This window comes from Dunckerocampus dactyliophorus, chromosome 10 (genome assembly GCF_027744805.1).
Source record: "Dunckerocampus dactyliophorus isolate RoL2022-P2 chromosome 10, RoL_Ddac_1.1, whole genome shotgun sequence".
Lineage (NCBI taxonomy): Eukaryota > Metazoa > Chordata > Actinopteri > Syngnathiformes > Syngnathidae > Dunckerocampus > Dunckerocampus dactyliophorus.
The window spans coordinates 19,540,282-20,101,255 of NC_072828.1; the positions used below are offsets into that span (position 1 = coordinate 19,540,282).

Consider the following 560,974-nt stretch of genomic DNA (forward strand, 5'->3'; position numbering starts at 1 on the left):
AACCGGCCAAACCAAACAATTTCACCTCTTGGTTTTTAACACTCCTTGTTTAAAGGGAAAGCAAACGCTGGAACCAAAAACCCAAAAGTGCTGACAGAAATTATGCAATGGGCAAAACAATGAGAAAAGGCATCTTGCATATATGTTTACCAAAAATAAAAGTAAATTCATGCTCTCCCCCAAGAGGGTTCCTCTTCCTGTTGAGTCCAATCCAACCATTCTCTTCCCATTCTGACCTCTGCTGTTTCTCATGACCACATTTCTCCAGAGTGCTGTCACAGCATCCATTTCATCATAGAAAACTATAAATAGACTCATCTACATCCCTCTTGCTGAATGATCCAAACAAGCCTGACTATTTAACATCTACAGTACAACAGAGCAAATAACGGATGGACTTTCAGGGACAACCAACTCTAGAACAGCCAAGGCAGTATTAGAGGACAATCTCCCCTTTCCACAGTCTCTCTAATGCCTTTATTGGCTGCCTTTTAGAGAGCAAGGGCATCTGTTTCACCAATCACATTAGACTGACACAATCCAACCAAGTGAATTAAGCTGTAAAACAAAGCATCAGCACCAAGCTGTTTCCAGCAAACTGTTTGAAGGAGACACTTCATGACAGTGACTCAAATGAGAGCTCATGACAGGCCTGAGGTATGTGACCATAAACATTTATGAAGGTGGAATATGATGCTCTCCACAGGATGCTTGCCTTAAGAACATGTCTGAAGCTGTCTGCATGTATTGAACTAGTTACACTAAATACACGTGCAGCTGCGACGGAGCGACGCTGCCTTTACGTGTGTCTTCCACAGCGGAAGAAGATACGAGCGTCTTCGTCACATACGCAAGAATCGACGTGCGACAGTGCGCATTGATACGGCGGGAGACTTTGTGGGGTCTGCTTTTTTTCAAGGAGGCATTTTTGTGTATTACTCTCAAACTCAGTACTTGTGTAACCCCAGCGACTACCTGGAACTACGTTCCTTATCACCGAAATCCGACCAGAACTGGACTTAGGGGACCAAGTGGGGGGGTAAGTCGCTGTTGATGTACTATAATGCTGATGGGGGTGTCATACAACTTCATGTCCAAAAATCCAAACTATCCCTTTAAATGAACAGTTTGGCAATGTTCTCGGTTCATGTTCTGCTGTTAAATAAATAAGTTAATAAATAAATAAGTCATAAAAATTGTTATTTGTCATAATAAAAAAAAAAAATCGCAGACGCAGCAGCGGCACGAAACAGCGGCAGCAGTCCAATGCAGCCCACCACCGCAGCTTCAGAAAATCCAAGGGGAAACCCTGTTAAATGTTCACTTTTCCCTTTCATTGATCATTTTTATGCATTCAGAATTGTTTAATGCATGCAAAACTATAATTGTAAAACTATAAAAATGTGGCTTATGTTAAAATGTTTGAGAGGCAACCACTGATGACATCATAGACAGGCGACATCAATTCTGGTACAGGTTGCCATTTTGTAAGCTCGCTCATAGGATGCAAACATAAAACGAAGTTTTGTGATTAAATAAAAATACACGAAGGACACAGTTGGTCTCACACAGTGTATTAATATCATGACAAGATGTGTGCCATATTGTACTCTAACCAGAGAATGCATGAAAACCAAGGCAAAATTGTAGTGTCAATTTTCAACATTAATCAAAAAACATGCTAACTGGGGCGGACATTAAACTGAGGTTCCGCTGTAATACAACAACCAAAAAACTTTGGATGAACAACAACAGCAATTGTACGCACCATGTGACATCAAAACCAATCAGCTGTTACAATGACTGATGTCTGTTTCATCCAACGATGGATCGAAGCCAAATGACAATACAATACACAGAAAGCCAAGTCACACCAAAAGGAATACTGCACTGCATCTCGACTGTGGTGAGAACACAATCCTACCTATATAAAATCAGGTTTGATCAGAAATAGCAATGGGGATGTTTACCTCAGGTAGTATGAAAACAGGTGAAACCTTTTAGTAATGAAACCACAAGTATATTGTGGGACAGCAGCATGTCTTCTTTTCACCATGTGAAGGAGGATTAATGACTCGAGATGTCCCCTGAAAGCAGGGCTTCTCAAATAGTGGAGGGGTCCCCCTGGGGGGACACGGAGGCGTGAGAGACAAGGGGATTTTCAATATTATTATATGCGTGTACGCTTTGCTGCTCTCGATGTATGCTCTCGTGTTTTGTTGCATTTCACTGGTTTCAGTGCAGATCAATAAATAAATATCATCATTTAAATTCGGAGGGACATGAGAACATTTTTGACCCCTACGGGGGCATGACAGACAATAATTGAGAACCACTGCCTTACAGACATCATGGCTGTTTACTATACACTGGTAGATCCATCCATCCATTTTCTATACCACTTGTCCTTTTAGGGTTAGGAGAGAGCCTATCCCAGCCAATTGCAGGGCACATTGCCCATTCACACCTATGAACAATTTAGAGTCTCCAGTTAAGCAACATGCATATTTTTGGGATGTGCAGCCGGAGTACCCGGAGGAAAACCACAAGAGCATGCAAATGCCACACAGAGATGTCCAAACAGAGATTGCAACCTTCAATCCTGACTTTGAGGTTAAAAAAAATGCTGCATTTCAGGTTCAGTATAGTATGCTTTGCTCAGATGCATTTTGCAAATATTGAATGTGCATGAAGGTTTGATCCAGTTGCATTTATATTAAAGCCATTTCCTTTACAAACATGCTGTAGTTTCCACATTGCTTTGCAACTTAGTTTAATGTATCATCTCGTGTGAATCAGTTTAGATTTTTATGTTTTTAAAACTAGTCAAGTGGGTGTCATTCACATATCGGCTTGCAGCAATTAAAGTGTGTTCAATCTTCATGAAAATATTCCTGTGAAATACTTTAATTTACATTTTTCAGCAATTTCTTGGTTTTATTTCAAGGCTGCATTGTGACATTTACATTGTACACATAGATGATTACATTATTACAATGCAACAACATTAATGTGGCATGAAATCAGTGTGATTTAAATAGTCATCGGCGTCATATTTTAAGAAAAAACCCCAATGCTGACAAAAACCTTAAAAATATTCAATCAATTAGTAGCGATATTGACACCTACCTTGAAAACGCCGCAGAGCCACAGCCAGTGACGGCTGCATGCAGCCTACACGCACACTTGCTGCTCACAGCTGTGAGCCAATGCAAAGTTTCACCCTGCTGTGGTGTCATCCACTTTTACTATCCACAAATCACAAGGCATCACAAGAGAGTGAGAGAGAAAGAGAGAGAGAGAGAGATCCTGCTTTCAAGTACTGGGATAGAATGTCCGCTGGTTGAATTTACTGTCATACTTTGCCTTCTGCCTGCAGGAAAAATGCTGTATCTGCTTTATAATGTGCATAGTTGGTGATGCTCATATAAGAGTACATTTAGCATGTGACATACTGTATTTCAATACCACAATGTTTTTTTTTAGCTGTTTTCAAGCACTACTGGGATGACTAGCCGGTTGTTTTCACAGAAAAGCACCAACAAAGTCAAACAAACAACACCAATATCACCATTTAACACATTTTCATTGTCTAAATCAAGTCTTAGGCAGCTTTAATTAAAAGAGAAAGTATGGTCCAAGCGGGATGCTCGGAGTGAGCACACTGCATGTGTAGTCATGCAAGATTGCCACTTTCTCTCACAAAAAGGCACAAGTTGAAACCGATGCAGTTACTTCAAAACACACCTGAAGTAGTCTGATGTGTACCAAAAATGCAAAACATCTTCTGACATATTTGAAAACATATCAAAGTAGACAACTGTAACGGATGCCAGCCTGTGAGGCTGTGCGAGTGTACGTTGGTAAACCTCACTCCCTCTGCCTCAAGAGCTGCGCTGAACACGCGGCCGACACTTTGGGCTTTTAGCCGCGTGGTCAGCGCCCTTGCCTCCCATTACAAAGGTCCTGTGTTCAAGCCCAGGTGCGGGCAGTGCGAAACAGGGCGGGTTACATTGGTGCCATGACCCGGATGGGAGTGAGGTTTGAGGGGGTGAATTGACCAGCAAACATGAGTAATCTCTATGCAAAATTAAGAAAGCCATGTATAGTTTGTCATCTAGCATTGCACAATAGCAATGCTGGATACATGGGTGGACTGAGCCTGCACTCAACTTGCTTGCATAACTGCTCCTGCTGCCGTTTGTGTGACGCACCAAGTAAATCGCTCGGGACACACTAAGGGCCTGATACCGGGTGTTCTACTATGATTGCTAACAGGTGCAAATTAATGCAATTTAGTTTAATATCAATGCAATTTAAATGAGGATTTTGCGTGTGGTATCGGAAGTCACCATGGAGAGTTTGAGAGAGCAGAATGGCCACAGTTGAAAAATTAGGTTTGAAGAGGTCATGATGGAGGATGCAAATAAATAAACTGGTGAACTCCAGCAGAGACATCACATCATCATAATATTGCCATATTAGTGTGTTTTGTCATTTAATATAAGTGTTAAACAAGGGATTTTACGATTTATTAGGTTACGATATTTATGTGAACATGTCAAAAATGTACATATATGGCGTTATCTACTTACACATTACTTACAGTAGATAGCTGCGTATCCAGGTGAAATCCACAATAACATCCACACTATTGCTCTAAGGGACGCACAACTCGAATGGGACGCAAGGCTAATTATTACACTACAATGGTGAGCTGAAATGATCCAGATGCAAGGAAACGGAGTGTTGCGAGTCCATCCACTTCATCAAGGGATGCAAAAGCCAACCGGCCATAGTGCTATTGGCACCAGTCCAGGGTGTACCACACCTCTCACCTGAAGTCAGCTGAGGTAGGTCTGTGGAAAATGTTCTCTCCTGTAAGGGGTCTGTTTTCAAAAGTTTAAAAACCCCTCCCTTAAAGTACATCCAGCCAAGATGCAGGCTGTGGTTGAGCTGTCCAATAAAGCAGCTGCAAAGGTTCTTGGGATTTGCCTGGACCCCGCAGGCTGACTAGCCTGAATATTCAGTGATAACACAACCTATATAAAAATGAATATGTACAAAAAAACAACCCTTGCCCTCTCCAGTAACGCCCCCTGGTGTTGCACACAATATGACGAAACTTTAATTTGAAATAGTTAGCATCGCAAATCCTCATTGCCACGCCATATATAATACAGGACATGGTACATTTATAAATAATTTTAATGATTATAAATAATATTACTTCATTTTAAAATAAAGTAAATGCTGCATAAAACGACACACTTTAGGTTTAAAGGCTCATTGTTTGAACTTAACCCACTGCTGTAAAAAGACAAGAAAAATCAAATTACCAAAAGAGATGAGCTGGAAATGAAAATGTATTAAGGCTAAACGACGAATCGAATACACACAAAGGAGAGCCAATGGGAGCAGAGGGGCGTGTCCATTGTTGTTGTGGTTGACGTCAACTTCCTGCTTTGCGGTGTGAAAGCGGTCATCTGCAGCTTCAGACTAGGAAGAGAGGATAAACAGAGAGTTACAACACTAAGCAGGTCGTATAAATACGTCTTGTGTTGAATTTGTGCAAACGAGCTAGTGTGTGTGACGAGTGTAAGCAGAGAGAAGGTGGACAATGATCTGAGGGTAACAGTTACAGCCACCGATTCAGCTCACAAGACTGAAGCATGTGATATCGATTAGCAACACACTATACAGCACTGTCTTGTTCAGCACGCGCAGCTTCTACTAATCAAGCAGTAAAACGACATCAAATGATGTGATTCCTGTTGTGTTTGTTTTTGTTAAACTGCTTTTGCTCTCTGCCCCCTCGGGCCATATTTTTCTAGTTCACAATCTCGTGTTTAATCATGTAAATTCAGTATTAAATGAAGCAATGTAGGGATATTCACATTTTGCTGAGAATGCTTACAACCCTCAAATTAAAGCTGGTTTGCATTGTTTTGAGAAGGAAAATATTTGAATGGTGGCTTAACTCTTCTCTTACAGTGTACTGGGTGTCCTGCAAATGAGAAACTAGAAAGCAGAACTGAAAGGTCTATAAAACTTTCCACCCCCTGTTTCATCAGCGCTTACGACGTTGATAAGACATGGTGCACGTATATAACTGCCATCCTTACGCCTCACAGCAGATAGTACAGGTCAGTGGAGTTTGCCCAATATTAGTCAGGATACCCAACCTAAATGTTATATAGCATCCTTAATAGTGTATAACTCTTCTCTATCAGGTGGAGCAGGAGCCTGGGTTGGTCTGCTGTGGAGGCGGTGCCCTGTTTGTGGTCACAACTGGAGGATGCAAGGTGATATATCTTTTTTCATGAGACTAAACATAACATCAAAAGCATAATCAGATGTTATGTATGACACATTTCACAACAATATTATATAACTAAGTAGCTAGAAATTGAAATTTTGAATTTTGCCTATCAAAAGCATAATTGCTTACAGCAATGGTATCCAAAGTGTGGCCTGGGGGCCATTTTAGCCATATTGTAATAATAAATTAATTAATTGTAAGAGATACAGTGGGACCTCGGTTTTTGTGATGAGATGAGAGGCAAGACAGTCAGTATGTTGTGGTTGAATTCAGGTGGAAGCCTACAATCTGGTGCAGGAAGGATGCCCTCTGATCTGTCGCTTTGCCACCATGGGCACTGTGAGGAGTATCCAGCACAGCAACATAGGTCATCACTCTTTTCTTCCTCAACCTTGGGTCATAATGTAGATAGCTGATTGTTTGGTTACTTTCCGGATAATTTGTGTTGTGGAGCGAGGAAGAATAACAATTTGACTTACTGAATTCTCTTCATGTCTCTCTTAATGGTAGGAGACTATCTGGTCACCATTGAGGAAAAGAGCAACGCCACCTACCTGAGAGCCTACACCAACTGGCGTTACCAGGTGACAGTATGATACCAAGTCACATACTCTCTGATTCATTCATCTAAGTGTTTCCCTCAGGGGTGGCGTATAGCTGGAGTCTATCCCAGCTGACTGGTCACCAGTCAGTCACAGGCACATATATACAGACAGCCATTCACACTCACAATAACTTGTTCACACTGGGAGAACATACAAAATTTTTCGAGAGATTCCCACCCCTACTGGCAACTTGTTACATCATTACATGCATCTCTTAAACAACCGTGTGGGAAGCTGTGTTTAAAATTGACAGGATTTACAAATGTAATATGAAGAGACTTTAAGATGTGAGTACCCCAGTAAGAGTAATTTGTGAAAGTTCTTCAACTTGCTGTAGGATAATATGTAATAGTAATAATTTGTGCATGTACAACGTGTTGCACCGTACATTTTAGTGTATATCTGCTGTATGTTCTTCATTTAGGCAGAGGAAAAGGCTCGTGTTGGGGTGCGCTTGTTAGGCCACCTGCTACGTGGGGCGTCTCAGAGGGGCAGAGTGCAAATGGAGATTATTGAGATTCCATTATCGGAGCGTCCTATCTCTGTTGCATGTTGCTCAGTCACAGGTGACCTCCTGGTTGGCTGTGACAAGACTCTGGTTCTGTTTACTTTGAGAAGACAGAACCAGCAGAACCTGGCAAGTACACAGACTGCTCCAGTACTCATACCTTAACTTCCGTTTGGAACAAATCATTTGTGTGTAAGAAGGTTTGAACGATTCATTTGCTTGTGATCCATCCAATGTTTTTTATGGGATTGGAAAAAAGCAGAAACATGCAAATTTTGTACATTTAAATGTAAGACACGATGCTTTGCTGTAAGACAAAAGTGCATAATGAGGTCAGGCATGAAAGATTTTCTTTCAGGAATTAATCATTGTTCAAAATTGATTTGAATATAAAATGTGGTATGCGGTATTTTTTGCTTCTTTTATCTCTAATTCTGCTTCTGTTATGAATGTTTATTTTGTGATTTCAATCTAAGCAGAACATGCAGCACCATTCACACACGCAGCCGAATTCCAGTCAGATTCCAGGTAATGCTCAAATGTGTAAAAATTGTTTTGCACTCACAGTAGTGGTTAGCACAGCTTCAGCCTCAATATTTTTGGGAACGATTTCTATCGCCACACTCTTTGGACTCAGATACAACACATAGTAAGATAATAATTCATTGTCAGCTGTTGAGGGAAGAATAGGATTTTGGTAAAATGAAAATTATTGTCTTTCTTTCTTCTCTCAAATTTCTTTTTTGTTTCCAGACCAAACCACAAATCAACACTGCTCGTTTTTGGACTTTGAGCGCTCTGTCATCTTGCATTTACCAGGAACTAAACCTAAGCAGGTATCTACAACGTTGTTTATGATTCATCACTATTCAATTCATTTTTGTTGTCTGTTCATTTGCATGCCAAATTAGGCAAGGTACAGGAGAGACATAGAGTAGTGGTCAGAATTCAATCATCATTCATTTTAGGCCTAGTTACTTCATTAGACTGTTGTTTTTCCGAGGTAGAATGATTGTACAATGTACATCTTCAATGATTTTGCACAAGATTTAATTTATTTATGTTTTTCAAATGTCTTAGTTAGATCCCTGTCTGTGTTTAAATGTCGCATGCATCCCTCCAGGTAGCACTGTGTGCAGGATATGTAGCTGTGCAAGCTGACCTGGAGGTGCTGGTTTTGAAACTGGATACAAATCCTGAAGCCCAAGACCTGAAGGGGGAGTCGGAGGCACCAAAAAATGGTGATTAAATGCATGCAAAGAGCTGTATGTTACATTCAATATGTAGTACATGTTAGTAGAGGACACAGAGGCCTTCCCAGGTCAGATGTGAGACATGATCCCTCCAGCATGTCCTAGGTGTGTGCTGGAGCCTCCTCCCGGCTGGGCATGCCCAGCAATAAAATTATATTTATATTTATGTGCTCAACATTGCTCCTTTTGATGTATACAGTCATCCCTCTCCACTTTTGGGTAGAACATTGCTCCCTCACTCTATATCAAGCAGGGATCACATCCTCAACAGATCTAAAGTGTGTGTGTGTGTGTGTGTGTGTGTGTGTGTGTGTGTGTGTGTGTGTGTGTGTGCGTGTGTGCAAAGACCAAGATGAGGACCAGGCTGACTTCCTTCTTCTTCCAAGACACCAGGAGTTGCTCGGTGAGCGAGCTAAAGACTGTGATGTCCCTGTCAGCATTGAGAAAACCGGGTTGGAGGACAGAGCGCAAACCTCCTTCTCATATGTTCTCTTTAGGTGTGTTTGCATTGTTCGTAAGAATGTTCTTGTCAGGATTATTTTTTCTAGATTGAGGAATTGACATTATTATCTCCCCTGTAGGCGTTTTACTCCAGATTACTTTCAGGGTTGCAGTGTGGAGGAGACACACCTTCACTCCCTCAAACTTCACCCACTATTCACAAGTGAGTTGAATTGCCCTTATTTTGCCATTGTGTTTAATTATACTTTTACATTATGGTTTTATATGCAGAAAACAAAGCAAAGCACATATAAATGGCAAATTAAATGAATGAATGAACATTTATTGAAGAAGAGCAAACACAGAGATGGGGGCAGGGTACGAAAGAGCCACGTGGATGCTGTTGTACTCTAGTCCGTTGCAAACGGAACTTTAAAGAGTGAACGATTAGAGCTTGATACTTGCTCATTTGAGCTTTATTGTAAACTTCAGCACAAGGTACGATCATCATGACGCACAGTAGCCAGTTTTATTGTACCCATATACTTCAAAATATGACTTATTTCAGATTCTGCAGCTTTAATTTGTCTCCATGTTGGTGTAAACATTGCCCCCTCCCTCTGGCTTTGTCGTTTCCTCTTGTAAATTGAATGGTGTTAGCAGCGGGGCCATGACACTCCACAGAGACTGCTGGTCTGGTACAGAAACATGGTACCTTATGATTTTACGTGAATCGGTGCTCGGCGGTACCAGCAAAAATTTGGTCTGAGCCTATAAAAGTACTGTTTTCGGTACCCATTCCTATTCAGGAACCATTACATTACAATCCTATTGTATCGTACGCTACCTGCATACTTTGCTACAGCTTCTTTCTTCACTTCAGTAGTGCTTCTCACCTTCTTATCAAAGTTCTGGCAACGTTGTAACTGTTTGTAGCCGTCGTCAATAAAAAAAAAAAAGCACAGATTTTAACACTCAGAAATATGCAGTGTGCTTGAACGCCTTGTCAGTGCATGGCGTAATGCTTGAAGGTAGGAAGGAAGGAGAAATATACAGAGTTGTTCATTGCTCTGTGTGCGTTCTATAAACAAATAAACCGCACACACACATACATAATAAAGATCATTAAATCACTCCCTGGCTGGAATCTGTCTATAGTGTCCCAACTCTAAAAGAACCACTATCCATTCTGCAGAGACGTGAGTCGGGTACTCAACTAGTTTGTTAGGCGCACTGTTTGGCCGCATAATAACTGAGGCTGTGCATGAAAATCGAGACATATTTGTGCCAATAAAGTTAGTCGAAAACCGGGGCCTTCAACAACCCAAGTTCCACTGTATTCGTCAAAAAATGTTATTTTTGTAATCTGTTTATGTTCTGTTGTCCAACATGCTTAGAAGCAGTGATTTATTATTTGAAACAGCCCTAATAAAATTGTTGATTCAGACATATAGATCTTGTTTACTGTTATATCTTTGACACAACCATGACTTCCTAGGCCTAGTCTATAGGCCTAGACTGACGGGATCTCTCCCTTGATCCATCACGCTTCCCACTCTTCTCAATCACCACCTGTTCACATCCATATGCTGTCTATGTATGTTACTAACTTCTCATATCACCGTTACTGGAATCGATACAGCTATTGTTAGGTGTATTCTTCTGTCACCACCTGTACATGTAATGTCTTACTAACCTGTTTCTCTTTCTATCGCTCCCCTGCAGCTGGTCAGTCTTCAGTAGAAGAACCAACTTGCGTGTTCTGCTTCTTCTCCCTTCCCACTGCGGGTTACCTGTACAGTCTGAAAGGCGGAGTTGAGCTTCTCTCAGCCTATCAGTACCCAGAGAAGGTCTTGCAGGCAGTGCTAACAGACCACCTGTTACATGTCATCACCAAGTGAGTCTGTAGTGTAAAGTGACATTGCATGTTACATAATGCACATGATCGCTGTTTACTTCATAAATGGATTGATCTTCGCACATGATAATGTAAAATTTAAGTAACACTAATTTGGAGTAACAACAGTCGCAGTAATTAAAGTGATTATGACGGGTTGACTGTGTTGTATCATTAAATGGGAGAGAATGTAGTTTTTTGCTACGTCTACTGCTCATCACTCTACACCAAGGGTGCCTATTACGTCAATCACGAGCTACCGGTCATATGACATCAGCCGATATCAAAGACAAAAGTTATCCGCTCACTTGTAGCGGCTATGCAGAAAAAAAGTGAATTGTTTTATGGCTCTGCTTTGCATCCTGAACTCCACTGTACAAATACGTGTTTTTTACACTTCCGTTTCTTAAAGTATTTCATGATTAATTGGAAAATGTGATCCATTTTAATCACTTTATTAATATGTTGCCTTGACTTTGGCTGAATTGTCTTTTGCATACCGTAATCATTTTCATTTCTTGTATATCTGTAATGTTTGATAGCAAATGGTACCTGGAGGCAATATGTGAACTCGTGTGTCCTAATGAACGCAGTGTTACCGGTACTCAGGTTATGTACACAGCTATAGAGAAATTATGTGTAATTATCTTTATTGCCTTTTTTGAAATGAATTGTGAATTATTGCATCATATCAACTGCTTTGATTACCTGTAAACGGTGAAACTGTGAATGTGAAATACTAATTATCAATATTTAGTATGGTAGTTTCAAAGTTTACCAGTTCAATTTTATGTTATATGTTTTATACTAAGAGGTAGATCATTTTGACTTGTAACTTGCATGCTGAAAAAATGCCTGCACCCGTGATATACATGTATAACATACATAAATACTCATATTTATAAATAAAGTAAATAGATATTTTTCTATATTCATAGTAGGAGGTAGATTTTTGCAACGAGGTCATTTTAAAAGTAGCTCGCAGGCTGAAAAAGCGTGAGCACCCCTGCTCTCGAATAGTTTTGGTTAGATCGACGTGTACTCATACTTGAAATGCAATGAAAGTGAATTGAACTGTAGCACTTCGATATGATCATCACCTATAAAGTCTGGAATCTCTGCAGTGCAGTTCTGCACACATGGGGTTATTTGTGTCTGCTTGTGTGTTAGGAGTGCGCTTCAGTGCTTTACAGTGCGTTGTGCAGCAGTAGCAGCCAGGTTTGAGGACCCCTACATCGATACCACCATGAGGGTATGAGCCCGATATACCGTATATATCTTGGTAACATTAAAACAAAGAACTGCTTTGGTTATTACACTCAATGGTCTCAAAATGAACAACACCTGCACAATCAAATTAGATCCAATGGAATCGCTGTATGAAGCGATAATGCATGTGTGTGTTTCCAGGCCTGTCCACCCTGCAGCCTTGAAGTTTGCGCCCTCAGGATGCAGCTGTTTATTGGCCTGCGTTCAGTATGTGCTTACGGCCGTCACGTTATCCTGCTCTCAACTGCTGACATGGAAACACCAGAGGAGACTGAACGCAGCACACAGCGCCGAGGCCTGTAAGTCACTTAAAAAAGCATAATACACAACGATCGGTGCACAGTTATAGATGAGTTTTTTTCAGTTTATAAGGCAAATGTACAGTAGTTACATTAGCTATGCCTGTGGGTTCAGGATGACAATGAAGAGCGCCTGATTGACTTTTGTTTAGGCATGTATGCGTACAGTATATCTTACTGTGTGTGTGCTGTACATTTTAGCATGTTGAAAGAACACACCATGCTGACTGGTATTTTCCTGGCGGTGGGAATTGATCCCACCACCACGCCAGGTCTGGAGAGCCTTCTATCACATCCCTTCCTGTAAGATTACCCCAACATACCCTCCACCTCTAACAGCTTTTAGTTGTCACTTCCAGGCTGAGCTGCTCTGCCAGGACCTAAATCGATGATTATTCACAGAATTAACCCCACTTAAAAGAAACAATGAACTGATAAATGTGAGGCATAGTTTCACATAAAATACGGTTTGTGACATTCACCAACATCCACGAGAGTCAAACCTGTTTGCAGTGGCCTTAAACTTTCCCTCCCACAAAATGTTATATGTGTTTTATGTTGAAAAGCTGGAGAAAAAAAAATCATTTTTTCACATTTTATGAAAATTGTTATGTTGGGGAAAATGTTGAGTCTTAATTCCTCATCAGATTGGCTTTTGTGCCAATTCCTCAACTTTTACTACACACACTTGAAACCCTGCTGTTTAAACAATGATATCACGCTTTGAAGTCTTACGCAGTGATCATGTTTTAATCTGGCTTAAGTAAGTTTGATCAAGTGTAGAATTACCTCAGGTTCTGCTTGGACTGCACGGAACGCGGCAGCTGTTGAACTCCGATGAAGAATAATCTTCTCACATCTCACTCATTGGAGCTCATGGGGGAACACAGAGTGTAGATAGGATTGCAAGCTTTGTAGTGTGTTTTGCTGTGTAAATATCCCATGTTACAACGTGGACACAGTTTATGTGGCCTATAAATGTAAAAAAAAATAATATCCCTTTACATTTGCTGGGTGAGGCTTATACCCAGGTGCCCTCTGGAATTTACGGCATTTATATTTGCACGAATGTGTATCGTTAAGGTACCGTATTTTCACTATCGTTAAGGTACGGTACTGTACAAGTTTAGATTTTTAGAACAAGTATCGTCTGCAACTTTAGAAAAGGCACTGCAATAGCTTAAAATGCAAGCATATTTTTTTTAACAATGTGAAAAATAAATAAAATATACTATATTCCAATTTGACTTTGCAGCTTAGTCTTAAAGTGACAACTTTTCATTGCTGCACCAATCCAACCTTAACCTACCTAACTGCTCCTACGTGTGTGCCCCTTTGTTCAGAGACTAATGAAGCTTGGACTAAAATGTAACAATTATTTCCCTATCATAGCGGCACCTTTCCAACATTCATATTAGTATTCATGTTCAATAACATACATCCAACATACGATCACTTTATATCCTGCTGAGCTATGATTCATTCAGATTTGTTATTAATTATTAACATATATGCTTTTTCCAGTACTGGTAGTTATAAGAAACCCAAACTCTGCAAAGCACAGACCTCCACCAAGACCAAATAAATGGCAAAAGAGAAACAAAAAAATGTGGATCACCATATTTTTGTTTGTTTGTCAGTCAGTTTATTGGTTAACAGGCTACTTCCTGGTGAAAGGGGGATGACTTCAGATGTTACACAAAGGGCGTGTCTTTTGATTGATTTTGTGGCCCACCCCAGTCATTCAATACAACAGTCAAGTGGCGAGGCGAAAAGTGAAAATAAATTCCTTTATCCACTTCATTCAAATCTGAAGTAACATTTGACATGGCTCTTATGCCACCCTTTTGCAAAGTTGCATAGAAGTCCATTAAATGGTTTTGTTGTCTTGTTAACGACCCGACAAACAACATGCAGCAGCAATACATGACATTCTCTTGCTTTGTGCTTGGTGGATGTATAAGAGGAAGGGAAAAAAAATCAATATCATGAGCACACATACAGTACCTGCCTGCCTTGACACACACAAAATACAGGCTACACAGATAATTACCCATTTATTAAGTTAATCATGCTACTGTACTTACTGATTGTTTTCTTTGCCCTCAATAGTTTATAGGCTTTGTAGTGTACATTTACAAAGTAACTGGACCCAAATGGAGGTAGTTTTTTTCCCCCCTCACAGCATTATGACACTGATAGCATACAAAACATACACTTGATTTCATTCTTAGTGGAAAGCATGTCTTAAAGTAGAAATAACAAATTTTATTCCACTTATTTAGTTCTTTATTTACTGGAATCAAAAGTAAGTCCAATTATCTCTCATACAGGATATTCATTCACACAATGTTGGCTGTAGAGGTGGCCGTTTGGAAGGTTTCGTGCAGTCGACTTCTGGGTTTGAAGGGTCTGCACCCTTGACTCACTGCTGGAGTGTCCTCAGTATTTGCTCACACACAAAATAATAAAACTGGTATTCACTGCACAAGAGAATTATCACTAAATCAGTGAAGAGATGTTTATTAACGGAATGCTTCTAGTGCTTCTAGTGTTTGGACTCAACTCTAAACCTTTTTTACCAGATTTGCATTTAACAAAGTTGATATGAATTGATCCTAATTGTTCATTTTGACACAATCCTACCAGGAGTATTGACTCAAGTATTGAGTGGTCTAGAACTGCACTGTACCATACTGACGGGTATATTTTGGTAAAATCTTAGGAAAGCATTCACCAATTACAGTATAATGAGACTTTTTGATACAGTTGTAAATGATGCGGGTCTAATACTTGGTGTCATTTTGGTTTGAACCTAAGCTTTTAACATTTTTAAGTCCACATTTTAGGCTTTGGAATGATGAAATCAGACACTTGGATCAACATTTCCTTCTTTTTGAGTATACTTCCAGTTTCCCGTCTGTGTTACCTTCGTCCTTAGGAGCAAGAAGTGGACGATGTCTGCTCCTAAAGAGACCATCCCTGTAGGTCATGGATGGAACCTTTACGTGGTTGAAACGGTCTCTCCACTCACTCTCTACCAAGAGATGGTAGGACAAGTATTTTATTAACAGCTGTAAAAAACACTGGCTGCATGTTTGTTGATCTATTTTATTGATTGAAGTGTGTTGAATGTGTTTGAATTCACCTTTCATCACTAATGTGTGTCAGGTTGACTACAGCCAGCATTATGCTCAGACCAACCTGCAGGCCCAAAGTCTTTGGCATCTCCTCAGTGAAGCTCACCTCCTCCTCCGTGCCTCCTTGCTTCAGTCTTCACAACAGCAGCATCCCAGCAATGGTGACCCTCCACAGAGCCATGCAGAGACACGGGTTGCTGTTCAGACTGACAGACAAGAACTGGAAGAGGCACTAAGGGAGAACTGCGCACAGCTGGGAGACTGTTTCAGCAGGTATCTCACATACGCATTCAGACCGGTGCATGCTGTATTTATATTACTATAAAATTAGAATTTATATTGATAATGTACAAATACAGGGTGTAAAAATAGTTTTCCTTCTGGGATTATTTAAAATGATTTAAGGATTTGAAACTGTTCTTAATTCTAAGCAAAAGTGATTATTTTAGTCCTGTTTTTCCAGGGGCAGCCACAGGCACTGTCATCTGGCTTTGCCTTACTACAGAATGTCTGGTCTGTCAGTCAGTGAGGTCTTGGCCAGGAACCGCCCTCTGCCCACCAGCCCACACTCCTACGGCCCAGGCTTCTTGTTTTACCTGAAGCATTACCTTTTAGAAGAGACAGAACAGCATCTCAGCCAGGTATGCAAACACTTTTTCATGCATAAATGTTGGCTGAGAAGCCACAAAAGAAAAGGTACAAATCATGTAATAGATCTTGACAATGTAGCAGTTAATCCACTCGTTTTATAACCACCTTTACCAGCTATTAACTCAACAAAAGCCTGTCAATTACAATTAAGCACAGCACCTTTGTCTCTGCAGGAAGCAGCGGATGAGCTCATTGACATTTTCAGCCAATCAGAACCTTCACAGCTCATCAGCGCGTGCGCCAGCCCGATCATGATAAATGTCAATCCCGCTCGGACGCTCCAAATCTTGCAACATGTAGAGGACACCGCAGGCGTTTCTGTTGCACTGACAATCACCATGGCAACCATGCTGCTGCGCTTGGACAATCTGCCACAGTACACACAGCTGATGGAGAGACACGCTGAGGTTAGAGGGAAGCGAGTGTGTGGAGTGTTGTCATCATTTTCACAGCTTCAAAATAAGATACGAACCCATAAGTACCCACAGCCATTTCTGCTTAAAGGAAAAGTACTTGAGGACATTCCACAGACCAATTTTGCTATTGTGACAAATACAGTATTGTATGTCACATCAGGATTTCCATAACAATGTTAAAGTGACTGTAAACAGCGGGTTTTTCCAGCTGCCTACAGGGCGCCAACCTTTGAACGTACTTCTAGGATTATATTCTGCCTCTTCCTGCTTTTGAGTACGGCAACGTAACACACGCACGCACTCTACTTAGGTTTGTTGTCAGCTAATGATAGCAATTTGGCACAGTTTAGCTACTAACATTAGCTATCATTTCTTTGTATAGCCTATTGTAACAGCATGACTACAAATTGTCGATAGCCTCTTCTAGACTGTGTATGTGTACGTGTGTATGTGCTGCGGACATGTACATGAATACCAAGAGTCGTGAGTACACAGCCATGAACACCAGTTCTTTTATTCAGGCTAAACAAAAATTTGCAACAATTTTTATGCAGTATGATTTTGTACAATCTGTCCTTTTAATCCACTGTTGGTAACATATGCCGGCGGTGGTGTTCGTATGTTTTTGGTTTAAATAAATGTAATTCGGAGTGAGTTATATACAGTTCCTTTTAGGCTCATAGCCTGATGTGTACGTACGTACGTACATCACAGCGATATTTTCAGAGTTTGTTTTACATGAATTCAGTCTCTAAATAGACTTAAGAACAATTGAATCGTAATTTTGACACCCTATTAAAGCATTACATTTGTTAAATGGGTTGAAAATGACCTTTAAGGTTTTTGGAAAATCGCTAACTCCTTCACATATGTTTATCTAGGATACGCACGTGACAGTCACGTGACAACCACTCAGATCTTTCGTATACAGTGCGTCACTTGGGGACTTAGGGGCGGCTGCCGAGAGGGCGCTAACGTTCGAACGTGCTTCAGTGAGTTGAAGTCATACACAAAGCTGTTTAGGGCCCATTTTAGTACATTTAAAGTGTTTGTGGCGCTTCACCATAGGTTCTTATGAGTTATGTCAGAAGTGCAAGAGTAGTGAAGCGCTGGCCGACTAAGAGCAAAAATATGACGTGGTATTATCAATGTATTACTTAATTTTTTAATGCATAATTAAGATGACTAATGGCTGTCATTAAAGATGCTTTACTCAGTAGAACATGTATTTTACGATACCGTTAACGCTGGATGTGATTTTTTCAGATGGTGTTGGTATATGGCTTCATCGAGGAGCCAAGGCTTTTGCTGCATGGGGGAGACACCCACATTTGTCCCACCGCCTTGACGCAGCAGATGGTCAAGTCCCAGCCTGGCCTGCTCGTGGCTGCCATGGTGGCTCTGCATGAGAACAACAAAGTCTACCTTGAACAGGTGGACTATATGTTTAAGGTGTGTGTTTTACCAGGTAATTGATATGTCTGTGTCTCACAGGAGATTAATTGTTTAAAATTATACATTTAATACACTATACTATAAATAACATGCAAAGTCAGAGAAGAGATCTTCTGAGAAGAGATCTTCTCAGATGGTGTCTTTTTTTTTTTTACATGGTTGTATGATAAATCTATATTCTATATTTCATTGCTTGATGAGGAGCTTTCAATTGACTATTGTAGGTAATGCCTTTGTAATAAGTTCCTGTGGGTGTGTGTGTGTGTGTGTGTGTGTGTGTGTATACTGTGTATATCAAGGTGCTAGGTTGTGAAAACAGTTTACAGGTGGATTTCTGGGAAGCGATGCTCATGGCCTCATCACAGGAAGCTGTCATACAGGAGCTTCTGTTCCGACTGTCTTCCGTCTACATAGACCGGCTGATGCACACAAATTCAGACACGCTTCTGCACAAACATCCAGCACGCAGGTCACTGAAAAGCGCTGATGACCTGGTAAAGTAGCAGATTTTTTAAAAATAGATTTCTTAGTAAAGAAAAGCTTAATCAACTCGAGGGACTGGAGATGGAAACTATCCATTGGCTACAGTCTCACATATTTAGCTGTCAAATGTTCATTAATGTGTATTGTCCCTTTATAAATAAATTCATGTAAATGAAAAACAAATGCCTGAGGACATTTGAAAGTGCATTCCTACAAACCTTTAAATGCTACTTTATTACTCTAGCATCCATGATTACCTGCTTGAAGTGATTTTGTGTGCAAAAAGCTTAATTAGAAGTCTTGTTATTCTCTCCTCTCGTCGCTATACTATTGTGTGTGCTGTATGTTTCAGATAAATTCCTGCGCTCATTACGGTGCCTTGTATCCGTGGCTCACTGTTCTCAGTCCACCTCACACGACCAGCTCCCCCCACCTGGAGGCGTTACACAAAATGCAGGTGAAAATTGCGGCCCATTTATTTCAAAGTATTTTATATACCGTGATATTATAGACACACTCCACTGCTGTTCATACTTGTATACCTACATTGTTAACCACGTGTATTGTCTGCAGTCACTCCTCTGTGGTCCGTCCCTGTCTGTGGGCTCAGTCACGCCTTTGTTTGAAAGTATGTCGGAAAAGACATTATGGGGCTTCAGCCTGCACCTTCTCTGTGCCACCAGAAGGGGGCAGTACGATCGCAGCATCGAACAGCTTCTGGACAGATGCCCGCAGGCTATTATTGCCTATGCCAATCACCACTTACAGGATGCATACATGGTACATGTACATGTATACATGGTACAAAGTGTGTAAATTGTGAGCGAGCTGTGAACGTGTGTGGGTGGTAGTGTTTTCATGCGTTTCTTTGTGTGTGCGTGTCTGTGAAACGTTTTGTATATTATTATTAAGAAAGTCTGTAAACATATCACAAGGTACATGGAAGAAGAAGGCGAGAATGCTAATGTCTGACATAATTTCTCCTGATATTCATTCATCTATCATTATTGTATTATAAGTCCAACTGAGTTATTGCTTCATCTGTATCCTGCATTCATTTATACATTTGACGATTCTGTTTCTGTCAGTTCTTTACTCCTGTGTTTATCTTCAATCTATTCATTTATTTTAAATGGTTGTTTATTTGTTATTATTTGAACACATCTTTTTTCTTCTATCTTGCTCTTCGCTTAGCAGTGCATAAGCCACTTTAGGTAACATTTAAAAGCAGGAAGTGAACAAAAACAAGCAAGCAGTAATCACTGCGGCATGGATTACCATATCAGCATGGTCTCAGATCATATTGTGTTTTCATATGAACTGAAGGTGCACCGTGTATCTCAGTGTGTAAGGCCTAGCGTCAAGGGTAAAATTATGGTTTATTATCTCGCACTGGTTGGTGCAGTTTATGTGAAGCACCCTCACCCTGTTACCTCCCTATTAGCGCAGGATCCTGTTTGTGCACGTGTGTGTCTAGCTATGCAAATGTGGCATGTACAGAAATTACCCCTCAGGAGTACTAATGCGCAATCTTCTCTCATCTCTCCTGTCTGACTAATTTTTGTAGGCCTTGTGGTGGCAAAAGCTGCTCCCAGAACTGTGTAGCCGGACAAGAGCTGCGACAGACAACAGCATCCTGTTGGCTGCTCTCAAAGGTGTAGTACCACGAAATTCCATCAGGATATTTAAAGTGACCTTCACTTCCTTTCATTTAAGGCAGAATGTTGATTTGATTGTCTTTTGCATGTGTATTTCACTGGAAATAACAGTTTTTCCTTAATAGATCCAGAGCAACAGATCACACAGAGCTCTTTGTCAATGAAATGAGAAAATAAAAGATACTGTTGCAAGATAATCAATTCGTCTACCACAAAAAAACTACAAGTAACTGATAACTGTGGTTTAGTATTCAATTTTACTGTCATTCCAACAGAAACACTGGTTGTGGTTGCCACGGAGACAAGTCCTGCAGAGTTCCTGGAGCTGGTACCTGATGACGGCACAGCCTCGTACTTTTTACCTCACTTGTTGACATGTAGCCAGAGACACCTACTGGCCTAATACACACACATACACACACACACACACACACACACACACACCCTAGCCCTTTGGTCATCTACTCAAGTCATATACAAGGTGTCCCTAAAATGTGTATACACCCTTTAGGAGCTGATATTAGGGGTTTCTCTCAAGAGCTTGAGATTAAAACATGACAAGAAAACACTGTCTCGTGGGCACTAGGTCTCAGACAATAACTAATTACTCACACAGTAACTGAACTTGATCATTTTCTCGGTTTCAATATGTTGCCGTGTGCATGCATGTCTGTTTTCCCGCCTCCAAACAGGCAGGAAGAGGGTTCAGTCTGCATTGGTTTCAGCACCTTGGCGCATTGGCGAACAACGGCATGAACGGAGTGAGCCTTTTTGTCAGTCATACAGTCTCTTTGTCTCGGTGGGTGGAGGCGGGGTCACTAGCATACACAGAACAGTGTAACGTAGAAATAAAATGATAAGATTGCAATATATTGTCATATTTTTTTTCATTGTACTTTTCTTAAAAGTAATGTAGTCATGTATCGTCTCGTCTCGTGAACTAATATATATATATACTAATATATAAACTAATATATATGTATAGATATATATGTGTGTGTGTATATATGTATATATATATATATATATATATATATATGTATATGTATGTATGTATGTATGTATGTATTTGTACACACAATGTGTGACTCTACTGTTACTCAGCTGACCAGAAAGTATGAACAGGATATACAGGAAATACGAGAACAGCCTTAATTAAGAAGTATAGCTTAATAGTATAGCTGTGCACCAAAACAAAGAAGGCAGTAGACCATATTACGAAGTATATTAGACTTATTTGTTGATTTATTTTTCTGTTTGAAATTTAATAAATCTAAATTTTGTTTTTGTGCGTTACATGTGCATTATGATATGAAGTATGACAAGACAATTGATTTTCTATCATCTGTAACTTTAAAGTATTAAATATTTAAACATACGACAGATCTGTCCCTGATTTATAGTATGAACATTAACTGTAAACTATAATCAGCAGGAATTTGGTTATTTTTTTTATATAAGAAGAGTGGAATAAAGCTGCTCGCTCTGTTTTGACTATCGAGTACATAAAGTCATTAGGGAGTGTAAGGAGACAGTCACTTCAACATAGCATTCATTACTTATCGTTGATTGACTAGTTGTGTCATCACAGTTTCACCTGAGGAATGAGGAGTAGCATTTAATTAAGCATTTAATTAGGGATGGCCCAATGCTACTTTGTCTATGTCTGATACTACTGGCGATACTGCAACATTTTTGTTAACAGTAGCTGTACAGTAGATCAGGGGTCCCCAACCACCGGGCCAGGGCCGAACTGGGCCGAGGAAACCTTTTAGGGGCAATGATAAAAAAAAAAAAAATACACACACACAAAAAAATACTTTTGTAAATAACTAAATACAATTTTAAGTAAATGCATATCAATTTTGAAAATATGGGCCATTATTTTATTAATAAAATAATATAGTTTGAAGTTTTTGCATGTTTATGTTGTTTGTTGCGAGTGTTAACACTTTGTTTGACAGTCCTTGAACGCACCATTTTGAGTGCGCTAGCCTTCACCCACCCTGCACAGATTGTCAACTATACTGTATTTTTTGGGGGGGGGTTTCACTTCATATTTGCTCCCAAATGCTGATACTCTGTGGGAATTCATAAAGGTAAAGTTTGATGACGTTATTGAGTGTAATAATAATACTAATGTGTATATTTATTGTGTGCACAGCTTCAAGTTAATTCATGCTAGCACACTACCTGTTACCACACACATAAGCAGCAGCGGCGGCTATAATCTTCTCTCTGAAAAACGAACTCCAAGCATATCGTGGTGGATGGTGGGTCTGTATTCACTTTGTGCTTTTAATTTGATGTTAGCTTTACACAACACATACTAAATGAGATAAATTACATTGCTGTACAACCCCCATCGCCACCAACCCGGTCCGCTTAGATTTGTGGGAACACGAGTCGGGCCGTGGGTCCAAAAAGGCTGTGGACCACTGCAGTAGATCCCCGCCATTCGTAGGCGTTACTGTCCAAGACCAATGGCAAAAATAGAAAGAAAATGGATGGGTGGATGGTATTTCAAACAATAAAAAAAGAAAATAAGTAAAATAATAAAACCATTAAATACATTTCAACAAATGTTTCAGACAAACATTACATCAAATGACTGAAGCATCAAAAGTATTGATATTTTGATTTGAGAATCAATTTTAGAGTATGAAGAGCTGGTATCTGAAGTATCATATTTCAGTGAGTCTGTGGTGCCCTAAGCATTTGCCTGTACAGTAATTCCTCGTTTGTCATGGTTAATCGATTCCAGAGCCAACCATAAAAGGCGAATTACCACGAAGTAGAATTCCTTATTTCTAAATGGAATATTTTCGTATTTAGTGCCCTGCGACTGGCTGGCGACCATTCCAGGGGGTACCCCACCTCTCGCCAAGTGATGACAAGCGGCATAGAAAATGGATGGATGGATAGTTTAATTTTTAGAGAATTTTAGAGAAAACCTTATAAATATGGTTTTAAACATTATTAGAGCCCTCTACACATGAAACAACACCCCTATAGTCACCTATGCGCTCATATTACTCAATAGACTAGAGATAAGAACAGAAAATAAGCCATTTAGTACATAAATCAAATTCATGCTTGTGTGTTGTTGGGGAAATGAGTGGGTAGTGGACAGGAAGTGACGTCAGGTTCAAAGTTGAGGGTTAGCTTTACTGTAGCTGGGTTACGGCCGCGACAGTAGCCAAAGTTATTATTATGATTACTATTATTGTTATTGTGCCTGTTGTGAGATAGTTAAAACCTGCAATAGAAGTCTGTTCTGGTGACGTCTCACTAAATATTACAGTAACATTACTGACACCTAGTGACCAGTGTAGAATACTACATACCACAATTTGAATGCATCTTCTGAATGCTTTATATTTGCATTTGAGTTAATTTAGCAATTTCTATGCTTGTAAATGGTTAATTTGCTTAAATAAACATATTTTTTGACCAATAATAGGCCGTATTCAACCACCAAGCAGTATAATGTATTAATTAATTTTGGAAAAACTGTGATTAGAGCGAAGCTGCAAAATTTGGTGAAAAGTGGTGAGGGGCTACTACAGTATATTGCCTAATGGCCCAGCTGGCTCTGTATACTGTGTAGACTGCGTACTTGATTCCTTAGTGCGCAAGTGTTGACAGTGTTGCGCTAACCCAAATGGATAGATCACTCCAAGGGAAAGGGTTGTTTTGAGCGCAGTACGGACGCCGCACTACATTTTGCAAGTAACTTCTCAGTGTGACCGCACATGAAACATGTGTAAGTATGGAAGTGTGTGAATTGAGACCGCCTTTCCAATGAACCTCCCCCATCAATGAGGTTGTACTCCCTGTCGCCATAGCCAATCACCGTGCAGCAACACCAATCTGAGCCAACCAGCTGAAAACTGTGATGACTCTCAGCTGGGCATAGATGAGCTGGCCACACTTTGGAAGGTAAAGGTGTGGATCGATTGAAAACAAAACAGACAGAAATCAGATGAATCTGGGAACAAATCATTAGTACTAAGAACAGAACACAAACTGCGATTAAGCAAAGGCAAGGTTAAAAATGTAATTTTGGTCTGATGAGGAAGAGAGCAACTACTCTAGATAAAACGCTTCAATCAATGCAAATAGGATGAAGTCCAATGAAAGTAAGGCGGCCTTGATGGCCATCAAGGAAAACATTGAGATGGAATTGTTTTCGTCAAATGAATCCACTGTGGTGATATCAACTCAAGAGATGGAGGAAGAACACTGCTTTTATCAGGTATGTGCACACCTTTACTTGATGAAGACATACAGGTAACCGACAAGCACTAGACCAGGGGTCACCAACGTTTTTCCTTGTTAGAGCTACTTTTACAAAATGAAAATGGCCAAGAGCTACTCATTTTTGTAACATTTATTTTCAGATCTTATTTTAAACCCAAACAAAGCGAATATGCTTGTTTTACCAGAACATTAACAAAATGCTGGTGTCCACAACGCACATGTTGTATTTCAGAATGCATTTCTTTCTACTGTTCTTTCATTTTTAACTGAAAACCTGAATGAAAAGCAGGCTTGCGGGCACCTCGTGGTCGTGGGGGGCTACCTGGTGCCCGCGGGCACCACGTTGGTGACCCCTGCACTAGACCCTATGTTGGGATTGTCACGGCCTGACTCAATACCCACATTGTCTTCAAAAACTCTCCCCCCGCATACAAATATTCCATACAAAACATTAAACATGAGGATGAAGGCCATATTGAAAAGAGAAAAAGTTGAAATATTGAATGTTTGAACAGATATCAGACTAAGAATAATAATGATTGGAATATTTAACAGCGTAGCACATCTTCACCAACAAAGTACTGTTCTCATTTTCTCATTTTACTGGCACATTTTCACTCCAGTGTTTACTTATTTATTCATTATTTTTAATGTCTCTTCTTACTTTAACTTATTGGTTTTCTACTGATTTATTAACTCCAACGTTTTTGTATTTCTTTACAGTTATGTAACCATGTATGTAACCATGTTAAAATTTTTAAACACCTTTTATTCTTTTTTCCTGCATTATTGCACAAACTATAATAATATTTTCTAAATTTGATTTTATTTTTTATTATTCACCCTTTTCCCTTCATTCTTTCCTTTCCTTCACCACCGCATACACTACCAATCCATCGCGACACATTCTCTGTTCTTTTATTCTTCCGGGTGACACCAACAACTTTTTAATGACGAAATATAAACACATGAATTATTGTAACATGCTTCTACTCCTTTACAGATGTGTTGAATTGCACAAGCGCAATTAGGTGATGTCCCTCAATGTAATTTGTTAAACATGTCTGACATCATACCACACCACACTGGAGTGGTTTTAGGGTTATTCTCAGCTGTTGCATAATTTCATACTTTTTGTCATTCTAACAAGCTATGTGACATATAGTAGTTTTGAGATATTGCAGGAAGTCATGCTCTTGCAACATGGAACCTTGTCGTTTAACTAATTGATATTCTATCCAAACACATCAATGGCACTGCCTATACTGTAGTGGCAAAAGTAAGGTATCATTTATGTGCATTAGTCTATTAAACTAGTAGCAACAGGACGACTATCACTACTAATTATGATGATGATTATATCTTTTTTTTTAATTCAGAAAAACTTGGAACATCCTCTGGTTTATAGTTGTGAGGAAAACCCACAGCCAGAGGTTCAGATCCAGCAAGACAGGCGGCAACAGGCCAAACCCAAGCCCAACACAGCGTCTCCTGCCAGGGAGAGAACCGGAAGCTGCCTCCCACCCTCCACATTCATGGAGGACATCGAGATAGAAATGGAGGTGAGATCCTATCAGGAATTTTATAAATTTTTCTCCTGAATATACACCCAACATTCCAGAATGACAACAGAAATTGTGAAATGGTTGTGTTTTAACCTACAGTCACGGAAAAAATGATTAGACCCCCTTGTTTCTTCAGTTTATTGATCCATTTTAATGCCTGATACAACTAAAGGTACATTTGTTTGGACAAATATAATGATGATGATAAATATAGCTCATAAGAGTTTAATTTAAGAGATGATATCTAGCAACTTCCATGGTTTTCTTCATAATAACCAAAATCACTTAAGTTCTTACATGGATAGCTATAGCATTGTACTACCAAAAAATGTAACTCTTATGAGCTATTTTTGTTGTCATTGTTATATTCGCCCAGACAAAGGTACCTTTTGTACCAGGCATGAAAATGAACAAGAAACTGAAGAAACAAGGGTGGTCTAATCATTTTTTCCATGACTGTATTTGTGTTTATTCCCTGTCTCAGGTGTTTTCTTCCCCCAAAAGCTCTGAGGGAAAGTTAGTTGAGAGCATGACTCCGGTAATTCTCCTTCCGTTTTTCACTATTGCATTAACGCCGCACATACTGGTCACTGATCATCTTTGTTGCAGCAATCTGACCACAAAGGAGCACAATGTGACCTATTCAATCACTGAACCAGTCAGTCAATGCTAATCTCTTTTCACTGTCAGAAAATACAGTAGTTGAATACAGGAGATGCATTCCAAATGTTTTTACAGATTGTTTTACTGTGAATTTAACCGCTTTGTGCTGTCAGATTGATTCATCATGTGTTGATTGTTTTCTTTGTTTACATAGTCCAAATGGAATTTAGTGTAGTCCTTTTATCATGAAATCAATGTTGAACTCTCTTACAGTCGTCTCACACACCCTCTTTAAATAAAGAAAGCCGAGTCAGATGGAAGAGTTTGACTCCACAGAAGACTGGGCTCGTGGTCAAGGATGTGCTCTGTTTATCAAGAGGTCACTACAATGATGAAATCATCAGGTGGGAGTAATTTAATCATTCACTTATATTAATCGTAACACCTTGGTCTTGGTCAGAAACCGACAAAGCTCAAGTCCACAAAAACACTGAGGATTAATTTTGTTAGCTGGGATTGGCTCCAGCTTCCCTGCCGCACTGAACAGGATATGTGATGATCCGGATGAATGGATGGAATGATCCTAATCTACTGGGAAACAACAATGCAATGAGGTTTCAATGATAGACAACGGGGAGAGGGAAGTCTCGGCTTCCCTGCTTAGGCTTCTGTCCCCATGACCCGACCTTGGATAAGCGGTAGAAGGTGGATGGCTGGACGGATGGATAGTCACCTTTACACTCCTATTATTATTTGCTTACAACACATTGCTCAACTGTAATGCACAGGCTACAGTATCACTGCAGGGACACCAGAGACGGCCGCCGATAGCATAGCAAGCCACCGAGCTAACTACTTAGCCTCTCCAATTTACTTATTCTAAAGTGTTTCAAAAAAGTCTTTCAAAGAGTCGGGAAGAATGACGAGGAAATAAGCCAAAACCTTACCACTTCCACACGGAATGGGAGGAGAACTGGGAGGACAACTATTTTGTGTAGGACATGCCATGGTTGACTACATGCTGTGTAAAGGTAATCTAATCTAATCTACTGTCATGTAACATTCCTGACGCCTAGTGGCCAGAATACTACATATAACTTGTTTGTCAGTATTTTTTGACTAATAATAGTCCAAAGTCACAGAGAAAACAGTGGTTATTTTTAATGAATTAATCTTCGAAAACTGTGATACAGTGAGGGACTGACATTCGAACCGTGATGTAGTGAGGGACGCCCTGTGCGTTTCATCATATCTGACTGCACTTAACAAAATCAAAGTAGCTTAGAACAACATTGAATTAAAGGCACAAAATGAATACAGACTCACCATTGGAACGAGCCTGGACTTTGTATTCCAGAGAAAAGATTATCACATCGTTGTTTGATATGTTGGTGCCAGGCAGTGTGTCCCTTTTTTTTTTTTTAATTTAAATCATTGCTTCTGGAAGTTTTCAACGGCCCGGTTTAGCCCCACACACAGAAAGGTTCCGGGCCGCAGCCTGGTGGTTGGGGACCCCTGCCCTAGGGAACACATTTATAGTAATATGCATGAGCTCTTAAATGGCTTAGTTACTCTTATTAGGTCTACCAAATTGGGTATTATGAGTGGAAAGGTGACTTTAGGGGTGTTATGTCATATCTAGAGGGCTCTAATAATGTTTAAAAAACAGTATTTAGAAGGTCATAAACAGGTTTTCTATGCTCTAACTACGAAAATATTTCATTTATAAATAAGGAATCCTTCACTTATCACGGTCTGGTCCAGAATCTATTAACCGCAATAAACAAGGGACTAAATTACTATCTATTTATTGTTGTAGATTTATTTGTTCTTGTATTCCCAAGTCATTGTCTTGAGTCTTATAAGGATAGGATTTCTTGACTTCTACCTATTCGCACTGAAAACAGCTGACACAAGGTGGCCAATGTATCAGAGGTCAGCTTCAGTCATCTTATCTATTTTTCTCTTTGCCGAAGAACAAAAACGATTTGATGTCAAGATGATGGTATTACAAAGATAACGCTGCTCAAAAGTCATGCCGATGTTTTTACTTTGAACAAATTGTCTCCACGACTAATCAATGATAGAGTTCACGCCACAGGACTGTGTGAAATTTGCTTAGCATGTGTCTGAGACCATTCCAGACACAGAAGGAACTGTAGGAAAAGTATGAGAATGTCGACAATTTTCTTCACAGTTTAGTAGCCGATACATACCCTACATCAGGGGTCACCAACGTTTTTCCTTGTGAGAGCTACTTTTACAAAATGAAAATGGCCAAGAGCTACTCATTTTTGTAACATTTATTTTCAGATCTTATTTTAAACCCAAACAAAGCACCTCATGTGGTCGTGGGGGCTACCTGGTGCCCGCGGGCACCATGTTAGTGACCCCTGCCCTACATACTGTACATACATTCATGATTCAGCATTCACGGCCACGTAAATTCTCAAATTTTTGGTCAAAAAAGTATTATTTATTTTATTTTTCTTCCTAAAATAGGGCATGTTTTCCAGAGAAAACACATCTCATTCATTCTAAGTCAGTAATAATTTACAAATACATGATCATACAGGTTAAATATACAGCATACATGTGGCACTGTTAGAAAGCCCACAATTTTTACATGGTTATTCCTTTATGCTTAATTGATTGTTTTTTTTCCTCAAGTGTTGAGATTTCCTACTATGTTAAGGGGTCCTTGAACGCACCATAGTTGTGTGCTCTGAGAAACGCATACGTTTGTTTGGCTACCTAAGTACTACCTTCGACAGTCAATCCAGCCTCAAAACCTGCAGTATGGGAAATTATCATTCATCAGTGGTGAGTTTTATTAAATGTGTTTAATAAGTGTGTGAAGCATATTTAGAGCGTAAACCTGGATTTTGTCAAGAGTGAACAATGGCAATTAAAGAGAGAAGGGGAAGATTCTGGTGCTGAATCTAATCATTACAACAGTCAATTTTATTGCAAATGTTGATCCGAAATCAGATGAGAATATCAGCGTCAAGCTAGCAGGAGAGTTTGGAAGATGTGTGTGTGTGTGTGTGTCGGGATCTACAGGGCTCTACAGTACATTGCATTAATCTAAGCCAGTGTTACTTCCTGTCTCCACAGCAATATAGCACCACAAGGTAAAGAGCGAGAGCTTCTTTCCGCCATGGGAATGATTGCTCGAATCACCATAGACTGTGAGTGGTCACCCAATCAGCTGGAGAGTCGGCTGGTGGCACTTTTCAGAGAGCGAGTTGCGAAACAGACTGGACAAAAGTTTTCTTTCACATATTTACAGGTGTGAATGAGTTTGACGTAACTGTTTTTCCCAAACGTTTATTTGGAATTTGTCAACTTGCAACTTTTGTTTTTGTGGTTAAATTTTGCTGTGCAGTGCATACAGGGATGTCGGGTTCTGTTTGTACCACGCACGCCTGCAGAAGGATGGACCGGAGTGCAGGTGCTCAGGATCTCAGGAAACGGTGCTCTGTATATACTCAGCCACCATGACCACTCGCAGGTAAATGCATGGCCATTCATTTCTCACTTGACCCGTACGAACCCAGACCCATTTGTTCTTACAGGAAAATTGAGGGATATACCACAGATCAAGTTAAAAGACTGCTAATGGTATAAGGCAGGGGTCACCAACGTTGTGCCCCCCACGACCGCATGAGGTGCCCACAAGCCTGCTTTTCATTCAGGTTTTCAGTTAATAATGAAAGAACAGTAGAAAGAAATGCATTCTGAAATACAACATGTGCGTTGTGGACACCAGCATTTTGTTAATGTTCTCGTAAAACAAGTATATTCGCTTTGTTTGGGTTTAAAATAAGCTCTGAAAATAAATGCTACAAAAATGAGTTGCTCTTGGCCATTTTCATTTTGTAAAAGTAGCTCTCACAAGGAAAAACGTTGGTGACCCCTGGTATGAGGTCTGTGATGATACATACAGTATGTTACATTAGGTGTTCACAGAAATGTATTCCTTATTTAAAAATAACCCAACTTGAAAGTTTTTTTTGTTCTCATTGCCACAAATGTCTTTTGAATTGAACAAAATAACATATATGACCACACGTCTTTCCCTTTTCTGTGCATTCTAAATATTGAAAAACACGAGGCAGCTAATACTGCAGGTAAGTGGGATTCACCTCTTCTGCCTATAAAGCCCTCTTAAAAAACAAAACAAAAATTCCAACAATGTTTTATCGTTTCATATACATGCTGTGACCATACAGTAACAGGCACGTTCATGATAACGTAATACTTACAGTATTGTGCCATATTTTGGTAATTTTGTCAGCATTACCGGATTTTCCTTCCTGGGCGCATTGATTTCACAGAGCCCACTGCAACTCACGCTACTTCCGTCAACACACAACAGCATTGAGATCACGTTCTGCTTTGCTATCACTATTCCTGACTACAATCGTCCCTTGTTTAGCGCGGTTAACCGGTTACAGAACCAACCGCTATAAGTGAATTTGTGAGAAATAGGATTCAGTGTTAATAAATTGAATATTTCTGTAGTTGGAGCATAGAAAACCTGATTATGACCTTCTAAAAATGTTTTTTAACATTATTAAACATGAAATAACACCCCTATAGTCACCTTTATACTCGTATTACCTAATATAGTAGACATGCTGGGCAATAATAAGACATAATAACTCACCATTAGCATTGGGAAAGTTCCTTGATGTAGTATCTCGAATGTACTGTAATGTGGCTTGATTGTGCATGGCATTAAAAAAGAGATCGGCATCAGCCTATCGTACTCACTATGGCGTTTGTTGATTGGTATATTCATGCCAGTCTGACATGAATCTGCTATCCATAGACGTACACTCCAACACTACTGCTGGCTTTTTTTCCATCACATTGCACAACACTTACACGCAGGCTATGGGATCTCTGGATTCACACAAGACACGGCCGCAGCTTTTATCACAGCAATATACCGAGCTAACTAGTTGGCCTCCAATTCATTTATTCTAAATGTAAGAATGTGTTTGAAACTGAGTGAGGAAGGACGACAAAATAAGCAGATGGAGATTCGAACCCGTGCGAAACGTAAATAACAATTCTTTTTGTTAAAAGAACCGGCATAACTCTCGAGTGTTTCTGCTGCACTGAGTAGCACAGAGTGTTACTTACCATCATCGATGGAAAAGATTTGTGTGTCTGACGAACAATTGTTACCGCTAACAAACCCTGCAGTGGCAGAAACTTTTTTCCACCTATCCTAAATCAACAACTGTCGACTAAGTCCCCATGATATTGATTCTGATACATGGAGCGCATAGTGCTTGATATCACAGCTAGATACACAATCTATCAAGCTATGTCACTACACCATCAAATGAGTTCCTCTGTGTTAGCTCCTGCAACATAAATGTCGCTGTGGCTCGGTTCATATGCAGATCACGACATGTAAATGGGGCATTGTTGGCGGTTTTTAAAGATTTTTTTTAGAAGGCTTTATAGGCGAAATAGGTGAAAACCCATTTCGTCCATTCTTAGTGAAAAACTACTAGCACGAGGCAGCTATCTAGAACGCACAGAAAAGAGACAGACGCGTGTTCTTGTCTCGCATGCATTTCCGCTTAATGAACAATAAATTCCGATATATTTCCTGTCTTACCAGGTGGCAAGTGAGACAGCTGTGGTTGACAGGTATGATTTATAACAAAAGAAAACCACACAACCAAATGAACAGATCATATCACTGAACTGGCTTGGGCTTTGAGTGCTGTCGTCTGTCTGACACCTTTCAGGGAAGAATTATGTCTGGAGGCAAGAACAGAGAAAAGCCAGGATGGAGACAGACAGAACCACCCACGTATTGATGAAAACACAGACAAAGTGAGTTTATTTATTCGAACAACTCAGTTAAAACTCGACTCAAGAATATCCAAAAAAGTAAAACAAGTATGAGCAAGGAAACATTAATTAAAACTGGGACTGTCAAAAATAACACGGTAACGGGGTGAACTAATTTATTTAATTAATTACGTTAAAATATTTAGCGTAATTAAGCCACGTGCATCATGGCAAGCCACGCCTCGCTGTTATGATGGCGTACAGTGTAGCGTCCCCACAGTGTCACTGAGAGTCTGATGCTCTTCTGTAACTTTATACTGAACTGAACACATCAAGATGGAGTGAGTCTGGACCCCAGATGCTGAAGCGAGGTTTCCACAGTCTGTAATGACACAAAAAGGGTAACAAAAGGCGATGGTGGAGGAAGAGAGCACCGTGGAGCGCCGCGGCCAACTTGTTTATGTATATGTTCCACAGCGGAAGAAGATACAAGCATCTTCATCACAAACACATGAATGCACGGGCGACAGGAGAAAAATATAACGGCAAGCGTCTTGTGACGTCTGTTTTGTGATGCAAATGTATTACTCTTTGAGAAGCCAAACTCTATACTTAAATGGCCCCAGCAACTAAGCTGGACTACCTTCCTCATCATGGCTATCCAACCAGAACTGGACTCACGGGATCAATTGGGGGAGGTAAATCACTGTTGGTGTAATACACTGCTGATGGGGATGTCATACAACTTCATGTCAAAAAATCCAAACTATCCCTTTAAAGAGACTATAATGTTAGGCAAATAGATTTTCAGACGTGTGGTATCTTTTAGCCTGATTAAAATTTTCTGTTCATTTGGAGCTGTTACTACATACTGTACAAATACAAATAACCCTGTCTTGTCATTTATTTATTTTCTGTTAATAAAATACAATAAAAACCGTCATATTTCTGACATAGCTGCAAATGGTGATTAATCATGATTATTTGAAAACTGATTAATCTGATTTAAATATTTTAATCATTTGACAGCCCTGAACGTTTTTGATCATAAAATGCATCTTCACATTGATTGAAAATGCAATTAAAGTATATTTCAAATTGTATTTTGTCCCTTTGTGAATGATTATATGTTATGTTATGTATGTGTTATAGGCTCCTGCCCCTGGATGCATGGATGTTAATAAAAGGACCTGAAACATCATAATTTGGGAATGGATTACTGTTCCAGTTGTTCCACATCTTGCCATGAATGGTTAAGAAAATGGATGGATGGGTCGTTAAAATTCATTGTTTCCTGTTTTAGATGCAATGGAGGTGAAATTGGCTAACTATCCCAGGATACATTGTAATACTCTGCCGAGCTTACAGAATACCTCTCTAAAGGGGCGTGCTGTGTTCACCCGTCATGTTTGGAATAGTGGAGAGAGGAATGATGCAAAAGTCCTTAGACTCAATCAAGAGATGTAATTCTGCTCTCTGATGATTTTTGTGTTGTTTGCATACTGCAAGTTTGCAAAGTACTGTAATCTACTCTAATAGATGATTGATTTCAGTCAACAAGATGACCAAATTGGGGAAAAAAAACCTGTCATTTATCGAAATGTTTTAAATGCATGCTTTTTTTCTGAAAGAAGTGTTCATTTTCTGTTGACTAATAAAGTCTATAGATGTTAATTGATTTAATAACTTATTTTAAGATAAAACAAATAAAAGGATTTTAAGATGGATTCTAAGGGGCTATCCACGTGGAAACATTTTCAGGTCGAAACACCAACGTATTTTATCGTTTCAGTCTCTCCATCCACACGGAAACGGCGTTCTGGGTGGACCTGAAACAGTATTTTTTGAAAACGGCTTCCAGAGTGGGAAAATCTGAAAACGCCGACTTGTTTTCGTGTAAACAGCAGACATGAAAACAACGTCACTGAGCCACCGCCACCCCGTCGCCGTCACGTGACCAGAGGTGAGCTTTGACGACAAGTCAACATAAAATCGGAATATTTCGACTGCCATGACTCACCCATGTCAACAATTTTTTTTTTTGTTTTTAATGAAATTGTACTGGCCTCACCGCCAGTACCCAACCAGCTTCATTTCAAGCATGCAAAACAATTGCAGTACATCACATGTTTACAATTGCACAATTCAACATGTCTGAAAGGAGTAGGAAGAAGCGGAGCTTATTTAATTGTACCCCTTCTCCATTTATTCAGCAATTACTGACAGTTGTTCACTTCCTGTGTTTAACACAGCCACGTGCGGCCAGGTCAGGCCATGAAAAATAAAATAAAACGAATAATACCAAAGCAAATATTGCACCCTGGCTTTAAAAATAAAACTGCAATACAAACCAAGCAGGAGCATTATACCAGACTCACCTGTTGTACAGCAAATTTGTCCTGGCAAAATAAACATACAGTCTACCTGCAGTGCATGACTAAGCTGCATAACAGGGCAGGTTTAAAAAAAAAAAAAAGGCACAAGACTGCAAGAGTCATGTCATGCAAGAGCTGTGTTTTCATTTCGCAAAATTAAGTTACAACCAAACCTCTGAGACTTTTGGCCTGAACATTTTAGCCAAATGTTTTGTCTGTGCGGGTGAAAATCAAGAGTAACACCGTCACGACAGCTGACATGATAACTATACCTCATTTTTGTCTAATTTCAGTGGCACTAAATTAAAAGTAACTATTAATATTAATACTAACTACTATTAACTATACGCATCCCTAGCCGCCAGTTGACTCTGACTGATCTAAAACAAGCAAGTTAATAAAGTCATGAATTTTAAAATCAATTTAAATGTATACTCAAGATCTAATTGTCATAATTTCACAATCTATAATTTTAGAATCTATAGTCGCACTAAAATAAACAATTTATATATATATTGTTAGATACATTACATACATACATGTTGTATATATGTTGGATATATATTATCCATCAAATGGATAAATACCCATACCAAAAAGTGCATGCATTATTTTTTCCGTTATCTATACTAATACCTATTATTCACAATTGGTGTTTGTATTTCAGTGGATCCATTAAAAAAAGACAATCATCTTGGTACTACTACATCTTAGTACTACATCCATTCAAACATCCATAAATTGACACTCTAAATCGTGATTGTCAAAGGGATTTTTTTATTAAACGATAAATAAGAATTAAAATACAAAAATGATTATCTCTGAATCACCAGAGAGCTAATTAATTGTAAAAACCAATCATTCAGGATCCATGGTACCACACATTCATGTGTGTGAAGAATGAATTAAAAGGTGCTAAAGGTAATTAAAGGTGCTCCATGGCTCCAAATGACATTATTTTCACCTCACAAAAATAAGAACACCGTCAGTGGCCAGCATATGCTACAACTAGTGGTTTCAGAGAACAGATGTAAAAATGTCCATGTTCTTCACAACTACTGTATGTGTTAAACAATACGAGATTTGTTTTTGAGCCGAGAAGGGGGCGTGGTGTGAATGGCGGTCTCTCACTCATGGCTTCTGCCCAGGCGTGTGTGCGCATAGACACGTACACACAGGCTCAGAGATGCTCACATCACCTTTCGGGTGATGTGGGGTCACGTGGGGTGTGGCTTGCATGCTCTGAGCAGGAAGAGGGCGGGTACTTCTGAATGCTAGCGCCTCCATTGCAGTGTCCAACCATGACAGACGGTAGACAATCTAGCAGAAGTACCACAGCTTTTAGGGGGCAGTCCGTTTAATTTTTGTGACATTGATGGTGTATGCTGTTCCTCTCAGAAGCTGTTCTCTGAAAAACTAAATGAAAAGAATGTATACATTACAAAAGCTATTTTTTTTTCATTTCCATGGTACTTGTATGATTTGTATGCTGCATAAAGAGCAGCAATTAAGTTTCACCTACCGATTCAACAAGTTCCATGATGGTGGCGTTGCTCACGTCGTCACGCACACTTAACGTCATCTTGAAATGAGCCAGTGATACGGGGCCTGTTGAGCGTAAAGGACAAAACAAACTAAGAAAAACTAAGTGAAAACAAACTAAGAAAAAAAACCCAATTTGAATGACACAGTTTACATAAAGTGTATTTTTCATTTCACCATTTGATGCACATACTGTATATACAGTACACTCCTCATTAAAATTCTAAGACCAGATGCAAATTGCAAAAATTTCCATTTTGCACTGTTGGATCTTTAACAGAGTTAGTAGAGCTTCAAAATGCAAAAAGAAGAAATGGAAGTTAGAACAACAAAAAAAACCAAGCAATTTATTGCAAACAACCATTAAATTGAAATAGACTGTTTGTCAGCTGATGAAAGGTTTAAGACCACAGCCTTAAAAAGCCAAAATCTGGGCAAAAATGTGGATTCAATGCCTTTTTTTTGTGAGGTATTCTCACATTCATGAGCTCTTGATGGCAAAGGCAAAAAAGCTTTCTCTCTTAGAATGTGGTCGCATTGTTGAGCTGCATAAGCAAGGCCTCTCGCAGCGTGCCATTACTGCTGAGGTTGGACCCAGTAAGACAGTCATTTTAAATTTCTTAAAAGAGCCTGAGTGTAATCCAACAAAAAAGTCAAGCGGTACACCCAAGATGCTTTCACCGGCCCTGAGCTGGAGATTCCAATTGGCTGTCCGTGAAGACATGGGACGATCCTCGGCCCAAATGAAGGTTGTTACTGGTGCCAAGTGCAGTGCAATAACCATCACATGGCAATTGCGAGAGAAGGGCTTTAAGAACAAAAACATCTTCGGAGGCTTCGTCTCCTTCAATGCCCGTTTGGAATTTGCGCAAGTGCGCCAAACATGGGACATTGAAAGCTGGAAGAAAGTTTTATTCTCCGATGCGAAAAAATGTATGGCTTCCATTGTTACGGGCATGACAAGGAGATCCCACATGAGATGTTTTCCAAATGGTGTAGTACAGGGGGCTTTTTCCTTCAGTGGAAAAATGCCGAACAATACTTTAGGTTGTGCAATGGTGTCAAACGGTAGCTGTCTATGTGGAAATGGTGCAGGGGGCATTCCTCATGACTGCAGGCCTTTGTCTGTGTGGTAATGACAGGACAGGTTTTTCAAAAGGACAACGCTGCAGTTCAAAATGCCTGCCTGACAAGGAACTTCTTCCAGAGGAATAACATCGCTTTTTTGGACTATCCTGCGTATTCTTCTAATCTAAATCCAAATTGAGAATGTTTGTGCGGATGGATAGCAGGGGATGTTTACAAAAATGGACATTAGTTCCAGACAGTGCATGTCCTCCGTGAAGCCATCTTTACCACCTTGAGCAACATTCCCACTAGCCTCCTGGTAACACTGGCATCACACATGCCCAAACCAGTTATGAGGGGATTAACAAGAATGGCCCAGCTACTCATTAAGCCCTTTTTGAAATTCCTTGGAACGTTTATTTCTATTTTAGGGGGTTTCAGGGTTTTTTTTTTTTTTTTTAGCAATGGTCTTGACTTTTTGATCAGCTGATGAACAGCCTATTTCTGTTTAATGGTTGTTTGCATTAAATTGCTCACTCAAAAAATATTGTGTCTCACTTCCATTTCTTCTTTTTGCATTTTGAAGCTCTACTGAGAGCCTCCTTTTAGATCCAACCATGCAAAATGTAAATTCTTGCAATTTTTCAACTGGTCTTAAAATTTTGATTCAGAGTATATACACACTAAGTATGGGAATATATACAGTAGCTAATTATACCAGTCAAAGAAATTAAATCAAAGAGTCACGTACCTTGGGGTTTCATGGGGCTTGTCAAGGTGGTTGTTGGAGAGTTTGGGAGTGTAGAAGCAGTGGCTGTTGTTGTGTTTTGGGCTACAGTGGTCACAGATGTGTTTGTGGTTGTTGCAAGTGTGGTATTTGTTATTGTTGTTGGTAATGTTGTGCTTGTTGTGTTTTGGAGTGGGGTTGTCATAGTTACAGTTGTCATTGTTGTTATGGTTGTATTCGCCGTTGGAAGCATGGTGTTTGTTGTTGTGCTGGCTGTGGGTATAGCAGTGTTTGTTGTGTGTTGGGTTGTAGTGGTCAAAGATGTGGTTGTCCTTGTTTCAGGTGTTGTGGAAATGGTTATATTTTGGGTTATGGTCGTCATATTTGTATTCGTTGTTGAAAGCATGGTGCTTGTTGTTGTACTGGTTGTGGGTATGGTTGTGTTTGTTGTGTTTTGGGGTGTAGTGGTCAACGATATGGTTGTCCTTGTTTCAGGTGTTGTGGAAATGGTTATATTTTGGGTTGTGGTAGTCATGGTTGTATTCGTCGTTGAAACCATGGTGCTTGTTGTGCTGGTGGTGGGTATGGTTGTGTTTGTTGTGTTTTGGGTTGTACTGGTCGAAGACGTGGTTGTCCTTGTTTCAGGTGTTGTGGAAATGGTTATATTTTGCGTTGTGGTTCTTATGGTTGTATTCGTCGTTGGAAGTGTGGTGCTTGTTGTTGTGCTGGTGGTGGGTATGGTTGTATTTGTTGTGTTTTGGGTTGTACTGGTCAAAGACGTGGTTGTCCTTGTCTCAGGTGTTGTGGAAATGGTTATATTTTGGGTTGTGGTAGTCATGGTTGTATTTGTCGTTGGAAGTGTGGTGCTTGTTGTTGTGCTGGTTGTGGGTATGGTTGTGTTTGTTGTGTTTTGGGTTGCAGTGGTCAAAGGTGTGGTTGTCCTTGTCTCAGGTGTAGTGAACATGGTTATATTTTGGGTTGTGGTTGTTATGATTGTATTCGTCTTTGGATGCATGGTGCTTCTTGTTGTGCTGGTGGCGGGTATGGTTGTGTTTGTTGTGTTTTGGGTTGTAGTGGTCAAAGACGTGGTTGTCCTTGTATCAGGTGTAGTGAACATGGTTATATTTTGGGTTGTGGTAGTCATGGTTGTATTCATTGTCGGAAGCATGGTGCTTGTTGTTGTGCTGGTGGTGGGTATGGTTGTGTTTGTTGTGTTTTGGGTTGTACTGGTCGAAGACGTGGTTGTCCTTGTTTCAGGTGTTGTGGAAATTGTTATATTTTGGGTTGTGGTAGTCATGGTTGTATTTGTCGTTGGAAGTGTGGTGCTTGTTGTTGTGCTGGTTGTGGGTATGGTTGTGTTTGTTGTGTTTTGGGTTGTAGTGGTCAAAGGTGTGGTTGTCCTTGTTTCAGGTGTTGTGGAAATGGTTATATTTTGGGTTGTGGTAGTCATGGTTGTATTCGTCGTTGAAACCATGGTGCTTGTTGTGCTGGTGGTGGGTATGGTTGTGTTTGTTGTGTTTTGGGTTGTACTGGTCGAAGACGTGGTTGTCCTTATTTCAGGTGTTGTGGAAATGGTTATATTTTGGGTTGTGGTAGTCATGGTTGTATTCGTCATTGGAAGTGTGGTGCTTGGTGTTGTGTTGGTTGAGGGTATGGTTGTGTTTGTTGTGTTTTGGGTTGTAGTCATAGGTGTGGTTGTGCTTGTGTCAGGTGTAATGGAGATGGTTATATTTTGGGTTGTGGTTGTTATAGTTGTATTTGCCATTGGAAGCATTGTGCTTGGTGTTGTGTTGGTTGTAGTGGGTATGGTTGTGTTTGTTGTATTTTGAGTTGTAGTGGTCAAAGATGTGGTTGTCCTTGTTTCAGGTGTTGTGGAAATAGTTATATTTCGGGTTGTGGTAGTCATGGTTGTATTCGTTGTTGGAGGTGTGGTGCTTGGTGTTGTGTTGGTTGTGGGTATAGTTGTGTTTGTTGTGTTTTCGGTTGTAGTTGTCAAAGATGTGGTTGTCCTTCTTTCAGGTGTTGTAGAAATGGTTATATTTTGGGTTGTGGTCGTCATGGTCGTGTTCGTCATTGGAAGCATGGTGGTTGGTGTTGAATTGGTTGTGGGAATGGTTGTGTTTGTTGTATTTTGGGTTGTAGTGGTCAAAGACGTCCTTGTTTCAGGTGTTGTGGAAATGGTTATATTTTGGGTTGTCGTAATGGTTATATTTGTTATTGGAAGCGCAGTGGTTGGTGTTCTGTTGGTTGTGGTTATGGTTGTGTTTGTTATGTTTTGAGTTGTAGTGGTCAAGGATGTTCTTATTTCAGGTGTTGTGGAAATGGTTATATTTTGGCTTGTGGTAGTCATGGTTGTATTTGTCGTTGGAAGTGTGGAGCTTGTTGTGCTGGTTGAGGGTATGGTTGTGTTTGTTGTGTTTTGGGTTGTACTGGTCGAAGACGTGGTTGTCCTTGTTTCAGGTGTTGTGGAAATTGTTATATTTTGGGTTGTGGTAGTCATGGTTGTATTTGTCATTGGAAGTGTGGTGCTTGTTGTTGTGCTGGTTGAGGGTATGGTTGTGTTTGTTGTATTTTGGGTTGTACTGGTCGAAGACGTGGTTGTCCTTGTTTCAGGTGTTGTGGAAATTGTTATATTTTGGCTTGTGGTAGTCATGGTTGTATTTGTCATTGGAAGTGTGGTACTTGTTGTTGTGCTGGTTGTGGGTATGGTTGTGTTTGTTGTATTTTGGGTTGTAGTCAAAGGTGTGGTTGTGCTTGTCTCAGTCGTAGTGGACATGGTTATATTTTGGGTTGTAGTTGTTGTGGTTATATTAGTTGTTGGAAGCATGGTGTTTGTTGTTGTGCTGGTTGTGGGTATGGTTGTGTTTGTTGTGTTTTGGGTTGTAGTGGTCAAATGTGTGGTTGTCCTTGTTTCAGGTGTTGTGGAAATGGTTATATTTTGGGTTGTGGTAGTCATGGTTGTATTTGTCGTTGAAACCATGGTGCTTGTTGTTGCACCGGTTGGGGGTATGGTTGTGTTTGTTGTGTTTTGGGTTGTACTGGTCAAAGATGTGGTTTTCCTTGTTTCTGGTGTTGTGGAAATGGTTATATTTTGGGTTGTGGTCGTCATGGTTGTATTCATCATTGGAAATGTGGTGCCTGGTGGTGTGTTGGTTGTGGGTATGGTTATGTTTGTTGTGTTTTGGGTTGTTGTGGTGAAAGATGTGGTTGACCTTGTTTCAGGTGTTGTGGAAATGGTTATATTTTGGGGTGTGGTAGTCATGGTTGTATTCGTCGTTGAAACCATGGTGCTTGTTGTTGCACCGGTTGGGGGTATGGTTGTGTTCGTTGTGTTTTGGGTTGTACTGGTCAAAGATGTGGTTGTCCTTGTTTCTGGTGTTGTAGAAATGGTTATATTTTGGGTTGTGGTATTCATGGTTGTATTCATCATTGGAAGTGTGGTGCCTGGTGTTGTGTTGGTTGTGGGTATGGTTATGTTTGTTGTGTTTTGGGTTGTAGTGGTGAAAGATGTGGTTGACCTTGTTTCAGGTGTTGTGGAAATGGTTATATTTTGGGTTGTGGTAGTCATGGTTGTATTCGTCGTTGAAACCATGGTGCTTGTTGTTGCACCGGTTGGGGGTATGGTTGTGTTCGTTGTGTTTTGGGTTGTACTGGTCAAAGATGTGGTTGTCCTTGTTTCAGGTGTTGTGGAAATGGTTATATTTTGGGTTGTGGTAGTCATGGTTGTATTCGTCATTGGAAACGTGGTGCTTGTTGTTGTGCCGGTTGTGGGTATGGTTGTGTTTGTTGTATTTTGGGTTGTAGTCAAAGGTGTGGTTGTCCTTGTCTCAGATGTAGTGGACATGGTTATATTTTGGGTTGTGGTAGTCATGGTTGTATTCTTCGTTGGAAGAATGGTGATTGGTCTTGTATTGGTTGTGGGAATGGTTGTGTTTGTTGTGTTTTGGGTTGTAGTGGTCAAAGATGTGGTTGTCCTTGTTTCAGGTGTTGTGGAAATGGTTATATTTCCAGTTGTGGTAGTCATGGTTGTATTCATCATTGGAAGTATGGTGCTGGGTGTTGTGTTGGTTGGTGGTATGGTTGTGTTTGTTGTATTTTTGGTTGTAGTTGTCAAAGATGTGGGTGTCCTTGTTTCAGGTGTTGTGGAAATGGTTATGGTAGTCATGGTTGCATTTGTCGTTGGAAGAATGGTGGTTGGTCTTGTATTAGTTGTGGCAATGGTTTTGTCTGTTGTGTTTTGGGTTGCTCTAGTCACAGGTGTGGTTGTCCTCTTTATAGTTGTTGTATTTATAGTTGTATCGGACATGGTTGTGTTTATTGTCATATTTTTCGGTGTTGTGGAAATGTTTGTTGTCTTTTTGGTCGTTGATGCCTTTCCTGTTGTCTCTGTGAAAGTTCTTGATGTGGTTGTAGATGCCTTGGTTGTAGTTTTGAAGGTTCTGATGTTGAGAGCATTGCTACTTCCTGCAGCGTTAGTTGGATTCAGAGATATGAGTGGTTTGTCACCATCCTTTTCTTTTCCCACAGTACTGGTTCCTGGAGTCATGGTCTGAGTTGAATCTGCAAAAATGGTCGTTTGACCTTGAGTTATCAGATTGTATGTACTGTACTATTGTATGTAATCGCATTTTCATGCATAGAGAGCCCCCCCCAATGATCAGGTTATTCACACCATAGTTTTTAAACTATTGTTCTTCGATATACCTCCATGGTTGAAAGCATTCGGTCTGTCATCTGCAATGCTGGTCAACTTTGATTTGTTCCGATTTGCAAACAGTTTCCACCATAGGAATTGTGCAACTATAACTAATTACAAGGTCAAACTGTAGCCATCATGAAACCTTCAAAGCTTGCGTTTGAATGTATTCCAACCATTATATCACGCCCTTTTCATGCCTTGAGTACGTAAGCGATGCTGGACATAACACACGCTCTATTTATTTGTTTGATGTCAGCTAATGACAGCAATTTGACAAAGTTTAGGTCCTAACGTTTTCCATCATTGAATGTATTGCAGTGTATGGCAACAACAACAACATGAATGTAAGTTGTTGATCACCTCTCTGAGAGTATGTGGATACGCTACGGAAAAATATGTGAATACCTACAGTAGGTGGTGAGTGACCAGTTATTTTATTTGAGCTAAATGACAATTTGCGGCAGTTTTTACTAATTTATTTGCAATTGTGAAGAATATATACATATCTTTTCTTTTAAACCACTCTTGGTAACAAATGCTAACCCGGTGGTTAACCCGGTGGTGGTGTACTCATGTTATTGGGTTGAAAAAAAGTAACCTTGAGCCAGCTGTATACGGTGTCCTTCACTATTCTAGCAATGTGTTTCAGTAACATTAAATTGTGGTAAATAGTCACCAAGCTGTTAAAAATAAATTGACCGTAACACAATAAAAAGTTAAAAGTAAAAAACACTCTCTTAAAGAATCACGTTGCGTCATCTCAAATATCAGCTAGCCTATTAAACTCACTCATTGATGCCTTCTGCACGGATGATCAACTTTTGGGTCAAGGTTGCATTATAAAAACAATAGTGCGGCACTTGCAGGAAGTACTCAGTCTCACAAATACTCAACTCCACATCCTTGTTTTCACCACCATCCACATTCCGTATTGCTGTGACGGTTCCAATACATCCACAGAAGGTCCCGAAGCAAGTTTGTCTACTTTGTCTTGTGATTGTACCCCTGCATATTCATCATCACGTTTCGTGTCCGTGTCCTTCACAAGTCATTAAAATTAATGGTGACAATTTCCATTGTTTCCTACAGCAAATTGTTTCTAAATTTGAACCAGTCTCGGGTTGACCATCATCCCGGAAAGGATTATGTTTGACCTTTTAAAGTCCCATCCATCCATCTTCTATGTCTCTTATCCTCACTAGGGTCACGGGTATGCTGGAGCCTATCCCAGCTTTTTGTTGTTTTTTTACAGTTTTTAATGCAGTATTATTATACTGCAGGAGTGTCAGTGAGGGCTACATGCTGAAAAAAGAAAGGATACAGCAGTCACTGACATTTTGTAAAGCACATATGTAGATATTCTAAGGCGTTTTATATATTTCAAGAGAAAAAACTGATCTCAGTTTTGTGGTATATGTGACAAAGGGTATAATTTGGATGAACTTCGGTCTTTGCTCTTCTTTACAATTTTAAATTTTTTTTTAAATGTTCCAAATATTTCCAAATCAAAATCCCCGTGCGTGGGTTTTCTGCGGGTACAACAGTTTCCCGAAGTCAGCTGGGATAGGCTCCAGCATACCCCCGTGACCCTAATGGGGCATAGAAAATGGATGGATGGATAAATTCTGCATAATGATGCCATACAGCAGGGGACCATTTGCAGATATCCATCCATTTTCTATACCGCTTCATCCTCATTAGGGTCGCAGGGGCATGCTGGAGCCTATCCCAGCTGACCTCGGGCGACAGGCGGGGTACACCCTGGACTGGTCGCCAGCCAATCGCAGGGCACATATAGACAAACAATCATTCACACTCACATTCATACCTATGGACAATTTAGAGTCGCCAATTAACCTCACCTGCATGTTTTTGGGAATGTGGGAGGAAGCCGGAGTGCCCAGAGAAAACCCACGCGCACACGGGGAGAACATGCAAACTCCACACAGAAATGCATTTGCAGATATGTTGGAAAAAATTAACAAAAAAACCCCCAGTAAAAAATGGGGAAAATAGAGCAAATATAAAGAGAAGGAGCTGAAATGTTAATGCTAATAATAATTAACTAATAAAAACTAATAAACTAATAATAAAATTAAGCTTTGTCTTTAACTACAAAGTTTTTTTACAAAATTAAAAAACGACCTCAAAATGACCTCAAAATGACCTCATGCATTGGACACTGCTGCCATAGTGTAGTGTAGTCTAAAAATTGAAAACATTTGTTTGTCATGTATATACTGCTCTACTACAATACAAATAATAACAAAAATAAACTGCATTGCTTCTATATACAGCCAGGGAAAAAATGATTAGATCACCCTTGTTTCTTCAGTTTATTGATCCATTTTAATGCCTGATACAACTAAAGGTACATTTATTTGGACAAATATAATGATGATACCAAATATAGTTCATAAGAGTTTAATTTAAGAGCTGATATCTAACAACTTCTATGGTTTTCTTGATCATAATCACTGAAGTTCTTACATGGATAGCTATAGGATTGTACTGCCAAAAATTCAACTCTTATGAGCTATTTTTGTTATTGTTATATTCATCCAAACAAAGGTACCTTTAGTTGTGAAGAAACAAGGGTGGTCTCATTTTTTTCCATGAATGTATATCCATGAATCTTCTATGCCGCTTATCCTCACTACTGTAGGTATGCTGGAGCCCATCCCAGCCGGCCTCGGGCGACAGGTGGGGTACACCGCCAGCCAATTTCAGGGCAAATACAGACAAACGACCATTCACTCTCACATTCATACTTATGGACAATTTAGAGTCACCAATTAACCTAACATGCATGTTTTTGGAATGGAGAAAACCCACGCACACACGGGGAGAACATGCAAGCTCCACACACAGAGATTCGAACCTAGATCTTCCCGATCTCCTGACTGTGCGGCCAACATGCTAACCACTAGGCCACCGCGCGGCCCTGACTTTCTATCTATATAATACATTCTTTTCAGTAGTCTACTTACGTGTGCATATATAAATGGAATTATGTGGAAAATTCAGGATGTCATTTCATTATGCTGTAAATAAACAAGTACAGAATGGTATATTGTACAATATCTCCCATCTTTGGTTTTAAGTATCAAATAGTTGCCCCAAAAATGCACTTTACTTTAAAAGTCACTTTACTACTTTGCAAATACTATGTCTAATCCAGAAACATTTAAAGCAAGCAACAACAAACAATCAGAAACATGAAAATGAAGTTACCTTGAGTAGAAGCACAAAAATAGCCAAATAAATATATCCAAATCATGAGTCTTCTCTCCATTGTTGGTCATGTCTCTCCACCCAACATCAATTAAGTGGTTCTCTCCTTTGCAGAAACAGACTTGTGTTTTTGCATTGTGTACTTTGCATGTGAACTGCTCCTCCCTCAGGAATTAAGAAAAGAGCGACTGCAGCTACTCTGATGCAACCTATAATAACATCCATTTCACAGGTTCAACAAGCAAAATAAGGAGCACAACACACACAATAAACTGGCAAGCAACTCCACATCATCAGGTTGTTTTATAGGATTGCTTTACCTCAGTGTGCCTAATGAAGTCATTAGAGAAAGCATGTTAAGTCGAGAACTTAAGATACATTTAACAAATATTGTTTCAATACAATTATGTTTGTATTTCTCTGATTGAACATGAAATACTGTGGAAGAGTTAAAGGACGGTGTTGTTAAATCTTTCTTGCTAAACATTATATTTGGAAATGATTTACCCCAAGATTTTTTTGCCTCTTGTTTCTCGTTCTTTGGACAAACGAACGGACTTAAGGGAATTACACTAACTGAGTAGTGAATAATGCCCAAAATGTCATGATAAAAGAAGGACACATACAAGAGGTGCGTCATTTTATTTCATTGTTTTCCCTTAAAACAGTGTTCTACTGTACGACAGTCTATACCGTAGTTCCTATGCAACAACAGTGTAAACTCTCTTGAGCTATGTCCTGATTTGTTTTCTTACTGTCACACAATGGACTCTTTCTCATGGAACTTCCAGCGAGATCTCCGTTGGTGTCAGATAGCTTTTAATAAAAAGACAAAACATTATCCTTATTAGCCAAGAACTCCCATTCAGGTGGTCAAACAGGTTTTGAGCGCATCTATTGTTCCAGTCACATCGTTCTCACTCTGCCTTCAAATATTCTTGAAGTATTATAGACCTGTGTTACTATGGTAATATAAATCATTAAAATATACTATTTACAGGTGTATTGTTTGGCTTCTCTGATATCCATTGTGTACTGTGTATGTCATTATTTCAAATATATACAATATTTCACTTGAGCAAAAATATTTTAGAAGACCCTTATGTAGAAGACCACTACGAGATGCCGTACCTCGCCCGGAAAAGAGGCACGCCAGGCCTGTGGGAGAGGTTCGCACGCAAGTGCCTGGTTGGCACATCACCATTATGTTAAATAATGACATTATTTAATATGCATGGTTTTGAACAGCCTATATAACAGTTGTTATATGTTGCAAAAAGCCTCTGATTATATGCTACTTTATTTGTCAGATGTACAGTGCACAGAAAAAATTGCTATCTGCATTGAACCCATTGGTGAGGAGCAGCGGACAAAATGGCTTTTTGAAGTGAACGATGGTAGCTAGCTCTTTGACGTGAACGAGCTGTAGTTTTTTTTCCTTTTCTTTTTTTTTGTTAAAGCCGCATGTGATTGGTCAAGATGTGCGGTGCCGTCTGTGCCGACAGACGCTTTGTGTTTCTGAATGCCGATCATCACTAAAGACTAGCAAAATCTGTTACTGGATGATGCCTTTTCAAAATTGTAGTCTTGCACATTTTAACTAATATTTGGTTGTGTAACATTTTGTTGATTTTTACTGTAAATAGTTGGAAATGTACAAATAACGCACAAAATCAGATTGGACCTTTTTGCTTAATTCAAATGGGTTTTTGTTTTTGTGTTTTATAATTAGTTTTTTGTTGTAATCTATTCCATTTTGCACATACAAATGAAGCCATATAAACGATAAACATTTGTTGTAGTTATATTGTAATATGTAATGTGTAACTTGTATGCATGTTCAAATAAACCATAACCATTTTTTTTTACATGAGAAATTAATATGACATGTATTTTGGTAAGAAATCAGTTGAAGCAACAAAAAAAATCTGAGGAGTCATTTGGGAGCCAAAAGAGCAGGCTCTTTTTAGAGAGCCAAGCCAAAAGAACCGGTTCCCTTAAAAGAGCTGAAATTTTCACGAGTGGGTGCCACACTTTAGTGCCTGGGGTCATTATCCAGATATTTTGTCAGTACTTTGATCAATGAATTTGACTAAAATTTAACCTGGAATGCCCCAAAATCAGGCATTAAAATCAAGGTAGAATTGTAACCATCCTGCTGTGATACATATTGTAATGCCCCTGGTTGTGGGGAAGGAGAGACTCACGTCGCCGATGCACTTCAATCGCTTTATTCACAGCGGAGAACTTTCCAACAGTTCACATTCACACCAGGGCTGCTGTAGGCCACAACCCACGCCAACATCCACAACAACTCCAACTTTCCCCCACACTTCTCAACACCCCCACCACTCGCTCGTGACGTCGCACCGCCACTTTCCAAGCCCCGCCCCTTAAAGGCCCAGGAACACAAATCACAGATATTACACTGCCCCCCTCTTTAATAAGCCCCTCGCCCCGAGGGGTCAACAACAAAATCCCCAAACCTTGGCGGCCTCCGCCTCTGTCTCTGTGGCCGGCCCTGGCTTGACTCCTGTGCGCCTCCCCTTGGCGCCAGCGGCTGAACAAGAACAACTGTGGTGGGACCCGGTGAACTTGAGTCCACCCCACGTCCCAAGCCAGCTGGTGAAGCAGGCTCTGCCTCGAACTGGGGAACATCCCGGCCCCTGTAAGGTGCCAACCGGTCCCGGTGCAGGGCAACTCTTCTGCCTCTAGGGGGAACTGCAACTCTGTAGACTACTTCCCCCACCCGCTCTAGCACCCTGCACGGTCCATCCCAATGACTGTCTAATTTAGGGCAACGCCCTTTTTTCCGTTTGGGCGTGAAAACCCAAACCAGCTCACCCGGCTGAAAGTCACGCCCCTTGCTGCGCACATCATGGTTCCTCTTCTGCCTCATACCAGCCTTCTCTAGCTGACCTCGAGCAAAGGCATGTGCCGCTTCCAGCCGATCCTGCAACTTCCGGGCATACTCCAGTCCCGGCCGGTCCTCTGCACTGCCTGGTGGCCTCCCAAACGCCAACTCCGCCGGTGTCCGGATCTCCCGGCCCAACATCAACAGGGCAGGAGTACAGCTTGTGGAACTCTGGACTGCTGAACGGTAGGCCATCAACACTAAAGGAATGTGCCGGTCCCAGTCACGCTGATGGTTAGAGGTGAGGATGGCCAGCTGCTGCTGCATAGTGCGATTAAACCGCTCCACTAGGCCATCACTTTGCGGGTGCAGGGGCGTGGTGCGAGTCTTTTGCATATCCAGACGCTCACACAGGGCAGCGAACACTCTGGACTCGAAATTCCTGCCCTGGTCACTGTGGAGGATGTCCGCAGTGCCAAACCGACTAAACATGCCTTCCAGGAGCGCATCTGCCACAGACTCTGCTTCCTGATCTGGCAGCGCATATGCTTCCGGCCATTTAGTGAAGTAGTCCATTGCACACAGCACATACTTGTTCCCTCTGTCCGTTTCAGGAAAAGGCCCCATAATGTCCACGGCTACCCTCTCCATAGGCGCCCCGACCCCTTGCTGCTGGAGTGGTGCGTGCGACTGGTCCTGGGGCCCCTTGTACGCTGCACACTGGTCACAGCGCCGGCAGAAGTCCTCCACATCTCGTCGGTGCTGACCCCAGTAGAATCCCTGGCGCAGCCGTCTGAGGGTCTTTGTGCTCCCGAAATGGCCTGACCCGGTGCCTCCATGACATGCTCTCAGCACCGCCTCCCTGAGAGCTACAGGCACCACCACCTGCCACCTCTCTTCCCCAGTCGCTGGCTCCTTCCAAGCACGCTGCAACACACCATCCTTGATGCGCAGCACTGCAAACTTGCTCCACAGGCCCTTTGTGCCAACCGACAGTCCCATCGCGCTCTCCCAAGTTGGCCTCCTGCCACTCTGGACCCACTGTCGCACCGGTTTGAGATCGGCGTCCTCTTCCTGCTTGACCGCCCACTCTGCAGCATCCACTGCCTCCAGCGTGCAGCATGACGGTCCACCAGCTGTTTCATCACCGCACAGCTCCTTTTCTCTGGCGTCGCGCCGGTCGCAGTAGCTGCAGCCGTCCACAGCACACGGCCGCCGGGAAAGGCCGTCAGCGTTAGCATGCCGAGTACCTGCTCTATGGATCACACTGAAGTGGAAGGATTGCAGCTCCTCTAACCATCGCGCCACCTGGCCTTCCGGTTCTCGGAAGGTCATCAACCACTGGAGTGCTGCATGATCAGTTCTAATGGTGAAGGGCACGCCACAGAGGTAGTACTTAAAGTGGCGTGCAGCCAGCACAACAGCCAACAGTTCACGCCTGGTCACACAGTAGCGCCGCTCACTTTTATTGAATGTTCGGCTGAAGTAGGCTACCACCTGTTCACCTTCTGGCCCCATCTGCGATAACACCGCCCCCATGCCGACATTGCTAGCGTCCGTGTCCAGCACAAAGGGCAAAGCTGGGTCTGGAGCGGTGAGGACAGGAGCGTTCGTGAGGGCCCTCTTGAGGTTGGAAAACGCCTCCTGACAGTCTGGCGTCCATGAGAAGGCCTGGCCGTTCTGGAGGAGGCGAAACAAGGGTGCACCGATGCAGGAAAATCCCTTCACGAACCTCCGGTAATATGAAGCTAGGCCCAAGAAACTCTTGAGCTGCTTTTGGTCTCTCGGGGCCGGCCAGTCTCTGATGGCGCTGACTTTCTCCTCCAGTGTGCTGATACCACTTGCATCCACCTTGTGGCCCAGGAACGCCACCTCTCGCCGCATAAAATGGCACTTCTCAGGATGCAGCTTCAGTCCAGCCGCCGCAATCCTCCCCAACACTAGCCTCAGGGAATCTAGTGCGGCCTGGAAGGACCTCCCATGGACGAGGACATCGTCCAGGTACACTAAACACTGCTGCCTGGGAATATTTGCAAGCACAGTGTCCATCAGCCGCTCAAAAGTCCCTGGTGCATTGCAAAGTCCGAAACTCATGACCTTGAATTGCCAGTGCCCCCTGGTGGTGCAGAACGCGGTCTTTGGTCTTGACTCAGGGGTGAGGGGGACCTGCCAGTATCCACTGCGCAGGTCGAGCGATGAGAACCACGCGGACCCCAACACCAGGTCCAACGTCTCATCAACCCGAGGAAGCGGGTAACAGTCCTTCCTCGTGACCTTATTCAGCGGTCTGTAGTCCACACAGAACCGCGGCCGAGAGCTGTTCTTCCTGGGGACCATCACAACGCCTGACGCCCACGGACTGTCAGAGGGCTCGATGATCCCCGCCTCAAGCATGGCCTGGATCTCTTTATCAGCCGCCTCCTGCCGGACCATGGGCAGGCGACGAGGCCGCACCTTCACTGGACGTGCGTCCCCAGTGTCGATATGGTGTTCAACAAGGTGCGTGAGGCCCACCTCATTTTCATTGAGGGCAAAAATGTCTTTAAAGTCCCACAGCACTCGCCACAACTGCTCTTGCTGACCAGCATCTAGGCCAGTGCAGTTCTTTTCCCAGATGGATCGGATTGGCTCCATCCGGTCCTCCACAGTAGGCAGGCTGGGTGGCACTGCCCCCCACTTTGGACCAAGCCTCTCAGGGCTAGCAAACTCTACCCGTCTACTCGCCAGCTGCTGTGGTGTCGCCCCCTGCTGGGCACAAGCCCTCTTCAGGCGAGCAGACTCTGCCCCTGTCAACGACGGCTGCTCTGTTGTCGCCCCCCTGTGGGGACAGGACCTCTTCAGGCGAGCGGACTCTGCCCCTGTCAACGACGGCTGCTCTGGTGTCGCCCCCCTCTGGGGACGGAACCTCTTCAGGCGAGCGGACTCTGCCCCTGTCAACGACGGCTGCTCTGGTAACGATAACACCGCCCACCTGTGCGGATCAGATGGGGTCTCACTGTGCACCGCGATGTCTGCAACCGCGGTGTCAATGGACGCTGCTGCAGTCTGTTGAGTGGGGCTGATAAGCTTCACACGCTGACCCCCTGGCAGGATAATCACTGCAGCTCCCAGGTCCACCACACAACTTGCAGCCTTCAGGAAGTCCCGGCCTAATATGCATGAGTCGCACACATCTGCCACCCAGGCCACAAAGGACTTGGAGAGACCCCCTAGGACAAACTTGAACTTCCCTTTTCCTTTCATCTGGGCTGTCTCCCCGGTCACTGTTCTCAGCCTTGTCAAGGTTGGCTCTATAACGGTTCCCACTGGAACGATGTCAGACCTTACTATCGTGGCCGAAGAACCAGTATCCACCAGGGCCGTGCAGGCAACATCTCCAATCTGCACACAGACATGACAGGGGTCTCCCACCTCCGTCCAGCCCACAGCCACAACAGCTGTATCGTCAGTGTGCTGGTCCCTGCACGCAACCCCCGCGTTTGCAGGCGGAAGTTCCCGGTTGACCACTGAAAGGGCCCGTGCCATCCGGGCTACACGGGCCCCTTCCCGTTTCCCCACGCGTCTTTCAACTTGGGGCAGCGGCGCAGCAGGTGACCTGGTTGACCACACCCCCAGCAGGTCATGGGGCGCGTGCGTCGGTCACCCCCTTCCTCACGCTGGGCTGAACGGGCCATTACTGCACAGACCAGTTCCTCCACCCACGGCGGCCTTTTCTCCATCCCTTCTGCCACTATCGCAGCCGAAACAGGGTGGGACGGCGTCTGCAGCGCCCCCTTGGCTGCAATCTCCCTCTCCATGGCGAGCGCAAGGGCCTCATCCAGAGTGGTGGGGTGGGCGAGCTGGACATGCAGGCGCAGCTCGTCTGGTCTCAGTGCTTGGACGAACTGGTCACGAATCAGCTCGCTCTGGATTGAGCCCGGCATCCCTGCATATGCGCGCCGACCCAGGGCCTCGATGTCATGGGCGAGGCAACGAAGCTGCTCACCTGGCTGACGCTCACGGTGCTTGAATTCACAGCGTGTGGTGTCTTTAACATTACACACCCCGAAACGCCTGTGCAGTGCGCCCACTAGCGTGCAATAATTAAGCCTCTCTTCCGGGCCCAGCAGCAGTAAGCAGGACGCAGCGTCATCTGTCAACGATAATGCCAGCAGCACCGCCTTCAACCTCTCAGTCCAGCCTGCTGCATCAGCCACAAGCTCAAACTGTGCCTTATAGGCTTCCCAGCTCCCTTTGCCAGAGAATTTCAGTGCTTTCATAAGGTCCCACATGTGCTGATGGGCGCCGCCATGTTTGTTCCTCTCAGCGTCTTGACGCAGCTCCAACATGGCCGCCGCGCTCTCATTTTGGCGGGAAACGCCGGAGTCATGGAGTCCGTGCTCCGCGAACTTTGTCTCATGCATGCTTATTACACACTCGCCGTCTTCCTCTTTCACCGTCGGTCGAGCGCCGAACTCACCAGGCATTTCAATCACGCACTGGTCAGCTCCCTCCTTCACCTTCGGTCGAGCGCCGAACTCACTGGGCATGCTCCCCCCACAACAGCGGTCGTGCAGCGGGGTTGAAACCGAAACTTCTGACACCAATGTAATGCCCCTGGTTGTGGGGAAGGAGAGACTCACGTCGCCGATGCACTTCAATCGCTTTATTCACAGCGGAGAACTTTCCAACAGTTCACATTCACACCAGGGCTGCTGTAGGCCACAACCCACGCCAACATCCACAACAACTCCAACTTTCCCCCACACTTCTCAACACCCCCACCACTCGCTCGTGACGTCGCACCGCCACTTTCCAAGCCCCGCCCCTTAAAGGCCCAGGAACACAAATCACAGATATTACAATATTATAGTATTTTTTTATAAAGACCAACCCTCAGTTACTGTCATGCTCACAGTGCTCATTTACTGTACTTGAATTATGCTTTCTTTTGTTGCATCTAATATGATGTGATGATGTGTACCCTTTATTGTGCTCTCTTTTGTTGCGTTGATATGATTCAAAGTACGATTCAAGTAGGTTATGCAAGTATAATGTATTACTGTATTACTATTTTACTTCTACTACTGTCAACATAATGACAGGAACAGCTACAAAAAAAAATCTTAATACCCTTAATACATTGATTTTATTGCTTGGTAAAGAAAAAAAAACACTGTTGCGGCAATGTAAATGCATTAACATATTCACCATCTGTGTAACTTTATTTTTTCCTTCAGTATTTCAATATTTAGGAGTGGACTTTTTTGGTTGAGTACTTGCCAAATATCTGTGCTCGTCTCACTGCTATGAACTATTTAATAGGGAACGATAGTGTCTAGTGAGGACTTGTTTCACACGATTGTTTTTTTAGTGTTACACACTATGTCCGTTCGCACATTTGGTCCGCACTCTCCAGACAGGCTAGGCTCTGCTGAAGAACTAATGGTAGCAGTCCTGCACACGGAAAACTTACATTGCCTCTCATTGGGGGTAAATTATCTACAATAATTTAAATTCGTAAAAGGCATTTGTAATCGCAGTAGGGTTGGTTGTACGGAGATAACTGATAAAGGCATAATTCACTAGCCACCGTTCAGCTGTATTAGCATGGAAGTTTGCACTGCTACTATATCGATCCCTTAACTATACATACATTGTATCGTTAGCTTTACGTACGGAATTTTCAGTATTCGTTTATTTCCGCTTTTTGCTTGTTTTGTTGAGCGCTACTACTATGTAAAATATTCTCATAATGGACAAAGACTTGTTGAGACAGTGTCTGACTTATCATGGAGAGTCATTATTCAACACGCTTAAATGTGAACAGACTGAAAACCCAGACTTTCAAGCCGTTGTGACTGACGTTTGCAAGGCTGTACATGAAAGGTAAGTCGCCATAACACGTAGTTGTATACAGGGGACTGCTTTTGTTTGTCACGTACGGACGGACAGCCTGTTGGTTTTGAATGTATTAACCTCAAGACGCCGACGATACGACTCGACTTTTTTAGACTGTTTTTCTATTGGTAAAAGTGTTTAATCGGGTCTGTCTATTCTAATCGGGTCAATTCGGAACATTATTTGAACGTGATTTCACCATCTGGGTTAACTACGCACATACAGCATGTACGAAGAGTATTCGTATTCCAGTTTGAATAGCTGCCATCTTCAGACTTGTATCTTTGATTTGTCAAGAAGCAACAAGGGATTGGACGACACCACAATTCGGAGGTGCTGTGCGCTTTTTCCTAAATGGGAAAGGTCTTACTTTTAAGAAAATCCTCAAATTAAAGCTGAAAATCTACACTTAAGTCACATATTGATTGCTATATTTTATTTCAAGTCCAAATCATAACATTGTGAAATGTTATAATCCTTGGAAACAATGCTGCAGTGAATGTGTACCGTTAATAAAGTTATCGCTGGTCCAGTTGGTGAGTGTAATTCAATCTACAATACATATATTTTGTTTTTTGATATTTTATGGACAGAACAGTTTGAATCGCCCTTTGATCAATATTATAGTTCTACAGCTCTAATTTAACAGTGCCGTTGATTCAAATGTGGTCCAATACTCATCTTGTGGGTGTATCGATATTTTTGGAGTGGCTTGTGTGTGCTGGCATTCAGGTTCTACTCTGACCTGATTTGATATTTTTGTGACCTTGACAGCAATGGTGAAGGGAAGAGCAACCCCCTTGTGGAGCAGTTCATAGCCAGGAAGGCTGACATTCTTTTCTGTCCATCGTGGAAGATAGCAGCTCCTAAAGAGGAGAAGCATGGCGACGAAGAGGCTGCAGGTTTTTTTCCCGTACCGAGAAGCAACATTTTTAAATTACTTTGCCCTGCACTGAAATGTCTCCTTTATCATGCTTTATTTGTTAGCACCTGTAAAAGCAAAAAAATTCACATGACCTGTAGATATGTGTATTACTAAGTGATGTACAGTCAGGTGAGGCAGACTTTCTACAGCCTCTGTAATGTCTTTAAAGGGATAGTTTGGATTTTTTTACATGAAGTTGCATGACATCCGCATCAGCAGGGTAGTCCACCAACAGCGACTCACCCCCCACTTGGTCTCTTAAGTCCAGGTCTGGTCGGATTTCGGTGATGAAGAACGTAATTCCCGGTAGTCACTGGGGTTTCACAAGTAAGGAGTTTGGATTCTCAAAACAATATGCGTTCAAAAGAGTAATACATCTGCATCACAAAAATGCCTACTTGAAAAAAATCAGACCTCACAAATCGCTCTGCGTTATATTTGTCTCCCGCCGAATCCCTGCGCACTGTCACCGCTCCATTCTTGAGTATGTGACGAAGATGCTCACTTCTCCTTACGCCGTGGAACACACACACGTAAGCAAGATGGCTGTGGCACTCCGTCACGGAAGTAGATGCGAGCGTCTTCGTCACATACACAAGGATTTCCGAAAAATCCTAATTATCCGTTTAATGTAAGTGTGTTGTTCTTGTTAATCGGACAATAAAATACATAGAAATGTCACATTGGAGGCACTTGCAGTACTGATGCATCCCGAAGGGGTCAGACGTGCATGAGCTGGGAGGTGCTTGTCACTGATATCCTTCCATAGCTAGCAGAAAATCGCATGCATTCAATATATTTGTATGCTCTGCTGAACAAATGAATGTGTTTGACTGCCAAGATGGAGGAGTTTATACCAGGAGGTGATTAAACTTTTACAACAAAGTATCAGAAGGAAAAGCTGCATGTACTTCATGTATAGATTTGGTTATCCTCTTAATGAGCAACCCGTATTAACTTTAAAAAAAAAAAAAAAACTTCAAGGGAGATACTGTGCATGTCAAATCTCAGCCTCCTGGAAATATTCAATGAACCTTTAACCTCTTTTTATGTGATGCTTGATGGGCTCTGCTGTTATTTGAAATTAGAAATCTTAGCAAAGCTAAACACACACTTGACAATTAACGACTTCATGCACTTGAGAACTGCATATTTATTGTGTTCTCATCTTCTCTCCAGAGCCTTATGCTGTCATGCCACCCCTGGAGTTATTCATGGGTGTATCCTTTGAGGAAAGAAGGGCCATGCTGTATCGGGATTTGGAACGAGGAGACGTTGTGGTTGGGAGGATCAACAATATTAGAGAATATGGCTTTTTTCTCACTCTCATTTGCATGGCGGGAGGAATGAATCGAGACATAGAAGACCTGGAGTTATCTGTGAGTAGCCAATCTCAATGATACTGTATATCTTTCTCAGTACTTGCCAGCTGGGTAATGTTTTCATCATTGAAACACAGTAAAGTAATGGCGATATCGCATTGCGAGAAAACTTCGGCAATTGAAAAGGATTAAATATGATTTTAAGAAACTATTACATTCAAATATTTTAGCCAAAATAGAACATAATCCTTAGAACTGACTTGTAATTTTCAGTGTGAGAAGTCAGTAGAAAGTATAATTAGTACTCCTTTTTGGGTAAAAAATAATTCAAAAAATAATTAGTTATTGCACCTTCAGCCAAAACTATGAGATTGTTTTAGTTTTGATAAATAAAAAAGTTCATTATTTCTGTTATTTGGTATATTTTGTTGTGAAGTGTTGTTCAAACAAATGTTGTTTTTTTTTTCTTTTTACTCTTAGGCTCTTTGTCACATTAGGGAAATTCCCTCAGGTGGCAGCCACGACGATCCTTTGGCCTACTACCAGATTGGAGACTTAATCAGAGGTTATTGTCTTCAGTTAATTACTTTAAGCAAATGTTTGAAGGCGCTCTAACACAGCAAGTTTACACTGTTCCTTTAGTGATGCTCAAGGTTTTAGTGTGGCTATTTTTCATTCATTCACCAAACAATATGCGCAGATCTTTGATCACATACTGGTGATCTTATCTACGCCTCCTGTCCCTGCAGATAGTCACAAAATCAGATGTGGTTTTTGTTAATCCACTCGTTTCTCATAGCTTCATTGCTGTAGGTGGAACTAAACAAACACACCCACATGTGTGAAGCGTAATATAGAAGCGTAATATAGACACTTAACTATATTGCGTTACTGCAGCAGTTACATTTGATAACCACTTTCATGAGAGAACACAATAGAAAGACTCCAAAGTAATCCACAGGTCATTTAATTAATGCGATGCCTCCTCCGCATGCAATACAGAAAGCAGATTAAAATATGCAACCATGTAGAGACAGAAATGAAATGATGTATGATTAAGGCAATTAATCTAAGGCCATTTAGTTTAAGACAAGTACAAGGTAATATAGACCTGTTTTATATGAAATGTTTCCTTAAATTACTTCTGTTGTGAGCATATTAAGTAAAAATGAAGTAAATAAAAATGAAATTGACCTTCTTGGTGGCAGGGGTCCGACTCCTCCCTAATATAATGGTAGGGGAAACACTAAATTCTTACAAGACTGACAAGAACCAGATGCAAGTCCCAGGTGACGTCTGTGCTTTCTACCCTTCCACTGGGTTTGTGTAAAATGTAGTACAAGGGCCTTACCTTGGTTTCCACATGGCCTAATGGTTTCTTGGCATCTGGAAAATAGCCTCCAGACTATTTGCCCTTTTAGGTGAAATGTAGCCTTAGAATCTATTGTACAGGTGGACCTCCGTTTATGGTGTTCCATGTTACATTGTTCCGTGGTTACATACATGCTCCCATAAATTAATTTTGGTCTGTAAACACGAGACTCGCTCACAAACCACTTAGAGCCAGGTGCGCCGTAGAAGAATACATACACTGTGCTCAATATTGGCCGCATTTGTCTCAGTTGCTTAACTCTCGCCATCATCATTAAGGATAAAGATTGTATTATAACGTCTACCCGGACATTGTAAAGATGACGAGGAGGTGGTTCACAGTCGAAAATCACAAATCCTCTGTAAGTGACAGTATATTAACCCAAGCAGTGTAGTGGTCTTATTATTGAGATAAAAAGGCTGCTAGTGCTTTGGTTTTGATTTTTTTTTTTTTTTTTTATTGTTGTTTCAGTTCATTATTGTATTTAGTATTTTATTACTGTATTTTATGTCCTTCACATTTTCTGTGTACGGTGTGAGTGTGACTTAGGACTTAATTTAGCTATAATCTAGGAATAAGATCCAACTTGCACCAAAACTCGACTTGCATCACATTGTCGGATTGGACCATGTAACCCAAGGCCTACCAGTATTTTGTTGTAACTATTGTATCTATCAGATTATGTCTACAATACAATCTTTTCATGACCTACCCCAATCTCTTTCTATTTTATTTAGCTTGCACCAATTCACAGCCCCACTGATCGACATTTTCTTATTCTCTAGCTGGCGTGAAAGACATTGACCGCTACCAGGAAAAAATCACTTTGTCACTCCTGCAAGCATCCCTTTCATCCAGATCGGCATGCGTCCAACTGGGAGTCATAACCAGGGAGGAGCTGCCTGTTCACTATAAGTAAGAACAATAAATGACAAATGCCCTGCAAGACTTAAATCAAAACTTGAAATCAATGTCTGGAATATGAAGAAAAATGTGTTCATTTGAAATAATCTACTGAAATGTTAAATGTTTAGTATTGGGTCAAAAGTGATAATGGCACTTTTGTTAATCATGGCAACCTTCTTTCAGTCGTAGTGTCCGTGTAGCCAGTGACTCCAGGGAGACATACGAACATATACTGAGCGGTTGCCACGGCTACCACAACCCCTCTGTTGTGGACTACTTGCTGGAGAACATTGGCGTTAGTGACATCCACCCACCTTCAATGATGAGAGGGCTACAAAGGTAAGATAACCAAGCTTATGGTTCAGAGACGGGGCTGTTGTAATCATCAATAAATTAATTTAAAAAAAGTTTACAATGTTTTTATGTTTCACCCCTCTGCAGTAAACTGTTTGAAAAAGAAGATTTTGCATCTGCGATCCGGGAAAAGCAGTCTGCATGCTGGGCTTTGAAATGGTACCCACACTCAGACACTCTTGTGTCTCCCTCAAGAGTAACCTTTCTTAATGCCTTTTTTTTTTTTTTTTCTTCAGTGTCAAGGCAGGTGTGGACCACTTCAAGAATAACCGCCATGTAGAAGCCATGAATGAGTACAACAAAGCTTTGGACATTGACACAAAAAATGTGGAAGCACTGGTAGCTCGGGGAGCTCTGTGAGTTATTCGAGTTATTATTAATGTTCACTGTTTTACAAGCCTATATCTGCAAGGACTGAAATTTCATTAAATGCCAAAAGGATAAAAAACATTTTATTCCAATCTGTATTACCGTAGGAATTGTACTAAAAATACCGTGGAGGAAATAATTAGGTTATCCCTTACTAATTATGTAAGCATACCCCATACAAAGACAAAGGTTTATTTTAACAGAGCGAGGAAGATCCTAAAAAAAATGAGAAAAAACAAACAAAATTATAAATACAATTGTATATGATCCCCTACCAACCAGCATTAATTCTGATCCACACAAACCAGTCATGTGTCCATGAAACACAAATTATTCCTGGCCCTTCAGCAAGAATCTTGGTGTCTGAAGTTTGTCAATGAGAACAGAATCATCCAGAAAAAGCTTGGGAGAATGTGATATGGTCAGATGAGACCAAAATTTTGTTCTTTTGCATAAACTCAATTTGAAGGCAGAGAAATGCCAAATATGACCCCAAGAACACCATCCCTACATCATCAAGCTCAGTCAAAATGTTATTGAAACATACAGTCTCTAGTCCCCTCGCTGCGTCACGGCTCGAACGATGTTCCCTCATGCTTGATTTTTCAAAAATTAATAAATGATTGCTGTTTCATGGTTTCATTAACTAAAAGGCCTATGTTTGGCAAAAAAATGCATATTTAAGTCAATGTTACATATTCTTGGCCTAAATTAGCACTTTCCAGCATAAAATGTTATAAATGAACTGATGTACAATAAATAAAATACAATATATACAGGTTAAGGCAATACAGAAACTGTAGTCTACACTGGCCACTAGATGTCACTAGTAACACGCACCAGACTTGATCGCTAATGACAGACTTTTATTAATTTGTAATTACTGTATATATCTCACAAACACAGTCATAACATTGTCATCATAATAACAATAATAACATGAGCTACTTTTGTGGCTATCTTCGAGCTAAAACTCAACTCTGGATCCCCAACGTCACTTCCTGTCCACGTGTCCGGAAGACATTTATTGGAACACACATGACTGCAAGTCTTATAATCATGTCTTAAATGGCTTATTTTCTCTGATTCTATCTGCTGTATTGGGCAATATGAGTGTAAATGTGACTATAGTTGTGTTATTTTACAGTATATCTAGAGGGCTCGCATAATATTAGAAATTATATGTAGTAAGTCATAACAGGTTTTCTATTCTATTCTAAATATTTGATATATAGAGTCTGGAACCAATTAACTGCGATAAACGAGGGATTACTGTATTAGTAGAAAATATAGCGGAGGCACGTTTTCTATTGAGAGTCAAATTATGAAATCCATCAGCCATGTGCACTTATGGGCACTTGTAATCTTTGTGTCTCACTGCTGGGAAAAAGATTGTTTGCATGTATATTATTCTTATGTTAGTGTGCTTGTGTTACGTTCTCAGGTATGGTAATAAAGGCAGCATCTTGAAGGCTATATCAGACTTTGAACTGGCCCTGGAGACCTGCCCTGATCACCGCAATGCCAAGAAGTACCTCTGCCAAACACTGGTTGAGAGAGGAAAACAGTAAGCTATGCAGCATTTCTGGGGTGGTGATTGTGATAGTTCACCATTTTCTCTGCACATTTTACATCTGACAGCTATATAATCTTGAAGGGCTATTGCATTTATTGTTTAGAACCTTCTCAAGTCATATACATTTGTTGAATGAGGAGGGATGTGACCTAACCCTATATTGATTAAATTAAACATGTAAAGGTCTGAACTATTGCAAGTCTCTTCTACGGTTCATGATTGGAAAATAATCAGTCAATGTAAAATCGTTCAGAACTCAATTGCATGTCTGACTCACTCTTGTCACCACACATCACATGATTATTGAGAAGTCACTAATTAGTGCATATAGATTTCTAATTGGCCAACTACCTAAAAATCAATTTGTGCAGTCAAAACCACAAGCAATTCATGCTCTGTGACCTGTTGGAGGGGAGGATCCCTCATGTATTCTAATTAATTTTCTGCTACCTACTTGAATTACTTTTCCCTTCTAGACTGGAGGAACAGGATAAACTAGTAACAGCAGAAGGGGTGTACAGAAGAGCTCTTTCGCTGGATAATGCAAACCCTGAGGCCCAGGAAGCCTTGAACAAGATCACGGAGACTATACAGGTGAGTGGGCATCGACACATAAGTGCTTTATGTGTAACGCACAGAGGATACTGTGGGTATTTGTATTTTTATTTTTTTTTAAAGATCAAATACAAATACAGTTTTGAGTATGCGGCCCTTCATGCTGTACAAAAGAGATCTCTGAAATCATTTTGAATGACAAAACATTAATTTCACATTTTCAGCACTCAACCTGTCCAACATTAAAGACGATCTTTGAAATGATTGGTTGCTAAATGTTGCTAGATAGATGTTTGTTTCACTGCATCATTTTCACCTCCTCTTTAAAGAAATTCAGAAACAATGCCCAAAACGCCTTACCTCAGTAGTATAAGTTCATAAATACACAGGACTTCATGGAAAATGTAATTATATGAGGCGTGGATGCTGCGAGTGGCGTGGGAACTTTATCTCAGCCACGGGAAGGATGTCAACTTTGGGACACATCATCAGTAGTGTACCTTTTGAATCAGTGGGTGTTTCGGCCTTTCAACACTAGACACCCTCTTCAGAGGCGGCCAACTACAGCGTGATCAAGCCTGAGCCTGTGTCCCATGACCAATCATGAGTAAAGTAGTGCCTGCAAAGTGGAGGGAGATGAGCTAGTCAGTAAGGTCCAGACCTGGGATAAAAAAAAAACCTGCCCCGCCCACTGGGTCATTGCTCAGCACCCATCCCTCCTTCCCCCCCACACCCCACTCTTGAGTAAGGGCAGGAAGGAAGAAGGTGGGTTTAAAACTTCTTTAGGGTCGTCAGGTGGGTACCGTCCTTCATTGGTGTTTCGCTGATAGGCCCACTGATAGGCCCATGACACCTCCAGAGAGCTCATCGGCAACACCTGGTGTCCCAGGTGTGTGCCCCCCTCTGCTTTGAGCCCAGCAAGTATCCTTGCGCTTGATCCATAGCCACTGGCGCCATTTTAGATTAGAATATCCCACAAAAAGTTGTACACAATTAGTAACTATTATAACACCCACGTATTTTTATTAGACTTCTCAAATGGTTAAAGTTTTTTAATCAGGTTAATTACAATTTTCAAATTCATTGAAAAGTATGATTAATGATTAATCACCATTTGAAACTATGTCTGAAATTTATAAATTTTTAGCGTATTTTATTGACAGAAAGGAAATAAATGACAAGACATGATTTTATATATATATATATATATATATATATATATATATATATATATATTTGTATGTATTAACATTTAAATCAAGCTAAAAGATACCACTCATGTCTGAAAATCTATTTACCTACAGTCACTCAAAAGAAGCAGAACATTTGAATCACACTTTTACCGTGGTATGAGCAATGAGGGAAAAATTAGGGCCAGAGCACAAAAGACCCATTTAAGTTGAATTCACGTTTTCTGGGATTTCCGAGCACACTTAAATGCTGGTAAGCATATCCACTTATTGTTTTTCTTTTGTCTTTTTGTTTATTTAGACCATACATACACACATAATAAATGTTTGAGTTCAGAATGTCGGTGCATGCACGCCATGGTTGTGTGGTCTGAATGAGGAAGCGTCCTTTCCTAGGATGAATGGAGAAACGTGTTTGCGATTTGGAGATACATGTATGGTGTTGGATTTGCACTGCTGTTGATGTGTTCAGCTCAAAATAAAGTTATAAGGGAGTGTGTGACTCTGGGGACGCTACACTGTACCTCCGTCTGCTGTCATAACAGGTGTGGCTTGCCATGACGTGTTGATTAAAAATGTTAACATAAAAAATGAGATAAATGTGTTACTACTGTTAACATGTTATTTTTGACAGGCCTAATTTTTTTAGTTGCTTGGAAAAGATGATCACAGTACGAACCCTAACGCAACAACATACAGTATATAGTATAATTCGGAGTGGTCAAGTGGCAGCAAAGTGAGATCAGTGCAATTAAGCCTTCCCAATGCTGATAATTTAGTCATTGTTTTATACATACTCAAGTGCTTTGTACAGTAATACTGATGAGTTCTTTTCTTTTTTTTTTGGCATATGCACATGTTTGTGACCCTGGGACTTGACCTTCTGACTGACACGGCCTTTTGTCACCTGCCTTGCGGGGGGATAATAACCCTGGAAATTGATGACTCCTCCTCTGCACACTCTTGCATCCCTCGTCCATGATCGGAATACGGTAACCTATCTGTCTCAATTTGGAACAAATTTCTCACTGTTTGTCATACCTCTGTCTGCTCATCTGCCTCTGCCAACTTCTTGGATTATTCCACCTTTTCTTTGGTAACGTAACCAAAACTGACATTGTTCAAACCTTTTATATTGTGTTTTCTTTGCAAACGCTCCCTTGCAAACCCTGTTTTTTACTCTTCCTCTCTACCTAATGACTGGATGATGAATTGACTGAACGCTATATCCGCGGTCGCTGTTGCATGTCATGGGTCGTGATTTTACATATCTCTCTGGACTCGGATCACCGTTGTTGTGATTAAATTGTCTCACCTGGTGGCCATAAAGAATTCCATTCGCCTTCGGGAAGAAGCGCTCACTAAAGAAGTGGCAGGAAAAGCTAAGAGCAGTCAAAGCAGTGCTGAGAAATTGCGTAAGATCTTAAAAGAGGAGAAGAGGTGAGTTATTTCTGTCAATCTTAAAAAAAGGATATGATCATCACATGAATTAGGGAAAATTTGTTTGAACATATGAGATTCTCAGCATGTTTGTCTTTGTCAGGATGAAACGAAAACGAAAGAGATCGGCCTCTTCCTCTTCATCATCCTCTTCCTCTAGGAACTCTTCCACGTCATCGTCCTCTTCGGATCACAGGAGGTCCAAAAAGAAGAAGAAGAAGAAGAAGAGGAGGTCACAGCGGGAAAGCAAGCGCCATCGCAGACTCTCTTCAAGAGAGAGCAACAGGAGGAGTGAAGAGGGTAAGGGTGTGAAAAAAAGGAAGGAGAAAGAGGAGGATGAGGAGCTGGAGTGGTATCCGGCACCTCCCAACACCTCTGCCACCTTTCTGAACCAGAAAGGAGGCCAAGGTTTTGGAGTAATGGTTGAGGAGGAGGGAAAGGCAAAACGGAAGGGTAAAGATGTTAATGCCCCAAGGATCTGTCTATACTCTTTGTCAGCAGCCTCAGATGATGATGAGTCTGAATGTCCTCCACATACAGGAAAGAACAACAAGAATAAAGCAGAAAGCAGCTCTAGGAGGAGGAAAAGTAGCAGCCGAAGTCCAGAAAGAAGTAAGAGTAGAGATAGTTGTTATAGGAGCATGGAGAGAGCAAATGAGGATAAACGAAGGACCAGTGGGACTGAAAGAAGAAGCAGCTTAGATGAGAGGAAGCGCAAAGTATCTTGCTCATCATCTGAGTCGGGATACACCAGAAAACCCATGAAAACAGAAGGTTTGAGTAAAGAGTTTTCCAGGAGGAGCTCTTTGGGAGGTGAAAGGTATGAAACCCGAGGCTGGGAACAAGATGAAACACAGAAAGAGAAAGGTGGTAGAAGGGAAGAAGCTCAGGAAGAGAAGCTAGATGGAAGGAGGTCAGATGCCGCTGACATCCAAGCTGAGCAGGGTGCAGAGATCATGGTACCGGGGGGAAGGGCTAAAAAAGACCTTCCTGCAAACCTATTGGACATCTTTAACCAAATTGCCAAGTTTGAGAAGGATAAAGGTGTTCGACCCAAAAAGTAATTAACATACATCATGATTTCCATTTGGAAACATAAACCCCAATTCCGAACATGATGAAGATGCACGTTTATTAATGTGTTGCCAACACTTTCTTCCAACACTCTGGGAGAGAGGACCATAATTGTTTTACAGGTGAACTGCTGTTGTCTTTGGGCTTTTGCTTAAGCTGCCACATTTCAAAGAAAAGTCTTAATTCCTGGCAAGAATGTGCCTGGAAAAATACACCAAAACCCTGTATGTACAGTACCCTTCAGCATTAATGGTGCCTTCAGGTTGTGCACAACACCAATAATGCCATAGGAGCTGACATTTTCACATGTGCTTCTGCACAGTATGTTTAAATCTAACAGTAAAAACTGATTGCATGTGCTGCTCAAAAGCGGGATGAGACATACCCGGTACATTTTTTGAAAGGGACATCACACTCAGAATTGTGCATTGATTTAGTACAAATCGTGAATAATTTTTGTTTGATTTTTGTGTCTTTTTTTTCCCCCTTTGAGAGCTGTACTAAAATGCAGGATGTGACTGAAGAATGTGAATAAAGTCTTAGATCTAAATGTTTGGAATTATAATTTTGTGTGCAGAGTATACCCATTTTAAAATGGAGGGGTAAATCAGTTGACAGTGGCTTTGTTGTTGAGGCTTCATCTTGAATAAGTAGATATTTTACTGGCAAGCATTATAATTAGTACATACCATGGAGGGCCAAACGTTTTCCACCAAGGGCCGCATAATGAAAAAATTGAGAATGCATGGGCCACTTTGAATTTTATTAACCAGCACATGTAGAAATGTTAAGAAGTTTTATATATATATATATTTAATGAAAAAACTTGAACTCACCCTTGTGATATAGATGAAAAAGCGTATTGTTAATATGCACTGGTCTTTGCTCTTTTTTTCCCCCCATTTTTGTTATATATATTTTTTTAATTTTCCAAATATTTCAATGCCCTTAAATCTTCTCAAATTTTCTTGAAATAATATGACTTTATTCCCAAAATATAACTTTCCCAACCTAATTTTCCAGAAAATACAACTTTGCTTTGTTTCTCATGACTTTACAATTTTACAATTTTCTTTAATATTTCAACTCTATTACTTAAATGACAGTATTTGTCCTCATAGTACGAGTTTATCCTTGTAAAATTGGGACTTTTTCACAATGGAATATGAACATTTTCTCCGTCGCTGTTTTTTTTTTACCATTTTTATTATTTTTTTTTATTTCAACTATGTCGGCTTTCTTGTAAATTTTCTTGTAATTCTAACTTTATTCACATAATATTTTGACTTTGTTGTACATTGTTACTTTTTCTCCAAGAATGACAACTTCTTCTATTTGGGTGGCCTAGTGGTTAGCATGTTGGCCACACAGTCAGGAGATCGAGAAGACCATGGTTCGAATCTCCGTTGTGGAGTTTGCATGTTCTCGCCGTGCGTGCGTGGGGTTTCTCCGGGTATTCCGGTTTCCTCCCACATCCAAAAACATGCATGTTAGGTAAATCCGCGACTCTTAAATTGTCCATAGGTATGAATGTGAGCGTGAATATATATGTGCCCGGCGATTGGCTGGCGACCGGTCCAGGGTGTACCCCACCTCTCGCCCGAAGTCAGCTGGGATAGACTCCAGCATACCGCTGTGACCCTAATGGGGAAAAGTGGCATAGAAAATGGATTGACAACTTTATTTGTTGCTTTGTTTTTTTCATATACAACTTTTGAATAATCTTTTGTCTTTAATATTTCAACTTGATTTTTTCTTATGATTTTTTTTCTTATGATTATTGTCATAAAATTTTGACTTGTTAAGTTACAACTTTTTTTCACAGTACTTTCACGTTATTCTTGTAAAATTACTGCTTATTTTTCCATTTTACGTGGGGCTAGACCAATGGGTTTGAGAGAAACGGGATGTTGAGAATTTTCATTTTTCAAACATGTCAGACACGTTTAAGATTGTTTGGCCTTGACTAACATTCCCAGGTGAGAGGTTTTTTTGTGTGAAAAATGTTGCATATTTTCATGGCAGGATGTCATCTTATTACAGAAGGTACAATACAACTTGCAGCCACTTCCCCCATCAAGGTGCAACAGTGCTGAAACCCCTAAGTCAAAGGTGATGAGGATGTTTCTGGTTCACTTGCAAGAGTTTCAAAATTTCACTTGAATTTTGAAGATGCGTTCTCCCTTGCTGCCCTGCATGTGTGGAAGATTGCTTTTCAAGCAGTACATTGGTTCTGAGCGAGCATGGAAGCTACTGAGAGTCAGACTGTTTGAAGTCAAGGGGAACACACACTGGAAGTGTGGCCTACCTCTCAATGCCATCAGACCTAAGCATCAGTGGTCAGAGTTGAGAGCAGCAAAGGAAACATCACACTTCATTGTTCTGTTGTTAGGGCTGGTTTAGGTATATGACATCAGCACTTTATCTGGCCACGCATATAAGATTGTTATTAACTGTTTTATATTTGTGTATTCACTCAGTTCAGGTAAAATGCAGGAGAACTGGTTTCTCATCTTTCTCTACTATCCTCAGTGGACAGAGTTTCAGCTATTACCGGTAGATGTGAGGGGAGGTGTATTCTCAGAAACCATGGCCGATTTTCAATAGCTTGGGTAGGGCGGGGCTCATGAGTACTTTACACTTTCTTCCCAGATCACTTTGGTCAAAATTCACTGTTTATTTGTGCCAGTAGAATTTATCCAGCGGTCAAACGTGCAAAACTGTAACCGGTAATCAAATGTGTCCCTGCAACCCGCATCCTCACCTCCTTGTTTACATTGACACGTGTGGATGTGTGATAATCTCATCGTCTCATTTACCAACAAAAGTCTCTGCTATAGAAAACACGCAACAGTTCCACAATGTTCTCAACAAAAACGGAGGTAATCTAGTTGGAACATAAATGAAAGTTTCTGATTGACAAGCACTTTCCAACCGCAAAACATACCCAGAGAATGCAAGTTGTGGATGACAGAGCAGACAGCGGACAATAAGGGACCCTTTGGTGGTGGTTGTTTTGCAAGCGATGCACACATTTGTGTGAATTAGTCATGTGTGTAAAAATGGCTGGATGCACCACGGTAGGTAACTGCTGGTTAAGAGATGTACGTAAATATTATTAACCTTTATTTAACCAGATAAAAACCCGTTGAGATCATCGAACAGGCCCCTTCCTGATTTTTTTTTTTTTTTACATGTTTGTCACACTTAAATGTTTGAGATCATCAAACCAATTTAAATATTAGTCAATGACCACAACTGAACACAAAATGCAGGTTTTAAATGAAACTTTTTATTAAGGGAGAAAACAAATCCAAACCTACATGGTCCTGTGTGAAAAAGTGATTGCTCCCTAAACCTAATAACTGGTTGGGCCACCCTTAGCAGCAACAAATGCAATCAAGCGTTGACTTGCAATGAATCTCTCAGAGCGCTGTGGAGGAATTTTGGCCCACTCATCTTTGCAGAATTGTTGTAATTCAGCCACACTGGAGGGGTTTCCAGAGGAACCGTCTTTTTAAGGACACGCCACAGCATCTCAATAGGATTCAGTCAGGACTTTGACTAGGCCACTCCAAAGTCTTCATTTTGTTTTTCTTTAGCCATTCAGAGGTGGACTTGCTGGTGTGTTTCCACAGCCCCAGATCATCAAATGACCACCACTGTATTTTACTGTTGGTATTTCCTGAAATGCGGCATTACTTTTATGCCAGACGTAATGGGACACACACCTTCCAAAAAGTTCAACTTTTGTCTAGTCAGACCACAGAGTATTTTCCCAAAGGTCCTGGGATCATGGCAAATTGAGATGAGCCTTAATATTTTTTTGTTCAGCAGTGATTTTTGTCTTGGAACTCTGCCATGCAGGCCCTTTTTGCCCAGTGTCTTACGGTGGAGTCATGAACACTGACCTTAACTGAGGTAAGTGAGGCCTGCAGTTCTTTGGGTGTTGTAGTGGGGTCTTTTCTGATGTTTTGGATGAGTTGTCGCTGCGCTCTTGGGGTAATTTTGGTTGGCTGGCCACTCCTGGGCAGGTTCACCACTATTCCGTGTTTTTGCTGTTTGTGGATAATAGCTCTCTCTGTGGTTTGCTGTAGTCCCAAAGCTTTCGAAATGGCTTTATAACCTTTTCCAGACTGATAGATCTCAATTAATCTCAGTTTAGTTATGTTTTAACAGGGGGGCCGGGCAATCACTTTTTCAAACAGGGCCATGTAGGTTTGGATTTTTTTTCTCCCTTCATAATAAAAAGGTTCATTTAAAAACTGCAGTTTGTGTTCAGTTGTGTTGTCACTGACAATTTATTTGATGACCTGAAACATTTAAGTGTGACAAACCTGCAAAAAAAAGAAATCAGAAAATGGGCAAACTCTTTTTCACACCACTGTATTTTGATGTTCTAAAGCGTTAAAAACTTATTAACAAACAAATTACAAAAGTTGACAAACAACATTACATAACAAGAACAAAAAATGTAGAAAGTTTCATTTTTATTACTTATATTTTTGACTGTAGTCGAGCAGACATGAGTGGAGACATGCCAGTTGGGCCTGTTGCAAAAAAGTTAGCTCAATTATTCTTAATTAATACCCCTTTTTTTCATGTTGTCATGGTGTATGGTAGAAGTGGATTTACAAAAATGTAAAAGAAAGAGCAAAGACTGAATATTAACATTAATAATCTCAGCAGAGATGCAGTTTTTTTCTTGAAATATACAGTATCTAACTGCTTAGCTCATGTACATTTGTTAGTTCACAAAATATCAAAGTGGCCCTTGCATTCTTTCATTTTTCAGTATGTGGCCCTCGCTTGGACACCCCTGGCATATTGTGTGTGTGTGTGTGTGTGTGTGTAACAGCATATTTATGTGATTGCTCCAACATTTTTGCATTGGTATCTCATATTTAAGTAAATAGGCCTTATTGGCTTAGTAGTGCTGTAAGCCACTTTGTGTCACATGTTTGATTCAATAATCGGACACACCAGCTTGTGTATATGGCAAGTTTATCGACATTTTCTAAAGTAGCTTACTTCTGGCTTAGTTGTCCAACTCTTGGCTTCCTTCTCCATCATTACTGGTTCCACCATCACTAATGCAGCACAGGGGTTAACGTGTCCGTCCTCATCTATTTTGTTAGAGCAGATTAACCACTAAATCTAATACTAACATCCAGTTTCGTGATACACTTCTGTCTCACATGCACATCATTTTTAATCTTTCTGCATACATAGATCCTACGTCTTTGTTGACCCTATTTATTATTCTGCAGAAACAAAAAAATATATATAAATCTTGAATTCATTGTTTATCCAGAGGCTTTCATTTAGTCCAGGATGCACTCCGCCCATTTCCAAAGTCAGTTTGGATAGGCTCCAGTTCACCCGTGACCATGCACAGGATAAGTCATTGAAAATTAATGTAACAAAAAAAAGAGCATCAGCTTGCTGAAGCAGAGTAGACACCGGTATGTATTTCCACAGTTGTCCACTGGAGGACAGTGCAGCACTATCTGAGAACACCAGTACGGGATTTATAAAACGTCAGCATTGGACTTGATACTGTTGTTTCTGTGCAGAAAAATGTACTATATGCACAGTGGAACATCTCGTGGATATTTAAACATGCTGTCCTTAATTTTTTAAAATTGAAATATTTTTGTTTTACATGACTTGTTTTGTACTTAATTTTATATAGTACATGTTTCTTAGTGCAGGCATGACACCACAAGAGCCTTTCACACATGCAATCTAGTTCTGATTGAGGTACTTTGATTATTATTATTACTGTCATAAGAGTACCAACAAACAAAAAGCCTTTTAATATTTTATCATTGGAAAAACTATTTTATAAGTATTTTAACATTATTATTATTTTATTATGATAAAAACATATAAAAATTAATTCATTTTCTGGACCGCTTGTTCTGATGCTGACATCAATCAAGAGGTGAGGTACACCTCTTACATCCCTAATATTAATAATTACCTTTGGTAAGATCATTTCAACAATAGGAATTTTCTGTCATTGTAGGGAAGATACACAAACACAATACTGGTGTTCTAAACCATCCGTCCATCCATTTTCTATACTGCCTGTCAGAGGTGTGGACTCGAGTCACGCGACTTGGACTCGAGTCAGAGTCAAGTCACACTTTTGATGACTATAGATCACCAAAGACTTGCAACTCGACTTGGACTTTGACATCAGTGACTCAGGACTTAAATCGGACTTTAGTCGAAGACTTGAAAATACTTGAGATTTCCAGTCATTGTGTTGAGTAAAATGTGTCCCCATTCGAAATATTCGAATAACGTGATAGTTATGTCATTTCCAGCAAGACAACATATTTTCCCTTTGAATGTGCCTCATTGAATGCATCTATTAAGCTCCAGTCAGGTTTAAGAACAAACAAGGAAGGCGCGCATTACATAAATCCTGAATGCTATGCCAGCATTTTTTGACTAAGTTTTGTCACACTGGTCCTATTTTATTTAAAAAATAAATCAATTCAAAATACGGGTTTGTCAAATTGAATAGATTTTTACAGTGTTCAAATTACATTTTATTTAGGAGACACTAGACAGTGCTTATAACTTGTAAAGACTCGAACATTTGAAGCCTTTGACTTGGAACATGACTCGACCGGTCTTGTCTTGATCTGACACCTGACTTGGACTTGTACGTCTTTATTTGAGGCTTGAGGCTTGACTCGAGACTTGCGATTAAAACCTTTAAAGACTGTGGGTGCGTGGCAGGGTACACCCTGGACGGGTCGCCACTCAATCTCGGGGCACACATATTGGGCGACAGTAGCTTAGGAGGTAGAGCAGGTCGCCCAGAAACCGGAAGATTGGCGGTTTGATCCTCACTCTCTGTGATGAGACACTTCACCCACCTTATCTCCAGTGCTAGCCACAATGAAGTGAATTCATGTCTGGTGGTGGTCAGAGAGACCGTAGGTGCGAATTGGCAGCCACGTTTCATTCAGTCCACCCTAGGGTAGCTGTGGATACAGATGTAGATTACCACCACCAGAGCGTGACTGAGGAGTGAATGAATAATAGGTTCACTTCACTGTGAAGCAATTTGGGTACCTAGAAAAGCTTTATAAAACACAGACTGCTGCAAGTGAGCGTTATGAGTAACATTACTGTTCCTGTAATGTTTGGTGAGACACACAATGACCAGACTTCATCACTGGAACAAGCTTTTATTGCAGGTTTGAATGATCTCACCACAGGCACAATAATCCCTAATAAAAACGTGGACTACTGTTGCGGCCATTACCCATGCAAAGCTGAAACTCAACTCTGAACCCCCAAACTTCCTGTCCGCCCATCACCTAGTTCCCCTAGGGAACACATTTACAGTAACACACACAAGTCTTATGTCTGAAATGGCTTATTTACTCTTATGTCTACTGTATTGGGTAATACCAGTGTAAAGGTGACTATAGGGGTGTTATTTCATGTCTAGAGGGTTCTAATAATGTTTTAAAAACATATTTAAAAGGTTGTCAACAGGTTTTCGATGCTCAAAATATTATATTTATAAAGAAAGAATCTTACTTTGTGGAAATTCACAATTAACTGCAATAAACGAGGGATTACCATAATTCACGTTTGTTAATATTTTTATTTTATATACTTCTTAGTCCCATTTATTAATTGTTTTATGAACTGGAAATCATTTGAGGTCTTACCGTTTTATTTGTATTGTAGCCTATATGAGGTACATGCGTCATATCCTTTGATATTTTGATGTAAAAGTCTGACTTTCTGTTGAGCTTGCATATACAGTCTAATCCTTCATCTTGGCAGTCAAATTCATTCATTCATTCAGCAGAGCATAAAAACATCTTTATTGCATCTGAGTTGTTGCTATATCTAGCTTTAGCTAGCACCGCTATTCATGTAGTTCAATAAAAACAACAAACAAAAAAAACAGTGGCTTGTCCTCTCTGCAGAAGCATGGCAGCGACAAGCACCTTCCAGCTCACATACTCGCCTCCCCTTCAAGGTGAGGTTGAGTACTGCAGCACCTCAGCGTGTGACATTCCTCTCTGATTAGCAAGAATAATGATGTCACACTTACATTAATGACATCACACGGGCCATAGAAAGTCATGGTGTAGAATAAATGCCTATTATTTATTTACGTAATATAATTTTTTCATTCCGGTTTATGGTTTAATTCATTTGAACATGCATACATTTACACCGGAGTACATCACTTAGTACAATTTGCAGTTCCACATATCCTAAAAGGAGTAGAAATAATCTGACAGGTGAGGCTGTGCGTTCTCCCATGACCGCATGTCACTGCATCAGTTGTATGCTAGAGTTCACTTTTTGACCCTTCAAGGCCACTGTATTTCTCAGTCAAGGCACAGACAGGAAAAATAGTCCAAGTTGCCTTCTTTATTGGCCAGACTCATTTTTGAACAAATATGCATGATAACAAAGGAGGACAGCGGTGTTCCAACTTCATTCAAATAGACTATTTCGGGTGTTGCGCATCCTGTGGTCCAACTACATTGCTATTAATTAATTCAGACCTCAAATACTTTATTCCCCAGGCAGGTTAAAGTCCTGACCCTGCAATGTAGCAAGAAGCCGAGGGTGAAAAAGTGGTTGAGAAAGAAAAGAGGGAAGGACAGGCTGGCCATTGTGACTGCTGGAGGATGGAGCCTAAGGAATAAGAGGGCCTTTTGTCCTTGAACGTGAGGGTCTCTCTACCAGTTTAGGAAAGGCAGCAGTAGCAGCTGTCCTGCTTGACCGACTCTGATGAAGCAGCAGATTCTCGCCTTCATGAATCATACCGCGCCGTCCTCCTCCTCCTCCTCCTCCTCAGCTCCCACCTGGACTCCTTTTCATAAAGAGAAGGGATTCCTCCTTGTAGGTTTCTTTCTTCAGAGACGAGGCAATCAGACTGTTGAACATGCAGAGGAAGATGAGACATTTTAAATTAGTGTTAGCACTGGGATAGTGAATGAAGGGGGAAATGACATTTTTCATTTTCCACAATGAAATGCAGTACATTGAATTCTTTGAGCATGACAAGACAGAGAAGTAACTAATGGAACAGGATCAGACGTGGTGCCTATGCGTTGTCTGTAATGAGGAATTTAAAGGTGTACGGTGCTCTGCCATTCAATCACTCGCACCCTGTCGCTGTCACCAGCTCGACAGCAGCCACAAGACTGAAGAGCCTCGCACTGCTTCAGCAGTCATCCAAAAGATGTTTTGACTGCCTGCTAAACCAAGTGTTAGCAACATAGTGCGAAACAGTCTGGTATGTCCATTAATTGCAGAAATTGTTCGTAATTTGCTTGGCAGACAGAAGCCTTTCACACGCCCCCGATTTGAAATACTGTTGAGAATAATATAATATTTATTATTTATGAGTGATGTATGCTATCTTGAAAAAGTAAGTCAAATATGGTTTTGTCTAAATGAAGGTGATCTTATGGTTCCCGTTTTCGTATCATATAGCTTGTACCAGGGGTGCAACGAGCAATTCTCGGCCCCCCTCCTTACACAGCACCCGTGGCCAAAAGTACTCATCAAAAAATGACAAAAATTTACAGTCGGTATCGGACGATTTCACTAATGGATGATCGTTATCGGAATCAGCAGCATAAAACCCTGATCGGAGCATCCCTAATATATACTACATACATACAGTATACTGTATATACAGTGTGTGTATGTGTGTGTCCGAAAATATCGACCACCGATAATTATCAACCCGATATTGACATAAAAATACTGCATATTATACAGTATACATAAATTATATATATGTATATATTATAGATATCGGCCAACATCAGGATCGTTTTTTTCCCCTACATTGAAAGCCGCTATAGAGTTTATACCGTCAACGTCGCAGAATTACAACATCAACAACATTCAATCACGTAGTTAATACGGTGCCGCTTACAAGCCTGGGAGGAAGTAACTATAGAAAATGGATGGATGGATTGTTGACGTATTGACAGGACCTGGGCCTCAGCCTGGGAAAGCCCGTGCACTTAGATCAGTTTAACTTAATGTATAGGCAAGGCAAGGCAAATTAATTTATAGAGAACAATTCATACACAAGGTAATTGAAAGTGCGTAACAGAAAAGAAGAAAATGACTTCATAAAATAATTCGATAAAAACACAAAATCTTTCTAAAATCATTACATAAAATTCCACAAATCATTCCATAAAACAAAACAAATGTAAATGAAAAGCGTAGGTAAAATACTTTCATTTGTCATATGCACAGTTGAAGAGGAGTGTTTTCAGCGTAGATTTGAACATTGCCAAAATTGAGGATTGTCGCACATCTTCTGCAAGACTGTTACAGATTTTTGCAGCATAAAACTGAAACGCAGCCTCACTGTGTTTAGTCCTGACTCTGGGCACCCGCAGGAGACCACTCCCTGAGCTTCTCAGAGCCCAAGATGGTTCATGTGACTCAACATGTCAGAGATGCACTTTGGTGCAAGACCATGAAAAGACGAGCAATAGCACACAATAGCGATACAAGAGCTGGAACAGCATCTTTCAGAAGGGATCAGAAATGATGCTTTCGCAGAGATCGACAAACCCAGAAGTTTTGATTGCTGCAGTGTTGTAGAAGATCACAATACTGTATATTGAGAGTTGTTTTTAAAAGTTGTCCTCTCATGTTGATGAATTGGGTCAAACATTAGTAACAGAGTTACACAGCCTTTCTATATTGTTATGAATTAATCACATAAGCTCAGTGTCTAAAACTGGTAGTGCTGGCTAGCCCAGTCTAATTTGGTTTTTGGATACACCTAATAAAATGAGTGGTGTGTTGAGATGGAAACATCCTAAAATCACACTTCAATCACAAGACGAGCAGATTTTATTTAAATATGGTATGTGCATACATTGAAACACACACACTAAACTGTAATTCTAAATCTTCCATTTATTCCCTCTTCGTTTACACCTGAACGATCTTTATCCCACAATGTTATCTTAACCTCATATGCTTTCTCTCACTAGGACAGGCTGCTATCTTCTGATACTAATATACCATATTATGCATAGACGCACTTAAACTATAGGCTGCAGGCGTCAAACGGCGTAGCATGTAAACACAACAATATGTCACGAAAGGTTTTGTTCAGTCTTCAAACGGCAATAATGATAACTGTTGTATTTGTGGACTAGCATATCATTTAGAAACACGAGGTAGTGACATGATCACAATATGCCACAGTAATTTCAACTTCAGTGCTCGGGCATAAAGAAAACCTGTCAAGCACTGGAAGGCCCGATTCCCATGAACAAAAATATACTTTACTGTTACTATTATTAACACTGTTTTGACATAATTGTAGTCTTAGGACTGCATCGTGCAAGTGGTGGATACTGAAGTGCATTTATTAGAGTTCTGACAACACCAGGGAGCTGTTTTTTCCCCCCTCCTCTCCAGTGAATAATCATTAGAAACAAATACATGCTGAGTTCTGCATATTTGCTTCATTAGCTTAATATGAAATATAAAATTTTGTATTTATTTAATGACATGCTAATATGAAATGTAATGTTTCTTGTTTTTGTGTACTTTGTATACATATTTAATTGAGAATTTGTTAATTGGATGACTGGGAGCGACATTACGGCCAGACCTCAGAACAACAATCAGCATGTGTGGGTTTAAAATAAATACTGTATGTGAAATGTGCTGCAAGTGTTCAAGGCCAGTGATAGAAATGTACAGAATTTGTTAACTCATTCAATCCCAGCCATTTTCCAAAAGACAACCCCTTCAGTACCAGCAATTTTAGACAATTTTGACTGATCTTTCAAGGCACACAGAATATTGTGTATACAGCCGCACGGTGGCCGAGTGGTTGGCATGTTGGCCACGGGAAGACCTGGGCTTGAATCTCTGCTTGGGCATCTCTGTGTGGCGTTTGCATGTTCTCACAAAAGATACATTTTAAGCGTAACCTTCAGTTTGACGCAAGTATTTTTTGCTTTTGTGACAGCTCAAATATCTAAACAACTATACCGACATATACAACACAAAAAAGGGCTTGTTTTACAATTTATTTACTAATATAGCACCATGAATTATTTGCAGTTTTCACATTTGGAACTAAACTATGTGTGTGCATGTGCATGCATTAAAATTTCCCTGCCCGAAGTCAGCTGGGATAGGCTCCAGCATACCCCCGCGACCCTAAAGAGGAGAAGCGGTATAGAAAATGGATGGATGGATGGATGGATGGTAACCTTCTGTATGCTCCACTCCTCCACGCTCTCTCACTTCCTTCTTCCTGTCATGTGTGATGTTTCCCTTCACATGATCTCTGCCGAGCTCTCGTTCGATGCACTTCTGCCACCTTGTGGTTGTTTTTATGGCTTAAAATTGCCTCTCGCGTAAAAAACCCCCGTAAAAGACGTACGGGTTTCTAAAAACGTTTAACCACGTCTTTGGTGTTGAATGAGTTAATTTGCAAGTAAGATGGAATACTTAAATCATTTTGGCTTATATACGTACAGTAAGATCTCCTCCCGTCTTATCCAAGGATAGATACATGTTTTTGTCCCCACTTATGCTTATGTCGCAGCCTTGAGTTGTTACATTCCCAGTCAGCGATATAAACATAGTATACTCAAAAGATGTTTCCTTCCATCAACCAAATTATGTACAAAACAAGCACACACGCGCGCACACACAACCACTCAAGTGAACAGAATATAGTCTGGCGCACACACATGCATTGTCCCATTGGTATACTAGTATTAGCAAGTAAATAGACACTCATATGGATGTTCTCAAAAAGCTTGCAAATTCCATTACGCTATAAAACTCTCCAAAAAGGATTTGGGTTAATTTAGTAAACACAGGGTCATAGCTGCCACCAAAGCTGAGAGGGAGCGAGGCTTGTGTGCATGAGCATCTGTGTGTGTGTGTGTGTGTGTGTGTGTGTGTGTGTGTGTGTGTGTGTGTGTGAGAGAGAGAAACGCTGACTGTGTGAAGCACAGAGTCCTTGCTGCAGCAGCAGGCTAAAGCCAGCCACTCTCCAGAGATAGCGCTTCTTTCTCATTTGCTCTGGCCCTATTTTAATAATAGCTGTGCATAAGTAATTTCTAAAAGGCCAAGCAGGCACACGGGCGCGGGTGGGGGGGAAATTAAACTCATTTTATCTGTGAGCAGGTGGATTTCTATTTATCATTAACATGCATAGAATTTGCACAATGTTATTTCTTGCTGCTGCTACTGATGGAACGTCATCCAAATAATGTCGGCGGAGGGTCTGCCTCTTTTTTTTTTTTTTTTTTTTGCTTCTGCAGGAGTGAAATCCATAGATAAAAGTAGTACATTTTTTTTTTTTGCTTTGCAATTTTCTGCAAAACTAATTTAGGAAGCTTCTTATTACAGTTCAGCCTCATTTGGTTTGCATTAAACGGGCACAGGAACGACGTGGGGATTTCTGCCAGATTTCCAGGAGATGCTCCAACATTTGCTCTTATATCATTAGTAACGCCCCTCCCCCCTCTTCTTACAGCGGCCTTTTTCTTCTTTCAACTGGTATTAAACAATCTCTACTCATTACTGGCCCAATAATAAAACTGGAATACATTTGACTTCCTGATTTATATCATATCAAAATATTGGAATGTAAAATGTGTAATTTTAAGCGCATAATATGAAGGTAATCATTTTTAGTCATTCTGTGTCATTTTTGCATAATTCAAATACAGGCTCTATATGTGCTGTTCCTATTCATGTACAGTTATATACAAATGAGGTCTTAACACTTAATGTATTACTGTTCCTGTAAATGTGCTGTATGTAGTCCTAAATCCCTGACCAGAGCCGACCCTACCCGTTATGGCACCCTAGGCGAGATTTTACATGGCACCTCGCTCTGTAATACGCTTACAAAAGAAATGGAATAGCATTGCTTTGACCGTCTTTTAATTTGTAACCTAACATTGTCACTGAATTTACACGCGTAAAAATTATAGATCAATTACGAGAAATCGGAAATACAAAATAAATAACCTTACCTCAAAATAAATTCCTGTAAATCAGTCAGTAAATAAAAAAAAATAAATGAGAAATACAACAGCATCAAACAATTTACCATCATTTCCGGTGTATAAGCCGCTAGTTTTTCTCACGCTTAGTGATGCGGCTAATTTATGGTGACGTTCTAGTCTCACCAAATATCGTATACTTCAAAACAGCCATTTAGTGCTTCAAGCACACACCCTCATCACGGAAAACACATGAAGAAATGCATACGATGCAGCTTTCACGTTAAAGGCGATGGACCTAGCAACATTTGCTGAAGTCTGCCGGTGGGGTGTTATTTAATGTTATTTCAGGTTTTCGAGTTCTAATTCTACTTTGCGGAAATTCACGGTCGATTCTGGAACAAATTAACTGCGATAAACGAGGGATTACTGTAATTATAGTGAAGGTGATTTTTTTTCCACTTGTCACGCCCTTAGCATTTGCTTACATTGGATAATGGGCCAATCGACTATGCCCCAGACACTCAATTTATGTGGCATAAAACAAAACAAAAAAAATACACCTTCACTCGATAGTGTTTTTTATTAAATTGTTTTATGGCCTATTATTAGTCTAAAATATGCATATTTAAGCAAATTTTACACATTGTAAGCATAAATTTAGCATTCTCAAGCATAAAAATGGCTAAATGAACTGAAATAAAAAAGTATAAGGCATTAAGAGATGATGAAATGTAGTATTCTACACTGGTCACTAGGTGTCACTAGTAACACATGCACCAGGCTTGATCCCCGGAACAACAGGCTTTTATTGCAGGTTTGAATTATATCACAACAGGCACAATAATAACGTAATAATAATCGCAATCTTAATCATAATAATAACACAGGCGTCTGTTGTGGCCTTAATCCAGCTAGAACTCAACTCTGAACCCCTGACGTCACTTCCTATCCACACGGCTGGAACACATATTTTGTAACACACGAGAACTTATTGGCTTATTTTCTCTGATTGTATCTACTATATTGGGTAATACTGTAAAGGTACACTTGAGGTTTGTAATCATGTTAAAAAAAGGAATTTAGAAGGTCGTAAACAGGGTTTCTATACTGTAACTACGAAAATATTTCATTTGCACTTTGTAGAAATTCGCTTATCATGGTCGGGCCTGGAACCAGTCAACAGCGATAAACGAGGGATTACTGTATTTGAGAAGTGGGAACAACTTTATAAGAGTCAACAATTTCTTCTGGCATTATTTTGTATTTGACTGTTTGGAGTTTATGTGATTTTTAACTGGAACACATAAAGATGGACCCAAAGAGCACATTATCGGCTTGATCCAAAGTGATCTTTCAGTGTGGTCCGTTCATATTCTTTCTCCGTCTGCATACGTCCATGTCCTGTTAAGGTTCAGCATCACATGAGACACGCAAAGGAGGATCACGGGAGATATGTCTGCAGGGAGGATTAGATGCGCTGTGACCAGTCATTCACGCCAGTGTTTACTGTGCTGAGGAGCGAGATGATGATGTGTGTGCCTGCACGACAAACATCAGCATGGCGGCTCATGGCAGATCACAGCTCTGACAGCCAGCCAAGCAGGCAGGCAGTCAACCATTGTTTTGTAATGTGTTTCACTCTGCCAGTGCTGATCCTTGCTAAGGTACTTACCACACCATTGTTGTCTAAGTATGCTATTTTCTGGCTGGGCACCTCCACTATAGAATAGGGCGCTTTTTTTCCCCCCTCAAAAGAGAGGTTTGTTACAGTGAGCGTCATGCTAATCCTGCTGTGTGATATGTATATGTGTCAACACAGAAAGAGAGAGTCTTAGTCCCTCTGAGAAATGGTATGAATAACAGAAAGACAGATCCCATTCACCAGAGGCTGTCCTCCATGACACCAAATTACTGTGTATCAAAATAAGACAAGAGCTGTAATAAGAAAAGTTTGAAAATATTTCATTTTACTGTATATGCCTTGACTATATACAGTACACTGTATACACACACATATAAAGTACATTTAATACATTTTAATAGTCTCAGAGCAATAGCATTTTGGAATTTGTCGCTAGTCTTCAAAAATAACTAATGGTTCCCCTTTCTACCCTGTGTACATTTTTACGAGATTCTAAACATGGTTTTTAGCAGTATTAGAGCCCTTTAGACATGAAATAACACACCTTTACACTCATATTGCCCAATGTAGTAAAGATAAAAATCGAAAATAAGACATCTTAAACATAGGCTAAACATAGGCTCACGTGTACTTCCTGCAGTGGCTATTCTCTCATCAATGTAACGTTACTGACACCTAGTGACCAGTGTAGAATACTACTGTAATGGGGCTGCTTGTGGTTAAGGAGAGAATCATGCCACTGATGCACTTCAACCGCTTTATTATCAAGCGGAGAACACATATGCAGTGAACATTCACACAGGAGCTGCTGTCAGCCACAATGCACGCTAGTCACCCGCACATTTTCCACACTTAGCGAAATAAAGTCAACTCTAGCTAGCTGACGTCACACCCGTCACTTCCCAGGCCCCGCCCCTTAAAGGCACTCACGACAAATCACAGATATTACACTACATATCAGGTCTTTTGTATGCCTTATATTTGTATTTTCATTCATTTAGCCATTTTTATGCTTGAAAATGCTTAATTTAGACCAAGAATACGCACAATTTGCTTAAATATGCATATTTTTGACTACTAAAAGGCCGTATTGTGAAAAACCGTGATAGAGTGAGGGCGTGATGTTCGAACCGCAATGTAGTGAGGAACAACTATACTCAGAGAAAACCCCCCCACACACACGGGGAGAATATATGCACAAAGATGCGCCAACAGGGATTTGAACCTAAATAATTCATTATCATTTTTAAAATTCATTTTCAAAAGCTATTTGTTTGGTATGCCACCACATGTATGTACTTATAAAGAGTCAGTCCTTCAATGAAAAGTGGGGAATATTTTTGCTTGAGGTAAATTGGAATAGGTAAATGAAATAAAGTATACAGGGGAACCTCGGTTAGCGTATTTTTGGTTTACGTCCAAAGTGGACAAAAAATGTTGCCTCGGTTTGCATACGTTTCCCGGTTCAATATGTTGGGTGTCTCGTTGTGTTATAAATACGCCGTGCAAGTCCAACTGTGTTCGTAACGTATTTTCATCACAAAATGTCCTTGTTCGCATTGTGTTACTATGGAAGCCAGAACTATGAAGCCATCTATGATGGCAGTGGTTGACGTTGTAGTTCTTTGCTAACACAGTTACGGCCAAAAGTCTCTGCTTTTCTTCCCGATCCCGGCTAAAAAATAACCAAAAATGGAGCCAATCAAAATTACAAGTGCCAGCATTGTCATAATGAAGGCGAGGAACAGTATTGAATTAAAAAATAACACGTAGCAAAGTATGAAAGTGTCATGCGTGTGGATAACTCTTCACCTCCTCCCCCACTGCTTGTCATCCCTGTCTTTGTCAGCAAAGGTCTTCAATCAAGGTAAAAGTGACGATAAAAGTTCATTGAACCCTTTCTTCCTTAGCTTCTAACAAAGAAGCTAGCTTGCTCACAAAATGGCAACTGGAACCGAAAGTCAGCTGTGAAGCCCGTATATTATGTCATCAGCGGTTGAGTTTTATAGTTTTACACGCATCAAACAATTTGAAATAAATATAAATGATGAACGAAAGCGATAAATGAACATTTAAGGTTACTTTCACAAAGACACGGTATGACAGTGAGACACAACAAAGCGCCATCTTCCTGTTTTGTCATGAGCTAATGCTAATTCAATTCAGTAGTGTTTCTCACCCTCTTCATCCCAGTGCTGGTATTTTGAAACTTTCTTTGGCTCCATTTTGGGTTATTGAAGTGAGAAACATTATTGAATTCAAGAGCTAAGTCATGGCAAAACAGGAAAGTGGTGTCGTTTCTTCGCTGCCACACCGTGTCTTTAGCAACGCTCACATCAAGAATCACGTCTTCAGTGAAGGTAAAAGTAACCTGAAATGTTCATTTATCTCTTTCATTCATCATTTATATGTATTTATATGCATTTTGTATTGTTTTCTGCATGTCAAAACATGTTTTGTGTTAACATTTTTGGCTTTCTGGAATGAATTAAAGGGAAAATTGATTCAGTTAGTGTCAGTTTCGATTAGAATCGCACCTTCTGGAACAAATTAATGATGCTAACCAGGGTTCCACTGTATAATAATTGCATTCGATTGTCTGTTTCTGCAGCATTTTCTCTTATGGAACGTATAATTCCTCTAAGATATTTTATTTTCCAACTTCTGTGTGCATATTTCATGTGCCCATCCCGAAGGTGCAACATAAAATCTGTGGGAGCATTAATAAGCCAAGAATAGAAACATATTTGAACCCTGGTCCTCCACTAAGTAGATTATAAACATTTAGTTTAGCATGTTATCATAATATCCTGCACACTGCAAAACTTCTGTGGGCCAATTTTTCTCCAAGTGCAGTGGAAGATCATAGTTAATTCAGCTGCGGTATGGTAATGTAGAGGTCCATATCAGTGCCAGCATCACACATACTAACAAGCTTAGCATAAGCCCAGCCTGGAATGGTATGAGGTTTGAATTTCTGGAACCAGTGCGGTCTCTGCAGCCAAATCTCACTTCAGCAGAAACTGGTGGGCCAATTCCTCTGCTTAAAAAAATTAGTGCTAGTGCATGTATATTTTTTGCAAGGACAGGAGGTTTGGCACCTCGCAAGAAAAAATGCACTGCATGTAAAAAAAAAAAATAGTTTAAGGATGGCAGAAATCGTCTTGAGAAGGCTAATCAGCTGGCAACTCTGAAAAGCCTGTAATGTGTATTAAGAGATTTATGCAGGGCGTCGAGGTAAAGCCTTGCAACATTGTTGACTCATTTAAAGATGCCAACATCTCAACTTTGTGCACTGTTAACAAATGCACACATCTTAAGATGGTGTACGCTGCACTTCTCCTCTCTCTGTAAATCACAGTGTATCTGCTATAAGCATGTTATGCCTCGGGGCTCATCAGCACCCATGTGATCCTGGGCAAGGCTGCCACTGTGAGACAACATGCTAAATCCTGTTTGTGTGACTTGGCCGCTCTCAGCTCTTAGACTAATCTAACCAGCCTCAACACCCAGTACTGCAGAGGTGTGATCCGAAAAGAGAGGGTGAAAAGTCCAGGGGAACAGAGGAGGGGAAGAAGCTCCGTGTGTTGGCAACGTTCTAAATTTACCATGATTTGCAGACAGCAGGGTCATTTTCCAACACAAAATGTGTAATATTCTTGCAAATGGTTAACAAATAATTACATTACCAGGTGACAAAGACTTGACAAAGTAAAGTGACATTTTTCCCCATTCAAAATAATGCAAATAGAAATCATGTGTTCTAGTGTTCCATTATGCAAAGTGACTACAGATGTCCTCACATGTCATTTATGGAAATTTTTGTTATGATAAAACATTCTTCCATCCATCCATCCAGTCATGCATCCATTTTCTATGCCACTTATCCTCACTGGAGTCACGGGGGTATGCTGGAGCCTATCCCAGCTGACTTTGGGCGAGAGGCAGGGTAACAAGTAACATGCTTCAGCTGGAGTCTACTGCTTCAAATGTGAAGCCACTTCATTGTAACTTGCAGTGTATCGTCTTCTACTTCCTCTTTTAACACTCTTAAGCTGCTTGTTCTTTTGGAATAAATGTCACAAAAAAGCTAAAACCTAATAATTGGTTGGACCACCCTTAACAGCAACAACTGCAATCCAGCGTTTGCGATAACTTGCAATGAGGAATTATGACGCGCTCATCTTTGCGGAATTGTTGTAATTCAGCCACATTGGAGGATTTTCCAGCATGAACCGCATATTTAAGGTCATGCCACAGCCTGTCAATAGGATTCAGATCAGGACTTTAACTAGGCCACTCCAGACATTCTCCTTCAGGGTTTTTTGGTAGACAGCAGAATTCATGGTTCCATTTATCACAGCAAGTCTTCCAGGTACTGAAGCAGCAAAACAGCCCCAGACCAATCACACTACCACCACTATATTTTACTGTTAGTATGACGTTCTTTTCCTGAAATGCGACATTACTGTTACGACAGATGTAATGGGACACACACACCTTCAGCTGTTGTCAACTTTTGTCTCGTCAGACGACCTTTTCCCAAAGGTCTTGGGGATCATCAAGATGTTTTCTAACAAAATTGAGACGCGCCCTAATGTTCTTTTTGTTCAGCAGTGGTTTTCGTCTTGGTACTCTGCCGTGAAGGCAGTTTTTGCTGCGTGTCTTTGTTATGGTGGAGTCATGAACACTGACCTGAAAGGGATAGCTCGGATTTTTTGACATGAAGTTGTATGACATCCCCATCTGCGCTCTTGGGGTCATATTGGTTGGCCGGTCACTCCTGGGAAGGTTCACCACTGTTCCATATTTTTGCCATTTGTGGATAATGGCTCTCACTGTGGTTCGCTGGAGTGCCAAAGCTTCAGAAATGGCTTTATAACCTTTACCAGACTGATGGGAGGGGGGCCAATCACTGTTTCACAAAGGGGCCATGTAGGTTAGGTTTTTTTCTCCCTTAATAATAAAAAGGTTAATTTAAAAACTGTATTTTGTATTTAGTTGTAATATTAATATTAATATTTTAATTTGTTTGATGATATGAAACATTTCAGTGTGAAAAACATGCAAAACAATAAGAAATCAGGAAGGGGGCAAACACTTTTTCACACCACTATATGTGATAAACAATGCTGGAAAAGTGCAGCTCCAACTTTTTTAGTTTTACGCCCTGATTTTTTTAAGGAAGTAAGTTTTCTTTTTGCCCTCCTGTCTGTCCGTCTCTTCTTTCTCTCAAAATGATAATTTAAAGCATCGCAGATTTGGCACTTGTAGCGGGTCTCGTAGAAAAATTAATTAATGCGTACTCCAAGTGCTATCAGAATTATACATTTGGAGCGGGCGCAGATACAGAGAAAGAGAGTGAGAGAGATGTGAGGACGGTCTGGTCTCATTAAGAGAACAGGCAGAGTGGAATTAGTCTGAATATAATGACAGGCCACACTATCTCATGTAAAAACAGCCCTGTTTTCCTCTCTCATTCATTGGCACTAGTAATTAGTTTTGGCCTGAAAACTGTCACCCTTTACTCAAGCAAAGGCAGATGTGATTCGAGGTGCAATTTAATCTTGCTTTAATGAAGAACTAATGGACGCATTGCAAATTACTTTTTTTCCCCTTTCTACCCTGTGTGCGATTGAACAGGGGCTTGGGAAAAAAAATCCATTTCCTGCTTTTGAAAAGATCAAGAGTATCTTTGATAATGGTAAGAGCGTCACCGGCAGCTTCATTGCATTGAGCCAAAAAGCTCTTTTAGCCGAATCACACAATTCATTGGAGAGGAGGCCACAATTAGTGACAAAGCCGAGAGAGCGCTGCAGGGCCCAGGCAAGCAGAAAGCCTCTTGGTGCTCCAGGCACCTTGTTAGAAACAAGCCCTGGAGGTGTCATACAGGAACAATAAGACCTGATAAATTACCCTGTGAAAAAAAAGATGTACTACTAATTTTCAATTACACCTATAATGCATTCCCAATTGGAGAGTGAAATTGAACATGCGTGGAGGAGAACAAACAGAGTCGTGGGCTCAATGCACTTATGATATGCATGGTGTATTAGCAGCAAATGATGGTGTTTATTCTAGCATGGCACAGGTGATTTTACTCCACAAAGAAAGAGGGAATGAATATTGGTAATAGATAATGTTTCATTATTATTATTTGTCATTTTCACAGATTTGTACCCACAGCCCCAAATCTAATTTGGCCTATTTTACAAATTGATGTGGTGAGTTGTAAAGAGAACATTTGTGAAGAACAGATGAGGAGGAGGAAGAAGCAGCAAGATGTTGATGACTGTAAACGTGTGTGTGTGTGTGTGTGTGTGTGGCATAAATGCCTGTTTGCTGCTTTAAGCCACTTGAAGGACACTCTGTTTCAAAGTTGCATCACTAACGGATGATGTTGTAGAGAATGCAGTATATCAAAGCCAAATAATAGTCCTTGAAATGGGTTAGGGAATGAGGAAATGGATGAGAAGTGAGGAGGGTCAGACATGTGGAACATGTGTGTGTGTGTGTGTGTGTGTATTTGACTACAGGAGGAGCAATGCAGCAAGCCTAATGGGAGTGAGCTTAACTTCACACAGCCTCACCACATATCTGATTACTGGGACCAGTAATTTTCTCTCCTCAATAAGGAAGAAATTGGATAGGATGAATGAAATTTGGCTGTCATATTGCAATGATGGTGCAGCAGGGAGATTATGTGTTTCACATAATCGTTCATCATTTTTCAACCAGTGTTCAGGCTTAGCATAATGGAATTGGTAAACTGGTTTAAATCTGAACGTGAGGGCCGACTATCAAGCAGACCGTGAGGGTCTGGAGTAATGTCTTCGGTCCAAGTGGAATATTTTCACTATGGGACTGAACACATGCACACACTTTCACACAAATGCACACACTACACACTAACCCACCTCATTTCAAACCAGCTGTCCATTCTGTCTCATCAGAGTGAAAATACATACAAATAGGGCTCTTAACATTATGTTTTCACAATAATAATTCAATATTTATGCTGATGTGATGCTTTATTTACCACATATGTGCAATGTTTATTGAATTACATTTCACCTGCACTACAATAATAGACTCTCATACATCCTTTTCATAACACATCTATTAAAATGGCTTAAATCAAGCAAAAATTGCACCAATACATTTACAATTATAATTTCTCGTCACTCTGTGCTTTGAATTTTGGGGCTTCACTCTATCATAGTTTGGAAAAAATATATGAATTAATGACTCATGCTCTTGTTTGGTTGAATACGGCCTATTGTTTTTAATACAGCCTATTATTAATCAAAAATTAGCAAACTTTATGATTTTTTTGTGTCAAAATTAAGTTTTTTTTAAGTACGAAAATAGCTAAATGAACTAAAAATACAAATATAAGGCATTCAGAAGATGCATGCAAAGACGTGATGATATGTAGTATTCTACACTGGTCGCCAGGTGTCAGTAATGTGACTGTCATGTTCAGTGAAACACTCAAGCACCAGACTTGATCGCCAGAACAGCATGATTTTATTGCAGGTTCGAATTATTTCACAACAGCCACAGCAAAATTTGAACACAGGCTACTGTTGCGGCTGTAACCCAGGCCAAGCTAAAATTCTAACAAATTGTTCAATGAATCATTTTAGTGCAAAATAAGGCAGCACTTGTACCATCACACCACCAAGGACTGGCAGGTTCGCAGGCAAATTGCGCCATTTTATTTTCTTATTCTTGATCATTATGGCAACAAGCGCGTATCAGATTACTTGTCTTTTTTTTTCTTTCCTGCCTCGGGCTGACTTGGTGCTCTATGACTCACGGCAGCAATGGGCATCCTTGTGCATTTGCCCAGAATGCACCCCCTTGTGCAAAATGGGACCCCCCGTGGATCATGGGGCAAAGCGCGTGTTCTGCATTTAGGGAGGGGAGGCTCTGCGTATACCCTCACATCTCTGTGGTTCTCTGTGTGATGCGCAGCAAAATATACAGCAGATTGTTTTGGGGAGTTTATAATTAGTATAATGAAAAACTACGGCTGTTGCATGTACTATATGTGCTGCACACATGTACTCTATGTGGCAGGTGAGTATAAGTGCACTTTAACATACAATTTGCACTTTATATAACATGTATTTATGGTATGTTTATGTTCGTTTGCAGTGTCCCTGTCACGTCAGTCACTTGCTTGGTGTGATATAGGGATAATCATGTATTTAACCTTTTCGAAACTTCCATCTGATAAACAATAAACCATGTTCAGCATACTTACATACAGTATAGACATGCACAACTATTGGCCACTAGGTGTCACAGTGGGTGTTTATAAGTGTTCAGCTTGCCTTCACCTTGATCACTACAGTAGACTACTCTAATAAAGCCTTAGCCATGGCCCTTGTCATTATACTTTTAAACATACAGCACAACCGAAATATAAACACTCCATAATACAGAAGAAGATGCTGCTGTTTTTGACATTCTTCCGAAGTTCAATCTTTAGTAAATTACTGTACATTGAATATTTATATTTATTCAAAATGTTTTGAAGGGAGAAAGCTGTGCTGATTTCCATGACCTCCAGACTTCAGTCACTGCAAATGTTTTTCATCCAAATAATGGGAAGCTACTGTTACATTTACAATTATTTCACTCGGTCCAAATATTGGCGAGCTTCTGGAAATTGAGGTTCTTTCCTTCCATCAGAAGATTGTAGATTGTTTTTTGTTGTTGATGTTGTTTTCACCAATGTGGTGTGGATAAAGACAAAGACAAATCTGTCCAAATACCTCTGGACCTAAATGTATTAATTGTTCAACACATTATTGTAATTATTTTTGCAAAGCATTGCGCTGCATTTTAAAGTATCAATAGTTATACAATACCAAATAGGAAACATCATTAAACACATTAATAAAGTTAAGCACTTGTTTGTGCAACAGGACAAGTACAGAATCTAAAACTTGCCCAGGTTGCTTGACAGGACAAGTCAATAATAATGATAACAATATTTATACAATACGTGATCCAGAATATTTCAATATGCAAAAAATAAATAAGTCAATTGTGCAAATAAATATGAAGTGGAATAACTACACCAAAGTGCCAGAAGTGGGAGAAAGTCAGTTCAAGTCAGTCTCAAGTCTTTAATCACAAATCGTGAGTCAAGTTTCTAGTAAAAATGTGCAAGTCCAAGTTAAGTCTCAAGTCAGGATTAGAAATGTTGGCGTTCCTACAAGTCATAAGGACTGATAAATGTATACCAAATAAAATGCCATTTTAACAATGGAACAATCTATTACATTTGACAAATACAATGAATGCATTTTGATTTTTTTTTCAGGAAAAGAGTGCTGACATAGAATTCAGGATGTAGTCAGTGCAGATGAATTAACTTCTGAAGATGTTCAAGATACTGTATATATTCATTTTACTTAATTAACTCTGTGCGTACATGTACATGTGAATAACTTTCTACCGCTCTGAAATGTAAGACACATCCTTGTTTGTTCTTAAACCTGATTGGACATTAATAGACGCATTTAATGTGGTAGATTCTGTGGGAAAATATGTTGTCTTGTTGGAAATGGTCACATTAGTTGAATATTTTGAATGGGGACACATTTTACTCAACGCACTCACTGAAAATCTCAAGTATTTTCAAGTCATCAGACTAAAGTGTGAGTCAAGTCCAGAGCCTATGTCTCTATGTCTCCGAGTCTCTATGTCAAAGTCCAAGTCGAATTGCAAGTCTTTGATGATATTGTCAAATCGAGACCAAAGTAATCAAAATTGTGTTTTTGATCTCGGTTAGGCCAAAGATTTCAAGTCCAAAAGAAGAATTCTGTGTCCATGTGTCATCAAAATGTTATCGAGATACAGTGCTGTGCTGTAAAAAAAACATTTACAACATTGGTAATCATGAGCTGCTGGCTTTGTAAGAATGGAGGAACTGGCTGGAGGACTTTGCACACCCTTTCATCATACGGGCCGACCACATGAGACTTATACCTCTGTACCGGTGCTGATGTAAACGGTAGTAACCAGACCAAAAAGTAATGTATATATGAGTTTTAGTTACTGACGAATCAACTGTTATGACGGTGTTAATCTTGACATTAGTTTTTCACCTGCACAGATGACGGTAAGCCGAGACACTCAAAAATGTGGTTGACTTCTTATAGCCTGAATATTTTTCTTGTGATTTTAACAATGTATAAATGAGTCAGGTCAAAGTGTAAGCAAGTTGTTCTTATTGTATAGCTACAGTACATATAAGTAAATTGATCTATAGTTTTCAATTTCACTAGACTTCCCATTGCCCTGTCCAGGGTGTACCCTGACTCTCTCCCTGCTGAGGTAGACTCCAGCATACCCCCATGACCCTCGTGAGGATAAGCAGCATAGAAGATGGATGGATGGACTATACTTCCCATATCCCAACACATGCTTGCTAAACTGGGATAAACCTACAGTATGTAAGCTGTATAGAAAATGGATGGATGGGTGGATATTACTATTACCCAGACAGTTAATTGTATTTTCTATATATGTAAATATTATCATTCAAATTCATCCAAGACAACCTGAACTCCCCATGCATGCATGCTTCTACCTTAGAACTTGGATCTGAACCATGCCCTTAGACTAGAGCTGTCCTATTTGGTCAAGGGCATGAACTGAGCTTTCACATTATTTTTTTAGTCTTTATATTGATTTCTTTTATAAAAGGTGAAGGGTATCATATATAACTGGCAAGGAGTGAGCATAGTAAAGTCATTCTATGACTCGTTTATGTTACGCTACATGTGTTTGTGTCGGTGTGTGTCCAAATTGTATTGTACTGCGATAATAATGTCATAATTCCACTTACCATTTATGTCCAATACAAGGCATGCATCTTCAAATTACATTTTTTTTCTGGTAAAAGTTCTGGAAAAAGAATCCAAGTTGTCTTTCCAACTAAAATTTAACCTGGAGGTGCATGACTTGCTTTTCATTGGACTCCACAATTATGTGACATTGCGCATTATTCCTGTTTGTACAGAGACACAATTATGTTTATGCTGACACAAAAATGAGCCATCCTTTTTTTTTTTTTTTTGCAGCACGTGACTTTGACAACTTGACTTGTGCTTGTTTTTTGCAGCAATTGGCACAATATGCGCAATCCTTTTTTTTAATGACAAGTGTAAAAAACACCATGCTTGTTAGGAATGCCAAAAATTGAAAATTGTAGCTTGCATGTGGAGATACAGGGTGAAAAAAACCATGCAATCAACTTAATGTCGGTTTAATGTAGAGGTATTACTGTATTGGGAATGCTTTGGAATAGAATAAAAAGAGAGTAGTGTACAGTACAATACAGAATTTGTTCTGTAGTAGAATTTTTCAGTAACTATATGCACTAATGTTGGCAAAATGCAGCTCGATTTAATATAATTTACTTTTGAGCACAGCTCAAATGACATGCGAATCCAAAAGTTACTGAATCCATAGATTCTCTAACTTTTGTGTTAGCATATTTTATGTGTTATTACTTCAACACCCCACAACAATAGCCGTTGTATGTTCTTATCGAAACATATCTGCTTAATGATGCTATCATCTCAGTGTGAAACACTAATAATGCTGCGCCCAAAGAGCAAGGCATGAAACAAACGTAGTTGGTGCTTTAAGGAGCACCTGTCGTCCCAGCATCCTTTGCGTGTCCAATATGGAAGAACTGGAGGTGGAGGTCCGTGGCTCCAACGGAGCTTATTACAAGGTAAATACCGGCGTATCGTTTTGCTATTAGTAAGGCACATGATCATTTTGCGTTACTACATATTAGTTGGAACCTCTTGGAAGGTGCCAGCGTTTTCAGACGCGGTCTAACCATTCTAAATGCTTGCTTGTAACCCTTTTAGCCTTGCTAGCAACAATTAGCTCGCTAAGCTAGCATTGATGCTGAATCGTCGCCACCTCTTGCATCTTATTTAAACCAGAGCAAAACATAATAATACGATATATAAATAATAATGATAGTAGTAGTAGTAGTAGTAGTAGTAGTGTGCTTGGCTGCTGTATTGCTGTCACGTATTCTACTTTGCATTGGTATTTAATTGTATGTTTTAAGTTACCTAACTTAATAGCTGACGTCAAGGAATGAAGTCACAGAGGAGTTTGGACGTGTGTCTTTTACTAGTAGTATATTGTAATTATAATGTCATTGTTATTTAGTTGGCGAGGTGTTTTAATGCCCCAGAATATGCATGAAATCAGCCACGAAAGCATAATGCTAAACGTCGAGCCAGTGAGTGACGTTGAACACTCACCGCCATTGCCGTCTATTATTTGATACTCCCATCATGTTGAAGCAATTTTTTTTTTTATTTACGTATGAGACAGTTGTTCCTTGTCAGTCATGAGCAGCTGACGGAAGAGGGGAGGGTCACTGATACTGAAACCTTAAATGCTATTTCTAGACAGAGTAAGATTGCTTTCTGTTTCCCTTCTTCCATGTCACCGATTTCCATCTGATCTTTTTTTCTGTTGTAACTGATTATTAATGAGTCATTCACTACACCTTCGAGCTTTCCTCAAAATAAGTTTTTTTTTTCTGTCAGTGTAAATAAATCATATCTTCTGAAGGAAAACTGAAACTTGGTCAGTTTGTCTGTTAAGCAGCAAAGGAATTAAATTCACAGAGAAACTGACAAAAAAATGGTCATTCATTTTTGTTGGGCCCGAATAAAACAACCGGCATTTCCTGGCTGTCACTCATGGCTGTTGGTATTCACTTACTGTAAATGTCACACACACACACACACACACACACACACACACACACACACACACACACACACAAACACACACCCTCAGCCTCTCAGAGAGGCGATCAAGAATTTGTAGTCATGTTGTCACAATAGGCTATACGTTCAATGATAGCTAATATTAGTAGCTAAACTTAGTAAAATAAGTGGAGCTAAAAAATGCAATCATTAACTGACAACAAACATAACTAGTTACAATTAACGTGATCAATCCTCCCGTGAGATGATGAATGATCGCCAGCAAGCCTCGCTGGTGGCCTCGGCTGTCAAGGGAGAAAACCAGCGAAGCCAACTCGGCCTGGCTGATGAGGCTCGCCGGGGTGGGCCCCTATGAAATCCGTTTTTCCCAAATTTTGATTTATTTGTTGAAAATTCTGTTTTTTCTGTTCAAATTTTTTTCAATTCCGATTTTTAGCTCTTATACTTATTTTACCACCATAGAGGGTGTGCTTCTTGGGTTAGTGCAAGGGTCGGCGACTCACGGCTCTTTAGCCTCCTCCTCGGTGGCTCCCACGTGACTTGCTGATAGGATGAACCAGGGAAGGGGGAGAGAGTTTAATTCTGAATGACCTGGCTGGCTCACCCTTATGCTTGATATGTGGCGAGAAATTATGCAAACTGCAAAAAATGTAACATTCTATATAGTAGGGGTGTAACGGTACACTAAAATGTCATTTCGGTTCGGTTAAGTTTCTTGAAGTGCTCGGTTTGGTTAATTTTTTATACAAAAAAAGGCAGAAAAAAATGACTTGAAATGCTTTTATTTAAAAAAATGCAAACAGAAGTTTTTTTTAAAATAAATACAAGCGATCCATTTGGGTGATATTTCAAAGAAATTAAGAGTTTTTGTCAATAGAAAAATAATAATAAAATTAATTGTTTTATTATTTCAACAATTGTTTAAACATTGTGGTGAAATGTAATGGACAGTTACAGTTAAAAAGCTCTCTGTTGCGCGTGAAGTCCAATCGTCTGTCGGAAGTGAAATAGCGGACACGTGATGGCTCGTTGACGACATCACTTTTAGCTTTTTCATGAAGTGCTGGTATAACTTTCTGGCTAAAGTGAGGACGTGGTGGTATTTCGTAGCGAGTTTCAAGAACTTTAATCATACACAGTCATGGAAAAAATGATTAGACCACCCTTGTTTCTTCAGTTTATTGATCCATTTTAATGCCTGGTACAACTAAAGGTACATGTGTTTAACCTACATGTGTATAACGGTGATAACAAATATAGCGCATAAGAGTTGAATTTAAGAGCTGATATTGAAGGGTTTCAATGAATAAAAACATGGATTCATTAGATATATTCATATATAGAACAGTTATAGGACTAGGCTGAGGTCACTTTTGGGAGGCAGGATGCGGTGTGACTTGGTGAACAACAACCAGAAAACAGGATGCGCTTTAAGATATTAAAAGCAGTAAAAAAAGTCATGATGACCTGCATCTCAGTAAAAACATCCTTGTATGATAACGTAATAACTTCTATCACCAGAGAACACAGGAAGTATAGCAGAAGAGTACAAAAAGGGATGGATGGTATCCCTTGCTATGTCATTTTACAGAGATCACTGATACCTGTATCGCTGTTTTCTGTGTGACATCCTGAGCTCAGAAAATAAAGTTTTGTGTGCACCAGACCGCCTCTTCACTGCCTCGACCCACTCCACGACCAGACCGAACGAGGAAGGGTGTCGGTCACTTCAATATCTAGCAACTTCCATGGTGTTCTTGATAATAACCAAAATCACTTAAGTTATTACATGAATAGCTATAGCATTGTATTGCCAAACAATTTGAGTCTGATGAGCTGTTGTTGTCATTATTTGTCCAAACAAATGTATCTTTAGTTGTATCAGGCATTAAAATGAACAAGAACCAGAAGAAACAAGGGTGGTCTAATCATTTTTTCCATGACTGTACTAAAAGCCAGCGCTCTCAACAACTGAATATGGACATAATCTCGTGGCTATAAAAACTCCAACACCATGTGTTACTGCTTTGGCCTGGTCAGAGTTGCTTGCTAGAGGTTGTTTATATGCTGAAGTTATCGGTGTTTGCACTAAGCTGGTTTTCTTTATTGTCGATGTAACATTCACTGCCAGATGATGCCGTTTGAAATTAAGTGCGCTTACATGTTAGACGTGTTTCCTGCAGCATAGCGGATATCCGTGGAACAATGTCGACACTCAACTTTGGATTTATCTACTTGCCTTTGTCCATTCGTAATTTTAACAGGGAAGCCAGAGTATTCCCAAACAGGAGACCGTAGTGAGATGGGAGGGTCTTCAGCTCAGGCTTCACACTTGCATTTGCCTTGATGCCATTTGTCATGTTTGCGAGCTACTAGCGTTCCTCCCCCTCAGTCAGTAATGTCCAACACACAGAGGCGTCCGTGCGGAAACTCTCCCAGGACTTTAGTTCCGCTTGAAGTGCTTAGTAATAAATTTAATGAGAAAAATAGCATAAAATATAACCAAAACGGTACGCAAGTGGTCCGAACCGAACATACAGAACCGAAACGGTTCAGTGCATCCATGTGAACCGTTACACCCCGACTGTATAGATATAAACGATATGCTTTTTTTTGATATCGGGCTTAAAGTAAATCTAAATATTTTAAAAATATTGATATATCGCTCAGCCCTAGCTGCTAGTATGGTGGAAACTGTTCACAGAAGGAGAATACATGAATGAATCGTTTATAAAAAATATCATCCATTCTCCAATTGCAAAATTGAACAGGAGATTATTCAGAAAATGAAAAAAATGCTTCTCTCTGCAAAGACACTCAAGGACAGGACCAATAAAATAGCAACAAACATCACCAGTAGGCACATTGATGACATTAATTCAGTGCAAGCATATTGAATTGCCTATAATGAGTCAAGTAATGTAAAGGACATTGAGCAGACAGCACTGATATACAGTTATGTGAACTCTGATGAGCTTTTTTTATGTTAAAGTTGCCTGCGTCTTGTTTTAATTTTATACAAATACGCAGGGTGTCCCCTAGGGTTTTTTGAAGCTATGATGGTGGGCTGCATGTGAGGCGGACTGCCGCCACTGTGTCGTACCGCTTCGCTGTGGCAGGATTTACTGTCGGTAATTACCCCAAAACGTCATACAGTATTTCTCTATAATGGAGGAGAAATGTGGTCTTAGAGGAAAATTAACCTTAAAACACCTATATGCGAGAACAACGCTGAAAACCCACAGCATTTCAGTATGCAGAATTAAATTATGGAATGGACTCAGCAAGGAACTCAAACAATGTACCAAGACGAGCAAATTAAAAAAACACTACAAGCAGTTGATGTTTGCTAAATATAAGGCAGAAGAGTCTTGATTATTATATTTATTGTTCTGTCATGCTTGTTTTTATTTTGTATTATTTATTTATTATTACACTGATTATTATATGGAATCATATTCTATGGAATGCAGGAAGTGAATAATAGAGTATGTGCTGCACAAGATGTGGAATGGATGGGGGGTAGGATTAAATAAGCTTTGCTTCTTCCTTCTCCTTCTGGACATGTGGAGCAGAAATGATTTATGAGATGTATTCCATTGTAACCTTCATCCATGTTCAAATAAAATTAAACCAAACCAATCAATCATTATTTTTGTTCATTTTTGATGTCTTGCTGAGGAACTTATCCCTGTCTGTTTCTATTTTAAAAGGGCTTAGTCAAAGATATCCACAATGACTCGCTCACCATTGCCTTTGAGAACAAGTAAGTTGTTTCTCCAACATTGTTTTCTTCTGCAATAAATGTCCTGTTCCATTTAAAAAAATATGCTGATAATTAACTTGTTTTTAGTTGGCAACCAGAAAGACAAGTGCCCTTCAGTGATGTCAGGATGCCACCTCCTGCTGATACCAAGAAGGAGATTAAGGAGGGTGAGGAAGTGGAGGTATGGATGATATACTTGTCCATAAATTAATATTCATCTTAATCTTTAATCTGCTGTTCTCTTAGGACATACTCACGCTAGGCCTTTGGTGGCGTCATGGTCGCATGTGGCTGTTTGGCCTTCTTGTTGCGGCTCCCTTCGCCAAACGCTAAGATTTCTTTTAACACCGAAGTAGGGGAAATGTGCATTTTTGTGCAATGTGCAAACAACAATGATATGCAGATACAGTATGTGAACTCTGATGGGCTTTTTTTATGTTAAAGTTGGCTACATTTTGTTTTTATTTTACACAAATATGGAAACCACTCAAAAACGGAGTTGTGTGTTTAACAGAGTTGTGTGTTTAAATTATTTCAGAGTAGGCCTACACATGCACGCTGCACTTCTGTTTGTTGAATTTTGTTGTTGTAACAGGTTATACAACAAGGTATATAAGCTGTGTAATGTTTTGCGGCTCCACGCTATTTTGTTTTAATGGAAGAGGAGGCAAAACGTCTCTTTTGATGGTAAATGTTGCCGACCCCTGGTCTAGATTTATTCTAGATTAGTTCTAGATAGTCCCGTTTTAAAGGTATAGTTTGGATTTTTTTTACATGAAGTTGTATGACATTCCCATCAGCATTGTAGTCCAATAACAGCGACTTACCTCCACTTGGTCTCCTAATTCCAGTTCTGGTCAGATTTCCGTGATGAAGAAAGTGGTTCCACTTCGTTGCTGGGGACAATTAATTAAAGACTTAGGCTTCTCAAAACAATATGCGTTCAAAAGATAATACATTTGCAAAAAAAAAAAAAAAATCAGATGTCACAAAATGTTTGCCGTTACACAGTATATTTGTCTCCTGCTGTATTCCTGCGCACTGTTGCCCGTGGGTTCATGTGTATGTGACAAAGACGCTCGCATCTACTTCCGCGACAGAGCGCTCCGGCCATCTGTTTACGTATGTGTTCCCCAGCGGAAGAAGATGCGAGTGTCTTCGTCACATTCACATGAACGCACAGGCAACAGTGTGCAGGGATACGGCGGGATATGCCGAGACGTTTTGTGAGGTTTGAGAAGGCATTTCTGTGATGCAAATGTTTTAATCTTTTGAACTCATATTGTTTTTAGAAGCCAGACTCTTTACTTAATTGTCCCCAACAACTAAGCGGAACTAGGTTCTTCGTCACAGAAATCTAACCAGAACTGGACATAGGAGACCAAGTGGGGGGTAAGTCGCTGTTATTGGACTAAAGTGCCGATGGGGATGTCATACAACTTCATGCCAAAAAATGCGAACTATCCCTTTAAGTCATACTGATGATTAATTTTATTCAAGGTGGCGGCTGTCATTGAGTCATTGCAAGAGGAGCAATCACATAATTAACAAATGACATGTCACATTATACACACAAATGAGCAACTTGTTTTAAAAGTTTATTTCTATTATGAAAGAACTTTCGAGGAGTGAGCGCATCACAGTACTTCTTTGACTCGGCTACCTGCATGTTGTGTGTGCCCAGTCCGGCCCATCTTTTGCATTCGTGTCAGAGGTGGGGAACTAACCGAACTTGTGTGGTTCAGAGCACTCGCAGTATCCAAATGTGTCAGACTTTAGGTGTGAAGTGGGCCCACGCAAGGTATGGGCGTAGAGTGAGTACACCCTTAATCTCTTGTCTTCTTGTCAGATCCTCTCCAGGGCCAATGAGCAGGAGCCTTGTGGTTGGTGGCTGGCTAAAGTCTGCATGATGAAAGGAGATGTGAGTTTTGTCTCCGTGAGACACTTCTTGTATACCACTTACTGTAATATAAGACACTGTTGCTTGTTTTGTGGTACAGTAGAACAGTGTTTAGATTGTTTAGGTTTACAGCTTTGGAGGAACTGAACAGTTATTCCAGCAGTACATTGATCAAAACATCAGATCAAAACATTTAATGACAAAATCAGATCTTTTTTATATGATTTTCAGGTGGTTTGTTTAATAAGGTGTTATAGACATTTTCTATAGTAAAGGTATCCTTAAATGACCTGTGAACAATAAAACTAAACATAATTAACTTTACCTTCAAGATGCAGTGTGGGGGTTGTGTTGTTACAATGTAATCGTGGGGGAAACACTGGATACTTGAGATTACAATATCCCTTGCTTTTATTATTCAAGTCGGTCAATTTTGTTTATATAATGCACATTCACAAAATACGTTATCTCAAGGCACTTTACACATTGTGTCCACAACCTCTGGTTCTCATACATTTAGGGCTGCAACAAATTATTGCTTTCTTAGTCGATTAATATGAAGCTTGTTGTTTAGATTAATCGAGTAATCAGTTAGGCCCTAGATGGACCAAACACAAGCAGTTAGTGGTTTGGTCCGCAGCATTTCAGAAAACAGGCAAAAATGTTTCCAAAGTCAAAAATGAATATCTTTTTTTTACCTAAAATACAGAGATACAGTAATAGGTCTGCTTTCATGGATGACTAAGAAAATTTAAAAATATTCAGATTTGAGAGGCTGAAATCAGAGGTCCTTTACATGTTTAAATCAAAACCCCTATTAGTTAGTTGCATACCAAAATAGTTGTCAATTAGTTGGATAATCGATTAATCATCTATGCATCAATTAATTGTTGCAGCTCTACATACGTTCAAGAAACCAACAGAACCCCTCATGAGCAAGCACGTAACCTTTATGTCTCCTCAGTTCTATGTGATTGAGTATGCTGCCTGTGACGCTACCTACAATGAGATCGTGACCTTTGAGCGCCTGCGCCCAGTCAACACGAACAAGGAAATCACAAAGAATTACTTTCACAAGTGCAGTATCCAAGTTCCTCAAGATCTACAGGAGGCGTGAGTACAACAGCATTTCAATGTTAGTCCTAGACCGGGGGTGTCCAAACCTTTTAATACCAAATCACTACCTTTGCATTCCAGCAACTCCGGTATCTTAGTTATTTTTAGCTGCTGTACTGACTAGACACCATTAATGCCAAATTCTACACATTTACATTCTTTAATTTCTCAACAAGGAATGCGTTGGCTGGAGTAGCTTTTTCAGAGTTAAATTGTGCATTTGAATGTGAAGGGGTTTAGCTTAGAAATCATTTGTAAAATGTTAAAGTTTTTATATGTTTCAGGTGCCAGAATGATAATGCCCATAAAGACTTTAAAAAAGCTGTAGGAGCCTGTCAAGTCTCATACTGCCCTGAGACCAGCCAGCTAATCATTGTGGTAACAAGCTTTCTTCTGATTTGCTGTTACTAATGTGTCTATAATTGCATATACATGATATGCTGCTGCAAGTAGTGGTTCTTTTTAGTAGTATAAAAAAACATCAATAACAGTAATGCATAGGTTAATGACGTAGATGTACTGTATCTTTTTTATATGTAGTCCACCAATGAGTCAACAGTGAAGCGTGTGTCTTTGCTGAGTGACATGCACCTCCGCAGCCTCAGAACCAAGCTTCTGCTAATGTCTCGCAACCAGGAAGCTACCAAACACCTTGAGGTCAGTTGGTTTCTAGGGAAGTGTGCTGAGAATGCCATAAGGTATGGAGCACTAATGTCAGCCTCACAACTGTTGCTTTGTTTATTTAGAACTCCAGACAGCTGGTTTCATCCTACCAAGAGGAGTTTACGGTGAGGCCAGATTTGATGGGACTGGCCATTGGTAGTCATGGCAGTAACATTCAGCAAGCACGGAAAGTTTCAGGTGTCACCGCTATTGATTTGGATGAGGAGACTGCGACCTTCAGAATTTATGGAGAGGTAGTGCCCTGTGGTTTTTTTGTTGGCATCTGCATGACTATTGAATAGGGATGGACATTCATGGGGGTTGAATAATTTTGAGAGCAACATGTTGGTTGTTGTTGTGAGATATTTAAGAAGCTGCTGACACAAGTTATACTTTCTGGGGGTCATCTTTAAAGTGCTCTTGACACAAAAAAAAAACAAGAAAATGAAAGTACTCACTTAATAAAACATTTTTGTCATCTGGCTCTCATGGATAAATAAACAACTATGAAATAGGACAGAAATGAAGTGGTTATTTTGACACGCTTTGGATACGCCCCCCAGCGAGTTTCTGAACCGCTCCATCTTGGTTGTGACGTCATAGATAAAGTAATGTAAGGTAATGTCTCAGTGTTTTGTGTCATTACTGCCTACTGACCAGAGTACTACATATCACTTGTATTTTAATGTGGTTTGACTAATTATAGACCATAGTTTACCACAAAACAGCGCTAATTTATTTATAAATTTCTGAAAAAACGCGATATAGCGAGGGAGCGATAATCCAGCCGCGACTATAAGTGTATTGTTTTATGTTTAAAGCTCCCTCATGTTTTTTCAGACAGCAGAAGCAGTGAAAAAGGCAAGGAACCTTCTAGAATTTCTGGAGGATTCTGTCCAGGTACCAAGAAACCTTGTTGGTATGTACACATGGATATTTGTAAGTGCTTATTGAAATTTTATCTTTAAGGTGAGTCTTTTAAACTTTAACTGACTTGTACAGGGGGCGGCAACTCGTGGCTCTTCAGCCTCCTTGTGGCTCCATTCACAATGCTCGAATATTATAACACCCGAATGGGGAAAATGTGCATTTTTGAAATGAGTTTAAAATATCCAACTTCCTGTAAGCCCGATGCATTCCTGTAAATGCCTCCTGGCTGAGTTCTAACTGGTGACTGGATGAGTGCGAGGAAGGGGATGTGGGAGCCGGAGTTTGCCTGCCTGCGTTGGTTGAGACGCCCCTCGCCCCGGCGGTAAAATACCCATAAATATACAGTACACTCCCCAAAATGAAACATCTCAGTGGAAAATTGTTTAGAACTTTGCACGGACAGATTCCTTTTTATTCTCCTCCAACGATGCTGGCTTCCCTATATGCTTGATATGTGGTGAGAAACAACAAAAAAAAACGCTGAAAGACATTTTTCAAACAGGCACTCAACTTTCTGAAAAGTAGCCATGTATTCCAAAGCAGACCTGCAGTGGTCATACCTGCAGTCCAGCCCTGCACACGACTGGCTCGAACGAGCGACCACATACGTGCAGTGATTGATGGACTCCACACATGGGAGGCGATGTCGCCTCTAGTCCATTCTGTTTCAATGCAACCTCCGTGACAGGACAATTATCGCGAGCCTCTGTCCTGCCAAGCGACACGCAAAATTTGTGTGTGTTAAATTTTGTGCTTGTGTATGTTATCGTGCACACGCCTGCTTGGATGCAATCCCAGAAAGTCGAAAAATGTTCAACTTTTCATCGCTGTCGCCCAGACGAGGACCAATCAGCAGGAGTTCATTGACCGACCAATGAGCAGACAGGATGCTATTTAGTACGCTCTCGCAGGTCAACACGGAGGAATAATACTTGCTGTGTCAGTTTACCCGGAGCTATTTAACATGTCTAAAAATGAATATAGAGATATAAACATAAAATCAGCGGCATGGGAACTTATTGCGGCCAGAGTAAACATATCAGGTAAGTTTACATTAGCAAATTTCTTACACGGACATTTATGTAAATTTATCTCCAGTACTAGCAACAGTACTCGATCAACACCGGACGCTTTTTCTCCTCTGAACTACTTTGATACCCCAGAATTCCTTCCAAATCTGACAGCCAATCAAAACCGAGGGAGACTTGTAATTCGCTCTGGATGTGAGCGTGTCGCTGGTCACAGCCGCTGATCGCCATAGCCAGCAAGCTAAAAGAAGCAGGCTGTCAATTCAGGTTAGGTTAGGTTTCTTTGTTAATACCCATAGGTAAATTAGTGTGCAGTGCAAGAGAGGCATTATATCAGCAACACACATACAACAATTACAGTAGCTTTACAGTACATTCACTGTGCTGCACATTCCTTGAGGCGCCAGGTACAGTAGTGAGGTTTAACCAGTTGGCATCCGTTACACATGCACACTGCACTTCTATTTGTTGTATTCCGTTGTTATAAGTGGTTAAGAAAGATTCAGACTTTTAAAAGTTTATAAGATGTTTTAAGATGATGTTTTGCAACTCCAGACTTTTTCTTTAGAGGTTGAGGGGGCAAAACTGCTCTTTTGAAAGTAAAGGTTGCTGACCCTGGACTAGCACAATAAGCCCTATCACTTGTAATCATGTACGTCTTTGTAATGACAATAATATTGAATTGCCTTGAAAACCCATGCGTCTTCCTCTTTGATGCCGCAAAAAATGTGAATCATGCTTTTCTGGCTTTGAGATTGCGATTCTCTGGGTTGATTTTTTTTTTTTTGCATGCAAAGAGGTTTTTTTTAATATTATCATTGTTTTTTATTCTTATTATCATGATTGTTAAACTCATCATTTTCTTGTTATGCTTTAAGGAAACTTACAGTGGTATTTTGGCCATACTTAATGGGAGGTCCTGGAAAGACAAGTTGAGAGGGGCCTTTCTTGCTAGAAATGAATAGAATGATTGAAAATACTCCAAACATAGCAGAATTGCTCACTCGACAGTACATTCATGCACCTAATAAAAACAAGTCAAAACAAAAGTCAATAAATTAAAGCGATCTGGTGGCGTTGGCCATCAGCGGGTAGAACCAGAGCAGTATGAGCTCTTGTGTAAAATGAGTGAAGTAAAAACATTTTAAAGTAGTTGTCTTTTAGAAAGTAGATGGCATGTTAGTATGAATCGAGATTGCATTTTTTTTTGTGCTGCCCTAATTCGCATCACTTATGCTAAAGACAGATATGTCAATAATATTTTTAAAATGCAGGAATCTGTCATGAAATATTTGATGCACATGGATGTTTACCTATTATCTCCTTTCTGTCCTTAGGTAAAGTCATTGGTAAGAATGGAAAGGTCATTCAGGAGATTGTGGACAAGTCTGGAGTGGTGAGGGTCAAGATAGAAGGAGACAATGACAACAAGCAACCTCGACAAGAAGTATGTTGCTTCGGCATGCTGCTACTGCAGTTTTGCCTGTGAATATTCTCATTCATCCAAGTCATTGTATGCATAGGTCATTGAATTGATCCAGTCCAGTTGTGATCGATTCAATGCCCCGAGAATACTGGTTTTGTACCATGCTGGATTTAGAACTGCCGTATACTGACTTGTACATTGTGTTTTTTGGTTTTGTTGACACAGGGAATGGTCCCCTTTACCTTTGTCGGTACTAGGGAGAGTATTGGAAATGTTCAGGTTTTGTTGGAGTACCACATCGCTTACCTCAATGTAAGAGCATGCTTCTGTGTGTCAATGTAAGAACATGTTTGTGTGTGTGTGTGTTTTGGAGTTTCCCCGTTAACACATTACCATAGCTTCAGACCCCCTTGGATGACTGAATTAACTTAATCAGCGCTTAGTCGACCTTTGTAGCTCGGCTGCCACATATCGCCTCCTAGCAGCTTTACAAATTTGAAATGTTTCTGTAACATCTCTGTAAAATGGAGCATTCAAAATCAAAAATCAAACATTTTGGAATCGTGACTGTACATTAAACATCATGACCGCTTGCTTGTCACCAGTATGCCAGCAGGGCTTTTAAGACGATTTGCAAAGTTTCCACCAGGGAGTTGCTAGTATAATCAACTGTCAATTGAATACGTTATTTTAAACTCGTAATGTGCAAATACATGTACAAATAAAATACAAATGATGAGTCTCACTGCATTGTGGTGGGTCACTAAAACTAACAGTAGCTTTTTCCAGTTCCAATGGTAGCCCACCCTGGTCCTCATCCTTTTGACAGGAAACATGGTATCAAGACGTTCCTCTGTCAGGTATTTTTGTCTGCGAGATTGTGCCAAGCTGACAAACCTGACTTGTACACAGCCTGCATACAAAATGCATAGCATTATGCAGGAGGCTCCGACAAATTTTGCCCAGCAAGAGCCATTGAACAGTATAGTCAAATACCAACATTTTGTCAGCGTAATTAGAAGTCCCAATGAAGCTTTCCTGCCCTGAAGCTATTTTGGCAACTTTACCAACTGTGCTCATGTTTTTTAAAATATTTTTAATGAAGTAAATTCCTGTAGATATTGGTGTTGATTGTATATTATTGTCTCAAAAAGCCCTTGTGGATGCTTTGTCAGGTACTAATGACACAAATTAATACAACAGAATCTTTCTACTAATAACTGTCCTTGGTATTGTCTGCAATTGTGTTCAGAATAATAGCAGTGAAAAAGTGTTAAAAAAACCCTTTATAATAAATGTATTATAATATTACAATAAAAAAGTAATCTCAATGCATATGTGTGTATGGAAATAACAGTTATTGTAAGACCTTAATTTACATTTTTAAACACACTACTATTATTCTGAACACAATTAAGTATGTTTGTTTTGTGCTGTTTGCATGTTCTGTGCTGTTGGCTCTTTCTATGTTGGTGTTTCACTGTATGTGTAGGACATGATGGAGCTTCTTGCACAGAGCCAGCAGCTAGAGGAAGAGCTGAGGCAGATTGTGGATATTGCACAGGGATGCAACCTAGCACGATTGAGAATAAGTCGCACACGGCACACAGGATGTGTAGATGTGTGTATGATGAGTATACATACGTACATGAGAAAAGAGTTCCTTAAAGTTTTGTTTGATATCGAGTAAGAATTGCAAACTTATTTAGGATTCTCTGTTTACTGTTCGTCTTGCCTTATATTCATTTTTCCTCTAACCTTATTCTTACATATTTGCATTTATCCAACTAGGAGGTTGAACAGCTTCGGCTGGAGCGGATGCAGATTGATGAACAGTTGCGTCAGCTCACTCAGGGCCATCGAACAGCAGACAGGGACAGGGGGGACCGGGGGGAGCGAGGAGGAGGGGGCTATAACACAGATGGCACTGCCAATGCTTCATCCTCGGCGTCACATGGTGGTCGTTCCTACAATAGTCGGGGTCGTGGACGCAGAGGCCACAATTACAGCACAGGATATGGTAGGCACCCAACTTACTTTCAAAGTATCCGTCTTATGGCATGTGTGATCCAGCTTTTTGTCCATGCTTCCTGTGTCTGTAGAGGATTCTTTTCATTGCTGAACAGTTCATTTAAAAAAATTTAAAGCATTGGTGGAAGGAGTTGTTTATGGCCTTTCTGTATTGTTAGCATCTTCTCCCTGTGCTTGCATGGGTACTCTGGCTTTCTTTCTGAAGAGCAGCAGAGCGATGAAGGACACATAAGAACGTATTCATGCAGACTGACTTGGTGTAAGAATGCAGATACACATGGTAGAAGTGTTATCTGCTACATTCATTATGTCTGACAAGTAAGAGAAGCTCTTACTACTGATTGATTGCCTTGTTTTCAACTAGTTCATGTCTTTATGCAACACATCATGCACACTCACACACTGGTATGGTATACTATGGTATGTTTTATTTATTTCAGACATGCTTAACAAGTTACAGTTAGAAACATCACATAGTTACCTTTGCACAATTCAACATGTCTGAAAAGGAGGCACAATTGGAGCAAATACTGTATACTGTATGCATTTCATTGGGTGTCTCTTTCTTTGATGCTGCTAGGCACCAACTCTGAGCAGTCCAATGCCTCAGAGACTGATTGTGAGCGCCGAGATGAGGTCAGCGATTGGTCTCTGGCTGGAGAGGAGCAGAATAGGTTAGTAGTATTGTACTGTGCAATATGCTCTTTCGGTGTTCTTTGTGTCATTTAGATTGTCCCACAGTGTTTAGTAAAGTGTCTGATTTTATTACCAAGCGTTCTGTGTTATATGTTGACCACATGAAAGCTTTGGATTGATGGATGCATTGGCTGACTGATTTGCAGGGAAAGGGAAAAAGGCCCACGTCCACAAAGAGATAGTCGCAGGCGACCAGGACCAGGCAGAGGACGAGGAGGACGAGGAAGAGGAGGATACAGTAACAGCTCAGGTAAATGCACTTTCAGATTTGGTGAGAATGCAGGTAAGGAGAAAAGCAAGTGGTGAGTATTTTGTTTAAATAAACGAATCACTTTGCAGCAGGGCCTCGGGATGACAACTGCGCGTATGTTGCCTTGGAGACAAACACAGAGACTGACCAGACTGCTGATACAGATGCTAGTGAGTCCAACTTGCTTGTCAACCGTCGGCGAAGATCTCGACGGCGTAGAACAGATGAGGACGCCACAATGATGGATGGAATGAGCGAGTCGGACAATGCTTCAATGAGTGAAAATGGAATAGGTATGGAAGTCACAAAATAAGGAAAGATTACTTCCCCTTCACCATGAGCGGGTAAAACAACTGAGCATTAAAAAAACACTTGGCTTAGCACACCACATGATTTGAAATGTAATTGGCAGCACCAGCCAAGACAGGTCTCTATATTCTGGACATTCACGTTTAGCTCCCAATTCCTGTCACCATCCATAGATGACTCTGAAGCTCAACCTCAACGCCGTAATCGTAGTAGACGACGACGTATTCGCTTGCCTGAAGAAAGGCAGCCAGGTATCATCACTGCTCACTTTGCCTTTTGCACCAGTTCTGCTTTTGTGTGATGTGTCAACTAATTTAGCCATCATGCTCATAGATGATATGATAATAATTTAGCTGTTTAAATGCTTTGCAGTGGTGTGTTTTTTTTTTTTTAACTTCTGACCATCTGCACGTGCTTGCCGTGTTAGAATTAAGTTGACCTCCTTGTAGTCCCACTCTGCCAGATTTAAAATGATTATTGACCTTCCAAGCAAATTCCTTAAAGAGTATAGTAATGCATTTTTAGTAACATATTCTGGACGCATTTTGACCCTTGAATACGGCTCGTGCGCTACTTTCCTGATACGCTTTATACATCACCTCACTCCTCCCACTGCAAAACACTCTTGCTTCATTTGACGTGCACCTCTAACAAAAAATCTAACCTTGCAGACCATTAAGGCTGTGATTAGTCGGCTTGTAGAATATTATTTTTCTGTGGGTTTACAACTCGCTCAGCGGGCATAAAGCCCAACTCACTGAATGCCTTCTCTGTCTTTGGATCAACATTTGCAAAAAAATGACTGTTGTAACGTATTGATTAATTCCAGCTGCAATAACACTTCCCTTCTCACTCTAATTACTAATGTTTTCTTGCGATGAAAGGAGAGTATTGTCTCATCAATGTAACTTTCCTGACACTTAGTGGCCATTGTAGTAGAATGCTACTGCAATGGCACAGGGAACATGTGCAGTAAACATTCACACAGGAGCTGCTGTCAGCCACAACTCATGCCAGTCACAGGCACTCTCCACACTGCGAACCTTGCTGCTGACCATGCAAACACTCAGCAACTATACAGTAGCTAGCTGACATCACACACATCAATTCCCAGGCTCCGCCTCTTAAAGGTGCACACACCATCGCAGATACTACAGTACATATAACATCTTCTAAATGCCTTACCTTTGTAATGTAGTTTGTGTAGCCATTTTTATGATTGAAAATGCTTAACTACGGCCAAAAATATGTACAATTTGCTTATATATGCATATGTTTTGACTAATAATAGGCGTATTCAACCCATGAAAGAGTGGTCATTTTATTAATTAATTTTTGAAAAACAGTGATAGTGACGACATGATGTTCAAACCGTTTTTTTGGGGGGTTTTTTTTAGCCTTTTTGCAAAATTGTAAACAATGCAATTGAATTTAAAATTACTGAATGGTTGACAGGTCTTCATTGATCTGTCGGCAATCATTTTGTAACTGCTGTGTATAAAATAATGAAACAGGCCTGTTTTTGAATGTATTCTGACACAAGATGGTTGAGGTTCTTGCGGCCGAACATCAGATTATATGCTCCCGGTTTTCAATTTCTCATTTTAAAACAGCAAAGGATTATTTTTATGTCAGAGCCGTACTGATTTCCGTTAGAATTAAGACTTGCGCTACTAATGTTGCTGCTACGCCTGCCTGGGTGGTTTTTACTCCTGTGGTGTGTTGCTTTGTGTTTGTTCAATCGTTTTGTCGTGTCGGAAGTCTCCACTGTTGAAAGCTATGAATTGAACCCTTCATCTTCAAGAGTGAGTGATTTTTCACGAATATTTTTTATTACAGAAGAAAAAAACTTTTATTTCAGATCTTTAAAAGCCACAAACTGTGATTTTATTTTTTTTAAATCACAATATGTGGATTCCAGTCACGGTCACATGTTGCTGTTGTGCAAAAAAATATAATTAATTCATAATAAATGATAATTGATGAACGCATACAACTGGAAGTTAGGTTTGTAGTTAGTCATGTTTTTGATGACTAAGAAATAAGGTCACCTTTTATACATGTGATTTGGCGGCTTTGTCAACTCATCTGTTCTTGCTTTGACACTTTTCACACAGCCAGTGGATGTTCACATGCATGAATCACATCTCCTCTCTCTGCAGTGACTGTGGCTGACTTGATGACCAGGGCCGACTCTCAGAGCAGACAGATGACTACCAAGGACACCAAGAAAAACAAGGATGAGGTTTGTACTTTAATGTTCTTCCCTTTGATCAAATCATTTGCAAACCGTGACGCTGCACAGACTTGAGTTTTGTTGGCCGCTATTTGGTGAAATTACTGCAGGGGTGTCCAAACTTTCTCCACCAAGGGCCAAATATTGAAAAATGACAGGATGCAAAGGCCACTTTGATATTTTCTAAATCAACATATGCTAAGAAGTTTAGTTATGTTTCTGCATCTCAGCTTTGTGAGATGCAGTCATGGGGAAAACGATTAGACCACCCTTGTTTCATCAGTTTATTGATCCATTATAATACCTGCTACAACTAAAGGTACATTTGTTTGGACAAATATAATGCTGATAACAAATATAGCTCATAAGAGTTTCATTTAAGAAATATCTAGCAGCTTCCATGGTTTTCTTCATAATCAAAATCACTTAAGTTCTTACATGGATAGCTATAGCATTGTACTGCCAAAAAATGTAACTCTTATGAGCTATTTTTGTTGTTATTGTTATATTTGTCCAAACAAAGGTACTTTTAGTTCTATCAGGCATTAAAATGAACAAGAAAATGAAGAAACAAGGATGGTTTAACCATTTTTTCCATGACTGTGGGTGAAAAAGCACATCATTAGTATGACAGTTGGTCATACTTCAATGGTTCCCCCCCCTATTTTCCAAATATATAAACTTTCCTAAATAATCTTTGTACATTTTAATATTTAATATTATGACTTTATGCCCATAATATTGACATTTTTCCCCCAACCTAATTTTAAAAAAATTACAGCTTTATTTTCTTTTGTTTCTCTCAAAATATTATGACTTAAAAAAAAAACATATTTTAACTCTATGCTACTAAAATTACATTATTTTTCCACATATTATAACAAGTTTATTCTTGTAAAATTACGACTTTTCTCTTCAGAATGAAATTTTTTATCTCTTCATATTTTGAATTAATTCTCATAAAGCTGTTTTTTTCGTCTCTACTGTCCTAACTTTCTTCTTGCAAATAGTTTTCTCTTGATATTTTGCCTTTTCTTTTCAAAATAACTTTTTAACTTTTCCAATTTTCTAAAAATTACAACTTTAAAATGTATTTTTTTCTTTAATATTTCAACTTTATGCTGCTAAACTGAATTTTCCTCATAATATTACATTATTCTTGTTCAATTATTTTTCTCGTTAGATAGAACTTTTTTTCTCTTAATATTTAGACTTCATTCTTGTCAAATTTACTGCACATTTGTTTGCTGTTTTTCTTTTTTGCTTGTTTTTTTTTTTTTTTTTTTTTTAAGTATATGCCACAGATCAATTTAAAAAACAAACAGCCAAAGGCCACCCTTTGGACACCCCTGGATTAATGCTTTGTATTTGTGAAATCTGTCCATCGTTTTCTCTGGTCGTGTAAATGAAAACGTAAATGAATGAGAGAAACATTTGTCTTTTCCCATTTGTTCCTTCCCCCCTAGGATCAGGTGAATGCCATAGCAGAGCACAGCCCAGAGGCTGCCTCCACAACCACCAATGGCTCTAACAGCGCTACGGAAAGTGAGAACAATGCCGCCCAAGTCCCAAACCCCTCCACCGAGGGGTCCAGCAAAGAGGACCCTGACCCCCGGTCTGCTGTAAACGGTCTCTCTTAGTCAGACCCAAGTGAAAGAAAATGGTTTCTAATATTTCCGCTTTTCTGCTATCGTTTGGAATCTCAGTCGATTGAGTGAGTCTCAGATGTTAAGATTGCAGCAGGAACTGTTCTTTTTTTTACATTAGGGACATTTGAAATCTGTTCCACTGTGCACATTTTAGTGGTCTGTACTCACACCACTCCTTTACACACTCCTGTTCGACTATCCATGCAGTTAGTCTATTTCTTATAGCAGCTCTTCCTATATAAGCTTGCCAAAGATAGTCTAACACACAGACTCTATGTAAATGTTCATTTTCAGTCCAAGGAATGAGTGTGAAGGCAGTATTTGAAGTAGTCAGGGATTCCACTCAAACCCATACTGTGGTAGTAATGCAGCTCTTCTTTTTTGGTAAGGGCTTTTTCCCCCTTTTTTAAGTCTGCAGTTACCAGGGGGACAAGAAGAAGCTTCCAAAACATTTTCAGGATAGTATGTGCATCTGAAGTTGTTTGTACTTCAATAGTTTTTCTGCATGGGAAATACCACAGTGCAGCTAGGTTGATTGGAAGCCCCCGTATGCCTGACATCGATGTGATCAGCTGTTGTGCCTTGAGAATAGTTTGAACCTGATCCGCACAATATCTGAAATCTTTTCGCTTGGTTTCAGTAGTTGATGCCCACCTGCCACAGTTGGACCAGATGACGTGTCTTAAGTGTTTGCTTGGCACTGCGGGCTGGCGAAGGCAACCACTGAAAAGACCCGGAAAAGAATTTCAGATCCATATCTTTTAAAGTCAGGTGTGACTGTTCTTAATGTTTGTTATCCTTTCTATACTAATAAGTTTGACGTAGCTGCTTTCTCTTTTTCTACATGCAACCACGTTGTTCACGAGGAAATGTTACAGCATATCTGGAAAAACATTAGGAGAGTTGTTTCCTTTGCACTGAACCTTATTTTTCTGTCAAGAATGAATTGTATTTGGAAACTGCCTTGTTCCTGTTAAGTGCTGAACAGAGATGTAGCTAACAAGCGCTGTTTCTTCATTTTAGTTTGGCTGGAAACTGGTGACGACTATTCCACAAAGGAAGGGTTATTTATTTTATCTTATGTACAGTATTTAAAAAAAAAAAATAATAGAAAAACAAACAAAAGGCAACCTCTTAACTTGACACTAAAAGCTACATCATGAGAGGCTTTGACACAGAATGACAAATTTGGACTACTAAGAGTTGCGCCAGCTCAAGTTCTTCTGTTGGGTCAACAACAGTATTTTCTTTTGTTTTTTTCTAAAGGATCATTCTGGTTGGTTGATGTGCAATATGTTTTGTATGCAGGTAGTTCTTAAATAAACAGGATCTTCCATGTAGATCTAAAACCCAAGTGTGTGCTCATTTTGACCTCACGAAATGCTCACAACAAAACACGGGAGCGTTCTATTAAGAATTCGCACGATGGGATTTATTCGAGAACACAAAACAATTGCTCGAGAACACGATGAGCAAGCATGAGGTGGCTTGGTCCAGCATTGTCACTTGGTCTGGCCTTCAATCAGATCTTTAGCCTCATTAATCTTCGCTGCTAGGTAGGGAGAGCCACCTGGAAGAACACAAGGAAATCACACTTGGATGTAACCCAGAATCCTTGGTAAATTAGTGTTTCCCATACATTCATTTATTTGTGGCGGCACATGTATAAATTTGGACTGCCACAAATAGATTTGGTGCTCCCTGTTGTACGTCGCTCATAAACACATTATAACGGGACTGTCTGTATGTAGCTTGTCATTCCAACTTTGTAAAGTCGATGGCATCGTAACTGCTTCTTAACACCAGCTCATAGGCGCCTAGGAAGACGTTGCAGGAAGGATCTGTCTTGCTAACTTCAGACCCCTTGGTTTTCTGTTTTTCAACGAAGCGACCCGTGGCTTTTTCTGGTCTTATTCGACACTTTTGGAGACTTCAACATGACAGCACCCACAGGTGGCTTCGTCTTAAAAATAAAACACAAAAAGAAGAAAAGTACGTTTGTATTTCTAAACATTTGTTTGGCTTTTCATGTTTTTTCCCCCCCACTATGTCTCCCACAGCATCCATAAAAAAGATGTGCACGTGTCATGACCAGTTATGCAAATCAGATGATGTCATCTTATAGCCCGCCCCTGCAAGATACTGCCTGCCGCATGTACATTACAGACCTGTGGGCCGTTCCACATACCTCTATCTGGGTGGTTTAGTACCATCAGTTTTCTGTGGGCTTCTCTGATCTTATTCTTACTGGCAGTGGGACTGAAAGACACGCAACAGGAACGTTAAGGACATATCCCCTCCCAACCCCACCACTTGTCTGCAAAGAAACAAGGGATTAGTGCGAGCCAAGACAGTTGACATACCTGACGCCTAAAACTAAGGCAGCTTCTCTCTTAGTCATCTTTGGTTCAAACCCACCTCTATAGTAACCACCTCCAAAGGCCTGCAAAAACAAACACACAGTTAGTAAGTCACCTTCTTATACTACCTACTCAATGTATGTGTGTACTTTCCATCCATTTTACTCAAATTTATAAAGAACGGAGAGGGAAAAGTATTATGTTGAGTGTTGATAAATGCCATTTACATTCTTGGGGAAGCTTTGAAGGGCTTGTTTCATCTGAGGCTCCATCTGCTTCATAGCCTGCATGGCATATCGACCTGGGTGACGGAGGAGAGAGGACCATGCATCCAAGGTGGGCATCAAGGACATATAATGATATGGAGCCGTTAAGCGTACTTGCCTGCGAATCCAGCTGCAGCCAGAGCCAGTCCCGCTGCCACCATGGAGCTGGCCTACAGTGACAACAGCAGGTAACTTTCCAGACAGACATCATTCATGCCTAGCTGACCGTTCCGATGCTTTTTGCGGGGTGAACAGACTCAAACTAATTGCTACAGTGACGTCAACACACAACATAACCGACACACTGCACGCAACTAACTAAGCTTTGGTTAGCTTGCATTATAATGCAGACTCGATTCAAGCTAACGTTAGCCTAGCAATTACGTCTTAACATTTGGTGACGTTACAACAACAAAGTCGCGGAACTTTGTCGTTCTGTGTGGCTAATGCGAACATGCACTTACCATTTCTTTGCGTTATGTTGAATTATATGCAGACGAGGGTAATAACTTTTGACCTCATGTTTTCTGACGTCCCCGTGTTTGTGTCGGCAACGGTCAGAAATTGTCGTAAAGACTATTGGTGAGCAATCCAAATGTCGACACTGTCGATAACAAATTAGTCTCGGATTAGGGTAACTAGCGTGACGAGATTAAATTGTGTATGTTCTTCATTTCTATTTATATATTTTTATATTGTTTGCAAACCCAGGAAATAAGTATGTTGACACGCGAGAACAAAACACTTGACTTTATTATTTACAAAACAGTTGACTTTATTTTACCCAACTGTATGCAATAAAAGGGAATGATTTTGTTTCTTTATATTTTTGAATTATCTTATATTGGTGTATTAAGTATTGTTAAATTGTTTGCAAATAAGTGTGTTTATACATTTTCTTTGCCTAAAATCTTTCTCCTGTGCTTTATTCAGATTATAATCATGAACAGCACTTTAAAGGTAACAATCACTTTGGACTTTGTGGAGAACGTCTTGATTATTCTGGGACAGCCACAGCAGGCAATCCTCAGACAGCTTCTCCATGACAGTACAGAGCGCCAACCAATGGCAGGTGAGCCTCTTAACATCAACCGGTCATAGGCCCTCACCTGTGCGTCAGTTGCTAAATCCTTAATTTGCAACAGGGATCAGCGTAGACGATCTTCATATCCATTCCAGACTAGGCATGGGCTAGTTACCGGTTTCAAGGTATACCACGGTATGAAAAAGTCACGCTTTCAAACCCATTTAAGTTTTTCCGTCATACCGTCACGCGGTATGAGAGAAAGTGGAGGTCCAGCGCAGCCACCATGTGGAAATACTGTCCTGTCCTGTGGTGTTCCTTACAGTTGGAACTGGGCTTAAGCTGCGTTGCCAAAAGTCAAGCAAGTTAACTCGCCGCGGCTATATAACCGACATTAGCGTCCTCGACGAGACCACGTAGAGTTCTGCATCCCATAGCGCAGGGGTGCCCAAAGTTTTTCAACGGAGGGCCACATTCTGAAAAATGAAAGGATGCAAGGGCCACTTTGATATTTTGTAAACCAACACATTGAGATATGCGGAGAAGCTTCATGTAGCTCAAGACAAAAATGCATTTCAGCTCTGTAATACAGATGAAATGTTACTAAAAATGTTTTTTTTCTCATAATAATATGAGTTTATTCTTGTAAAATTGCGACTTTTGTTCTCCAATCGAGTATGACTTTTTTTCTGAATATTTTGACTTTATTCCTGTAAAATGACAGCTGTTGTTTCTGCATTTCTGCTGTTTTTCCCCCAACTATTTCATTTCAGCTTCCCTCTTGTACATTTTCTTCTCGTACTTACAACTTTTTAAAAACTAACGTATTTTTTTCTTTTTTTCAACATTGTTACTAAAATGATACTTTTTCTCGTTTTACAAGTTTATTGTCATAAAATTGGAACTTTTTTCTCATTAGAAAACTGTTTTTTTCTTTTAATATTTTGACTTTACTCTGGTAACATTTCTGCTGTTTTCCATTTCTGCTGTTGATTTTTAATTTTTTTGGTATATTTTCTTCTCCTGATATTTTGACTTTATTCCAATGTTATAAAATTTCCCCCAACCTAGGTTTCCGAAAATTATAACTTTATTCATTGTTTTTGACTTAAAAAAAAAACAAAAAAAACTCTTTCTTTAATATTTCAGCTTCATGCTACTAAAATGACATTTCCTGACATCCTCATACTATTTTATTCTTGTGAAATTTTGGCTTTTTTTCTTTGCTAGATTACAACTCTTCTCTTAAATTAATATTTTAACTTTCCCTTTTTTTTTTTTTTTTTTTTTTTTTAGTTTTCTTGTTAAATTACATTTTTAGACTGTGCTGCGCCCCGATAAAATCACAGCCGCGGGCCGCAAACGGCCCCCGGGCCACACTTTGGACACCCCTGCCATAGCGTGTGTATTTAGTGTGTATTTCACCCGGCTTTGCAGCTATCGAACGCACGTGTAAGCACATAACACCAATTAAGTACACCTTGGACATGTTAGGGTGAATATGGTAACCTAACAGGTCGTGAAAACGAGTGCTGACACTACATGTTGCAGCTGAAAACGTATGGTGAATGACAAAATACACTAATATGAAGTAAAGACATTGCACTTGTGAAAAATGCCTTCAAAAGGGATGGACATTTCGAAGATTTACTCCAGTTACAACAGGTTTCCGTGTAATACTTTTAGAAATTGTAGTGGACACACTGTCTTCCCTTTTTGGAAAGCATCTCTCTCTGTCGCCTGTTCTGCCCGTCAGGCAGCCGAGAGGGCAGGCAGCCTCACAGACTGCTTATTCAAAAGGACTTAAAAAGCCAACTGTGTGGAGAAATTAGAGTTTTTTCCCCCCCTAAATCATATGGAATTATAGTGCTGGATGCATATGGGGGAGCCAGTGGCAGGCACAAAAGCCCACAGGAAGCAGCTATTTCTGTGTGTTTTATTAACCCAACCAAGCAATTTAATTCTTTTGTTCGGTGGAGTTCTACTTCATTGATTAACAAAAGCAGGGATATATTTTTTTTCAGCCCCTTTTGAAAAGCCTGAAATGTCAAGCCTTTTAAAGGAGATTATTCTGCCTGTGTGCAATGAATAGAGCCCAGAGTAACCTTTTGTCTACAATTAAATATTCCAGCATAAATATAAAAGGAAATCAGAGATGGGGAAGATTGAGTCAGGAGAGATTGGAGAGGTAGATCCTCTGCCAGATAGTGGCAACAGCCTGGCTCTAATTAGATATGCCAGGCAGGCTGTGAGCAGTCACTCTCCACAGCACACCGAGCAAGGAAGACAGCCTGAGAGAGGACAGAGGAAACCTATCTGCTCATCTGTCTGTCCAGCGTCTTCCTCTGGGCATCCACAAGGTATTTCCAGAGACTTTGTTTTGTTTTGTTTTCTGCCGTTGTTTGTTTCCCGAGCATTTTTTCCCCGCCGGGGAGGGACAGTCTAAAAGGCAATGCCTTCTGGGAACTGCATAAACAGAGACGCATGAAAAGTTGCGCGACTGTTTATGATTCAGAGGACTGCTTAGGTATGACAATGCGTTACTTCGGGGACAATTTCTCCTGCTCATGGGACTCCACTGGGAGGATGTTCAGTTTTGATCCATGCTGTGACTCCTTTTGATTGTTTGTGAGATGCAATGTGGTTTTGCAGTATTACTTACTACTTACTTCCCATCCAAGTGAGAAGTGATCTTTGCACTGACGTTAACGCCGGTATCATGATTTTTAATGAAGAATTTGAGAAGTTTTGTAACTCGTTGATCAGAAGTTACTTGAGACCAAGTGGAGTTTAGTTTGAGTTTGTTGGGATGTGGCTGGTGGTGCTGGAACTTCTTAGGATTATTCTCCTGACCAATCATCTTTGCTGAGAATTAATGAGAAGGTTGCGTTCCTCCAATAGGGGAAACGCTTGTGAGTTCACTCACTCACATTTGCGAGAAAATGACTTCAAGTTCACTTTTTTTAAAATTGTTTAGCGGTTCTTTCCTTATTTTCCCAACTTAATAAGGCATTTGTCTTACAAGTTTCAGTCGTCTTTTCACGCCAGAAAATATCTGTCCCTTTTTAAGATGTGACTCTTGTTTAAGATTTGTCTGGCTTAATGAGGTGTGTCGTCTGCCTTCTGCAAACAAATGTCTTTAAATACCTCCACACAATCTGTACTACAAGCAGCCACTCTTTGTTGAAAGCCTATGAATGAATAGTGTGAGTGAAAATAGAACAGAACGGTTTCACTCTTTTGTGGTGCGAAACGACAGTTGTTAAGACACAGGTGGAGCCACGCGGCTTGTCCTTGAGTCGCTATTTTGACGACTTTGGACTCAACTTGGCAATATCATCAAAGACTTGCAACTCCACTTGGACTTTGACACAAATGACTCGGGACCTCGACTCTGACTTTAGTCTGATGACTTGAAAATACTTCAGATCTTCAGAGTGTGTTGAGTAAAATGTGTCCCCATTCAAAGTATTCAACTAATCTGATTGTCTTTTATGTCATTTCTAGGAAGAAAACACATTTTCTCACAGAATCTGCCTCACTGGAAGTATCTATTAACATCCTGTCAGATTTAAGAACAAGCAACAAAGGCGGAGATTACGTTTTTGTGCACTGACCAAACACTGTTTTTCTGTGACTATTCTTGTCACACGGGTCTTTTTAAAGAAATAAGACAATTAACAATGAATTCATTGTATTTGTCAAATTTAAGAGTATAACTTCGTTAAAATAACATTTTATTTGGTAAACCACTAAACAGGGGCCTCACGGTTAGCATGTTGGCCAACATAGTAACAGTCTGGAGATCGGGAAGACCTGGGTTTGATTCTGCCTTGGGCATTTCTGTGTGGAGTTTGCATGTTCTCCCCGTGTGTGCGTGGGTTTTCTTCAGGTACTCCGGTACTCATGCATGTTAGGTTAATTGGTGACTCTAAATTGTCCATAGGTATGAATGTGAGTGTGATTGGTTGTTTGTCTATATGTGTTCTGCGATTGGCTGGCGACCAGTCCAGGGTGTACCCCGCCTGTCGCCCGAAGTCAGCTGGGATAGACTCCAGCATACCCCCGGTATAGAAAATGGATGGTTGGAAACTACTAAACAGTGCTTATGACTTGAAAGGACTTGACTCGACCTGTCGTGCATTGACTTGAGCCTCGACTTGGACTTGCACATCTTTACTTTAGACTTGGTTCGATGCTTGAGATGAAAGACTTGAGACTTACTCGATACTTGCAAAACTGACTTTCTCCCACCTCTGGTGAGTCCCAAACAGTTGGTGTTGTCATATTGAGGTGATGGCTAGTAATCCGAATGAGCTTTTCAGAATAAAACCGGTCAAATCAATAAAAACATCTCAGACTTATTCAACAGGTATGTGTTAGTACAGTAGATATACTAGTATCTCACAAAAGTGAGTCCACCCCTCACATTTCTGTAGCCATTTTATATTTATTTTCTCAAAGGACAATACTGTAGAAACGAAGCTTGATATACTGCGAGGTGTCAGTGTACAGCTTGTACAGCAGTATAGATTATCTTTTCACTGAATACGACTAAACAACTCTTATCGTCTAAATAGCTGGAAACACAAATGAGTCCCAGGATAATTATGCCTTGCCTATGGACAAGCATCATTGTGTTAGCATCGTGGTCTGCGGCTGCATGAGTGCTGCTGACACTGAAGAAAGTCAACTGAATGCCTTTTATTGTCAATGCAAAGAAGTATATTTGCCGTGCAGATTGAAAGTGTTCTTGAACACAGACATAAAAGCAAGAAATTAGACCACGGACTTTTATAATAAATAGTATAAAACAGAGGATTTGAATATTTAATCACATTTGTGGTATAAAGTTGTTTAAGTTTGTTTGTGCTTTCAAACGTTTGTATCCCCTGCAAGTGGGAAGGAGACAGAAAAGTTTGCAGCCCGGTTTGTGAGTTTGTGGGGCGGCATGGCTCAGGTGGTAGAGCGGTCGTCTCCCAACATGAAAGATACTAGTTCGATCCTCAGCCCCCCCGTGACCATGTCAGTGTCCTTGGGCACAGCTGATGAACAGCTTATTCGGTACTCACATTTCAAGTTGATAGCATTGCTTATCGAGGCTATATATTGAAATGTGAGGGCTGCTGTTATCTTCATTGCCTCGTTATCAACAGTCTCATTATCTTCATGCGCTGCTTACAATACAGTCCAAGTATGTTAGACTTCTATGCACTTTTATGTGTTGCCGTGACAGTGTAATCTGACCAGGGCCTTCAGAATCAGGAGTGCAGGCGTACAGCAACATCAGCATTTATTTGTCCTCTGATTGGTTGATGCCTGACAGCCAATGCCTCCCACTCAAAGCTACCAGTGCGCTTGAATGCATCATCACATGAACAGCGACACGCGATAAATGATCCCGTTCTGACACCAAAAAGTTCGACAGACACCGTGTTGTTCATCATTCCATGTGCGTGCGTTACATGAACGTATAATATAATGCTGATAAACATCCAATATCCAAACCATCTCAATTCAAAGGTCCTGTCTGTCTGCTGGAGCACCGGCCTTTAGACTCAAACCCATCCAATGACCCCTCTTTCAGCCAGTGCATCATCATCTTAATTCTAATTCTAATCTGTCAATTCCAGAATAAGCACTTGAAGAGGTGAACACCCCTTCTCTTTATTGGGTCTCTTCTCAGTGGAAAAATGGAAAAATGGCTGAACTAACACATGGGGCCATGCATGCACGCCAACAATAGTGTCACACATACATAATCCTGTCACCCCTAGCAGACTATGGCCTCCCAGTGCACTTTATCAGACCTTTGGGAGGGGGGAATTGGAGTGGTCTGTGGTAATGACTGCAGGTCTCGGGGTTGCAACCCTGTTATGATGACTAAACTCTGAGGTCAAATGCTTAAATGGCAGTCTGCTGTGCCTGCTGATGATGCTTGATAACGGCAGATGAAAAAGCCTTTTGCTTTTGTCATGTGAACGTTTTAATTCCATATCTCAAGGCAAACCAAAATTGTTTTTGCTCAATTTGCATTTCCGAGAGCAGGAATCAAATCCAAACATGAAGATGAATAGACCACATCAGCCAGGTTATGTAATGTAACTTTAAATCAGAAAACCCCAGACTCGTACTTACAAAACGTTAAAAAAAGCAATTTCCCGCGTTAATACGCCAACAGCCGCAGCAAAATAAAGACGACCCAGTCAAAAGTGCCCGCGAATCGGCACGGTGACACATCACAGCTGAAAGCTCAAGCCGGTGGACCGACATGCGTAGAAGTCAGCAACCAAGGTGTAACATTATATTATTAGCAACAGAAACTAACACGTGCCATGATCCAACTCATTCATGCATTCAGAGGGTAGGCTGGGCTTGCAGACTAAATGACTTGCAGACTTTAAATGGACAAATATTAATATTTATTTGATAGTATGATTATTTTGCCTCACCGGCCTCCCCTGACTGCACGTCACTGCGAAACGGCACAGCAGAGCTTTGCTTTTCAACTGACATGAAAGTAGATCTTGATTTAGAAAAGGTTGGTGATCACAGGGCTACAAGTTCTGAAAGATTAGTTTGACGTTTCAAATAACTTTTAGCGCTCTCAACTTAAGGAATCTACAAGACTGCTCCATGCGAACTGAAGAGTTTACCAAGGATTTTCCACTTCGGTTGAGAACATAAACATAAATCATCGAACCAGGTGTCATTACAGAATTAAGAGTCAGCTGGGAGAGGGAAAAATAATGCAATGTACTTTCTAAGTTCTCTGTTGGCTTCATCAAGCAGTACTGTAACAGCCTAATATTGACAACACAAAGGCGAGAAGTATTGTTTAGAACAGGGGTCTAAACAGCCCCCCCCCCCCCCCGGTCTTACGGCGTAAGATATTAGCGTTATTGTGAACCATGTATTGTGAATTGTGTCGTATCGTGAGGTACCCTGAGATTCTCAGCCCTACTCCCAATACTTCAAGCGGCCCAGCCTCAACCAGATTCTACCTTCACTGGCCCCCAGTGAAATTGAGTTTGAGACCCCTGGTTTAGAATATGTTGACTTTTTTGGGGGGGGGGGTTTAGATGCAAAAACTGCACAACCAATTTCCATGTTTCCAAATTTTGTGGAGTGGTGGAACATGTGCCAAGCAATAACCTTTTGTTAAAAAGGTTTATATGTATTTGGGGATCCCAATATTGCTCAAATGAAGTGGATAACCAAACATGGGACATTGAAAGGCCATTATGATCTGGGGTGCTTTTTCCATCAATGGAACAATTGAACTTCAGATCGTGCAGGGGCGTCAAACGGCTGCTGGCTATGCAGAGATGTTGCAGGGGGCATCCCTCATGACTGAAGACCCTCGTCTGTGTTGTAATGACTGGCTTTTCCAACAGGACAACGCTCCAGTTCACAATGCTTTCCACAAACAACTTCTTCCAAAGGAATAACGTCACTCTTTTGGACCACCCTGCGTGTTCCCCTGATCTAAATCCAATTTAGAACATTTGGGGATGGAGGGCAAGGGAAGTTCCAGACAGTGGAAGCCATCCGTGAAGCCATCTTCACCACCTTGAGCAACATTCCTATGAGCCTCTTGGAAACACTGGCATCATGCAAGCCCAAACCAATTTTTGTGGTGATGAACAAGACTGGCTTAGATACACATTACCGAGTCCTTTTTTGAACATTTTAGTTCTATTTTGTGGGGTTTCAGTTTTTTTTTAGCTATGGTGTTTATATGCTATAAATTGCTTACTCTGTTTTTTTTGTTGTCTCACTCTCATTTCTTCTTTGCTCAACAATTCAGAAAAAAAAACAACATTGAAAGATAATTTTAACATTTTCAAGGATTATCAAAGGATGCCTCTATAATTTTGTATTTATTTAGATTTTTGTGTAATTCATTTCCAGGTACAAGTAGTCCACCATCTGTTGTTGGCAGACAATATTTTACAGCCTGCCAGGGCACACCTATAAATCTGGCATAACGCTGATTTTTTGCTTTCTCCAAAGAGGACTGCTAGCCTGGCAAAAAGGAAACAAGAATTATTTAATCAAACAGCTCCCCCGCTATATCCAGATTTGACATTGGCTGCATAAAGCTGGTTGCATAATCCTTTTATCAAATCCTGTGATGGAATACTGAAAATACCCAGACTGAGAGAAATATTATTAAGGTCACTTCTATCTCTAGTTTACTTTCTTTTAAAGAAAAAAAAAACACCCTACTTTCCAATTTTTTATCTGGAGAAAATAATGACTTCTTGTCTGTATTTTGAGACCTGCTGAGTTATGGATGTTCACTGACCACTGAGGGAATATCTGTCCTCATCAGTCATGACCAATTTTTTTTTTTTTAAAGCGGCATGTGTGAGAAATGGTGTTCATTCCACGCCGTTTGGGAATATGTAGTGTCTCAATAGGTCGATATGAAGACTATGAAAAGCCCTCTGTCCTGTCAGCATTTTCTAGCTTTATAACTCTCGTCACATTAATGTGTGGGTATGAGTGTCGAGGGATACGATATGTGTGCAGCAAAACATGTTACTGAATTAAAAATACATCCTCAAGATCAGAAACAAACATATATTCTAGAGCAGTGGTCCCCAACCTTCTTTGACCCACGGACCGACTTGTGTTCCCACAAATCTCCCGCGGACCGGGCAGGGGGTTCTTATATTATCGCGATCTAATTTCTCTTATTTATTGTGTATTGTGTAAAACTAAGACATGAATAACATCAAATTAAAAGCACAAAATGAATGCCGACCCACCATCCACCAGTTCAAGTTCCAGCCAGGTTTTTCCAGAGAGATTATTACATCACTGTTTGACGTGTGTGGTAAAAGGCAGTGTGCTAGCATGAATTAACTTGAGACAAATGTGCACATTAGCACTCAATAAGTCATCAAAACTTACCTTTATGTGTTCCCACATAGTATCAGCATTTGAGACCAAATATGAGGTGAAAGAAAAATGGTAAAAATACAGTAGTAGTCTATCTGTGCGGCATGAGATAAAGTTAGCACACGCACAATGGACATGCGTCAAGTGAGACGGATGTAACAGAGAGAATCCGGCTACTTTTCAAAATAAAACATAAAAAATGAAATAATGGAAATTATTTTTTCTCTCTGTGCGGCCCGGTACCAAATGACCCGCGGCCCGGGGTTTGGGGACCACTGTCCTAGAGGTCTATATCCTTGAGAGAAAAAAAACAACATACCTTTCAGTATGTTGCAGTTCATCTGCAGTTTTGGATAAACAACCGAATCTCTGCATTCAGGGCTGGGAGACTATTGGACAGTTGTGATTGAGCCTTATGACCTCAACCTATATTTCCATTTCGTACATGTCAGTATTTAGGCTCCAGCATACCCCCGCGACCCTAATGAGGGGAAGCGGCATAGAAAATGGATGGATGGATGGATGTCAGTATATTGAAGGTTCTGTTATTTTATTCCTTTATTTTTATTCAACCCAATCCAAATAAAGCAGAACGTAATTTAATTGGATGATTTTTAACTGATCTTTTGACCAACATGACTTCAATGACGAAATGTCACAAAAATCAGTCATGTCGTGTCCTCCACTGACATCCAAGCCTTTATTTACAACTATGGAATTCAGCTGTGGTTGATGATTGTCATGAATATCATTATCATCCTTTAGTGGTGAGTACCTTTACATTTTATACACTAAATGCATTTAGTAAGTGTGTGAGGAACACAGTATTTACTGCTTAAACCGGGATTGTCTCGTGAGAGAACAATGGCAATTGAAGAGAGAAGGGGGGGGTTCTGGCGCTGAAGCAGCTGCGCAACAGTCACTTTTCTTGCGAATGCGGATCCAACATTGGAAGAGAACACTGGAGGTGGGGTATGTGTGTGGGTGTGTGTGCATGTGTGTGGGTTACAAACACAGTGGGGGGTGGTGCATTTGGTACCCAGGCCTTCAGTGGGGACAGAATTTGTATGATTTTTAACATTATTAGAGCTCTCTAGACGTGAAATAACACCCCTATAGTCACCTTTACATTCATATTACCTAGTATAGTAGATATAATCAGAGAAAATAAGCAATTTAAGACATATATAAGACATGCTTGTGTGTGTTTCAATAAATGTCTTCTGGATGTGTGGACAGGAAGTGACGTCAAGGATTCAACAAGTTGCCCTTGTTATGATGATGACGACTATTATTATTGTTATTATTATTATTATTATGTTATTATTGTGCCTGTTGTAAGATAAATAATTATCAAATAATCAAAGCCTGTCGTTGGCGATATCGTTTGGTGCATGTTACTAGTGACCATCATTTAGAACATTTTTATGCTTGAAAATGCTTAATTTAGGACAATAATACATAACATTTGTTATATATTATTGTGTCTTAATTTTGGACTAATAATAGGTCATAGTCAAACATGACACAGCAATCAGGGGACGACTGTATCTGAAAACATGAGAAAAACATAGAACCGTTAAATAAAATACATCTACTTACCAGAAAGGTAACATAAGGCTTGTCCAACAGTTTTTTTGCTCTGACCAACCAATCACAGGACGGAAAAATGCTGACGTTATTGTAGGCCAGCTCGCTGGCTCGCTGAGGCGAATCTGAAATGTTAAGAAAATGTTAAAAGAGACAAAACCATTGCTAATAGTGTGTAAGTGACAGGGGCCAGCACTCCTGATTCTGAAGGCCCTGGGCAGATTGCATTGACATGGCTACACATAGAAGATGAAATTATTGTAGAATGATTTTTTTTGTGAACTGCAATTGCACTAAGAAGAGGTCAGCTTGACCTGAGGTTGTATAACTGTTGCTCTTACATAACATGTTTTGGTACATTTCTGTAGCGTAAAGTGAAGTGTGAAGATTGGACATAAAAATCCGACATACATATACACGTACTGGAAGCAGTGTAGCCAAGAGACACACTACAAAATAAAGATAATAGACTGTTGGAATAAATTCATACAATTTCGTGGAACAAACACCACAATTGAAGTTGTAAATGTAAGTCAGCGATTCTGATTGTGTTCAGGACAGCAGAGAAGGCAGGTACAAGGTACAAACGAATTACGTCCATTACATAAAACAACACTACATCTCATTTATCACATTTACTTTAACTGGGTTTAGTTTCAAGTGTGAGTGCACGAGCATCGCAGTCTGTATGTCGTCGTACGTCTGTAAGCATGACCATTCCAAGCGACGACGGTACAAATTGCGTTCCACCATTCAACATTAACGTTAGTGTTGTACGTGCTTAACAAAGCAGCAACATTCAATCCTCCTGGAGGCTTTTGTCGTGCACCACATATTTACATCCCACTGCAGGCTACAATCCCATTCAAAGTAAGCGACCTTGTAACCTATCCGATGGCCAAGGGTCATCACACTGAAGGAAAGATACAGCCTTCTACATACTCTGGTCAGTGCAGCGAGGATGAAGTTGTGCCCATTAGTGGCCTTGCAAGGTATTTTTCTATCGAGTTGACTTGTTTGTGTTTGTGTGAGTGTATGTGTGTTAGATGGTCTGGTAATGGGATAACAAGTCGTAGTTCATGATGTGCAAGCCATTCTGTTGCAGCTTGTGTCAACAGCGCTATAATTATCCTCCTGAGGAAACAAGTGTGGATTGAGTGGACCGACGTGAAGAATACACTGCGAGGAAAGTGAATGATGGAGGCCAGTGGCTCCCAAACCTTCCACGGTCTCGTACCCCTTCAGACATTTGACTTGAAGCCATGTACCCCACTGCAAACATATACCTTTTTTAATCTTCATGAACATTTGTAGTTAATTGAACACGATTAATTAATTAATTTCATAGAAAGTTACGAAATCTGGTCCAAAAATGTGTATTTTACATGGTCAAATTTTGATAAAAGTTTGACATGACCACTAATAAATTGGTCAAATAAAGTATTTAAGATTTTGGAATCCTTCCGTTTGAATGAGTTGAACTCTGGAGCTTAACTTTAGTCCACTGGCAATTGCTATGATTTAAGTCTGAACATTAATTTGATACCCAATTGAAAGGGAAGGTTTAACAAACATGATAAAGCAGCATGCAAAGCACAAAAATATAAACAGCCAATGATAACACCTCATTTTCAGTGGAATCCCCACTCTCTTCCATACTGTAACTCTCACAGAGCAATGAAGGACTTCATGCTCCGTCCACTTCGTTCTTTCTGCTCTGACTGTGCGCTATGCACTGTGAGGCGTTCAGGCGCAGTTGTAATTGTGAGTGTTTGGCGCTAATTGTTTTTCGCTGTTGTTCACGTACCCCGGTGATAATTCTACCTCACTTTGGGAACCTAGGCTTTAGGCTTTGGCTTGTTTTTGTATTATATAAATTTAGTATATAAATATGAGACCTAATTGTGTTGGAATGTGACCAGGGCAGGTGGTTGTTGTTGTTGTTGTTGTTGTTGTTGTTGTTGTTCGGGCACAATCAACATGTCCTATAGGTCGTTTGGGTCATCAAGGTGTGTGACTCGGAGTTGCACGGACAAGAAGATTAAGAATGCTATTCTTTTTCATAGTTCCTCATGTCAGTTGTGTAAGATAGCTGCCAAACCAATCATTTTGTCAAGTTCCTTTTTTTTTTTTAAGCAGAGTGACTGAAGAATCTTTGAATTGCCACATGTATAAAGACAGCCCATATAAAGCCTTTCACAGCACTGAATGAACATGCCATCTGTGGGGCTTTCTTATTTCCCCTTCTCTTTTCTTCTCCTTCTTTTTCAAGCCTTGTAATCAAATTTGAGCAAAATCAAATGGCGGGAGGATAGAAGGAGAGCAGTAGGGGGGTGGAGGGTTCAATGAAAGTACCTTTTGTTGGTCTGAAACGAGCAAGTAATTTACAAAATGCCCTCCTTTTGTGCAGAGGGCTAAAGGAAGAAAGAAATCAGTAGCTTTTAGAAGCTAGGCCTTGCGCTGCGACGGGCAAGATAATGAAAGCCGTCTTGTGTTTGTGGGATAGAAAGCATCTCAAAGGCTGACTGGGCCCAGGCTCAGGGTTAGCTCAGCTTCAGAAAAAACATAAAACACAACAGTCTTGCACACATACAGAGGAGTCATGTGGACTCCTGTGGACTCCTCTGTGCCGGCGTGTATGTATGTGTGTCTTTTTGTGTTTGGCAAAGAGCGGCAAAACAGGATAGCTGTGCCTGGCGACTCTTGGCTGAGACACGGCGAAGAACAGTCACAGTTGTGGATGCTGGAGAAGGAGGAGGCAAGGGGAGCTGCTGATCTCTTCTTACCTGTTGTGCCGTTGCAGGTGCATCTGGTTGGCCCTGCTCTGGGGTGCAACGCTTCCACGTAGGAGTCTGAAGGAGAGATGAAGATGCAGGGATCATTGTACTGGAGGATTAAGAGGGGCGGGAGCGAAGATTTGTTCAACTATTTTCTTCAACGGCTCTTGTGCATGTCTTGGAGTGGAGCACTTGACTACTGAAGGACAACCGGTGTTTGCCTGCATGGATTATAACTCCGACTTGAGCGACCCCTGGAGTGCCTGCTGTCAAGGATTTTTATAGGTCAGACCATTTATAATTAGCATAATTTTTGCCTCACAATAACATACAAGTTAATTTGGACCAAGCACTATTGTATATTAGTGGAAGTGCTTCCTGAGATTGTGATTAGTATTATCCTTTAAATGTGTACTGTGTGTACCTGGCCTACAGATACTTTCCTCCTTTTTTGGATGTACATTACTATTACTATCACTATTACTTGTATGAGTACTATTATTATTTTTTAAACATGTTTGTTCCCCTGTTCCTTCCAACTCTTACTGTTTCTAAGTCAGTTAGTGCATTTGTTTTACCTTTCCGATGTCACTTTTTGCTCGGTTCTTTCTCCGTGAGGCATCACGATGCTGTATGTGGTTAGCATGACTGCCTCTCAGCTAGGAGGTTCTGGTTCAAATCTGGCTCTGTGTGCAGCGTTTGCATGTTGTCGCTACACTTGCGTCCAACGACATGTTAGGTAATATGGAGACTGTCCATAGGTTTGAATGTGATGGTTGTCTGTCCACAGTGTCTGTGCCCAGTGATTGACTGGCGACCAGATCAGGGTGTACCCCGCCTCTCACCCCAAAGTAAGCTAGAATAGGATCATGAACATGAAGTTTGTTGTCTTTTATGTGTGTGTATAAATATGTGTATTGAGAGCTTTAATATTATTATATTCTGAGTGTTTGATATGAGTGTAGTCCCTCATACTTATTTCAGATTATTTTATGTATTTCAAAAATGTGTTTATGCCCTGTGTTTGGCCGGCGGGCAGTCCAGGGTGTACCCCGCCTGTCACCCAAAGTCAGCTGGGATAGGCTCCAGCATACCCCCGCGACCCTAGTGAGGACAAGCGGCATGAATGACTGAATTAATGAAAAATGCATATATTCCTGGAAGTTAAGTGATCTTGTTTGCTAGTTTTGCCCGGTATGATGTGGGGACCTGAATCTGTATTATTTCAATTTGATATGGTACACAGCGGCTCCACGATGGCCTTGTGGTCAGCATGTTGGCCTCACAGTCAGGAGATCAAGTGTTTGAGCATCTCTGTGTGGAGGTTTGCATGTCCTCCTTGTGTGTTTGTTTTTCTGGGTACTCTGGCTTCCTCCCACATTCCAAAAATATGCATGTTAGGTTAATTGGAGACACGCAGACGGAACCACGTGACAGTCTGTCGTCTTCTGCTTCCCAAGGCTCGTCTAGACTTGCGACAAAGTGGAATTACTTCTGTGAGTCATTTTGGGAGTATAAGACAAGAAAACACCAGGAGAATGTTGACTGGGGTGAGTCATGTCACTCGAAATATTCCGATATTATGTTGACTTGGCGTCAAAGCTCACTTCTGGTCACGTGACGGCGACGGGTCGGTGATGCCAGATTGCTCTTCTGTATGGAACTGACGAGCCAGAGTTTTCAGATGTGCCCTTTTAAAAAAATAGTGTTTCAGGGCAACCAGAATGCAGTTTCCGTGTGGATGAGAGTCTGACGTGATAACACAGTAAATACTATGCCGTTTTGACCTGAAAACGTTTCCGTGTGCATATCCCCACACATGCCGACAGGTGTGAATGTGAGTGTGTGGTTATCCTGTGACTGGCTGGCGACCATCCATGGTGTTCCCTGACTCTTGCTCAAACTCTTGCTGTATGTGACGTAATCCCTGACAGGCTATCGTGTGGGCGGCTGTTGAAATTAGTTTTGCCAAAAAGCCTCAAAAAGCCAAAGAAAAAGCAAAACATATGCACGAGCTAATCCTCGGACGCTTGCCAAGTTGAAGTCTCGTAAAATCGGGGACGTCATGCAGAACGGCAGTTCAAATTCCCAAGTTCGTGCGACTTTAGAAGGCACGTTTTTTGGAAAATATTGGTTACATTTCAAAACTTAACAAACATTTCACCTCGGGTGTCTGTGTCATTCTGTTTTTGGAATAATTTTCATGCCGGATTTGGAACGTTTTTCCATTTGTATTTGTGTTTTTGGTTATTGTCTAATATAACAATTTTCTATCCTTACAGAGGAGGCATACTTTAAATGTATTATAATTATAAGGCATGAATTTGAATAAACTTCAAGTATCATTTGAGTATCTCATTGCCGGGCCAAGTGGCCTGGTTTTCGGCAATCAAAATAGGGTCACTCTACTCAACATTTACTGTTTACAATTTACCTCCAACTTTCATAATAGAAATCAATAGAAATACTCGAAATAATCCACAAAATCAGAACCCATGTCATAGCATAGCATGCTCATTCATGAGTAGGCGTGTCACGAGATCTTGCCAGATTAAAAACTGACAATATTTCTTGTTTAAGAGAAAAGCTTTCTCGCGGGCACAGGGAAGCCAGAAGCCTATCAGACTGTGAGCTACGTATGACGTCGCTACTGTGAATGATAATACACTTAATATGGATGTGGCAGGATTGGAACCACACCTTAAATGCTTTGCACACACCTCAGGTTTTCCTAGTGTCACTCGTTTTTGAGCGGGTGAGACGCGTGGCTACTTTTTTTCATCGGCGTTCAACAGCTGCCGCATTGTTTATGTCCAAACAAAAGCTGTAGTGACAGATTTGATCAAAGTCACTTAAGACTTGTCAGCTCAAAACACGATTGCTGCATAAGACGTCTATCAAAACGTGTGATACTGGCATCTATTTCGGAAATTCACTTCCTGGTTTGATACACTAAGCATCATGGGAACTGTAGTTCTTTTTTAGCGTAAACATAAAACAAATCTACTACAATCTATTTTGCACGTCTTTATTAGGGATGCTCCGATCAGGGTTTTATGCTGCCGATTCAGATACCGATCATCCAGGAGTGAAATTGGCTGATACTGGTCACATGGATTCAGTATACATTTTTCTATTTATTCATGATGAGTGCAATTTGGACAAGGGTGCCGTAAAAAAGGGAAAAGTCAGGACAATTCCAAGGTCCCTGACTGACAGGGAGGCTAAAGGGGGTTGGGGTTTTGGGGGGGATGATTTTTTTTCATCGGACCCAGAATTCCTGGCTGTACTCCTGCTATTAGCAATATGATATGAAAAAAGGAACCATAAAATCACCTTAAATTACACAAAAACATATTTTACTTACTTTTTCAGAACATATATCACTCGTGAAGCTTACAGAGGATGAGACGCCTTCTTTCAGGAGACTTTGGATGTGAGAGTACATTGGTGGGCTCTAGCAGGACTTCCAGGTGAATGAAACTCTGTGAACTCGGTGTCTTCCACCGCTAAGAAAGGCTGGTCATCTCGTCCGATGAATTAAATAATTTTTCGGGTTATTTGCTTAACCCTCTGACTGTCATGCACATATGAGTGAGTGTTGTCCACATGGCTGCGTTAGCTGCCGTTTGACTGATTACCACACCGAGAGCCTCGAAAACTCACCAAACTCAGTGAAGTGTTTGTTCTTCAAATGCCGTATTAGATCAATGCTTTTTAACTTGCACAGGCAGGTCAGTTCCACACAGCAGACGTGATTGTTTTTGTTTTGGCATTTTTGCACAACGTGAAGGAAAGTGGGAGGGAGGACGCTGCCCAAGACGTAAGTTAGGGGAAGACACTACACCGCACGCAAGGACGGCTGCGGCTGCAATAGTACTAGCCACAGGTGATTTGTCATTTGTGATCAGTGTTGAAAAGGCATTTATCGACATATGCCAGTCACGTGATTTTTCACAAAAATCAGCCAATACTGATCGGTGGCCGATCAACCGGATCATCCCCAGTCTTTACATAACGACACGTCAACATAAATGATTAGTAGTTGTAGCTACAACTGGCGTCATTATTGTAACTTTTCTCATTTTTAGTTTTTGTTTCAATTTGTGGAAAGAGGTTCAACCCTTAAAAAGCATCACGCTTAGGTCGTGCATGCAAAATGTGCCTTCCTTGTTTTGTGACTCAGTTAAATAAAAAAAGTTTTTTGTCCTTTCTTATATTTTGTTAAAATGTCGTCTTGTCTCGTTCTCGTGAAGCCAACGTCGTGTATCATCTTGTCTCGTGAGTGCATCGTGAATATCGTAAATACATATAGTTTTGACTGATTTGTTTATTTGTTGGTTAGTTAGCAGAATTAGGCAAGAAAAATTACACAACTGACTTCCTTGAAACTTTTTTGTAGCAAGAATCATCAAAAAAGTAACAAAAAAAAGTGCGGTTATTGTACATTTGGGACAGTGGCTAAACAGATCCAGCAGATTGAGCTGCACCTACAGGGTTAGCGTCGAACAGTACGGTTATGTTTCATTCATGCGTCTCAGGTGGATATTTTGATTCGGCCTTGGCAGAGGTTTGTGAACCATATGATGGCTGTTTTCATTGTTATTACTTTTCTGTTTGTTTTATTAGTGTGAAATATTAGTGCCATTATCATTCATTCAAACTCGGTTGAAGAATAGAATTTACAATGTCAAAGTATTGACCTTATAGGGCAAAATCATAGATTGACGCAGCAATGACGTGGGATGTGGGAATCAGAGCCGCCCCTCCCTACATGTACACGCGCTGTACGCAGGGCACCACGAGCCATGGGCGCCCCATTTTGCGTCCAAGTCAGACCATTACTCCAAAGCATGCGTCTAAATTCTATCAACTAAATTCGGGTTAAAGTCAAATAGCATAAAAATAACGTTTAATGTCGGGGGGGCCAAGCTTTTTCCAGTGAGGGCCACTTACTGAAAAATGAAAGGATGCAAGGGCCACGCTGATATTTTGTAAACCAACACAAAGATATGCTAAGAAGCTATGCTATGTAGCTCAAGAAAAAAAATGCATTTCAGCTTTCTACTGTTGGTGAAATGCTACTAAAAATGAAGTTTTTTTCATAATAATTTGAGTTTATTCTTGTCAAATTGCAACTTTTGTTCTTCATTCGACTGTGACTTTATTCCCGTAAAAATTACAGCAGTTTTTTTTCCATTTCTGCTGTTTTTTTTTAAAAATTTATTTCCCAGCTATTTCATTTCAGCTTTCCTCTTCTCAATTTTCTTCTCGTAATTATGACTTTATATCTTTTTTAAAAAAATAATGTATTTTTTCTTTATGTCAACATTGTTACAAAATTTTACTCAAATGTCAGCTATTTTCCATTTCTGCTGTTGTTGTTTTCTGGAATATTTCAACTCCGTGCTACTAAAATTTAATTTTTCCTCATACTAATACTTTTTTTCTTTGTTACAACTCTTCTCTTAATATTTTGACTTTTCCATTTTTGCTGATGCTGCTGTTTTTTCTTTTCTTGTTAAGTTACATTTTTCGACTGTGCTGCGAGCCGATGAAACCACAGCCCGTGCCGCACTTTGGACACCCCCCGGTTTAATGAGTCAGTTTGGCCATAGAGCTGCGTCAGCCTCAGCTGCTCACTGGGGGGGCCCAGTGTGATTTTTTTTTTTTCATGGGGCCCAGAATTCCTGGCGGTGCCCCTGTTCATGTAATGTCAACCGCTATTTGAGTCCCCAATTCATGTCTTTAAAGTTTCAGGTCAGCTAGAGCGGTGGTTCCCAAGCTTTTGACAGTCGCGTACCCCTTCAGACATTTGAGATATAGTAGCTATAATCAGAGAGATAAGCCATTAAAGACATAAACAGGACTCATGCTCATGTGTGTTTCAACAAATGGTTTCCTGACGTGTGGACAGAAGGTGACGTCTGGGATTGAGGGTTGAGTTTTAGCCACAACAGCACCCGGTGTTGCTATTATGGTTATGATGATGATGATTATTATTGTTGTTATTATTGTGCCTGTTGTGAGACAATTCAAACCTGCAATAATTGTTGTTGACAACAATCAAGGCGTGTGTGTGTTACTAGTGACACCTAGTGTCCACTGTAGACGACAGTTCATCAACTTCCTTTAATCCCTGAAATACCAATACAGTACAGTTCAAGCCTTAAACTGTACTGCATAGATATTTCAGTTCATTTAGTCATTTTTATGCCTGAAAATGTTTAATTTAAGCCAAGAAAACGTTAAAAAAATTGCTTACTATGCACATTTTTGACTAATAATAGGCAATAGCCAACCACGTAACAGCAGTCATTTACTAATTGAAAAAATGTTAAGAGTGAGGGTGTAATGTTCGAACCCCAGCGTTGCGAGGGACGACAGTGCTGCATTTTAAGCTCTGTGCCGACTTCCTTTTTGCACTTTTGTGTAACTTCGGAATAGCATTCTGACTGAAGACAGATTGTAGATGGCCTGTGTGTTGTTTGTCTCATTCACTCCGAAGATGTTCCACACCGCCGCCATATTTCTGTTTCAGTTTCTGTTTCTGTTTCATTTAAAATGGTTGGTTTGCTGGCACGGAACTGTCTAATCTTCAAATGTCAAAGTTTCATGCAAGATGCAGATGGAAAAAATCGTATCTAAAAATAGCTGCTAAAATAAAGTAGGCCATTCACTTCACATTCACTAGAAAAAGTAAAATATATTTATTTAAAACAAATTTTTAGTTATGCTTAAATCCTCAGCTAATAACCAAAGCACAAATTGAAGGAGTGCCTGGTTTAAGAGAAAATTGTAAAATGTCAGAACTTCAAAAAAGACTTTAAATTGAGCAGTAGTATTTTTTAGGTAGAAGACATAAGCATGTCCTTATTTTGTGCCAGGAACACCAACCTGCCAACTGCCTCAGGCTTAGCAACGGTCTGACTTCCTTGTACATTTGTGGTAAAGCTTGTCAGGCTAAATATTTGTGACTGCGAAGCTAGCTGGACATGGCGAGTCCATCGTTTTCAGCAGGTGTCATTACTAATTTTAGCCTGTTGAACACACAGTGCTGTGATAAAATATTGTACGGTAGTTGTAAACCTCTTCTCCTCGCTTGTTACAACACACTGATTTATGCTAGTAAAGGCAAAGCACCATCAGTTCCCTTTCATAACCGAGTGGAGACTAGAAAGTAATTGCTTCTTTTACAGAACAATGGTGGCAAGACGGGCTGTTCACACCTCACCTAGGATGTTGGCTCAAAATTAATCCAGCTGTTTGGCTTTCCTTTGGGCGTTATAGTTAGAAAAGCCAAAAGGCTGCGCTGTGGGATTTCTAGTGTTAGCATAACCCAGGTTGGGTCCGGTCCATTCTCAAAGCTCAATTCTAGCCTACTGTATCCATTCCCAAATCAGTTTTCATGTGCGTTTGGGATCATTGCCCTGTTGGAACACCCGATTGTACCCAAGTTTCAGGTGTTGTTGATTTGAGGCGAATCTGAACAATGTGGGGGCTCTCCTTCATGAGTGCATCCACTTTGTGCAGTGCACCAGTACCACAGGCAGCAAAACAGCCCCAACGCATGACGCTTCCACCACCGTGCTTCACAGTTGCTTCAGTGTTCTTAACGTTGAAAGCTTCACCTTGATTAAACATTTTTTTTTAAATCAAATTAATCAGTTTTCATATGAATTAATCATGATTCATCACCATTTGTCACTATGTGTGAAGTACGTCCGTTTTTGCTGTATTTTATGAACAGAAAGATAAATGACAGGACAGGATTATAGATATATATTTATATGTATTAACAATGCAAATGCTATAGTCTCTTTAACAGTAGCAGAGCATTTGAATCACACGTTAACCGCGTTATTATCAGCCTGGTTGCCTTCAACCACACCATGTAACCTAAGGTGAAGTCACATGTTTGGAGTGGAGATGTATTTTCAAGGAAAAATGAACGCGTCTCGGGACAGAAATAAATGCTGCAGCATTGTTTTCCTCATCTCATATCATCACCTGCTTCAAGCGGGAGAGTTTCTTACTTTACGCCGCCATCTTCATTGAGAGGGCAAGTAAGTGACATTCAAATGCACTCATTTCTTTGCTGGCATATTCAAATGTCAGAATTTCCACTGGAACAAACCCACAAGTTGACATTCAAATGGAATAGAATGGGTAATTAACTATTTTGGTATTGGCACACTCTAACAGGCAGGGCCCCAGTCTGCCCTATAGGTTATTGTGCTAAATGCATCACTGCTCTCATTCTTTCTGGCAAACCACTCAATCCCTCAGTCCAGGTGTGTGCATGTACAGTATGTACAGGTGCAGCTCAATAAATTAGAATAGCATCAAAAAGTTTTTTTTTGTTCAGTAAATCAATTCAAAAAGTGAAACATCTTTAGATATAGATTAACCACACACAAATGGCAATATTTCAAGTATGGCTGCAACTAACGAACACTTTCTTTGTCAATTAATCTGAAGCTTCTTGTTTCAGTTCATCGAGTACAATCAATTAGGTCCTAGAGCAGGGGTCTCAAGCTCGCGGCCCGCGGGCCATTTGCGGCCCGCCAAGTCGCATTTTGCCCGCGACTTGACAGGAAAGACTACTGTAAATGCGGCCCGCAAGGTCTAAGTCAGGGGTCTCAAACTCGCGGCCCGCGGGCCATTTGCGGCCCGCCGAGTCACATTTTGCGGCACGCGACTTGTCTTCAAAGATGACTGTAATGCGGCCTGCGACAAGCCAACGTTACTCGTAGGATGCACACATAAGCCTACACTGAACTAAGAGTGGGTGAGTCACTTAAAAGATGTGGTAAGCTGGAGCCTATCCCAGCTGAAAGCAGCAAAATAAAAACTGTGAAATGATTTATTTATTTGAATCCCCCTATTACTGTATCAAGATATTATTGTTATTGTGAGCCATGTATCGTGTGTCGTATCGTGAGGTACCCCGAGATTCCCAGCCCTGCTCCCAATACTTGATGCGGCCCAGCCTCACTCAGGCTCTACCTTCAGCGGCCCCCAGGTAAATTGTGTTTGAGACCCCTGTCCTACAGGGACCAAATCAATACAATACAGGTAACCCACCTTGACACATGCACAAATTTTGTCCCCGCAGTGTTATGCAATTTTGCGCGCCAACGAGTGAACAGGTCGTCGTAACAGCTGTGAAGTATGCGTAAACTGTGCGGCCGCATGCCAGTGCGCAAAGACATTTTGAAATGTTCCAAATTTTCTGGCAGGCAAAGTCTTGGTGCATCTTATTGTCCTCTGCTGACCAGCTTTATGGAGATGCTAACTTAATCTTCCAGCCGGGCGTGGTACCTGTCCACACTGCCAAAAGTATCAATACTTGAAGGCCCGCTATCAGGGTAGCCTAGACTTCAATAATACCTCAGCAGTGCCCCCATGCCACGTCAAATTGCAACAGTTATTGACATTAATTTAATGAGACGCACCACTATGTGCACGTATGGGTGTGTATAGTGTGTAAGGCATCCATACACTGACTTATCCAGCCGGCTGTGTTTTTAAATCATGTATACTGTCTTTACCAACAGAATATCATTGCTTGAACGTCCCCTGTATTTGTAGAGTGATAATAAATAACTTTCTATATTAAATTTGTCTTTTCACACACTTTAATATCACATCATTTTGAATTTGACCAAAGCGCCGATGTTTCCATCAAAGGCTTGATGCATTATTAATCTTGGCTAGGCCGGCAGGGAGATGTGACCGGTACAGCTCCCTGAGGACCCTTTAATAACTGCTAATGGGCTGTTACAGAAGAGGGTGTGGCTTGCACTGCTCTGGATGGTTTCACCACCGATTACAGCTCACTGAACAGGAGGGCAGAGCATTGATTTCACCTTAGTATGTGCGTGTGTGAGAGTGCACCTGCGGGTCCGTGTGTATCTGTCAGTCATGCTGTAGTTCTGGCCATCTTGCTGTGAATGGGCTGTTATTAACAGCAGTAGCCAGCCATTAAGCCTGTCATTTCCCCAGTCTGCTAGCTGACCTACTCACTTAGACAGCTTCTGTGTTTAACCTTTGACTTCTGATTGAACAGATTATTATTGTGGAGGCAGTGCGGGGCGGTGTGTGCATGAGCTTTCCTTGCGCAGTGTGCTTAAGTATGTGTATTAGGAGTGGGGAAATTTAAAAATTTTTACTGTGTGCGTTCATGTGCAAGATAGACAGCATATTCTCAAATAACGGCCTCCACTCTAATAGCCACTGTGACTTAATTATTCATGAACAAATAAAGGACTCTCACCGCTTCCTTTTCCCATCAGACAGGTTCGCATGGGCGCGGTTCAATACACTACACAAGTATTTTGTTAGCGTGCATAGCAGGGCTGCAGGACGGCATGCAACTCGCCAGTGAATTCAACATTAAAGACAAAGAAAAAAAAACATCTTTAAAGCCACTCTTTGTCATAACCCACAGCAGTTCTTAAAAACAGTGCTTTTGTTTAGAAGTTGTCCACAATGCATGAAGGCCGTGTTTCAATTCACACACTTCCGGAGTCATACTTTGCCTTTTGAGTGTGTTCACACTGAGAGGTACGTCCGTGCCAGGCTGTTATCACTTCCATTTTTGCTACGTAGTCGTGGGGGAGGGACTAAATTGAGTTTAAAAGATAAAAAGAGAAATTTTGCGATGGTCATTTTCGGGGAGTGCGCAATTGCAGTAATGGATTTGGGAAAGCAATGTCGCTAAGAAAGCAATATTGTGCAACTGATTGTTGATTGATTGTGTCGTAAATCTATTGTGGCAAAAGTGTATTACTTGGCTGCAACCAGCAGAGGCGCTCTTACACTGTCAAAATCTGCACCCTCGGGAATTATAGTAAATAATACAGAGTACAGCGGATTAGCGGCATAGAAAATAAATGAATGGATGGACACAGTAATCCCTCGTTTATCGAGGTTAATTGGTTCCAGACCCGGCTGTAATATGCCGCAAAGTAAGATTCCTTATTTATAAATCAAATATTTTTGTAGTTGGAGCAGACAAAACCTGTTTACCACCTTCTAAATAAGTTTTTTAACATTATCAGAGGGCCCAGACAAGAAATAACACCCCTATAGTCACTTTTACACTTGTATTACCCAATGTAGTAGACAATATATGAGTAAATAAGCCATTCGAGACACAAATAAGACCTGTGCTGTGTGTTACTATAAATGTGTTCCCCTCAGGGGATCTGAGTGACGGGAGGACAGGAAGTGACGTCGTGGGTAACGAGTTGAGTGTCAGCTTTGCGTGGGTAACGGCTGCAACAGTAGCCCATGTTGTAATTAGGGATTATTGTACATGTTGTGAGATCATTCAGATCTGCAATAAAAGCCTGTTGTTCCGGCAATCAAGTCTGAGCCTTGTGCGTCTCTCAACATTACAATGACACTACTGACACCTAGTGACCAGGGTAGAATACTACATATGCTCAACGTCTTTGAATATGTCTATATGTAACATTTGCTTAAATATGCATATTTTTGACTAATAATAGGCTGCATTCGACTGAAAAATATGTGCATGGCTCATATCAAGAGTACCCTTTGCTGTCTTCAACTTCACTTGAGTAGTATTTGAAATTGTTGTTCTAACAATGTGTACTATCCCTATCACTCTGACGTTTATAGAGTGAGGAAGCTTAACAAACCATAAATTAAGCCTGTTCATGTTTTTATTTTGCGCTAGCACGGCTATGTTGTAAAAAAGTGTCTATATTTGGACATTGAAATGTTACATGTAAAGCATTTCTACTTTTGTTGTGAAATTTAAAAATATTTTCTCTGATAATTTTGTCATGATTTCTACTTAGAATTAAAGAATGATGTCTGAAATTAGTTTCTAATGTGTTTTATTCAAATATTCTCAGTGTAAAAAAAAAAACAAACTGTCGTGTAATCATTAGTGAAAAGTACATTACCTTCGTGTCCGCCTGCCGATGAAAATTTTTCCATGGAAAAACAAACCCCATGATGATTACAATGGTACATATTCATGGAATAATTACTCAACTCTGCAACTAAAGTGATTTTTCTGTGTATAAAAGAGTAAAATAAGATTATTTGAACAAAAGTCTAACACCAAGTGGACACTGAGTTATGTACTTTACATTTAAGAAAAAGTGAACTTCGGTGGGTTGCTATGGGAAATGGAAGATGTCTCGAACTCTGGTAGGCTGGGTGTGTGTGTTTTGCAATATTTGAAGTTTGTGTCGATAACATTACTAAGGTCTATCCACGAGTTTGAAATTTTAAATGTAACACTTGGGTACCCTTGATCTGAGCCATGCACATATATTTTTGAAAAACTGTGAAATTATAATGGCAAAGTGACGAAGGACGAAGCGTACTGACGGAAGTATTTGATTTGAGACGTAGCCTCGGTCTTTGCAGACAAACCCGTGAGAGCTTAGTTGAAAAGAAACGCTAAATTCATAAAAAGAAAAGGCAAAGAAAACTGTAACCTAAACAGGCATAATTTGCACTCACGCTTGGGAACATCTGGCATAGTCTCCCGTTCGTCGAGTCTTCAACTCTCACCTCTCGCATCCCGGGGGAGGATGAAGATATCGAGTCCGAATGGGCCGTATTCCGTGCCTCCATTGCTGAGGCTGCCGATTGGAGTTGCGGCCGCAAGTTGGTCAGTGCCAGACGTGGCGGACACCCCCTAACCCGATGGTGGACACCAGAAGTCAACCCTGACCTCTGGGCTGACCAGAAAATTGAATGGAATATATTGAATGTCACAGATAAATAATTTGTATTTTATGTAAGTTATAATTGACATTATTTCTGTAGTGTTCACTTTTATAGTGCTTCAAAGTAAAAGCTATGAAATGGAGCTCAATTTGAGTGTTTATTGGAGAACCTGTTTTCCGTCTGCTGCGCTAGCAAATAGAGACCAAACGTTACACCCCCCCAACACCTCGGCCCGTGACCCCAGGACTGGCACGCCCCGCTATTTGAGAAGCACTGCCTTAAAGGTTTTACTTTTTAGACCTTGGAAACTGACTTTTCCTAGGGACATATTTTAATCCGTTTTGGCACTAGAGGCAGTACGATTGGTTACTCTAATGACCCAATGGTATCGTGATGATGGATTCTAAACGAGGGACAGGAATTGACTCTTCCTGTCTTCATTTTGGAACAAACACAACGTAGACAAAAACCGATAAATACAGCAGTGTAGTTTCCATGTTGTTCGACTTAGTTACATTGTGGATTTGCGCCATTATGCATATTAGGTTGAGGCACACACAGTTTTAATGCAAGTGTGTACAGGTCTTTGATTTATCCACTAATACCTCCTGACTCCTCCATTGCAGGGATTAACCTTCGTTCACGCTACTTTGTCTCAGCAGCAGCTCCGTGTGGCGCTCAGAGAGCCATGTGGCGTCCTGCTCGAGGTGATAGGAGCTGAAATTAGCCAGCTTTCTGCCTCAAAGCTGCTTCATTAAGACAGCCCTCACCTTGGCCTGCGTTAGCTTTGCTGCTAATCCAAAAGCTAGCAAAGTCAATCAGAGAGACCTTAAGCTAACTAAAGCTACCTCTGCTCTGCCTTGTCTTCTGAGATAAGGTAATGAGGATCCAGTGGGGTTAAGGTGAAGTTGGCTCTCGGTGTATTTGAATCTTGCGCTGTATGGAATGGATGACCAGCGGATATCTCAGTAAATACACCGACTGTGAAGTAGGAGAGCAGGAATAACGGAGGTATTGTCTTAAGATGATAAGGCAATGAGAGGCTTACTGAGGTGTATCAGTGGACAGGGATGGGATACTACTTGCTATCTAGATGTGACACCACAGCTTGGCCCCCGAACAGGCTTGGTCGTGTTAATATCCCCTATTGTCTTGTCCTGATAAGCTAATGAGGGTTATAGCGAGAGGTGATGTGAGTGTTAACAGCTGCATTAGGGGACGGACAAGAACAAGGGGCTGTCAAGTTATTAACCCGCAGGTACATTAGCTACAGGAGGGCAGCTATGGAAACCCGAGTCATTTTGAATTAATAAGGTTGCACCTGGAAAATGAAACCACATGGTTGAAGACGAGTTACAAAGTGAAAGGTTCATTTTTGTCTAGCAATTTGTAATAGCTGCCCAATTTGTGAATTATTAACATTGTCCATAATTGTATGGGTCATATCACACAGTACATGTTAGCAGAGGTGTGGACTCACACTCACGCGACTTGGACTCGAGTCAGACTCAAGCCACAATTTTGATGACCTGCAACTCGACTTGACAATATCATCAAAGACTTGTAGCTCCAGTTGGACTTTGGCATCAGCGACTCTGGACTTGCCTTGGACTTTAGTCTGATTGAAAGTATTCAACTGAACGTAATTGTTATGTATCTGTTATGTAATTGTTATGTAATTTTTGGAATGTAATTTCCAGCAAGACAACATATTTTCCCTTTTGAATCTGCCTCACGGAATGCAATTATTAATATCCAATCAGGTTTAAGTAGAAACAATGAATGTTTCTGTGCCCTGACTAAATTCTGAAAGTTTTGCCTCACTGTCCTATTTTATTAAAAAAAACAAACAACAAAAACAAGTCTAAATGCATTCATTGTTTTTGTCATATTAAGAGTTTCTTACATTGTTAAAATAGCATTTTATTTGGGAGGAACTAAACAGTGCTTATGACTTTTAAGCACTCAAAAATGTCATGCCTATGACTTCTGGCTTTACTCGACTTATCTTGGCTTGAGGATGACTTGGACTTGCACGTTTTTACTTGAGATTAAAGACTTGAGACTTCAAAATACAAAATACTGACTTGCTCCCACCTCTGCATGTATGTATGTGGGTTTTAAATTGGGGGCAATTGGAGACAATCATTATATCGTTTACCTTAAGGAATTTGACACTCACATCTCTGACACTTGAAAAAGTGTAAGAATTTACATTTTGCACTGTTGGATCTTAAGGAGGTTCTAGGTGGAGCTTCAAAATGCAAAAAGAAGAAATGGGAGTGAGACAAAACAATTTGAGTAAGCAATTCATTGCAAAAAACCTTTTATAGTGAAATAGGATGTTCATCAGCTGATCAAAAGTTTGAAAGCGTGGCAAAAATGTGGATTCAATGTCATTATCTGTCAGGTATTCACACTGCATGATCTCTTGTTGGAAAAGGCAAAAAAAAATGTTCTCTCTTTGAACACGGTAGGATTGTTGAGCTGCATGAGCAAGGCCTCTCGCAGCATGCCGTTGCTTCTGAGGTTGAACACAGTAAGACATTTTAAACATCTTAAAAGATCCTGAGGGTTATGGAACAAAAAAGTCTAGTTGTAGACCCCCAAAAATTTCACCAGCCCTGAGTCGGAGGATCCCATTGGCTGTCCGTCAAAACACGAGACGATCCTCGATTACTGGTGCCGAGTCCAACAGTCCAACAACCATCAGACGATATCTGCCAGAGAAGGGTTTTAAGAACAGAAGACGTCTTCAAAGTCCTTGTCTCCTTCAATGCCACACAATTGCCCGTTTGGCATTGACAGGAGAGCACCAAACACGGGACCTGAAAGGTGGATGATTGAAAGTTTTATTATCTGATGCAAAAAAAAATGTAAATTTGATGGTCCTGATGGCTTCCAATGTTACTGGCATGACAAGGAGATCCCGCCTGAGATGTTTTCCATCTGAGGTGCTTTTTCCTTCAATGCAACAATGGAGCTTCAGGTTGTGCAGGGGTGTCAAATGGCAACTGGCTATGTGGAGATGTTGCAGGGAGCATCCCTCATGACTGAAGGCCCTAGTCTGGATGGTAATGACTGGGTTTTTCAACAGGACAACGCTGCAGTTCACAATGCCCGCCTGACAAAGGACTTCTTCCAAAAGAATAACGTCCCTTTTTTTGGACCATGCTGCGTGTTCCCCTAATCTAAATCCGATTGAGAACATTTGGGGGTGGATGACAAGGGAAGTTTACAAAAATGGACATCAGTTCCAAGCAGTGGATGCGTTCCCTGAAGCCATCTTCACCACCTGGAGTCATGTTCCCATTAGCCTCCTGGAAACACTGGCATCAAGCAACAAATGTTTGTGATGATTAACAAGAATGGTGCTCATCATGTTTTTGTGTTTTTTCCAAAACTGAAGTAATTAGTAAATTATTGCTGTTTCGTGGTTGACGATGGCCTATTATTAGTCAAATCAAGTCACTTAGTCACTTAACTTGCACTGCATGGAGTCAGCCATGGATAAAGAGTGAAAAAAGTTATCCTCCCATTCTGTGTGGAAATGGTAAATTTTTTGCTTCTTACTTTGTCCTTCTTCTCCACTCAGTTTCAAACCCTTTCTGATGTTGACAATAAATAAATTAGAGGCGAAATTAGTTAGCTTGGTAGCTTGCTATGCTTAAAGTGGCAGCCGTTTCTTATGTCCCTACAGAGATCCTGTAGCCTGCACATAAGAGTTGCGCAATGTGGTGTAAACAAAGATAGCAGTAGCTGCGGCATTTTTGTCACCTCAAACATTGGTTTTGGTACGTATTGGTTTGGTGCCAGTGTTTCCAGGAGGCCGGTGGGAATGTTGCTCCAGTGGGTGAAGATGGCTTCACGGAGGGCATCCACAGTCTGGAACTGATGTCGTCCATTTTTGTAAACTTCCCTTGCCATCCATCCCCAAATGTTCTCAATTGGATTTAGATAAGGGGAACACTCAGGATTGTCCAAAACAGTGACGTTATTCTTCTGGAAGCAGCCCTTTGTCAGGCGGGCATTGTGAACTCCAACGTTGTTCTGTTGAAAAACCCAGTCGTTACCATACAAACGAGGGCCTTCAGTCATGAGGGATGCGCCCTGCAATATGTCGACATTGCCAGCTGCAGTTTGACACCCCTGCACAACCTGAAATCCCATTGTTCCATTGAAGGAAGCAGCACTGCAGATCATGATGACGATTTTGTCTTACTGCCATTTCTTCTTTTTTCATTTTGAAACTCTACCTCCTTAAAATCCAACAGTGCAAAATATATATTCTTGCAATTTCAACTGCTCTTAAAATTTTGATCAGGAATGCATGTCAGCAAAGTAGCATCTGACAATCATGGGTTTTGTTCCCCACCACAAAAAACAACCAACTTCATTTAAACCCATATTTTTCCTCTACAGTAAAAAATATGGACCCCTATGATGGCTCTATGCCCCCCAGAGAATTACCCCCAGTTTGGGAGCCATTGCTGTAATCATCTTGTGTAATCTTCTGCCGTCCATCAAACAGCAAGCTGACAGCCTCACAATGTAGAACCTAGGGGGTACACAAATTACTAGGGGATAACATGTTTGTGCACTAAAACACGCACACACGCACACACAGACAATTGTTCAGTTCTTAAAACATGTCACATTTTTTCAGAGACGATTTAGCAACCTGTCTAGCCGCTTATGTTTTTGTTGCAATTTATAAGATTGAGAAATATAATCAATGATTTCCTAACTATGAATACCTTTTTATTCTTTTTCAGCATATTTGTTTTCCATTCTATAACACGTTTACTGTATACATTCAGTATATACTGTGTATGATCTACAAAAGGACATTTGTGTTTGATGGATTATGTCTCTGTTGTAACAATGCTTCTTGGCAATAAATCTTATACCATTGAAAGCCTGTTTATTACCCTTTAAATGGTGCAGGATGAGCAGTAAAGCTGTGTTTGTGGGTTGCTCCCATGAAAAATTTGCCACATCGTCTCCACCAATGCCACCGATGATATCGAGATGAGATTTTGCAACTCGTGGCAGTCCCATATTATGAGAACATTCGGCCCCACAGAGCGGGGTATATCTACTTCCAGAATTTGGGAGCGGAGAGAATGGAATGGCCTGCCAGCAGCCCTGACCTCAACCCTATTGAACACTTGTGGGATGCTGTTTGAGCCAGAGTGACACGTTGGCTGACTTGCGACAAATGCTGGTTGGAGAATGAGATGCCATCCCACAGCAGTGTGTGACCAAGATGGTGACCTGCATCAGCAGGAGGAGAAGAAGGTGCCAGGCCGGTGTGGCTGTCAATATGTCTTGTTTCTTCAAACTTCAAACATCCACTCCACCAAACACCAAACGAGTCATTTGGCAGGGAAAATCTGGCAAATTTTTCATGGGCACAACCCACATATTCTGCTCTGCTGCTCCTCCCACAAATGCATGTTCCTTACAAATGTGGCCATTAAAAAGGGTAATGAACAGGCTTGTGATTTATTGCCTAGAAGCACTGCTACAACAAAGACACAATCAACCAAGCACAAATTTACTGACTTTTTGTGCTATGTCCACATAATTTTTTAAAGTAAACTTTGGCATAATTAAATATTTTGTAGTTTTTTCAAAAACAGTTGAATTTTCATCATTGTTAGTATTTTATTACACTTTACATTACCCTAGTATATCTCACAAATTCCAAGAAATAGTCCTTGGGAACACATGACGACTGAAATGTAAAATACACTTTCACCAGATATTGATTGGAATATGTGCATATGTGCATTTTTGTACGTGTATAAGCTGTGGGTTGTCACTGATGGCAGCATTCACAAGCCTCTTAAGGCCTCAAGGTCTCCCACAAAGACACAAAAACCCTCACAGACACACATCGACCGTCACCCTGCTCTGCTTTTAGAGCCATTACTGTCAAACAGCTGTGAGCACGTCAAGAGAAGTGCTGTTGATGTGATCGAGCAAAGGAGGGAGAAAGGCTGAGAAATAAATGGTCAGGGCCAGTAGACAGATAGACTGATGGACAGATAAGTGCGTGTAGAGGCAAGAGGAGGGGGGTGTTTGAAGGGTGAATGGAATGGTGAAGGGAGGGGACGGGGTGTGATGCTGGGCGAGGCCTTCTCTAAGTGAAGACAAATTGATGGGGGTGTCAAAGAGGATTCCAGAGAGGAACGGCCCTTTATTTGACAGTCAATTATCAGATAGACCCAGTGGCCTCGCAGTCCACGGCTGTCAACCTCATACAGTAAGCAAGTGCTTTTCAAACACCGGCTCGGTCTACACAGGTGGACTCTTTGAAAATTTAATTAGGCCTTAAGAGAAAAAATGGTGGTTTCAATTGCTAAAATGCAGCAGTGAACTTTTTTTTCTGTTTACCTCTCGTGACTGTGACGATGGTTCATTGAAACGCCGTTTTCATTTCATCGTTTATTAGTTTAGCTGAGGTGATCGATTATAAAAGCTTTACGAGGCTCTTGAACAAGCAACAAAAGTGAGCTGTTTGTGTTGATGCACTGTTGCTCTGTTGCCAAAAAACTTCACTACATGTGACATTTGTAGTTCCATAGAAGGTCCATACACTCAGAGAGACTCAAGCTTGCTGTTGCGTTACAAGTCATAAACTAAAGTGATAGGACACCTCACTTTCTTCAATAACTGGCTACATGTGTATTTTGTCTTTTTCAATTGTTTTTGTTCATATCTATTTTGAATGATTGAGGTGTTTTGGTGCAACTGGTGTTTTAATGTATCTACATTATTTAAGTATAGTGGGATTATCATAAAAACAAGGTGTATGAATCTTGGATCAATCTTGACATGCAAGATTGATGATATGATATTTGATTGTTAGATCCCACCTCAATGTACGACATTAAGTCACAGACATATGAAGAACTGCAGCACGGTGGAACAGTGGTAGCAGGTCTGCCTCACAGTCAGGATTCAGGGTGTACCCCACGTCTCGCCCAAAGTCAGATGAATCCACTCCAGCTCACCGCGACTCTCATGCGTACAAGCAGTATAGAAAATGGATGGATGGGCATATCCAGAACGACGCCATACTGCAGTAATTTATCCCCATCCGTGTGTTTTATATGATTAATCCTCACAATTACAAAATGTATTTCTCTTTCGCATCACTCAGAAAAATGAGTTTGCCAGTGAGTGATGCATATTTTTAAGACTACTTGAAGAAATGGGGGCTTTGTGAAGTGGTCTCAAAGAGCACGGTATCTTTGCAGACAAGGTCAGGGGAGTTGGGCTGCTTCAGGTAGCGTCCTGTGGGCTTTACAGCTTTTAAACCTTGAACTGCAATGCCTCAGGCAAGTGTTTATAAACATGTAGATTATACACGAGAGAACATCATTGTCTATGACACATTTTTCCAAGTAGCCTTGTCAGGTATCAGTGTGAAGGCCCTGTAAAACAGACAGTGATTAGTCATGTTGCTTTTGGTTTGGAGAAAAGTATAACTACTAACTCGTCGAGCTGAAAAAGAAGATGTACCGGCGGCAATTAGGAGTGGGAATCTCTGACCACCTCACGATTTGATGAGATGATAAAATGATTATTGATGCATCTTTTTTTTATTCACAAATAAATAATAGACTTCTGAATTCAAACTAAGACCCTAAGCATAGAATCTGTGACAAAATAATATTTTTGCTGTATAGAAAAGTCAAAAAACGACTTTAATACAAAATAGAGGTTTCTGTACGAGTTCTCATACAAGAATAATGCTTGCACATGTCTGTATGTTATGAATAACCCAAAAAACTGGGTGGCCCTTATTCACAATTGCAGTGTCAGTGAAATAACGTTGCGATGGGACGTTGCTTCTGGGTTGCAAAGTGCGCAACAAAGCACGAAAGTCCTGCTTCTCAACAATCAAATAGGGCCACAAATCCTTCGCAATAAAAGTTGCGATTGTGATTCGCTTCGCCTTTTCCAAGTTGGGTGGGAAATTTGTTATCACCTCGATGGTTCTCTGGTTGGCAGAAACTTCAGCTGGCTGTTTTTCCTGCTGGTTTGGGTGGAAACGTGCTATGTGGTTTTTCATATTATTCGTGTTCCCAAAATATTATAAGCTTGTGTGACAAAGTTTGCATATTGTCTTACTCTTGTCCAGGTCATTTTTACCTTTAACTGCGTGAAAGCCAAAGTGCTTCCAGACGCTCGCTTTAAATCCAGCCGGTGCGGGTCGGAGTTTACGCTCAGCCATTCTGGTAGCGTCTTACGCTAAGGTACACCACCATAAACTATCCGGGCGGCACTTCCGCTTTCCGTCTTTTTGTTTCGTTTTTTTTTTTCTTTCGTTGGCATCGATTATTGACATTTGTGAATCGCATAATTATCGTCAATGTCCACATCTCGATGCATCTAAATCTAATAGATTATTTCCCCCACTCCTAGCAGCAATTGTGGCAGCGGAGACCGTTGCAAACACGTCCAACACATAGCCAAAAGTAGGTCCTCGGGGATGGGTTAAATGTATCCCTTGTTTATCACGGTTAATTGGTTCCAGACCTGACCATGATAAGTGAATTTCCATGGAGTGGGACTTCTTATTTAAAAATCGAACACAGCGTTCCCTCGTTTATCACGGGGGATAGGTTCCCGAAATAGCCCACAATAAGTGAAATCCACGAAGTAGCCAACTTTATTTGTTTGCAATTATTATACAATGTATGTTTTAAGGCTGTAAAACCCCTCACAATACACTTTTCTCAGACAGACATGAACATTTTCTCATATTGGCGACAGTGCGCAGGGATACGGCGGGAGACAAATATAACGCTGAGCGTTTCGTGAGGTCTGATTTTCTTGAGGAGGCATTTTTGTGAGGCAAATGTATCGCTCACATATTGTTTTGAAAAGCCAAACTCTTTACTTAAATGGCCCCAACAACTAAGCGGAACTAAGCGTTCCTCGTCACAGATATCCGACCAGAGCTGGAACCACTGGACCAATTTGGGGTGGTTAGTCACTGTTGCTGTAGTACACTGCTGATGGGGATGTCATGCAACTTCATGTCCAAAAATCCGAACTATCCCTTTAAGTGACTCACCGTATTCACTCCTCCTATGTGCCTCGTCCCTGTAGTTGTAGTATTTTACTCCTCCTTATAGTCCTCCATGAAGCGAAGATTCATTTTCAGTGTTCCAAAATGGTGCCCTACGCTAGCAAACAGGAAACACAGCAGTGCTGCAAGAAGGAGATTGATTGACAATAGTCTACAGCCAATCAGAACGCCGAACACAATGGGCGGGTTCTGCCTTAGCCAATCAGGACTGTTGCGGCTTTATATCTAGCCGGCTGACAAGGTGGAGGGATGAAACCTTTACTCGAGCGGCACACGTCTTCAACTCTCACATGAGTATACAACACCTTCTACTGGTAGCAGTAGTAAATACAATAACAGACACGTAAAACAGAGCACCGATAGATCGCTATTATACACCACAAGGACGCACAACACGATGTGTGTTCATATGCTGTTAAAAAAAAAATGCAAAATTTAACTTAAAAAATCCGCGAAACAGCAAATCTGTGAAAGGTGAACCGCAATTTCGCGAGGGAATACAGTATTTTCATAGTTAGAGCATAGAAAACCTGTTTACGACCTTCTAAATATGTTTTTATTAGGGCCCTCCAGACACAAAATAACACCCCGTTAGTGACCTTTATACTCGTTTTACCCAATATAGTAGATATAATCAGAGAAAATAAGCCATTTAAGACATAAATACAATTTGTGTCGCATTAAATGTGGTCTGGATGTGTGGAGGACAGGAAGGGGCGTCAGGAGTGGCTTGAATTACGGCCGCAACAGTAGTCTGTGTTATTATTATGATTATTATTATTATAATTATTACGTTATTATTGTGCCTGTTGCCTACTGACAATGATTAAAATTAAAATTTTTAATCAAATTAATCAGTTTTCCACTGAAATTAATCATGATTAATCACCATTTGTAATATGCCCTTTTTTTTTTTTTACTGTATTTTATGAACAAAAAGATAAATTTTAAAATTATAAAAGCTAAATGACAGGACCCTATTACATATATATTTGTATGTATTAACAGCTCCAAATGAACTGAAAATGTAACTCAAGCTAAAAGATAGCACGCACGTCTGCAAATGTAATTGCTTAACACTCATCCCTTTTAATAGTAGCACATTTGATACACACTTTAATGGTGTTATTATGAGCCATGAGGGGTTCCGTTCAAAGACACCAAGTAATTGTAAGTTGAATTCACGTTTTGAGTGTGGGTGGGTAATAAATAATATCATGTAATAATCATAATAATAATAATAGCGCTACAGTCGTCCCTCGCAATATCGCGGTTCGATTATCGCTCCTTCTCTATATTGCGTTTTTTCGGAAATTAATTAATTGATGTAAATGACAGCAGTTGTGGGTTCGACTCTCCGCTTGGGCATCTCTGTGTAGAGTTCGCATGTTCTCCTCGAGTGTGGGTTTTCTACGGGTACTCCAGTTTCCCCCCACATTCCAATAACATGCATGTTATGAATGTGAGCGTGAATGATCGTTTGTCTATATGTGCCCTGCGATTGGCTCGCGACCAGTCCAGGGTGTACCCCGCCTCTCGCCCGAAGTCAGCCGGGATAGGCCCCAGCATACCCCGCGACCCTAATGAGGATATTCGTCATGGAAAATGGATGGATGGATCACTGTTTTGTGGTAGACTAGACTGTTATTTGTCAAAGCATATTGAAATACAAGTGATATGTAGTATTCTGGTCATTAGACAGCAGTAAGGACACAAACATTGAGACATTACCTTACATTACATTACCTTAACACTGTATGAATTCATGAAGTCAGCCATTGCATTATAGAGTGAAAAAAATGTTCTCCTCCCATTCTGTGTGGAAGTGGTAAGTTTTTGGCTTCTTAAATTAAGAAATAAATTCGAGGCTAACTTGGTAGCCCACTAGCTTTGTAGCTCTCAGCCATCTCGAGTCTCTGCAGCATAGGAGTTGCTGAATGTGGCGTAAACAAAGAATAATAGGAGCCTAATGGTGACTATAGGGGTGTTATTTCCTGTCTACAGGACTCTAATTTTAAAAAAAAAACGTATTTCCAAAGGTTTTCTCTGCTGTGACTACAAAAATCTGATCATACGATTGTATTTGCTATTGTGTAGTTGAATAACCTGCTTTTTTCAGATTAAATGTCTGTTCTCTGTGTTGAATTTTGTGAAATACCTTTCTAAATAAATGTAACTTTATCCTGTGCGACTTACAAATGTTTTTTTCCTGTTCATGACGCATTTTGCTGGACTGGTGCAACTTATACTCAGGAACGACTTATAGTCCAGAAAGTACGATCATTCATGTGTTACACTTAAGCGCACGTTTGTTGCACACGTTTAGAATGGTTTGTTAAAGGTACTGTCTGTCAGGCTAGCATACAAACGTACTGTATCTCGTCCTCTTCCTGCTCAGAGCATGCCAGCCACACCCCACGTAACACTCACACGCAGGGAAAGATGACGTGAGCTTCTCTGAGACTGCGTGTATGTGTGTGTGCGTGCACGCTGCGGGCGCGTGTCCGTGCATGAGCCGTGAGTGAGAGACGGCCATTGACGGCATTCCTCCTTTTCGGGTACAAATGACAAATCTCATTCAGTTTAATTGTGAAGAATGTAGACCTTTTTTTTGTACAATCTGTTCTCTGACACCACTGTTGATAACATATGCTATCCAGTGGTGGTGTTCTTGTGTTTTTTGGGTGAAAAAAAGTGTAATGGGGTGCCAAGGAGGGATAGCATCTTCAAGGAAAGTTTCTTTTCTCCTCCACATGAAAAAAGAAACAATCACAAACATTAATGTTCAGTGCATTCACATTAACAGTACATGGTCAGTATCTAAACTGTACGACCGTGTCCTCCTTTTATTTCACACACCAATTTGGTATCGTTGTCAATAACACTCCACAATTTCTGTTTTTAATGCCTTTTAAAAACAGACCAAGACTGGCTGTGATGTGCGTTGTTACAATGCTACAATTTGTAGATGTGTGATCGTTATTTAACAGAAAGGAACACCAACGATTAAATCAACTGTATTATTACATAACGCTTTTAACACGTCTGCACTTGATCTTCCTTTGTTTATTTGTGTAAGAAATGCATTATTTACAGCGGATTTCATAAATTTGTGAAAGGAAACGCTTTGTTACTACTATTCTTTAAATTGAACTGTATTATTATTATTATTATTATTATTATTTTGTTTAAATTATTTTTATTATTACAAAGACTTGATGCAGCTATGAAGTCAACATCCTGAATGTTTGAATGTTTTACAAATTCTAATTTATTCCTATTTATTATTAATTTATTCCCAATTTATCATTTTGGAAATTCTATTAATTCCCTTAATACTGCACAAGGCTTACAGTGTCATTATTTGAACTCCTATTTGCTTCTTGATTTTTTAAAACGCCATCCTTTCATACAGGAAGTGGAAAAACATATAAATGACGAAGGCCGGAATGTGCAATATTGTAAGTGTCAACAAGTAAAAATGAGGGTGTGACTGAATTATCAGTAATAGCCATAGGGAAGGGGTAGGATTAAATATAAGCTCTGCTTCTTCCTTCTCCTTTTCAGACATGTTCAATTGTGCAAATGTAACCATGTGATGTTTCTTCATGTAACCTGTTACACATAAAATAAACATACCATGCCATTATCATTATTATTATTATTATTATTATGATTATTTTTATGCTATTCCACAGTTTGGAATTCCTCTTCTTGTTTTGTGCAGACTACTTACTGGGACTGACGTTGTCTATTTGTGCAATCAGTGCCCCCTGCAGTAAAACCAAGAGGGACGAAAGAGATGCAGAGAACCAGACAACCATTTTAATTATATTCAACACACATCGGCACCAGTACAGCAAATAGGCCTTATAGATCCTGTACGTATCTCATTACAAACCATGCCAAACTGATCAAAAATGTGTATCAATCCATGTTTTACAGCTTCTGCACATCGTATGGAAACAGCCAAGCATATGGTCTCCTGATAAACAGCAGAGATAGCCTTGATTTTTTTTATTGCAGGAAGAAAAGGAGGAAGATAAACTCAAGGCAGACCATTTAGTAAGGAAGACATACTTGCAAACATTCCTAGGAATACGGTAGGCATTCAAGTGCCATTGCTTTCATCAGTTTTGTGATTTTTTGTATTTGATTCATCCCCAGTGCTTCGAGGTACATACATTCATCATATTCAAGATTTTACCTGTGATGTTTGTTTATTTAAAATAAATCTAAAATAAGAAAGCAATGTTTACAAATGTAAAGTTACTGAGGGTAATTTGATCTGATATAATAGAAAAATATATTTCCCTTGATAGATGAGGGCACAGTGTGGTCATGGAATGAATACAGTATATACAATTATTACAAAAAGAGGACAACTTTAGAAAATAATACATTTCTTCTTTCAGGAATCACTGGAAATGTGTTTATTTTAATGTATGTTCAACATTTAAAGGTTTAGATTATAAAGTAAATCAACTGCCATGTTCCACAATACTATTATGCTTTCTTAGCCTCCTTTTACATGTGCACAGTCAAACTGAATTCATTGTGCTACACAAAATGTCAACATTTTCCTGAAATTTTCTACACGTCCCCCATGTAGTCTACCAGCATTTTAAATTTTAATACAGCAAAAAGATGGCATCAGTTTACTCACCGTCTATTTCAGAATCCAAAACACATCCTTTCAGTGTACATTGCTGCTCTGACTTTTGAAGATTTTGATCGCTTTGTAGCTGATTTTATTTTATTTTTTCTGCATCTAGCTTTTGCTTTGGGGAGCTTTCCCCCCCCTGTCTAGTCCTGAAATAGAAGCATGTAGGGCTCCAATAGATGGCATCACAGCACCAGACTTCACTCACGTATCTCTGGTCTGCTGCTGCTGAGCTGCACCTCATGAACCTCTCTAACCAAGGCTGTGTGATGGTTACACTTTTAAATCCATCAAACGCAAACAAACAAAAAAAGCAAAACAAAAAAAGGAAATGGCATTTACCGTTCAGAAATGCAGAGGAATTTAATCATTCATTCTGATTGGTACCCGGTTCTTCTTTCTCGTGACATAAAGCACCACTTTCAGGGAGTCTAATTCTGATATTGCAATGACAAATTTCAATCAGTCAACACGAGTCAAATGTGATTTTTTCACACAATGGTGGAAACGAATGAATGGATGATTAAACTGTTAAAAAAAATCAACTGAATAGAGTTGAAGTGGTATTTTCTATTGTAATGGCCTGTTGAAGCCAGTCAGCTGTGTGCCTCAATGCAGGCCAATGTATGGTTGACAGTTATGACTCGGCGTTATAACCTGTGCTTGTGTCTGTGTCACCACACCATGTCTCTGTAACGCGATTAATCACGCCCCTTTGTGCTGAGTTCATTTGTGCCACAATGCACTCCTTTATAGGGAATTAACACACGTTTTTATTGGCCCTTGTAATAAATCAACATCAGCCGCTTGCATTGAAGTGCTGCAATTTGAATGATGTGGAACAGCGCTTCTGTTATTGCGGGGCTTCAAAGCAGCCATCCTTAAATCTTTTTGCTCTCGCTGGAGAAATGTGTCTCCCTTGCCCGTAATGTGTTTTTGTGTGTGTCAATCCCCTGCTGGTTTGTTTCATGCAGACACTTCAGACAGGAGAAAAGATAGCCAGCGTGAAGTGTTTCTCCACACAAAATGTATAAAAGGGCCACCTGAAATAACAAATGATTGTGGCCTAAAATAGGCAGAAAGACAGAGAAAAATGTATTTATTTGAAATTACACTGGAATTGGCTTACACCGTGGCTGGATGTGATGTGAATTTGGTTTGTAAATACACATACAGCACGGGAATGTACATCTGTTTTCCCTTCCGTGTTTTTTGGGTTTTTTTTTCCCCTCCCGAAGTGTCTGTCACGCCAATGTGGAATATTCTGAATAAGAAAATGTCAACACATTGTCAAATTGTCCAAAGTGCTCTCCTGAATTTCTTTTTAAATAACAGACATCTTTGAATGGCTAAATTTCCTTCCACCTTGTAGCACCTCCATCACATCTAAAAGCTGCCCTTCTCCTCAGATAGAGGTATCATATCAAAATGACAGCCACTCCATTTAATGTCCTTTTATGTCATTTAAATCTCCAACTGTTGTGTGCCGACTGATAATCTCCTTCCTTTGTGACGGTCGGACTAATGAGACCTCTCTTCTCGTCCTCGCTGTGGTAATTTCTTAATGCTGAAACACAAAGACTTGGCTGCGGCGTGGCCTCAGTGGAGATCCTCGCTGACCATGATTTGATTGAAAAAAGGATGCGAAAAGTGGGAGGGGACACACAGAGATGCCAAGCGTTTTTAAGGCAATATTGATGAAAGGCTATCATTTTAGCCAATTAAAAGGATGCAGCGAGGGAGCGAGGCTTGATGCCACACTAACAGGTCACACTTTGCATGCAGGAAGGGGAAGACGCAATCTTTTCTCTCGGCTGTGCGGCATCACTGATTGATACAGAATGCGAGACCAGGGATAATGTGTAATACCACACAGGAGGAGAGAGACCTTTCGCGGAGAGTTGCTATCCTAGACCATCACCGCTCAGCCTAAAGGTTACAGCGCGGCCTCGCCTGCAAGTGTGAATGAATATACATGTAGGACCAATGTCACCATGCAGATAAAGGGTTTTCTCCTCATACCATGAATACGGGAAAAACATATCCGACAACAAAAACAAGATACAGGCACAGTATGACAACACTAGATTCCAAACTTGGAATGATTTCACCCTTTAGAACCCAACACTTTAAATAAGCTAAAATGTGTCCTATACAGCGTTGCGCTGGACTTTAACTCATGAAGTCCGTCACGTCACGTCTGGCTTTTAGCCTTAAAATTGCTATGGAAAGCCTGATATGACATATTTGTCACGATAGCAAAAGTAATAAAGTAATCAAGCACTTTGTAGTACGAGACACAAAAAAACTGTCAAGGTGAGGTTTGTCAAATAAGGACAACATTCACCATGAGTTCCCATTGTAACGTACACTCCTGATTTTAAGTTCAGTTGAAAAATTGCAACAGTTGACATTTTCGGATCTTAAGGAGATTCTAAATAGAGCTTCAAAATGCAATAAGAAGAAATGGGAGAGAGACAAAAATAAATTAAGTCAGCAATTTATTGCAAACAACTATTAAACTGAAACAGGCTGTTCATCAGCTGATCAAACGTTTTAGATCACAGCCTTTAAAAGCCAAAATCTTGGCAAAAATGTGGATTCAGTGTCATTTTATTCACACTGTCATGATCTCTTGATGGAAAAGCTTGCTCTCTTTGAAGACGGTCGGATTGTTGATGTGCATAGGCAAGGTCTCTCGCAAGGTTGGACGCAGTAAAACATTTTCCATCCATCCATCCATTTTCTATGCCGCTTATCCTCATTAGGGTTGCGTTTATGCTGGAGCCTATCCCAGCTGACTTCGGGCGAGAGGCGGGGTACACCCTGGACTGGTCGCCAGCCAATCGCAGGAGTAAAACATTTTAAACTTCTTAAAAGATCCTGAGGGTTATGGAAAAAAAAAGTCAAGGGGTAGACCCAAAAGTGGAACATTGAATGAAAGGTGAAAGGGATTTTTATTCTCTGCTGAGACAAGGAGATCCCTCTGTGAAGCCATGTTCACCACTTGGAGCAACACGCCAACACGCCTCCTGGTAACACTGGCATCAAGCATGCCAAAATGAATATTTGAGGTGATTAACAAGAATGGCGCGGCTTCTCATTACTGAGTTTGAAATTTTATTTCTATTTTAGAGGGTTTTTTTTTTTTTTTTTTAGCTGTGGTCTTTAACTTTTGTTCATTTGATGAGCAGCCTATTTCAGTTTAATAGTTGTTGCAGTAAATTACTTGCTCAAATTGTTTTTCTCTCAATCCCTTTTTCCCTTTTGCATTTTGAAGCGCTACCTCAACACTGCAAAATGTAAATTCTGGCAATTTTTCAACTGGTCTTAAAATTTAGTTCAGGAGTGTATATGTGTAACATGTAGTATTTTTGGAAAAAAAATAGGGATGTATATTGCCATAAAAATGTAATGTCGCTTAATATCGGGTATCGGGTTTTTTCCGATAATGAAAACCGATGAGTAAAAAACTGCTGTATACATAGGCCTACGGGCTCCCGTACTTGCCGTCACTGAGGTATCCAGCGGCGCCAATACGTGGAAACACTTCGTCACGTCCTGTTTTATTCCTCGCAGTCGGAACTGGGCTTGATATATCGAAACCACGGGCGTGGGTGTGCCGCAGATGGCACTGACGTTAGCTAACTCGTTAGCTTGTAGCAGCGCCGGCACGGTCTTGTCGTCTCTGTTGTCAGTCGACATTTTTAACCACATCGGAGGTCACCAAATGCGGAGATGCGCTTCACAACGAGTAAGGAGTCGAGGTAGGTGGCAACAATCGGTTTACTCGCCATTCAACTCAACAACAAGCAACAATTCTTTAGCAATAGCTAAGTGGCTACAACAACCTCATGACCTGGAAACGGATGTACCCATAGATAACTACATAGATAGATACTTTATTAATCCAGGAGAAATGTCTAAAACAATATTTTGGGTCACCACAATGTGTTAATTCCAAGACATGATATGTGTATATGTTACACATATTGGTATCGGTATCAGTTGATATCGAATTTGGAAATTGAGTTGCACAATATCGGTATATTGGTTAATAACAAAAAAGCCAATATCAGACATCCCTAAAAACACACGTTATATCCCACCTTTTTGGGTATGGGTTCTTATGGTCCGAATGATTCATCATCATTCATTTCTGGAGAGAAATACTGTATTGTTATTTTCATCTTTTTTCATCCATCCTCTAGCTCATCTCATCGGTTCCTAGAAGCCCACATTTACTACTACTACTACTCTACAAGTCTTGGTTGTTTCATGCTTTCGTCTTTTTCATTCCATTGATCCATTCAGCCTGACATTCCTCCATTATTCATTTTCGTCTCATTTATTACTGACTTTATACTCTTGCTTGTTTGTGTACAAAAGTCACATATTGGGTTTTTTCCAACATATTTTGCAAATAAAAAGTATTTTTTTGAAGTACAGTTCACCATGACCCATGTACAGCGTCTCCTTTGGGAATATACTGTATAAAATATCACATACTGGTTTAGGCAATCCCGCACTATGCAGTGCAATACTGTAAATCGTGCCTTTAATTCAAAATAGCAGTGCTTAGGTTTGATGTACTGTATAATAAATTGCGGTGGTATACAAATGCACTGCATTTTAAGGACTGCAAGTTTCTAGTATATTTGGTTACCTTTTATGGAAATATTAGACACATTCTCACAAACTTTATTAAATGTATTAATCCCCGATCAAATACAGGCTTCCCTCCAACCAGCCTCCCTTGAGAGCATGTGTGTGTTATTAACCCCAGCAGCAGTGCCGCCTGAGTGCTGGCATTCACCCCATCATCCTCTTCTCTTTTCCCTCCGTGCTCTCGCTCCTCATTTTTTCTGACACCAGTAATAAAGTCCAATAGGAGCAGTTTTGCTCTCCTCTCTCGTGCACTTATTCTTTCCTCGTTTGCTGTCTCAGTCCACCTCGCCACAGTTGGCCATGCTTAGACAAGCTTTCTCTCTCTCTCCCACTCTTTCTCCAAACACTCCTCCCGCCTTCATCGGGTCCCAGAGGTACTGTCTGCTTAACGAGGCTTCATATCTGTTTTGTAAAATCAATCGTCTGTCTTAAACGAACATTCACGACCATCTGCTTCAGGGGGTTACACCCCCGCCCGCCCACACACACATTGGCTCGTTGGGGCTCCAAGTCTATGATGGAGCAGGCTCCTTGAGGGCCCCAGAGGGCTGATGTCGAGGTCTCGCCGAGGGCCTCACAAAACTGCCTTGCCGGGAGGCCTTTCATTTGGGCCAGCTCCCTCCCTCCTTACTCCGCCCTTTCTCCTCTTGTCACTTTTCTGTTTGATTAACCACTAAACCTGTGGGACACATGGGCAAGGCTCTGAAGCGCTGCCAGAAATCTGTGTGTGTGTGTGTGTGTGTGTGTGTGCGGGTGTGTTTGAAAGCCTAAAATTCACAGCTAATCCCCGCAGCAAGCTGTTGCATTGTTTTTGGGTGGTAACAGTGGCACATATCGACAAGGCAGTGATGAAATCCACTTCTCTGGATGTTGTCTGACTTTTGACCTTCCCCCTCAATGATGTTTCAAGAGCAAAGGAATGCAAATCTTAAAACAGCTTTCCCTCTGAGCTCCTGAAAGGCCAGAGTTTAGGTATGATTCGAATATTCTCGGTAATGGCGACCACCTTGTAAAGGTGTGCAGTTCGTAATGTGTACTGTTGATGGTTTTAGCCTCCTTCCTGGTGTCCCAGTCTCATGCAAGGCCTGTGGATTTGAGGCGGCGTGGAGGCTACTGCTATGCGATTATGCTTGTAACACATTCCACTACATTTGGATTTGCCGTGTTTACTCCTGTAGAAACATCAAGGTTTTTGTAATAAGCTACTATGGACTGCGCAGAGCCATACCTCCCTGCATGCAGAACATGCGTTGTGCGTAGGGCCTCACAATCCAATCAAATTCTTCCAAAGTCATACAGTATGGAGTTTCACCAAAAGTTTCTGGGCAAATCTTCACAAAAGCTGGTGAGTGTGAACAGTGGTTATGCATGACGTCATTCAAGATGCCAGCAAAGCTGACATTTATTCTACATCCTGTGCCAAGGGTGACTGATTTTATTTCATTTTAGTTTGATGTAATCTTATAATTTCATGGCGTACATGGCTGTTAAAAAGTCACTTCAGCATCGCCAGAACAGGTTATTTCAAACATAATTGATAGCTTTGGAAAAATCGGAAAACACACTCGGGGAAACTTGGGGCACAGAATGGATTGTGATCGACTTTGGAGGTTCTTTTTGTATTCTAAAGATTTTAAAGAGTGCTGAGAAGTAATTTTGTTAGTTTTTTTTTCCATTCACCAATTTCAGATGAAGTCAGACAGAGAAGTCGATAGGATCCGAGAATGTTGACGGAGGAATTTCATTCTGTAGCCTTGACAGGTTTGTGGACAGAACTCATTCATCGTTGTTGTGGTTCAAATATGTGGTGTTTTTATGATTTTGCTTTCACACACCACCACGATGGATTTGAAGTAAACAATGAAGACATGAATGACATCATTTCAGACAGTATGAGACACAGAAGTCAGAGTTATTTTTTTTTTTCGCCCTACCTTTATGAACAAAAAGCACTTTGAGCCCTTGAGCCCTCATTTGCGGCAAGCTTGAATTTGCCCAAACTACAACCAAAGCACAAAAGCCACTATGAAATGATGCAAAAATTCCAAACCGGAGTATTGTCATTATTAACCCAAAGAAGAGCTTGTTTGAATACATTTTGCTGGCATCCACTTTGAGGACAAAGACAAAGACAGCATACCACTGCATGCCAGCACCAATCAGTCAAAATAAGTGAATGAGGTCCGTTGTTTGTGTAAATGTTCTGGAAAAACACGAAATATGGTTGTATAAAAACCAAAAGTTTGGATGAGTCGGGAATGGCAATTGTTTAGTTTATTTTGAACAGCTTAACAAGATACAATGGAGTGCATGACATGTTACACTTGAACAGTTCTACATGTCTGAAAAGCAGTAATATCTAATCGTCTGTGTCTCGATAATTACTGTAAGTTTGTTCACTTTCTGTGTTACCATGTACTATCTTATCAATGTTCTCCTGTGAAAAGGACGGGATAAAAATGTGTAATAGTAAAGTTAGCAGAGTTTGTTCTTTTAAGAAAGAATACAGTCGTCCCTCGCCACTTCGCGGTTCGAATTTTGCGGCTTCACGGTTTTTCAAAAAATATGTTGATTAATAAAAGACCTGGGTTCGATTCTCCCTTGGGCATTTCTGTGTGGAGTTTGCATGTTCTCCCCGTGCGTGCGTGGGTTTTATCCGGGTACTCCGGTTTCCTCCCACATTCCAAAAACATGCATGTTAGGTTAATTGGAGACTCTAAATTGTCCATAGGTATGAATGTGAGTGTGAATTGTTGTTTGTCTATATGTGCCCTGCAATTGGCTGGCGACCAGTCCAGGGTGTACCCCGCCTCTCGCCCGAAGTCAGCTGGGATAGGCTCCAGCATACCCCCGCGACCCGAAAGAGGAGAAGCGGTATAGAAAATGGATGGATGGAATAATAAATCATGGTGTTTCATGGTTGAGTACAGCTTATAATGAGTCAAAACATATGCATATAGAAGCACATTTTGCTGAATTTTTGCCTTTCAAGCATAAAAATGGCTAAATGAACAAAAATATCTAAAAAAAAATTAAAAAATCTAAAAACATTCAGCAGATGCATTCCAAGACGCTGCAAATGATATGTAGTATTCTACACTGGTCACCAGGTGTCAGTAATGTTACTGTAATGTTCCGTGAAACACATAATCATCAGACTTGATCACCGGAACAACAGGCTTTTATTGCAGATTAGAATTATATCACAACCGACACAATAATCTCTAATAATAACGCGCACTACTCTTGCGGCCGTAACCCATGCCAAGCTGAAACTCAACTCTGAAACCCCAGCGTCACTTCATGGCCATCTGCCACTCGGCTCCCCTGGGGAACAAATTTATAGCAACACACACAAGCATGTGTCTTATTTCTGTCTTAAATGGCTTACTTTCTGTTATTATGTCTACTATATTGGGTGATAAGTGTAAAGGTGAATCTAGGGGTGTCATTTCATGTCTACGGGGCTCTAATAATGTTAAAAACCATATTTAGAAGGTTTTAAACAGGTTTTCTATGCTCTAACTTTGTACAATAATATTCCATTTATAAATAAGGAATCCTTCTTCGTAGAAATCACTTGTAGCAGTCAGACCTGGAACCAGTTAACTGCAATAAACAAGGGATTACTGTAAATAGAACAAATACATGACGGAGTAAAAGCTGACACAAAGAGGTCAGAAACATTGAGCACTAATTGTACAGGTGTTTAATTACATATATAGTTATAAGATTCGAAAAATGCAACGTCACCATTTGGAATGGAAACTGATGGAAACGATGGCGAAGAAAATTTAAAGGAAAAAAAATGTCCCTGCTCTTAAACGGTAGGGTGGCGTGTATGGCGGGGGATGTACATTGACCTTGCGAAAACTTCCACTCAAAATATTTACTTTTAGCTTTGACCCTTGCATACTGCAGTGGTGCCTAACTAGGGCTGGGCGATATATGGATATTTTAAAAATATCAATATTTCTTTTAAACACGATATAAAAAACAAGCATACCGTTCACATCGATATAGACTGGATCTGATGCGGAAGGCTCATGTTGGCGCCACCCGAGTGGCAGCTAGTTACAGTAGCTCTGTATTTTCCGCGGCATTTTTAGTGTTTAATAGTGCTTTATTTGTACTTTATTGTTTTTTTTGTGCCATACCGAACCCTTAAGCAGGTGTGCAGCTATGGATGTTCATCTTGTTACTTTTGTAGCTTGCCTCTTGCTTGTTGCGGGAGACGCATTCATTCACGGCCCCATTGTTTACACTCCGGAGCAGCCGTTAGCTTTGAGCCACACACCCCTTCGCTACGCCGAGCGACCGGAGATCCCCGCGGAGATACGGAGGAGGAGAGGCCGCATAGCGGGAGTGAACAGCAGAAAGACGGTATAAAGATGGTATAAACCATGTTTACCGTCATCATGGGGAACATGCGATCGCTCCCCAACAAGATGGGAGAGCTAACTGTGCTAAATCGGCTGCAGAGAGACTACTGTGAGTGCAGCCTTATTAAGATTGAAGATTATATTTTACATTCTCTATATTTATTTTCAAAAGACAATGTACTATTTTTTTTCAGTGTGACCTAACATTAGTGTGAGGGAAGAGCTACTGCCAACACCGGTGTTGGTTGATATATATTCTGTATGTCGGTATCAGCAATGAACTGCTGGACAACATCGCTATATACGGTAAGAAAGTCAATATCACGCATCTCTAATGTCTCTAATAATTTTGTCAGGAGCCATATGAAACTGAAATAATCTTGAGCAAAATAGGTGAAGTTGTGAGGGTTGCCTTCGCTGTCTTCTTTTTGGAAGACAAAAGAAAACAGAACAATCCTAAATCCCAAAACCTAAATGAAAACTACTTAGTTTTGACTTATAGTCACATCAGTTCAATTATGTTTGCCTGTACAATGATTTTATTCAATCATGACTTTCTTGCCACAAAACGGTTGGCATCACCCTTTCAAACCCCAACATTAGTTAAACCCCAAATTCCACCTCCTCCTCCTCCCTTACATTGCTTTTGTATTCTTGTGTCCCCTCCCTCACCACAACCCCCTTCAGTAATTACTCCCAAATCAAAAGATCATTCTGTCAATCAAACATTCAACTGTCATTTTCAGCGCTTTGTGTCTCACGTCTATGTCAGTCTGCGTCTGATGACTTCAGACTTGGCTGTCAGAACATTACAAAGCTCTCATTCAGTTACATTCTGTTTTTTTTTCTGCATTTGTGTGCAATTTCAATGTACTGTGTGCCTGTTTGGTCTGTTTCAACATTCTGCCTTAATAGTTTCGTTAAGTTTAGCCCCGTTACTGTAATGTCCCTTTCATGCCTAGAATGTGTCTGTCACTAGAGTGACCAAATGTCCTATTTTCCCTGGATATGTCCTGTCCTCCTGCGTCCTGGTATTTATTTATTTTTCTTTTAGGAAGTGATGAAAATGTCTCGGTTTTCATTGTTTTTCATTGGGCCATTAGGGCACCTCACCCCACAGTGTGGGTGGCTCTTTGAATAAGTGTAAGCCAAAAAGCTGCAGAAAGCTAAAGCAAAAGCAAAACATAAACAAATTTAGAGGTCACATTTTTCCCAAAAGTATTGTTTATTTTCCAAAACGTACGCATGTGACCTCAGAAGAGGAACCGCGCCTCACCCGGATGTGGGACACCATGGCAACACCCTGGAGTCAGGCTATAGGGCAAGCACCTGGTGGTCGGACCTTCACCTGTGGGGCCTGGCCGGGACCAGCCGAAAGAAGCCACACAGGATTTCGCCCCCGTAGACCCACCACCTGTGAGGGTCCGGTGCAATGTGCTTTGGGTGGCGGTCGAGGGCAGGCACCTCGGCGGGCAGGTCTTTGGGGGCCAAATCTGGCTCACTTCTCTGGTGGGGAAGGAGCCCGAGCTTGTACAAGGCATAGTCGGACTCACCTTGACCCACAGTTTGGGTTCTGACCCCAAACTCCTCAAGAGGGACGAGACCTTGTTCTACTCTGGAGTTTCCACCAGAGAGAAGCAGCAAGCTGGTGTGGGTTTATTTATAGCTCCTCGGCTCAATGCCTCCATATTGGAGTCATCCCCAGTGACCAAGAGGGTCACTTCCCTATGCCTTCGGGTTGGAGAAAGGGTCCTGACTGTCGTTTGTGCTTACGTGCCAAACGGCATTTCCGAGTACCCAGCCTTCTTTGAGTCGATCAGAGGGGTACTGGAGAGCACCCCAGCTGGTGACTCCGTAGTTCTATTGGCTATTGGGAGACTTCGATGCCCATGTGGCCAATGACAGTGTGACCTGAAGGGGCGTGATTGGGAGGAACGGCCTCCCCAATCTGCACCCGTGTGGTGTCATGTTATTGGGCTTCTGTGAGAGCCACAGTTAGTCCATAACGAACACCATGTTCGAACATAAGGATGTCCAGAAGTGAACTTGGCACCATTTATCCATTTGAATGCCTAAACAACTAAAGTTACATTTGTTTGGACAAATATAATGATGATAACAAAAATATCTCATAAGAGTTTAATTTAAGAGCCGATATCTACCAACTTCCATGGTTTTCTTCATAATAACCAAAATCACTTAAATTCTTACATGAATAGCTATAGCATTGTACTGCCAAAAAATGTAACTCTTATGAGCTATTTTTGTTGTCATTGTTATATTTGTCCAAACAAAGGTACCTTTAGTTGTATCAGGTATTAAAATGAACAAGAAACCGAAGAAACAAGGATGGTCTAATAATTTTTTCCATGACTGTATACATAAGGTCTCATTAATCCTGGTATAGCAAGGGAACACGTGAGTCATTGCAAGGCTAATAGGGTTAATTGTCATGTAAAACCATCACTTCAGTCAACGTCACGGCCAATCACACAAAATCACTCTCTCTCATCCACACACACACATACACACACACACATGCTTGCCTGCACGTATTTACACACTTTGCCATGGTCCCATGGGATCATTCTTTGCCCAGATGGCTTTTTTCCCAGTGGCCGTGTGTGTGTATGTGTGTGTGTGCGTGTGTGTGTGTGTGTGTGTGTGTGCGATAGATCCTGGCAGGACACTAGGGGTTTTGCAGTGAACAAGGAGCATCTTCTCCATCTAATTAATTTACTATTATAGAGCACCTGTTTCAGGCTTGATAGAGCATGGAGCGGAGCAGCATGCACATCACACATGCTGAGAAATGGTGATGATTGAGGGGAGGGAGGGTAGAGAAGGCAGGGATGGACACATGAGAAGTTTGGATTATAACTGGTAATCTAGATTTTGTTACTTTGCTCCATATCACGTAGTGGTAGCTATGTCCCTGGGTGTTGTTCGGACTATTTTAGCTGTAGTCACCCTAAAAACGAACTAAACCTCTCCGCAATTAGAAAAAAATATATTTTATTTTTGTTCAGGAAAGCTATCAGTTCTGGCATGCCCGTAACACAAATAATATGAGAGGAAATAAAGAATAATGGGATGACAAGTTGTAATTGTTTGATTAAAATTATTGTTGTATTTCCCCGCTCTAATATCAGACATACATTCTCAGTCTGAAGTATTGTAATAAATGTGATATGCAAATACAACCAGCAGTTTATTGAGCTGATACAATTTGAAATGTGTTATCACAACTGTAGGGAGTGCTAGTGGTAGTTAATTTTGTATGTTTTTATTTATTATTATTAGTAGAGATGCGTAATATTGGCTTTCTTGGTATCTGATGCTGATATTGTCCAGCACATCCCCATGTAATAAATCAACACAGTATGCTTCTTTTACTGGGATGCCACTGAATGCTTTTCTCAAACACAAAAAAAACGCTTTGGCTCAACAAAAGCCATTAAAAAAACATAGTCAACTAAAATTTGTAAAAATTGTAAACAATTGCTAGATGAAAATGGGATTTTAGACACCGTCCAGTCAGGTTACAGGGCCTTGTATAGCACTGAGTCTGCACTTTTAAAGGTTTTGAATGACCTATTTTTAATGACTGATTCTGGTGGTTCAGTCATTTTAGTGCAGGGCTCTCAAACTCATGGCATAACCATTTTATATACAGTACCTTGTCTACATTAGGGTCACAGGTAAGCTGGAGCCTATCCCAGCTGAACGCAGCAAAATATATAAACTGTGAAATGATTTATTTATTTATTTGAATCCCCCTATTACTGTATCAAGATATTATTGTTATTGTGAGCCATGTATCGTGTGTCGTATCGTGAGGTACCCCGAGAGCCCCAGCACTGCTCCCAATACTTGATGCGGCCCAGCCTCACTCAGACTCTACCTCCAGGTAAATTGTGTTTGAGACCCCTTGTGGTAACTTCGCTGTAACTTCGTTGCTAGTCACACAAATGAAGTTGACGTCAGAAGTGTCGTTTCTTGGCTTTACTTTACTTCGTTACACAACATACATTCAACATGTGCGTCTGAATCACTTTTTCGTTTTCTTGTTCTAACTTCCTGAACTACTTCTTCTACGCTCTGTACAACCTTGCGAATTAGCGACACCTGTGGTTCAAACATGTCACTTCACAAAACAATTATTACACCTATTGCACAACACTACCATATTCTTAGCTATAATACAACCATATTTAAATGAACTAAACACACACAAATATATATACAACACCCCTGTTTTAGTGCGTTTAGATTTGACTGCTGCTTTGGAGACAGCGGACCACACTATTTTTTTATCTCGCTGTGTGGGTGTCAGGGGGGACGCCCCTTGAGTGGTTTAGGTCTTACCAGTCAGGGAGATGCCTTACTGTGGGACTCATCATTGGTAGATAAACTGATACCGATATGAATTGATATCAAATTTTTATGTCACTATTGGCATCCCTAATTATTTAGTGTTTATTTTTAACTGTATTTCTCTGATTTGTTGTAACTTTTAGCTTGGACTTTAATATTAGTCGTATCTGCTCACTACCGTTCTCATGTCTTATTTGCATTACATCACGCAGGTCAGCTAAAGTAGCACCTCATTCCCAAGGTGAATGCCTTTTAATTAAACATCGCACAATTCTTTCCATGTGCAGGAAAAGAGAAAATAAAGCATGAATGTTACAAGAACAACCGCACATCCAATCTGCGATACACTGCCAACTCATCTCCCTCCCTCTTTCTCTTTCTGAGTTCATTAGTTTCCAGGCCGGTGCTCCTCCAGGATTACCATAAGCTGTCAGCCGTGAAACACCATAAAAACAATTTTCTGCTTGTTAAAAAAAAACGAGAAGGGGAATAGGCCGCCTACTTCGCTCCGTTGCCTCCCCACAGTCATTGAGGGCGGGGAGGTTACACTACCTGTATGCCTTTCTAATGAACACCACACTGAACTAATAAAGGCATGTCAGGAAGGGTGGGCTGCTTGGAGTAAAGGAGTGGATGGATATAAATGAAAGGAACGTGAACGCTAAAACAATACATTGTTTGCCAGACAGGTAACAACTAGCTAAATATGTGTTGCGTAATTTCCAGCTGTGAGCAGCTAACAGGCTGTGTAATGAAATCGGTTAGCAAACACTACACCTGATACGTTTTCAATCCAGTTTGTTCTTTTTTTTTTAATACACAATTCTGGTGAAAAGTGACCCTTTGTGATTTATTTGAACAGTTCTTTTTTCAGGATGGAATGACAATTTTTAAACACAAGAATTGGGTGCACAATGCAAAGAATAATTGTACATACCGGCTCAAATACATACCTGAACTTACAGTCACTGAAATCTAACAATAGGTGGTTCTAGAATGTTACCAAACAGGACCTGTTAACCTCTTGTTTGTGATGATGTTTGACTGCAGATGGTAGTCTCTTTGGTGGCATAAAACTATTTATTTGACAGCGCTCATTGGCTCAACCAATACTTAGAACAATGGGAAAGTCCTAATAAGTATCTAAGGGGCATTGTAGATTTACACGTCTTTTGGAGCCATTTCTGAAGAACTGCAGGTTCCAAGATCAGCAGTTTGAATGATCGTACGAGATGTGTCAGAAAAGTTCCAGGATTGGTGTCACAAAAGATAGATTTCAAATCCAAGGTACAAAGTACAGGTTTTCCCCTTCAAAGTAACGCCTTTGCGGCTTTGTCGTCAAGGCCATCTTGATGTCATCCAAACGGGTCCCTTGATGATAGGTTGGGTGAGTGGGGAGGTTGCTCCAGCACGGTGATGTCCTCGGCCAGGAACTGTTGGGTACCCAGGGCATGTTGCGTAGCCACAAGTTGTCCCGCCACAACTCTCACCTCTTCTCGTGCACTGAAAGGAGCAAATCCTGCAAGATCTCTTTGTAGATGTCCTGGCTGATCGTCTTCAGTTTTTAAAAATCACACTAGTGATGTGCTTTTAGGTTTATGGCTGGTGAGGCACTACCTTGTTTGGAGTGTTTCTGGTGTTGTGGTGAGTACTGTCGTCCCTCGCTGCATCGCGATTCGAACATCGCTCCCTCTCTCTATCGCGGTTTTAAAAAATTAATCAATAAATGAGCTCTGTTTCGTTATAGACTATGGCGTATTAGTAGTCAAATAATAATCCTCCATCTTGGCAGTCAAATTCATTCATTCATTCCTTCAGCATAAATATCTTTGCTGCTCTCCAGCTAGTGTTGCTGTCCAAAAAAAAACGCCTTCCAGCTCATGCATGCCTCCACGCTTTCAGGATGCCTCCATGCATAACATTAGCAAGAACAATGACGCCAAACTTCCATTAAATACATTAAACAGGCTGTAGAAAGTCATGGTGGATAATAAATATTTGTGTAACAAAACTCGCAGGCACCGTTATCCAACTCAGTGCACTCATGCACTCAGACGGTAGGCTGGGCTTGCGCACTAAGCTAAGAGGAGATGCCCCCAGCAGCCTCATCTTAGGTTTCTGCTCTGTATTTGATCAGAAAGTGCAAATTCAGCAATTTTTACTGAAGAAAATGTTTAAAAAAAGATTGCACAGAGGATATATTTAGAATTAAGTTCAATGAACAATTATTAATTCATTTTATGTTATCATTATTTAATTTTCTTATTTTTTATCATGACCTCTCACCGACATCCCCTGATCACTGACAGCACAGTATTGCTCCCCACAGAGTCACGCAGAGTCTGACGCGCTTTTATAACTTTAATCTCACCTGAACACATCAGAAGCGGTGCAATTCCAACAACATACATGTACACTAAGTCCCCAACTTACGAACACAATTGGTTCCAGACGACCGTTCGCTAGTCGAATCGTTCTTAAGTCGGGGAAAAGGTAATATTACCAATTATATAGGTACTACATGTTGCCTGTTTATCTTATCTGTTGTCAAGCTATACAGTAGGTCATCCATGCGCAAGCTCTCACTCTTTTGTCTTTTTCGTCTTACCTTAAGTGCTCTTCAAAGACAGACGTGAACATTGGGCTTTGACCAGCAGACCGTGTCCTTTTTTTTTAACTGTACAGTAAATAGAAGTGAGTGTACGCCTTATAGTGAATTATGATCTTTGGAGTTTGCCTGTGAAGATTTAATATGGGGAATACCATCTTCACATTGAGGATTCTGATTTTATTTGCATCCTCCTTTTTCCCTTGATCACGTTTATGTTTTTTTTTTTACTAGTTAGTCTAATCCTGTTACCAAAAGCGACTTTGATGATTAACAAATATGCACTAAAACTGATACATACCGTGCGCTGGCGTGCAGGTAGATACGGCTACCTCTTACAAGCAGCTGTTTTCCATCCTAATATTTATTTTCTCACTTTCTCTTTCCTTTCATTTTCCACATCAATGTGTGCGTGTGTGCAGGTGATTACAGTCTGAAGGCTCCCCTTCTTACCTTGGAGTGAACAATAGAGAGCTGTGAATAGAAGCTGCATATGGTTTACTATAATGGCCTTGCAGGGCCAGACGCTCACCTTGTGTGTGTATGTGTGTGTGAATGCGTCTGCGTGCACAAGGTTGTGTGTGCGAGACGTATAGAGACAATGCATGCGCTGTTGGCTGTATAATTACAGGCTTAATCTTACTATGCAGATGGGTTCATTCACCAGCTCGAGGGAGTGGGGGAGGAATGTAATGACATAAAGAGTATAGGTTGCAATATATTAAACATAATATAGGCTTACTTTGCTTTGTGTTGTTGTAATGGCACTTTCTGACACATGGCCTGGACTGAGAAAGGTGAAATTACAGTGTATCATGGAATAATGAAGAATACTAGTTTAACCATCACATGTGACACTGTGCCCAAATAATTCATGATACTAAGCTACGGGACTGTCATAACCTTGAGAGGCAGCTAGATTCGCAAAAATAAACAAATGTCATATCAAGCATTCTATTAAGCACATTTGAGTGCATTGGCCACAATAGGAGCGGATGGCTGGACCAATCCGCATTTATTGTGGCGAGCATTATTTCAGTGTCAAAACAGCCAAAGTGGGTGCAAGCCTGTAAACAATCATGACAATAGCAACAATTTTATATGAAAAAAACGAAGAGCAAAATATCACTTATGTAAAGTACGCCGTCTCCAAAAATAACCCATAGTCATTTATAAATAAGTTTCCGTAAGGAGGGGATCATGGTCTGCTTCGGAATATCACAGTACATGTTGGAATTCACGTTTCCCTCAATGAACCACATCTCTCCAGTGGAATCATTCATGTAGTCTCAAACCATGACTCACGTAGTCTCAAACCACCAGGCTTGACTGTGGACAAGAGACAGTAATCGTGGTACTCACTTGTTTTGCCAGGTGTTGAAACAGTAATACGTGTGTGTTGAGTAATTTTCAGTGGAGAGCAAAGCTATACTTCTATATTGTACCGTGACAAGACTACTCCAATATTTGAAAAAACAGCCTGGGGCAATAATAATTTAATGAATCACACAATAAATGAAAATGAACTGGATCATTTTGTCATGTGAATGCGTTTTCCTCTGTTTTCCTCACCTCCCGCCTCCAAACAAGCAACGATGAGGGTTTCAGCACCTCGGAGCGTTTGTTCCATAGAACAATGGCACGAATGGAGTGAGACCTTTGGTCATTCATACAGTCTCTTTGTCTCGGTGGGTGGAGGCGGGGCCGCTAGCATACACACAGAGTGCAGGAGCGTGTAACATAGTAGAAATTAAATGACTAGATAGGAATATATTGTCATATATTTTTTATATTTTCTTAAAAGTAAAGTTAAAATCTTGTCTCGTCTCGTTCACGCAGACCCCAATCTCGTGTATCGTCTCGTCTTGTGAATGGAGTGTCCCGTGACACCCCTACTGTAACCCTACTGTTTATGCTGATTCTAACAAAGGACATTTCCGTGCTCATCAGGGAAGTCCGTTTGTGGGAAGATTTCTTGTGGAATTCTTCTTTTTTTTGCTTTTGGTTTGGATTGGATGATTAGAGCTCATCTCCGTTTGGTCCCATCTCCATCCCAAAGCTGGTGTTTCTGTATTTTAACACTTTCAACCCTTCATGTCTGGTTTCAAATGATTGTTGACTACTCCAAGAGATACTTGAATGACAGCAGACTGTCTTTATGTTTTTATTTTATTGATAAAATGCTGGATCTCATGTGGTTTAATATCAGTGTCTAGCCAGTGTTAAGATAGATAAACCCAATACTCTTAACAGACTTGCTGCTGTAGTGCCCCTCTCTCTCTTCCGCTCTCGATATTGCTCTTTGCTTATTGTCTAGAAAAGATTAGGGGGGGGGGATATTGAGAGACAGAGATGGAAAAGGGAGTAGAGTTGGAATCCTCAAGCTAAGTATTTAGCAGCCAGTTAATGTACTAGGGATAATACGACGTGTCCACAGGCAGCGTCTTTATGTCCGATGTGTTTTTTACCAGCTTTTCAGCAGCTTGGCAGTGTTTACACACTCTAATAACAAGTGACGTCTTTCAGGGACCCTTCACGATTCAACCGCCATTCCAGCTTTGGACTAATCCCCTCCCCCCCTCGACACACCACTCCTATACAAAACACAAGATTTCAGTTTTTTTCACTGTAATTGCCTGGTTTTTAATTCCATGCAACCCATCAAGCCAAGATTGGCGCCGTAGCCAGATTTCAGGGAGGGGAGGTCATCCGAGACTCTTGGGCAGTAAAGATTTTGGTTTGGGAGAAAGAGAGATTTGGGCAGCTTGCGAGTAGAACTGGGCAAAAGGGAAGTAGACCGAAAGGGGTCTGCATGGCTACGATAAAAAGTAAGAAATTAAAACGTCTTAGTTTTTAAACAGTGGCTGCTGGAACCCACTGTTGTGTATTGTGCGACAGCTCAGAGGCGCTCTAATAATCTGCTCTGTGTTATGAGAGGCGGATGACTGGATGATAGGAAAGTGGCACTGAATGGCTATACAGACGAGTTTATGCATTATAAGTTGAAACTTTCATCTGTAGCAGCATGCCGTTGTGTGGTCACTCAGCGATTTACAGATGACTAACAACTTGGTAGTGCAATGCAGTGATTACTTGCTTCCAATCCATACATCAATTTCAAACAGCTGTAGACTGTAATTTGAGGCCTCTCTGTAACCATATTCTCTTTATGCCATATTTTCGGACCTTTGCAAAGTGTCCGAAACGTTTTAAGCACACTGTGCTACTGTCTAATTTATCTCACAGTGCACTTTTGCGGATAAAATCATATCTTAGGGACTGTGTGCAATGTGTAAACATCAACAACAAGTTGTCAACAACTAAAGCTTGTAATATGGGCGTCCCACTGGGCTCAATTTTTGGACCTTTATTGTTCACGCTCTACATTTCCTTCAGTGTGTGGTGCGGTGAACGTACAAAAGCAATGTACTTTACCAACACCGGGAAACTCAAATCCATAGTACACGTGTTTGTAAAAGACCAGTAAGTTCACATTGTGGAGGAATTCAAATACCTTGGTGTTATTTTGAATCCACCAGTCCAGGGTGTACTCCGCCTGTCGCCCGAAGTCAGCTGGGATAGGCTCCAGCATACTCACACAAACCTAATGAGGATAAGCGGCATAAAAAATGGATGGATGGATTTTGGATCCAAGGATTCAGTATCCATTTGGATTTAAAAAGCATATCAATAAAATATGTAATAATAATGCACACTTAACACACATAATGCACAGTTAATAATCACTTATGCACACATTTATTTGAATGTTTCCCATATTAATTATCATTTGTCTTCTTGGTCTCGAGAGAATAATATGTTAAAGTGACTAAATCACTCTGTAATCAGGCTTTAAAGATAGACAAAAAGCCTTTAAGACTTCATCAATGCCAGATCCTTAGTAAATATAGCATATCAAGTGTGCAAATGTGCAAATAATTTTTAAGAACGCTGCCTCAGCACCACTGAAGAGATTTTTACCGTTGTGCTCTGACAAGAGAACAACAACATTTAAATCCACAGTCGTCATGACAGCCTTTCAATTTAGAGCAAGGGTGCTCACACTTTTTCAGCCTGTGAGCTAATTTTAAAATGTCCCAAAGATGTACCTCCTACTACAAACATAGACAATATACAGTGGTGCCAAAAAGTATTTGCGCCCTTCATGACTTCTTCTTTTTTTGCATGTTTCTCAATTGGTGCAGAGTTTCAGACTTTCCACTTTATAGCTTTCCTAATTGTGCCATTACCAGAATTAATTCATTTGATTTGTATTTGTTAATTTATTAAGTCTGACCTATCGTGCTTGTTAAAGGTAAAACATGTTATTTTAGTTGACTATAGGCCAGTGACGTGTGGTGAGGTTCACGGCTGGTGAGACACTGACTTTATGTTCATACAGGTTGCTCAGTGGATAACAAGAAAAATAAAGAATAATTCACTTTGGCTAAAAAGATGATTTTAAATTGTTTACTTTTATTTTGTTTTTTAATTAACTGAAAAAAAAATGTGGTCTTACGTTTTAATTGTGATATTAAGTACATAAACCTTATTCTGCTGGAGTATACTTTGTTGTAAAAGTTTGATAACCACCTGGTGAGCTTGGGTACATTCATTCATATATCTTGCATGTAACTTTCTGCGAAACAGCTACTTGGGGAAAAAAAAAGCCGGCTTTTCCTCTCCATGGAAGGGCGGCAGGATGAAGACTAGTGCAAGCACCTCCAGTATGACATTTCTGTGTGTTTTATTGTAATGATGCCACACTTACATCAATAATATTATACAAACTGTAGAAAGTTGTGGTGTATCATAAATGTTTCTGCAACATGATATTAATGTTTTTTTTTCCTGTATTTGATGCCAATTTATACTGAGCAATGTCTTTATTGAGAATTTTGGACACAGCTCTTGTATTGTGATGAGCTATAACTGGCTTACAGGCTTTTGTTCCATTCATAAGTTATTTGTTGAGTATAGTAAAACAAACACATCCGACAGTAAGTGACACTTAAACTTAAGTGTTCTTATATGAAGCCTAACACGTCACTGCATCCAGCCATCTATTCTCCACCTGATTGTGGTTCGTCTAAATTGAATTATTTAGCCCCGCACACAGTTACCACAATCTCATTCATACTAACAGCGCTGCTATCTTCAAGTGGGAGATAAAAAGGGTTTGATTTTCATTTCAATTTGGCCCCCCTGTGGTTGTGGAATCACTTGTTTTCCTTTTTTCCCCCCACAGAATATCACCTCTTGTCTCATCCAAACCTGTTAGTGGCCCGCACATGTACGCTCACTAAATATACTCCGACAACACAGCCTCCATTATCAAACCTTGGCTGAGTTAAAACAATCGTGCAGCTTTTAGCTGTACGCACGCCAGCTGCACTGCCCATTGCCTCCATTCACAAACGCTCATACACGCACACAGACACACAATGGTGACCAACGTCCATGAGAGTAGCCATTCATGTCACTCATTATGGTTCAAGCCCCTCCTCATTCATTTTCCTCTGCTCATCATTAAGCTGCTTTGATCACACCTTAACCAACCATGCAGTGGCCCCAAACAAAAGGTGGATATTTGGACAGTCGCTCAGTTTGTCTATGATCTCACCAGAATCTCCAGAATGTCGCTAATGAGGATAAGGTGTTGTCTAGCTCGGTCTTCTATCGCTGACCCCATCGCTGGAAGTAGTGCCTCGGTTGTGCAGCTTTACTTTCAAACAGAACTATTGAGTAAGAATGAAGACTAACTCACCAGGACAACCATCATATCATAATGTGTCTAGCTAGTACCAGCGCACAGTTGGCCAGTTTTTTTTGTTCATCACCTTCTAATATTTATTGTTTCTGCACACATGGGCGTCTAACAATAATATGATGACTTGAGTTTTTCTCCGATGTGCCAGAGGAATGACAACTACGGTATTCAGTATTATATTGTGTAATTATCCTGTGATTAATCCTGCGATTTATAGTCAGGTGCAATTTATATGTCAGACTAGAGCTGTCCTATCTTGTCAAATTAGATCTGTCCTATCTAGTCATTGAGCATGAACTGATGTGATCATGAACGTCTTTTAAGACAACCTGAACAGTCCAGTTGCGATCGATTCAAGTTTTTGGCTTCTTTGTCCTTCTTCCCCACTCCGTTTGAAACACATTCTTAAGTTTATATTAACATAGTAATAATAATAGTAAACAATAATAACAATAAATAATATAATCATAATAATATAATAAACAATGATAAAAATACATTGAAGAGGCTAATTAGTTAGCTCGGTAGCTCGCTATGCTAGCAGCGGTCGTCTTTTATGTCCCTTCAGCAATCCCATAGCCTGCGCAATGTGATGTAAACAAAGAATAATAGGAGCGTAAAAGGAAACCCACAGAGAAAATGTGACTGTATGACTGACAAGAGGTCTCGCTCTGTTCACTGTTGTTATACGAAGTGTCTAGATGATGACACAATGCACAGATTGAACTCTCTTCCTGCCTGTTTGGAGGCGAGAGACACGGAAAACAGACACGCAAGTACATGGCAATATTGGAGGTAATTGTCGGCATTAATTATATGGTAAAATTATCAAGTTAATTTTTATTTATTGTGTGATTAATTGGTTTATTATCGCGAGACAGTTTTTTTCTGAATGAGAAATCTTGTCACATTAATTGGTTTCAGACCGAAACGTGACAAGTCAGTTTCAAAGGAGTAGGATTCAATATTAATAAATGGAATGTCTTTGTAGTTAGAGCATACGAAACCTGTTTATGACTTTCTACGTATTTTTTTTTTTTTTTACCATTATCAGAACCCTGCAGACATGTAATAGCACAACTATAGCCACCTTTACATTTCTATTGTTCTTTGTTTACAACACATTGCTCAACTGTAATGCGCAGGCTACGGGATCACTGCAGGGACACAAGAGATGGCCACGCCTTTGAGCATAGTATGTTAGAGAGATAACTAGCTAGCCTCCAATTTATTTATTAGAAACATAAGAAAAGGTTTCAAACAGAGTGGGGACGAAGGAGCAAAGTAAGAAGCCAAAAACATACCACTTCCACACAGATTGGGAGGAGAGCTTTTTTCAATTCTATCATGCCGGACATGCCATGACTGCCTACTGTATATGCATGGTTAAGGTAACCTAATGTAATGTCATGTCTCATCAATGTGTACAGGATATGTCGTATTCTACACGGGTCGCTACTGTAACGATCAGTTGGTGTTGTAATGTTGATGTTCTATTGATGTTTGTGAACGCTGTTAACGTTGGTGGTGGATGAGGAGGAAGTGTTGTTGGAGAACCAGCGAGGAGGAGATAAATGTGCGAGCTGGACTGTCTTCTGTGTTGGAATTTATCACTCCTGGCGTTAAGGTTGGCAAGACAACTTTAAAAGACGATAAAAACGCTTCATTACGTGAGCCACTGCAAGGAGTCTCTTAAGTAAAACAAAAAAAGAAGGAAAAACAAGAAACTCTCCCAATGCTAACATGTATGAGTCTATATTACGTGTAAGGTGAGTATAGGTGTGTTATTTCACGTCTAGAGGACTATAATTGTGTTAAAACCATATTTAGAAGGTCTCATAAATATTTGCCACATTTTTCACATTTCCCGGCTCTTGGAGAATCAACTCAGGCCAGCGATCAATCAAGGGATCAATTTCTAAACTGTGTACATGAAGACAAAACGTTGTTGTGTCTAGTTGTGTGTACATGACACAACATCCTCACAGACCACATCAATCATTGGCAGGTCATAATCGTTGACGGTAAAATGACCTTCGGGTCTAAAGGGTTAATAAACTCTAATCTCAACTGTGTGTCACTGACACATCTGCCCTCACCCTGACGCACACACACATACGCACACACAGTCACAGACGATGACACACACAATGTTTTTTCTGCCTCTTTGCCATCCTTTTTTCTCTTTTTGTCCTTGGACTGCATCACCCCCAGCATCTTTTCACCTGCCTGAAGGAGGAAGAAATCTTTCTGTGACGATGTCTGTTGTGCATCTCTTCTCATGCGAAGCCCCAGCGAAGCTATCAGTGCTATCTGCTAACTTTACCACCTGTGTTAAATTGGAGGCAGTGATGTGGAAGAGACCACCAGCCTTCTTTTCTCCCCCTGTTCCTCTCATTCTTTCTCAGCCATCCTCTCGTCCTGTGTTTTTGTATATTTTCCCCATTCCATTTTACCCTCACCCGTTGCCTCTCTCCTCCGCTGCCCATCTGCATCCCATCATCCTATTAAAGTGTGCTTTTTTCATTTGTGTGAGGAATAGTTCGGAGGAGTGGGATCAGGGAATGGGAGGGTGACTGCCAACTCAGTTTATGTTTAGTCCATTTTTCCAAGATGGCCGACCATCTTAACTCTTTCACTGCCAAAGACGTCTATTGACATCTTTTCAAAAAGTATCATTGACTGCCAAAGTCTATCGACGTCTTTTGATTTTTTTCTTTCGAGGGAGCTGCAGATCTTACTCATCCTGTGTGAATTTCTGACTTGTAGGCAATGTTTTTCTGTCCCAGCAGAGGGCACCGGTTCTCTTTTCCTCCAACCGGCAGCGACAGATTGTCCATGAAGAAGACGGATTGCGGGTTGAGAGAGGAAAATGGCGAAACACATGCAGAAATCGAGCGGAGACAAAAAATACAGGCAGCGGTGACGCGATCGTGAAAGATAGAGGTGACATGGGTGATGGAGGTGACGTAGACAATGACAATGGCAGCCGAAGCAACAAGCTAGTGGTTAGCCTTGCTGAGCCATGTGGCGCGCCACCGGAGCCTCACGCCAGAAGCAGTTCAGAGTCGGGTGACTCAGAACCCGACCCTGATTCTTCTGACAACTCGCTGCCATCTGCCTCGGTCAGCAGCAGGGGTTCATCCCCACATCCAGCAGACCCCACCGTCACTCACTTGAATTTGCTTCTCTGCAGAAAAAGCTAGGTAGAATGCCTAGGTCGACGAAATAAGCACAGTTTCATTGAACAAATACTGAAATTTAAATTGTAAGTGTATATCACTGCTTCTGATAGTGTTTAGGCCAGCAGAAAAGGTCCTGCTGGCCCTGACTGCACACCACTGATTTTTGGTATGTCTGTGTGTTGTGCTTTTTTTGTGACCATATTCACACAAGACAAGTTTCAGCACAGATGCCAGGCACGGTTTCCGCTGTCTGAAGGGCCTGCAACCCGCTGACCTATTTTTAGCTTCCAGTGCTGACAGAGAGGAGTGTACAGGGTGGTTTCAATGTTTAAAGGATTGTAAAAGTCATCAGACACACCTTAAAATCTGTGCCTGTGGCTGATGTGATTCATGGTTTTACATTATTCCACTGATCTATTGGTAGAAAGGTGGCAGGAAACCCCATAACACCAACAGAAAGCAATGTTCCGTGTGCGGCTACGTGAAATGTATTTCTTGAAATGCATTTTTAAATATGAAAGTAGGACAATCCATCATTATTATCTTTCAGTTGAGTTTACATGAGGCAGTGTAAACAAAGAAATAAAGGAATCATTGCCATCTCCTTTCTAGTTTTGTTATAACGACCAAAGAGGAAATGTCTTCTTTGGAGGCTTCATGCTTTTTAATGAGAATGTGCTGTTATTTTGGGGCTTTGGTGAATTTAGGAGTACTTATATTGAAATGTGTATAAACAAACACACTCCCAATCAGCACTGAGAATAAAAGTGGAATGTCGGGATTCTATTGAAGTCGTTCTGTAAAATCGACTTTGTTCAGGTAGTCACTTTGTTTTCATGCAGATAAAATTCATTTAGTGAGGGATATCTCACTTCCTTTTCTCAACTCCTCTTGCACTCTGCGGTTGAGCTCCTGGCTGCGGGATTAGCTGGCAGAGAAAATGCAGGGTAAAATTAGCCTCCGACTGTCCTCGCAGGCCGCGACCATTGATTTTCTGCCACCAATGGAGGGAAAACGTTGGTGCTTAATGTCCTTAATACCACCACAGAGAGGGATTCTTTTATCGCCTTGGTTTTTGTTTAGCTGCTCCTCTCACATGGCACTATATTGATAGATTTATTCAAGATTTCATTTACATTTACAAAATGTTCTGTCTAAGGCTTATTAATGGTATGATTCAGCATTCACTGCTCTGTAAGTATTTTTTTCTGTGAAAATAGGCCATTTTTTCGGAAGAAAACACATCTCATTCTCCCTAAATCGGCGATAATTTACAAATATGTGATAGTACAGGTAAAATATACAGCATACATGTGCCACTGTTAAAAAGCCCACACTTTTTATATGTTTATTTCTTAGTGCTTCACTGATAATGACTTTTCTGTTGAGCGTTTTCGCACTTTGTTTGGCAGTCCGTCAACGTACCATAGTTGCTGTGACACGCAAATTATTTCAAGCTGGACTTTAAACACGCAGCAAGGTGAACACAAGTTAATATCTGATCGTAAGCCATTATTTGAATTACAACAGGCAAATACTGTGGTTGTGTTGACTCGGCTTGAAGAAACGTCGTCTTAGACAGCTAGACGGGATGAGCCAGTGGCCTACGTAGCAGGAGCCGCCAACTAATGCTAGCCCCTTCAGAGTGAGATGGAGGTGAGCCCGCAACGTAAGCACGGTTATCACTAGGGATGCTCCGCTCAGTGTTTTATGATGTCGATTTCGATACCTATCATCCCATGAGTGAGTGAGACAGTGATGACTCCTGTCATAGTATCACCATCATAAGGCTGGACACACTATGAGTTATTTAAACAACGACACGCAAATTGTGTTTTGAGGAGAAGACATACAGTATTTACCGTAAATTCTAGTGTATAAGCCGCTACTTTTTTCTTAAACATTGACATTTCCTTTAATTCAGAACTGCTACTAATTGTTGAAATACTGTGCTGCTCGTGAGTTAGTGAGGAAACGTTAGGTCTTTCTTTGGCAGGAGCCAATCATGAGTTCTACGGGAACTCACGACGAGCTTGTCAACCCATCAGACATCGCCGGAGGTCATTGCTCAATATAACAGTCCGACTCACGGTGTCGCTAAAATCATCACACAGTAACTTAACACTCGAAAGGTAGGTAAAAAATACACAATACTAGTACCAATACGAGTTTACAATAAAAAACAACTATTTTAACTTCTTCCCATCATGCATTGCTTCCCAGCAGGGCAGTTCATTGGCCAAGGCTGCCGGGAGCTCCGGAGCGAAACATGATTGGCCCCTTCATATACTGTATATTCATTCTGTTCAATAAATACCAGTCATTAATTTCATCAGAGTATACGCAGTGCACGTAACTTTATTTTACACTCAGCTCAGCGCAAGAGCCTAGCTCTGCCCGGCTTGTTAGCTTACCAACATGGTGAACTTTCTGCTCCATTGCATACTACGCTCTGTTACATATGGATATGGATATGGATATGGATATGGATATGGATATGGATATGGATATGGATATGGATATTGCATGCATTTTCTGCTAAGTGGGCAGTCTTGCTCATTTAGTGTCTTTGGTCCACAATCCATTCTTGGATATTTAGTCCTTAGACTTTTTGTTCATTCTCTGGATGGAATGAAAGAAACTAAAATGACTGGAAAACACTGCGCACTGACAAACACAACTAGAAAATGAACCCAAAATGTTGGCAGACGTTTTGTGAAATAATGGGTTTGTCTTTTAATTTCATCATTTTTCTCACAATACGTCCGCCATCACAATTCAAATGATCTCCATTGAATTGCGGGTTCCACACAAATTAAATGGATATAACTGACACTGTGTTCTTTGTGCCTCCGTAAACAACATTTGCAGTTGTGTTCACAGTGTGCTTTGTTATTAGATACTAATGTATTGGCGAATGACAGACACACTACTGTTCTGGTATTTTTTGTGTGTAATTGAACAGAAGAATATTGAATAATGACGAAGAAAAGCAGTTTGATAATGACTGGCATTTTAAATATACTGCTTTATCGCTACCCAAGGGACTTCCATATGTGAAGTCTAAAGTAGCTGCATGTCTTTAGGCCCAGGAAGTGTTATATTTTTTAAAACACTCATTATATATTTGTTTTGTTTGCTTTAAAGGCACAACGTCCTTTGATTAAAATGTACCAAAAGGGGCGGTAGAGCACAGTCTAAATGGATTTAGGATCTAGCATAGTTTGAGTCCCACTGCAGACAAAATAAAACTGCAACTAGTTGGTGGAGAGATGCTGGTCTGAATTCTGGCTACTACAGAGGTGCTCTTGAGCAAAACTCAAAGGTCGCTATTTGCACGCCCCCGCACTCTTACACCTTTCCTTGCATGCCTGCATGTGCGTGGTCTGGTTCTGTGTGTTGTGTGCAACACAAATATACAGCGAGATTGTCAATTGTACTGTATTTCCCTCTGGGATTTTGATCTGTGTAATATACATGTATATTTTTTAATTGGGATTTTGTCCCTTCCGTCTCCAAGTTCTCCATTTTTTACTCCCACACTCTTTCGATGACCTGCCTCTCCCTCCAGTTTTGCCATCTTGTCCATGCCCCAACTATCTGTTCGGCTAGATGCTGTAATTTCCTTGGCCCAGCTTGATGTTTATTGTGAGGCTAAAATTGAAAATGGCCTGTAATGGAGCAAGACTTGCAGCCCCGGGACCAATTCACAATCTAAATGACTTGGTCCTTTTCAATGACATCGACTGGAGAGCTCTTTGTGCAGCCTCGTACCTAATCAACCTCTGGTGTGACCCCCAGCTCTCAGGGGCTGCTGTCGGATTAATGATAAAATCATTGGTTCAAACAATTATTCGCCCTGAAATGGCTAGCCATTTTATTCTGAAAATTAAAGAATGTGAAATTAATTTTTTTTCATTGTGTGCGCTGTGTTGTAGCACTGCCACTTATGGCTGAACTCTGCCCTCCAAACTCATGGATTTCAAATGAAACACGGATTTTACTTACTTATTTTCTCTATTTTACCCTTTTCCATGTTCCTCTCTCCTTGTGTTGTTGCAAATTACCTCCCAGGTGTCAAAGTAGCAAGGCCTCAGCAATATGCCTGTCTGCTTATTTCCTCTCTTCAGTATACCTACTCCGTATCTAATGTCTGCTCACCAGACAACATCGTCTTTTGGTTAATATAATTTGCATGTTTCAAAATAAATTAAGGTGTTTCATATTTTTAAATGTTCAACAGGTTAGAGAGGTGTACAGTTGACGTACGTCCCCCATCTACAACCAAGCCATAAACCTTCACTGGCTGTTATTTTGTACATCTACCTCTTGAGGGCACTCCGTTGGAGTGTTTGGTGCTGCAGTCTACCACCCCGGAAAAATAGAACAGGAAAAGGAAAAAGACCCCGCAAGCCTAATGAGGATAAGTGGAAAAAGGCTGTATTTAGATGTTCAGTTTGAGATACATGAGCCATGGAAGAAATATTGCAAACACTAAACCTTTCTCCTCATTTTAACACTATTATAAGCAAGATAGAAACTATATTGAAGGCCTGTTTCCTTTTCGATTCACTTGACAAGGGCTGTCTCTCCTACTTTTGTCCAAGGGCCATAAATCAGACACTGTGAGGGCCAGATGCTATTTTAAAAATAACATGAATACTGTATTCTAAGTAATATATTATTTGATATATAAATTTTGTATTTTTTAGCCTTTGTCAGCATTAACAGATTTAACGGCAGCCAGCCGCTATTGTCCACAGTCTTGGACGTGTCCCCACGTGCCAATAATGAGTTGTTTTATTTATGCGGGAAAGGTTGCGAACTCACAAAAAAGGGCCTGAAAGTAGCGTAATTTAATGTTGTTACGATAGGCGCTATGAGATGCCTTAAAAAAAAGTTCACTCTGATGACAGCTTGACCATAAATAGCAGTAAATGGGATTTTTAGTCCAGTGTGACTTACACAGTCATCCCTCACCACTTCATGGTTCAAATTTCGTGGCTTTACTCTATCATGTTTTTTCAAAAATATATTCACTTTTAAATCATGCTGTTTCGTGGTGGAATACGGCCTATTATTAGTCTAAAATAAGCATATTGAAGCACATTTTAAATTTTGTACCTATATTAAGCCTTTCCAAGCACAAAAATGGCTGAATGAACTAAAATCCAAATATAAGGCATTGAGAAGATGCATTCAAAGACTCAGAATGATATGTGGTATTCTACACTGATCACTAGGTGTCAGTAATGTTACTGTAATGTTCGGTGAGACGCGTACACCCCACAGACTGGGTCGCCGGAACCACAGGCTTTTTTTGCAGGCTTGAATTATCTTACAACAGGCACAATAATCCCTAATGAAAACACCAGTTACTGTTCCGTAACCCACGCAAGCTAAAACTCAAGTCTGAACCACCAACATCCCATCCTGTCTGCCCGCCACACAGTTCCCCAGAGGGACACACATTTATAGCAACACACATGAGCACGAGTCCTATTTATGTCTTAAATGGCTTAGGGGGCTCTAATAATCTTAGAGGGCTCTATCCATCCATCCATTTCTATGTACTTAGGAGGTTGTAAACAGGTTTTGTGTGCTGTAACTACGAAAATTCTGTTTATAAATAAGGAATAAATAAGGAATCGTACGGAAATTCACTTATCACAGTTGGGTCTGTAACCAATTAACCGTGATAAACAAGGGATTACTGTATATCACTTTTTATATATCGCCAATGTTGTCATGTACTGTATAATAAAATAAAAACTATTTTTCGGGAGGGGAGGATGTGCTTACATGCGCTCAAACTCTTCAGCTGTTGTACGCACATGTCGGAGGCAGTGAGAACTGGAGACTGAATTGAAGTGGCATGACTCACACACACATGATTCATTTTGTATGAAACCAAACCCAATCGCGCTCGTAAACAATCAATCAAACAGTTGTATCGATGCATCACTTTTCTACAGCTTACCATGTCATCGTGCTGTAACTCTGTTTCAATTTCAATAGATAGCAGCCAACTTGTACGTGAAAAACATCAGTTCGATTGCGGAAATACAACATGACACCGAATACTATTAACATTAAATGTATGCAAGGCAGATTGTCAATGGTAGTAAATTTTATTCATACGAATATTGTCACCAACATTGCTCGCTATGTTAGACTTTCTCTTTTGTGATCTCACAGTAAACGCCGTCTGCACTTGCGTTATGTGCTGCAAAGCAAGGCAAGTCAAGTTAAAGGAAATCTGGGCTAATGTGGGATTTGCAAAAGATTCTCTGAATTCACTGATTTTATTTTGGTGGTCGGGTGGCCGACGCTTGATGTTGGCTGGCCTAAGGTGTTTCCGTGTCTTTCTCCTGCAGTGCACGCTAGGATCGCGATCCTAAGGATAAGCAACACTCACAGATAGATGGATTATGGATGGGCTGTCCATGCTCTAAATTCCCTGCTGTGCACTTGTGCTCCTCAAACACCACTTGACAACTGGCGGTATATTTATCACTATTGTCGTCATGGTTACCATTACCGCTCCATTCGCCTCTCTTAAGCCTGAGACAGTGGGCACTTGTAAGAGGCTCTTATTGAACTGTAGCACGCTAGTTTCTGCAGCCTCAGGTCGGTCGTAGTCCTTCACAGATGCTGCCAATGTGCTCGGTAATTACTCAGGGATTGATTTCCCTAAAAGAGACAATTTCTTCACTTCTTCACTAAGAGGCTTATAATAAGCCCTGCACACCTCCATGGCTTCCAAACTAACGTCTCTGCAAGCCCAAACCTCTACTCACTTGTTGATGGAGATGCTGGAGAGTAGAGCTCACGCTCCAGTGAGGGGAGGAGTCTCTCTTCACTATTGGTACCTGATTACTGGAAGGCCATGAAGCTATGTTTTAACAACACTTCAAAAAGTATATGTGCTATAGAGATGAGGGAAATACATCAGTAGAAGACTTTGTTAAACTCAAAAGAAATCCTGAACCTTTAAACCCTGTGACTGACAGCTGAAAGAAATTTGGGCACCCGCTTTTACTTTTAAACTGGCAACAAAGTAAAAATGCAAAGTTTATTTCACATTTTGTCACGTTTTGGGAATACAGGAGTCAGTCAGGTGACCAGAGAAAGCAGGAAGTTTGGCTCGCTTATGGTCATTTAAACAAAACAGCCTTCTAGGCTTTGCTAATTATTATTCTGAGGATGCAGCAATTTGTTGCTTCCATTCAGGCAAGGCATGAAGAGGGCTGAGAGCTAGAGAGAACAGAAGCCTTCATTCATTCAGAGGAAGCGTGAGCCACTGACAGTGGTGTGTGTGTGTGGGTGTGTGTGTGCGTGCTTGCATCCCCCCTAAAAATAAGGTTATCTTTTTATACATCATTAGCAAGTCAATGTCATTAAATCACTAAATTGATTTGGTGTTCAGACAAGTGAGTGTCCAAATAAAACAAACCTTAAGACTTCCAATCCAAAACATTTACTTTTAGAAAAGAATGTATAGCGTGATCAGGTCATTTGGAAAAGGTTAGAATTTATTTCAATTATTTTTGTCAACCAAAATCTAATGACTATGACATTCCACATCCTGTTCAATCTACCTTCTCTATCAAGACTGAACTGATTAGTCCACAAGGCCGTTTTTTGTTCAAAAATAAATATATGGCATTTTAACATACACTATTTTGTTCACCCTGTGTTAATTGTGTGCAATGTTGTATATTGATAGGGGCCTTTGAGGCTGCCTTTCCTGCTTTTTTGTGTTAAAAGAACATATGAAGAGGGCCCCTGGCTGTGTTCGCCTTAGGCCCCAAAATTGCCAAGTCCGCCACTGCTAACATGTGACTGCCGGAAAAATAATAACATAGGCCGACCGGATGTAGATGCGTTTTGCACACGCGTAGAACTGATTGCGTTCTGGCTTGAACAGGCAGCCAGACAGCCTGTTGATTAGTTTGAGCACTGCTGCCACCTAGCTAAAGGCTTGTGTATCATTCAAGCGTGCAGACAGCCAATGCATTAACACACTGAGCTTTGTGGGGCCAACCAAACTGCTTAGATATATCACTTTCAGAGAAACACCGACCTGGCACTTGTGTGTGTACTTTAGTGTTAAATAGTGTAAAGGCTATTCCTTCTCTTTAGCCTTTCTTCCTGGCTCTTGGGACCATGTAGCTATCCGAGAAGTAGTCAATAATCACACAATTTGAAAGGTTTTCAATTTGGATTAGAAAATAACTGGAAAATATTTGGTTGGACTTGATCATCAATAAGGAAGATCAAAGAAGAGCCCAGAATGAAAGTACACATAGCAGTTGCCGCACCCCTCTAGAAAGTGAAAGTTGCACTTGTGTAGACGTGAAAGTTAAGCTCGCCTCCCAGTATATTTCCATCAGTCGTATGTCATTGTTTGATTGTGCTAAGTGTGTGTGTGTTATGAAGGGTGAATGTGTGCAATTAGACCCACAATGCACTTAGCTATTAGACTTAATTTAAAAGTATAATAACAATAATATCTAACAACAGGTTTATGCTTCCCGACCATCTGTGCAGACAGGACAGTTGAGTTTACTGATGTTGTTTTGAGGCGGTTCGGTCGACAGTAGCCTCTTTTGATTTTGTAATAAAGAGATTCTTGATTGACCAGTCCGGGTTACAATATTATCTCTATCCTTAATGATGGTCAAACGATTGAGACAAGTGCGGCCAATAATAAGCATATAGTTAGTGTATTCTTCTGTGGCACATGGCACTGTGAATACTCCTCGACCGAGTCTCGTGTTTACGGACAAAAATAAAGTTCTTACTTAATTTATGGTAAAGTGTGCGTAACCACGAAATGACCACCTATACAGTGTCTTTGATATTTTTATAGCTCCGTGTGAAAGGAATAGTTTTCAACACATTGACGTCTGTACGCAGAACATAGAATTGCAAGCATAGAAATGTCCAAAATATTTTTTTGGATCAGGAATTCCAATTGAGTGGGAACAAGGTGATCTAGCCTAATCCTTGACTGACTGAGGTTAACTGGCACTGTGAAATGTATTGATGAAGAGCTCCGTCCCAAGACCATTGTGCTGAAAGTAGAAAAGACTTTCTGGTTTGAATGGACGAGTGAGGATGATCTAATGTCACAATGAATTGTGTTAAGAAATAACGCTGAATAAATGAGCTGTTCTTTCATGCAGCCATTGTCCTTTACATTAGGAATATAGCGCTAAACCAGTGGTCACCAACCTTTTTGAGACCAAGATCCCTGGTCTTGGCCGTGAACCTGCACAAGATCTACCTGCCTCAGATGGACCCTGAGCCGCACTTTGGACAACCCTGCTTTTGTGGCTCTTGTTCCGGCTCTTGGGCTTGTGGCGTCGGTTTCATGAGCAAACCACAACCATTTGGCTTGTTGGCTAAGTGTAGTGGACGAGCGATGCAGATTGAGGAGAAAGGGTCTGGTCAATGCGTTACAACAGTCAGTTCTTAACGAGCGGCGCCTTCGCGGCTGAAATACTTTTTTGGAGGTGCACGTCTATGGAGTTATATTCGGGCCTTATCTTTGAGGTAGCAAAGGCAGACTTTGAGTCCTATTAACATGCAATAATTACCGTTTTGTGCGCAAGCACAACGCTGCAGCGCACTGTCACTCTCTCTACCTTTTTGCTACATTTTTCAAAATGTTCTCCCGATCGACGGGCAATGTCCCAAAGATCGACTCGTAGCTCACAATCGACGGGTTGGTGACCCCACAGCTAAACATTCGTGTATGATGCACATTAGCACACTGATTTTAAATTTAGGAAAGTAATGGGAATGGATCAAATACTTTCTCTTTGACCTGAACCAATAACATTTGCCAAGACAAGCTCAAATGTAATTAGTGGTTGAAGTCTGACATCCTAATGTGCTCCCCTCCCACTTTTTTCGTTTACAGTTTCTCACCCGTTCCACCTTCCCAACTGGGACAAATATTTCCCTAATGAGGGCGTCGGTTGGGAAAGCTGTGGGGAGTGGAGCGTGGATTGACCTCTGCTATAGCTGAACACTTATTATTCATGGGACAAGAGCTTGTTTGTGTGTGAGTGGGGTCTCCCTGTCATGTTGCATTCATGTGTGGCAAACTGGAATTATACTTAGTTGATGTTTGGATGCAGAAGTGCTGCTTCACTATTGTCTGAATATTTTTAAACTGCCTGTTGTGTTGTGTCTGTGCGCATGTGTGTGTTTGAGGCCCCTCAGTTTCTCAGGCATGCCCTGTCTCTGTGACAGAAGCACATTGTTCCAGATCAAGGGATGGGAAAGAGGCCTTTGGCAACAGGGGGGAGAAGCACACACTAAAGGTACACACTTATACTGTATGTGTGTGACAGTCACTTGGCACCGATGTTTGAATAAAACACAGCTTCTGAACCTCTCTGAGAGTATAAGGACAAAACGTGCTTGCCTCAATCCTTTCTTCCTCCTCCTTGTTCTTTATTTCAACTTTTCAAGTTTTTTTTCCCCCTTTCGTATTGATAGCACTTAATGTATTTTTTGACTAATATGGCAATGAACATTTCTTATATTATTACTCGGCCTGTCAGAAAATAGCGCATTAACGGCGGTAACTAATTTATTTTATTAATTACGTTAACATTTTTTGCGTAACAAACACATGTGCATCATGTCAAGCCGCACCTCTGTTATGTGGTATAGTGTAGTGTCCCCACACAGTCACACAGCGTCTTTGTTCTGACCCGAACACTCCAACAGCAGTGCAATTCCAACACCATGTATGTATCTCCAACTCACAAACACGTCTCTAGTCCTCCTGGGAACGACACTTCCTCATTATCAGTAGAGATTCCTATTGTTATGCGAGGTGCATTCATGGACACTCCGGAAATCACAGTGTTGTCTTTATTATGCAGGTATGTGTGGTCTAAATGAACAGTAAGACAAAGAAAAATAAAAAGTACTTACTTTTTCTGTCAATGGCGAGCAAGGAACTGAAGTAGCTTTTTACCAAACAGAGCTTGTGCAAAATTCTGGATTGACCCCAAATTCCTATTCAATTCCATCAATTTGAACTGAGGTTGTAAAAAGGAAGTAGAGTCGCAATTCAAATTCGAATTGAAGGAAGTAGAATTGAAATTCCACGAATTTCCAAATGATAAATTTGGCATATTCCAGGATTATGCGATCATGCTTAACAGTATATTCCATACATCACACATATTTTATAGAAATATTACTATCAACATCATGTGCAACACATTGGCAATTAAGAATAAAAGCATCCTCTATAAAACAAATAATTTAATTTGCTATATCAGAACTTTAAAGTTATGGGAAATGGTGAAAAAAATACTTAATTTTCCATTTTGAAATAGCGTGAATTTCTATTTAATTTTAGTGTTTGTAAAGTATGTTTACTATTTCGGATAAAACCTTGTGACAAATTCTTCCTGTTACTTTCCAATAAGGGATTTCTCTGAATGGCAGTGAATTTAATTCCACTTCCTGTAATTCCAATTTCAATTCAACATCCTGTGTGGTGGAGCCAATTCAATAATTCAATAACTCAAATTCCAAATTCGGAGGCTGCTTTTCAGCACCTTACCAATGCATACTGCCTACAGTGAGTGGGATGGTAGACTCTCTGTAGCCTGTTGACCGGTCTCTCCAAATTCATCGAACTTCAATGTAAAATGTATAGAAATATACATAATAATACATTACCATAGCTCACATACGTAGTACGTATCAACTGATAAAAAACGCAGGTATTGTTTTATTACAACATAATTCAAATAGCACTTAAAAAAAGTACCTGTATGCCTGCTCTATGACCAAATACAAATTGACGCGAGACCCGTTTTTGGTCCTGATCCCAAGTTTGAGAATGGCTGGTCTATTTGGGTGGTTTGTTAGTTCCGGCCTTCCACTTTGTCACATGGTTGTGGACCGGTCAGCTGTGGGTAGGCTGTGTAAAGGTCAGCTGGCTTAGCAAGCATCTGGGAGGTCTCTGTGTTGTGTGTCCGTGTGTGTGTGTGTTTGATCTGCCCGTTCTTTGTGTGTGTGTATGTGTCAGACCTTTGAACACAGTACTTCCTTTCTACTTGGAGCAGCGGTGGCTTGTGGGTAGTCGCTGACTCAACTGAGTGCCCAAGACCCAGTTGGAGTAAACACACACACTTCACTTCCAGTAATCCTCTCACAACAGTGATGACTGGCAACATATCCATCGTTGCCACGGTTTCCTCTCAGTGTTTAAAAGGCAGCCTCATTGACCTATGACATCACTGAGACAACTTGCAGTTGATTGGTGCTGGCGTTGACATGATGATGAAGGGCTAATGGTAACTTATAAGGACTGAGGTGAATTAGTCAGTCAGAATGACCGCATCATCTGGAACGGGAACAAAAGGAAGTAAAAGCGGCTTAAAGGACAAACGCTGTTGAAAAACTAATCAAGTTGTTCATAATATTGTATTTTTTTTCCTGTTTCATTGACTGAGTTTAAATGGGACCATGTTGTTTGTTTGTGTCTATAAACACCTTGTAGTATTGGTTTGTGTTGCTCAGTTCCAACCACTGAGTCATTTTGGGAGTTTATTCATTTAACAAAAGGTTTATTATTGTAGCTGCAGGGGAGACGCACAGTCACACCATCCTACAGCTCCAAACAGAGGACGAGTTTCGCAGCATCACCTGCTTATAATAATCCTAACATCTCTGCCCCAAAGATTGCTTCATTCCACAGGACCCATGCCCACTAACAAGCTTGTTTCACAACCAGGCAGGTGTACGACATATTGCTATGTTATGTCTATCGTGACCACCCCTAGGAGACACACCAACCAGAGACATAAATAGGGGGACTCCACCCTTAAAATTCAGAGCTGAAGAAGCCTTTTGGATGAAAGGTGAAATGTCATACTTCACTGAAATATCTTTCAAAGATTAGATGACGATGTGCGATGTTGTATAATGTGTACAGCACTGGCAGGCAGTGCATGTGGTACCTGGGTCTTCATTGGGGACTTAACAGACCAGAATTTTTTCGGCAGACACGAATTGAAAAAAAATTGATCATAAAATGTGCTGTGGCGGGTTCTCCAACCACGGTCACTCATGTTAAAGGCCGCCAATGTAACAATAGCACATTGCTGTCAGATGCAACGTGTGGAAGTCCATACCCAATAAGTGCCTTCCAGATACCATTACTGTATCACAAATAATATAAGTCCCCTTACCTTCGACTACATCGTCACCGATATGCCTAACCTACATTACTGCTTGTAGCTTTGTGTTAGCGACACATTTCCACCGGTGACCGGCGATACACCGAAAACATCATCCGAAGCAGTTCACAATTAATATTTATTTAATAATATGACAAAAATATAAAACCGTTTAAATAAAATAAATCTACCATGTCAATTTCCCTTCCTCACTCAGCCATTGTTGGCGTAACTTCGCTGGTTGAACAGTTTTGTGCTGATAAACCAATCAGAGGACAGAAAAGTACTGTGGGCCGGCTAGCTTGCCCTGAGAGAAGAATCTTAAGTCTTATTGGCTAAAAAAACAACCCTATTGCTAATAGTGCGTATGTGACTTGGACCTGTACTCCTGATTCGGAAGGCCCTGGGCAGATTACATTGATATGGCAACACATAGACGCTGAAATCTGATCTCACAGCCAAGAAACACACTACTAAATAAAAATAATTATCTGTTGGAATAAATTAATACTAAGTTGTAAATGTATGTCAGTGCTTCTGATAGTCTTTAGGCCAGCAGAAAAGGCTTTGCTGGCATTGACTGCCCACCACTGGTGTACAGTAAGTGCATACAGTATATACTATCTAGTAGGGGGTGTAACCAAACGCCATAATCAGGGTTGGGTGCATACTTCGATTTTAATGTTACAGTTCTTTTCATTTTTGGTACAGTAAGGGAACAAAATGCAAAACATAAGCCCGCTTAGCTTTTGTGTAAACAGCTTTAATGGTTTTGAACTAGGTGGTGTAATGATCCACCCTGCTGCCTTTTGTGCAGACAGTGCAGGTTCCCACACCTAGCCATTGGAGAAATCCGGTGTCAGTCCCAATCTCCTAGTTTCATTTTGTCCATTTGTCTTTGTCCATTTACATGTTTCACCGGGAAGGCGAAATGTTCCCAAACAGGAAACTTTAACAAAGGAAGAGAGTTTTAAAGCTCTCTGTAGTACAATCACTAGCAGGACACTTGCTAGGCAAAGGCTGGGTTGCGCTGAATTTGTTTACCAAGTAGATGATGCATGACGCGAGGCACACTGCCTGCCCCTCACTTGATGTGTATTGTGTGGGAAATCGGCACGCCCCTGGGCCGAACACAATGATCCGAATCAAATACACGCACTGTTACAACCCTGCTATCTCGTAATCACGTGGTGTGCATCGTTGAACATTAAGATTAATTAGCTGTTGATTTTATTAAACACAGCCTTAACTTTGGCGCATGCCATGAGCGAAGGTTGTAGAGAACGCTGGATTTGAGATGGTCAGAGAAAGAAGCACTTTTATTGAAAGAGTGAAAGGAAATACTCACAGGATTATCTCACCGTGTGATTGAACATTCTGGTCGGTTAGTGAGCAGCCAGAGGTGCGTTTCAGGTGACGTTGGCATTTGTAGTGGAATAAATTGAAAATCCAAAGGCCAATCAACACAATGTTGTTGTTTTTTTTTGTCATTTGAATGTCTTCTTTCATTACTTGCGGAAAAGATCATTGTTTTGTCAAATATTGTATACTGACCACAGGAGTAATCTGTTCAGGAAGTTAAGCAACCCCCTTGTATTTTTTTATATTAAAATGTATCTGAATTGACTGATTTTTCTCTATTTGGATGCTTTGTATACTACGTAAAGGTAATGGTTTGATTTGATTTTGAACACGCATACAGTCTACATTGGAATATGTTACAATTCACAGTTCCACATGCCCAAAAAGGAGTAGGAAGAACAAAACTTGTTTAATCTTACCCTCTTTCCCTTTCACATCAAGTGGTAATACATTTATTTGTGCACTTCCTGTACCATTTACCAATTTTGAAATACTTCAGCAAAGTTCCATAACATCTACTTCAAAAATCTTCCAGGCTGGTCACCATCTTCACCCAACATTGATTTGCTGAGATTTATCTATTTTTTTAGTCTGCTGGTCTGACTCAGGCTGTCTCTCATGTTGACTGTGACAGGAGACAGCGGTGTACTGGCAGGTGCATGGCACACACACGCACACACACACACACACACACACACACACACACACACACACACACACACACGCACATACACACCAAGCCTCTCCTGAGCTGAGAAGGCTTCCATTATCATATCAAAGCTTCTCTCAAAGAGACGTGGCAGCGCTTCAATTTAAGCAATTAATGCAGAGACTCTGTCACACAGCCCCGCGCCTCCTTCCTACCACATGCACATGCACACACATGCACGCACGCACACACACACATCCACACACTCACTTATAGATCTATTTTATGGCAATCTGTGACAAACAACCATCATCCAAGTTCTCGAGGCCACCATGTTCATTCTTACCTTTTAAATGGAATACCTCTTGTTGGTATGCTACATTTCAGCAGCTCATGCACAAAACTGCTTAATTGATCACGCTGCTAGTGGAGTGTATTTTCATGTAAATTAAGGAATTGAGCGAGGTCGATATAGAGCAATAAAATCCAAAGGGGCTTAGTCATTAGATTAGTCATTTCCATTTTTTTCGCTGAGGCCCATGCAATACTCTCAATACACTACCTATACAGATACATTTACAGTACATATGTGCCAGGTGTTCTGCTGGTATGCAGTTTTTTTTATGAATAATAGATTCATGGCATTTGAAGGGATTGCATCGAGGATTGCGATTCTAACTTGTTTTTCAATTTGGGATGCCAAATATTAGACTATTAAGATGATGATGTCATTATTCTTACTCTCAGGGTACATGATTTTCACATTTTTAAGGTGTGTAGGGAAAGTTTCAAAGGCTGGATAAACACTACATGGTCCATTTTGGATATGGGTCATGGCAGCGTTGGAAGACAAAAAGAAGTCTGATATCCGAATCATCAGCCAATGCAATGTATTCCATGTTATCATGAATGTGTCGGTTGCTACATGCTCACAGCATGTACTGTATATAAAACCTTGTTGGAGGGTTTTGGAGGTGTTTTAATAGTGCGGTTTCTAGGCGGCATAGGTGTGTCCCATTATGTGCATGAATTACCTGTCTCTTTTTAGCTGTTTTTATATCTTTAGAACACACACACACAAGAGAAAGACGTTTGCTCATGTCTTACATGAGGATGTGGATGATAGGCAAAATTCCATAAACGATGCAGTTTTCCTTTAAGATACTGTAGGTCACACTTTGCTCCTACAGAAGGGGCAAGAGAGCATGGAGCGAAATAATTCCTTACTAGTGTAACGGATGCCAGCCTGTGAGGCTGTGCAAGTGTACGTTGGTAAACCTCACTCCCTCTGCCTTAAGAGCTGCGCTGAAACCGCGGTCAACAGTCCGGGCTTTTAGTCATGCGATCAGCGCTCTCACCTCCCATTACGAAGGTCCTGTGTTCAAGCCCTGGTGCGAAACAGGGCGGGTTACACTAATACAGTGGTGCCTTGGTTAGCGTTATTAAGCCATTTATCCAGAAAGTCTGACTCAAACCAAAGCAGACTTTAACTAAGTCAAGTTTTCCCATAGAAAATAATGTAAATCCAATTAATCGGTTCCAGACACCCAAAAACACACAACGTATTTTGTAGACAATAATTACAGTTTTACATGCAGAAAATGATGCAAAAATAATGACAAATGAATGGACAACTGAACATTTAACATCACTTTTACCTAGTTTTGCAAAAAGGAATCATGCTTGCAGAGCAATCCTTTTTTTTAACTGTTACTGCACTGATGGGGCACAAATGCAGAAAGGTCTGTTTAAGGCTTTTTTAACATGTTCAGTTTAACATTCAAAAATCAATTCCACAAACATGGAATATGAAATGGACAAATTAACATTTAACTTCATTTTACCTGGCAAAGCTTGGAGGCACGTTTGTCTGCACTTTCAAACTCACCATGCCGGACAACGCTGTGTATGCCTTTTTTTTTTTTTTTTTTAACCAGTCTCTGCTTGCTAAAAATTTGCCAACAGACTCACTCATTGCAGGCGTTTTCTGCGTTAGATCTCCCCCTGAATTTTTCTTGGAGATTAATAAAGTATCTATTTAGCTCCAGCTAGCAGTTGATCCACTTTAGCAACAGCTTCTGAACACCTTCCATGGTTTGTGGTCTCTGTTTTGTTCAGACTGTTACTCCTATCGCAACATTAACTTGATTATGTTGATATACAGTATATACAGTATATATATATATATATATATATAATATATTCAATAGTGGTCTTCAGCCTCTTCGGAATGCTGCTGTCACTCGCAACCTTCTTTGGGCTCAAAGACAGCAGGAATGTTGGAGGGTTGAATGCGTGACATGCATGCACGTACTTTGTTTACATGCTAATGATAACAGTAAAGAACATACCTCTACGATTTGTGATTTGAGCCAATCAATTAATAAGTACTCACTGCAACATGAAATTGGCCCTTGTTACTTTTCAACAACTCTTCACTATTTATCCTTCCTCCTCTGTTACCTCTGTTTTTTTAAGTGCCACACTTTACGAGACACAGCTGCTCAAATGAATCTAGCAAGGGCAGGATTCCCTGCCAAGATTCCTCTCCCTCTGTTGTTCCGTCTCTGTGTTTCTGTCAGGTGTGATGTAGAGGGATGAATAGGCGGTGATGGGGAGGACCTACAGTATGTGAAGCTGTTCTGGCTGCTCTGGAAACGTTGGCTCCTTGCTCATGCTAATCATTCTCTTTTTTCAATTGCAAACAAGACCCTACATTTAAAATGGTAATTAGACACTAAGAATGATTAAAACCCCTCATACATTGCCAATAATGATGGTAGAATTAATGCTAGCAATGGAGCACCACTGATGTTACTTTCAAAGGAGGAACAAAACTCGCTACCTCACTGACAGATGACCACGATTGCTGCAGTATCATCAAAACATAATAGACTGTGGGTGAAAATGCAGTCATGTGGTCTCTTTAACATGCAGGACTTTAAATAATCGTGATGGAGGAATGCACTGTGCATGCAGAGTATACCCTCAATAGCACAGGAGTTGTGTTGTGGGTGCAAGGGACCTATGGGGACTTACATGGCAAGGTGGAAAGTCAACTGTATTTACGTTCACACTGGTGCAGCAAGAGGCTTTTTAAAGTCCATCAATCCGTACATCCATCTTCTACCACTTATCTGAGGTCGGATGACCAGAGCAGCAGCCTAAGCAGGGAAACCCAGACTTCCCTCTCTCCGGCCACTTCGTTCTTATCCTCCCGAGGATCCCGAGATGTTCCCAGGCCAGTTGAGAGACATAGTCTCTCCAAGGTGTCCTAGGTCCTCCCTGAGGCCTCCTACCGATCGGACGTGCCCTGAACACTTCCTCAGGGAGGCGTCTGGGAGGCATCCTGACCAGATGCCTCAGCCACCTCATCTGGCTCCTCTCAATGTGGAGGAACAGCGGTTCTACTCTGAGTTTCTCCCGGATGACAGTGCTTCTCACCTTATCTCTAAGGGAGAGCCCAGCCACCCTACGGAGAAAGCTCATTTCGGTCGCTTGTACCCTCGATCTTGTCCTTTTGTTCACTACCCAAAGCTCATGACCATAAATGAGGGTAGGAATGCAGATTGACCGGTAAATTGAGAGCTTCGCCTTTCGGCTCAGCTCCCTCTTCAGCACAATTGACCGATGCAGAGTCTGCATCACTGCAGACGCCGCACCAATTCGCCTTTCGATCTCACGCTCCATCCTTCCCTCACTCTTGAACAAGACCCCGAGGTACTTCAACTCCTCCACTCGGGGCAGGATCTCATCCCCGACCCGGAGATGGCATTCCAAACTTTTCCGGCCGAGAACCATGGACTCAGACTTGGAGGTGCAGATTCTCATCCCGGCCGCTTCACACTCGGTTGCGAACCAATACAGTGAGAGTTGAAAGTCACGGCTCGATGAAGCCAGCAGGTCCACATCATCTGCAACAAGCAGAGACCCAATCCTGCAGCCACCAAGCCAGAACCCCTCAACGCCCTGGCTGCGCCTAGAAATTCTGTCCATAAAAGTAGTGAACAGGATGGGTGACAAAGGAAAGCCGTGGCGGAGTCCATCCCTCACTGGAAATGGGTCCGACTTAATGCCGGCAATGCGAAACAAACTCTGGCACCGGTCATACAGGGAACAAACATCCTGAATTAGGTCATCCAGTACCCCATATTCCCGGAGTACTCCCCACACAATGCCTTCTCCAAGTCCATAAAACACATGTAGACTGGTTGGCCAAACACCCGTGCACCCTCAAGGACCCTGCGAGAGTGTAGAGTTGGTCCACAGTTCCACGATCAGGACAAAATATCACATTCAGGAATGTGTGTGTCCTCCTCTCCAGAACCCCTGAATAGACCTTACCAGGAAGGCTGAGAAGTGTTTAAAATAAGTAATAACAGCATATCACTCTTTTTCCCAATTTATGCCAATTTCCATTCATTCTCATTAATTCAAATGTAAGGGTTTTTTTGGATACGCAAAGCTCAACTAAACCTTACTGTTGGTAGACATGGACACAGCTGTATATTCCTGGAACTGACAAGTACAAATACATAATGTCAGACGGGTCTTCATATTCTGGTCACTTGGAGACATAAGCCACAGGTCAAATCAATTTCCTTCAGTCATCACGCACAAAAAAACTGTTTTTGAGGTACCACCTGATAATATGATATGCGATCTTGGATTTCAGGTCATTTTGGTGTTTTATTTTGTCATTTTTGGTCAACACTCCAGTTAGAATATCCCATCATTTGCATTTTGCTAATCCAATATACTTGTATTGTGCTATATCTTCACAGTGGTACCTCGGTTTTTGTTATTAAGTCTCAAAATGATTGCTGAAAGCCGAAACATACAAAAACCCGTAGGAAATCTTGTAAATCCAATTAATCGTTCCAGACACCCAAAGATATTAACAATTTAATAAAGGATATTTATAGTTTTGCATGCAGAAAACAATACAAAATAATTATAAATGACGACCGGGTGAAACTTGTCTCTGAAGCAGACTTCCTGTTCATCCTGGTCAGATTGAATTCAATAGTGTTTTGCACCTTTTTTTTATCAAAGTGCTGGCACTCGCAATTTTCTTTGGCTCCATGGCGAGTTATTTAGCAATCACGCTCAATAAAGAAAGCATGGACAGTGAGTCAGCAATGTGTAGGGTGCCTTGTTTGGGCACTCAATTTCGCGGAAGGATAAAGTACATGGCAAACGGACGACTTTGTTACAATCGATATTGTATGAAAACCGATGCAAAATTGATGAAATTTTCAACGAAAACCGAATCATACATAAATTGAGGCGTACAAAAAACAAGGTTTGATTGTACGTTTATAAGCCATGACAAGAGCGTAATCAACAGTTTGTTAAAAAAAATAACAGCCCTTCACCTCCTCCCATTTTTAACCTTCAAGATGATATATTTGTTATCTGTCGCTCTTTCTCCAAGTCTGTTTTTTTTCCAATTTATACAATATCTCGCCAAAAGTCCCCTGTTGGTTTCAACAGCTGCTTGATGTTTGTGACAGGCGGTAGCGATAGCGCTGACAGGCTGGAGACGGTTATCGGAGGGGCTGCGCTGAGAGGCGCCGCCTGACTAAATTGAAAATTGCAAATGAAAATCCTGCTTGGTGCATTTTTAAATTCATCAGCCATTATGTCAGATGACCTTTTGGCGTCGGGCTCCACTGATAAAACTGCAAGTGACAACACTAGGCTCTGATCCAATTTTCAACACTATCCTCTTCCTCCCATGCCCTCCCTCCTGCTTCCTCCTCCTCCCTTCCGTCACCATTCGATCCATGGCCAGTGAAAATGATAGGCTTTCAGGAGAGCTTCCATTGTGCTGTAGATGAAGAGGTTTTGTTTGGAGGAGATGGACGACTTTGGTGTGTGTGAACGTGCTTACGTGTGTGCTTCTGTGTGTGTGTGTATCTGTGCGCATGCACATGTATGGGTTCTGGGGCGGTTCGCGTGGCTTCGATCGTACTGTTGTTGTCCAATCACAGCTCAGATCAGGGGCCACAACTGTGTGTGTGTTTAGAAATAGAGGGGGGTATGAGGGCAGACAGAGAGGTGTTGGGGCTTATTAAACCCCAAGAGTAGATGTCACTCTAAATGGCTTTTCCTGGGTGGGTCGGTGTGTGCCAATATTGACCGACATGTGTGCGTGTGTGTGTGTGTTTAAGCCCGCGTATCATCTCAGGAGAGCAAAAAGAAAGCGAAAGAACTGAGCTGATCCTCTTGGTCTATCAGACGCTCTATCCATCAGTAATTGAATTTTTTTGGCCCTCTCCCATTGTTGTTGTCTTTGCCTCTAGGTTACTAGATGGTCAGATTTTTTTTAAATATATAAAAAACGCTACATTTATCTTACCAATATGTTGTTCAAAATATCCTGTATATACAAAGTGAGGCTAGTTTTGTGTTTTGTGTGAATATCAATAGAAAAACAAAATAACATCACTGCACTTTTGTTGAGCTAAGGTGAGCGTCTGTGTTATCTACTATATGAAAGAGCCATACAGTAGCAGATGTCCGATATCAGCCAATTTTGCCATAAAATCGCTTCATATTGGTATCGTTTTTTCTTGACAACATGGCGACGAGCTTGCTAGCTCAGTATGTCTGGAATTATTTAAATTTCATCTTTGAATTGTAAATGCGCAATTTCCAAAGAAAGCGCTAGTTATGCCAGAGGGGAGTGAGGCGTTTACCTTTAATACTGGTAATCTCATATGTTTTGTTCATGCTGCATTCATGCGTGACGTGCTGAATGAGCCCAGTTTTAATTGGTCCAGAGTTTTATACTTTGCACTTGACTTTGTTCCAATACGGATGTTTGTGCCACATAGAAATGTGCAGCTTTCCGAATTGTATTGTTGCCAGCATTATTTCATTGGATACTTATCTGTGAATTGCTTTGCTTAAGACGAACCTGTCTTGCTTGTTGACAGTAGGAGACTGTTATTTTAGTTGACTGTAGGTCTTTTTTTTAAGATTTTTGTTGAGACTAAATGTTTGAAATAAGATTGGGTGATTCCTCTTATTTTGCACAAACAGCGTTTATTTGTGAAATGCATCCAGTGGCATCACCGTAAAAGAAGCATTATGTGTTCATTCCAGGAGATGTGACTTGACGTGAAGGAGGAGCTGATGCCAATATAAAAATCATTTGATATCAGAGGTGTGGACTAGTGTCACGCGACTTTGACTCGAGCCACAATATCGATGACTTTGGACACGACGTGACAAAAGACTTACAACTCGACTCTGGACTTGACTTGGAGCTTAGTCTGGTGACTTGAAAATACCTGACATTTTCAGTGAATGTGTAAAATATGGCCCCATTCAAGAATCTGCCTCATGGGATGCGTCCATTAACGTCCAATCAGGTTTAAGAACAAGCTACATTACATTTCTGTGCACTGACTAAATCCTGAATGCTCTTTTTTAAGTCTCTTTTAAGTCTCTTAAGTCTTGTCACACTGGTCTTATTTTATTTAAAAATAAAACAATTCAAAATGCATTCATTGTATTTGTCAAATGTAATGTAATAGCAATAGTTATATTGTTAAAATGGCATTTTATTTGTTAAACACTAAACAATGCTTTTATGACTGTAAGGACCTGAAAATTTCAGGCCTATGACTTTGGACTGATTTGACTTGTCATGACTTGAGTCTTGACTTGCACGTCTGAGACTTGAGGCTTGCAAAACACGGATTTGATCCCACCTTTGGATATCAGTATCGGAAAATAAGTGCTGGACAATAACCGTATCTCGGGTATACCGGAAAGCAAGCCAATATCGAGCATCTCTAAGTAGCACCATGCTAGCGGCATGATGGTGAGTGCTTACGTAGATCGTTTTTCATTCATTACATAGCAAAGAGTTCAACCAAACATTCAGAAAACACACAAATATCATGCATGATACTGCTAGTATGTTGCTATAGGAAAATTATGTTTTTATACAAATGCCTTCATAATGAAATACTAGACAGTGTTAAGCCACTCAGAAGTCTTGAATAACTTTTGTATAGTTGTGATTTATATCATGTAATGGTGGCCACATTAAACCATGTTTAAAAAATGTGATTGTCACCTTTGCTGACATATGTGCGGCATTTATAACGGTCACGTATAGACTCTCAAGTTAAACACATGGTTGAAAGTGAAATCGTTTGCACGTGATGAACTGTGCCTTTTGAGTGAACATTGCAAATGTGGGTGCACATAGACGCGACTGTGTCATGAACGATCATGTGTTGCTTCCTTGAGCAAGCGTGTCTGTGCACTGTGTGTGTGTGCACGTGTGTGTGTGTGTGTGTGTGTGTCGATGTCCCAGGTGGGCCTGATTAATCAGTTATCAGGGCAGTTTATTTGCTGGGTGACAAGTTGCAATTTCCCCCCAATTCAAGGCCTCTTTGTCAGGTGGGAATTAGACTGAGAGCACATGACAAAACACTTCACTTCACTGATACATTCATTCAGCCACGGACTTTCAAGCCTTACTTTTTTTTCACTCCTATTCCGCCTGTTCTCTCCCTCTGATGTTTTTTCAGAGCATTTTCATGCGTTTGGCTTCCACTTGTTCCATCTCTCCATATCTACACCTCTCTGCCTCCTATATTTACTTTTCCTCGGACCAACACCATCATCCTCAGCCCTCAGAGTAAAAGAAAAAGCGGCCTGTATAATTAATCGCACGGTTTGGTCCTAATTAGATACGAACACTTGTCCCTCTTCTCTCACGAAAGGACTCCCATACGCACACCTTGGGGTCTAATAGCAATGCTGTTTTAACACCAAATGCTGCAATCCTCACAAGAGCCCCCCTTGCCAAGATGAATCTGATGAATGTGACAATAATTAGTGAAGACAAATGAAAGGGAAATTACCACTGACAGTGTAATACTATCCTGTCTGCCGCTGGAGACCGAGAGATGGAGAGATGGACATAACAGTGAGAGCGGGCAAAAGACACCACAAATCATTTTGTATCGTTGCAATTAATATTGTCATGTTCAATGATCTAGATCAGGGGCGGGCAATTCATTTTCCCAAGGGGGTCACATGAGAAACAGAGCATATCGTGGATGGCCAGGCCAACAGGCCAACAGGCCAAACTCAATATCTAAGTGTATCTCTTATATAAAAGCAGAAAAATATGTTGTTTTGACAAGATGCGAGTGCTAAAAGGACTGATTTCAGTGGCTGCCTAAAGTTTTGAATGTGCTGCAACCCTTATATCTCACCCTCTTCCTGCTCCGAGCATGTAAGCTACACCCCAGGAAGTAACACACGTGCATTAGTGATAGTTGTCAGCTAATGATAGCGGTTTGGCAATGTTTAGCTACTAACATTAGCTATTAATGATATTAGCAGCACGGTGATATCATGCAAAGGAGGGTGCAAGACCAACAAGTTTAAACACCTCCAGATCCATGGTGTAGAAATAACAGCGCCCCGTCTTTGATGTGCTATGTCGGACTTCCTCTAAGCAGAAGGAATCAAGGAAGTCAAACAATAAATGATGGCTGTCTCATGCCAATGCAACCGAGGGTTTCAGGATGGCCGCTGACGTAAATAAAGCACAGGAACTACGGCCGCAGGATGGAAGTTTATTCATGTTTTATTCACATATCTTTTAGCAAGAGTCAAGAGACGTTCTCAAACCACACAACACCAGCGCTTTGCATTACATCCTGTTTACTTGTGCTAACAAAGTAAGGGTGTCATAAAAATAGCTTAAATCAACATTGAGGTAGCAAAGTATACTAGTGCTAATATGGTAGCTCAAGACTCATAACTCGGAGACAAACCAAACAAAGTTTGATATTTTGCACCCAGTTTAATGCATGTTTAGGTGCCTGCGGCATCACGACCTCAATAACACATAAACAACAGCATATGTGGAAATGTTTTTTCGTGCGCTTTTCAAAAGTAAACATCTTTTGTGACCGTGTGCTCGTGCAATACATTCATAGTAAAGTTGGTTAAAAAAAGTTCATATCATTTAAAAAAAAATGTATGGGGAAGTTTCATCCAGAAAGAACTGAGATGTTAGCGCCCTCATTTAAACCATGCAAACTTTTATGACCCTGCCTTTTAAAAGGATCAGAATCGAGAATCGTTAGAAACGTGGTATTGAAACCGGGAGTCGGCATCGATATCTTTCAAATTCAAACGATGCCCAACCCTCGTCTCATGTAAGAAATTGCTGACACAAGTTGCATTCACTTTCTGGAGTCATCTTCAACCTTTTCAAAAGACTTCCCACTTTGGATGATTTTTTTTAGTAGCCATTAAAAGTCAGTCGATGTTGACGGTCTTCCTAGCATTCAAAGCTAGAGCTCACCTCAGCTCCTTTGGATTCTTCCACTGAAGCGGGTGATTTATATTAATGAGTGGTAAGGTCTTCTGTTATACACACAAGTCATTTTTAATTCGGTATTTACACAAATTCAGGTGTTTTTGAATCAAAGTAGTCCATTTATAACAAAAAGAAAGACATTCTTTGTAAAAATGTGTGCTCAGCAGCAGCATGTAATCAGAAAGGTACAATCTTGATCACGTGACATTTTTATATGATTTGACAGCAAGCTTGATCGTCGGATCAGACTCCATCGAATCGTTCATGACACCCCTAGTAAAAATATATTGTCAGTTCTCGCCATTTCAAGGTGAAAGCTAACAAAAAGCGCATCATTTTGATTAGTTTCCTCCTTTTATCGCTGTTTTTTCGCAATTTTCGCAAAGTACAATACCTTATTTATAATTTGAATATTTTCATAGTTAGAGCATAGCAAATCTAGTAGAGGAGCATAATGGGTGGCCGCAACAATAGCCGTGTTATTATTATGATTATTATGTTATTATTATTATCGTGCCTGTTATGAGATCATTTAAACCTGCAATAAAAGCCTGTTGTTCTGGCGATAAAGTCTGGTACTTCTCTCACCGAACAATTACTGACACCTAGTGACCAATGTAAAATATTACATTCACAACTTGAATTATCTTCAATATTTATTGGATTTGTATTTTGGTTCATTTAGCCATTTTTATACTTGAAACTGCTTATACTTGAAAAATACGTACACATTTGCTTGAATATGCATGTTTTTGACTAATACACAATTTCAACCACAAACCAACATGATTTCTTAATTTACACTCCAGATTCACATTTTACGATCAGTTGAAAAAGTGCAAGAATTTGCATTTTGCAGTTGGATGTTAAGGAGGCTCTAAGTAGAGCTTCAAAATGCAAAAAGAAGAAAAGGAAATAAAGAAAAAAATTGATTAAGCAAACTTAGCAGCAATTGCACGCTACACGCGGCCTCGCTTATGCAGCTCAACAATCCGAATGCGTTCAAAGAGGGAAAGCTGTTTTGCCTTTGCCATCAAGAGACCACGACAGTGTGAATACCTGATAAAAAATGACACTGAATCCACACTTTTGCCAAGATTTTGGCTTTTAAAGGCCCTGGTCTTAAACTTCATCATCTGATGAACAGCCTATTTCACTTTAATGGTTGTTTGCAACAAATTACTCACTCAGAAGTATTTTTTTTGGTCTCGATCCCATTTGTTCTTTTTGCATTTTGAAGCTCTACTTAGAACCTCCTTAAGATCCATCCATTTTCTATGCCGCTTATCGTAATTTGGGTCGCGGGGGTATGCTGCAGCCTATCCCACAGCTGACTTCGGGCGAGACTGGTCGCCAGCCAATGGCAGGGCACATATAGACAATCATTCACGCTCACATTCATACCTTAGTGTTGCCAATTAACCTAACATGCATGTTTTTGGATTTGAGAGGAAACCCGAGTACCCGGAGAAACTCCATACTGAGATGCCCAACGGAGATTTGAACCCATCTCCTGACTGTGTGGCCAACATGCTAACCACTCAACCACCGTGCGGCCCTCCTTAACATCCAACAGTACAAAATGTAAATTCTTGCTAATTTTCAACTGGTCTCAAAATTTGGATCGGGAGTGTATTTTTGAAAAAATGCGATAGAGTGAAGCCACAAACTTCCAACTGCGATGTGGCGAGGGACAAGTATATGCAATAACATTGTGATTGTGATCGGTGACCTGATGGATGCGGTGCAATTCACTGTCTGATTTGCATCTGTGCCATCTGATAAGCAGCCTGCTTATCAAAGTCACTGAGCCTTCTTTCGCAGGCTTTAGCTCCACGTCAATAAAAGAAAAGACCTTAAGTTATCATAAAGACCGACACCTGACGTCAGTCTGAGTAAGGCCGTGTAATCGTGGTTTTATCTGGCTTAATCTCATTATTCTAATTTATTGGAAGAGATGGCAATTTGCCAACAAACTTGGGCAACATGGGCGCCATTATGGCTTGCAGGACAATGGCCACATGACAGATGAATGGGGCTGACGTACGTATGTGTGGCCCAGTTGGCTGCAGCCCCGGGTATCAGGCCCAGACATTGGTTACTCAGCAGACAGGACACTGTCCACGTCAGATGCACTTTGGTCAAGTGGAAACCTGGTTCCGTGAGGGCGGGGGGCATGATGCAAAAATAGACCGCTGTCGTTGGTCTTGTTCTTAGTTTTATCATCAACAATTACCTCACTGAATTTGTGTGACAGTGGACATTGTTCCCCATCAAAATTGTCATCATACTTTTGGTAATTGCGAATTGCAATTGCGAATTAGGCTGGGTTTACACTGCAAGATTTGGTCCTCTTCACGGTTCCTATAAGCAATAATAATTATTCCTAGTACATTAGATTAGTAGATAGGATTTGTTGTTGGGCACTGTACAACTCATCAAAAAAAGTGAACCTGCCATGTACTCTACTGTATGTCACTGACTATAAAACGTAATGAATTGTAATGTTGCATTCATTTTGCTGCAAAATGATTCCGTTTGAACCTGATACAGAGTCCATACTGATTTGTAAGATCTTGCTGAAGAGCTATGCAGCTGCGCGGATGTACACTGGTGAACACATGAAGAGTCTCGCTCGACATTGAGTTGACAGGCTGGGGTAAGCACCGTTGACTCTGTTTCTGCAGACCCTGGTTCGAACGCGGGGCTGACTGGACCGGGCAGGTTACATATGGTCCACTTAGTACTGATTAATCCCATTCGGTTTCTGATGTCTTGAACAAAATGGAATGAGAACATTTTACCATTTGGAATAATGTAAGACAGCGACCGTTTGAATAAATGGACCCAATGTTTCTGAAACCCAGTGAGCGTAAGCTATTCACTCATACTCGCCCTAACCTCTAAGGCTTTCAGAAGAAGCTATTCTAGTAGTTTTTGGGTAGAAGTATTGAGGACCATGCACAGAGACAAAACCACAAGACTAATTGCTGCTCTTTGCCAAAAAAGGATTGATGATGAGGGAGGAGAGCCAGGTTGGGGGAAAGAAATAGTAATTGTTTTTTGTCAGAGGCAGCGGCGGCGAGCTATCAGCGTAATAAAGTTAATTAGCAGAAGAAACGAGAAGTGAGAGAGACGGAGCGAGAGAAGGATGGTGACGGTGAATAAGTGAGATTGGATGGAAGATAACGATGTGGATCTGACTCTAGATGGGGGAAACATGTTGAACATTAGTCGTTCAGGTGCAGATCGGATAGTCTAAAACCTAATATGGGTCTCCAACCTCTTTTCTTCTGAGAGCTACTTTTATAAAATATTATAATATTAAAAATGATAACAGTAATATTAGAAATAATATACTCATTCAGCCAGGTAATTGTATTCTCCCTTTCTCCACTCACAAACTGTGGTGTCATAGTCTTTATGCCATTTTGTGGTCAACGGCATTAAATAGAAGCATAAGGTCTAAATTGAACAGTTCTAAATATACAAATAATTGAAGCAAATATCCTTTTGACTACTGAGCTACTCAAAATCAGCTGGCAAGCGTCCGGTTGGAGACCTCTGCTCTACTGTATTTTTCATTTAGATTTCAAAAATGTATGTTCATCTGAGGGCGTGTTGGCCACACAGTCAGGAGAGCGGGAAGATCTGGGTTCGAATCTCCGTGTGGAGTTTGTACGGGTACTCCGGTTTCCTCCCACATTCCAAAAACATGCATGTCAGGTTCATTAGCGACTCTAAATTATCCATAAGTATGAATGTGAGTGAATGGTTGTTTGTCTATATGTGCCCTGCGATTGGCTGGCGACCAGTACAGGGTGTACCCCGCCTCTCGCCCAAAGTCAGCTGGGATAGGCTCCAGCATACCCGTGACCCTAGTGCATAGAAAATGGATGGATGTTAATCTGAGGGACGAACCATACAATTGAACTTTTGCCTTCAAATTTGCAGTGCTGTCGGTTTGATGGTGGGCATGTTGGGATAGTTAACTGAACCGCACCAAAGTTCATTTCCATTTGGATCCACCTCTTTAGACAGAGAACGACTTCCATCACTTTGGTGACTTTAGCATGATTTTCATTTCATGTTTAATTCACAATGGCGTATAAAAAAAATACCACAGTTACAAGAAAAGTTGCAACGTGATGAGAACAAAGTAGTCAAAATTCTCACATAATCCTCCTTCTCGTCATTTTCTGACTAAATTCTCATACATTGTTTTTTTTTCTCGCATTATTACAAATTGTTATCATATTCTAACATTAAGCATCATCATCATTCATCATATGTCTTTAACTTTCATTTTAATTACATTATTTTCATAACTTTATTATCATCATTACAACAACTTTATTATCATGTTTTTACTTTGTTTGGGTATTATTACTATTTATTCACAGGTGAACATGTGCATTCAAAAGTTTGGAGCTCAAAGTTTACCTGCAAAGTGCATTTTAGGGTCATCCTGAAATTTCACCTGAAAGTCGAATATCCCTAACTGTGAGTACAGGTGGTCCTTGGGTTACGTACGAGTTCCGTTCCTAGACTGTCATGTAAGTCACCTTTTGGTGTAAATTATACCTAAATGAACATCTAAGTCACTCACACTACACACAGAACACACGAAGAGCATGAAATACAGTAATAAAACAATAAATAAAATAACTACATGTATAAACAGACAGTACGAACAATGAAAGCCTGAGCGCTAACATTCGTTCTATCTAAGTAATAAGTGCTTAGTTATCACTGTCGCTTTCAGGGGATCAGCGACGGGGCAGTGTACTGTAGTATGAAAGAATTTTGTCATTTCCGACTGTCTGTGAACATGACAGGAGACAGTTGAAACGCTGATGTTATTTTGGCATGGTCATGCTGCTTTATTTTTGCAATATCCCTGATCGATCATTTGTTGTTTATTAATAAGCCTATATGTTTTTCGCATTTGAAACCCCCTCCCTACATAAATTGTAATACCACCCTGTCCTGTTACAGTCCGTACATGATGTAATCTTGATACAATTGGCTTGGCACTATGAGTAACACTAGAAAGAATGTGATGTGGTTAGAGCAGTCCTACGATTGACTTATTTTGTCTGGCAGCTTCTGCATAGAGTCAGAAGCGCATTTAGTCATTTGGGGGCCCAAGGCAAACTTAGTCATTGGGACCTTCCACATCCTTCTTTTTCATTTTCTTTTATTTATTTTTTACATTTTTACAAAGTGTGAGTGTGTAATTTCAGCCACTTTTTTTCCTGCTTTTGGAATGTGTTACAGGTAGCCTATCTGTCAGCTTAAGTTGCTAGTTACATAGCCATGTTTATTATACCCTCCCGAAAACTATTTGAAATATTAATGCCCTTAAAATCTTCCTGGGGGATTATTATTACATAAGTGAATCATCTCATCGCTTTTACTGTAATTGATAAGAACTTTAACCGACATTTGACATCGTCTACTGCTTTAATACTCACATCGTTGTGGTGAAAAGCGTCACCTTCAGCTTCATCGACTACATTCTCCTTCTCCTCGGCTGACACTGACAGTAGCGGTGCTGCTGTATTCGTGTCTACGTTTGTTGTGATTTTGAACTGTAACATGGAATAGTCCATTGCATGAGAAGGGAGGGGCAGCGGTAGAAATGCTTTTGAAAGATTATGCATTTTGATGTAGTTTTCAGCACGTGAATTAAGACTAAAACAGTAGTATGTACTTTAAATTGAAGAAATCTCAGTGCCCCAAGCAATTGCCTGTGTTTACCTAATGGTAGGTCCGCCCCTGCATCTCGTTTCAAAGTGTGAGGGGAAAACGGTTGTTGTTTCCTTTGTGAATGCATTTTAAACCTAAAGCCCCTCAAATGTACTCCAAATTTCTGCTTCCAAATTGTATAGATTGTTTTCCCATCATTCGGTATGGGAAATATTTAATTTTATACTAATCTAGTTTTTGTATTCATTCATTTAGACAAATCAGGATGTTTGAAATATATGGGATATCTGCTTGTCTGTCAAAACCTCTCCCGTGGTGTAATTTCAGTCCTAAATTCAAGTGTGTTGAAGAAATAATGGCCCACAACATGTCAAGGCTTAAACAGCTAGACCAATCAGTCCTTCCAGCAAGGAACTATGTGGATTTCAGTGTCCCTCAAAATAGCGACAACACAAAATCGACATGCCATCACCAGAGTGTCGCTCTGACAGGACGGGTAATGGAAGCAGTGACATTACAACTCTTCCCTGATGCAGTGTGTGTGTGTGTGTGTGTGTGTGTGTGTGTGTGTGTGTGTGTGCCAGTACGTGTGTGACAGAGACAAGGAGAGAAAGAGAGCATATACAAGTAAGTGAAGGAAAACACAGTTCTTGGAGTACAGCCATGCTTTCTCTGTCATGTCTCATTTCCAAGGCGCTGTAACTCTGTAATTGTACATGGCATATTGATGATGTACGTGTGAGATCGAGTTGCTGGGCATGAATTGTTTTCTGTCCTGATATTTCAAGCACAATCTTGAACACAAAGGAGGTAACTGAGATGGTTTAGGTTAATTTTAGGATTTTTTTTTTTTAATTCAATGCTTTATTCCTGAAATTTACTTTCTTTTTTTACCAGTTCTGCCTTCCCTATCCTAAAGGATTGTAACAGTTTGACTACTGACTCCTCTAATATGGACCCTGAAAAAAAAATGTACATCTCAAAACATTACACTCTTTTGTAGGGATTACTGATGTGGAATGGTATAGCTATAAAATGACAAATTTCCTACATTTGCTAACTGTACTGTTGATTTAAATATGAATTAATATTGTATATTTAGTAATTTGATATGTGTATTTATTATTATCATTTTATATTTTAATGTGTTGGACATTTTTGCATCATCATCATCATTTTTTTGCTGCTTCAACATTACATATGATCAACACAGACACAGTCAAACAAATGATTAATTTACTGTGTTTCCTGTGCAAGATCAGGGGGAGCCCGAGCCAGCAGCATCCACTGACATAGGCCAAAACATGGTTACTTACTGGACCGGTCACACGTCAATCAACAGCTGACACGCAGTAAGTTTGAAATGACTGATTTTTTAGCTATGTTCTTTGCTATTTTTTTACTGTTTGGTTCTCATCAAAATCTAACGTCTATGTAAGAATACCACACAACAAAAACAAGTTAATATATCAAAAACTGTAGGGCAAAAATCTCCACACAATCAAAATAAATGAATCAGTGAAGGCCTCCTCCTTTGCAATGTTAATAAACACGGGGGTGGGCAGTGTAGGAAAACATGAATTTACCGAGTGGGTAAATAATTATGACAAGTAGATTTTACAATAACTGTTTGCATTGATGTTTATTGATTGAATGCTTGTTGAGTGCCTTATAACTGATATAACTGTTTATTGAATTAATCTCATAAAGTAGTGAGTGATTACCGGTAGTCTATAGAAGTAATGCCTTATGAAACAACTAGCTGTATAGATGACTGTTTAAGTGTGTCAAAGGTCAAATAGTGAGAGCTCGCTCATAGCGTACGCCAGCCGGGATCAGCAACCAGATAAGGGAACAGACAAAACTGACCTAAGCCTCGAGAAGCTGAGGAAAACAATGTTTTGTTTATGTCATGTTATCAGGCCAGCGAAGGAGCCGGCTATCGTCTGCTGGCGTCACAAGCTTCGTCAAGGAATCCAAAAGAAAGTTATCTTTGCAGAGAAACAAGTATAAAATGACACATGATACAATCAATCGGGACTCTCTTTCGTTCGGCTGGAAGATGGGAACCGGTGAATGAAACGGGGTCCAGGGCACTGTAAGACTGCAACATATCCTGTCGGACTTATTTTTTAATTCATTTTGTAAATCTAATTTGGTGTGAGAGTCTTTTTTCCTTCTCATAACAACACGCAAGTGGGAGGTGAAATTGGCTTACCGTGATTCATTTTTCAAAGGGGCTCTTTGACATGTACATCACATTGAGAAGTTAGTAAACAATCCAATAAAGTATTGTATGTGACATTTTGTCGCTTAGGAAATATGGCAACTGTTAACGATCAGCACATTTACAAGCACACAGGAGTCTGAGTTAAGCAACTGACATATGGATATCCATCCATCCATTTTCTATGCCGCTTCTCCTCGTTATTATTATTGTATGCAGTAAATTATGACATGAATTCGGTTGAAACCTTTTTAAAACAACATTAGAACAAACGATTTTAAACATAATCCGGTTGTATTTGACTTTTTAAATGTTAGATTAACACAGGTTGACCAGTAGGCTTGCCAACACTCTCAAAAATAAATAAGGAACACCTTGTTGGCTTACCATTTCCACACGGAATGGGAGGAGAACCTTTTTTTCCACTGTGTCACGTCGAACATGCCATGGCTGACTCCATGCAGTGTGAAGGTAATCTCAACTAATGTAATGTCTCATCAGTGTAACATTACTGACACCTAGTGACCAGAATATTACATACACAGTAACTAGTAACTTGTCTTTCAACATTTTTTGACTAACAGCGGCCATTTATTAACTATTTTTTTAAAAACTGTGATTGAGTGGGGGAGTAATGTTCAAACAGCGATGTAGCGGGGGACGGCTGTATTCTAAAAAATAGCCCCCTTGATATTTAGCTTAGTCACAAGTATGAAAAGAGCCACATATTTAATGCAAATGTACTGTAGCTGCTTAGGCGAGTGATCCTTCCATTCCAAAAATAATTGTATTGTTTACCTGTACTATTTATATTTTTTTAGTAGTTGTGTGTCTGCTTGAATGATAGGAGGCCTCTCATGACCTTTGTGATGTCAACATTGGTAAAGTGGACCACCAGCGTGCCTCTCAATTACACGCTCTTATCAGGAATGTTTGTTTTTTAGGAAACCAGTCATAAATAAAAGGCTCCCTTCTTTTCAGATGTGAAATGTATGTATTGTATATATTGCCGGTTTGTATTTGTTTGGTTTTGGTTGCCATGGTTTCTAGGCTGGGTGCGCTTGATTTGGTCGTCAAGCACTGCTTTTGGACTGATGTGCCGTTAGAGACCATAGCCCGGGACATGTGATAGCTTATCAAAGTCTGAGCAGCCCCTCGTCTGCAGCACACACACACACACGCACACACACACACATATACTTTGTGTGTTTAGTGTGAGTGTGTGTTACAAGTCATCAAGGGATCCCCGTTTGGAAGGACTTTTTGACGTCTCGCTTGGCATCATGGGATACGGCTGTCACCTGACAATGCTGCCACGGCAGAGATAACCTTCAGGGTGACAGCCGAGACAAAGACACACACATGCACGTGCACGTATGGAGGCACACATACATGCATGAATACCCAAACACGCACAGCAGACTTCACCTGCTGAGTTAAACACAGTGGAACGATAATTACCACTAATCAATATGTTGATTAATAGTTTCACCGTCAAGAAAAAAATCAGACCTCCAACAAAGATAGGTCAGATTGTCCTCTCCTAAATCTGCACAGAACTGCAACATTGACTGCCTTTGGTGAGTAACGAAAAACAGGGTGATGAGCTCGTTAGTCCTTTGTTCAATGAGTGAGTCTTATAGGTACCATAATTAGCAATTTTTTATTGTGTATACTACCGACATAATAACGCTGTAAAATAAACTCAATCACTTAAAAAAAAAAACAAAAACAATACTTTGAGTAGGTAAAGTACACACTGCGTCACACACGCATGTTTGATAGCAATTTGGCAAAGTTTAGCTACTGACATTAGCTATCTTTGAATGTATAGCTTATTCTAACAACAAGAAAAGTTGTTCGACTTGCCAACTCCCTGCTCTTCGCTTGCTACGCCACAACGAAGTGCGTGCCATGTTTATGCACGACTTGGTCAAAGCTTGAGCGGGACGGGAAGGACATTGAGTGTGGGCTTAACGTGCCATCCGTCCGATGCACTGCTGGAGAACAGCGCACTGCTGAAGACTATCAAGTATAGTATGACAGGACTGGGAGGCGTTTCATGCCCAATTGGATCTATTGGCCCAGGCAGAGGGGTGATTTATACAATAAATGGTCCTCCTATTATTATTAAATTTACCGACTGAGTGTTGAATCAGAGCAACTGGACTCGCTCAATTTTTAACAGTTTGTTTCACTTCTCAACCAGGTCCATGTGCAAATGCTGAGATTCAACTCCCCAGATATAACATGTACTGATCATGTACTCGCATCTGGAGTCCGAAAGCCAGAAGCTTTGCGGATAACTCTAGCTGGCTAGCTAGCTCATGTGATGCAGAGCAACAGCCGGTCAAAGTGTGTAAACAAAGATGCCAGAAAAGTCAAACGGCAATGAGTTTGATAGGTGAGCAATCGACACGTTGGCATCGACTGGCTTAGCCTGTGACGAGCAGTCGTCAGTGGACTCTATTGACATTTTACAGACTAAGTTTTGATCCTCACGGTAATAATAGACAAAATGTGTCCCTTGTCATGTCAATACAGTACGCGTACTTTTATTTCTAAATACAGAACAATTCCGTTTTTCAAGGGGCGGTTGGCAACCCTAATTGTTGGTCACCCCTCTGAGACTGCTTCTGTGCGTGTGTACGCACCACGACATGCACATGAATACCAGACAGTCGTTGACGGCAGTTATTTTATTATTTATTTTTACGCCTGTGAATATTCTCATTCATCCAGGCCATGTATTCTCGCAGCACTGAATCGATCGCTACTGGACCGCCGCTTCATCAGCTTTTATTCAGTCATGCTCAATGAATAGATGGGACAAACGCAAGTCTGACTCGGTAGGACAGCCCTAGTCTGAGCCTTCTAAGACAACCTGAACAGTCAAGTTGTGAACAATTCAATGCTCTAAGAAGAAGTTGCATACGGTCCCTTTGAGAAGCAGACTGAGTAAAGTACAAGACGGTGTTTTGAATATGTAATAAACCTACAATGCAAGGCTAATAATTTAACTGTTTATCTGTTCACTGTTACACATATTTGGTAAAAAAAATATATATTATTGCAGACGCATACCTTTGCTGTTACAGCGTCTCTATGCAAGATTGACATTGAATGAATAATTTAACATAAAATACTTTAAATATTTTGAATGTGGATGCCAGTGCCCTGTCAGGAACCCCTGGCTGCATAGGCTAACATCTCCTTTGTTTGGAATGATGTGCCATGTGCTAATGTCAGTGATTTATGCTGTGTTAAGCTTAATGGTAAATGTAGTTACAATTTTAAATGCGCTATTCTTTGGCTAACACACACACACTGCAAATACTGGCCTGAGGGCTGACAGTTGTCCTTCCGGAGGATTTAGGAAGGCCAAACGATTTCCTGCGGTACTGCACTATCATGTAAATGCTTGCCAACGATCATCTCCTGCATTTAACATGCTGCTTTTGTCTTACATCCACACCCGTTGTGTATGAGAGTCAGTGATGGGTGCATGTAGTTGCATAGGTGTAAGTACATAATTCATTAAGTACGCACTCTTAAGTATTCCTTCCAGCATTTCCTGTCTTACGGAGCTTAGGCGGTGTTAGCAGGGTTAGCTGAGGCTTTAGCACCTGTTGTCAGCGCTACAGCCCACATACAACAGCTTTGGCTTGGAGATGGGGATTACTACGAGTAATGCGTGTTAAGAGCATTATCACGGCCCTTGTTGCGTAATTGATTGTAGAAAGTAGTAGACAACATCAGGAGCGCTAGTTGATTCATATTGTGCAAAATAGCTTCTCAGAAGCGAGTAGGTAGATTATGCCAAAAAGTTTGCATCATGCCGTTTGTTCAAAGTCGGTTTGTTAAAGTGACACCATATGGGCCAGTGAAAGAGGAGAGGAGAGGAAAGGAAAGCGGACTTCATCAGCTTATCCAAAATCCAGGAACTGGATTAGCACGAGTCACTTCAGATTTTTACGACCCTTATCTTACTGGGTGTTGACAGTTGTGGTTTAAATGAATATCTTACAAATACATTGCTCATTAAAGTATTTTTATTTTACCCATCACCCACAATCCTTATGTGAGACACCAACACATATATCCTTCTCTTTTCTGTGCATTCTAAAGATATAAAAACAGATAAAAAAAGACTGTTCATTACTGCATGTATGGGAAACACTCATTCCGCCTATAAAGCCTTCTGATAAAGACTCTAAAAAGCACCAACAACGCTCCATTTACATATAATGTGACGTGCTACAGCGACATTGTTATTATTAATATTAACATTGTTACGCCGATCGAACTACGTTACTGGCGCACTGACATTTAGCCTGAACACACCGGCTAGCGATCCAGTCCCCCAGCAGCACGTCAGCATTGCACTCACGCCTCGGACCACTACCAAAAGGTTACTGGGCCTCATTCACAAACATCTTCCTAAAAGTCTTCTTAAGAACTGTACTTAAGAAGGCGCGGGTTGGAAACTGCGCCACATTCACGACACGTTCTTAAGTAGGGATAATCGTTCGCACCGGTGTTCTTAGGTTGATGAATGCCAACTGCGATGCCCGTGCATGTGAGCCCTAATTTGCACAGGTCACCGCCTATTATTTCCTATATAAGGTAAAAAATGTGCGGTGCGCAACAGGCAGCTGGAGGCGGAGATGGCAACGCGCAAGGGCAAGACTGAGGAGCAGCTGAGCAACAAACAGAAGAAAAACTTCAATTCTACTGAAATAGAGGTGCTTTTACAAGGAGTGACCGAACACAAGACCACCTTATTTTCACGTGTATCCACCGGTCATCAGGCCATCCAAAAAGAGTCGGCATGGAGCACCATTGCAGGAAACATAAATGCCGTTTCCACGGAGAAACGCGCCACCGCAGAGGTTAAAAAGAAGCGTTTTGACTTAAAATAGACTAAAAAAAAATTAGACTGCACCGGAGGGATCTGGAGGAAACGGGAGGTGGGCCATCAATCAGAAACCAAACCATTTCAGAAACTCTAGAAAATATTTACACAATCATGATGGAAAAATAAAGTCAAAATACATAGTTTGTGTGTGACAATGTATTTTTTCTGTGGTTACATTTGATTAGACGCTGCCTAATTAATACAGCAGCCCCGTGCTCTGGCTCAAGACGTGGCTGGGGGCGCATGTCGTTATCTGGGGGTGCTCCGTGTGCAATAGACACACCACGTTTCATTGCGATTTTATTCTGATGATCCTGCACACCTGCAAGAACAGAGAGGGAAGCCTGAAGCCTGAAGCGGGACATCAAATATTCGTGGCTTTCAGCAAATAAATCTAATGGTCCCTTCACATTCTCTCTCTGCGCAGCGCACGTCCAGCCAGCTACTTTTGCGTAAGAGTCCTCCTGAGCGTTCGTGGAATTTGTTCTTAGATCTAAGAACTGTGAGTTAAGAACACGTTTCGTGAATGCCAAAAATCTTCGTAAGAAGGCTTTAAGAACACATTTGTGCGTAAGAACGTTTCATGAATGAGGCCCACTGTTAGTAATCTTAGTCCCATTTATTTATTTTTGTATTAACTGGAAAATGTTTGTTCTTACCTTTTATCTGTATTTTTATGTCATTCACTCACCAGAGCATACAAATGTCTTGAATGCATTTGACTTTCTGCTAGCTAGTGCTGCTGCTGCTGTCCAAAACAACAACAAAAAAAAACGCTGAATTTTTGTCTGTGGAAGAACTGCTGCAGTGACAATCACCAGCTCCCACACGACTGACCCCGCCTACTGCAATTCAGCGATTTTTATTTAAGAACATGATCAAAACAACTGGATTCGTTCAGAAAATACATTTAGAATGCAGTTCAATTGACAAATATTAATATCTGTTTTATGTTATCATTATTCATTTTATTTAAACTTTGCTCTGCCTCACCTACCAACCCTGGCTGCACACACATCGCATACAGTATATACATCGTATATATACATCGTGTATATATATACATCGTATATATATATATATACATCGTATATATACATCGTATATATACATTGTATCAAGTCGTCGAATGCATTTTTTGTACACATTTTCTTTGGTTAATACCCAGGTAAAATATTGCAAGCGCTTTTTTTAAAAAGGAATCCCTACTGTGAAAAGCCTGTTTAGTTATTGTAAATGCAGTCGCTCTGATTTGTTTGAAAAGAAACTGTGGCAGAATTACATTTTATGTATGACGTTACGCATTTCTTTCTGAAACGCATTAGTCATTGGGTGATAATGAATTAAAACGTATACACAGTAAATAATAAGAACAATAGTGAAGGGATCCAGAGTGCGGGCCTTGGTTCTTTGTTGTCTGAAAATGTGGCCCCCTCAACAAGTTAGATGAATATAGCTCTGCCATATGGGGTACATAGAGTGGACCTTGAGGGAAAAAATGAAAAAATCGTAAAAATGTACCCCTACTGCTGACAATGTACTATCACAGTGCATTGTACATGTACATAGTTCAGCTAAAATATTAAGTACATAGAGACGAACCGCTTTGCATTTTCAATTTTTCTTTTTTCCCCAATTTTGTCTTGAAAAACTCTTGATTTTCTATCATTTGAGGGTCCTGATGTCAAATTTTCCCAAAAATGTATGTACGGCATCAACTTTAATAAAGATATAAAAAGCAAATCACACCATGAGTCACTGAATTATTAATTTAAGACATTCCACTCAACACCACGTATACAATATTGTATTGTATGTAATTGTATGTAATAGCTCTCTGCCAAGGCCACCTCAGTTTCTGATTATTTCTCCTCTTGTGGGAAATATTATGATCACTTGTCTTCTGGATATGACTGCTTGGACTGGCAGATTCATATGTGCATGTCGTGCACAGTGGGTGCCAGGTAATGACGGCTATTTCAAGTGTCTCTCCTTGGGATGTTCACATTGACTGGCAGCCTCACACTGTGAGACTGACACGCTACCCTTATCTAGTCTGTTGTGTGCCTCTCCCCCCCCTCAAAATACTGCAAATGCCGTTTTGCACCAGCAAAGCCCATCATTTTTTTGTGCATCCTCTGGCCCCATTTTAGCATTTATAATAATAATATATATGTATACTATAGCACTAAACACAAAAGCATTGTCATATAAAAAAAAAAAACATTCAAAATGTTGATGATAAAATTGATACTGTGATATTTCAAAGCATTATTTCTATTGCTCTACCAACATATATGACCAATTAGAAGAATTAAAGCCAATGCAGAAAAAGTGTCATTTTACAGACATAAACAAAGTTTTCACTTTTACACTTCGATAATTTGCGCACATTTCTAACTGGCAACCTAATTATTATTATACTATATTACCTCTTTGTATGGCTAAAGAGGCGTGAGGGGGAGAAAAACAGCGTCTCTCTGTTTGCCGCTGAACTGCAGCGCATGTATAGAAGACACAAGACTAATCACTTTCATTGTAGCCTAGTTCCATCATAGATCTGCGCCAAGCGGTAATTTTGCTAAGATAGCTAACGACATAGAATGAGTCATTATCTTAGCCTAGCTCGGCCTCCAATTTAAAGATTCACACTATGAATGAGCAATTACTGATTGCTACCTAAGTGTGGGGTGAGGCAGGACAGACTAACGGAGAGAACACGAGATATGGCCTCAAAATGGACATTTGTATTTATGATAGACAAAAAAATAATTTTTGGACCACAAGAAAAAGGTCATTTTCTAGGGCTGTCTTCAACTAAGGATTTTCATTGTGGAATCTGATCAATTAAATTTTCCCCGTAGCTGACTAATTGTCAAACTTTTTTTTTTTTGTTTGTTTTTAGAGCACATGCAGCTAATGGGGATACCTACTTGAGACTTTTTTCCACCTCAAATAAAAAGGCAAAAACACTCAGATAAACAAACATGGTAGGTGTGCAAAAACAGTACCTTTGTTTATTTAGTGACACGTTATGAGCCAATAAGGCCCTGTCCACACGGGAACATCCATTCATTTTCTATGTCGCTTCTCCTCACTGGGGTCGCGGGGGCACGCTGGACCCCATCCCAGCTGACCTCGGGCGACAGGCCGGGCACAATCATAGGGCACATATTGACAAACAACCATTCACACTCACATTCATACCTATGGACAATTTAGAGTCGCCAATTAACCTAACCTGCATGTTTTTGGGAATGTGGGAGGAAACCGGAGTACCCGGAGAAAACCCACGCATGCACGGGGAGAACATGCAAACTCCACACAGAAATGCCCAAGGGAGAATCGAACCCAGGTCTTTCCGATCTCCAGACTGTGACTGTGTGGCCAACATGCTAACCACTAGACCACCGTGCGGCCCCACACAGGAACATTCCTGGGATTTACGTAAATTTACGTCCACGCTGTGCAAGATTAGTAAATAGTTGCATCCAGACGCGAACAGATCACTGAGTGAAAACGATGTAATACGCAACGCACACCTACGTGTGCCGATGTAAACAAAACGGACGGAACCACGTGACACACCAAACTATAGAAGAAGAAAGACCACATGCGCATAAGTCCGTCGACTTCCGGGTTCCAAGGCTCATGTAGACTTACGAAGAAGTGAAGTTATTTGTACGAGCAATTTTGGCGAAAAAGACAACAAAATATCAGGAGAATGTCGACTGGGGTGAGTCATATCTGTCGAAATATTCAGATATTATGTCGGCTTGTCGTCAAAGCTCACTTCTGGTCACGTGATGGCGACAGGCTGGCGATGGATCGGTAACGTCATCGTTTTTGAAAAACAGAGGTTTGGCCGTCTTTACGAAAACGACAAGCCGGCATTTTCAGATTTTCCCACGCTGAAAGCCTCAGCTCAACCTCAGCTCCACTGGATTGTGAAACTGCAGCGGGTGATTTTATTAACGCATACTAAGCATACGTCTTCTGTTTAAAGTTAAACACACACATCATTATCAATTCGTTAAATAGACAAATTAAACTCATTTTGTATCAAATTAGGCTATGTATAATAAAAACAAAGACATTCTGTGTAAAAATGAATGCTCAGCAGCAGCCGTGGGCACCCCCACGTAGGCATGGTACCATCGTCATCACACGACATTTTTGTACGATTCAACTGCGAGACTGATGGTCGAATCAGACTCCTCCGAATCGAATCGTCTACTAGTCAAAATATTCTAAGACCCCATTAGCATTTTCTATAATTTTCCAAAAAATCTCATTCATTGTCATTGATCATAGACCTTAATTTACCAAATCTATTACAACAAGGCTTGGCATTATTGTACAATAGTGGTAGCCAGAACAATAGATGCTAACTAGCCAGTATCATAGTCATTCATACCCAACTACAGGGAGCTACACTTCCCTTTGTTCGGAGGTGCTAATGGCAGGATTACTCTGCCCAGTCTAAGAAACCATAGGAGGAGGGTGTTGGCACACCAATTCCGCCCACTCTTACTGTATTTAAGGCCTAGGCTACCAGCACTTGTTAGTTCGCTGACGAAGCTCTTCGGATGAGGAGTGAAACGTTCGACACTTTCTTCACAGAAGTACAGATGACGTCTCAAGAAGCCTTTCCCTCGATGGACAACTCCTGTACGACTGAGAGCCTACACAGACGTGTACAATAGTGGTGTTAAATCCCGATGAAACGCGGGTGGCTAAAATAACTAACTTTGTTCAACTACTTTGCAGGCAAGGATGTTTTTGACACATTTCCTATGTGGGATATTGTATCATTTGGGACACGCATCAGCAGCTATTATAGTATAGTCCCACCAGTACACCCCAGTCTATGCTGAAGCCTATCCCAGCTGACTTTGGGCGAGAGGCGGGGTACAGTCAATCAGTACAGTCAGGCGCCAGCCAATCGCAGGACACATATAAACAACCATTAACACTCACATTCATACCTATGGACAATTATTGGACAATTTTTTGGAATGTGAGAGGAGACCCGAGTGCAAACTCCACACAGAGATGCCCAAACGGAGATTCAAACTCAGATCTTCCCGATCTCCTGACTGTGTGGCCAACATGCTAAACACTAGGTCACCGTGTGGCCTGTTGTCAGTGGAACCAGTCATCGTAGCCTAGTGGTTAGCATATTGCCCACACAGTCAGGAGATTGGGAAGATCTGGGTGTGAATCTCCGTTGGACATCTCTGTGTGGAGCCTGCATGTGCGTGGGTTTTCTCTGGCTACTCTGTTTTCCTCCCACATTCCAAAAACATTGCATGTCAGGTTGGCGATTCTAAATTGTCCATAGGAGCATGAGTGTGAATGGTTGTTTGTCCATATGTGCCCTGCGACTGGCTGGCAACCCTGCCTCTCGCCCAAAGTCAGCTGGGATAGGCTCCAGCATACCCCTGTGACCCTCGTAGGACAAGTGGCATAGAAAATGAATGAATGAACCACTGTGTCCTGGCTTCCTGTGTGTCGATAGCTATGTGTTCAGGTGGTTGAACTAGTCTGTTGTTGTGTTCTTGCATAATGTGTAAATCACGGCGCATTGTTGAAGGTTTGACTTCTTTATGCAATTTTCTTCAGCTCTATTGAAGGACAGCCATTCTTTTTTTGGTGCAAAACCGTCATTGTAATGTGATGTTGTAATCCATTGGTGTCCACTGAGGGACACACACAACAACATTGAAGGATGCAGGGGGCCACTTTGATACATTTTTGTACAATAAAGATGCTAAAACCAATCCAATGTAGGACGGTATATGCTAAGCTATTTGAACAAAACATCCACATCTTAGCTTTGTGAAGTGAAAATAGTTCTGATATTTAATAGTATATCCTATTATAATTAATTAATTTAATTATGCAAGCCACACTTTGGACACCCCTGTTGTCATTTTATGTTGTGTATGAATAAGAGGAAAAAACGACTCACATTCTCCACCATGACGCTGAAAAAGATAAGTAAGATTACCACCAGCTAAGACACATTTTCAGTTAATTAATAAACCAAAACCCTTAAAATGGCATCACATTTTAGTATTTGTTGTGAGAATAAACAACCACAGACCTGAATGTCCTTGATGCTTGATTGGTGAATTCAGATCCAAACAGAGTGGGTAGAACCTGTTTTGAAAAAGGGCCAAAAGATGAACAAACATGTTGTCACCTCCATCATGAGCCAATGAGATCCGCAAGTACTGTAGGTTTGCTGCCACAATTGTCTCACTTGTTCAAGCAGGTGAGGACAGAAGTGAGTAAAATGACTCCACTACGGTTATTTATCATGCTTTTTAGTAAACAAATGTGATAAAACTGCTTCAATGGCAGTATCCATGTTTATCTCTTTGGTAGCCTCCGTTTTTCACTATTCGAGAATAATTAGAAACTTTTAAGAACCCCTTTAATGCTCCAAAATGGTACTGTTAGATTTCTGCAGCGTGTCCACAAACATAAAAGCAGTCTCTGAGAGGCTTATCAAGTTGCAGTCACGATGTTGTTATGTAGGTTATACATTCAATGATACCTAACATTAGTAGCTAAACTTAATCTAATCGATATCATTAGCTGACAACAAACATAACTAGTGTGCGTGTTACGTCGGGTGTAGTTCTACGTACTCAAAGCAGAAAGAGGGCGGGATATAATGCTTGCAGTATGTTTGAAACGTACTGCCCTCTAGGCAGCTGTTCTCTGTGATAAACAGCAAAAACGCCACAAGCAAAATCTATGCAGTTTGAGTGAGGTCTTATGAAGTATTACTTAATATTTTGGCGTTCTGTGTCATGTCAGCCATGATGGCTGTTCAATCTTCAAGCATGTGAGTTATTTTTAAATTACAGGTGGTTTTCGGGGGGACAGGCTCCAGCATACCCGCGACCCTCATGACGATAAGCGGCATAGAAAATGTATGGATGGAGGTGATTCTGGGGTTACGTACAAGTTCCGGTCGTGGACTGCGATGTAAGTCGAGTTTTACGGTAAGTCAGCTCTTACAGTAGCTAGCTTACCTAAATTATACCTAAATTAACTCCTAAGTCACTCACACTGTTCACAGAACACATGAAGGACATCAGGTACAGTCGTAAAACACTAAATACAACAATGCAGTGAAAGTAATAACCTCAATAATAAAAGCACTAAGCTGTTGTTATTACTGACGCTTTCATCGGAGCAGATCCTTGAACGTGCCCAAAGATAATGTAATGACCTGGCAGTTACTGTATGTGTGGTGTTAAAAAGTGTCGTGATTACTGAATGTCTTTGAACGTGATGTGTTTGTGACATCGCGACAGTCCGGTGTAGAAAGTAGTGTAGTGTATTCTTCCGCTGTAAGTCATTGACGAGTCTCGTGTTTACTGGACGAAAGAAATGTTTCAATAAATTTACGGTAGCGTGTGAAACGACAAAACTCAGAATGCCATACACCGAGGACCACCTATATGTTCTTCTCTGAAATCTTGGCAGAAATCCAAATTATGAACATAAACACGTTAAAATCACATGCGCAACAGGAACCCGTGTATAGTACGTGCATCCGCTAAGCGAAAAATATTTGTAAGATGTGTGTTGTTCAAGGGCATATCAGAAGCGGGAATCACACCGTTACCGATGATGAATATTCTGTGTGTGTATGTGTGTGCTTGTTGCGCTCCATTCAGGCCTTTTCTGTGCCTTCTAAAGAAACTGTCAAGCTACACTGTTTAAGGGCTTAAAGGAGAGACGAGATTCATACTTGGTTTGTTTTGTTTTCCTGTCTGCACAGTCTGAATGGGGGAGTGTGTGGCGAGGCAGAGAAAGACAGATAGAGAGTGGTACGGAGTGAAGACGGAGCAGAGGCAACATGTAATTCACTGTTTTCTCCCATTCTACTGTACGTCGCTTTAGATATGCTAATGCTGCTTTTTGTCAGGCTGCAGAGATATGCCATCAATCAGTTGTCAATTGGTCTATTGGAAGGGGGAAAAAAGAATGTGAATGAGAGAGGAGCTGTCCCCTCCCTTGGTTCTCCTCTTCGTCCTCTTCTATGCCACCTCCCGAACTTGGGGGAATAATGGAAAGCCAGGCAAGTGGATCGTTTCGGATTTGGAGCGCAGGGTAGGGCAGGAAGAGGAAAACTAGAATATATAATATATGAAATAGAATTGAGGAAAAAAGCGTGGTTTGATATCGGAACTAGTATGACTGAAGCAGTCCGCTCCTGCCAGCAGAGAAGGAGCCATTTTATGACAGTAGCTAATGTATATGCTTAGATAAGCAAACAGGCCTATTAGTGCCAGTTCATTTAGCTCGTTAGCTGAAGCCTACGGGCTGATGACATTCATTACATATCATTAGCACACAATTAAGACGTCTCACTGTGACATCACGGCTCCTAATGTTACACAACATTTTAAGTTGTGTTCCATCAAATGCTTCTGTCTGCAGGACATGATTTATGAGTTGTGCATGACGTTGTATTAAGCAGCTGTACTCAGAAAGGTGACTTCCATGATGTACCCCATCCTCGTGACGGGAGTGGCTTATTTTCGTTCTTATTGCTCAGCCTCCCATTGACGCACCTGTCATGTCATTTACATTCCGCATCGCATTCCAGTGTTTCAAGGTAAATATTAAAATGGATTACATTTTCTCCCTTCTTCATGTCACGAGACAGTAACAGTGCCGGAAGTAGATGTCAGGGAAGGCTGCAACTTTCTGTCTTTAAGACGTTTATAAAAAAACGTATAAGTTCTCTAGCTGACTTTTTAAATAGATAAAATATTTTGAAAAAATAATAAAATACAAATTTGACATTTTCAAATTATTCAATAAAGTGATGACGAATTGCACAGCGTTTAATTCTCCACATAATTTGTTTTCAGTTTAAGCGCAAATATTGAGCTTTTGCCTCCTGGTTCGTAGCTAAATTCAGATTTAAATGAATCATTTTAAACAGCTAACATAGTACTGGTGGTATTAGATGTATGACATGTATGTTTCCAATAATCTGAGCTTTCATAAATGATGTATGGATTCATTTCCAGATGACATTTTTTGCAGTTGGGAAATTTCAAATCAATTTATTATTATTGTTATTATTGTAATTATTATTATTGAAGTCCATTATTTTGGATTTAACCAAATAGGTTTTTCAAAAATCTGCGGTCATGAGGTTGTTGCATTACTTGGTGTGAAATCTTTTGATAGAAGACTCTTATGTGTCAGCACAATACGACACTCTGACACACACACACACACACACACACACACACACACACACACACACACAGAGAGGCACACAATCTCATTATTTCCCCCTATCACACTCACCCACCAACTGATCCCAACGCAGACACAAAAAGGCAAGCATCATTGATTTTACCGTCTCCAAGATGTTGAAAGTGTGTTTGTGTATGTACAAAAAGGATTAAGGCCCTCACTCGGCTGAGATAGCATCAGCCATCAGCCCTCCTAGTCCACTTCGTGCTTTCCCGGCTGCCACATTGTCTATTCTGCTCCGCTATGTGAAAAATGTTGAATATCAACAATGGCTTTCAGTGGTGTATTGTTGAGTTTTTGTATGAACTAATCTTGCCTCAGTGAAAGAGACGTAGGGCTTGGGCAAAACGTCTAGAGCCACAGCATTCCTAGCTGGCTCTCCCCTTGAACACTGAGCAGAAAGCCTCAGCTGAGGGAGGCAGGGAAGGAAGGCTAGAGGAGAGGCAGGGAGCGCAGAGCTGGGCCCGCTGTAGGTGCTTCAAGACTGGGATGGGGATGAGAGGGTGGGCTGGACCTCAGGTAAATACAGATGAGGAATGAGAATGAGGGTGGCTAGGCCAAAGTGTGTGAGTGAATAGACGGGGAAATGTGCATGAAGAATTATTGTGAGTCGCTAAGTTCAGGCTGGCAGGTAGACAGGAGTATTAAATCTTTCCTTATAAGAAATCCCGTATTACTTCTCACAAAATTTGTCCAAAAGGACCAATAGAGCGAAGCTTCATATTCTAACCTCCGAGCAGCGGATTCTGAGATAGTTTTCCTGCAATGGATGTAACACTGATGTGGCAGCAGCCAATCAGAGAACAAGACGAGAGGCCTTGTCATAAGAACCTTGATGACATCACTACAAGGTAAGAAGACTGAACTCACTCCACTGTTTGACTAACTGGCTTGAACAGGTTTAATTCTGCCCTTTTACCATTGCAACAAATGACAGTATGCAAAAGAAAAGGTCCAGGTGTAGTTACATATTGTGCTGTTGCGTGCATGTTTCTATCCAGGTCTTCCCGGGTGTGAAGCAAAAAGCATGCTGTGCTGCATGCCCAAAACGTGTGTTTCCATTTTGTCTGTCCTGCAGAGTCTGACAAGGCTCCTGTAGGAGGAGGAAGTGTGATAAAGAGGAGGGAGTTGATGTTCATCTGTCTTTGTGTTGAAAGGCAACCGAGTTGCAGGTTTATACTCAACTGTGCGTTCAGCATAGAGTCGTGAGCAGAGACATCGTGTTCAATTAGCAAGTACCAATATTTTTGTGTAGTTACTGTACCTGTGCTTTGAGCAGTCTGGCTCATTTACATATTTACACACTGGCAAGATGTGGTTATGATAATCATGATGATGGTGATAAAAAAAAGTCTTTGCAATCCACTCAAATTGGCTACCTTTGGGCCCTACATTACATATGCTAAGTGTTTGCATATTTCACGATTTCAGCTAAAAATCAAAGAAGAATGCATTACACGCAGATGTCTTACCCCGCATTTGTGTTTGTTCAAGTTGTTCTACTGTACAAGAACATTTGCGATGTGTGAGTATGTGTGTGTGAGTGTCTGTGTAGCCGTTTGAGGTCAGTGCCACGGAAACCTGGAATTGAGTGATGGTTGGCTTAACCCTTCACCCTCTGCACACGCATACACACACACACACACACGCACACACACACCGACATCATAATCGGTGGCCCCTGGTGATTTGTCCTCTCAGCTTGAAGCCCTGTCATTCCTCGCTGCTCTCCTCACAATTACAGCTCTGAACTGAACAGGAAAATCTGCTTCAATCTAGCAATTAGTCCCAAGGCCACTGGCTGTGTGTGTGTGGTGTGTGTGTGTGTGTGTGTGTCTACATGCTTTTGGTGATGCCACTCTTGTGAGGACCAACTACTGGAGCAGGGATGACACTTGTGGTGTTCCTGTCTGTATATTTGTGTACAATTAAAGTTGTAGTCATGAATTCTAATCCAAATGATCCTGCTTGTTCAGTTCACATTTTGTAAACCATCACCATCTCCTTCCTTTTTAAATTACCGAATATACCAAATATTTGGAACTGTCTCTAAAAAAATAGTCAATTTACAGTTGACTATACAATGTTATATATGAATTTATGTGTGTATTTATTCATATATACAATATTAGATATTATTTATTAAAATCTTTTATATATTTTGTGAAATCTACTCATGACTTTTACACATCAACTGTGACATCAAAATTCATCTGATGGTCATTGAAAGACGAGAGCAGCTAATCGCTCATCATCTCCCCCGCCTCATTTCTCAGTAAAGCGTTTTTAAGATTTATGCCTTTACCAAGCAAATTGTAATTAAAATATATAAACCATATGTTTTAAACTTTGAATTTATTGTGGGAATGTTAGTCACTTGGTTTCATATCCTGCTTCGCATAGAAATGCTGAAAATTCATGGCTTTGGCAGTCCTGACCCCGGCGTCCCCCCTGCAATAGCTTGGGAACCCCACTTTGGAGGCCTCTCCTTTGGTCAATCGAAGAATATTCCATTTATTTGCTTTCAAAATATTTGCTGTCAGGCCTTATGTTGTTATGTAACTTCAATGTAACTAATGAAACACAATCTCAGCTTAGATTGACTTTAATTAGTCCCCTGACAAGTCCCTACAAGTGCAGCAATCCAAATGCATGTGTAAGGGTGATGAAGGCAGTCAGCAGTCAGGGGGCGATGTGGTGCGAGGAGGAGTGGAGGTTTTAGTGGCCCCGGGGACGGCAGGCCTGACTGGGCAGCAACAGAGACTCTTAGTGCTGCCTGGCTTCCTCCTAAAGACTTGCCCATCTTCACCCCCTCCGTTCATCTCCTCCTGTGTCTCCTTTCAGTTCTTCAGCCTCATTCCGTCCTTCACTTGCCTCTCCTCTCTTTTTGTCCCTTCCCTCCTTCACCCTCCAGTTGCTCCCGCTCGCTATCTTTTCTCGTTCCATTCCTCCATTCTACACACTTTCTTAGTTTTTCCCCTCTGGGCCATTACAGACACTCATTGGTGGACTGAGAGGCGGGGATTCGTTGATGTGGTGGTGGGATGGGGAGAATGAGAGGGGGACAAAAGCCCTGTGACGGTTGAGAGCGGCTGGCTTTGAAAAGAAGCCGGACAGCGTCTTAATGCAGCAAGTGGATGGACAGACTCAGGTAGACAGACAGACAGGACGCAACCCTTTATCCCCATCCTTTAGCTGTTGGCAAAAAAATCACATCATCCATCTTGTGCTTTTCCCTCCACGCCTGATGTTTTATGAAATGCATTAAGATGGAGAAATGGTGGGAAGAGGAAAAGAGGGTAATAGCTGAGGGCCACACATTTAAGAGGCTGATGGAGAAAACTTTTCTGAGAAGAGGCAAACGGGATGGGGTATGAGCATGTGTAGTAACAATAGCGTCAATTTACATTAGTGGCTCTATGTTCCAGCTACACAGTTATTGTTAGGACTAATGTTCCAGGCATAAACATCGGTAAAGGAGGTGGCTGTAATAACTTTTTGCATTAAAAGTGCTGGAAGTTTATTCAGACACTTTTTGTCGATGTACTTGAGGTGTCACGATACACTCAGCTCAGGAGACCAGAAGATGCACGATATTGGTTTCACAAGACGAAATGATATTTTCACTTCACTTTTAAGAAATATTGGTCTGGACAAACAGACCTTTTGATTTAACTGAGTCACAAAACAATGCAGGTACATTTTGAAATGTTTTATATAACGTGTTTCCTTTAACGGCACAATATTTTTGATGCGCAGTTAACGTCCTGTTTGACCCTCGGCCAACGCCGTAGTTTGAGGATGTAGCGGTCCCTGGAGCTACAAGCAAATATTGAGCAGAAATGGAGAAAGAAAGGGATATTTTGATTGGTAAATTTAGCTTCAAAGCCCTGACTACATTGCCAGAGAGAAGCGGGAACGTACTGAAGCACTGCAGGTATTTTATATTGCTATTTATACAGTGGTACCTAGGCATTCGAATGTCCCAACAAACGAGTGTTTTTTTTTAGAACCGAGCCGTGTCTGGGCTGATTTTGTGCTTGGAACTGTGAGCTAAAATTTGGGTACGAGCTGCTTAAATAAATTTATGGAACCAAAAAAAGAGGGCTTATAAATGATCCACTTGCACCATGGATATGATATATTTTAAAAAAAGATCAATTATGTTATCATGTTTCAAATCGTAACATTTTTGGGAGGTGGGGGGGAAGTATATTTCTACCGTAAAATTGATCGACGGATGGCGTAGATTACACATGCCTAACATGTGACTTGGCTGACCAGATGTAGACGCGTTCTGCACATGCGTAGAACCGATGGCGTTTCCGGTACGTATTGCGTAGTGACAGCAGCGCTAGCAATAGCTAACATGAGCAATGCATTAGCTACTCATCAGCGATCTAATTTACCTTATTTGTTATGTGTTGTGTAAAACTCGTCTTGATCTTCGGCGCTGTCGAGTGCTTGACCCCCAGTATGCAGTGACAGGCGGCGGTGGTGAAAAAATAAAAATTCTTTAATGAAGCAGGTGCAGGAAAATCAACAGAAAGCGACAGAGGTAAAAGGCTCTGTGAACACACTCACGGAAGACTTGAGCTGTAGCAACAGGTAAGGGAACTTTGGTGACAGCATAGGCGACAGGTGACAGGTGACAGCACAGGCGAGGTACACATAGTCAGTGAGAAAAGATACAATGAACCAGCGCCGTACTGAGAACAGATGCCAGACGTTCCAAAGAGTCCAGGGTGGGTGGAGGGAGGATCAGTGGAGGGTCGTCGGACTTGCATGCCCCCACTACGGGACGAACGGAGGAGACAGGCCGGCATCCTTGCTGCCAGCGAGGCAGCGTCTGGTGGCGATGCTGGGTTGCGTGACGGTGACTTGCCGCTTATGCCGCAGGAAGCGTGTCCAGGTTTGCGGAGTCGGAGTCGGCTGGAGCAACCAGGTCCGCAAAGTCGTAGCTGACGACGGTCCAGCGGGAAATGCCAAGCAGGAGGCGACCTGGCCTCACCCTGGAGCGCCGGTCCGAGTGCAGACTTGACCTCGGCGGTGCCTGAAGCTGCTGTGGGTGCAGACTTGACCTCGGCAGCACGTGGCGCTGCGATGGGTGCAGACTTACTCTTGGCCACGTGTGGAGCAGCTCCAGTGGTTGGAGACTTTCCCTCAGCCGGGCGTGGAGCCACAGGACGAGGACTGCCCTCGGGCGAGAGTGAGGCTAAAGCCGGAGGTGATCCAACCTCAGCCCTGTGTGGAGAAGTAGTGGGCGCCAGAGGTGACCTGACCTCCATCTGGCGAAGTGTTGTCACTGTGGCTGGATCCGGAAGCAGCTATGCGGCTGGGGATGCACATCAGACCATAGTACCCCTCCTCAAGGGACGGATTCGAGATGTCCACAGGAGAGCCAGAAGGGTGGCGAAGGGGCTGGAAGTGGGTATTGCGTCCGGGAGACTTGTACCGCTGAGCTGTCTGGGCCTTAAGCTCCCGAAGACGCTCCATGAGTCCGCCAGGTGCCAGGTCCGAAATCAGAGGATAACATCAGCATCAAGCTAGCAGGAGGGTTTGAACAGTGGGGAGCGAGCTATGCATTAAAATTAGCCATTTTTATGGGCGTATCAATTAAGGTTATTTGTTCGGAAACATAACCCGCAGGGATCTACTGTACTGTACATGCATCCTTGAATATTGTATACTTGATCAGTATGCTCTGGATTGAGTTTGAAGTTTCCACAGGATCCTTTATTATTATTATATATATATAATAATAATCCTAGGTGTATCAGACCTCGGTGCATTTTGCATATTAGCAGAAGCATGGATATGGACTATCAAACAAAGAGGTAAAACATATGAGAGAGGATGGGGTTTTGCACTACAATAGGTTTTAAGGCTTAAACTGATCCACAGCATACCTACAAAAGCAGCCAAACAGACACAAGGACATACGACACCCTGAGAATGAGCCAACATGCACACATGCATGCACGTGGTTCTAATGTCCAAATCCATCGGGTCCTCTCCTAAGTCCGATCAAGTCAGTTTGCCATAGTTGCGAACACATACACAATGTTCAAGAGCCAAATGAGGCAAGCCAGCTCCCTATTACACCCATACCCATATGCATATGCAAAACGTGACCACACAGATTAGCCCCCCAGTAAGACCCACATAGCTATGGCCTAGCTGTGTGGGCATTCACAGCGGCCAGTACTGAGGCATTTTCCTGCAATTGGGAAGGGAGATGGAGGGATGCAGACAGGAAGAGAGCGAGAAAGAGGATTAGAGTGATATGGAGACAAAGAACAACAATAGTTTGTCACATTTTGTCAGAGAGGATTTCATGGAAAAGCTGATTTGGAGTCTGCCACCAACAAACAGCAATCAGAAATACTGGATTTAACACTAAATCAGTTTGAGACTTCGCAACTATATCCAAGTTTTCACACATGTATTGCCAATTTCCAGCTTGATGGAATAAACTCAACAACTGATGAAAACAACAATTTCTTTTTTAATAATCTATGTCAATATTTCATTCATTGAGTCAGTATTATTGATTATTTTGCCATGTTTCTCCCAGATATTTTACTCCAGTATTTATTTATATATTTATGTTTAATCATTATACTTATTTTGTATGTATGATTGTATTTATGATTAATTACATTCAGTCTTATCTTATTTACTGTTATTTATTTAATCATTTTTATTTTTTAAACGTCATTTATTTTATTATTTTCTTTTATTGCTGCAGAAGCTATATCCTTTATTTTGCTATTTGCCTATTTTGTAGTTTTTTTTAAATCACTTTTTCTCTTCTTTCTTGTCTTTCCTTCATCACTACATAAGCTATATCTACTGCTACACGAGCTCTGTTATTTTCTCTCCCAATTAAAAAATGATGACACTTACACACAGGAAGTGAACAAACATTTTTAATGACAAAATGTAAACACACAAATTACATGTAAAACACGTGATTTGAATGAATCATCAGCACAAAATAAGGGGTAGGATTAAAATAAGATCCGCTTCTCCCTACTCCTTTTTGGACATGTTGAATTGTGTAAATGAAATCAGTTGATTTTTCTTCATGTAACTTGTTAAACATGTCCAAAACAAGCAAATCACGACCATGACCATGTGTGCGAGACTTTCAAACCGAAATGAAGTGCATTTCAATTTAATTCAATTGGATGTTTTTCCAAACGAATAGTTGTTGTTTTTGATACATTTACATGAATAACAATGAATCATAACATTTTGTTACAGAAGACATAGTGCTATGAATTACAATATTTTAGATTTTTCTTATGCAATGCAATGACCTCAAACCGTTAACTTTCAAAATACCACAAGTGAGTTATTTTCCTAGTTAAAAAGAGCTGTATTGTGGACATCATTTTAGTGTTTGTTTCATGCAAGAAAAATGCAGTTTCATCACCAAATCGGTCAGAATCAGGGAAGTCAAACAGAAAATCAACCCACAAAACACACTTACGGCCTACAAAATAAGAGCACTTTGCAGTACATCCTGTTTGCTTGGCTAACAAAATAAGGGTGTCAAAAGAAGAGCTCAGACCAACATTGAGGCAGGAAAGTATACTAGTGCTAACATGGTAGCTCAAGACTCATAGCTCGTAGACAAACCTTATACAAGTTTGATATTCTGCACTTAGGTTAGTGCATGTTTAAGTGCCTGCAGCATCACACACTCACACATAAGCGATGGCATATGTGGAAATGTTGTTTTCATGAGCTTTTCAAAACTAAACATCTTTTGTGATCGTGTACTCCTGTGAAAAAAGATCTGGGTGAAAATGGGAAAAGTTGATAAAAAAAAAATCATATCATGAAAAAATTCATGGGAAGTTCAGACATGTCATCCAAAAAGAACCCTGGTTAGAGCCCTCGTTTAAACCATGGACACTTTTATGACCCTGCCACTTAAAAGCATTGGAATCGAGAATTGTTTGGAGCCAGAATCGAAACGATGACTTGGAATCGTAACCGGAATCGTTCAAATTCAAACAATGCCCAACCCTAGTCAAAATGGTACAGTCTCGATCACATCACATTTTTATATGATTCGACAGCGAGATCGATAGTCGACTTAGACTCCTCCAAATCAAATGGTGGAATAGTCTACACCCCTACATTTTTCACTGAGATTTTTCACATAAACTACTTTAGAAGTACATTATGTAATGTGTATATATTTTGGTCTGTCGTTACTTAAAATGTGAATAACTCTACTGCCACATCTTAAATTCACTAAGCTACTTTGATCCATTTTTTTTTTAAATGTCAGCAAACCAGCAGGCAACCTAAGCTTTCAGACATGTAAGTGGGGGGGGAAACAGCGTGATTGGTTTGAAATGAATGAAATGATTTAATGTTTCAGTCGGCCTCGCCCCCAGGGAATGGAACGATATGGGCTCCCTAATTGACACCGGGTCAACTGCCTCCCGCCACACACACTTGCACTGTTTGACACAGTTTCAGCTGTCTGCCCCTCTTCTCTCTCACACACACACATTACAGTCTCTCCAGTAGCCATGCAGACCTGTCCAGTGCGGGCCAGAACCAGACAAACAAAGGCGCTTGCTGTCTGACTATAATGATGGATGACCACAAGTCTCATATTTTACAGGGATTTCACAAGAGTCAGTCCATTCCCAGGCCGGGCAACTAGTCAACAGCCTTCTATCACGCTTCCTTAATATCTCTTAAGTGACACATTCTTGAAATGTTGAAAAAAAACAAGCCATGTTTTAGACTTTGAACCACAGCAAAAGCAATTAGGAAACAGTTCAATAGTTCATATTTTTACTATTTTTAGTGTCAGTATAGACTGATTATTGGAACCCATGCAGGCATATTATTCACTGTGAAGTGAATGGGAAGTTTAGTCATTCTGTGAAAGTGTGTTTTTGAGTTTTTGATTGAAATGCATCGTTAGCCATCCAGTTATCCATGTTCTATACCGTTTGTCACCTTTTAGCTGGAGCCTATCCCAGCTGACTTTGGGCAAGAGGCAGGGTAAACCCAGTCAATCACAGGGCACATACTGACAGACAACCATTCACACTCACACTTACAGGCAATTTAGAGTGTCCGATTAGCCTAACATGCATGACTTGGAATGTGGGAGGAAGGCAGGGTACACAGAGAAGACCCATGTAAGCACAGAGAGAACATGCAAATGGTACAGTGCTGCCCATTGTTAGCCACACAAGTGTCATTATCATTTGTAAAAGATAACATCAACATAAACACACAACCTTTGAAATCAAGTAATAACACTTACTGTATACGCATATCATATGTAAGAGATATAAGGATACAATTTGCATTTCAAATAATCACGAAAGACCGACTGACTGTGGAAATTTAGTGTTGCCCACAGTTGTTGGCTTTTATTCATGTTCCCACAGCTTCAATTAGCATTTTTGCCAGTGGGGTTTGTTGGTAACGACAGAGGGCGCAATGCTTGATGCAGAGTTCAATTAAGTCAGATCCAAATCTTCACCTTCACAGAGTTTTACCTCAGCAAACAGACTAGTTAGTGTCATGTTCAGACTGAATGAACCTTACAGGACGCCACAGTACTGTATTGTGTAAACTTAAGTCTCATGAGATTTGGCACTGGGTGTGTGATCCAACATGGCTGATTAAACAAGCAATGCTGGAAGTAGTTCATCCACATTTTCGTTAATAACACAAGACTAAAAGGGACAAAAGGGTAAAATGCAATATTTGTCACACTGAATACCAAAAAAGCAAGACAATGTATGAGAACCGGGGTCAATTTTGGCAGATATTTTTGTAGCGAACTGAATCATATGAAAACTTGGGTGTTCGAAAACCGAGGTGTGATGTGATAAAGTGTTATCCAGCACATAGCCTTCCACAGCTTGTTGTGTTACATACCCACTGACCAGCAGCCATACCGTATTCAGGTGCGTAAGATTTATTTATAAATCTACTGTATTTATTATATAAGTTCATCAAGCCAACACTGAAACCTGACAGAGAGAAGTGCAGATGTTAGCAGAGACACAAGGGAGTACAGGTGTCAGAGGCCACGCTGGCACACGATCAGCGCTCTCCATGACATTTTCAATCTTCTCATTTACAGCATGGTGCAAGAAAATGCGTCTTGCATATCTGAACACGTCTGTATTGACATCTAATCAGATGTCAGCGGAGACGATAGTGTTAGCGCCACAAGAGAAAGCACACTGATTCCCTACCGGCTGTATTGTCACTAAACGTCTCTTCTCTCTATGGACTGTAAATGATTTAATTTGAGCACCAGATGTGGCGTTTAGATTCTGCTTGCACTCGCTGAGGGCGATAGGCGGAGGAAGAGAGATGGGGAAAGAGAGAGGGAGGGCTGGAGAATGAGGAAATGACAGGAAGGAGAGAAAATGCTTGGCAAAGTGACAGCCAACAGCAGCACGGGTACTTGACGGAGCTTTCAAACACCGTGATTGTGTGTGTGTGTGTGCGTGTGTGTGTGTTTTTCCACTTGGGTATCATGGCAGCTGAATGAAAATCAATCTGCTTCGACATCTGCCATGCCTTGAGTGTGAGGGCGCACAGATGGGCCTTCCTTGTCGCTGCGCTCGCTGGCAGGCGACCAAGACAGGCCTTTCCACTTCTTCTTTCCTCTCGACTCTCATCCTCTTTATCTCCTCTCCTCTTCTCTCTGTCTTCTCCTTGCTAATCAGATGCCAGGCTCTGAAGAGGAGTTGTTTTTTTTTCTGCATCAACATCTCCAAGTCACTCTGGCAGCAGATGTTTGGGCCCTCCGAAGCTGCAATCTGGGCTCTAATCACCCTCATTGACAGCTCTGAGGGCCCCTGTTGCAGCTCTGAATGGCAAATTAAAGCGTTTTTAGATAGCGTTGGTAATTGGCTAAATCGTTTATAAGCCCGGAGATCACAGTTATAATCTGCATCCTAACATGATGGATCATGAGACTGAGACAGATCTCTGTGTATTTTGTGCCATGTGTCCTTGCCCCTCCATCTCATTTTGGTTTCTTTCCTGATGTGTTACAGTATGTTTGATGCTTAATGATTTTCCCATCAGATTAACAAATACTAATCGTTTTCTCTGCTGTAGTTTGTCTCACTGTCATATTTTCCTCGCTTTCCTCTCCCCTCTCATCTGGCAAGCCAATCTCATCTCTGGCATTAACTCCATTAGAGTGGTAATTGGCTCTTAAAGCAGCAGCCATGGACTCCGAAGGCCACTTAATGTCCATCTCCTTTTCTCCCATCTCTCTGCTCCCTAGTCGATCATCTACCTTCCTCAGTGAATGGCATTAACTAGTCCTGCAAAGAAATCTGAGGCCATATTAGTGTTATCCTCCCCTCTCAGCCCATTGCCTGGCTTATGAGTCCTGATCATTCATGATGATATGGCTAAATGGATATTTTTCGCTCACATCACTCAAAAATGGGGTAGCAAATAACCCTGACTGTCACAGATGAATATGTAAATTCTGCATATGGAGATTCACCCCCCCTCACCCATTTTTTACCAAGCCTGAGAAACTAAATCTGTATTTAAAAGATGTGGATGTGGAAATTCACTTCATCATCAGAGCCTGAACTCACCCCTCACGCCCCCACTCAGCTTGGGCGCTGCGTTTCATTTCCATGCCAAAGATTAAACAAAATATGAGAATATTTTTATCTAGTGAGGAAATTCAAAACTGTGGAATCAATAGAAAGTTTCCAGTGACTGTTTTGTTCCCAATCATAACATATAAGTTAGTTAGATGCACCAGCATGGAAAAGTACAAAGTTTTGAGCTTAACAAAAATTCACTTATTTATTCATTTTCTATACCGCTTGTCCTCATTAGAGTCACAGGTGAGCTGGGGCCAATCCCAGCTGACTTTGGGCGAGAGGCGGGGGTACACCCTGGACTGGTCGCCAGTCAGTCACAGGGCACATATAGACAACCATTTTTACTCACCATGGACAATTTAGGACACACCCGCACTAGGTCATTAGTACTGTGCTGGACTTGGGCAAGAGTCCCCCTCCTACTCCTGGCCTGTGCTCACATTGAGTGTTTTTCTTTTTGTCATGTTTGTTGTCCCATCAGTTTCTCCAACTTGGTAGATTATTTCCAGTCTTTTTTTGAGGTGTTCTTATTATTTCTATTACGGAAGATGTATTCATTACTTTCGAGCGATTGCATAAATTAAATGACACGTCTTTATTACACATACAAATGTAGGCGCAGATGAGCAAGCATGCGGTGGGTTTGACTTTTGATTCATTTTCAGTGTTTGTACTCTATTGATATTATGAATTGTGTCAGTTATCAGTAAGAATCTGCAGGGAGCGATCACATCCTGCCCTTCGATTACCTCGATTTAAGAATTTTCAATTATAATTGACACGCTGTTTATTGTATGTTCACTTTTATAGTGCATTAAAATAAAGGCTCTGAAGTGAAACTCAACTGGAGTTTTTAATTGAGAACATGTTGTCTGTCTGCTGGGCTAGCAAGGAGAGACCAAACCCCTTGTGACCCCCCCCACACAACCACCCCCCACCCCACCCCTGAGCGGTGTGCCCCACAATTTGAGAAGCACAGAATTAAACACATTTAAAGTATAAAAGGTATAAGTACTCATCACTAATGAATGATAATGAAGATGATCAATCAGTCACAGTGTTGCACACGCAACTATGGTGCGTTCAAGGGCGTCCGAACAAAGTGCAACATCTCAGTGCTTGATAAAAAACATTATCAGTGAAAGCTTTTTTAACAGTGGTACCGTGGATGCTGTACATTTTACCTCTATCAAGCATTTGTAAATGATTGCCAACGTAAGGAAAAACATTTTCCTTACATTGTTGTTGTCTTCCAAAACATTTTGGAGACAAAAATTTCATTTTATTTACCAAAAAGCTGCAGATTTGTGGGGCGGCGAATGCTGAATCACGAATGTGCGAGATCCACTGTGTTCAGAAAGCAGATATCGCTGTATCATGGTGTCTTTGTTATCATAAGGGCATGAGACCCACATACAAGCTGTAAAAGAGTTCAGAATGTTTTAAAATGTGTTTTCTCGAGAAAATCACGATAAATATCAACATGATATAACATTATCCTCCATGTTTTACACCGTATTTAAATGAGCACTTTGGCTGATGGGAGGCGTGCAAACTGCAACATGCCTTGAAGTCTGGGTTCAACGCTTCATTTTACAAACACAAATTTAGGTCAAAATCAAGAAATGTGACAAAGATTTTCAATTTTTCTTTGCCCTCTCATTCTTGGGTTTGAAGCGTGCTTTTAGTCAATGAAACAAACACTGACGGACTGAACGAGAGATCCACCCTGCAGCTCCTTTGGCCTGTTACTGTTAAGATGAATGCCTTCCTGACAAGATCGTGACTTAAACACTGAGGTGGTGACAGCAACATCAGCCACAGAAACAAACTAGGGTGTCGTCTCACACAGGCCCCAACAAAAACAATGATTTGATTTAAACGATTGTTATGTTCTGCAATGTATCTTAGTCATTTCTATGAAAGCTTGTTGAATCGATGTTAGGGAATTTTAGAAAGAGAGGAAGCTATTTTTTAGCGGTAGAGGAGCTGCATGTGCGAAGAGATAGCCACTGTCATGCTCCATCCCGTCCTCGAGAGAGAGACAAATCAATCAAATCCGCTGATTTATTTCACATCCTTATCATCTAGTTTAATTGCTGTCCTTTGTCTCTGTGGAGCTCTGGCGTGGAAAGGGAGATACATGAGAGTGGAGGGGTATTGAGGTGGAAAAGGAAGAAGCTGTAGTGACTTTTGTTTGTTTGTTTTTGTATTTTTGTTGTTTCTTTTTCGCTCATGAGTGGCGACGTTCTATGAGGAGGCGTTCCAAGCTCTGTTCAACAGCCTCTGCAGTGTATTTGAGCGAAGGCTGCCTCACAAGCAATAAACACTCACTCATGCATGGGAGAGAACGAGGGGTAAGAGTCCCTCCACAAATTATCAGAGGGAAAAAAATTAATTAGCAATATAAATGCCAGTCAGGATGCATTATGTGCAATTGTCTTGCTATCTTTCCAGAAATTAGTCTTTCAAAATGAATTTGTTGTATTAATCATCTTCTGAAATATTTTGTGATCACTGAATTAATAGTTGAGCATTGGGGAGGCTGTGTATTTTTAGGTATTCATTGACATAGGCGATTGCCTCTTAATTATGACAGCGTCCTCCTCCTATTTGCACCTATTAAATCCTGTGTTGTGGGGTCTCCGCAGCCTGCTTGCCTGGTCCTGTATCTACTAATTACTTCTCTAATTGAATTTGCTCTCTGTTGCCAGGCTGCTTTTTAAGTGGCTGTTTGTTGCAGGGGCTCATTGTGTCTTTGTGTGACAGCTAGCTACTCGTTGCCTTGCTGACAGTAACAGGATGCGCTCCCTCCCTCAGCTCTCGCTCTGTGCATTCACGTCTCGCCCTCTTTATCATTACCTATAGCTCCCAGGCCTATGTAGTGTCCCCAGCATAAATGAAGAAAATTAATTAACGGGAGTCTGTGAAACAATTACAATACATCCCACCCACCCCCTCTTGCTGCTCTCAGCTGGCCTTCAACCTCCTCTCATGGCGCCAGTCTTTGTAGGACTAAAAGCTCTTCAGCAACAAATTGAAAATTGCGTGTATTTGACCCATTGATAAATAGCCTATAGGTGAGGAAGCGGAAATAGCACACAACCCCACTCATAGCACCACATCATCGTTTTACCGGCTCAAGGTTGCGTCAAGATTCTGCTGAAATTGAAGGTGAAACTAGCCAAGGATTTTTGAACGTACAGCAGTTTGTGCATATTTTTATTTCGATTCTTCTGTTTTAATATATGTGATACTCTTATCTAACAGCTGCTGCAGTAATTTCACTATGTTTTGACTAAAATGACAACAAAGAACATGCACAAAATAAAAGATCGGATGTCACTGTACTTGATTGAGAAAGCTGTCCACTGCGGCGTAATTGTCAACCGTATTCTTGGAAAATTTTGTAGGATATTTTGTGGAGTAGTGCAGCCTTAGTGGTGTAATGGTACACGCTGCTGCCTTTTGTAAAGGCACGGGTTCGATTACCTACCAGAACCCCAACACCCAGCTACTGGAGATGTACATTGGTGGTCCCGAGCCTGGATAAATGTCATTCGTTGTAAAATAAAAACAAAAAAAACAAAAGCTAAGCCAAATCAAACTCGATTGACTCGCTGAGATGACTGCTGATGGGAAAAGCCAAAACACACAAAAAAGAACAATCAGTGCACACAAAACGACCGTATGGTGAGCTTGTGGTCAACATGTCTGCCTCATAGTCAGGAGATCAAGGGTATACTACTTTGACCTGAAGTCAGTTGGGGTAAGCTCCACCTCATTTGTGACCCTAATGAGGACAAGCAGTCGCACTTCGCTCTTCAAATTTTTCCATGACTATCACGGTTTTTCAAAAATATATTATTAATAAATCATGCTGTTTTGTAGTTGAATATGGCCTACTATTAGTCAAAAAATGCACATTTAAGCAAATTTTACGCATTAAGTATTTTCAAGCATGAAAACGGTCAGATGAACTAAAATACAAAAATAAGGCATTCAGAAAACACATTCAAGGACGTTGTGATGATATGTAGTATTCTACACTGGCCACTAGGTGTCAGTAATGTTACTGTGATGTTTGCTGAGACACACAAGCACCAGACTGGATCGCCTGGACAACAGGCTTTTATTGCAGTTTTGACTCATTGCGGCCGGCACGCCAAGCTAAGCCTCAACCATAATCCCACGGCCTCACTTCCTATCCACACCACTGGAACACATTTACAGTAACACACACAAATACCAGTCTTATTTATGTCTTAAATGGCTTATTTTGTGTTAGTGTCTACTACTGTATATTGGGTAATACAAGTTTAAAGGTACTATAGGGATGTTACCTCATGTCTAGAAGTCTCTAATAATGTTAAAGACTGTATTTAAAAGGTTGTAAACCAGTTTACCATTCTCTAATTAGGAAAAAAGTCACTTAACATAGTTGGGTCTGGAACCAATTAACTGCAATAAATGAGGGATTATTGTATATAGCATGAAATAAGTATATCTATGCGTCTAAACAGTGGTTGGCAGCACTTGAAATAATAGTGTAGTATATAATGATATTTTTTTTTTGCTTAGACTTTGGTCACTAAAATTCTGCAAGATAACCTTAAAGTCGTAAACATCCCAGCATCAATATCAAACCATCTTAGTTGCAGTCTGCTTCTTACCTACATTAAATCCAAACACTCAGCCTCCCCTCCTCCATCCTTCAATGTATTACACCCTTAACCATCTTCACCCAACTCCTTTGTGAAAACTTTCTCTCCACTCTTCATATTGATCCTTTCTCTCTCTCCTTCATGTCATTTATCCATCTCTCCCTCTCTCTCTATTGATCCTTCCCTCCACCTCCCTCTCCCACTCTCTCCTCTTGGTGCTATCTCACTTGTCCTTTGTCTTCTTATCGAGGTTTCACAGTTTATTCTCGCCACTCTTATTGACAGGACTCTTGCTGCAAGGCCAACTAATGCATCTCTAATCCCACTTTTGTTACTATGGAATGTTCCGGCTCACTTCAAACACACACGCGTCCATACGCAGTTTATGTCAGTGTGGAAGGAAAAAGTGATGTTGATCCCTGCTTTCTACTTGTTGGTAAAGCCATCTATCAATCAAACAGCCGCGCCGTTAGCGATACTGTGTGTGTGTCTGTGGGTGTGTGTGCGTGTGGGTGTGCATGTGGGTCTTGAGTGACAGGTAGAATCATGGCTGAGGACGTTTGATAAGCTTGTATTGTCGGTCGTCGGTCCCCCTCCTTCCCCACCTCCCTTCAAACCTCCACCTCGATAAGAAATACATTGGAATAGAACTGATAACGTGTAGGAAACAGCAAAGCCCCACTTGCACACACACATACACACACACACACAAGCCACGCCATGGGAGAGGTGTCTTTCTCCAAACACCTTGGCTGTAAACGATACCCTCAACAAACAGTGACAACAACCCCTCTCTGGAAAAAAATGATTCAGATAGCGTGTGTGTGTGTGTGTGTGTGTGTGTGTGTGTGTGTGTGTGTGTGTGTGTGTGTGTGCGTGCGTGTGTGAGTTTGGGACACAGGGTGTTTGTTGGAAGAATGATGTGCGATACGGCTGGAGGATATGCTAGGCTTACTGAATAAGGTCTCGATGATAGCGCCAGTGTTTGTGTGTGTGTTGTGAACAGCGGTGAATGAATACAGTAATAGGCTTAGAGTGGCTGAGGCACAGTGTCAGACTTAACCAACAACATAGTGCTCTCAAAAGACTGACTGACAGCTGTCTGCCTGCGTGTGTGTGTGCGTGTGTGTGTAATCATATTTGTGAGAACATACAGTAAATGTTACATTTGAAATATAACAAGATCCTCAGATTAAGGGTCAAATTGACAAAATCTTTCCTGTTCTGATTTTACAATACATGAAATAAGTATAAAGAGGAAAAACATGTCGTATATGTCATCAGAGTGTATGCCGTTTTGCACCAGGCTAGAAAGTATACAGCATAGTGGTCAATTTCAACATATGTCCTCTTCCCAGCATTCCTATTCCCACAACTCCTACTGTATGTCATTTTTAGTCCTGTACTTGTTATTTATTCTACATTCTATCACATACTGTATTCTATACTTATCTATTACCGCATATTACCTTCATTATGTATTTATTAGGGCTGTCAAAAATAGCACGTTAACGGCGGTAACTAATATATTTCATGAATTACGCGTTAAGTAATTAACGCATCATGGCAAGCCAAGGCTCTCTATTATGACGACAGACGGCAGCACAGTGTTGCTCCCCTCAGAGTCACACTGTGTCTGACGCTCTTTTATAACTTTATTCTTACCTGAACACATCAACAGCAGTACAATCCAACACCATATATGCGTCTTCTACTCCAAACAAACGCGTCTCTAGTCCATTCATTGCAAAAACACTTCCTCATTATCACGAGACAGACCGCGAGATGCGTTCAGGGACACTCTAAATATCTCAACAACGTCTTTATCATGCGTGTACGGGTGGTCTAAATAAACAGAAATGCAATGAAAATCAATATGTGGATATTCTTATCACTCACTTTGTAACTCTTAAGGGGGAAGTACAATTTTCGGCATTCAAGGGTGCTCGGAAATCCCAGAAAATTCACTCAAAACATGTGATTTCAACTTAGATAACGTGGTGTCTTTGAACGCCACTCCTCATTGCTCATAATAACACAGTTTAAAGTCTGATTCAAATATTTTGCTATCAAAGAAACCAGTGTTAGATAATTATATTTTCAGACATGTGTGCCATGTCTTAACTTAAATTTTAAGTTAATTTGGCACTGCTAATACATACAAATATATATAATGCTGCACTGTCTTTTATCTTTCTTTCAATAATTCAATAATTCAAATATTCAATAATAAATACAATAAAAATGGGCATATTTCAGACATGATAATGGTAATGGCAATGGTTTAAATTATTTTGAACATGCATACAAGTTATATTGGAATACATCACATACTACAAAGCAAAGCTTATTTAATCCCCCCCCCCTCCCCCCATCCAATTGCAATACATTAGTTCACTTCCTGTATTACAAATGTACTCTTTGCTAGTTTAAAATACACAAGAAAATGATAAGGTAATATGATCAGGTAATGTAAGGTAACATAGTGTGACATGGTGATTAATCATGATTAATTAGAAAACGGATTAATCTGATTACAAATTTTAATCATTTGACAGCCCTAGTATTTATTATTCTGGGTTTTTCTGGGTGATATTTAATTTATGCATTTATTTTGTTACCAAATAACCTATCCGCAAACTTCATTAACTTTACTATTAAACTTCTTTATCCTTTTCTTTTACTATTAAAAAAAATGGGAGCTAAACACAGAAATTGAAGAAATGATCAGTAATTTATTCTGCTTCTTTCTACTCCTTTTCAGACATGTGCAAGTGTTAACATGTAATGTACATGTTCGACATGTAACGAAAGCATTACCATTACACCTCCCTCCCTTCTTCAAAACAAATATGGTTTCATCATTTGTTTTCATCTTCCTATGAAACAACGCCACTACATGGGATTTGGAACTTGTGTACAGCCCTATCTGACAAGAAAACTTCTTATGTCACTAGAAAATTGCAATTCTACCAATAATCCGAAATGGGTTTCATTATTACAATGCTTCTTTACCTTTAAAAGTAGTAGACAACAGAGGGACAGGGCAAAAATCTGCTCTAGCCGAACAGAAATGGCAAGTAAATACATTGATAAGATATTACTTGTTCAAACATCACAGCGTATCCTAGTAATCCTCACACATCAAGCCAGTTGTCCCTTCCTAATAATTTGACAACAAACTAGAATCACAGGCCCTTGTAATTTCCACATTCTGTTTTTGTGCTGGCATGTTGCTGCGGAGCGCCACTGTCTCTGTGCTCTGTGCGAATATCAACAACACAGACGGCACAAAACACACAACACACATTTCCCACACTACGGTGTTAAAAAAAAAACAACTTCCACCCACACGAGTATAGTTGTGTTTAGCTTATTATTTATTTAACAGGGACAATGTGCAAACACATTCATATTCACAAAAAGAAGAGATTTAGCTCAAGCTATTTTTCATCTGCAGTCCCTGGGCAGGTAGGTTGAAACGATCAAATACAATCAATATCAATAAAATCAATAAAATACACTCAACATCCAACCATGTACCTATTTCCAACTATTCACACAACATCTCAGTCAATTTGACTCACTTTATTTAGTAAATGACCATATAGACATAATTTATGTTGACACTGCTGGTTTGTCAGTCGTACTTTCGTCATGTTTCAAGAAAAATCGTTCAGGTCAGAAAAGTTTCAGACTGTCTGGAAGGTTATTCCACTCTTTGACGGCTCTAAAAGAAAAAGGCTGTCTGTGCAAAGTCTGAGCGTCTTTGAGGTCATCTACAGTCATTACCAGTTGTACACCTAGACCAGGGGTCTCAAACACAATTTACCCTGGGGACCGCTGGAGGTAGAGTCTGAGTGAGGCTAGGCCGCATCAAGTATTGGGAGCAGGTCTGGGAATCTCGGGGTACCTCACGATACGACACGCGATACATGGCTCACAATCACAATAATATCTTGATACAGTAATAGGGGGATTCAAATAAATAAATAAATCATTTCACAGTTTTTATTTTGCTGCATTCAGCTGGGATAGGCTCCAGCTTACCTGTGACCCCAATGAAGACAAGGTATAGAAAATGGGTGGAATTTTTTTACCACATTTTTTAAGTGACTCACTCACTCTTAGTTCAGTGTAGGCTTATGTGTGCATCCTACGAGTAGTATTGGCTTGTCGCAGGCCGTATTACAGTCATTTTTTAAGACAAGTGGCGGGCCGCAAAATGTGACTCGGCGGGCCGCGAATGGCCCACGGGCCACCAGTTTGAGACCCCTGACTTAGACCTTGCGGGCCGCATTTACAGTAGTCTTTCCTGTCAAGTCGCGGGCCGCAAAATGTGGCTTGGCGGGCCACAAGTTTGAGACCCCTGACCTAGACGTTCTAGTTGTCATCTCTCGCACATCTGAGTAGATTGTCAAAAAGTAATATGTTATACAGTATTTACTGAGGATCTGACAATGATGATGCCTTAAAGGCTTTTTGTCTATCCTTAAAGCCTGATTATAAAGTGATTTTAGCGGCTTTAATGTCTAGTGGCGTTTACCAATTTACAGTAGCATGGAGGTGTGTTGTGTGTGCAGGTGCTCGCTGTGACACACAGAGAGCATGCGGATAATAAGTGGCACATTCTTACTGTTAATTTGGGAGTCTATAATAGAGTTGTACTGATATTCCAAGATCCTCCTGGAGAAATCAGGAAGTGATCTTGCAGGGATATTTTCTCCCCATCATTGTTTTTCTGTGATGTCACCTTTAATCTTCTTTTAGGGAAATTTCACCATTTTTAGCCTTGTACATGTTATAAGTAGATTTTCGCTAAACAAACCACGTGTTTATTACTCGATAGAGTTGGATTCTGCATGAGCAAAACAATGAAATAAAAGAAAAGAAAATATATTGACACATAATAGCAGTTCATGAGCAACTGGTTTTAATAATCAACTTTTCAGTTCATTTCCAGCTGACAAGATTTCATTTTCAGATTTTGTTCAATAAAGTTGTTAGAATTTGATTTTGTATTCATTAGGAGAATTAATAGATTGTCAGGTAGCAAGAGTCTCAGTACCAAATATTTATATACACAAACCAAATTTAGAAGATACAAATTTGCACTATTTTTGTTTAGTTTCGGGGTTTAAATGTAATAGAATGGTCAAGCAGATACAATATTTAGTCTTAGCATATTGTTGTTCGAAAGTTTAATTATTCAAGTTGGGGCTGACTTACGATTCAAATCAAATTAAATCTGATATTGCATATTTTGGTTCAGAGAAAGCACCTTCGGAATATGAAATATCTTCATTTTAGAGGGAGAAAAGTGGACAAAAAATGTTGAGAACACATTTGCAGAAGTGGTCCATTACAGTGAAAGAACAGTGACCTGTGAAGAGATTTCAAGAAAAAGGCCAAAGCATGAAGCAAGGAGAAGAAAAAGATGTTATAGAAAGAAAGCATAAAACATAAAGAAAGAGTGAAATTACCAGAGGGCAAGAGAAAATAGGGTTATTGTGCATGTGCATTAACGGCGAATGTGATGAAGTTAGATTTTTTTTGTGTTGTGTGCAGTGACTTAGAGGCTGAGGAGGCAGGAGTGGGGGGAAATCAATGGTAAATTACATGCGCTCGGCTGGACCATTGTACAGTATGGCTGCTATATTCTGGAGAAGCTACTTTCAAGATGATGCTGCCAAATGGGGATGGACTCCAAGATCATTTTTATTGATTTTGAGGAGATGTCAATAAAGACAAAAGGAGAGCGTGCGTGTGTGTGTGTGTGTGTGTGTGTGTGAGAGAGAGTGTGCGTGCATGCGTGCGCGTAAGAGAGATGTTGGGATATGTGTCACAGAGTTGATACAATACACTGAGACCCTGGCTTTGTTCCTGCCCACACATTAGCAACTCTCCGTCCCACTGCTTTTCATTTACATTAGTGACTGGCCGGGCGAACAAGGCTCACAGCTCATAGAGTGAGAGAGAGAGAGGCTGTCCATTACAGAATTGGCCTGGCAGCAGATGCTGCCATTGTTTGGGCTCAGGAACCTAGAAATATTTGGTGTTTCGGACTGCTCACGTGAACATTATTGAAGCCATGTATTTTTCACAGTTAATAAGTTTAGCACTTTTAAAAGATTGGATTTTGAGACTACTGTAGATGTTTGACATAGGTTTGAAGCCGTTGACTCCAGGATCTCAGCTGTGGTGATGTCTTAGCCTATTTGGTGCGTTGACATGTTGCTTGATTAACCGTGGCATTGTATGATCACTCAATTCTATTAGACATGTGTGCATATCACAGAGTAACATGGCAGCACTAAAGGGAGCAGATGTTAACTACAGTAGGCTAAACAGTTTGCTGCTCTCACACACACACAAACGTTTACTTATGTCCACTAAGGGAAGACGTTTTGCCCTTTTGGCCAGTAGCTGTTGATAGTAAAGAAACACTACGCCCGTGCAAACTAACATGACAACTAGTCATCAATTGTATACCCTTCATCATCATGTATGTAAAATGTAAATAAAGACTTCGGTGTGTTTTTCCGCGACACAATGCCATGACAATTACCGTAATTTCCGGTGTATAAGTCGCACCAGTGTCAAAGCCGCACCCACTAAATTGACAGAGAAAAACAGATTTGTGCATATATAAGCCGCACCGAACTATCATAAAACATCATAAAATGACATATTGTGGCACGCATGACTCCGTGAGGACCAGGTAAGCTCTTTGTTTGATCGGATGAATGAAAAATATAACATCACCACCAGCTTTAAAAGTACATATTGAACAGCAACATGTCTATATTTTCACATCTACAAGTTAAATTGCATACAAATTGTTGTTTGGCCCAAATAAGATGACTGGCGTTCATGGCCGTCACTCACGGCTGTTTCATATGAACGTGTACGCACATACACAAAAGCAGCCTCAGGGAAGTGATCAACAATTTGCAGTCATGCTGTTGTTGCGAAAGGTCATACATTTAATGATAGCTAACCTTAGTATCTAAACTGTGCCAAATCGCTAACATTAGCTGACAACTGTTATAACTAATACTAATAATACGTGTGTGTGTGTGTGTGTGTGTGTGTGTGTGTGTGTGTGTTACGTGGGACATAGCTTACATGTTCATAGCAGGAAGAGGGCCGACTATAAAGCGTGCAGCACAAAGTTAGCGCCCTCTAGGCAGCCGCAAAACCATTGCAAACAATCTCTGGAACAGCAGATTACGTGTTCATGAATACACGTTATCTCTCGCTGGACTGAGGAACCCACGAGCAAGAATGTAAGACCTGTTGCTTTTCCCGGCTTCCGGCAAGTGCATTTTCATGGAATTTGCATATGCATGTGCCCTCAGGGAAATTAAGGTTCCAGTAGCAGCAGCACTGTATTCACTACACTGGACAGTCATGATAGCGGCGCAGCTCGCGGAGTAAAAATAGAAAGAGTAAAGGCAGCTGTGAAAATACAATAAAATTAAAGCTGCGAGCAGCATTGAACAGGCCCGCACCCCACCACGCAACACAGGGTTCAGGCAAGTAAATACATTTTGTTTGTCATTTCCGGTTGCTACTGGGTGGCACTGTGACTAATTCAGGACTTTACCAGTGCATAGCTTCAGGGTGTTATATTCATCCGTTTGTGGCTCCAGGCTATTTTTCTCTAGTTTAAGAGGGGGAAAAATGGCTCTTTTGATGGTAAAGGTTGCCGAACCCTGGTTTGGGCTCATTTGGTCAAAGTCTTTGGAGGAGCTCGTCAAAGTACAACCCCTGGTTTTGGCCTAAAATGGCAGGTTTCTTGTTTGTCTGCAAACATTTTTGTACGTCCTGTCGTGACAGATGTCTCAACCAAATTTGGTAACAATTGGTAAAACTGGTGGCGGGGGCTCATTTTTACAAAATTTGCAGGGGCCACTACTGAGTGAGTTCTGGGGGTTCGCGTTTGAGACCCCTGAAATATCTCATTTTTCACCAGGCCTGCCGCGCTTGCAGACTTTTGGTGAGTTTTCATGCATGGGAAGGCCCCCAAAATGCGAGGAAAGTCGCAGAATAATAATAAACTGCAGATCGTTGCAGATTGTTCATTCCAGGAAGTAGCAGCTTATTTTTTAGACGTTTTAGAAGTGACAAACTTTATACTGATGAAACTTGAATATTTGTATTTATTATTCATTTGATTAGGACAGTACATATTGATCAACATATGAGCAAAAGCATCACAGTTAATATGCCAGAATTAGCTGCAAAAGCTCAATTTCATCTGTTGTCCTAAGGCAGGCACCATAGAACACATACATTTTTTCACAAAGCGACCAGCCTGTCGCCCAAAGTCAGCTGGGATAGGCTCCAGCATACCACCGCGACCCTAATGAGGAGAAGCGGCATAGAAAACGGATGGATGGGACAATTCTTTTTTAATGAGACACATCAGAGAGGATTTTAAAATTAAAATTGAGACTACAATGTAGCAAATGTATATATATGTTTTAAGCCATTATTTTAGCCATAGCATGCCTGAATCTTTCATTTGCTCTCTGGCATTCTTAAACTTTTACACACAGAGACACACTGAGTAAGGCAAACAGTCTTGATTTATTTTCCCGTAGCCACCAACACATCTCCACATCCTTTATGAGCTTGTTGCGAAATTCAACACATGCTGTTTAAATAGTACGGAGACAGATGTGTGTGTCTCTGTTCGCAAAGTGTCACGACGCGCTCGGACCGCACTGTTTGAATCTGCTGTGTTGAGACACACATGCACACACATTATCAGCAAGGTGTGAGGTTTCTCAGCCTGAAGATAAACACTGAACATTTATGGCTTCTTCAGTTTATGGCTGTGGTTTCAGTCTGTTGGACACACTGTAGTCCTGCTGACTACACCTACAGATGAAGTACTTTGGGTTTGGGTTTGTGCGATTCAATACCTGTAAATAGACTGACCTGCAGCCGATACTGTCCAGCACTTCATTATCGATACCGATATCAATCAATACCGGTATAGGCAGAAGTTCTTCGCTCAATCAATTGTGTAATGTCTAGGTCACATATTGTGCAATGAATGAACACATTATGATTCTTTTACTCTGATGCCGATGGACGCATTTCGCAAAAAAAAACGCTACTTGTGCAAAGTAAGACTGTAATATTCAGTGTATCCGTCCATCCATTTTCTATGCCGCCATGTTTATTTTAAACGTTTTGTCTCAACAAAGTAGTCATTAAAAAATCATGACCAGTTATCAACTAAAGTAACATATCAACAAGTAACAGTAGTCTTTAAAATATAAATAATGCTGATAACTATACAATTTGGAAAGCTGCACATTTGTATGTGGCACAAACATCCATATAAGAACAAAGCCAAGTGCAATATTTGAAACTCTGGACTAATACAATCAGTAAAAATATAAATTTCAAATGTCACTGCTGGTTGCTTTTTACTTAGCTGCATGAACGCAGCGTGAATGCAACATGTTAGACTATTAAGAACCTTACCCCCTCCTCGCAGCACTTTATAGTCATAGCAAATTGCATATTTACTAGGGGTGTAATGATTCATCTACTGCATCGATGTATCGAGTTATATTCCTATGACCAAACTACATCGATCTGTGTTCGGCAAGTTGCCATTCTGGATGACATATGTCGATCTAACATAGTTTAAAAAGTAATCAATCGATTGCATCGATGCCAGGATTGGATTTAAGCGCGGCAGGCTTTATGCGGATGTGTGGTTTTTTTTTAGCACTTTTAATGATAAAGATGTTAAACGTTACTCGATTCCATCTGCCTGTCTGTGGTGTCATCCTCACATGCTAGCAGACAACAAAAGCATGGAGGCTGGCAGAGGACAAGCCGGCAAGCAAGAAATAATGAAGCTACTATTGCAGTCCAGTGTGTGGAAACACTATGGCTTTTGCAAAGAGGGAGATGTTCTAAATAAGCCGCTCGCTGTTTGTAGAATATGTAAAGGTCAAGTAAAATAACACGGCAACACAACAAATCTCTCCAACCACCTACTAAGGCGCCATGGGATTTCACGCAATGCTGACCATCCAGCACCTCTTGCATCAGCAGCTCAAGGTAACGTACGAGCAGAAAAGGTTAACGTCCTGTTAATTCAACCCGAAGTGATGGTTGCACTTTATTCAAATAAGATGTGAATGCATTTGCCATTCATTTTTGTTTATGTCTTTGTTTATATCCATAATTAATTCATACCTGATTCTCTTAGAAAAAAAAATAGCCATCTAGGAAACCTCACCTGCGCTGTCCACTCTACAGGTCTTTATTTCACAGTCACACTGGTTGAATTTAGTTTAGAGCACAGCTAAATAAACAGATGGAATTTGCGACTTTTCTCATCTCAAAGACAAACAAATAAACATGGTAGGTGTGCAACAACAGTACCTTTATTTATTTATTTAGTGACACACAAATGAAGGTGAACAAAATCGAAACATGGTGACTTTTGGCAAGTGAGCATATCACACATCAGAGAAGTGCACATACAATAGGAACAACATGTGGCTTGAAAAACAACAACTTGCCAAAACTCTCAGTCGGCAGCCTAATTTATTGGATTGAAATCCAGGGATATAAAATGAAATTGGTGTAACGGCCTTACTCTTTTTTAAATGATTGACATGTAAGAAGCTGCGGACACAAGTTGCACTTTACTTTCTGGGGGTCATCTTTCAACTTTTCAACATACTTACACACTTTGGATGATTTTTTTAGTAGCCATTATGAGCCAATAAGTCCGTTGATGTTCACAGTCTTCCTAGTGCTCACCTCAGCTCTTTTGGATTGTGCAACTGCAGCCGGCGATTTTATTAATGCGGAATAAGTATACTGTAGGTCTTCTGTTTAAAGTTAAATCCACACATCATTTTCAATTTTTTATGAACACAAATCAGGCTGATTTAGTATAAAAACAACAAAGACATTCTATATAAAAATGTCTGCCCAGCAGCATCCGGGTGGGCACCCTCTTATAGTCAGAATGGTTCAACCTTGATCACATAACATTTTCATCCAATTCGACTGCAAGGTTGATGGTTGAATCAGTCTCCTCCGAAACAAATCGTGGCTAGTATTCGACACCTCTGAGAGCACGTCATCACTCGAGTCCCGGTATCATTATCGGCAAAAGAAACGATACCGATATGAACCTCTTTTTTTCCTGCTGGTGACTATATGTTGGTATTTTATAGCAGTGACATAGCTCATCAAATAAAATGCCATAGTAAGATGTTTATTTGAAGAATTACATTTTTGTAAATGTAATGACCTATTTTACCAGCCCCAAAAGCATGTGCATTCCTGCCACCCCAATCATGGTGAGTCCTTGAAAGGAATTCTTCCCTCAAATATTGACGTGTACGCAGGGAGCCCATGTTTCTCGAGCCGCCTGGCCTGCAGTACACTTGACACCAGACTGTGACAGTAAACAAGCTGGCACTTTGCATGTGGATGCAAAGGCAAAATGAGGGGAGCTGTGAATAATGTTTTTAACTGTAATTTTGGAAGCATGTCAATACACACTCAATACCTACTTGCAGAGCACATTCAGCACACCTCCACATTCTAATTAAATCTGATGCAAGTGCTGTATGAAAAATCCTACAGCCGTCTATCATTTTATTCCGCGTATCTGTATCCGGGTAGCAGCGGCAGCCTAGACGTCCCCATCTCAAGTCACCTCCTCTGGGTGCGTTCACAATTATGTCTGGTCTGGTTAAAATGAACATTTGCTCTGATAGTACTTTTCGTTTGGTCAAGTGTAGTTGTAATCTACTGAACCCTTGGTCGGACTAAACAATCGGACCGAGACACTTGAGTGCAAGTGTGAACGCCAGCCACACCAACACAACAGACATACTGTAATGTCACCAAATGTGACGGAAAGAAACAGAAAGCTGAGTGAAAATCCTAAAAAAAAATAGCAGTTTAATGTAAGCCCAGAAGCGTACATACAAGTCATGGGAAACTTGATCTCTTTTACTGACTGGAGTTCTTATGAGTTGGGGTACTTCGGGTACTTGATTCACTTGAGTCACCCGTCACAGAGCGCATGCACAGAAACACAGACCTGTCCTGCATTTAATTCCACCCCAGAATACTACCTGGTTTCCTTTTTTAATTCAGCTAGCGGCTGCAGTGTGAGTGAAGGAGTTAACGAAGACGAGTACCAATGAGTCCCGATTCAGTAAAAAAAGGAAATCAGAACCTTTTTGATGTATTTATATAATATATATCTTTGTTACATCTCATCTGGTAAAATTCCACCACAGAAACAAAAGTCCTACGATCGAATGTACTGTAACCCGGAAGACGTTATGTTGTTTTGGAAGCATGAGTTACATCACATCATGGACACATCAGCCGCCATCCAACTGAGACGGGACTTCACGCACATGCTTTGCTAAGACGACAAGTGTGAATACTAAACTCACTGCTCTGAAGTGTGCACAAAGTATGTTTTGAAACCTTTGTGTCTGGACCACATTACCAGAGTCAAGTGTGAATGTGCCCTAATACCAAGAAAAACTCTGCCCTTACAAAAATGGCAATGCTCATAATGGTTGGAATCGGGTTATATTACGGGTTATTATTAAGTTGAACCTCGGTCAGCGTACGTCTCGGTTAGCATATCTTTCGATTCGAGTTGAAAATGTACACAAAACTTTTGCCCCTGCTCACATACACCGTTTCGGATGTACAATATGGGGCTCGTCTTGTGTAATGCGTTGCCTGAGTCAGTGGCATGGGAGGCAGGTGCCATGATGAAAAATACAGAAAAAAACAATAACATGAAATAAGTATTGATATTTCTCCATTCAACTGTATTATACCTGTAAATGTTTTCCGTACGATTCCAATCGTTTAACGTTTTCTTAAGTGAAAATCGTTGAATTTGCACATTTCCTGATCAAATACAGGGACGAAACCTAAGATGAGGCCACCGTGAGCATGGTTTCTCAGCTTAGTGCGCAAGCGCCACCTATCGTTGGCTGACGGCGCCTGCCACTTGCAGTTTGTCAGCATGTCACCAATACTATCATGTTGCGGAAATATTTATTGCAGACTATGACTTTCTACAACCTTTGTAATGTCGTTAATGTAAGTGTGACAACATTGTTCCCGCTAACCTGACAAAAAAATACATAAACATGTCATTCAGGAGGCACTTGCAGTAGTGATGGAAATTTCGGTTCTTTTGGGTCGGCTCACTAAAAAGAGTTGTCTCTTTCGGCTCCCAAGTGGCTTCTCTGATTTTTTTGTTGTCTTAAATTAATTTATTACTAAATTATGTGTATTGTGTAAAATGAATTACTAACATAAAAAAATACATGATATCAAAAGTTTTTTATTTAAATTGACTTATTTAAACCTCAATGAATAGCTACAAAAATATATTAGAATTTAATGTTATATTATAAAAACAAAAACAAAGACCCACCTAAATAGGCAAATTAGGTCAAAATAGGCCAAATATCTTCATGCAAATTTCTCACGAATGAATCGGCTCTAAGCGCACCATAGCGTGTTTAACCCCGCCTCTTCCCCTGCTCAGTGTGGACACAGAGACGCCGCCACGCATCTTGACCAATGACATTCGCCTTTAACCGACCAAAAAAAGATGAGGAAAAAACGAATCGGCTCCCAGTTGGCTCCCAACGACGCGAGCTGAATCCTGTCGTTCATTTCAAAGAGCCGATTCGTTCACTAGTGTGGCTCTCTCTTTTCCTCCTCCGTCGCTGCTCGTCCTCGCCTTTTTTGTCAATAAAGGTCTTCAATTAAGGTAAAAGTAATGTGAAATGTTCATTTATCCCATGTATTTTATGTTTTCTGCATGTAAAACTACAATTGTTCTTGTTTTGGGTTAACATTTTTCAGTCGGTTTGTATTATTTATTATGCGATTCGGGTTTTGTAGGACCTTCTGGAACAGATTAATGGCGCTAACCAAGGTTCCACTGCAATTGCAGTCTGTAGTGCACTGAGTCATACTAACAGGTGTCGTATTTGACCACTCTCATGCTAAATATGCTGAGCAAAATATGATATAAACCGACCTTTATTAGCATTTATGATATTGGGTATTTGATCGTGAAGACATACAGAATGTTGTGTACGTACGGTATGTTTCTTATACGGGAAAGTGTCCTTATTTTTTGAAAAGTAAGAAGGAAGACAATGTTACAGATGTGTTTGTGTATGTAAGGAAAGGCCAAGGGAATGTCTTGGTAAGTATTCTGCTACAAACACTGAGCCATTCCCTTGCTAACCTGCCAAGATGACCACAGAGGTGTGATCTTGCCATGCTGATCCACACACCTGGATGAAGATCACACTCTCCACTCCTGGCAGCCCCCTTCTTCTCTTTACCGCAGCAGTGGATTTATGTTTGGGGACACGTTCTTAATTTCGGGTTATGCATACAACAATGCACAATGAAAACATGTCTGTTGAATGGACCACCAGATAAGTCAGGAAACAGTTTGCATCTGACTTACAAAAAGGGAAAAGTATACCGTAAGGCGTCATTTTACACAAAACCGTATCCAACTAAAAAGAAAGACAATGTTGTTTAAATCAACCAAGTAACGAGGACTAAAAATGCTAAATTTAGGGAATGTGTCTCAAAACTTTCAAAAATGTACTGAATGATTTTCATTTCCGTCCTAACACTAGGAACACTGGGAGGACAAGCATGTGAACAGGAATTCTTTTGTCAAAATAGCGTAAAGAAACAAAAACAGAGACCAGTCCAAGGTGTACCCCGCCTCGCCCTCGCCCGAAGTCAGCTGGGATAGGCTCCAGCATATCCGCCACCCTAGTGGGGATAAGCGGCATAGAAGATGGATGGATGGATGGAAACAAAAACTGATTTTAAGATGATTTTAAAAACTTAGACTCATTTCTTCTTATGGGAAAATAATGGGGGATATACCACAAAAAACACATTTGTGATGTTATTTCCTGAAATACTAATACTACTTAATGTCAAAGGCCTGCAATGTTAGATATGTTACACTGTGACGTTTCTTATTTTAAAAGAAATGAACTTGACTGTTCTTTGTGCTTTGTACCACAAATGTACTTTGAATTATATGGAAACCCGTTTCAATTTACAGTGACCCACAACAAGCAAAATTTATACTAAAACCGAAGTTGAAATATTGTTGGAACTCTAAAATTGTCATAAAAATGGGAAATGCAGAAAAAATTGCTTCACAACAAAAAAACTTTAGATTTGTCCTTTCCTCATACCAATTTATCTAAATGCTCGACTGCATAAGTGCCCAATTATTCAATGAAGATGATAAATATACCATCAGAAAGCCTGCTCTACTGCAAGGAAATAATAATGAAAAGCAACAGGAAAAGTCTGCACTAGCTGTAAATCAAGCCTGTGATGCAAAGTAATAAATACACTGCTCTTGTCATTAACACTGGCGATGCAATCTCGTAGTAAATATGGCCCATGTCAACAGCGGGCTACTGGGAAGCAACTTAAAAGGATTGTGATTGCATTGTTTACATCAAATTATTTATTATTAATGTTAATACACTGCCCCCGATGGAAAGGCAGCGCAGCGAAACGATGAAGGGCACATAGAACGCAGGTAGACATGTAAGAAGTGCTATTTTCGTCTGCTACATTCATTATGTCTGACGTGGTCTGCGCCCCACCGCTGTGTGATCACCTTGTTTTCAACTATTTCATGTATTTATGCAACATACCATGCACACTCGCACAATTGGCACAAATAACTTCAACCCCATGCACTGTCATTTGCTTTAATCTGCCAAACAATGTACAAAGATACCGAGCGTGTACAAGTATGTGGCCATATTGAAATGTTTGACCCCCATTCAAACACGAAATGAAGCAAACTGCGTCTAGGTCACGTCGTTGCAACCCAGCAATTAAGATTTTTGCTTTGTTACAAATGTCAGGCTTTCCCTAGTAAAGGCCAAAAGCCCATTGACTGTCACTACAGCACAGCAATATTTTCATACCTCGTAAAGTAATTCATAAAATACAGTAAGAACAATTTAACTGTAATATTTCACACCCTATTAAAGCAAAAGTATTGTTAAAAGGATTTAAAATGACCTTTCAGTAGCAAAAATTTAGCTTTTGGGAGTTAGCTAGCTCCTTCACACGTTGGCACACTGCTGATTTTGGGAAGCCATATCCTGTGATTGTCACATGACTGTCACATGACAACCACTTTAGGTGGCACCTAAAACTGTATATTAACTCCTAACACCCGATCCCAAAGACCTATTTATATGTCTTTTAAGTGTTTTTGTACGAGAGGCAAAAAGAGGTGATCACTCAACTGCACACTAGCAGATGTCACGTTTAGAGCAGTTTTAAGCCATAAAAACAGCCACAAGGTGGCAGAAATTCATTTGATAAGAGCTCGGCATGGATCTTTTGCATGTAAAAAAAACACACTCGACAGCAAGGAGGAAGTGGAAGCGCATGAAGAAGTCTAGCATGTAGAAGGTTACGCATTGTAGGAAAGTTTTGACGCACACACACACACACACATGTGCGCGCACGCACGTGTGCACACACATGCACACACACAGTTTAGTTCCAAATGTGAAAATTGTAAATAAAGTGATTGCGGTTTGTCTTCCCCTCCATCCCTTCTAGTAAAATGCCAGGCTCTTTGTCAGAAGACAAGCCAACATACTCTCAGTGCGGACGACCGCTATCTGCATGTTCCTGCCAAGCCCAAATCTTCCTGGTCCTCCTGTTGCCTCAGTGCCTTCTTTACTCCAGTGACCTTGGCTTATACATTTTACCGCTTGCTTACAAAGCAGTGCAAACATTGAAGCGACTATTTTGTTCATATAAACAAAAAGGAAATGAGTGTTCAATAAAAAAAAAAGGTTTCTCAATTTTCATTTGAAAGAAAGCAAGAAAATTTTAAAGTCAGGATTAAATTTGTGTTTCAAATACCAAATAAAAGGAAATTTGAGGTCAAATGGTTGAGTCAGCATGAGAAATAAAAGGTTCACTACCAGTTTGTGTGTGTGTGTGTGCAGGTGTGTGTGAAGGTATCACTTCGGTTCGGTAGCAGCCAGCTAGCGGCGAAATAACGCTCCACACTTCATTAGCGGCAATGAGGTGAGCTGCTCATCTCCTCATTGTTAGCCTGCGCTAAGCTGCAGTAATCCCAAACAAAGGGCCAGGGCCTCACAGCAGCCTGCATGGATTAGACCGCTTTCTAGAAACATCCGAGAGAGATTCATTCACATTCAAATTGGCCTGTAAACAAAACCAGGAGTGGTCGAGAGAGAGAGACACGAGTGTGTGATGGAGTGAGAAGCATCTGGGATGTATACATGTGTCATAATAGCTGGAATTTGTGTGCTGAGCCATGAGCTTTACTGCTAGTGGGCTCCAGTGCGGGTCGGAAGCTCCGCTGTCAGAGCGCGAAAGAGATAGGGTTCTCCTGCATCGCTGTTGTTTGTAGTCTTATTTTCTATATTATTGTCAATACGTGCACAACTGCCCTTTCACACTTCTATTGTATTGTACTGTATGCCTCAGTGGCTGCTTAAATGAGACTGTTTTAAAATGTTAAGAAATGCAGAAAAACTCCACCTGTTTACAGGAAAACGGCCTTTTTATAAGTGAACTTTTACCATTGTTGTTTGATTGTAAACACTCAACACAACACACATTGTAAAGTATGTCACACCTATTTGTGAAGGGCAGAGCACAGGGATGTTGTTACATGCGTCAAGATACGCTTACTCTGACCTACAGAGAAAAATTACAAAAACTCTACGAAGACTATTACTAACACTAAAATAATACTGAAATGATCAACCCAGTTATATGTACAATATTAAGAATGCAGTTTTGGATAAACTGGAAGGACATGCAACTGATCGCAATGAAAAACACTGTCGTTTCCACAGATAATGTATGTAACGTGCATGAAACACATTTTTACTAGATTGTTCTAAACAGTAAACACAGGAGTCACTGCTATAAAGTAGTATTAGTGCCAGACTAAAAAAAAAAAGAAATATAGATGTTACTGCAAGAATAATGTTGAAATATAGAACATTTAAGTTAAAATATTAAAAGACAAAGTTGGAATATTATGAGAGGGTAAATCAATTATTTATCTCGTTTGCTTTTGTTATTTTTACTCCTATGAATGGGTAATGGGTCCTGTTAAGTAGTGCCTATCAAAACTGTTGATTATGTGCTCAGTGGTTAACCTCACGTCATGTGCACAAAAAATATGTGTAAAGCGTAGTGTCAAATTCCCAATATTCGACTTCAACACCAGCAAGCAGACTTTGTATATTAAATGCCATACATTCACTTTAATCTTACTATTTCTTCATCAGCTATGCAACAGAAACATTTGTCAAAGTTTTGTCAAAGCTGTGTAGCACCACAATGCAAAGCTTTGGGGTGTCATCATAACAGAATAAACTCTGTAAAGTAGCTTTAAAAAGTGAATGTCCTACACAAACCTAAACACAACAGTCTCTCTCCAGGGACCTGCCGTACATTAATGATGTAGTATGTACGGTTGTGTAATAATATCTGTTAAAGACACTTGTAGTTGGCAGCTGAACAAACCCAACAAAACAGGATTTCAGTCCAAGCTGTTATTTCTCAAGAACAGACACAGACTTTGAATAATCACATCAAATATTGATGATGAAGTTGATGTTCTAAAACAGGATTGTCCAAACGTTTCCACCGAGGGCCTCAAAATAAAAAAACAATTACACAGAGGTAGTTTTATTTGATATTCTTCAGCATTTGTTTACTTGATTACACCCTACAAGCAATGCAATGTAGGTCATAATATGCTATGTAGTTAATATATTTACTCAGCTTTGTGTTATAGCTGACAAAGCAAATACTTTGCGATTTTTCTGATGCGAAGACTTTGTGTATAGTATATGCTAAACTCAACTGCGGGCTGCAAATGGCCGCCAGGGCAGACTTTGAACAAATCTGGTCTAAAAACCATTTCATTGTGTGTGAAACTTCATCTTCAGCATTCATCATCAAAACGCACGTATAAGTTTATGCTTGTAATGTTTAGATTACTTCAATATAGAGGTTTACGACGTTCCGAGTTCCGACGTCTCGTGGTTACGGACATGGTCCCATAAATTAATCAAAAATTAGAACTGTTGTAATTCAGCCACATTGGATTTTTGCGCATGAACCATCTTTTTAAGGTCATGCCACAACATCTCAATAGGTTCAGTTCAGGACTTTAACTAGGCCACTCCAAAGTCAGTCTCCAAAGCTGGTGTGTTTTGGATCACTGTCCTGCTCCAGAACCCAAGTTTGTTTCAGCTTGATGTCACAAACAGATGGCCGGACATTCTCCTTCAGGATTTGTTGGTAGACAGCAGAATTCATAGTTCCATTTATCACAGCAAGTCTTCTAGGTCCTGAAGCAGCAAAACAGCCCCCGACTATCACACTACCACCACCATATTTTACTGTTAGTATGATGTTCTTTTCCTGAAATGCGCCGTTACGTTTTTGCCTGATGTAATGGGACACACACCTTCCAAAAGGTTCAAGGTTTGTCTCATCAGACCACAGTATTTTCCCAAAGGGATCATTATCAAGATGTTTTCTGGCAAAATTGAGGGGGGAATTACTTATTCACATATAACACTTTTTCACACCACTATAAAGTTATTCTCTTTATCTTACTTTTTCCATGTAATTATTGCATCTAATCTTTGTTACTGTTTGTTCTATGTCCTTCGTGTGTTTTGTGTACAGTGAGTGAGTGAGTGACATAGGATGAAGATCTGACTTACACTCAAACTCAACACATCACATTCCAGGAACGCAACTTGTTCCTAACCCAGGACCATCTGTGCAATGCTTTGCTGGCTTCAAAGCTCTCGTGTGTGTGTTGTTCTCGTATGATTCACCAAGATTGCAGACATTTTGATGCGGATCCTCCAAACCTGTGTGCATTGACTGCAGCAACAAATGAATGGTATTACAGGACATTTGGACAAGTGCTTCCCCCATTGCTCATGCTTCACGTGCATGACCAGGTTCAGGTAGAGTTAAAGTTGTGGAAAAGCAAATACACTTTTAGCAGGAAAATGGCTTTGCTGAAATATTTTAACGTATGAGTTAAAAACTGATGTCTTTAAATAGCACTTTCTGTCTGGTAAGCGTGGTACAGCTGCAGTAACAGGCTGCTCAAAGCATCCATCAAAGACAGATGTCGTTCGTTGAACCCGACTGCTCGCTGATGCGACTGGATCAAGCAACACCATCAATCAAATCATGGAAAATTATAATTTAAAGAAGACTGTCACGTCTTCATCTTGCTGATCTGAGATCTGATGATCTTTTTCCCCTTCTACTGCTGGCCAAATCTGCTTTATTAGCCAATTCCTTGATGCCCTTCAATCTACAGTACTTGAAATTAATGGCCACTGGCACTTTTGATTATTCTTAGCTATCAATCATATTTTTTTTGCTGTTAAAATGATCTAAGGGGTATACAGTATTTAGTTAATCTGATCCTTTTCATCTGGTTTTTCCCCCTAAAATAATTGTATGATAGTTATAATTTGTTACTATGTAGTAGTGGTGTCACGAGACACTCAGTTCACAAGACAAAATAATACACGAGACAAGATGAGATTTTAACATTACTTTTAAGAAAAGTACAATGAAAAATATGATGATAATATATTGCAATCCACTATTTTAATTTCTACTGCATTACACTCTTCTGCACTCCTCTCCACCCACTGAGACAATGAGACTGTATGACTGACAAAAGGGCTCACTCCGTTCATGCCGTTGTTCTATGGAACAAACGCGTGCGAGTGTGAGTGAGTGAACTCCCTTCCTGCCCGTTTAGAGGGCGAGAGAGGAGGAAAACAGACACACGTGCACATGGCAATATATTGAGGCCAGCAAAATTATCAAGTTCATTTTCATTTATTGTGTGATTAATGAATTAATTTATTATTGTCCCAGGCCGAGTGCCCACGACACATTTTTTTTCTGAACGAGAAATCTTGTCATGTTTTAATCTTGCAAGATCTTGTGACACCCCCACTATGTGGTCATGTAGGGCAACATGGGTGGCATTAGCGATACCAACAATCCATCATTGTAGTTGGTTGTAATTAATTATTTAACTTTCTAAGAGTTTGTTTTTAGAAAAAAAACATGTAAAAACTAGCATCATAACAGGGGTGTGTTCACTTTCCAAATGCACTGCTGCATTTTTGATTAATCAAATTTGATTTGAAAGGTTTTAGGTTAAGTTGTCCAGGTAATGGTAATCCACAATGGTTGAACCAAGGCAACTGAACTCTCTTGTTTGTTGAAGTCGTTTCACCTTTAATCAATAAGGCTTCTTCAGTTCTACATTTTTTAAGTGTTCAGTCTCCCTATTTATGTGTCTGGTGGGTGTGTCCCCTGTGGGTGATCACAATAAGGTTGTTGTTTTGGTTGTTTCCCAGCGTGGATGGTGAACAACCATTCTGCATAACAATGGGGCGTCCACCTGCCATGGTGGCAAAACAGCTCGTTAGTGGCCACTCCTTTCGTGGATTGAGACAATCTTTGGGGAGAGATTTTAGCACATTGTTGCACAAACCTCCTCTTCTGTTTCAAGAGGGCCTTTCGAGTTTGACGTAAATGGTTTCTTTCACACCGCTTTCAAACCAGCGGTACTCCCGATCCAGAATTTGGACAGTGTTCTTCTCAAAGGAATGTCCCTTCTTTTTGAGATGCAAATGAACTGCTGACTGTGGGCCTGAAGAAACTGCTCTCCTATATTGTCTCCTACCCTGTAGATCGTGGAAAGAGTCAAACTTAGCCTGGCGCCTTAGGACATCCTGACATACGACCATATAAGCAGGCTGATGTTACAACCAAATAAAGTAAAACGCGACCTTTGCATGAACCGAAGGCAAGAGGTCATCAAATATTTGTGTTTGGAGTGTTTTGTTTAATCTGTTTATATGGTATTCTTTGTTGAGATTCCAGGTATGTGTACTTTATAAAAGATCCAAACAACTGTTTGTGTGTGTGTGTCTTCCTGTCTGCTGTTCCTGAACAAACAACGAGAGAACTGCTGACCATCATCCTTTCTGTGCTGGTGATCAACTTCTGTCGTGCAAATTTTAAGTCCATGTTTGCTGTGACAGGCCCATTGGAAAATGTTGTTATGTGTGGAATTAATTTTCCCCACCAGTATTTTTGTGTTTGCAGTGTTGAAGTTTTTCATTTCGACGTTCGACATTCTTCTCAACACACTATTTTGTTTAACAGGAATACCAACTATATTCTATTGGTATAATTACACTGGCAATATTTCCATTCATCCATTTTCTATGCCGCTTCTCCTCATTAGCGTCGCGGGAGCATGCTGGAGCCTATCCCAGCTCACTTCGGGCGACAGGCGGGGTACACCCTGGACTGGTCGCCAGCCAATCACAGGGCACATATAGACAAACAACCATTCACATTCAAGCAAAATACAAAATTCCAATTCCATTGAACACTTGCAACCACATACAGGTGCAAAAGTTAATTTATTTCAGTAGTTCGATTTAAAAAGTAAAATTTGTATTATATAGCTACACTATACATAGAGTTTAATATTTCAAGAATGTATTTTTTAATTTGTTAATCGTTTTGATACAGCTAAGAAAGAAAAAACAAATTCAGTATCTCATCAAATGTGAAAAATTGTGAAAAAGTTCAATATTGTAAACTACTGGTTAGTGCTTTAATCAGCAAGTGAAAACTTCTGAATTGAACCCCTGAAATCAAATAACTTTTGCACGATATTCATTGTCAATATTTATGCCCCTGCATATTCATGAGCGTATATTCAGTGTCATTTCAAATACAACTTCATTTCTGCCATTTGCATAAAGAGCAGCTCGCATTGTGACTCAAATCTGAATCTTTATACAAATATACATCCAATCTGACTAAGATACCATCGTACTAGCGATTATTTCTAACTTTCAATGGATATTTGGATCAGCCAAAAGTTAAAACAGTAGGAAAGAAGAGATAAGGAGATTTGTAGATGCACAGCAGGATAAGACAGATGTCTTCTGCAGGACAAAAGTTTTATTTTCACACAAGACACCGATTGAAACCAAGTGGCATATTTCGAAGAGTGAAAGTGACGTTTTCAAACCCTAGAACACTACCAGCTGTCAAGCATTTAGGTGGTAGCATCATGTTCTGGGGCTGTTTAGCTGTCAGTGGTACCTGTACACCGTCCAGAGTGGATGGAATCATAAATTAGGAGAACTACCTCCAAATTCTTCAAATGCACTTCAAATCGACAGATGGGTGTTCGAACGGGACTGGTTTCAGAATGGGTAAAGCAGGCTAAAATTTAGTTTTTGGAATGGTCTTGACCTGAACCGTACAAAACATTGGTGGACCATGCTTAAAAGCCTGGCTTTTAAGCATGGTCCACCAATGTTTTATGTCTATGTCTACATGTATGTCAGGAAACCAACCAGTTGAAATTAATTTGACCAATTCTGCTAAGAAGAGTGGTCCAATAGCCAGAATTATGCCAGAAGCTTGTTGATGACAATAAAAAGGATGACTTAAGAGGCACAGGTATCAGTATGAGTGTATGTAAAGTAACAAAGTCATTTAATTAATTGTGATTAATGAGAACCATCGTCCTGTACAATAAAAATAAACATAATGATTCAAAATAAGACTCTTTTTCTTACATACACAGTTTTCTCTGCGAGCATGGTGACGACCGAGGTGTTGTGCATGTCTGTTGTGGCGCCGTGTGTCCTATTTTTGTCAGACACTTCGTCCATACTGCAAAGTCCTTATCTAGCGTTGCCTCGTCCACGCTATAAAGCCAAAGTGAGTCCAGTTGTCCAGCTCAGACCTCACGGGCTGCATTTACACTATGTCAAGTTGCAGGCTGCAAAATATGACCCGGTGGGCTGCAAATGGCCTACAGCCTGCAAGTTTGACACCACTGCTCCAAATAATGCACAAAGTCAGGGAAATTGCAGTAATACAGTGATGTTTAAGTGATAGCGCAAGCAAACGGGCCAAAACCCGCGCTCGGTGTGAGTGCAGGCAAGTTGGGGACAGGAGTCTTGCAGGAGTCCGTCATGGTTTGAATGGCATAGTGTGATTTCTCATATTGTACTGAGCAGCCAGGACAGAGACGTGTGTACTGCTAAGTGTGTCTGTGGTCTTCACATTTTTGCTCTTTGCTATTATGAATGAATGTAGAGCCACAAATGATCTTCTTCCACTGTTATAAGTGCAGCGAAAGATGAACTGACCTCGTGCATTTGACACCTTTGAACTTTTGTTTTGTTTGATTGTGCCTGTTTAAATGTGCTTACAGTCAACTTGACTGTAAAGTCATAACTTTTACCAGTTTGTCAAAGCTCCCATGGCACCACTGGGCTCTTTCTGTTGCTCTTCTAGCAGCCTGGCTATCACATTGCACATCCTCTGCGGATGGGTTTATAATTAAAGTTGCTCTAGTTCTCTAATATGACTGGCATGTCTGTAATTTAGAGTATATAGCACAGATTGATCAGATACCAAGTCAAAGTCTTATTTCTTCCCCCACTAAGCCTATTCACAGCGAGAGCACTGATCCTCTCGGCCTGTCTCTGTGTCATCCACTGTGTTTGTCTCTGAGGCTTAAAATCTCCAGCAGCACTTATATCCTGCTGCTTTTCTCTCCTCTTTTTCCAATCTGCCCTTGAGTCTTGTGACCGACCCATCCTGGTCATTGCTGTGTTATAGTTTCCAAGAGCTTTGTCACAAATTCAGTTCAGCCGCAGCATTCATTCTTCGAGTGGATTATGTCCTGTTGAGTTTGTTGCAATTTCTTGCAAATTTCTTCATTCCACTTCAGATATTATGCTGTAATAAATCACTGAACAAACTCTCGTAAATATACTGTGCATTTAGTATATAATAATCGGCCTTGAGCAAATCTATGATGACATATTCCACCTGTTTTTTTTCTGTTTTACCAGTTAAGTGTCTACTATACTGTGTTCCCATTTGCAAATGTCTCAAATATGACAAGTGTAAGTTTGTTGTTTGTTTTGCTGAGATTATTGGGGGTGAGTCGTTAATATATTTAACTGACTTTGATTGTCTTTGACCACGATTAATGGGGTGTCATGGATGAGGATGGTGACTGAGCACCTCACCAGCGGAAGGTTGCACACACACACACACACACACACACACATGACCCCTTTGATAGACAGGGAGTGCTCACCTTGCGATGATTGGTGACATCCAATATGTTTGGTCTGGGATCATCCCCGGTGTGCCCATTGTGGCTTCTGTTAAACGCTTTATTGATTAGCCATGAGTTAATTACAAATGACATGAACCGTGGACAGATTGAGGTCGCTTGTCCGTGACTGCATACCTGCAGGCTCACATCTCAACCTCAGCAACTTATGTTGGGTTTCATGGTCCCCCCCCCCATTAGCATACGAGCATCCGTGACATTTCACAGTGCATGCGATATGTGATGAGGGGATTGAAGTTAAATAGGTCGGATTAAAAACCGGAGCTTTCAAGTGTATGCACCCTGACTGTTTAATTCTATCAATTGCAACTTGACTGGAAATTGTATCAAATCCACAGCAGACCTTTGTAGAATAATGTATTCTGGATTTAAGCTCCATTGTAAAATCTATGAGACGCCTTCACATGATGTGCTTGGCTGCAGCCTGAATACAAACTCTCACCTTTGACTTTTGCATTCATTAACTTATTAAAATACACCACTACTACTACTACTATTAATAATAAGAAGAAGAAGAATAATAAAACAGGCAACCAGCACTTTCCAACATGTTTTTTCTTTTCATGCAGTGTCACTTTCTCTTTGACATTGCCATGTACTGCAAAAGGAAAAAGGAGCGCAAAGAATCTTTATCAAATCCCCTTTCTGGAGCTTTCAATAAGGCAGGCCATTACCTCACTGCGGCTTTTGTTCGGCCTATACAAGGGAGAACAAAATGGTTATTCAGGAGGACGCTTTAGATTTTTATTGTGGGCTCGCTATTCACAAAGAGCACCGTTATTGTATTAAAAAGAACCATCTGTGGCAGAAACAATGGCTTCAAATTATCTGTGAATACCCAGTGAACAAAATATAAAGCTTTTTCCTGCTCATTATGTGGGCTAAGCTAGGGGGTGGAAGATAGGAGAGGAGAGGCATAGACTTTACTATAACTGACTTTTGTTGTTCTTGCTTGCATTCTTCTCCTTTTTAAATCGGCCCCTTTTCACATTGTGCGTCGCCATAAACGGCTTTTCTTGTTGCAGGGCGAGCGGAGAGCAGACATTGAAGCTCCACACTGACGACGGGCTCCACGATGACGCAAGCCGGATACAGCGCGCCGGTGGTCGGATCGAAACCCTTCGGACTTGTCGGGGTAAAACATGCGGAGGGTGCCGCTCAATTGGACATGTGACGACGGGCGACCGGAGCTCTGCAGCGGACATGCAGAGGCTTCGTGGCCGGTATACTACTGGAGAAGATTTGACGGTGGTTGACGGAAAAGGCAACTTTTTTTTCTGCCAATCACGACGAGAGGAAGACGCAACACTCCCAAAGTGCCAGTAAGTTGAAGCGAGAAGCCTTCGGTGTGTTTCTGTCTGCGTGTGTGTGTGCGCGCTTGTGTGTGCGTGTGAGACAGTGGTGGGTGTGTTGCACTGGAATGACATCGCTTTGGCCATAATGCTTGACAGACCGGCTAATACTCCTGATAATAATAATAATAATAATAATAATAATAATAATAATAATAATCTTATTATTAACAATAATAATGATTATATATTTTGTATACTGCCGTATACCTGACATACTGAAATCCATGTTGGAATTTGTTTTATTCAATTACTTTTTCTAAATAATATTAGTCGTCATCATAGTAATGCCATTGATTTTTTTTTAAAAAACATTGTGTGTTTTCAACTTTAAGGGTTTTTCCAACCCAAATAAAATATAATTACTTTTAAATTTACTGTCACTTCTCACTTAAGGTTTTTTTTGACATGCTTTTGTGGCATAATGCAATTATGTGAGCGTGTCACGGACCATTAAGAAAACACTTTATTTCATTGAACTAATTCTCAAGTAATTAGAGACGCAGTAAAATTCATCTTGATATAAATGTCAGTGCAATTTAGTGGCTCTTCTTTAAATGGGAATTGATTCTCCAAAATATTGTTGAAGCAGGAGCGGTGATGTTTTGACTTGACTCTTGACGGCGTCTCCAGTCCCTGGTACGGCCCCTAGTGGCAAAAAACATATCATTTATTATTCCAGTCGAATTTAATTTAAAGATTTAAACATATTTACACCCGTGTGATCAGTGCAATTATAATATGATAATAAAATAGATGTATTAATTGTGAAAAATTGTACGTTATGTGTATCGTCTACGATATTAGTTTTATGCCAAAAGTTTAAACCTGACAGTTTTTGTTTAAATTTATTCCGCAGCATATCTTTTTAGTAATTATGTGTGTGTGCAACAACAAACCAACACGGCGTGCTACATTAGTGCACCCATTCCAACATGGGGGCTTTTACAAATACTCCAAGGGAGCCGCAGTGCTTGCTTTTTTTTCTTCCTTTTTTTTTTGTCAAACAACGGCTTTAATTCACGATGATTGTGGATGCAGGGCCATTCCCGGCCTGGCTGGGGCCCGCTTTCAGGGAGCCGCAGGTCCCCGCTGTTCCTTTATTATCATAAGCAGATTAGAGGTAGCGGGGAACACACTCAGACAGCATGCAGATATGCAGATAGCAGCCGAGCGGCCCATTTCAACCTTGCATTATAATACTGCGAGCTGCATGTGTCGCCTCTTGCAGCCTATTAAGAGCAAGAGGCGTCTTATGTAAGGTTGCCATAATGAGCACACTGGGGCCTTGCTCTTCCGTTTAATATCAAATGGCTAAAACAAAATAACGAGGCTTGATCTATTCACGTCCAATTACGATTTGATCTACAGACACTCCTTTTAATTAAATCAATCCAGGTGTATGTATTAGCTATGGAGTCCTTGCAGATCAAGTGTTTTTTGTACCTTATTTTGGTCAAATTGATCATGGTTTTATTTGTTTGGACATCCCATGTGTACACTTGCACCATTCGTCATATAGGAAAAGGAGTTGGAAAAAGCAAAACTTATTTAATCATAGCCCTTCTCCACGTCTATGACAGATAATTCATGTGTTTAACATGCTGCAACTTACAATAATTCAATTTTTAAACACTTTTGTCATTTAACTTTGCTTCACGTACTGTGTTTAGGTGTCCGTTGTTTGATTGGCCCACGTGGACACGAAAATGAACCCTTTTTTGTAGCTAAATGCAATAAAACTTTTCTTGTAGTTCTTCATGTGGCCAGTAGACGGCATTGGTGCCACGCAGCACTCAGACGGGAGATTTAAAAAGTGTCACCAGTTGAGGCTGCACAGAAAGTTTGTACAAAAAAAACCCCCATATGCTTGAATTATTTAAATTAAAGTGTGTGAGGCTGGCCTCATGTGGTGATATCTAGTTTTCGGTTTTGGTTTAATTGAAAACATAAAGACAAGCGGGTGTACGTTGCTTTTCACCCGCCAAGTGGCTGATTGGCTGAGCTTTGCCTTTACTCCAAACACACTTTACCTTAAAAATATTCCTCACTTTTATTACTCGTCCACTTGTAAAGCCTCTGCACGCCGTGTGCAACAGCACCCCTGCAAAGCCCCCCAACAACAACAGCAGCACTGTGGCAGTGGAAGTGGAGTGGAGTTGTGTCTTTGTTCGGACAGATGTAGCGACAACATCCCACACAAAACGCGCGTATTTGTGCTGAGATGAGCCCGTCTGCCTTCTGTGTGTCGGCATTCAACTTCGCTAAACAAAAGGGCTGCATGGGAAAACATCTTGGATTACCTTTTACTCTTTTCAACGCTAAAAAGCAACAAGCAACCCCCTCCCCTGCACACATTCACACAGCAATTCAATGCTTTGAGTTAACTAACAAAGTTTACTTAAGTGTTGTTATGTTATTGGGGTTGTAAGTGGGGGCATTAGTGACGTTTTGATATTGAACTACTGGCACTTGTAAGAACAATTACACCTTAACATTCAAGGCCTACTGACACCATTCATTTCAGCTCTTCTCGTGTGACTTTTTAGGGCACTTTGATTCATTACAAGAATTTTGTGTGTGTCGAAATATATCTTTAAGTGGTATTCGTTTTCCAATGTAATATTTTGAATTAATCGCTAACTTTTTTTCATTTTTTTTTAAATTATGGAACGAAAATTATGTTTAAATAGCCTAATATAGCCAAGCAAATGCAGAAGTGCTTCACAGCATTATCTGCATAATGTTGGGAAAGTGCGTTCACATGTATGTATTATTATTGCGTATGAAATACTAAATATGTACTTTGCATTGGCTCATCCAGGCAGCTTCAGGGTGAGTGCCTTTTCTCAGGGCACAACAAGCCACGCCCCTTTATGCTAATTAGAGCCTCCCATTGGTGTGTCAGGGGAGCGAGCCGGCTGTGATTGGCCAGGTCGAGGCCATTTATTTGCTGACAGCCGCGTCACTTGAATGGTTGTCTATTAACTTGTTCCAAAACTATCTGGACTTGTCAGGGCTCGGGCGTACAGGGAAGAAAAAGTAGAGTTTGTTGATGCTTTTTTGCGTCGAGAGAAGAAGTTTTGTGGACACAACATAGCGGGGACCTTTTTGGGAGAAGGCGCTCTGTGTGTGGCTGTCGAACACACACTCACCGAGCGGCAGAGAGAGAGAGGACGAGTGTGTGTTTGTGTGTGCGTGTGTGTGTGGAGGCTCGGCTTGTTGTATTTTTTGGGGGGTCCAGAGAAAAAGTTACAGAGAGAATCGACAGGTAACTTTTTTGGCAGCTCTTCACCTAGCCTCGTCCTGTTGGACTTTGTGTGTGTGTGTTCGATTTCACCTGCTTGGGAGCGCGCACCGACAAAGCTGTTCCTGATGTATAACATGATGGAGACAGAACTGAAGCCCCCAGCTCCCCAAACCAACACGGGGGGCACGGGCAACACCAACACGTCCGGAACCGGCGCCAACCAGAAAAACAGTCCGGAGCGAGTCAAGAGACCCATGAACGCCTTCATGGTGTGGTCCCGGGGCCAGAGGAGGAAGATGGCGCAGGAGAACCCCAAAATGCATAACTCGGAGATAAGCAAGAGACTCGGCGCCGAGTGGAAACTTCTGTCGGAGAGCGAGAAGAGACCTTTTATCGATGAAGCGAAGAGGCTGCGGGCCCTGCACATGAAGGAGCATCCTGACTATAAGTACCGGCCCCGGCGGAAGACCAAGACCCTCATGAAGAAGGACAAGTACACCTTGCCAGGTGGGCTCCTTGCTCCTGGTGGGAACGGGATGGGCACAGGGGTCGGTGTTGGCGTAGGGGCCGGGCTGGGCGGCGGGGTGAACCAGCGCATGGACAGTTACGCCGCTCACATGAACGGCTGGACCAACGGGGGGTACGGCATGATGCAGGACCAGCTGAGCTACCAGCACCCCGGACTGAACGCGCACAACCCGAGCCAGATGCAGTCCATGCACCGCTATGACATGAGCGCCCTGCAGTACAACACCATGACCAGCTCCCAGAGCTACATGAACGGCTCTCCGACCTATTCCATGTCCTATTCCCAGCAGACCACACCGGGCATGACCGCCCTGGGCTCCATGGGGCCCTCATCGGTGGTCAAATCCGAGTCCAGCAGCTCCAGTCCGCCTATCGTCACCTCGTCCTCCCACCGGGCCGCCCCGGGGTGCCAAAGCGGAGATCTGAGGGACATGATCAGCATGTACCTGCCCGGGGCGGAGGTCAGCGAGCAGACGGCCCAGACCAGACTACACATGTCCGGCCACTACCAGAGCACCGTGCCCGGGACGACGATCAACGGCACGCTGCCCTTAACACACATGTAAGACATATGAAAAAGAAAGGAAATGAACTTTTATATAAAACAAACTGTGGACTACTTAACGTTGGACTATTTTTGTACAGAAAAAATGGGGTGGGAAAAGTTGTATAAAAGTCACCAGGAAAAGGACAAATTTTTCCCTTTCATTTCTTTAAGGAAGCTGTAGAGGAACGGTGTGGGAGATGCCCTCTTCACTGCTGGATGAAGTTTGGAAGACGAGAAACTGGGAGTCGCAATCAAATGTTTTATTATTGCAATCACATTTTGTACAGTATTTATCAAAGAAACATTACAATCAGATGAAATTGTTAAAACGGCAAGAGGTTGCATCGTTTTTTTTCCTTCTTTTTTATATATATATATACAGTAAGTAACTAAGCCAGCTTTGCAGAAAATATAAGAATGATGCAGAACTATTGGAGCGATCAGTTATGCTCGTATTTACTGCATACTTTGGAAAGAAAAGGGACATAAAACGAAACAGGTAATACTGTTTTTTTTTCTTTTAAATTCAAGTCAATATTACTAAAAAGTTTTCATTTCCCCCTGCTCATGCATCTTCAAGGTTAATTTATATTCCCGTCTCCCACTTTTCATCTGTTTGAGGTATGACGCTTGTGCTCTTTATTTTCTATTTGATTTGTACAATTTCTGTATATTTACTGTGATATTTTATGTTTTTATCTCAGAATTCATTCCTGTAGTTGTATTTAAACAAAAAACAAAAAACACTGTGGCCTGTACGCAGAAGCCAACCACTACATGTATATACTGAAACTAATACCATCCTTATAACAGCTACAATTTCAACTGAGTATATTTTTTTTCCAATATGCAGTTTGAAAAGAATAAATTTTGGAAATTTGGATACTTGAAATGGTTTGAGTTTTGATTTAATTTTTGTGTGTCTCCATTGTGTGTGTGCGCGCGTGTGTGTGTGCAATCACATGTTGAGTTGTCACCTTTATTTAAGGGCTGAATGTTAATGTTTTATTCTATACAAGACCCATTCTCTGCATTTTGAATGGATTTGGAGCGTTCACAACCACTCCTGGTGGGGCTCGGTGTCCATTTAAAATTCAAAATAGTTGGTTGCTTTGTGCTCCGTGGGTTAACCACGTTTTTATTTTCTAGTGAGGACTGTGGATGCTCGCCCCTCACAACCCCATCAAGTTTGTTGGGAAGATAAATCCGCCAAAATACCCAAGACCTGCAGGTACATGTGGCTCCTCTTGTAAAATCACTAGAATGACAGCTGGAAACAACTTATGTCATGACACACTTTATGTCATTAGTAAATACAATCGACCTAATTGTAAACAACCAAATCATTCACATTTATTTCCTAAAAATATCGTTATTATTGTTACCCTCAGTGGCGTGCATTGGATTTCCATTTCAGTTCTATGAAACAATAACAAGTGATTTTCAAATTGGAATATCGTGCGGAAGTTTTTGATTTCAGGAGTTCAGTTCAGACGAAGAGGGCCAATTAAAGGCTTGGGAAGTTTTTGCAGTTCATTTGCACAATTTGGATTTGCATTTGTCTAATTTCACGAGATACAGAATTCGTTTTTTAAATGATCTGTAAGCGACAACCATCGAAATGATCACCAAATTAAACAACACTCTGTTTGTGAGGAATCCCTCAGAATACAGTTTCACTTTTTCAATTGATTTATTAAAATGCATGGACTTTTATATATAACACATTCTCATTTATTTTCATCGTTTGGGCATTCTTTTTCAAAAAATGATTTTATAATCAACGCTTTCATACAGGGTGTGTATTTTTAATACAATGTTGACTCAAACCTCTTCAACAAAACCTCCCCAAATGCGTCGTTGAGCCAGCCAGCGCGCTCATCCTGGAAAAAAATAATCCCTAAAATGAGCTAACAGCTCGCTTTGAATTACTAACGGTTTTAAATCTGGTCTGGCGCGTGTGTGCATGTAGTGTGTATGTGCGCGCGCGCACGGCGAGGTAGATTAAGATTAGGGGCCGTTGTGTTTTGTAGGCTGTGTCCCGGGGGAGCGCAGCTCACATTAACCGGCAGATGAATATTTGAAGAGGCCCCTCTACGTGTGTCTGTCTCCCAGCCGGGCCTACAAGAGGTCAAGGGATCGTTGGTCGCCTCGTTATTTATTGATCCAAGACGATCAATTATTTCTAATAACCGAGGATAAAGAATTTGCTTCAAAAAGGACGGACTGGAAAGTCTCTGGTTGTCGCCTTTTTTCTGTCTTTGTACGAACACTCCTGCCTATTGAGGCCCGGAGGACAGAATACATTATTTTTTCATCTTTGATGCGATGAAAAAAAACGTGTAGCAACGCATATGCTAGTCATTGAGAAGAACAAGATAACAAATGTTACTTCATTTGTGTCATTACAAGAGGCTAGCACATTTATCTCCATTTTGAGCATTCTAAGGCCCAATAATGTGGAATAATAAGGTTTTTATATATATTAAAAACACACACACACACAACCGTATGTGTGTGTTTGTGTGTGTGTTCCGGCCTTGGAAAAAAATCGCATTAGTTGGTTTCACAAACCAGGACATGTTTTGGAGTATGGAATTGTATTAAAAAAATAATTGAATAAAATATTCAAAACGCATCCACATTAGCCAGCATTTAGTCGTGTTCTCCAATTGTAAAATAACTCCAAATATTAAATGAACGTTTTCTCTTCTAACGCTATGAGGGGCCGCGAATGCACCACGATGCCACTGCTTAAAATATAGTGTTTATAAATTGGTTATGTCACTAACGTTATCACATTTCTAACATATTGCTTATCTTTTTAAATGCGCATGTTGGCGTGTACTGGTGTTCTTCTCCTTCCAGCACCCAACCAGGTCTGACCACCACTTCCGGTGCTCGCGTGCAGCGTGTGGCGGCTGCGCTGGAGGATATTTGGACTGCAACAGGTGGTAAGCGCGCGCCTCTGCCTTTTTTGCCTCGGGATGGAAAAAAAAACCCAGATGTTACAAATGATAACGCCATGGTGTGTGGTTATCCAGTGGATAGCTCCTGGATAGCTTTCAAAGGGGCTTTCATCAACACCACCTATGTGAAACCCGGTTAAAACATCAGGTTATCTAGGTGCATGTTGTCATGAGTCCTAAACCAATTTGGTGAAATTGTGATACCCCTCTGTCACCCCACCCTTCCAAATATAATAAAGTCCAAATAAAAAGTGCCTTACCAAATTCAAACTTTAAATCACACAGAAAGGCCTGCATACTAGTCCAAACACACTGTTTTAAATCTCTACATTCTCTACCCAGTCATTATTCATAGAGGGCAGCTTTTGCTTATGTTACTCCTACTTTGTGTCATGTTGTGCAACCCACAACCTTGCAGGATATCAGCCATCTTCATTGCTGCAAGAGGGCTTGAATAGCTAAAGTGTCAGACCAGAGAGCTGTCGTGTGGGTGTCTGTGTGTATGTGTAAGAGAAAGGGAGAGAGAGCACCGCCTGCTTCTTTTCCCTGCACCTGCACTTGCATTGGCGAGCAACACACACACGCGCACACACACACACACACACGCACACACACACACACATGCACAGTCCCAGTGAATAGGACCACACACTGACACACCAGCATGCCATCAGGCCTGTGTTCTAGGTGGCTCGAGGCCTCTGTGCGCCCCGCACACCCCCACCATCACGTCACCAGCAAGTTCCGTTTATCATCTCTGCTCATTGATGCTGACAGCTTTATAAAGCTCCATCATTAATGGCATGCACGGTTCATAGCGAATCACGACGCCAGACTATAGCCACAATAAACCGCTACATTTTTGTCATACTCTCCTTTAAAGGACAGCACAGGATGGGTATGTGACAAATTCACTTAGGTTATTTGATGCACCTCTTTGACAGATCTATGCGTTTACATTCCTTCGTCATTATGAGTGAAGTTGTCGGCTATTACTGTACATGTGTTTTATATAGCAAAATGCCATTCAAATTGTAGTCACAGGCGTGTATAAGTGTGGAAAACACACAAATGCAGCCTTGGTTTTCGCGCCTCTGATAACATATTCCTATTTTGCTTCTTTGTGAGATTAGCATATAGGCCAGGAGAAAGTGCAGAAAGGGGGGGGCAGGCCCCTGGGGGTGTTGTGGAGAGGGGGATTTGTGAGAAGAGCCCACCAACAACAATATAAGGCCTGTTGTCTAGGGCAATCCGGCTGTGCGGTTACTCTGTTCTGAAACCGGCTCTAAAAATAACTTTGGCACTAATAAATCAGATGAGATCATTATTTAAATGCTACACTACTCCATCTCGTTTGGTGTCTTTTCAAAGATCACCATTTAATTATGGCCAGTGATTGTCAACATGGAATTTAAAAAGCTGACAAATCATCATTTAAAAATGATGTATTTACATTTAGAAGTTTTGAAAACTTTAATACCCGATCGAACATGAATCACTTGATCACATTTTCACATTTATTGAAAAAAATGTTAAACAGCAAAACAAATGAGACATAATACACCCATAATAACGGTATAAAAGGCCCTCTAATTGGTCTCTTCTCCCAACATTGATCAGCATCTCTTTATTATTTGAATAAGGTCAAACGCTTGGCTGGCTGTGCCGGCTGCTGATGCAAAGAGCACAATGCAGCTCAAATTAAGGAGCTTTACGACCTGATATATACGGTCAGCGGAGAAAGACACAGGGAGCAGCCTTTGGCGCAACTGCTTCTCACCACAGTTAGTGCAAAAATCACAGCATCTTTCCAAACGAATAATTTCTGAATGGAACCAAAACGCTCATATGCAACACACATGATCACCTCGGTGTGAGGAAACTGTTGAGCAGCTGCAAGCAGCATGAGGCAACAGGTGACTGCATGGGAGCAGCTACAAGTGAAAGTGCTGCATGGTCTGCTGCTCTTTTGTTGTCCGGAAATTTGGTGGCTGTGGTGGTGATTGCCCCTCCTCATCAGGCCTGGGGAGGTTCTGGGAGAGGAGGGGGTGTAGGCAGAGGAGTTGCTAGGCTGCAAGGAAAATAAAGCACTCATGGTCTAATTTTGTTGGTTAAAAAATAAGACTATTTCCATGTTGTTCTTTTAAACAAAGAGGAACAATATTATAGCGTATCATGAATATGATGGGCCGCTTAAGGGGTTTACACCAGGATGGAATTTCGACAGAAAGAGGTGATTATTCATACAATAATAGTACGTAATACACTATACTTGTGACCAACTGCACACACACAATCAAATGTCTATAAATTTGCGTTATGCACATTTATCCAACAGGCTTTGGCCTTCTTTGTCTGCATTATTCTTGTTCAATTTCCATAAAGTTTGAATCTATTTAAATATAATAATACAAGTAATTCAGTATGCAACAACATGACTGTAGTTTGTTTAATCATAAACACACTCATCAAATACTTTGACTTCATTGTAATTTGGGTTATAGCTCATATTGTGTCTGACACAACCTTGCATTATGTTGAAAAACGTTGTGAGAAACAACAACAGGCACAAGTGTGGGAGAGAAGTCATTCATGTTCACCTTTCTGAAACATTTTGCTTACGTTGTGGTGGTTTTAATCCGGTTTTACAGCCGCTATTTTACAGTTTATGTCAAGGCCCGGCCATGCTGGACGTTGTTTGTAGGCATTCGTAGATTCTTTGATAGAAGGCTGTTGAGCTGATGGGACTGAATCATCATTAACAAGCCAACAGACACAGGAACACCCCATCCTCCTCCCCCCTTCTCTGGTCTCAATTCCCAGCATAGACACTAACCTCTTTCACTCTGTCATCAGCCTGACTCTCTCTCTCTCGCGCTCTCTCTCTCTCTCCACCGACTCCAGCTTACAACAGCACCGTCCATTGTTCCAGGTCCTCCTCCCTCTCCTGAGTCCCCCAACCCAACTGTTGACCAACAACTCCACTCGCACATTAAACGAAGAGCAGGGCAACAAGGGTTGTCCCAATTTATAATATGACACATCCAGAATTGTATGTTGACAAAACAGGGGCTGAAATATTTTAGTTGAGAAAAGAAGCGCCACTGAGGATGAATGTGTCACCGTTACAACGAATAACCTAAACGGGTCACTTAATTTGGGTAAAATTGAAGAAACATTTGAAGTTATGATGTTCAATGTTCAAGTTAAATATTATTTTTTTCAATAATGGTCAGTTTTAATTGGCACTGTCACATACACATCATTTATTATTATGGTGACAGGTGCCTGCCGCACGGTGTCCTAGTGGTTAGCATATTTGTCACACGGTCCGGAGACCTGGGTTCGAATCTCCATTGAGCGTCTCTGCGTGGAGTTTGCATGTTCTCCCCGTGCGTGCGTGGGTTTTCTCCGGGTACTCCGGTTTCCTCCCACATCCAAAAACATGCAGGTTAGGTTAATTGGCGACTCTAAATTATCCATAGGTATGAATGTGAGAGTGAATGCTTGTTTGTCTATATGTGCCCTGCGATTGGCTGGCGACCAGTCCAGGGTGTGCCCCACCTCTCACCTGAAGTCTGGGGTGTCCAAATTTGCATAGTCCTGTATCTTATTAATATAGTGGATGCCTGTTTATTCACGATTCAGCATTCGCGACAATGCCCATTCGCGCATTTTTGGTCAAAATTAATATACAGTACAGTAATCCCTTGTTTATCGACTGTGATAAGTGAATTTCCACAAAGTAGAATTCCTTATTCACAAATGGAATATTTTCTTACTTATGGCATATAAAACCTATGTACGACCTTCTATATATGTTTTATTTTTTATTTTTAGAGCCCTCTAGACATGAAACAGATAGATATAGATATAGATAGTCACCTTTACATTCACATTATCCAATATAGTAGATATAATCAGACAATATAATCCATTTAAGACATAAATAAGACACGTGCTCGTGTGTGTGGCAATAAATGTGTTCCATGTGGAGGACAGGAAGTGGCGTCTGAGGTTCAGAGTTCAGTTTTAGGTTTTTGCCGGTTACGGCCGCAACAGTAGCCCTTGCTAGTATCATGATTATTGATATTGTGCTTGTTGTGAGATCATTTAAACCTGCAATAAAAGCCTGTTGTGCCCGTGATCAAGTCTGGTGCTTGTCTCGCCGAACAATTACTGACACCTGGTGATCAACATAGAATACTACAGTCACAGTTAATTAAAACATTAAAAGCTTGTATTTGTATTTTGTTCTTTTATTCATTTATATGCTTGAAAATTCTCAATTTAGCGAAAAAATACACACAGTTTACTTAAATAGGCATTTTTTGACTAAAAACAGGCTGTATTCAACCATGAAACAGCATGATTTATTAGTTAATATATTTTTTATAAACTCTGATAAAAAGAAGCCGTAAAATTCTAACCACGAAGTGGCAAGGGACAACTGTAATAAAATTATTTATTGGTTTATTTTCCTCCAAAAATAGGCAGTTTTTTTCCACAGAAAACACATTTAATTCATCATCCTCTAAATCGGTAACAATTTATAAATAATACAAGTAATTGTACAGCATACATGTACCACTGAAAGCCCAATATTTTTACATGTTTATGCTTTTCTGATAATGTCTTTTTTGTCAAGCTTTGCAATTTTGCACTTTGTTCGGTGGCCCTTGAAGGCACCATAGCTGTGTGCTGTGAGAAATATCTTTGTTTGGCTTCGGATGCACTAGCTTCCACAGTCAGTTAGTCCTCAAAACTTGCAGCGGCATGAAAATAAGTTAATATTATCGTAAATTGTTACTGGAATTACAACAGGCAAGCAGTGTGGGTTATGTAGACGCAGCTTGGAGAAACGCTTCACTCGCCTGCTAGCCTTTAGCCTTCGCTAACCAGGCTGAAGGCTATGCCGTGACTCCACTTCTATCATGCTAACATTTTTAGTGGTGAGTGGTGAGCCTAAACATTCTATAAAAATGTTAAATGCAGTTATTAAGTGTCTGAGGCATAAACCTGGATTGTGTCGCGAGTGAGCAATGGCAATTGAAGAGAGAAGGGGATTGTTCTGGAGCTAAATTTAGCGCTGTGGCAGTTGCAAGGAAGACTCAAGGTTTGGTCTCATGCAGAGTTTTATTCTCCAACTGCACACTACTCATCTTGACAAAGATGGAACATCTCTTTTACTATATAGCGCTAACATTTGCGCGCCCAAACCTGGACTCTAATCACGCCCCCTAGTCGACTCCCGACTGGGTGAGAGACATGCCCCCTAGTGTCCACCACAGTGTAGTCATTACAACAGTCACTTTTATTGCAAATGTTGATCCGTAATCGGAGGACAACATAAACGTCAAGCTAGCAGGGATGAGCCATGTGTTTAAAATTTGGCCTTTTTTTGGCTGCATTAATTACTTGTGGGTTTTTTGCCATTCAGGGGTAGTCTTGGAGTGTAAAGAGTGAAGATCTACTGTAATTACATGAGCTGCAGGTCAAAAATGTCCCCAGGACACCCCCGCATTACTTAGGATACATAAATAAGTACATAAAATGAAGTTACAATTGAAAATCTGTAGCAGAAGTTTGTGAATATGTATTTATTGACACATTAACGCCCAATACAAAGTGTTCATTTGTTTTAAGAGTAGACAAAGTGTCGCGGAGGCACTGCAATTTTTTTTACGTACTTGACGTTCACGTCAAATTGACAGCTCTCGCCTAAACCCACAGACACACAAACAGAAAGAAGGAAAGACAGGAGGCAAACCAAAGTGTCTTTGTGTCTTCAAGGATCGGCACATTAGATAGAAGCATCTCCACCTTAATGAATGTGTTCTTTAAATGTTACTTAACAACCCAATTTGTGTCACGGGCCTCAGTAACAAACACAAGCTGATGGATGTAGACTCTTCAAGGCAAGTAGACCCCTTTGTTGTAACAAATGTTACCTCAAATTACCTTGTTGCATGTGAAAATGCCCTATCTCTGTCAGGGGTCAATGCATACGACCTGTCTGCTGCTTTACTTCCATTGCAGTCTGCATAATGACTAAACAATCACATTTTTCTCCTCTTGCAATAACATAAGCTTTTCACGTAAATACTCATACATCACTCATATAAGTCATGCCGTCAATCCTTTTAAAAATAATAATTTTAATGGAAATGCACACCAGAAACTGATAAGGAAAAAGAGCTCACGTTTAATCATGAATTTTCAGGCATTAAAACCACACTGGCGTGGTTACTGGGACACAACATTCCTATATTTCCTGAATTTCAAAGTGGTTGTCATAAAATTAGATAATCCGCCAAAATATATTGGTTTTCTTCTAATTTCCATGCTTTTCATAAACATAACACGACCGAGTTCTTGTGAAAACGGCCTCTTTTTTCACGCCGACTCCCATGTCCATTGGTCTTACCAAGAACTAAAATATGACAATCTGTGTGGACGCCGAATGGGTTCAATCGTTAGACATTTCTATGAAGAGCACATTTCTTTCACTTTACTTTAAAAAGACAAAAAATTACTTCGAGTCGAATGTGTTGACTGCAGTGTAGATTTCTATTGATTGCATCAGTCGCTATCGGGCTATATAGAGCTGGTGACTCTGAGGTCTCTCTCTGACTCTCTGACAGAAGCTGTTGTTGAATGGAAGAGTGGCCTCTTTCAGTATGGGTGTCCCCTTGGGGCCAACTGGGTGAGATAATCAGACAGGACAGTTACAGACTGGCAGCCAGGCAGATGCTGTATAGACTGAACGTGTCTCCTTCTCAAACAGTAAGGACCACTATCTAAAAAAAAATGGTGATACTTACCCTTTAAGTCAACCACGTTTCCTGTCAAATTTGAGAACAGTGTGAGTCTGTCTCGAACCCAAAACGGTACAAACACAATATTATCAAATGTTGTTGAGTGCCAAAATAAAAATGTGAGCCTGTGCTCTTAAAACCTTGTATTCGGCGATGTGCACACAAACATGGTGAGAGAAATAATGGTTCGATTTTTCATACAAAGACATGAATGGTCCAAAATTGTTAGGTTTTATTCAGAGTCATATCAATATCAATAACAAATCCAGACAGGTAACATGAAATAAAGGTTCTAGAACCATCTGTAATTTGATTGAATGAAATAAGTATTTGATCCCCAAGCAACACGTGACAGTACTTGGTGGCACAGACGTCAGACGTTGCGTGGAGTTGGTCACCAGTGTTGCACATAGCTCAATAGGGGTTTTGGCCCACCCTGCTTTACAGATACTCTACAAATGCTGAAGGTTTCAAGGCTGTCACTTGGCAACTGATAGTTTCAGTTGCCCCCGCTGACTTTCTACAGCTCCCTTCAGCAGAGAAACAGCCCCGAAGTCGAATATTTCCACCTTCATGTTTGACAGTATTAGGCTCATATTCAGCATTTCTCTGCCTTCAAACACATAAAGTCAAGTTTATCCCAGAAAGTTCCACCACGCCACTTTCTCCCACGCCTTGTCTGAGTGTGTTCACTGGCAAACCTCAGATGGTGTACCTGGTGGGCACAGCAGGAGCTCAATCCATTGTGGTGAAATGTTTTACCAAAGTTTTTCTTGGTAACTGTGGTCCCAGCTCCCCTGAGACCATTAACCAGCTCCTCCTGTATAATTCTGGGATGATTTTTTTCTTTCTCAGAACCATCCTTACCCCACAGGTGAGATCTTGCATGGAGCTGCAGAGTGAGGGCATTTGACTGTTATTTTAGATTTACAGTAATCCCTCGTTTAACGCGGTTAGTTGGTTTCAGACCCGACCGTGATAAGTGAATTTCCACAAAGTAAGATTCCTTATATATAAATGGAATAATTTCGCAGTTAAAGCATAGAAAACCTGTCTCCGGCTTTCTAATATAGATTTTAACATTAAAGGAGACCTATTATACTAATTTTCGGGCCTTTGCATTGAATTCTGGGCTCCTATAGAGCAGCTACACACAATAACTCGCACAGAAAGCTTTCTAGATCTTCCAGACTCTGTGCCTCTTTCTGCAGTGTTTCTTTGGGTTTCCTACTTCCCGCCCACTCCGCTTTTATTGGTCACACTCCCAAGTGCTCCCGAGGACTTCCAGGCAGCTGCCGAACCCCACTTTCAGATTTTGCCAGTACAGGGGTTGATAGTAAACGGTGATGTATTTTTTAAAAATGTCTGCTTTTAACATACAGCCCTGTATGCACACTCTATAATGCTACACAGACTACCGCTTTTCTCCGATTACTTACTCAAACACAGTTAGCACTCTGATAAATTGTTACGTACAGCTTTCTCTTCTGAGTCTTCAACACGACCAAGTAACGTTGGAAAGGCGTCGGACTTCACCAACAGTTTGGCGGAAAGTCCAGCTTCATATTGGCCCATGTTCGCAAAACAGTCCCGTGTGAAGTGCCTGATGCTTGCCTCGTTTCGGAAATCTAAACAAAATTAGCTTTCCTTTCCATAACCGAGCAAACATTTCCTGGGAGCTATTGCTAACACGGTGAACACAGCGAAGCAGAGTGGGGTGAAGGCAGGCCTACAGCGTGTTTCTGGGCAGGAAGTCCGGGTTGCATTGACATCAGTGGAACTAGGTGTTAAAAAACCATCCAGAATACGACATTGAACATTTATAGGTCAGAAAAGAGGAAAAGCATAATAGGTCCCATTTAATAAAGCTCTCTGGACATGAAATAACACCCCATAGTCACCTTTACACTCGTATCACCCAATATAGTAGACATAATGACAGTAAATAAGCCATTTAACCCTCCCATCTGGGCACAGCCCGAACAGGCAAAGTGGGTGCCCCCTCCAATGGGCTCACCCGTTGGGCTCACATAGTCTGCCATGCTTAGTGATAGCAAACAGAATGCAATCTCTACGCTGTTGCTGCTGATGGAAGTAGCGTTCGTCGCTATGGGCGCTGAGAAATCAAAGCGCCCAGGAAAGAAGTTCCTGTCATGCTAAAAATGACCAAAATACGGCAAAATACTGTAAGTATTACATGTTATCATGAATGTGCTACATGTTACTGCATGGTCACAGCATGTATATAAAACGATAAAATGCTGTTGGAGGTTTTTGGAAAGTTTTTTTTTTTACTGAGCTTCGTCAGCGGAATAGGTGAATCCCATTTACGTGCATTATTAACTGCAGTTTTTCAATATTTAGAAAACACAGAAAAGGGTAAGACGTGTGTTCATGTCACACACAAAATTCCCAAAAAAGTGCAGTTTTCCTTTATTTTAGAAAAAAATTATGTAACATTTACTTAAATATGCATACATTGTTGAATAAAAATAGGCCGTATTCAACCATGAAACTGCATGATTTAGTAATTAATATATTTTTCCAAAAAAGTGATCGAGAGAAAGCGCAAAATTGGAAGCGTGAAGTGGTGACGGACGACTGCTTCACGCTAACAGTTTTCTCTTTCTCAACAAGTTTTTTGCTGAAGGGACAGGACTATGTTGTGTGTGTCATGGTCACATAACCAATCTCAGCAATCTAAATTAATTTAAAACCTTTATTTAATGTTTTTTTCTGGATTTTTATGTTGATATTCTGCTTCTTTTAAGATGTTGTAAATGAACAAAATCAGCAGGGAAATAATTTCCTCCTCTATATATTTGTATATGCATTTTGACCTTTAGAAAATGAATAAAATGGTCTCACCGTTAGCTCCGCCTTGAGACTGAGGATACTTGTGTATTCTTGTACTTGTGGACAAACCCTCTCAGTCTGCTGTCACTTCATAGATACTGCAAATGATGTACTATTAAAACTCAATTTATGATGATTTAGAATTTAGAATAAAATCAAATGATCTACGTTCTCCTGCATGTTCTATTAAAAGTACCGGTATGTAGCTGTACAATAAATGAAATCATGTTTTCATGCTACGTGTTCAGTGAGTGTTGCTGCTTGGCCAGACAGTACTTGCTCATTCCATTGAATGAGAGGGTGTATCAAAACTTTTAAGTACACTTGGTAGGTACAGTACGTACCGGTGCATATATACCCACAACACTGTATCACAGATTAAATTAATTCTACCCAGCAAAGTGATGAAGATGTCCTTAAGTAGCTCCAAAGATTAGATTATTCATGTGAACTATCAAATGGTAAAAACCAGCTTGCAGAACTCGCTCTGGCATGCAAGCCTCTTCTTTGAAAGTTTCCTTCATGGCTTTTCGTTCACGCACCTGTACCTGTATGTCTGTGTGGGAGAGGGACGTGGTAAATATAGGACAGAGAGAGTGAGCTGTGGTTCTGGACTGGCTGGGTTGGGCAGGTCAGTAGTAGCATCTGATTGTAAATAAGAGAGGAGTCAGTTCACACGCCGATCAAGTGACTGCTGGGAACAAGCGAGCCATTTGAATCAGGTGGCTATCTCCCTATCTGAGAGATCAGAGCCCTGTCACCCCCCCCCCACCTATCACCTGCCTCCTCCCTCTGCTCTCGTCATTGTGTTGCACAGCGAGGGACACACACACACACACACACACACACACACACACACACACACACACGGGACACAAGTGAAATGACATGTCCCTACTGCTGGCTATCAGTGGTGGCAGAGTGACTGGATGAGATTTCACTATCTCACGTCTGGACACAGGAGGGAGGGAAGAAAGAAAGGAAAGGAAGAAAGACGAGAGGAATACCCCCCAGTCATTTAACATCCTGGAACCTTTTCCGGCTTTGCCATCTCTCAGAGTCAGAAAAGGACAAGGGCTCATACATTTGGAGCAACAGTTACAGTACTTTGTGATATAAACATTATAACGTTTGTCGTTAAGACTAAGGATGCTGCGATCGATCAGCCACTGATCAGTATCGGCCGATTCCGTAAAAAAAGCTTGTGATCGGCATATGCCGATAAATGCTTTTCAACGCCAATCACAAAAGCCGATCACCTGTGGTTCGGACTATTGCAGCCTGTAGCGATCCCTGCGTGTAGTGTAGTGTCTTGCCCTAACTAAGATCTCGGGTAACGTCCTCCGCCCCTTTCCTTCACACTGCGCAGGCGTGCCAACACGCCAACACATGCCATGAAAAATATCTTGCGGGGGTAGCACGTTAATAAGCTTGAATTCAATACATCATTTGAAGAACAAACACTTGACGGAGTATGGTGAGTTTTTGAGGCTCAAGGTGTGATCATCAGTCAAACGGCAGCTGACGCAGCCAAAACGCTGGACAGCACTCGCTCGTATATGCGTGACAGGCATAAGGCTAAGCAAATAACCGGAAAAATAATCAAACTCATCGGACGAGATGAGTAGCCTTTGTCAGCGGTGGAAGACACCGGGTTTGCCGGCTGCTGTCTACCTGGAAGTCCTGCTAGGGCTCCACCAGTCTACTCAAAGAAGTCGTCCGTAAAGAAGTCGTTGCAAGTTTCACAAGTGATGTACACTATTTTCTCTTGAAAAAGCACGTCAGAATGTTTTTGTCTAAATTTGTGATTTAGACTAGCGATTTTATGGTTCCTTTTTTCATATCATATATCCATTTCTGGGCCCCATGAAAAAAAAAATTGTTTCCCCCCCTTTTTTTTTTTATTAATTACTGATGAAATGTATTAGTAATTACCTATTTTTTGGGCCCTCTGGCAGTTAGGGGACCTTAAAATTGTCCTGGAATTGGAATTGCAACTGTCCTGACCCTTATACAGCACCCCTGGCCTCATCAGATGTAAACTGGAAAATTGGTAATTAATCCATGTGATCGGTATCGGACGATTTCACTCATGGATGATCGGTATCGGAATCGGCAGCGTAACACCAAGCATGCCTAGTTAAGACCAATCATGACTGATGAGACAAACGGTGCTGTTTAATTCATCAACAAATATAATCATGTACAGTAAATCCACAAACATTCGCGATTCAGCATTCACAGCGCCCCAAAATTTGTGGATTTGTACTTATTTTTTTCCTAAAATAGGCCTTTTTTCAGGAGAAAACACAGCTCATTCACCCTAAGTTGGTAACAATTTATAAAGAGTACATTTCGGGTAACTGTCTGGAAAGCATTAATAACAATAAGTGAGGTTCCACTCAACTTCTACACTGCGACTGTGGTTCCATCTGTTCATGAATCATCTTACATTACCATTCATTAGTGGTGAGTACCTATACTCTTTATACTTAAAATGCGTTTGATAAGTGTGTGAAGCATACAGTATTTCGGGCTGGATTGCGTTGTCTCCGGGTACTTCGGTTTCCTCCCACATTCCAAAAATATGCATTGTCCACAGGTATGAATGTGAGTGTGAATGGTTGTTTGTCTATATGTGCCCTGCGATTGGCTGACGACCAATCCAGGGTGTACCCCGCCTCTCGCCCATAGTCAGCTGGGGTAGGCTCCAGCCTACCCGCGACCCTAATGAGGATAAGCGGCATAGAAGATGGATGGATGGAACCTGGCCTGTGCATTTAGCATTTAGCTTGTTAGCTTCTGGGTGAACAAAGCAGAGAGTTCTGGATACTCAATCACTCTATATTGGAAGAGGACGTCAACAACAAGCCAGCAGGGTTTGCAGAGGGGGTGGGGCAAGCCGTGTGTCAAAAACAGACATTTTTATGGGCGTCTCAATTACTCACAAATTTTCACCATTTGCTGGTGGTCACTGAAGCAATGTACATGTATTAGTAATTTATCTTTGTATATGTTTATATAGGTAATTAATTTACCCAGTCATATGGTTCCTTTTTTTTTTTTAGCAGAATAAACTTACAGTTTATAGCTTGAATTGCATGGTATCGTTTACATGAGCCAAATATCGAACTTGAATTGAATCAGAACAAATGTTAGATTATATTAATACAATCAATGCAAATTAATGGTTTATTATTCCTGTAATTCAATTGACTTCCTCTGGAGTATTGCAGTATTGTTCTTTTTTTTTTCATTTCAGTGCGGCCCTAATATTTTTTCGTAAATAATACACGAATCTGAATTATGGCACAATTCAGGCATATGCAGGAAGTGGGTGCCAAGTTGTACAATTTGGTGCTCTTCCAAATTGTTGGCCTTGGTGGAGGTCTGCGCTCTACTGGGTGCCATTCTACTGCTTGCAGGATGATTTCAAATGATGAAAGAATTATAGTAATTAATTTTCTTGTGCTTTTACGAATGCCACTCTTCAGCTATTCAATTATTTTGCTTCCATCCAGTGCTACAGGAAGTCCATCTGCTTGTTTCAATAACAGCTAATGACAAACGCATGAAATACTACATGCGAGCAGACACACTTTGGCACACACACACACATTTTTTCATCTTGTGTTGACAATGACCCCCAGGGGAGACAATGATGTGTGACAGCTGCTGCCTGTTCATATTGATTAAATGACAGCCAAGATCATTTACCGATTTACCAACTGGCGGAGCTCGAACGGGCGGCGACGCAGCCCCGAGGGAGGGCTCAGGACTGTTAGCCCTGACAGCCTGCACTTTATGTTCACAGGGGCCCCTTTAATATGAGCATCATCCTCCATCCCCACTGTGACCCCGGGAGGAAGCACATCGGATTACGCTGTTCATTTTTAATGCAAAAAATGATCAGTACAACATACAGTCATGGAAAGAATGACTAGAGCACCCTTGGTTCTTCAGGTTATTGATCCATTTTAACGCCAGGTACAACTAAAGGTACATTTCTTTGGACAAATGTAATGATGATAACAAAAATAGCTCATAAGAGTTGAATTTAAGAGCTGATTTCTAGCAACTTCCATGTTTTCTTGCTAATACCCCAAACCACTTAAGTTCTTACATGAATAATTTTTTTTTTTACTTTTGAGCTATTTTTGTTGTCATTGTTATATTTGTCCAAACAAAGGTACCGCGGTACAGCGGTTTTCATATACTGTGTCAGTTTTCATACAGTCGGCCACTGTATGTAACAAGGTAGAAAGTTGCCCTGTACGGTTTTGTTCTGTGAAATCTGGTCCCCAAACCATGCGCTCGCCGTGATGCCTACTCAATGTCTGTGTAGTTTTTATCGAGTGTGACTGCGAAATAATCTAAAATGTGAGTGCAAGCACTTTGATAAAGAAACACTATTGAATTCAGTCTCACCAGGATGTCAACAATAAGTTCCATCCATTTATAATGATTTTGCATTGTGTTCTGCATGTAAAACTAGAATTATTTTCTATAAAATGTATTTATTGGTAATATTTTTTGTTGTTTCTGGAACGGATTAATTTCCTATGGGACCGTCGGACCTTTGGAATGAATTAATGACAAAAACCGAGGCTCCACTGTAACTATAAATAGAATATGTGTGGTGAGGGCCATGAGGAGTACCATTAGCCGTGTGAGAGTGTGTGTTCTTGAGAACTAGCCAGGTGTGTGTGTGTTGAGCACAGATTAAAGCAGTGATGTATCAGTCACTTCAGTCTTCTGGCTGGTCAGTGACTGCTAGCCGGAGGACACAAACATGGGCTCTATTGATTTTGAGTCACCTTCCATCACATCTCTCTGACTGTCTAAGTCTTTCTATGGCTATCAGCACAGTAAAATATTTGCATATAGAATCGATGTTCTACGTAAAACATATTGTCATTGTTTGAATATAACCCTGATGCCAATAAACAACTATGTATGAAATTGCATAAACATAGGATGTAGCACTTTGAGAGGGAGCACTTTGAATCAATGGGTGCCACCCAGCATCATGTTAGTAATGAAAAGGTTAGCTTACCATGTGAATGATCACAAAGTGAAAGTTGGAAACAAATCATGTCAACATATCAAGATATACCTTAATAAGTGTAAAAGATCCTGCAATATAAATGGAAAAAAAACAATATCCTTGTCTCGTATCAATTATGTCCAGTCCAGGTGTGCTAGCTTGATAGCTGCTATATCCAGCTGCTCTATTGTGCGTTGGTAACCGAGGAGAGACTTCGGTTCTGTATTTGACGATGTTGATGAGTCCAGAGGGAGGATGGACGATCATCTGGTTGATTCTTTCGTCCTCTCTGTGAATTTAGCACAAAGTTGTCGCTACATTTGCTACAAAGTTACAATCTGCCTCAGACTAACATGTCACTCCTCAAAGAGGTGTAAGTTTAGACCCGTTGTCACCAAGTAGCAAGGTTTGGTATAATTTTCTTGTATTTCAGTATCAAACGTTGCTATGCCAAACTTTCCTACTTTCCGCACCCTTTAGTTGGGGTATCACCTGCAATGTGACGGTATGGTCATTCCTTTTTTATGCAACTGTGAACTGCTGTTCTGCTTTGATGGCACAATATTGATCACAGCGTTTGAACTCGAGTCACGCCACTTGGACTCAACTTAGACTCCAGTCACGATTTTGATTACTTTGGACTCGAATTGACAATATTATCGAAGACTTGCAACTCGACATGGACTTTGACATCAGTGACTTGGGACTTGGCTCGGACTTTCGTCTGATGACTTGAAAATACTTTCCCATATTTTCCCATGGAATCTGCCCCATTGAATGCATCTATTGACGTCCAATCGGGTTTAAGAACAAACAACGAGGGTGTGGCTTACGTTTCTGTGAGCGCCAGATTGCTGGATAGTGGCAGTGATTAATACCGGCATGTGTCATTATGCTACCAAGGGAAAATTTCATTTGCATTTGTAAATTGCAAGGTTGTGGCATTATATGTAGTAAACACTTGCCTTGTAAGGACTTGAAATTTTCAAGCCTATTTCCTCGGGTTTGACTCGACCTATCGGGCAGAGACATCGAGCAGAGACAAAAAGCAAAGGCAGCTAACACTGTCACAGAGCTTGTCTGGCGGTGGAGCTGCCTTTAGTAGTGACGCGATCCCGAAAGACAGAGGTGACATGGGTGATGGAGGTGACGTACACACAAATGCAGTTGACAATGGCAGCAGAAGCAACAAGCGTTGCTGAGCCATGTGGCAGAGTCGGGTGACTCAGAACCCGACCCTTATTCAGGGATTCATCCCCACATCTAGCAGACCCCACCGTCACTCTGCTTGAATTTGCTTCTCTGCAGAAAAAACTCTTTTTCTCTGTTTTTTTGGTCAAAATCAGGTGTTTTTGCTGAAACTATCCTATGTTCTACCGCTAATATCTAAAGACCCAAAAAGGCTAGAAAGAAACTTTTTTTTCTGATGAGAGAAGAGAGTCTAAAGTTTCTTCAGATAGTTTCAACGTTTATGTAGTCCTAAAACTGAATATTCTGTGGGTCTTCAAAGTTCAGCAAAAGTGCCCAAAAACTCAGTACGGAGCTCTCTGCTCTGAACATGGCTGGCAGTCAGTGAGTTAGTGGGAATGCATCGTGGGCTGCACGGTGGCTGAGTGGTTAGCATGTTTTAAATTGTCCATAGGCGTGAATGTGAGTGTGAGTGTGAATGGTTGTGCCCTGCGATTGGCTGGCAACCAATCCAGTTGGCAGGGATAGGCTACATACCCGCGACCCGAGTGAGGACAAGCACTATAGAAAACGGATGGATGGATGGATGGAATGCATTGTAACCACGAAACATCGTAATCAAGAAACGTAAATTGAGGACTGGCTGTAGTCTGTAACACAGGTGTTCAGTTTTTTTCCACGAGGGCCGCATACTGAAAAATCAAAAGGTTCGGGGGACGTTTTGATATTTTTTTTAAACAGGCAAAAAGCAACCTAAAGCGGCATAGAAAATGGATGGATGGAAAAAGCAACCTATGTAGATATGCTAGGAAGTTATATATACGGTATTTAAAGAAAAATAGCCTGCATGTCAGCTATGTTAGAGGTGACAAAGCATTTATTGTTAGAGTTATTAGTATTATCTTGTTTAATTGTATTTTGTGTATGTGCCATTTTTAGTCTACAAATGGACAAAAATGGCACTTTGGACACCTCTGCTTTGTAATGTTGTGCTCTTTAATGGGATAATTTGTCCATTGGCTTCTCATTTTTGATTGAGGATGTGGGAAACACACGTTGTTACCTGACCAACCGTCAAGTGTGTTTGTAGAGAACAGTTCAAGGCAAATGGAATAAATATTTGATCCATCATCTCTAACAAAGGGAAAATCCTGACAATACAAAGGAAAAACAAACACAAAAGACCTCAGTATGGTTTGCGGATGATGGGTGGGGAGCAGTGGCCTAATAATGCTAAATACCAGACTGTGAATAATCTCCCAGTAAACTGTCTACTCATGAAAAACACAGAGATGCAACAGCAGCAACTCTCGCTTTCTGCGTGGCTGCTGACCCCCTCCTCTCGCTCTCTATCTCCACCCATATCTCTGGCTCTCCCTCCACGTCCACACCTTTCGCTCTCCGTCTCCTCTGTCTTTGGTTTCTCCCTGCTGCCCTCCTCCTCTACCTCATCTTCCTACTTCTCCTCGCTCCTCGTCTCATCTCAGTAAGTAGGATAAAGCTTGGAGAGCTCTGTCGTCGTGGTAACTGCCAGAAGTATTTAGTTTGAAGTTTGAGGAGGTCAGTCTGCGGGCCAGAGTACCCCCCCCCCACCCAGCACAACCCCCCAACCCAGCAACACACACACACACACACACACACACACAGAGCAGGGGTGCTGTGGGGGCTCTTTATGAGCCGGGCTCATATACACGAGGAGATTGAATGGATATTTTTAGGAGGTGAAAGGGCCACTGCCAAACTCAGCATCTAAAACTTTTGTGACACCATAAGTTTTCCAGGAACTGAAATTAAGCTGATTATAGCTGACATCTGACATTTGAACTAATCTTTGTCTACTTTTCTATAAATAACAATACTGTATACACCTTAGTGACAGCCAACCCTTTTTTTAAATATAAAGCCGTAACCGTTCACAAGCATGAGACATCATGTCAGATGTCTTGGGAAATTCATAAAATATAATGATGATTAGTATAAATTATAAAGCCTTCAAATACATATGAATTACTGTAATACTGCGAGTTGAAAGTGTAATTTTGTAATGATTTAATTTATAAGAACCCAGACCCATTTCTGCTTAAAAGAAAATGACGTGGGATATAACACAGACCAAATGGAACAACACATAAAACATAAAACACATTTTTAATGTTTTTCCCCCCCAAAGATACTACTAAATAATGTCAAAGATCTGTGATGTTACTTAGAGATACTGTATGTTGCAATGGGCGTTCATGGTAAATGTATTCCTTATTTGAAAATACCTTGACACTTTTTTCTGTATGATACCACAAAATTACCAATTTTTTGCTATTGTGACAACTACGTGTCAGGGTTTCCATAGCAATTTAAGGTTAAATGCCCGTTTGCCATTTGAGGAAGCCATGCCCTGGGGTAGTCACACGACAACCACTCCAAAATGTTTCATGTAGAGACTTAGAGACTTAATTAGTTGAAGTCGAGCACATAGCTAGGACATTTAAAGTGTTGGTGACACACGTTTGGGTTAATGATGTCATTTACAACAACAAAAAAATCCCAAATAAAAAAGCTTAAATAAGCTGCAAAACAAAGTGAAATGGCTGGTGGCGGCACTCAAAGTAAAGATGGAAGCCCTCCACTGCCACCACACTGCCACTGCAGGTGCAGCCCCCAAATCCCCAGTGTGGGGTTGCAAACTAATATTTGCGAGGGAAAAGGCCTCCTCAACTCTATTATGAATTACATAATTTAGTATTTTAGTGAGCTTTGTAACAGGTAGCAAATGCCTAAATTCCTGTGAATACATCACTTGTACCTATAAATACTTTGAAAGGTCAGCATGACTTCAGAGACTATGAAGCAAACAGTGAAAGGGGGACTTTGGTTGTCTGAGTTGTTCGGTGAAGAAATCTTGGTAGCATTTTTACAAAAAATGAAACGTCAAATATGATTTTTTTGTGTTTCTTCACCTGTCTCCATTGCGAGGGGTTTCTGACGTAAATGTTTTCAGTCATTTGGTGGCTGAAACACAGCAGGTGGTCCAGCAAATCCCCCGTAACCCCCGGCAACCTCTGTCCAGCCAATCCAAATGCTGCCCTACCGGCCACTCCACTTAGTTAGCCCTGACAGGACCCTGTGTGAGTGTGTGTGTGTGTGTGTGTGTGTGTCTGTGTGTGCGTTTCAAGTAGCACTTGCTGATGAGCTGAGCCTTTTGAGTGGTCATTAAGAGTTTATTAGAAAGTTGTTAAAACTAGTTTATGCATTAGTAAGTGTGGAAACAAGAACATGTTTGCATGCTCATTTGTGTGTATAGGATGTTTTAAAAAATATATTCTTTTTTGATATTTAGCATGGTTGACTGATTCCACACCCAACCGTTAAAAGTAGGATTCCTTATTTATTGAAGGAATATTTTCATAGTTAGCGCATATAAAACATGTGTACGACCTTCGAAATACAGTTAAATACCGGTTAACATTATTAGAGCTCTCTGCACATGAACTAACACACCTATAATCACCTTTACACTCGTATTGCCCAAAACAGTAGACATAATAAGAGTAAACAAGCCATTTAAGACATAAATAAGACTTGTGCTCGTGTGTGTTGCTATAAATTTGTTCCCGAGGGGAGCAGAGTGAGTGGCGGTCAGGAAGTGACAGAGTTGAGTTTCAGCTTGGCGCGGGGTTACGGTCACAACAGTAGCCTGTGTTTTTATTAGGGATTTCTTTTATTGATCATTGTGCCTGCTGTGGGATTATTCAAACCTGCAATAAAAGCCTGTTGTCTGGCGCTCGTGTGTCTCACCAAACATCACAATACAGTAACATTACTGACACCTAAAGACCAGTGTGTAACACCATATATCTTCAGTGTCTTTAAATGCGTCTTTTGAATGCCTTATATTTGTATTTTAGTTAATTTAGTTGCTTGAAAATGCTTAATTTTGTCATAAAATACAATTTGCTTAAATACACATTTTTTTAACCAATAATAGGCCGTATTCGACCACAAAACAGCATGATTTATTAATTAATATATTTTTGAAAAAACGTGACAGTGAAGTCACGAAATTAAAGCCACGATGTGGCGAGAAACTACTGTATACTGTTAATTATTATAATATTATATTATTATTTTAGGTTATATATTTATGTTTGTAAATTACACTTTGACTCAAAGCAAAGTAAAAAGACTCATTTCAAAAATTACAAAATTATTCATATTGATAACTTTAAAAATATATATCTTATGCAAATATCTTATCGTATGTGCAGTATGCAATATCTTATGCAAACATTTTTTTCTTCAACATTTTCTGCCACAATACAATCATTTGTTAAAATGGCACAAATACACATGACTTCATTACCTCTGTCAAAGAAGGTTGACGTAAAATATAGCTATTATATATTGAATTTACTAGACACTGGACTCACCACTCGTGAGAAACAAGATTGCTTTTCAGCACAGTGTAATGATTTATGTCAAGGGTGAAACGGCTGCTGTCACACATGCAAAAGCTTCAATATTTGTACAGGAAATGTTTTAAGTAACATGATTTTATCATATAAGTGTGAACATAAGTTGACTACTGTTAATAGGACCTTTCAAAGTCTCAACTTGACGTAAATACAAAGGTGATTTGCGTCGCCGATGCACCTCATTCATCCCAATATATATATTTTTTTACATCCTTACTTGTCACACGAACGCAAAACGAAGTCAGTCACGGTCAAATGTAAAATCATGTTAAAAAATCTGCCTTAACTTTGACGACAAAAATAATTTTGGCATGAATCAAAGGAGCCATTCACGAAAAATATTTATTTCTCTTTAGTTTCCTTTAAGAGCAGCTTCATATGTGTCCAGTTTCTTCTGTATGCACTGGAAGTGATAGGAAACACTAAAAACTGTGCGTGTGTGTGTATGAGTGTTTGAGAGAGAGAGAGAAAGGAGGATGGATGGGTGGTGTGTATGTCTACACTATCATCAGCTTTGATTGGCTTTGAGTAGCTGTGAGTGCTGGGTCTAGCCCAGCCACTTCCCGGGTCCCTGGAGTGAGTGGTTGGCCATTTGTGCATGTCAGCACTGCTTTCATACAGTATTGTATTTCTGTGTGTGGCTATGTGTCTATAAGGATATGCCAACCCATCAGGGCATCACCCATAAATACTGTCATTCCTGATGTATTGTCATCTATCAAAATAAACAGATTAACACAAAAATAATCATGAATGGGTAAATATATTTTACGTGTTACCAAACACACATGCCACAGAAATCACATGAATAGTGCTTTATAGTCCTTTGTTTGAGTTCCCATGTGGTTGGTGTTCCAACTATTTTGGCAAATGCATTGAGATGGCTAGCCAATGCACTGACAGTACATAACGTGATTTCCCGTGTGTAAGACGCAGCAATGTTTAGATTTGTACATATATAAGCTGCACCGGACTATCAGTCGCACATGTCCACATCATAAAATGAAGCGCACGAGTCCACGAGGACCAGGCAGGTCTTTATTTGACAGGAGCTAATCATGAGCTATGAGAAAACTCCAAACGCTCTAATAAACCTGTCGGAAATCGCAGGAGGTCATTACTCAATATAGCAGCCTGACTCACTGTGTCATCCTAGGAGGCTAAAATCATCACACAGCAACTTAACACTCAAAAGGTAACTAAGAAATATAAAGACAAGTACCAATACGAGTTAAAAATAAAAAACAGCTACTTTCCATAATGAATTGTTCCCAGCAGAGCAGTTCATTGGCCAATGGCTGCCATGGCTGCCGGACCACCAGAGGGAGCTCATGAGCTCAGGTGCTCTAAGATGACACTGTGACACTGTTATATTGCGTAATGACCTCCTGCGATTTCAGATGGGTTGACAAGCTCGTAGTGAGTTCCCTTATAGCTCGTGATTTGCTCCTGCCAAAGAAAGAGCTTCGATTAGTAGTCGTTGTGAAGTATAGGAGATGTCACGAGATTAGAACATTGTCATAAATTAGCCGCACCCTTGTATAAGCTACAGGGTACAAAGTTTAAGAAAAAGTAGTGGCTTATACACTAGAAATAATGGTAATTTATTCCAAAAATTTCCTGGAATAAGGTTAGCCTAACTCATTCAAACATGCTTTTAGGTGACACGTGCTTTGTTCCTACAATATTTAAAACAACAACCACCTTTTTTGCATTTTCAACTTCATAAACCGGACTTGCTGAATAGTCATTTCATGCCACAACCTCGGTTTGATCCCCTAAAAACGTTTCATTGACTCAAGCAGGGAAAATGAGTGGGCTTTTTTTTCGGAAATAGCGAATAAGTGGTAACATCTAGTGATGAGAAAGAGCATTAGCCCTCCTTCTGGTTCCAGAGGAAGTGTTGTCACCCTGATTAGTGCAGAGTCCTCCCTGTCCCGGGCTTCATACATACCAAAGAAAGCAATGGAGGGAAAAGAAAGGCAACAGATTAATGTTTAATCAGGCTATGTAAAGACACAGTCAAATAGCTGAGCTTATGAGTAAATACACTGTGTGTCGGTCAACAATTAGCTTAATGGCTGACATGCATGGGTATACTGCAGCGCTGATGTGCCACTGAAGTAATTAATATCTACAAGATGTACAAGAACATGCTAGAAGTCAATAAAATGAGGAACACACACAGCATACATGTACCATTGTTAGAGAGCCCACAGTTTTACATGATAATGTCAGCTACGTTGCCCGTATATGATGTAATTCGTGGTTGACTCTCACCCGATTGAATTCAAGAACTAACTCATGGCAAAATAGGAAGGTGGTGTCCGTGTGGTGTCTCACTGCCACATCACGTCTTTGGGAAGAGTCATGTCAAGAATCACGTCTTCAATGAAGGTAAAAGTAACCTTAAATGTTAATTTATCCCTTTCATTTATCATTTGTATGTATTTACAGTATGTGCATTTCAAATTGCTTTCTGCAAAACTATAAAAACATGTCTTCTTTTAACATTTTTTGGCTTTCTGGAATGGATTAATTGGATTTACATTATTTCTCATTGGAAAAAATGATGCGGTTTGCGTTCGTTTCAGTTAGAGTTGGATCTCCTGGAAAGAATTAATGATGTTAACTAAGGTTCCACTGTATTAACGTAAATTACTGGAATTGCAACAGGCAAGCAGTGTGGATTATGTAGATGTGGCTCAGAGATACGTCTTCTCTAGCCTATTAGCCTCTCGTGCTAGCCTGACAACCAGGCTAAAGGCTGCACCGTGACTCTGATTCCAACTGTTCATCGATCATCTTACATTATCATTCATTAGTGGTGAGTACGTATACATTTTACTCTTTAAATTTGTTTGTTAATATGTTTGTGAGGCATATGTGGATCGTGTTGCTAGTGAACAATGGCTATTGAAGAGAGAAGGGCAGGGTACTGGAGCTGAATCTAATTGACTCATTACAACAGTCGATTTTATTGCAAATGCTGCACTGAAATCAGAGGAGAATGCCAATGTCAAGCTGGCAGGAGGGTTTGGAGAGGCAGGAAAAAAATGTCCATTTTTATGGGCACATCAATTACTTGCGGTTCTTCGCCATTCGCTGGTTGTCCCGGAACAAAAAGCGGGAATCTACTATATACAACTCTGAACAGTAACGTTAGTAATGACACAAGCGCATGAGAGGTCCGCCACTATATAGCCACATAGCTTGGTGTCGTGATAACAATCTCCTTCTCAATACAGATAAGACTAAAGAGATGATCATCGACCCAAGAACAAGGGAAAAGGAGCCGCATAGACCCCTGTTTATTGATGAGACTGAGGTGGAGAGGGTGAAAACCTTCAAGTTCCTTGGCACACACATCAGCGAGGACCTCACCTGGTCTCACAACACCCAACAAATTCTGAAGAAGTCCCAAAGGAGACTGTACTTCCTGAGAAGACTGAGGAAATTTGGCATGTCCACCACAATCCTGAGTTGCTTCTACAGATGCACTATGGAAAGTGTCCTTACCGCCTCCATCACTGTTTGGTACGGTAACTGTACAACACGTGATAGGAAGGCACTCCAGCGGGTGATCAAGACCTCACAGAACATTGTTGGGGCAGCCCTCCCCTCACTGCAAGACATTTATAAATCTAGAGTCCTACGAAGAACACACAACCTCATCAAGGACAGCACACATCCACAACACTCATTATTCACACTCCTACCGTCAGGCAGACGCTACAGGAGTTTGAAGTCCAGGACCACAAGGCTGACAAACAGCTTTTACCCACAGGCCATCAGGCTCCTCAACGAAGCACTCGCACACGCCGCACGCAACACACGCACACACTCATAGCACTTTATTTATTTATTTGTATTATTTATTTGTATTAATGTCTCTTCTGTTGTTGTTGCTTAATTTATTGGTATATATGTTTATGTGTTTATGTTTCTTATGTTCTTATTCTTTCATTTGTTTTCTTTCTTTTCTTGGGAGAATGAACAGAATAAGATTTTCATTGCATGGTATAACTGCTGTTGTACCATGCACATGACAATAAAACTCTCTTGAATCTTGAATCTTGAATCTTGAATCTATATAGGGCCATCAATGTTTGACCCCGTCATGGTTGAGAGAAACACGACATATTGTCCTCACTACAAACCAGTTTACCATCATGGCAGTGAGTGATATGACAACACAGCATGAGGCCATAAAACAATGTCACACATCTTTTTGAATGCAGATTTGCCATTGACATGAGGCCAAGCTAAGCCACAAACCTGACAGTCGCCCTGCATTGCCTATGTAGATCACTAGTGCATAAATTGGTGTCTGCATATGTGTGGAGCAGGGTTTTTTTTTTTTTTTTTTTTTGGTCAAGCTGGCATTAGCGGTACCGCGCGCGTATGTGTGCACAATGTGCACGTGGTGGTGTTTTGTATAGAAAATGCTGTGTGCAGTAGAACGGGGATTTGGTGCCATCAGCACAGTGATGTCAGCGCACAGAGACAAACAAAGCCAGAATCCTAACTCTTTCCCAACTACACACAATCCCCCTGCACTCTGTTGGGGGCCCTGTCTTGGGGGTTTGCTGCCTTTAACAGACAAACACTTTAAATACATACGTATTAATGTGCACGGGCTTGGCAAACAAATATATGGATGTACTGTAATAAGAACGCTAACACAACTGAAACCACTGTTTCTATGCTGCTATACAAAAGTAACAAACAGGACTACAGCCACATTCGATCACCTTCCAAATGAGGCAGTTTGGTTCATAGTCAGTATTTGCCAGAGCCAGTGAGTGAGCAGTCAAATCTAAAACACACCTCTGTTTGCTTTGGCCTGGCCCTCTGCCACGCTGCACCGGCCTGGCCTGCATGCTTTTCAAGTGGGGAATGACATTACTCTTATTGCATTTGACATGGAGCTCATGCAAAGATGCCAACTGTGAGAAGCCATAGAAACGCATTTATATATCATGGCATATTGTCGCTGACAACCACCAACTCTACTTTATGATGATTTGGAACATAATCATTGTACATCTAAACAATGATCATCTGCTGAAACTGAAAATATTGAAGATACCACTGCTTCCTGGGACAGACTGTCTTCAGGTTTCTTGCTAAACTTTTGTCTTTATTCATTTGCAATACTGTATACAAAAATGCAAAAGTCTAAAGCCTATTCTAATGTATTCTTCTCTTTTTGTGCCTCTCTCAGTACCTCATCCCTCCATCACAACAATGGCAGATAAATACCTTAAGTAGCCTCTCGGTACAGGAATGACTTCCCCTCCTTCTTTTCGACTGAGATTAAAACCACACGTCTCTAGGGAACTCTTTGACCTCCCCTGAACCAACCAGACTCACCTCCTCTGACGCTACTAGTAGAATAAATGCTGCATTTTCCTGGCAAGTTTCATCTGAAGTCCCTTTTTGACAAATCTGCTTGATGCTTGCATCTAACGTCATGTTAAAACTGTAATAGAGTAATCCGCCGCTACTTCACGCTTCGGATTTCACAGCTTCACTCTATCACGTTTTTTCCCAAATATATTAATTAATAAATCATGGTGTTTCATGGTTGAATATGGTGTATTATTAGTTAAAAATTATGCAGATTTAAGCAAATGTTAAATTTTTGGCCTCAATTAACTGTTTTCAAGCATAAAAAAGGTCAAATGAACTAAAATAGAAATATAAGACATTCAGAAGAGGCATTCAAAAACATTGTTATGATAGGTAGCATTCCACACTGGTCACTAGGTGTCAGTAATGTTACTGTAATGTTTGGAGAGACACACAAGCGCCAGACTGCAGGTTTGAATTTTCTCACAACAGGCACAATAATCCCTAATAAAAGCATGTGCTACTGTTGCGGCTGTAAACCAAACCAAGCAAAAACTCAACTCTGAACCCCCGACATCACTTCCTGTCCGCCCCCCACTCATCTCCTCTAACAGCGGAACACATTTACAGCAACACATACAAGCACAAGCCTTATTTATGTCCCGAATGGCTTATTTACTCTTGTAATGTCTACTATTTTGTGTAATATGAGTGTAAAGGTGACTATAGGGATGTTATTTTATGTTGAGAGGGCTCTAATAAGGTTAAAAAAAAACATATTTAGAAGGTCGGAAACCGGTTTAATTTATTTCATTTATTTATTTCTGAATATTTAATTTAGAAATAAGAAATCCTACTTCACAGGTCTGGAACCAATTAACCACAACAAACGAGGGATTAGTATGAGGAAGTAGTCACCAGTATTCACAGCTGTTGTGTTTTCACATATGATAGCATTTTACAAATAACATAACGCGTATTTTATGGTAGCAAACAGATTTAAATGTAAGATTTGTGGGTTTTTTTTGTCTGGAATGATATTGCACTCAGCATTCACAGCCTGCAAATTTTGAAAGTTTGAGTTTGAAATTTCTTTTAAAAAATATATTAAATAAAACAGTTTTTTTAAATATATATTTCTATATTTATTTATTTTTCTGTGAAAATAGGCCATTTTTGCACGGAAAACACATCTCATTCACCCTAGTCATGTTAGAATTTATTTAAAGCAAAATGTATAGCACACATTTACCACTCCTCAGTTTTGACATGTTTGTGTCTTTATGTTTCACTGATTATGTTTTTTCATCAAGCGTTGGGATTTTTGGCGGCCCTTGAACACATCACAGTTGCTGTGGGACACAAAAGTAAACCTTTTCTCCAACTTCTACACCGTGACTTACATTATGATGCATTAGTGGTGAGTACCAACGCATTTTGTACTTTAAATTGCACTTAAAAAAATGTGTGAGTCATATTGAAAACAGAAGGGGTGAGATCTGGAGCAGTCACTTTTATTGCAGCTGTTAATCCGAAATCGGAAGAGAACGTCAACATCAAGCTAGCCGAAGGGCTTGGAGAGGGAAGAGCGAGCTGTTAGTCAAAAATAGACATTTAAATGGGCGTCCCGATTACTCGAGAATTTTCGCTATTTGCTGGTGGTCTTGGAAAATACCCCCTGCGAAAAGCGGTATTGCAAAAACTATTCAACATTCATCAGTGTGACGCGCTTTCTTGATTGAACATTTTCGAATTATCCCACAATAAAAACGGAATAAAAATCTCCATAACTAGCTGCATACTCTGCATGAAACAAAGAATGATATGAGATTTGTGCTGTAGAAACAATGCTGCATGTGCAGTTAAAGTGGTGTCAAGTAGTGTCGAATCACAGCTGAATGCGGGGACTATCAGAAAGAACTGTGAAGCTTTATGTTTTTGTGTAATCTCCTCGTAGAACAGAGACATTTTTTATACTCGATCAACTACCGTTTGTCTCCTCTCTTTAAATGACCGTCTGTCCTAAAAATAAGAGCTTCACTGCCACGGGTTGTGTGTGCGTGTGTTGTGTTTCGCTGTGTTGCTTTTTTGGCAAAAAAGATTGGGGGAACTGGATGCAGACAGGTCCTTATTGTACTCAAGGAGGAAGAGTTGGGCTGTACTGCTCCCTATTCACTCAAGTCTGCAGTGAGGGAGGCATTATGTGTGTGTTTGTATGCATGTTTTTGTATGCGTGTACAGTGTGTGCAATGACTGTATAAACTGTCTGTGTAGAATGAACTTGCGGGTGTCGTATCTCTCACCAAATACTCTGTGCCTGGATGTGCTTGGAGATTGGAAGAGGGCAACAGTGTCCTCCTTTGACCCACATAAAAATGAGGTTTTCATTTTAAGTTTGGATTTGGAGTACTAAACTTGCACGTAATAAATGCAACACATAAGACCATGATAAGCTTTATGCTGCTTAACTTTAGTTCAGCGCATTAAAGAGGAAAGAGGAGTTATCATGGCGACGTTACTAATTTACTGTATCATAAAACACTTTGAGAATCAAAGAGTTTACATTGAACAGTGACCTAGTTTTAGTTATTGACTCTTTTTTGAAAGATTGCCCGTAGTCATACTTTCTTATGCTTTCTGTGATACTGAATGGATGCTTTTTTTTCCCTAAAAATTCTCATTTTTTAATTGTGATTAGATTGTATTATGATGCAATTTCTACAAATAAAATATTAAAGATTTTTTACTGGTTGAAAATGTTCTTGGTGTTTATACTTTGAAATAGTTTATTAATAAATTAATAATAGATTTAGTTAGTTCTGGTCTTTGCTGTAAACACATCATACACAATCGAAATATATTCTGATGATTTGCAAATCTTGAATTTCCCGATTGCGGTACTAGGTATAAAAGGCGTTTCTGGAGCCTGTCCCAGCTGACTTGAAGAGAGAGGCGGGGCATACCCCACACTGGTCGCCAGCCAATCACAGATTAAATATCTGAAATTATTTACACTGCAACAAATTAATGAACTTTTCACATGTGTTTTATTTTTTCAGTGAGGTGATGGAAGACATAATGAAGAGAGCAAGACAATGAATGATCTGGACGGCAAAGAGGAACTTCAGGATTTAGGGTATATACACACACACACACACACACACACACAGACACACAAGGTCCCAAAGAGAGTCCCAGTAATGCCCTGGAGGGTGCCAGTCATGCCCAGCTTCCGTTGCGCTCCAAATTGAGCGTGGCACAGTGTATGAAGTCAGCCATCTGGAAGAATGCCAAGCATTGTTCCTCCAAGCAGCTGGATGGTAATTACTAGAAAGACGGACAGGAGCAGAGAGAAATAATGAGAGAAATATAGTGAAAGTGAGAGAAGCTTTGCTGCCCCACTAGTTTCTTTCCGGCTCTATGTACCATAAACACGTGATTTATTGTTGAAAAAACGTTTAATCCTTAAAGGTTAGACAATATCGGCTCACTATGGTGTCATGAATTGTCTGTATTGCTCTTAAGGTCTAACCGTCTTAATTTATCAACGGTCCTGCGACACCCGCATAAAGACACTTGGTGATCGCTCTTGATTAGTTACACCCAAACTTTGGAGTGGGGTTAGCGCATCTGCCTCACAGCCCGTTGGTCCTGCTTTCAAGTTCTCCAAGTTCGCCCTGTGGTTGCTACGCCTTACAGTTGTGTCTCCATAAGTGACATGTTTTCAGTGTCTTATGTAAGAATAGCTATTTAGCTTGTAAAAACAGCACAAAGGTGTGCTGCTGTTTCACCGTTCTGCTTTGTGTAAACACAGACATAAACAGGTGAAATCAAATTTACCTTGAACAATGGAAGTAGTGATATCGGATCCACGATTGTCACAGGATGTTTCCACGGTATGTAAATTCACATGCAAGACTGCTGTGTTGCACAGTAGGTCTAAAAGAAAAATAAAGAACAATTTGTCTCCAGTGTGCAAGATAAATTAAATAAAAATGGGATTATGCTGGCATGGATTTAGATTTCGTTACATTTTGTTTGCTTCGTTTGTGTGTTCTTATCTGTAAATGTACTTGTTACTACTGTACGTCAGTGGTCCCCAACCGGGCCGCGGGTCATTTGGTACCGGGCCGCACAGGAAGAAAAAATAGTTTCCATTATTTCATTTTTTCTATGTTTTATTTTGAAAAGTGGCCGAATTCTCTCTGTTACATCCGTCTCACTTGACGCATGTCCATTGTGCGTGTGTTAACTTTATCTCATGCCGCACAGATAGACTACTACTGTATTTTTACCATTTTTCTTTCACCTCATATTTGGTCTGAAATGCTGATACTATGTGGGAATGCATAAAGGTAAGTTTTGATGACTTATTGAGTGCTAATGTGCACATTTGTCTCAAGTTAATTCATGCTAGCACACTGCCTTTTCCCACACATGTCAAACAGTGATGTAATAATCTCTCTGGAAAAACTTGGCTGGAACTTAAACTGGTGGATGGTGGGTTGGCATTCATTTTGTGCTTTTAATTTGATGTTATTCATGTCTTAGTTTTACACAATACATAATAAATAAGTTAAATTAGATCGCCATAATGTACGACAAAATAAAATCACTCTAAATACAAAATAAAATCACTCTAAAATCATGACATAAAATTCCATAAAATCATTCCATAAAACAAAAAAAAAGGCACAAATGAATTAAAATTGAAGAGTGCAGATAAAATACAGTACTTTCAGTTGTCATAAGTGTTTTCAGCCTGGATGTGAACATTGCCAAAGTTGAGGATTGTCACACATCTTCTGGAAGACTGTTCCAGATTTTGGCAGCATAAAACTGAAATGCAGTCTCACTGGGTTTAGTCCTGACTCTGGGCACCCGCAGAAGAACACTCCCTGAGATGATTCATTTGGCTCAAACATGTCAGAGATGTACTTTGGTCCAAGACCATGAAGAGACTTGTACACAAGCAGAGCTGTTTTAAAGACTATTCTCTGAGCGACAGGAAGCTAGTACGAGGCCCGAGTACTGGACTAATATGGTCATATTACCTGGTTCTAGTCAGGACTCGAGCAGCAGCATTCTGGATGTACTGCAGCTGTTTTACAGCTCATTTAGAGAGCCCGTTGAGAAGGCCGTTACAGTAGTCTAGCCTGCTGGAGACAAAGGCATGGATTAGTCTCTCTAAATCTGGTTTAGACACTGTTATCTTGATTTTGGCAAAGTCTTTTAGGTGGTAAAAAGTTACTATACTGACTTTACTACTGAGAACTCAACAACCCACCACAAGTTCAATTTTTTTTATGAGAGTGGAACATGTTGGTCATCTTTTTGCCTTTAGGGACTGACAAAGACAGTGAGTCAACGTGTATAGCAGCAGATTATAGCTGTTCTGGGTTGTGGGCACTTTAATTCTGTGAACTGGTCTAACCACATTATGTTTGTTTTTCACACTGTGCATCTGTCAGTCTTTTTACATGCCCGCATAATGTAAACATAAAAAATACCAGGTTTTGGATCAGAATTCTCAAGCTCAGGAAGCGTTGGAAGAATGTTTTGTCCACATCCATCACATACCCATTAATAATAAAAACAAAAAACACTTTTCATGTAAATATGTACTGTACACTCTCTGGCCATTTCAATAGGTACACCTGCAGAATCTATAATAATAACAAGGCTAAAATAGGTCATCATAATATGTAATAACATTCAGTCAGTATGACATTACGTGTAATGTGACCTTCTGCACCACTGCAAACTACAAAATTAAAACGTTACACAAACACATTGCCATTATTATTATTAGCTCTTTGACCTTGTCAGTCAAAACAGAAGATGGTAGGTAGAGATGGTATCTTGCATTGAATCGTATGATGTTGTGCAGGTGTACCTAATGTTGTTGTTGGTGAGTGTTTTTTTTTAAGGTTTGTAGTGAAACATCAGCGACACCCCCTCCCAGGCATGAGGAATGTGTCAAATTGCTGTCAACTATGTGTTGCTTTGTCATGGGACCACAGAGCGCTGGAAACACGTAAAGTTGTCTTTTTCGCACCTTCCACTCCTCCCGCACCCCTTCCTCCTCCTCCCCCCTCTTCAAAAACCACACACACTGACAAACACACACTCATGCACACAGTGGCAGCAGTAGCTGGGCTCAAGCTACTGCAGCTGTGACCAGAACAATAGCATTCCTCGGGTTTTAAACGCCTGGCACTTAGATTGCTAACAGTCAAATTCCTGCCGGGGAGAAGCTGGGGGTTGCTATAGGACGCTGAGAGCTGTGAGAAGTCTTGTAAGGAAACATGCAGCTGTAAAACACTGTGTGATTTGTGTTTTTATATGAGTGGGCTGGATGGATGGGCTCATGGGGATGGAGGAAACACTCTTGTTCCACCTCACGTCTCATCTCCACAGCATACCTGTCAGCATTTGCATTGGAAAATAAGGTAAATTTCTCTGGAAAATTGGATGGAAAATTAGGGAAATTCTGTCTGGTCTTTCGGTCTTTCTACCAAGAGCAGCCCAGCCTCCCGCCCCATTTTTAGCAGTTTAGGCCTGCTTTGTCTGTGTGCGCATCATGTGATGCACCTGTTGAGTCAACATGTGTGTGTCTCCCACTGAGCTGTTGGCTGAATGCAGTGTTAAAAAATGACGGACATGCATTGGAAGCACCACTGTTTCAAGTCCACTGCATTGAAAGTGAAAATTGTCATTTTCTTTTTGAACGAATTCTGCAGAAAAATAAAATTGAGCATATTATTTTACCCTGGTTGTGGTCGTTCGAGTTTGCCTACATAAATATATTAATTATCCTCTTCAGCCCTGTGCCATGGTTGCCGAGGAAATAGAAAAAGATGCTAGATATCTGATATACCAATATTGTCCAGCTCTTCATTACCGATACCGATATAAATGTTTTTGGTATGAAAATAAGTACATTTTGAAGTATTGATGTTTGGAATTCATTTTGTCTGCTAAATTTAAATTTAGCCTTAAAATCCCCTTTATAAATATTCTTGCGCAGCTTGAAACCTCAAGAAATGACAAAAACAACATCTGATTGTCACCTGTGCAAAGCCTGTTTCTAATCAAATAAACCTAAGCAACGTTACAGAGCTTTTAGTAGACAGCTCTACAGGTGAGTGACAATTTACTCCTGATTTAAATCAACAACACATTTATAACATATTTGGATGCATGTGAGTACTGTTTGACTGTGTTATTTTCACACAGTTTTGGCTTCTTGTGCATTGCGTTTCCAGTCGCACCTAACTGGCAGTCTTATGGTTTTTATGGACTTGTTGATGATATATGCTAGTATCGGCCCGCTGGCATGTTTTCGACATTTTCCCTTTTAACTGATTGTGGTTTGAATTGGCTTCTGTTTTCCAAAAATTGCTTTAGTTGTGCTTTTGTCTGACATTCATCACGTTATGTGGATGTATAGCACTGGTATAGTGACTATAAACTATTGATCTATCTGCTACATGGTATAGTGACTATAAACTATTGATCTATCTGCTACATGGTATAGTGACTATGACTATTGATCTATCTGCTACATGGTATATTGACTATAAACTATTGATCTATCTGCTACATGGTATAGTGACTATAAACTATTGATCTATCTGCTACATGGTATAGTGACTATGACTATTGATCTATCTGCTACATGGTATAGTGACTATGACTATTGATCTATCTGCTACATGGTATAGTGACTATGACTATTGATCTATCTGCTACATGGTATAGTGACTATGACTATTGATCTATTTGCTACATGGTATAGTGACTATGACTATTGATCTATTTGCTACATGGTATAGTGACTATGACTATTGATCTATCTGCTACATGGTATAGTGACTATGACTATTGATCTATCTGCTACATGGTATAGTGACTATGACTATTGATCTATTTGCTACATGGTATAGTGACTATGACTATTGATCTATCTGCTACATGGTATAGTGACTATGACTATTGATCTATTTGCTACATGGTATAGTGACTGTGACTGTTGTTACTATATTGTTACTATAATTACAGTGTATCGCCGCATACTCGCAATTCAGCATTTGCAAATTTGCGGATTTTTGGTTGTTTTTTTCTCCAAAAATTAGTAGTTTTTTCTGCAGAAAACACATATCGTTCACCCTTTTTTTTGCACTTTCTTTGGATGCACCATAGTTGCTGTGAGACGCAAACGTGAAACTGATATATAACTTCTTCTCCGATTAAATCTGTTCATCGATCATTTTACATTACCATTCATTAGTGGTGAGTACCTATACGTGTTATCATTTAAATTGTGTTTAATAAATGTGTGAGGGATATTGAAGAGAGAGGGTGAGGAACTGAAGCTAATCTAACAAATACAACAGTCACTCTTATTGCAAATATTATTCTGAACTCAATCTGAATAGCCACAACCCCCTCGCCCCCAGTATCGGGGTACTTTGGGCATAAGAGGTTAAAATGAGGATAAAGAGGATCCAAATTGTAAAATAAAAGGCGGATATTTTAACATTAGTTTAATGCTGGATTTGCCAAATAATTTGGGTCTTCGTTATTGACTTTAGTCCACCCAGCACTGAGCTGCCCAACTATCAGCTAATCTAGAATAACCCCCAAAATAACAATTTTCTCATTAACAACGGCTGTTTCACAATTTAAATATAAATGAATCTAATTTAGCAAACCTCCGCCACGATGAAGGGGACTCATTTAGAGGCAATCTAAAATTAATGAGGGCATCTGGAGAGAGACAGTAGAGAGGGGCCGTGTGTGGCTTAACAGATACTGGAGTTAACAAGCTACTGTACTTTAAACACTGGGAAATCCTCATTAATTTTTTTTAACTTAATGCACTACTGTACTGACTGTTAGAAAAGAGCTTTCGTGGTAGTTCAAACACATTGTAGGGACATTAGACTGACTCTTGGACCTCTTGTTGTCAAACATCTTTTGTTGTCAAAAAGCATTTATGAAGTATAATTTTCTGTCTATCAATGTCAAGTAAATACACGCATCTGCCAGACTTAAAATCACTGATTATAGGAGGGTTTTATTTTAACTTGCTCCTAATGTGACCACTTGACATGAACAATAAAATGAGTCTTTCAAAAAAGTTTCGGCTCATTTTCTGTACAATTTCACTGCCGCTCTCCTTGGAAAGCCCTTTCCCTCGTCTGCCCAGCAGATGCCAACCAGCTCCCACAGTGACTGTTTGGTTTTGCAGGTTTAATTCCCAATGGGTTTGGGTCCAGAGTGGTTAGGCTGAGCCCTAAAGGCCTGTGAGCTTGTCAGGTGTCTCCACACATTAGCGTTGCTCTGCTCACACCCTGAGCCGACAGCACGGTGAAGCAGAGGGTGGGGGGACTGAAATGCTGATCTGTCATGGTGGGAGGTACACAGGGTAAAGACGAAGTTTTCCTTCATTTATTTTTTGTGTGTTGTGTCTTTTTTTTCCCCTCTGTTTCTTCACTGTTGAACGACTGACAGTCCTGAATCAACATGTCTTGTCCATTTCCACCTGTTATGCACATGAATAGTATCCTCATGATTTGCACCAGTAAGTGGAACCATTAGAACCTCATTTTTTATAGGATTTGATTCCATTTTCAACACAAATGATCTCCAAGAAAATGTATTGGTTTTTGTATGGCCAAACAGCGCGCCTTGCAAACTAGTCATTTTGCCCACATGTCATTCCGCGCAATTGAGTGCGCTGACAAAGCATCCACGCGTTGGTGAGTCAGTATCTGTGAATAATGGCTAGTGGTTCTACGGTATTAGAGCTGGGGTACTCTAGACAGATTCTAGGGAATCCTTGAATCATCTTTATTATGTGTGTGTGTGAGTGCTTTGGCACAGAACGATGAACAGCACCTTATCTGTCTCCTTTCTTCCTTCTAATAAGTACTGTCCCCTCTGCGCTGATGAGGCGTTCAAGTGCACTGCGTATTTCTGAGTACGGCCTGAAAAATAACCCACCACGACATCAAAAAAAGTTGACAGATCGTTGATAAAGAAGATCTGTTACAATAGGTTTGTAATGTAAAGGTTCCTAGTTAACACAAGTTGTAGAAGGAACGGTTTAAGGGAGACACATTACAGAAAGTGAGCCCGACTAGTGTTTTAATGATGATTGTACCTGCTGTGAAGCTCAAGTGAGCAAGTATACAGCTCTAATAGGGCTGGGCAAAATGGACCAAAACTCATATCTCGATATATTTAGGTTGAATATCGATATACCATATTTATCCCGGTTCAAGTCAAGTATAATCTTCAATCTTAATCAGGCTGCACTCGCGGTAGTCTCTCTGCAGCCGGGTTAGCGGCGTTAGCTCTTCCATCTCACGTTCCCCATGATGACAGACGGTAAATTTGGTTTATACCGTCTTTATACAGAAACCTTTATACCGTGTTTCCGCTGTCCACTTCCGCTATGCGGCTTCTCCTCCTCCGTATCTCCGCGGGGATCTCCGGTCGCTCGGCGTAGCGAAGGGGTGTGTGGCTCAAAGCTAACAGCTGCTCCGGAGTGTAAACAATGGAGCCGTGAATGAATGCGTCTCCCGCAACAAGCAAGAGGCAAGCTACAAACGTAACAAGATGAACGTCCGTAGCTGCACACTTGCTTAAGGGTTCGGCATGGCACAAAAAACACGAAGAAGGTACGAATTAAGCACTATTAAACACTAAAATACGCAGCTGCTGTAAATAGCTGCCACTCGGGCGGCGCCATCTTGAAACATGAGGCCTCCGCATCAAATCCAGCCTATATCGATATGAACGATATGCTTGTTTTTGATATCGTGCTTCAAAGAAATATCGATATTTAAAAAATATCCATATATCGCCCAGCCATAAGCTCTAACCAGCCACTCTTTAAAGTTACGTTTGTAACGGATTAGAGTCAAACAGCATCTGCGTGGCTCTTCCGTCCCCTTCTTTCCTCCCTCCACTCATCACCGTGTTCACCAACAAGTCTTCAACAAAGATAAGAGTTCATTTAAATGTTTATTAATCTATTTAATTTGGCATTTACAGCTCACATTGTTTTCCGCTTGTAAAACTATAATTGTTGAAATGTGTTTTTGTTCAAATTTTGGTGTGTCTGAAATGGATTAATTTGATTTACATTATTATTTCTTATGGGAAAGCAATGCTTCGGTTTTCACACGTTTCAGTCGGACCCTTTGGAACTGTATTTTATTTTATTTGTTGGTAAAGGTCAAATTCATGTAGGAACTTCATTTTCATATTTTCATTTTTTTAAACAACCGTTGGGATATTTCCCACGTTTAGTGAAATCAAATATTTCATAACATAATTCGCAAGGAAAGAGGCACATATTTTCTTTTAAGAATTCCTGGATCCAACCTCCCATGCCTCTTTTGTTTCAGATGGGATACTACCTCAACATTTTCTTGAGCCTTTAACCCTAAAACCAGCTGAGCGACGACACAGCCAATTTTACCCTGCTGGATTCGAATAAACTTGCATTGTCTGTGCACAAACAACTTCCTGCACGCAGACTTGCAGCTTGTTAATGGGGGCGGCAAGAAAAAAAAAACTCTTCCTGCTTCTGACCTCCAACCCCATCCTACCCCTCCCACACCCGCCGCTTACACAGCATGATGCATCTATAGGAGGGGAGGTGGCGGCAGAGATGGCGTTAGTGTGTAGGGGGGGTGCAGCCAGTGGAGGTTATGTTAGGTTTTAGAATAGGAGGGGGAAACTTCTGTCCTGATCTAAAGTAGTGTAAGAGGAAGGGGGATGAGAGGACCTGCTGAGAGGGCTGCCTATACGTACTCCTCCTTCCTGCAATACCTTTCCCTCCGTCTCTCTCCTCTTTTCACCATCCTCCTGTGTCTCCAGCTGTGGGGGTAAAGTACATTACATGCTTGCTAATCAAACCTCCATTACAAGTCTGGCGGGAAGCTCGAGCGGTCTTATTCTTTTTTATTTCTTCTCCCTTTGCTGCTTTTTCTTACATTTCTTCTGCCTCTCTTCTTGTGCCGTTATTGTTTAATTGGAGGAAGTGACCGTCACTCACACCGTGACACCGTACATTGAAACAGGTGGAAGAACTAATCAGACCCTTTAGCAAGAGTATCAATGCAGCAATGCAAAGATGATCTACATGTAAACGTCACAATAGGACATCATTGGATTATTGAATATTTTTGGGATTGGAGATGAGGTATAATGTCATTGTTCATTTGTTAGAATAAAACCATGGCAATACTTATAAAGTTAACCCAAAGTAAAATAAAATGTATTATTATTATTATTATTATTATTATTATGAAGACAGTTAATCTATAAGACCCCAAACCCATTTCTGCTTAAAGAAAATTATACGGAATTTACCACAGACCAAGTGGAATACAAATAACACATTTCTGATGTGTTTTTTTCTAAAATACTACTAATTAATAGGAAAAGTTTGTGATGTTACATGTACACTATGCAATAGATCCCAGCTTTTCACAGAAGTTACGTTCCGCGGCGAGACAGCGATTTTGGAAATCCGTGACTCATTGATACGCAACCTCTTTAAACACTCCTCCGAGCTTGATGTTGACGTTCCCCTCTGATTTTGGATCAACGTTTGCAGTAAAAGCGACTGATGGAGTTTTTGATTACATTCAGCTCCAGGACCTTTTCATTCTCTCTTCAGTTGCAAGTGTTCACTCGTGACAGAAGCTAACAAGCTAAATGCGAAATGCACATACCAGGTTTAAGGCAGAACACACTGAAGATATACTCGTAAGATATATGAGAAGTTTGATTCGAAAAATTCCCGTAATTTGGGTCACCACTGTGGGGTGATTGCGGGTTCCACAGCCAAACCAGTTGAGAACCACATAGAGCATTTCCCGCTAGCATGTTGTGGAGTGAGTATAACGAAGCATACAATAGTACTACAGAACTGGATAGTACTAATATGTGCAGATCTACAGTTCAACCCCAAATTCTGGCACCTTTTAGCATAATGTTGAGCATCTAATCAACCATAAATTTAGAACACTGGATTGAGAAAGGTTATGATTCATGTGGACATGGAACATTTTGTCAAAATAAAGTATTTTATTGGTTATTTGTTTCAGACCGGCAGTTACATTAAGAAACATCACATAGTTACATTTGCACAATTCAACATATCCGAAAAGGAGGAGGAGCCCAAAATATTGGCATGCCAAAGATGCCAGTGTTTTTCGCCATGCCTGCATGGAATACAACCCAATCTGCCCAATTTATACAGCCATGGCCAAAAACATTGGCATCTTTGTCCTCCAGTAGTAGTCATTTTTGTTATTAATATCTCTTAACACAATGTCTTTGTCGTTTGTCACTTTCTTGTGTCATTTCCAGCTAAACAAAACCCATTCAACACATGTAATGCCTATAAAATCTGACCATAATTTTAGAATTCATTCATGTATGCAGATTATATGACGATCATAGCAGAGTTACTTTACATATAAATACAGAATAAACAGCAATAAGGCAAGATTATAAATTCAAACACAGAAGTTGTAGTGTTTATTTTGGGACGTACACCACTCGTTTATCATGGTTAATTGGTTCCAGACCTGACTGTGATCAGTGAATTTCCGTGAAGTCACATTTTTTATTTATAAATGGAATATTTTTTGTAATAAGAGCATAGAAAACTGTTTACGACCTTCTAAATATGTTTTTTAACATTATTAGAGCCCTCTAGACATGAACTAACATCCCTATAGTCACTTTTTTACTCGTATTACCCAATATAGTAGACATAATAAGAGTAAATAAGCTTTTTAAGACATAACTAAGACTCATGCTCGTTTTTGTTGCTATAAATGTGTTCCTTGGGGAGCTGAGTGGCAGGCGGACAGGAAGTGCCGTCAGGGTTTCAGAATTGAGCTTTATTATGGTTTTATTAGGGATTTCTATTAGGGATTATTGTGCCTGTTGTGAGATAATTCAAACCTGCAATAAGCTCCTGTTCTGGCGATCAAGTCTGGTGTGTGTGTGTGTCTCACCAAACATTACAGTAATATTACAGACACCAGACACCAGTATAGAATGCTACTTATCATTTACAGTGCCTGAATGCGTCTTCTGAATGCTTTATATATGTATTAATTTATTAATTAATATATTTTTGCAAAACCGTGATGGATGAAATTCAAACCATGAAGTGGCGAGGGATGTCTGTCGTCACCTTTCAGTCAGATGTTTCAATACCTAAAGAACAACATTCTCCAGCTTTACAATGATGCCCGATGCATCCAGTACAGTACGTCACACTCATTTATACTGCTAGAGTGTTTTTTTTAAACCATCTTGATGACCTGCATAAACTTGGATGAGCAAAGCTGATCCTAAATGTGACTGAAAATCACACCCTGGTGAAGCACCAAGCTTTTATAGTTAAGTATTGTGTAAACAAATAAAACGGCATGGCGGGGTCACATTTTACAGCACGTTGCGCATCTCTGTGTAAAACAAGGTTGTAAAGTTTAGCTGTCTGCTGCGCCGCACCGCCGTTATATAACGAGTCACGTGAGGACAGGAAGATAGTTAGCCAAACAGTTACAAGGAGCAACAAAGCAACAACTGTCGTGCACGATTCTTCACACCTCACTTATGCGAAGCAAAAATGATTTCTTTTCTTTTTTTTTTTTTTTACCAAAATATTTCATTTAATTGAATATAATTTCAACTTGTACACCGAAAAACCTCAAAGCTGTATTTATTAGAATGCTATAGCCTTTGCTGAGTATTACAATTCAACAGCGCCCTGGAGTGATCGCCTTCAATTAGAAGCCACACAAACTCTGCTGCTGTTTTGAATGAGACGTAAGCCTCTTCAGAGCTGTGTGGTCTGCTCACTGTTAAGTGGATCAAAGGATGAGGTGTGTACTTTGCTACAGAGACACATCCGAGCTGTACATCTGGATTTACATAATGAAACTACACTGAGATGATGTGCTCATTAACTGTAAATCAAAGCTCGTTGACCATATGAGCATGAGCTCCGCTGGTATATGTATGGTATGGTATGGTATACTATGTGAAATATAATACAACATTGTTGTGTTTGTGGCAGGTTTATAAATATATTTTATATTTTACTTCCATGATGAATGCAGTATAACAGGTTTTCCGCGTTCTCTTCCTCTTTTCCCCACCTTCTTGCTTGGTAATTGGATTTACTGAGCACCTGTACGAGTGTAGATTTTCAGGGGATTATAGTCGCACAAACCCTGAGTCACCAGTAATCATCACCGCTTTCTATTTCTTGACTTCCGTCATGCACACACAATTGCATATTGGTCCAACAAACTCTAAATATTTATGTATAACTGTATATATGACCTCTCACACACCTTCTCATGAATTTCTTTGCTTTTATTTTTGTTTTTGCGTTGCCTGATGGTAGATACGCTATGCTCCCTACTATTTGCAGCTGCTCGAAGTGGCTTATGATTTACCTTGTTTAGATCTTACACATCGGTCATGCATCTAAGTGGTTTATGAAGAGTTTGTTATTGTCAAGTGCCTGCCAGCTGATGCTGATGCTTATAAGTATCACCACCGTGTGCCATTCACCAAGCTGTATTTACCATACCTGTCAGCCCTCCCGTTTTCCCTGGGAAACTCTTGTATTTTGCCCTTCTTTCCCACCGCCCTCCTGTTAGATTTCCCATGCATGAGCTCTCCGGTACCGCATGTGACTATGGTGACGGTATCCACGCTTGAGGGACAGCAATCTGTGAGGACAATGGTGCAGCACGTTGGCAGTGGGCACGATGCAGGCCTTTACACAATCACCCGCCACCCTCCGACTGGAGAATTTTTCTTGTGTCAGGGGAGTAAATTTCCCTTATTTTCAAATGCAGATGTTGACAGGTATGGTTGACAGCCATGCTCATTTTCTCTCTTTTGGTTGTTTTGTTGTTTGCTGTACTTTCTACGGCACGGCTGGACCATGCCGGTGGTAGAGGTGCGGTACCATTGTGTCAATACAGTGCGCCGCGGCACGCAGTCGCAGGAAAAACACGTCATCAATTCTGCTTTTTTCCGTTTATCATTTAGATAGATAGAAGATAGATTTAGATAGAAGATATGGGACGTCAGCGACCTGAAGCAAGATCACTGATGTCATTGCCACCATGGATGAGGCTATGCTACAGCAAAAATTGCAAGAAACTGACTACTGTCTTGATGGGCTCCAGACATTTAATGGTGTGCTTATAGAAGTGTATTAATTTTCCACAGATTTGTCTATTCAGTTGCATTTGTTTTAAATTGTAAAGAAACTTTATGGACGTCCTGTATGTTGGTGGGCACTCTACTCGAACATTTATTCATAAAAACTGTTGGTGAACATGGCCTGCTATTTACTGTTGAATTGGGTGTGTCAAATTTATTTGAGTTTGGACCATTTAGCTTTAACTGTGCCAGTTTTCAGAAATTCATCAGATGGTCAAAGGGCCAATTGGGAGCTTACATAACTCCTCACTTTGTCATTGTACAACTAACGACGCCCGACATGACTCTGGCCGTGATTCAAAAGTAAGTCAGCCACCTTGGAATAGGCTAGAAATTTGCACAATATATGCTGCAGCTTGAGTCAGGTCCATTACCAAATGTGAATACTGGCATCTCTACTTGCATCATCTGCTTGATTTGAATCAATTTGTTATGTGGGTCGATGTAACAACGTCAGAAACAATGACAACTTTCCTTCTCAAACACTCAGTTCTCCCCAGTTCTAGTTCAATGGCAGACTTGTGCCGCAACGTGTACCATAGACAAAATGAGCAAATATAAAAGTTAACGTAGTCTGAAAGATAAAGTTGTTCTCTGTCCCACTGTGAAATATGAGCTTCGTGTAGCTCAGTCGACTAAAGAACAGACAAAGCTTGTCCTCAAGTCAAGGTGGACGGGTTGCTAAAAGTCATCGGACCAAAACAGATGCACGCACACAAGCATGGACCCTCTCAGACAGGTGATACATCATGGAGGCGGGAGGCAGGGGTGTTCACGGGAATCAGCAAGTGAAAAGCAAGGATGGACAGATGAGAGGGAGGTAAAGAGGGAACAGAAGGGTGAGGGGGTACCCAGCGGGTGACAGAGGGAGCAATAAAGTGCAACGGCCAGTTGACTCGGTCCGGCTCATATTTTTAAAGTGATAATAAATTTACTTAATTACTTATGATCAAAGAGATCATTTGTCAGTGTTGTTAGGATTATTGATGGTTCGAGAGTCACACTTTATTAGCACTAGTTTCTGTCACAGCTCAATATTTTGAAGACAACTTGGTTTTACAGGTCAAAACACAAGGACTTCTTTAATTAGGAATTCAGGAATAACCCAAAGTCTTTGGGGTGATTTCTCTATTTATTGCCTCGTTTATGAACATTTATTTTAACCCTGCCGATTAACAGTGTGCTCCATGAAAACATCCGGAAAACCTTCCTTATTAGACCTTACGGTGCCCCAAACCAGTAAAAATACTGGTACAAAACTGTTATCAATTACTCTACTCTGTAATATTATTGGAGCTGAGTTATGATGATGATTATGATGCAAAAATGAATGGCCAGTTTAGCTCAAAGTCTTGTGGTGAGATGAGGGGGTTAAGAGGGAGTGATGGACAGCTAGGGGGGCGCAAAGAGGGTGATGGAGGGATGGAGGGAGGTGTGTACTGCAGCAGAAACTTCCCATGCTGGCCTCCCAGTGTGGCTACGTAATGAGGGCAAGGGACACAGACACACACACACACACATACTCGCGGACACACATTTGGGACTGAGCATGGCCCCACGCCTGATTAGCGGCACACAAAGGTCCCAAACAGAAGTAGCAGAGGGCTCACAATGGGAGCAGGGCCTCAAGGCGTGGTTTACTTCTGCCCTGAGGGAGGGGGTGAGAGGGGTTAAGAGACAGGGAGAGAGAGATGGTCCCACTGAGCCGGAGAGGGAACCAAGGGGGGAGGGTCGAAGGGAAGAGGAGGGATACAGTGGGGCAAGAGATGTGACAGACTTTGAGAAGAGTTTTGTTTTTCTCCTCATTAAGGCAAGCAGAATTCTGCTTGCAGTGTGAGGAAACCAGTTGAATGGGTCAGTGTTGTCAATGACTTGGACGTGGTCACTGGTCCATCCAAGGTCCCATCCACCTATGCATGAAAAGGAGCTTTGGAGGTCCAGTCTTTAACTGCGTGTATTTCGTACATGGGAGCCCAGTAAAGATACAACTGGTTTAATGATAAGAGATTCCGTGTACAGACGGCAACAATTTCACATTAGGTCTAAGCTGAAAACATCATGTATTTGTGTGTGTGTGTGTGTGTGTGTGTGTGTGTGTGTTGGGGGCTGGGTCCTTTGATTGACATAGAGTAAATGAATGTAAGTTAAGAACTACAGTATACATCATTCTGCATCCTCTGTTCATCAAGCAATTTTATGTCACAGCGATGCACTTCAAAACAGTCGTTACAGCTTCTGCACTAATTTTAGATGATGTGATCCAGCCACTGTGTGACCCACTACAAATTTGTGGTTTAGGTTTGTGATTTTATATAGAGCATGTAAACATTATGTATCTAGTAATACCCCCCGCTTCATTTTTAACGTATTTGAGATATTTATGTTAATGCACTCTGTTTACTTTCTTAGGAGCTAGGGTAGGGATGTCCAAAGTGCGGCCGGGTGCCATTTAGGCCCGAGGCTGTTTTTTATTGGCCCTCTGCACATTCTAAAAAAGACAACAGCAAACATGGCACAAATAATATTTTTAACAGTTGTAAACAAACAAAGAGTATAGTTGCAATTTTAGGAAATCTAGGTTAAGTCAGTGTTATAATATTATGGAAATAAAGTACAACAAAAAATGAAAAAATGACAAAAAAAAATGTTTGAGAAGGATAGGAGAGGGAATTTGTGATAAAGAGCAAAAAGGAAAAAACAAAGCAAAAAAGCGTAACATGAGGAGAAAAAGTTGATTCATATTAATAATATGCTTGTCACCGAAAACACAAAGCTTTTTTTTCTTAAAATATTAAAAACGTCTCAGCATATTGAGTGGGGTTGGTTTGAAAATTGTAAAAGTGCCCCCAGCATCATTTCACTTTTCAGTACTCGTCCCTCGCTGGAATAAGTATGGACACCCCTGAGCTAGAGGAATGACACTTACGTTGTGTTTTCATCGAAATACATGAGAAAATGCACAGCATGGGTGGAATGGGATGCTTTGCAAGGATCTATACCCTTGCTTCTACTCATCATAAGAGCCATTAATAAAAATGTCATCCTAGTTACTGCTTGTGCAAATAGTGATAATCAGTCAAGGGTCAAGTGCAGTCTGAACTGTGTATCATGTTTATCATTTCATAGCTCTTGGGGTTTGGATTACTATCTCACAAGATATCGTGTCACAAGATCTTGCAAGATTAACCCGAGACAATAGTTCTCGCTCAGAAAATAAATAAATAAATTAATTAATCGTATTAATAATCAATTAATACTGTAAATCAAAATGAACCTGCCCACCTCAAACACGTCCACCTGACCTAGTTTTCCCATCTGGGGAAAAAACACACACATCGAGATGCAGAGCCTTCGTCCTAACAGTCAACACTCACTCACTGAGACGTTTGATTGAAAATGTAAATAAAAAACGGAACAGTGAAAAATTGTGTGCATTGACAGAATGTCATCGCAAAAGAAATGATGCTCTTTAACACAGTTGGAAAGCCAGTATTTCAAAAAATGCTGCAAATGTTAAACAGTGAGAAAATGAGAAAATATGTCACAAACGACAATTCCCCAACTTTACACCAGTGAAATATGACATATTAAAACAACTATTGAATTATTATGATATACTATTATTAATTATTATATATTATTATAACATTAGTGGTTTATTTGGTCTCCAAAAATGTTGAAAATAATATCGTTTACAAATTCCCCTCAATTTTTTGTGACGCAGGTAAATAAAAGTTTGTTTGTCCAGTCATATTTTTTTATTGTACTTTTCCTAAAGTTAAAATCTCGTCTCATCTCGCCCAATGTCGTGCATCGTCTTTCTAGTACCGCTACTATCTACATATTTCAATTAAGAAATATTATAGAACAATGACTGATGAGTACAACCTTTTTTTCCAGAGAAGAGCAAGGGCTACTGTAATCTTCATTCTGCAATCCTGCATCGTCCAGGACGCCACCTACACTTCATTAGCAAAGAAGGTACGGAATCATTTGCTTGTCTTCCTTTTTCTCATCGTCACAATCTACATGGCATGCAAAATGAAACACTTCCCTCTCCCAATTCTCTGTAATTATTCATACAAAATTGTCTCCACTCGCAGATGATTATAAATTTATATTCTAAACATTTCTGGCGGTGGCCAAGGCGAGGATGAGTGAGAGTGTATTAAAAAGGGGGGTAGTTGAGTAATTCCAAGACTATTTATTTTTTCTGTCTCCTGTCCTGTTTTTCCAATTACTTAATGCGATTTAAATACACTCAAGCTGACACATACACACACATGCTAATGGTCCTCCGAAATAAGTCACACAATAATTGTATTTGATAAATCACAAGGGGAATCCATCACGAGGAAACTAGCTGTGCTAAAATGAGAATAGACAAAAAAAGACACAGGCCTTTAATTTCAAGCTTTTTAATTTTTTTTTTGTTTGAAGAGATGCTCAACAAATTATTCCATCATTTTTTTATATATTTTGAATTGTAGCACAGCCCTGTGAAACGTTGGAATATCGGAGTGCAGAGAAGACAGCTTCATGATGGTCTTTAGTAAAACCCCACTTAGACACTACTGGGGAGCAATGAGGAGTCTTCAACCCTAACGACAATGGAATATTGCATTTATATTGCATTTAAATATACATGTACCGTAAATTCCGGTGTATAAGCCACACCCACTAAATTTAGAGATTAAAAACAGATTTTTTTCATACATACAGTAAGCCACACTGTTGTGTGAGTCACACACATCCACGTCATAAAGTGGCATATTGTGGCGCACACCCCGTGAGGACCGGTCAGCTCTTTATTTAAAATTGGTGATGGAGGGAGATTACATCTTGGCTTTCAATGAGAGCTCTTTAGTTTGTGGGTGATTATGGTTAGAAATTGCGGCAACAGGCAGTTAAATGAGAGCCTGTTTCCAAATGTTTGACTCTATCAGGGAGCTCTCCAGGAGCTTGTTTGAAATCGCAGGATGTCATTACTCAATACAACAGTCTGACTTACAAAGAAAGCTAAAATCATCACACAGCAAATTAACACTCAAATAATAATAATAATAATAATAATATAGGCTACAAAACAAGTACCAAATACGAGTTTAAAATAAACAACAGCTATTTTAACTTTTACCCACAATACATTTCTCCAGGTCATTGGCCAATGGCAGCCGTGAGTGCCCAGCAGCCATACCAGAGGGAGCTCATGAGTGCCTCTGGCGGCACCATATGAACTTTGTAGTAGATTTTACTTGGTATTCTCAAAATGAGATCTACCAATCCTGCGTAAGTAAAGTTACTGAAGTACAGTATCTTTATTCAAATGTACGTACATAACAAAAACAATATACAACATTTACTGCCTAATACTAAGTAAACACATTAATATTACAAAGATTTTTTAAAATAAATACATGAACTACGGGTTTCTCAGATGGTTTACGTGTATAACTAAAGTTTGGTTTGGTTTGGTTTGGTTTGGTTTAGCTTATTTGAACATGAAGGTTACAATGGAATACATCTCGTGAATCATTTTTTGACAGTTCCACATGTCCAAAAGGAGTAGGAAGAAGCAAAGCTTATTTAATCCTACCCCCCATCCATTCTACATCTAGTACAGTACATGTAGTTCACTTCCTGGATTCCATGTCATGTTTTCAGTGATAGTCAGGATAACACATAATAGATAACGGTGAGATAACCGTCCCCCCAAAAAAAGAGAGAACATTCATAATAATGATAATATGATGACAATACTAAATAAATAAATAAATAAATAAGAACAAAGCTTTTTTTTTTTTTTTTTTTTTTTTTTAAACACAACAAAGAAAATTATATAAAAAATAAATAAATAAATAAATAGAAATAAATAAATAACAAATAAAATTTAATTAAATAAATAAAAAATAAAATAAAATAAAATAAAATAGAAAATAAAAAAATAAATAAATAAAATAAAATAACAAACCTGACAGAACAATCAGGACTCTTCTGCCTTGTATTTGGCAAACATCAACTGCTTGTATTGTTTTTTGAATTTGCTCATCTCTGTACATTGTTTGAGTTCTTTACTCAATCCGTTCCATAATTTAATTCCACACACGGAAATGCTATGGGTTTTCAGCGTTGTTCTCGCATATAAATGTTTTAGGTTTAATTTTCCTCTAAGATCATATTTCTCCTCTCTGATTGAGAAATACTTGATTAGATTTTTGGGTAACGAGTTATTATTAACTTTATACATTATTCTAGCGGTTTGAAAGTGTACTAAATCTGCGAATTTTAATATCTGTGATTTTAAAAATAAAGGGTTTGTATGTTCTCTATACTTGGCATTATGAATTATCCTCACAGATCTTTTTTGCAGTACAGTGAGTGAGTGAAGATTACTTTTGTAGTTATTTCCCCATATCTCCACACAATACGTTAGATATGGAAATACTAAGGAACAGTACAGAGTGTGGAGTGATTTTTGATCAAGAAGATATTTTGCTTTATTCAATATAGAGATATTTCTCGCCACCTTTTGCTGTATATATTTAATATGAGATTTCCAACTCATTTTTTCATCTATTATAACCCCAAGGAATTTATATTCTTCCACTTTTTCAATATCCGTTCCATTAATTTGTATTTGGTCGTACGTGTCCTTTCTACTATTACCAAATAGCATTATTTTAGTTTTACTTAAATTCAGAGATAATCTATTCTTGTCAAACCATGACTTTAATATGACCATTTCATCCTTGACCTTTTTAATGAGTTCTTGTGTGCTTTCACCAGAACAGAAAGCAGTGGTATCATCGGCGAATAAGACCAATTTTAAGTTGTTAGTTACTTTGCAAATGTCGTTAATGTACAAGTTAAACAGTTTTGGTCCCAGTATGGACCCCTGTGGTACTCCACACGTATTGTGTAGACTCCCAGATGTATATTCTCCTAGCTTTACAAATTGTTTCCTCTTTGCTAGGTAGCTTTTAACCCAATTTAAGACTAAACCTCTAATTCCGTACCTTTCTAATTTTGAAGTAACATTTACTGTGACAAAAAAGTCATTTTTTCCAGTGTAACCTATACGCTCCAAAAGTTGAAAAAAATTAATAAATCTTGAGTGAATGATGACAAACTGTTCATGTGTGTTCTCTTGGCACTGCGGTGCAAAATGAGAAGCAAAAATGATTTTCCACTTGTGAGAGTCTTCTCCAATACATTTCCTAAGGCAGAGAGACATTATAGAAATTGGTGCATGTGTGTGTGTGTGTGTGTGTGTGTGTGTGTGTGTGTGTGTGTGCACACCTGACTTTACGTAAAAACCTGATCCATCCAAAGAGTGTACTCTAACTGATGTACTTGTATTTATTCATTCCGAACTGAATTACAAATAAACCCGCCTAAATATTTAAGATAAAACATAAATACATTAAACATTTCTCCAACTCTTCTTTTTCCATTATTTCCTCAAAAGCAGCGACTCCTTCCCTTCCGTACACGGATCCCGTCATCCTACAGGGATGATTGCACCGAGCGAGAGAACACTTTCATGTGGATACACTAACCTGTCTGTATCACTCTCTCTCAGCATCACACTAACATTGCTTTCTCTCTTTTGTGCAGGAGCTGCTGAAGGTGTTACATCAGACCAATGGGCCACCAGGCGGAGATGCTGTCATCACACAGACACACATTCACATCACAAGTGGACACATGTTATGGATGTCTGTGGTCTAAGCCGACTCTTGGTGGAGGAGCAAAGTGAATTAAAGTGAATCAAACTGAACTGATCTTAGCCAAAGCTATCTAAACTGGATTGAAAAACACTTTTGCCGAACAGAAGTCGCTGCTTGATGTGTGGAGGGAAAAGATTACACAAAATATATTGATAAATCAATTTGGAATTAATTTGTTTGGTTGTTTGGAGCAGGTGGTTGCCGTGGAAATGCTTTATTTGAAAACCGTATTTCACTGTGTGCCAATTAGTCAACAAGGGCATTGTTCACCAGAACAAATACAGTCATGGAAAAAATGATTAGACCACCCTTGTTTCTTCAGTTTCTTCTTCATTTTAATGCCTGATACAACTAAAGGTGCCTTTGTTTGGACAAATATAACAATGACAACAACAACAATAGATCAATAAGTTACATTTTTTGGCAGTGCAATGCTATAGCTATTCATGTAAGAACTGAAGTTTTTTTGGTTATTATCAAGAAAACTACAGAAGTTGCAAGATATCAGCTCTTAAATTAAACTCTTATGAGCTATATTTGGTATCATCATTATATTTGTCCAAACAAATGTACCTTTAGTTGTACCAGGCATTAAAATGGATCAAAAAACAAATAAGGCTAGTCTAATATTTTTTTCCATGACTGTAGGTGCCTCTTCCAAAATGGACTTCTTTTTTTTCCCTGAGGAAATGATTCCACTCAGTGGGTGGGATTGTGTGAATGCTGCACCAAAATTGTTCTATTTGTTATTTTTTATTACATTTAACTCTCAACTACAGTAATTTCCGGACTATAGAGCACACTGGTATATTGGCTGTACCCACTAAATTTAAAGAGAAAAAAAGATTTGTATATACGGGCCGCACCTGTCTATAAGCCACAGGTGTCCACGTCGTAGGATGGGATATTTAGAACACAGAAAGATGTTACACAGAAAGATTTTTAAAAATGTTTATTAAATGAATGCTTTTGCCCAAACCGTGCAGAAAAGTGTGTGTAAAATGGCTAATTAAACATATAGCCCACCAGAAAAGTCATTAATCGATGTCCTCCTCCTCCTCCTGGAACTAAACCACTAAAGTCGTCTTCTTCAGCATCACAATTGAACAGCCTCATAATTCCTTTGTCACACTGTTTGCCAGTCTGTCTCTCTCTCTTTAGTCACTTGTGTCTCAAGGCAAATTAGCCATTTAGCTTGAGCTGTCCTCTTCATCCCTCAGTAGTCCAGCCTTTCAAAAACCAGTTGGTAATAGTGGACGGTTGGCGGTCCGAGCAGTCCAAACAGAAGCGTTCTGCTACAACTCTTCAGCATTCCCACATAATTTCTACATAAGTTGCCTTCTCCAGTTACCTTTATTACCGCAGTTTCCACGGATTACTTGGGTATACTACATCCTGATTTGGTTAACGCAGGGGTCACCAACCCGTCGATCGTGATCGACCAGTCGCTCTTTGGGAATTTGCCGGTCAATCCTGAAAATGTTAGGATAAATAAGTGCATTATCACATTAGTGCCCTCACCTCACGCATGCATTCTGACCCCAGAACACGCCCGTAGCCTCGCAGCTTTCCAGGCATGCACCTCGCCAGCACCAACCCTGAGTCCAAACCCCAAAACCTGGAGGTCCCAGCGCATGCCACACGCTCAACCCGCAAGCAACAAGCGTAGTGTGACGTGCACCTCCAAAAAAAAATTTTTAGCTGTGGTGACGTGGATCATTAAGGCTGACTGTTGTAACGCATCAACCAGCTCCAGCTGTAACAAAACTCCTCCTGTCCTCTCACCCACCATTGTTCATAGAGTTGTGGTTTGCTTACAGAGCCGCAAAAGCAGGGGTGCCCATAGTAGGGCCCAGGGGCCATTTGTGGCCCGTGTCTCATTTGTCATTGGCCGAAGGCACAATGTACAAACAAAATTAAATAAAAAACACAGCAAAAATGGTAAAAACAAGGCACAGTTAGAAAAAGACAAAATGTTGATCCCAACAACCAATAATAACAAAGCTTAGGTTTGTCTTTAAATATGGACCACTTTTTTTGGTACAAGCCGCAGGAAAATATCAGAGGGGGTTTAGGTCATTGCCTAGGTTCATGTCCGAGACCAGGCTCACAAAGGTGGCACAGATGCATAGCAGAAAGTTACATGAGCCCTGAACAAATGACGTATATGAAAAAGATGAAGAAGAAAAAATAGATGATAAATTGACCATTAAGATTCCTGACAATTGTTTGTAATTAATTGCTGAATAATTGTTGTCTTGAAGAAAGAGAGGCAAAATGGAGTGCACTTCCTGGTTGTATCCAGCAGAGGTGCTCTTGATTCAGTCAACAGGCGTGTGGCCTGAAAAAAAAAAACGCACGGCATCAGCTCAGGGCTACGTTCAAGCAGTCCTTCGCTATGACACCTTTATACTCGTGTCCACTCAATGCAACATTTACAGAGCCATTCTTGCCGTTTTGTTGGATGGACTGTCCCTAGATAGCATTTGTGTTGTTTTATGTGTTATGTAGCACTACCGCTCAAAAGTTTGAGATCATCGGAATTCTTAGAGCTTATTGTTGCATTTAGAAAGGAAGACTATTTAATGCCAGAATTTTCGAGGAAACCTAAAAGCTTTAACGATGCTGTTAACAACACCCTTCAGAGAACAAGCAAACAGGCTATATAGTATAACAAGGGCATAAAAAGGAGTGGGACACCCCAATGCACAGCTGCGCAAGAATATGATATCTAAGAGTTTGTAGTGGGACAGATTGTCAATAAAGATCAGTGTCAGCATCAACAGGATGCTGGACAACGTGGCAGAATTGGCAAGAAAAAGACTTAGATGGCCAAACGAGCACAGACACTGGACACTGGAGGACTTGAAGAAGGTGTTGTGTGGATATCAGTCCAAGGTTGTAATCTGTTCCCCGCTGTGTAAATAAACAAACAACTTCCAATGCTTCAAAATACTAAACTACATGCAAAATTATTTTCTAATAATCAACAGCCTTATACAGTAAAATGATAATCATGGGTGAGCTGACATACAGTACTACCCCCGGTCTGACAGTTGCCGATAATCGGCCTCAGTGCACAAATGTAGCTCATGCTTTAAAACTAATATGATTAATTATTTAAAACAATTGTGAACTGCATGAAAATGTGATTTTCTGGGGGATAACACATATATTTGCAGGTGATTCCAAACCATTGAGCCGTAGTGTATGTTTAATGTAAAGATGGAGCCTCAAGCTCTTTTTATGTGCTGTTCTTGTTTTAAGTATGATTAATGAATTACTAAAATTATAGACATGAAATTAAATTACAGCTGATTTAATTGTACTTTTTTATTTCCAGGCCGACACGTAATTTTTCTCAGTGCCCTCGTGCCCATCGCGATATCACTGCTGCACAGGAGTACATTGAGTGATGTCAGGTCACCAGCCACAACATCGCTTATTGATTTTTACAAATAAAATAAAATGATTACCCGATGGAAGCGTGTAGAAGTGCTTTGCTTATCACCAAAGCACTACACTTTGCTGTTTAAATGCATGTATGAACTGAGAAAAATGTGTCAAATAGTGCAATTAAAATTTCATCATAATGATTCGTTCAGTACAAAGCGTCTAATTGCTTTAAAAAAATACAGTCCCACCATTAACAAGTCGTTATTCTATTTTATAAAATAAACCTGTTATCTTAATGTGTTTATGTTCTGCCTCACTAGGTTACGATACACACACAGACTAACACACACACACACACACACACTCACACGCTCAGAGTGAGAACAGTAGCCCCTGGTTATCTACAGCAATGAGTGTAAATGATCACATGGCTGTGGTCATAAACGCACAGCTTCGCAGGCAACTGATGGAAGCCGACACTTTGTGTGTATGCTTGTGTGTGTGTGTGTGTGTGTTTGTGCCTAATCATTTTATACTTCTTATGTCACTCCCATTCTCATCTCTCCTCCCTTGTGTCTTCCTCCTCTTCCTCAATGCCTCGGGTGATGAAACTGATTCTGTTACACGATTTGCTTCTACCCCCACAAGCTACACTCTCTCTCACACACACACATGCACGCACACGTTTGCACACTCTCAAGAACCATATTAGTGCGTTTAACCTTATTGATCGGGTCGTGCCTATTGACACAGATCAAGCTGATCAATCACTGATATCTCTGTTTGCTGGGCGGAGATGAGCTGTTGGTGATGGATAGCGGATTAATCAGTAAACACAGTCAAGTGAGTAAAATTGACACACACACACACACGCAGCCTTACGTAGTGGTGATAGTTGTACATTATTCAGTCATCATTACAAGCCTTCAAAAAAGATCCTGTTTTTCAATTTTTATGTTCAATGTTCTTCTTGATCAGTGGTAAGTTTTTGGCTTCTTTGTCCTTGTTACCCACTCTGTTTGAAAGACCTTTTGAAGTTAGCTAGCTAGCTAGTCGCTAGCTTGCTATGCTATGTGCCTGCTGTGATCCCGTAGCCTGCGCAATGTGATAAAAACAAAGAATAATAGGAGTGAAAAAGTGACTATTTGGGTGTTATTTTATGTCGACAGGGCTCTAATAATGTTAAAGTTGTATTTAGAAAGTCATAAGCAGGTTTTCTACGCTCTGCCTACGAAACTATTCCGTTTATTTATTTTGAATCCTACCTCACTTATCGCGGTCGGGTCTTGAACCGATTAACCACAATAAACGAGGGACAACTGTAATGTTAAAAACTTTTATTTAGAAGGTCAGAAACATGTTTTCTATGCTCTAACTACGGAAATATTCGATGAATCTATTTAATTCACTTATCACGACCAATTAACTGCGAAAAACAGGGAATCTTTCAGGTCATACTGTATGCAGAAGTCAATACTATAGTAAGAATGATACCATATTTTGGTGTAGGATTGTATATTATGACTTTTGGTTTCAGTGTGTTATTCTTACATGTATACAGGATGTGTTAACCAGATGAGGGACGTGAATGTGGCTTCAGAGATTTGTCAGTGTTTAAAAATGCACACACACACGTACACATGCACACTCACAGACAGTGTAATTGAAAACCCACACCTTTCACAATGTGAAATGCCTTCAAGGTCCGTGGAATACTCTCACCATCTCACCTCGGAGGAACAACTAGAGAAAAAAATAATATTACAGTTCATTTTTGAGGTCAGTGAGAAGGCAGCGTCGTCAGACATCACTGAGTCTCTGTGCATGTGACTTTATTACAAAAAACCATAAGAGGACCCCTTTAATACTGTTATTTTTGTAGCTTTCAGTAAGATGGCATTGAATCGCTCTTTGCATTGAGTCCAGTTAGCGTGCTGTCTTAGTGTTTCTGTTGTTAACTCGTGCTTCACGCAGTCAAATGTGGACAGAATATTAATGACTTTCAGTATACAGTATATTTTCAATATATCATTTCTAATGACTATTCAAACAAAAGAAAACAATCCGATCAAGACTACAGGAATTTGACTCAACCCAAAGCTGAAACTGAAAAACAGTGTTGCTATTTCACTGCAAGAAAATTCTGTGTTCAAATCTTGTCCCTGTACTTTTTTCCGTGTTTCGGCTTTAAACTACTGTGCAGGAACATGTACAGCAGGGGTGCTCACACTTTTTTAGGCAGCGAGCTACTTTTAAAATGACCAAGTCCCAAAGATTTACCTACTACTATAAATATAGTAAGTATATATATTTACTATAGTTATTTTAAACAAATATGAGTAGGTATTTATGTACGTTATACATGTATATCAGGAGTGCACGCACTTTCTCAGCATGTGAGTACAAGTCAAAATGATCTACCTCTTTCTATAAAACATAACATTTACAAAATGTAACCAGTAAACTCTGAAATTCTATTGTGAATATTGATGATTAGTATTTCACATTCACATTTTCAGAGTTTACAGGTAACAAAGTAGTTGCTATCATAAGTCACTTCAATATGGAAATAAAGATAATTCCACATAACTCCTAAATAGTTGTGTACATAACCTGAGTACTGGTAATATGTCAGTCAAATTAGCTATGTAACGTTCATTAGGGCACACAGTTCATGTATCACATCCAGTTAGCGTTTGCTATCAAACATTACCGATATACAAGAATTTTAAATGATTATGCAAAAGACAATGCAGCCGAAGTCAAGGCATCATATTGAAAAGGTTTCACCAATGGGCGCATTTTTAATTTCAGCATGAAATAATAGTTTAAGAAGGGAACGTGCAGAAAACACTGATTTCTGTAGTAGAGTTCATGACGCCAAGCAAAGCCAGTAAACAATACATTTTTTTCTACGTAACTAGCCGCTACAAGTGAACAGGTAACTTTTCTTATAGAGATAAGCATCTTACCACTGAGTTAGTTCATCCATTAACACAATAATAAAAATGAAAGTTGCATCTTCATGTGTAGCTCGAAACGCTGCGGGGGAGCAAGCACGAATCAGGAGGGGAGCTTAATGTCAGCTGACTGATGTCATATGACAACTACAAAGTGACGTTTAAGCGATCGACCCGAACTTGACCCAACCATGGCGATCTACCGGTAGCTCGCGATCGACGTAATGGCCGCCCCCGATGTAGAGTATAGGTTAATAATGTTTAAAAGCAGCCCTACAGCCGTACCCCCCTGCTTACCTTTAGGATTCGGACAATATACTGATATCCCAATATCTTATCATACGCTTACGTCTTACAATACAGTATGGATATTCCATTTAGAGCAACGACTCCACAATTACGGACAAGAGTTAAGAGTTTTTAATGCGATGAAAATTTGTGTTCTCCTCTATGTTCTGTCAACACAACACAACCAATTAAAATTTTTGTATTTTAAGTCACGGTTTTTACATGTTGACCTCTCTACTACCTGTGTTCCTTTTTCATTTTGATGAAGAGCAAAGACTCACAGCATCAGCTGATCACTGTTACTCTGTTTAAAGAAAAAAAGAGCCGACAGCCTCCGACAATAACTGGTGAATGTCTTAAGTGGACGATTGACAAAAAATATATATTTTTTCTCTGTGTTGAGTCACTGACAGATTGCAGGTCATCAATTATGGAAATATTATGAGGAAGATCTGTTTTTTAATATGAAATGAAAATTGTATTTAATTTATTTGAGTGTTAACTTCCTGTTTCACTGGGGACCTCAAACCCATTAAATAGCTTTAGCATTATTTGTAACAGAGAATGTGCAAAAAGCCCTTGTGGCCAACATTGGTGACCTCACCAAAGTAGCTTTGTAGGAATGGGCCAAAAAAAATCATAGATACACGTTAAAATCTGTGAAGGCATTCTGAAAACAATAGCCGATTTGTTGATATCGTGTTTTTAGAGCACCATTGTGGGAGGTTAGATGCATTGAGGAATGTTTATGAATGTTTGCTCTACTAAGGCTATTTACTTGACACCAACCATGGACATTCGTGAACCCAAACTATGAAAGGAAGTGGACAGGGTGTCAACGTACCATATATATTTTTCTTTAAAAAAAAATTGTACACTAGCGTTGAACAGTTCAGGATGAAGTGGCTGTCGTCTTGTGTGCTGATGTGTGTAATTGTATTTGGAGCATGAAGAACAAAAAGAGTTTAAGGGACACTCAGGGGATTAAGGTCATTTCTGTCAGTAAATTGTATATTGGCAGAAGCAAAGGACAGTGTGGCAGTCCTCACTCTGTGATCGAGGGGCTCTATTGCTCAAACAAACAATTACACTCGTATTGAAAGGCACACCAGTGGTGTTGAAGGCAGATTGTTGAGGTGATTAAGTTAAGCATTGTATGGAAAAGTAGATTCCTAACCAGAAATGGCCACGGACAACCACCATGTATCTTACCAGACATCCTCAAGATGTTTATAATATACTCTCCTGAACAAAATATTAGGGCGGAAACAAGTGATCTGAAATTTTGCATTTTGCGCTGCTGAATTGTAAACAGATTGTTGAGAACACCAAAATAAATAAGAACCAACAATTTAAACTCACACTGTCATGACCTTTTCACGGCAAAGGCAAAAGGCTTTCTGTCTTTGAACTTGACAGGGTTGTTGAACTGCACAAGCAAGTAGGATTATTGCTGCTGAATTTGGATGCAGTGGGACAGTGATTTTAAATTAAAGATGTCCTTAGGGTTGTGGCAGAAAAAAAGTTAAGTAGTAAATCCCCAAAAAATTCACCTGCACTAAGCCTTAACCCAAAGTATGGCCCTAACTGACTGCAGGCCCGATAACCATAAGATGACATCTGTAAGAGAAAAGCTTAAAGGAAAACTGCATCATCCACCATTCCGATGTGAGACAAGAACACATCCCTTTTGTGTATTCTAGATAGCCGCCTGGTGGTGGCAGTTTTTCACTAAAAATGCAGGTAATGCGGATTCTCCTATTCCGCCTAATAAGCCTTGTAAACCAACATCCGAAAATGCTGTAACCATGTGGTGACAGTCACATTCATGATAACATATAAAAACTACAGCATTTTGGTCATTTAAAGCATTACTTCTTTCCTGGGCACATTGATGTCACAGAGCACATAGCAACCAACGCTACTTCCGTCAACAACAACTACCACTAATTCTTACAGACTTTGTGAGAGCCACCGCCAACGACTACTCTGGGACAAACCAGATCCAGGACCTTATCTTTTTGAGCCTTAATATGCGAAGGATGAGCTACAGGTTTTAGAAGCTGAGCGGGAACAAAGAGAGGGTGCAACGTTGTGGCAGAGAGTCAGGACCGGTGCCAGCATGACATGGTGGTGTAAATGCGGAGCGTGCCAAGCCATGCCAACAGAAATGGAGTGTTTCCACTGCACTGAGTGGCACACAGTGTTACCATCGATGGAAAGGCTTCGTGTATCTGGCAAGGAGGACACTGCTCCAAGAGACTGCATCACAACCAAAAAAGAATTGTTAGCGCTAAGAAATCCTGAAATGGTAGAAAATCGACTGGAAAAAAAACCCCAAGGGCAGCTGGACCGGACGGACAACTGTCCATCACTTAAGTCACCATGATATTGATTCTGATACATGGAGCACATAGTGCTTGATATCACAGCTATATGCACAGTTGATCTAGACGCTGTGGGCAAGACACGGTGTTATTGCGCCAGGAAAGTAGTTCCTCTGTGTTAGCTCCAATAATAGCAAAGTCGCTATAGCTTGGTTAATATGCAGGTCACAGTACGCAAATGGAGCGTTGTTGCTGTATTTTATTAGAGGGATTTATAGGTGAAATAGGTGAATCCTCATTGCTTGCATTGTCAGTGAATCAATCATGTATTTAGAACGCACAGAAAACGGAAAGACATGTCTGTTCCTGTCTGCCGTAAGGATTGTGGATGATGGGCAAAATTGCAAAAAAAAGTGCAGTTTTCCTTTAACGATGGAGCTTCGGGTTGTACGGTTTTTGGCTGCTGCTTGTGTGGAGACGTTACTGAATGAAACTATGGAAGTGGTTTTGGTAGTGGATTCACTTTTGTTACCATGTCTGCCTTGGAGGATGACTATACTGGACTCTTCTGATGGAAATTTTAGGTCATTATCATTATGAACCATTATTCATCATACCAGGGAACTGTTCTCTTACGGATACCAACTTGAATTAGCACTTTGGAGCTTATCAATCAATGATCTTTTCACATACTACTTAAGTGTAGACATCTTCCAAAATTGAAAGTACGACTGAGTGAATAAATCAGTGTTTCACAGATACATAATGGGTTTTTCCTTGGCTCATATTACAACTATTCATCCAATACAAGCAAAAACTTGGCGGCAGTAGCTGCTAATGAAGAGCCGATTTTCCTTGTGAAGCCCTTTCTGTTTTTGCCATGCTTATTCAGTACTACTGTATATTCAAGCAACCTATTAGGAGTGCATTCTTCCGTTGTTCTTTTCTCTCCTGCTGTATTTACAGTGAGTAACGTCACACACTTCAAGTCTCTTCCGACACCTGACCTAATTTATCAAACAATGCATTTTTCCATTGACAATGTACTTCATTCATTAAACTCCACATTTATTTATTGGCACCGGCAATACAATTGCAGATGTAAATCAATGTGTACATCTACATTAATTTCAACTCATTTGAACCCAAAATGATCTTAGCACATAGCACAAATGCTATAAATAAACCACCCTTAATAAACAGCCCTGCCCAAACCCTATGACGCATGGTGAAAGTATGTTTAACTGCCAAGTGCAAACAAGTGAACTAAGGAATCTTCTACTATGAAAGCTCAGACTGAAATCTTGAAAGTCATCATTTTGGCCATCAACTTCTGAAATTAACGTCATTTTGATTGACCAAGTTCAAAATGAACAAAAATCTGTGTTGGGATATGAAAAAGTGTTATGGTGGTCCTTCGTCACTTCGCCGTTTAAATTCCACAGCTCTGTCATGATTTTTCAAAAATATATTAATTAATAAATCATGCTGTTTAGTGGTTCAATATAGCCTATTATTAATTTAAAAAATGCACATTTAAGCAAATGTTATTTATTTTTTTGCTTAAATGGAGCATTTTCAAACATACTAATGGCTAAATGAACTAAAATACAAATATAAGGCATTCAATAGATGCATTCAAAGACGCGGTGAATGATATGTAGTTCTACACTGGTCACTAAGTGTCGGTAATGTTACTGTAATGTTCGTTGAGACACAAACGCCAGACCATTTCACTGGAGCAACAGGCTTTTGTTGAAGGTTTGAATTATCTCACAACAGGCACAATAATCCCTAATAAAAATACCCTAATATAAACACGGGTAGTTGTAGCCCACGGCAAACTAAAACTCAACTCTGAATCCCGGATGTCACTTTCTGTCCACCCGGTACTCAGCTCCCCTAGGGAACACATTTCTAGCAACACACACGAGCACAAATCTTATTAATGTTTTAATTCGCTTCTTTACTCTTATTATGTCTACTATGTTGGGTAATATGAGTGTAAAGGTGAATATAGGGGTGTTAGTTAATGTCAAGAGGGCTCTAATAATGTTAAAACCAATATTTAGAAGATCATAAACAAGTTTTTCACTCTCTAACTATGAAACTATTTGATTTATAAGTAAGGAATCCTACTTGAAAATGAGTACTTCACCGTCGGGTCTATGTACCATGAGTGGATACACCTTCATTACTGACCAGTTTCATGTGTTGACATTAAGCTCATTGAACTTTTGCACCTCCCGGAATCTCTCTTGTATATGTCTTATGTAAAGACACAGACCGCATCAGTCTTTTTTTTTTTATTCAGCAAAACACACATGCAAGGAGTATTAGCCAACTGGTTTTACAGGATGTGGAGGGAACTCCTCATGATGAGGAAACGTGGACTTCATTTTGTTACCATGTCCCACTTTTCTTTTCAAACTCTCCATGTTTGGTGACATTGCACTTAAATACAAATTTTTGGATAATTTTTATTGAAAATGTCGATCTGATTCCCTTGAATATGTATAACACTGCATAACCATTTCAATGCAACACAAAGAAATAAGAATGTATAGACAAAAGCAACCTAATACACCGGTGGAGTTCCCTTTTCCACACAAACAAACATGAACAGCGTAACAAGGGAGAAAGCAGACACACCTGAGAACCTGCATGTTCTGTTTGAGGAGGGAGACCTGTTGTTACCTGCCTTTAGGCTGGGTTCACACTCGCACACACGCAAGAAGGACACACTCGCTCGGTGGCTAAACAAACCAACCACCCAGCTGTGTGCGACTGTGTGTGTGTGTTTGTGTGTGGACAGGCGGACCCTCCATCAGCATCCTGTCACACACAAGATGTTTATCCAATTTGTCAAGATAATCTTTCCTCAAACTGGCTGCCAAGTAGGCTGCCTGGTCTCATACTCACACACACACCTGGGGGAAGGTTCACCGATACCCACTGCTTGACCTGAAATGGAGGCCCTCGCTTCCATCTTGATGGCATGTGATTTGCGATAGAGATGTGCGGCTTGATGCTGAAATATCGATGCCTCCAGGACCAGACCTTCATGCTCTAAAATGGATTCTCATTTGAGGTTAAGTTCATCATTAACAGAAACATAGTGGAAAGTAACTAAATGACATCTTGACTAAGGTGAGAACTACTTTTTCTTCCGCCAGGGTAAGTGCGTAATGCGTAAGCGCAGCGGCACTGCAGTCAATCAGTGTCAGTCTGTTGTAACGATGGCCAATCGTAAACTTGTGTGTTAGTTTTACAGTACTTCTGAATAATGAATCATTTATTTTAATGGTTTGATTATTTTTCTCCTTTTTTATTGTTTTTTAAACCATTTTCACGTTTTCTGTTGTTGTGTATTAGCTTGGCTGTATTGTAAATCACGTTGCTACCTCCATATACCTAAAACCGAGGCAAAATTTTGTCAAAAAATTTCGACGAAAACCATGGTTTAACTGTAGAGTAGGTCCTATTCTTGAAGAAAGCTATCATGAAAAGGCAGTTCCCAATTAAAGCTGTTTTACATGTTTATTTTCATCTATTTAAGCTTTGATTCATTTGATGGTGGTTCACATTCGTTGACGCAGTCCTGCTGAATGACGGTAATGCTTCATCAAACTTGACGTTGCATCTCATACCTGGGAATTCTCATATTTAGGTGACCAACCCACCAGCATTTCCAGAAATAACGTCTGATATTTTCTATCCAGGATTAAAGCTAATGTTGTCAGTTTTACCCATACAAAAATGGCACAGTGATTTGCATAAATAAGCAATAAACACCCAGGCAACACATGAACACGCAGACACGAATGCATAATTGCAGCTAAGCTCCATATGACACACTCATACGCTCAGGCACACACACATGCACAGAGTCAAAAATCCTGGAATGTAGCAAAGCTGATGATTTTCTAATGAATAGTTTCATTGGCTATGGTGAGGATTAGTGTAAAGGGATTGGAGGGGTATATTTACGTGCTTTTAATGATTTCACAACTTTATATTTAGAGCTGCACCTTATCAGTACCAATCATCTCTCGGCTTGGAAAACAAACCTTAGAGCCGAGGAAAGACACAATTACACGCCCCTGCCACACACACACACACACACACTGGTCTGTCACCTCAGACACTGTCTGCAAAGTTAATGTGTAACATATTAAAATGTCGCTGGGCGGGAGAGATGAAAGTCACAAACCCGTCCCTCATCAAACATATTAACACTTGAACTTAAAAGTTGAACTTTTATAAAAGGGAAATGTTGAAAATCCTCACGAGCGCAGCACTAAATAGTACTTCGTGACTTGAGGAAATATTTCAGATTTGTTTGTGATTAAGCGTTAAAGCTGCATGTCTGTTAAAACACGACTGCCGTCTGTTTACGGATTGGCTTTAAGTTCAATAGGGCGGGATTTGTCTTGCTGCCATCATATGGAATGTTCTCCTGCAACTTATGGTGGAAAATATGCCGAAGAAGAGGATCTGTTTTGAGACAAATCAATGTCTTATGGCTGCTAAAGATTTTGGTAAATGAATCTGTGGATTAAAACACAGTGCAGTACTTGAGTCAGATAGGACATTGATATATTCAATGATTGGGATTTAGATTTTTACCTCAGACATGCACAAATGCACTTCACAAACTCAAAGGTCAATCATAATTGGACAGTACAGTTTATAGAAAGGTACTTATTACCTTCAGTAGTCAACAAACTGAAAAAACGACATTGACAATGTTTTGTCTCAGTGCAAGGCATCCTTGTCAGTGTACTTAAATGAGTAATATTCGTAAAAGAGTCATGCTGACTCAAACAGACAGGAATGTTCATTTGTCCTTCATCTAAATGAGTTTATTCTATTTATGGGGGTGTATTTTATATTTGTGTAGTATTTCTAGAGGAGTAATAAAATCGATTGACTTAAGGGTTTGATGATGGACAAAGAAAGTGTATGTTCAAGTTCTTCTAAGGCACAGGTGTCAAACTCAAGGCCCGGGGGCCAGATTTGACCCGCCATATCATTTTATGTGGCCCGTGAAAGCCTTGAAATGATGCATGTCAAAAGGACACTTATTTTAATATTATTTAAAAAAATATTAGTATACATATTGTAATTTTGTTATTAATATTTTGTCTTTACATTTTTAAGCTTTATTTTTCATTGTTTTCCTTTTATACTATTGTAAAATTATATGATTTATATTATTGAATTTTTGTATGTATGCTGTATGCTGTAATTTAATAATTACATTTTTCTCCTTAATATAAATATATTTAAATATGTAAACATTTTAATATATAAAAATACGTTTACAATAATATATTTTTTTATATTTAACATATTTTTACAAAAATTTAATAAACACACACAGTTACAATAAATAATAAAATCGTATATTAAAGTAAAAACAAAATTAATTACTAACAAAAACAACTTAATTTTATTTTTTTTAATCAAAAAGACAATATTTCTTGCTAAATGTATTTGTTGTCAATATTGGCTGAAAACCTTATATTTTTTTGTTGCCAAATCCAATTCAAAATGAATACTTTTTATTAGTTATTAATGAAAAATTAATGGAATAATTCATTATTAACGGAATTCTAAAATAGAATTATACCAGTGGCCCTTTGAGGATAACCATAACTGCGATGTGGCCCACGGTGAAAACGAGTTTGACGACCCTGTTCTAAGGCCTGGCGTGCAATTTACTTGTTCTCATTTCTAATTGCGAGCGTGTTCTCGCTGATGACAAACTGCATTGCACTTTTAGTATCTGGATGATAGCGGACTTGAGCAGTTGCAATTCACCGTTAAAAAGGATAGAAGAAGCAGGTAAATATTGCAATCGTCAATACTGATAATTGGCTAACAACAATTCAGGTGGTTCTCGGGTTACTCCGTTCCGTATTTTGGTCTTTTTTCCCATAAAAACTTAATTTTGGTCCATAAACACTCGACTCTCTTGAGAAGCAGCTACAGCACGCGCAGCAGATGAACACACGCTGCACGCTGCAAGGATGCAGTGTCCGCTTCGTACGCTACGCTGGAAGTGTAAATGAACATCATTAAAAGTTCCTGAGGGAGAAGAAACGCCCACTAATATTGGCTGCTCTTTTGGTCTTGGACTGTCACAACCACCATCAGCTTTGTGTTATCGGTGACAAAGCGTACTGTATTATTAGTACGAACTTTTACTCCTTACATCACATTTTTTTTGCTTGTTTTTCCTTTTTATTTATTTTAACAAATAATAACATGCTCTCTCTAACTTTTTTTTGTAATATTATGTCTTTATTCTCCTAATACTTTGACTTTATTATAATAAAATTATATAAAATCACCCAACCAAATTTCATTAAATTGCAATTTTGTTGCTTCCCCTATTATTATGAAAATTACATTTGTAGTCTTTAATATTTCAACATGATGCTATTTTTTCTCTTCGTAATATGACTTTATTTTCCTAATATTTTATAAAAAATTACATCTCTTTTTTAAATTGTTAGTTTTCATGTTTAAGCGTATTTTGAGAATGTGCAGAGGACCAATAAAGAACTTGGACACCCCTGCTTTAAGGTATTGCTAAAACAAACATTGTACGTTTCATACAAATCTTCTGCAGACGTGAGCAGGGAGGCAGGCTAACTCAAAGCATAACCGGTAATTTTCCACAGAGGGTTTGTGTGGTCGATGCTTTGCACTCGTGCTTTGGACAGGTGCATGGTAGCTCTCCTAGAAACATGAGAGGAGCACACGCCAGCTTTAAAAGTCTGTAATTTCAAGTGTTGGTTCTGTAAATTACATGACGCACAAAACAACTGACTCTTTCTATTTTTAATCTAGTTTTGGTCATATTTTTTCTGTGGCAACAGGGAAGCAAAACCACCCATGTTCTATATTTTTTTAGGATGTTTTGCCCACCTACACTGTTCAAAAAGATGCTTGGGCGGAACTCCCTTTTAATGTTATCAGAACCGAAAAGGATCTACACACATCACTGATGCTGCTTTTCTTATCTGCCCTACATGAGCATTCCAATCAAAGGCAGACATTTGACCTGGTGGCAGCGTAAGCCTTGAAAACAAGCTGTGACCTGTTCGTTGTCCCTCCCAAACACTACTGTAGGTAGTGCCTACCTCACTCTGTTCCACAGGCCCGCTTTCTTCCAGGGGGGAACACGCGGTAAAAAACAGACATGTCTTACAGCAGTCCGCCTTATCTTTATCTCTGTTTTACTGTTTTGATGAATGTTCGGATGTTTTTCTACAGCGCCCAGTGAGGTAAGTAGCCCACACACACAAGCAGTGACATAGCAGAAGGACGATGGGACAGGTTTGGCCAGTTTTTTTTTCATTAGACTTCGACTAAACACGAGCTGCTTACTTTGGAGCGGCTTGCACCTTCACCACCCACTTCACACAGACCTGCTGGGAATCCCAACATCTCAGCAACAGCGGTTCTCACAGGTTACCTTTGTGTCTCCTTATCAACAAGCAAAAGTTGTCCAACAGGGCAATGCTGCTAAAGAATGTGGGTGTTACTGGTAAAGTAGGGGAAAATGCACGTAGGAATAGCAGCAATCAGGAGTAAAAACGTCAATGCTGTGATGCAAGCTATTTTACGGACACTGTATATTTGATCGCTCTCTTGAAAATGTATGCTTTTACAAGAGCCACAGTATTTTCTGTCCAACGTTGAATGTTAGACTGCTCCGCAGTTTTTGGTCAGTACCGGGTCTTCAACCTTGTCCTGCAGAATAACCTACAGCCACCCAGTTGAACAACTTTTCAAACATCTCTAAACTACAAATCAAAAACACATAAATCTAAACGAGGGATGCTCCAATCAGGGTTTTATGCTACCGATTCCAATACCGATCATCCATGAGTGAAATCGGCAGATACCGATAACATGGATTAATTATACATTTTTCAATTTATTTATGATGATGAGACGTGTTCTTTAAGGAGACTTTGGGTGTGAGAGTACATTGGTGAAGCCCTAGCAGGACTTCCAGGTAGCACATAGGTGGGCTCCAGGTGAGAGAGCAGTCGGCAAACTCGATGTCTTCTACCGCTGACGAAGGCTGGTCATCTCTACAATTATTTTCCGGATTATTTGTTTAGCCTTCTGACTGTCACGCACATACGGGTGAGCGTTGTCCGTTTGACTGATGATCACATCAGAGCCTCGAAAACTCACCATACTCCGTCAAGTGTTTGTTCTTCAAATGGCGTATTAAATTAAAATTAAAGCTTCTCCGCTACGCCGGCGATATATTTTTTGTGGCAATTGTTGGCAGGTAAGTTCCACACGGCAGACATGATTGTTTTGTTTTGGCACGCATGCGCAGTGCAAAGGAAAGTAGGAGGAGGAGTCTACCCAAGATGCTGCACGGCATGTGGGGGTCGTCACAGGTTGCAGGCTGCAATAGTGATGAGACACAGGTGATTGTTTTTTGTGATCGGCATCAAAAGGCGTTTATCGCCATATGTCGACTGATTTTTTCACGGAAATCGCCCAATACCAATCAGTGGCCGATTGATTGGAGCATCACTAATCTAAGCAGTATTACAATTTAATGTTGCGTTTAAAAAAGTGGTTGAATTTGAAAGGTTTTTACGTCATAAAACAAAACACAAACATAAGGAACAACTATTGGACTAAATAATGTACACACACATGTACACAGTACATAAATGATGCTTAATCTCTTCTCTCCTGAAGGTAATTTTTGAATTAGTCATCTATAAATCTGATTAAAATGATAAAAAATTGCTGGCAAAACTTTTAAGATGTTTCGGAAAGTTTTTGAATTTGACCTTGGGGAAGAATATAATCCCGTGTTTATCGCTAATAGTCACTTCTATCTTTTATCCTATCAAGCATGTCTTGGTTTAACCAGACAAGATGAAGATAAACACACGCATGCACGCACACAGACACACACACACACACCTGCCGTGTTCTCCATCATCACGTGTCTCTCTGCGGAGTGAACAGACATAAAGTCAGCCAACCTGTTGGTGTGATGAATAGACTGCGGACAGCCTTGAGCACCTTCTGTCAGGGAAACAGCCAATCTGCTGGTGGGAATATGGCTCCGACTGGAACGCACAAAACCTCTCAAATCAACATTCTTCAGTGGTCATTTTCAAGCTTCAGGGGTGCTCATCCTGTGATAGAGCAGCCAAAAATGCTTACAGATGACCTCCTCTGTCATGTAGTGGCATCGTGTAATTGCTAAAATGATTTAAGCAACGACAAAGCCCTCATAAATTGTTTAACGGCAATATAAGACATGACTTTTTTTCGTTTGCTAATATGAACATGCCCTTTTCTACCCTCTACATCTTAACAAGCACTGCCGTACAGTATGTGTGTGTCCAAATGAGTGTAAAACGAGGCTGTTAATTAAGTGAACTAAACAATTTTTGTGTGTGTTGCACTTTTAGCTCTGTCCGGTAGCACCATGTAATGGGGCATGACAGCCCCCTGGTTCCCTGACAACCTTTGACCCCAATCACAGTGGTGTGGGACCCGAGTCTACCCATACTCTATTCTCACACTGACACACACACCTCATCACATTGTTTCAACAGATTAGAGGAGATTGCTCTGTCAGACGTGCGGCTTGTGTGCACAGCAGTACGAGTTGGAGACGACCGAATTGAAAGACTGACTTTTGTGTCCGCTCGCGTCTTGCATTTTTTCACCGATTCCTTTGTCAGGGTGATATGTGATATAATTTTATTGGTTTGGTGTTTCTTACAAACCTTGATGGGTCCATTTAAAGAGCCAAAATAAATTCCGCTGAAGAACCACGCATGTACAAATCAATTAATTGATGACATGTATAAATATGAACCATAAAATCATGACCCAAACTTTTTTGTCCATCACTTAGGCCTTGTTGAAGGTCTATTAAGGGCTCACCAAAGTTAAATTTCTCTGTATATGTTAGCAGTTGTCAGTGTGTGTGGCTGGGAGACGCCTCAAATACTTGTGACAGAAGCCCAGCCGAGCAGAAAAGAGGCCACCACACTTGTACGTTCGTACAGATACTCAAACTCATGAATCGTACACACACACCGTCAGACACACAAGTGTGTGTGATGCAGATGTCTAGTGACAGCTCGCTGCTGGGGGTCATCTGGAAGCAGCTGCCTAGGGAACAGAGGGCAGCACACACACATACTATGCCCATTAACAGGGATGTCATCACGTGTACTTTGATAAGTTGTCTTCACAGCTTTTGAATTACTGCCAACAGTTGATGAAAAATAGGTTATTGAGGTAAATTTGTAAATGAATACACACCTCATCACAAAACCTGTTAAACACAATGATACAGAAAATGAAAATATAAAGACAGCTAACAGTATTAGAGCGCACATGAATTTTAATTGCCAATAAACATATGGTAAGTATCCATCAGCAACACAAAAACATATGAATTTCAAGTTGATGACAAGATTTTTGAAATAATTTTTAAAGAGTTGCCTCACGTGTACTGTCTGGATTATACGGAATGATGACTAAAATGATACTAAGGATAAGAAGATGATTTGCAAAATAAGACTTCATAGCAAACCAGCTGCAGACCCCTGGAATCACGGCTGCATATCGATGACATTTTAATACTTTTTAAAGCTACGAGCACACGCACGCACAGGCTTCAATCTGTGAGCGCCATCTTTACCTTTGCTTCACTTTTCTCTGATTTTTCCTCACCAAAGTGCTTAACTCCACCCCTCCCAATGAGGCTCCGTTGCAGCTGGAAGAGGAAGGAGCGATGAGGGGGATGAGGTAAGTGTGAGGAGGGGGTAAAAGAGACCACCAACCCCCGTGGAGAGTGCTGCTCCATTCCCACACCACAGGTGACTGCCCTCCCTTGCTCCCTACGTCCCTTTTGCCCTGCCTCCCTCCTTTTTTTTGGTCTCTTCTTCCCTCCTTTTTCCTCACCCGACTGTGTCTTCTCAGCCATTATCTGTCCTCTTAATGAACAGCGCCTCTGCACACTGAAGGCAACGTATCCTTCATCAAACAGTTACAATTGTCACATGTTCTGGCACAAATGAAAGGTTTGAAATAATTATAGTAAAATAATATTAGAATAAAAAATATATAGAAAAATTCTGAAGGGAAAATATCCACAATAGTACAAGGGATTTTATTTTGGACAACAACCAACAGGACGTCCTCAGTCTACTGTATGTACTGAACAAGTTCCGTTCCTATGCCAGCAATGCAAGTCGAGTTTTAGTGTAACTCAGAACTTGTAACTTATGCCTAAATTACACCTAAATTAATAGCGAAGTCCTTATCGCTGTACACAGAACACATAAAGGCCGTCTAAAATACAGTTATAAAAAGATTTAAATACAAGAATTAAATGATAAGAATGAAAAAAACTCCTTACTTTTATCCCTGTGGTTGTCTTGCACACTGGGAGGGGCATTGCGAGGGAGAGACCATCTTATTAGTAGGCGGACTTTTATAATAATAGCAAAAACAATTATAATAATAAACTAATAAACAATAATGACTCCACCAACTTTATCCTTGATGATGGCTGCGTCGTGTGAGTGGTTGACACCAGGCATGCAGCCAATGTCGATTTATCCTCTTTCTGAGCATTTTATGATGTCTGATTTCACTTCACTTTTCACTTTCACTTCCTTTTCGTTGACGCAATTTATCAGGAGAATCCGCCTCACGCACGAGAGACATCATGAAGGAAAAACGTTAAGTAAAGATCCAAAGTGACGTCTTTCCTCAGCGTACTACGTTTTCTTTTTCGTTCTCTTTTTCTTTTTGTACAGTATTCATTTATGGGAGAGCATCGTAAAGATGAAACATCATAACAAGAGGACCGCCTGCAGACTGGCTTTCTGTCTTTCTTTTAATAGATAAAGCAGTTGCATTTTCATATTAGTCAATGTTCATATTTGTCAAAGAAGAAGTGGAAGACGTGAGGATGTTAGGATTTCCAGGCCACCGAACTAACTCCAATGATTATTATCACTCGCCCCTAAAAGTTTGCACCTGTTTGCATCCTGAGGTCAGAGGTCAAGAAGATTGCAGGGGGTCTTAAGGGTCTTCATATGTGAATGTGTGTGTTTGTGTGTGTGTTCTTGTGGCTGACAGGATTTATCAAAGAAGACATTAGGCAAGAAAACAGTAATGCAGTAATTATATAATATTATGAAAATGGGTCCCCCTTTCCTTCCCACTGCGCAGGCGAAAACGTATATGCGATTTGTGAGAGTGATGGAAGTATGCATCCTGCAAGACATACCACAAAAAATCTCACCAGTATAGCATGCTAAATTGCTTTAATTTAATACGAAATGTGAAGAACAAACACTTGACGGAGTATGGTGAGTTTTCGAGGCTCATAGTGCAGCAACAGTCAGCCGAAGGGCAGCTAACATAGTCAACACTCGCCCATATGAGCGTGACAGTCAGAAGGCTAAGCTAACCCGAAAAATACTTGAATTCATAGGACTAGATGACCAGGCACCGGGGTTCCGCAGACTGTTCTCTCACTTGGTACCCAGCTATGTGATACCCGGAAGCCCTGCCAGAGCTCCATCGGACAATGTACTCTCACAACGAAAGTCTCCTTAAAGAAGGCGTCTCATCTTCTGTACGTTTTGCAAGTGATAACTGCTCTCTTGAAAAAGTAAGTAAAATATGCTTTTGTCTAAATTCATGTGATTTTATGGTTCCTTTTTTTTCAGATCAAATAGCCAATAGCAAGGATGCAGCCAGTCATTTTGGACCCCATGAAAAAAAAAAGACTGGGTGCGAGGCTGGGTACACACTGGACTGGTCACCAACCAATAACAAAAAGAGACAAATAACTATTCACACTAATGGACAATAGTCTCCAATGAACCTAACATGCATGTTCTTCGAGTGTGGGAAGAAGCCTGAGTGCCTGGATAAAACATGCAAACTCCACACGGAAATGCCCAAACAGAGATTCAAACCCTCAATCGTCTGACTGCGATCCACTTGTCCACCCTGCGACCCAATCTGAAATAAAATTCTTAAAGCACTCATTAAATAGGAGAATGATTCATCACTTGACTCTTGTATTTTGGACTGAACCTGTTTGCTCTTTTAAAGTTGCAGCTGATCAGCCTCACTCCCTTTTCCTCTCTTTCTCGTTCACTCTCTCTTTATTTGGCCAAAACATGAGCTCACCTGGTAGTGAGACATGAGGGTTCAAGTTCCACAATAGCCCAGCGTCTCCTATCATACTGTGTGCGCAAGTGTGTCTGCATTATCGCACTTCATCTCCTGTTTGGGTTTCAGTGGGTTACACACGGCTGCTGAGAGGGGTCTGTGTGATTACCATTCATCGTGCTACAATGAGCTCATGTGGTCCACGCACACCACATCCACTTGCGCACGTTTAACTGAATACAGACATTGTACGCATGCTCACTCAGTGGGAATGAGTTGACAGTGACCCGCGCATGTTACGGTGTGAGCGCACCGTTGTTTTTATGTTGTTGGGTTTTTTTATCCAATAACATGTGGAAGTAACTCTTTTGTTCTGACGTAATATATTTATGTAGGCGAGCGGCTTTAATGACTCATTTTCATTGAAATGTCATCTATGTATGCAAATATTTAAATTAATTGACAATCTATTATTTATTATATTAACCAAAGATGAGGCCACTGTGAGGTGGCTTTCCAGTTTAGTGCGCAAGCCCCGCCTACCATTTGAGTACACACTGAGTGGGATCACAGCGCCTGCCAGTTTCTGTTCGTCAGCATGTTGCCAATAATATAATGTTGCAGAAACATTTATTATCCACAATGAGTCGCTACAGCCTGTGTAATGTTTTTAATGTAAGTGTGAGATCATTATTCTTGCTAATCAGACAATAAAACCAATGCCTCCTGAAGGGGTCAGGCATGCGTGAGCTGGAAGGTTGAGACTGCCATCCTTCCAGTGAGGAAAAGCCAGCGTTTTTAAAACAATTTTATTGAAATGCACAAACAGCAGTGTCGGCTACAGCTAGATTTTCAAACAAGTCAAATGCAAGCTATTTTTATGCTCTGCTGAATCAATAATTGAATTTGACTGATGAAGGATTTTACACCCAACCTCACCAGGAGGTGATAAGACTTTTTCAACAAAGTATCAGAACTTTTCCTGGAGGAGGAGGGTTCACGTACTTCATATACAGATGAAAGATAAGAACACAAATGTTTTTCAGTTGATAAAATAATAAACAAATTGGACAAAGAAGTATCTGACAACTATTTGAAAACATTTCTTTAAACCAAAGTGAATTCATATCTTCTTTTTTTTTTTTGGTCATCCTCTTAATGAGCAACCTGTATTAACATTAAAAAAAAAATCCCAAAAAGTCAGTGCCTCACCAGCCATGTACCTCACCGCACGTCACTGGAAACTACCTTTATCTGGCATTGTCGTTCAACCTTGCCAACAATAATTAGCCAGTATTCCAGTATTATCTGTCAAGTGTCGTTCCGGCACGAGACAGTCTCAGCAAGAACAGAAAACATTTAAGTGTTGCAAACAAAGGTTACAGCGGCGTGAAGTAAGAAGTTGGTTGTGGTTGCTGGAAGGTTTGTTGCCACGTACAGCATGTGCGCTGCATGTAACACCTTGTTGAGAAGGCATAAGTCATCTGTAACTGTCACTTGAAAGCTGCATGCAAGCCTTTGTGAAAGTACGTGGCAAAGCAGGTGAGGTCAGCGGGAGGTGGGGCTTGAAACCTCCAGTGTGCCCTATATATTATGTTACCATGGAAACTACAACACACGCGATTTTGCCAGAGAACCACTGAACCCTGTGTGGCCTGATAATTAACAGGACACGCACAGGTAAATCAAGTAGAAGGGAAGAAAGCAGACGGGGACAGAACAAATCAATGCTTGAGTTTTCCACAAAGAGTTTTACCGAAGGTCTCCTTCGATTTTCTGTCACAAATTTTATTAAATCTTTCATGGACTAAAACGCCATTCATGTTTGTTTAACGAGTAAACTACGGTGGTGTGCCGTCAGGGCCAGCAAAGCCTTCTCTGCGGGCCTAATAAAACCAGAAAGGACTGACCTACATTTCCAAATTAAATGTGAGCATTTGAATAATAACACACGATCAGCTCATTTTAGTCTCACGTCAGCTCAGGGTCAAAGTTCACTACTAGAATGTGCACTGCAAAATGAAGACAATACATGAACACACTTTCTCTGGGGCTGCTCTGTCATTTGGGATGCAAGTTACAGAACAATCTCGAGTACAGGATTTGCCAGAATGGCATCAAAGACGTTTTTATTCTCGTCCACTTACTTGTGGAGGACTAGATTGTTTATGCTGACCACTATTAAAGCAGTTATGAAGAGATGTGCAGTGCTGATTTCAGGGAACTGACACCTGACCGCCAATCCACACAGCTAACTAGCTAACTATAGTGGAAAGGAAACACCACCCTGGCAGAGGTAATTATTGAATTAGTTTAACAGCTCAGCTCAAGCAGTCCTTGCGTTTCACACAGTAGATAATCTTTCAAGAGATAATAATCCCCTGCCTCGAAATCCTGCATAAAAGAGTGTGTTGCATGTGGAGTTGCATGCGTGCGTGTGTGTGTGTGTGTAAACGTGAGTTTGTATGTTTGTTTTCGTGCATGACAGCTCGTGCACCATTTTCACTTTCCCTCCTTTCCACACCTCCTCTCCTCCTATTCCTTGCCACTTGCCACATACACACACCTGTGTGAGTGTTTTCAGGTGTATTTGGTTGGGGGGGAGTTGAATCGACAGCATTATCACCCTTAGAGTACTTGCTAAAACCCTGCTGCTTGAAACAGGGCTCACACACACACACACACACAGACACACACACACACGCACGCACGCAAACAGGTGTGCTGTACCTAGTGTGAACACAGATTTAGTCACACAGTGTCAAACTGTACAGGAAGCATTGGTTTATGTGTGGAAGCGAGTGTGTGAACCTTGGTGGAGGATCTTTGATGAAAAGTACTGAAAAGGTTGTTCTTGTTGTCGCTGTTGTGCATTTAATCCTGCCTGCTGACAGAGCCTCATCCCTACCACTTCCTCCTGTACGCACACACACACACACACACACACACACACACACACAGCAGCTGTGTTTAGGTTTAGCTCTTGATTGGCACATTACATGAAATCTCTGATTACCTTTTTAGGGCCAAAAAGATATTATTTTTGTTATGTTTAGACTTCTCCCGCACCAAAACAGAGCGATATTCACACACAACACACTCCAAAAGTCTTGGATGAGCGAGGGACATACTTTTAGTTCAATTTCAAAAATATAGTGCAACACAAAGCAACTTTCCTCAATATCCTTTCCACCATAAAGATACTGTAGATATTAGCTATTACACTCATTTACTGTGTCACCTATAACACAAAGCTAAGATGCTGATGTTTTTTTTCAGAAAGGTTAACATATATTGACCTACAGGGAAATTGGTTTTAGCATCTTTAATGCACAAAATGTATCAAAGTGGCCCCCACACCCTTCAATATTTCTGTATACACCCCTCGGGGGAAAATGTTTGGACGTCCTTCATAGGGGATGTGACCGTGGGTTATGCAACAATGAGGCCAGCATGGAACATGTGTGTGAGCTTTCCCGGTACTCGGTTTAACACTAATTATTGTGCTGTACTACAGAACTGTGGTTATTTCATACTCCGAGGCATCCGTGTATGCATTCAACTCCAAAACTTTGGAGCTGTTACCTTCCTCCTCTGTCAACACCTCAACCTTCGACACAATTGTGGGCACACACACACACACACCCACATGCACTCACACATAGTGAGACAGAAGAGCCATAATTGAGGGATATGCATGCTTGCATACACACATATACACCGGAATAGAAAATATCAGAACAATGAGAATGTGGAATGAACTTCATTTGCACCTGCATGAACACCTTTTCTATTCTACCTAACACAACACAGCACAATATTTGATTATATAACTCATCAAAACTTCATGAAATATCATTAACGTGTATTCGGGTCTATATTTTGGAAGTGGAAATGTGTTTTCTTTTTTTATTTAAATATGTCAGGTATAAAAACAGACATCATGAAGGTTAAGTAAAAATAAATGTAGCTGTGAAAGTTCAAGTACCCTGTATGAGGTTGATTTAGTCAAATGATGACTGTCTGAGAGCACCCATAACCACCATTAAATAACGCAGAATGGTTCATTCCATCTGGTAGCGGCGAACAGCAAGCATCGCCTTTATGTATTCACACACAGCGTCAGCATTAGGGAACAAGGACGAGGAGGCTATAGAAGAAAAGGTAAAACACACGTTTATCTGTGGCAGCGTCGGAGAAAGTTGTAAATGTATAAGTTTCACTTTTGCATCTCATGGCACATAACTGTGGTGCGTTTACGAACTGTCGAGTATCAAGTGTCAAAAAGCAGGTTTCTATCAATCAGTTTCTATCTATTATTTGTTTTTTTCTGCATGCAAATGGGACTGTGTATGTAACTTACTTCAAATTACATGTTTTGAATCCAAAAATTATACTTGCCTGCTTGCATATGTTAGCAATAGTGGTTTAAAAGAACAAATTAAACAAACGATATCTATATTTCTCACATTTACAAATGAACGTGCAAAACTCTTGTCTCGCTCTGTATTGTCCCCCCGTTGTCCCCACAGTCTCCCCTCTGTTTTCTTTTCTCTTCTTCTCTATCCCCTCCTGCTCCGGTCCGGCCTCTCCGAATTTGCATAACAACAAAACATCAAGAAAAGTCTATGAATTTCTGTGTAACAGGGAAAGAGTATCTTACACTTTTACCTAGCAGAGTTAATCTGTTGAGCACGTAAGGGCATTTAGATCAACAATACTATCTGCCCTAATGGCTGAACAGGACCAAAAAAAACCCAAAAAACAAAATTAAACTGCATGAAATTGTCATACATTATTGTTTGTCCTGAATAAAATAACTGCTAGTAGCTAAACTTTGCCAAATTGCTATTATTAGCTCACAACAAACGTACGGTAAATTCTTGCGTGTGTGTTACATCAGCGTACTTAAATCAGGATATGAGCTTGCCATGTGTTCGAAAGTGGGGACCCTCAAGGCAGCAGGAGGAATCCGCTGCGTACTGTCTCTTAAACATACTGAGTGTGTGTGTAACAGGGGTGGCGGGAGTGGGTTCAGGTGAATGTACAGGGGCCCAGAATTTGGTGCTACTCACCTGACTGGGATGAACCCAGAATAAACGTAACCCGCCTGCTTCACACTGCCCGCACCGGGGCTCCAAGACAGAACCTTCGTAATGGGATTCGAGAGCGCTGACCAAAAGCCCGGACAGTTGAGCAAGCGTTCAACGCAGCTCTTAAGGCCGATGAAGAGAGGTTTTACCAACGTACACCTCCGCAGCCGCACTGGCTGGCATCCGCGACATAAACACACGTAGACGCATGGAAGACTTGCTACCCACACTGCCAACTGCGCTGCCATTCTGATTATATTTGCATGATTTTTTAACAGCTAAAAACCATACATAAACATTTCTGAATTAGCATATTGGGCATGTAATTATTTGTCTGCTCTGCATTATATATAGAACGTCTTCTAGCAAGCTTCCTGACCAGATCACATCAGCCCACATTTCAGCTACACTGGAAAAAGGTCAAAATACGCAGTGCCATTTGATACAGACATTTTATACGCACAGATATACGATAAGCGGAACAGATTGTGTCTTTAAATATCCCTCTAATTATCGTAATGAAAACACAGGCTGAACACAAGCTGCAACAAAATAAGCCATTAAATATGGATTATAGAGGAGCTTCCCTGAGGTTCTCACTCTCTGCTGTTTAAAGTTGGCTTGTTTGACACCACACTGAGAGTGAGAGGTCTCTCCCTCTTACACACACACACCCACACACACACACACACACACACACACACCTACACACACAGGACAGGTGTAATTAGCAGCTTAGGCTCCGAGCCAGCTTTGGAAATGGGCTATGATGTGTGTGCTAATGTATACATGTTTTTCACTCAGATCGTGAGCTCACAGGTGTACATATCCGTGCATACCTGTGTGTGTGTGTGTGTGTGTGTGAAATGACTCACGCAGTTTTTTTGTGGGTGTGTTTATCTTATCTGTGTGCTGATGGAGAGCGGCAGCGTTTGGAGACAGGCTATGACGCGCACATGTTTGTGTGTGTGTGTGTGTGTGTGTGCTTGTGTGTATGTGGACTGGGTGATTGGTCTTTAACACCTGGTATTAGCTTTAGTAATCCTCACACTACATCAAACTCACGCACCAGTTTTTCCTCTGTTGTGGTTCTCTGTGTTTCCCAACGGGATTGCCGGGTGGGATTTAGCAGCTAGGAAAGAAAAATGTAGGTTAAAATAAGATAATGATGGTGATCATACTTGAGTGTAGAATGTACACTGTATTAGATGCACAATAGAAATATGTCAAACATCTGTTATAAGTATAAAACTTGGTGTTCGGCTATTAAAGGTTGGTATCTGTACAATATTCAAGAGAGTTTTATTATAAGTTAATATAATAAGTATACAGTACATTGAATTCTATGAAGACTACCCACCACCTCATGATAAGCAGTATAAAAAGACACCCAGACTAAGCTGGGATAGGCTCCAGCTCACCCACGAGCACATCATGGCATTAATTTAGGACAGCAGAAAATACTAAGAAAAGTCTGCTTCCAGATTTCTGTCAAGGTGTATACTGTATGTATTATATACGGTGGCGTGTTTGCCTCCTTCCTGATTTCTTATTCTGCAATGCTACTGATATATGCAATATAATTTATATAAAGATATACAGTACATTTTATATTAACTTGTTATTATTAAGGGAGAAAAGAAATCTAAACTTACATGGCCCTGAGTGATAAAGCCATTTCTAAAGCTTTGGGACTCCAGTGAACCACAGTGAGAGCCATTATCCACAAATGGTGAAAGCATGGAACAGTGGTGAACCTTCCCATGAGTGACCGACCAACCAAAATTGCCCCGAGAGCACAGTGGTCACAAAAGACCCCATCACAACAGCCAAAGAACTGCGGGCCTCACTTTCCTCAATGAAGGTCACAAACTTCCTGCATGGCTGAGCTCCAAGAGGAAAACCACTGCTGAACAAAAAGAACATTAAGGCTCGTCCCCATTTTTCCAGAAAACATCTTGGGAAAATATTCTGTGGTCTGACAAAAGTTGAACTTTTTGGAAGCTATGTGTCCCAATACATGTGGTGTAAAAGTAACACCTTATTTTCAGAAAAAGAACATCATACCAACAGTAAAATATGGTGGTGGTAGTGTGATGGTCTGGGGCTGTTTTGCTGCTTCAAGATATGGACGACTTGCTGTGATAAATGGAACCATGAATTCTACTGTCTAACAAAACATCCTGAAGGTGAATATCCGGCCATCTGTTTGTGACCTCAAACTGAAACTAACTTGGGTCCTTCAGCACAACAATGACTCAAAACACACCAGCAAGTCAACCTCAAAGAAAAACAAAATGAAGACGTTGGAGCAGCCTAGTCAAAGTCCTGACCTGAATTCTATTGAGATGCTGTGGCATGACTTTAAAAAGGCGGCTCCTGCTCAAAAACCCTCCAATTCTGCAAAGGTGAGTGGGCCAAAATTCCTCCACAGCGCTGTAAGAGACTCATTGCAAGTTATCACAAACTCTTGATTGCAGTTGTTGCTGCTAAGGGTGGCCCAACCAGTTATTAGGTTTGGGGGGGCAATGACTTTTTCATACAGGGCCATGTAGGTTTGGATTTTTCTTCTCCCTTAATAAAATGTTTCTTTTAAAAACTGCATTTTGTATTCAGTTGTGTTGTCATTGACTAATATTTAAATTGGTTTAATGATCTGAAACATTTAAGTGTGACAAACATGTAAAAAAAATAAGAAATTAGGAAAAGGGCATATACTGTATATATAGTATAATATAATTCTAATGATAAAATAGTTATTATAATTAATAAACATACTGTTAAATAAATAATACATTTCTCTCCATCATTCGGTTGGACTCAGTGTCACCCTGGATTTTGCTCTGTCAATAATTCATGGAGGAGATGTTTTGTAAAGCTGAAGCCAGGCAATCATTCATTGGTATCAAATTCAAAATTAGTTCCTCCTCTATAATTAAGAGGCCTGAGGGCAACAAGATGAGCACAGCCAGGTGGTCAAGTAGCTGGGTAGCGAGATCTAGATGAGAATGTACATGGCTCAGGTGAGGACAGGTGAGAAACACTTTCCAAAACACTTGCGACACAGACAAAATGAGATGTAAAAAATAAAAAAAAGGACATAATGTTACTTGTAGTCATGGTCGGTGCTTGATTGAAAGGAAAGACTGAGCAGCTGTTGAAGCCTTATAGATCAACTCCTTCATTTTGCTCTAGTAGAAAACAGGGCCATTGTCGCTCAAGTTGTGAGGGCAAGATGGTGTGAGTGACCGTTAGACATGACCGAGACACCAGAGACCATGAAAACTCCCTCAGGGATAAAACAGCAGTGAATGAGGGTAAACTAGTACAGAGAACAAAGAAGTTCATTGCTGTTAGTCATTCTCTTTTTCTTTTTTCTTTTTGAAGTTCTGTCCATTCTTTTGTCTGCTGGAAAACTGTAAAAGCCAGGAGGCCCTGAGCGGCAGCTGGCAGGTAGGAGGACAAGGAGGGAGGGAGGAGAGGGAGAAAGCTTATAAGTCAAAGAGGGGTGGGGAGGGGGACAGATAAGTGGAAGTGAAACGACAAGAGAGGTGGATGAGGCAGATGCCCGGATACAGAGTTTGACTGAACACACGAGGGCTTGTACTTTTCATTAGACGCATCAATTTCTTAGTCAATGGCGTTTTTTTTCATACCAGGTGCTAAATACTAACATTTTTAAAGAAACAAGAATGAAACATAATCCTCCTTGTGGAAATAAACCTGCACAAATACACAATCACGATCCTTTTCACCCCCAAAACAAGTTTTTTCACAGGAAATAACGTAAAACCTCCAACTTAAATCCAACTGTAGAGCCAAATATTAACGTAACGTTTCAACATGCTTAACTGTCATGCAAGTGTAAAAATAAGTTAGCCCCAGTTAATACTATGAGGAAACTTTAATGACCAGAGACCAGGGTAATGTAAGGTAGCCAGAGAAGAGATTCAACATTCTAGATTAACTTCTTTTTCGTCATATAATAGTAAACATGAGTTAACTTCTGTAAGTTAGATAAAACACTGCTTTAGCTTCATGAAGAAATTATGATGCATTCGGTTCAGCTAGAGTCTTACTGCCTTGAACCTGCTTACATCACATCGTTTCCAGTGTATATAGTGGAACCTACTTATGTCGGCGGCCCTCGGACTGGCTGACTGACGTCAACATAAGCGGTTGTCGATATAACCGAAGTCGAAACCAAGACTAGCCATGGCTTGTGCATTTACTTGTGACTTTCGCCGGAGACATAAGGAGAATGGCCACTAATAAAGGATTTTAGTTTGTTGACAGTGTTTTTCTCCATTTGTGCGTATTTAAATGTCGCTTATTGTGTTTTCGGATGATATTTCATACCCTTAACAGAGCTGCTGCGGTAATCCACGTTTATACAGGGTTCCTGCAGATTAGACGTTTCAAAATTCCGTATGTTTTCCATCCTTTGTTAATAAATCATGGAATTAACGGGTTTTTTTCTTCATTATTCTGAATATGTATGCCATTAAGTCACCATATCATTTCCAGGAGATTATAGGTAGGTAATATAGCACATACAAAAACGACGAAACCCAGGTACGTTGTCGAACTTGGTCTCACGCTGGCTTTAGTCAAAAACGCATTGACATTCGGTGCTGCAGAAGAGGTGGTGACCAGACTCACAACCGGCCCTCATGTAGGAGATGTCACAAGGTTTAACATCAAGTCTGCATTTAGTTTTGTGGGATCCTTAGCCAACTAGTTTTATATTTGTCCATTATGAGTTGTGTCCAAGATGGGGAAACTAGTGTGTGTGCACATCACCTGTCCTTTCAAGCAGCAGTAGAACTTGACAACATCTGGGCGGGCCTTAAAATGGACTGGATGTTTTTGGACTTTAGGTCTCGGTGTGCAATGCCAGGCTTTCCTTGTGTTCCGAGTTGTGTCAGCTTGTCAATCTTCACAAATGTTTTTTGCTTACTTTGTGCTCTCTCTCACACTCACACACACACACACACACACACACACACACACACACACTTCACACACACACACATCTTACAAAAACAGATCGATCCATTGTTTTTTTTGTTATTCCTAATTTTATCTTTTAGAAAACAGACCCGTGGTAACAGTCTTGGAAAGATGAATACAGAATTTTAGCATACTTGAGTTTCCATTTTCCATACTTTTCCAGACCTGGAAATTTATAAAAAAAATCAAATTCCATATGTTCCTATACTTGCGCAGGACACCCTGTTAATACTGCCACGCTTTTATTTTCAAGCTTACTTTGAGCTGCGCAGTTGACAAAACCACAACAGAAACAGACCGATTTTTCATAGAATTCACCCCTTTGGGTCTCAAGTTTTATGTCAACAAAAGCGGTGGACCATGCGTGTCGACGTCGAGTTAAGCGGACCCACGGTGACTGACTTAAGAAGGTTCCACCGTGTTCTTCGTCTTTTAACACCCGCTTTAGTCACAACAAATTAACTAATTAATCCTTAGAACTTAAATATTGTCATATTTGGGAAGTCCTACATAGTAAAGCTGGTGTCTTGCGTAGTGCATTCGAACTGAAAGGTTTGTGCGGCTGTAGAGACAAGCTTTTCTGAAAAATTCTATTCAAACTCTGAATTGTTAGGGTTTTCATCTTCAAAGGTCCCACTGTATTCTGCTTACATTTGAATGTTATGTCTATTTTGTATTGAACAATTAGTTTTGTTTTTTTTTTTGCACGTTCACACATGCAGCAGCACTCATAACTATCATCGGCCATTGTAAATTACGTTTGTTTACAAAATACACAAAGTGACCAATTTCAATAGCTATTGACAGTTTATAATATTAGTTGTGTCGGGCGTATTTTTTTTGCTGCTCGGTTTTGTGGGTTTATTTCAAACTATTGCAAGTTTACAATGAAATATCATAAATTGTATAGCCAGCGAAAATGATTTAGGGCTCATTATAAAACTTCACAACTGTAATGTGCAGGCACAGCAAAAAATTATACTCAATTAAAATATAAACGCAACACTTTTTGTTCCCATTTTGTTATATTTCAATCCATAAGGCCTATTTTCTCTCAAATATTGTTCACAAATCTGTCAAAATCTCTATTAGTGAGCACTGATGAGTCATAATTCATAATAATGCCTTTGGTTGGCCATAATAAAAGGCCACTCCAAAATGTGTAATACAGTTAAACCGCACGTTTTGGGGTGGCCTTTTATTGTGGTAAGCCTAAAGCACACAGTGCAATAAACACGCTGTCTTGACATGGAACACCAGTGAGCTGGATGAATTTTGACTGGTCACTAGAGATTTGTGAACAATATTTGAGAGAGACAGGCCTTTTGTTGAGTGTATATTCCTCAGGATTGCCTTGATTATTTTGGCTACTTGTTGCCAAGCAGAATAGGACTCACTGGTAACTGCCCGGCAGTAATTACTAACATAATGAGAAAAATTGGGGCTAAAACACACTAGGATAATGACTCAAAACAGCACAATTTGGATCATAAGGAAATTAAAACTTATTTTTTACACATTCATTGCTCAGTTGAAGCAGTCCGCCGTTAATGCATCACCTCTGTGTGACACTGGAGTGGAACCCTAGAGTGGTATAGTTTCAACTAAGCAGGCTGGAACACACACACACACACATTTATAGGTTTCAGTTGAGCAGATAGTCAATAGGCTGCAGACAGACAAGTGCAATTACAACAGATTGTATTGCTTCAGTCGGCCAATGAATTCTGTCCAAGTCAGAGGTGGAGTTGGAGAAAGAGAAGACAGACAGAAGGACAAAACTGTCAAGTGACAGCCGTGACAAAATATAAGGAGAAGATTACTTTGTAAAAGAAGACCGAGACCCTGTTTGGCCCTGTCTTGTCAGCATTTTGTGAATGAGCTGCTATTTTTTTTCCAGGCCAACCCACCCCTTTGTCATTAGTCATTGTGTGAATGAGGTGACGATGGCTTTTTGCAAGAAATTGTGAAATTTAAAATCTCACATGACTTTATGTACCCCTGCGCACGCCAGGGCCAACAGATGAGTGTTCAGCAGCGCTAGCCGGCGCGGCTCTTAAGGTGCCAGGGGGTTAGGTTTCCAATGTACTTCCGTTACATTTACAGTCTTTTGTGGATTTCCCATTCCCCAAAAATGACTCTTAACACAAAATGTGTATTGTGTAGGTCTACTGGACATTAAAAGACAGTATTGTACCCCAACAATATTGAAATCAGCAAACAGACACGGTACGTTTCCTGTCATGAAACTTCTGCAAACACACGCAAACACCGGGTAAACAAACACCAACTATACCCTAATATCTCATGGATACAGCTGACTGTGGATGTGTGTGCGTGTTTGTGTGTGTGGTTACCAGTGCCAGTGGTCTATTCAATTACATCAAGCAGCCGAAAACACTTAATCACTCGTTTATCCAAACTTGTCTTCATCGTGAAATACACATACACAGACATGCACACCCGCACAAAAATACACATGCACACACCCCTGCCACGGCAGATGGCGGTGCCACCCCTGCCAATGCAGTGTGACAACAAATGCACTCACATAGACGCAAATCAAGAGGAGGGGACCTTCTGTTTCAGCTGCCTCTCCTTGTCACAGAGGTTGGCACCATCCGTAGCCACCATCAATCTATTATACTGATCACTGCCTGCGGGGACCTCCTCTCAGGCCCACCTGTTACAGAATACCTCAAATTGTCCAGAAGAGAGAAAGTTATGGAGTAGAGATGCTGTAGACAAATGGTTTAAAACCATATCAATTGGTTTTGAACAGAACTTAACGTTTTAGAAGCTTCCATTATGTTGTACGGAGAGGCGGGAGAGGCAGGAAAAAAAAAACACAGGAAGGTTGGTTTGTTCTGTTGCCTCTCACAGCTGCAGAGCAGGGACACACACACAGACGCACACACGCACGCACGCACGCAAACACACGTACAGAGGCCTTTCCACTGCCACATAAATCACTTTCTTAACAAAGACAGTAGCAGCTGATCGTAACGGAAGAAGCAGATCACAGTGTGAATCTGTGTACAATATTCAAGACACGACCGCACACAAGGGGATTTCTTAAAAGTCAGATACTTCAACGCGCACAGCCTCTAATCCGCACACACACTTACAAAATCATCCCAATCCAACTTCACAAATAAACACTCTTGTAGATCATCTTGCTCACCTTAATCTCCACTTTAATTCCTCAATGTCTCAGGCAAAGGTACAAGCTAGCAGAAGTCAGATTAGAGTTAGACGGCACTTCTACAATGCGGCGCTGCTGTGAAACGGAGGAATACAGCAAAAAAAATATATAAAAAATTAATGCAAAATACTGAGTCGACCGTTTTGCGAGGAAATCCAACCTGATCACACAGCGTAAGGAGTCTGATGTTTACTTTTACATGTTTTAAAGGATTGAATTTTGGAAACGGAACACAGATATACTGTACATCAGTGGTCTTCAATGTGCCACACGGGGGCCATGTTCAGCGATTTTCGGTATATTCTCAATATAAAATTAACTCATTAATACAGTGGGACCTCGATCATCATCATTAATGCATTCCAGAAGGTCCGACTCAAACCGAAGCGTACACTAACCAAATCCATTTTTCCCATATAAAAAATAATGCAAATCCAATGAATCCGTTACGGACATACAAAACACTTTTTAACATGCAGACAACAATTTAAAATGCACATAAATGAAAGCGATAAATGAACATTTTATGTCACTTTTACCTTGATTGGAGACTTGATTGTTGACAAAGAAAGCTCTGAGGCAGTGGCAAGGGACCACCAGAGATAAACACCGCCTTCGTGTTTTGCTATGAATTCTCTCTTGAATGTTTTTCACCTTCTTTGTCAAAGTGCCGGAACGTGCACATTTCTTTGGCTCCATCGTGGGTTATTTTGCAGCCGTGATCAATTTGAAAACCAGTGACTTTTGGCCTAACTGTGTTAGCTAGCAAAGAACTACAGAGTGAACAGCTGATGATGTCATAGACGGGCGCCGAAGCTGAGGGACAATGACGGTTTCCATGCTAACAAGCTGATAACAAGGACGCTTTGCGATAAAAATGCGTGACTAACACAGTTGGACTCATGTATTAGTGTATTAATAACATCACAAGACGTGTGTCATATTGTACGCTAACCAGGAAGTATACGCAAACCAAAGCAAAATCTTTGTGCAAATCGTAAACCGAAAAATACGCTAACTGTGAAACTATACAGTTCTACTGTATAGAATTTGATTTGATACTAGTTTGTTTTGTTGTTGATTGGCTTTAGCATCCTTAATGCACAAAATGTATCAAAGTGGCCTCCTTGGTGGAAAGAGTTCGGACACCCCTGCTGTACACGATGCTACTTTGGATATATAGTGACAGTAAAAAAAAAAGATGCGTCATTATTCATGACAGATTGGCTTCCATTCCTTTCCATTTCAGACATTTGGCTTTCAATAGCATGGCGAAAAATGAATACAGGTTGTGTCGGTCAGGGTGGCACCTTGATTCATGCAAGTCAAGCTATTTCAGCAGCAGGAAAAAACACAACAAGCACCTTCGAGGGGCTTGTATTCGTGATGCATCTGTATGTGTATGCAGATAGGTTCTCCTGAAGTGTACTCAATTGTGTTTCGTGCGTGTGTGTTTGTGTCTTGGAGAGGTTCAGTAAAACTGTCAACAAAAGTGTCCTGTGCTGCTTGTGTGGTGTTTTTCACTTTCAATCTCAGGTAGAGTATGGCAGTACTAATGCCCTCTAAGATTCCTCAACACCATCCCACAAGTCTTTTCTCTCCTAAAATCCTCTTTGCTCCGAGGGTCCCTAAGCACCTTGGCATAGGGAAGGTGTCCCACTGCAGATTGTCTTAATCTCTCCTTTTCCTCCAGAATAGGGCTAAAGCAACACAAATGTCACTCTCCCTATCTTTGCTTACAAGGATATATATTTGCCTCTCTTTTTAATCTCCCATATTTGTTTGTCTCAGCTACCTCTCACTTCTGCTACATCAATGTCTCGTCACCTGGAGGAAAAATCAAACTTACTCGGGGAAGAATGCAGTGGACGATAGCAGTATTTGGAAATTGTAGGCCGTGTGACTAAACAGGGACACGTTAAGAGTAGATGCACCTAAGCAGACAAAGACATGTAATGTTAATGTGGTTAATGTGCTTCCTCTGAAGGGTGTTATTCATTTGCAACTTACGTGCGCAAACATCTTCTTCTAGTGCTTTAGTTGAAAACGTGTGTTTGTTTGACTTCCTGTTCCTCTCTCCATCACCGTATTCATGGCCATGGTGCTGTCATCCCCATTCAAACAGCCCACTCGTGTTGTCTGGAAGAAGATGTATTGGCTTATTGCCAGTTGTGATTTCGTCCTATTAAAGGAAAACTGCAATTTTTTTGCCCGTCGTCCACAATCCTCATGTCAGACGTGTTATCTTTTCTGTGCGTTCTAAAGATATACAAACAGGTCGTTGACGCATGTCATGTGACACACCTTTGCCGCCTACAAAGCCTGCTGTTAAAACACCACCAAAAACCTCCAATAACGTTTTAGCGTTTTATATCCATGCAGTAACACTCACATTCATGATAACATGTAATACTTGCAGTATTTTGGCATTTTAGGCATTACAGGAACTTCCTTCTCGAGCGCATTGATTTCATATAGCAACATAGAAACGAACGCTACACCTGTTTATGTTGCAGAAAGTACTTCCGGCTTGTTGGTGGGGCCACTAAAGTAAAGTGTTTTGCTTGTCAAAACAATATGCGTTCAAAAGAGTAATACATTTCCCACAAACAAATAACACCTCACAATTGCGCTGCGCTATTTCCTCTTCCTTCGCATCGCTACACGCTGCCGCCCGTCAAGTGTTGCGCACCTTTCCATCACTTGTTCCACGGTGTTTACATGTTCAGATGACGACGGCTCTGACGTGAGAGATCTAAAGAGAGAGCCGGAGCGGTAAAATGTATTGTTGCAAAAGAAAATGGTGCGGACGTGTAATTATCTGGCCTGTAACAACAAGAAAGTGTCTGAATCGCCCAATATACATTGTTATTAGACAGCTTTGGCTTCTTGCCATTGGCTGTACAGTGGGACGTGGCAAGGATGACACAGCTTTGTGTGTGCGTGTCCTTCAGCAAGGACAATTACGTTCCTACACGGCCAGGACAGAGGAAGAAAGTTCTGAAGAGTTCTGCTTTTCCAGCACCCCAGGTAAGAACTTGCTAGCAGCTAATTAGATCCCTCCTATTACTACCTTGTTTAGAAGCTAACGGTATTACACTCAGAATATGCTATCAAAAATCAGCTAGTAACGTGTGTGTGAAGTAAATCACCAAATGTCACATGAAGCGGCTACATAACAAAACATTATATGGTGACTATTATTGTCAGCAACTACGTGGAAGTGTGGTGGATATCTGTGCTGCTGTAAGTTACAAAGGTTTGTCAACATATTAAAATATGTAACCACATTTTGCCAATTGAGGACCTCTGGTGGAGCGGTTCACTCGGCTGGCTTTCATGGAGCCACCGTGGGATTGCTTCCCCCATTGTGTGATTGTGAGTTAAATGATTGTCTGTCTATGTGTGCCATGTGTTTGAGTGCCAACCGGTCCCGGCTGCCTGTCACCCAAAGATAGCTGGGATAAGCTCCAGCTTCCTTGGGAATCTGAACAAGATAAGCGGTATAACAAATACATAGAGGGATTGAAATCTGCTGAAGCAAAGGACTTTGACATTGAGATTTCTGGATATCTATTTGATTTGATAAACACACTCTAAACTCTCACTAATCTAAACTCTAAAAACAACAAATATATGTTGTTTCTTCTCTTGGACCCGTAAATTCTACGTACTTTATGTCCTTTTGTCTCCTGTGTTTTGGAATTTTGGAGTGTTTTTAGCACAACTGATATTAGCTTCCATGTTAATCCCCTTGGAGAATAAACTCATTAGAACATTAATCACTGCATTCTAATTACCTTCTTCCTGCCCCCTCCCTCTCTTTTACACAGTAACTCAGGTATTTAGACACACCACCCCTCTCTGAACTCACAGGAAGGGAAGTCACAGCAGAATTGAAAAGTAGTCCAGTTCATTTGGAGGCACTAGTATTGATGTTGTGTTTAAAGGGATAGTTTGGATTTTTTCACATGAAGTAGTATGACGTCCCCATCAGCATTGTAGTCCAGTGACAGACAACCCCCCCCCCGGTCTTGGAAGTCCAGTTCTGGTCACATTTCTGTGATGAAGAACGTAGTTCCGCATCGTTGCTGAGGACAATTAAGGCAAGACTTTGGTTTCTCTGTTATTGGACTACAGTGCTGGTGGAGATGCCATACAACTTCATGTCAAAAAATCCAAACTATCCCTTTAAGGGATGTATTTTGAATCACAAATGATAGGGTTTTGGTGCTGCTTGGGTACCACAATAGGAAACATTAGTATCTTTACCTGACCTGTGCAATCGCCATCTTATTGAGAGCGGACTTGTGGGAGATCCATCCATTCGTTTTCTATGCTACTTATCCTCACTAGGGTCGCGAGGGTATGCTGGAGTCTATCCCAGCTGACTTTGGGCGAGACGCAGGGTACACCCTGGACTGGTCGCCAGCCAATCACAGGGCACATATAGACAAACAATCATTCACACTCACATTCATACCTATGGACAATTTAGAGTCACCAATTAACCTAACATGCATGTTTTTGGAATGTGGGAGGAAACCGGAGTAAAAACCCGGGGAGAACATGCAAACTCCACACAGAGATGCCCAAGTGGAGATTCGAACCCGGGTCTTCCCGATCTCCTGACTGTGTGGCCAACATGATAACCACTCGCCCACCGTGCCATATTTTGAGGGTCACGGAGCACACACGTAAACGTTTGCTTTCCTTTTTATGAAAAGAAAGTTTCAGCTAAGGCCAAATTACTAAGAACAATATTAAAGGCACATTGTAACCATTCTACGGCTTGTATGAGTCCTGGTGCACATGAGTAGGTAACCACATCATCAGCATAAATGTGATTGTTTGTATGTGTTACATCAAGGCACACATTATTTACTGATCATAAATAGTGAATGGAAGTGTGCAACAACAGAGCCCCTTGGCACACCTTCTGACTGACGGAACGTCAAAACAGAGATTGCCACACCTCACACTTTGAGTTCCATCCAAAAAATAATTGCAGAACAGTCCAATGCTTTAATCAGACAGCTCAAAAGAATCAGTGGCAGAAATGATGTAATAGCACTTTTATCATTGCTGTGATAGCGCTGTGTGTTTTCTGAACACACAGCTAATGGAACTGATGATAAAATATGACATGACTCTAAAAAAAATCATAATTAGACCCCTGATTTTTTTTTTTTTTTTTAGGAATTCCATTGTTTAATAGTCAGACTGAAAATATAAGTGAGGGGTTCTGCTATTTAAAAAAAGTCATAGGTACAGAAGACATTCTTAGCAGACCAAAACATACAGTATGTGCTTATTGATGACTCATTCCTAATATAACCTACAAGGGCTGAGATGTACTGTATCACTCACTGATTGTGTCGAAATCCATGCAGACATGCATACTTATTCCATTGCAGAGTTCAAGAGCTTGTTTTTGCAGACATTCAGACATTGTCTCTGAGGTCCACAGTGCTCCCGAGGAGCATCTTAACATTTAGTGCGTGTGTGTCAGCTGGGAAGAAACTTCCTGCTAACAGGCCAGAGCAGGCTCCTGATGCTGGGGGGGCGGGGAGGTAGGGTGGCAGTGAAGCATGGAGGTGCAGCTTCCTCGTGTTCACACGGGACCACACAACATGACAACACATTGTTGTTACTTTCTTTCCTTTAATGGGGCCGTGTGTCTTTTGCAGTTGAAGAAACACATCAGGAGGATAGTTCGAGCTATCACTTTCATATTTTGTGTGTTGTCACTGATGACACTTGATAGCAATAGAATTTATTTGGCTTATTTGACATCCCTCTGTGTGTGTGTGTGTGTGTGTGTGTGTGTGTGTGTACTGGGTGGGTCTGTTTAGCTGTCACCTACACAGAACCGATGATGCAGGGTCTTAGAGGTAGTTTCTCACGGCTGAATGCACAGACATACACACACACATTCACAAAGGTAGTCTCTCTCACACACGCGCACACGCACGCACAAACACACACACACACGGCCTAACAGCGTTGACAGGTGGAAGTAAACGGAGCAGAACTCAGCTAATCCACCACTGCTTGGTAGATCCAGAGAGCGGCCAAAAAAAGAAATAGGTGAACTAGAATGGCACACAGTCGAGGGCAGGCCTCGTTTGAGGTTGTACATTCCCAAATCGCATTAGCACGGAATTGTATACCTTCATCGAGACTCACCTTTATATATGCTTAATTTCTGTTTAAGATTAAGGACATTTTTTAAATGAAATATTGGAATGCAACTTTCTCCAAATTACCTTTTTTTTTAAACCAAGAAATATAAGAACACCACCACTGGCTGGCATAGCATGGTTTAAAAGAACGCATTGAACAAAAATGTCTATATTTTTCACAATTACGTACTAAATTGAATAAAAATGTTTTTTTTTTGGCCCAAACAACATGGTTGGTGTCTATACGGGTGTCATTCTCCACACGTGAATGCACATGCGCAAAAGCAGTCTCAGAGAAGTGACCGGGGTCATTGTGTGGTTACAATATACGCTACACATTCAATAACCGCTAATGTTGGCAGCTAAACCTAAACATAACTAACGTGTGTGTTCTGTCTTACGTACTCAAAGCAGGAAGAGGCGGGATATAATACTCGTCATACTTTCTAATGTTAGCACACAATAGGAAGCTGGAGGAATCTGCTGCATTGAGTCACTTTAACAAAAGCTATAAAATGGGAAGATATCACTCAAAAACGTAATGGGTTCTACTAACACGATAACCCATCCATCCATTTTCTATGTCGGTTATCCTCATTAGGGTTGCGGGGGTATGCTGGAGCCTATCCCAGCTAACTTTGGGTGAGAGGCGGGGTACACCCCGGACTGGTCGCCAGCCAATGGCAGGGCACATATAAACAAACAACCATTCACACTCACATTCATACCTATGGACAATTTAGAGTCGCCAATGAACCTAACACGGGAGTGGGAGGAAACCGGAGTACTAACACAATAACAATTAAACTAATTATACATTAGTGAGTTTCTGTTGGTCTCGTTGTAAGTTCAATAACTGACAATTTGTTCTTACATTTCAAGGTAATTATGTGCAGACGACAAACAAAAATCCAGAACTTGAACAAAAACAGGGCAAGACAAGAAAAACAAAGTGTCTCACCATCAGTTCCTTGAGTTTGTATTTTTCAGTGTGCTTTTTGGAGTGTTTTTTATGTTAATACAGGTTGCTCATTAAGAGCGTAAGAAGAGAAAGAATATAAAAAAATATATTTAAAAATTGTTTTCAATGAAGTTCATGCACCCCATCCTTCTCCAGGAAAAGTTCTGATACTTTGTTGTAAAAGTCTGAACACCTCCTGGTGAGTTTGGATACACAATCCTCCATCTTATCAGCCAAACTCATTCATTCACTTAGTAGCGCATAAAAATATCTTGCATTTGACTTGCTGCTCTCCAGCACCACTGCTCTCTATGAAAGGACGGCAGTGACAAGCACCTTCCAGCTGATCCACACCCCCACAAAGCTAGTACTGCGAGTGCCTCCTGTATGACATTTCTATGTATTTCAATGTCCAATTTGCAATAATAATGATTTGATATCACACTTACATCAAAGACATTAAACAGGCTGTAGAAAGTCATGGTGTATAATAAATGTTTCTGCAACATTGGCGACATGCTGACACACTGAAACTGGCAGGCACCATGATCCATGTGCAAATTTAGTGAATTTTACTTTGCAAAATGTTAAAACGGAATCATACAAAAAAATACATGTATAATATAATGGACAAACATTAATATTTATTTTATGTTATCATTGTTTTTATCTTTTTTTTATATTTCCATCATCTCCTGATCGCACGTCCCGTACAGTATTTACATTGTCTGAATGGATTTTGACAGTGTAATGCTGTCCCAAATCAATTACTGTCATTTCGGACATCGCCACTTCTCGATTGTACAATAATATTTTATTTTTATTTTTTTTATTTGCATGCTTTGTTCATAAAACTTCCATTGTTGTTCACTATTTTTCACTGCTCTGGGTTGCTCCCCAGTCCCGCCCGCCCCTTGCGATGGCCACTATTGAGGGTGGTAACTGTCCAGCACTGTGCACTTACCATTGTGAGTGCAACATGCAGGTACTGACACTGCACTGCATTTTGCAGTACTTCTCAGCGTGAAGGCACGCATGCAGTCAATAGAGTATAATAGTGTAAGTGTGCAAATTGAGACACAACACGTGCAGTAAGTCAAGTTTAATCTTGGACTGAGTTTAATATAACATAAGGCATGCTTGACATTCTATATTTTTTGTTTTTTGAAGTTTTTATGACATAACAACCCTGAACAAATCCTGAGTATTCATAAATGGTTCTATTTGTGGAAAAAACGTTTTGTTTTTACAAATAAAAATAAGTTGTTGGTGAAGTGGCTTGGCTAAGACACATGCTTTGGGTTGAAATTCAGTTTTTTTGTGGATATTCACTGAACCACGTGTCCACTGTGCAGTGATTGTACGTTGTCTTAGATGCTTGCAAGTGACACGATCCGAAATGTTGCATTTCAGTGATAAAGATCCCCACAGTGCTTGAAAAAAAGTTCAGACAATAGAAAATAGACATACAGTAAGTGAAATGGACTTCTAAACACACATATGCACACTCCCGCAGCTGCAAGGTCTGCAAGAAGGACCACTCAGAGGAGATGTTATCATGCCAGTCTTGTGTTGTTTCTTCAGGCGCGTTTGCAGCATGCCATGCGTCACCTGCGTCCACGTGCATGCACGCAAACATTTTCCCTGCCTTTGATATTTGTACATTTGTGTGCGTCTCTGACTATAATCCTTTTAGTGCAATCATTCAGCTCTTTGTCTTGTCTCAATCACTTTTTGCACAATTTAGCTCACAAAGCTTCACTGCCTTTTTCCTTGTCTCACTTTCCCTGTACTCATCTTGCTGCACCATACCCCCCCCCCCACCCCCACCCCACACACACACACCATCCGCCCTCTTCCGTTCTTTCAATCATGACCCCCACTCTCTCTCTCGTTGTTTTAAGTGAGTCCCGTGCTCATACTCGTAGGTGTTTAGCACCATTTCGCCGCGAGACCCTGATTTCATGGCTTTTTTCCTCTCTCTCTGTCACACACACACACGCACACACACACACACACATGCTGGTGTAATCATGTCACGTAAATTACCCAGCATCGCAAGAAGCCTCTTCACCTGCAATCAGTTTTTCAGTGCTTTCCTCAAACAGGATGAAGGAATTTAACACATGCTACTTTTCATGATGTCAATCTGACATCGTTATCTAATACAGCATAGATTTACAGTGCAAGTTTATCCAGATTGATCAATGTATTGATTTGCGCATGGAATTGGAATTCATCCAGTTTGAGTATTTAGCAAGTTATATCAATATTTATTTAATATATATTTTGGACTGACGTTCCATAAAAAATGTATACAAGTGTGTTTCAATAAATTTGTAATATGTTTGATAAATTCATTTATTTCCGTAGTGTAATTCCAAAAGTGAAACACTTATATTCTACGGAGTCACAACACACAGAGTAAATTATTTCAAGAAAGAATGTGTTATTTCTTTCACCCTGGCTAAATCAAAACAAACTGGGTTTTTCTTTTGGCTGGAAATGAAAAGAAAGTGGCAAACAACTTACCGATATTATGGGTGATATTATTGCTTATTATAATTTGAAAATATGTAGACCGCGGACAATTTTGAGGAAGCTCAATTTTTTTGCGCCTCGGATCGTGGTTACTTCTGCAAAAAGCTAAATGCAACCTGTCCACTTCAGACATTACAATAAAATACAGTCATCCCTCGCTATATCGCAGTTCGCATATCGCTCCCTCACTAAATCATGTTTTTTCCAAAAATAATTAATTCATAAATGATTGCTGTTTCATTGTTGACTAGATATGTCAAATAAACATAAATGTCATAAGAAACCTAAACACTTCATAAACCCAACGAGGTAAGAGAGGAGAGATAAGAAAAATAAAAACTGAATAAAAATAAATAAAATAAATACATACGGAACAGATCACTTCAAATTCGCAGTGCAATAATATATAATAAGGTAATAAGTTCAGTCCTGTGTGTGTTTTTATCGCTCCCCCTCTGTTGTGTTGAAAAGCAAAGGAATGATTTGCCCAGTCTTTCAGTGGACCAGGAGAGTGATAGTAATCGGCCACTGAAACTGCTCTTCTGTAGGGAGGTGATGCTGTGCATTGGATGATGCTCGTTGCCCATGATGGAAAGGACCCTCCTCTGTGTCCTTGTTCAATCGTGCTCAAATTTTACAGAAATGTTCTTGTCAGTCTCCTAAAGGTGTGTGTCAAATTCTACGGTGATTCTTCATCTTATGGGGCTTTAACAGACCCACCACCTGGTGTATTTGTCAGAAAAATAGCCAGCTGGGTTGCATGTTTTGCCAAATTTTTTTACCCTTTCAGAAGAAGAGTTACGCCATGTGGTGCTTTAATTTTGATACTTCTATTTGACATGAATGTATATTTAAGTAATAACACATAATAAATTAATGCAAAAATGCAAAATTTGTATGAATTTTCTATGTATTACATATTTATTGATATTTAACTTATAATATAAGCATCCTTCGGTACCTTGCTGTATAAATCACATGTATTATTATTGTTATTATTATTATTATTATGTTTTATAATCTGCTATAGGTCTCGTCTGCATTTTTCATACCAGCAGCATTGTCCCTGATCAAGCTTAGGTGTGCAGATAATGAAAAATCCTCTTTCCACTAAATGATTTTAGAAAGTTTTGTACCTCCTAGTCAAATTGTTAGAGAAGATACCCATTTTCAAGTATCATGTATCAGATACTCATGAGTGTATCTGTAATTTAGGAAGAAATGTCTCGGAGTGCTGCCAAATCTAGTCAGGCTTACTGTATTTTACCTGCCACTGGCCATAATGCAGTTGCAGCTTAATATACGACAGGCTAGGCTTGGCATAAATAAAGATTAGCTATTTGTCACATGCGGTGCATAAAGTATAGTTGCAACATGTCTCACTTAAATATAAAATGCAACTCAGCTTTTAATGTCAACTGGGGATGGCTGCAACATGGATTACTTTTTTTAATCCTCAAAGTCATAGTTACATTGTTGACATTTTAAGTTGCAGGGGCTCAGGCACCAGATAACCATATGACACAATATAATTAAAAGTGTAGGTCTAATGCAGTACTGCACATGTAAATTCCCCCCAGGAGCAGGTGCAAGATCAGGGTATCACTGGTGCAGGGAATCAAACCAACAACTACCTGGTTCATGCTGGTTAAGACACTGACTGCTTTCTAACCTTTTTTGTCACATGTTACATAGGTAACGGCAGACATAATACAGACAATATCAGGAGAATAAAGTTGTAATATTACAAGAAAAAAGTTGTAATTTAAAGAGAATAAAGTCATAATATTATGAGGGAAAAAAAACATGTTAACATTTAAATACGTTACTTTCTAAAGTCGTATGCGAAACAAAGAATAAAGCAGCAATTCTGGAGAAACTATGTTGGGAACAAAATTATAATATTACAAGAACAAAGTCAACATATTATAGGTATAAAGTCAGAATATTACATCCATCCATCCATCCATCCATCTTCTAGATGCGAGAGGCGGGGTACACCCTGGACTGGTCGCCAGCCAATCGCACGGCACATATAGACAAACAACCATTCACACTCACATTCATACCTATGGACAATTTAGAGTCGCCAATTAACCTAGCATGTTTTTGGAATGTGGGAGGAAATCGGAGTACCCGGAGAAAACCCACGCACGCACAAATGTAAATGTTGAAATATTTGGAAAAAAGAGAAGACATGTAAAAACACGGCAAAAACTGTGATTAATTTGACACGAATAATACGCTTTTCGTTTCTATCACAAAGTGGACATGCAAGCTGTTTTGTGTTGAATTATACACGACATGTCTTATCTACATGGGTTGGTGTACAAAATGTAAAATGTCACAGTGGCCCGTCCATCCTTTGATTTTGCCACCTTTTAAGTATTCTATCGTTTTCCTTACATTTTTTTCTTCATAATTATTTTTTCGTCATCCACACCCACACATGCACACACATAAACATGCATGCAGAAACATATGTTGTACTTAAGTGTACATTCATACACCTGGGTGGGCCTGTCTGTCTGGCTGAAGTGTGGGGATTAGACCAGACATAGACTGACATGCCACAAACAACAACAACAGGAAGCAGTGTGTGTGTGTATGTGTGGGAGACAGAGCGAGAGGGCTGGGGACGTTTGGTACATGAGCATGCACTTCTGCACATTTTGTGAATGAGCGATGCTTAAACTCTGAGAACTGCGCCAGACGTCTTCCTCTCCTCTAAGTCGGTCGACCATTCACGTCAAAGCTTCTATTAATCCTTTCGGTTAACAGTGCATTCCGTTCAAATCTAGCTTTACAACTTTATACTAACTGAACATTCCAATCAAAGTGAAAATATCACCATGAATCCAGACAGGAAATGGTAATTGTCTTCCAACAGGTTCACTCCCAGACAACTAGCCTTACCCTTCACCGAGTGAGACTTAAGCTGCATTCAATAGAGGCAACCCTGACCCACCCTGACTCTGACACGTCCCTCAGCGTGAACAATGGTCTGAAGCCAAAATGTTGGTTCCTCATAAACAATTTCAGGTTATCCCACTCTGAAGCCACTATGTTTAAAAACAAACGGGCGTATACAACAATCAACATGTTGATGCCTCACTCATTACCTTACGTGACATCATGACAACTTATCAACAACATCCTACTGCTTATGACCACTAATATTGTGTGTGAGGCCATACTGTAAGATGATAATGCTTAGACAACTACTTGCAACAAGTGATCACGTCAGTATACAGTGGAACCTCTGTTAACGCCATTAATCTGTCCCAGAAGGTCCAACTTGCTTTTTATACTTTTACAATTAGTTTTACATGCAGAAAACAATCGAAATGACAAATGAAAGGGATAAATGAACATTTGTCGTCATTTTTGCCTTGATTGAAGACTTGATTGTTGACAAAGACGGTTATGACGCAGCGGCCAGCAAAGAATCACGCAGACTTTTGCTATGAATTATTTCTTCCTGGCACTTGCGACTTTCTTTGGCTTTATTGGGGGTTATTTTGCAGCCGTGATCAATAAGAAAAGCAGAGACTTGTGCCGTAACTGTGTTAGTTCGCAAAGAACTACCGAGTCTCCTGCCGATGATGTCATTGACGGGCGATGGAGCTGGTTGATAATGACTTTCGGTTCGGGTGTCCATGCTAACAGGGATGCTTTGTGATAAAAAAAACACATCACCAACACAGTTGAACTCATGCAGTGTATTAATAACACAACAAGGCGCGTGCCATATCGCACGCTAACCAGGAAAGGTGCGCGAACCGAGGCAAAATGTTCGTGTACATTTTCACCGTGAACCGAAAAATACACTCACCGAAGTTTCACTGTCCAGAACATACATAGCTTTGTTAATAATACGCTCACACCACACATTTTGCTAGACCTCTTCCTTTCTGATGATATCTTTTACTTCCAGTTTGATGATACCAATATAAAAGTATATAATTAGGAAGGGAAGTGTTTTTGTTGTATCAGATCAGCGCTGAGGATGTCAGCCCAGATTGATGTGAAGTTAAAGCTTTGCCTGTCACTCGACACCCTACTCATTGTCAAAACACTGCAGTGCAGTCTGGTCATTCCAACCTGTCTGGTCTCTAAATATGAACATTTGTGTGTACTAGTGTGTGTGTACTAGTGTGTGTGTGTTAGAATGTAAACATAGACATGGGAACCTTTCTTCAGTTTCTTAAGTCAAGTAAAGATGCAGGAGTGTATTTTTTCCATCCCGCCAACATTTGACGCATAATACATAGAATTACTTTAGCAAACAAGATTTCAGTCATATTAGATTAGGGACGTACAAACTCTTACTTTTTAAAATTTTTTTTATAAATTACAGCTTTAAAAAAATAGCATTCCCCAACCACACTATGCCTAAAATGACATTATTTTTCCCCATAATATTACAAATGTATTCTCCTCTTTAGAATACAACTTTTTTCTTGTGACATTTTGACTATTGTCATAAAATAACAGCAGTTTTTTCCGTTGTTTCCCCCCCCAAATATTTCAACTTTCTTCTAGTAAGTTTTCTTCTCATAATTGTGACTTCATTCCCATTATATTTTTTACTTTATTCTCTTAACCTTAGCAATTTTTCCTCAACCTAACTTTCCAAAAATGACAACTTTAGTTATTTGTTACTTGTTTGTTTTTCATAAAACTACAACTCAACTCTTTCAATTAATATCCCGAACGCCCGTCCTGGCAACGTATTTTTTTGTCTTTTTTTTGCGCAAGAGGCAAAAAGAGGTGCTGATGCAACTCTCCACTAATCCATAAACGTTTTAGAGCACTTTTAAGTCATAAAAACGGCCACAAGGTGGCAGAAGTGCATTTGATAAGAGCTTAGGGGGATCGTTTCAATGGATGAATCACACAAGGTTAAGAGATCAGTGCACACCATCCCAGGTTACACATTGTAGGGAAATTTTAGTAGTAAAGTAGTAAATAGTAAATAGTTCATGGTGTTATATTCGTAAATTGTTATTTTTATGTAAGACAACCCCTTTTTTTGTTGTTTACGTTGTGGTTTAGTGGTTTAGATATTTCAGCTAACGCAAAAGCAAACAATATTTGTATCAAAGTGAAAGTTATGCTTCAAATGTGTCACAAAAAGCTGGTTTTGTCCATTTTCTAGTCAGGAACTGATATTTTCCTGAAACTTACCTATGTTGTATTGATGATTACTAAAGAACAGAAGAAAGTAGAAACGACTTTTTTTTTTGCTGATGAAAGACTGGAGTCTAATCTTTCTTTTGGTAGGTTCCATGTTTATATAGCCACAATATTCTGAAATGGCCGGTACTGAAGGGGTTGTCTTGGCTTGGCTGGGATTGAGTTAAAAAAACATCTTGCTTTAATATTTCAACTTTATGCCACTAAAATGATGTTGTTTTTCCCCATAATATTACGACACTATCCATTTTTATTGTTGTTGGGTATATTTTAGTTTTCTTGTTAAATTATATTTTTATAATGTGCTGCAGGCCAATCAATAAACAGCCTTAGCCTGCAAATGACCCCCAGGTCAAACACTGACGCATCAGATTGAAAAGGCAGAAAATTCTCAAGAGACAAAAAACAAATGCAACAGTAAAAAGTAACATGATGTATAAATTGTCCATCCACTTTCTATGCCGCTTATCCTCACTAGGGTCGCGGGTATGCTGGAGCTGACTTCGGGCGAGAGGCGGGCTACACCCTGGACTGGTCGCCAGCCAATCGCAGGGCACATATAGACAAACAACCATTCACACTCACATTCATACCTATGGACAATTTAGAGTCACCAATTAACCTAACATGCATGTTTTTGGATGTGGGAGGAAACCGGAGTACCCGGAGAAAAGCCACGCACGCACGGGGAGAACATGCAAACTCCACACAGTGATGCCCAACGAAGATTCAAACCCAGGTCTTCCCGATCTCCTGACTGTGTGGCCAACATGCTAACCACTAGCCCACCGTGCGGTATAAGTTGTATAATTGTAAAATCTTTTATTGTGCACTCACACTGAGCGGCTATGTTTACCAGCACAGGTGCGTGTAAATGACAAAAACAGGACAGAAGGTGACAGTGCGTACCTGAAGAAACTAAAGCCCTATGAAACCAATTACATTACGTTACAAGCTGGGATAGGTTCCAGCTCCCATCGACCCTGAACAGGACGGAAAACGTTTAGAATTATTATATGCCATTAGAGTTTTTTTTTTCTTCCAGTTTCAGCGTGGAATGGATGAGGCTAATTAAATTTGACTTGCTTTCTATGAAAAAAATGTTTCGAAATCCGACCAAAATGCAGGTCCACCAGAAAAGACCTCTTTGTTTCTTTTATTTAATGAAGTTGATAACAATATAATGCTCATGACTATGACTTTCTTATATTATCATATAATGTAGTTATTATAATATTAGATACTATTATTTTAATTAATCTTTATACAATAAAATATACATTATATGCAGTAAAAAAAAATGTGTGGGAAACCATTTGGAGTGACAGTATATGTACTGAAGAAAAATATTTGAAGTACATGCTAAATATAGTCGTAAACCTGCGCTGATATTTGTGTAGCAGTCTCAGTCTTTCCAAGGTCTTTGTGAGGTGCATTGTCTGGGCCAGTGATAGAAGTGGTTTTAAGGAGAAGCGGATATTTTCCGGAAGGTATTTGTCCAAAGTGAGGGCGGCTCTACCCTGAGACTAAACACAAGGGAACACAGGTTACGCGGAGGAAGGCTTAGCTGTGATCTGGAGACAACACAAACCGGACCGACTGGACTCGGCCCCAGACGGAGCAAAAAGTATTCTAATGTTTTACCACATCCTTTCACCCTTGGTTTTTGCAACACCTTCAATTTGCACATTCAGTTTGTACTGCTGTTTTAATACTCACATGTTAATTTTCCATTTATTCTGATCTTATCATTGAAGTAAATGCTGACTATCAGAACAAGTACCCGTGCATAGCAGAACTACCTGTTTTACTGTGCATATGACAATAAAACTCTTGAATCTTGAACTCATTTTACATGTTTTTTTTTTTGAGACCACGGATTTGGCCTTTTGTCGCACTTCATTCCTGTCAGAGCTCCTGATTTTCCCGGGACACTTCGTATTTTACCCATTTTTCCTGTTTAACTTATGTCAATTTCCTGTATTTTAATTTTCGTTCAAAAAATGTTCTCCAGTACTGAGGGTGGCAATGGTGACTGTATCCACGCTTGAACCACAGCAGTCTGCGAGGAGAATGCCCCTGTCTATATTTTTCCCCCCTAATTTCCCTTATTTTCCAGAAAATGACAAGTACCAGGCATGCATGTGCTTACATTGAAGTAACCCATTTATTATAGTTTATGTATTGAGTTGTGTGTTGGATGTCAGCATTCTGATTTAAGAGGAAAAACATTTAAAATGTAATCCGTTCCTCTTCTTTTCATTCTTCTGGGGTGGTCTGCACTGATCTCTTAACCCTGACATACTAGTCAAAACACTAAAGTGTGTGTGCATGTGTACGTGTATCGCAGTGAAGGTATGATTCACCATCCATAATAGTTAACATGCCTCCATCCAGGGCTTAAAACCACCATTAAGGTGGTTAGCAACATAACAGAGAGAAAACGTTCCACTAGTGTCAATGTTATGTTTTGATGAACATTTGTTGTTCGATTACTTCATTTCTTAGTTTTATAGTTTCTGTTAGTTGTTTTCTAAACACGCATTTATTTTGTTGATGTAAGAAGAAGAGAAAGACCTTTGTGAAATATAACGGGATAGTTTGGATTTTTTAGCATGAATGTCAAATGTTGCAATGTTGTGCATCAACAGTGACTTACCCCCCCACTTCGTCCCGTCAGCCGAGTTCTGGTTGGATTTCGGTGATGAGGAACGTAGTTGGTGTGGCCACTTATGTGAAGAGTTTGGCTTCTCAAAACAATATGCGTTCAAAAGAGTAACACATTTGCATCACAAAAGTGCCTCCTTGAAAAAATCAGACCTCACAAATCGCTCGGCTTTACTTTCTCTCCCAGCGCATCAATGCGCTCTCTGTGTTCCACGGTGTCTACATGCGTGGATGAAGACGTTATGCAGTGATATGATGGGAGAGAAACTAACGTCGAGCGATTATGAGGTCTGATTTTTTCGAGGAGGCATTTTTGGTGCCCCCTCCACAGTGCTGTGTGGAAAATATCTTGTAATTCAAGAGTTTTATTGTCATATGCACAGTAAAACAGGTAGTTATACTACGCAATTAAATTCTTATTCTGTTCATTGCTCCCTAAAAAAAAGAAAGAAAACACAAGAAAATGAATAAGAACAGAAGGAGCATCAATACGAATAAATGTCAGTAATGCCAATAATATTGGAAGTCATCAGGACCATCAAGGTTACATTTTTAAAAACTTTCTCCCACCTTTCAATGTCCCATGTTTGGTGCTCTTGTACAAATTCCAAACGAGCAATTTTGTGGCATTGAAGATGAGGTCGTCATTGTTCTTAAAACCCTTTTCTCGCAGAAGCCACCCGATCATTACTGGATTGCACTCGGCACCAGTAACAACCTTCATTTGGGCCAAGGATTGTCCCATGTCTTCATGGACAGCCAATCGGATCCTCCGGCTCAGGGCCTGTGACATTTTTTTGGGTCTACCACTTGACGACCCTCAGGATCTTTGAAGAAGTTTAAAATGACGTCCAACTTCAATCTACACTGGTCACTAGGTGTCAGTGAGGTTACTGTAATGTTTGGTGAGAAACACATGCACCATGATGGAACAACAGGCTTTTATTGCAGGTTTCAGTTATCTCACAACAGGAACAATAATAATAAAATAATAATAATGTTCATCCTCATCATAATAACAACACAGGTGCCTGTGGTGACTGAAACTCACAGTACACTAAAACTCAACTCCAAACCGGTACATATTTATTTTAAGTATTATTTTAAGTATTTTCTGTTAAGTCTACCATATTGAGTAATACAAGTTTAAAGGTGACTATAAGGTTGTTATTTCCCATTTTGAGGGCTCTAATAATGTTAAAAACTGTATTTAGAGGGTCATAAACAGGTTTTCTATGCTCTAACTATGAAAATATTCTATTTATAACAAAGGAATCCGATCTCGTGAAAATTCACATTTGACGGTCGGGTCTGGAACCAATTAACCGCGAACAGGGATGACTGTATTGGGATTTCCAGCTCAAAGGGACCCTGCGGACTCGCCGAAACTTTATGAACCCATCCTTCTCTGAGAGTTCTGGAAATGTTTGTAGAATAAGGGCTCTTGTGGCTTTCTTCCTAAATGGTAAATGTGCTTTTTAACTTTCAAGGTACTCAAAGCACTTTGACACCTTCTGACAACTCAGCACGAGTTCAGTATCGTGCTCACGGATACCTTGACATATTCATATCATCATATTCAAACCCAAAACCTGCAGGGTGGAAAACAACCACTCCACCACTGAGCCATGCCACTTCAATGAACGCAGGTGAACCTGAAGTATCATCCCACTTCAACAACTTCTTCTTTGTCATATCAACCATGACATTTTTCAACAAATGTAAATATTTCAATCGAAAAAAAGGTATCACTGAAAAGTTTTTGAAAGAAAATCTATACCAAAACATTTCTCGGAAATGTCAAGCATAATAAATATATATAATATAGTTCAACTTTGTGATTAAACAAGAGGCAAATACTGTATCTCCTGTAATTGGGGCTGTGGCGATTTTGTGGCATTTCAACAGCGTTGTACCGATGAATGACAAAATATGAGTTACTCGCTTTGTTACATTGATATGAACTTCCTGCTGTGATGGTCACAGATCATTGAGGCTTTTTTTTTGTACGTTTGACTGCATCTGCGATTCCTGCACATTTGTTTTGAAATCGTCTCACGAAGCCTGAGGCCATGGAACTTACTCAGCACCTCTGTGACTTTGCAAACTAAACGCTCAATAGAAGAGGAAAAATTACATCAAAGCAAGCTATTATAACATCTATATATAATAGGAAATGGGATTTGAGGTTTTAATCTGGGTTGGCTCACACCCAGAGCACCTGGCTGGGCTCAAACAAACACACAAACAGGAGCTTCATAGACGTGGATACAAATTAGTAATAGAGCTCGCTAAACACTGTGAGAAGCGGGACTCAGTCACTTCCTTTTAAATACAACGTCTGCGGTTACAGCTTTCTCTTTCTCGTCAAAGAAAGAATGACAGGGGTGGATCGCGTTGAGCGTGCAAAGAGAAAGGAAACGAGCGTTGAGGGAGGACCTGGAAGAGGCAGACAAAAGAACGCTAAAAATGAAAGCTGTTAACGAAAGACAAAAGACAGAAAGAATAAAGAAAAAGAAGAAAATAAAAATAGGAGGAATACGTTTTCTTCCTCGAGTTGTCGACTTGATGTCAGCTGCAGCTATCAGGGCTAGAAAAACATCAGAGATTTGTTTGCTCTGAGTGAGTAAACTAGCTGGAGCAACGCCCTAACCCTGCATCGCATTCGCACACACACACACACACACACACACACACACACAGGCACACAAACACACACACACACACAGGATGAGGAAAAACAAAGTTTGAGGGGCAGGCTTGGTCTTGCAGCAGAGTAACAGTTTGCAGAGCAGTCAGAGAGAGTGAGCATTAAAATGTTGGTCTAAGGTGTGGCCCACATTAGCTGGACAGGTGTGGAGGCCAGGTGAGGGACTGAGACGATATATATTTCTCGTCCTCAAAATACCTACATGTGTGTGTTTGTGTGTATATTTACAGTGGTGTGAAAAAGTGTTCTTATTTTTTTGCATGTTTGTCACACTTAAATGTTTCAGATCATCAAACAAATTTAAATATTATTCAATTCAGCTGAACACAAAATACAATTTTTAAATGAAACTTTGTATTAAGGGAGAAAACCAAACCTACATGGTCCTGTGTTTGGGACCGCAGCAAACCACAGTGAGAGCCATTATCCACAAATGGCGAAAACCTGGAAAGTGTAACCTTGACAGTCCTGATGGCTTCCAGCGTTAGGAGCATGACAAGATCTCACCTGAGATGTTTTCCACATCACATCGCGCAGTGGAGGGGGCACCATCATGATCTGGGGTGCTTTTTCCTTCAGTGGAACTATGGCGCGTCAGCTTGTGCAGGGGCATCAAACGGCAGCTGGCTGTGTGGAGATGTTACAGGGGGCATCCCTCGTGACTGAAGGCTCTCGTCCGTGTGGTAATGACTGGGTTTTTCATAGGACAACGCTGCAGTTCACAATGCCCGCCTGACAAAGTCTTCCAGACGAATAACCTCACTCTTAGATCATCCTGCGTGTTCCCCTGATATAAATCCAATTGAGAACTTTTGGAGATGGATGGCAAGGGAAGTTTACATCAGTTCCAGACAGTGGATGCCCTCTGTGAAGCCATCTTAGCCACCTGGAACAACATTCCCACTAGCCTCCTGGAAACACTGGCATCAAGCATGCCTCAGCCAATTTTTGATTCGATTAATAATGGCGCAGCTATTACGGAGTCCTTTTTTGAACATTTTATTTCTATTTTATGGGGCGTTTCAGGGTTGGTTTTTTTAGCTACGGTCTTACATTTTTGATCAGCTGTTGAACAGCCTATTGGTCGCCAGCCAATCGCAGGGCAGTCCTTAAGATCCAACAGTGCAAAATGTTAATTCTTGCCATTTATCAACCAGCCTCAAACTTTTGATCAGGAGTGTAAATACTACTGCATAATACCTTAACTGTAATAACAATAACTGCTTTGAATGTAAGTTTACATATTTTTGTGTATTTTCATGTTCATCTCTTCTCTGAAAGCCCTTTATTTGATGCTAGTCTTAAGTCTTTTTAACTCCTCGATTCATTCGCGGTACAGTATTTGCTTATGGCCACCGCTTCAATTTTACAGACTCCCAACAGACTCACTTTGCGACTCGAATCCTGACTTGAACAAATGTCAAAAAGATGCAACAAACCACTTTGTCAAAAAAGCCTTCACTGAGAAGCTAAAAGTTGAGTAAACACACGAAAACACTGCACAATTACAAGACGAACACACTGCGGTGCCAAGCGAAGACTTTACAGCGCTCTTAAAACAGATCGTTTGTGTTGAATTGGATTTTCAAGACGTGGAACATTAGTGTTTGTGCACTTGTCGACTTAAAGAATTCAAAAATGCAGATTTTATTCCATATTACAAACTGCTCTTGTCTTTTCTAAGATTTCCTCACCAAAAAAAACATCACAAATTGCGCACTAATCTGCTGTCGAGCTGTTGCTGCTACAGTTTGCCAACACATTACAGACTTAGTGAAATGTATTTATATGCTGCCTTTCAGCACTGTATGGAGGCTGTGAAGGGAGAGTTTAAACAGCTGCTCTGTGTGTGTGTTTGCTGTGTCTCGATGGGCCTGCATTTGTGTTTCCTGCGTGTGCGTGTGTGCGCATGTGTGTATATAAGAGCGGATGATAAACAGGGGACATCAGCAAGACCTTTTGTATTTCGAAAAAACATTGACTTTACCTTCCCGGTTGGCCTTTGGCTGCAGGATTACAGGCAGAGCTGTTCAAGTGACCCTGGTAACATAATGATCACCTAAGTTAAAACAAAAATCAGATATGAAGTATAGATATTGTGTGAGGAAGTACTAATTTATCAATATTATTCTAGATATCTAACAGTATCCTTGTGATGATAATGCTGTATAAGATGTTGATATTCCCCCTAAATAATTATCTTTTTTACAATAATGTAACAATGATTTATTAGCATTCAAAATAGGTTAAATTGTTAATGGTGTTCCCAGCAATAGAATCAAAAGGTTATGACAGTCATGTAGATTAGTGGTCCCCACCCCCCAGGCCAGTACTGGGCCGCACAGAAAGAAAAAATCATTTCCATTATTTCCATTTTAAACATTTTTTTCCACATAATTTGTAGTCTTAATGATGTTTTATTTTGAAAAGGGGCCGGATTCTCTCTGTTACATCCGTCTCACTTGATGCATGTCCATTGTGCGTGTGCTAACTTTATCTCATGCCGCACAGATAGACTACTACTGTATTTTTACCATTTTTCTTTCACCTCATATTTGGTGTCAAATGCTGATACTATGTGGGAATGCATAAAGGTAAGTTTTGATGACTTATTGAGTGCTAATGTGCACATTTGTGTCAAGTTAATTCATGCTAGCACACTGCCTTTTACCACACACATCAAACAGGGATGTAATAATCTCTCTGGAAAAACTCCAGGCTTGAACTGGTGGATGGTGGGTCGGATGTAGTGTATAGTTTATATACCATACAAACTTGAGGCCTACACAAACACATACTCCAGCTACTGCAGCTGTCTGTTTTCCGAAGAACATTCACACCACAGTTATTCTTGTGTGAGCCAAATCAGGGTCCTGACCCAGATTAGGAAGCAAACTGATGCCCCTTATTAAGGGGCACATCCTAACATGTCATGATCAGGACCTTGGACCTCCAGAGCTTTGCCCACCCTCAAGAGAACCCCCTGTTCAGACGGAGAGACACTCACTGCACCCTATTAGCCCCAGACAGAGCGTCGTGTGTGTGTGTGTGCGTGTGTGTGTGTGTGTGAGTGAGTGAGAGAGAAAGAGAGAGAGGGATGTATCCTGCTGGGTGGTAGAATTAAAAGGAGATGTCTATTTGAGAGGAGCCTATGAAATGGACACAGATGACTGTATAACACACATACGCACACACACACACACACACACACGCACATACACACTCCAATTCTCTTATGCCACCGTTTACCATCTGGCTGCTCTTCACCTGAGAGAGCGAGGCAAACTGAGAATTTTTTTTTTTCTTTCTTCACCGCTTTCCTTTCACGTTATGAACTGTGGCTCGGCCTGTAAGGATTTGGGTTTCAGAATCGCAGGGTCAGAGTTTGAATCCCGCCGCAGACAAAAATCAGAGATGTTGTTGGAGAAATCCTCGTCTGCTGCCCTGAGGTGCCATTGAGCACGGCACCAAAGGCCCCCCCGTCTCAACTCTAATGCAGTCCTGATTTCTGTACTCTCTCCGTCTCTCCCCTTGCATGCCGGCATCTGGTTGTGTGTGGTGTGAAATATATATCCATGTACCGTGTATATATAAGATGTGTGTGTGTGTGTGTGTGTGTGTGTGTGTGTACAGTTTCAGACCACAGCCTTTAAGAGCCAAAATCTTCAGAAAAATGTTAATTCGATGTCATTTTCAATCAGGTGTTCACACTGTCGTGATCTCTTGACGGCAATGGCTCTCTTTGAAAGCGGTCGGATTGTCGAGCTGCGTAAGCAATTGCTGCTGAGGTTGGATGCAGTAAAGCATTCATTTTCAACTTTTTAAAAGATTTTGAGGGTTGTGGAACAAAAAACCAGGTGGTCGACCCAAACATATTTCACCCTCCATGAGCCGGAGGATCGTGGCTGTCCGTCACGGGACAATCCAAATGAAGGGTGAAGGGAGTGCAGTACAATAACCCTCAGATGGCATCTGCGAGAGAAGGGTTTTAAGAACAAAGAAAGTGAAAATCTTCAAGGGCCTTGTTTCCTACGATGCCACAAAATTGCCTGTTTCAAATTTTCACAAGCGCACCAAACATGGGACATTGCAAGGTGGAAGAAAGAAATGTAACCTTGATGATCCTGATAGCTTCCAACGTTACCGGCATGACAAGGAGATCCCACCCGAGATGTTTTCCACCCGGGACAGAGGAGGTCGCACCATCTTTCAGTGGGACAATGGAGCTTCAGGTTGTGCTATGTGGAGATGTTGCAGGGGGCATCCCACACGACTGAAGGCCCTCGTCTGTGTGGCAATGACTGGCTTTTTCAACACGACAATGTCGCGGTTCACAAAAGGACTTCTTCCACAGGAATAATGTCAATCGTTTGGACCAGTCTGCTTGTTCCCTGATCTAAATCCAGTTGAGAGCATCGGGGATGGACGGCAAAGGACGTTTACCAAAATAGACATCAGATCCAGATGTTGGATGCCCTCCGTGAAGCCATCTTCACCACCCGGAGCAACATTCCCACTAGCCTCCTGGGAACACTGGCATCAAGCATTCCCAAACCAAATGTTTAAAGGTGATTAACAAGAATGGCGTAGCTGCTCATTTTACTTCAATTTGGTTTCTTTTAGTGGGCTTCCGAGTTTTTTTTTTAACAAAGGTACTTTTGATTAGATGATGAACAGCCTATTCCACCCTAATGGTTGTGCTACTTAGAACCTCCTTAAGATCCAACAGTGCAAAATGTACATTTTTTAACTTGTCTTACAATTTTGATTAGGAGTATGTGTGCATACAAACACACGCACACACACACACAATATACCTGTACAAGCCGATCCTTTTATTAGAGACCGCCGCTTCGCATGTAACTCAGTTCTGGTTGGGAACAAATGAACTATGCGTGCACTGACTTCTTGCCGTCTGGTGTTATCTCTCACCCCACCTCTTTCACTCAGGATTAAACATGTTTATCAATTATCTCTCAATCTAGCCTCTAGCTCTCAGCACGCTACACAGCTAATTGAATCATTAAACAATCGGTACTCCTCAGGGAGTGTGCCTGCATGTGCGTGTGTGTATGAGTGTGTGTGTGTGCGGTAGCTGTTTGCAAACATGACGATGCCCTCGGGTAACTGCAATTCACTTGAGATATATTCATTGATTTGGAATGCATGCGCCCGTGTGCGCATACACAAACACACACACACACACACACACGTGCTGACAGTTCCTGGCTTAGGCTGCCACCGCTGCCTTTTCCACCAAGCTGGTTCCAGTGCTCGTTCAGAGCCTGAGCTTTTAAACCGACTAAGCATCACCTCCTGGCTCTCAAAATGTCCTCCAAGCAAGCACCAAGTCATTGCTGGTCCATAGCCAAAAACCCAACCGCCATTTTTAAAATGGACAAGCAAAGAGAAAGAAAAATGTGAAACAGTGGATCCCAAAGCAAAGTTACGGTGGAAAGAGGAGGAGAGCCATTGCTGTCTGGAAAAGTCTTCAAAGAAATACCGTGGAAGACGGCTGAAGCCTGTTTCGACCAGACCCTGGAGCACATCAAGAAGTTTAAAAAAAGACAACAGGGACCAGGAGAAGGAGAATGCAGGAGCAACAATCAAGAGGAAGTCCAACTATTATACCCGCTGCTCTTAGAGAGGTGTCATACCTGGATGTGTTCACGTGCCACTTCTGAGTTGGGTGCACTGGATCGCCATTGAGGAATGTTCTACAGCAGAGCCAGAGATCGCCACTTTGTTTTGCCCCATTAACTGTCCACACCCTCCACGGACACGCTGTGGGAAACCAACACACACTTCCCAGAAGAGTCATTTGTCATCCTCAACCATATACGTATACCCATCCCCTCAAACGTAGTAATAGCCGTTCACTGTGAGTCGATAATAGTTGATTATTCCAGCTATTTATCTTAATAAACGCTTTCAAAAACAAGAGCAGCACTCGCAATGGGAGGATGAGCTCCTGAATTTTGTTATAATTTACTTAGCTCTATTTTCAAGTTTCAAAAGATTACAGTTTTCAATATACAGTATGTTTACTTCCTGAGCTATATAATAGTATTCCGCCTAGATCAGGGGTCGGCAATCTTTACTATCAAAAGAGCCATTTTGCCCCCCTCTTATAGTCTGGAGCCGCAAAACATAAAGCTTATGAACTTTGAAACGCTTTCAACTTTGTGTGAACGTGTAATGGACGCCAACTATTGGGTTTGTGATAGCACATTGGTTAAACATCACTACCTGACGCCTTAAGAAATGCGCACCACAGTGATTTGCTGCAGTCGATGTCGAATCCCGCGGCCGAACCCTGACAAGCTGACGGCGGACTGAAATGCTGAAGCTGGCGTGCTGACACCGGACTGAAATGCTGTAGCTAGCATGCTAACACCTGGCCTTGACGAGCTGACGCCGGACTGAAATGCTGTAGTTACCATGCTAACTTTTAGCATGTTCACACCCACCACCAAACACGAAACCACTGTCTATGTAAGTTTATACGTTTGAAAATAGCAAAAAAAAATGTAATATGTTAACTTTAGCATGCTAGTATTGCGAACATGCTAGCTGAGCTGTTAGCATTCTATAACCAAACATTAAAACATGAAGTGAAAATAACAAAAAAGCTAACATGCTACTGTTAGCATTCTAATAATGCTACTATGCTAGCTGTTAGCATACTAACACCTAGCATAATAGCACTTACTCTTTATGTACGTTTACACATGAAAATGGCTTAAATGCTTACATGGTAACATTAGCATATTAGCAATGTTAACATGCTAAGTGTTAGCCGTGAGACATAATCCGTCCAGCGTGTCCTGAGTCTGCCAGGAACGCCCAGCCTTCTCCCTGCTGGGCGTTCCCAGCACACCTCAACAGGGAGGCGCCTGGACTAGATGAGAGCTTTGTCTTCCGGCTCAGCTTTCTCTTCGTCACGACAGTCTGGTACAACAACCGCATTCCTGCAGACGCAGCGCCGATCCGCCTGTCGACCTCACCCTCAAACCTTCCCTCACTCGTTAACAACTGATCTGTGGTACCATAACGATGTACATAAGTGAGATAAAGATCAATTATACATTGCTTTTCCGTTTTTACTACAGTCCGTCTTGTCTGCCTGATCGTGTGTGGCTATTTGCGCGGAGGAGATGAGTTTACATTTTTGTGCTAAGCTGTTTTAATACTAGCATGTTCTGCTTAATTGCTTTACATTAGTCGGCTTTGCAAATGTGCCTTTTCATGTCAAGTCAATCAAAAAGAGAAGCTTTTAAATGCACCTAATCTTGTGCCAAATGAGTCTCAAAGTGAAGCAAAAGACTCAGACTGAGGTATTGTTTCAGGTTGGATGCGCCATGAGCTATCGGCAGGCATCGTTTTAACGCGAGGAAGTCGAAATTAGAGATACAGCATTGATGCAGATTGACATGGAAATTACAGGGTGACAGATTCAAGGAGGAAAAAAAAGGAGCAGACATTCTCCGCTACAACATCTTATGGCCGATTCGTCACTGTGACAACCATCACCACACCTTATTCTGGGATGTCCTGTAGTTATGTTCTTCAATTATGTCTTGCTCTTTAATGTCATGGGCTGCATATCCATATTAAGTCAACCGCTGCAATTTTGACTGCCTCACTGAAATGCAACCGTCTCACCCTGGAATCAAAGGACAGATAGCGCTTCCTCAGGCGGAGAGAGAGAGGGAGAGAGATTTGCATTCATTTTTAAATTCTTTCAGGCTACATCTGCAATTTGAGGCAAAACCAGAAGATTTCAGCATGCCAAGCAACTTTCAAGGAAAATGTGAGGTATGGCAATTTATCCTCGACGTATTTTTTTGTGTGTGTCTGTGCTCTGACCCTGAAAACATGTTTGATATTAAAACGGCGCAGGAATGTGCTGCAACAATTATGTGCGGGAGAGTAAAAAAAAAAAAAAAAAAGGCAGCACATGAATGCCAACCTGGCATATTGTTGTTTCTTTATCATAAGCTGTCTAATAAAGTCACGCTTTAAAGGAATCATTCACATGCAATTTACGGGCACGCGAGCGCACAAAAACCTCTTACAAGCAGACGGATTTCCATAAAAAGAATTCAAATGCGATATTAAAATAAAATTGTAACTTCAGAACATTATTAAACCAAGCATGACGCATGTGCTTGCATGTCATATTTGCTCTCCTCCCTCACATAAACACGCACACACACTATGTTGGAGAGACCCACTGCATGCAAGTGGTTGGCAGGACGTTTTTGTCAGGACCCATTTTCCTAACACGAGTTAAATTCTGCAAACTTTAAACGTGAACTTACGTTGTAGATTTGACTGATGACATGAGTTGTGGACGAGTGATAATTACGGTTCACTTTGCTTCATTTGGTCTCAAATCAAATAAAAAGGGAGCGTTTCGACAGAAATACAATTTTAAAAGTCCCTTTAGCGTCCATCCGCTCTTTGACAAACGTGTTGAACACACTCGTAAGCATACAAACAAACGCATTTCTGTATTTATATACAGTCATCGCTCGCCGCATCGAGATTCGAATTTTGTGGCTTCACTGTCACGGTTTTTCAAATATATATTGATTCATAAACGACGCTAGTTCGTGGCTGAAATGGATACGGCCTGTTATTAGTCAAAAAATATACATATTTAAGCTAATGTTACATATTTTTGGCCTAAATTAAGCATACAATTATAATATTAGCTGATGCTATGTGGTATTCAACACTGGTCACTGTCGATGTCTGTTCGATGAGACATCCAACCACCAGGCTTTATCGCCGGAGCAACAGGCTTTTATTGCACGTTTGAATGATCTCACAACAGGCATAATAACAACAACATAATAATCGTAGTAATAATAATCAATAATAATCAACACAGGCTATTGCTCCACTCAACTGTGAACCCCCAATGTCACTTCCTGTCCTCCGCACATTAATTGCAACGCACACAAGCGTGAATCCTATTTATGTCTTAAATGGCTTATACTAGATTGGGTAACACGAGTTTAAAGGTGACTGTAGGTCACAGTCAGGTCTGGAACCAATTAAGCGCAATAAAAGAGGGATTACTGTACTTACAACTTTTAACCCTCATATACAATATTCATGTGTGAGAAGAATTATTTACTTTTACAGCGACAGAATCATGAATATTTAGCATCTGTCAGGGCTAATGTTACAAAATATGCTTGACAGCTGGATGCAAAGCACCACCAACCAGGTTTCGTTCTGCACAACACCTGCTGCATTGTTGCTTCAGGGCAGATAGTGAGAAGCCAGAGTTGGTCAAGTGGCATTATCAGTACTTCCGCCCCGCGGCTGCAAGTCTCCTCTCAGCTACACCGGCACAAAGCCGGTCTGCGTTTAGTCCGTATTATCTCCTCTTCAAGTATTCTTTTTTTTAAGTTACTTGGTTCTGATCGTACCCCTCTTCAAATTCAGCAGAAGTTTCTCAGAACACATCTCATCCAAGCAAGTGGGTTACCTTGAACCACAAAACTTCAAGAGTCATTGTCAGACAGTCACATATCTTTTTACAAATGTAAGTACATGTTATGTTCAAAATAAATTAAAAAATGATCACAAAAAAAAACATATTTGGATGTTAATATGTTCCAGACTACCATCAAATTAGAGTTTATGGGGGAATTTTGCAGAAAGGAACAAGCTAACTTTTTGTATGTGTGTGTGTGTGTGACTTCTCTGCAGAAATAGACTTGGTATACTTAAACTATTTCTATTTGTCAAACAAAAATGTGTACACGAATGATTGAATTGTGAGGTTAATGTGAATAGTTGGAAGTGGGCTCAGTCTGGGTGTCGGACACCACAGTTGCTGGCGAGTGCCTCACCGTGACACTGAGGAGACAGAGAATATCAAAGGAAAACCATCATGTTTCGCTATGATTTTGTATAGCATTACACCAGGATACAAGGACACGGTGGCAGGTCGGTTCAATAAAGTCCTTAATTAACAAAAGATAAGCTCATGCGGAGCGACACGACACACAAACAGGCAAAGTACCAAAATAACAAAGAAGGCTAGGAGGTACAGCTAAGGCAACCGCAAAACTCACCATGGGAGGTGGAAACAGACGTAGAAAAACAGCTAACAGAGACGCAACATGATGCATAACACACTCAGGTAACCATAGTCCACGGAAAACTAATGAACCGGCCACCAGCTGAACCCCCAGCTGGACTAAATAGAACCTTAAATACACATCAGGTTCGCTATCCAAATCCCTCTAACCAGACTAAAGGTGAAGCATTCAGTCTAAACAGGAAACAGACATAACAAAATAAAAGTAAAGAACTGGAAAAAATGGCAGAATCTTCACTTCAAAGACCTCTAAATTCATATCTAACATAACACATACACGTGTACTCGTTATGCTTGTTATCAAATAATGATAGCAATTTGGTAATTCTATTAAACAGAGTTTTCTGGGCCACGTAGAGGCCATGGCACACTATATTGTCTAATGGCCCAACCGGCTCTGCCTGCAAAGGGTCACTTAGCAGGATATGTGAATACTGTATAGTGCTGCAAATATATTTTGACTGTGTTTACATACTGATGAAGGCGTTTCAGTACAAGAATAAAACATATTTGGTGTCCGGGGACGTCTTTCTGTTCACATTTTAGAAGGACTGATTTCAAAGAACTTTCATACGGGAAGAAACCTGGAAGCCGGAAAAGATGTTTCCCCCTTTTTAATGACTACCTTATTCAGATATTAGGTTTTGCTTCTAAAAAAAGAAAGAGGCAATCATGCTATACAGTCGTCGCTCGCTCCATCGCCGTTCTTACATTGCTCCTTCACTCTGTCGCGTTTTTTCAAAAATTTATTCATTAATAAATGGTGTTTTGTGGTCATTAGTAAAAAAAAATACATATTTAAGCAAATGTCATGTATTCTTGGGCTAAATTAAGCATTTTCAAGCATAAAAATGTTCTAATTGAGTTAAAATAAAAATAATGTATAAGGCACTGTGACGAATAACATGCATCAGACTTGATCAGCAGCGACAGGCTTTCATTATTTTATGATTACTTATCTCACAACAGGCACAAAAATAACATCCATCCATCCATTTTCTATGCCGCTTGTCCTCACTAGGGTCGTGGGGGTATGCTGGAGCCTATCCCAGCTGACTTTGGGCGAGAGGCGGGGTACACCCTGGACTGGTGGCCAGCCCATCACGGGCACATATAGACAAACAAGCATTTACACTCATATTCATATTCATACCTATGGACAATTTAGAGTCTCCAATTAACCTAACATGCATGTTTTTGGAATGTGGGAGAACACCGGAGTACCCGGAGAAAACACAATAATAATAGTCATCATCCTCATCATAATAACACGGGCTACTGATGTGGCGATGTGGTCTGAATCCCCGACATCACTTCCTGTCCACATGTCCAGAAGACATTTATTGAAACACACAAGCTTGTTCATCTCTTAAATGGTTTATTTTTCTCTGATTATATCTACTATATTGGGTAATATGAGTACATTTGTGACTATAGGGGTGTTATTTCTTGTCTAGAGGGCTCTAATAATGGGAAAAAATCATATTTAAAAAGTCATAAACACGTTTTCTATGCTCTAACTACAAAGATATTTCGTTTATTAATTACATTGAATCCCACTTCGCGGAAATTCATCTTATTAATCTCTTAAATGGTATATTTTCTCTGATTATATCTACTATATTGGGTAATATGAGTACATATGCGACTATAGGGGTGTTATTTCTTGTCTAGAGGGCTCTAATAATGGTAAAAATCATATTTAAAAAGTCAAACACATTTTCTATGCTCTAACTACAAAGATATTTTGTTTATTAATTACATTGAATCCCACTTTTCGCGGAAATTCATCTTATTAATCTCTTAAATGGTATATTTTCTCTGATTATATCTACTATATTGGGTAATATGAGTACATATGTGACTACAGGGGTGTTATTTCTTGTTTAGAGGGCTCTAATAATGGTAAAAATCATATTTAGAAAGTCAAACACGTTTTCTATGCTCTAGCTACAAAGATATTTCGTTTATTAATTACATTGAATCCCACTTCGCGGAAATTCATCTTATTAATCTCTTAAATGGTATATTTTCTCTGATTATATCTACTATATTGGGTAATATGAGTACATATGCGACTATAGGGGTGTTATTTCTTGTCTAGAGGGCTCTAATAATGGTAAAAATCATATTTAAAAAGTCAAACACATTTTCTATGCTCTAACTACAAAGATATTTTGTTTATTAATTACATTGAATCCCACTTTTCGCGGAAATTCATCTTATTAATCTCTTAAATGGTATATTTTCTCTGATTATATCTACTATATTGGGTAATATGAGTACATATGTGACTACAGGGGTGTTATTTCTTGTTTAGAGGGCTCTAATAATGGTAAAAATCATATTTAGAAAGTCAAACACGTTTTCTATGCTCTAGCTACAAAGATATTTCGTTTATTAATTACATTGAATCCCACTTCGCGGAAATTCATCTTATTAATCTCTTAAATGGTATATTTTCTCTGATTATATCTACTATATTGGGTAATATGAGTACATATGCGACTATAGGGGTGTTATTTCTTGTCTAGAGGGCTCTAATAAAGGTAAAAATCCTATTTAGAAAGTCAAACACGTTTTCTATGCTCTAACTACAAAGATATTTCGTTTATTAATTACATTGAATCCCACTTTTCGCGGAAATTCATCTTATTAATCTCTTAAATGGTATATTTTCTCTGATTATATCTACTATATTGGGTAATATGAGTACATATGTGACTATAGGGGTGTTATTTCTTGTTTAGAGAGCTCTAATAATGGTTAAAAATCCTATTTAGAAAGTCATAAACACGTTTTCTTAACCACAAAGATATTTCGTTTATTAATTATATTGAACCCCACTTCGCGGAAATTCCGTTTTGGAACCATTTAACTGCGATAAACGAGGGATTACTTTATCTTCTCGACAATATAGCCTCATGCCCAAGATTGTTAGCTAGCCAAACAGAATACAGTAAAAAGTCAGTGAATATAAAGTAAAGCGCGGTAGCACAGCACTCAATGCTAGAAAAAAGTTTGCTGCTGGATTGGGGTAAAATAAATCACTGGAAATGACAATGAATGGGGCACAGAGATAGTTGAAACACATGCTTACACACTATCTCGCTCACACAGCTCACACACATGCACACATTTGATACTACACTCAATTAATAGCGTTGCTTCAAATCCATCATGCAATTACAAAATGCAAAAGCACTGCCCTTTAAAGATATGTTATTGGTGACGAGTAGCTTTTCTAGCAACAGATAGCAGCGTTGTCTGGATAGATGCTGGGGAACAATACCAAAATCATTTTCTTAATTATCTCCTCTGGAACTAATGTTGCAGATATGTGTGTGAATTAATTACCGCAGCTTGATATAACAGAAGAGGCAAAAGCAGGAGAAGCATTATCCATACCAATCTTTTTTCCTCTTTCTTTCACTCAGCATTCATTAACGCAAAGGCAACTGTCAGTCACTTGATGAGACAAAAACCCTGATTTCCAGAAATCAAATTAGCACTGAAAACAGAGTGAGAGGAGGGACAGGAGAATCAACAAAAGACAGCCAAGACCTTATTGTCAGTGTTGATGAGAGACACATTGCGGGAGAGAACGCTTCTTTCTTCTATTTGTCGTGTTTCATTTTGTCTTCTTTTCCATACACTGGCTTTTCTGTAGGCAGCTCGCTCTATGGCTGGGGTCAACCTCTTTTCAGGGTAGAACTCCCTCTTTTGCTGCTTGGCATAATGAACATGACCTTGTGGCTTGCTCACACACGCACAGAAACACACGCACGCACACACACACACACATTCAACTCTGGCTCTTCTTATTCCCATGCTATTAACGCTGACATACTGATCACGCCCCAAACCAAATCAGTTGTACTTTCCTTCCTGGCTGTGCATCATTTTATCTATACATTATGTGTTGATTTACCTCCTTTTTCCATCTCTTTTTCCCATTATACTTCAAGGTTAAAGCTCGATGCTGTGTGGGCTGGTGGAAATAACTATTTCTTCAATGTCGTACAACGTGGTGCATAGAAATAGACAAATGTTTATCCTATTCTGATTTCTCCAACAATGTTTCTAGACACTCGAGATTAATCAATGAACCTCACGGTACAGGCGATCCCTGCTTTTCACGGGGTTTGCGTCCAGGACCACCAGCGAATGGTGAAAAACCGTGGGTAAGTGATACACCCATAAAAATGTCTATTTTTGACACACGGCTCACCATCATTGCTACTGCTTTGTCCTCTGTCCCTGTTTATCTGTCTTCTTGTCTATCCCCTGGTTCTCCAACAAGGTTCTAGTGGCTCTTATCGATGCAGCTGTCTCCTCCTGTCTTGTTTTTTTCTTCTTCTGTCTCATTTTATTCCTCTCGGTTCCTCTCGAACCTCGGTTTTCGTCCAAATTGTTCGGTCAGGTCAGATAAAAACCATACTTATGGGCAGTTTAGAGTCTCCGATTAACCTACCCCACGCCGAAAACTCACTCACGCATGCAAAAAGAACATGTAAACTCCAAACAGAGATGCCCAAATGGAAATTGGAACCCAGATCTTGCATCACGGCAGTCGCAAAATAATAAAAATGCAGTATAAGGCACAATGAAAAAAAGTTGAAATGTTGAAACCAACAAGCAATAATAACACAAAGCATATATTGTATGTATACTGTATATCATTTTTTCAGCAATGTATATATATATACAGTATATATATATACTGTATATATGTATATATTATGTATATATTGTTGTGCGTGTGTGTGTGTGTGTGTGTGTGGGGGGGGGGGGGGGGGGGATCTCAAAAAGGTTGGGGGCCACTCTGCTAGAGCTCCACCAATGTACTCGATCTCACATCCAAAGTCTCCTTAAAGAACTGGTCTCCTCCTCTGTAAGTTTACGAGTGATATGTTCTTGAAAATGTAAGTAAAATATTTTTTTGCCTAAATTAAGGCGATTTTACGGTTCTTTTTTTCACATCATAGCCAATAGCAGGGGTGCAGCCAGGAATTCTGCGCCTCACGAAAAAAAAAACGCTTCCCCCCATTTTTTTTTTATTAATTAATGATTAATTCTTTTTGTAATTACTTATTTTATGGGCCCCCGGGCAGTCAGGGGACCTTGGAATTCACCTGATCCCCCCAACCCCATTTTTTTACGGCACCCCTGGCCAATATCACTCGTAAATACATAGAAACAAGTACCATTAATCCATGTGAGAGGTATCAGTACCAGTAGATATCACTCATGGATGATTGGTATGGGAATCGGCAGCATCCCTACTAACAACCATTTACACGGCCAATGTGAGGGGACCGAACTCATACTGACAGCACAGAAGTTTTTCTCTGATCTTAGGTGGTCCATCTTTTGGAGCATGTGTCCCAAAAAGCCAGAGTCCCTGCTCAAGACCTTTACTTAAATGATACACGACCATGATTTCAGGTGGGACATGGTTACCAGGTACTAAGCCGTTCTTCCTTCTTCTGTCTTGGAGATATAAAACCCTGAACCCCCTTTAGCTCTTGTCAATGTCTTGATCAGGGACTTTCAACAAAAGACATTTCGACAATGTGAAGGGCAGCACTATCGCTAGTCTGGCACCCTGCTTGAGTCCATATTAGTAGAATTTAAGGCAGCACACTGATTGCAGCTGACTTTAAACCCTCTGCTACCTTCAGATTTTGTGCGCACATAATCCCTACATTTACACTGGTATTAAACCTGTGTTTTTCCTTCTTTTTTCATCTACACAGTTACATGAGTATGAGAGTTTGGGACTCCCAATCCCTCCAAATCACGAATCCATATCTAGTGGTCTTTTCAGTTTTTGATTGGATGCTACAGCACTAATGACATTTATATTAGGATGTGGAATCTTCCCTCAATGCGGCTGTGAATAACTGATCAGCAATCAGCTGGAATGTGGTCATCACATCCTTCCACAAAGGAAAAGTCAGCTTTTTTTTCAATACATTACAGGTAATTTTATGCTCTGTTGAATGAATGAATGAATGAATGAATGAATGAATGAATTTGACTACTAAGATGGAGGATTGTATACCCAAACTCACCAGGGTGTGATAAGACTTTTACAACAAAGTATAAGAACTTTTCCTGGAGAAGAAAAGGCTGCATGTACTCCATAGATAGATGGCAAGAACAGTGTAGCATAAATAAATAAATGAATGAATAGATCTAAGAATTAACTGTAAACATTTAGATTTTTTTTAACCAACATGAATTATTCTCCTCTCTTTTTGGTTTATCCTCTTAATGAGCATCCTGTATTCCCATAAAAGGTACAACTTCAAAGGAGATAGTGCCTCTCCAGCCATGACCCTCACCGAACGTCAACGTTAGAAACACTACCTCACTACCTCATTGAAAAGTACACTGGCGACAATAAAAAATATTTGAATAATACCGACATGACGGTGCTGAATTTATGAATGTAGTTATTTTTTTTCAGATTATAGATCTGGGCTCAGTCAGCACGTCACGCACGAAGGCAACATGAACGAAATATATTAGATTAGAAGTATTAAAGGAAGACACCTTACTACACCCACGCAGTGCATTGCAGTCATGGCAAATTGCAAAGTCATTGCAAGCTAGTTGCTGTGTGGAGCACGCCATTACTCACATATTATGGGCAGAAAAAACAAAAAACAATATATCACATTTTTAAGACAATATCAGCTGATATTGAACACAAAATCACTCAATTATCTTGAAAAATGCCAAGTACTGGTGTCTGCAGTACTGGATAGGTTTTTACTTGGCCCACTTCTAGTAGGAAATGGATGGATGGATGGATGGATGGATGGATGGATGGATGGATGGATGGATGGATGGATGGATGGATGGATGGATGGATGGGTGGATGGATGGGTGGATGGATGGATGGATGGATGGATGGGTGGATGGATGGATGGATGGATGGATTTTGTTTCGCAAAGTTCAAAGGACACAAGCCAAAAAGCACAGTTTTATCCGTTCACACTCTACCTGTCAACATCCGGACATTTGGATGAAAGTTAAAATACAGGAAATATATAAGAAACTACTTAGACGGGAGGACGACGAGAAACATTTTCATATTTTGGATTTTACAGTATGATTTGAACCTGCAACCTTTTACTTCCAAAAAGTCCTTAAGGGCCAATGACCTTAAGGAGCAACTGCCACTAGAGAAATATACTGTATTACGGAATATATCCATCATAACATCTGTCAGAGGTAATTTGAGTAAACATCACCCCACCATAGGTAATCACAAAGGTGTCTAATCTCTTCCTATATCTGTCTCAAACCCGCTTTCATCAGCCTCCCATCCATCACACTGTTCTGTCAGAGTTCAGTCTAGGGTCACTTAATTTGGTGATAAAGCTGAACATGGCAGGCTCACTCTACTCTTTACTCTTAAACACACGTGGCCACAGCCATGAAAGGTCACTGATGTCTGGCATTATTTTTCTCGCTGTCGTTTTGCCGTTCTGTGTGAACAGCACCAAATGCCAATTTTCTGAATCTGGAGGTAGTATCAGTGTCGTGACAGAAGCCAGATGAAGCGTGGGCCGCAATGCCACGTCTGAAATACAAAGTTCAACACCCGGTGAGTTCCGCTACCTGACAAGTATTTCACACCAGAGGCTAACACGAGGTGATATACAGCTTTGCTGGGTTCTGTGTGAAATGCACAGGCAAATCTATTTATGACTCTGATGGCCCAAGTTCATGCTTAAAAGCATACACATGCTTCAAATAAAAACAGGACTGTATGAATGTGTGTATTATTTTCGTACTATTTAATGCAAAAAAACACGGTATGTTTACACATAGCACAAGACCACGTTTTGTGTTCTGCCTTATTTATTCTTATTGTTATCTATTGTTTTACAACTGTGCAGCACTTTTACAAACTGTGTTTGTAAAATGCGCTATACAGTGTGTGCACAATTATTCGACAAGTCAGTATTTTGACCATATTGTCATTTTTATGCATATTTTCCAACCCCAAGCTGAATAAACTTGAATGCTTATTGGGTTTATTAACATTTTGGATTGACTGAGCGTACTGTTATTGTTAAATAATCCATCCATTTTCTATACCGCTTCATCCTCATTAGTGTCACGGGGGCATGCTGGAGCCTATCCCAGCTGACTTCGGGCGACAGGCGGGATACACCCTGGACTGGTCGCCAGCCAATCGCAGGGCACATATAGACAAACAACCATTCACACTCACATTCATACCTATGGACAATTTAGAGTCGCCAATTAACCTCACCTGCATGTTTTTGGGAATGTGGGAGAAAAGCCACGCGCACACGGGGAGAACATGCAAACTCCACACAGAAATGCCCAGGGGAGAATCAAACCCAGGTCTTCCCGATCTCCAGGCTGTTCCTGTATTGGCCAACGTGCTAACCACTAGACCACCGTGCGGCCATGTTAAATAATAAAACTAATAATCAGTAATGCAAATTGCCTAATAATTGTGCATGCAGTGTACTGTATAAATAAAATGGATCGGATAGGATTGAGATTTAATATAAAACAATTTGATCAAGTATGTATGGTAGAGTAGTGTTGAAAATCCAGCTTCGGGGCCATTTGCAGCCCACATCTTATTTTTTACTGACCTGCGACATATTTTAAACACAAAAATAACAAGGCTTCATGTCAGATCAATTAGAAATGATATGCTGTGTCGTGTATCACACAAAGCTGAGATGTAGGCTGTTTTCTTCTTCTAAATGTATTTAACTACAAGGCATATTTTGACCTACATCGATTTACTGTTTTTGGCATGTAATTAAAATAAACAAAAAGTGAAAAATATCATATAAAGTGGTCTCCACATCCTTCATTATTTTCTCCCAATCAGTTTGCGGTCCTTGGCCTGAAAAATACTGAAGACCCTGACGCCGCCTGTTAATAATCAGAAATGCTACATTGGCTCAGTCACTCACAACGCTGTCTGTTCACTTTAAATTGGTCAAAACACAAACAAACCACACTTTTTGCAAATATCCAATTTGGCTTTCTACAATCTTATTATTTACAATAATATATTCTATCCTATCTTCGACTTAATCTTCTCCATGATTTCACTGTGACTGCTGCACTGCACAGCAGCAAGGTGAGTGAAGCTAAAATGAATTAGCGCTTTTGTAGTTCCACAATCAAATGACTCACCCGCAGTAGGTTCAGTGCCACTCATGCCTTTTTCAATCATTTCATCCAAAACATGAAAAATCATCCTTGTTTAAAAGCAAAAAAAAAAAAAACATTAACATTGAGCAGTACATCCTCACGATGGCAAAAATCGTGAATAATGGATGCGACCATAAAAGCCCTAAAAATACCTGTTTTCTCTGAGTCTTATAATATGTCTGTCACAGTTATTAAACATATTTTAATTTCAGTTTTACACTTTAAAGAAACTATTACAGGCATACAGTTAGGGCTCTAGCAACACTCATCTAACAAAACGATACGACGCATGATATTTACAGCACAATACCGTATATTGCATTATTCAGCCGACAGTAGGATTCGATATGATACGATTCTATACATTTCCATCATTTTCTGAAAGACTTTAAAGGGACAGTGTGATTTGGGTAATCTTGCGCATCTTACGAGTGTTCTATTCACTTGGATTGAATTGAAAAGTGAAAGCATCAGTATTTTATTTTGGAACGGCACAGCCTGCAAACCGACAAATTTCTATCTAAAGTGTTGCCCTCCTTTTTAACCTTTTTTGAAGACTCAGAGCGGTAAGGTAGAAGGGAAGGGAGGACAGCGTCATACTTTCCTGATGGCGGGCTATTCAGGCAGTCGCACTCAATACGAAATAATTCAGCATAATGATGCAGTACAGGGGAAATGGGCTACAGTCGCAACTCACTACATGTCGCAAATTTAAAAAAATGTTGAATTAATTAATAAATGACGGCTGTTCCGTGGTTGACTAAGGCCTATTATTAGCCAAAAATATTTTCATATAAATATAAACAATTTCTGTAATATTCTGGTCACTAGGCATCAGTAATGTTACAATGATGAGACCTTATATTACATTATACACTCACAACGCATGTGGTCAGCCACGGCATGTCCGACATGAAAGAGTGAAAAAAAATTAACCTCCCATTCCGTGTGGAAGTGGTACATTTTGGCTTCTTACTTTGTCCGTCTTCCCGACTCTGTTTGAAACACTTTCTTCAGTTTACAACAAATAAATTGGAGGCTAACTAGTTAGCTCGCTAGCTTGCTTTATGTTATGAGCGGTGACTGTCTTTTATGTCCCTGTAGTGATCCCATTAGTGTTGCACAATGTGGGTGTAAACAAAGAATAATACAGTAGGAGTGTAAAGGTGACTATAGGGGTGTTATTTCATGTCTACAGGGCTAAACCCGTATTTAAAAAGTCATAAACAGGTTTTCTATGAAAATATTCAGTTTATTAATATTGAATCCTACTTCTCGGCTGTGTCCGGAACCAATTAACCACGGTAAACAAGGGACAACTGCAGGATGTTATGCGCAGTATTGTACGAAACTTCAGACAGTGTTTTTGGCAAAAAAATTCCATCAAATACCAAATGATACAAAAAGTGAGGTTTGATTGTATTGACAAAACGCACAGTTACACAATAATATCTTGTCTTATCAAAGCATGTTCCTCTTACAAATAAAGAGACAGGCCCTCTGCTGGATTCATAGCTGCAGCACTCTTTTTTTCCAACTGCAGATTGGAGAGAAAAAAAGTGATCCTCCCATTCAATGGGGAAGTGGTACGTTTTTGGCTTTTTATTTTGTCCTTCTTTCCCACTCAGTTTGAAACACTTGACCTTGACCTATTACGACTTGTGCATAACTTACAAATAACGTGTGTGAACGGGCGTCAACGATCGCATAACTTATTGCCCGCGTATGCGGGACGTATGAATCATACGTTGACATACGTCGAAAGGTTTTGTGCATGCACAAAATTTTGGGACGACTTGGACATACTACGACGCATGCCGACGTGCTTCAATGTGCCCTTAAATTCGACGTACGCCAGCGTATTGGCCAAATTTTTCATACGTTGGCGTACGCTGGCTAAATCGTCAAGGTGTGACAGGGCCTTTACCACCAGCAGTGTGTGACTGAGGAGTGAATGAATAATGGGTTCACTTCACTGTGAAGTGCCTTGTAAAAGGGCACTATATAAAATCAATCCATTATTATTAACTCCTATGCACAATATGATACTTTTTTTTAATTCATTCCTTTTGCTGATCATTTTTAATCTCCATTAGCGGTTATCAAGATTGCTGAGTGACACATACTGCTTTGTCAACTCCAAGACGGGTACACAATTAAGTATTTGAGGGTCTTTAAAAGGCGCATGCTCCAAGCAAACAAAATGTGCCATATCTATTAACGTATAATTTCCTTATTATTGGAGTACAAAACTCTACCCTTCTGAGCACTGGGATGTGACAAGGAGGAATTAACGGGAGAGAGGATAGGAGAGGAAAAGAGTTCAATTGAGTCAAAGTGGGCTGATGATATCAGGTTGAGTAAACCGCTGGTGTAAAGTGAAGACATGGAGCCACATTTACATATGAACGAGACGCAGGTAGGGCGCACGTACACACAATAACTATAAACACAGTATGTATATTCTCTCACGCTCACACCTTCCTTTGCCTACACACACTCCACCTTTCGCACACACTCTCACCCACTTACGCCACTCATGCTCTCCGCCTTGCAAACACACTCGCACATGCACACACCCTCAACACACACCTTTCCCTCCACCGCTTCATTAATACTCCCCTCCAAATCGAAGAAGAAAGCCCTCCAATTATAAGCAGCTCCTCAGCACAGGGGCTCAGCGGCGCATTTATTAGGAGCTCATTTGGCTAAGCGGGGCTAAACACAGTGCATGGTGGAGGTGCAGGCGGGGGGGGTGTGAGAGGAAGAGGAAGATGCATACTCTCTTAGTATGACATTAAAGGGAACATCCCCGTATTCTGTCCTAATCCAAACTGATTTGAGATGGCATAGGGGGGTTTGGGAAGGAGCGTTGGATTATTTGTTTATAGTGGGGGGGCTGTAACGCCTGTGCTTCTCCAGATTTAACGTCTTATAGAGTCTCGCTGCGCTTAATCGCGTCTCTTCCACCAAACACAACCCATTTACAGTTCAAAGCAACAGAGCCTATATCTATCGTCGGGTATATTACGATTAGTATTAATATCATCACCGTATTCGAGACTGAGAAGTCTCAGAGGGGAACATGAGAGGGGCGATTATGACAATACCATTGCTGCCCAAATATGGCATTGCACTCTTTGAAAGCATGACCTTACTGGGGAGATGCTTCTCACTCTACTGCAGATTTGCTTGCTTTAGAGAGTTCGAGGTGTTACTCAGCACTTTCACTGGGTTTTTTTTCCCCCATCATGTACCAAATTAAACCAGATCATTTTCCACTCTTTACACAATGACTTTCTTCTCACAATTGTTAAATGGACGACCTTTATGAAAGTGTGAAAATGTCCAACACAGCACCTACAATTTCAGTGATGGACGGTGAGGTTCATGGCCAGTGAGGTACCTCCTTTGGAGCCAGATTTCTCATTTCCCTTCAGGAGTGAGTAGTGTCTGATTAACTGTATGACTTTTCTCTGCAGTTTATTGTCCACGCATGACACACGCTCACCTCAAATGACGTTACCCAGGCAGTAGAAAGTCATTGCATGTAATAAATCTCTCTGCAAACTAGGGATGGACGATATATTTGTTAAGCTGATCCCGATACAGATGCCTGCTTCTCAAGACCGATACCAATACCGTCTATTATTTTTTAAATTCATATTTAACTGTAGTTTGTGCACACTTGGCGGTAAGAAGAAGTCCAACAAAGTTGGATCCCACAAACTGAACCTGCAGATTTGTCCTTAATATCATGGCATCACTACTATTAACAAATCATTAAAAAATAAGTACAGTCTGTGGCTGCGAGGGGTTTCCTAGCCAACAAAAGTCGGTATCTTCAACGATGGTAAAGGGCTGCTCAAACAGCGCCATCATTTCCGTGATGGAATCACAGATCGCTTTAGCCCAGTGGTTCTCAATTATTTTCTGTCATGCCCCCACTGGGGGACAGAAATGTTTTCGCGCCCCCTCGATTTGAAATTCTGTTGAGACACTGATCATATCAATTTATTTATCTGTACTGTACACACTCAACTCGGAACTGAAACCAGCAAAATGCAACAAAATGGAGAGCAGTGAAGCATGCAAGTTTATTTAAGAGCTCAACTGCATGCTGAGTACGACAAACTCATACATGTTGGCACATCTGCGCTAATATTGAAAGTCCCCCCTCCCTGACAGTTCACCACGCACCCGCACCACTGCTTTAGCCCTTGCGTCGTCTCTGGCAAACTATTTGCACCGTTCAAATGCCACGCTGATAGGAACAAGCCCCGAGCCCCGGGCGTCGTAGCGATGCTGGCGTTTCAGATGGCTGATAAGATCTGATGTGTTGAAGCTCGATGTTTGTTTTTCTCTCATTGCGGATTGTTTGCCGAACATTTGGTGCCACTAGCACGCAAAATGTTTTCCTCTGAAACAGCGAAGAAATCCCACTCGATCGACGCCATGTTTGTTTGCAAGTGAGTGTGCATATGTCACAGATGGGAGAAAAGGAGCGCTTGATTTGCCCATCCCAACGCACCTACGGTTATCAGATATTATTTAACATTATCGTATTGATCATTATGATGTCGAAATTCCTCATATCCTCTACTCTTATGTATGTTTATCGTGCACACCTACTGCTTATTCCCTTACTATGTATTATTGCACTACAAATTTGAAGTGATCGGTTCCATATTTATTTATTTATTCATTCTTATTCTGTTTTCTTATTTTTCTTATCTCTCCTGTCTTGCCTTGGTCGTTTTTTTTTAAGCGATAAGTTTATTAAGACATTTTTGCCGAGCTGCTGGAAATGTGAATTTCTCGTGGAGATGAATAAAGGTTCTACAGTATGTATCTTGCAGACACGTGTATGCAGGATTGCGCAGCTGAGGCTGGACGCACCACTGGTTTTTGCCCAGTATTTGATCGGGAAATGCTCATTCAGCAATTTTTACTGACGAAAAAGTTTTAAAAATTATTAGAATCATACAGCAAATACATTTACAACTCAGTGGTTATCATAGGCTGTTCGTCACCTACCACCCCTCCGTCACTGCCTACAATTTCAGTAAAATCGACGCATATTTAGGGATGCGTGCTGAAACTCGGTATCATAATGGCACTGGTGCCGACGTTAGCAGCAGCAAGCAGACCAAAAAACTAATTAGCTATAGGTGCCTCATTTTCGTGCTAAATTCATGCAGACTCAGAGACCTGCAACAAGTGCTTTTGTAAGTAATGTTGCGTCCCGACAGAAGCAAACAGAGTCTGGCGCTCTTTTTAAACTTCAGGGTGCATTCACTGCAATTCTGAACATCAGCATTACAACACAAGCAGGTCGTTACACTCACTCAATTTTTTAATTACCGGTTCGGGCACTGTTGTCACTGGTATCGGATAACATATAAAGGATAGCCAACCCTGCTGTATATTGTACGTATATACAGTTTTGCATTGTACATTAAACCTGACTTTTTCCCTGATTTTGAAATGTCTCACTGAAACTGTAATGTACTATGCTCTATGACTGAAGGAAAGAGCCATAAAGAATTCTAAAAAAAAAAAAAAATGGAAAGCAATAGGAAATAAAAAGGGGGAGCGAGGTAGGGGGGGACAAAACAACAGATAAGTATGGCAAATTACTGAAAATACATATTGTGAAACAATGGAAAAGATTTCCTGGGAAGCTGATTGAGTTAGATGGAAAATATTTGCAAAAAAAAAGGACAATGATAATTTCCCTCCCACTGGGCCTGTTTTTTTTAAGTATGTATTTTATGTGGGCATAACAGCATGCATCCCTGGCATGATGCCAAACTACATCTCTCCTCTCCAAATAACCGCCCAGCTATCTGCACCTGCTCCAATTATTATCCTATTAGCAACAAATACTGTGCAATTAGCACTTGAAACCCTCACACCCGGGCTGCGACTGGCTGTAAAAATCCAGCGAGACCGAAATTAGCAGGGAGCAGCATCAGAAGTGATCAGGCAGCAATTAATCAGCAGACATGTTTCAATGTGGAGCCCAACACCTTTGCTCTAATGGAGAGGGCTGATGGATGGTGGGGAAATCGGGAGGGTGCAGATGTGGCAGAGAGAGCAGACAATTGTATTTTATTGCTAGTTTCTGTTGCACAGGTGGACAGAACGCCATTACCAAAGCAACCTTGAACACCATTCAAAGCTCAGAGAAGTATGTTTGTCACACAGCGACCTGACAAACAGATGAACCAAATAAGCTTTAGAAACTGGAATTGAAAACTTCAACATATAATATGTAAATGCAAATGTATATTTTAATTCATATAAGCGTATTCAATAGCCTAGATGTGTTTGCTCAATTGTGTGCAGAGCCAACAATCTCTTGAACATTTGCATTGGCATTGCGATTGTCAACACACACCCGCCGCAACAAGGCTGCAAGTATACCTGCACAATTGAATTGGTTGAGGAGGGAGCTGTTGTTTGGCCCGCGACCTAAAGTCGCCTTTGAGTTTTGCCCCCCTGTGCGATTGAGTTTGACACCCCTGCACTATGACATCAAAGGAAGGGTCCACAGCACAGAATCATAAAAGCAACCCCCTGTAAGGTGTGTGCCCTAGAAAAGAACTGGAATATTATTTTTGCTTTAGACTAAAAACATTTGTATTTGACATCAAAAGATGAATATGAGATCAGAGAGCGATATTTTAGCTTTTATTTTATAGGTATATACATCTGGATCGGATACCCAACCTAGAAGATACCACCTTTTGTTTGAACACTATTGGAACATGTGACTGATAGGTGTGTTCTGTTGCCCAGGTGTGTCCTATTACATTGCTTATTCAGTCAATAAATATCACTGAATGTCTATGGTATCGTTCAGGTTTTGCCTGTGTGGACTGCAATTAGAGGTGAAAACAACATGTTAACCACAGAGCTGCCTATGGGTGAAAAACAAGCAAATATGAATTTAAGAGAAGATGGAAAATCAATCAGACCCATTGCACAAATATTGGTTATAGCATGGAGGTACAAAAGTATCCAAGAAAGTGTAAAATTGTTACATTGTAAAAAGTTATTGCACTTTATGAGTGTTGCGCAACACTGATGTGCAGGCTGCCGAATCACTGCAGGGACACTCATAGCAAATAGCAATCTACCGAGCTAACTAGTTAGCCTCCAATTTATTTGTCCTAAACTTAAGAAAGTGTTTCAAATGGAGTGGGGAAGAAGGACAGAGTAAGAAGCCAGAAGCGTACCACTTCCACACGAAATGCGAGGACAACTTGTTTTCCCTCCATCATGTCGGACATGCGCCATGGCTGACTCCAGGCACTGTTGTATCTAAGGTACTGTAATGTCTCATCAGTGTAACATTACTGACGCCTAGTGACCACAAAACTGCATAGAACTTGTCTTTCAATATTTTTGGACTAACAATAGGCCATAGTCAACCACGAAACAGCAACAATTAATTAATTTCCGAAAGACCGCGGTAGAGCGATGGACGACTGTATGTAAATTTTATGTTCAGCTTGTATCCCAACTTAAAAGGAGGTTAAACAATGTTCTGTGTACTGTGCATAAAAGCTGAGGCAAATCAATGGCAATTTGCAATTTATGCTCTGTCCTGCTATCATCACCTTCACATGGCATCAGACAAAGATTGCAGGTGTCATGCCAAAAAAAACAAATCACATGACAACACCATCCCAACTTCCATACCCTCAGTCCTGTTTGGCTGAGGATGTATGGATGATTGACAAGTCATAGTGGAAAGTCTTCCCAGCACATGAAAATATTTTGTACTTGATGCTCATAGCAATGAAGATGCACCGTCCAAAAGGCACTGGCATTCATATTCAAATGAAAAATCCAAATTGTGGCTCTCCCATCCGGTTAATGCATCTTAAAGCAACTGCAGAGTATGTGGAAAGAATGAAGAGAGACGTTGCAAGACAGCACAGTTTCAGAGTCCTCTCAACAACCATTTTTGCAACCCTAAATTTGACAGACAGACTTCACATGTCTTTTGCAGACCTGTTAGCCTCACCCATGATGAATGTCACAACAGCAGTGAGGCCAGGACAGCGATGGAAGGAAATGGGGGAAAATGTGGGTGTATTTGTCTCACCCTGGAATTTGCCAAGATGCTCGTGTGCTTTTGGGTACAGTCAGAGTTGACGGAAGAAGTAGTAAAATTATGGCTTAAAAGTCCTGCCCCACAAAGACACACATTCACATGTGAATATGGCTAATGGGGATGTTATCCATCCAATGTTATCCGCCAACACGGATTGTATGTTTTGGGCTTTTGGAGCACGCCGGGCTTTTTGACGTGTGTGTATGTGTGCGTCTTCAGGCAGCAGCAGTTGGCTTTTCTCCAGAATGATATGCACCCAAGGTCAAGCAGAATTCCTCCTAAGTCTCTCTGTATCTATTGTTTTTTTTCTGTTTTTCGGCCCCTTTTCTTCTGTGTTGAAGACAAATTGTCTTTTTTATGTGCGTGTTGTTTCTTTGTTCTTGGTCTGGCCTTCGCTTTTTTTGTCAATGATTTCCTCACTGGGGAATATAGACATAATTTTGTTTACTGGTGTTGTGTATAGTTTTTGGATAATTTCGGAGTTCTATCAGCATGCTAATCTCTGTCTTAGAGCTGTCAATAAATGCACTCAAAATGGACATATTAAATGTCAATCTTGTCATTATTTGCAGGAATTATGAGCTGCTTGGAAATGCCAATCCGTAAAAACAATCAATAAAGTTTGCTTTTCTTCTTGATTCAGTTCCTTGCATGGCCATAACTGCTCTTCTGCTATGTACAGTAACCCCTCGTTTGGCGTGATTAATATGTTCCAGAGAAGACCGTGATAAGTGAATTTAGGATGCGAAGTAGGATTCCTTAATTAGAAATCAAATATTTTTGTAGTTAGAGCATAGAAAACCTGTGTACAATCCTTCCAATCCTTCTTGTGTACAATCCTTTTTTTTTTATTATTAGGGCCCTCTACACATGAATGAACACCCCATAGTCACCTTTACACTCGTATTAGCCAATATTGTAGACATAATAAGTGCAAATAAGCCATTTAAGACATAAACAAAACTTGTCAATTTGCTATACAGTAAATGTGTGCCCAAGAAGAGTTGAATGAGGGGGGGACAGAAAAATAAATCAAAGGTTCAGAGTTGAGTGTCTGCTTGGCTTGGGTTTTCGGCCACAACGGTATCCCTTGTTTTAATTGGGGGGTTTTATTAGGCATTGTTGTGCCTGTTAACTCATTCAATCCCTGCCATTTTACATCAAAATAACTATTTATTTATAATATAACACCATGAACTATTACAATTTTCACATTTGGAACTTAACTATGTGTGTGCACGCCTGTGAGCGAATGTGCGCAAGTGTGTGAGTGCATGCGTTAAAATTTCCCTACAAAGCGCAAACTTCTGCATGCAACACACTCTCTCACTTCGTCCTCCTTGTCATGTGTGATTTTTCCATTCACATGATCTCTGCCGAGCTCTTATCAAATGCACTTCTTTGCAGAACAGCATTTGTTGCAGAACTGCCCACGACACAAAACTACGTGTTTGTGTGTAGACGAGTAAAACTGAGCTATTTGGTTTGTGTCCTAAGAAATGCGCAACATTAAGTCATGCTTTTAAACTCTATTCAACAACAGAACATGAAGTTATTGACGCCCTGCGAATGGCAAGCAAGCAGTCCGGGGTGTACCCTCTCGCCGAAAGTCAGCTGGGATAGGCCCCAGCATACTCCTGCGATCCTAATGAGGATAAGCTGCATAGACAATGGATCGATAGGTGAAGTTTTTGACTTTCATTTCGTGCCGCGGTAGAAACGTGCACGTGCACCTGATAACATGCACGGACGATTAAAAATAGCAGATTTTAAAGATACGGTACACGTCATTGTATCTGTGATACATCGTTATATTGATGAACGGATGCCTCATGTTCATTTTTCAGGCTTCAGACTGAAGCTTGTGAATGTGTTTTTATGTGGAGAAACATTTTTAAAACTTCACTTGCGTGGATCGACATTTTTTTTAACATCAGACTGGGGGAAATGTGCGTTTTTGAAAACATCCAAGTTTGTGTGGAACACGGCCATGATATGATTGAAAAAGCTTTTCAGGATGAGTAACGCAAACCAGGACCCCAATCACATCTGAGAGCAGTGAAGTCAACCCCTGATGAGCAACACAAGTCATAGATTCTTAATCAAAAAGCACACAACATGTTCACAATGTTTAACAGAAGTGGAAAAAAAAATAATTGCCAAATGCCAAGACCAATCAAAGTTACAAAAACTTGGCATCAATAGTCAGGTTCAATGCCCTGAAAACGGCCTCACTGAAGTACTGTAAATATCATAGATGTGGTGGATAATTCATGGGCAGGAGGTGACACACTTGCAGAATATCGTAGTAAACAACACTTATTGCCAGACCAAACTTACCTGCCACTTGACCCACTCGCGTATAAACTGACAGAATCTTTCTTAGTTGCAAAAATGCTCTTGCAAAATCACATCCGTCTCATATTTACTTTTTTATTTCATTTTGTGCGATCCTCTTTTTGCAACATATCAATGTGCCTTTTCGTGCGATTAGAGATATGAATGTATTGTACAAAGAAAAATGTGTTTGTTAAACGTGATGTTCTTTTTATTGAATGATATTTTGATCTGTGGGTATTAGGGTGTACCCCGCCTGTTGCCCCAAGTCAGCTGGGATAGGCTCCAGCATACCCCCGTGACCCTAATGAGGAGCAGCGGCATAGTAAATGGATGGACGGATGTTTATTTTAAGTTTATTCTAGGTTTGTTTGCTTATTGTTCAGTGCAATTTAGTCATCATCTGTGTGGAAGAGAAAGATTCCACCCAGTTAGCGATAGATTAAAATAAAATTTACAATCAATGGCATAGTTCGTTTCCCAAGAGGACTTAAGCTGTAATCCTGGTAAACAATGAAGGGAGAAGGTGATGATAATACAGTGATACTTCGGTTCATGTCCGCCCCGGTTAGCACATTTTTTGGTTAACATTCCAAATTTTTGCTAAAATTTTGCCTTGGCTTGTGTTTGCCCGCTTGGTTAGCGTGCAGTATGCGGCGCGTAACAAACTGTTGTATTTGTGCTTGGTTTGTTTACGCAGCCATCTTGGATCACGCCCCTCGACAAAATCTACGAAGTTCACCTTTAGCTACGGCAGCCTGTAAGGCACATACATTACATGTAAGGCAATGAAAAATGATGTTAGATGTTAATTAATTTCATATGTCATGTTTGTGGCAGTCTTTTTTTACTGTAAAACTGTGCATGTTAAAAAGTCTTTAACTGCCCCATGAGTGCAACAACAGTCAAAAAATGGATTGCCCTCCAAGCATAATTTCCGCTCCTCCTTCTTTGCAAAACTGGGTAGAAGTGAAATAAAATGTTCAGTTGTTCATTCATTTGTCATTCGTAATTATTTTTGGAAAACTATTACTGTCTATTCTAAGTAATGTTGTCTACAAAATATGTTTTGTGTTCAAATCTGTGGGTGTCTGGAACGGATTCATTAGATTTACATTATTTTCTATTTGAAAACTTGCTTTGGTTAGAGTCTGTTTTGGTTTGAGTCTGACTTTCTGAAACGCATTAATGATGCTAACCAAGGCACCACTGTCATGGAAAAGTGAAAATGAACATAATTAAACTTAAATATTTTATAAAGATGCATCATTATATAAATGCATCAATCACGATTTTAGATGTTTAAAATAATATGAAAGTGTTGTTACATATTAACATATTTGTTTATTTGTTTATGTTTTACTTGTCCACACATTAGGACTATAGTGGTTTTATTATATTATGGTTTTTCAACACGATCAGCAATGGGGGCTATTTCTTTAAGTAATCAGCCTCGCAGAGCCAGCTAGCTGGCCTACAATCACACCAGTATTTTTTTGGTTGCAGTTGTAGTACAAAGGTTTATGTTTTTGTCATGATATTAGGTAAATATTGATTCTGAACTACTCCAGATGATAATGTAGTCTCGAGGTTTGGAGTTGTCTGAGCCCATTCTCTTCACGCTCATTACATTTGGCTGCGCGCCAACGTTACAAGCACCACCGATCACCGGTGGAAGTTGTTAATGCTCGAAGTTACGAGGAGAAAAGAAAGTCAGGTGTATTCTCTGATGATATATTCTAAAATGAAGGGTTAAGTGGGTGTCTTGCTTTATTAATAGTGGTATTATGGTATTATCATAATAATGGCAGCGATCTGACAGTTAGGTTATGGTGTTAAAGTTTGTGTTTTTGTAAGTGGGCAGTGAGTGTATACAGGCAGTGCTGATATACTGCACAGACACTGTATATGGAGGTTTCTAAAGGTTAAAGTGATATTTCCACGAGCATAACTGAAAAAGATTGTCATCTGTTTTAGCGTCCCAGTTTATAAACTTAAATGCACTCCTATGCACTTTATTCCTCTGGTGATCACACTTGCTGTACTTGCCTTTCTTCTCCCATTTTTATTCCCCTCTGTTCATTTCCTCAGCCCTCAGTCATACAATATGACACACATCAAACGATGCCCTTTTATTGTTTCAGATGCTAATCTGTACAAAAATCTGAATAAAATAAATGTCTGCTCATAAGTGACTCCTTCATACACAATAGAAAAAATGTCTGATTTAACACAATGGCGCTTTTCCGTCCTTTGTCCTCCTTTAGCTCCCCACCTCATTTACATTTTCGGGAATATCCTAAAAAAAGTCCACCCCAAACTGTTCAACTCTGATTATTATTACTAATGGTTATGCAGAGGCAACCCTTTACGTGGGCATCATGGGAAAAGGGAGGTGTCACAAGGACAAATGCTGCCTTTTCTCTCTTTGTGAGTGGATAAATGCTACATGTCACTGTCATGTTTAAAGACGCGCCGCATGATATCTTTGTCATCGGGGCCGACAGAAATCATGGTCGGCGGCGAATGGCGTGCCCACTTGTCACAACAAACCCCCAAGAGAGCAGGATGGAAAGGTGTAATTTAGAATCAAATGAATTATCAATGACTTTACTAAGCATGTCAGAGAGATGAATATGTGAAAGAAAATGTTAATGTGAAGTAAATTACTGGAGCTTCAGAAATGATTTCTGCTGTGGTACAACTTTAACAAGACATACAGAATGCCCTGATTGAATTTGGATTGTATAGAAATAATCAAATCAAATCATAGTTAAAGTGTCATCTGTAAATTTATGAACATGCTTGAAGGACCTGTCAGACCAAAAAGATCTCACAATGTCTGTGTCAAGGCAGGAGTGTCCAAAATGCGGCCCGGGGGCCGTTTGCTCGCTGCCTTGAAGCACATTTGATAGTTAGTGCACTCTAGGCAGCTGGAAGAAGATGCTGCACAGAGTCACTTTAAATGTTGAGCAATACAAAGCCGGGGCCAGGCTGGATAGCAGAGAAACAACTGGGCAAACTACTAAAAGACGTGACAACTGTCCAAAAAGTACAAGAAGTCCAAGTGAGTGTGTCCTCCGAGCACAGAAGGAAGAACCGCCAACTTCCAGCGGCAAACAATCAGTTTTAAGTAGCCAGACAGCAGCAGCAGAAGCGCCCAGTTGTCCCACCTTCAGCTGGAGCCAGAGAGACAACACAGGCGGAGAAGGCAGGATGGGCAAACATGAAGCATAACAACAACAGGCGTCAGAGAGGGCTGCATTCTTTCTCCCTTTCTCTTTCACTTTGAGATTGATTTTGTCCATGCAGTAGATAGCCAACATTTGGCATCGAATGGAATCACCAAACATGTCTGATTGATTTCGATTTTGCTGATATTGCGTTGCTGGGTTACAAAGACGCAAAAAAAAAACAACCAAACCGGCCAAAATCATGGTTGGGAATGACAAGGTTGGCTACCTACTATGGATGTTCTGTAACCACAGATGGTGGAACGACCACAGACATTTCCCTCCCGTTTTTTAGCGAATGACCTTGTATCTGGTCTTCCACCTCAATTGACCAAAGTCGACCTATTCAACTCAGTAGCAGTCCCTACAGCTGTCCATGTAAGTGTCTCACCAAACGGTTGACACACAAGCTCAATGTTTTTCTAGCCACAATGCCTGAGAAGAATCCCCAAAGTAACGTAGCTTGACGGTATCACAAACGAGATTATCCTTTTGGAGGCACAAACTCAAAGTGCCCTTGTTGCTGAGTGAGGAATGCAGTTCCCTGGACATGTCAAATCACCAATCTGGAGTCAGCCCCCAGAGAAAATTGAAAGGTCGGATGCCACTTGACAAAGTGGCGAACAATCCAGGCAGGCTCACAGAACAACTGGAACTGGAAAATATACTCGATGTCACTAACAAACAAATGCTTTGGGGCGCAGTTGTTGCCCTAAATGCTGAACAGCACTGGTGGATCTACTGGTAAGTCTAAGTTGAAGACATAATATATGTCGTGGAACAGTGACATAGTGGTTAGCACATCTGCCTCACGGGTAATTTGATTTGCATGTTCTCCCTGTGCTTGCACGGGTTTTCTCCGCATACTCTGTCTTCCTTCCACATTCCAAAAGTGTGCAAGTTAGGCCTAATGGAGACACTAAATTGTGAGAATGAATGGTTGACTGTTTATATGCGATCTGCAATTGACTGGTAACCAAGTCATGATGTGCACTGCCACTCGCCCGAAGTCAGCTGGGATAGGCTCACCTGTGACCTTACCAAATTATGCCCACCTGACTTCTACACATACTTGAAATGTAAACATCTGACTGTGTTAAGTAATGTATTACAAGTCAGTTTTAAATTGGAAATGAAAAAATAACAAATAAATACGAGTTATACAAGTTTGAGTGTCAACTTTAAGAAAGGGCAGAAAGGCTGAATCCCAATTCTACCCCTTACCACTAGGTTTTGCGCGTTAACGAGAATCAAGTGGTGTCCCAATTCTCCTTAAATCAAGGGGTTAGTGGTAAGTGCTAAGGGGTGTACAGCCCTAGAAACCGAGTGTGGCCAGGCACCAGACTTGAAATGAACGGGTAGGAGGAGCTACAACACCCACTGACAAGACGGCAGAGCGGAGACCAAAAGAAGCATATAAATGTAAGTAATTAAGCATAATTATTGAGTTTCACAGTAACGTCACTCATGTTTTATTAGATATTCTATCATTTGCTAGTCCGTGTAAATATTCGCCATGTTTTGAATTGTTGGTTGTCGCTAGTTATAACTAACACCAACATCTAACTTCACTGTAATCTACCACATTTCATAAATGATTAGACAAGGATTAGATAGCAATAGCAACCACATTAGTTGTATTTTAAAATCGCTCGTTAGCGAGGGGAATCTACATTGAATTATATGAATTATAGCCACCCTATCGAGGGAAAGGCTTCTTGAGACGTCATCTGTACTTTTGTGAAGAAGTACACAGAAGTACAGATGGCGTCTCAAGAAGCCTTTCCCTCGATGGACAACTCCTGTACGACTGAGAGCCTACATGGACTATAGCCACCCTAGTCCACCAACAATTCTCATGGTGAGATATGTTCGTTGAATTCAGCATACAGAACGGATGGTCAGGAAGTGAGCTAAGTAAAATATGTAAACAACATGGTCATACTGTATGTGGACAGCACGACCATATCATCAAAGTTTATTCAACTTTCAGGGAATCTTCTTGTCCAGTCTATTTTTTTTTTAACCATTACTCTATATTTGTCTTCAGCACACTATTACTATACTACAATTACTATTATTACAATTACTACTATTATATTACTATTATTATGGCATTTACAATGAGTTAATAGTTGTACCCCATCAACCATGCATATGTGTCATTCCTGCAGGAGATGCTGAGCCAACTGAAGTCAGCCCTCTGCTACACCACACAGCACTCCAGGACCATTCAAAAGCTGCAATCCCTGTATGACAAAGTCAAATGCAACAAAATGCCATTCTGGACTTTCTTACAAAAGAATCTGAGGGACAACATAAACAAAAGGAGGAGAGTGAGACCAAACCTTGGAGGTTTTTAAAGCTTGAAATGATGCTTGATAAGGTTTATACATTTGTTGATGAAGTTTGTTATACTGTTATTTCTATTTCATATGTACAATTTATATATTTTCTATTTTTATCAATGTTGTTACAGTGCTGCTTGTAAGCTGTTATTTATTAGAGTCGTTTGTTGTTTTGCAATATATGTCAAAGTTGGTAAAAATGTGTGCTTTTGATTTTTTTTAAAAAAGGGGGTTCTGAAGTATGCACTTTAGTTTATGGTAGGAAATTATCTCATGTGCCTATGTCACAGCCAGAAAGCGGTGAACAGTGATGATGTAATGAGAATCAAGTGGTATTCCATTTCTTAGTGGCTTCTTCCCCTTGGCCCTACGTTTTAAGGGGTAAGACGAAGAGGAAGATCTCAGGGATAGAATTGGGATTCAGCCAAAGTTAGAGAAACAAGGATGGGGAGATAGAGGTCAAGATACAAGGACAAAGAGAGGCATAAAAAAGAAGGCAAAGAGAGATTTTGAGGGGATTTTGATTGTTTTCCCAAGATTCTTTGAGGAGGCTTTGAGGCTCAAAGCGCCGGTGCAGAAAGCTGTTGGAGTGCCTATCGTCCTAGCAACCAAGTCTGACCCCTTAGTGCAGATGAACGCACATACACACACACACACTCACTTAGATTCTGACATAAGCAGAATGGAATTTCGAAGGGGAGGAAGGAGGTTGCAGGATGAGGGGCTCGATTGGGATCAGGGTCTTTAATATGGTGAGAAGATAGGAAGGTGAGGAAGGAGGTGTATGACAGATGGTGTAATTGGTATCTAGTAGAAGATGGCCTTAAAATGAACAGTACTGGATAATTCGGTGCTCGTGCCAATGAAGTCACATGGGTGACATTTACAGACAACATGCACACAGAAGGTCCGTTCATAACTACAATTTTGGAAAGTTTCTTCTCTGATGAGTGATCCGACAAAACAACTCTTGTGTATATTGTATCTGTGATGCTGTCAAATGAAATGGGAAGCTGCGTCAGAAGACAGTGAGTAATTCTGTTGCACATAATCAGCTTGACAGAAGTGAGATGAACAAGGTGACGTTTTGAGGCTTTTGATAGCACCTTACTTTTTTGACGTAAAACAATTGTTATTCCTAAACCCCACTTTATGTTTCTGAATATTCGTATTAGTGATGTGCGGATCGATACTGAAATATTAATACTTCCGATACGAGCTACTCATGCTCTAAAATCGATTCTCAAATCAAAATATAAATACTTTGGATACTTTAGTCCTTTGAGGTAATGTTTGTCTGAAACATTTCTCTGTTGAAGCAATGACCGATCGTAAACGGAGCCATGTGTGACACGTGAAAAAGTTTTCATTCCTACAGTTAATCACTTATTTGAATGGTTTTATTATTTTTACATGATGTATTGTAGTATATGATTTTGTCCTCTTTTTTTCTGTTTTTGTACATTAGCTTTGTTATATTGTTAATCACCCCGCTACCTTTCCATATGTCAGGGTTTAAAATTAATTAATAAATAAATCACTTGAATTCATCATTGAATTTTTTATTTATTTAAATTAACAATTATAATTATTAATTTATCTAAATGAATAATTTATGTAATTCCTAAATTAATGAAATGGCTTGTATTCTTTATGTTATGATATGAAATGCATTGGTAAAATTTACCAGACACATTAGGTGAATTTGCACAAAGTGTCGGTATCAGATCGGTATCGCTGATACCAGCCTGAATTTTACTCATTGTATTTTTCATTTGCTCAATGATATTCTCCTTTGCTTCTTTTTCTTCCTCAAGAGTGGTGCTCAAGGCAGAATTATCATTCAGTAGTACTTTTATATCATCCTCGTAGTACCTTGCTATCATTGCGTAGTGCTCTATTTTCCTCCGTGGGGTTTTCAAACTCCTTAAGAGCAGCATGCAAGGCAGCATTATCATCTTGTAGTACCTTGATATCATCTCATAGTGCCTTGGTATCTTTGCGCAGTGCTCTGTTTTCCTCCTTAAGGTGTATAACTTCATCATGGGTCTCTGAGAAGCTCTTCCTGAGGTTGTTGTTCTGCGATTGTACATTTCCAATCTGTGTTAGCAGGTCTCTTAGATCTAGCCTTATTTGTGCTACAGATTGGAACTGTAGTGCTCCCTCAAGGCTTGAAATAACTTCCAGTGTTTGTCATCTAGAAGTAAACATGATGTTGAACCCAGAGTTGCATTCTTCAAGGCACGCTCTGATGTCAAATCCACCTTGTCTGTCAACCAGAATGGCCCTGTTTCTGACTTTGGGCGCGAATTTCGAGGACTTATCATTTTGCTTTTTGTTTGGCATAGTTACTAGGCAACCGTTTTGAACATTGGTTAGCCGCTTAGCTTGGCTTGCTAGTAGCTGTCAGTACTTGTAACTCGTTTATTTCAAATAATCTGTACCTCTCCCCTGTCCGAGTTCAAATTGAGTGTGTCAGAAATCTGTTCTGATCTTGTGTTCCCAAAGTATAGTCAGGAAAGCACCAAAATAATTAAAAACGCTAATATCGACAGCAGACCTCTTGCCATGTATGTCCTTTCCAGTCAACAACAACAACAAAAAATGTGCTACTTTCTCGGGTGATTTAGACGGCGCATTGACCACTGAATCATATGTCAACGTCACTGCCGTATTGGATGTGGCAAGAGAGAACAAGGAAAATGCCTAATTCATGTTCTGCATGGAATTGTACCAACCAGTTTACAGTCCAAACAAGACTTCATGGGCGTACCTTTCACAGGTAAGATTGAAAACATACTTTTGATTGTATTGGCCATTCTAACATTATTTTATGAACAGAATTTGTTGACTTTGTGGCATAATACTGTGGATTCCCACAGTGAAACCAGCCTCCTTTGTAGAAAGGCACTTTATTAAGTTTAGTCTATTTTCTTGTATTTGTTTAAGGGGCAGATCTGCCACATCCAAACGTATCGCTCCAGCGGGCCAGCCATCTCAATGAGGCGTTTGCTTAGTATGTATATATGTCTGTTGGAGTCTCCGTACGAGTTATTTTCGATTCACTCGATTGGAGTGAATAGGGTTCTCGATTCACTTTAGTGAGTGACTCATAAAAACTTAGTAGTCGGTAAAAAGAATCGAGTTTACCATCACTAATGTGCAATGTTAAAGTGTTTTGTGTTTTCAGGATGTCTTTGAATGTGACATGTGTCCTGGTTGTGTGTGTGCGGGAGGAGGATGGACGATTGATTTGCTGATGTTGTTTTGGCGTGGTTTGGCCGACAGTAGTTTACAGACAGTAGTTTAGCAGTTTTGTTTTCGCATTAAAGAGATTGACCACCTCCTCAGAAGCCTTACAATGTCCGCATAGACGTTACAATACAATCATTATCCTTAATGATGGTCGCAACGGTCCAGTGTTGACAGTAGTGTGGCTGCCCGTGAGCCTCACACAGTGCGGAGTGTTCCGCTGTAACTACTTCTTGAGCAAGTCTCGTGTTTACAGGCCATAATTAAGTTTTAATTCATTTATGGGAGGGCGTTCGTAACCACAAAATGACGAAATTTGGAATGCTGGAAACCGAGGACCATCCATATTATTCTAGCCTAAACACGTAACTGCTGTTCAGATTGCTTCTCGTAGGCTAGGACTCATTCCTGAATGAGAATTATGATGTGCTAGCTTGTCATTTTCGGTCCGGTTAAGAGGAGCTCTCGTCCATTTACTCTGCTAGCACGTTTTGTGAACGCAGTCCAGGTGGGTCAAGTCCGCTTGAGAGATGGGTCTCTATCTGCTTGTACATGGACTTTGATGCTGAGGCGTGTGTGTGAACAGCAACTGCACCAACACACCAAAACATTGTACAGTAGTCCCTTACCACTTATCACTACCATTGAAGCAAATTCCACGTATTATTGCCTAAAATAAAGCATTTTCAAGCATAAAAAATGGATAAATTAACTAAAATACAACTAGGCATTCAGAAGACGCATTCAAAGACGCTGTGAATGATATGTAGTAATCTACACTGGTCACTAGGTGTAAGTAATGTCACTGTAATGTTCGGTGAGGCACAACCACCAGACTCAATTACCAGGACTACAGGCTTTTATTGCAGGTTTGAATTATCTCACAACAGGCACAATAACCCCTAATAAAAATAAAAACCTGGGCTATTGTTGTGGGTGTTAGCTACGCCAAGGTAAAAGTCAACTTTGAACCGCCCGCCACTCAGCTCCCCTTGGGAACACATTTATAGGAACACACTGAAAAACGAGTCTTATTTATGTCTTTAATGGCTTATTTGCTCTTCTTATGTCTACTATATTGGGTAAGATGAGCGTAAAGGTGACTATAAGGGTGTTAGTTCATGTCTAGAGGTTTCTGATAGATAATGTTACATACTGCATTTAGAAGGTCAGAAACAGGTTTTCTATCTATGTACGAAAATACTTGATTTATATATAAGGAATCCTACTTCGCGGAAATTCACTTATCACGGCTGGGTCTGGATTAAACGCGACAAACGTGGAATTCCTGTTTTTCTTATCTTCCCAAAGGGTGGTACGCGTATACCCAGGAATACGCCACTTGTCATAGGGGGCAGGTGAATAAAAATGAAAAACAATTAGCGCCAATAACAGCGCAAATAACACGCACAATTACGAGCGCACATGAATGCGTCATAGCACAGAGCGCACCGTCATAGCAGAAAGAAGGAAGAAGAAACTCCATGAAGTTCTTCATTGCTCTGTGTGAAGTATATGAGTAAGTAAGTAAGTCTGATGATTATTTTGTGTATTAAGAGCGTTTAATCTTGAAGGTTTAACTTAAAATTTAACTGAAAATGAGGCTTTATCGCTGCTTGTATGTATTTCTGAACTTTGGATACTGCTTTATCATGTTTGTACAACTTTCCCTTTCAATCTGGTATCAAATTAATATGCAGATGTAAATCATAGCGACTGCAAGAGAACAAAAGTGAAGCTCAAGTTTAACCCATTCAGAGGGAAGGATCCCAACATCTGACTGAAATAAAAGATATGTAGGACGAATACTTAGATACACTTAGATTCATCTCCAAGAGAAAGTCACATCTTATCTATTTATCGGTGCTTTTATCAAAATTTGACCATGCACATTACACATTTTTTAACCAGAATTACTTACTATAAAATTAATTAACCAATGAATCATGTTTAATATTTCAATGTAATGAAATGTAAAAATGGTTTATGTTTTTTAAGTGTGCAGCAGTAGGGGGTACATGGCTTCAAGTCAAATGTCTGAAGGGGTACGCGACTGTAAAACGTTTGGAACCACTGCTTTATGTGATGTCACACACATTTGTAGGTTTTTAAGTGCTCTTAGGTTCTACAGTATAACACCAGTGCCCACATGGAACAATGAAAGTATCACAATTCACATCCCTCCCTCTAATTATTGATCCTTTTCATGGTAATTAGCACATTTTTGTTAAGCAAGTACTCACCTTGCAATCATACAATACCCAGCTATAGAGTTGCAGGTATTTTGCTCAATTGGGACCTTTGTGTCACATATGAAGTAAAAATGTAATACCTGTATTTGTTGGTTTGTCGAGCAAATGATTTTGATACCAGAAGATGCTTCTGTCTCCTCTCGTCAATACAAATGTTAATAGCAGGGTTCACTGATTTCAAGAGGACTCTTTCTACCACAATGATTGTGAATGATGGTTATTACCTGCCGCTACAGTTAGTCTAACGATGCAAGGGTGGGGCTTGAAAGATGGGAAGAAGGGGGCGCTTGCTTTTGATGGTGGTGCTCTCCACTGGTTGTGTGTTTTGGCCATGTGAAAATGCCAAAAAATAAACGCTCCTAAAACCTCAAAGTCCTAGTGACTGAACTTATTTCCTGTGAGAAAAGAAACTTGTGTTTGTCAAGGACGGAGGGATGGAGGAAGTTGGAGGGAAAGTTCTTGGCGTCTTTGTTTTCAGGCCTTGATGTGTGACCAGCAGTTCTCCATCCCTCCCATCCCTCCTCCTTTCCCTCCCTCGTTCTACATCTACTTCCTCCTTAACTGCCTCCTGTCTTTCCACTAATTACACCTCACTTTACCTCCGTTGCTCCTGTTCTCACTCCTTCTCTCCATCCCCACTTTTGTCCTCCTCCACGTCCTCATCTTTTTCACCTCCTTCTCCACATCTCCTCTTCTCTGCCCACCCATACTGTCTCCACGGGGACCTGCTTCACACTGAGAATGAATCAAAAGGCGAAAGAGAGAAATATCCTTTCAACACACACATACACACACGTAAACACACACACACACACACCAGACCATGGGACTGTGTGGGAATGAACCAAGGGGCCTCGTTCAAATCCTTGTCTCTAGGCAACCGGCAAGGGTATGCTGGGGGAACAGCATTAAAGTTGGAGTAAAACTAAGAAACGCGCAGGCACACACACACTTTCCGGTTCATTCTCTGCCTCTCTCTTCGCATAAAAGTAATAATAAATGTTCAGCAATGAAAAAGTACAAAATGGTGTGCATATCATGATAGCTTGTGTGGAATCTATTAGTGAAAAGTGTCACAGTAATTAATGCACAGCTCAGCTGGAGCACAATAATGTGTTGCTGGGTAAAAAAAAAAAAAAAAGGTGTGTTGTTTGTGTGTGCAACAAACAGTCACTGATTGATTTGGGATGTTCGTGTGTGCCGGTATGTACTTGTACACGCACAAGTGCGTGTGCATGTGTGTGTGTGCTTCTGCCACCTCTGCAGCTGGCCTTCATCAGCAGATTAATAAGCTTTGTTGCCACGCCGACCAGAACCTAATGACAACCATCCAGACCCAAGGCATTATGGGTAACGGACTGACTGGCCGCAAGCTGGCCTTGTTTTTACAGCTCTGTTTTGTCCCCCACTATGCTACTTGATGTGTGTGTATGTGTGTAATGCTTAATTGCTCCAATCTTGCCACCCTTCTCAGTGACATCATTCGAGTCACAGATGGGCTTTTAGGACCCCTGGACACAAACAGCACCTTAGGAGAAAGTTAATGGCTTTTGACTCGCTGTCTTCTGCCATTTGTTCCCCTTCTTTCCTCCTCTTTTCCTTCCTCTGCTTTTTTTTTTCAAATTAAGTGCATCATAATTGTAAAAGAATTAAAACTCAAGGAGGACTAAAAAAAAGTTTTTTAAAAAAGGTATTATAGGTGAGCTTTTGTACTGTAGAGTTTGTTTGTTAACTGTTTGTACCTCCACCCTCCCCGTTTTGCTCGGTTAGATACATTATGTAGTTGACCAATTACTACCTTATTATGAGTTTTATGTTAAACTAAAGAATTAACCTTAATGCGGCTTTCATTTCATTTGTCTGTCTTACTGTATGTGCATATAATGTACCACATGCATGCTGTGTAAAGGTGTAAACTCCTTAAAGTAGGGATGTTGGCCCACGGAAATATTGGCTCATATCGGTATCGTTTTTTTTATGCTTATAACAATATCGGCGCAAAAGTGATGATGAGCGCCACACAGCAACAAGCTTGCTAGTGCAGATATGCAATTTACAATGATTGCAAAGCGCTCAGAGGTTAGTTAAGCGTCATCCTTTAATTCAAATTTAATATCACACCTCAGGAAGAATCACACGCAGTTCACGTACATGCAGCAAAATAACAAGCGACTGGAGACATGTTGAATGAGCCCAGTATATTGCACTGATTGTATTCCGCCAGAGTTTCATACTTTGCACTACTTTTTTTTTCTTATCCGGATGTTTGTGCCACATGGAAATGTGAAGCTTTCCAAATTCTGTCATTGCCAGCATTATTTAATTAGATTCTTATTTTGTGACTGTATTAAGTCTACAGTAGGAGAAAATGTTATTTTATTAGACTATTGGTCATGATTTTTCAATGACTATTTTTGGGGGACAAAATAAAGCACACATATATGGCACTTTTTCTATAACTTACATTGCATATTGCAGTACTTGTCTTGTTTTGCACAAACGGACATTGGTCTGAGGGAAGAGTCAATATTGGTATCCGTATTAAGTTCTGGACAATATCCACATGTTGAATATCAAGTATCTCTACCCTAAAGTCCAATACAACTACTATTTTTTACTCTTTTTTTTATCCTGTTCGGTATCAAAGAAAAGCTGTACTGGTCGCTTTATGTAATTACAAAGTAAATAACTGAAAGAAAACATTATAAGCTTTATAAAGTGAACAGACGGTAACAAAGTCCAATATGTTTAAGATCTGCAGTATAATGTACTGAATGTAACTATTTTGTGGCGCTGTTAGACAGACTTCAATCCCTAGTGAGATTCAAAACATGATGACTCATGTCCTTGTCCTTTCTTTCATGTGTTCCGGAAAATTCAGACTTGGAAATTGTCCTTTCTCTTCCTTACTTTTGTAACTTCTGGTTTTATTTTTGTCCTTCAGAAATGTGTTGACAGACAAAATGCTGTATGGATCGCTAGTTCTGACCCTTGACCTTTAGCATGGTTTGAATGGAGGTCCTCCACCCCCCCATTTCGAGTTATTGTGCTTGTTACTGCTGTGAGCACTTTCCCCTGCAAATCATGTTGAAAAAGTCCATCCAGTCATGTCAGAGCTGAAAGATAATAATCGAGCACATTTGTGGAAAAACTACTCTTAACAATTGGACTGAACTCCAACTTTAACCTTGTCCTTCCTACCCAGGTTGCCAGGATGAAGCAGGAAGCGTGGCGTATGAAAGTGTGACCATGGGACAGAGAGTGGAGAACTTTTTTTTTTTAATTTCTTCTGTCTTTTTTCTGTATTTGTTTATTTCTCATTTCCCCATTCATACAGTTTGTCACCCTAACTCTCTCTATGATTAACTCTCTCCACATTACTTCCACATAAATATCCTGGTTGCACCAAAAGGGCGACATGAGGTTGCACTGTCCCCTAGTGGTGAGTAGACATAAGGATTATGACAGAATCCAGTCCATCCAATTTATTCTGATCTATTAATTCCATCCGGAACGTTAACTGGATGCCTATGAAACAAAATGTTGCAACTTTATGTGTAGCAGAGTCACAAGTGAGTGTTATGTTGATTTGAACAAAACTGACCGAAAATTCTACTAAAATATAATAACCTAAGAAAAAACTTAGGAGCCACAGAATCATGTTGATTTAAAAGAAAATTCAGTTGATCTCATGAGCTTGAGTATTTCTGCTCTAGCTGGTGAAACCACACGAAAGCAATAAAACCTGCAGAAGTGACTTCTGCCTCAACATAGCCGACATTACAAGCCACAACTTTGAATTTTTGAATCTTTTTCAGCAGGACTGCATGAGTAGGATAGATACGCATTCAAACAACTGCACTGCATTGGTTTGCCTCAGGTGGGATATCCACAAACAAGCAAGACTAACAAAATAACTGTTCTTACCCTGTTAATTACTTTCAATATAATGTAACATAATGAAATAGTAGAATAGAATAACCTGGCGTAGTTCAAAGTAAAGGTTGAAAATCGTTTGACATTTGGTCTGTGTTAAATTATCCATGACTAAATGTTGCAGTCTACGAACCTTGGTGAAAGCTACTTTGTCTGAGTGAGCTATGTCTGTCTTAATGAAGCTAAAAGAGTCTTAAACAGCTTAACCCAGTCTTCAGGTTTCTACCTGTGTAAGGCAATACAGTGAGTGTAATGATGCACAAAGCAATGACGCACGTGTGTGCACGTCCAACAGAAACTGCGAGTGGGCTACTGTACAATGTGTGCGCGCGCGTGTGTGTGTGTGTGTGTGTGTGTGTGTGAAAGAGTATTTGTAGGTCTTAAACTGGGAGGGAAAGCAGACACGACATCAGAGTTCATATTAAAGGATAATTACAACTAAATAACCAGCAACTGTTTCAGTACGGGGGGATTATCACTGCTTTATTGCTCCTTTAGATTCTAAAGCTTTAGTGTGTGTGCGCTCCTCAAGTATTCTCTTTCACGTGACTTGATGATTGTTATCAAAGCTACTTGATGTTTCAATTTATACTGTAAAAGGAATGCAGTGATGCTACGTTGGCAACCACGTGACCTAGAAGCAGTTCGCTTCACTTCTGTGTTGGGATGAGGGGCAAACATTTCAATAAGGCCACATACACGCTCGGTGTCTTTGTTCAATGTTTGGCAGATTAACGCGAATAACGGTGCATGCCTTTGAAATGATTTGCTCCAATTGTGTGAGTCGTGTGTTGCACGAAGACAGGGAACAATTGAAAACAAGGAGATTAAACAGCTTTATTAAAAAGATAGTCTTCTTTGTCAGACGTGATACACGTAGCAGATGAAAATAGTGCTTCTAATATGTCTAGTATGTATGCGTTCCTAGTCAGTCTGCATGAACACATTCTTCATGCAGTATTCCCTCACTACATCCTGCTTTACCTTTCGTGGATTTGCTGTTTGGCAGAGTTTTTTAGGTGCAATTTTGCTTTTTTTTAACAGCGTATAAACACGCTTTGTGTTCTGCATCTTTGCGGTGCATTACAGCGATCTATGGTGCTCTGTTGTATGTGTCTGTTATTGTATTTACTACTGCTACCAGTAGAGGGTGTTGTATGCTCATGATGAAGATGTGTGGAGCTCCACCTCTTCTCGGTGTGTTTACGTGCCTGTACCAGCATATTAGGAACCACCCACCAGGAGACAGTAGAGCCACAACAGTCCTTATTGGCTAAGGGAGAACCCACCTATTGTGTTCTGCCTCCTGATTGGCTGTAGACCATTGTCAATCAATCTCCTTCGTGCTGTCACTAGCAAACCAGCTCCTTGCTAATTGCCAATAAACAATACAAAAAGAAGAAGAAGCAGCTAACCGGCTAAATTAATCTTCGGTTCAGGGAGCAGGACGAGGAGGAGGACGGCAGCAGCAATATGTTTTAACAAAAACGCCAGTACAAAACACAGTAAGAGGAGTGAATACGTGTGAGTCACTTACTGTAATACTTTACTGTGTCCAACCTAGTAGACTGATCATTAAAATTCAAACAAAATTTGAACTTTTTGAGAGTGTTTAAGAGAAAGGTGTTTCAACCGTGTCTAGGAAAGATGTATAAAGTGTATTGTGAGGGGTTTTACAGCCTTAAAACATGTATAATCATTGTAAACAAATAAAGTTGGCTACTTCATGCATTTCACTTATTGCGGGCTATTTTGGGAACCTATCCACCGCGATAAACGAGGGAACACTGTACATGTCCTTCCTCATTTCGCTGCACTGTTTTTCCATGGGGGTGTAGCATAAGAACATGAATTTATAAGTAACTAACGCGATCGTATCATTTCAGCGTGTGCTCCGCCTCTTGTCCAACGACAGCTGGGATGGGCTCCAGCACACCCTCTACTCTAGTGAGAACAAGCGCTGTAGAAGATGGGTTGATGGACTAACGTGATCGTGTCATGGATACGGCTGGTGCGGACTTTTCCCCGACCTTTTTAATGGTACTTTTGCATTTGGTTTTGTAGCAACAGAGCAGGTTTTGTAATCATGGCGGGATATTTATCGTGTTGTTGTTACATTGGGGCAATTAGATGAATCTGCAACAATATTTCAGCTGTGGTTTTAATATAACTTTTGCTTGTCGTTCACTGCAAACTTGAGAGTGTTCATACTTGGTGACAGCGACAGCTTCCGCAACCATTTTTCGAAGTGTTTTTGTTTTTTTCTTGAATTTTTTGCCTGTATGATGAACTATCTTAATAACTTTTTCCGAAATCCCGATGTGAATGATTTCCACATGCGAGAACGGGGCATGTATGTGGCTGACTTCAATTTACTATCTACTTGTCTACGAAGCTAGGAATACGTTTGAGCCCAAGCGTTTGAACCGGTGACGACTGCAACCAGATGTGACGTCACGTGCAACCCCAGTAATTCCAGAAACACTAACACTTATTTTGTTTGTACCTATATACTATGTACCCTATATACTGTATATATACATATAAACCTAACAATAGTGTTTTCACGATCTTTGTCAAAATGCTGGCACTTGCAATTTTCTTTGGCTCCATTTTGGGTTATCTGGCAGCCGTGATCAAATGAAAAGCACAGACTGTGAGACACTATTGGAAGGCTCTAAATTGGCCGGAGGTGTGAATGTGAATGTGTTGTTTGTCTGTATGTGCCGTGTGATTGACTGGCGACCAGTCCATGATGCACACCGCCTCTCACCCAAAGTCAGCTGACTCCAGCTCAGCCATGACCCTGAACGGACTAAGCGGTAGAAAATAAATGAATGAATGAATGGAAAAAGCATTTTGCACATTTGGATCTTAAGGAGGGTTTAAGTAGAGATACAATATGCAAAAGCAAGAAGGGGGAGTGGGACAAAAACATTTGGAACTTGTAATTTAACAACAATAACAAAAAAAAATGAAATAGGTTGTTTGTAACCTGACCAAAAGTTTAAGACCACAGGCTATAAAAGCCAAAATCTGCTCAAAATTTTCATTTTCCGTCAGGCATTCACACTGGCATGCCCTCCTGATGGCTAAAGCTAAGAAGCTTTTTCTATTTGAACGTGGTCGGATTGTCGAGCTTAATTGTTGTTTTCAATAAATTAGTGTTTCAAAGTGCTTTTTGTCCCACTCCACCTTCTTGCTTTTGCATATTGTAGCTCTACTTAAAACCTCATTAAGATCTAAATGTGCAAAATGAAAATTCGCGCAATTTTTCAACTAGCCTTAATATTTTGATCAGGTCTGTATATAGGCAGAGAGAATGAAATGAGCCATGACTGACACCCACTTCCTTACATCCCCCTCGCACTCACACCTTAGTCAGGTAATTCACTGTTTGTATTTTCATTTAAATTCATTGCATTATTGTGGCAGATCAAAATATTGCTATATAACAAAAAAGTGGCTTTACAAAGCCATTTATTGTTTGACTTGAGACTTGAACAGATGAAGTCCTTGCCAATTAGCTTTCACTATATTTGACACTCGTCCCAAATGCTACCTGCAATCTTTAGTTTCAAACACCAGGGGGAATATTGCTGTGTTCTTTTGTCAATCTCCAAATAATTAATAAATTAATAAAAATAAGTAAAATAAAACATCAGGTCCATATAAAGTGCTGAAGTTAACACAAACACACTGAACCAGCTAAAGTCCAGTAATCCCGGTCATAGCAACGCATTTGGGCGAATCCTCCACCAAAATCTCATGTTTGTTTTTCTTTTCGCCGTTGTACATCTTGCTGATTTTGGTCATCACTCTCCTGCACAGTGGCTTGTATGCTCTTGATCGAAATCTGAAGACCAGTTGAAAAATTGCAAGAATTTGCATTTTGCACTGTTGGATCTTTAAGGGATAGTTTGGATTTCTTGACATGAAGTTATATGACATCCCCATTCGCAGTGTATTACAGCAACAGTGACGTACCCCGCCAACTGGTCCTGCTCGCGGTAATGCCACTCTTCTTCTGCAACGGAGCGCCGCGGTCATCTTGTTTATGTATGTGTTCTACAGAGGAAGAAGATGCGAGCTTCTTCATCACATTCACATGAATGCACAGGCGACAGTGTGCAGGGATACGACGGGAGACAAATATAACGCCAAGCGTTTTGTGAGGTCTGACCTTTTGGAGGAGGCATTTTTGTGACGTCACTGTTGCTGTACAGTAGTACACTGCTGATGGGGAGGTCATACAACTTCATGTCAAAAAATCCAAACTATCCCTTTAAGGAGGTTCTAAGTAAAGCTTCAAAATGCAAAAAGAAGAAATGGGAGTGAGACAAAAAACATTTTGAGTAAGCAAATTTTTTCAAACAAGCATTAAAATGAAATAGGCTGTTCATCAGCTTTTCAAAAGTTTGAAAGGCCAAAAAAGCCTTTAAAAGCCAAAATCTCGGCAAAAAAGTGGATTCAATGTCATTTTCTGTCAGGTATTCACACTGTCATGATCTCTTGATAGCAAAGGAAAAAAGGCTTTGTTTCTTTGAACGCGGTCGGATTGCTGAGCTGCATAAGCAAGGCTTGTCAAGTGGTACACCCAAAAAAATGTCACCAGCCCTGAGCCATCAGACGGCTTCTGCAATAGAAGGGTTTTCAGAAGAAAAAACATCTTCAAAGGCCTCGACTCCTTCAACGCCACAAAATCGCCCGTTTGGAATTTGCATGGGACAATGTAAGGTGGAAGAAAGTTTTATCCTCTGATGAGAAAAAAAAGGAACCTTGACGGTCCTGATGGCTTCCAATATTACTGGCACGACAAGGAGATCCCACCTGAGATGTTTTCCACATGACACAGTGGAGGGGGCGCCATCAAGATCTAGGGTGCTTTTTTATGTAACAATGGAGCTGTCAGCTGATGTAACTTTCTGGAAATAAAGTCCTGTGTATGTGGACTTGACCTGGGTGAAGCTAGGTGAAGATGAAAAATATTTACTAAAAATCACTTGTGGACTGATATCTCTGATTAAAGAGGAAAGTAAATAAATGTTTTCATATCACAGAGCTGTCTGGGCCCCCTCTGAAAGACAAAGCCTACGTCCCAGCTGAAAATTAACACAGTTAGCTTTCATCACACAGCTCACTTTACATTCCCATCCAGCATTCACACAGAAGGCTCTCCCTCTATCCATCCATCCATCCATCCATCCATCCATCCGGCCCCCCTACCAACTCCTCCCCAAAGCCTTGCCCTGGTTGCTTGCTTTGGGGAAGGTGATCCCTTATATAGCTTAGAGATCAAGACAGGAAGGTGTTAACTGCAGATATATGTGATCAAGTGTCTCTCTGCTGTCACATCAGGGTGGCTGGAAGGCTGGTTCTCCTCCCCTCTCCTTTTCCAGACCAACAATTAGCTGTCCCTTCTTTGCCATGGACGCAGACAGGTGGAGAAGATGACCAAATCAGCTGTCATTCTGGATGTGCCAAGTAAAAAAAGTATTTTCATGCCACCGTCAGAGTGCTGCTTTCAAGCTGTAGACAAAACAGAATCACAGCTTTAGGTGGAAACAGTGTTGGAACTCCATTCCCCATGATCCTCCACTGCACCGTCTGCTTCCACTGGAAATACAAATTAAAAGCCATTGGATATTTAAATGGGCCCCTGTAGTTTTATGTGAATAAAGGCTGAAGGCTTTCTTATATTCTCTTTGTTGTCGCATGGCTGCATTCTCTTCACCATTTCAGCAAATTGGACCACCAGGGACTGTTCCTCATAGTCACCATTACAGGCAACGATCTCCACAATTTCTAAGCTAACAAACACTGCTTGTTAAGTTAAGTTAGCCAGTTACACACCGCTAACTACGAGGACCGAGTTACAGGATGCCAGCAGTACAACAAGGTCTGCAGCAAACATACTTTGCAGCAACAGTGGCAGAGCTTCAGCACAAGCCGCTTAAATTCAAAGCGGACAAAGGACTCATCATCATCACGACCATCACCACGGACCAAATGGGACAGTTTGGGGAAAACTAACTGTTTTGTAAATCCACAAAAATGTGGATTTACTTTCTGTCACCTTGGCAGGTCTATGACACGACAACACAGCACAGCTATGAATGCATGCGAAGAAAGTGACATATTCACAACAATAATACCATTCACTAATATTGTGTTCTGAGGCATGTGGTGTTTTACTGGCAGTGATAGCTACAATAGCTTAGCCACCTAGCTTGCATGTCAGTTAGGAATTAGTACTGTTTAGCGCCAGCACTAGGCTGGTTACTATGGAGAATATTAGCAGGAGAAAGGTGACTTGACTTACTGCCACCTTGGCACGCTTTTCCACAGTCAAACTTCTTGTGGGTTTTTGGACTTTTTATTTCTATCTGCGGGGCAGTAACACGTGTCCCACAAAGTTTGCCGATCTGACGAGGCAAATGGTGTCTTTAGGAATTGTTAACAAGCTTACACTCACTCCACGAGTGTTCCAGCAAAAGCCTTCAACACAACGAGTGGGCATAATATTATAAAATATATAACAAACAACAGCAATTCATCCAGAACTGGACCACGACAGTTGATGGCGTAAACGTCACGAGCTCTGCCTCCTCCACACCTGCTAGAGCTGCAGATTGTTTTTTTTAATTGTAAATATTTCATTAGGGTCGCGGGGATAGGCTGGAGCCTATCCCAGCTGACTTTGGGCGAGAAGCGGGGTACACCCTGGACACAGGCACAGAAAACAATATGGCGTCCTTAGAAATTCTTCGAGGTATGACGTAACAGCTCAAGGGAATACAAAGTATTGGGGTTGTCTTTAAGGTTTATTATCTTGAAAATTCATTGATTAACATCTTTGAAATTGAGATATATTTTATGCAAAAAATGTGTGCTATTTCCTCACTTTATTAATGTTTGAGAATTTTGGATGGCCTTTAAGTTTAGTAATAAGACTAATTTCAATATAATTATATCAAAGGTGAATTTTTTGTACCAATTTTTTTGCTCTTCCTGGAGGCAACGGTGCATTTAGCATCGGCCTATATTGCCTAATGGGCCGGTCGGCGATGGTGCACAAGATATGTTGTTACGTTGACAATGAACCCATTCCAGATCTATGCTAATTAGACAGCTGTTTTACCATTTTTTTTACAAACATTTTGTCCTTGACAACAAGAGCCCCAATATTTAGTAAAATATGTCCATATTTCATTATTAAATGGGCAAAAACAAGGAAAAAAGAAATAAATCACAGAATACTTTTGCCCTTGTTGTGTTATGTCCCTCTGTCAACAAGGTACTACCATTCTTTCTCTCTTTTTCACAAAATCTTTTCAGTGGCACGACCACATAAATCCAATGTTTTATAAATTCTTCCCTTCTTTTGCCATCACGCTCCCTGCACTCCTCCCCCTGACAGTTTACAAGGCTGAAAAACCATTTATCCCACCAAGGACGTTTTTCCCATCCAAGCATTCATCCAGTGAAATTATACACTCAACACATAATAGAGTCTGTTGCTATCGTCTCAGCACAGAGAGACCTAGAACCCACATATTCTCCTGAATACCCCAGACAATAAACAATTCGCTCCTCATGTTCAACTCTCATTTTTCGGACAAAATCCCTGAAATAAAAAGAAATAAATTACGTAGCCACTGAAGGGGCCAGAGCCATTCTGGAGATGTATGGAAAAGTTTTTCTCAGACTTTTCGTGGTGAGGAGATTCCTCTGAGCAAGCCATTATCTCAGAGAGAAAGTTAATTAAAGTGGCCCAGGCAGAATCAATGGGGGAATTTGCTGCAGCACAACGGACAGACCAACAGACTGACAGGGAAGAGCGGAGTGATGGCCATGACACCACTTCAGAAAGAAGATTAGCCAAGAGACAAAACTCTTTGCTCTGATCAGCCCTACAGTACAGTACGCCTTTCCTCCTGGATTACTCCTCTTCCACCCCACCCCTCTGCTATTTCCTCATTCCATCTCCTCATTTCTATCCGTCCATCCGTGCCTCCCCTCCATCTTCCATCCCTAAAGAACTCGGGGGCTGGGTGGGATGCTTGTCTTCAAAGCTTGTCCCCTCCTTCTATCCCCATAATTCCTCACATCATTACCAAGTTCCCAAAACTTAATTTTACCAATTACACATGCAATTAATTAATAAATGTGCTGTCATTACAGCCCCTTGTGTGATCTGAGCTCCGTGAATGGGATGTTGAAATAAAGTGGTCAAATGAACTGGGAGTACTTCACAGTGAGAGGGAGGGAAGGATCGAAAGAATGAGATTGTTATGAAGGGATTGTCGAGTTAATCGGTTAAGGGGCTGCTGTTCTATCAGGCAAAAGTCAGTAGGGAGCCCGTGAGACAGACTCAGAAAGAGGCAGAAGACAGGAATCAAGTGGGAGCTAAGTGGCAAGACATGCAAGAGGAGTGGAGAAGTAGTTATAGGAAGAGAGGATAGAAAAGTAGACAGAAGAAATAAAATAATATCAGATGGGACTTTCACAAAACAGAAAAGGAAAGTAATGGAGCTGTATATTATGTCACATCATCTACAGCTGACTCTTCTCATGTATTTAAAAGTGCTCATGACACCAAAATACATGTTTATTGTTGTTTTTGCCATGCAAAATAGCATTGAAAGTCATATTTCCAGTGTTAGATGTGTGCTGGAATGTTGACATTCCTGTCGGAGACTGGAGAACAAGGAAGTGGCGTCACTTTGAGAACAGAACCCTCCCTCTCGGAACTACAACACGGAATACATTGGTTTCATATTGTGGTGGTACATTGTTTGTTGATTTTCTGTTGTTGTTATATATTTTTTTTATATTATACCCACTCATTGTGTGGTAGGCTTTTCCCCGAACACTCAAGCAGACTGAGTAAGCCTGTTCACATTTCCAAAAAACACCATTCGCCTTGTCAGATTCTTCGGTATTATGTTCAGCACATTTCGAGGATAGTTCAGTGAATATTTTTGTTTTTTTTAATGCATTTTTCAAACGTGTATCATGAGCACTTTAAGGCAGAGGCAGAGATAAAATACAAATGCTTTAAAAAATGATAGTATTTTTTTATTTTTAGAATACAAAATGGCAATGAGGCATAATTTTACCTGTTTTAAGGATGACCTTGACATATGGCAGTCAAGGTTTTTTTTTTTACGATTAAAGCACTGAAATGTCTTTCAGATCTGCTTTTTGGCCACGTTAATATTAACAGTGCTTTCATATGGGCTATTCTTTGAATATGAGGACATTTTATTTATAATCCTTGCACAAAATACTAAAGCATGCAGTTGTTGAGTAAAGTGAACATGTCCTAAGACCACATCCTGATCCAATATCATCAAAAACCCTTGAGCGCATTGATGGGCGTAAGTACCTAAACAGTAATATTTTTCTGAGTATCTACAAGTATGACGCAAAACGATCAAGGCAACAAAATGCAACATAATGTAACAGTGCTTCTCAAATAGTGGAGTGTTGGGGGAGGCACATGAGAGGCAGGAGGGACTATAAATTCTTCAAGGTCTGTTCGCATCTATTCATACTTGAACTCATCCATGTACAGAGCCATGTCAAAAAATTAGAATATTGTGTAAAAGTTCATTTTCTTCCGTAATATAATTCAAATTTTGAAACCTTCATATATTCTAGGTTCATTGTGAATGCACTGAACTATTCAAAACCTTTTTTTGTCTTCATTTAGATTTTTATGGCATACAGCTCAAGAAAACCCCAAAATCCATGTGTCATAATATTAGAATATTCTGACAGTACTCAGTTACTCTGTCTAATATTATTCCGTTGGCTAATTTAAAAATCAGCTAATCCACTCAAAACACATGTTAAGGTTCCATGAGCCTATAAAAACTTGTCAGCCTGGTTCAGATCACAAAACCACAACCATGGGAAAGGCTTCTAACCTGACTGACATCCTCATCAGCGACGGGGTGGCAGATTTTTACACTCTTCAAAAAATCTGTTTTAGGGCATCCATAACGCCATTTCCGTGTGAACAAAAACTGAAACAATAAAATATGTTTTCACCTGAAAACATGGGAATAGCCCCTTATATAACAATTTTAACGGTGTTTTTTTGGTTCTTTGTTGGGTTGTTTTGTGTCATGAGGTTATTATTAACAATATTCTGAATATGCGCGAGAGGCTAAAAGAGGTGATGACGCAACTCTCCACTAATACATTTGGCTTCATAGCAATTTATAAGCCATAAAAACGGCCACTTGGTGGCGGAAGTGCATTCGATAAGAGCTCGGAAGAGATCATGAGGACGGAAGAAACACACGACAGGAGGGAGCAAGTTGGAGGAGTGTAGCGTGGAGAAGGTTACGCATTGTAGGGAAATTTTTACGCATGCGCACACGTGCACACACGCACAGTTCACTTCCAAATGTGGAAATTGTGAATAGTTAATGATGTTATATTTGTAAATAAATTATTGTGACGTTTAAAAACAGCATTTCTTGTGTTGTTTAATGTTGGTTTAGTTGTTTAGATATTTCAGCTGTCACAAAAGCGTCAAAGTGAAAATTATGCTCGAAAAGCAACTTTTCACAAAAAGCTGGTTTTCTCCCTTTTCTAGTCGGGAAGTGCCATTTTCTTGAAACGTCCCTATGATCTACTGCTGATTACTAAATAACAGAAAAAGGGTGGAAACAAACTTTTTTTTCTGATGAAAGACGGAAGTCTAATGTTTCTTTTGGTTGGTTCCATGTTCACATAGCCATAGACCACAATATGCTGTGTGCCTTGAAAGATCAGTCAAAATCGTCTAAAACGGACGGACTTGAAGGGGTTGTCTTTTGAAAAATGCCTGGGATTGAATGAGTTACCATGTAAACATGAATATTCTTATTGGCTTTGGATGCAAACAGGCCTTAAAAAGAATATGACCGTTAGCCGCAGTATTGTGTGCATGTACAGTAAATGTAGTTATTCAGAATCAGAATCAGCTTTATTCTCCATGTATGTTACCACACTAGGAACTTGACTGCCTCTGTTACAGTTATTCATGGCCAGTATTACAAAAAGAGACATTTCTCATTGATTTCCAGTATCGCCCAGCAGTCTCTCCTGAAAGTGAAAACAACACTCAATTCACTGAGGACACGCACCGAAATGAAACATTTGACCTTAAACATGCACTTTTTGTATTTAATTTTTGATGATAATCTCTATTTTATAAAACGATACAAAAACACACAAAGGAGAGAACCCTTAACACTTTGTTCCATTTTAATGAAAGAATTACACAAGGTTGCAAATTCACAATAACCCTTTTGGAAAAATTGTAATTATTATCGTTTGGCTTCTTTCAGCATTTACACAATAATAAATGTACTATCATTATGTAATACAAAAAGGATATTTTCCTTCAGTTACAAAACGCACTGCTTTCTCACTTTTCCACATAAACAAAATGTAGATTTTCTGTAAATTTGTCCATGAATTTTTCAAGCCTCTGAGCGTAAATATATGTGAAGGCTCTGAAAAAAGGAGAGGACGTTTGTAAGGAGTTTGACTCAAAAAAGTTACAGCAGATCTGAATTGTCAAAAAATGACCTCAATGTGAGAACGGTGCCTGAATGAATGGTACAGATCTGCTTCCCCCTTCCTAATCTACACACCAGCCAGTCAAAACAACCACCCTCCTGAGAGGAAAAAAAGGCAATTCTACAAATTAAAATGCTTAAATGACAGTCAATCAAGCTTGTAATTCCGTCTGGTATAATTAGAGCCTGGGAAAACTAATTACAGCGGAGAAACCTAACTCTCTGCTTACTCTCGTTCCTCTACTACAGCAACCCTCATCACCGTGATCAGGTGACAGCTATCAAACTTGCTGGGCTGCCACACACACGCATATGTACATTGTGTGGTTCCGCAAGCAGCTCGGCCAAAAAAGAGAGTGGAGATGAGGCTGAAGAGGAGAAAGCTAGAGCGTAAGTAATCAAGAAAAAGTGGCGACAACAACAGGTTGCGGTCTTAATCAGCGGCACAGACATGCCGACAGTTTGAGTTTGAAAATATACCTAGATGAGATAAAATAAGTTTTAAAAAAGATTATAACTTGGGCTATTTAAGCAGATGTAGAGAGACACTTAGCATATAGACTAACTGCTTTAAATGCATCCCCTTGATTGCTCCGAAAAGCTGTTTGCATTAAAAAAAAAAAAGTCTCTGATTAAGCCCGTGTTTACAGTCTTACCTCTCAATGACACAGCAAACTGACAATTAGCTATGCTTATAATTACTGTAACTGCTTGAATTGCAAAAGAACATAATTTTACCCAAAGTGATGACGGATAGAGTTCCGGACCACCAATCACTGGGGTACAAAGTACTTGGCGCCTGTCAGTTGATGACGGTGACATGTAGTAATAACACTAATGTCAATGTTCTGTCAAAATTAGCTGAATAAAACTGTTTCATTAAAAAAGCTATAGTGATGCAGTGCAGTTACACACCACCGCAAACACCCATCCATTCTTTTTGTACCACTTATCCCAGCTGACTTTGGGTTAGACAAAGAAACATTCACAGACACGTTCCCATATATTGACAATTCAGAGTCTCCAATACAAACAACCACAATAATAAGCATATTATGAAAGGAATACAGTGGAACCTCAGTTAGCGTCCGCTCCGGTTAGCGTGTTTTTCTGTCAACGTCATCAAATTATGCCACAATTTTGCCTCGGTTTGCATGCATTTTGCAGTTAGCGTACAATATGGACTGTCTTGTCGTGTTATTAATACACTGCATTAGGCCAACTGTGTTCTTCCCGCATTTCTTTTATCAAAAAACGTTTCTCCTTGTTAGCACTGTATTAGCTAGCAGAACAAAATGGCAAGCGGAATCGGAAGTAACGTCACCCGTCGATGTCATCAGCGGTTGACACTGTTTCCATCTGTTCATTGATCATATTACATTATCAATCATTAGTGGTGAGGACCTATACATTTTATACTTTAATTGCATCATAATAGGTGTGTGACACATATTTAGGGCTTAAACCTGGATCTAGCGAACAGCAGTGAGTCATGTGTCAAAAATAGACAATTTTAAGGGGGTATCAATTACCGTAATTTTCTTAAACTTTGAACCCTGCGGCTTATACAAAATACAGTGCTGCTGATGAGTCAGTGACGAAACGGTAGTTCTTTCTTTGGTACGAGCTATAAGGGAACTCACAAGGCGCTTGTCAAGCCATCGGAAATCACAAAAGGTCATTACTTAACAGTCTGACTCACGGTGTCATCTTAGATACAAGGCAAAAATCATCACACAGCAACTTAACACTCAAAAAGTAGCTAAGAAATATATAATAATATCCAAAAATATACAATAATGTCCTAAATACACCAAATACAATAATATTGCATAATGCATTTCTTCCCAGCAGAGCAGTTAATTAGCCAATGGCTGCCAACTGTTAGACTGTTAGTGAGTAATGACCTGCGATTTAAGCTCATTGTGAGTTTTTGTCACGCCCCTTGTGTGCCTGCGTGACACTTCATTTATGTTCCCTTTTTATGCCTTAGTTCCTGTTGTCAGGCTCTTATTTTGGTAGTTCTTCCTGTTTTGCCTGGTCTGTGTCTGCATGCTTTGCGTTTTGCCTTCATCACTCGCACCTGTTGCTAATTTGAGTTTTCCCTCTGTTTAGTTCAGGTGCGTTCTTCTTAGTTTGTCGTTGCATTGTTTGTTGAAGCTTGACATGCTACTGCAAACCTGTCTTTGTTGAATCCCTGCTGCTGCACTGCTGCAATTCTTATTAAAAGATACATTTTACCTGCAATTTGTTCCTGCTTTTTGCATCCTGGGATCGTCGCCACAACACCACAAGCCAAGACGTGACAGTTTTCTCAATACTCATGATTGGCTCTTGTCACATAAAGAGCTGCATGGTCCTCACGGACTCGTGTGCGCTACAATATGTCTTTTTATGACGTGGATGTGTGCTGCTTTTAGTCCTGTGCAGCTGTGTATGTACAAATGTTTCTCTCTAAATTTAGTGGGTGTGGCTTTAACACCGGCGCGTCTTATACACCAGAAATTACCATACTTGCAGTTTTCCGTAATTCGCTGGTGGTCCCTGAACGTAACTACCGTGACTATATTCTTCAGTTTGTTAATGAGGATAATGAAACAGAAATAATTATTCCACCATCTTTGCTGAATTTGAGTGGCAGGTAGCCAAGTGGAGCATGTTAGGTGCTTAACAGACATCACAAATTGGAGTCCATATTTCATTATCTTGTAGAAAGAAGCACATTGGAAGAAAAGTTTAGAAGCGCAAACACAAAACAATAAACTGGGAAATATCGAACCAGGGTTTGACAACACCGATTTATACTTTACAATTTTAGAATAGGAGCTGCACTTGTGTGCACTTGTGTGCATGCTGGTGTGCCTTCAGTAAACTGATAGGTGCGACTGGATGGCCAGCCAGCAGCCTGTTAAGTTGAATGCTGTGTAACATTTAACCCCTTTCACTCCCCTGCCATGACACAGTAATGTAAAGGTATCACCGAGAAGACACACTCATTACACCTCCACCACTTGTCCAAAAAGCAGGTTTCTTCAACTATATGTTGGGATCTAATGTGCCTGGGGCCAGATTCTGTCCTGGTTCCCTTGTGAAGTGAGTAACACAATACTTTGATGACTCTCTAATCTAACATTAAGAGTTGTGTTTAGTGTAGCAAAATGTTCAGTTTAGTAGTTTAGTTTTAGTATTTTAAATAATTCAGGGTTTTGAACAATTTGAACATACACTTTAGTGAGCTGATGTTGTACTGACACTGCTTATGACCGAGGTGTACCTTGTTTACTTGGTGTTTTTCCTGTCAACCATTCGCATCATATTCCCTGAGTGGGGAGAAAACAGTCAAATATTACTGTACATTCCCTTAAAATCACATTGTGAAAGTAGATGGGGGGCCCGTTTCCAAGGTGACCAGGGTCTCATTTTTCGCCAGCGGCCCATTCCCAACCTGTTACCAAATGAGCCAGTGCGGCACCACTAAAGCTTCAAAGAGCAGCAGCCTCAGAGCCGCCACGGGGGCCTCTCATGTCAGGAAACCCAATACGGTAGCCAGAGCTTCAAGATTTCAGGTAAAGCCACGAAGAAAGATGGACAGACACAGAGGTTGTACCGCAAAATTGATAAATAGATTTTCCCTTTTTTTTTGATCATTGATCTAACCAATTTATTGTCATCAGTGTCAACCTGCCGTGATGGGAGTGCATCCAATCATTTCACTTACTGGGACTTTTCAAAAGTTTGCGTAAAATTCACTTGATAGTTGGATGGAAACATTCAGTAACAAGTCCCTCTCATCCTTACCCCCTACTCATCTACCCGCATTTCTTGCTGTTTCTTCCCTTCTCTCTCATTTCGTTCATGCCTGGAGGTTGTAGAGCTTCAAAGTTTATTTCTACCCATGTTAACTGTTGGATGGGTGCTTGAAATGAAGACAGGGCAAAGGAGAGGGGTTATATGGTGGCACAGAATGATAGAAGGTAACCTTAGTTTACAGTATTTAAATAAAAAGTTTGAAGGAAATGAGCATCGTTAGATAAGCAGCAGTTTTTTACAGTTTTTTAGCCACCTAACTAAAGCCAACTTTAGATCAGGGTCCTTAATTATATTTGACCAAAATGTTTCTTGGCCAGATGGTATCGTTAAAAGAATAATAATAATAATTAAAACATATATTTATATATGTATATGTCGATTAAAGAGCTACAACAACTAACCGATGGATCAATGATTACTCAATTATGCAATTAATTGACAACTATTTTGGTATTTGATTAACCAATTTCTGAAGAAAAATGTAAATATCCTCTGATTTCAGCCTCTGAAATGTAAATGTGTTTTAATTTTCTTAAATTTTCTTTTACTATTTATACATATACGCTTTAACATTGAAAAATAGAGGTCAACGTTTTTGCCTCTTTTCCGATATGCTGTGGACCAAAGCACTAACTGTTTGTGTTTGCTTCATATTGATTTTGTCCGTTTATGGGCTAACCGATTCAAAACAAGCCTCAGATTATTTAAGGCTTAAAACAATCGTTAGTTGCCGCCCTAATATATTGTATTTTTTCTCCTTTGTCAGTGTTAACAGCTTCATATTGACTGTACTGCAGCAAGCCAATAAAGTACAGATTATTGCACTGGTCCAAATTTTAAAAAATAGAACTGTTCCACCCATAATTGGGGATTTGGGGGACGATTTGCAAGTTGTGTCGTCTGACAGTGCCTCCGCATGTTATATTCATTCGAAACAGTGTTTACTTTGGAACAATGTAGTCAAATTTTCAGTGTTTACTACTCTACCTTTAGTCTGTCTTTTAGTTTGTCTACTTTTACTTGTTTAAATACAAACCATCTTCTTCTACTACTGCTTCATTGTAACTTATACACTTCGCTGTTGCCCCCTGCATAGCAGAGGAAGTACTGCATAAACGAGCATTTCTCTCGTTGACTGAATGGTTTAAATTATTTGGGTAATGTTTGGCGGGCCGAATTAAAAGCCTTGTGGATTGTAGAGCACTGCTTTAATGTTAGGTGATACTACAGTATTTTATATATTGACTTTATATATTGCAGCCTGACTCTGAGTTTGAGTGTGATTTGTGTGTGCGTATGTACATGCACTGAATCAACAGCTGGTAAATAGAGGAAGATTCTCTTGCACTCTCCCCTTCAGCCTATTCTTTCCTAACGGATTTTATGTTTTTAGGTCATACACCAGAGAAGGGCATCAGATTTGCTCAAGTTTGGGTGGACCGCAAAAAAAACCCTAAGCCTGATCAGGTAACTGACACACTTCCAGTCTCCTTTATTCATCTCAACTTGTCCCTGTGGTTTTCTCGCCACTTCAGCCAGGCCTGGATGCAATCATCTGCCTGCCTTGTATCCACCTCACCGTCTGTTGATTCATCTGTCTGTCTGTCTGTCTGTCTGTCTGTCTGTCTTTTGCCTGTCTGTCTGTCTCGGCCTGTGCTCTCTCACCAGGGTTTGATTACAGCCCTCAATTGACGCCCTGTAAGACGAGTAAAAGCCACCGATTCTCTAGAGGCTCCAGGGAGGGGAGAGGGGGTGCGCGGCCAGGTTTCGTACCTGGGAGGGAGCAGTGCTCTGGGATTAGGAGTGGCCGAGAGGCCTCTGGGCATGATGGAGGGACGGATGGGTGGATCCACTGACTGATGATTGTGTATCCCTGGGGCTACAAAGACATAGATCACAGCAGGTAAAGAGAGACAGGGAGTGACACTCCTGAATTGAGTTACCTTCATGGTGAAGAATAACTAGTATAAAATTATTTTTATTCTGATATTCTGGGTTTGCGCTGCAGTAGGTGTCTTCTTTCTAATTTGGATAATTTTCTGTGCATTCAGCTAAGTAACATCAGTCCTACCTACAGCCACTTACTTGTCAGAGTGAATCTTTGCTGGGTAAAGACAGACAGATACAAACAATAACAAAAGCACAGCATTGATGATGAAGTAAAGAAATTAGATATGAAAATTAAATATATGGCTGCACCTTGGAATTGTGGTTGGCATGTTGGACTCACAGTCAGAAAAAGGAGGGTTAGAATCTCCATTTGGGCATGTCTGTGTGGAGTTTGCATGTTATCCCTGAGTGTGCATGGATTTTTTTCCCAGGTACTTCAGCTTCCTCCCATGTTCCATAAACATGCATGTTAGGTTACTTGGAGACTTTAAATTATCCATAGGTGTGAATGTGAGTGTGAATGGTTGTATATGTGCCCTGCAATTGATTGGCGACCAGTCCAGGGTGTACTCCGCCTCTTGGCTGAAGTCAACTGGGGTAGGCTAACCCATGACCCTAATGAGGACAAGCAGTAAAAAAAATGGGTAGATTGAATTAATACATTCACATTTGTACAGTGAGTACATTTGGAGGGAAAACAACAAAAACAACTCTGACATTGGTTGTGGATGTAATACAGTGGAACCCCAGTTTTCATTATTAATCCGTTCCAAAAGGTCAGACAAGGAAAAAAAAAACTGACACAATTTTTCCGCTAAGAAATAATGCAAATCCAATTAATCCGTTCTAGACAATCAAAAATATTAACAAAAAAATACATTTTGTAGAGAATAATTAAGAGTTTTATATGCAGAAAACTATGCAAAATCAAGGTAAATGATGAATGGATGGAACTTACTGTTGACGCAGACTTGCTGTAAACATTCTATTGAGATTGAATTCAATCGTGTTTCTCATCTTCTTTATCAAATTGCCGGCACTCTCAACTTTCTCTGGCGTCATGGCGGGTTATTTAGCAGTCACAATCAATAAACTAGAGAAGCGCTTGGCGAGCGCAGACCTCTGCCAAGCGGCATAGTTCCCCCCGCACTGTGATTCACACCAAAATAATACTACATTTTTTTGATCAGTCTTTGATATTTTGTAGAACCTGTTGGAAACCTGCCCTGTATTTTTTTTCCAAGTGCTCTGACCATTTTTTGTGAAGTTGTATGCACAAATACCGAAAATGGTCCTATCTCGCAAAAGAATCTTAAAGAATCTTTTAACATTGCAATGTTAAAGGATCCTAAAAATTCCTGGATCCAGACGGTGATCCGGATCTCCCCCAAAATTTAGTTAGTTCTTCCATATCCCATTTCCGACAATTCCTGAAAGTTTCATCCAAATCCATTCAGAATGTTTCAAGTTATTTTCAACACAAACAAACAGACAAACAGATAAACGCCTGCAAAAACATAACCTCCCCGCTGCGCTTTCGCTTTGCGCTGTGGTTGGCGGAGGTAAAAATATATGGACAGTGAGTTACTGTAGGATGCTTTGTTTGGGTACTTGATTCCGAGGAATGATACAGATACAATACAGACTAGTTTTAGTTTGTTAGATATAATATTTTATGAAAAACAAGGCAATGTACAAAAGCCAAGACCAAAATTATCAACGAAAACCAAATCATACAAAAACTGGTGTTCAGGAATTTGACTATGTACTGTATAATTGCATTGCACATTATTGCAAAATAAGTTCACCTCACAGCAGACAGCTGTAGTATAAATGTAAAAAAAAAAAAATATATATATATATATATATATATATATATATATATATATATATATATATATTCATAAATGTAAATATATAGATAATTTCATGAGAATATTCTTGGAAGAATATAAATCATAAATAAGGTAGGTATATCAAAAACAAACACATTCAGGCGGAAAATAGGATGAAAATATATGGTAAGATGCATAACTTCCAGCAAGTTAGACCATCAATTTTGTGTCATCTTTTGACAAGCCGAGTAACAACGCGAAAGATTCACTATGCTTGCTTGGGAGCAGCCTGAAAGCCATTTTAAAAAATGACATCCTTCTAAATAAGGCCCTCCGAAAACACGAGTTTGTGCCGTTTTTAGTTGGAGAAGAAATGTTTGCCAAATGTGGAAAAGATTTACAGCATGTAGAAAATTGTCATCTCAACATCAGTGCACTTTGCACTGAACGGTAATGACAGTCTCGTGGTTCAGCGTCACTCCCCAGCCTTACTAATGCACCTGTTGGCTGAAATGCAACAAACCCAAGAGCTTGGTCCCTTCCAAAAGAACTAGAATCATTTATTCCAAGTGATTTTGAAACAATGTTTTGGCCTTGAAGAGTAGTAATGTAGGCATTTTGTTATGTGGAAGCTTTGTTCTCTCATGTTTCTACTTTCTATAGGATTTGTTGCTATGGATACCAGGGATTGAGACTTGGCATGTCTTTTAATCCAAGGTGAATCCCAACAGCTACGATATCCCAGACCAAATTAACTCAATTACAACTATAATTAAAAGACACTGTCACCACTTCCTTTCAGTCCCTCCTCTTTCTGACAGTGTGCAATCCTACATAATAAGTGTGGCACTAACATAGTCCAAATATAGATCCAGTTTCTTATTTAAGAGGGCTGTTTCATTAAGAAGAGAGGTGGGAAGTAGATTTTGGTGTAATCCTACTTGTCAAATTAACATCAAAGAATGAGCGTGAATAGAAGGGAGAGAGGAAGTGCAACTAAAGAACAGCAGGAATATTTCCTGTAATTGACAGACAAAGAGGCATAGCAATGATTTTAAATGCTAATTTATTTACTGTATTCCTTCACAGGCATTTAAAAAATATTGGTGCGAAGATGTAGATCTCTTTTCTACATTTAACTGTGAACCTGTATATTTCTCCATAGCTGCCATGCCATATTTAAGTGAATTCTAATCAACTAACCCTTCACCATATATAAAAATATTTGATGAGCATAACGGTGTTCATTTTAAGTATAATATATTGACTTTATTATCTATATTAGTAAATAAAAGAATATATAGTTACTTTACCAAGGCCCTTTTATGTACAAGCCTTTCATTGCCAAAGCACATTGGGAGCTGAAGTCATCAACATTCTGGTCAGAAGTCGAAGCAATAAATACAAATATTTACTCTGTTCAACACTGAACCTGAAAATATGCATAAACTGAAATGATTGAGTTGACATGTAATGTAGAGCATTACAGATAACGGAAATATCTGTATGTGTGACAGTAAGAACCTGTTACATTCTTACATTCAATTTGCATAAACGTGGGGTGGAAGGTTAACCTAAATTTTGAAGCTGTTTAAGGTAACCATGTGCCAGGTCAGATAGAATAAGAACCAGCATGCCTGTGTGTGCGTCATGTGCACCCTTACTTTTACCTGTTTGTCTCTGTCTGTCTTGCATTAAAATGCATTGCACTTGAGTCAAAAGGCTCTCAAAGGGTTGGTTTGTTATTTCAGCAAAAACACATTATGGATATTAGATGTTAATAAGAAAAACGTTTTATATTTAACAGTGCCCTGCACAAGAACTATAGCGGCACTTTACATTATTCAACCCTCGTTGTAAATTATATTTATTTGAAAACTTTATAAATTATGCAATTTACATATTTCAACACATAATATTACAATATTCCGTGCACTTATGTGACCTTTGGCCTTTGGCATGTGGAGGGGGCGGGGTAAGGAAGGCAGAAGTGAGAACGGGTAGACATGCTAATCTATTTGTGCTCAACTGCTCTGGTTTGCTGCCACGTTATAAATAAACGCTTGCTGAAGCAAGAGGAAATGTTCCTTCCTTCCTGAACTACGCTCTATTTTCCCTCTGACATGTATGACACGATGACCACGATTTATGGTCATATTACGACTTTATTCTCGTAAATTTATGACTCTATTCTCGTAAATTGACAACTTTATTCTTGTAATATTGGAACTTTTTTTTCATAAATTGACAACTTTATTCTAGTAAATTTACATTATTCTCTTAAATTTACGACTTTATTCTCATAATATTACAACTTTTTTTCCTCATAAATTTACGACTTTATTCTCGTAAATTTACGACTTTATTTTCGAAATCTCCGATTTTTTTTTTTCAGTGTAGCCCTAATACTCCATTATCTCCGTGTAGTGTCGCTGGGAGTATTTCCGGCTTCCCAGCATGCCCTGCGGCACTTTTTTGTAAACTTTTTTGTGTTTAGACTTAACGTAGTTGTTGTTTATGATTTCCCATAGTAGTAGGCGTTGCCCTATGTATGTTTACTTACCTGTTGCATGTTATGCTGTCATTTTTGTGTTTGCACCGTGACTGTAGGTAGTGTTCTGTCTAGTGACACCCCTGTACATTTCACTGCATGTCAAAGTCACTGGGAGTTCAGTGTTGCCCAATTAAAGAACCTATTCCGTTAAGCAAGCTAAAGTGCCTCTGGCTATCTCTTGTGGGCCACACTAACATTAAACTTTGATGTCAGGCAGAGCGCCCCCAATATGGTCCTGTGTGTCTGATACCCCTGGTTTTGAGTAAAAAAAACTGTTTTTGGTCAATGTTACTTGTAAATCTCGTTTCTGTCCATTGTACAGATTATCATTTAAATTGCAAATAAGTGGTGATAAAAATGTAGTAATGTTACAGACAGCCATTGCTGATTATGTGATACCTGTGTGTTGACAGTCCAGCTGACAGGACAGGTCGTTACAGTTGAATTATGCAAAAAGGGAGTTCTCTGGTTCTGGCCTGACAACTGTTGTCTCTAACAGCTGCCTGTCTGGCTGGCTGTTCTTCTGATCATATTGGTAGACACAGTCACCCTCTCCCTGAAAATGAAGATAAGAGGAGCACACAGAATTTCCTTTAAGGCCTAAACATTTGTCCTATGTAAAGTCATACTTTTATGTTTTTTTTGCCATCCTAAATGAAACGAATCCTTTTATTATTTGTAAAGCAAAACAAATGACAACCTCATTTGTAAGATTTTGCAAGACATCTGACGTTAATGCGATTTGCCGTGTTATATTTGAATACAAATGTATACAAATGAACCTTCTTTTGACATCACAGCTTCATAAAAATGAGAATGATCTTAAATGTGTGCTCATTAGAAGCAATACATATTTAAAAAAATATATATTTTAACATGCCGAGTCAATATACTAATTTTTTTATGAATTGCTGTGTCTTTGTAGCCAAAAAAAACCACTGACAAAGCAGGCAAACCCTCACAAATAATAGCATCACCTCCTTGGTGATGGTATATGATAACACGCAAGGTTTGTATTCAGAAATGTTTGAGAAATTCAGCTCAGTGCCCCACTAATGTGTACTAATGTGTAACTTCCTGTTAGAAGTGAGATCCAAATAACATCCATCTACCAATTGGCCTTTAATATATCATTTAAATTACACTTATAGAGAATACTACTACATGACACCTTCAGATTAACATATTCATGTTTTCTACATCCTCTTGTTCACTCTGCTATAAGTGACAGGTGTGTTAGTGCAGATCAAAGTGGGTGGAAGGGGGTGATCACAACACCATATGGAGAATGATGGTAAAATTACGTTTATCTGATCATCTTTTCATGCTCCACCCTTCTCCTTTTTTGTATCTGATTACTCTGTCCCACAGCTTTCCTCATTTTCCTTGTAGGTTCATCTTCAGTTTCAAATGATTGAAGCGGACTAAGGATAAGTCTTTAAATTGCATGCATTAGGCGGGACGATGTGGAAACAAGAATGTAACAAACAGAATGTAAAACATTTCCAGAAAAAATAGCAGTGAAAAAGATTATACATCAATTTGTATTTAACTGAGGGAAATAAGTATTTGATCCCATAAACTTGGTGGAGAAACCATCGTAAGCACAGAGGTTAGACATTTCTTGTAGTTGCTCAGGAGGGATTTTAGCCAAAGAAACAACCCCAAAGCAGAAAGTTTCCACCTCCATATCTGACAGTAGGCATGGGCAAGTTTAGTCATTTGGGGGCCCAAAGCAAACCCAGTCATTGGGGCCTTTTACATCCTGGTACTGCACTGACAAAAGTTTTGTCTTCAATGTGGGCAGCAGCAAATACTGTACATAGGTTCAGGCTGGCGATTGTTGTATGTTCTGTTATTAAACAAAGACACCACAAAAGATAACAAGGTCAGTTATGAGGACATTCGTTTTAATGTTAACAGTATTATTTTTTTTATCAAATTTACCTTTTGTCTTTCTTTCCTTCTCTCTTTTTCTGTCTCTCCCTTTTTATTACAACTTGTGTGTCTTCGTTTGTTGTGACACCTTTGGTAGTTTTGATAAAAACTGTTTGTTTCCCTCTTGACTTCTCCCCTTCTCCACTCTACTGGGGTAACTCCACTTCATTTTTCTCCAAACAACAAGTTTGTCTTGCCACCATCTTCCTGAACCAATCCGTACATGTGCAGTAACATGGAATAGTCCGTTGCATGATAAGGGATGGGGCAGCGGTCAAAGCGATCATGATAGAATACATGGGTATTTTTAAGCATGTGAATTAAGACAGTAATATGAACTTTAAATAGAAGGGAAAAAAATCAATTATCAGTTTTTATGAGACATTTGGGGACCCCTGGAAATCTCAGAGCCCAAGTGCCCAAACACAGGCACCACTAGTGGTCTCCTTCTCAACAATCTTCTTGTTGATAGTCAAGTAATCCATTCCAGTCTGAGGTCGTTTGACAGCTCTTTGGTCTTGGCCATGGTGGTGGAGAGATTTGAATGGAAGAGACCATTTCTGTGACAGGTGTCTCTTCCACATAACAAGTTGAGTTTAGAAGTACAGTGATCTTTTGTTTATCGTGGTTAATTGGTTCCCGACCTGGCCGTGATAAGTGAGAAAGTAGAATGCCTTATTTTTTAAACTGAATATTTTTGTATCTAGAGCTTAGAAAACCTGTTTACAACCTTCTTACAATGGTTTTTAATATTTTAGAGTCCTCTAGATATGAAATAGCACCCTTATAGTCACCTTCACACCTGCATTACCCAATATAGTAGACATAATTAGAGTAAATAAGACTAATAATGTAGACTTGCATGTCAGCATTGGAAGAGTTCCCTCTTGTTGTTCGTTTTATACTGTTCTTCTGGTTTCGTAGTTCCTGTGATGGCTATTGTCACATCAATGTAACCTAGTGACCAGTGCAGAATTTGACATATTACAACATGTCTTTCAATGAGTTTTCTGAATGCTTTATATTTGTATTTTTGGATTTGTATTTAGCCATGTTGGAAAATGCTTAATTTAGGCCAAAAATATGTCAAGTTTTCTAATTTTGACTAATAATAGGCCATGGTCAAACACAAAACAGAACTAATTTATTAATAATACATTTTTAGAAAATATGTCATAGAGTGAAGCCGCAAAATTTAAAGCATGATGTGGCGAGGGACAGCTGTAGTTGCTTTTATATGCTCCATGGGCACATTAACAGTCTGTTGGGAATGTTTACTGGTTGGTAGGGGAGCTCATATAACAATTTCCCTCCTAAATGTATGTAATTTATCTTTTTGTCTGGAGTTTTTTTCTCTCTATCTCTCAGTTACCTCCATAAACCTCCTATAAAAATTCTGACCTGTTAATATCTTTGTAAGGGCAGCAATCAGCATCAAATACCATATTACATTTTTACATATTACATTTTTACAATATTACATTTGTACCCAGCAGGAGTCCTGGCAATGTTTACCACAGATCCTCTCTTCCTCCCGCTTTCTGGTACGATGTGTCATGGTAGATTTATAGTCTCCTCCTCCAACAGCATGTATGTCATGTTGGTGTGCAATAAACCTCCACGCCTCTATCCGACTCCTGCCACTCCTGTCAGTGTGTTTGTCGCCATGAATGGGATTTAGTGCCACACATATAGAGTTGATGTGTCTTAAAGCATGTTTTCACACACCCCTGTGCCTTCTTTACCAGGCTGTCTGTATGTGCACTGTGTGTGTGTGTGTATGTCAGGTATGGTTAATGCAAGCCTGTCATATAAAGCCTTTTTTTGGACAGGATTTATGACTAAAGTGTCAACTCAACACAGACTTTGCTTATACGCACTTAAAATATTTTATGTGCTTTTTTTCTTGGCACTTCATTAATATTTTGAGGACACAACAACTTGTTGGTGTGCCAAACATTCCTGTGTATGGTTGCTGAATTCAGATGCATAGAGGATGCATCATGGAATGTGTCTCAACACCAGGAGTTTTGGTGTGCCAGGTTGGACTGTGCCAGAAAAGCTTAAGAAAGCCTCCAATGTTCTGGAATAGGGTGGCACGATTCGGTAAAAAAAAGGGGGGGAATTGCAATTTTTTTGCTTAGAATTGTTTCACACAGACCATGTATGGTCTTTTTCCACTTTAAAGAAACTGCCAATGGTCTTTTGGGCATTCTTTTTGAGAGGTCTCGGAAGGACAGTTGTCAGGGGAATTTATTTATAGAAATTAAAAGAAAGACAGAAAAAGTAAAAAACCTGGCACACTCGCTCACTCGGCAATATACTCATAAAATATAATAAAGACAAGTGCCGCAGGATGATGAATGAGCTGGTGGCATCGGCCATCAGCAAGTACAACACAAAGCCTTGTCCAGCTATTTACAGACATTTGTCATTCTTAATGACGGGAGAGAAGAAAGAGAATTTAAAGACACTTTTTTCTGTTCTACAAATTAGACAAGTTTTATTTCATTTTAAAATGGTCATTATTGAGATGAAAAGTAGGTCTTAAATTGAGGCTACATGACAGTCCGGTAAAATAAATTGTGGTATAGTGTTAGTGTGATCCCGCGTATGATTTCAGAAAACAGTAAAAAAAAAAAATAATAATAATAATAATAAACAAATGTGTGTACTGTGCTGTCAGCTTTGTAAGTCACTCTTGAAATGCTCAACAATTTATGTCTTACAAAATGTATTTATTATTTATTGTAATTTATGTATTACATTTTTATTGTACATATTATAATTTATAATGCTAATAATAGCAGATATAATAATTGTACAAATGTTTTTGTTATGTACAAAATGTTACAAAATGTGCATAATAATTTATTCGAATTTATTTTCTAATAATGTACAGTATTACATACATAATACAATTTATAATCCATCCATCCATCCATTTTCTATACCGCTTCTCCTCATTAGGGTCGCGGGGGCATGCTGGAGCCTATCCCAGCTGACTTCAGGCAACAGGCGGGGTACACCCTGGACTGGTCGCCAGCCAATGGCAGGGCACATATAGACAAACAACCATTCACACTCACATTCATACCTATGGACAGTTTAGAGTCTCCAATTAACCTAACATGCATGTTTTTGGATGTGGGAGGAAACCACAATTTATAATACATATTAATAATTTATATAACAGTAATTTTATGAATAATTTTCGCCATGGGTGCCCTTTTTTCTGGCTTGACCACCTGCCGCCCAAAATTTGCATGTGCCTGTTGATTGGTTTCTAGAAGTCTTTCTACACTAATCAGACTAACTACAACAGTCACCTCAAGAAAGTCTGTAAAGACTTAGTTATACTGTTATAAATTGTAGCATTGGCTACTGGTTGGAACAAAATTTGTCCCAAAGCTGACACTGTAGATTCCTTTTCTGATTTGGATATATATAAAGTGGTGTTTATATGTTTTGTATCCACTTTTGTATCATCCATCCATCCATTTTCTATGCCGCTTCTCCTCCTTAGGGTCGCGGGCAACAGGCAAGGTCGCCTGGACTGGTCGCCAGCCAATCGCAGGGCACATACTGTATAGACAAACAACCATTTACACACACATTAATACCTATGGACAATTTAGAGTCACCAATTAACCTAACATGCATGTTTTTGGATGTTGGAGGAAACTGGAGTACCCGGAGAAAACCCACGCACGCACGGGGAGGACATGCAAACTCCACACAGAGATGCCCAAGGGAGAATCGAACCCAGGTCTTTCCGATCGCCAGACTGTTACTGTGTTGGCCAACATGCTAACCACTAGACCACCGTTCGGCCACTTTTGTATCAGATATTCTATAAAATACTGATTACATTCTATTTTTAAAATAGTGCATTTGTGTATTCTTACTTCACACATTATTTTGTGTCCTTTTTTTCATAGCAAAGAAAGACGGTAATTTCAAAGTTTTGTGATTCCAGTTTCTGTCTGCCACTGTTTTCAAAGACTGTGAACTGTTATCTGCAACACGGGGATTATTGTACCCACTTATTCAACAAACAGAGGTTAACTTCTGTTTGACGCCACACCGACTGGGGGGCTCGCTCAAAACCGTAATGATAATATGTATCAAGTTTGAGTGACGAAGAACAGTCAACTCAAGCAGCGCCAAGTGTTTGGCAGCTTATCTCAACGCTGCTGCAGCCAAAGACAATTGGTATTATCTGTAAAACAAGTTATTACAAAGACGATGGACTTTTAAAGGGAAGACAGGCGGCATACGAAAATCCATCCAAACACAGCTACAAGAAGATTAGGGCACAAATGCACACACAGGTTTATCTGGGAGGTCAAACTTATTATTAACCCCAAGGGTGTAAGTATTAAACTCTTCCTCCCGAAGGACAAAAGATCTTCCTGAAGTGAATAACAATCACACACTGACTGAGGCGGGAGTCTGATAGCTTTTTTTAAAAAAAAACAGTAAAAGCCACATGAAAGAGATAAATATGCCGCAATTGCCTCCTCCTTCACCTCCACTGTTCCTGTGATTGCATACACACCCTCAGGCTCATGAGGAAACATTTTGGTATTAGGTGAAGCCTGATTTGGGCTGAGCACAATTCCTATTGTTGACAGCCTTTTTATGTGTCATATTAGTTACACCAGAGGAAACTATGCACAGAAACAATAAGGGCGGGGGACAATATTAAGGGGTACACTTTTATTATTCATTACTGCTTATTCTGTTCAGGGTAACAGGTGAGTTTGGACTGGTCACCAAGTCACACTCACATTCAAGCCTTTTCGCATTTATCTATGGTTCACATTTATGTATAGTTCAAAGTCTCCAATTAATTTAACACCCAGGCAAACCCATTGAGCCCACTTTATTAATGTCAGTTTATTTTTCAACATGCATGTTGTACATATATTTTTATTTATGTATTGTGTGTAAACCTAAGACATCCACAACATCAACTTAAAAGCACAAAATGAACAAAGACCATTGAAAATCAGTACGAGCCTGGAGTTTGTTTTCAGAGCGAAGATTATAACACATTTGCATTCAACAACGTCATCAAATTTGACTTTTATGCATTCCCCCACAGTAGCAGTAGTTGCGAACAAATATGAGGTGAAAGACGAACAGGAAAAATACAGTATGTCTTATCTGCGCAACGTCAGAGAACACAATTATTTCAAAGAGGGTCACCGCTCGCCAAAACTGTATATAATTTTTTTTAATAAAATAATCCCAGCTGACTTCGGGCGACAGGCGGGGTACACCCTGGACTGGTCGCCAGCCAATCGCAGGGCACATATAGACAAACAACCATTCACACTCAGATTCATACCTATGGACAATTTAGAGTCGCCAATTAACCTAACCCCGCCTGTCGCCCGAAGTCAGCTAAGATAGGCTCCAGCATACCCCTGCGACCCTAATGAGGAGAAGCGGTATAGAAAATGGATGGATGGATGGATAATAAAATAATATCCCTTACTTCCAAAATTGGCATGCATGTGTACATAAAATTTGATGTGGTTATTTTCAAATGTAGAGGTTGAGGACCCCTGCCTTATAAGACAAAACCAAACTAAAAGACAGCACTCACATCCTCTATCGTCACCAAAATACACCAATGAAAGATTGAGCCAGCTCCAATAAAGGTTTGTGATGCCTTTTGGTAAAGATTATTTCCGAGCTACGAAGGAAAGTAGCATAAAATAATATATTGACCACCAGTGCACAGCTGTCTATTTTTTAAATGAAATACGCAATGTGGTAGCTTGGATTTGTATGGATATCTAGCTGCACACACAGCTTTGCACACATGACACCTGTACTACCACGTCGCATTTGGACACAACGTTGCATTTAACACTCAACCTCAGACCACCATTTTAAAGACAGATCCTCAAGGTTAGGGGAGGTGAAATTCTTTTGGAGTTTACTACTTCACTTTTTTGTCCTCAGGATTTTTTTTTTTAAATTGAATCACTGTTTTACTGCGTCCAGCGTCTGCAGCAACAGTGCGTTGCCAGATGCCTTGCTGGTGCAGTTCAACAATCCTGTCAGTGAATGGGAAAAGGTGAATGTAGGGGTATTAGTTCATGTCTAGAGGACTCAATTCATGTAAAAAAAAAAAAAAACATATTTGTAAGGTCGTACAGAGGTTTTCTATGCTCTACGAAAATATTTGATTATAAAGAATACTACCCTGAGGAAATTCACTTATCACGCTCAGGTGTAGAGCCAAATAACACAGGGAAAAAACAAAAAGAAAAACATGTGTCATCAGCAAATAAGAGGCAGTGCATTTTTACAGACCATAGGAAGATGATTCATGTAAATTAAATTGAATGATACGTACTGTTCTCTATCATTTAGATAATCCTTTAACCAAGTCTGTGCAACATCACGAAATCCATATTCATGTAGTTTTGCAATGAGAATATGATGGTCAACTGTATCAAATGCTTTGGATAACTCTAAAAATATAACGTTATCTAGGTTCTGTAGAGATTTTATAAAGAAACTGTGAAAAAAGCAAATATATTGCTTCTCTTTTATAGATACTGTATATGCACAGTCCAGTATATATTTGAGTCTGTATGTATAATTTTGACCCTGTGTAAATTACAAAAATATCTAAATAAATTCAGACTTGTTCACCCAATTATTGTTTTTGAAAATCTACTTTGTGTAATTCTTCCACCCTGGAAAAAAATGGTTCAAATATGAAGTTCTTGCTCATGAGGTATGTAAGCTTCTGACCGCATCACAAGTGAATATCACTTCGTCTCTCTGATGTACAGACTATCACTTCATTCTACCATTCAGTGGGACATAATTTGCCGACCCTTCTCTTGTTGCTAACGTTTTTTCAGAGATGGTTTTCCCACCAGGAAGTCAGTGAGATCTAGCCAATCAGACACCGGAGGGAGCCAACAAACTCATAATTCATATGTTGCAACTGCTAGCGGCTGTTTCAAACAGGGCAGAACCAGATACACACTTTTGGACATCGTGCCTCAATGTGGTAAAATTGCAGTTGTCATATTGCACTCATAGCTTGAAGTGTGTTGACAGAATTGACCTCCCTGTCGTTCATATCTTTAAAACAGTTAAATTGGCGGCATCTGCTGGCTACCTCTTGTAAAATCACATAAGGCAGCGCTGTTGATTGTGTTACCATTCAAATGCTCTCCACCAGACTGATCGATTAGACCACTACGTGCCAATTGCGGCATGCCGAGAGTTGCTAACCACAAAAAGTATGCAAAGCCATCCTTTACAATCCAAATGTCTGTGAATATTCTCATTCATCCAAGCCAGACTTTCGTTGTGCTTTCCGATTAAACCGTGGAATACAAGAACTTTATTAACAGATAGAAGCTGTGATAGGCACACACGCACACCCGCACATACACAAGGACGGATTTGACAGCTGTAATAATTAACCTTGAGGATGCAGTGTTTACAAGTATCAGAACCTCCACCTTCCACTGCAGCTTCAGATTTTTCAAGGTGACAGTTACATTCAGTGCCCTCCAGCATCTTTTATTTAAAAAAAATAATAATAATGTGGGAAGACCTTGCAAGTCTGGAATGTTTTAATTTCTGCACAACTTCAATTGAATGAAAGGATGCATTTACGCATGATAATGGAGCTGGGGAAAAAAGAATATATATTTGATGAGCCTTAACATGCACTAGTTTGGCACCAAACTGTCTTTGGCCGGTTTTAAGATTGCAATGTCTGCTGTTTATGGAGAGGGGGCGTGCCCATTAGGCGACATAGGCCAATGCTAAGGGTGCCGCAGCCACCCTTCAATACAATTATATTTAAAATAGAAAAGCCAACATTGATTCAAACGTAACGCAATGTCCCATTAATATCACTACAAACCATAATACCGTAACCTTTTTGTACATAGTTTTCCTTAAAGTTGTATATAGGTATTTTATACAGCTTTTGTACCCGCGACCCTAGTGAGGATAAGCAGCATAGAAGATGGCTGGATGGATATAGCTTTTGTATATATTATTTAGATGAATATAGTTATTGCATAGTATAAATGTAGCTCATGTTTTTGAGTTATTGTGTGCAAACTGTGTGGTTATTTAAATTGTTTGATGTTCACTGCTGTAATACTATTATTATTTATTGACTTATTTTAAGTATTTGTATTTTGAGGTAAGGGTTCGAATATTGTATTTCAGAATAGTTTTAATTTATTTGTTATTTATTAAGCATGTAAATTGGGTGAATGCTATCTTACAAATTAAAGGCAATGATAAAAACAATCCTATTGGATTTCTTTTGTAAGCGTATGTAAATCACTTTTGGAGTGTGTGGCTTGTAAAATCTCGCCTAGGGTGCCACACTGGGTAGTGCCGGCTCCGTGCTTATGTTTACTTTGCGTTGACAGAACTTTATTTCAAACACTGTCGGTCGTGTCCCACCAAATCCTGCATATGGCACACTTTTCTTTCTTTACAATATGTATTCTGTTTTAATATTAATTCAAGTTTGTAGCAGTTGAACAAAACATCATTATTTAAAAAGAAATCACATCAGACAGTGAGAAACAGTATTTTAGGGCCAACCATACTAGGCCATTCGTACCGTGCTGGACTTGGCCGCATTTCCCCATGCTCTCCTGGCCCCCGCACACGGAGTACTTGCTTGTCCCATCACTTCTACACTGCTGTTTACCACAATTTCTCCAACTAAGTGGATTATTTTCAGTCTTATGTCAAACCGATTTTATTATTTCTACTGTGGAAGGTGCTGGATGTCATTAATTGCTTGCGAGAGGAGCATTTACGTTGATAAAATGCTAATTTTTATTACAGACACAAATGTAGTCGTAGATGAGCGAACGTGCTGTGGGTTTGACTTTTCATTCATTTTGACTTGTTGTATTTTATTTATGTTATGAATTGTGTTGGTTATCATGAAGAATCAGCAAGGAGGAATCACATTAGAGTCATTCTATGATGTGTGTGCAAACACTCATAAAACTGTTTTATATAATGCCATGGTCTTATAGTAAAAATATAGTAATAATGATAATAGAGATGCTCAATATTGGCTTTCTTACCGATATCCCGTATTGTCCAGCACTTCATTAGAGATACCGATATTAATCCATACCAATACAGGCAGCAGCTCTTCCTATGTCGTATAATGAACACATTATGCTTGTTTTTCTGTAATGCCACTTGATGCATTTCACAAATAAAAACTGTTTGTGCAAAATAAGACAAATACTGCAGTGTGAAATGCAAAGTTAGAGAAAAAGTGCCAAAACATGTGACTCCAAGTGATTCTTCATGAGGTAGACACCTTACAACTCACTTAAATTAAAGTCAAATTAAATCATTAATTGCGATGTTACAATTCCGATCATATTTAGTGTGCTTTTCTTTAAATCATTTTAATCTCATTTTTAATCTCTAACTTTACTATTTCTGTATGCGAATTGCCATTTTATAAAAAAAAACATTTTATGTATTGGGCTTCTTGTGATTGATTTTTTGGAGGCTCTCATTCTAGTTGGGAGGGCAAGGTGAGGAGCAGCAAGGAGACGCTGAAATGGAGGCGCATGTGAGAGTATTCGGTCCAATGAATGGGAAATTTACATTTCAAATGTGCCCTGACATCACCTTCGATAAAGCTACAGAAATATTCCTTCTTGGTAAGAAGTTTGCTTACCACCGAAGCAGCTCAAGTTTAACCTACCACATTAAAGCACCCAGTTGCGAGTGCAGCCACAGCTAAACGTCAGCCATATCAAAGCTCTCCGCCAAGCTAAACTTGTACAAGCAAGTCCAGAGTACATACTCAGCCTGTTGCTGTATGGAGCACGTCGTCACTGGTGCCAATATCATTTGAACAAAACCAATACCGATATGATTCGATATCTCATTTTTATGCCAATATCGGCCAATAAAATCACCAAATAATAATATTAAATGATGAACTGTGTCAAATTAGATCTGCAAGTTAAAAAAAAAAATCAATATGATGCAACATGTTTGATGCTAATAACAGCCAGTTATGTCATGACTGCATATTATAACTCATCACTTTGATTATAGCTCCAGTTTCAGTTCTGAACAGAAAAAGATGTTTGATGCTGGCATATATGCTATCCTCTTTTTGCTCTCTTGTTTCATGGCAGGTCAGGGTGGCATGAGAATGACCTGGTAGGTGGGGTCAAATGTCACAGGGTCACGGCTAGGCTCAGGTACAGGGGTCATGTTACGCACAAGGAGACAGGAGACTGGCCTTGTCATTCACAGTCAACAGATCAGAGCAGTGAAGCATTACCTTCACCTGCCTGGCAAATCTCTCAGCGTGGCAAGATGCAGCTCTGAGGAAACATGAACATCATTGGTCTAAGGTTACTTGTCTGCAGATGATGACAGAGACTTGCAATCAACCCCATATTGTTTTGAATTGTATATTTTCAGATTACGCTTGAGCTACTATTTTATTAATTTTAATTGATTTATTAACTGATGGATGATCAGTTGAAAAAAATATCATGTTAGGGCCAGTGAGGAAAATAAGTATTTCATCCCCTGCTGATTTTGTAAGTTTGCCACCTTTCAAAAATATGAACAGTCCACAATTGTTATTATTGGTCGGTTTATTGTAACAGAGAGAGACTGAATGTAAAAAACAATCCACAAAAAGTAACATTAAAAGAAGGTCACAAACTAATTTGTATTTAACGCAAATGTGCAGAGGTGTGGACTTGAGTCACATGACTTGGACAATGAGTCACAATTTTGATGACTTTGGATTGGACTTGACAATATCATCAAAGGGCTTGCAACTCGACTTGGACATCAATGTCTCGTGACTGGGCTTGCACTTTAGCCTGATGACTTGAAAATATTTGACATTTTCAGTCAGTGAGTTGATTAAAATGTGTCCCCATTCCATGTATTCAACTAACGTGACCATTGTTATATCATTTCCAGCAAGACAACAAATTTTCCTACAGAATCTGCTGCATTGAATGCATCTATTAATGTCCAAAATCTGGTTAAAGAACAAACAACGGTGTGGTTTACATTTCAATTGGTTTTCTATGCTCTAACTACAAAAATGTCCTTTTTTGAAATAAAGAATCTTACTTTGTGGAAAGTCACTTATCACGGTCGGGTCTGGAACCAATTAACCGCAATAAACAAGGAATTACTGTACATGCAGCTCATTTTGTTGGCTTGTACTTCACAGCCAGTTGGTTCTGGGCTTGAATCTCAACCCTTCTTATGGGTCAAAAAACATTCTTGTAGACTCCAAATTATCCATATGTGTCATATACTGTATGTTTATATGTGCCCTGTGATGGACTGGCGACCAGTCCAGAGTGTACCTGTTCCATAACATGTGATTTGATTTCTTCTTCTTCTTCTTCTTTATTTTTGATGCTCGTTTCTGTTGAGGGTTGCTCCAACATGTCAATCTGAAAACAGCAAACACTCACACACATCCACATACACGCTCAGATTCAGACTTCAGGATCCAACAGTTTAGCATGAAAGCAAAGGTGAAACAAAATCTGTAAATTGCCGAGCAGGGAAAAGGAAAGAGAGAGAGGGTGATGGAGATAGACAGAGAGCCGTTATCAGACCAGTGCTATGTGTAACTTCATCCCCCTGCTTGTGTTTCCTGATCAGGTCACCTGACCACACCTTGGACTGGGATTGGATGATTGGCTCTTGCAGCCAGGTAATGGTGTAAGGTGAGTGTGTGGGAACTGGAGAGGGTGATAAACTGGTGTGTGCGTGTGTGTGTGTGTCTGGTTGATAAGAGCTTTCCCCACTGCTGGCATATGACCCAACGACCGGCCTATATCTAACAGTGGTTATCACCAAATCCAACACAGCAAGTCTGTGTGTGTGCTTGTGTCTGAAAATTTGAATAACCCGAGCAAACACAAGAGAAGTGGGAGATTTAGGTGAGGTGAGAACACTTTTGCAACCAACACAAAAATCAACCATATTGCTATATCCCGTGGTACTGTAGTGGTTCACCAGGTTAACGTTCATGCAGCCAGTGTAGGATCCATGACAGTGTGAATGGTTGTCTCATTATTTATCGTGACTGACTGGCAACCAACCTACAGTGTAGTCCACCTTTTGCCAGTAGATGATGCTTAAATTTGATTTTTTTTTTTTTACTTAATAAAGTTTGTAGATTTTGTCTCCTGAATCTTTAGCGAGAAGAAAACAATATAACTTTAGATATTAGTTTGCAGAAAAATGATTTCATCCCACCATAGAAAGCGTGCTCAATGAGCCTGCTCTAGCCTGTTACAAACACAACTTTAAAGAGAGTGGACGGTTAGAGCAATATACTTGCTCACTTGAACTGCATTGTAAACTTCAACAGCAGGGACAATCATCATTGCACACACTGGCCCTCAGTGTCTGCCTCAATGCATTCCCTCTGCAACCTGTGTTAACAAGGAAATTTTACATTACGCTCCTGGTATAACACTACCGTCATACTTCTTCAGTGTTTCTTGAATTCAGTAGTGTTTCTGACCTTCTTTATGAAAGCGCTGCACTTGCAATGTTTTTGCAAGTATTTTACAGCCGTAGTCAACAACAACAAAAAAAACTGTCTCCGAAATACAGTGTGCTAGAACGCCTCGTAAGCACAGGGAGCACAGTGCTTGAAATAAGGACGAAAAGGGACAGATAGAAAGTTGTTCTATGAACAAATAAACCATTTCCACACACACACATAATAAAGAGCATTGGAGAATTCCCATGCCGGAATTTGTCCATAATGTTCCAACCATAAAAGAACCATGATCCATTCTTTGCAGAGAGTCACCAACGCATGGATGCTTTGTTTGCGCACTCGACCCCGCACTGCTCGGCCGTACGATAACCGAGACATATTTTTGGCCATCATTTTTGTCAAAAAATGAATCCTACCAACACCGGGGCATACAAAAACCAAGGTTCTACAGTATATCACTTAGCTGTAACTGTTTGTGTGTTTGTCTGCGTGTATGCACGTCCATTCTGAATGGAGGGAAGGAGAGAGTGAGGGGGCTCTGAAGTGACAGTCAGTGGGAATAGATTTTCTGGGAAATGGCTGGCCCCCAGGCACACCACACAACATTTCTCACACACACATACACACATGATCCCCCCTCATCCCCTTTCGCTGGAAGAAACTGGCTGGTTCTCAGACACCTGGTCATTACCATTGCTAATTAGGTACCATTAATCAGGCTTGTCTCTGTATGTGTGTGTGTGTGTGTGTGTGTGTGTGTGTGTGTGTGTGTGTGAGTGCGTGTGTGTATGGGAGTGCATGTGAGAGAAAGAAAATGTAAACATGTTTTATGTATTATACAATATCAGCATAGATGCATGAACAATAGAATGACAATCATTTCAAACTCACTCATTCATTCATTCACGGAGCCCATCCCAGCTGACTTTGTGAACACTAAATTGGAGTTTAAAAAGTTTTACAGTGACACTTGGAGCTTCCTTCTGGGCCTGTTTTATGACAAACACATTAACGCATACTGTGGTAGCCATTGGCCCAGTTTTGTGTGACCTTATTGAGTGAGATGCATCAGTGAGCTGTGTCATGCAAGGGCAATCAGGAGGAAAGAGGTTTGGTTTCAAAATGGGCAAACAAATGGCACACCTCCCACTGCATCCAAAACATTCCTCCAGTGGAAGCAGAGGCAGTCTTCAAATAAGAAAATGATTGCTTAAACCAGCCAAATGCACTTCAGCAAAAACCAACTAATATAAGAAGAACATCAAATGACTGCATTGTTAACATTTATCTGCCTTTCATTTGCAGAAGATGCTGATGAAGGATGATAGTGACTTGCTTTATCTAACTGACTCTGGTAACTGTGAAGTAAAGGTCAGTCTTACATATAGAGTTGCTCCATATTGGCTTTCTTACTGATATCATTACTAGTTTTTTTTCTTTTGTATAGTCAACTGCAGTGAAAAAAACAAGTTGACTACAACTCAAACTATCCCACACACACAGACGCACTGTGTAAACAGTTTCTTAAGGGTCAAGTAAACCGCTCCTCCGTGATCAGTACTTCAGCTGTATAGGACTGAGCCCATCATTTATGTGTTTGGCAACATGTAAGAAACACCTCGCATCTCACGCTCCAGGCATCCCTCATTCATGAACAAAACCCTGGAATACTTGAACTCGACATACACTACCTTCACGATCGACAGGTAGCTCACCACGTAATGGGCACCCCGTGTTACATGCTTTCACAGCACGTATAGGCCAAAAGTCTCTAAAAGACCAGAAAATGTTGCTAGTCACGGTCAATAATTTAACCTTTTAAGCTCCAAAGTCGGAAAATTGCGACAAGCAACACTGCTGAATTTAACAAGCCATTTCTGCAAACATGGTGCCTGATGTCGTTAATACTTCACACCAGGAGATGGCGGATATCTTTAACATTTGTGGATGTTTTTCTATGCAAAGTTTAAGAGTTTGACTTTGAACTTTTAAGACTTTGAACCCCCGTGTGCGTGGCGGCAGCGAGTCCACTCTCCATCACAGTCCACAAGCAGCACATACCTGAGCTGATGCTTTGCTTCACTGCGTTCGGGGTGGCAGGAGGGGCCGTGGTGGCTGGTCATAACACCGCTAACGGTGAGGGGGGTGGTGGGAATGTAAAAAAAAAAAAAAGCAGAAATAGCGGCAGTGATAGTGGTACAATCCTCAGGAGACTCCACGGCAGAAAATTCACTGCAAATAGCGGTGGTGGCAGCAGTGGTCTTCAAGATCCTGCTGTAAATTGCGACGATGATGGCTGAGGTTGCTTGAGAGATTAGGAAGAGTATCACAAGTGGATCAGACATTTTGATGAGCCTGTTCGGTATCGTGGAGACAGGGATCTGACTAATTCTGAGCTTGGTGATGTCATAATATGCAAATTAGATAAGTGAATTTACTCCCATCACAAATTTTGGGTCAAACTGATGATTTTTGTCATTTACAGTATGCCTTTATCTCTAACCATTTTCAAGCTACAACCTTTTGAAATAGTAATGTAAAAACTGAAAATTTTCTTTAAAAAAAAAGGTTAAGTCTGGAAAGTTGCCATATTCTTCCATTCCGCACCGTTCTCTAACTAGCTCTCGAGCAAGTCTCATGATTACAGACCAAAATTAAGCTTTTCATCAATATATGGGAGCGTGTTCGTAACCACAAAATGTCCACGAGGACCACCTGTAACCCTGTCTCGTCTTGCTAGTCTCCACATACTGTACTTTCATGCGACAAACGGTTGAAGTATATCTAGAGCAATTTCATCTATCCTTTCAGTTTACGGCTACTTAAATTTTAAACATTTTAAACATCCTTTAGAACACGGGTGATGCTAAAACCAATCCTACAATATATAGGTCAAGCGGTCCATGTCAACTGTCTGTATTGCTGTGTTTGAATCACATTCCATCAGATAAAATTTTGCAGATCAAAGACATGGAATCCAGATTACCAAATGCTCCACACTATATCAGCCCCATGTTATATTAAAATCAGAGCATGTTGCGTTTCATTTTGAAACATACCCTGAAATTAAAGCTATAATTACTGTAATGATGGTAATCTGGTCAAATGTGACATAGCATGACAGATTAAAAGTATTTCTAAATTAGGATAATTTTAAGTGGTTTCATATTTGTAAGGGTTTGAAGCTGTAAAAACCCTGTAGATTGTTGACATGCTGCTATGGTAAGAGGCATCCAGGGAAGTTATCCCAACTTATTTAAAATTCAGTTGGTGCGGGCATGGACGCCACTGTGGTAACTTTATTTAAAAAGCTGAATTTATTTCAATGGAAACGCCACATTACCACTTTGAACCATTCAAACACTGTACCGATTTTCCTATTCAGTGTTTAAAAACAACACTATTATCTTTTTATGTTAAGACTGAATACAGCGGTACACAAATGAATACAGCGGAAAACAAATGACATGTTCATTGTAGAAATGGGATTAGCCAAGGTGCTCACGAGTGGGCAGTGAAAGACACACATGTTTTTTTTCCCCATTCGCTAGTCATCCCGGAAGGTAACACTCACAAACAGCAGGGATATACTGTACACTTCTTCAAAAAGCAAAAGCTCATGCACAGCACATAAGCATGAGCTATGCACTGTGGGAATTACGTTATACGGCCCTGCACAAAAAAACAGTTTGGGGTTTGGTTTCTGTGTCAAGGGCATACACCTCAGTGCTCAGTAAGCAAACTGACACATTTTATTGTAACACTGTATGATAATATCTATTGATCCTGAGTATTTGGCTGAAAGATCCCATTGCAATGTACAGGAATCTTAGCCCAGTAAACAGTTACAACTCTACGGGACTTGTTTGATCAATGGAATGTCTAAGAGGCAAGCATATTCAGTAAACTTTTGGCCTCAATGGTGGCTACACCCAAAGACCAATTGAATATGGGTTGAAATGCACAAGAATATGAAAAAAAACACTCAGTATAACACTCAAAACGCATGCCGCAACGGATAATTTAACGAAACCGGGTTCAGACGTGCAAGGAAATCTGGTGCTGTCCACCTTCAAAGCTCATTCACTGTGGATGGTCAGAAATGGTCTCGGAGGGAATGGTTTGACTTGGGTTGGCAAGGATACGGTGAGCTTGAAGGCCATATCAGCATGAGCCAGGGATCACACATGCTGGTTAAAAGGATTAATTGGAATAGGTATTCATTTCTTTCAAGCCATGTGAACAGTAACAGACGGTATGACAGAAGACTCGAGACTTGGCTTGCATGGGTGTCTGTGAAAATTGTGTGTGATTCGGAACCAGAAGTATCTCCAATTCACTAAGTGGACCAGTTGGAGTGACAGAATGACTAAATGGTCCAAAATGGACAAACAAAGATCCATATGCCAAGGCTGTGCATATGCCAGCTCTCCCTCTCTCTCGCAGTGGGCCAAGTCAAATCTTGTTGCTAGGTTTTATATGCTGGCAATACTCCAAGCTACTCATGCATTGGAGTGGCCTGTTGGACTCACACAGACACATACACAACCATCATATTTACCAGGCAAAGCAAAGAGAAAGCAGCCATTGATAGTCAAGACAGTGTGAACGTGGGATGGGAAAAGAGGCTGAAACGTTTCTTTCCTCTTCCTTTTTAATCACCATTTCTGCTTCTACTTTTGGTGGCTATCACAGTTTACAACCCTTTCTTGGTTTTAATATTTTGGAAAGTTGTGAATTCAATACAGCAGACCAGACTATAATGTGATCATCACCAGGCCAGTAAATTATCAGAATTTAACTTACATGAGCTAAACTTTAACTGTTTGGCTGAAAAATCAAGCAATGCAAGGACAATTTCTCTGTCTTTTACAACAGCAGAATGAGAAACTGAGCCTTAAGCTATCAGCTGAGTGACACCATGAGAAGATACCCTTTCTAGATTATATACTGTACATGTAAGAGAAGAAATAAAACCTGCTTTTTAAAGATTATAACGCTTATAGTTAAGACTGGCTGTCTTGTTCTGAATTATCCATTAATAATGCTTCTATAGGCCTAAATTTTCATTGGATTTCCCATGATGCATCAATGTATTATTTGTTTCTCCCTTGCTGCCAACAATACTACTGCTACTATAAATATCATAATTATATTGTTAGTTTTAGCAGTAGTCCCATTGATAGTGCACAAACACATTGTACAGTGTGTCATTATACAGTAGATCCCCACTTGTCACTGGAGTTACATTCTGGTACCACCAGCGACTGGTGAAAATCTGCGAGTCGTCGATACGGCCATAAACACTGCTATTTTTGACACCTGGCTTGCAACTTTTTCCCCCCTACAAACCGTCCTGCTAACTTGACATTGATGTTCTCCAATTTTGGATCAACATTTGCAATAAAAATGACAATGACACAAATTATTACATTGGATTCAGCTCCAAAACCCTTCCGTTCTTTCTTCAATTGCCATTGTTCACTTGAGTTAAATGTTTAAGCCCTAAATATACCTCACACCCTTATTAAATCCATCTAAAGTATTAAAATGTATAGGTACTCACCACTAAGTGGTGTGCAGTCTGAGCCAGCAAGGCCTTCTCTGCTGGCTTAAACACTACCAGAAGCACTGACTTACATTTATGTCTAGTATTTGTTCTATAAAATTGTATGAATTTATTTAAATCAGTAAATTATCTGAATTTTGTGGTGTGTCTCTTGGCTACACTGCTTCCAGTACATATACTGTATGTTATGTTGGATTTTTTTGTCCAATCAGATTTCAGCTTCCATGTGTTGCCATGTCAATGTAATCTGTCCAACCTTCAGAGTTAGGAGTGCTGGCACATGTCACTTAAACTCACCAACTAACCACTTTAACCAATCAGAAATCAGATTCATCGCACAGGGCCAGCTAGCAGGCGTACAGTAACGTAAGCATTTTTCCATTCTGTGATTGGTTGATCTGAAAGCCTATGCCTAACACCACTGCGCTTGAATGCCTCATCACATGAACGGCGCAGGACTTAATTCTGATCCTTATTCTTAATCCTTGATCCTGTTCCAACCCAAACAAATAAAAGAGATGCAGTGTTGTAAATTGTTCTGTGTACATTACATAAAGATACAGTATGTGAGTTTATAAGTTTATAAATCAACCCGAAAAACATATTGCTGCAGTCCTCCTCCTTCGAACCGTAGATTAAGCTAGCAAGCAAAAAAGCTAGCATGACACAGGAGGCACGGCAGGGCGGCACAAAGGGGATTGACTGACAATGGTCTACAGCCATAAAACAGTGGGCGGTGCAGACAGATGAGAGAGGGAAGACAGAGACACTCAACTTCCCACAATGCAATTCTTCTTACAGGGCCAAGCTCGGCCTGTAACAGGCTGTAATAAAAAAAAAGAGAAGCACTTATGAAATTCCACACAACATCAAATCCGCGAAAGGTGAACCGCGATAGAGCAAGGGAAGACTGTATTCGAAGATTAACGGTTAACTGGGTTTGTTGCCTGAGTAATAATGGTATTCGGGTCCCAATTCTGTAATACCACCATTGTTGTATTGGGTTTTTGTATTATTGTTGGTTTGTATAACTGTGATGTGATGGTGGTGGTTTTAGGAGGTGGATTGGGTTGCTTAAGTGCTTATTGAAAGCCCAGGTACCACTGTCAACACTAATGAATGACTGAATCATAATATAAGATGATAGATGAATAGATGGAATCTGAGTCACAGTGTAGCCAGTATCAGCACACAACTATGGTGCCTTCAAGGACCGCTGAACAAAGTGCGAAAAGACAAAAACATTATGACCCAACACATAATGACCCAAATATGTCAAAATTGTAGACTTTGCTCTACATTTTACCTGTATTATTACAAAGTATTACAGATTGAGGATTGAGGAGATATGTTTTCTGCTGAAAAAGCAACCTATTTTCAGAGGAAATAATTTTTTTTTCTTACCTTAAATCTGTGAATTTGCAAGTACCCACTGTACATTACTTATCTCTCCAACATCAAGCAGACGAGATGGCAACAGGCCTCCCTCAAAAATTATTATATAATTATGTTGTTTCTCCTCTGATGGATATTTGGTTATTTGTTTATCAGTATACTATCATTACAGCTTTTTTCATACGAGGAAACCCATTTAGAAACAACTCAAGTCTTTCTGTTATAAGGAATCACGTGCTTTGTGGCACAATTTGATCACAGACAAACATTGTCAATACGATTAAGAAAAATATGGCTGTACACAAACTGAATATGTCTGCCTTTGTCTGCCTTTACTGTTCTGAATGGCAACATGCTAAAACTAAAGTGTAAAACAGGTACATTGACAATTATTCCTGTAATGACTTATAAATCAGCACCTCCAAGTCTGAGTTCATGGTTCTCCTGGAAAAAGGGTGGAGTGCCATCTCCTGGTCGGTAATGACATCCTGCCCCAAGTGGAGGAGTTTAAGTACCGCTGGGACTTGTTCATGAGTGAGGAAAGGATGGGATGTGAGATTGACAGGTGGATTGGTATGGCGTCTGCAGTGATGCAGACTCTGCATCGGTCCATTGTGGTGAAGAGGGAGCTGACCCCAAAGGCAAAGCTCTCAACTTACCAGTCAATCTACGTTCCTACCCTCACCTATGGTCATGAGCTTCGGGTAGTGACCGAAAGGACAAGATTGCGATTACAAGCGGCCGAAATGAGTTTTCTCCATGGGGTGGCTGGGCTGTCCCTTAGAGATAAAGTGAGAAGCACTGTCATCCGGGAGAAAAAGTGAGTAGAACCACTGCTCCTCCGCATTGAGAGGAGCCAAATGAGGCGGCTCGGGCATCTGGTCAGGAAGCTTCCCGGACGCCTCCCTGGGGAGGTGTTCAGGACACATACGATCATTAGGAGGCCTCAGGGAAGACCCAGGACACGTTGGAGAGACTATGTCTCTCAGCTGGCCTGGGAACGCCGGCAAATAAACAGATTTCATTTGCGATTCTTTCCACCTCCAAGAAAAAGGCTAAAACACTCAGATAAACAAATTAACATGGTAGGTGAGCAAAAGCAGTACCTTTGTTTATTTAGTGACACATAAAGCAAAATGAACAAAATCGTCACTTTCTGCAAGTGGACATATCACACTTCAGCATATTACACATCCGCAAAGTGCACATAAAATAGGAACATGGCATGAAAAACAACAACTTGCCAAAACTCTCAGCTAGCAGCCTGATTTCTTGAATTAAAATTGGTCTCACTTTACAATAAGGTACACAAAAATACAGTAGTAGTTACTGAGGAACTAATGAAGAACTAATAAGTAGAGTAGTTACTGAGGAACTAAGGCACAAATTTAGAGTAATTTTACTAAGACAAATTAGACAAATTTTTATGAAGACATTTACAAAGACATTCTAAATAAAAATGTATGCTCAGCAGCAGCCGTGAGCACCCCTGTGTAGTCAGAATGGCTCAGTCTTGATCACATGACATGTTCATATGATTTGACTGTGAGGTTGATAGTTGAACCACACGGTGAAAGAATCAAATAGTCGACTATTTTAACATCAGACTTTCCTGATGGTTCAAGCTTGTGTCGTACAAAGTAAGGCCCTTGGCATATTCTGAAAATAAAATGAATTCATGCAAATGTAACCACGTGATGTTCCTTAATGTAAAGTGTTATGCATGTCTGAAAGAAATGAACTATAGCATACCAAACTATACCGTTGTGGTCTTAATATTATTAATATTAAATGCATGTTTCAACTTTTGTTCAGATAGCTTAGCATATATTGGCTAACACTGGTTTGGTTTTAGCATCTTTAATGCACAAACTGTATCAAAGTGGCCGCTGCATCCTTCAGTTTTTATGTATGTGGCACTGATTGGAAAAAGTTTGGACACCTCCGGCTTAGGTAACATTGTTTCTTGGTTGGGGTAGTTTCTGGAGTAAAAATTAGTTGTCTCTATTCTCCTCATCTTTTGAAAATGTCAGAAGTTCTGTGTATTAATCAGTGTGTCAGAATGTGTTGACTTTGGAGATGGTATACTTTTAAAAGGCTGATACAAACAAATACAATCACTGATAGAACACAGGCACATTCACTCCTGGCGGATATTTGAAAGCAATGGCAGTGAGGATAAAGTAAAACCTCTGCATTCATCAGCAAGTCTGTAAAGGCCCTTCAACCTCTGTAGCTCATTCTTAAGTCTTGTCTCTAAAAAGACATCAGAGTCAACCTGGACTTCTGTACACAGGCATTTTAGTACAATAGATCAAAGAAAATGTTCCAAACAAGCTAATATTTACCCTATAAGAAAAAGTCATTGATTCAGGTGCAGTGCCCAGTGTGTGCACGTTTGTTTGTGCCTGCATGCGTGTGTGCATATGAGTGTGTTTCCATTTTGGGCTGGGATTAACATCATTACAAAGAGACAGCATCTGCTTCAGTCAAACAGCATGTAGAGCAAAATGTGAAAGTATTCACAGTGCTTAACTTTTTACACATTTTGTTATGTGACATCCTCAGTCCAAAATGGATTTTTTTCCCTGAAAATTCTACACCCAATAATGCATACAGTATGTAGGGGGGAAACACACCTTATGCGTAGTGAAAAATCCATGACTGTATGTTTTGGGGCTGATTTGCCACCTCAAGTGGTGCAAGAGACCTTGACCTTATTAAGGGAATCATACAATCTGAGGATTACCTAGGAATTTTAGGGCAAATGTGCTATCCACTGAGATGATTCGGTTTGGATGGAAGAGCATGAAGTCTTAAACAGACAAGTCGTTGGAGAAGGGAAAATGTAACGTTTTAAACTGGCCAGCAGTCCAGTCCTGATCTCACAAAAACTCCTCAGTAAGACAGAGAGTAAGAAAGGTGAAAGTCTGCAATTGGCAAGAACAAAATACCAAAAACATTCAGGAAATTGAGCAAATGGCAATGAAGGAAAAGGGAATAGGAATATCTTCAAGAACATTACTGTAGGGTGCTGGATGAAACATTTGGAGGCAGTGTCTACAACCAAACATTTTAAAAATGTATTACTCTGCAAGGCCTTAGTTTCTATTTCTTCTTTAAAATGACTGTATTTTTAAAAATGTCTAAATTTGTCACTTTTTCATTCATTCCTTTATTATACCGGCAGGCAAACCTTCATTTAAGTGGAATAGGAATCAACAGTAAGAGCCCTTGATGATGACTATAACATAATAATTGCGTGGAGGAAAATTGGTCAATTAAAACGTGCATTTTATTATTTTCTTTTTTTTTTTTACATTTTGAAACTCTGTGAAGCCTTTTAACCCATTGGTTCTAAACTGGTTGGTCGAGACCCAAAAGTGGGTCATGGACCCATTCAAGGTGGATTGCGGACAGCTAGTCCGAATTTACATAAAAAATGTAATATATAGTTGTCTGACTTCTTACAGTTTTATTACTATTTTTAAGTACAATATTTTGATTTGATTGTCTATACGCTGAAATATTTATATATATATACCTATTTTTAAAGTTTTTATTGCAATTTAATTTTACTTTATCATGTTCATTTATCATGTTCATCCTCAATTCCTTGATAACGTGCTGAAATGCAGTTTGCAGATATGATTTCGGTTTTTTTATGTTTAAAAAGATGACATAAATAATAAATGTGTTTAGTCTGACTTTAATAAAAGTGGTTGGTGACTTAATGACCATAGGAAAATGTGGGTCCCATGTTGAGACCAGATGTAAAGTATGTAAGTATGACATTCAAATAGTTTAGGACTCACGACTAGAAGTACAGTAATAAATACCGACACAGTCATTCCTATAAACCTGGACGAATTATAGCTGATTGCTGGATATGTACTACCATCTAGTGCTTAGCTGAGGAACTGCAAACTACAGATATTTTCATTGAGGGTAACGTTGTTATGAGAAACAATTCATGGAAAAGCTGACCGCAGAAGAAAATTGGATGTGAAAAAAATTGTATTTAATTTTTGATAAGTTGAAATAATGATTGCCTTCATTCTCACGAGGTGAGAAATCACTAAAATGATACTAAATGCTGAATTCAGAATGCAACCAAACAGTTGATAACACCAGTATAGATTACTACTATCTTAGTAATTGAAAATCTCTTGAAAAAATCAACAGAGAATTCAAAAGGAATGTGTATTACTTGTCGATATGCATTCTGTCAGTAATATTGTAGCTAAACACAAAGGCTTGAGACCGTTCAAATGAAATTGCCCACACACACACCTCCAGACAGACACGTTTTAAAGGACCCTTAAAGGTTCCCCCCCTCTTTCCTGCTTTGTCTTTGATAACTGTGGGTGTTTCATGGCATGCTGCCTCTTCAGAGGAAAAGGTATGGGGGCGGAGAGGATGAAAACAAACTGGACAGTGGAAAGGAAGGTAAGACCAATGTTTGGTCTGTGCATTATAGAGGCGACAGCTAAACATGCTGGTCTTTCTATGTCTGAACACACACCTGATTCTGGATGTAACAGACGAGCAGCCAAATGAATATACAGTATATCCTCAGTGACCTTAAACACCAAGAACTTTGTAAAGGGGAGAATTTGTAGGAAGACTCAATCATGATCATTACGATTCTTTCAAAACCACAATCAACATCATCCATACATACATACTTCTTGTCCTGTGCGGGGTCAAGAGGAACTGCCACTTCTTGAATGCAAGCTAGATATACTCCAGAACTGTCACAATGTGGAAAACATGACCCCAATAACAAAATGATGGGTTGTATTAGTTATTTGTCGCAAAAACCTATTTTCACCAGGCTGACAAAAAGTTTTGCATCAGAGAGTTTACAACACACACACACACACACACACACAGAGCAGCAATAGCAGCCATATCAGTTATAACTCCAGTGAGTGAAGATAACAGAAGTTGTGAAACAAACTGTGCAAATCTTTACACTTCAGTTCATATCAAAGTTGTTGGACGATAACGTCTCTCCGTCGCACACTCACAGTGAGAGATAGACGGGTAGCGCGTTGGTGGTCCCTTTCTCCCTCCTGACCCGACTTGCAGATTAACCTACTGACTGACTGGTATGTACGGCTCAATTCCCAGACATTTGAGTCTGACTTGAGCTGAGAGTTAATCTACGTTAAGTAGCAACATTGGACTTTAAATATCAATAACAGTTGACACTCTTCAGTAAGTAGCTGTTAAATGTTAGGTAAAATTGGAGCATTTTGTGCTTGTTTGCTGGTTGGTTGTGATGATTATTTGGTAAATGTATTTCTTTTAGCTGGAAATGATTAGATAAAATGACAATAATAAAATATTTTAATAAAAAAGAAACAATAAAAATATCTATTGAACATCTACAAATTTACAAAAAAAAAATTGGACCACGCATGAATAATTATGGGTTAAGCTGTATGTAACTTCTAGCCCTCTCCACCTTATGGTTTATGTAAATGCAAATGATTTGATTTGATTTAAAACATTTATTTCATTCAAGAAAGAAGAAGAAAACAAACAAACAAACAATATTAAAACAATATGACATAAAAACAAACACTCTTCAAACCAGAATGAAAGGGAGCAGAAAGAAGACAAGTCTAATTATCTCTGCCCCTTTTTCAGCCACAAACAAGGTCGTATTTAAAAACAACAATATAAACACAAAATATACATATAGCAGCCAGCCACGCAGATGGTTACGCATCTCCTCAATTACAACTCAACCAATTCCATTTCCCACAATAAAAATAACCTTAGTATGATAGTCAATCCTAACTAACACATTTCATATTTCCTCAACATACTCATTTTAATCATTTTTTTAAATATGATATCAAACTTGGATTCTTTAGTTTCTTTATTCAGATTGTTCCATAAACTGACTCCTTTTACAGAAACACAACGTTCCATCATTTTAGTCCTGAATTTTTTATTATTTTTTAAATGACTGTACCTTTTAACAAATACCCGCTTTCTCTTTTTTCAAATCTTTTCTGAAATGAATTGTCAACTGAAGACGCATGAGAAAAAAATAAAAAATTAGAACTAGAATGACTGGAATGGCTACCCAAAGTGGCACCCGAAGAGAGAATTAATATGGCAATGTCATTGTTTTTACCTTCATCTTAGATATTATGTCACCCAATTTACATGGTTAAAAAAATACAAATAAATACAAAAAAATCTGAAATATAATATTAATTCCCTTACCATAAAATAAAAAATAAGTAAAGAAAAAATAATTGTAATAAATTATGAATATACCAAACATCAAACTAATTAAATAACTACAGCGTTTGTACACAATAAATCTAGATATAAAGGAACATTTACACTAAGCAATAACTATATGCAAAAACTAAATAAAGTAACTATGCAAAAGCTATATAAAATACCTACATATGTACAACTATACGCAAAACTACGTACAAAAATGATGGGACTTATTTGTTATCATTTGGAGTAATATTAATTGGTCATTGCTTTACTTTTGAAACAATGTGAGCTTTTCCATTTTAAGAGTTAATACGAATTACTATTTTTCAGTGCCAGGTGGTGCATTTCGTAGGTGGGCCTTCAGTGGGCCGGCCAGAATTTTTTTGACAGACACAGTGAAAGCCAGTATCAAAACACAAAACAATACAGTATTGATAGTAAATATGTAGGGTTTCAAATCAGGGTTGCCCATGCAGAGCAGTCATTAGCAATGTGCCATGCAGGCGTTTAGAGTGAGGGGGACTCCAACACATGAAGTTAGTCGCGACCGCCATAAGATTGCTGCAATACCAACACTCTAACGATAATAATATAAGTCCCCTTATCTTTGGATTCTTAGTCACCAATATGCCTGACTTACGTTACTGCTAATAACTTCAAGTCCATGACTAATATCCACCAGTGATGGGCGGTACATCGATGCTTGTAACGTTGGCGCTCAGCCAAATGTGACAAGTATAAATAGAACGGCTCTGCGATTAAAACTTCAGACAACTCCAAACAGCTACACTAGAACAACAGTTCACAATCAATATTTATCTAACAACATTACAAAGATATAAAACCTTTTAAGTAAAATACATCTACTCACCAGAGATGTCCTCCTCCTCAATCAGCCATTGTGGGTGTAACTTTTCTTGATGAACATTTTTGCTCTGATCAACCAGATCAATCCGTCCTGGGGCCGTGCCTCTTTGCTCTGATCAACCAATCAGAACTGGGGGCCTAGAAGCTGGCCCCGGGAGGTGAATCAAAAGTCTGATTGGCTAAAAAAAAACAACTTGGTAATTGCTAATAGTGTGTATGTGACAAAGGCTAACACTGAAGGCCCTGGGCAGATTGATATGGAGCTGAAATCTGATTGCACAAAAAAAGTCTAACATACGCATAAGATGATAATTGAATAACAATAATTGAAGACTGTTGGGAATAAATTAATATAATTTAATGGCACAAATAAACGGTACTACAATTTAGTTGAAATGTATGTCAGTGTTTCTGGTAATGGTTAGGCCAGCAGAGAAGGCCTTGCTGGCCCTAACTGCACACCACTGGTATTTATAATTATGTTGAAGGTGAATTTTTTCCATCTCCTGGAGACGCCCTTAGCATGTTCCTATATTGCCTAATAGACCAGCCAGCTCTGATCACACTCAACAATGCGCCGACTCTATCAAGGCAAATCTGAATTTCGATCAACAAACCTTCATATACACTCGCTTCTTGCATACCGTACAGCACCGTGTATAAACCGCACTTTTTTTCCACTGGTAAGAAGCAAAAAATCGGGGTGCGGTTTATACACGATGACAGGTCTGTGACCAGACGCAGAAATTGACGAGAAGCCCATTTTAGAATAGCCGTCTGTGGGTCAGACAGTTGCTTTGACTTTAGCGCCCTCTGCTGTACAGTTGCTGAAAATGCTTGTGTATGCAACTAACTTATCTGACGGCTGTCTGTATTTTCACACAGTGAAACGATCTCTATATACACTGAAGCTAACCTAAGCTTCCATTAAAACATTGCAGTTGTAAAATACAATACAACGTTGGAGTTTATTCAAATTCACACTGAAGCAATGCAATAAAATAATAATAGAGAAAAAGAGAAGCAGTGAAAGATATCAAAACATCTCTGAAAATTGCAAATTTCTTTATTTTGATTTTTTATTATTATTATTATTATTATTAATCTGTGCTTAGCCATAATATTAAAGATCTAGATGCCGAAGTTCAGATTTCTCCTTTATTCTTCTTTTTGAAATTGCTTAGTAATTTACACATGTTGATTTGAGATGAAAGAGTTGGCAAGCATTTATGAACTAAACACTTTTTTTTCCCGCCGTGAGCCTGAAAATGGGGGTGCGGTTAATACACGGGTGCGGTTTATACACGGTGCTTTACGGTAACTTTAAATGTTATGCGTTTTTCAGAATGTGCAAACTTTGTTAAATTGTTTTTGGCTGGGTTTTGTAAACTGCAGTTGGTATAACAACAGTATAGTAACAAATGTAATTTTGCATCATCATACTTGAAGTTTAGCTTACAGACACCCATCACAATCACTGCTTCTGATGCCAAAATAACTTCTGTACAGACAGGATGTATTAACTATCCTCTTTTGCACCATGAATGTGGAGGAACAACCGTTGCGAGTTAAATGTGTCTGAGTGTGAATGTGAGGCTGCAGGTGTGCCAAACATCTGAGTGTGTGTGTGTATGTGTTGGGGGGAGGAGGGCACATTCTCTTCTGGTGCTGGAGCAGAACAAACAGGGATTAGAGCCACACCACCATACAGGTAGCAACAACTCCCTGTTCATCTACAAGCACATGCACACGCCGACACATGCACACAAACAACCAGCTGCTGCGGCTTACATGATGTCAGGGCCATTAAAGTCATGTAGCAAGAGAGGGTAGACACGTAGATGAAAGGCTTGTCATTTAAACAGAGCGCACTATTAGAGGGCTTATAATTGCTGATTGACAGACAGGTTTACCACCTCAGGCATGGAGGCTGCAAAGGCCTATGGGTCTACCCACACTACCCACAAGCAGAGTATGCGAGCAGATATTTTTTTGGTGCACTCTGAAATTAAATGTGCCATGTCTTCAATTTTAAAATTATTTCATAGTGAAAGCTCAGTTGGGGATGACAGCAGGTGCAGACGATACTGCGGATGTCACCCAGGCATGCTCGATAAGATACAAACACATTTCATACGGCCGTTTGTAGGACTGAGATTGAGGGTTCAACTACAGGTTTTCCTGATAACAGCTGCATACACATTTACAGTTGTATGTGCTAACCTGTTACCTGGCTTGTTATCATATCACATGCGCACGCACACAAGGGGCAAAGTCTTTGAAACGTGTTCGGTTATATCTGCAGCAGCGAAGGACTACTTCTACCATCAGCTAAGCCATGGACTAAGCTGTCCATCTGCTAAGGTAAACCTGTTTCCAGCATGTCTGAACACAGACACACTAGTCCAAAGCAGCTGCTGTTCTGTCGCGCTCAAGCTGGGGATCAGAGTGAAAGATGTAGAGAGAGGATGGGGGCCCAAAAAGCCAAGGTCAGTAGGACCTACTGTTACTATAGAAACGTCAAACACACATGCACATGAAATTACCCAGAGACATGTTGTGAATTTCACTGTTACCCCAGTAACTTTATACAAACGCACCTCATACATAGAAAAGTGGGAGATAATTTAGCCCAATTCTAACACTTGTGAACATTTGAATCTTTCTCATGTCCAGATCAGAAGATCTTTTTTCCGTGAATTAAATAGTTTCATTTTGGAGTTTATTTGGAATAAAAAGACCCACAAGCTACGTAAACAATACTTGCAAAGACCTAAGCCTCTAGGAGGAGAGGCATTACTAAATGTTAGGTTTTGCTACTGGGCCACCAATATTAGAATTCTTAAATATTGGCTTCAATATGAAGCCTTCGATCCTCCCCCGTCATGGCTATAATGAGGTCAGTCTGTCTTACGACTTTGGTTCACGCTCTTATTCACCCATCTACTTTCCCTTTTACAAAAAATTTTACTGTGAAAACCTCACTTAGGATATGGGTTCAGTTCAAGCGTTATTTTGATCTATAAAATATTTCCACTTATGCACACCATTGCCTATAATCATGCTTTTTCTCACTCTCTTGCTGACCGTGCTTTTCTAAGGTGGCTATTTACAACTTTAGAGACTTACACATCAACGATACTTTTGCTTCTTTTCAACAACTCTGTGACAGATTTTTACTTCCTAGGCAACATTTTTTTTTTTTTTATATTTCCAAGACCGCAGCTTTGTTCCACTTTTCCTATGTTTCCTGTTCTATCAACACAGTGTTGGATGTTTTTTTGACACCACTTCCGACTCTGAAAGGGCCAATTACACTGACATACAATCAAATTTTTCATTTTACGCTCCGAGACTCTGAACTCGATGAAATCACTTCGGGGAGAAGATTTGAGAGTAGCTCTATCGGACGATAAATGGACAGAGATTTTAAATAGATGACATACATCTTTTATTTGTGCCAGACATGGCCTCATTCGATGTAAAGTAGTACATCGGACCTATTATACCAAGGCTTGACTGGCTAAGATGTATGATGGAGTATCTATATTTTGTAATAGGTGTCAACAGTCTCATGTTTTGGCTCTGGCCATCCCTGCACGGCTATCAGGAATAAATATTTCATACGCTGTCAATAGTAACCAGCAGGAAAATTGGGCCAAACCCTTTGAGCGTTGCCCTTGGGTCGTCTCCCTGAAACAAATCAAAGAAAGATCGTCTAGCATTTGCAACATTGTTGGCTAGAACTGTGATTCCAATGTGCAGGGGTTACACATTTAATTTCCAAGTTGATATGTAAATATTCTCAGTCATTACATATTAAGCCAGATGATAAAATGGAACGTGTGCGATACAACCAGTTTCCCCAGGGAGAGAATAACCTGTGGCACAACTGCGGCAACATCAGAACAGTTGTGTTACATTCTACTTTTGGAGAATTAGCAACACGTATGAGTGAGGAGGTACTCATGGTATGACAAAAAGGCCTTGTAGACAGAGAAGGTTGGGAAACACTGGGCTAGAAGACTGATTGTGTTGAATTGGAAAGCAAGGACACCACCCTCCCACACCCGCTGGATTAAAGACATTCTCTATTTTCTTAAACTAGTGAAGATTAGGTAGTCACTGAATAACTGTCCCAGAAATTTCAGGGTCCTATTGGGGTCATTTTCTTAAAAATGTTAATGAGACGGATGTCCAACGCACCCCTTATTGAAAAAATGGGGCAACTTCTTTATTTTTTATCTGTCTTTTTTTATTCATTTGTATTTAATTTCTTTGTTTTTGAGGGCATGAGTTGGATGCCGATTTCTGTTTGTCAGCATGTTTATAGAAGCATTTATTATCCGCCATGACTTTGTAAACCCTGTGTGACATCATTATTCTTGCTAATCGGACAATTAAATACAGAGAAATGCAATACGCTGAGGTGCTGCCGTACTCTACCTCATTATGAAAATGAAGAGTCGGGGGCGTGCATGACCTGGTAGGTGCTTGTCGCTGTTGTCCTTCTACAGAGAGGAAAAGCCAAGAGTCAGCTTTGTTTTAACTTTTTGGAATACACAAACAGTAACATCAGCTAGAGTAAACAACAAGTGAAATGCAATACAGCTATTTAATGCTCTGCTGAATGAATAAATTAATCTGACTGCCAAGATGGAGGATTATATATCCAAGCTCAACAGAAGCTGATCACATGTTTAAAACATAGTATCGGCGCTTTTCTTGGAGAAGGATAGGGTGCGTGTACTTCATATACAAATAAAAATTTAAGACCACATGTTTTTCAGTTAATCAAGAAATAAATAGGACTAAGAAGTATTTGAAAACAAAATTTTAACAAAACCAAAAACAAATATGTTGTTATCCTCTTCATAAGCAACCTGCATTAACATAAAAAAACGTTCCAAAGGAGTCAGAGCCTCACCAGCTATGAACTTCACCGTATCTCACTGATCAACACAATATAATAATTACTTTTAAAGTGTTTTTGTGGATCTTTTGTTGAAAACCATTTACATTTATGTCCCATAACACTGTTCCTAGACCTCTCACCACTCTTTACACTTTTCCACCTGATTTAAATTTTCTAGATCTGCCACTGGTTAGTGTAGTGGTTCACATGGCGGACTAGTGTAGAACCAAATTCCACTCATTGCAGCAAACTTCTTAACATTTAACCTGCGTGAGATTGAAGAAGCGTTGCGTTGCACTTTAATAGAAATGAACCAGACCGGAAATGCTGAAAATCACAGGTAGTTCTTCACACATAGACAATTAATAGAGATCTCATTGTGACATGCGATACACTTTTAAATACGGAGCACACTGTAGCCCTAAAATTGTTCCATATGAACAGTGAATTGCTTTGGCACATGTTTGTTGCAATACAGTACTAAATAAATAAAAATGAATTGAATGAAATTCTTTGATTACACATAGAGTAAGCTATAACAGAGAGCTATAAAAGCCACTAGAAGGCACTGCATCTTCTAACTGTAACTGTTGAGTGTCATGGTTGTTGGAAAATGAGTAGGAAGAAGCTGAACTTATTTAAAGTAGCCCTACTCCATGTCTTAGCAATTACATTTCAAATTACATTTCAAAAATGTTCACATCCTATGTTTAACATGTTCACACTTACAGTAACTTTGTTCTGTAACTTTGTGATCAGTTTGTTCACTTCCTGTGTTTAGGTGTCACCGTTTTCTAATAGGGAGCGAAAAAAATAGAGAATGTGTAGCAATAGATATCGTATGCAGTGATTAGTGATGTGCGATACCACCGACTTCATTTCCGATCTGATACTGAGTAAAATTCAGGCTGGTATTGGCCATACTGATCTGATACCAATACTCTGCAAATTCACCTAATGTGTCTGGTAAAAAGAATACATGACGTTTAATTAATTTATTAATTAAATTATTTTTAATATGAATACATTAATAATTAATTTAAGTAACTTATTTATTTATTTTAAACCGTGAAGTACTGTATATTGTGGTAGCGGGGTGATTTACAATATAGCCAAGCTAATATACAACAAGAGAAAAACAGAGGACAAAATCATGTAAAATATGTGAAAATGGTATTTTAAACAATAAAAAAAAGAAAATAAATAAAGTAATAAAAGCGTTAAAATTAGGGATGAGCCAGATCATTGGTTGTAGACGAGTATCCATTGGATAATGCATTTTTGCCAAGTACGAGCATGAAACGAGTACAGCTCGTCATAAAATCCTCATTATGTATTCACTCTTCATGCTCTGTGATTGGCCAGTCACACACAGCGACCGCACCTCCCTAGACATATATATAGAAATGAACACCAAAATAACATCTAAGCTATCAGCAGTACACTAAACACATTGAAATAGCATGCTAGCAATATATAAATAGCATGCTAGCAATGCTGACGAGGCTAACTTCGCTCAACAGTTAGTGACCAGCTCGGCGGCTGGATGCTTAAGGAACACAATACAATATCACGGTGCAAACAGCGTCTAGCATTGAATGAATGACAAATAACCAGGTTACTCACGTTTATAGACTGTTAGTTGAACATCACAAACAAGGTCCGTGTTATGACAACTCTCAAAGCTTCTCGGCTACCCTGGTGCATTCATGTGCCCATCTCGCGCTCGTAATTGTGAGTTACGTATAATCGCATGTTAACTTCAGGGAACAAAATAGAATGGGCACTACTAAAACAGTCTTTTTTACCATTTCTAAAGTGTTTTTTAATATATTGTCATTTCCAGTTTACATGTAAGTGTGATTTAAACATTAATAGAAACCAAAAAAATTTAGAAGCAGCTCGCAGGTAAGTGGTACTATTTGAGCTATCTTCAGAACAGGCTGGCGGGCGACTCTTGTGTTCCTTAGGGGCCACCTAGTGCCCGCGGGCACCGTGTTGGTGACCTGATTTAGACCATACATACTGTACATACATACACGCATAATAAAGACATTCATGTTATGTAGCCATGATGTCTTTGACAACAACCACTTTGGCTTCTCCATTTAACTCAATGTAGATTTTTTTTATTTTTGTAGAATTGTACTTTTTATGTAGAATTTTCTCCTGCTTCTTTGACTCACGTATGCACAACATTTGTGGTCTTCTAGGCCGCTTATCCTCATTAGGGTCACGGGGGTATGCTAGAGCCTATCCCAGCTGACTTCGGGCGAGAGGCGTGTATACACCCTGGACTGGTCGCCAGCCAATCACAGGGCACATGTAGACAAACAATCATTCACACTCATACCTATGGACAATTTAGAGTCGCCATTTAACCTAACAAGCATGTTTTTAGAATGTGGGAGGACACCGGAGTACCACGCATGGGGAGAACATGCAAACTCCACACAGAGATGACCTCCTGACTATGTGGCCAACATGCTAATTTGTGCTCTTGCAAACTGTATTATGATTCTACAGCTTTAATCTACAATATTTGTCAAACATAATTTCCTGTTCCATCCACCACCTCCAACCAAGCATATTGTACGACAAAAAGTGAATAGTAGTGTAGCTAACGGCTTCAGTTATGTAAAACTGAACAGAAGAAATAAGGAGGAAGCAACCCAAGTCTGCCTATTGTACCATTAGATGCAAGACTACCTACATGAATCTTTGTAATGTACCTTTAATTTAATTTTGTTTGAAATAAAACAGACAAAAAGCTTTTATAACTTTAATTTGACGTTTTCTGGGAGCTTTCTCACTAAACACTTTTCATACATTACTCTAACTCTTACTCCATCCATTTTCTACCACTTTATCCTGTTCAGTGTTGCGGAAAGCTGGGGTCTGTCCCGGTCTGTCCAGACTTTGGGTAAAAGGCGGACTACACACTGGATTTGTCAACAGTCAATCACAAGACACATACAGACAGCCATTCATACTCACATTCATATCATCACTGAGGGGTGACTGAACCCACACCGCTTGCAGGGGAGGCAACCACTCAACCAGCAGTGACTTGGACATCTCTCCTTTCATGCATGCAAATGTGTGGTTTGGTTCTCTGTGGTGTGCAGCAGAATATGTACACAATATGTATACAGCAGAATGTAAAGTGAATTTACCTTTGAGGGGTTATAATCATATAAAAAATAAACACATAAAAATGATATTGAAGACCCTGTTTTATTCAGCTACAATCTTTTTCAAACAAACGTATTTTCTACCAGTGCTGTCATTAGGTTTATTTTAGGGGTGTTGAGGCTTCCCTAAAATATTCTTTAGTCCTTCTAAATAATTTGGTGTTTTATTTTTAAAAAATATGTAAAATATAAAATGGCCAGAATATGAGTTTAATCATATAACCTGTCATTATTCACTTTGCCTCTGTTTTCAACCATGACTGGGCCAAATGAAGGGAATTAGGAGCTTCCTTCCCCCTTTCGCTGGGTCACCATTCACCGGAGAAAAATAAATAAATCACCCAATTTCTTAAATTGACAATAATAAACAACACCAACGATATATACAATACACTGATTGCCATTGTGTTGCCTTACAACATTACTCTGAAGTCTCCTTGAAGATGCAATACCATAGATCACCCTCAAGAGGGAGACTGACACCAAACATTACATTTCTGTCACAGAGCAAATTGAAAATATAGAAAATATGTTTCCATTATCATTATTGGACTGATTGGACTGAAGAAACCACACATAATTTAATTTATTCTTTTTATTATTGTTTTGACAGACAAATGGCCATTTGGCATTTGGCCCACCCATCCAGTCTAGAAGCCAGACCATTCATTTTCTAAATTGCTCAGAGGCACGAACGCGATTTCAGCTCCATTCCTGAGAGCCATGTTTCCCACAGAGAGATAGATGTTTCCTCTAATGCAATAAGACATTCATATACACACATACAAAGTGGGATCCAAAGCCTGAGTGAGCAACCATTACAGAGAGACAGGAAGTCAACTCAGAGATGGAGAACTTGTCCTAAGCCTATTAATACTAATAGGGGCACTTGGTGGTAATAATTGAAAGCCACTTAGCGCTGGTGTATTTACAAAGAGGATCAGCGAAGGCATGGTTAAACAGGCCTGGGGGATTAACTCTGTCCAATACTGTACACACTGACCAAGAGGGCGGGAAGGCAAGAGAATATCTGCAGTATCCCATTATGTATCATGCATGTCCTTCATTTAAAGGATGTATTACTGTGATTTCCCTGTGATTGACTGGCGACCAGTCCAGGGTGTACCCCTCCTCTCGCCTGAAGTCAGCTGGGATAGGCTCCAGCATACCCGATAAGTGGCGCAGAAGATGGATGGATGGATAAACACAACTCATCCATTAGCAAAAATAATCCAACAGGAATATATCTGATTAACCATGTTTAAGGATGGTAAAATAATAATTTAAGGTAAAATGTTTTATTTTACTACCAAACCATCTAGTGAATAAATGTGTTTGGTGAAAGCACTTGTAATATGCTGTATATCTGATGTTCTAATACAAATCTGGGAAAGCAGCCAGGCGTTATCCGGTACCTTGCCATCCATTTCTATGACAGACGTCAAGGCCATTAGAGATCACTGCTGCTGTCTGTGACACACACATGCTCAGGCACACAGCATTTCAACAAGTAGTGATTGTGTATAAGCTTAAAAATGCTTTATATATGCAGTCATATGGATGTCTTCCTTCCTGGGCCAAACTGTAAGGCACCTTGTTTTTTGAGGTTGATCTGCCAAAAGGAGTTTGTGTCTCTAAAATAAAATACTAAAAATCATGTCGACTGCTGTGGTAGTGGTTTATGGAGTTACGTAAGTCAGTGTAATAAGGATTACACTGACAGTCACATGGGAAGTACAGCTGATCTGAGTGCTCACATACAAACACGGACAGATAGCAGATTAACCACAGGATTTCCAGAGTCAATCTGTCTTTTAAAGATGGCATGTCTGCTTTTACTGGATATTAAGTTGAGAAAAACACAATGAGAGACATAACTGTGGCTGTTGTGTAGGGTTGTGACTTGTTCAAAGTACTGTGACGGGCCTATTGATGGACTTAATCATGGGTATATCTCATATCATCTTATATCATGTTTTTGTTGGCATTTTGAGGAACAAATATGAAAATGCTGGGTGAAATGCAAATATAGTCACATTTGAGTCCAAACTATCACAAATATTAATATTTATGTATCGAACTGTGGTCCATTATGCCAAATCTGTGACATTTGTTTGTTGTAACTTTCTAGAAATAAACTTAAATTTCTATCATTTTCCCTCCATCCATTTTCTATGCCGCTTATCCAAATTCAGCCTATCCAGCCTATCCCAGCTGACTTCGGGCGAGAGGCGGGGTACATATAGGGCACAAATAGACAAACAATTTTTCACGCTCACATTCATACCTATGGACAATTTAGATTCTCAAATTAACCTAACATGTATGTTTTTGGAATGTGGGAGTACCCGGAGAAATCCCACGCACGCATGGGGAAAACATGCAAACTCCACACGGAGACGCCCAAGCAGAGATTTGAACCCAGATCGTCCCGATATCATGACTGTGTGGCCAACATGCTAACCAATCATCCACCGCGTGGCCCATTTCCATCATTTTTCAACTCAAAATCTTAGAAAACACATTGAACTACTCAAAATGTCTATTGCCTCATGTCAGGCGGCTTTATTTCATTTCAGGACAAGTTTCCCAAACTCAAGATGACTCATTTGAATAACAGGACTGGGTAACAGGACAGGAGTGAGTTACAATTAGCAAATAAATGTCTCACTCTGCACTCTCAGACCGCCTTGGCCATTGGGACCCATGTTACTTCTTTGAGCTATGCCCGGCCGGGCCCCATGGGTGCAGGCCCGGTGACCAAACGCTCATCATCGTGCCTCACCTCCAGGCCTGGCTCCAGAGAAGGGGCCCGGTGACCCGCGTCCAGATGAGGGAAAATTAGGTCTATTATTTTTACCTCTTCATTGGGGTCTGTTTGTCTATATGTACCCTGTGATTGGCTGGCGACCAGTCCAGGGTGTACCCTGCCTCTCGCCCAAAGTCAGTTGGGATAGGCTTCCAGCATACCCCTGCGAGTGAGGACAAGCAACACAGAAAATGAATGAATATATATATTATTTCAGTCGGATTTAAATTATTATATTTCATAGTGCAGGGACAGGCAACATAATGCTATTTTTCCAGTGTTCTAAGTAGTTAAAATTATCTTTTAAATTGTATTTATTAAATATGCAATCAGATGTGCAGGACACATGGCTCAATTAAAACAAATGTATTGTACACTTAATATTAATGCGCATGTATAATTTTTTTTTCCCTGGGGACGCAAATTGCACCGAATCAGAGGAACGGTCCGGAGCTATCATGTACAGTATTTATAGATCTATATATTAACAGGGGGCGCTACGAGGCCGCCTAGAGAACGCACGCACACACACGCACACACACGCACACATTGCGCAGAGCGGTGCCACAGAGGAAACAACCGTGGCAGAAAGAGCAGAGATGTAGCGTAGCTTGCTGGGACTTCCTGGCCAGCCGTCTGTCACTTTTACAGTGGAGCGTTTGTCTAATATTTATATAAAATGGGAAAAGTCGGCTGCCATTTCTCGTACAATTACGCTGTATAAACGTGTCGCGTAATGCGACGAAGAAGAGTTGCCTTTGGGAGGGATACATTTATGTTTTGGGACGGTTTTACGGGACTAGCTAGTTGCTAGTGGTGGCTAGCGACTGTTCTGGCTCCTTCGAACGTATTTTTGCAAGGATGCTACGATGGATACGACAGCAGCTGGTAAATATTCTCTACCAACTTTATCATAGTGTCAGCATCGAACTGTGTTTGACGCCCATCCTCTGAATCAAACCTTGCAGTAGCCCACAAAAATGTGGGCGAACTTTAGTTGGCTAGCTAGCGTTGCCATTTAGCTGTTGTCGATGTGTCAAAATAATTGTGTTCGTGACATTCGGGTATGCTTAGCCAACCACACATACAGCTAACATAAACACGTTGAACCTAAATCAGACACTGTGGTAATACAGTCAGTTTGTATTTATGTTACGTGTTAAAGTTTGTTAGCGTTTAGTTGGTTTCCAGCTGGACAAGTTTGTACTCACTCAAGCACACTATTGCATTTGTTCAACTTTGCAAAGTCAGTTTGAAGTTAGGTTTGCTCTAAACTGCTCAAAACTAGCGTTTACATTTGTTGTGCTTCCTTTGCTTTGCTCTACTGTTGTGTTTGTCCTTTAAGTTCATTTTTATTGTTTTGTAGCGAGCTCTTGGTTGAGGGCTTGCAGCTTTGGTGTGTTAAGGCGTATTTGTATTTCACGTAGAACAGACATTTTATTACAGTTATTTTCGTTATATGTGACGTTGCCTTGCCATGCAAAGCAGTGACGTTACTCATTAGCATTTGTAATTAACATAATAGCATTATTTTCACGTCATTTTAATCTACTGACTATAATCTTCCAATGAAATACGTTTCATTGCAGTGATTTGCATGCCATGATTTTCATTTTCATTACATGATTATGTATTTTTGTAAACATAGCAGAGTGCTGAAAATGTTTGATTTTGAAAGTGCTTGAATGTTTAACCTCAGATGAAGTGTTATTGTGTCAGATTCCGTGTCAAAACTGTGATGCCGGTGCAAAAGCAAGTATTTTAAAATGCAAACGGAAGACCAGCTTTCTAGGAAAATGAAAGTTATGATCTAATCCATGCACGTATGCTTACATTTTTCTTACTTATTGTATATCATTCACCTCTTGCCCATTGTCACGTTCATCAGATTGTGCAAGAGATGGTGCATGCTTTTTCTGACCCATCTTTCTAGAGACTTTATGCCCATTAAAACAATGTCTGCTACTTTACGTTAGGTCAATTAGTTTGACCCATCCCATGCAGATGAACTGTCTTCATCATATAAGTTCATTATTATTAGACTCTTGGTCTGCCTCAGAAGTTTTTCCTTAAAACTTTATTTGACCTTGTTACAAACTCACATATTACTTATCAGCTAGTTCCTGGTGACATTAATCCTCATTAAGAGCAAGGCCGGAAGAGGTTAATGTGAATGAGTGCTAATTGGCAAGGAAAGACAAATCTATTATTACAGGCTTTTAATGTCTTCTTTCTGTGGCCTTGCAGTATTTGTAATAATGGCACTGTAGCTGCCAATCCAACCGTTTTCTAAATGGGAACTTCACATTTCTTTGTAATGTTTTAACAGTATTTTAGAATTTTATGCCAGTACCCAAATGTCCACTCGCTTGCTTCATAGACAATCTACAACTAGAATACTAACTAATAGGATGTATTAATTGATTACGTTCAGTCAGTTTTGCTCATTTCATATACTGTGGCGCCTTGGTTAGCGTCTGCCCTGGTTAGCATAGTTTTTAGTTAAGGTAAAAAATGTACGCCTAAGTTTTGCCTCGGTTTACATACAATATGCCGCGTCTTGTCAAGTTATTAATACAGTCAAACTGTGTTCTTAATGTTTTTTTTAATCACAAATGGCCTTGTCGGCATCCCTAGCTTGCTAACAAAATGGCAACCAGCACCGCAAGTCAGCCATGTCGCCTGTCTATGATGTCATCATAGGTTGACTCTCAAAAAATGTTAATACAAACACATTTTTATAGTTCTACAAGTATAGTTTCAAATTCATAAAACAATTGTAAATGCGTATAAATGACGAATGAAAAGGATAAATGAACATTTAAGGTTACTTTTACCTTCATTCAAGATGTGACTGTTCCCAAAGACACGATGTGGCAGCGAGATCAACACCTTCCTCTTGAATGCCATCTTCCTATTTTGCCACGAGCTATTTCTTTAGTGTTTCTCGCCTTTTTCAAAATGCTGAGAATTGCAATTTCCTCTGGTTGCATTTAGGGTTCCAGTATTGAAGTGAGAAACACTATTGAATTCAATAAATAGTTAATGGCAAAACAGGAAGGTGGTGTTGAAGAGGAAGGTGTTGACTTTGTGTCTTTGAACAGTCACATCAAGAAAGATGTCATCTACAGTATGTATGGTATATATGGTAGATGTTGTTTTTTTAATTTATTTTATTTATTTTTGTGTTATTTATATTGTTGGGTGAATGTTTTTTTCTTTGTCTTATTTTTTTGAGGGGAAGAAGGAAAGAGAAAGGGAAGGGAGGAAAAAAAGGCAATGTTGAAGGATGGGATGATGATTTGTAATTCATGATGGATTCATTGTAATAAAGTAATCCAAAAAAAAGAATCATGTCATCGATGAAGGTAATGTTCATTCATTCAGGAAGGTCAATGTTCATTTATCCCTTTCATTCAGGCAGGCATCATCATTTATATGTATTCATATGCATTTAGAAATGTTTTCTGCATTGTAAAACTATACAAATGTTTTGTGTTAACGTTCAACTTAGTAATGTGCAATACCAGATACATTTTGTTTGTTTGTTTAACTTTTTTGGCTTTCTGGAACGGATTAATTAGATTAACATTATTACTTGTGAGAAAAATGGATGCGGTTAGTGCCCGTTTCGGTTAGAGTCTGGCCTTTTGGAATGCATTAATGACGCTAACCAAGGTTCCACTGTAGAAGATAGATAGTTCTGAACGACTGTTATCATTGGTAGTTGCTGAACATTTAATAGGAAATAAAATCCCAAATAATGGTAATGTGCAGTGGTTTACAGATTGGGACGTTTAGATTATGTCACTGACTTGAGTTGCTTGAAGCATATTGCATCCATAATTCTGCGTGTGCTGTGTGTGGGCCACATTACGCTTCATAACATGCATTATGTCTAAACAGCATTTCAGGCACAGGGCAGATATGGTCATGCAACTTGAGTGCATGTGCGGTATGTATGTGATTAACACTATGTAAAATAATTTTGCTTACTATGCTGTGCTTAACACTCATTTAGGGGCATTCTCAGATATGGCCTCTTTTACCATGTTTGTTCATCGTTGTAAAATGTTTGAGAAATAACTAACATTTATGCCAATGTTGGTTAAATTGTCACTTATGATTTGTATCCGTGCTTAAGGATATTCATGATGCCACATGTTGTTATATATTTTCTGTGGCAAGGCTCTGGTCATGTTTATATTGCCGTTGTCAACAATCATACCATCAAAAACACCCTACGCAGTGTGAGTGAGCACAGGCCAGCGGGGGCCAGGAGAGGAAGGGGGATTTGCGTCCAAGTCCAGCACGGTACGAGTGTCGTTGTGTAAGTGCACCCTAGTACCTGATAGATACGTTTAGTCAACACCTGAAACAAACTGTATGCGTACATGTAAGTAAACAATATGTGTTTTACCTGGCATCTCACGCAAAATCATACCCTGTAGGATTTTGCGATGTTGCAGTCGCACCAGTTTACGCACATTCAACCAATTTCCACAGTTTATCCGTGGCCTCGTAAATCATTGTAATTTTTACCAATCGAATTTGTCTCTGGGCAGTGTTCAAATGCGCGCGTCCACTGTCCAATAAATAGGGTGTCACAAGATCTTGACAGATTAAAATGTGACAAGATTTCTTGTTCAGAAATACACCTAGAGTGCAGAAGAGTGTAACGTAGTAGAAATTAAATTAGTAGATCACAATGTATTGTCATATTTTTTTCCCATCTCGTTCTCGCCAAGTCTCGTCAAGACCCAGTCTTGTGTATGGTCTCGTCTCGTGAGTGTCTCCTGACACTACTACTGTCTAACCAATGAAATGCCCATCCATGTCCTCGCTTCCTTAAACAATCTCTCATTTACCAACACAAATCACCACTATAGACTGCGCCCAACGATTGCCCAATGTTTTCAACCAAAGCGGGTATCAACTTTTGAAACTTGAACAAAAGTTTACGATCAGCAAGCGCTTTTCAACATACACGGAGAATGCTTCACTTTATTAATTAAACAACTTAGACACACAAATAGTGTTTTGAGGACGACATAATTATAATGACGACAAAAGAGCAAAGTTGTTCAATGACACTTTAAACAAGTAAATTAGCATGTACCCCATGAACGTAAGAGCCACTTCCATGGATTAAAAAAAGCTCCAAACTAACCACATTAGTTGTTTTAAAGACAAAATAACACCGTGGTAAAAAGTCACATTTGGAGTCAGAAGACCAGGATAATTGGAGTTACGGTAGCTAGCTAGCTGCCGCCAATGTGAGGCGGAGTCACAGCCAGGCGGAGTGTGTAAACAAGGTTGCCAGAAAAGTCAAACGGAAATGAGTTTCATCGGTGAGCGATCATACGATGGCATTGATTGACATAGCCTGGGGCAAGCTGTCAAACGAAAGCCACAAGACATTTTACAGATTAGTTGTGATTTTCAAGGTAATACGGGGCAAAGTGCGTCCCACGTCAGCTCAATACAGGACGTGTCATTTTGTTAATAAATACGGACAATTCTGTTTTTCAAGCGACAGTTGGCAACCCTTTGCTGTCAGTCTGGCAGAGCAAAAGGGGACAGTGGCTGACTTTCAGACCTTTGCAGAGGTAGATAAGATCGGTTTCATATGTAAGGATGGGCCGATTGCTGACCCCCCAAATTTAAGGAAATCGGAGCCTATTGATCGGCTGCATGCTTACTAACTTGTGTTGATGGAAGACTTCATGAGCAAAAGTACAATGGCTATACCAGAATGTGCAAACCACTCATTAGAAAGAAGAGTAGGAAGGTCGAGCTGGAATTTACCAAAAAGTACAGAGATGATCTTCAAAAATTCTGAGACAAATGTTTTATAGACTGATTCATTTTGAGGTTCTGGAGCTGAACGTAATCTAATAAAACAGACACTTTTATTGCAAGTATTGATCCAAAATGGGAGGAGAACGCCAACGTCATGCTAAAAGGAGGGTTTGGAGGGGTAGGAGCGAGCCGGCATAATCAAAGCTTTGTTACAGTGTCAAAAATAGACATTTTCATTTACTTCTCAGTTCACTGTTTGGCACATAACCCCTGCAGATCATGGAGATCTACTGTATTTTCTTTTGTAGTAGTAGTGGTACTTATACTGGTTATATTTACTTTATTCAAAGGATTATTTGCTTTAATTGGAAAAAAAAATGTGTACAGCACCAAATGTGGCAGGCTATTTTGTGTAATATATTTTTACTTGAAGTACCTGTACACTGCACTTGATGAATTTTCTGTATTTGAAACAGCCATGCCTAATACCTAATAGTATTTTGTAATTCACAATATTTGTTGCTTTCATTAACGTATTTATGTAATTCACAATACCCGTTGCTTTTATTAACAAGTTACCAGTTTTTCCTGTTCTGTATCTTGGCTGTCATTTTAGAATCAAGGGCAAACACTAGCTCAGTCTAGGGCCTTTTGGAATGGTTTGCACTACAGGAAAGAAAGTCAATACTCAAACCTTCTTCTTAGAAGTCTCTACAGAGCTAGTACTTGAATTTTCTTCTATCTAAACTTATCTGCAACATTATGTTGTGTAATTACAGTTTTGCACAAGACATTTTCTCAAAACTACATAGTACGTTTCTTTCATTAATAACAAATATTTTAACAGTTTGGCTTTCCTTGGGGCCTATGTAGCCTGTTTTGAAATGGTTCTATTATAATTTATATGCCAAAGAATATATCGCGATACAGTGATCCCTTGTGTATCGCAGTTAATTGGTTCCAGAACTGACTGCTGTAAGTGAATTTCCGCAAAGTAGGTTTCGGTATAAATAAATGGAACATTTTTGGATTTAGAGCATTTATTTAGCTGCTTATGACTTTGTAAATACAATCTTTACCATTATTAGAGCCCTGTAGACATAAAATAACATCCACAGAGTCACCTTTACACTCCTGTTATTCTTTGTTTACACTGCATTACAGAGACATGAGACAGACACTGCTTTAAATATGAAAAAGCCAGCGAGCTAACTAGTTAGCCTCCAATTTATTTACTGTATCCTAAACATAAGGAACGGCTTAAAACGGAGTGTGAAGAAGGACAAAGAAGCCAAACACTTAATGGGAGGAGAACTTCTTTTCACTCTATCGTGTCGGGCATGTCATGGCTGACCCCAGGCAGTGTGATTAGGCACGGGCTGTTTACTGGTTTCAAGGTATACCAAGGTATGAAAAGGTCACGGTTTCAAAACCACTAAATTTGTGCATCATACTGTTTGTACGATAGGAGAGAAAGTGGAGGTCCAGTGCGGCCACTATGTGGAAATGCTTTGTCACCTCCTGTGTTATACTTTGCATTCCTCGTCCTGTGTTATTCAGAAGTGGGCTTCGATGCGTTTTTTTTTAATTTAATTTAAACTGTATTATAGCCTTATGTTTTCAACTGTTGCACTTGCAAACTGGTGTGAAACTAATATTTGACTAACCTGGTAGCTGTGAGCTTCCCACAATGTTTGACAAAGTTAGTGGAGAAACATGGGGAGGTTCTTCCTAATTGAACAAGTATGCCTTTAACATTGAACAGGTATTTTAATGCATATTAATATACATACTGTATGTATGTATGGAATTCGTTTTTTTTTTGTGTGCAAAGCTCCAATAGGTCGTCATTCAGCTGTGACTCAACAGTTACTTTACCACGTGGTTTTTGACTTACACGTCTCACTTCCTGACATATCGGTGTTTGAAATGATCATGAAAATAGTTCTGAGTCAAAATGATATTAACAGAAAAAAACAACAAAAGCAACAGAAACACAGTAATTTTTATGTGTACATGAGCAGAATTTTGTACACATTCACATAGAGCAGCGCCAGAGCTAAACATTGTAGATTAGAATATATTGGTAAATACAGCAGGCGGCAACTAAGAAGTGCATTTGTAGATTACTTAAGTGCAATTTCAACACCATGCTTCTTAAAGACATTTGATTTGCCTGAGTTCCTTAAAATCTTAACTTTGGTAATGGTTTAATTTTATTTTGAAAACGCATACAGGCTACATTGGAATTAGGGATGCTGAGGGTTTTATGCTGCTGATTCCGCTACCGATTATCCATCGGTGAGATCAGCTGATACAATACCGATCACATGGGTTAACTGTACATTTTTCAGTTGATTTATGACGAGCGCTATTGGCCAGGGCTGCGGTTAAACAATTTTTTTTTTTTTTTGCCTTTAATTTTTGTGAAATGATTTTTGTACTATTTGACACAAAGCTGAATTTAATTTGATGCATGTTTTGAAGTAATAAGAATACATGGAAAATAAATATCTTTATTAAATAGAAAACTGTCCTGCTTAACTTAAAACAGAATAAATTTAGTGTCCAGGTTGCACGGGTCTCCAACTTTCATCACTATTAAAGCTGTCAACTATTTATGTTTTATTTATGACAAGCATCATTTAAATTGTACACTACTTTATTTACCAAGCAGATCTCCACTCAGTGTGTGGCCATTGTCTTTATGCTATTGTGTGCTCATTTGTCATTATATAAATGCATAAAGTCAGAATTGAACAGTTAGAATTTAAAAAAAAACCTACTAAGAGTTGAACCAAATATTATTTGACCCTTTGTGAGGTATTCAGAATCAGCTGGTAAGATAGGAGACCCCTGCCATAGTATCACCATCATAAGGCTGGACACACTATATGTTTATGTTCATTAAACTACATACCTAAATAGTGTTTATATATGTAAGGACTAGGACAATAATTAGTATAATGACAACAAACAAGCAAAGTTGCTCAGTGAAAAAGTTAGTACGTACCCCATGAACATGATACCCACTTCCCCTTGGGACAAAAACAAGCTCTGAACTGACCATATTGCTTGCTTGTTTTAAAACAAAATATCACCGCAGTAGAAAGTCACATTTGGACTCCATAGACGAGAAGCTAGGTGGATAATTCTCACCAGCGAGCTAGCTTTACAGATGTCATTTATATATATGTTGAACAGTTTTGGTTCCAGTATTGATCCCGGGAATACGCCACACGATATATTTAAACTTGCAGTTGTATATTCTCCAAGCGTCACATATTGCTTCCTGTTTGCTAAGTAGCTTTTTACCCAGTTGCTTTTGGATTACATAACTACTTCTGAACCCATATTTACATGTATGTTTTGTTTTTTTTTTACAGGTAAGGAAATGTGGTAAGCCTGTAGGTTGAATTCAGATGAAAATAATATGGGTATTTGCTGTCTGTTCCCATGTCGTGATGAGCTGTAGTTCTACAGTATCTCTCTAATGCGAGTACACCTCACATTTTGCAACCGTGTTGTTATATATTCTCAAGGGGCAAAACTATCGGAATGAAACTTGAATATAACTTACTTATAACATACATACTGTACATACAGATATGCAGTAGGTTTACTACCCTCTGAAAATAACTGAACACACAGCAATTATTGACTAAATAGCTGAGTGATTTTCAGTAGCTAGTGAATCCATACTGCTAAGCAAGCTGTACACTGACTACTATGCATATGCAAGTTTCATTTCTATGGTATTGTCCCTTGAGAAGATATACTGTAACAAATATGGCCGCTGGAACGAGAAGGGTGTACCACGCTACTTCACGATTAGTATTTTGCAGCTTCACTCCATCATGGTTTTTCAAAATAAATTCATTAATAAATTATTGAGGTTTCATGGTTGACCACGGCCTGTTTATTAGTCAAAAAATAGCATTTTTAAGTACATTTTATGTATTCTTGGTCTAAATGAAACATTTTCAAACCTAAAAATGGCTACATGAACGAAAATACAAATATAAGGCATTTAGAAGACGCCTTCAAAATGTGATACAGTGCACTCCAGAAGTATTGGAACAGTGAGGTCAAATTATTTATTTTATTATTTAAAGCTGTATGTCAGTACATTTCAATATGGTGGAAAAGATAATATTATATAGTTCAATTAAAAAAGTGAAACTCATAGTCATAATGGTCAGTTTACATACAGTTTGTATTCACTCATCAAGGGAATGAATGTAATGAATTTTAGACCTTTAATCATTCATTAGAATCATTCTTTTTCCATGATGAAATGATTATAGAACGCACATGTAATTCATACATGTAATTTATACAGGGTTAAAATGATACATACAGGCTCAAATGTATACATTTGCAGTTAGAAGTTTACACACAGTTATCAGGGGCCTGATTGTCACATTCATTTTGAGCCCTAATAATGTAATGGTAGGGGAAACACTGTGAGTTAATATACTCACACTATAAGTGTGACACCTGCTATTTTTGAATTTTGTGGATTTGTGTCAATAAACTAGTCTTTTTTTCAGTTCTTTGTGTTGTTCCAACTGATCTCGCTCTCTTTCTACAGGGCTTTGACCCTCCCCATCAAAGTGACACCAGGACAGTTTATGTAGCAAACCGCTTCCCCCAGCATGGTCACTACGTACCTCAACGTTTTGCTGATAACAGAATAATCTCATCCAAGGTACTTGATTTGTGTGTGTGTGTGTGTGTGTTGCCATGTTGTACTTTTCTTGTTTAAATGTGGTTGTCAGTATTAGTCAATGCAGTATCTCACAAAAATGAGTTGTCCCTCACATTTCACCACCAGTTGATACTAGTGTATCTTCTCATGGGCCAATACTGTGAAATGAAACATGGAAGATATGAACCGGCCAGATTTGTACGATAGGTTCATTGTAACAGAGAGACATCAAATGTCTAGAAATATCCTGAAAAAATTACATTAAATGAAGGTAATACATTAATTTGTATTTGACAGAGAGAAATAAGTATTTGATCCCCTACCAACAAGCAAGCATATCGTGTAGACTGGTTATGTGCCCTTAAAAGTCCTGTCTTTTTAGGAAAGTACTCCTAAGATCAACTCGTGGATAAAAGACACAAAATTAATCTCTGCCATTATAACCTCTCCACCACATTTGGGCAAGACCAAAGTGTTGATTGAAGACCTCATGTACAAGAGTGTAGACTTGCACAAAACAGGAATGGGCTACAAGACCATCAGCAAGAAACTTGAGACCACTGTTGGCAAAATAACTTGGATAGACAGGAGTGGACCAAAGTCCAACCTGAGATATTTACGACCCTGCTGATTAACCACAAGAAAAGTGTGACCTTTTTGCTTGCAAACAAGGGTTTCAAAAGGCTCCAGCATACCCACATGACCCTAGAGAGCATAAGCAACATAGAAAATGGACGGACGGATGGATGGACAAGGGTTTCTTTCTATTTCCTCATGGACATCATTAGGATTATTTTACGGTGCCCTGAGCCCCGTACAAACCTCCTAAGCTCCCCTGTTTTGTTTTTGTAAGAAAGTAGTTCAGACTGCAAAGTTGAACAACCGCTAGCTGGTGTGAACAAGCGAGCCACCGAGACTATAGAATAAGCCTTAATCAGTCAGGGACGTTCCCTTAGTTTTAACTGTTTTGTAAAATCAAACAACTTAGATAAATCACTTGTGTGAATTGTAGTATGTATGTAGTACTACTCACTTTGGCATCGTGCAATAAAGTAATAAAAAATATATGTTACTGGAAATTCATGGTTTAAATCTGAGGCGCATGATTGTACTTCATCACTTATGCTTTTCTTACTACGTGCTACAGGAAGGATGAAATAAAATACAAGGCTTTGCATAACTTGGCAAAATGTCACTTCTTACCAGGAGATTTATATATGTATTACAAGTGAAATCATGCTATATTATAACACTAGACTGTTGTTCTCTCCTCCTATTACAGTATACTATTTGGAATTTTGTCCCCAAGAATTTGTTCGAACAGTTCAGAAGGATAGCCAACTTTTACTTTCTGATCATCTTCCTTGTACAGGTAATCACGCATGCAAACGCACGCACGCACGCACACACACACACGCATCCACACGCACACGCACACACTCATTATTTGTACATGCAGGCCCATGTTGCCCCGAGTCTCCTAATGGCGACGAGGCCCTCTGACTTCATTCTTTCCTCCTCTGGATAAAAAAATGTGTGTCTTGTTTGGGTAGGAGAGCATTAGTGACTCATCAACTTCTGGGCACCAGTTAAAAGGCTGGTTCCAGATTCAAATGTTGTTCCTTCACATTAAGTAATATTTGGAGCTTTTCTACTATCCTTAAGCATTAGCACTTCACTAAGCATCAATCAGCCCACTCAAGTAAAATTTGGCTTGCAAATTTTCAGACCTCTCCAAATTTATTAGAGCCTGTGTAGTGAAGCCCAAGCAATTGACTTGACTCTGTCTAAAAGGCTACATTTTCACCCACTCAACTTGTCAGTGAAGCTTAAGTCATATTTGCTTCTTGGAATAAAAGATCTCTTTTTTTCTTGATGTTCCGAAAGGCTAATTTGACCGTTTTTAGTTGAGCGGAGATGGAGCCTTAGTTCATTCCCCCTCTTGTCAAATCTTAGAGTTAGAATAAGTCTATTATTAGTGCCAAAATAGGGAAATTCAGGAAAGCATGATGGCTCGTCCAGGAATTGAACGGAGGACCTCTCGCAGGCTTCGGTTGGTGTCTTCATAGGACTCAGATTTCACAGATACTGTATCCTTACTGTATATTCATTGTTATTTTGGATACATACAGAGTTGCATACATAAATGCTACAGTATCTGTCCATTAGTGTGTCTGTTTCCTGTGAATACGATAGTAATATATATAATAATATGATGGATGTAAAATGCATATGGACAAACAAAATCCATGACGTCTTTGCATGTTTACTCTGTCTTTCCAGTTGATGATAGATACCCCGACTTCCCCAGTCACCAGCGGTCTGCCTCTTTTCTTTGTGATCACAGTAACTGCCATAAAACAGGTGAGCACATTAGCACCCTTTGACTTCCCCCTTCACTGAGTGAAAATGCAGAACTAACACAACACAAGAGCCAGTAACATGAAAACTTGCTTTAATGGGATAGTTTGTTTTTTTTGACATGAAGTTGTATGACATCCCCATCAGCAGTGTAGTGCATTAACAGCAACTTACCCCCCACTTCGTCCTGTGAGCCGAGTTCTGGTCGGATTTTGGTGATGAGGAATGTAGTTCCGGTTAGTTGGTGGGGCTACTGAAGTAAAGAGTTTGGCTTCTCAAAACAATATGCGTTCAAAAGAGTAATACATCTGCATCACAAAAATGGCTCCTCGAAAAAAATCTAACCTCCCAATCGCTTGACCTTACATTTTCTCCCTTTGTATCACTGCATTATTATTATGTATGTGTTCCACAGCGGTTGAAGACCTTCTTTATCTGCGTGTGTAAACGCTGTGGAACACATACACTGCACTGCGATGGGTTTTTTGTGATCGGTTTTGAAAGGCATTTATCGGCATGTGCCGATCACATGTTTTTTTTACAGAAATCGGCCAATACTAATCAGTGGCCGATCTATCGGAGCATCCCTAGTTTATTTTATAAAAAGGCTAAACATATATTTAAAGCCAAAGCTTTTAATTAGCTTTTTTTTTTTACATTGTTCCTTTTTGCTCTATATTTTCCATTTTTGCTATGTTTTATGTATTAAATTTTATTCCTGTAATGCGACCCGCAGGCTGCACTTTGGACATCGCTGCCCTAAACGGACAAAGTCAACATAAACTAAACATGTCAATCAATGTTTTCCAATTCCAAGCTGATGTATGTGAATATCTTGTTTTGCATAAACCACAAAGAAAATAGGTCTGCTTTCATGGATGACGAATTGAAATTAAAAATATTCACATTTAAGAGGCTGAAATTAGAGGATATTTACATTATAAAATAAAAAACAGATTAACCCAATACCAAAATAGTTAATTAGTCAATAGTCAATTAACTGGACAATTGATTAATGATCGATTCATTGATAAATTGTCACTGCTGCAATGATACCATCTTCTATTTACTGAGCCCAGAAAAAGAGGAGAAAGTATGGAATTTTGAAATGTCAAATCCACAGGAACCCTGTATACTGTATAAATAAAATTAGACTTGATTTGATAAGTACAGATCAGAGACCAAATATGCTTTCTTGGCTTGTTTGTCCTCAGGGCTATGAGGACTGGCTGAGGCACAAGGCCGACAATGAGGTGAACGGGGCTCCTGTGTTTGTCGTTCGAAGTGGAAGCCTGGTCCAGACGAGATCCAAAAACATCAGAGTAAGAGAACATAGAAAGTCAAATCCTGAAATGTTTTGCCACCAGCTCAAATGCGTTATCCTGAATTTTAAACCGGCCAGGAACTTTTACAGAAGGCATCATCATGTAGCTAAAAATATATTTTCATAAAACACAGAATTTGTGAGCAATGGGGTTTTATCCTGTCCTGAGTTTACACTATTTTAAATATGTTGTACTTTTTTGTTTGTTTGTTTGTTTGTTTGTTTCTTCTTCTTTACATATGTTAAGAAGAAAAGCTTGTGTGTCTACTAGGGTTTCCAGATCCAGTATGTGATCGGCGTTTATTGAGTCGGCGATATTTTGCTTAAATATGCTATTTTACCTATCAGACGGAACCGTCAATATTTTTTTTAATAAAACATGTTGGCGTTGAGCTTAAAAAGTTGAAGTGCATCCAATGTGCTCATACTGTAGTGTCCGACAGAGAGAAGCTGCTGCCTTTTTTAGAAGATTTATTGACAAAACTTTATCAGGTTACTGTTGGCCCTAACCTATACCAACAACGGCACACAAGTCCGGCAGTTTAACTCACAGACTCGCTCAGCAGTGCTCTCTACATTTGCAGCAAACATAGCACACGGTTCCTTTTCTCTGCCAATCACATGTCACTGTGACATTCAGTGATGCCTCAGGTGCCTTCACTGACCTCCAGACCTGCAATTACTTTGTTTAAAATGTAGTGGTTTCACGAGATCTTGCGTTACGAGGTCTTATTAATTAAAATGTGATGATATTGCTTGTTTAGAGAAAATCTGTCTTGCGGGCAAAAGTACAGCCAGAAGTGGATCAGATTGTGAACAATGGCATTGCTTCTATGAATGATAATACTCTTAATATGGAAGTGGCAGTGCGTGGGTCAGGATTGGAACCGCACATTAAGTGATGTACATACACTATAAAACTTGCAATCCAACCAGTACTTGGCGTTCTCAGTGTCGCTCGCTTGCAACGTGTGGCTGTTTTTTTTCCGTTGGAGTTTAACAGCTGCAGCGGTCTTGATGTCCAAGCAGAAGCTGTAGTAGTTCTACATTTGAGCAAACTTACTTAAGATTTGTCAGATTGAAACATGATAGCTGCATATGACTTCTATCAAACCATGTGATATTACCATCTATTTTGGAAATTTACTAATTCCTGGTACAGCATTCTAGGCATCATGGGAACTGTAGTTATTTAAGCGTAAACATAAACTAATCTACTGCAATCCGTAATCTTTTTACATGTCTTTACATAACTACACATCAACTTACATGATAAGTAGTCGCAGCTACAACTGCCATCATTATTTTAACTTTTATTATTTTTAGTTTTTGTTTCATTTTTTGAAAAAAGTTCCACAGTTAAAAGCATCATGCTTAGGTCATGCATGCAAAATTATGAAACATTTCAAAATGTACCTGCATTGTTTTGTGACTCGGTTAAATAAAAACGCATGTTTGTCGTGAACCAAATATCGTGTGTCATCTCGTCTCATGTACTGAGTGTACCGTGACACCACTATTTAAAGGAGTTAAATGCATCTGGGCTAAGCCACGTATTTCTTGATCCTATGGTTCTATGGTTCCTATGGTTATTGAGCAGTTAAATAAAAATATTATTTTAATTCATGCTAATTTCAGTTCATTCTAACATACAGACTCTGTCAATGGAAAATTACATGCTATTTAATATGGTCGGTCAAAGCAACAGAAGAACCTTGAAAAGTAACATTTAAAATTACATCATATAATATTGAGTCAGTCAATCATCCAAGGCAGTTCTGCATTGAGTCAAATTGAATGCACAAATATTTTGAGTATGGCGTCTATTATAGTCATATGCTGCATAACAGATTTATTCTATTTAATCAAATTGTTTGGAAACTTGTATGAATTATTCATTTGTTGCAGTAAGTCTTTAAAATGTCAACATTTGGTTTCATCCTCTCTTATTGCTATGCAATGGATATCTCAGCATTGCCAGACTTAATATCTGACTACAGTTCAAATCATTAACTCTTATGTGCCCATTGCTCTCGCTTAAGCTTCACGTTCTCTGTTAAACTCACTGACAGGGTTACAGTTAAATGAAGTATTAAAGCAGTACCATGGCAGATGGTAAATTCAGCAATATGGATGTATTATAAAAACTACAATATGTGTAAAAGTTAAACAGTATTTGTTATCCATCACCATCGTTTTCTGGCCTATTTTCGCAGGTGGGGGATATTGTCCGCGTCGCTAAAGATGAAACATTTCCAGCTGATCTGGTGTTGCTATCATCAGACCGTTCAGATGGTACCTGTCACATTACCACTGCCAGCCTTGATGGGGAAACTAATCTCAAGGTGTGTGTGTGCTTTTGCTAGTGTGTATGTGGTAGTTGGCACTGGCCTTTAACACTCGAATTCCCAAGGCAGTCATTTTGACTGTTTTCAAAATTTGCAATGTCATAACTTGGTTTAAAAAAAAACCTATGTACCCATAGGACCCTGACTTTTCCTAAATGTGTGTTTATTTTATTCTAACATTGTTTTATCATTAACATTTCAAAACACAAAAGAGATCTGAGTATTACTACCTCGAATGACCATAGCAGTCAAATTGACTGCCTGCTTTTTAGAGGGGGTGTCATATTTCACTATTTGCTACATTTTTCCCGCCCTTCCTCCTGCTCTATTGGCTGTTTGTTTTTTATGCTCTGTGATGCTAAAACCTAGCTGTAGCGTCACTCTAAACCCAAGAGAGACAAAAATGACAAGTAGAAAGAAGGTGACAGCTATGGAGGCTTTAGCCTTGCTTCAGAGAAAATGGTTGCAGTTCGAGTTTGCATGTGTAATTGCAGAGAAGTTATGTTGTGTTAATTCAATCAAACACTCAATCACTATAGTTTTCATTTAGTGTCCTGATGTGTTTTTTTATAGCATTGCAAAAGCAACAAATCCAATGATGGCGCAGTGCTTAAATTATGGATACCAGCAATTGAAATTAAAATCTGTTTTTTAAATTATACGTTAAGGTAGTATTTATCATTTTTTTGTTTTTCTCTTATATGTAATGAAACAATTGTGTATATTCATTTGTAGACTCACTATTCTGTGGCAGAGACAGCTATATGCCAGTCCGTGTCCCAACTGGAGGCCTTGCAGGCTGTAGTTGAGTGTCAGCAACCAGAAGCTGACCTCTACAGGTAATGTACAACTGTGTGTACCATACACACACATTATACACATAAAAATGTTGATAACGCATTGAAGGTGAAATTGTCTCAAAGGTGGTTTGTCGAGCTTTGGCCATTCGATTTTCGATTTTCTCAGGTGTGCAGCGTGGACGGTGTCCCCATTCTGTTCCACTCGCATTCTGATGCTTTCCTGATTGCCACGAACCAAAATAACAATCCAGTTTCTATGGTTATCTTACTCCCGCCCTCGCCTCCCTCCTCCTTGCTGTCACTTTTATGCTTTTCTCTCATTAGCTTGCCTCTGGATGCTGAAATTGTGTTTATATACAAAATCCTGTTAGTGATTTATTGTACACTGGGTGCAGAATTATGGGGACATTTTTTCAGTGCCAGTTTCTTGTATGACACCTTACATTATATTGCATATTAAGTGGATAAAGTGTGAAATGTAGTTATCTGTCCTTTTTTTAAAAAAGGCTATCCAAAGCTCTCCAGTAGTCATTCCTACATACCAAAAATAGTCTTCTGAAAATGTTTGCATGTCAAAGATGCCAAAGAAGCTAATACACGCTGATAAATTGTCAATACAATTAAAATTTTGATCGTTTAACAATTTTATAATTAATTTTAGGTTCGTTGGTCGAATAACAGTGACTCATTATGGGGAGGAGATAGTGAGGTAAGACCCTATTTATCTGCATGAACGAGTGTTTTTCATTAAATAAATGCTGTAAGGAGCTCTGGACACTGAAATAGCATAAATGAACAATACTGTGAATCAATCCCAAAGAGTTAAAACTGCTCAGATATAAGTAACATTGCTGCTGTGTAGCAAAATGAAAGTTATTTATTTCATATGTATCTTAATTAGTCCTGTGGCTTATTTGGAAGTGTCAAAGTTTTCTGTACTTTAATATGTTTTTAAATCTTGTTTTTTTTTTTTTTTTTTTTTTTTTGCCAGACCACTAGGTCCAGAAAACCTGTTGCTGCGAGGGGCTAGGTTGAAAAATACCAAAGAGATATTTGGTGAGTTACACTGAGATGTGAAAGGGACTCTATGCAACTCGCTCCAAATTATGTTTTTTTTAAACCAAAAAACACCACCATCAGCTATTATATACATTTAATGATAACTAATGTTATCATTAAACATTAAACATCTAGCTAAACTCGCGTGCATTATAGTAATTTAATTTATCTTATTTATTATGTATTGTGTAAAACTAAGACATTAATAACATCAAATTAAAAGCACAAAATGAATGCCGAACCCACCATCCACCAGTTTAAGTTCCAGCCAAGTTTTTCCAGAGAGATTATTACATCACTGTTTGACATGTGTGGTAAAAGGCAGTGTGCTAGCATTAATTAACTTGAGACAAATGTGCACATTAGCACTCAATAAGTCATCAAAACTTAACTTTATGCATTCCCACATTGTATCAGCATTTGACACCAAATATGAGGTGAAAGAAAAATGGTAAAAATACAGTAGTAGTCTATCTGTGCGGCATGAGATAAAGTTAGCACACGCACAATGGACATGCGTCAAGTGAGACGGATGTAACAGAGAGAATCCGGCCACTTTTCAAAATAAACATTAAAAAAAATGAAATAATGGAAATTATTTTTTCTTTCTGTGCGGCCCGGTACCAAATGACACACGGCCCGGTACCGGGGGTTGGGGACCACTGCATTAGGAGACAACAAACACAACTAGTGCGCATGCATGTGTTGTGTTGGCGTAGCTCATGTACTCAAAGCAGGAGGATACGGGATACAATGCTGGCAGTAAGTTTGAATGTTGACACCCTCTAGGCAGCTGGAGGCAGCTGACCTCACTGCATACAGTCCCTTTAAGAGCAGTAGAAGTGGAATTTCCAGAGATACAGTAGATATAAAGCCAATTGAAAGCTGTTAAAAATTGTTCTAGAGAAACATCTGAAGTTATGTGGCCATGAAAATGCTTTTGCATATGACTAATAGCAAAAAAGGCTTAATTTGAGGTACAACACCATTACTTATTACAACCAAAATAATGAAAATACTGATGGGCGACTTAATAATAAAGTGCAGTAGGGGAAATGAGTATTTCATCCTGATTTTTGTAAGTTTACTGCCTTACAAAGACATGAGCAGTCCATAATTTCTTTGGTAGGATTATTGTAACAGAAAGACAGAAAAAGGACATTAAACGTCCACACATGTAATTCTGGTCTGCAGCTTTTTCACTGTCATCTTTATCCCATAATTGAGATCTTGCAGCGAGTTGCAGTGCTTGTCTTGTATATTTCTTGCTGGTTGGTAGGGGATCAAATACTTATTTCCTGCAAATTAATGTATATAATGTTTGTTTCCGGATTTTTGGTTGATACTCTCGGTATTAAACGTACAACTGGCCAAGTCTTTGTAGCATATTTATTTCCCCCACTGTAACTGTCAAGTGGTACTGATTTTGTCTTCTGGTAAAGCCTACTAAATTGTAAAACTACTGCATGGTTTGATCTTTGTATCCTCATTCCTTGAATACTTGAATTAACAAATGGTCACCTAAGTCAATTAGTTTCTGTATGTGTTTTAGGTGTTGCAGTTTATACAGGAATGGAGTCCAAAATGGCCCTCAACTATAAATGCAAGTCTCAGAAACGCTCTGCAGTAGAGAAGTGAGCACTTTCATTCTCCAATTAACATAAATAAATACTCTATTGCTATGTTTAAGGTTGTCCGTTTTATATTGTCTTTTTTTCAGGTCTATGAATACTTTCCTTATCATTTACCTGGGCATCCTGCTGTTTGAGGCCATCCTCAGTACCATTCTGAAGTATGCCTGGCAGGCTGAGGATAAATGGGATGAGCCTTTCTACAACCAAAAGACAGAACAAGAGAAAAACAGCAGCCCGGTTAGTTGTCTGCTTTTTGATTTTTATTTTATTAGTATTTTTTTGGGAGGTGCAGACAATCAGCTCCAAATATAAAATGGAAGCAGGACTTACCTGGAATTTTCACTGCCTTTTTTCTTTTTATATCTAAGCAATAGTAACCTTCTGCTTTTATTTTCACTTCAAATAGTATATACATTTTTTTAATGATTTAGTTTTGTGAGTTGATGGTAACTGTTTAATGTATAAAGATGACCCTCTGCTAAAAGCCACCTTTATACACATTACAGACACTAGGAATGTATGCATTGAGACGATTAAAACATCATTTTTGCACCAACTCCTTCTCCCTTGTATTCACACAGAAAGGCGTACAAGCAATAATAGCAGCCGCTGCAGTTTCAGTAAATGGCCCCAACTCTCCTTTCCTGCAGGAAAAATTATTACTAAAAATATAAATAAATTATAATTATAGTGAATGCTTTATTTTTTCATTGAGCACTCTAAAAGTCAGAATGTAATATACTGTATAGCAGGCAAATTCATTACACTTAATCATGCTTTCTTTTTCTTATTTGCTAAAATCAGATTTGTACTTAACCACTGAGCATTCCTATATCTGAACACACATAGTTTGTTCATTCTTATAATCACTATTTTTGTTTTCTCTTTTTTGTTCCTTAATGGAGTAAAATGTGTCCTCTCATTTACTCTTCCTACAGATCTTGAAATTCATCTCTGACTTTTTGGCATTCCTTGTCCTGTACAATTTCATCATTCCCATCTCACTCTATGTTACTGTGGAGATGCAGAAGTTCCTTGGCTCCTTTTTTATAGGCTGGGATTTGGATCTTTACCATGAAGAGAGTGACCAGAAAGCTCAAGTCAACACCTCAGACCTCAATGAGGAACTGGGGCAGGTATGAAATAGAGGTGTTCAGCAGTCACACACAGAGTTACATAAAGTAAAAATGGAATCAACCCTTATTTACAACAGTTGTAACAACAGCTGTAAATAAGGGCAGACATTTATTACAAGAAACAATTTTGGCAAGAAATGTGGAATTGTTGAATAATTTGTTAGTTAACTTGTTATAATCTTGCATGTTATGCTTTCTACAGCAGCACACTATGTATGGAAAAACAGAATGTTTTTGTTTCACAGGTTGAGTATGTGTTTACCGATAAGACGGGTACACTAACAGAAAATGAAATGCAATTCCGGGAGTGTTCGATCAATGGAAACAAGTATCGAGAAGTTAATGGCAAACTGGTGCCTGAGGGACTGACTGAAGATTCACCAGATGGCTCTACACCTAACTTGGTAATCTGTATACCATCAAATTACAATATTTTCAAAGCCTTCAAAGTGATCTTCGAAACAAAAATTGTCTCCCGGTCCAAAATTGTGCCGAGATAAATAACTGATTGTTTTTCCTTCATCTTCTTCATTCAGGTTGGTGAAGAATTGTTATTTCTCAAAGCAGTTTCACTGTGTCACACAGTTCAGATCAGCTACGACCAACCCGACTGCCTGTCTGGGGCAGGAGACCCATTTTCCCATGTTAATGGGTTTTCGTCTAATGAAATGGAATATTATGCTTCCTCACCCGATGAAAAAGCTTTGGTTGAGGCAACAAAGAGGTAAAGTTTAAATTCCAATGATTTGAAAAGGCAATTTAAGTTTGTAACTATTGGGGAACGGTGTTCCCTTATGTACATTTTATAAAAAGTAGAAAAACAGCCAGTGCAATTTTAGGTGAACTCCGTCCTACCAGTAGCCTCCAAAGCAACTGCTTTCATTTCGAGGCAATTTTTATGCGTGGAGACACATTTTTTGCAAAGTATTTTGAAAACAATGTTTTTTACACTGAATAACAAAATCAAAAATCTTCAGAATTCTTGGCTAAAGCATAAACTTTAGGTTTTAGGTTTTGAGTGCTGCAGTGACTCAGGAAATAGAGCAGGTCGTCCAGAAACCGGAAGGTTGGTGGTCTGATCTCCGCTTCCTCCATCCCAGTCACTTTTATTGTGTTCTTGTGCAAGACACCTCACCCATCTTGCCTCCAGTGCTGCCCACACTGGTGTATAAATATGAATGAATGTTTGTTGGTGGTCGGAGAGGCCATAGGCGCAAATTGGCAGGCACGTTTCCTCTGTCAGCTGTGACTACAGATGTAGATTACCACCATGAGCGTGTGACTGAGGAGTGAATGAATAATGGGTTCACCGAGAAGCGCTTAAATTGAATCCATTATTACTATGGTTCAATATTACCCTAATTACAGTGCACTGCAATGCAAATATGCCTCTGGCCAAACTGGGCCACAAGAATGACATTTTTTCTCATTTTCTCTCCTGCTTCTGGCTGAATTGGTGCTTTATGCCTCATGGCAGCAATACACATCCTGTGTGCATTTACATAGAATGCACCCCCTTGCCGAAGTTGGGGTTCCCCATGGTCATGGGCCCCCCCTAGTTATCTGACACTGCTGCAAATGCAAAATAAAAGACTTGATGTGTCAGGGCACAACACTTCTTCTGAGGTTGTCAGCGTAAAAAACAATTGTGTTGAGTATTCGTGTGATTAGCTTTTAAGATTGAAAAGCTGCTCCACTGGCACAAAAACATTTGAGAATTGGCTCTATCGGCATGTCGTTCAAATGTAACTCTTGAGTATTTGTTAAAATGACAAGGACTCTGAATTCTAACTGTCGCTTTTGTCTGTTTTTGTATCCTTAGAATTGGGGTGGCCTTTACTGGTATCAGTGGTGACACAATGGAAATCAAATCATTTGGCAAACCAGAGAAGTACATTGTCATTATTGTCTCATCAAAGTTATTTGAGTAGATTAAAGCCAGCCCTTTTTACCGCACTGAATGAGCTGTATTCATGTAAACACACTTGTCATTCGTTATCTCGCTATATATATATATATATATATGTATATATATGTATATATATATATATATATATATATATATATATATATATATATATATGTATATATATGTATATATATATATATATATATATATATATATATATGTATATATATATGTATGTGTGTGTGTGTGTGTATATATATATGTATAATTAATTATTAATTACACAGTGGAAACTACTAGGGATGCTCTGATCAGGGATTTATGCTTCCGATACCGATTCTCCAGGACTGAAATCGACCGATACCTATCACATGCATTAATTATACATTTTTCAATTTATTTATGATGAGCGCCATTGGCCAGGGATGCCATACAAAGGGGAAAAGTTTGGACAATTCCAAGGTCCATTGACTGCCAGGGGCCCAACAAGTAGGGAATTACTAAGAAACCCTTGTTTCTTCAGTTTATTGATCCATTTTAATGCCTGGTACAACTAAAGGTTCATTTGTTTGAGCAAACATAATAATGATAACAAATATAGCGCATAAGAGTTTAATTTAAGAGCTGATATCTAGCAACTTTCATGGTTTTCATAATAACCAAAATCACTTAAGTTCTTACATAAATAGCTATGCATTAAATTGCATTAAATTAAAGGTTGCATTAAATTAAAGTTTTTTAACGTGCTACCCCCACAAAATAGTTTTGTGTTGGCAGTTAAGTTGCTGTGGGCTGCAATAGTACTAGCCACAGGTGATGGGCTTTTGTAATCGGCGTTGAAAGGCATTTGTCGGCATATGCCGATCATGTGATTTTTCACGGAAATCGGCCGTTACTGATCGGTGACGATCGATCGGAGCATCCCTAGAAACTATTGTACTATTCAGGACATGTTCAAATATGTCTTCCAGTGAAAATAAATCATCGTTTTTGCATTTTCAGGTATAAACTACTCCATGTATTGGAGTTTGATGCAAATCGCAGGCGAATGAGTGTCATACTGCAGACCCCTTCAGGTATCATCATCACCACGTGCATTGTTTAAATTAATATCATAAACAAAAGACAAGAAAATATTAAATTTAATTAGGATTATGTGAAAATGGTATGTGTTGGTTTGCTTTTGAGGTAACTGTAATATATTATTTTTATTCAAAATGTACAATTTATTTGATTTGCTTTATCCTCAAGGTGGCAAAGTGCTGTTTACTAAGGGAGCAGAGTCATCTATTCTTCCTTTCACCACCAGTGGTGAGATAGAAAAGACAAGAGTTCATGTTGACGAGTTTGCCTTGGTGAGTAATATGTTGTTCTTACCAATTAACTTATTTTTAAAATGTAAAAAGGATTATCCGATATTTTTTATTTTTATTTTTTTACTTTTGTGCAAAGTTTGATCTCTCCAAGGTACACGATATAGACAAAAAGATTCAGAGACACTTTTTCATCAATTGATGATCAAATCAATGGATTAAGCAATAAATGAATCAGGAGTTGTACGAGACCTTTGTTTCCCCATAGATCTTTTTTTTTTTTTTTATCTTAACAAGACCTTTTGGACAATTGTGTGCTTCAAAAATGTGTGCGAACTGTTTTTGGAATGCCCTTTTTGGACTAGGCTTAGTCATGTCGACTAAGACATGTTTGGATGATTTTGGTGTGGAAGAAGTTGCACAAAACCTCAACCCATCAAACACCTCTAGGATGAACTAGAACAGAGTTGGTGAGCCAGCAGGCCCTCTCTCAGGTCCAACATCAGTGACCTCTGACCCCATAAATATTCTTCTGCATGAGAGGACCAAAATTCCCCATAGACACACTCCAAAATTATGTGCCTCTTTCCATGAGAGTGGAAGCAAGACACAAGACAGAGGACAAACATTCTTTTTTTTCCTTCCATTTTCATGCAGTGACTACATGGCCCAATCAGTTTGTCTATACAGTATTATATAGATGCTATTTCACGCTAATAAATAAATAAATGTTATATACAGTAAGTAAAGGAAGCCTTAAAGCCTTTTTTGGGGGAGAAAGGTTTTGGTCATCTTTCACGTGGTGGTCACTCTTCCAATTTTAATTTGATTTAAACTGCTCTTGCTCTTGCCTAACCGTGCCTCTGACTTTTTCACTCTGTATTTTTTCTCCACAAAATGTTATTCATGTATCTTGCCATGTTGACATGGCTTTATTTTTCTGCTCTTCCTCTTGTTGGTGTAATCCTTTCACTCATTCTTTGCTGTTGTCTCTTTACATATCATCCCTCTCCCACTGCAGAGAGGGTTGCGGACCCTAGTGGTAGCATGTCGCCACTTCAGCCCAGAAGAGTATATTGAAGTGGACAGGCATTTGAACAGTGCTCGCACTGCACTGCAGCAGAGGGAAGAGCGACTGCAAGAGGCCTTCAGCTACATTGAAAGAGACCTGCATCTCCTGGGAGCAACAGGGGTGGAAGACAAGTAAGGATTTCTTTAAATAGATTTAACTCTTGAAATTCTTACATACAGGCACCCCTCACATTTGAGCAACCATTGGATATTTTCTCAAGGGACAATAGAGATTAAACTTGGATATAAGTTACAGTAGTCGGTGTGCAGCTTGTATGGTAATATAGTTTTACTTTCTCTGAAAATATCTCAACACAGCCATTATTGTTTAAATCGCTGGCAATGTTTTGTGTGAGCAACACTGCACTGCCTTTCTCTTGAGCACGTAATTCACCAGAGTTGCGCATATTCTTACTGAATCGTCTTCCACACCTCCATGATGACATCACAGATTTGATGGATTTTAGACACCTTCTGCTCCTCCATTTTCCGCTTGAGGACTCCCCACAAGTGTTCAATTGGGTGTGGGTCTGGAGGGTGTGTGTTGTTACGAAAACTGCTATGCGACCCAGTTTTTGAAGGAAGGAGATCATGCTCTGCTTCAGGATGTCACTCAAATTTGTTTGTTTTTTTTTAAAACCAACCTCTGGATATGACGCAGAGGACAGCAACTCAACTTCTTTGGTCTAACCTAGCAAGGCCTGATCCGAGTGGAACCTGTTTTGGAAAACCGCTGTGTGACCTTGGCCACCATGCTGTAGCTCAGTTTCATGGTGTTATCAACTTTCTTACAGCCTCAGCCATCTTTGCGGAGAGCAACAATATATTTCTGAAATCAATTGAGTGTTCTTAGCCAAGAGATATCAGATTTACAATTCAGTGAAGGGGACATGAAACATGCAAAGGGTAAAAAACACTGCTTAACGCTTAATTGCTTCCGTGTCTCTCTCAGTCACACAGTGGTACTGGCTGCCCGCACACAGGCCTCCACCCACTCTGCTTCGTGGAGCTGCTCTGACGCAGTCCCTCCGATTACCGTAATGATGAGTACATCACTAGAAAGCGTAGGCTCTCTTCCTTTAGAAACCATCGGAAATATTTAGATTTTTAAGTTTAAGGCTTACGATAATTTTAAAATAGCTTTCCTATCGTCGGCTTTAGCTTCGATGTTAAAGGTTAAAAAAAAAAACATCCGATGGGCCAGATTAAAACGTTTAACGGGCCGGATATGGATTTTGCCAACAGTATATATCTTCTGTATATAAGTATATATCTTCTGTATATAGTGTATATATACTGTACTTTATACTGCACAGTATAATAATTCCACCCTGGAAAAAAGAACTGTTGAAATAAATAATTGAAAGCCCCACATTAATGACGTTCATGCTCATGAGTGGATTTAAACTTCTGACAACAACTCCCAGTCCATCCTGGGTGGATCCCGGGTTCTGTTGACATATTTCCAGAATTTGCCTTGCTTTGGGCCACTACATACAGTGGTGTGAAAAAGTATTTTCCTCCTCTTATTTAATTATTTATTTTTTTTGGGTCTCACTTAATTGTTTCAGATCATCAAACAAATTTTAATATTAATCAATGACAACACAACTGAACACAAAATGTAGTTTTTAAATGAAACGTTTTATTATTAAGGGAGAAAAAAAATCCAAACATACAAGGCCCTGTGTGGAAAAAGTGATTGCCCCCTAAACCTAATAAGTGGTTCGGCCACCCTAAGCAGCAACACCTGCAATCAGGCGTTTGCAATAACTTGCAATGAGACAGTGCTGTGGAGGAATTTTGGCCCACTCACCTTTGCAGAATTGTTGTAATTCAGGCGTTTTACTTTACGCCAGATGTAATGGGACACACGCCTTCCAAAAAGTTAAACTTTTGTCTCATCAGACCACACGGTATTTTCGCAAAGGTTTTGGGGATCATCAAGACGATTTCTGGCAAAATTGAGACAAGCCTTAATGTAAAGTTCACCGCTGTTTGATGTTTTGGCCATTTGTGGATAATGGCTCTCGCTGTGGTTCGCTGGAGTCCCAAAGCTTTAGAAATGTAGGTTTGGATTTTTTTATTTTTTTCCCTTAATAATCAAAATTTTCATTTCAAAACTGCATTTTGTGTTCACTTGTATTGTCATTGAGTGATATGTAAATTTGTTTGATGTGAAACATTTAAGTGTGACAAATATGCAAAAAAATAAGAAATCAGGAAGGGGCCAACACTTTTTCACACCCCTGTATATACTGTACATGTTGATTACCGCAATTTGTTTTCAACTGTGGGTTTTTAAGGAATTGTATGGTGACATCAATATTTCACATCTTCAGGCTCCAAGACAAAGTTCAGGAGACCATAGAGGCTCTGCGTCTGGCAGGAATCAAAGTTTGGGTGCTGACAGGCGATAAACATGAGACTGCAGTCAGCGTCAGCCTGTCTTGTGGTCACTTCCACAGAACCATGAACATCCTGGAGCTCCTTCAGCAGCGCTCTGACAATGAGTGTGCTGAGCAACTCCGTAGGCTGGCGAGAAGGTACCTCTGTCTTCTTTTTCTTTTAAAATGCAAATATTATTATTAGGGATGCAAGCGATCCGATCGATTGGCCACCGATCAGTATTGGCCGATTTCTGTGAAAAATCACGTGATTGGCATATGCAGATAAATGTCTTTCAAAGTGGATCACAAAAGCGTGTTGCTCGTACTATTGCAGCCCACAGCTATCCCTGCGTGCAGTGTAGTGTCTTGCCCTAACTACTGTAATGTCTTGGGCAGCGTCCTCCTGCCACTTTCTTTCACAGTGCGCAGGCATGCCAAACCAAAAACAATCATCTCTGCCGAATTGATCTTCACTGCCAACACATGCCACGAAAACTATCGCACGAGGGTAGCACTTTAAAAAGCTTTAATTTAATATGGCATTTAATACGGCTTTAATTTAATAATACAACAAGTACTTGACGGAGTATGGTGAGTTTTCGAGGCTCACGGTGTGATCATCAGTGAAATGGCAGCTAACGCAGCCATGTGGACAACGCTCGCCCGTATGTGCATGACAGTGAGAAGGTTAAGCTAACCGAAAAACAATTGAATTCATCAGGCCAGATGACTAGCCTTTCTCAGCGTTTGTGTGCTGCTGACCTCTTGGCCACGTCACCCTTGTGAAAGACATCCTGATCTCAACGGGTTTTTTATCTGGTTAAATAAAGGTTAATGTAATGTCCTGCTAGAGCTCCACCAATGTACTCTCACATCCAAAGTCTCCTTAAAGAAGGCGTCTCATCCTCTGTAAGTTTCACGAGTGATATATATTCTCTTGAAAAAGACTACATTTTTTATGGTTACTTTTTTCATATCATATAGCCAGTAGCAGGGGTGCAGCCAGGGATTCTGGGTCCCATGGGGAAAAAAAAAAATCTCGTTGCCCCCCCACCTTTCCATTAATTAATTAATTACAAATTTTATTAGTAATTACATATTTTTTGGGCCCCCGGCAGTAAACAGACCTTGAAATTGTCCTGACTTTCCCCCTTTATACGGCACCCCTGGCCAGTAGTTCTCATAGATCATAAATAAATAGAAAAATGTCTAATTAATTCATGTGATCGGTATCGGCTGATTTCAGTCCGGATGATCGGTATCGGAATCAGCAGCATAAAACCCTGATCGGAGCATCCCTAATTATTATCACAATATAATAATGATGGTTTTAATAATTTTTAACCGTTTTAATGAACTGTTTTGAATTGGCTCCTAGGATAAAAGAGGACCATGTCATACAGCACGGATTGGTTGTGGATGGGGCCAGTTTATCCTTAGCACTGAGGGAACATGAGAAACTTTTTATGGAAGTTTGTAAAAACTGTTCTGCTGTGCTTTGCTGCCGCATGGCCCCACTCCAGAAGGCAAAGGTACTGACCTTTTGGTGTATGTTTTTTTTTTTTTAAATCAATACCATAGATACATACTGTGTGTGTTTTTAGTAATAATTGTGCTTCCTTATTTCTTTTGAGAACATTATATTGTCTAAGAGTCTTGTGATACAGAGAAAAAGAGTATTGCTACTGTCGTACAGTTCTCAGTGAAAGGTGTATAATGACAGTTTCTAGAAGCTCCATATGGACAATGTAGCAATTAGAACTCTACCTGGGAGGGGCTACATCTGTGCAGGAGATGATATTTATAGTTGCCTGGTTGTAATATCGGCTCACGCCATGTCACACACACCTTCTGTTGTGTAATTTTCATTACAATTCCCAATACAGCTTTTGCGTTTGCAAGCTTTGCGTTTCATATTTCTTAACCAGCATAATTTACAGATAAAATAGAATCTTTAGACTTGTATCTAGTTCAAATTTGATGGTTTACTAGAACATACCGTGTAATCATGACTGACAAATTAATGTATGGCATATTGATTATTGAAGCGTCATAAATCTAAAAATTAGTCCTTACTCCCACAAAGCAACAGTCGAGGTCAAAAGTCTAAAATCTTTTCAGACGCTCTACCAGTTACATATTTTTTCCACTGCCCTTTGTGACAGTAGTTCTGGACCAACTAATAAGAGTAATTCAACTGAACTTCCTTTCAGTCAGTGTAATGTACTGTAACTTGTGTTGTATGAATGAAACCTAAAAAAAATTGACTCTTTGTCATGTAACTATTACTGTGTGTTGTCCAGGTGGTGCGTCTTTTAAAAAGCTCTCCAGAGAAACCAATCACCTTAGCTGTTGGGGATGGAGCCAATGATGTCAGTATGATTCAGGAAGCCCATGTTGGCATAGGTAAACACTCTATACACAACACTTTCAGCTGTCGCCCTATACTCAGATGTTGTTTTTGATTCCTTTTATATGTGGTTACAGGAATTATGGGAAAGGAAGGTCGCCAGGCCGTGAGAAACAGTGACTATGCAATTGCCAGATTTAGGTTTCTGGCTAAACTACTGTTGGTCCACGGTCACTTCTACTACATTCGAATAGCCACGCTTGTACAATACTTTTTCTACAAAGTAAGTCTTATCTATGGTGAATAAAAAAAGCAAAAAAAAAGAGTGTAGACTTAATAGGCCTGTCATGATAACAGATTTTGCTGAACGATAATTGTCCTACAAATTATTTCCGATAAACTGTATTATTGTCAACATTGTTTTGAGACCATTTTTATCATTAATGTAATGATAATGGCATAATAATGCGAGTACACCGTATCAAAAGCAATAAACTTTAATTTCTCAAGAGTATTTGTAAATGGAATGTCAAGAGCTTTTAAATAAAATAAATGAAACAAACCAACAACATAATCAATTAAACAAAAAAGACAAAAAAAACCCAATTAAAATAAAATGGACTCATATAAAATAAAATGTTTCTTTTAGCAAAAATTGCACTTAAATAAAAATCACAATCACAACCAAAAACAAGAAAAAAAATAGACCCTGCAAAGAATAAAAAAAAAAAAAACAGTAATGAAAACCAAACACAAAAATAAAAACAATAGATAAAATGGAGTATCCAGTCTCTGTAAACAAAATTGCACTTCCATAAGTAATGAACATTGGGTATTATTCCTTATCAGGAGTGTGAATTAATGAAGTGATAGGGGTGATGCCAGCTGTTGCTTGGCATCACACAGGACACAGCGGGAAGCAACATTTTCGGTCACAAACTGCCTGCCAAGTACGAAGTTTATGTGCAAACAGTGCACAAACTAGGATTCACGCTTTTCAGGCGTGCCATAAATACGTATATAAATAACACGCAATGTCATGGCAAATTGCAGGACAATGCAGAGGCAAAATGCGTGTAAGTGTAAACGCCGCTTTACTCCTCACTTGCAACACTCCATCCACTGGGACAAAGAGAATGAATGACTGACAGGAGGGTTCACTCTCTTTGTCCATTCCACTATAGAACCAACACCCCCAGGTGTTGAGACAGATGCACAGAGTAAACCATGTTATCCAGCCTGTTTGGTAGAGAGAGAGAAGGAAAAGAAACACCCATGCACATGCCAGTATATTGAGGCCGGAAAAATTATTGAGTTAATTTTTATTTATCATGCGGTTAATTGACTTATTGATTATCGTGACAGGCCTAAGACTTAATATGAACCAAGGGACATAAGAGGAACTATTTATCATTGCCATTTGCATTGTATTTTGGGAAACAAATCTTTTTTTTTTGTTTGTTTTCCTTTAAGCAGAATAGTTTTCCTGAATTTAGATTTCATACATATTGTTTGTCTTGGGAATCAATGTGCCGTAATACTGCATTACATTTTCAGTAGTTTGAATCTTTAATGTTTTTTTCTTTTGTAGAATGTGTGTTTTATCACACCCCAGTTTTTATACCAGTTCTTCTGTCTGTTTTCACAACAAGTAAGTCTCTTTGCTCTTGATTGTCATTGTTGACTGTAAAACATTTTTCATGTTGCACAATGTCTTACAACTGCATTCAAAATGATTCAGCCCTCATTGTGAATTCTATTTATCTTAAAAGTTGATACCCTTGCAGTAATTTGTAATAAACCTACAGATTAAAGACAATGTGATTTTACAATGGGGGTTGTTTCAAATGCAACTGTAAGAAGCTGCAAAGTTCAAATCATTGGGACGCATTTTGAGTTCAGGTAGAGGTCTCTTTTTTTTGTTTAACCATTTCCATCAACTTTTGTATTGTGTGCTAAAAATGCTTTGGAAGTATAAATGGAATGAGGGAAAAAACATTGTCAGGGCATTTTTCATTACTTCTTCAAAAACTGGGGTCCATACATGGATAAATCATGCCATTATTACTTGACAAAAGAAGCATGCAAGTCACTGAGATTTGATCATTCACACTTCCGTTTTATGCTGCCATTTCTGATACACTAGTTTAATATTAAATCTATACTTAACAAAGATGCAAAGTGGACCTGAATGATATGTCGATGCTGAATTTATTTGTTGAACTGTTTAGCTGCTCTGTTTGTTTGCCATTTGTCAGTTTCAGCCAGTGAATTATTGTTTAGTAAAATACATTCTCTCTTCTAGACTCTGTATGACAGTGTTTATCTGACACTGTACAACATCTGCTTTACCTCACTGCCCATCCTGGTGTACAGTCTGTTTGAACAGCTAGTTCATCCACATGTCCTGCAGAGTAAACCAGGCCTGTACAGGTGAGATAGTATAATGTATATACATAGTGCACTGTAAATTATGTTTTTAGAAAATATTCTTCACCAATGGAATCACAGAATTAATAAAGTACATCTGTCTCATCGGTTAATCATCGTAGTCTTGAGTATGTTTGGTCAGCCATTGATGCTGTGAATTCTGGTTTTACCAGCTAGTGCATGTTGGAAATGGTAATTGTTTAGTTTATTTCATTGCACACTTATATAGAATTTCATGAGGATATTTTAAAATGATTTGTTGCTACTGTATGTTTCTTTCAGAGACATCAGCAGGAACTCTCTGTTATCTTTCCGGACGTTCCTCTATTGGACTCTCTTGGGCTTCTGCCATGCTTTTGTCTTCTTTTTTGGATCCTACATACTGATGGGAGAAGACACCACACTTATGGGCAATGGACAGGTGTGTGTGTGTGTGCGCTTATGTTCATGTGTAGGCGTGATGCGTGTGATGTCAAAGTAAAAATCCAATCCAGCCACTCATGTGAGGAGTTTTTCCTCAAGGTGTTGCAAATGCAAGGCAATAACTGCATGAGCCATGATGCAGATTTGGATGGTAGGTGGTTGTCTGCATGTCTTTTTATGATCACTCACATTTTAAACAGTCTATTTCCTCTCCAAACTGTCATTCGTTGGCCAAAGCTTTTACATCATTGAGGAGTTTGTTTGCTTTTTTAATACATTTTATTTATATCACTGCTTATTTGCATTTAATCTTGCATGTGTTTCCTTTTTTTATTGTCCTAACTGTATTTGCTTATATTGCTGACTTTCCGCTTGTCTTCTCTTCCCATCTTTCATTGATTCCTCTTTCTTCTTCTGTTCTCATGGTATGCATGCTTTCAGATCTTGCGAGCTAACAGGCAGCTGGTAAGCATCAATTCAACATTTGAAAGCATCTCTGCAGGGTGGGGGCCAGCCAATTAGGAGATGTTTTAAGGACAATTTAAGATTTAAACAACTGGTAGCAGTAGTGGATAAAGGCTGGGCAAAGGGTGTGGATACTGTTGGGAACTCGGGAAAGATTAATGTACATAAACGTAATGTACCAAAAAAGTTACAATAAAAGATTAAAGTCATCTGAAGAAGAATGTATGGCAGAGTCAAAAACAATAACATAAAAAATTGGGCAAGATTATTTTGGATCATGGCAAAGGAAGTAGTGAGAAACAGCATTTGACTGTTTTAATAACACAAATGTCTCAAAATAATTTGCTTCGCCAGCCACAATGGACATCAACTAATGCAGTGGTACCGTTAGTGTGGAGTATTATTAAAAGTGAAATTCATCTGCATATTCAGCAATATCTGATCTTGTCAGTGGACATCTGTGTTTGCACGCGTGGGGTAAATTCACAGTGTGCACACTAAACTCACTTAATCGCAATGCAAACTCAAGGTACAGGCCAAAAGTTTGAATACAGACAATACAACCCCATGGTCCCAACAAATGTACCTTTAGTTGTACCAGGCATTAAAATAAACAAAAAACTGAAGAAACAAGGGTGGTCTAATAATTGTTTTCATGACTGTATGTTAAAACTGTCGTGTATGTGACAAAAAGAGTGTATTTTATGTTATTATAGTGGTAATAACCTGTAGTAGTATCCAACTATGACTGTGATCATGCATATCTAGTTGCTGTAATCATTTCCTGTGGAGAAATAGTCAGTTTTGCTTATTGACAGACAGTGGAAAAGCTACATTTACAATTGAATGAATTAACATGTCTAAAAATACAACAGGTTTTAACAAACTTTAACTGACTTTTGGTGAACATTTGTAAGAAGATACAAATCATGTCTTTGAAAACAACCACAGTTATGCACTAGTGCTGTCTCTCGTGGTTTGGAAAGTTATGATAATGTGCGATGTGAATTAACTGTTTGTTTTTTTTAGTGCACCTAAAATTCTTGTCCTCACACTGTTAGACATTGAAGTTCTCTTATAGGCAATTGGTTGTGGGCCTCGTTTCCTCTCGTTTTCTTGACCGCTGTACTTGGAATCTGTAACATTAGATACTGCCTCTATAATCAGGATACATAAGACAACACTAACAACTAGCCTTGTCACATTTTTGCCTTACTCAATCCTGTGAAATGTTTACAGAATGTTATGATATTGTGTGAACAATGTTACTTGTAGTAGTCTAAAGGCCTGAAGGATTAACATGATTATGCGATCAATATGGACAACAGGAAATAATTTCATATACAGTAGACACCCCTACAACGTAAATAATCCGTTCTGAGAACCTTTATGTTATAGGGTTTTTATGTTATGCGACGCGTAAAATACATGTAAATAGCCTAATCTGTTCCAAGATCTTCCCAAACTCACCCCTTTGACACTTCAAAATATTCAAAGTCCACCAAATATGGTGGGAAAATATAACAAAACGTTAGAATAAACATAGTAGAGTAACATTCCAATATAAAATAAGGTAATTAATAAGATTACTGTAAATGAATAAAACTGAAAAACAAAAACCATCTTACCGTTCACGGGATGTCTTGATCAGGAGCGCAAGTGGAGGCAGGAAGGAGGAGGAGGACTAGCCTGAGTCGAAACGCGATTCAAAGAGTCTAAGAGTCAGCTGGTCTTACAGACAAATGCACACGCACTACACGATAATGCTGTGTGCAAAATTTTAATTTGTAACTTAACTTAATTGTTTAAGTTAGTTTAAGGGCGACTACGAAGAGGAAGGAATGTTGAAGGGAGAAGCCTGTCTCTCACACAAACTCACGTACGCTGTATAAGTCAGCCAATGAGATAAGAGCATCGGCGGTGCCCCGATAATCAGCCAATGAAATGAGAGCGTAGGCGGTGCACCGATAATCAGCCAATGAGATGAGAGCAGAGGCGGTGCCCCGAAAATCAGCCAATGAGAGCGTGATGCGTCAGAAGGCGTCACCAAGTGTTAGTCTGAACTTGCACCGACTTCAGGCATTAATAAAGTTGATGGGGGGGGAAAAAAAACTTGCATCGACTTGATGCTTTACGTTATATGGAATTTCTTCCGTAATACGATACAAAAACTTTACATAAATTCTTTACGTTCAGTGGAATTTACGTAAAAGGAGGTTTACGTTATGCGAGGTACTACTGTACTTGCAATGCACAGGTGATGAAAAGTGATTCAGCTTTGTTTAATCACAAAATAATATGTACATCTAATACTTTTATCTCTGCTTTACAGATGTTTGGAAACTGGACATTTGGAACACTGGTCTTTACAGTTATGGTTATAACTGTCACTTTAAAGGTACATAACAAATAAGCTTTTTCTTTGTCATTCAAATTTTGTTAAATAGCTTAGTACTTGTGTTGTTTTCCTTGCATCTAGTTGGTACTTGCAACATAGTTTCAAGTATGGTAGGGTTTTTTTCCTACCATAACTACTTTCGCTATTATCCGACTGTATACATAATGTATGCAGCCTACAACTGGGTAATGGTACCTATATTATGTACTTGTATACAATTGTAGCGGGGTTTATGTGTCAGTTTTGCTAAGGTCTTTGTTGTGGCATTGAGACAAATTCTTATAGAACACTTGTTCCTAAGCTGCAGTTTCTTTACAACAGGCTCACTATTGTCATCCTGTCTATTTTAATAACAGCTTGCATTAGAGACTCATTTCTGGACATGGATGAACCATTTTGTGACATGGGGGTCAATAGCCTTCTATTTCATCTTCTCTCTCTTCTATGGCGGCATTATCTGGTAAGAAAATGTATGTGCTATGCAGTGCAGTCACTCCTCACTACATTGCGGTTCAAACATTGCTCCTTCACTCTACCGCAATTTCTTAATTAATGATCGCTGTTTCCTGGTGGACTATGGCTTATTATTAGTCAAAAATATTGAAAGACAAGTCATATGTCGTATTCTGGTCACGAGGTTTTACATTGCATTACCTTAACACTGCATGTAGTCAGTCAATCATGGCATATCTGACATGATAGAGTGGGGGATAAAAAGGTTCACATCCCATTCCGTGTGGAAGTGGTAAGTTTTGGGTTTTTTACTTTGTCATTCTTCCCCACTTTGTTTGAAACCCTTACGTTTAGGACAAATTAAGGCTTGTTTGCTTGCTAACATGCTATGTTTAAAATACTACAAATATTTACATGTTTGGTATGTTTTATTAGAACTCAAATTGATTGAGAGATCAAAGCAAAAAAAGGGAGAAAAAATATTGATCTGTTATGTTTTTGTAGCAGTTTTTTCAGAGTAGATTTTTTTTGTTCTCAGGGGACCCCAGAGGGTTAAAGCTGTGGCCATCCCTTGTGTCCCTGCAGTGATTCCGTAGCCTGCGCATTAACAATGTGGTGTAAACAAATAATAATAGGAGTGTAAAGGTGGCTGTTGGGTTATTTCATGTCTACAGGGCTCTAATAATGGTAAAAAAAAAAATGTATTTAGAAACTCAAACAGGTTTTCTATGCTCTACAAAAATATTCAATTTCTTAATATTGAATCATACTTCGCAGAAATTCACTTAACACGGTTGGGACTGGAACCACATATCTGTGATAAACAAGGGACAACTGTATACTACTTGTTTCCTTGAATACTGGTATACTACTTGGCCAATTCACAGAGGATGGTGGAAGCCTTTGTGATCATCGACCATATATTTGTAGTTCTTTGTAGTGAGATGTAATTATATAGTTAAAAATAGCATTGTTATGTTTTATTTTGAAGCCTGACAGAGACAGTATGTTCCTTCTCATAGCCAACATTTAAAAACCTTGCACCTTCCCCCTTTACTCTGGTTTTATGGGGTAATGATCATCCTTTCCTGTAAGTATTAAAATATCTTCTTCTCTTTCAGGCCATTCCTCCACACCCAGGATATGTATTTTGTTTTTGTTCAATTGCTGTCCAGTGGCTCTGCCTGGTTTGCCATCATCATCATCGTCATAACTTGCCTCTTTCCTGATGTGGTGAAGAAGGTTTTCTACCGACATCTGCAACCTACCAGCACACAGAAGAGTCAGGTAGAATGGGGAATGAAGGAATCAGGGACAGTAATTATAACCTGTTCTGCTTTTAGTTTTTCACTCACTTCATCCTGCAGGTTTTACTCTCAAGATGCAGTGTACATTTACGTACTTTAATAATGTTTTGTACCAATATGTTTTAGCTTTGGCCTGGAGTCACATACTCCACATGGAGCCAGCACAATGCTGTATTGGCCCTTTCTCTTGTATGTAGTAATTAGGGATGTCCCGATCTACATTTTTTGGCTTCCAATCCAATTCTTTTTATAGTCTTGCCGATCTGAGCCAATCCGACCCGATCCCCCTTTTTTTTTTCCTCTAATAAGCTTTTGTTACAAACATAAACTTGTGGAATTAAATGTGGTTATGAAAACAGCTCTTCAAAGCATTAAAAATAAGGCAACCAAAGTATTTTTGAATTTACTTTTTTGGTTACACAGCATGACCAACAACATTGTTTGGCTTTTGTAACTAACCTCTGTAAGTCAGGTTCCTAATCCAATAAAAGATAAAATTGGAAATAAATGGGCGTGCAAAGTACTTTTAGGGTACAACTAATCATTTAACATGGTACTGTATATAGATCAATTTGTGGTGTGATTTTAGAATATGACTTTTTTTTAAACTCCCTTCAGCGCAATAGTAATTTATTGACGGTCTGTAGTTTAAACAAGCAGCGTTTAAAGAAGCACTTCCCGTGTGAGCAGTGGCAGAGCCACAAATTTTTCATTGGGGTTGCCAAGGTGAGAACATTACTCACATACGGATGGCAATAAGTTGGTACCTGAAATGTCTAGATGACAAAGGGGTGGCCGGAAAGTGTCTAAGGGTAGCCACGGCCACCACATAGCTCCGCCGCTGCGTGCAAGCTTCCCCCACAATGGCACAGCAGTCTGGGCACAGTGAGGGGAAACTACCGCTGTATCTACGGAGCCGAATATCCAACGTGAAACTAACTTCACCGCGGACATGTCTGCATGGTGGTGTTGCGTTTTCCATTTCTTGCAGGTGGTGGGAGTCAAGTGGGAACCAGCTTTGAGGCGCAGTGCCGTTCCTACCATGTTTGAGTGTGGCCTACAGTTACGAACGTGATACAGCAACCAGGTTGGCCCGATCTTGTGGCGGAAGCCGATATCGAATCTTTAAAATACAGCAGATCGGCAGCCCATCCCGATCCTGAAGATCGGATCGGGACATCCCTAGTAGTGATTTATTTCACATTACATGTTGCATGTCTAAGAGCAAACTACCAAGAAAAGATAAAGGAAAACTTTGATAGTACGGGACATCCCTAGTAGTGATGTATTTCACGTTACATGTTGCATGTGTGAAAATGTTACAAGAACCTTAGCGAGAGCAAACTACCAAGAAAAGATAAGGGAAAACTTTGATAGTACATATTATTCTGTATTTTTTTTTACTGTTTGTAACCCACTTGTTAGAGAGCGAGCATGGTGCAAGGTGGTGCACTCACACAGCATGACATACACTTGATACTGTGCACAAACACAGTGTATTCGAAGTGTGCATGCACATTTTTCAGTATGAGTTTTTGTATGGCAGGAAACTTTCAAATCTTTTGCTTCTGAGAAAAATCATCCTCTCCAATCTTGTCCATCTCTGTTCTCTGTTCTAACGTTTGTCCTGTTATGTCCTTGTGTATATGTGATTTTCTTAATGTCTAACCTCTATGCATTCTGTCACTCCTTTCTCGGTGTAGATGTATTCCAACCGTGTGGCAATAGGTGATGACTTCATCGCTCTTCAGCCTTTGTCCAGAGCCAAGAATCAGCTGGGCAAAATTAGGTAGAGGACATGAGACAGAATCAGCCCTGGGTTTAAAATGCTGCATAAAAAAATGAAATAATCGCAAAAACAACATGTCTCCAAGGAGGGCTTTGATAAAAAGCAATATTTCTATATCAGCAGAATTTTACAAATGCAAATGCACTTCAAGGCATTTACACTACTTTGGCTTGGTTAAAACTACTGGATCTGGCATCCCTTTCTTGGCTATATCTAAAGCAGAAACAGTCACTTTTAATAATGACCCTGAATAGGCGTGTCACATTTCGAGTGCATAATTAACCACACTACAGTCATCCCTCGCTACATCGCGGTTCGAACATTGCTCCCCCACTCTATTGTGGGCTTTTAAAAATTCCGCCATACTGAAAAAATGAACGCCTTTTCGTGGTTGACTATTATTAGTAAAAAAAAAAATATATTGAAATACAAGTTGTTGGAGATACTACAACAGCAAGGAACTTTCCCAATGGTAATGTGTGAGTTATTATGTCCTATCGCTTATCATGTCTACTATATTAGGTAATACGAGTATGAAGGTGACGAGGGGTGGTATCTCATGTCTACAGGGCTCTTAATAACGTTAATGTTTTCGGTCATAATAAACAGATTTTCTATGCTCTTAACTATGAAAATATTCCATTTATTAATGTTTAATTCTACCAATTAATCGCGATAAACGAGGGACGACTCTACATTGTGCCATATGAAAATGTAACCTATTGAAACTTAACACTGAGTAGGTATTAAAATTAAATGCTACCAACCTTTGAAATTAGAAACATTGCTTATTGAATAAGCACTCCTGCTAAAACGTTGACCTGGTCAGAACTTGAATGAGTTCTTCTAAGACCTGTGTTCATCTTGAGCAGCATGCAGAGAAGTGTGCTATATTGTTGAAACAGGGGTCTCTTTGTGGCTTTGTTGCTGCATGCACTGGAAAAGCCACAAGCCAATCAGCATTCTCTCTGATTGGCATAGAGAGTGTGTAAGATAGAGAGGGGTTTTGTTGAGTGCGATCAAAAGCAGAAGAAGTTGACGTCAGTCATTTCAGTCTCTGCATGTCCTGCTTTTTAGTGAGAACTGCAAAAAATGCTCAGATCATTTCATTTGTGACGTAGTGGCATGATTTCATTACTGTATTCACTGTTCCATTGCATGATGCTGTACAAATTGAATGGATGAATGATTGTTGAATCACCTCAGTAATTTTTTTCCTCGCTTGAGTAGTAATACACACGGTGGGACTGAGTCATATTATAAGGGCCCTACTGAACACTGGCATTCTTCTTAACCCTAAATTAGAGTGGATGGTCAGATTTCCTTGCTGATCATTTGTAAGAGGTTCGCATGTCATCATTTGTCTTACAGTGAGGTCCAGCACCATCCCCATGATCTCTAGCATGGTCTGTCCAACACCCTTAAATGCTATGACCTCTTAAAAACTCCTTCCACCAGTCTAAGTTCTCCACTTGCATGGTTTCAGCTGGACCACAGAGCAAGACTGAGACACTCACAGCTGCATGACAGACTCTTGGACCAGTCAGACCCACCATAAACACTAGCATGGTACTGTTGTCTTACACGCATGATAAGACTCTGCTACTATCTTATTATTACCTCTTTCAGACTAATGACTTGGAAATCTTTTTTTTAATTGCAGATATCAGTAGAATTATTGTACAAGGAAATTACTAACTTTTTGTCCATCTTTCTTTATATACTATAAACTACTTTTTTTTTTGTTCTGAAGTATTGCAGATAGATGGTGCCTACATAGTTAAAACCTTTGGTAAAATGCTTCCATCTCATTATAATAGTCATTTAATCTAATTGATTCAGTTATGTTGAAGTCATTCCACTATCTAGAGCTGTATAATTAGATTACAGTCAGGTAATTACAAAAAGCTCTCTTGGGTTTTTATTGTTTGCCTACTCCGATCTCAGTAGCAGGTTAAAAGGGTTGCATACTAATAGATTGCTCTTATCTCTGCAAGACACCGCCAAAGCCCTTCCCTTGATACAGCCTTTTATGCTTGCAGCTGCCATTATGGTTTTTAGTTGTTTTGGTTTATCAATGTGATAAGCAAGTCACTTTTTCAAAAATCAAGCCCTAAATTCTTAATTAATTTGCTGACTGCTCATGGAGTATAGCACCAAAAAACACGCACACCTTAACATTAATTGGCAAGCTGTTAGTTCAGCCTTAAAGGTCTTAAAGTGCATTTTAACCAAATTTAACATGGGCAGTCAGATGACATGTTTCTGTGATAACAGCAAAATGTGTGATACATATGACACCTGATAATTTTGCAATACTACAGGTTAATTATCGGACTGGCTCAGTTTGTTTGTTGCTATTTGAGTATCTGATGTGACAGTTGACTTGGCTGAGCAATGAGCTGTTCTACCCAGCCAGCAGGGCTCACTGTAAGCATCTTATGTCCTTCAGATGGAAAAGGGTGAGAGTTCAGTCGGCCCAGAATATGACTCTGTTAAAGCCCAGCAGCGCCCAGGGGAGGACAATTGGCACCTGCTAGCTGCTTATCCTCCCCCTGCTACTCCCAGCCCAGACCCCTGCTCCCCTAGGTAGTAACTCTACCATTGTACTGTACTATCATCGCCCTAGACCATTATGACTGTACTTGTGGACCAATCCTCCCATGCTTGTTAGCCCAACCCTTTAATTTGATTTGTAATTTGCTTTCATAAATTGGTCTAGCATGGTGACAACCTCACGTCCAATATGAATGACCCCATGTTCTCACCTGATCGTGATTAAACTCAATCACCCTACCCTTAATAAATACTTTCATCTCCATCTATCAAGCTGTCACTGACCATGTCCCCGTGTACCCAATTATGGTTAACCACAAATTTTCCGAGCCTGGTCTCAGTTTACTATTTACTATTAGTTTATTGTTTATTTGTGTGTTATATTTTTTGTTATATTGTTTTCATTTCAGTAAGGGAGAATGCTGCTGGCATGCTCAAATGTGTGTTTTTTTATGTTGCGTTGAGACCCGACTCTATATTGACTGATACATGTATTGTTTGAAAGTTGTGAGTGTTTGTGTGTGTATTTGTTTATAATTTTCAGAGTTGCTGGTTTTCTGTTGCTCAGTGTTTTGGGACTGACAACAACCTTTTGGATGACAACTATTATGCAGTACTGTTGTAAAATGACCACCTCCCTTGGCACATTCTCCTAAAATGCTGTTTTAGAAAACCATCATATTTTGTACTTGACACAGTAATTTTCTAGGTATGATTCAGATTGTAAGAGTTCTCCATTTGTCTGCCGTTGCCACTGATTTACAAACCCAAGTCCACATAGACTTGGTCACTGATTGCTGTTTCGCAGATAAATTCAAAGCCTCATCTGGTTAGAGGTTACAGAATCCATCACCTTTGTGTAAATTACAGGCTGACCGTTCAAGGCCACTTGACTGAAAATGAACATTCAAACACTTGGTGTCCTGTAGCTTGGACATTTACTGTCAATTTGCACTGTATTTGTCACCTAAAGTTTCTCACAAACCTGAATACACCCCTCACACAACCATTTTATCACACTATCTTCTCAAGCGACAATACTATGGAAATCAGACTTGCTGTAACTGGAGTAGTCAGTACAGCTTGAAAAGTAGTATGAAGGAGTTCTGTTCCTACGACGCGTTGTAAATCAAATTCTAGTGTAAGTCAGAACCCATGCCTAAATTAATACTTAAGTCAAGTCACGCTGACTGGCTGTACCCTGCCTCTTGCCCAAAGTCAGCTGGGATAGGCTCCAGCGTACCCCTGCAACCCTAATGAGGATAAGCAGCATAGAAAATGGATGGATGGATCAGTCACGCTGTACACATAACATAGAAGACATAAAGTGATAATTAAAGAACAAATTGTTACTTTTATCACTGTGGATTATTAGAGGAGTGAGTAGAAAAGGCAGGAGAAGCTTTGATTCTGGTCTTCCAGCCAATGGACAAGCAACCTTTCCATTTCAATAATAAGATCACTGCACTTCATAGTTGTCACTGTTGCTTTCTTGGGAGCAGATCCTTTAACATGCTCATAGATACTGAAGCGGCCTGCCAGCTTTGTGTAGTGTTAAAGGAGTTTGTGATTTCCGACTGGTCGTGAACGTGACAGGCTGAGTGCTGACTGTGAATTTGTGGGTGTGCGTCAAGGAGGACAGCTGCATTGAGAGAGGATATTGAGTTTGCTGATGTTGTTTTGCCGTGGTTGCGGCCGATGGTAGCCTGTTTTGTTTTTGCAATAAGAGATTGCTAATCAACCACCTCCGTGTCATCCTTTCAACATCCGGGTAGACATTGCAATACTGTATGTTCTTCAGCGTTAAGTATGGTCGTGACTGTCTCGTGTTGAAAGAATAGTGTACCTGCGCATGAGCAGCACATAGTTATTTCTTCCTCTTAAACTAGTTTGTATGTTTACGTACAAAAATTACCTTTTTAATTAATTTATGGGAGTATGTAACCACGAAGCGTCGTAGCGCGGAAAGCTGTGAATAGAGGACCACCTGTATACTGTAAATGTGTTGTCATCTGAAAGTCACTCTACACACATACTGTACATTATTGTCTAAATAACTGGCAACACAAGTGAGCACACCTCACAGTGAGTGTGTCCAAATTGTGACTAAAGTCACACTATTTTGTGTGAGCGCCGTGATTGTCAAGCACTGGCTTAGTCATCTTAGGCATGGAATTCATTTCTATAGTATTCTTCCTTGAGAAGATATACTGTAATAGAAATGGCTGCTGAATTGTGAGAGCTGTACTCAGTTTTGTGACATACTGCATGTGTCTTAGAAATGCACAGGCACATAAGTTCCTACAAACCTGTTATAGTTTGTGTTGTTGGTTCTACTCTGCAAGTACTGTATTTCAGCGCATAGATTTGCACACCTTCTCTAGCTGTCTCTTTCTCATGCTCACTTGACAATGCAGCAACTTCATGGCATTATGAATATAGTTGCAACTTTCACCTTAGACAAAGTTTGGCAAAAGTAAAAAAAAAAAAAAAAGCCTTTTGTGTGTGAAATATGTTTTGTTTTGTTTTTTTAACCTTGAGCAATTTTGCCACAAAATCAGATAAACACCTCTTGTGAATCACTGGCCTTGCTCGTAGTTAATTTATGATGTGGGATATGGATTGGATTCTGAGTGATGGATCACAGCTATGACAAGTTGACCTGCACGGAGCTTCTAAAGGCATCTCTGCCACAGCTAATCTTGGTCTGTGTGTAGTCACGTTAAAATGCACTGCATGGACTCACTGTTGTGAGACAGATAATGCATCCAAAGCTATATATCTCAGTAGATAGGTGAATAAAAAGGTAGCCATTCATTTTACTTTACTTTATCAAGTCATTCTTTTCACTTATCGTCAGAGGGTTTTATTTAGGTTGTGGGTTTTTTTTATTTACAATACACACATCAGGTTAGTTCAAGTGATTGATGAGCTTGAATGAGATTACACAACACGCTCAAAGACTTTATTCTGAATCCTTTGTTTACGGCTCCTGTGGCTTTTTGGATTTGAACCATTTCAGTCTCATTCATGAGCATGCTTTCAATGTCCTTCCCCTGTGACAGCATGCAATGTGTCATCTAGCTGTTACCTCATTTTGTGTTTGATAATGACAGTGACACTGTTTGTGTTGCTAATGAATTCTTCTCTCTCTCTCTTTGTCTACTCTGCTCTTTCATTTTTTGGTTTTTATCCTTTTTGTACTATTCCTATTGCTCTTTTTATTGTACATATGGCATTCTCTTAACCTTTCACATCACCTTTAATTTAACATCCATCTCATCCCCTTTCTCTGTCCCTCTGGGCTGTGCCTTCCTGCAGTCTCTATCAGCCTCCCAGGCCCAGGCCCTCAGCTGTGTGGAGTCCTTGTGCTGCTACCAACATGGGCAGAGCGGCTGTTCCCGCCTGGCCCACCTCCTGGAGCAAATGACCGGGTCGTGCCCTACCACTGGCAACCATTGTCACACATCCAGCCGCAACAACAGGTGGGGAGGACGACGACAGCAGGAAATGATTTTGAATCCGGATGAAAGTCCACCGCCACATGGTTTCAAATATTCAGTCTGCAGGCCTGAATGTTTCAGTTCATAATGTGGCTACAGTTCTAATGTAAGTTTTTGTGTAGATCACTGGTAGATCCAGTATAAGATGATGGGTTATGGGCTTTTCGGTGTTCTTGGTGGCTGCTTATGGCGTGTGGTGAACCTTTTTGAGGAAGCACTAATCATGATGGACATCACTATTGTACTTCCATAGATCTATCAACTGTATTGATGGGACCAAACCGAAAGCTTCCACGTATATCCACACTTATGTATCACCCACAATATAATAACTACACCCTATACCCAAAATGATACTCAAGTGGGTCATGATGGTGACACCGAGCATGTTGTGAATATCTGGCAGCCAGTCCACTTGTAGTATAGAGGCCTGTCATGATATACAGGCATGCAGCAGGCATCAGTATTACAAAATGTAACCTGTTTTCTGTGTTGGCCATTCATTAGTGTCGGTATATCTTAATACCCCCTGTATCTTTGTCTTTGCTATGTATGCTACGGTCTCCGTCAAGTTTGCCCCCCATTGTTTCTGTCTAATAGGATGTTAAATTGAGACATTACTGTTCAAATATCAGTTGGTCTGTTAAGCCACATTTCAGGGACACTTATTATGCACTTTAACAGATGACTCCCTAATATATGTAACATTACGCTGACTACCTTTTTAGATTATGTCATACCTCGTCACAAGAGCACTTCTCTACTGGAAAAGAGGCTAAAATAGGGTCAACTGGTGACTGAAATTCAGGACTTCAGTGGCCAGATTAATGAAGACACGATTGCATTATTTTATAGTGTTGCTATACAGGTGGCCCTCGGTTGACGGCGTTCTACGGTTACATACGGCTCCCATAAATTACAGACTTAATTTTGTCCATACACACGAGACTCGCTTGAGAACTAGATTCAGCATGGTGCGCCGCCGCAGAATTCACTATGTGCTTATTATACTGACCATACTTGTTTCAGTCGCTTAACTGGCCGGGGGGCATCATTAAGGATAAAGATCATATTGTAACATCTATGCGTTGCAAGGATAACGAAGAGGTGGTCGATCAACAATCTCTTTATTGCAAAAGCTAAACAGACTACTATTAGCCTATTACCACTCTAAAACATCATCAGAAAACTCAAGTGTTCTCTCTGCACCCGGAAATGACAAAACTCTTGAACAATACACACAGCTGCTTTCTGAAAGCATCAGTATTAATTAAGCAGTGCAGTGGTTTTATAATTCACATGGAAAGGTTGCTGATGAGTTGGCTATTATTATTTTAGTACCGTTTCATTTAAATCTTGTATTTACAGTATTTTACTGTGTTTGGTGTTAATTCAGGTGTAAGGTCCGACTTACACCAAAACTCGACTTAACATCACAGTCCAGGAACAGAACGTAACCAGAGGACCACCTGTACACATTGGCATTCTTGCCACCTGTTTTGTGTGTGAGATTTGTTGACTCAGTAATGCCATTTATTGATTTGATTTGATTTGTCATGTGAACACACAGTTCATTTATTAGAGTGGTTCTCAATTATTTTCTGTCATGCCCCCAATTGGGGAAAGAAGTGTTTTTGCGCCCCCTTATTTGAAATAATTTGAAATTTATCTGTACTGTACAGACTGAACTCAAACCAAACCAGTGAAATGCACCAAAATAGAGAGCAGTGAAGCATACAAGTGTATTCAAGAGTCAAATTTTATGCTGTGTGACAAATTCATACATGTTGGCAGTTCTGCACCAATATTGGAAGTCCTCCCTGCAGCTTATGCCCCCAAAATCCCCGAAAGTTCACCGCACCAATGGAATCTAAACATACCACGCCATGGAGAATGCAAACCAAGGCAGGATTTCAGCCCAAACTTTTTATGTTAACCAAAAAAACAACCCGAGCTCCTAAAAGGATCAGCATAATACATACAAAATGCTGTGTTTTAGTGCGTTATACACAGTAAACACACAAACACAGTGAATATTGAATAAGGTTTGTTTGTGTCTGTCATTGTTCCCTCAGCCCTTTACAGCCTACGTCACACCCTCCTGTCCCTCTTTACCATCTCAGTAGGAAAATGTAGTTACTGCCGCACAGGATGCTGGCCACAACCGAGTTGACTGCAGGCGACAACGCAGGTGTCAAAGAGGGTTTCCATGATGAACAAACACGACATGCCCCGGTGTGTTTTGTCACTCCTCTTGGCCCAGTCCAAATGTCACGTCACTTTGACACACACCTTTTGAATCGGTATCTCCCCATCAACAGCTTTGTGTCATAAGCTTTATGTCATAAACACAACTATTTTTGGAAGCATGTTAGTGGGTACTACTCTTTATTGAGTTGAACAAGGTATTGGGAGCTACAATAGTTTGATGAGAAATGACCACAGGGTCAGAGCCTTAATCTTCATTCTACATGTGTCAGAGACAACTTTTGAGGGCATGTTTATTTTGTACATGTTTGGTGGGCCAGGCCATGTGGAGTTTAGAGTCTGTTTATGGTTTACAGATTCCAAACTTCCTGAAACTGAACATGAATGTCCAGAGTGTGTCATTGCATGGGGGCTATTGCTGCATCGGTGTTGTGTATACTCTGTGAACGTGTGTGTTTGTGCTCACTGTCCTTGTTGTTTGAAATCTCCATGATGTTTTCTGACCACTCCCATGAATTATTCATGGACTTCATGTCCCCCTCTAGCCGTAGCCTTGTCTTGTCACAAATCTGCCTGTCCTAGTTTCCTCTTTTTTAGGGTTTGTGTCCGCACAGTGTGTCCTTTAAGTCCTTTGTTGCTGCTATTGTCTTTATTCTGTCCTGTGGATCAGTGCTGTTAATGGTTCGGAGAGGTTTCTGTTGAGCCTGGTTGTGGTGGACAGCCACACAAGTGCATTTGCCTCCAGTCAAACCGTTATTTGAGTCACCAGCCTATTTAAAGCCACTGGGTTGGCCTGTTTTCGGATTCAGCAGGTCTTAAAACGGTTGTCTTCATCCTAGCAAACAGACTAAACTGAAGAGTGATTGAAAAGGGCTCAGTAGTTGGCCATAAAGCTGATACTTGTATGGTGCTGATTGCAAGAATGTTTTTGATGCCTTTTAATCATCATTTTTTGTTTTTATCATGGCTGCTTTGATTTGGGTTGAGTAGTTTAAGTCTCCTCTCTCCAAGAAAAAGAGATCTTGAGTTTAGACTTGTATAGTTAGGTCCAGAAATATTTCGACAGTGTCAGGATTTTTGTGATTTTGTGACATTGCTACAATTTCAAAACTATTTCAAAATGCCAACATTGTAACCTATCCTCTCTTTGGTTAGGTGTTAAGTAACTGCAAATGATCTTCACACAAGTATTTAAAAAAAAAAAAGTTGTTTACAAATGGGCACTTTTTCAACAGGAATATTTGGTTTTCCAATGAAATTCTAGCAAGAACCGAAAACGCATTATACCCAAATAACAGGTCGACTTCATTTTCTTCCTTCCTTCTCTAAACTTTTCAGTGCACATGTCCAACTGTTCATTGTCGGGGTGTCCCATTCCGCTATTGATGTTGAATATGGGTTGGATATTAGCGAAAATACGAGTACCAGGTTATGTTGGCCTACATCTAAAATCTCTTAAGTACACCAGTTAGAGCCGAGTGAATATTTTGCAATTAAGTTTTTTTTATTATTATTTTATTGGATTTGTTAAGGTTATTTTTCAGTCTTACTTTATTCAAGTGTAGTGTAGAATGTTACGTTTAAGGTTCAAATGTATGTAGCCCATTGGTTTGTCATGACTGCTGTTGCTGACTATTATTGGAGTCATATCACCTGATCAAAACTTTTCTAGCGTTCCACACCGCTAAAGAAGCCATACAAGTATGTATATGTGCTGAAATTGTATCGGATCAAAATCAGTATTGGCCAATATTCAAGGCTTCGCTATCGTATAGTAGTGTAGTATTGGATCTGAACACTTTGTATGGGGACACCCCTAGTTCAAGGCGCTTACGTTGTTTTCAGGTTGCAAGACAAACTTACACACTGTCTCCATGTCAACGTGTGTGTTTCGTACGTTTTGCTGGTCTCGGGTTTGGGCAAAATGGTTCAGTTCTCATCACAAGACCAAGACCACACACAACGATTGATAACAGTACCTCGCCATTGCTTCGTAGAGAATGCTCTCGGTGAAGTGGCCGCTGAGATTAGAGCGTCATCGTCAGTGGTTTGGCAGAGAAATCCAGAAAGTTTTTCACAGGAAAAAAAAACAGCTGTTGTGAATTTTGCTGTTCAGTTCTTTGTTAGAGAACTACAGCAAGTTGTTTGAAAAGTACCGGAACATTGAACAGTTGGACATTCAAAAGTTTAGAGACGGTCCAATGAAGGTGACCTGTAAAGGTTACAGTTTTACGTTCATCCTGAAATTTCACCCGATATTGTTGTCCCCTGAACGGTACTGCATGAAAGAGCTGTCCTTCCTAAATGGTAAATACCACATCCGGTGTGGCCAAATCATGAAAACATTGTCTAAAACCACAGGTGTCAAACCCAAGGCCATGGGGGTCGGGTTTAATTTGCATTGTTTAATTTGGCTGGAAATGATGCACACCAAAAAGACCCTTGATCTTTCTCTATGTATTCGCAGAAAATGTGCACTGCATGCAGTTGGAGTTGTTTACTTTTTGTGTTGTGAAACCCCCTTGAAAGAGAGTTATCCACGGTACCTCTGTTATTCATTCATTCATTCCCAAAGGTTAGATGAACTGAAACGTACAAAAATCAAGGCAATTTTTCCCGTAGGAAATAATGTCAATTCAATTAATCCGTTACAGACGCCCAAAATATGAACAAAAATATTTTTTTTATTGAAAATGATTATGGTTTTACAAGAAAACAACGCAAAATAAACAACGCGGACTTTCTGGTACATCCTCGCGAGATCCAATTCACCAGTGTTTCTCTTCAAAGTGCTGGCACTCAAAACTTTCTTTGGCCCCATGGGGGGTTATTTAGCAGTTGCGTGCAGTAAGCCAGCAATGCCTATGGTGCTTTGTTTGGCCACTCAATTTGGGGGCACGACACAGTAACACCGGACAACTGGACTAGTTTGTTCCGTGCGAGACAACATGTGTGCAAATGTTTGCATCATTTGAACAGTGGCGTGTTGAATTTGAATTTCTGCTGGGCACCTTGACTTCTGATTTCATCGTAGGTTTGTTTGTAAAACAATACAAAATGAAAATGTGTAATAATAACTTTGGGCAGTTACATGTTTGTAGGCTGTCACTGTTTTGCGTCCTCTGAGAGCAACCATAACTGCGATGCGGTGAAAACCAGTTTGACACCTCAGGTCTAAATACTTCTGGACCTCCAAGTATGTCTGTGTTTATTTGCTGTGTGTTCTTTAATAATGCATTTATTTGGACTCAAGAACTCGTCCAAACATGTTGAATGTTTGCTCATCCTGTTATTTATTGACATGTGAATGAGGTGGGACTTTTTGTACTCAACTGTCATCATGTTAATTATTCACAATGATTCACTGTTCCATTCATCATTGTCACGCTCTGTTCCTGCCTGCTTGCCGGGGTCATAATGACTAATTAACAGACAGCCGTGTGTTAACTAGTCCCGCCGACCCCCCGCCACAGAGTGGGCCGCCTAACCCTCAGTCCCTGCTGCATCGTTTCAGGTCTTGGAGTGACCCAGACTTGTACTCCAATGATCGTAGCATCCTGACGCTGTCTCCAATCGAGGCCGCCCACTGCTGAGCCACCCTCCATCCCTCATACCATCTTCTAAGCTTGCTTACTTCAAAAGAAAGAATAAAAAAAAATGGACTCAACTGGAGCGCCCATCTAATGAAGCCAAAGGACTTGGAGCAGCTGTGCACCTTAACAGTTAAAGCACGCGAACGTTTGAAGAGCAGATTCTTGACACTCCAGGAGGACGTCGTATAGCGTGCGGTAGACGGAGGTGTCCTATCATGTTGCTTCCAAAAAAAAAAACATTTGCTGCTCCGAGGACACTTCAACATGCACTTTCATGTCTGGTTCAGATGGAAACACCGCCCAATGGTAGCATCCTGCAGTTCTGCGAACGTCCACAAGTTTGCTTTGGACCTCCATGTTGATACCAAAGAGGACATCTTTTTTGTGCCTGCTTGCACACGGCGCTTGTGCTGCTTTCTCCTCTTGACTGTTGTGGCCTCCGTTTCCACGGCGTCTGTTGATGAAGCCATACTTTTTTTCAGGAAGCTCCCTTCTTATCGCTCTTGATTCTTGAAGGTACTGTAAATAGCTGCTGCGTGTTGTTCCCCCTTTATTGCCTTCCTCACTCGGCCACGTGACCAAAGGCGTCTGTGCATTAAAGACCATGATGCTCCTGCCCTGTGCTTGAACGATACTTCCCAAACCTCCAAATTAAACAACGGTACGCCGAGTTCAGCATGCTTTTTAATGGCCAGATGCCTTTAGCGAGTCACAGCTGATGCATGCGGACTCTGACGGACGAATGTTTACGAGTTTTAACAGATAAATGTGCTTCTACAGCCTCGCATATCAAAGTCATTTTTGCTTTCTCAAGCCATCGTTTGTTTCCTTAACATTGTGTGTCAGATGTGTTTTTCTTTCCCATTGCTGATACGTGTGTGTGTGTGTGTGTGTGTGTGTGTGTGCGAGGCGGCGGCCCTTCAGTGACGTCTTGTTGTGAGACCTCGTACGATGTCACACGCTGCCCCCAGGTCACCCGTTTGTCATCGTCCTTTGCTGCTTTAAAAAAGAAAAAAGAAGGGAAGATTTGACCCAAGGGAGGCGTTTTAGCGAGACTCCAGAAGGTGATTGACAGCTGACATAAATTTAGGTAGAAACCCTGCAAGACAACCGTTTTAAACTTGACGTCAGCAGCCACATGACAAGGCCTCTAGGCCGCACAGGGAGAAAGAGCAGTGGGATGTTTGGGTTACTACGGTTACTCTCAACGATCGATGTCTCCAGCAAAAACATCTTCAGTACTTGTTGTGTGATACCTTCTGGCTCGTCTATTCTTTTTTTTCATTTGAAATCATTGTTTTCCTGTTGATTGTACCTTTTTGTAAGGAATTTGTCAACCGTTTGACCTCTATTTGGAGAGTCTTGTCGGGGGCGTCACTGGGACACTTTTGCACATAAAACGCAATCCTGTCATGTCATCTTTGTGATTTGTTTTGTTTGTTTGTTTTTGCATAGCATCTAATGTTGCTCACATGGTTTTTATGAGCTTTATTGTAAGCGAAGTCCTAAAGTCCAGGGGTGTCCAAAGTGCGGCCTGCGGGCCATTTGCGGCCAGCAGCAGTTTTCTAATTGGCACATTCACAGCACATTCTAAAAATATAACTGCAAAAATGAAGAAAGTGACAAGAATAAAGTCTAACTATTAATATTAATTACGAGGAAAAATAACATCATTTTACTAGCATAAAGTTGAAATATTAAAGGAAAAATCTTTTTTTTTTTTCAAGTCATAATGGAAACAAAATAAAGTTGTAATTTTTTTTTTTATTAGGTTGGGGGAAAAGTTATAACATTATGGAAAAAAAAGTCCAAATGTTATGGGGCTAAAGTCATAATATATTAGAAGAAAATTTACATGAAAAAATTTGAAACTAAATTTGGAACAGCAGCAAAAATGGGGGTATGGAGAGCAAAGACTGAAATTCATACTAATAATATGCTTGTTCACCTGAGATGTAGTTGTTTTTTTTTCTTCAAATATATACAACTTCTTAGCATAGCTGCCTGTGTTGGGTTTGTGTCTTTTCGTTTTTCAGTATGTAGCCCTCGCTGGAAAAAGTTTGGACGCCCCTGCCCTAAAGCCTATTGAGTATTTTTAGGAGTCGATTACTCAGCCGCCTAATTAAATGTAATTAATATTTCATCAAGCTTCCACCACACATAATTACCTATGGCGAAACAAGTACGATTATTCCTGTTATGCTATGAATGTGGTTCATGCGCCTCTCCAGTGTGAGGTACGGCAGTGTCAGTGATCCAGAACCCCTCCGTTTATCGTGGTGAAAGTAAAAATGTCCACATCCCGAGCAAAATGGCAAATGCAACCAGAGTGCAGAGTTTGCAATTCAATTAAGTGTTCCAAGTGAAAATGTCAACCAGTCTTTTGTTGTGCATTGGAACACTGCTGATGTGACTCAGCAGCATGAGGCTTAACAATGTCTTTCTTTACCAGAAATCGTTTGACTCCCTCCTCGGTACTGCACACTGTCAATCACCTTCATCACTCCTCGGTTGTCTGTCCATCTCTTGTCTGTACAACTGATGTTTATGAAGATGCTCTTCTATTTATGAAATAAATACATTTATAAGAAGCGGTGCCTTCCTTTCCAGTTGTCTCTCTAGCTGAATGTTGGTGTGCAATGTTTTATGTCATCACCTCATGAGCCTATTTTGTCATTGTCATTTTAAAATGCTTCCCCTGTAAACATAAGAGCACAACACAAGCTTAGCATGTGAGTCATTTATTAACAGATTATACTATTATTAGACTTTGCTCTTAATCGTCCATCAGACAAGTACGAAACCTACAAAGCAGTGGTGATTCTGACCTTTCAACCTTGAAATTCTGGAGTGTTTTTTTTTTTCTCTCGGTGTCATCTGAAAGGATTTATATTGATTCACTAATGCAGACGCCTTCTTTTAGAATCAGAACACATTTTCATGGCGCCTACACAAGCATTCACAAATAGTGGCTAAACAACCAAAAAAAAAGTCTTGTTCATTCCCTAAAGAGCTGACTTTTAAAAATACATTTCATGAACAATACAAGCTGTATTTAATAGACGTCTCTCATTTGGACAAATCAAAGAAAATGTGTTAATACCAACATGTGGGCTGTCACTTTGCAGAACATAATTGAGAAATTCGCCCCTCGCTCGTCAGTAACCGTTTCTATTATTGTACAAGTTCAGCAACTGCTCTCGTCGTTTCTTGCTTGCAGTCAGAGACATTACGTGGATGATCTTCAGTGTCCCTGACAGGAAGCAGTCTTGATCGAGACAGAGTGGCACCACAGTTAGAGAAGCCAGACTCCGTTTTTACAGCAAGTTACAAATCCTCCAAGATGACACAATGATATAGGCAGAGTGTAAAAGGCCACTGTCTGTTTTGATGATGTCAGGCTTTTTAGCTCTTTTTATTTCTTTCGAGTTGGGTTTGAGTGCATAATTGTTCAACTCAGACTGAGCCTGACTCTCCCTCCAACAGACTTTCAGCTTCGACAACTAGTTTACTAGCCTCTGCATGCTCTACTGGCCACCCTCCCCGTTCTCCTCCTCCAGTTCCACCAATGGAGCGTGACGATCGGCCTGAGAGCCCTCACTGAAGAACACCTTCCTGATCACACCTGTCTTGGGGGCACGGATGGTGTGCTGTAGACACATTCAACCAGTTGCACAACACCTCCATTAGAATGGAAATTCATCAGGAGTGTGTGTGTGTGTCAAAGCCAGTCTAACCTCCATCTTCATGGCAATCATGACCATCAGCGGATCCCCAACATTCACTTTGTCACCAGCCTTCACAAGCACCTAACACACAAACAAGTCATTATCAGTCTTGGTTCCACCCTCATGTGAATGTCACAGTCAAGGATGATTACATCATCATGATAATAATCTTGACAAATGCTCAACAGGCACACTTGTAAGATGTATCGATAATATGTGTTGCAGCATATTAATGCATGAGATTCTAAAGGTGAGCAGCCTGCTGTTTATGAGTTGGCATTTTCATATTTCGGTTTTACGAAATAAAATACACACAAGGTGGGTACGTCTTGGTGGAGCCCACAATCAACAGTTTCATTCAAATAAAAAAAGCTCCAGCTTGTTCCGGGATTTTTTTAGTTGCTTCTACTGCCCCCAAGTGGACAAAGAAAATCCTCAACGAAAATAGCCCATGAACGTGTCATTGAATTGTTGCGTTATTGTGCCAACCAGTTGGGCTGCAACTTGGCAAGAAGAGAACACACCTTCTCAATGGTCCCAGTCATGGGTGCCACAGCACCACCCTGAGTGCCAGAGCTGCTCACACCGGCCAGATATTTTGGAACTGGAACAGACACCTCCGAGCTGCCCTCCTGCACAGGCGATAGAAAACACAATGCTTAGATTCCACCCATCTCTCGTCTATAGAGAAAAACAGGTCCACACTGAAGGTGCTATGCTTCTTCATGTAGTTTGCATGTATAAGTGGGGGAAATGGTCATTCTACTGTATACACACAAAATCTTAAAACCAAGAATTTGCGATGCAGCAAAATGCAAGAAGAATAAGAACACTACAAAGCTCTCCTGGTAAAAACTAACAACCTAACTTCGCTCCACTTTCTTGGCATTTGCTGCAGTAACTGAATGGAGTGACAGCATGTACTTGTACACCAGGGTATTTCCATCATCACATTTCTCATCACATCGGATAATTACAACTATTTAATTCCTCCCTGTGATGTGATTTTTATGGTCATGTAAACATACGGTGGTGTGAAAAAGTGTTTGCCCCTTTCCTGATTCCTTATTTTTTTTTGCATGTTTGTCACACCTAATTGTTTCGGATCATCAAAAAAATATTATATTAGTCAATGACAACACAAAATGCAGTTTTTAAATGAAAGTCTTTATAATTAAGGGAGAACAAAATCCAAACCTACATGGTCCTGTGTGAAAAAGTGATTTCCCCCCTAAACCTAATAACTGGTTGGGCTCCACTTAGCAGCAACATTTAAAAACTGCAATTTGTGTTTAGTTGCTCATTGACTAATATTTAAATTTGTTTGATGATGTGAAACATTTAAGTGTGACAAATGTGTAAAAATAAAATAAAAAATACAAATCAAGAATAGGGCAACTGTTTGTGTCAGATGTTTCCATTTCTCCTTTCGGTTAGAAGACAGCATGTGTTCCTGAAACGCAAAAGGAGTTTCACAGCACCAACCGTGGAGAACAGATGAACTGTGTTGTCCAGGATCACCAGTTTGGGCCGAGACTTCACGCCATTAACAGAACAATGGAGAAACGAAGCTCCGCCCTCCATCTCCACCTCCCCCGCCACGTGGAACACCTCCTTGTCCAGCTGAAAGAAAGCACAAAAAAAAACTTTTAAATTAAATAGAGAATGTAAAGTTATCAATTTTTTTTTTTGTAAAGATGACCCAAAAAAAGACGGCTCACCTGCATTGTGTAGCTTCCATCTTTGTTATATGTGACAACCACATCAACCTCTTTAAAACAAAGAGGAAGATTTTACAGATTTGTCATGACCACAAGGAATAAAGAAGGCAGCAATGGTGCAAATGAGCGGAGGGTGAGATGAGTTAATAAGCGAGTTCAACATGGACAGTAAGTTCATTAACAAACCAGCCCTGAGTTTAATTATTGAAAGAGTCATTAGAAGTTTCTGCTCGGCCATTCAAACAGTTCATCCAATGTCAAACATGACAGAACTTCCTCGTAAGGACACTGACTCAGGCCGTGTCTGCAGTGGTGCTTCTGGCTTCAACGGCACCCCAAACATCTATTACAAGTATCTACTGCCACATTATTTGTCCACTGTATTAGAGAAGACACTGTTTACAAGCTACAACAAAGTAAAGGACACAGAAACGTGGAAAAAGCTTGATCAAGCGATACCACTCAGAGACCAATACGCAGAAACAGTAGGAATGAGGAAAAACACACCCATTTACGTCTTTACGCATGTTTCATCCACAACGTAGTGGCAGCCAGGCATAATACAGCAAGGTTGAAGGTGCTAAATGAAACGTTTAAACCCAACATTACTCACCACCAACAGGGGCTCGCTCCTTTCTGTTACGCTAACGGCTTTTTGCCGTCCCATGGGAGATTCCCGTGTGATGCCGCTTCATATGCGAGCTGAGGTCGGTCGTATTAAACTTGCCCAGTTCTGTGCCACCACGAGAAACTCATGCATGATAAAAGTTTTGCACTCAGCTGCAAAGTCCTGCCACACGGCTTACATCACTCCTGCTACTTTGTTTGCACGCTAGAAAACACCTTTTATTGTGATCATATGGGCTCCGGTCACGCCCCCCCAATATTTGTGGCGCATTGAGCAATAGCTACAACCGCCACTGGCTGTCTGTACCCACATGTTGCACTGTGAGTGCACAGTGGTGCACAATTGCCACCCTCGATAGTCACCATCTTGGCTACGTAGCGGAGGGGAGGGACAACTTGAAATAATGGTGGCTGAGGAGCGACTCGTAGTGGTGAAAGAGAAGCAGCAGCAGCAGGTAAATATTGTGATTTACGGTAAGTCCGCAACAACAATCAATCTGTAGTAGTATACTGTACTGTCAAAATTTGCGCACCGAATGTACACACTACTGAAGTGTACTGTCATTTCTGCCTGAAAAGCAAGTTCCTTTCCGAACTCTAACTTCTTACCACTATCCTTCATGTAATGTTCACACTCTCTTCATTCCCGCTCATTTCACACAATGTTTGCCACTTACTCTTGTCTCCCAGTTGCAGCGTCATGGTTCTGTGGAAGTGTGTGTTCAGCCTCCAGCCACGACTGGAGCTAAATGGAGAGAAAGGATCTGGAGGCAACAAACACACATGGTTGGTTCAAACATTTTTTAAGAGTTATCTATCATTACATACCTGTGGAGGTCTGTGTGAAGTCCTTAGTGTGCCTCCTCTCTTCAAGTACCAGGCCCAGGGCAGCCTGACAGACTGTTGCCCCGGAGGGAGCTCTCGGCGTGGGAAAGAGATCTGCATAGTGCTGAGGAATGAAGCTGGTGCTCACGTTTCCCGCCTCAAACTCTGGGTGACCGGAGAGACTCAACAGGAAATCAATGTTGGTGTTCAGCCCCACAATCTGATGGCAGGGGAGTGAACAGCAAGAAGGTCAATAGATAGAAAAGTTGTACAATTTTTTTTGCTTGATTTCACAAGGTATTCTTTTAAATAAATGTTACAATATAGCGGCTTTTAATAGCTGAGATGATGTGATAACTACTATCATCTACATCTCCAAATCTTACGTTGTACTGCCTTAAGCAGTAGCGAAGCTTTTTTAAGGCAGCAGACCGGTCCTCCCCCCACACCACAAGCTTAGCTATCATTGGATCATAATGAGCAGACACCTCGTCCCCTGGAAAAAGAAACATATACAGTATACCAAAGACAATAATCCAAACAAAAAGGTACACAGCATCAGCTCATCAATAAGTAATTGGAAACATATCAGTACATGCAACATGTAGTTTACTGTATATAAACATGTACACTTTTTTGTCTTCAACCATGAAATCTCAATGACAATCAGAAGAGTAATTATGGAAATAAACCTCAATGGCATTATGTTTTACCTCTACCAGCCTAATCTGAACACTACCTTCTCTGACTCCAGTCTCGATGCGAGTGTGCCGGTCTGGCGGAGGCGTGGAGAGATGTAGCAGAGGCCCCGCCCCTGGGAGGAAGTCATTGTTTGGATCCTCTGCATAAATACGGGCCTCAAAGGAGTGACCGTCTAAGACAATGTCATTTTGAAGGAGAGGTAGGCGCTCCCCTGCTGCCACCTGGAGAACAGCAGGCCACATTCAATTTCTACTTCCTGCTTTATTGAGCTGAGAACTTGACATAACATCTCACTCACCCTGAGCTGCCACTCCACTAGGTCTGTTCCAGTTATCATCTCAGAGACTGGATGTTCCACCTGCAGCCTGGTGTTCATCTCCATGAAGTAGAAGTTATGCTGGGCATCCATGATGAACTCAACTGTACCTACACAGTGAGTAAATCACACGACGTTACGTATAGCTTGGACATAGTTACAGGTGAGTTGTGTGTGTATGATGTAATCTCACCTGCTCCTACATAGTTGACAGCCTTAGCTGCTCTTACGGCTGCTTCTCCCAGTTTCCTCCTAACGTCTGCACTGATGCCAGGCTAAACACATTACATTCAATAAATAATGTGTATAATATTTACTTTCTCAACGCACATCAATACTTTCTATTAGTCTTATGTAAAAGTTACTGCACCCGCATCGGATGAATACGTGCTGCACGCAGTGCATTACTTGTCTCTCGTAACCACGGATGAATACAGCAGTCCCTCGCCACTTTGTGCTTGGAATTTCGCGGCTTCACTCTATCACAGTTTTTCGAAATATATAAATTATATATATTTTATGTATTTTTGGCCTAAATTACGCATTTTCAACCAAAAAAATGTCTAAACGAAGTAAAATACAATACAGTATAAGGCATTCAAAAAACACATTGAAAGACACGTTGTCATATGTAGTATTCTACACTGGCCACCAGGTGTCAGTAATGTTACACTGATGAGGTTGCTCAGACACCGCAACCATCAGGCAGGATAAAGATGGCATTTTTAAACAAGTGAAAAGTTCTACCGTCGTTCCTTGCTACATCGCGGTTCGAACATAGTGCCCTCACTCTATCGTGGTTTTTCACAAAGTAATTAATGAATAAAATGATCGCTGTTTTGTGGTTGAATGCGGTCTATTATTACCAAAAAATGTGCATATTTAAGTCAATTGTACTTATTCTTGGCCTAAATGAATCATTTTCAAGCATAAAAATGGCTAACTAAATTAACTAAAACACAAATACAAGGCAGAAAAAGCACTGTAATAATAAACTAGGTGCCAGTGTTCGCAGATGTGATCGCCAGAAAATTATTTACAAAAATTATCTTACAAGAGGTACAATAATAATAACATAATAATAACACAGGCTACTGTTGGGCAATCACCCACGACAATCTAAAACTCAACTCTGAACCTCAGACGTCACTTCCTGTCTGCTACACATCTGTCTGTCTGCCACTAAGGTTCCCTAGGGAACACGTTTACTGTTACTATGTTGGGTAATACAAATGTAAATGTGACTATATTGTTGTTATCGCATGTCTAGAGGCCTCTAATAATGTTAAAAATCGTATTTAGAAGATCGGGAAAAGGTTTTCTATGCAATAACGCCGAAAATATTCCACTTATTAATATTGTATCCTACTTCGCAAGAAATTCACTTATCGCGACCAAGTGTGGAACCAATTAACCACAATAAACGAGGGACAACTGTACTATGAAATGGACAGTGATGACAGCATAAGCAGTGATGTGGTCTCATTATTGAGACTTCTTCCTCTAATAAAATTGTCTTTCTCTTCTTTGCAGCTCCCCTTCTTGTTTTTCATTATTTTATTCATTTGTCATTATTATCACTGTATTGTATGTGTGTCCTTGATGTGTTGTGTACAGTGTGAGTGACTTAGGTGTTAATTTAAGTATAAGTTCCGACTTACACTAAAACTCACCACTTTGCATCACAGTCTAGGAACGGAACTCGTTCGTAAACATAATAAATGCTATGCTATGTACATGATCACTTGAATAATCTGAGAATTTATGAAATTAGATATTGGACTTTGAGTGTGCATTGTTAACAAGCTCTTTGATGAACACGAGCACTCACTCCTGGTGCTTCCTCTATGATCTTCTGATGCCTCCTCTGGACACTGCAGTCTCTCTCAAATAGGTAGACAGCATTACCGTGCATGTCCCCAAACACCTGAACCTCCACATGTCTGCACAGAGACACGCAATCATTAAAATTCAATGTTGCACACACAACACAGATTTGCTAAAGTGTTACCTGGGATCCTCTACAAACTTCTCAATCAGCATGACATCATCATTGAAAGATTTTCTGGCCTCACGTCTTGCAGACTCCAGCTGCTCCAAGAAGTCAGAGTCGGACTGTGCAATGCGCATGCCCTAAACACAGACACACAGGTTGAGGGGCACTGTTGACATAATGGTGCAGTCGTCCCTCGCAATACCGCAGTTTTTCAGAAATTAATTAAATCATAAATGATCGCCGTTTCGTGGTAGACTGTAATTAGTCAAAACATATTGAAATATAAGTGATATGTAGTATTCTGGTCACTAGCCGACACAAAACATTGATGAGACATTACCTTACATTACCTTCACACTGCATGACGTTATAAATTGCATGATAGAGTGGAAAAAAATATATATATATCCTCCCATTCCATGTGGACGTGGTAAGTTTTTGGTTTCTTACGTTTAGAAGAAATAAATTTGAGGCTGACTGGTTAGCTGGCTTGCTAGATACTGGAGCCGTCGTCTTAAGTCTCTGCAGCATAAGAGTTGCGCAATGTGGCGTAAACAATGAATAGTAGGAGTGTAAAGTTGACTATATGGGTGTAATTTCATGTCTACAGGGCCCAATAATGTTAAAAACAGTATTTAGAAAATCATGGGTCACAGGTTTTCTATGCTCTAACTACAAATATTGCATTTATTATTTATTAACATTGAATTTCTTAACATTGAATCCTATATCATGGAAATTCATTGAAATTCATTCCCAAAATCGAGCAAGTTAGATCCAGGAGCGAGCTGTGATGAGCCAAAGGAGAAGAACATTGGTAAGGCTTTAACATGTAGTCTCACCTTGCCTCCTCCTCCACGAACCGCCTTTATCATCACAGGGTAGCCAATCTTTGCAGCCTCTGCTTGCAGTCTCTCATTTGACTGGTCATCCCCATGGTAACCTCCAATGATTGGCACCCCAGCAGCTGACATGATGTGTTTGGATGTGCTAAAAAAAAAGTTTTTTTAGGTAAAAGTAAAAGGGGGGCACTTATCACTCATAATTGTCCGCACTACTATTGCAACATTTGCATGCATTTTATTAGAGAGAATAGTCTACTCTAATACTACCTTTTAATGCCCATGTCCCGGATGGCAGAGGATGGTGGTCCAATGAAGATGATTCCGTTCTGTTTACAAGCCTCTGCAAACTCTGTATTTTCTGACAGAAACCCATACCCAGGGTGGACTGCCTAAACATGAGTAGATTACAAAAATAATAACTCAAATGTATTAACAAAATGAACAAAGAACTTGCATTAAAACTGAGCAGAGCTGTATTTAAAAAAATCCTTGAGAATGTCAATTTAAATTATATTATTTGTTTAAATTAGCACTCTACAGTAATAACAACATGCTATAGCAACAGCTCTTAAGACAACATTTCTGATACAGTTCTTGCACTGATTCTTGTCAAAAGTGCTGTGACAGCCTGATGGTGACTCACATGCGAGCCAGACTTCTTCGCCACATCCAAAACTTTTTCCATGCACAGGTAACTCTGCTGGGAGGCTGGTGGGCCAATGTGGTAGGCTTCATCTGCCTAGAAAATTGAGACAAAATGGAGAATGTCATTTTAGAAAATAACTATATATTGGAACATGGGCTATTGCAAGACAAACACTGAACTATCTCACCATGGCAACATGCATGGAGTGTCTGTCAGCATCACTGTATACAGCCACAGAGCGGACACCCATTTTCTTGGCCGTGCGCATCACACGGCAAGCGATCTCCCCTCGATTGGCGATGAGCACCTTCTCTATCCGCCCCACATCTTCAACACCACAAAGCAGTGTCATACACATTGGGTGTTTGAGATGAAAACACTTTGAGCAAAAGTTGAAACTCTCAAATCCCTTTAAATGCAAAATATACATAGGCATGGAAAATGTGTATACAGTATACTCATAAAAGTACTGTACTGTAGAATCATCCTCCACATACTTATGTCAACAGTGACAGTAGCCTCTCACCTCCTGAAACAAGTCTCACTCCTCTTTTGGTCCATAACAAATTTCTGGAAGGAGATATTTCAATAAAAAAAAAATGTCATGCCAGTGAATGAGAATACAGTATATGATGAATTAGCATACTTGCCAACTGAACTGTCATACAGCGACCCTATTTAACCTTGGCGCATCCCTTCTCAACGAACAGCATTTTACTACTATATTAATGACACATATGCTATCATTTTCGCGCCAACTAAGTTCAGTGTCTGTGTAAAAATGCACAGCTCTGATTTGTTTTTTTGGGAGGTTTCTTCAGTCATTTGTCACAATCCAAAAGTGATAGCCAACAGGCTAATAGTAAAGAGCCGCTGAATGACGCAATAGAACAACAGGCAGGGGTATTCAGCAGCAAGCAACAGCGGGTAAGTCATTCATTTACTCACCGTGTGAATATCCTTAGACCTTGCACAGTCGGGAAACTTAGAATAACGGCAGCCATTACTGCCAGCTTGTACGGCTAGCTGCAAGCTAGCAAGCTATAGCTGACTGACTGACCTACTGAGTAGGGAAAAGGCGAAGTAAACGTTAAAACCACACCTTGCCAGCGGTTTTCAAAGATAGAACATAACTAAACAAACATAAAAAGTTAACCTGGCGCCGGAATGACGTTTTCGCATTTAAAAACAACAACACTTGCAGGAAGAATTCCGTAAACTATTTTTGACCAATGCAGGCATTCGTAGTGTCAATGACCAATAGGGATAGGTGATGTTGGAGGCGGGATGACGTTGCAATTACAAAAAGCACCAGCAGATGGCAGAATTTCAAAGCATTTGTGTTGTATTAACTACGGTAGCTGAGAAAGCTCACAGTCATTCAACAGCAAGAGTACAAAAAAAGCCACAGTTGGTAGGCGGAGGCATGACTACAAATGGTCACAGTATTCTGCAACAAATGTAGAAGAAAACACACTCTCAGTGTTGCATTTTATATTAATAATCTGCAACTAACTCCAGTGCATAATATAAAATGCTAAAGCGTTAGAAGCAGTAGTATTTGTGTTATAGTAAGTCAGGAAGGTAGATTTTGATCTTATAATATAATAATAATAATAATAATAATAATAATAATAATAATATAATAATAATACATGTTATTTTTTACAGTGAGCTTTACATTTCAAATAAATCTCAAACTGCGGTCGTACTAACAGGTAACACCTTCTAAATGATGGTGCAGTATTTTTTGTTACATTCAAACACATTGTATTTAGTTGAATGGACTAGATGCACTCCTAATTAAAATTTTAAGACCAATTGAAAAATTGCCCCCTGCAACGTCTCCGCATAGCCTTATGCCATTTGACGCTCCTGCACAACCTGAAGCTCCACTGTTCCATTGAAGTAAAAAGCAGCTCAGTTCATTATGGCGCCCCCTCCACTGTGCCATGTGGAAAACATGGTGAGATCTCCTTGTCATGCAAGTAACATTGGAAGCCCTCAGGCTTGGAAAAAAAGGATACACAATAACTTTACATTTTTTATTTAAAAAATGAAAATGATTTAAAATGCTCAACAGTATACACACCTTTTGTACATCATTTAAGGAGCTTTGCCATGAGTGACAGTAATAAAATCCATGTAAATATGTTGACATGACCAGTGTCGGAGTGAGCTCAGAGGCTGTCATAGCCATGTCTGTGACGGTCTCTAACAAATAAGAAGGTCAGAGTAGCGATCAGCAAGAGTCCAATCACAATGGCCCCTAATACAGTGGGTACGACCCTTTTGTTGAAATCAGCAAAACACTCCACCTCTGAAAAAGAACAGTGGAGGATTGAAATCATAAAAACATCAGCAATGTAGATATAAATGAAGCAAAACAGCAACGTCATTCACCTTCTCCGTAATGTCCATTCGGCACACTGAAGGCTTGCATTTGCAGAGGCACCAGCTTGAGGCTCAATTCTGAGGACGTGAGAAGCACATTTGCAGATTTACACTTGAAGCTTTGCCCAAATGATGCAGCAAACAGCCTGTCACGTTCCACCAAACCAGAATAGGTCTTATCTGGAGGAGGTGACGGTGACAAATGACAAAGTCAGTCAACAGTCTGAGAAAGTGAAGTGTTATGTAATGTTTATCCGCCTTCTTTTTGGTCTTACTGGCACATCCCAAGCAGACAGGCCGAGGAGACACTGAAGCAGTCAGCTTGGTGACGTAGAAAATATTATTCTCCTGGGAATTAAGAACACATAAGTGCATTGTAATGTTGCGGTTTATGATGATTATTTGCCATTGCGGGAAGAGCATTCTTGCTTGGATGCAAATCTGTATTTTTATGGCTAATGGATATTTGTTAAGTGAGAATAAGTGTATGGGATTGACCAGAAGTGTTTACTGTAAAAGGTACAAAAAGTAATAGGACTATATGTTTAATGTGTTGTACTTTTTTGAAGCTAAATTGCAGGCTGGCAGCATCATCCAATAGGGTGAGAGACAGAACAGCGGCTTCTTTGTGACAGTAACCACTGGACAAGACCTTGGAAGGATCCAAATTGTAGTACCAACTCTTCTGAATGCACACAAAAGAGAATGCTATCAATTAGATTGTACAAACAAATAACATCCGATTCATCCATCCAGTTTTAACCTAACATTCATGTTTTTGGGATGTGGAAGGAAGATTGAGGACCCAATGAGTGAACCAATACGAGCGCAGGGAGAACATGCAAACTCCACACACGTTTCAACGGAGATTTACGCTGTGGTTTTAAAGGTTCATATTGTTTTTTGGAAATCATGCCCTTAAGATGATAAGCTGAAGTAGTACCCAAATTACTCCCAGAGCCTTGCTGTTTTGACACTGTGTCAAGTTTTATAATACTGAATAAAAAGTGTCTAAACAGCTTGTGCAGTGATAAAGGAATAGAAAAGAAGAATAACTGTGCTTAAAAAAAGACTAATGTTGATATGATTATTAGAAAGCGTTGCTGTTACTTGTGAAATATTATCAATTGTCAAAAATTGTCAAAAAATCTAACATTTTGGAAATTAATCCTCTATATCGGACAGTGACAGTGTTGAAAGAATGGCTAAGGTTTCACTCAGTCTGCTCGCAATGTCAGCAATGATGCTGCTGTCACAGTGTGTAAACCTTCTTAATCGTGACAATGTACTGTGCTCCCAGGGTGGCTTTGATGCAGAGTTCCCCCTCAGGCTTTGTCAGTGTGTAGGTCCCTGCACACAACGACAAAGGATCTTAAAACAACCTCCTAAAACTTAACTCAGTCTTGAACATACAAACTGATTCATCCCAAAAATGAAAACCGTAATCTATATGGGCCATTCCACCGAATCGGTGCCATTTGCTTGTTGTAACTCTCTCAAAATATCAATTTTTTCACTCTAAATCTGATCATACACATCCTGTATTGAGCTACTCAAAATGTGTATTGACCTATTTCATAGTAGCTCCACCACTGTTTCATGGTAAAGAGATGTAACAAATACTATTTTTCCAGCGTCCAAGGTAGTTGATACTAATACAGTATTTTAAATTGCATTTATTAAATATAAAATCAGATAAATGTGCAGGACACTTTGCTTGATAAAGTTAATTTTATTGTGTATTTGTACATTTTATTCCCTGGGAAATCAAATGGCACCAGTTCGGTAGAATGGCCCGTATGTTCTCTATGCAAATAGAATAACATTGTGCTGGTGTGTACCTATCGGAGGGAGGGCCACAGAGGGGTGCAGGACTGGTCTGTAGATCTGAGCCCCAAAATTTGAAACTGCAAACATGGATTTTTCATTGCCTTGTGTTTGCATACCTATGCTGGAAATCCATCACTTTATTAAGACAACTTCAACAAGCATTATGAAACATTTTAGTATGTTAGTGACAGTGCAGACAGCTCCTTGACACATGCCTTCATTTCAGCAAAACAATGACTTTCTGAAAGAATAATGTCCTCCTCCCATCACCATGAATACCCTTTCAAAGAATGTGCTGATAAGCTATCATGTTACCAGGGTTACTCTCAGTTTTGGGACAGAAAGCTGAAGTTGATGCCGACTATCAGATAACGTAATCAAATTGCAAAAATTGTAAATGTTAGCACACATACCTGGAATTATAGCAGCTAGGAAAAGCACAAAGCATCCACCTGTGTCGCCTCCTGTCATTATGACAATGATTGTAAAACACAATTGAGATCAACCCCAAGACTAATGTCAGGCTGCGTGCAGATTCTGCCTCAGAGGTTAGCCATGTAAATGTGAAACAAGTCTGTTGCAGAGGAAGTGAACTGTCAGAGGAGGTGGAAGAGCGACCACTTTGCCGTTCTGTTTTGACACCTTAAATGTGAGAAATCATCCCCCCATTTTTTAACTGCCGATCTTTTTCAGGGTCATGGGGTTGTATTTTTCCAAAATAATGCACTAGTTATAATAAACAGACACTACACGAAGAACCTAGTCATAGTTTACTGTACATAATTATTCATAATCTCACAGTATCATGATGACACGGCCCAACGACTATATGATTTTTTTTTCTCCGATCTATGTGGTGTGTGTGGAAGCTTAGTCGTCGGTTCGCTGTGTAAAGCACTAAAGGCTGCCACTGCTTTGTGAACAAATCCAAAGAAAATAGTGTTAGTTGTGGGCTTGACAATTATATAACCTGTTACATCAGTAACTACATGACTAATTTGAAATTGTATTAATTAGAGAGAACACGTGTGACTCCATTTGTAGTTTCACTGTTCTACCACTAGGTTTTGTGTGTACGCATGGTAAGAGTTTACGGTAAGCGCTTAAATTCACACGTTCCTACGTACAAGTCCTGTGCATGGGAATGTTCTTACGCACTCTCTACACATATACACGAATCTGAGCATACTCTACAGTCATGAGATAAATCAGATCTCCGCAGCGAACCCATGGGCTTACAGGCGGACGCTGTCCGCCATGGGGTGGTCTCCGATGGTCCAAACAAGGTGACCTGAGCTCACCCCCGTCTGTTTTTTTTTTTTTTTCCTCCACCAATGCCAACAACTCTTTTCACTGACCGATCGTGACCGGCCACCAGAGGCTCTGTCTGTTTCCGAGGTGAACACGTTGTCATGTTACAACAAAGCGGTTTAGGGACGTCAACAAGTCAGATCTGTGAGTTGAGGACATGGATTGGCTGGCTCCATGCGGGGAGTTTGACTTGGGTTGTACCAAACGATAACACAGGTGTCCTAAGGTGAGCTCGGGGAGGACAAAAACCAGAAATGAGTACAGGCAGTAAAAGCGGGGCCTCTGATTCTTCTGGCTTTTGGGGTTTTAGCAGGAGATGTCAGAAGCTACCACAGGGATAACTAGCTTGTGGCAGCCAACCATTCATCCTTTTTGATCCTTCAGTGTCAGCTCTACCAATCATTGTGCAGGGAATGCAAGCTGGGTTTAGACTTTCATAAGACAGGTTAATTGTTCCTTACTGATGTGTTGTTGCATTAGTAATCCTGCTCAGTACGAGAGGAGCCACAGGCTCTGACATTTGGTGTATGGGCTTGACTGAAGAAGTGAGGTTTCCATCTGTGAGATTATGACTCTAAGTCAGAATCCCTTGGGTTGGTCTTGAATGAGAACAGCTGTTGGTGATTGGGCCTGGGTGTGGCCAGGTGATGGTCACCCCCTCTCTTTTTACACCATGATATGTTTGTGGAGAACTTGATGCTAAATGACTTGCAGACGACCTGATTCTGGGTCAAGGTTTTGTAGGTACCAGAGCAGTTTCTTTGCTGCAGTCATCCCCCAATCCGCCTCGGGCTATTGAATTGATCGCAACTGGACTGCTCCGGTTGTCTTAGAAGTCAATTCGACTCTCCCGGCCAGTGTTTCTAGGAGGCTAGTGGGAATGTTGCTCCAGGTGCTGAAGATGGCTTTATGGAAGGCATCCATTGTCTGGAATTGATGTTTATGTTTGTAAACTTCCCATGCCATCCATCCCCAAATGTTCTCAATTGGATTTAGATCAGGGAACACGCAGGATTGTCCAAAAGAGTGACATTATTCCTTTGGAAGAAGTCCTTTGTCAGGCAGGCATTGTGAACTGCATCACTGTCCTGTTAAAAAACCCAGTCGTTACCACACAGATGAGGGCCTTCAGTCATGAGGGATGCCTCCTGCAACATCTCCGCATAGCCATCTGCCGTTTGACACCCCTGCACAACCTGAAGCTCCCTTGTTCCATTTATGGAAAAAGTACCCCAGATCATGATGGCGCCCCTACACTGTGCCATTTGGAAAACATCTCAGGTGGGATTTCCAAGATTATATATTTTTTCTCATCAGAGAATAAAACTTTCATGTCCCATGTTTGGTGCTCCTGTGCAAATTCCAAGCGGGCAATCTTGTGGCATCGAAGGAGACGAGGCCTTTGAAGACGTTTTTTGTTCTTAAAACCCTTCTCTTGCAGATGCCGTCTGATTTTTGTTCACCAATCCCCACGATCTTTGAAGAAGTTTAAAATGACTGTCTTACCGCATCCAACCTCAGCAGCAATGGCACCAGCAAGAGGCCTTGCTCATGCACCGTCTTCAAAGACAGAAAGCTTTTTTGCCTTTGCCATCAAGAGATTGTGACAGTGTGAATACCTGACAGAAAATGACACTGAATCTGCATTTTTGGCAAGATTTTGGCTTTTAAAGGCTGTGGTCTGAAACTTTTGATCATCTGATGAACAGCCTTTTTCACTTTCATGGTTGTTTGCAATACATTGCTTACTCAAAAATGTTTTTGTCTCACTCCCATGTGTTTTTTTTGCATGGTGAAGCTCTACTTAGAAACTCCTTAATATCCAACAGTGCCAAATAGACTTTGAAATAGAATTTGACTCTAGAAGGCTGCAAGCAATGAAAACACAACAGTTATTTCAAGACGTCATTGCCAAGTGTCACAGATCACGGCTGGATTGCTCGTCTCCATTGGTGATGCCAATGGGAAAACGTTCTGCATGGCATGCATACACATCTTTATTTTTCATGCTTTCTTGTTCACACAACTTCCCTAGCATACGTGGAGAATAGACCAAAAATACGCAGTCGACATGATAAGTTCAGTGCACTGGATGAATTTCAGTGGTAGAGGGTAAAGGTCGTC

At 40.1% G+C, this 560,974-nt stretch overlaps 10 protein-coding genes and 4 long non-coding RNA genes across 54 annotated transcripts; 8 read left to right on the forward strand and 6 right to left on the reverse strand.

Moving 5' to 3' along the window:
- Positions 1–5,446: 5,446 nt before the first annotated feature.
- hps3 (HPS3 biogenesis of lysosomal organelles complex 2 subunit 1) lies at positions 5,447–21,715 on the forward strand. Of its 6 annotated transcripts, none has more exons than XM_054790747.1 (25): positions 5,447–5,540; positions 5,995–6,146; positions 6,234–6,305; positions 6,596–6,689; positions 6,833–6,906; positions 7,352–7,564; positions 7,912–7,963; positions 8,189–8,271; positions 8,559–8,676; positions 9,035–9,185; positions 9,270–9,352; positions 10,855–11,026; positions 12,197–12,278; positions 12,437–12,594; positions 12,796–12,897; positions 15,536–15,644; positions 15,766–16,007; positions 16,198–16,375; positions 16,559–16,792; positions 18,068–18,253; positions 18,556–18,750; positions 19,092–19,196; positions 19,313–19,519; positions 20,307–20,394; positions 20,673–21,713. In XM_054790747.1, the coding sequence occupies exons 2-25, from the start codon at positions 6,096–6,098 to the stop codon at positions 20,798–20,800; spliced, it is 3,177 nt and encodes a 1,058-aa protein (XP_054646722.1). In that variant the 5' UTR covers positions 5,447–5,540; positions 5,995–6,095; the 3' UTR covers positions 20,801–21,713. The 6 variants fall into 6 exon arrangements, 5 of the variants coding, with proteins under 5 accessions (XP_054646722.1, XP_054646720.1, XP_054646723.1 ...); XR_008572771.1 differs by having other exon boundaries at positions 5,509–5,631; positions 19,423–19,519; positions 20,673–21,715; XM_054790745.1 differs by having other exon boundaries at positions 5,509–5,631.
- A 4-nt stretch (positions 21,716–21,719) lies between these two features.
- On the forward strand, positions 21,720–34,217 carry LOC129189248 (uncharacterized). Of its 4 annotated transcripts, XM_054790753.1 has the most exons (12): positions 21,720–22,496; positions 24,070–24,163; positions 24,246–24,339; positions 24,523–24,655; positions 26,040–26,222; positions 26,710–26,763; positions 27,102–27,232; positions 29,946–30,120; positions 30,217–30,342; positions 32,473–32,501; positions 32,603–32,690; positions 33,801–34,217. In XM_054790753.1, the coding sequence occupies exons 3-12, from the start codon at positions 24,317–24,319 to the stop codon at positions 33,840–33,842; spliced, it is 984 nt and encodes a 327-aa protein (XP_054646728.1). In that variant the 5' UTR covers positions 21,720–22,496; positions 24,070–24,163; positions 24,246–24,316; the 3' UTR covers positions 33,843–34,217. The 4 variants fall into 4 exon arrangements, with proteins under 4 accessions (XP_054646728.1, XP_054646727.1, XP_054646726.1 ...); XM_054790752.1 differs by having other exon boundaries at positions 24,070–24,339; XM_054790751.1 differs by lacking the exon at positions 21,720–22,496 and having other exon boundaries at positions 23,911–24,339.
- Positions 34,218–35,749: 1,532 nt separating this feature from the next.
- LOC129189363 (mucin-2-like) lies at positions 35,750–46,541 on the reverse strand. 2 transcript variants are annotated; one of them, XM_054790988.1, is made up of 4 exons: positions 46,294–46,541; positions 38,385–42,920; positions 36,546–36,631; positions 35,750–36,439 (listed from the first exon to the last, which is right to left on the reverse strand). In XM_054790988.1, the coding sequence occupies exons 1-4, from the start codon at positions 46,352–46,354 to the stop codon at positions 36,365–36,367; spliced, it is 4,758 nt and encodes a 1,585-aa protein (XP_054646963.1). In that variant the 5' UTR covers positions 46,355–46,541; the 3' UTR covers positions 35,750–36,364. The 2 variants fall into 2 exon arrangements, with proteins under 2 accessions (XP_054646963.1, XP_054646962.1); XM_054790987.1 differs by having other exon boundaries at positions 38,385–42,941; positions 46,294–46,371.
- A 7,986-nt stretch (positions 46,542–54,527) lies between these two features.
- ttc14 (tetratricopeptide repeat domain 14) lies at positions 54,528–92,102 on the forward strand. 9 transcript variants are annotated; one of them, XM_054790692.1, is made up of 13 exons: positions 54,528–55,015; positions 55,802–55,929; positions 57,132–57,331; positions 57,755–57,839; positions 59,432–59,561; positions 59,736–59,891; positions 59,994–60,065; positions 60,143–60,262; positions 61,720–61,842; positions 62,328–62,445; positions 64,927–65,036; positions 65,140–65,336; positions 65,577–66,798. In XM_054790692.1, the coding sequence occupies exons 1-13, from the start codon at positions 54,882–54,884 to the stop codon at positions 66,098–66,100; spliced, it is 2,097 nt and encodes a 698-aa protein (XP_054646667.1). In that variant the 5' UTR covers positions 54,528–54,881; the 3' UTR covers positions 66,101–66,798. The 9 variants fall into 9 exon arrangements, 7 of the variants coding, with proteins under 7 accessions (XP_054646667.1, XP_054646664.1, XP_054646670.1 ...); XM_054790690.1 differs by having other exon boundaries at positions 54,556–54,619; positions 54,957–55,015; positions 65,140–66,796; XM_054790689.1 differs by having other exon boundaries at positions 65,140–66,795.
- A 1,352-nt stretch (positions 92,103–93,454) lies between these two features.
- Positions 93,455–113,933, forward strand: fxr1 (FMR1 autosomal homolog 1). 10 transcript variants are annotated; one of them, XM_054789764.1, is made up of 19 exons: positions 93,455–93,543; positions 98,284–98,336; positions 98,424–98,517; positions 100,186–100,257; positions 101,201–101,349; positions 101,637–101,730; positions 101,893–102,009; positions 102,099–102,269; positions 102,856–102,934; positions 105,311–105,420; positions 105,610–105,711; positions 106,892–107,020; positions 107,191–107,419; positions 108,011–108,104; positions 108,273–108,376; positions 108,466–108,669; positions 108,859–108,936; positions 110,848–110,930; positions 112,388–113,933. In XM_054789764.1, the coding sequence occupies exons 1-19, from the start codon at positions 93,493–93,495 to the stop codon at positions 112,559–112,561; spliced, it is 2,187 nt and encodes a 728-aa protein (XP_054645739.1). In that variant the 5' UTR covers positions 93,455–93,492; the 3' UTR covers positions 112,562–113,933. The 10 variants fall into 10 exon arrangements, with proteins under 10 accessions (XP_054645739.1, XP_054645740.1, XP_054645743.1 ...); XM_054789765.1 differs by having other exon boundaries at positions 105,616–105,711; XM_054789768.1 differs by having other exon boundaries at positions 105,625–105,711.
- dnajc19 (DnaJ (Hsp40) homolog, subfamily C, member 19) lies at positions 107,849–115,779 on the reverse strand. 2 transcript variants are annotated; one of them, XM_054789775.1, is made up of 6 exons: positions 115,661–115,777; positions 115,315–115,366; positions 115,158–115,231; positions 114,934–115,013; positions 114,759–114,829; positions 107,849–114,140 (listed from the first exon to the last, which is right to left on the reverse strand). In XM_054789775.1, exons 1-6 carry the CDS (start codon positions 115,661–115,663, stop codon positions 114,073–114,075), a joined length of 348 nt encoding a protein of 115 aa, XP_054645750.1. In that variant the 5' UTR covers positions 115,664–115,777; the 3' UTR covers positions 107,849–114,072. The 2 variants fall into 2 exon arrangements, with proteins under 2 accessions (XP_054645750.1, XP_054645751.1); XM_054789776.1 differs by lacking the exon at positions 107,849–114,140 and adding an exon at positions 114,148–114,533 and having other exon boundaries at positions 115,661–115,779.
- A 2,585-nt stretch (positions 115,780–118,364) lies between these two features.
- Positions 118,365–340,617, forward strand: LOC129188398 (uncharacterized). 4 transcript variants are annotated; one of them, XR_008572615.1, is made up of 8 exons: positions 118,365–118,580; positions 213,549–213,643; positions 271,440–271,736; positions 277,241–277,322; positions 278,960–279,045; positions 307,853–307,929; positions 324,984–325,064; positions 328,701–340,617. It is a non-coding gene; the product is annotated as an uncharacterized LOC129188398 (long non-coding RNA). The 4 variants fall into 4 exon arrangements; XR_008572616.1 differs by lacking the exon at positions 213,549–213,643 and having other exon boundaries at positions 118,368–118,580; XR_008572614.1 differs by lacking the exons at positions 118,365–118,580; positions 213,549–213,643 and adding an exon at positions 229,160–229,587.
- sox2 (SRY-box transcription factor 2) lies at positions 271,801–276,983 on the forward strand. The gene is made up of 2 exons (XM_054788840.1): positions 271,801–276,106; positions 276,263–276,983. Exons 1-2 carry the CDS (start codon positions 275,142–275,144, stop codon positions 276,270–276,272), a joined length of 975 nt encoding a protein of 324 aa, XP_054644815.1. The 5' UTR covers positions 271,801–275,141; the 3' UTR covers positions 276,273–276,983.
- Positions 340,618–344,975: 4,358 nt separating the features above from the next.
- LOC129188399 (uncharacterized) lies at positions 344,976–350,937 on the forward strand. Its single transcript, XR_008572618.1, has 3 exons — positions 344,976–345,082; positions 350,311–350,454; positions 350,549–350,937. It is a non-coding gene; the product is annotated as an uncharacterized LOC129188399 (long non-coding RNA).
- Positions 350,938–440,452: 89,515 nt separating this feature from the next.
- Positions 440,453–447,113, reverse strand: LOC129189228 (uncharacterized). Its single transcript, XR_008572767.1, has 5 exons — positions 446,999–447,113; positions 446,885–446,903; positions 446,573–446,678; positions 444,264–444,309; positions 440,453–440,510 (listed from the first exon to the last, which is right to left on the reverse strand). It is a non-coding gene; the product is annotated as an uncharacterized LOC129189228 (long non-coding RNA).
- A 35,611-nt stretch (positions 447,114–482,724) lies between these two features.
- LOC129188844 (uncharacterized) lies at positions 482,725–486,263 on the reverse strand. The gene is made up of 3 exons (XR_008572704.1): positions 486,200–486,263; positions 484,105–484,169; positions 482,725–483,351 (listed from the first exon to the last, which is right to left on the reverse strand). It is a non-coding gene; the product is annotated as an uncharacterized LOC129188844 (long non-coding RNA).
- Positions 486,264–491,108: 4,845 nt separating this feature from the next.
- Positions 491,109–544,514, forward strand: atp11b (ATPase phospholipid transporting 11B (putative)). 11 transcript variants are annotated; one of them, XR_008572654.1, is made up of 32 exons: positions 491,109–491,464; positions 500,973–501,089; positions 502,372–502,461; positions 503,373–503,453; positions 504,665–504,772; positions 506,991–507,119; positions 507,858–507,961; positions 508,584–508,631; positions 508,914–508,978; positions 510,534–510,615; positions 510,702–510,852; positions 511,554–511,751; positions 511,997–512,155; positions 512,288–512,475; positions 513,574–513,642; positions 514,663–514,736; positions 514,912–515,015; positions 515,995–516,176; positions 518,387–518,590; positions 519,813–519,966; positions 520,738–520,840; positions 520,922–521,067; positions 522,376–522,435; positions 523,090–523,217; positions 523,497–523,635; positions 524,079–524,102; positions 526,435–526,500; positions 526,857–526,960; positions 528,075–528,240; positions 529,964–530,049; positions 535,927–536,090; positions 541,831–544,514. XR_008572654.1 is itself a non-coding variant. In XM_054789123.1 (32 exons), exons 1-31 carry the CDS (start codon positions 491,438–491,440, stop codon positions 532,587–532,589), a joined length of 3,444 nt encoding a protein of 1,147 aa, XP_054645098.1. In that variant the 5' UTR covers positions 491,109–491,437; the 3' UTR covers positions 532,590–532,638; positions 535,927–536,070. The 11 variants fall into 11 exon arrangements, 10 of the variants coding, with proteins under 10 accessions (XP_054645098.1, XP_054645097.1, XP_054645095.1 ...); XM_054789123.1 differs by lacking the exon at positions 541,831–544,514 and adding an exon at positions 532,502–532,638 and having other exon boundaries at positions 535,927–536,070; XM_054789122.1 differs by lacking the exon at positions 541,831–544,514 and having other exon boundaries at positions 535,927–536,188.
- A 110-nt stretch (positions 544,515–544,624) lies between these two features.
- On the reverse strand, positions 544,625–554,571 carry mccc1 (methylcrotonyl-CoA carboxylase subunit). The gene is made up of 19 exons (XM_054789126.1): positions 554,264–554,571; positions 553,842–553,885; positions 553,503–553,642; positions 553,313–553,408; positions 552,937–553,058; positions 552,667–552,814; positions 551,840–551,961; positions 551,660–551,771; positions 550,022–550,103; positions 549,811–549,938; positions 549,550–549,733; positions 549,197–549,306; positions 548,814–549,030; positions 548,663–548,749; positions 547,359–547,408; positions 547,123–547,260; positions 546,162–546,269; positions 545,647–545,718; positions 544,625–545,559 (listed from the first exon to the last, which is right to left on the reverse strand). Exons 1-19 carry the CDS (start codon positions 554,317–554,319, stop codon positions 545,437–545,439), a joined length of 2,139 nt encoding a protein of 712 aa, XP_054645101.1. The 5' UTR covers positions 554,320–554,571; the 3' UTR covers positions 544,625–545,436.
- An 825-nt stretch (positions 554,572–555,396) lies between these two features.
- lamp3 (lysosomal associated membrane protein 3) lies at positions 555,397–558,087 on the reverse strand. Its single transcript, XM_054789995.1, is given in 7 exon segments — positions 555,397–555,635; positions 555,719–555,889; positions 555,985–556,178; positions 556,180–556,394; positions 556,977–557,059; positions 557,551–557,616; positions 557,953–558,087. Coding segments are annotated over 7 exon segments (927 nt in total). The 5' UTR covers positions 558,011–558,087; the 3' UTR covers positions 555,397–555,495.
- Between the last annotated feature and the right edge of the window lie 2,887 nt (positions 558,088–560,974).

Bases quoted from the DNA above. Each gene is read 5' to 3' on its own strand.
- LOC129189363 (XM_054790987.1), bottom strand. From the start codon at position 46,354: ATGGAGAGAAGACTCATGATTTGGATATATTTATTTGGCTATTTTTGT. The intron at 42,942-46,293 runs GTAACTTCATTT...TGATAACTCAAG, and splicing joins TTTTTGTGCTTCTACTCAAG to GTCAAACGACCATTTTTGCA. The intron at 36,440-36,545 runs GTAGGTGAAACT...CTTTTCATTTAG, and splicing joins TCATGGAACTTGTTGAATCG to TTTTTCAGAGAACAGCTTCT.
- LOC129189248 (XM_054790752.1), top strand. From the start codon at position 24,317: ATGAGCTGGCCACACTTTGGAAG. The intron at 26,764-27,101 runs GTAATTCTCCTT...ACTCTCTTACAG, and splicing joins TAGTTGAGAGCATGACTCCG to TCGTCTCACACACCCTCTTT. The intron at 32,691-33,800 runs GTGAGTTTATTT...TATGTGTTATAG, and splicing joins TTGATGAAAACACAGACAAA to GCTCCTGCCCCTGGATGCAT.
- dnajc19 (XM_054789775.1), bottom strand. The intron at 115,014-115,157 runs GTAAATGGCATT...TTGTTTTTGCAG, and splicing joins TTCAAAGCTTCCCCAAGAAT to GCCTTTGGAGGTGGTTACTA. The intron at 114,830-114,933 runs GTATGTCAACTG...CGTGTCTTTCAG, and splicing joins GCCTTAGTTTTAGGCGTCAG to TCCCACTGCCAGTAAGAATA.
- sox2 (XM_054788840.1), top strand. From the start codon at position 275,142: ATGTATAACATGATGGAGACAGAACTGAAGCCCCCAGCTCCCCAAACC.
- ttc14 (XM_054790689.1), top strand. From the start codon at position 54,882: ATGGACAAAGACTTGTTGAGACAGTGTCTGACTTATCATGGAGAGTCA. The intron at 55,930-57,131 runs GTTTTTTTCCCG...TCTTCTCTCCAG, and splicing joins TGGCGACGAAGAGGCTGCAG to AGCCTTATGCTGTCATGCCA. The intron at 65,037-65,139 runs GTGAGTTATTTC...TGTCTTTGTCAG, and splicing joins ATCTTAAAAGAGGAGAAGAG to GATGAAACGAAAACGAAAGA.
- atp11b (XM_054789115.1), top strand. From the start codon at position 491,438: ATGCTACGATGGATACGACAGCAGCTG. The intron at 503,454-504,664 runs GTGAGCACATTA...GTTTGTCCTCAG, and splicing joins CAGTAACTGCCATAAAACAG to GGCTATGAGGACTGGCTGAG. The intron at 519,967-520,737 runs GTACTGACCTTT...TGTGTTGTCCAG, and splicing joins CCCCACTCCAGAAGGCAAAG to GTGGTGCGTCTTTTAAAAAG.
- fxr1 (XM_054789764.1), top strand. From the start codon at position 93,493: ATGGAAGAACTGGAGGTGGAGGTCCGTGGCTCCAACGGAGCTTATTAC. The intron at 98,337-98,423 runs GTAAGTTGTTTC...ACTTGTTTTTAG, and splicing joins ACCATTGCCTTTGAGAACAA to TTGGCAACCAGAAAGACAAG. The intron at 105,421-105,609 runs GTATGTTGCTTC...TTGTGTTTTTTG, and splicing joins ACAAGCAACCTCGACAAGAA to GTTTTGTTGACACAGGGAAT.
- mccc1 (XM_054789126.1), bottom strand. From the start codon at position 554,319: ATGGCTGCCGTTATTCTAAGTTTCCCGACTGTGCAAGGTCTAAGGATA. The intron at 551,962-552,666 runs GTGAGACTACAT...GTCTGTGTTTAG, and splicing joins TTCGTGGAGGAGGAGGCAAG to GGCATGCGCATTGCACAGTC. The intron at 550,104-551,659 runs GTGAGTGCTCGT...TAATGTGTTTAG, and splicing joins TCATAGAGGAAGCACCAGGA to CCTGGCATCAGTGCAGACGT.
- hps3 (XM_054790747.1), top strand. From the start codon at position 6,096: ATGGTGCACGTATATAACTGCCATCCTTACGCCTCACAGCAGATAGTA. The intron at 7,964-8,188 runs GTAATGCTCAAA...TTTTGTTTCCAG, and splicing joins GAATTCCAGTCAGATTCCAG to ACCAAACCACAAATCAACAC. The intron at 12,898-15,535 runs GTAAGATTACCC...CTTCGTCCTTAG, and splicing joins CTTCTATCACATCCCTTCCT to GAGCAAGAAGTGGACGATGT.